General features: G+C 40.3%; 5 protein-coding genes and 1 pseudogene across 11 annotated transcripts; 2 read left to right on the forward strand and 4 right to left on the reverse strand.

Moving 5' to 3' along the window:
* Positions 1 to 957: 957 nt before the first annotated feature.
* SNRNP48 (small nuclear ribonucleoprotein U11/U12 subunit 48) lies at positions 958 to 27095 on the forward strand. 2 transcript variants are annotated; one of them, XM_081055827.1, is made up of 10 exons: positions 958 to 1187; positions 5324 to 5437; positions 5695 to 5755; positions 6592 to 6666; positions 12905 to 13093; positions 13597 to 13718; positions 22455 to 22543; positions 22886 to 23050; positions 23643 to 23727; positions 25216 to 26211. In XM_081055827.1, exons 1-9 carry the CDS (start codon positions 1032 to 1034, stop codon positions 23704 to 23706), a joined length of 1035 nt encoding a protein of 344 aa, XP_080911953.1. In that variant the 5' UTR covers positions 958 to 1031; the 3' UTR covers positions 23707 to 23727; positions 25216 to 26211. The 2 variants fall into 2 exon arrangements, with proteins under 2 accessions (XP_080911953.1, XP_080911954.1); XM_081055828.1 differs by lacking the exon at positions 23643 to 23727 and having other exon boundaries at positions 25216 to 27095.
* A 136867-nt stretch (positions 27096 to 163962) lies between these two features.
* On the forward strand, positions 163963 to 314521 carry BMP6 (bone morphogenetic protein 6). The gene is made up of 7 exons (XM_081056152.1): positions 163963 to 164738; positions 281038 to 281230; positions 294458 to 294606; positions 295262 to 295459; positions 311710 to 311786; positions 312771 to 312881; positions 312978 to 314521. The coding sequence occupies exons 1-7, from the start codon at positions 164111 to 164113 to the stop codon at positions 313125 to 313127; spliced, it is 1506 nt and encodes a 501-aa protein (XP_080912278.1). The 5' UTR covers positions 163963 to 164110; the 3' UTR covers positions 313128 to 314521.
* Positions 164796 to 213350, reverse strand: LOC308500903 (EP300-interacting inhibitor of differentiation 1-like; annotated as a pseudogene). The gene is made up of 3 exons: positions 212782 to 213350; positions 176919 to 177171; positions 164796 to 164980 (listed from the first exon to the last, which is right to left on the reverse strand). The product of its transcript is annotated as an EP300-interacting inhibitor of differentiation 1-like (transcript).
* On the reverse strand, positions 314335 to 340564 carry TXNDC5 (thioredoxin domain containing 5). Of its 2 annotated transcripts, XM_081056154.1 has the most exons (11): positions 340251 to 340390; positions 339605 to 339689; positions 336437 to 336586; positions 331821 to 331926; positions 327729 to 327825; positions 325161 to 325276; positions 322578 to 322664; positions 321803 to 321946; positions 318820 to 318902; positions 317179 to 317308; positions 314335 to 316054 (listed from the first exon to the last, which is right to left on the reverse strand). In XM_081056154.1, exons 3-11 carry the CDS (start codon positions 336523 to 336525, stop codon positions 315932 to 315934), a joined length of 975 nt encoding a protein of 324 aa, XP_080912280.1. In that variant the 5' UTR covers positions 336526 to 336586; positions 339605 to 339689; positions 340251 to 340390; the 3' UTR covers positions 314335 to 315931. The 2 variants fall into 2 exon arrangements, with proteins under 2 accessions (XP_080912280.1, XP_080912279.1); XM_081056153.1 differs by lacking the exon at positions 339605 to 339689 and having other exon boundaries at positions 340251 to 340564.
* A 19626-nt stretch (positions 340565 to 360190) lies between these two features.
* BLOC1S5 (biogenesis of lysosomal organelles complex 1 subunit 5) lies at positions 360191 to 484079 on the reverse strand. Of its 4 annotated transcripts, none has more exons than XR_013993782.1 (7): positions 483761 to 484079; positions 478186 to 478268; positions 466479 to 466608; positions 458553 to 458611; positions 444205 to 445867; positions 360765 to 360872; positions 360191 to 360433 (listed from the first exon to the last, which is right to left on the reverse strand). XR_013993782.1 is itself a non-coding variant. In XM_081056155.1 (5 exons), the coding sequence occupies exons 1-5, from the start codon at positions 483873 to 483875 to the stop codon at positions 445688 to 445690; spliced, it is 567 nt and encodes a 188-aa protein (XP_080912281.1). In that variant the 5' UTR covers positions 483876 to 484079; the 3' UTR covers positions 441647 to 445687. The 4 variants fall into 4 exon arrangements, 1 of the variants encoding a protein (XP_080912281.1); XR_013993783.1 differs by adding an exon at positions 413260 to 413391 and having other exon boundaries at positions 360191 to 360872; XR_013993784.1 differs by lacking the exons at positions 360191 to 360433; positions 360765 to 360872 and adding an exon at positions 443009 to 444085 and having other exon boundaries at positions 444205 to 444268; positions 445380 to 445867; positions 483761 to 483934.
* An 11603-nt stretch (positions 484080 to 495682) lies between these two features.
* EEF1E1 (eukaryotic translation elongation factor 1 epsilon 1) lies at positions 495683 to 514802 on the reverse strand. The gene is made up of 4 exons (XM_081056158.1): positions 514659 to 514802; positions 511625 to 511825; positions 505234 to 505329; positions 495683 to 496151 (listed from the first exon to the last, which is right to left on the reverse strand). Exons 1-4 carry the CDS (start codon positions 514743 to 514745, stop codon positions 496011 to 496013), a joined length of 525 nt encoding a protein of 174 aa, XP_080912284.1. The 5' UTR covers positions 514746 to 514802; the 3' UTR covers positions 495683 to 496010.
* Between the last annotated feature and the right edge of the window lie 61914 nt (positions 514803 to 576716).

Below are 576716 nucleotides of genomic sequence, written 5' to 3' on the forward strand. Positions count from 1 at the left end.
GTAAAAGCCATGATAGTATTAAAGAATCATTTATAATTTCTAACATAACAGATTCAGTGAAGGACTGTGTGAGTTTGTTGGTGGAATAGGACATTTATATAGCCTCAAGGTGCCATCCCACACCACCAATTACTAAGAAGAAATTTGCTATTAAAATAGAGTGATACTCCCACCTCCTTTACCAAAGTGATCAAATTTTGCATTACTAGTAGCAGGAGAATCTAAAATATGTGTTCTCTGTGAGCTACAATAAAGAGATACATCTTGCAAAAACGCTTACACCGAATCTAATTCTAGAGGAAAAAAATCCGACAAATCCCAAAAGGACATTTTACAAGACAATTGGTTGAGGCTCCTGACAAAATTCAATGATTTAATTTAAAAAGGAGAGTAGGGGAGACTGTACTAGATTAAAAGAGATAATCAATTATAGTTCGTGGGTTGTAGATGGCTATAAAAGGAATTTTGGGGAGAACTGGGGAAATTTGAATATGAACTGTGTATTAGATGATAGGAAATCATTTTCTTAGCTTTGATCACGTACTGTGGCTATGTAGGAAAATATCCTTATCCTTTGGAGATTCATATGGACATTTGGAGGTGAAGTCCTATAATTTACTTTCAAATAATTCAGCAAAAATAGCGTGTGGGGCTGTGTAGGTGGAGAGAGCCGGAGAAAGCAAACGCGGCCAAACGTTAATTAAGGAGCTGGAGGACGGCTATGTGAATGCTCCCTGTACTATTCTTTAAACTTTTCTTCAGATATAAACTTTTGTTTTTTTATTAAGTTGGGGAGGGGCGACTGCCGTTCAGGGAATGCCAGGCGCAAATACACCCAGGAGCAGTCACAAAACCAGCGGTATTTGGTAGCGTTAGGAAAACCTCTTAAATTGACAGCTCCGCCCTCTCCCGGGCCTTCCCCTCTAGGCGGTTCCAGTCACGTGGCTCTGTGGCCCCGCCCACAACTCCCAGAAGCTCGCGCGCGCCGCGGGTAGTTTCCGCCGCCTTTCTGTGGCAGGCCGGGTGCGGCCATGGAGGGCGATCCTCCCCCGGTGGAGGATCGGCGGCGGCTGCAGCAGGAGCTGAGCGAGTTTGTGGAGAGCTGCCGTCGGACGCTGGAGGAGGTGACGGTGTCCTTGGGCTGGAACCTGGATCGGCTGGACCGCGGGGAGGAGGCGGCGGCGGAGGTGAGGGGGTGGGCGCGCGGGGTAGCTTTGGGGCCCTCTGCCTGCGGTCTTCTGTGGCGGTAGAAGAGTCAGCGCGGGGGGCCGTGGGCGTGGGCGCCCCCGACCCTCTGTGGGGCCGTGTGGGCGCCCGGGACCGGGCTTGGAGCGCGTCTGACGCCCCTGACCCTGGGGTGGCGCGCGGGTGCTCGGAGCCCCCCGCACCCAGCCCGGGCGGCAGGCCCGCGGGTCCTCGGGCTCGGGCGGACGGGGAGGGCGCGGGTCGGGGGAGGCCGGGTCGGTGTGATTTAGGAAATAGTGAATGGGTGTCCGAGCGCTCCGCGCGGCGGTATCGGCGCTTTGCTTTGTCGTCTGTCCCCTGGATTTCGCGACTGCTCCCGATTCACTGTCGGGAGAGCCTGGGCGGTCAGTTTTCCCTTCTCTGCCTTAAAACTGCACGTTTCCGACTGGGGACGGCACCGGCTCTAGGACTGTGAAAGGAAATCACCAAGAGATGGTGACTGCCGACTCTCCAAAGCGTTAGAATTCCTCTGGAACAAAAGATGTAGGCCAGTGTGTTAGAGGGACCAATTCTGATTTCCTTCCTTCCTTCCCTCCCTCCCTCCCTCCTTCCTCCTTCCTTCCTTCCTTTTCTTGTGGGGTGGGAGCAAGGGGAGTGTTCCAGTGTGCAATGTGGGATAATTCATGATCTCTGAATTCTTGCTGGGTTTACCATGCTATAATAATTTCTCTTAGGTTTCAATTACATAACTGATTCCCCACAGGCATTAAATTTTTAAATTTTATTTCAGCTGCGCAAAACAACGTAGTCATTGCACATTTACACACGTCACAAGGTGATGACCCCAAGTCTACTACCCATCTGGCCCCATGCGTAGCTATTACAGTACCATTGACTGCATTCCCTATTTGTACTTTATATCCCGTGACTACATATATTTTTTAAATTATAGTTGACATTCAGTATTATTTTATATTTCAGGTGTACAGTGTAGTGGTTAGGCATTTGTATAATTTATGAAGTGACCTCTCGATGATTCTAGTACCCATCTGACACTATACATAGTTTTTACAATATTATTGACCATATTCCCATCCTGGACTTCACATCCCCATGGCTATTTTATAACTACCAATTTGTACTTCTTAATCCCTTCACCTTTCTCACCCAGCCTCCGAACCCTGCGCAGTCATCAGTTTGTTCTCTGTATCTATGAGTCTATTTTTGGTCGTTTGTTATGGTCTTTATATTCAATATGGAGGTTCCTCAAAAATTAAAAGTAGAACTACCTTGTGACCCAACAGTTCCACTTCTGGGTATTTATGCAACAAATCCAGAACACTAATTAGAAAAGGTATATATACCTCCTATGCTTACTGCAGTGCTATTCACAATAGCCAAGATATGGAAACAACCGAAATGCCCATCAGTAGAAGATTGGATAAAGAAATGGTGGTACATTTACACAATGGAGTATTACTCTGCTCTTAAAGAAATCTTAACCATTTGCAACAACGTGGATGGACCTAAGTTGAAATAAGTCAGATTGAGAAAGACAAATACCATATGATCCCAGAGGCATTTAAAGTGTATTTGATTTATATACCAACTGTTCACATTTATTGTATTCACAACATAGTGGAATTAAAAGAAAACACTTTGTTTTTTGTTTAGAGATATATTTTAAGCTGTGAATTTCATTGAGTGGGGTCTAACAAGCCTTTCCATGCCATTGTTTACTCAGCATTATAGTAAATTTGGATTTCTTGTATTAACACTTTATCGTACTTGGTATAGGCCACTTACGATACATTACCTTACCGCTTCCTCATCATTACCTTAATGAAGTAAATAATGTTAAGCCACATTTTGCAGATGAGGAAACAAACCCAGAGAGGTTGGAATTTGTCGAAGGATACACTGCTGATGTCCGTTGGGATTTGAACCCAGGCATTCTGGCTCCTGAGAATCTGTGTGCTTAACTGCTATGCTGCCTCTCTCAAACTCCTTTGTAAAATTCCAAAATTCTGACAGTCAGCTGTGGGTATACATCTAACTTCTGCAAAACCAACAGCTAATATTCAGGAGAGTGACTGGCTTAAAAATCCTGGTAAATGGCATCTATAATTCCTAGACTAGGTGCAGTCCAGATAGTTAATGAATCTATATTGCCGGAGTGTTTTAATACTGAAGTTGAGTGAACAACAGTCACAGTTTCTGTCCTTACAGAGCTTACTGTCTGGTAATAGTGACAGAAGTCAGCCATTACATTATAATGTGACAAAATCTATGACGGGTGGGATGGAATTGCTGTAGCACAGGTTGTAGGCTGTGGTGGGACAGTAAAGACTTCCTGGATAAAGTGAATTCTAAGCTGATAAATAAAATTGAGTGAATTAGCTAGGTGAAGCACAGAGGAACCATCAACAGCCTGTGTAGAAGTCCAGAGACAAGGGCGTGACCAGATCAGGAAACCTCCCGCACTTAAGGATAGCTAGGGCATAGGATGTGGAGGAGGAGGACAATGACGGTGGTTGGGGGCCAGATCTTACAGGTCCTGTGTCAGCCATTTTAAAGAATCTATATACATATATATATTTTTATGACGGCAGTAGGGGAGGCATGAAAATATTTTACGCCAGGGCATACCATAATTATATTTACCTTTGAATAAAGGTAAATTTGCTTATATTTATTGAACACTTGCTATGTATTAGGTCCTGTTCAAATTGCTGTATGTATGTAAATTCATGTATAACTTCATCTTGATAAGAGCTTTGTGAGAGAGGTCCTGCTATTATACCTGTTTTATAAATGAGGAAACTGAGGCAAAGAAAGGATACTTACCTTGACCTCATGCTATAGTCAGTGAGGCAGAGCTGGGATTCAGACTAATTACAGTGTGGAGAATGGAATGGACAGCAAGACTGGAAGCGAAACGAGTTAGGCAATGGCTGCTGTAATCCAGGAGAGAGATGATGATGTCTTGAATTGGGAAAGTGGTAGTGGGGATGGATTATGTGGAGAGATTTCAGAGTTATTTAGGAGTAAGAACAATAGGTGATTGATTAGATGTGGATGATGTGGGAGAAGAGGAAGTTTCTTGCTGGAGCAAGTAGGACCTTTCCCTGAAATAGGAAACAAAAGATGAATGGGTTTGGGGGTCAGGAGATCATGAATATCATGAATTTGTTTTGGTCCTGTTGAAATATTAGTGTAAGGTACTCAAAGACAAACGAGGTCTCAAGATCTAGATTTGGGGAATCATCATGATATAGTGACAGTTAAAGCCATGAGTTCTTCCAGTAAGTGCATGTCAAATGGTAAAAGACTGCTGGTTAGACCTGCATGAAACACCAGCATTTAAAGTGGGACAGGTAGTGGTAACATACACAGTGGAATGGCATTCAGCAATGAAAATAATATTTTGCCATTTGTGACAAAATGAATGGACCTAGAAGGTATTATGCTAAGTGAGATGAGTCGGATAGAGAAAGACAAATACTGTGTAATTTCATTTATATATGGAATCTAAGAAAAAAATCAACAAAACCAGTAACACCCGTAGAGATAGAGAATAAGCTGAAGGTTGCTAAAGGGGTGGGGTTTGGTGGTTGGGAATTAAAATAAATAAATAGAAAAAAATATGTGTAATCCAGGTATATAAGGTCATTTTGGGGGGAGGGGAATAAAGAGGGACAGGTAGAACACGGAAGACAGATCTTTAGAGGACCAAGTAGGAGCTGAAGAGGTAGAAGGAACATGAAGAGTGTATCAGGATGACAGAAATGGACAAGTGGATTGTGACCTAAGAGTTCAAATATTACAAGGATAATGGTCTGTGCTTTGGCTATATAGTAGGAAGAAAGTAGGTGAGCTTGTTGAGGCAGTGAGTGGGAACAAATCCTAAATCCTCAGAGTTGGGTTTTGAAGGGGTGGAGTGGGGACAGAGGGGTAGGGAAATTGAGGGAGGTTGATATTTTTAATATGTACATTACATTCAAACGGGGTTGGGAGAGGCCTGCAGAAGAGGACATAACTAGATAGTACCACTTAAGTATAAACATTTAATGGTATAATTATTTAAATTTTTATATATTATGTATCTTTTTTCTTTGTTTCTGTTTGATTTTCATAGGATGAAATTGTGATATGCCCTTATGATTCCAATCATCGCATGCCTAAATCATCTTTAGCAAAGCACATGGTATCGTGTAGATTGAGGAAACTGGGCTACACCAAAGAAGAAGAGGTATCATATATTTATTATGTATATGTCATATAATTGATGCATTAATAAATTCACAATATATGGAAGGTATAGTGTGAGATTTTCTGACATAAAATAATAGTCATTTGTGGGGTAAAATGGTACTTGCCTAATATCATGAATTATTGCAAGAAATATTTAAACAATGCTAATCAATTGTTGGTTTATGTCATATCTTAAAATAGTTAATCCTCTGATACTCAAAAACACTAAGTGTTGTTTTTTGTTTTCCTGTTTAGGATAAAATGTATAATTCTGAATTTTTCTATGAGAATGTGAAGATACCTTCAATTACTTTGAGTAAGTATTAACTTAATAGGTTATAACTTTAAAATATCTTACTATAGATATATCTATGTAGATATTGATAATTCATTTTTGAATTATCAAAAGAATAGACTTTATAAGTATGCTTAGGATTAAAGACATTTTGTACCTTCAGAGAATGTATGATTAGTTAATATATAGTCAGATTAGTTTTTGTAACCTGAACTTTAGAGACCAGACTTATATTAATAGGCAGTGAAAACCCTGCAAAGCTTTGTACAGTAGGACAGACACTGTTCTTGGTTATAACAAAACTCTGGCCACACCACACAGTTTGAAGATAGGACTGAGGATGGAAATGTGTTCCAAGAGGTTAAAATCTTGGGTTCTGAAATCAGAATGCCCTGATTCAGCTCCTGGTTTTGTCACTAATAGATGTGTCGTTCAGCATGGTAATTATCCTGTTTGTTGCCTAAATTTGTTTATAAAATGGGTATCATGGTAATAGTTCCTTTGTGAGGATTAAATGATATAAGTAATAGTTTTAGAATGCTGCCTGACACTTAGCTGGGAATCAAGAAATGTTAGATATTATTGGTTGCTAAGAATTATGGTGGCTTCTGCTGCTGCATGCCTGATTATAATGTTTTCTGAACCACTTGAACTCTGGCTACTGACTGGGATCTAGCTAGACCTGGAAGAATTCTCCGTTCAGATTATGTAGGCAGTGATGTGGGTGTTTTCCTCTATTAAGATTCTTGAAGGTTAGTCTCTATGTGCCCAAAGAGCTTGGATTAGAAACCAGTAAATAATTTAATTGTGGACACTGATGATTTATATTGTGTTTGTGGGCTTTTTTATTTTGACAGCTAAGGATTCACAATTCCAGATAATTAAGCAAGCTGGAACTACAGTTGGAAAAGATGGTGACTGTTACAATCAAAGTAAGTGGCATCATAGTTTGAGCTAATTAATGAATCAAACTTTTTTCCCCACAAACATATTACTAATTTTTAAGAAAAATCTTGTGAAAACAATGGGAAAGGTTAAGTTTTACATTTAATATTAAGCTGCTGTGCTTGGTGTCAACTTCATTTGTTAGATATTTTCTGCTCAAATATACCAGTCTCACCAGGAAACTATCTTAGCTAGGTCTTCATACTTTGGAATTACCCAATAGAAGAGATTGCCTTGTACATAATTTTTAAAATTAGGCTTATTTAGTAAATAAATCCCATTGAGTGGCAGTGTTTTACCCTGAGATTGCCTCTTTTGAGAATTCGCCCACTGTTAAGTGTAAGAATGTTGAGATGCAATATAAAAGGAAAGGCTGAAAGAGATCAGTTTCCACAGCTGCCTCTCAGAATAAAGCACAAAGTTTTCCACGCAGTTTCAGAGCGTTTGTGGATCCCTTCATGCCCAGCTTTGGAGCTGGGGTAGTGTTTCTGTCTGGGACTTACTTCAGCAGAGCCTAGGTTAGAATTTTTAAGTATGAGCTTTTCGTAAATTGAAAGAAAATTTAATCCATCAAAAACATAGAAGTATATGAGTAAATAAAGTTAATTAGATTTCTGAACCTAGATAGGACATCCAGCCTAAGCATGACTGGCTCCTTTTATAAGGATTTCTGAGTTGTGTTTTGAATCTTCTGAAGGTAGCTTTCTCTGGACATCATAGCTTTTTTTTTCATCACTCTTTTTTCCTATCTGAATTGTATTCACCAGACCATTGTTAATTTGTTTTCTTCCTTTTTGAAGTTCAGAATCTTAACCCATTGTGCTAGCAAACATCTGGGCTTGATTTCTCCCTAATCACACTGGCTTCAGAAGGAGGAAGTCTCTTAACCCTTAGTCTATATTATGTTAGTTCCTTACAACAGCCATAAGCACATTTCTTGTATTTTCTGTTTTGATGTACTCCCATTTTTATGTACTTTTGTGCTAAATTCCAGGTTTTTTTCTTTGAGGAAGTCATTTGACTCTCATCTTATCTGACTCTCATCAGATTACTGAGCTGTGATCAGTCAAGCCTTTTTGTGGCTCTTATTATTGGTTCTACGCATTGCCCCTGTTTAGTTAATCAACCAATTAAAAAGAGGATGTTGTTTTTGTTTTTTGGAGGGGTTAATTATTAAAGGACTTTATGTGACCTTAACTAGTTAGATAGATTTACTGAATTTATTTTAGAGTTGAAAGAGACTTTGGAGATCATCTAATCCAGTGTCTGCTTTTTACAGATAAGGAAACTGATATAGATGATAAAGTCCTGGTGTGTTTGTTCTAAAGGTCCTCAATATTTTTATATTTGCAAAGAGATTCTTTTTTTCAAAGCTCTTATATATTTCATTGCTCCTTCACAACAAACTTGTAGTAGGTTGGATAAATATTTTCCCCTCCATAATAGGTGAAGAAATAGAGGCACACAGAAGTGAATTAATATTCCTTTGCTAGATAATAGCAAAGCTGGATCGAGAACCAAGTTCTGAATTTTGCCACAGACTGAACTGAGTTATTCTGCTTTCTGTTAGAAACTCTACATTTAGTGAAATTTGTGGATTCTGGGTATTGCTCAAATATATTCATTATTTTTTATGCCTGTCATTAAATAGAATATCACAAACTTTAAACCTGTACATACTGTTATAATTTGTACTGTTCATTGTTTTTTCTATTTTGTGTAAGACTGTTTCAAAGAAATAAACTAGCTGCTTCGTCTTGTACAAATGACAACTTTTCTGAGTTTTTGCTTCCTTACCTGTGATATAAAACTATCTTGTGGTATTATTTACAGCAATAGAGATAATGAATGCTGAACTAGCCTTAACTAATAATTGGTAGCTGCTATTGGTTAAGCAATTTAATTTCTAAGAAAGTTAATGTATAGAAAGCAATATTAAGGTAATGTGATGGGTGATAATATTTTTATATGTATGAGTAATTTTCTACAACATTAGAAAATGTTCTAAATTTTTTATTTATATAATTGAGTAATAAGGCAGATTGAGTTCTTTACAAAAGCAAAGAATTACTTTGAATGAATACTTCTTTCAATAGATAAGAGGAACTTACTTGATTTTGAATTTTTTGCACTAGCTTAAATTAAGACTTAATTATTAAGAATATTTTTATATGATCTGTAACCCTCTTTTTAAAACTTTTTTTCATCTTGGGTAAAGTTCTACAATTTCTCAACAGAGATGATTTTTTATGGATCACTTATGTCTTAGACCTTTTAAATATTTTACCCCAGGACCTCTTTAATATCTTCTTATTGATGTATTTACTTTGAAGGAAGATGACAAACATGAACAATTTCACATTTTCCCATTTAATTAATATTTTGTCTGTTATTCACTAAATTATAATTTTCGATGGGATTATATTTATGTTTTCATTTCATCAGTCTTGTTGGATCTAAACTTACGGTACAGAATTCACAGTCCATTAACCTTTATGAAAGCTTAAACCACCATTGGATCTACTTATGTTCAGATACAGTTACTTTGGTTAGTTTTATAACCAGGATGTTAATTTCAATCATAAAAAATCATTTTGTAGTGGCCTATCTTTGTCCTTCAGTATTAAAGATTCACGTTGCTGTACTTCAGTTTCATGAAGTATACAGCTGACCCTTGAACAACATGGGTTTGAAGCGTACAGGTCCACTTATGTGTGGATTGTTTTGGCCCTCTGTATCTGTGGATTTCGCATCCATGGATTTTGGTGTCTAAGGAGGATACCAAAACAGTATTTTTGATCCACAGTTGGGATATCAGGGGATGCAGAGGGCTGACTATAAGCATTGTTCTATGCCTAAGGGACTTGAGCATCCGTGGATTTTGGTATCCACGGAGGATTCTGGAACCAGTCCCCTGCGGATACCAAGGGCTGACTGTAGTTAAGTTTTTAGGGAGTCAAAAGTTATACGAGGATTTTCGACTGTGTGGGGAAGGTGGGGTCAGCGCTCGTACAGGCTCAGCTGTACTGGGGTCATGGGCATGGTTTGAAGGTCAGTGTACTACGCGGAAGAACGCTAAAATTCATTACAGTGGTTCTAGAGCTCATCTGTTCTTACTGCATGGGAGACTTTGGCAAGACAGTTTGCTTCTGTGGGCTTTAATTTCTTTATCTCTAATGTTAGGAAATTGAGTCTGTATGAATTCTCCCTAAAATTCTGAATTTTAGGAACAACACCTCTTGTTAATATTTAATATTGTATCTCATAGGTTTAAGATATCCTGTGATGGCAAGAGTGACTAATATTAAAAAGTTGATTAGAGTTTCAGTTTGGGGTGATTGAAACTTCTGGAGTTGGATAGAAATGATGATTGCATAACAATGTGTACTAATGCCAATGAACTATACACTTAAAATGGTTAAAATGGTAAATTTTGTTATGTATATTTTAACACAATTTAAAAAACTGTACAAAAAAGGAGATAGATCACAGAATTGATACAATTACAGTGCATTCAGATATATCTCTAAATCATATAGAAACTTACGTTTGAAAATTTACATTTTATGTAAGCTTATTTAAGTGTGTTTACCCATTTTTTCTTCTCAGAAATATCTGTGTTCTGAATGATTTGAATGCAGTTTATTTAACTTTTCCTGTACTTTTTCTTTTTCAGTAATTGGGGTGAGTATAAAGAGGAATTAGGAACCTGAATGTACTCCTTATTTAAAGATATGCAGTATCCTTTTTGCAAATGATATCCTTTTAAAAGTATCACTCAAATTTCTAAACTATTTTAATCACTGTCACAATATTATAGTATTGATTTGGAATTAATATCAATCTTCACCATATAGAAATTTAAGATGAATAAAAGAAAACTGCAGAATATTTTAAAGAGGAAATTATATTTCTTTGTTTAAAAGTAACCAGCAAAGGTTTATGTGGAGCTTGTTTACAATACAGTCATGCACTGCATAATGACATTTTGGTATACAACAGACTGCCTATACGGTGGTGGTCCATAAGGTTACAATGGATTATAAACAAAAGTTTGTGATGTCAAAAGAAAAGGCTGAACCTGATTACGTAGGATGTTGGATTTATTGCTAGCTCTGGGTGGTTTAAATAGACCAAGAAGGTTAGCTTGTCTGTCTACCTGCCTTATGCCCTGCCCCTGGCTGGGGCCTGGAGTTGGTGAAGGAGTGAGGGGAGCAGGCTGAGGAGGAGGGGAGCCCAGGAGCCCCCCTGCCTACATATGACCACCCACATACACTCCTGTACACAAACTCACTTCCCTTGCCTTCCTTTCTTTTTATCTCTCCTCCCAGTTGCATTCCTCCCTTGCTCTTTCTTCCCACTTTATTATTTCTTATCTCAAACTTTATCTGCCTCTTGATCTCTGCTTCTGTTCTCCCTTTCTTTCCCCTTCTTTTTCTTCTCTCTCCCCCTCCCTTCCTTTCTACTTATGTCTCCCTCCCATGGTGCCTCCCTCGACAGTGCTCCCCTGCACCCCCAACTCACAAGCCTACACACATACTTTATCTTTTACACTGTATTTTTACTACTTTTTCAAGGTTTAGATATGTGTAGATACACAAATACGTTGTATTACAATTCCCTACAGTATTCAGTACAGTAAATGCTGTACAGGTTTGCAGCCGAGGAGAGAGAGGCTACCCCATAGAGCCTGAGTGTGGTGGGCTGTACCACCTACGTTTGTGTCAGTGCACTCAGTGATGTTCGTACAATAAGAAAATCGCCTAACGACGCATTTCTCAGACATATCCCCGTCATTAAGTGGGGCATGACTGTACATCAGTGTTTTCTAATCTTTGCGTTTTTCTCCCAGACTTTTATTGCCTGTATTGAAAGGAATTAGGTTTATCAAAGCTAACTCATTTTTATATTATAAAGTTAAATGTTTTAACCTCTGGCTACATAAAAGGGCTTTTCCTGGTGTCCACCAGAATTCGAATAAAATTGATTGACTTGAAAGGAAAGCCTTCTTCCCCACTTACTTTAAATCCTTTGACTAGTACAAATCGCAGTGTATTGTTATCCCTAGCTGTTAAACCACAGACGCAGATTCAGTGTAGCTATCTATGCTCTTAATATGTAGACAAATGTAAAGTCAACTCTTTTTTTTTTTTTTTGGTTTCTAATGCTTAGTTCCTAGTGTGCTTTTATTAGAACTGTTTTTTTTTTTTTTTTTTTTTTGCCTCTTAGGAAGTCAACAAGGTTAGACTTTATCAAATATAAGTAACTGGGAAGAGCTACTGATTTTACATTGTTCAGTGAACCAAAGTTATTACTTTAGGGTGACCTAGCAAAAATTAAAAGGATTCCTTTAGTAGCTCATGTTCTTTGTTTGCATTAGTGAATAATGAAGTCTGGGACTATCGTCTTAAAATGCTTTATTTACAGTTACAATAATTTTTTTATTTCACTGAGAAAATTTGAATCTCAAAACAAAAAATTTCTTCAGTGTTTATACATCATATCAAGGTATTGTATTTCCTTTTTTTTTGTTAATGAGCAGATTTTAGAAGTTCTGTAACTGTCGTGGGGGCACCGCTGTTAACTTTTTTCAGTTAACTTGGTTAAGCCAATATGCTTCCTCTTCAGAAACTTAAAACAAGTTTAGTCTCAATTTAATCTGTCTTTCTCTGGTCTGAGGAAGTATAGGGTTTCTGCTACTGAATTGTTTTCTGGTCCCTAGCTCTAAGTCATTGCACAGATGGGATATATTTTGAATATGGAATAGCTAGCTTGATGAAATATTTTTCGTATTTCTATAATTTATTTTTAAAGGGACTATAATGTGTATTGCCTGTTCAAAGTTTTTTTTACTCTAGCTTTTTTGGGAAAAAGCATGTAAACAGAAAGAAAGTTAACATCTACTTTTATAATATGGGTAGCCTTTTAAAAGTTGTTATCCAAAAAATTTTCTTATAGGCAAATGGTAATTACTGTCTGCCTTCATGGAATCTGTCTTTTAACGTTGTTGGAGAGAATAACGAACAGCTACAATACATCCTTTATTTGGATATAGCATTCAGAATACCATTTATCACATAGGTTGATATTTTGTATATTTAGTGATTATGAAAAAAATGTGTTAATCCCGCATTATTGCAGCATATGTTTAAAGATAAGTAGTAGAATTTTAATTCCACAATACTTCATGTATTGTTTATTCTTGTGGTTTTATTTTTACTTTAGGGATTTATTCTTCATTGCCTGTTGAAGTTCCTCTGAATCATAAACGGTTTGTTTGTGATCTGACCCAAGCCGATCGTCTTGCCCTCTATGATTTTGTAATTGAGGAGACAAAGAAAAAGCGCTCTGATTCTCAAACTGTTGAAAATGACAGTGATCTCTTTGTAGACTTGGCTGCAAAAGTCAATCAAGGTTAGAAATCAGTATCATAATTTTATATTTTATAATTTAAAAATATTTTACATTTTTATAATTTTGTATTTTTATATTTTTATATTTTTTAATTTTTATATTTTTAATTGTTATCCCATTAATATATGATGTGTCAGTCTACTTTGAGTTGGAATAGGATGGTTTTGTATTATCTGATATTCACATACGTGTATATATTAAGATGTTTACTTAGTACATGAAATTTTGCTCTCTGATTTTTACATTAAGCATAGCTTCCTTCTATAAGAATGTTACTTACAGCTGTGCTGTTACTTGAATCTCTTTACCTAAACACTCTTATATTCAACTAATGGCTAGAGAAAATGAATGATATAAAACTTAACACATTTACATAATGTAGAATTTTTGCATGCTACATTGAAATGTTGAAACGTAGTATGATTGTGGTGGTATTCCTTCCTGCTAATTTATAAGAATTTAAAAGGTAAGGACATATTAATTTTATTTTATTCTTTTATTAGATAATAGTAGAAAAAGTCCAAAGTCTTACCTTGAAATCCTGGCAGAAGTGAGGGATTATAAAAGAAGACGCCAGTCCTATAGAGCTAAGAATGTTCATATAACCAAGAAATCATATACGGAGGTAAGTTTTACATAGTCTCGTAAAGCTTTGCCGAGAACAGAATTTCCCTTAGGTAGTTTTCTAAGTCTGTTTTGTGGATTTCCACAGTTTCTTGGAAAGGTTTTCTGAAAGAAAGTATCCTCTAGGTGGCCATACCTGATTTATATTTGCTCCATCACTTTCAAATTCCCCCTTTGCCAGACAGAGGCTTTTTAGAGTACAAAAACCTTATATAAAGAGGTTGCACAGTCCTAAGAAGCTACCTGGTTTTTTTTAACTTTTATTTGTTAAGTGTGTTTTTCCAGGACCCGTCAGCTCCAACTTAAGTTGTTTCAGTCTAGTGGAGGGCACAGCTCACAGTGGCCCATGCGGGGATCAAGCCAGCAACCCTGTCATTATGAGCACCACCCTCTAACTAACTGAGCTAACTGGCTGCCCAAGAAACGACATACTTTTGGGAAAGTGGTTGGAGCATGAGTTTTGGCTTTAAATAAACCGGTCCTTAAGTTTTGATTCTAATGTTTATCATTGGCTTTTTTCACTTGGTTGGGCAAGGTAGTTTTGAGCTTTTTAAGATTTGACTTTTTTTTACTTTATAATACAGACTTTGTAGGGTTGTTAAGAGAATTGATTGAGATTATGTATGTTGACACAAATTGCTCAATTAATAGCTGTCTTTTTTGGCAGAAATTTTAGTGTGCTTTTATGTACTCTACTAAATATTTGGGCTTAAGAAATATCTTAGTATAAATTATTTATAATTCATACTATAAATTATAGTATAAATAAATAGTATAAAATAATTTATACCATAAATTATTTATAATTTATGGTGTAAATTATAACTATATAATGTATATATAAAAGCATATAATTAATTACAGTGATCTCTTGATGTCTATCTAGATTTATTTTCAGATGTTATTTAGTGGATAGAGTTGATTAATTTTTTGGTACATGAATTGCCTTCCCTGGACTCTAATTTCCTCATTGAATCTAATTGTTCCCACATTATTTCTTACTTCTCTCCACAATGTCAAAGAACTTCCATAATCTGATCTCATTCTACCAAGAATTTTCTTTTGTTTTAGTCAAGCATCTCTCTTAAACTATATCTGATTAACACAGCTTTATTCTTATCTTCATGTCCTAATACATGTTGATTTCTCATCTGAAATGCTTTTTGTTTTGCTGTTTTAAGTCTTTTTTTTCTGTTGTGTTAATTCCACATGTACAATACTATAACATCTGTAGACTACAGAGTTATCACCCCCAAAAGTCTAGTTACTGTCCATAACCATGCAATTGACTCCTTTCCCCTTTTCACCTACTGCCCACCCCTCATCCCCTGGTAACCACCAATCTATTCTCTGTGTCTATGAGTGTCTTTGTTTTGTTTGTTCATTTTTTTGTTGTGTTTTTTAAAAGATTCCACATATGAGTGAAATCATGTGGTATTTGTCTTTCTCTGTCTGACTTATTTCACTTAGCATTATACCTTCAAGGTCCATCCATGTTGTCACAAATGGCAAGATTTCATTCCTTTTTATGACTGAGTAGTATTCCTGTGTGTGTGTGTGTGTGTGTGTGTGTGTGTGAGAGAGAGAGGGAGAGGGAGAGGGAGAGGGAGAGGGAGAGGGAGAGGGAGAGGGAGAGGGAGAGGGAGGGAGAGAGAGAGAGATCCATCTATTCATCCATCGATGGACATTTAGGTTGTTTCCATATCTTGGTTATTGTAAATAATGGTACCATGAGCATAGGGGTACATCCATCTTTTCAAATCAGTGTTTTTCTATTCTGGATTAATACTTAGAAGTGGAATTCCTAGTCATATGGTAGCTCTATTCTTAATTTTTTTAAGGAATCTCCATACTGTTTTCCATAGAGGCTACACCAATTTACAGCCTCACCAACAGTGTATGAGGGTTGCCTTTTCTCCACATCCTCTCCAACACTTGTTATTTCTTGTCTTTTTGATAAGGTCATTCTAACAGGTATGAGGTGATAGTTCGTTGTAGTTTTGATTTGTATTTCCCCAACAATTAGTGATGTTGAGCATCTTTTCCTGAGCCTGTTAGCCATCTGTATGTCTTTGGAAAAATGTCTATTTATGGTGGAATCTTTAGTGTTTTCTATATATAGTATCATGTTGTTTGCAAATAGCAACATTTTACTTCTTTTCTGATTTGGATGCCTTTTATTTAGTTCTCGCCTAATTGCTGTGCCTAGTGCTTTTTCAAATATTATGTTGAATAAAAGTGGTGAGAGTGGGCATCATTGTCTTGTTCCTGATTGTGGAGGAAAAGCTTCCAGCTTTTCATCATTGAGTATGGTATTAGCTGTGGGTTTGTCATATATGAACTTTATTATGTTGAGATACTTTTCCTGTATATTCACTTTGTTTAGAGTTTTTATCATAAATGGATGTTGAATTTTGATTCAACAGTGATTTTTCTGCATCTATTGAGATGATCATATGATTTTTATTATTCATTTTGTTAATGTGTATCACACTGATTGATTTATGGATGTTGAACCATCCTTGTATCCAGGGAATAAGTCCCACTTGATTGTGGTGTGTGATCCTCTTAATATATTGTTGAATTTAGTTTGTTAATGTTTTGTTGAGGATTTTTGCATCTGTGTTCATCAAGGATATTGGCCCGTACTTTTTGTGTGTGTGTGGTGTCCTTATCTAGTTTTGGTATCAGGGTAATTCCGGCCTTGTAAAATATGTTTGGAAGAGTACCTTCCTTTTCAGTTTTCTAGAAGAATTTGAAAAGGATAGGTATTAAATCTTTGAACGTTTGCAAGAATTCAGCAGTGAAACCATGTGGTCCTGGACTTTCATTTGTTAGTTGGTTTTTGATTACTGATTCAATCTCCTTACTAATATTGCTTTGTTCAGATTTTCTTTTTCTTTATGATTCAGTCTTGGAAGATTGTTATGTTTCTAGGAATTTATCTGTTTCTTCTTTGTTGTTCAATTTGTTGGTGTATAATTGTTCATAGTAGTCTCATGATCCTTTGTATTTCTGTGGTTTTAGTCGTAACTTTCATTTCAGATTTTATCTGAGTCTTTTTTTTTGTAGTCTAGCTAAAGGTTTATTGATTTTGTTTATCTTTTCAAAGAACCAGCTCTTGGTTTCATTGATCTTCTGTATTGTTTTTTTTAGTCTCAATTTCATTTGTTTCCTCCCTGATCTTTATTATTTCCTTCCTTATACTGACTTTGGGCTCGTTTTTTCTTTTTCTGTTTTCTTTAGGTGTAAAGTTAGATTGTTTATTTGAAATTTGTATTGTTTCTTGAGGTGGGGCTATATTGCTGTGAACTTTGCTCTTAGAACTGCTTTTGCTTCACCCTATAGATTTTGATGTGTCGTATTTCTGTTTTCATTTGTGTCGAGGTATTTTTAATTTTTCCTTTGATTTCTTTAATCATCCATTTGTTGTTCAGTAGCATGCTGTTTAATATCACTTTTTGTGGTTTTTCCAGTTTCCTCATTGTCATTCATTTCTAAATTTCGTACCATTGAGGTTGGAAAAGATGCTTGATATCATTTCAGTCTTCTTGCATTTATTGAGACTTGTTTTGTGGCCTAACGTGAGGTATCCTAGAGAATGCTTTATATGCACTTGAGAAAAACGTATTCTGCTGCTTTGGATTGAATTGTTCTATATGTATTTATTATGTCCATCTGCTCTAATGCGTTGTTTAAGGCCAATGATTCCTTATTGATTTTTCTGTCTAGATGCTCTACCCATTGTTGTACATGAGGTGTTAAAGTACCCTCCTACTATTGTATTGTTTTCAACTTCTCCATTTGGTTCTGTTACTGTTTGCTTTATGTATTTCAATGCTCCTACATTGGGTGCATATATATTTGTAGATGTTGTATCTTCTTGCTGGATTGACATCTTTATCATATACTGCCCTTCATTGTCTTATTAGTCTTTGTTTTAAAGTATGTTTGTCTGATATGAGTATAGCAACACCAGCTTTCTTTTCATTTCCTTTTGTATGGAATATCTTTTCCATTCTTTCACATTCAGTTTGTGTTTATCCTTCTGAAGTGAGCCTCCTGTAAGCAGCATATAGGTAGGTCTTGTTGTTTTATCCATTCAGCCACTCTTTGTGTTTTGGTTGCTAAATTTTTTCCATTTACATTTAAAGTAATTGTTGATAAGTATGTACTTACTGCCATTTTGTTAATTGTCTTTTGGCTGGTTTTATGACTCCTCTCTGTTCCTTTCTTCCTCTTTTTCTCTTCCCTTGTGGTTTGATGATTTTCTTCAGTGTTATGTTTATAGTCCTTTTTAATTTTCTTTTGTGTAGTTTACTATATGTTTTTTCTTTGTGGCTTTCATGAGGTTCACATGTAACATCCTATGTGTATAACAATCTCTTTTAAGTTGATAGAAACTTAAATTTGAATACATTCAAAAGCTTTACATTTTTCCCTTTCCCCCCACGTTTTATATTTTTGATGACACATTTTACGTCTTTTTATTTTGTGTTTTCCTTGACTAATAATTGTAATTTTAATTTTCCTTCTTTTGTTTTTAACCTTCATACTTGCTTTATAGATGATTGATCTCCTTTACTGTATATTTACCTTTTCAAATGATATTTTTACTTTTGTATGTTTTCTTATTAATTAATGCTTTTTCTTTTTTGCTTAGAAAAGTTTCTTTAACATTTCTGGTAAAGCTGGTTTAGTGGTGATGAACTCTTTAAGCTTTTGCGATGAACTCTTAAAGCTTTTGCTTATCTGGAAAACGTGATCTTCAAATCTTAATGTTAACCTTGCTGGATGGAGAATCCTTGGTTGGAAATTTTGCCTTTAAGGACTTTGAATATGTTAGGCTGCTCTCTTCTGGCCTATAAAGTATCTGCTGAAAATGTGCTGGTGCCTTGATGGGGTTTGCCTTGTATGTAACAAGTTGTTTTTCTCTTGCTACTCTCAATATTCTCTTTTTATCCTTCATGTTACCATGTTAATTACAATGTGTCTTGGTGTGATTCTCTTTAGGTTCATCTTATTTGAAACTCCCTGGGCTTCTGGATTTGGGTGTCTGTTTTCTTTCCTAGATTAGGGAAGCTTTTTGCCATTATTTCTTTAAATAACTTTTCTGGCCCTTTTCTGTTTTCCTTCTGGCACCCCTTTAATGTGAAATTTATTCCACATGATGTTGTCCTAAAAGTCTCTTAAGGTATTTTCGTTTTTTAAAATTCTTTTTTCTTTTTGCTGCTCTGTCTGGGTGTATTTCGTTGCTGTGTCTTCCTACTTACTGATTTTTACTTCTACTTCATCCAGTTGCTGTTGAACCCCTTGAGTGTATTTTTCAGTTCAGTTATACTGAACTGGTACTTTCTTATATTTTCTATCTCTTAAAGTTCTCACTGTGTTCATCCATTCTCTCAGTTTGATGAACATTTTTATGACTTTTGCTTTGAACTTTTTATCATTAGTTTGCTGTTACCTCTGTTTATGACGGTTATTTTTCTGGGTTTGTTATGTTCTTTGGTCTGGAACATGTTTCTTTGTCTCCTCATTTTGCCTGACTCTCTGTCTATATATATTAGGTGAAATAGCTACCTCTTCCAGTCCTGAAGGAGTGGCCTTGTGTAGCAGATGATCCATGGGCCCCAAAGTACAATCTTCTCTTACCACCAGAGCCAGGTGCTGTAGGGGGGCTGTGCCTACTCATGGCCTGTGGCAGGGCCAACTGCAGTGTAAAGATGGGCAGAGTGCAGAGTGCTCATCAGGTGTAGCTGCTGTGCAGGGAGCGTGGGGTGTGTGGTGTGTTTGCCTGACTGGTTGTGTGGCTGCTGCACAGGTGGGCAGGGTGCAGGTGCTTGCCTGGCCTGGTAGCAGTGCCAGATGGATAAATCACTCTACTGGTGCTGGCAGGCTAGGAGGGCACCAAAAATGGTGTACACCAGCTTCGTCACAAGCAAGTTAGAATGAGATAGCAAAAATGGTGCCAGCTAGCGCGTTTGTCCCTGGGGAAAAATCTTAGCAGGTTCCTTCCTGCCTCTTTGACGGCTGCTTTAAGTTTAGTAAGTGGATCTTTCTCACTTCGTGGTCTAGGCCTTTTCAGACTGCTTTGTGCTGGATCCCAAGGTGAGGGGTCTGCACACATGCCCTTTAGGAGCAGGTTCTACATGCCCTGCAGTTCTATTTCTCCTGGTTTTAATCCCCATTGATTTTCAAAACCAGGCATTTTGGGAGCTCTTCTTCCCAGTGCTCGATCCAAGAGTTGCGGTGCCTAATCTGGGGCACAATCCCTTCACTCTTTGAGGGCGAGTTCCGTATTTTTTTTGGATCCCTCCTGGCTGTGGATCACCATGTCTGGGGTGGGGTCCCAGGTGAGACCATTCATCTCTCCTGCCCATCTTGATGCATCTCTTTTATCTTTTGTTGTGGAGGCACTGTTCATCTAGCTCTCAGGCCTTTTTCAGAGGAAATTATTCCATATGTAGCTGTATATTTGTTGTGTCTATAGGAGGAGGAGAGTTCAGGGTCTTCCTATGCCTCCATCTTGGACCGGAATCTTCACTTTGAAATCTTGATACCCACTGTTGCCGTGAGGTGCTAGTTCTGAGCCATGCACTGGCTTATTGCATTTGTGCTCTGTACCACGTGACTTAGCATTTAATTTTATGCTGTTCTTTTTGCAATTAAAGTACGTGTTTCAGACTTACCTCTTCCAGTAGAGGTCTGGGACCATGTCATACAACCTCAGTGATTCCTATAGTCCCTCAAACACTTGGTTGGACATCATTTGTTTCTTCAGTAGTCACATAACCTTGCAATCAAGTTTCAGTGTTGCTGCTAGTGTTCTTTATAATTTTATGGTTAACTTTTTATTATGGAAATACTCAAACATGTACTAAAGTGGATAGAATAGTCTAACAAATCTGTATGCACCCATCACCCAGCTTCAACAATTATCAACATAATTAAGGAGTTTGAATCTCCTTGTCTTATTTATACTCCCACTCACTACCTATCTCCCTTGCTGTGATGCTTGGTAATTTTGGAAACAGATCCCAAATAATCTTTCGTCTCTAAATTACTTCAGTTTTTACAATTCTTTTAGTGATTTATGTCCCTGATTTATATTTATATTCAACATTTTAGCCATTCCTAGCTTCATTTCTATCTTACGTAATTTTTGTTTGCTTTGAACTAGAACCTGAACTTTGATAAATTTCAGTAAAAATGTATTACGTAGTGTAGTTACTGTGCATAACAAACTACTGTGGGTTATGTAAGATAAATGTACACAGATCCCACCCTCAAGGAACTTCTTATAGTTTAACAAGTGAAAAAGACCTTTCAAAATACAGGTTGCTGGAGGAGAGTGGAGGAGAGAGAAAAAAAAAATACAGGTTGCTGTAAGTGCTAAAAGAAGGTGAGATCAACATATGTATAGAGAAGATAGTACTTGAGAGGTAAGGGCATGTCTGTTTATTGGCTCTCTCCTTGTGCCAGATTGACTGTGTGGAAACTGCACCAGTAACATTTGGGCTTCCCAGAGCTCACAGAGCTACTAGTCAGGGAGTTATATAGGCTACTCCGGAAGTGCTAGAGCTGGAATTGGGATTCAGGTATGTGTGACTCATGTCACTCCTTAGGTTACACCTTGACCTATCTTAGTTTTTCCACAAGACGATTATGAAGGAGGGGAAATGGTGGATAAGGATTTTCCAGGTGAAAGGACTAGTGCTCCTAAAAGGAAATAAAAGTACAGGGGTTTTCCAGAGACCCGTTAGTAATCCAGGGTGGCTAGAACTTAGGGTTTTTGAAAAACTATCAAGTGGGAGATAAGGCTGCTTCTACTATGTGATGTAGTAAAATTGTGGAAGGCTTCGAAGGCTCTATTAAGGAATTTGGACATTGTGCCATTTTACTTCAGGCTCTGCTGAAAATTTTTTTGAGGTGGGGAGAAACGCAGTCAGACCTGAGCTATAGTGTATCTCTGAGATTGGCCCTTTTCTCCATGCCTTTCTTCTTAAAACTTTCCTAATTAGGCTTGAGGGAACCAACTGTAAGCTTCTATTTTAGTTTCATTTAAGTAGTGACCAGCGTGGTGCTTGATGCAATAGGATAAATAGGGAAAAAAAAAACACTTTTAACTGTTCTTAGGTGATTTATAGTCTCATTGGGAAAGTATCTGAAGTGACTAATGTTTCATGTTTTGTCTGTCATCTTAATTATAAGGTTTTTTGAAAAGTTTTATTTGTAAATAATCTAAAGCATACAAATAAATTGCAAAACTGAAATAGTACAAAGAACTCCTATCCTTTATACAAATCACCTGTTTTCACATTTTGCTCCATTTGCTTGTCATTTGTACTCTCTTCATCTGTACATATTTTTGTTTTCAGTCTCTATCTACATAATTTTTTTCTGAATTATTAAAGGGTTACATACATCATGATTCTTTATCCCTACATACGTCGTATGTGTTTCCTAAGAATAGGGATCCTTTCCTACATAATCATAGCATGGTTATCAACTTTAGCAAATGTTAACATTGATATAATGCTTTTATCTACCATTCATATCCCAATTTGACTATTGCCTTTTTTATGTTTTCTAAACTGCACGTCCCACAGTCCACTGTATCAAAGTTCTTAATAAGTATTTGATTTTGTCAGCAGTGACTTTTTTTTTTTTTTAGCATTATAGTCTTAATTGTTTGAACAGCTTCCTTATCTGAAATTCTGTGCTTATCTCTCCTAAGGTGATTCGGGATGTGATAAATGTGCATATGGAAGAACTCAGTAATCAGTGGCAAGAAGAGCAGGAAAAAGCGGAGGATGACACTGAAAAGTATGTCATTGTACTTATCAGTGAAAATACTCTCTTTTTAATCTGTTACCTATAATTGTTTAACTAAACTTTAGCATTTCCAAGGCCCTTAGTAGCACACTATCATTCATCAGAATGCTTATGGTTTCTTGTCATTGCTCAGGATTATTATACCAGAGTTGTAAAACACATTATAAAAGCTATATTTCTTTGATTACCCTCTTATTATGGAATGTAAGATTATACACATTTATTTAGATGCTGTCTATCACTGGTTTGATACAGAATATTAGGCTTTATGCTGGTCTATACTGGAGACCAGTGGTTAAAACTGACTGATTGATGTTCCTTTTGATGTTTCAGGAATGAAGAAAGGCGATCAGCCTCCTTAGATTCACGGCAGTCCGGTGGGAGCTATTTGGATGCTGAGTGTTCACGACATAGAAGGAATCGGAGTAGGAGTCCACATAAAAGAAAAAGAAACAAAGATAAGGATAAAAACTGGGACTCAAGAAGAAGGAAAGAGAGGTAAGTCTAACTCCACGTCATCCAACATTGAATTGTTTAATTTTGAAAAATAGACAGTTCATTTTGTTATAGACGATGTTGAAAAAAATAGATTGTAAGAATAAATTAAGGAGAGTAAATAATTGATGAAAATTCTTAACATTTGTCCTATTTCAGTTCAAATAACTACAGCTCTGGTGACAGTTCTCTATATGCCTGATTGGATATAGGTTTCTGGTTTTTATTACTTGTTTTTTAACCAGGGTGTATGAAAGTAATGTCTAGGTAGAAAGTTAGTTATGTTAAAAAAGTATTTGCCTTTCTTCTGCTCCTTCCTTCCTCTCTTTCACCCTCTCTCTCTTTCTTGTTCTTTCTTTCTCTTGCTAATTCCTCAGATAAAGGGTGTATAGTGTCTATCCAAACTTTAATGTCAGTCAATTGACCCTTGTTAATATCCTTGATGACATTTTGATAGCTGAGAGATATGAACTCGTACTAAAATAATAAATTTAAATCAATTGAGGTCTCTTCCTATATTCTAGCTGCTTATTGGGCATCTACCTGGATCTCAGGTTCATCAAGTCTATAACTGAACTTATTTTCTTTCTCTCAGTTTGCTCCTCTTTCCCCAGTGTTTGCTGTCCTGGTTAGTGGCTGACCATCATCTGTTCATCTGAGCCAGAAATCAAGGGGTCATGGTAGATACTCCTTTTTTATTCCTTACCATCTGATCTTAATCGCTGTCAGTTCTACCTGAAGATACCGTATATACACCTTCTCCTCCTGTCATTATTGCTGTCCATCTGGAAAGTGATAGTAGTTTTCCTAATTGTTCTACCTGTCTCTAAGCTTGTCCCTTATGGATCCAGTCCTACCCTACTGCCAAAGTGAATTTTCACCTTTTAAAACTCTTTAGTGGCAAAATTCACATTCCTTAGAATGGCTCTCAAGACCAGCAGGATCAGGGCATCTGCCCACCTATCCCTGTATTTTGTCACTACCCCATGAAACGCATTACTTATGCTCTAGCCAGCCCAAATTTCTTACAGTTCCTCTTTCACACTGTGCCCCAACTGTGCCTTTCCACGTCATGTTCCGCTGCCTAATTTTATTTTAAAGCCGGCTTGGTAAACCCCTCCTCATCCTTTAGACCCAGCTTAGTCATTCCCATGAAGCCTTTTTTCACTCATTCAAACAGAACTGATCTTTTCCATTTGTTACCAGTCTACCTAGCACATTCTTTTTATGGTACTTAATTATTACTCTCCTTACTAGACTGTGAGCTCTTGGAGGGCAGGTCCATGTCTTACTTAGTAGTACGTGCACAGTGCTTGTCTAATCATAGGCTCTCAAATGATATCTTATCTCTCCAGGGCCCCTGGTGATCAGGAATTAATAGGTTTATTGGTTTAAACATTTTGCTCATATGATCATGCAGTTCATATTTTTAAAGCTAGGTATGATTTAGACCTCTTATAAAAATGAACTATTTGCTTAGTAATCCCTTTGGATTCGTATAATGAATGATATTTTGTAATTATATACTCTTGTACATATATAATTATATACAAAGTTAACTGTTGATTAGCTATCAGAAATTGTGTACTCTTCTTTGTGGTTCATTAGTACTTCTTCTTAATTAATTTTTGACATGTCTGATCAGTCCCTATTGACTTAAATACATTAGACAGCCTCAAAATCTAAACATGAATAATTTTCTTTTAGAGAGGATAAACTGTATATTAGCAGGAACTACTTCTCAATAGGCTAATCTTTGATATTCCCCCCTGAGATGGAATGAATTGTGGGGAGTTGAGATAGGAACCAGGGAAGGATGTCAGATAGTTTCTGAATTCCTTTTATGACTTTAGTAGTCTATTGAAATGAATTCTCTGGTCATAAACCATGTATGAGTATGTACATTCAAAGTTAATTTAAGAGTGGAACTCCAAACTGCAGTTTTAAAAAAGTCCATTTTGTTTATCCTCTTCTCAGTTTTGTCCCTTAGTTTTAATGATGCGTTTTTCATATTTACTCTTTAAAAAGTCACTGTTCAGTTCTAAATGTTGTTTTTACTTGTTCTGTTTTATATCTGATGTAAGTATGTTACTGATGAATGATTTTTTAAAGCTCTTATATTAAAATGTCATCATTTATGATAATTTTTTTCACCCCTTTTATTTCAGGGATGGGGAAAGACATCATAGTCATAAAAGAAGAAAGCAGAAAGTATAAATGAAGTATTTGCATGTATCAAGCTGATGCCATTCATGATACCAACATGCCAATATTTTTATTGTAATTGCTTTGAGTAGGAGAATGTGTTTATATGACCTGTTTAGTGCTCAAATCATTATTTTTCATAACTGCTTATATCTCAAACCATGATTACACTATTTGTCCTATAACTTTGTTTTTCTTATATTTTAATAGGTGATTGCTTCCTATTCCTATTTTGTTTCATTTTTTTTTGATAATTTATGTATCGGAAAATTTTTTAATGGCAATATTTAATTATATAAATAATACACAAATACATTCTCATTGTAAAAAATTCCAACCTTACAGATAAGGCTAAAGTCTCCTTGGAACAAGTCTGCAATCCTGATCCCCTCTAACCCCCCATGGTAACTACTTCACTACCATTAACGCTATGCAGACTGGTGAAGTGTAATAGGGAAAAACAAGCTAAATGTCTGTCAGGAGCGGAAAGGCCTGGCTAAATAAAATGCACTGTAGTCATACAATAGGTTACTGTATTGGATTTAAAAGAAATAAACTTTATCTATATGAACATGCATAGATCTCAGAAACAATGTTAAGTGAAAATAGTAAGTTGTAGAAAGGGTATACAAGTTATATATCTTTGTACAAAACAATACTATATGTATTCAGTGGCTGTATATGAATGTAAATATATTCTTAAAAGTCCAGAAGAACCCCTGCCAGACTCACAACTGATGATTTTGAGGGAGATGTTATAGATAGGGGAGATAAGGGGTGGAAACCAGGACTGGGAGGGTGATCAAAGGAAACTTGAGCTTTATCCATAATACATTAATTTTTTAAAAGTAAGGTTTTCATGTTTGTTAATTAAAAAAATACTGTCATTCTGTTTTCTGTACATGAACTTTATTGCAGTACTGTTTACATAAAATAAAATGCACCCATTTTAAGTGTCCATTTCATTGCATTTTGACAAACTTATACCCCCCATGTAACTATCACCTCAGTCAAGATAGAGAACATTCCCATCACCCACAAAAGTTCCCTTGTACCCCTTTCCATAACCAATTTCTCTACCCACAGCCATAGGCAAGCAGAGATCTGCTTTTTGTTACTGCTGATGAGATAAGTCTTTTTAGAATTCATATACATGTAGTGTACTCTGCCTTCTTCCCCCACATACTTTTGAGGTGGAGCCACGTTGTTGTGTGTGTCAGCGGTCTGTCAGTGTATTCTGTTGTAGGATACATCATTCAGTGAAACTTTGGCATTAAATGTCTGCATTTCAGTATCTTGAGCCTTGAAAACCTAGCTTAAAGATTCCAGGTGGGTTCCAAATAGAAATGAAACCTTAATTATTTCAGTATGTAACTGACAATGACAGAAAGGTTCACTGGATTCAGATCCGATTGGCTGTTAGGCTTCAGGTATGGAAAACAGCTTTCAGATTCATAGGTTGGAAATCAACAGGTCACTTGCCAATATGAAGTCATATTACTGCCATTGTATTTATTTCTAAATATATAAAATTCAGATTTAAAAATCTTAAAAACGAGGGCCGGCCCGGTGGCTCAGGCAGTTAGAGCTCCGTGCTCCTAACTCCGAAGGCTGCCGGTTCGATTCCCACATGGGCCAGTGGGCTCTCAACCACAAGGCTGCCAGTTCAATTCCTCGACTCCCACAAGGGATAGTGGGCAGTGCCCCCTGCAACTAACAAAGGCAACTGGACCTGGAGCTGAGCTGCGCCCTCCACAACTAAGACTGAAAGGACAACAACTTGACCTGAAAAAAGTCCTGGAAGTACACACTGTTTCCCAATAAAGTCCTTTTCCCCTTCCCCAATAAAATCTTTAAAAGAAAAAAAAAATCTTAAAAACGAGAGCTTTGGAGTTACCATAATGATGAGCTGTATGAAATTACTTCTTTTGAAAGTCATAATTTGAATTATCAGCAATTTCATATAGCATAATTTAATTTATAATTTTGGTTTTCATTATAATTTTAATGATTTTACTAACTGGAAGAAACTAAAGAGTAAAATTAAAAGGAATATTTGGGTTTTTCATAGAAGAGAAATAAGTGGGAAGGAGGAATGCGATGGTGTGATTGGGGAAAAATAGGATAGTATGGAAAAAGATGATCTAAAATGTAACCAGAGTTCTTTAAAGTCCCAAATTTTAAGTATAGTGTCAAATACTGCAAACTAATAAAATATAGATTTAGATAGTGACAGGTATTGTATTTGTGTGATCCTTGAACATATTAATTTTCCATGCTTATCTATTTGTGTTTTAAACTCCACTGCATTACTAGCTCCTTTATCAATATAACCCGCATGCCTAGCATATAATAGTTATTTGTTATTTTAAATTTTGACAAAAGCATTTGCAAACCCCTGTCACCTAACATCTAGTTTTTTATTCATAAAGTGCTGATATTAATAATTTCTGTAACTGCTGTCCATCTTAACTATCCATTAATTCCTAACTCAGATGACATCTTCTCATCTACATTTTTGATCTAACCAAACTTGTTCTCTTGAACTCTTTAAAAACACTAAGGATAGTTAATGTTTATTGAGTATTTACTATGTGGCAGACTCTGTTCTGAGCTTTTTTTTTTTACTGTAAAATCAAAAAATTTACCATTTTATCCGTTTTTAGATGTATAGTTCCCTGGCATTACATACATTCACGTTGTACAGCCATCAACACTGGCTATCTCCAGGATGTTTTCATCTTCCCCAACTGAAACTCTGTGCCATTAAACAAGTGTCCGTTTACTCCTTCCCCCAGCCTCCCGTAACTACTATTCTCCTTTCTGTCTGTGAACTTGAGTATTCTAGGTACCTCTTATAAGTGAAATTACAAATTATTCTTTGGATCCTGACTTATTTCCCTTAGCATAGTGTTTCAAGTTAAATCCACGTTGTAGCATGTGTCAGAATTGAAAGATTTTTTTAATTAAAAATGTAGCTAACATACAATATTGTATTAGTTTCAGGGGTACACCATAGTTATTCAACCTTTCTATACCTAAAGAAGTGATCACCATGATAAGCCCAGCAACCATCAGAAACTGTACCACGCTATCCCAGTATTATTGACTATATTCCCTGTGCTGTTACTACATTCCAATGACTTATTTGTTTTATACCTGGAAATTTGGACCTGTTAATCCACCCCCCCTTTTTAATTTTCCAACTACAATTGACATTTAATATTAGTTTGTATTAATTTCAGGTGTACAGCATAGTGGTTGAACAATTGTATAATTTAAGAAGTGATTCTCCTGACTAGTACCCATCTGGCACTATACATAGTTATTACAATATTATTGACTATATTCCTTATGCTGTACTTTACATTCCCATGACTTTTGTAGCTACCAATTAGTACTTAATCTCTTTACCTTTTTCACCCTGCCACCCAAACCCCCTGCCATCTATCACCCTGATAAATGTAGTACTCCTCTGTAGTACCGTATGTAGTTATTGCAATGCTATTGACTATTCCTTATGCTATACCCTATATTCCCATGACTACTGTGTAACCACTAATTTGTACTTCTTAATCCCTTCCCCTTTTTTATTCACATCCCCAGTCCCCACACCATCTTGCAGCCATCAAAATGTTTTCTGTATCTATGAGTTTACTTCTGGGTTGTTTTGTTTGTTTATTTTGTTCTTTAGATTCCTCATATAAGAGAAATCACATTGCATCTGTCTTTCTCTGTCTGACATACTCCACTCAGCACAATATCCTCCAGGTCCATCCATGTCACCACAGACGGCAAAACCTATTCCCTTCCCTGGCTGAGCAATATTCCATTGTATATATGTACCACCTCTTTCTCCCTTCATCCATTGATGGACACCCAGGCTGCCTCCACATCTTGGTTATTGTAAACAATGCTACAATGAACATATGGACGCACATGTCTCCTTCAAAGTAGCATTTTGGGTTTCCTTGGATAAATACCCAGAAGTGGAATTATTGAGTCTTTCTTTGTCTCTTGTTACAGCCGTTTTAAAAAGTCTATTTTGTCTTTTGTCTGGTAGAAGTATTGCTACCCCAGCGATTTTTTTGTTTGTTTGTTTTCGTTTTCATTTTCGTGAAATACTTTTTCCATTGTTTTACTTTATGTCTCTGTGTGTCTTTTAATCTGAGTTTCTTGTAGGCAGTATAGGTAAGGGTTTTGTTTTCTTATCCGTTAAGCTCTCCTATGTCTTTTGACTGGAACATTTATTCTATTTACATTGAAAGTAGTTATTGATAGATATATAGCTATTGCTATTTTATTATTCATAATTTTGATTCCCCCCACCCATCTTAAAGAAGTCCCTCTAACAGTTCTTATAATACTGGTTTGGTGATGATAAGCTCTTTAACTTTTTCTTGTCTGGGGAGCCCTTTATCTGTCTTTCGATTTTAAATGATAGCCTTGCAAGGTATAACATCCCTGGTTATAGGTCCTTGCTTTTCACCATGTTGAATATTTTGTGCCAATCCTTTCTGGTCTGTAAAGTTTCTGTTGAGAAATCAGCTGACAGTATTATGGGGACTCCCTTATAAATTGTTGCCTTTCTCTTGCTGCTTTTAGGATTCTCTCTTTGACTTTAACCTTTGCCATTTTAATTATGATGTGTCTTGGTGTGGTCCTGTTTGGATTCACCTTGTTGGGGACGTTCTGCACTTCCTGGGCTTGTATGTCTATTTCCTTCACCAGGTTAGGGAAGTTTTCTGTCATTATTTCTTCAAAGTTTTTAATCCCTTGCTTTCTCTCTTTTCCTTCTGGTACCCCTATCATGTGAATGTTGTTACACTTGATGTTGTCCCAGAGGTCTCTTAAACTATCCTCACTTTTATTTTTATTTTTTATTTTTTTATTTTGCTGTTCCAATTGGGTATTTTCTGCTACCTTGTCTTCCAAATCGCTGATTTGATCCTCTGCTTCATCTAGTCTGCTGGTGATTCCTTCTAGTGCATTCTTCATTTCACTTATTGTAGTCTTCACTTCTGACTTGTTCCTTTTTATGGTTTCTATGTCCTTTATTATGCTTGCTATCTCTTTGTTGAAGTTCTCACTAAGTTCCTTGAGCATCCTTGTAACAATTGTTTTGAACTCTGTCTCTGGTAGGATGCTTGCCTCAATTTCATTTAGTTCTTTTTCTGGATTTTTCTCCTGTTCTTTCATTTGGGATGCGTTTCTTTGTTCATCATTTTGGCTGCCTCTCTGTGTTTGTTTCTATGTATTAGGTAAATCTGCTATGTCTCCCAGTCTTGGCTGGGTGGCCTTATGTAGTAGGTGTCCTGTGGGGCCATGTGGCACAGTTTCCCTTGCCACCTGAGCTGGGTGCTCCAGGAGTGTCCCTTGTGTGGGTTGTGTGTGGCCTTCTGTTATAGTTGAGCCTTGATTGCTATTGGCAAATCAGTGGGTGGGATTGACCCTCAGGTTGACTGGCTGTAGGGTTTGGCCACATCCACAGATGATGGGCTGCTTACCCCACTGACTAGGTGCCTGTTGAGACCACGCTTTTTGTGTGCCACTTGTGGGACTAACTGGGTGGTTTTCTGCTGTGGTCTGAAGCCAAACTCCAAGTATGTTCGTTCTGGGGCCTCTTGGGAGGGGCTCCGGTGCAGGCCCAGGTCAGTCACTGCCTGTGACTGGCCGGGGGCTACCTGGTAAGAGCTACAAAGTGATCCACAGTTGTTCACTGCCTGTGCTAAACCTAAAGACACATGGGAGAGGCTACGCTGCAAACCTGAGGACAGCTGCCACAAGTACCAGGCCTGGGGTAACTCTGCAAAAACCCAGGACACCCAGAGGCCCGCTGCCACCTGCCAGCTCCCTTAAGCTTCAGCTGTCGACAGAGCCTCGTTTGGTACACAAGTTGGGTGAGACAGGGTCTCGGAGTCACCAGAGTGGAAGTGTTGTGGTCACCAGATTAATAAAGACTGGTTTTGTGCCAGCGCTGAGCCTGGAGTGACTCAGCAAAACTCTCAGAGCACCTGGAGGGCAGTAATTGCACCCCTGGGGCCTATGGACTCCGATAGTTTTCCAGGAAAGAGTGCAGTATGGGCAGGGCTGGCCGCTCGCTGTGAAAGTGCCTTTGGCAGAGTGGGAGTTGGGTGGGTAGTGTCCCAGCTGAGTCTGCAGGGCAGAGGAGCGGAGCTCACCAGGCCAATCAGATTCAGAGTTGGCCTGTGGGGGAGGGCTCAACACAGGAAAGATGGCGCCCACCTGCCAGCTGCTCAGGAAAGGACTTCTCACGGGGAAAATGCGGACTGTCCTCCAGTCCTCTCCCTGCAGCCACACACATCAGTGTACCCCATATTCTTCTGACTACCTCTGAGTCACCATGCTTCCACTGGAGCCCATGAGTAAGTCTGCGCGCAGCCCATTTAAGAGGATGTCTGGATTTCCCCACAGCCTTACGTCCCACCCAGATGGTCAGAATCCCCACTGTTTTTCACTGCCAGATGTTGTGGGGGCTCCTCTTCCTGGCACCAGTACCAGGGGCTGGGAAGTCTGGTGTGAGGGGCTGGGGTTCCTTGCTCCTCCAGGGGGAAACTTCATGGCTGAGATATCCCTCCTGATTCTCAACTGCCACACAGAGATTTGGGGCCCATTCTGCGACTCAGCCCATCCTACCAGTCTCGACGTGGCTTCTTCTTTGTATTTTTAGTTATAGGACTTCCATTTGGCCAGGCTCCAGATGGTTCTCCAGGTTAATTGTTCTATAATTTAGTTGTGATTTTAATATGTTCATGGAAGGATGCAGGCACAGTGTGTATACTCTGCCATCTTGGATCTCCCATTTATCTTGTTATTTTGTCACTTGGAATTTTTAATCTTACAGGAAGGGGTCTTTCAGACTTGAACAGGTTTTTATTATATATCAACTCTGTTGAAACTTTTCTGATCACATCTCCCTTCTTTCCACCCTACAGACATCTGCACTCACAACTTCTGTGTTTTTTATGCCCTCCTTTCTCTACTGTTATGCTAAACGTGTGTCCTCAACATACATACGTGGTCTTGTCTTTGAACTGCCCTGTGTGCTGCTTCTGTGGTTTGCTCTTTCACTCAACAGGATGGGAGGTGCAGTCTTGCTCGTGTCACTGCTGCTCCTTTCACTCTGGGTCTGTGTCCCACTGTGCATCTCCACACAGTCTCTGTTCTCCTGTTCAGGGACGTGTGGGCACTGCTACAAACTACGTTTTTCTAGAACATTCCCCACTGTTTCCTGGGACCTGTGTGCTCTGGAATCTGAGTCGACAGGACAGACTTTCTGAGGCTGTTTGCCAACTCCCTCTGCGAACTTCCTGAGGGGAGAGGAATCAGGCTCTGCTTAGTCTATGGCCTGGACCGAATGCCTGCGTTCAGGGTCCCTGGACCAGAGGAGGGAGACCCGGCAGGAGGAGGAGAAGGGAAGGAGGGACTGTTTTCCACAGACAGCGGGGAGAACCCAGGACAGGGCTGCGGAAGGAAGGCGGCAGCTCACACAGGCTCTCAGGCGAGGGTGTGAGGCGGGGCCCCTCTGGAGCGTGGGGACTCAGGCTGCAGACGGTGACATCACGGAATCCACTGTGTGGTCATTACTTGGCTATGGGACATGGAATCCAACAGAGGACGTGTGTCACTCTGAGCTGCTTTTATCTCAATCCCTTCACTGAACCTGCAGTGAGGAAAGCTGCAGTGACCCGGGAAACATTGCCCTTAATACCCGCTGAAGCTTCCTGTTCTGGCTCCTGTTTAGCGGGGTCCAAGGATACCACCTCCCCTGACCAAATGTCACACCGGCAGCAGGCACCTCAGCCACTAGCCACCTGCTTCTCCCCCAAGGCCTCGGACAGAGGGCCTCCCCTGGCGCCTGTGGTTGGGCGTGACCACGCTGTAGAGGGGGACTGTACTGATCCTCAAGGGAATACTGCCTGCTGTCTGTCACTGTACTGCCAGTGTCCGCTCCCTTGACTGGGGTAGGTCCAACCTCTTTCACGGCCATGGATTTTGAAGAGAGGAGCCGAGTCGACTGTCCTCGGAGCTGCTCAACCTTTGTCTTTCTGTCCCCTCTGGTGGGCACAGCTGGAGGATGATTTCGGTGGATGATGGGTCAGCCAGTGCCCTATAGTGAGGGGAGCCCCCTATTCTTCATTCTGTGTTCTCCACCTCCTTCCCTTTGGGGCATCTGCAACTCTGATCCTCTGCAAAGATAAGACGAGGTTCCACTTCTGGGACTTTAGCTGTTTCATCATAAACCCACTGATGTCTCTGCCTCTGCAGTCACCACATTCATACTGTCCTCTGTGGAGGGGCCTGTGTCCAGCCCACAGTCATGCTGCAGCACCCACCACAAATGTGGTGGATCGTGCTGAGTGCCTGCAGGCTGCTTCTTCACGGCCCTGCTACCATCCCCACCCCGTCTTCTTGGGGGGTGGGGAGGCTGGTCCTGTCCTGGCTGCATTTTTGTCCTGGCCTTGCAGACTTGGGGGTAGTTGTGCTCACAGCCTTGGCTGCAGGGTCTGTTGCCGCCCCGGCTGCTGCTCATATGGTTGTCCCTTTGGCCACAACTGCAAACTTAGTGACTACACAGTAAATGAACGTGGGTGGGTGACTGGGCATTCCATCAGCAGATTATGTGAGGAGGGGGCGTGTGGAGTCCCTCTCCCCTCCTGCTTCCCCCAGCATAGCCAGAAAAGGTGGCCTCAGACAACCTTGGGGAGCGTGTGAAACTTCGCCTTACCTTCATGCCCTCTCCATGGAGCTGTTGGTTACTCCCAAGGGGAGGAGAAAGAGATGAGGTGGAGAAGACAGAAAGTGAGGCCAAAATCACCTGCAAATGGAGGGCACAGAACGGAGACCCTTTGAGGTCGTCAAGTCCATTGTCCTTGACAAGAAGCAGAGTTTGCCACTTGAAAATACGCCTTTCTTGATATTGATTATTTCAAGCTGGTTATTTTTAAGAAACAAAAGACAAAAAACAAGAACAGAAACAAAAGACAAAACAACAGAAAAACCATTTGACTTCCCCATAACTGCCTAAAAGCATTTAGATAGCGGACTGCTCCAGAAGGGGAGCTAACTATAGTTAAGTGTGATAGACAGGGAGGACTAGCAAGGCCCGTTTGGTCAGCCCCCTCTGTGCTCCATTGTTAGAGATGCCCCAGTAAACATTTGCTTTTGCATCTCAATGTAAATTGCCTTCCTGCCCTTTGAAGTCCCAAACCACGATCCTCTCCTCTTCCTTATCTCAGTATGGCACATAAGCCTTAGGGGCGTGGTTTGTACCCAGTCTCCTATCTTATGGAGCACTTGTACGCGTATACATGGTATACATGTTAAATTTGGTCATTTTCTCCTGTTAATCTGTCTCATTATTTGATTATTATTTGTTTGATTATTATTTATTTGTATGTATTTATATTTACATTTATTTCTATATAGTTATTATATTTATTTATTTATTATTATTAAACCAGCCGGAAGAACTTAGAAGCATAGAAGGAAAATTGTTTTTCCTCCTCACATCCTGTTTCGTGCAGGGATCCCCTCTAGAGCACGTGATCAAGGGGCATTCAGGTCCTGCTTGAACAGTATGAGAGCACGGTGACAATTTCCCATAAAAACGCTTGGCTGCTTCTGTGTTGCACATTGTGCCATCTTCTTTGAACAGATTCCTAGAAGTGAGACTGCTGGTCAAGGGATATGCACGTTACATTCTGATGGCTCATACACACACACACACACACACACACACACACACACACACACACACGGTGCTGACTTACACAACATTCATTACATAGCAGCCATCAGAGACACATTATGGCTCAAACAAAGGGGAGACTTTCTCATAGATAAATACGCCCCACAACAGCGGAGGCTGAGTTGGGGCAGTAAGTGTTCAGGAAGAGCACGGACGACAGGATGCTGTGGCTACAGCGTGGGGAATGAGATTAGAGCAGCTGCAAAGGTCAGCTTTATGGTCCACTTGGGAGAAGCCCCAGGACCCTCCAATGTGGCAGGTACCCCAGTCCTGACTCTAGGCCCTGAGCCCTTTCAAATGTGATACATTTTTCTGGGGAGGCTCAGACGGCACCAGCGGCTTTGCAGGACTGGCGTTTAGCTGCATTCCAAAGCACCCTGGTCCCATCCTCCTGAGTGTGTGGATTCGTGCTGCTGGGCCACCTCACTCTCTGCCTCAACTCAGGCCCGCCCACTGTGCCCCCGCTGGGCTGGCCTGGGCACTGCTGCATCTCCCCCGGGGTCTCAGGTGGTACATGACCTTTCCCCAATAGGCAACAGGTCTCCTTTTGTGTCTGAAAGGGGACACTATTGGAGGTAAAAGGTGTCGTCTTTCAGGCTATAGACTTTAGCTGTAGCTGCTGTTTCTTATGCTTGCAGAAGGAGATCTTGAGAAACCTCAGAGAACGGAGCCTGGTTAGCACTCAGGCCCTTGTAGGGCCCCCTGCTCTGGTGGCCCAGGCATATCAGCTGTGCTGTTCACAGTCTGGGGTTGGTTGGGCCCACAGCATGACGTTGGGTGATGGCCTGGTCATGCCACGACCACAGTGGCCATTCCGTCGGTGTGTGTATCCATCACAACTCCTCTTTTGCTAACGTGGACAAAGTCAAACACGTGTGTGTACACGACTGTCAGTCTCTACTACATGGTGCTGAAGGCCCCTGGGGAGGTGCTCGGCACGCCTACCATGCCATCACCAGGACTGATGTGGCAGCATCCATCCATGGCTCAGGTCTACCTGTTGTCAAGACAGCTCTGTCCCCGGCCTTGCTCTCCCTGCAGCGGGTGAAATACCATAGTGCCAGCAGAGGCACTGTGGGAGCTGCTCGTCTCTCCCTGAGATCCTGACCCGCTGCCTGGCTTGCTCATCCTCCTGCCTGTTGTGACCTGTCCCATTATGCACCCTTTGTCCTTCATCCCCAGTAGTTGCCTCCTCAAGGCAGGGCCACCCTCCTTCCCTCCAAAATCCATCATCACCAGTACAAAGCAGGCCGACCCACAGGGGACGCATACAGCAGTGGGGTGCACAGCTCTATATTCTTGTCTCTACTTAACTGATAGGAACATTGGGGTTTGGCACCCCAATCTTATCAGCTATGTCTCTTCATGTTCTCCATCTCTAGGTAGAAGCAGAATTCCCTACGGGAGGCCGGAGTGGGGCTGGCTGGCGGAGCTCTGGTCCTACAGTGGCTCATTAGTAACTACTGTTTGCGTGACCTTTGCTTGTTAGGTTAGTCTGACCCCAGGTATCACTGTACAGGAAAGCCAGTCCTGCCTTAGGTTCCTGGTCCCTGAAGGCTAGGCCTGTGGGATTTGATGCCCCTTCCCAAACATTGGCACAGGAACCTGCATTGGGCTGCCTGCATCAAGGTCATGGGGGAACTGAAAAAATATAGACATGGGGAGCTCTTGGAAGGGTCGACACTTCACCTGTGACCATCCTCATGCCTGAAGGAGCAGGACACTGAAAACATAAAAACCACCATGACGGGTCAAAAGAGAGCTCATGGAAGAAAAGGAAAATCCTTTTTGTTTTTCTGCTCTGTGAACAAGGGGCCCTGCATTTTCATTTTGCACAGAGCCCTGAGAATTATGTAGCCTCCCTTTTTTCTGTGACTCACAGCCTAATAGCTTTAGTGAATAACTATAAGGAGCTATTTGTCCACATTAGAGAATGTTAGCACATACAAAGGGAGAAAAATTGCTCTTATCTTTGCTCTTTTATTTCCACTTCCAGTGTTGGCATTTTAAAATAATCATTCCTTTGATGTAGTACCATTCTTTAATATTTATTTGGCAATGAAACAAGCCATTCTTTTGGGAATTAAAGGCTAACATGGTCAATGTCATAAATTTTCCTTTTGGTGCAGAGTTTAGTCATATTACAGATACTCAGTGTTTCTTTTCATGGTCTTGCCATTTAAGGATGGCCAAGGGTTTATAAGACTTTACTATTTTGAGGAAAAAATACAGAGGTAAAAAAAAACACCCCCAAAACCCAGCTTTGATTAAACGAAATAGGCATAACTTGAAGGGAAATTGTTGTTTTCTTTTTTAAAAACTTTTATTTATCTAAGTGTGTTTTTCCAGGACTCATCAACTCCAAGTCAAGTAGTTGTTTCAATCTAGTTGTGGAGGGCGCAGCACACAGTGGCCCATGTGGGGATCGAACCAGCAACCTTGTTGTTAAGAGCATTGCTTTCTAACCAACTGAGCTAACCGGCAGCCCCAGCAAATTGTTTTTTAATAATGATTTTGATATATTGCAGATCAGACCAAGTGCCCAAAATAGGAGCATAGCACATTTATATAACAACCACCAGAATCTTATTGTTGTGAAGCCTGCAGGCGATTCTGATGAAATGGTCTGGTTCTATTTCACTGATCAGTACTGGAGAATGGTTGCCTTGATCCATTGGTTTAAAGCAATCAGGTTTTCATGCATTTCATCCTTCTTCAGGGGTCTTAAAATATTCTGACCTTTGAGGCAATTGTTTGGTTAAGGGTTGGGGAAGATGAGGAAAGAACTGTACATTTGTGCTTTTAAAAAACTCATGTGTAGATGAGTTAATTTTAAATTATCTTAATATTGAGTTTTCTTTTTTTTTTAAAGATTTTTTTGTTAAGATTTTTCTTTTTTTTTTTTAAATTGGGGAAAGGGTACAGGACTTTATTGGGGAACAGTGTGTAGTTCCAGGACTTTTTTTCCAAGTCAAGTTGTTATCCTTTCAGTCTTAGTTGTGGAGGGCGCAGCTCAGCTCCAGGTCCAGTTGCCCGTTGCTAGCTGCAGGGGGCGTAGCCCACCATCCCTTGTGGGAGTCGAACAGGCAACCTTGTGGTTGATCTTAGTTGCAGGGGCCAGAGGCCACCATCCCTTGTGGGACTCAAGGAATTGACTGGCAACCTTGTGGTTGAGAGCCCACTGGCCCATGTGGGAATCGAACCGGCAGCCTTCGGAGTTAGGAGCATGGAGCTCTAGCCACCTGAGCCACCGGGCCAGCCCCCGAGTTTCATTTTCATGTTAGAAGCGCATGTCTTTATTTATTGGCCTTCCAGGGAAGAAGGCAATAATTCATGAGGATTCTTGGTTATTCTTGATTATTAGGCAATTCAAGACCTTATTAGTCAATTTACAGTTGAAGTACACTTCTGGTCTCTCCTCCCATAGCTTACTTTACTCACATTAACATCACCATCATAAGCGGGGGCAAGGGATTAGAAATGAAATACATGCACATTCGGTGCTCTGATCAGCTCAGGGTATAATTTGAGATACATACTCAGTGCCTCTATGGTTGTTAATGCTCTCTAACTTTAAATTGAAATGCAAACCAAAACCCATAATCAGATAGCAGTTAATCACGCTCTAGTGAGTGTGATTTGTATAAATGTATTTCCTCTGCTGGGTTTTGAAACTTTGAAATGTATCTCTCATCATAAAAGGAAAGAATTTATTTACCTTAAAGGAACTGAAAGTCTCAGAATGCTGATGATGGTAGAAGAAGTTTTTTAGGGGGGAGCGTTCTCATATCATAGTAATCATGCTACCCTCACTTAGGGTGTCCCTAAGACAGCTTTAGTCATTCTTGTGGTATCTGGGGATGGGGGCGGGGAGGCTGCAGTTTCTTTTCTCAGTCATCTCTGGACCAGGATGGAAGTTGCGGGCTGACTTGCTGGCTGGAGCATCAGGAAGTGGAGAGCTAGCCCTTCTCAGTGGCAGTTGGAACCTGAAGCCTGCCCTGCCTGAGCAGGAAAGATCCCCTCCTTCCTTTGAACCCACAGTGAATCTAGCCTTCTCTCATCCCTGTAGCTCAGCCTGGGTCCTGTCCTCACCCTGTGCCTGAGGGTAGAGATTGTGCCATTGATTGGTTTTCAGGCCAGTTAGGCTAGAGGACGGATGGCTGGTATCAAACATGACTAAGAGAAGCTTAGCTTTGGGTTCTGGGGGTGAGCTTGTAGAGAACTCTGGATTGGGGGAGTCAATCCCTCCAAAAATGAGTGTTAGCTATATGGCATGGAGATATTATGGTTTACTGTAAAATACGCAGGTCAAACAGAAGACTCAGGATTGAATCCCAATTCTTTAACTAACTAGCTGGGTCTTTGGCAAATAATGTGACTTCTGTGTGTCTTATTTTTTTTATCTACAAAAACACCAGGAGTGGGGGCTGTACCTCCTCCATGCTGTGATTATGAAATGACTATTTCATGTTTAGGACATCCCATTTGTCATGAGTTGCAGTCTTTTAAAACTCCCTGGGCAAATCACAGTAACATTCTTTCCTCTGAAGTCTTTGAAATCTCTGTTCCTAAAGTTAAGGGTACACGTCAGTCTATGCCCAGGACCTCTCTCCTTTGTTGCCCGTGGGCTCCAGCGTACAGGAATCTCTTTCTCCGTACGATATCATGAACCACTGGTTTAAATTTCATTCAGAGACACAGATTTTATTTCACGGCTCTCCATTCTGAGATGATATTACAGGCAGGAGGTGCGGGAACTCAGCATGTACTCTGCTTTTGCAGGCTCACTCCCAACAGGCGTCTGAGTGACTCGGTCCTCATTCCTGCTTTATCTTGTTCCTGTGTTAGTGCTTGGACCTGTGTTAGGAAAAAACAGTCATGTGGCTGATCTCAGATGACTGGAGGAAAATCCAGAACTGCAAGCTGGTGTTGTGGTATCTAACCCAGCCTATCAGGGTTGATTTCCTCTACCGATGTTTTCCTGTTTGCACATAGTTAATTACCCAGGTCAGTCCTGCGCCTGTACTGAGGCCATTTAGGGTTGCTCCACGTGGACTGCTGTCATTAATAGGATTGAGGGAGATTAATAAAAAAGGGATTGATTTTTCTCTCTCCCAAGGCAATAATCCCAAAGATTCCTTGTTTCTTGGGGGTCAGAGTCATGGTGGTGGCCATAGAAGTGACACATAAGAGAGGAAGTCTGGCTTGTCTCTTATACTCACCCTCCATTACCTCCACGCTTTACCCTCATTGCTTCCACACTTTACCCCATTATCTCCAAACTCATTCCTCATTATCTCCACACTTATGCCCATTATCTCCACACTTAGCCCCCATTTATATCCATACTTACCCCCATTATCTCCACATTCACCCCGTTATTTCCACATTCATCCCATTATCTCCACACTCCCCATATCTCCACACTTACCCCCGTTATCTCCCCACTCACTCCCCTTTACCTCCCCACTCAGCCCCATTATCTCCACACTCTCCCCCATTATCTCCATGCTCACCCCATTATCTCCACAACTCAGACCCCATCATCTATACTCACCCCCACTATCTCCACATTCACCCCATTATTTCCACACTCATCCCCCATTACCTTTTCACCACCTAAAGTTCTGGAATTGCCAAATTCTACAGCATGAGCTAAGACACATCTTTCAGAATCTGACTCTTCACACAAATTAAAAAATGCAAAAGGTTGTTACAGCTTTTTTCTATTTACAAACCATCTTCTTCCTGGTTTCCTGGATTTATGCAGCAGTTCTTGCGGCAGCTTCAGTTACAATGCAGGTGACTTCCTGGTTGAGAGGTGGTCGCAGTTTGTCACTCTGCCTTCAGCATGTCTTTGAGATACTGAGACTATTCCTATATATCAGAATGCTTCAACCCTGTAATTGTTTGGTTCCATTTCAATATTTAATGCGTGACTGGCGAAGCGTACGATATCCCTACAGATGTTCAGAACCCTGCTTGTGCCCCAAAGAGGTTGAGAATGTGAGATTATATTATGAATATTTTACCACAATTAAAAAAGCACAGTTCTTTCTCCAAAAGGAGTTCCTGGCGTTTTCAGTCTGAAATCTTCAAATTTAAACCTTACCAAACTTAGTAAGAGTGAAACAACTTTTACTTGGCGTGAAGGAGTATTCCTCAATCCTTCCAAAAACATTTAGCCTTGCAGTGAATATTCTATGTGTGGAAATTTTTATCTTTAAGAGGAAATGTTTTCAGAGGGTGCAGTTTGAAAGGAGGGAGGTAAGAATAAAGCATTTGTCACACATAACTATGTTGTTTGCTATCGTGAATGTAGTGACAAATGAGGGCACTTTTAAGGAAACCCACACAATATGCATATACAGTTTTAATGCCTAGTAAAATTAGGCAGGGCTGGAGATTCCTTTCCTCCAACTAAAATATTACACTGCCCTCCTTGTGTGATGAAGAAGTGACAGACGTGCTTTCAGTGGGACATGAATTTTGAGCTCTTGGGACGCACTGTGCCTGGAGCAAACACAGTTGGTGCCTGATCCACGTCTCCCCAGCCGAACTCTGAGCTTGCCTGCAGATAGTCCTTGCACATACCCTTGGCTGCTGCACGGCTCTGTGTCAGGGCATTTGTTGGCCTCTGGGAAGTGCTTCGCTTAGGTGCAGGCAGGCTAGAAGGGCCAGAATTAATGCTCCCAGAGAAACCAACTAGGGGTGCAGGCGGTGGACAGAGGCCCAGCTCCGTCACTCTCAGGGAGACCATTCTGAGGTGTGCTCTCCCCAGAGAAATTGAGCCCCCGTTGCAGGATACCCTGTATTGAACTTTTTTCTTCTCTCACAATGCTTCCTAGGGTTTCCTCCCAAAAGAACTACTTAGATCCATCCAGGTTTTTATTTTTAATAAATGTTTTTATTGTGGTAAAATATACATAACATGAAATTAAATGTTTTAACCATTTTCAAATGTACAGTTCGTGGCATTAAGGATGTTCACAATGTTGCGTAACTATCACCACCATCCATTTCCAGAACTCTCTCATTTTCCCCACCTGAAACTGTACCCATTAAATAACTTCCCTCTTCCCCTACCCTGCCCCTGGCAAACACCATTCTATTGTCTGTCTCTATGAATTTGGCTACTCTGGGTACTTCATATAAATGGAATCACACAATATTTATCATTTTGTATCTGGGTTATTTCACTAGGTATAGTGTCCTCAAGGTTCATCCATGCAGTAGTAGTAGTAATATATGACAGGATTTCCTTCTTTTTTAAAGCTAAATGCTATTCCATTGTATGTATATACTGCATTTTGTTTACCCATCCATTGTTGAGGGATACTTGGGTTGCTTTGGATCCACATTCTTACCTCAAGGTCTGCTTTGGGAGGAAATAAGATAATAAGATAATAGGCAGATGTTTGGAATACTGCCTAAAAGGGAATGTGATGGTTACTGGAATGGAACCAACTAGTTAAATGGTGGGATCCCAGAACTCCTTGTAATGTCGGCCCCTCACCTCAGCCTGAAAAGTCACCTACCCCCCAACATGAGAGTCTGGCTGGTTGTGGGGATAGTGGGCCTCAGACCATAGGTGCAGGCGTTAAGGAACATGAGGCAAAGTGCAGACATATGATTTTGCAGTGGGTACAATATGTAAGCAAGGTTACGTGTGAAGTTCTAAGTGTCAGATAGCTATTTAATATTTGACCTAAGTCCGGAACTACAGAAGAAGAGTATATGCAAATGTCACAGACTAGAAGAATATAATATTAAGCAGATTTATCTAGTCAGTGCTGTTTTCCTTCATAATACCCACAATACACTTGCTATCAGTGATTCTGATGGATTATAAATATTTGGGACCCAATTACCAGTTCATCGGCATGACTTTCACCCTTGTACTGGTAACAGTATCACTTACCTTCAGCAATAAATATGATATGATGAGATAGACGACACGGGACGTCCTGAAGAGATTGTCTGCATGCACTAAGGATCACATGCAGAAACAGAACCCACGTCCACCCTATAATTTGGTGAAAGTAGAAGTTACTGCTGGGGAAAGCTATGTTTACTTCTTACAAACACGTGCATATCCAGAAGGGACATTTTATAGGAAATAGGAACACATTCTGTGCACCTGGATTCTCTCTCTTGTCCCTTACAAGGGACTTACATGTACCACAATCCTTATATCGTTTAGAGTCAGGAGTGCTTGCTCTGGAACCTGAAATAACACTTCTTTTGGAAATTGCTTTTCCAGAAAGTATCTTTATTAATCTGAGCAGTTTGAGCTCATATACCTTATTTATCAACATCTTTTCCCTCATATATCTTATTTTAAACTATTACATCTGTACTGTCCCCCAAATCAGAGATTCACAACCTTAAAGAAAAGGGGAGTGTTTTAAAACTATTGGCTCTGCCCTGGAAGCAGTGCCAGTCGGTGTGTACGAGTTTCAGGGAGGAGGGCATTTGCACTGGAAACAGGAAACAGGAGGAGGAGCTGCAGTAGTGGAAAGAGCATTGCCTGTCGGGTCCTGGTCCCGGGAGGGTCCCATGTCGTACTGGATACGACCCGAAATAACTCTAGTGGAACTGGAACCTTTTACCTTCCGAGCTGAACTATGTTTTATTCTTTTTAATTTAAAAAGTTTTAAAAATTTATTTCTTTACCAGCTTTACTGCGGTGTTGACGTATGACCTTTGTGTAAGTTTAAAGTGTACAATGTGTTTATTTCATACATTCATATATTGGAGAATGATCACCACCGTAGCATTAGCTAACACCTCCATTATGTCATGTAATTACCGTTTCTTTTTCATGGTGAGAACATTTAAGATCTACCCTCTTAGCCACTCTCAAGTATATAATTCAATATTACTAGCTTTAATCACCGTACTGTACATTACATGCCCTGAACTTGTTAATCTTATAACTGGAGGTTGTACCCTTTGGCCAATATATCTCATTTCTCCCCCCTCCTAGCCTCTGGTACCCACACCCTACTCTCTTTTTCTCTGTGTGAAGCTGAATTATTTTTCTACTGATTCTACATTCCCTTCTGTTTGACCCTATTTTTATATACATATAAATATATTTATATTATTATAATATTAACAACATGTTCATATTATATATTATAATTTATATATTTACATTATATATGTGAATATATACATATACATAATTATGATATTATAATTTAAAACAAATTTCTCACCAGCCTATCTTAGCTGTGCTCAGAATGAGCCAGGATCAGGGTGGTCTGGCAGCGGCAGACCCGGGGTGATGGAGGCAGTGCCACGTGAAGGGAAAGGTCTCTAAGGAGCAGCTGAAACTCTTGTGAGATAGTCTCCTTTAGAAGTTCCTGGGTTATCAGAACAGAGGGATTCCCATGTGTTGTGCGGGGTGTCAGGCGGGGTCTCTGCCCCCGCTCCCCACATAAGAACGCAGGACATGGTGAGGCCAAAAAGGAACACCCACGGAGCCATAGGTAGGGGAGTCATACCACTAGAGTCTCGCCGGCAGCATCCGCCTCTCTGCAATCTACTCTTGCTAGCCCCCATTTTCTTGCTAGCGTAGCCACAGCAGTTATATTAATAGCCAATGGCTCACTGGATACAGCTGACGGCCAACTAGCCACAGCTGATGACCATCCAGTCACAGTTGATGGCCATTTACTACCCGAGCCAGCACCTTTCTATGTGAGGCCGAGAGCCTGGAAACTGCTTTCTGGGGCTTTGTCCCCACACATATGTACTGAAGACACGTATTCGTCCAAAACAATGGGGTTTGGCCAAATGAATTACGATCGTTTCTTTTGGAAGCCACAGAACACAGCAGACTTCGGGGAAGCTCAGATCAGGGGGAACTTCTGGGCACCCACTTCTGGGCTGTGAGGTTACAGATGATGGTACTTCAGTTCCAACTGCTGGTCCAGCATCGGAGGAAACAGGGGTTACCCCTTTAAAAAAAATATTTTCAGTTAGTCTCCATCAAGGTCTGCTCTCCCACCTGGTGTGCTGGATATATTTGGCTGATAAAAGTCATCAAATCAGCCAAGAATGATAATGGCTGCCTATTTTTGACAATGTCGAGATCTGTTTGTGGGAAGAGTCACCAAGCTTTGGGTCCCTCCCGATTATTTAAGAGCAGGCAAATGACCAGCAAAGTCTTAGAAGCCTGGCCCTCGTCTGCCTGACATCTTATCTTCCTTATCCCAGCCTTACCCCTTCCATGGTCCTTGCCCCACAACGGCAGACGGCAGTGATCCCAAATAGCAGGTGAAAGGCAGCAGAGTTTGACCTGGAGAGAGACAAACCTTTAAGCATTTTTCATTTGAGAAAAGCTTTTTTCCTACATAAAAGGTGGTCGTGGAAACATAGTAAATGTTCAGGTTGTATCCTAGAGATATTAAAAACAAAGTAGGAAATAAATGAGACCTCCAGTTCAGCAAAGGTGGTGACATTGATTTCATGTCTAAAGAAACTGACTTACCAAGTTGTAAATCCGTGGTTTCTTGTGTGTTTCTCAAAAAGACTGAGTGCCTTAGCAGAGAATGTTTATTGTATTTTGTGAGTATCTACTATTCAGAGGAGCTAAAATGGAACTCCATCAGTCGAACACTATAATCGGGTGGAACTCGTGAGCTCCAGTGGTGTTTTGCTCTTGTGAGAACCACCCTATGAGCCGCTGTGCTGTGCTGGTGGTCCATACCACTGTGGGGCTGCTTCACTCAGGGCGCTCTGACTCCTGTGGCTGCGTTAACTTATGTCCATCTTGGTGGGAATACCCAATTCATATGCCAGCGTGAAAGAGTGAAAGGGAAAGTGGAAGCCAAAAAGAGGTGACAGGTAAGAGTGGCATTTATCAGGCTCTGAGGAAATAATTTTAAATAACACCCCCACCGCAGTCTGGTTCTCGTGAAAGGGGTCTACAAGGCCTGCCATCACCTCCCTTGAAACATCCCTTACTTGGTAGTTTCCATTTACCTCAGAGCCACAGACACACGTGCAGGGTGGATGTTTTCCATTCTCTCGGAACAGCTGGGACATCTGGAGTCATTCAGTGGTTATGTGATGATTAGAACTGGCAGTAATATGAAATGTGCTTTTTAAAAACAGAAAAACCCCATGATTTTGAAGCTGCAAATGTGAGTAGCTCTGTTCTGCCTGGTGAATCTTTCTAGAAGTGAACAGTGCTGGGATCCATGTTGAAATGGAAATGATGGTCAGTGATTCAAGATCAAGATCAGAATTTGAGACTGCTGTTTAAAAATTGTGCCCCAAGCCTACTCAAGAAGAGCTTCCAAACATCTTTGCACATGAAAAGCACTTTAAGAAATGCATTTTCCTTGTCTCATTAGTTTTACCCATTCTTTATTTAAATTCATGAACACTCCCTTCCCTCCCCCCGCATATGCTCTTAATTAATACTCTATACTAGGAATGAAAACATACATTATTTTAGCAGCTGGCATCAGAATCCTCTTAGGAAGGGTACAGAAGAGTTTTCCTCTGAGCTCCCACAGCATTTGGCCTATACTTAAAAAAAAATTGTGGTAAAATATTACAAAATTAACCATTTTAACCACTTTTAAGTGTACAGCTCCATGGCATTATGTACATTCACACTGTTGTGCAACCATCACCACCATCCATACACAGAACTTTTTTTCGTCTTACAGAACTGAAACTCTGTCCCCATTAAACACTAACTCCGCTTTCCCACTCCCCCAGCCCTTGGCAACCACCATTCTGGTTTGTGTCTCTATAATGTTGACTACTCTAAGAACCTCATGTAAGTGCAATCATGCAATATTTAGCCTTTTGTGTCTGGCTTATTTTACTTAGTGTAATGTCTTCAAATTTCATCCATATTATAGCATGTTTCAGAATTTCTTTCCTTAATATTCCATTGTACGTATATACCACTGTAGGGACAGAGCCAGGAGTGCAGTTTCCGGGCTCTTGGCCTCACATGGAAAGGTGCTGGCTCAGGTAGTAAATGGCCATCAACTGTGATTGGATGGCCATCAGCTGTGGCTAGTTGGCCGTCAGCTGTAACCAGTGAGCCATTGGCCACTAATATAACTGCTGTGGCTACGCTAGCAGGAAATGGGGGCTAGCAAGAAGATGGCAGCTGAGCTAGCAAATGTGGATTGCACTTAGCATAGCGGATTGCAGCTAGCAAGTGGGGTTGGTTCGCAAGTGGACAGCAGGTTGCGGATCATGTGGCTCCTGCTTCCTGTGTCTCCAATCCAGCTGCCAGCGAGAATATAGTGGTATGACTCCCCTATCTATGGCTCCGTGGGTGTTCTTTTTTGGCCTCATCGTGTCCTGTGTTCTTATGTGGGGAGCGGGACCAGAGACCTTGCATGACAACCACATTTTGGCCTATACCTTAAAAAAATTGGGATATAGTTGACAAATAATATTAGTTTCAGATGTACAATATAATGATTTTGTGAAATTATCACCATAATAACTCTAGTTAACATGCATCGCCACACAGTTACAAAAATTTTTTTCTTGTAATGAGAGCTTTTCAGATATCTCTTAGCAACTTTCAAATATACAATACAGTATTATTAACTATAGTCACCATGCTGTACATTATATCCCCAGGACTTATTTATTTTATAACTGGAAGCTTGTACCTTTTGACCATATTCACCCATTTTGTCCTCCCTACCCCCCACTCTGCACCTCTGGCAATCACCAATCTCTTCTCTGTACCTATGAATTCAGTTTAAAAAAAATGTTTTTAAAGATTTCTCTTATAACTGAGATCATACAGTATTTTTTTTTCTGTCTGACTTATTTCACTTAGCATATGTCCTCAAGGTCCATTCATGTTGTCACAAATGGCAGGATTTCCTTTTTTATGGCTGAATAATATCCCTAGTATACCATATTTTCTTTATTCATCCATTGAAAGACACTTAGGTTGTTTCCATGTCTTGGCTATTATAAATAGTGCTGCAATGAATATGGTGGTGTGGATATTGTGGGGACAGAGCCCCAGAGAGCAGTTTCCAGGCTGTCGGCCTCACGTGGAAAAGTGCTGGCTCGGGTAGTAGATGGCCGTCAGCTGTAACCAGTTAGCCATTAGCCACTGATATAACTGCCGCAGCTGAGCTAGCAAGCACAGATTGCAGTTGGCAAGTGAGGTTGGTTGGCAGAGAATATGTCGGCGGATTGCGCTTCGTGCGGCTCCTGCTTCTTGTGTCTCCAACCCAGCCACGAGCGAGAATATAGTGGTATGAACCCCCTATCCATGGCTCCATTGGTGTTCCTTTTTGGTCTCACGATGTCCTGTGTTCTTGTGCCGGGAGCAGGACCAGAGATCCTTCATGACAGATATCCTTTCTAGTTAATTTTTGTTTCTTTTGGATAAATACCCAGAAGTGGAATTACTGGATCATATGGTAGCTCTGTTTTTAATTCTTTGGGGAACCTCCATACTGGTTTCCATAGTGGCTGCACCAATTTACAGTCCCATCAACAGCACACAAGTGTTCCCTCCTCTCCACATCCTCTCCAATGCTTGTTATTTCTTGTCTTTTTGATAGTCATTCTAACAGGTGTGAGGTGGTATCTCATTGTGGTTTTGATTTGTATTTTCATGGCTTATTCTTTTGATGCAGCACTTACCAGTTACTGTCTCTTTCAGCCTATAAGCTACGTGAGGACAAAAAAGACATCAAAATTTATACTGTTAATGCATTCACCATGGCATGAGGCAGAGTATCCAGCATATCATATCAGTACATATTCAAACAGTCCTAACTTTAATTTTAACTTTACATGCACACATACGCACACATCCCAAAATCAATGTGGGGGCATGATTAACTGTTACTATAACACTATCAGTGAGAGGATAATGTGATCCTAGTAATAGATGGATTGCCCAGCTGACAAATTAATTCGGCCAACAAATATTTTATACACTTTGTACACGTGTTAAGCATTTTACTAATGACTGAGGCTATAATGCAGATACAGTGGAGTTTGCCTTCATGGAGTTTCTGACTACTTGTGGAGAAATTAAAAAATAGTTTTCCAAATAAATATATAATTATAAGCTGTGATAAGAACTGGGAAGGAAAATGATTGATAGGCTGGTGTATGAGATACAATAGAAACATATACTTTTCTTCCCCCTTTTTCCACTGCCCCCCACCCCACGCCCCCCACTCTAGTTCAAGCCCTTGTTTCTCAATCTAGTTGTAGGACACAGCTCCTTGGCCCATGCTGGAATGATGAGCCTTGCGCTCCCCCTGCTGAGGCAGTCGGTTCCTGGCAGCCGCTCAGAGCGGCTCAGGGCAGCACACGGTAGCCTGTGGCAGCTCACGGTAGCCTGTGGCAGCTCACGGCAGCCCAGTTCCAGGGAGAGCTGTTGTTCACAATCTTAGCTACAGAGGGTGCAGCTCACTGGCCCATGTGGGAATCGAACCTGCGACCCTGGCATTAGGAGCAAGGCTCTTCAACCGCCTGAGCCACCAGGCCGGCCCCAAACGTATACCTGTAATGAGATTTTTACATAAAAAGCAAACATATTCATCAGGTCTCTGACCTGCTATTGAAATTGACAGTGGGAAGTCCGATCACAAAAATCTTCCTTCCTCCAACAGCTAGCAGTGTAAATAATGAAAGAGTGAGTCAGCAAAAATCCACCAGCTAAAATAAACAAACGAAAAGATGAGTGTCAATAACAAGGTAAGACATGAATATCCAAGAAACCGGCCAGCAGCTCAATCTAGTTCCCTGCTATGCCTAACTCTGCCCTCCACAAAAACATTATCTGGAAGAAATGAGCACATGAAATCCTGACAAATCGCACAAGTGACCTTCACACTGTAGAGAGGCAGAAAGGGGACAGGCTGCTCAGGGAGGAGAGGTGCATATAACAGGTGACATATGAGATCATCCAGTGAGACAGTGAAGGGGGAAGGGCTGAGCTGGGCAGATGCTACATTTGGACATCAATTGGAGAACTAGGGGGCAGCAAAGAGGAAGAGTAGCCAGAGAGAAAGGGGGAAATCAGGTGACGTCACAAAGCTGAGAGGAGAGGGTGTGACAAGAGGAAGGCTCCATCTGCTGTGACGAGTGCTACTGAGTGAGTCTAAAGGGTGAACACTGAATACTGTCGTTGGAGCTGGCAAAATGGAGATGGTAGGTCCCTGCCCACCAGCTGTTTGAATGGAGTCAGATACTCTAGCTAATGACACTCAGGCCCCTTGAAAGTCACTTTGACCCGTGGGGTCCTGCTGTTGTCAATCTGCAATGGTTAGGTTGGCGGAGTTATTTAGTGACTGTGCCCTGAGATAGTCTCACAAGCACTATTCGCAATCACTGCTGTGACAGTGGAACCGGGCCATCAGTCACCTGCACCTTATGGAGCTTCCTATCACACTTGGGCCTGCAGTTTCCTCTCCCCAGCTTGTCTCAGTGTTCCCATCGGAGTCTAGCTTCTGCTCTGTCTTTGTTGTATGAAAAAGCAGAAAATGTGAGATTTAAAAAAGGATGTGTCAATAGGGGAGAAAAGCCTCAAAGCCCATCCCAGTATGCCATCACTGCCAGAGATGACCTCCTTCTAGAAACGACTTCCTTTGGTGTTCACATTCTCCTCTTTGCTTCAACCAGGGCTGTGAGCCTGTGAGCCTGTGATTTTTGTCTCTCGAGTTAAATATGCTTGCTGATTCTGGGTGAGCAATTTGAGGAATGCTCAGGGGGGCTAGGAGTTTCCCTAAAAGGTATCTTCATCTCTGGCAGGCAGAATGTGAACTGAGTTAATTTTTTTTCATTTAGTATCCATATTTCTAGTAGTTTTCTGTGTATATTTTTTCATATTTTAAAAACATGAATTATTCACCCTGTTATAAACATTACTCTGTATTGGCAGGATGGTTTTTGAAGTATCAATTTATGTTTTTCTTCCTTTCTAGTCTCCAATTCAAGCAGCAAACAAGTCACTAGGGTGGAAAGTAGAAGTTATATCTAAGACTTTTTTTTTCTGATTCTCATTTACAAGTCTCTGTGGGAACTGTACCCTGCTCCCAGAGGAGGCAATGCCTCAGAGGGGAATGGGGTGTAGGATCCTACCCTTGTCAAAGATTCCTGTGCCCTGAGAATCTCATAAAAGTATCAGGAGTGCTTGACATTTGGAACTACATAGGCCAGTAGGGGCCGCCTGTCACCAATCCTCCAAGATTGGCAGCAATACCCCAGTGACTCGCTAGTACAACCAAGTGACTCGAGGACCGGTCAGCAGGTGTCCCAGAGGTGCTGATGACCGGCGATTGCAGGACCCATTCCTTTGCCTTGGTCCAGGCAAGATCCTGGCAACTTTTCTCTTCTCTGAAGATACGGAGAGAACCTTAAGGGTGACAGGCTGAGCGTTCCTCTAGCCCAGGGAATGTGGGCACCACGTTGAAATCAATTTGATGTAAAGATAAATTTTAAAATACATTTTTTCTGGCATACTTGAGTCTGAGGTCTGAGAATAGTCATATCTGTCTCACATTATGTTAATTTGAAGAAGTCAAAGTACAATCAGCTCTTTATTTTGTGGCTCATGGAAAAGAGTAGTACGCAGAAATGGAATCCACTGCTAATCCCAAACTGCTTTTCCTCCTTTAAAGCCTTTTCTTTTTTTTTTTTTTTTTGGTTGATTTTTGGTAAACAACAGCAAGATGACTTTTTTCTCCTTTCCTCCATTCCTCTTGTTGTAAGTTAAAAATCATATACAGCCACTTTGGAAAAGAGTTTGGCAGTTTTCTATCCAGAAGAAATGAAAACATGTTTCTCAAAGGCCTGTTCTTAAATATTCATAGGAACTTTATTTATAATAGACAAAAACTGGAAACAATTCAGATGTCCAGCTGGTAAATGGAACCCAAATTTGGCATCTCCCTACAGTGGAACTCTACTCAGCAAATTGAATGAATGAATTATTGATACATGCAACTACATGAATGAAGCTCAAAAGTATGACGCTAAGTGAAAGCAGCTGGACACAAAAGAATGCATACAATATGATCCCCAAATGAAATCCTCTGTAAAGCAAAACTGCACTGATAGAAAGCAGAATGGTCGCCAGGAGCAGCAGGGAGGAGAGGGGGCTGACTGCAAAGAGGCCTGAGCAGCTGGGAATGTTCTGTATCATAATGGTGGTGCTTGGTAACAGGACTGTGTAGGTTTGTTGAAACTTTGTTGAATGGTATACTTAAAATTGGTGAGTATTATGTAATTTATGTAAATTATTTTATGTAAATTATGCCTAAAAAAAAACCTGACAAAAATCGTAAGGAAGGAAGGAATAAAGATGAAAGTAGGAAGGTACTTAATAACTAGTTCCTGAATATTTCGAGACGTGTGTAAAGGACTCTCCAAGTTGCTAATGCCAATTTTGCTTTGATGCTTTGAATTGTGTATTGTACTCTCCTTCCCTCAGCCTGCCCACTCCCCAATGCTCCAGTCACAGGAGGCCCTCCACCTTCTCCAACAGCTCTTCTTTCCCTGGTGAGTAACCAAGCTGTCTTGGTTCAACACTACTAACTGGTGTCTGGCTCCAAGAACAACACGAGCCAACAATCACCCTTCCCCACCTCATCTTCCTCTGCAGTAGGCAGAGGGGCAGATGCTAAGCTTTTCCTTTGGCCTCGGTCTTTCACAGCTTTATTCCTGACCTGGGGCAATATTTATCATATATGTGTTAGTCATGGTTTTCTAGACCAACAAATATCTCTATATCTATCTAATCTCTATCTATCTATCTCTCTCTCTCTCTCTCTATCTCTATCTCTATCTCTATCTCTATCTCTCTGTCTCTCTCTCTGTCTCTCTCACTGTCTCTCTGTCTCTCTCTATCTCTCTCTCTCTCTCTCTCTCTCTCTGTCTCTCTCTATCTCTCTCTATCATCTATTTGGAGACAGATTTATTTTATGGCATTGACTTCTGCAGGAGTTGAGGCTGAGAAGTTTGACATGTGCAAGGCAGGCAAGCAGGCTGGAAACTCAGTTCAGAGTTGATGCAGTCTTGAGTTTGAAGGCTGGAAACTCAGGCAGAATTTCAGTTTGGTAGCCTGCGGCAAAATTCCTTCTTGGGGGGAAACTTCAGTATTTTTTCTTAAGGCCTTCAACTGATTGGATGAAGCCCACCCACATTATGGAGGGTAATCTGCTTTATTCAGAGTCTACTGATTTAATCACATCTAAGAAATAACTTCACAGAAACATCTAGACTGGTGTGACCAAATATCTGGGTACTGTGGCCTAGCCAAGTTGACACATAAAATTAATCCTCACACATACCCAAAGTGTAGTGATTTTAATGTTAATTACAACTGAAAAATACGTTTACAGCAACATCTCAACCAGTGGTTGACTAAACAACGATACTATAGCCTAGCCAAATTACCACATAAAATTAGCCATCACAAATGGATACACACATCTTCATTAGCTTTTTTATTCCCGTTTGAGGCATTAAAAGTCTGGGTTTGAACTTGAGCTCTGACATTGGCTAGCTGTGTTACCTGGGGAAAGTCACTTCTCTATCTGGGCCTCTACTTCCCCAATATAAGCTAATGGCAACAATAGGATTGTTATACAGGATTAAATGAGTTAATATAAAAGAGTTAATACATTTAAAGTGCCTAGAATATACCCAGCACATATAACACAATAACCAGACACTATTCTAAATCTTACATATATTAAACAAAATTTTGAGAAAATTTTCTATTCATCTTCTTAAAAGGATTTTTATTAAACTATAGCTAACAGACAATATTATAAAAGTTAACTGTGTACACCAATTATTCAACATTTATACTTAAGAAGTGATCACCATGATAAATCCAGCAACTATCTGACACCGTACTATACTATCACAATATTATTGACTATATTTCCTATGCTGTATGTTACATCCCAGGACTTATTTGTTTTATACCTGAAAATTTGAACTTTTTATACCTGTTCACTTCTCCTTTTTAATTTTTAAATTACAGTTGATATTCAGTATTATTTTATATTAATTTTGGATGTATAGCATAGTGGTTAGACATTTACGTAATTTAAGAAGTGATTTATCTGGCTAGTCTAGTACTCCTCTGACACCATACAGTTATTACAATATCATTGACTATATTCCTTATGCTGTACCCTACATCTCCATGACTACTTTGTAACAACCAATATGTGCTTCATAATCCCTTCCCCTTTTTCACCCACTCCTCAATCCCCCTCCCATTTGACAACCATCAAAATGTTCTCTATATCTATGAGTTTCTTTCTGTTTTGTTTATTTTGTTCTTTAGATTCCACATCTAAGTGAAATTACATTGCATCTGTCTGACATACTCCACTCAGCTCAATACCCTCCAGGTCCATCCATGCTACCACAGATGGCAAGAACCCATTCTGTTCCCTGGCTGAGCAATATTCCATTGCATATATGTACCACCTCCTCTTTATCCATTCTTCCATCAACAGACACCCAGGCTGCCTCCACATCTTGGCCATTATAAACAATGAACGTATGGATACACGTGTCTCCTGGAAGTAGCATTTTGGGTTTCTTTGGATGAATACCCAGAAGTGGGATTATTGGGTCCTTCTTTGTCTCTTGTTTTAAAGTCTTGCCTTTAAACAAAGTCTTGCCTTTGTTTTAAAGTCGTTTTGTCTGGTATAAGTATTGCTACACCAGATTTTTGTTTTGTTTTGTTTCCATATTCACAAAATAACTTTTTCTGTCCCTTTACTTTCAGTCTGTGTGTGTCTTTCAATCTGAAGTAAGTCTGTTGTAGGCAGCATATGTAAAGGTCTTATTTTCTTATCCATTCAGCCACCATATCTTTTAATTCATGCATCTAATCTATTTACATTGAAAGTAATTGTTGATAGATATATAGTTATTGCCATTTTGTTATTCATATTTTTTATCTCCCCCCCCCCCAAAGTAGTCCCTCTAACATGTTTTTAATACTGGTTTGGTGGTGATGAACTCCTTTAGCTTTTTCTTGTCTGGGAAGCCCTTTATCTGTCCTTCAGTTCTCAATAATAGCTTAGCTTGGTAGAGTAATCTTGGTTGTAAGTCCTTGTTTTTCATCACTTTGAATATTTCCTGCCAATCCCTTCTGGCCTGTGAAGTTTCTATTGAGAAATCAACAGACAGCCTTATGGCAGCTCCCTTCTAGGTAACTAACTGCTTTTCTTTTGCTGTTTTTAAGATTCTTTCTGTGTCTTTAACCTTTGGCACTTTAATTATGATGTGTGTTCTTGCTGGCCTCTTTATGTTCATCTTGTTTGGGACTCTGCACTACCTGGGCTTGTATATCTATTTCCTTTGCCAGATTAGGGAAGTTTTTCATCATTATTTCTTCAAATAGGTTTGCAATTCCTTGATCTCTCTCTTCTTCTTCTGGTACCCACATGATGTGAATGTTGTTATGCTTGATGTCCCAGAGATCTCTTAAATTGTCCTCATTATTTTGGATTCTTTTTTTTTTTTTTGCTGTTCGGATTGGGTGTTTTCTGTTACCTTATCTTCTAAATCTCTGACTTGGTCCTCTGCTTTGTCTAATCTACTGTTGAATCCCTCTCATGTAGTCTTTTTCTTTTTTTAAAGAACGATTTGTTTATTTATTTATTTAACTTTTTTTTTTTTTTGAAATTGGGGAATATTGGGGAACAGTGTGTTTTTCCAGGGCCCATCAGCTCCAAGTCAAGTCATTGTTCTTTAATCTAGTTGTTGAGGGCACAGCTCTTCTCCAAGTCCGGTCACTGTTTTCAATCTTAGTTGCAGCCCACAGCCCCATGCAGGAATTGAATCAGCAACCTTGTTGTTAAGAGCTTGCGTTCTAACCGACTGAGCCATCTGGCCACCCCCCTCTCATGTAGTCTCCATTTCTGTTATTACATTCTTTATTTCTGACTCGTTGTTTTTTTTATGTTTTTTATTTCCATTTTTATGTTTCCTATTTCTTTGTTGAAGTTCTCACTAAGATCACTGAGCTTCCTTATAGCCAGTGTTTGGAACTCTGAGTTTGGTAGATTGCTTGTCTCCATTTTGTTTAGTTCTTTTTCTGAACCTTTGTTCTGTTCTTTTATTTGGGACATGTTTCTTTGTCTCACCCAATTTTAGCTGCCACCCCATGTTTGTTTCTATGTGTTAGATAGGGTTGCTATGTCTCCCAGTCTTAGTAGAGCAGCCTTATGTAGTAGGTGTCCTGTGGGGCCCAGTGGCACAGTCTCCCGGGTCACCTGAACTAGGTGCTCCAGGTGTGTCCCTTGTGTGGGTTGTGTGTGCCCTCCTTTTGTAGCTGAGCCTTGATTGCTGTTTGCACAGCAATAGTAGGGATTGACCCATGGACCGATTGATTATGAGGACTGGCTGTGACTACAGTGGAGGAGCTGTGGTGCAGGGGCTGAGCCTACAGAGCAGGATTCACTTTAACAGGGTTCTAGTGCCCACTCAGTCTGCCCTTCACATGTGGCATCTTTGGAGGTTGCTGGGTGATACTCTGGCTCAGTTCAAAGCTGACCACTGGGCATGCCAGCCTTGGGGCCTCCAAGGAGGGGCCACCCACAGGCCAAGTTCAGTCACAGCCTGTGCCCTATCCAGGGCCACTTGGGATGAGGCACAAAGCAACCTGAATGTGCATGCCAGGAGGGGGGATGGCTCAACAAAGAACAATGGATTCTGCCAGCACTTCTCTCTGGGAGAAAGCTGCTCCTGCAGACCTCGTACTGAAGTCCGACAACTGAATTCCTTCCTGTATGTCCCTAGCGCCTTTCCAGCTGCTGGCCCAGCGCTGGAGCACAGAGCGACTGCATCTGTCAATGAATAAGTCCATGTGTGGCCCTTTAAGAGGAGCACCTGGGACTGCATCCATCCTCTGTCTCACCTAGCTACCATCTCCACTGGATTTTACAGCCAGAAGTTATAGGTACTTCTCTCCTTGGCACTGAAACCCTGGGCTGGGGAGCATGATGTAGGGCTGGGACCCCTCACCTCTTGTGGAGGTAACTCTGCAGCTGAGGTATCCCTCTTGGTTCTTAAAGGTCACACTTGGGTTGGACTAGTAGTCTGTTCCGTGTCTCTGCCCCTCCAACCAGTGTCTAGGTGGCTTCTGTGTGTCCTTAGTTGTAGGACTTCAGTTCAGCTGGACTTTAGGTCATTCTCAACAATGATTGTTCTGTAGTGTAGTTGTAATTTTGATATGGTTATGAGAGGAGGCAAGTACAGCATTTACCGACTTTGCCATCTTGGCCTAAACTCTGTTCATCTTAAAATTACATTTGTGAGTCAAGAAATTCCTCAGTCATGGCCAATGAAAGACTTGAATCAAGAAGGGAGGAGGGGAACCATATGTTTGACATAAATTGGATGGGATAAAGAAATGGATTTCAAACTTAAATATCTGAAAGCATGCCCCAGAGCTTTCCCCTATTTACTTCCTTATCAACATTTAATCAAGTCTTAGAATATATGATAATTTGAAAAAACTTCTTACTCAATGATATTCTTGTTTTGCTGTTTTATTTAATCACTAGTATGGCAAAAGCCTTAGATTTTTCTTTTTTTGGTAGCATATAAAAAGCTTTTCTCATGCGTTATACTTTAAACATGCATTTGTGGGCTGGTGGGAACCCAATCGCCACTGATCATATTTCTATGGGAAAATGCATTCCAAGATCCAAGCAAATGACTTACAAACAAACTTTTAGTAAATAACCTGTCTCTAATTTGCTGACTGTCTACTTTAAAAACATACAGTGTAATAAAGTGGTTAAGGACAAGGGCTTTGGAGCTTTCAAACAGCTGTGAGGGTGAGTCCCAGTCTGGCCATCCTTGGCAGTGTTACTGTGGGCAAATTGCTTAAATCCCAAAAACATCAGTTCTCCAATGTGGTAATGAAGATAATAAATACTATTTCATAGATTTGTTGTGAGGATTAAATGAAGTTTTTTAGCACATAGAAAGTACTCAATAAATGAAATTATTCTACTCTAGAGATCATCTCATAATATTCATAACATTTCAATTATTTGGTAATAAATATTGTTATACCTTGCTTTCCAAATGCTTTCTAAATTCTCTATGTATACTCATTTCTCCAAGAAGTATTGTTTCCATTCAAGAACTTCCTGTCATCCACTGCCATCTGGCTTCAGCAAGCACCACCATGATCAACCATGATTTCTGTGTTGCCAAATCCAAAGGACAAGTGGCACCTTTAAATGACTGGGGCTCTGTGTGATGTTTGACTCTATCTATCAAACTCACTGTGATGGGCTGAATCATTTCCTGCCAAGTTCATATTTTGAAGTATTAACCTCTGATGCCTCAGACTATGACTATATTCATTTAGAAACAGGGCCTTTAAAGAGGTAATTAAGTTAAAATGAGGTAATTACGGTGGACTGAATTTAATAGACTTCTGTCTTGATAAGAAGAAATTAGAACATAGACACATACATAGAGGAAAGATGATGTGAAGACTCAGGGAGAAGATAGCCATCTACAAACCGAGGGGAGAGGTCTCAGGAGAAATCCTCCTGACACCTTGATCTGGGACTTCTAGCTTCCAGTACTATAAGAAAATAAATTTCTGTTGTTTAAGCCACCCAGTCTCTGGTACTTTGTTATGGCATCCCAAGCAAATGAATACACCAGTGCCTGGATTCCCACAGCTCCATATTCTTCTGGTTCGCTTCATCTTTTTCCAACTGTTCTTTCTGGATGGACTTCTTGTCCTTTGCCCATCCTTAAATATTGGTGATTCTCACAGTTGATGTCCTTTCTCATTCTATGTGCTCTGCCCAGCAGATGTCACCCACTCTTGGTTTGAACGATGCAGTAACAAGTTCTCTTGCATTTGGACTATGCTGACAATAACCAATTCAATGACTTCAACCTAGTTCTCTCCTCCAGGCACCATGTTTATGTGTAAAATTGCACATTTCCCTGAATGCTCTCCACATTAGAATCCACAGTCTAAAACTGTGGTCATTACCTTCCTTCCAAACTGGCTTTGCCTCCTGAGTCTTGTCCCTCACATTCTTGTTCATGTCACCGTCTTTCTGTTCACCTATGCTAGAAACCTGAGAGCCAGTCTTCAGTTCTCCCTTTCCTTTCCTGCTAAATATTACCTCCTAAATATATATTAAGCTCATCTTTTCCTTCCCATATTTGCTACCTTGCTCGAGTGCCAGCAGCAAGGATCTCTTGCCTAGACTGCTGCAACCATCCTCTCCAGTCGCTCTTTCTACCTTCATCCTCATTCTAGAACCAGTCCTGATTGCAGTTACCTAGGTAACGGCCTGGACTCCCTCCCCCATGCTCTTCCTGGAATGGCACCACACATCCTTGGAGCGCCTGAGCAGGTATCACCTCCTCCAGAAAGCCTTGTAAACCTTCTTAGAAAGGTTGGACAGGGAAGGACTGACTGAAAAGATGCTACTTATGATGAGACCAGAAGGATGAGAAAGCACCAATGCAGTCCTTCAGAACACCCGTGGGGTCTTAGATAGATAGATAGATAGATAGATAGATAGATAGATAGATAGATAGATAGATAGATAGATAGATAGATAGATAGATAGATAATTCAAATTCTACTTCAACTTTTGCCATTTTCCCCAAGGTATTAAGGGTTGTTTCGTTTATAGGAAGTCATCTACTGCCACCTCATGGCAAAAAGTTGAAAATAAATTCCCATGCATAAAATTCTGACTTCTAAAAGCCTGATCTATTTTGTCGATTACAATGGATGCATTATTTTGTGTTCAGCCTAAGAACACCACCTCTTCTTATGCACTGGAAACTGTCCTCTCTCACTCACCTGAAGACGTTGTTTGTCACATTACCTCTATCCTGCATCATTCATTTTGCTGTGTTTATGGATTCATTCCTCTCAGCATTCAAACCTGCTGATAGATCCTTGATCTGAAAACAAAACAAAATAAAAAACAAATCAACAGAAACCAAGTACCTTACCTTAACTCTATACTCCTTTCTGGTTACACCCCATTTCTCTGCTCTCTTTTATGGCCAACCTCTTCAGAAGTTTCTATATTTGCTATCCTCACTTCCTCTTTTCTTTTGTTATCTGTTGTGTTTATACCCACTTAAAATTTTCCCTCTAACACTTCACCCAAACAACTGGATCAAGGCCAGTAGTGACTTTCACATTGCCAAATCCAATGGCCAAGTCTCAGTGCTCACCTTGACCTAATGTTGACATCGTTGCTGAGTGCCTTTTTGAAGCTTACCTCATGACCAAGACTCCACTCTCTCCTAGTTCTACCTTTTACTTCACAGGCCATTCCTTCTCAGTATGCATTGCTCATTTCTCCTTTTATCTCTGAGCTTTGGATATTGAAATTCCCATGGCTCAATCTTCCAACCCCTTCTCTACCTATACTCACTCCCTAGGCCATCTCATCTAGTCTCTCCATTTTAAGTACCATTCACATGCTGACCACTCTAAACTACTCCAGCCTTTCCCTCTGCATTACACACTTGATATTACTACTGCATATCTAATCAGTATCTCAAATCAAGCATCTTTAAAATCAAATCTTTTACTTAAAAATTTTTTAAAAAGTTTTTAAGATTTTTGTTAAAAATATAGCTAACATACAACATATCAGTTTTAAGTGTACACCATAGTTGTTCAACATTTATATACGGAATGACGTGACCACCATAATTCAGCAACCTTCTGACACTGTACTACACGCTCAAAATATTATTAACTGTATTCCCATGATGTCCGTTACATCCACATGACTCATGTGTTTTATACCTTGAAATTAGAACCTCTTATTCCCCGTCATCTTTCTCTCCTTTTAAAACATGTTTCAATTACAGTTAACATTCAATATTATTTTATATTAAATTCAGGTATACAGCATAGTGCTCAAACATTTGTATAATTTAAGAAGTGATTCCCATGACTAGTCTAGACTAGTCACCTGGCACTATATACCAAGGGTGCCAAAAAAATGTATACAAGTGGACACTTTGGTCAGCGTTGCTCAAGCAGCAGTTTGCCATAATCAGAAGTGTCTGGATGCTGGTGGTAACCACTTTGAGCACCTCTTGTAATTGCAAAAGTCAACATGACTTGTATTCATCTTTTGTTATTGGTATATACTGAGTATTACAATTTTAATAGTTTTTTCCTTTCTTAAAATGTGTATACATTTTTGGCGCCCTCTGTATACCATATTATTGGCTATATTCCCTATGCTTGACTTTACATCCCCATGAGTATTTTGAAACTGCCAATTTGTACTTCTTAATCCCTCCCCCTTTTTCAGCCAGCTCCTAAATCCCCATCCCATAGGGCAACCATCAAAATGTTCTCCGTATCTATGAGTGTGTTTCTATTTTGTTTGTTTGTTTATTTTGTTCTTTATATTCCACATATAAGTGAAATCACATTGCATCTGTCTTTCTCTGTCTGACACTCCACTCAGCACAATACCCTCCAGGTCCATCCATGCTACCGCAGATGGGGAGGACCCATTCCCTTCCCTGGCTGAGCAATATTCCTTTGTATATATGTACCACCCCCTCTGTATCCATTCTTCCATCAACAGATACCCAGGCTGCCTCCACATCTTGGCCATTGTAAACAATGAACGTATGGATGCACATGTCTCCTGGAAGTAGCATTTTAGGTTTCTCTGGATGAATACCCAGAAGTGGGATTATTGGGTCCTTCTTTGTCTCTTGTTTTAAAGTCTTGCCTTTAAACAAAGTCTTGCCTTTGTTTTAAAGTCATTTTGTCTGGTATAAGTATTGTTACACCAGATTTTTGTTTTGTTTCCATATTCACAAAATAACTTTTTCTGTCCCTTTACTTTCAGTCTGTGTGTGTCTTTCCATTTGAAGTCTTTTGTAGGCAGCATATATAAGGGTTTGTCTTCTTATCCATGCAGCCACCTTATGTTTTTGATTGGAGCTCTTAATCCATTGACATTGAAAGTAATTGTTGATAGATATGTAGTTATTGTCATTTTATTATTCATATTTTTAATCTTTATTTTTCCTTCTTAAAGAAGACCCTCTAACATTTCTTTTAATACTGGTTTGGTGGTGATGAACTCCCTTAGCTTTTTCTTCTCTGGGAAGCTCTTTATCTGTCTTTCGATTTTACATGACAGCCTTTCTGGGTAGAGTAGTCTTGTTGTAGATCCTTGCTTTACATTACTTACAATATTTCCTGCCAATCCCTTCTCGGCTGCAAAGTTTCTGTTGAGAAATATGATGGGAGCTCCCTGATAAGTAACTAGTTGCCTTTCTCTTGCTGCTTTTAGGATTCTCTCTTTGTCTAACCTTTACCATTTTAATTATAATATGTCTTGGTGTGGGCCTGTTTGGGTTTATCTCTGCACTTCCTGGGCTTGTATGTCTATGTCCTTGACCAGGTTAGGGAAATTTTCAGTCATTATTTCTTCAAATAGGTTCTCAATGCCTTGCTTTCTCACTTCTCCTTCTGTTACCCCTATGATGTGAATGTTTTTATGCTTGATGTTGTCCCAGAGACCTCTTAAACTATCCTCATTTTTAAAAAATTCTTTTTTTCTTTTTGCTGTTCCAGTTGAGTGTTTTCTCCTACCTTGTCTTCCAAATCACTGATTTGAGCCTCTGCTTCATCTAGTCTGCTGGTGATTCCTTCTAGTGCATTTTTCATTTCAGTTACTGTATTCTTCACTTCTGATTGGTTATTTTTTTATGTTTTCTATCTCCATTTTGATGTTTCATATCTCTTTGTTGAAATTCTCACTGAGATCACTGAGCTTTCTTATAACAAGTGTTTTGGACTCTGTTTCTGATAATTTGCTTACCTCCATTTCATTTAGTTCTTTTTCTGGATTTTTCTCCTGTTCTTTCATTTGGGATGTATTTTTTTGTTCTCTCATTTTGACTGCCTCTGTGTACTTGTTTCTATATATTAGATAGATCTGCTACATCTCCCAGTCTTGTGGGATGGTCTTCTGTAGTAGGTGCCTTGTGGGGCCCAGTGTTATAGTCTCCCTGGTCACCTGAGCTGGGGGCTCCAGGAGTGTCCCTTGTGTGGATTGTGTGTGCCCTCCTGTTATAGCTGAGCCTTGATTGCTATTGGCATATCAGTAGTGGAGATTGACTCTCAGGCTGACTGACTGCAGGGTATGGCCACATCCACAGATTATGGGCTTCTGTGTGGGAAGCTTACCCTACTGAATGGGTGCCAATTGAGACGACCCTTTGTGTGTGCCACTTGTGGGGCTAATTGGGTGGTCCTCTGCTGTGGTCTGAAGGAAACCTCCAAGTACGTTGGTTCTAGGGCCTCTTGGGAGGGACTCCGGTGCAGGCCCACATCAACCACTGCCTGTGACTAGCCAGGGGCAACCTGGTAGGAGCTACAAAGCAATCCACAGTTTGTTGCTGCCTGTGCTGGACCTGGAAGAGCATGAGAAAGACCATACTGTGAATCAAGGATGGCTGCCACCATTACAGGGTCTGGGGCAGCTCCACACAAAGCCAGGCTACACTGAGGCCTGCAGCTGGTTGCCGGCTCCTGTAAGGTTCAGCCATGGATAAAGCCTTGTGCAATACAGAGGTGAGTTTGGTGGGACTCTCCAGGAGTCCCCTGGGTGGAGATAGTGGAGCTCACCAGACCTTTTCAGATTTAAATTTGGCCATGGGCTGGGGGCAGACTCAACACAGGAAAGATGGCACCTGCCTGCTGGCTACATGGGAGCAGAATTCTACACGGGGAAAATGGCAACTGTTTTTCAGCCCACACCCCAAAGCCACACACCTCAGTCTGTACCCTGTATGTCTCTGAGACCCCCTGAGTCACTGTTCCTCCACCGGAGCTCAGGGTAAGTGCCTGTGAGCGCATCTGTGTTGGCCCTTGAAGAGGACGTCTGGGTTTCCCACAGCCTTCCATCCCACCCAGATGGTCAAAATCCCTGTTGTTTTTCACAGCCAGATGTTGTGGGGACTCCTCTTCTCAGCACCAGTACTCTGGGCTGGGGAGGCAGGTGTGGGGCTGGGGTCCCTTGTTCCGTGGGGAACCTTTATGGCTGAGATATCCCTCCCAATTTTCATCCACCACATGAAGGTTTGGGGCCAACGTGTTTCAAGTCTTCCCCCACCCCCACCAGTCTCAATGTGGCTTCTTTATATTTTTAGTTATAAAACTTCTGTTTAGCTAGATTTCAGATGGTTCTCAAAGTTGATTGTTCTATAATTCATTTGTAATTTTAATGTGTTCACAGGCTGAGGCAAGCATGGTGTGTATCTACTTTGCCATCTTGGAACACTTAATTTTTATTTTTCAATTACAGTTGACATTTCAATATATATTAGTTTCAGGTGTACAGCACAGTGTTTAGACATTTATATAATTTACAAAGTGATCCCCCAGTAATAACCATACAGTTATTACAATATTATTAACTATATTTCATATGCTATAATTTAATCCCTGTGATCATTTTGTTACTACTAATTTGTACTTCTTAATCCCTTCACCTTTTTCACCCAGCCCCCCCAAACTTCCTCCCATCTGGCAATCATCAGTTTGTTCTCTGTACTGATGAGTCTGTTTCTGGTGGTATTTTTTTTGTTTATTTATTTTGTTCTTTAGATTCCACATATAAGTGAAACCATATGGTATTTGTCTTTCTCTGTCTGACTTGTTTCACTTAATACCATCTAGGTCCATCCATGTTTTCATAAATGGTAGGTAAAACTTCATTCTTTCTTATGGCCAAGTAATATTCCACTGTATATATCTACCACCTCTTCTTTATCCAGTCATCTATTGATGGACATTTAGGTTGCTTCCATATTTTGGCTATTGTAAATAATGCTGCAATGAGCATAGGGATACATATATATTTTTGAATTAGTGTTTGGATTTCTTTGGATAAATACCCAGTAGAAATGGAATTGCTGAGTCATAAGGTAGTTCTATTTTTAATTTTTTGAGGAACCTCCAAACTTTTTTCCATAATGACTTTTTTTTTTTTTGCAATCCCACCAATAGTTCATAAGTATTCCCTTTTCTCCACATGGTCGCCAACACTTGTTGTTTGTTGATTTATTGATTATAGCCATTTTCACAGGTGTGAGATGATTTTAATTTGCATTACTCTGATGATTAGCGACACTGAGCATCTTTTCATATGTCTATTGGCCATCTATATGTCCTCTGGAGAAATGTCTATTCAGGTCTTCTGCCCATTTTTTAATTGTGTTGTTTGTTTTTTGGGTGTTGAGTTGTATGAGTTCTTTTCTTTTTTTTTAAAAGAAATAAATCTTGGATATTAAAACTTTATTGGATACATCTTTGGTGAGTTTCTTCTCCCATTCAGTAGGCTGTCTTTTTGTTTTCTTGATGGTTTCCTTTGCTGTGTAAAAACTGTTTAGTTTGATGTGGTCCCATTTGTTTATTTTTTCTTTTATTTCCCTTGCCTGAGGAGATCTATCCAAAAAATATTACGAAGAGCAATGTCAGAGAGTGTACTGCCTATGTTTTCTTTTAGGAGTTTTATGGTTTTGTGTCTTGCACAAAATTCATGAGTTTATTCTTGTATATGGTGTAAAAAAGTGGTCTAGTTTCATTTCTTTTTGCATGTATCTGTCCAGTTTTCCCAACACATTTTATTGAAAAGACTGTATTTACCCCATTGTATATTCTTACTTCCTTTGTCATAGATTAATTGACTATATTGGCCTGGGTTTATTTCTAGGCTCTCTACTCTGTCCCATTGATCTATGTGTCTGTTTTTATGCCAGTACCATAATGTTTTGATTACTGTGGCCTTGTAGTATAGTTTGATATCAGGTAGCATGATACCTCCAATTTTATTCTTTTTTTCTGAAGATTGCTGTGGCTATTTGGGGTATATTGTGGTTTCACATAAATTTTAGGATTATTTTTACTAGTTCTGTGAAAAATGCCATTGGTATTTTGATAGGGATTGAATTGAATCTATAAGATTGCTTTGGGTAGTGTGGACATTTTAACAATGTTAATTCTTCCTGTGCACGAGCACAGTGTATACTTCCATATATTTGTGCCTCCTTCAACTTATTTCTTCAATGTTTTATAATTTTCTGAGTAAAGGTGTTTTGCCTCCTTGGTTATATTTATTCTTAGGTGTTTCTTTTTCTTTTTTGATGCAATTGTAATAGGATTGTTTCCTTATTTTCTGTTTCTGATCATTCATTATTGGTGTATAAAACTACACCTAATTTCTGAATATTAATTTTATATCCTACTACTTTACCAAATTCATTTATCAGTTCTAATAGTTTTAGAACTGTAGAATAGTAGGTGGAATCTCTAGGGTTCTCTGTATATGGTATCCTGTCAACTGAAAATAATGGCAGTTTACTTCTTTCTTTCTAATTTGGATGACTTTTATTTCTTTTTCTTGTCTGTTTGCTGTGGGTAGACTTCTAATACTTTGTTGAATAAAAGTGGTGAAAGTCGAAATCCTTGTCTTGTTCCTGATTTTAAGAAAAACACTTTCAACTTTTTCCCACTGAATGTGATGTTAGCTGTGGGTTTGTCATAAATGGCCTTTTTTATGTTGAGGTATGTTCCCTCTATTCCCACTTTGATGAGAGTTTATATCATAAATAAATGATGGATTTTGTCAAATGCTTCTTCTGCAGCTATTGATATAATCATATGATTTTTAGCCTTCATTTTGTAAAATCAAACTTTTGATTATCTTCTCAGCTGCCTATCCCAACCAGCCATTCCCTGGTTTTCCTCATCTCGGTAAATTGCAATATCATTCTTCTTATGGCTCATCATTAACTGTTTTTATCATACTCACATCCAATCCATTGGCAAATCCTATTGACTTTATCTAGTGTTTTACCGCTTTTTACCATCACCACTACCATAAGCTTAGTCCAAGCTGATATCACCCTCAGACTATCAGAAAAAACTTTCTACTATTTCTCCCTGCTTCTACCTTGTCCCCCCTTATAGCCTATTTCTCCACATAGAAGCCAGGGGCCAGCACATTTCTTTTAAAATGGAAGTAAGACCATGTCCTTTCTCTACTTAAAACCATCTAGTGGCTCCCCATGTCACACTGAGTAAAATGCAAAGTTCTCATGGAGACCTGCAAGGCCCTAAATGCACTGTGCTCATCCCTGAGCTTCTGATCTCACCTCCTATTGCTGTCTCCCTCACTCACCCTGATCTAGTCTCCTCAAGCACATTAGTATTGATGCTCCCTGTTCCTTCTGCCTGAAAACCTTGGTTGTTACATCCTCCATTTCTCTACTCAAAAGTCATCTTCTCAGAAAGGCATTTCCAGACAATCTTATCACAAATTGTGCTCTTTCCTCCCTTTCCTCCTGACTGTTATTTTTCTCTATAGCACTTTAAGGACCTAATATAGCTTATGAAAATGTAAATTTCACAAGAGCAGGGGACTGGGTGTTTCTGCTCATAGTTGCAACCCCAGGAACTACAGCAGTTCCTGACAGATAGTAGGCATGCAATTAATATTTGTTGGATGAATAAATGAAAACCTGTGTCCAAGATAATCCAATTTCAAAATAAGGAATATATCCTTTCTAGCCTATCTACTTCTGCTTGAAAAAAGCAACAGCAACAATATCTTCAATCAAGTATTATTATTTATTAAAATTCTTTTAAGATTTTATTTTATTTAGAGCAATTTTAGGTTCACGGCAAAATCGAGAGGAAGATACAGAGATTTCTCATATGCTCCCTGCCTCCCCACATGCATGGCCTCCCCCATTTCAACATCCCCGACCTGAGTGGTACCTTTGTTATAACTGATGAACATACATTGACCACCCATACCCATAATCACATTAATAATCACATTATAACCATCCATAATAACCACCCATAATCACATTAGGGGTCACTCTTGGTCTTGTATATTTTATGGGTTTGGAAAAATGTATAATGACACATATCCATCATTATGGTATCATACAGACTATTTTTCACTTTCCTAAAATCCTCTGTGCTCTTCCTATTCATGTCTCTCCTCCCCAACCTCCAACCATTCTCAACCACAGATCTTTTATTTTTAATCAAGGAGTCCCTTTTATTTAAAAAAATTCTTTTTTGACTTACAATATTATATTAGTTTCAAGTGTATAAAACAACATAGTGATTAGACATTTACATACCTCACAAAGTGATCACCCCAGTAAGTCTATTACCCATCTGATACTGTGCATATGTGTAGTTATTACAATATAATTGACTATATTCCCTATACTGTACTTTATATCCCCGTGACTATTTCATTTTTTTCAATTTCAGTTGATATTCAACATTATTTTATATTAGTTTCAGGTGTACAGCATAATGCTTAGACATTTATATAATTTATGAAGTGACCTCCCCATTAAGTGTAGTGCCAGGTGAGTGCTGGACTTATTGGGAGATCACTGTCTCCAAGTTTTATCTTTTCCAAGATGTCATATGTTGGAATCATACGGTGTAAAGCCTTTCTCAGATTGGCTTCTTTCACTTAATAATAAGCATTTAAGGTTCCTTCATGTCTCTTCATGGCTTGATAGCTCATTTCTTTTTAGTGCTGAATAATATTTCATTGTCTGATTATATTAGAGTTTATTCGTTCATCTAGTGAAAAACTTCTTGGTTGCTTACAAGTTTTGGAAACTGCAAATGAAGCTGCTATAAACATCCATATTCAGATTTTTGTGTGAGCCTGTTTTCAGTTCCTTTGGGTAAATACCAAGTAGCACGATTGCTGGATCATACAGTATGATTATGTTTAGCTTTGTAAGAAACTACCAGAACATTTTCTAAAGTGGCTGTACCACTTTTCCCTTCCTCCAGCAGTGAATGAGAGTTTCTATTGTTCCACAGCCTTGTCAGCATTTGGTATTGTCAGTGTTTCAGATTTTGGCCTATTCTAATAGGTGTGTAGCTATATCTCGTTTTAATTTTAATTTGCATTTCCCTGATGACAAATGATGTGGATCATCTTTTTATATGCTTACTTGCAATCTGGTTATCTTCTGTGGTGAGATGTCTTTGGCCTATATTTTAATTGGGTTTCTTATTTTCCTATTGTTGAGTTTTAATCTTTAATCAATTTTTCATTTGTGTGTGTGTGTGTGTGTGTGTGTGTAAAGAATCTGCCTTTGCTAGTTGTTTCTCTGTCTAGATGGAGACAGTAAGTCAGGTTTTCTCTGTTTCAGGAAGAGTAAGGTGAGCTCTCTGATTATGTAAATAGACCTCAAGCCTTGCCCTGTGGGGGTGGGGTAGGGCCTTTTTGGTGACCTGATTGAGGCTACCCCTCCCTCTGGTTACCAAAGTGTAGGAGGACAAAGAACGTCCCATGAGGAAAGAAATGGAAGCTCCAACCTTTTCCCCTTTGAGGTTGAATGTTTTTGTACCTCCATAGATTGTGATGGTTCCTGCTGAGGAAGGTCAACAGAGAGAAGGAACTGCCAAGGTCTTCCTCAGGTAGCTGGCCATGAGAGAAGTGGAGTCTGGCCTGGTGGCTTGGGCTTAGTGGGATGGCCTAGGGTGTCATGGGAGGAAAGATGGTTCTGATGTAGTGTTGGGTGGGGGTACCTCTCTGCCTGGTATGTGGTGAATGCTTGCAGTGGGACCTTGGGAGCGTGGGCTGGTTTGAGTGCGGAGCTTCTTGGGCAGAGGTATCCTTGGAAAGTGGGATTTTTCTACCTTAAAGAATCGTTATATCTTGAAGCCCACAGCAGCTCTAGCGATTCCTTTGAGTCAGACAAGATGAGTCCTTAATTGTAGTTCTCGTGGTCCTCACTGCCTGGTGGGGCAGCTAATTCTGGAGCAGCTGCTTCTGGGCGTGGCTGTGGTTTCCTTCAGTTCCAACGGCGCCTGTCTCAGTTTTGTTTCATGTGACTGATTGGACAGGACTGGCTTTGAAGACACTAATAAGCATGTGGGGGTTTTAGACAATGGTAAGAGGTTGGCAAGAAGCCGCAAGCGGGAGAGGTTAAACTTCTGCTAATCTGGCATGTTGCAGCCTGAGCCAAATTCATTTTGAAAAATAAAAGTTATGCTGCCTTCCTTGTGCCATAAGCCAGGGGCGTGGCTCATTCTGGTTATGTAACAGTCTGGTGTCCTCTACAGAAGCAAGCAGGGCACGGCACTCCCATGGTCTGCTTCTTCTGTTTGTCATGCCGCCCACTCTCTTGCCCATGTCTCTGGTTCCAGTGGCCATCCATCACACCCGGGTGAAACCCAGCCTGTGCTAATCCAAGTCTTTCTTTCTGTTCCTACCCCTGTGTCTGGACACCACAAGACCCCAGACTGGTGTCACTAGAGGGGTATGGACCCCAATCACTACCTTCCATCCCTTTAAGTTCCCTCTTTCTTCACATCTTCTTTGCTTTCTTCAAAATGACAGCTTGACCCCCTTCACTCCGAAAGAAACCAACAGAAACGTCTCCCTCACCCCCCACCAAAGCTGCTCCCTGAGCAGGGTCTGCAGTGACAGCAGCTGATTCGCATTGAGAGTTCACAGCCACCCAGGGTTGCCCTACATGCTTCACTTACTAACTCATTTCATCCCGTGTTTGCCCTGTTTTACTTAAACAAAGAAAGAACAACAACAAAAGCCAAAAACCACGGCACAGAGAGATTAAGTAGCCTGACTGAGCTCAAACAACTAATGAGAGGCAGAACTGGGATATAAATTCAGCCAAACTGACTCCAGGAGGCCCAGCACCTGTTCGAACTCGGTGCTTGGAACACATCATCATGAAGGTGCTGTGTACAAATGTGTCCAGTGAATCAATACATGAAAAAATGAATCTGCGAAAACAAGGAGGTTGAACTCCAGCTTTAGATTAGAATGCTAGCCACTCAATATCAGACAGAAGGGGAAAATAACAATGATTTTGGGGGAAGGAAGTGGTGAAACATAGTAAATTTGTATTTAAATTTTGTTTTTCTAATATGAATATTATACCTACCAGTTGAAGAGTATATGAAAATTCACAAAGGTATAAAGCACAAAAATGGAATCCCAGTAAAATCCATTCCTTTTTGAAATTCAGATCTCTCTGGAAACAAAGAATATTATAGGCTCCTGTCATTTACACCTTGTTCTATGTAATTTCAGATCTTTTTTCAAAATCAATTGTGATAAATGTTTAAGATTAAAAATGCCAGCTACTTGTCCCTCTTGTATCTCTAACTGATGAAAAAAAAGATTCAAGGGGCCCAAGTGGGTCTTATAAGAGTTGATTTTATTACTGGCAACAAAATCAAGCGCCTACTGAACCTCAAAGTGCCTGGCCCTGCAAAGCCAGATTGGAGGATGTACCTGGACCTCCCACATCTTTCTCCATATTGAAACTGTGTGAACTGAAGAAGTGAATTACCACTGTACTAGTCAGGGTTCTCCAGAGAAACAGAACTCTATACATCGAGAGAGAGAGAGAGAGAGAGAGAGAGAGAGAGAGAGAGAGAGAGAGAGGGAGGGAGGGAGGGAGGGAGGGAGGGAGGGAGGGAGGGAGGGAGGTTAAATTGGCTCATGTGATTGTGGAGGCTGGTAAGTCCAAAATCTACCAGATGGGATGGTAGGCTGGAGACTCAGGAAAGGTTGCAGTTCAAGTCAGAAGGCCATCTGCTGGCAGAATTTCTTCTTGCTCGCGGGAGGTCCATCTTTTTTTTCTATTCTGGCCTTTGATTCATTAGATGAGGCTGTCCCATATTACAGAGAGTAATCTGCCGTACTCAAAGTCTACTAACTTTCATGGCAAATCTCATTCCCAAATACCCTCACAGAAATATCCAGAATAATATTTTACCATGTATTTGGGCACTATGGCCCTGCCAAGCTGACACATAAAATTAAACATCACACCAACCTAGTTCAACTGGGGAATGATTGCTGTCCCCCAGTAAGGAGCCCACAGAGGCTGGAGGTAGAGAGCTGAGTTCATTGTCCTTGAACTCAGGCTGTCTAAAGGAGTTAAAGGCAAAAGGCCCTGCCAGACAGGACAGGTACTACCTATAGAATTGGGGGCAGATCCCATTTTTTTGAGCCTCTTTAAGTAACAATTACAAAATTAGGTACGAGGCCTTGAAAGGGTTCCTGAGGCATAAGCTTCATTTCCTCATCGTATGTCATCAATGAGGGAGAGTTCAGGTGGAACAGAGAGGGGACAGAGGCCACTTCCCAGCATTCTGGAGCAGGTTGTGTTTGTATTATAATAGGAGGCTGAAGGAAAGAAAATTTAATGGTGAAGGGGGATCATTGCGGGGAAGATTTGGCCACTGGGAGCTCTGCTTCTAAATATAACTTACTACCTCCATGGAAGCAAAACTATTTGAGCTTGTCCATCTCCAGATTGCTTTCCTCTAAATCAGGGGTTGGCAACCTTTTTCTGGAAAAGGTCAAAGGGTAAATATTTTAGGCTTTGTGGGCCATATGGTTTCTGTCACAACTATGCAACTCAGCTCTTGTAGCAGAAAGCAGTCATAGACAACAGCTAAATGAATGAGTGTGGCTGGGTTCCAGGATACTGATTTTATTTACAGAAATAGAAGACGGGCCAGATTTGGTCCCCAAGCTGTAGTTTGCTGACACTTGCTCTAGATTACAGGTTTTTAATCTTTCAAAACAGAATCTTTTCTTTAAATAACATCTCCAATACATAAAGTTGATAAAAGCAGCTGCCCCAAAGTTTGGGTAGGTGAGAGGCAGCATAGGGCCCAGTCCTCCCGTGATGGCCCCATGAAAACCTCCATTGACCCTCCTGGGTCCTGAGGAGCCCAGTGTGAGTCCACCACACACTCTAACACCCTCAGCAATGACCCTCACATTTGCTTTCATGTTATTTATTATTTCCACGACTGCATTGGAAGACCCTTGAGAGCTTGGACCAGGGTCTTGTCATCCTTTTTCCCTCTCCATAGTGTCTGGCATTATCGGAGGCTCAGCTACAGTTGTTTAACATAGTCTATTGGAGACCTTGGTGTAACGTGAGTCAGCCAGATGCTGGACTATAGAATGACCCCATCCACCAATTTGTCGGATGAGAGAATGAGGCCCATCTGTTCATTATGTAATTTACTTCTGAACTTTGCTCTTGCCCTGGCCAGAGTTTTACTTTCTCACAGGTATTAAGTTTGGTTTGTCCCTGATGTTTTTGGAAATAGCCTTTCCAGGTTTTCGTGGGAATTATTAGGAGAAAGGAGGCTGGTGTTGTTAGCATATGTCTGTGTAAGTGTGAGGGGGGATGCAGGGTGGGGTTAGGGGAGAGTGCTGTTCAGTGTGTACTGTTCCTTCAATAGAAAAGGAAATATATGCTGCAAATCAAGGGAACACAACTGCCAAAGGTGCTTAGATAGTTAATTTTATGTGTTAACTTGACTAGGCCATTGGGTGCCCAGATATCTGGTGAAACATTATTTCTGGGTGTGTCTGTGAGGGTGTTTCCAGGAAAGATTTGCATTTGAATCAGTGGACTGAGTAAAGCAGATCACCCTCCCCAGATGGGTGGGCATCATCCAATCTGTGACTGTCTCCATAGAACAAAAAGGCAGAGAAAAGAGAATTCACTTTCTGCCTGACTACTTGGGTTGGGACATCAGTCTTCTTTCCTTGGACTGAGGCTTTTGCCATTGCCTTTCCTGGTTCTCAGGCCTTTGGACTTGAAGTAGAACTACACCATTAGCTTTCCTGTGTCTCCAGCTTGCGGAAAGCAGATCATGGAACTTCTCCGCTTGCATAATCATATGAGCCAATTCCTCACAATAAATATCACACACACACACACACACAAACACACACACACAAACACACACACACACAAACACACACACACACACACACCTCCCCCCCCCCCCCCAAAACACACACACATATATTCTGTTTCTCTGGAGAACCCTGACTAAAACAGTGCCTTCTACTTATTGGGTGAATTAAACGGAATGGCAGGCTCAAGGAGTCCTCATTATTTGAGTTCCTCAAGTTATAGAGTTGCACAGAAAGCAAAAATATACACATCATGAAAATAAATACTAAGTAATGGATTGGCCACACATAAAATCTTTTTCTGCTCCAACATCTGTCCCACATACCAAATACCTCTGATTAGAATCTGGTGTTAAAAGCACTCAATAATATCGTGCCAAAACAAGAGGACTATGTAATGACAATGCAAATCTGCAAAAGCGGTAGGATTTTTCATGAAGTTGATAAAAATGATGGTGGATCACTGTCCAGATCTGTGCAAAGCCATCAGCATGATACTCTGGAAGCATGAGACCAGTTAAAGAATAAAGAAAAGAAAGTTTACAAGGAAATCTAGAGGAGATGATTTAAACATCAAAGGACTAAGAGAAACCCTTGGGAGAATTGATGACGTCTGCAGATACTTTTGTAAAAATGATTGTGCTGTAAAAAATGAAGGAGACTGTATTACACAATCGGAGAACTTTATCAGAAAAATTATCGTCCCTCCTAAAAACCTGATTTATTTCTTATTCATTTTGTAAATTAGTTTATGGTTCAAATTATAATGAAAATGTTGTTAGATGTATAAAAAACACTAATTTCATTTTCCAGATAAAATTTCAACCCCAATTTCTTTTCATTATTTTCTTGGTCCCAGTTATCCTCAGATAATGGGGACTATTTTCCATAATGTCAGGGTGGGAAGAAACCTTTCTAAGCAAGACACAAAATGCCAGGGAAAAGAATGTCAGAATTGACCACTATTGACGAAAACTTGATACTTTTGCATGACAGACTAAAAATAGACAACTCACTGGGTTAGAATCTGTGTAACATATATAATCACAAAATGTTCATAGCCATGATATGTAGAAAGCAAATACAAATCCATAAGTAAAGAGAAAAGTAACACAGGCAAAAAACGATGGTTGGTGGATTCACAGAAGAAGAAAAAAAGGTAAAAGGGTGGGAAGTGGCTAACCAAACTGTGAAAGGAGACCCACCACCATTGGTAACCAGGGATGGTTACTGAAACATCCAAATGCCATTTCAGCACACAGATTCCCTAAGACTCGGAGATAACATCCAGTATTAGTACAGATACAGATAAATGCACACTCTCACACACATTTTTTTTCTTTTGAGACACAGTTTAGTAGGGTCGAGCAAAATTAAAATGTTCGTGACTTTTTATATAGCAATTCCACTGCTAGGAATAGAAATCTGTTTCATAGAAATACTCACACAAATTTACACAGAACTATCTATAAGTTATTTGCTAAAATCTTGTAATGGAAACATTGGAGATGCTGTTATTACTAAAAGTAATAGCTAATACTTCTATAAGGCCCTCTCTTCTGTACTTTTCTAAGCACTTTACACAAGTGAACTTACTTACTCTTCCATGACAATCTCATAAGTGACTTTATTATCCCCATTATACAGAAGAAGGACCTGAGACACAAAATGGCGAGGAATTTTATTCAAGGTTTCACAGCTGCACGAGGCGGAATTGTGATGTGATGTGCCCCATGCAGTCTGGCATGAATCTCTGCTCTATATCAGTTGTTATATATCCTACATCCAGTAGAAGATTGGTTGAATAATTCATAGAAAATCCTTACAAGGAATACCATGACATATTGTAAAATAAAAAAAATGAGCGGCAGTATAATCCCATTTATGCAATATACAAACTGTGTATGCTCGGCATGTGTGTATAGTGTGTGTGTGGTTTGTATATATACACAGGGTGCCAAAAAAAGTATATATATTTTGAGAAAGGAAAACTATATTAAAATTGTAATACTCAATATATACCGATAACAAAAGATGACTACAAGTCACGTTTGACTTCTGCAATGACAAGAGGTGCTCAAAGTGGTTACCATCAGTGTCCAGACACTGCTGATTACGGCAAACTACTGCTTGAGCAACGTTGACCAAAGTGTCCACTTGTACACATTTTTTTGGCATCCCCAATATGTTTATTGTGTGGTGTATATAATGTGTGTTGTGTATGTGTGTAAGTATGTAAATGTGTCAATGAGGGGAAACAAAGAAACAAACTTATTAGTGGCTGCATCTGCTACGGGACGTGTGACTGGGAGCAGGGGATAGGGGGTTGCTGGTATAAGAAGATATTTTTTATTTCTGGTCTATTTCTAAATATTTGAATTGTTGATTTTTAGTGGAATATGTTTTTTAGTTGTATAATTTTCAGATGTAGAAACCAAATACTAAGGGGTTGCAGGTATTCCTTATGGTCTATGAATAGCTCAGTTTGAGGCTCAAAGATTGTTAACAAGTTTTACTCGGGGGTGAATAGTGCAGGCAGGAAAGCCTGGGTCATTTGGGGAAGAGACCCAGCGAGTGGAACCGTGGGCTGGCAGCTCTCTCCCTTAAACAGAGCACCTTCACTGGGTCCATCCCAGCCCTGGTCTTGGGAATGAGAGAGAAAATGGGAAATGTTTCTCACCTGTCACACACCATTTATGAAAGGCCTGTTTGTAATTGTAATATTCTAACCAGCCAACTGTGCCACAGCACTTGTTCTCATGAGTAAAATATTTATCTGTTTAAATAAAGATATATTAGGGATGGCAGAGGAGAAAAAGAAGAGGTATATTAACACGAGTGCCCTGAACAGGGCAAGGACATGCTTAGTATAATTATGTCATCATGGATTGGGAAACCTAAAGCCATTTACAATCCCCTTTGCCTTCCTTAACTATAGAATACTTTCCCAGACGCCCTAGCAGGTAAAGCGTGAACAGACCGGGTGACCAGTCCTGGTCCATGAGATGTTCACTGATATCATTGATTGGACTTCCAAGAAAGCTTCTTAAAGGTTCAGACTAGACGGGAATGGCCAATCAGACTTTCTCTTCTCCCCTTCTTCCCGATCAGACCACAGATGTGGTGCCAAGAAATGCAGCTGGCGTCCTGTAACTGTGAGGGTGCAAGTCACACACTGTGTTAGCTTGTTAGGGCTGCCGTAACAGATTACCAAAAATTGGGTGGCTTGAAACAACAGCAATTTATTCTCTCACAGTTCTAGAGACTAGAAGTTCAAAATCAAGGTGTCAACAGGGCCGTGCTCCCTCTGAAGGTTGTAGGGGAGAATCCTTTCTTGCCTCTTCCTAGCTTCCAGTGTTGCCTATAATTCTTGGTTTGTAGAAGCGTCAGTCCATCTCTGCCTCTGTTGTTACATGGCATTCTCTCTGTGACTGTGTCTCTTCTCGTAAGGGAACCAGTCATATTGAATATGGGCCCTCCCCTTCCCTGGTGTGGCCTAATCTTAACTCGACTGCATTGGCAAAGACTCTATTTCTAAATAAGATCACAGGTATCAGGGTTTAGGAAATAGGCATATTTTTGTCATAAAACACACCGAGACTAGAAAATGGGAAGATAGAAGCACCAATAGCCTTGTGGAATCACTACCCACCTTGAACAGCCTACTTATGACTTCTTGTCATGTGAGTTAAATAAATTTATTTATTGAAGCCACAGTTGAGGTTTTATTTTGGTTGCAGCTGAGCACATTCCTAACTGACATATTCGTAATTGCCATATATATCCATCCATCCATCTATCCATCCATCCATCCAGTCAACCAATTTTTAGAAGATATCTAAAGTGTTCTAGGCAGAGAGTTAGGTGGTGTCTTATTCTTGTCTTAGTCTTGCTAGAGCTGAGCCTGGCACAGAGAAAGTAATCAGTATTTGTTTGTTAAGTGCATGAGTAGAAGATAAATTCTTTGCTTTCATGGAACTTATAGTTTAGAGGATACACAAAAAGTAGATAATTTAATTATAGAGATATATTGTGTGATGGGGCTTACCTAACTCTGATTTGGAGTTTAAGAAAGGTTTTGATAGGGGGAAAATGTACAGAAGCCAAAGAGAGCATGATCTTTTTAAGAAACTGAGAAAAAATTTATGATGACTGACACCTGGTGGGGGTGGGGGAGCGAAGAGAGGCAAAAGGACAGGGAGAGATTGTGTGTGTGTGTGTGTGTGTGTGAATATGAAGGGCAATTTGGAGACATGAAGCTAGAGACATAAATACAAACACTTGAGATCGTTCTTTAATATTTGAACCTGTGTATGCCAAAATGATGAATGTGGAAGGACTACTGTATGTACTGTTGTATTTTGGGAGAAGAGGGTCTGTCAGTGGGATGTCTTTTAATTTTTAAGTTATCCAGCTGATATGACATACGTACAATGCATACCAGAGGAAAAAGGGCCTTAAGATGCAAATATCACTCTTGTGTTGTTAGATCCCGTTCTGGTAAACTCTTGGTTTTGGGGTCAATAGAGTCTGAAACTCAAGTTTTGTATTTTATGTAGCATGTGTTAACACTTAAGGGATGCTTCCAGTAGGTCTTGCTTTTGCACATTATCCTTATGCAGCTGTGTTTTCTGGATGAGACCCATAGAGAGCTGATTTATGCCAAATGCTCGCTCCTGACTCTCGGAGTCTCGCCTTACATCTTGCTTGCCAAGGGAACAGGCAGAGACAGCTTTCACTTCCATGGACTTCTTTTTCTGCATCTCTAAAATTAACCTAAAAAACTCATTAAAAAAATCCAAAATAAAATAAATGAAGACTGGCACCTAGTAAGTGTTAAAAATTGATTGAATGAATATATATAAATTAAAATAATCTACGATCCTATATCTTGGGGAAAATCATTGTTATCATTTTGAGGAGTAATCAGAAGCAGGTTGATTTTTATGTCTCACGGCTCCTAGTGGATGACTGGTTCTGGCCCCGGCCCTGGCCCTAGATGAACACTCAGACAGGATCCATGGATTTTATGTTCATCTTCACTGGTACTGAGCTATACGTGGTGTGTTCCAGACATGGCAGATGTTTAAAGCTGAACATTTCTCTAGAGGGTTCTGTTATGGGTTCTTAGGAGAGCCCCCATAAATTCAAATCTCTCATCTTTTTTCCCCTTTTGTTTGTTTGTTTGTTTGTTTATTTATTTATTTTATTGGGTATATTGGGGAACAGTGTGTTTCTCCAGCGTCCATCAACTCCAAGTCATTGTCCTTCAATCTAGTTGTGGAGGGCACAGTTCAGCTCCAAGTCCAGTCGCCATTTTCAATCTTTAGTTGGAGGGGGCGCAGCCCACCATCCCATGTGGGAATTGAACCGGCAACCTTGTTGTTGACAGCCCACGCTCTAACCAACTGAGCCATCCAGCCACCCCTCTGGAAGCTCAGTGGCAGCTCAGTTGTCTTCAATCTAGTTGTAGAGGGTTCAGTTCACTGGCCCACATGGGAACGGAACCGACAACCCCATTGCTAAGAGCTTGCGCTCTAACCAACTGAACCATCTGGCCGTCCTCATTTTCTTTTTCTTGGCATAGGTGAATACATCTCTGTAATAGCTGGTCCCCTGTGACCTTTTCACAGTCCCTGGATGTACCCCTCTGGATTCTTTCTATTAAGGGTCACCTTGCCCTCTACAGAAACCCTTTTAGAGGAAGACCTAAGATGACCCCTCCCTGGTTTTATCTCATGACCCATCCTTTGCCCATCACACATCATCACCATGACTTATTCAGGTTGCACAGGCCAAACCCAGTGAAGCAGCCTCTTCTTGCCTCAAACTAACCAATCTCTGCCCTCTTTAGACTTATTAGGCATGAGTCAGACACCTGTCCTCTGGGTCTCTGGGTGCTCCAAACTACAGGAGACACACATTTTATTTTCTAAGAGGTCCCACAAAAGCCCTTTTTCCTAGGCTTGAGGTGAGGAGAAAACACCCCCACCCTGCCCCAATGGGGGAGGGGTGGACACATAGCACACTGAGTACTCTCTACATACATCCCTCTGCATCAACACTCACCCCTCCCTTCTATCCCTGTGGTTTAGTAACCCAGGAGTCATGAATCAATTTTGAAAAATTTGTATTGCTGTCTTTAGATTAGGATTTGTGTTGTTTTCATGCTTCATGCCAAACTTGCATGAAGAACAGGATGAGAAATTTAACATCCTGTTACAATTTCTCTGAACCTTGGTTCCTCATCTGTAAAATGGGGTATATGTAGATATCAGCCATATGGCTGCTGTGAGGACTAAAGGGGATATCTAAATAAAGTCCTAACTGAATCTGGCATGGAGTAGACGCTCAGCCAGTGCTTCTTCTTTTCCACTTGAGCCCATGCTCTTGAAGGTGTTAATTGAGGCTGGTGGTCATAACTTGCCTGGCAAAGTTATTTTTTTATGTCACCTTTTGGAGGAGCAATAGGATCCCCTGATTATAAAGCCCTGACAGTTCCAGAGGTGAGTTTCTCCGCTAGATCAACACATAGCTCAGTCCACTCAAGGAAGCGAAGGGCAATTCCTCTAATTATGGGCCTCTCAGTGCTCCCCCCAGAGGAACTAGCATTGATGATACCTACAGATGACTCTGGAGGGGCGCAGAGCCCTGAAGACCATGGAGTTTATCTGAAGGGTGAATGAGAGTCATTGCTCAACAAATCTCTCCCTTCTGGGGCTTCTTTGTCCCTATGCAGCCTGGTCCCTACACTGCATCTCTCGGTGTGAAGGAAAAAGGGGAGGGGGGAAGGATTGTTTCCTGAAGGGAAAGGAAGTGATGCTGAGTGAGGCTGAGAAACTGGCTCTCCATCTCTCGTCTCTCATTGAACTTCATCTTGTAAAACTGAGTCTCAGAAACAGCCAAGATTTCACCTGGTGGAGGGAGGAAAAATATCTTGGAGGAGCTGGAGAATCACCAGTTTCCATTTTTAAGTTTTTTGGATGTAGTACCAGGGTCCCTTGACTGGGCCAGAGTGGAGGGTTAGGCAACACTGCCCTCTAGAGGTCCTCTTGTGCTCTTGATCATATTCCCCCAACCACAGAATTTTGGGGTATCATCTTAGGCACCACAATATATTACACTTATAACAGATGGTCAACTACATCCCTTGATGTGTAGTGATTTGGGTGTTCAAAGGAAATAAATTGAACCTTATTCACAGATAAGCTTCAGGCATATACTGACCTGTACTTTCATAATGACCTGAAAGGCCAAGTTCAAATTCAGAATTCTTAGACTTCTTGTGCTTCCACTTCTGAACATCACAGTGTGGGAGAGCTAGTGTCTGGCCTGTATCCTGCCTGTCTTCTGTTTGCACATGCAGCTCCACCTGTCACTACAAGAAAATTCAAATGCACATATGTGGACATCTTAGACCCCACTTCCAAATTATGTATACAGCAACCCCCCACCGCAACAGTTGGCCCATGGCCACTTCCCAGGTGTAGGCTGCATGTACTGGAGGTGCAGCCTGCCCTTGGGACAACAGACCCCAGATAAGTGGGTGTGCTGACTCTAGACGTGATCTTGGGGCCATTTGGGTGGGATTCCAGGATCCCGAGTACCTGAAACATGGAAGACCATGATCTCTGAGTGAGCATGTTCTCCTGGTCCTGTGGACTCCTCACCCTATGAGACTGAGCATATCTAAGATGCCATAGCAGAGCCCTCTAAAACATGGGGCTCAGGACAGGGATCCTCTTACTTGAGTCATGCTTGACTAGGGGGTCCTTAAAGGAAGCCATATGTCTAGAAGGACATCTTGGCCACTGAGGAAAAAAAAATCTACAATGAGTGAGAAAGAAGGCTAGAAGAGTTGACAGATTGAACAGCACTGTTCAGTTGACCAAGGAACAGTGGTTCCAAGTATGGGGCGAAGCTGTGCTTGATCAGTTCTCAATCTAGTGGCTGCCCCTCCAGCAGCCCTCATCCCAACCTCTTATACATGTTGGGAAGAAGAGGGCATTCACATGAAGAAACCACCATATCCAACTTAGGAGCTCAACAACTCTGATATGTGAAGTACCTCTGAAAGAGTTGGCCACGAGGATAAGGAATCATTTCCCACAGTTCTGAGGAGGAGATTCTCAGAGGTTGGAGATGTGGAAGACTTGTGGGCAGTAGGAGGTGAGGGGTTTCCAAGATTAGTGGTAGTTGGAGCAGGAGAAGCAACATGAAGACAGCAGACAAAAAACAGTCAGTGGGGCATGGAGAAGGCAGTGGACCCTGAAACAGAGGTTCTTGCCCTGATTATAGGTAAACTCTCTTGGAACCACCAGACAGAAAAGCCTAGTGAACAATCTGGTTACGTGTATAAGTCCTATGGGGATTTTGGAAACTATTGCAGAAGGGGATATTGGGAAAAGACAGGTCTTCTTGTGATTCAAGGCAATGAGAATCAATCAAGTGAGGAATCAGAGCACCTAGATATGGCATTAATGGAACATGATTAATTTGAATGCATAAGTCAGTAGGGCCTGGGTTATCTGGTTCCAGATGCTTTTTGGAAAAATGAAAAAAACACACCCAGTAATCAAAAGAATTAACTTGTTTTATAAAGAGGAGTCTGTGCATTGTATACTTGTAGTATGTTCTTAATTAAAGTTTATTAAATAATTGTGTGCACAAAAGAAAAACTTCCTACATCCTAGAGGTACACCCGTCTTCAGCACAAGGCAACTGAAATAGACTTTGCCATCTCATCCTCAGTTATAATCCTTTTCTAGTTCCTAATTCTCAGGAAGACAGCTGTTTCCAATTTAGCCTTGAAAAGTACACAGTAATAAAATAATCTTCAAATTAGCATGTTGGTAGAACCCAGTGTTTACCATACATTTTGAAAAGAAGGCTCTGCCTTTGCATGTTTGCATTTCCATCAGGAAGACAGGGTTGCCAAGCAAGCATTATCATGTTATCTTTTGAACTTTTATGTTCAGATTCTGATTTAGACATAACATTCTTTCTTTGAAGTGCTCTGCAGAAGCTGACCAAGTATTTATGTGTTCCTCAAACACACAGTTCCTTCTTCTTTTCTTCTTTTTTTGTTTTGGTGGTCAAAAAGTCTGCCTTTCTAATGAGACCTCATTACATCTTATTTTAATATTTGGGAAGCTTTTTCAAAGACACTAGAGACCTGTTCAACCTGTGAAGCCTACCAGGAAGTGAAAGATTCCAGGAGAGACCCATGATATATTTAAGTCAGAGAAAATTCAGATGACCAGTCCAGAATGACAGAAACAGCACAGGGATAAGAACCTGGCTGACCATTTAGTGTGTTCTACTGAGGTCCACAGAAGGAGAATGTGACTTCTAAAACATGGAATCTGGTGAAGGCCAAGATTCCCCAGCTTCTCAGGAGCAAGATGTCAGTCCAATTTTCATTCAAGTAACGGTAACCTTGATCTAGGATTCACTTCTGCCTCAATCTTTATCCAGATTCCAGGTCTGTGCTTGTTCAGATGGAGGGCATTGTGATGGCTGCCATTTTTTGGGCACTTCTATGGAGAGATAGAAACTACTTCTCATCTCTTTGAATCTGGTCTGGCCTATGACTGTTCCAACTACCAAGTATGGTAAAGGGGTGCTATGGCAGTTCCAGGCCTAGGCTTTGAGAGGATTACAGCTTCTACTCTGGTCTTTTTAGAGTTGCCAGGTAGGAAGACCAACTGCTCTGCTGGAGAGACCACATGGAAAGGCCCTGGACTCCATGGAGAGGGAGAGGGGTCCAGCTGAGCCCAGTCTTTTAAACGTTTCTATTGAAACACCAGACATGTGAGTGAAGCCTTCTCAGATCCTCCAGACTGAGACTAGCCACCAGCTAAACAACATTCAGTGACCCCACTCAGCAGCACAAGGGGCAGAAAAATCGCCCAACTGAATCCTGCCCAAATTCCTGACCCACAAAATTGTAGTTTTAAATCATTAGATTTTGGATAGTTGATTTATGCAGCAACAAATGACTGGAATAAGCATAACTGCCTCTCAGAAAACAGGCAGAGAATTCAGAAATTGTCATGGTGCACTTTGGTGGAGTCTTTGGTGGAGTCTGTTTAGAGGGATTGCATTGTAAGAAAATAAACCCAGAAAGAGGGTTTCCTCTAAACATTTCCCCCCTCTCCAAATTCAACTAGTACCCAGGTCACGTGTTATCAAGTCTGTCTTAGACCCCCTGCAAGTAGACTTGCAATGGACAGACTCTCTCAGTCCATCAAACTATACATCTGAATCTCGTGAGCATGCAGCTTGGATTCACGCCAGAACTTGCTGTCTAAACAGTATCTCACTTGTCCCCGAGGTCAGCATCTCTGATCTTTCAAATGCTCCTGGATTAAATGACTCCTTCCCCATTACTATGCTGACAAAAGAGTGATGGGTGAGGTTGGTCTCCCACCAAATATAAACCTAATCTACATCACAATCGTCTTTAAAAAGGGAATTTTCACCATGAGAATTCTCACAAATACAGCTATAGTTGGGGGAAAAAAAGAACACAGTGGAATGCCGCTTTGTAGATAAGAATAAAAAAATATATCTTAAGTTATAAAACTTACTAGCTGCTCAAGACTTAGTATATATCAAACAGACAATAAAATAAACAAAGTCAGCATTATTTACTCAGCATGAATAACTCTTGGCTCTGGAACCACGGATGTGTCATGGAGTTTAAGCTGCTTTTTGCTGAATTGTGTTTGTCAGGTGGTCCTCTGAATATAATGGCTTATTATGAAACCACATGAAAAAATCTGAAGGACTGGCATTATTTCTGAGGCAATATCTCTCACTACAGAAAATGGTGTTAAGTTGATTAATATAATGAACTCTATTTATGGACCTTAACAACTTTTATTCCATTGTTAGGAAACATAGTGTGAAACTGGATTTCCTCTCACTTTTTTTAAGTGCATGTTTTGAGAACTTTTTCTGTGCTGAATGGTGACATTTCGACTTGAAAGATTTCTGGATAGAAAGCAAAAAGCTCAACTGGTGTAATTTTCCTAGAAAAGGTCTCAAATCACATTTGTTATGCTCCTTCATTCAGTAGGAATGTCCTGGATGTGTACCTAATTGACATTTTTGGTTTCTGTTAGGTAAGTGTGTGTCTTTTAGGAGACTCATGAATTCTCTATGAGGAGTTTATATTTTGGGTTTTAATGTTTATGAAAAATTAAATGATGTTTAATTTTCTATAATGTTATATTAATTTCTTATAATGTTAATTATAAGAAAATTAACATTAGCATATTCTGAATCATCTGAATGACTGTATTATAACCAAGTACTGCCACATACTTTCAGTGCCTCTGTTTGTTTGAATTTAATTTATAAACTAATTTTTAATTTATAGTTGCATAAGAACTATACCTGTCACTTCAGTCCTAGCTATATTTTTGCATGTATATTTCTTTATTAAGTTCATTTCTTTGTGTAGGCACTGATCTAAAAACTACACATGTAATATTGCCTTTGCTCTCCACAACAACTCAATGAAGAAGGTAGAAGTATTATCACCGTATTGTATATGACGAGTGAGTACAGAGAGGTAAAGCTTCAGTACCAGAAAACTCAACTCAAAATTTCTTAAATGACAACAGAGATTTGTCAACTTACAAAACTGAAAAGTCCAGAGGTAGAGTGAACTTCAGGTATAGTTTGGCCAGTGCTTTGTAGTTACTTTGGCTCATCCCCTACTGCATGTCAGCTTTATTTTCTGGTTGGCTTCGATCAGGATCACAAGATGGCTGGTTTTATCTGCTCGAACCACGTTTCTTCATTTACATCTAGGGAGAAAGAGTCACTCCCACACTGCTACTGGTTTTGCTTTGATTGGGTTGCTTCAAACCAGTCTCAGTGGCCAGGAATATGTTTCACACTGGTGAGTTAGGCTTGAGGTAATCACCATGTCAGTGGGGTTGGGATTACCATGATTGGCTCCATAGACCCACCAAAGTCTGCCCATGGAGTAGAGCGAGAATTAGTCCCACACAAAGGACATGGCTGCCACACAGTGGATCTGCTGAAATGGAGTGAAGGGTAGAAGTAATCACAATTTTCACCCTATTTAGTAAGTTTCTCAAGGTAATGTAGATAACAAGTGGTAGCTAAGATTCTGATCCAGCAAACTGACTCCAGAGACAGTTGTCTTAACCCATATAATACAAATCTAAATATCTTTTTTTAAAATTAAAGTTTATCGGGGTGACAATTGTTAGTAAAGTTACATAGATTTCAGGTGTACAATTCTGTAATACATTATCTATATCTCACATTGTGCGTTCACCACCCAGAGTCAGTTCTCCTGTAACATATACTAGACCCCGTTTACCCTCTTCTATAGCCTCCCTCTCCCCCTTACCCTCTGGTAACCCCTAAACTATTGTCTATGTCTGTGAGTTTTTGTTCCTTCATTTGTTTGTCTTGTTCTTTTGTTGTGTTCAGTTTTATATACCACATATCAGTGAAATTATATGGTTCTCTACTTTTTCTCTCTGACTTATTTCACTTAGCATCATACTCTCAAGATCCATCCATGTTGTCACAAATGGTCCCATTTCATCTTTTCTTACCACCAAAGAGTATTCCATTGTGTATATATACCACAGCTTCTTTATCCATTCATCTATCGAAGGACATTTTGGTTGTTTCCATGTCTTGGCCACTGTAAATAAAGCTGCAGTGAACATTGGAACACATATGTCTTTATGGATAAATGTTTTCAGATTTTTTGGGTAGATACCCAGGAGAGGGATTGCTGGGTCATATGGTAATTCTATCCTTAATTTTTTGAGGAACCTCCACACTGCCTTCCATAGCAACTGCACCAGTCTGCATTCCCACCAACAGTGTATGAGGGTTCCTTTTTCTCCACAGCCTCTCAAACACTTGTTACTATTTGTCTTGTTGATGATAGCCGTTCTGACTGGGGTGAGGTGATATCTCATTGTGGTTTTCATTTGCATTTCTCTGATGATTAGCGATGTTGAGCATTTTTTCATATGTCTATTTGCCATTTGTATGTCCTCTTTGGAGAAATGTCTCTTCAGCCCTCTGTCCGTTTTTCAATTGGGTTGTTTGTTTTTTCTTTGTTGAGTTGTATGAGTTCCCTGCATATTTTGGATATTAGCTCCTTATCGGAGGCACTGTTTGCAAAAATGTTCTCCCATTCAGTTGGTTGCCTTTTTATTTTGTCGATGGTTTTTTTTGCCGTGCAGAAGCTTTTAAGTTTCATATAGTCCCATTTGTTTATTTTAGCTTTTACTTTCATTGCCTTTGGAGTCAAATTCATAAAATGCTCTTCGAACCCAAGGTCCATAAGTTTAGTACCTATGTTTTCTTCTATGCAGTTTATTGTGTCAGGTCTTATGCTTAAGTCTTTGATCCATTTTGAATTAATTTCGGTACATGGTGACAGATTTCACAGATGTCCAGTTTCATTCTTTTACACGTGGCTATCCAATTCTCCCAGCACCATTTATTGAAGAGGCTGTCTTTCCTCCATTGTATGTTTTAGCTTCTTTGTCAAAAATTATCTGTCCATCAGAAAAAACAGAGAACCCTATGATTTCACTGATATGTGGTATATAAACCAAAAACAACAAAAGAACAAGACAAACAAATGAGAAACAAAAACTCATGGACACAGACAGTAATTTAGTGGTTACCAGAGGGCAAGGGGGTGGGGGGTGGGTGATGAGGGTAAGGGGGATCAAATATATGGTGATGGAAAGAGAACTGACTCTGGGTAGTGAACACACAATGGGATTTATAGATGATATGATACAGAATTGTACACCTGAAATCTATGTAAATTTACTAACAATTGTCACCCCAATAAATCTAATTAATTAAAAAAAATGTTTAACCATGAAAAAAAATTATCTGTCCATATTTATGTGGTTTTATTTCTGCATTCTCAATTCTGTTCCATTGGTCTATGTGTCTGTTTTTCTGCCAATACCATGATGTTTTGATTATTGTAGCCCTGTAGTACAAGCTAAAGTCAGGGAGTGTGATACCTCCAGTATTGTTCTTTTTTCTTAAGATTGCTTTGGCTATTCGTGGTCTTTTGTGGTTCCAAACAAATCTGATGATTTTTGTTCTATTTCTTTAAAAACTGCCATTGGGATTTTGATGGGGATTGCATTAAATCTGTATATTGCTTTGGGTAATATGGCCATTTTAACTATGTTGATTCTTCCAATCCATGAGCACGGAATGTCTTCCTATTTCTTTGTGACTTCAATTTCTTTCAAAAATGTCTTATAGTTTTCAGCATATAGGTCCTTCACATCCTTGGTTTACTTTATTTCTAGGTATTTTATTCTTCTTGCTGCAATTGCAAAGGGAATTGTTTTTTCTATCTCTTTTTCTGAGATTTCATTGTTGGTATATAGGAAAGCAATGGATTTTTGTACGTTGATTTTGTAGCCAGCAACTTTACTGTATTTGTTGATTGTTTCTTATAGCTTTTTGGTGGAGTCTTTAGGGTTTTCTATATATAGCATCATGTCATCTGCAAAGAGTGATAATATAACTTCTTCATTCCCAATTTGGATGTGTTTTATTTCTTTCTCTTGCCTGATTGCTCTGGCAAGGACTTCCAACACTATGTTGAAAAGAAGAGGTGATAGGGGACAGCCCTGTCGTGTTCCTGAACGTAGAGCAAAGGGCTTCAGTTTTTCACCATTAATTATGAGATTAGCTGAGGGCTTGTCATATATGGCCTTTATTATGTGAAGGTATTTTCCTTCTATACCTATTTTATTAAGTGTTTTAATCATAAATGGATGTATCTTGTCAAATGCTTTTTCTGCACCAATTGATATAATCATAGGATTTTTTTCCTTTATTTTGTTTATGTGATGTATCACATTGATGGATTTGCGGATGTTGAACCATCCTTGTGCCCCGGGGATGAACCCCACTTGGTCGTGATGAATAATCTTTTTAATGCATTGTTGTATTCGATTTGCTAGAATTTTGTTTAGGATTTTTGCATCTGCATTCATCAGAGATATTGGTCTGTAGTTTTCTTTTTTTGTGTTGTCCTTACCAGGTTTTGGTATCAGGATAATGTTGGCCTCATAAATTGAGTTAGGGAGTACTGTCTCTTCTTCAATTTTTTGGAAGAGTTTGAGCAGGATGGGTATTAGATCCTCTTTGAAGTTTTAGTAGAATTCACTAGTGAAGCTATCTGGTCCCGGACTTTTGCTTTTGGGAAGGTTTTGGATGACTGATTCAATTTCATTACTGGTGATCTGTCTGTTAAGATTTTCCAGTTCTTCATGGTTCAGCCTTGGAAGGCTATATGTTTCTAAGAACTTGTCCATTTCTTCTAGGTTATTGAATTTGGTGGCATATAGTCCTTCATAGTATTCTTGCATGATCCTTTGTATTTCTGTGGTGTCCGTGATAACTTCCCCTTTTTCATTTCTGATTTTGTTAATTAGTGTCTTCTCTCTTTTTACCTTAGTCTAGCCAAGGGTTTGTCGATTTTATTAATTTTTTCAAAGAACCAGTCTTTGTCACATTAATTTTTTCTATTGTCTTTTTATTCTCTATTTCATTGAGCTCTGCTCTGATTTTTGTTATTTCCCTTCTTCTCCTGACCTTGGGTTTCACTTGTCCTTCTTTTTCTAATTCTTTAAGGTGTAACATGAGGTTATTTATTTGGGATGTTTCTTGTTTCTTGAGATAGGCCTGTAATGATATAAATTTCCTTCTTAAAACTGCTTTCGCTGCATCCCAAAAATTTTGGTAGGATGTATTTTCTTTTCTTTTTTTTAAAATTTATTTATTTATTAGTTTCAGGTGTACAAGACAAGGTAATACCTAGACGTTCATCATTTATATCCCTCACACTGTGAACCCCCCTCCCCCCATCCACTATCCCTCCGACCTCACACTGAACCATCACATTATATATATAAAATTATAGTTGGCATTCATTAATGTTTAGCTTCTGGTGTACAATGCCATGATCAGGTATCCACAGTATCCCTGAGGTGGTCTCCCAAATAGGACGCATGTCCATCGGATACCCAACAAAATCTTTACAACATTATTGAATACCTTCCCCAAATTAATTTTCAAAAAAACCCTGAGGCCATCTTGTGGTTACCAGCTGCTTCCAAATCCCTTCACCTTTCCCCTTATCCCCACCCCCCCCCCCACACCCATCTAACAACTCTCAGTTTTTTCTTTGTGTCCCCAAAACTGTTTCTGATTAGTTCATTCACATAGTCTTTTCTTTAGATTCCATATATAAGTGAGATCATATGGTACTTGTCTTTCTCTTTCTGACTTATTTCACTTAACATAATGTTCTCTAGATCCATCCATGTTGCTGCAAGTGATAAGATTTCTTTCTTCTTTATGGCTGCGTAATACTCCATTGTATAAATGTACCACAGCTTCTTAATCCAGTCATCTACCGATGGGCATTTCGGTTGTTTCCATATCTTGGCTATTGTGTAAAGTGCTGCAATAAACATAGGAGTGCATACAGATTTTTGAATTGGAGTTTTGGATTTCTCCGGGTAGATGCCTAGGAGTGGAATTACTGGATTATAGGGTAGTTCCATTTTCAGATTCCTGAGATACCTCCATACTGTTTTCCATAGTGGCTGCACTAATCTGCAATCCCAACAACAGTGCACTAGCGTTCCCTTTTCTCCACATCCACGCCAGCATTTGTTGTTTGTTGATTTATTGATGATAGCCATTTTGACTGGAGTGAGGTGGTATCTCATTGTGGTTTTTATTTGCATTTCTCTGATGGTTAGTGAGGTTGAGCATTTCTTCATATGTCTTCTTGCCTTCTGTATGTCCTTTTTAGAAAAATGTCTCCTCAAGTCCTCTGCCCATTTTTTAATTGGGTTGTTTGTTTTTTTGGAGTTGAGTTGAGTAAGTTTTTTATAGATTTGTGATATTAATCCCTTATCAGATATATCATTGGCAAATATCTTTTCCCATACAGTAGGATCCCTTTTTGTTTTATTGATGGTTTCCTTTGCTGTGAAAAAACTTTTTAGTTTGATGTAATCTCACATGTTTATTTTTTCTCTTACTTCCCTCGCGCGAGGGGATATATCAGTGAAAATCTTACTCCGGGTAATGTCCATGAAGTTTCTTCCTATATTTTCTTCTAGATATTTTATGGTTTCAGATCTTACATTTAAGTCTTTAAGCCATTTTGAATTTGTTTTTGTATATGGTGTAAGGAGGTGGTCCAGCTTCATTTTCTTGCATGTGTCTGTCCAGGTTTCCCAACACCACTTATTGAACAGACTGTCTTTACCCCATCGTACATTCTTGCTTCCATTGTCGTAGATTAGATGGGCATATAGGCATGGATTTACGTCTGGACTCTCTATTCTGTTCCATTGATCTATGTGTGGTAGGATGTATTTTCATTGTCATTTGTTTCTATGTGTCTTTTGATCTCTCCTTTAATTTCTTCTTTGACCCAGTTGTTCTTTAAAAGTATGTGGTTTAATCTCCATGTATTTGTGTTTTTTCCTGCTTTCTTTCTGCAGTTGATATCCAATTTCAAAGCCTTGTGATCAGAGAATATGCTTGGTATGATTTCAATTTTCTTAAATTATGTCCCAATATATGGTCTATCCTTGAGAATGTTACATGCAGAAAAGAATGGAACTAGAAAAGAATGTATAGTCTGATGTTTTAGGATGAAGTGCTCTATATATGTCAATTATGTCCATTTCATCTAACGTGTCATTTAGGGCCGCTATTTCGTTATTTATTTTCTGTTTGGATGATCTATCCATAGCTGTCAATGATGTGTTTAAGTCCCCTAGTGTTGCGTCCTGCACAACACAAGCCGTGGGAAGGCGAGGGAGGTGGCGAGGGTTAAACTCTCATAAAGAGACAGACTAAAATATAGTTAAATCACAGAGGACCAAGGGACTCACAGCCTCAAGGGACTGGAGCCCCGAATCGGGTCACCGTGGGTATTTATTGATTTTCACAATAGAGATCACATGATTAGGGGCAGGGTCTGTGAAACTCTTACACCACACAATAATCCTTCATTCCAAATCCCATAATCGTCCCAAAGCAACCGATGCATACCATCCCCCAAATGACCAAGGTGTGGTGCATACAATCCCGGGGGGAACAAGTCTCACAAGATAAGATTAAGATTATCCCATGAGCCAAACAGGAGGGGCGAGATGCTATTGTTCCTGAGGGTAAAGGACAATAGTTGAGGCATGCGTCAGCAGCTTCTCAGAAGGAGGGGCACAGCTACCTCCTAACTTTACATTAGCTCATGGGGGTCCTAGGGGGGGTCCCGTCTGGCTTAGGTTGTTTCTCCCGTGAGAAATCTTACCCATCTTTGACTGCAGACCCTGCTTACAAGGACCAAACATGGAGACTTAGAGTAGCATAAACTCAACCCCAATGAGGGACAATCCCACAGGGTCATTTTTCCTTAAGGAAAGATTGGAGGGGACAGACTGCTAGGTTGCTGTGTGATTACACCCTAGTATAATTGTGTTTTGGTCAATTTCTCCCTTTAGTTCTGTTAGTAGTTGCTTGGTATATTTCGGTGCTCCCTGATTGGGGGCATAAATAATGATGACTGTAATGTCTTCTTGTTGTATAGTCCCCTTTACCATTGTGAAATGTCCATCTTTGTCTCTTGTTACCTTTTTCACCCTGAAGTCTGTTTCATCTGATATCATTATGGCTACACCTGCTTTTCTCTGGGTACCATTTGCTTGGAGTGTCAATTTCCACCCTTTCACTTTGAGTCTATGCTTGTCCTTGTAGCTGAGATGTGTCTCTTGGAGACAGCATATGGTTGGGTTTAGTTTTTTGATCCAATCTGCTACTCTGTGCCTTTTTATTGGTGAGTTCAGTCCATTTACATTTAGGGTGATTATTGATACGTGAGGATTTCCTGTCATTCTATCTTTAGTTTTCTGGTAAGGCTGTGTCTCCGTTGTTTCTTTGCCTTTTTGTTGTTGTCTGTTATTTCTGTGTGGTGGTATTCTATGATGTTTCCCTCTGTTTCTTCTCTTATTACAATATAGATTTCAGTTCTGGATTTTTTTTGAGTGGTTACCCTTAAGTTTATGTAAAAGAAAGTTTGATATTTAGAGTATTCCATTTTCTTCAGCATGTTTACTTTCTCCATTCCCATATTCTGGTCCAGGCCTTTACTCTCCCTTTTTTTATGTTGCCACAAATTGTCCCTGTTGATGGTGGTCCAACAGCCTCCTTTAGTATTTCTTGTAGTGCAGGTCGTGTATTAGAAAATTCCCTCAGCTTCTGTATGTCTTTGCAAAGGTCTTTATTCCTCCTTCATATCTAAAGGATATCTTTGCTGGATATATTATTCTTGGCTCATAATTTCTCTCTTTCAATAGTTTGAATATTTGGTTCCACTCCCTCCTGGCTTGTAGAGTTTCTGCTGAAAAATCTGATGATAATCTAATGGGCTTTCCTTTGTAGGTTACCGTCTTCTTTTCCCTGGCTGCCTTGAGGATTCTTTCTTTGGCGTTGATTTTAGACAGCTTCAATACAATGTGCCTTGGAGAAGGCCTGTTGGGATTGAGGTAATTAGGTGTTCTATTTAATTCTTGGATTCGAGGATCCAGTTCAGTCCACAAGTTTGGGAAGTTCTCATCAACAATTTGTTTGAATATATTCTCTGTTCCCTTCTCTCTTTCTTCTCCTTCTGGTATGCCCATTATTCTTATATTGCTCTTTCTGATAGAGTCAGAAAGTTCTTGTAGAGTTCTTTCATTTCTTTTAAGTCTCAAGTCTCTTTCTTCTTCCATCTGTGTAATTTCCAGGTTTCTATCTTTGATGTCACTGATTCTTTCCTCCATCTGGTCAACTCTACTACCTAAGCTGGTTATTTCATTCTTAATTTCTTCTATTGAGTTTTTAATCTCCAGAAATTCCATTTGGTTCTTTTTTAAAATTTCAATCTCTTTTGTAAAATGCTCATGTTGTTCTTTGATTGCGTTTCTGAGTTCATTAGTTGCCTTTCTGTGTTTTCTTGTATCTCGTTGAGTTTTTTCAGAACTGCAGTCTTGAATTCTCTGTCATTTAAGTCACATATTTCCATATCTTTAAGTTCCTTTTCTGGAGACTTTTCACTTTCTTTCTGAGCTGTCTTGTTGCCTTGGTTATACATGGCAATTACTGATTTATTATTTCTCTTCCTAGACATCTACAGGAGTGGCTTCTGCAACAGGTTGATAGGAAGAGGTCTTTCTTTCGTTTTCCAGTACTTGTTGGTAGAATGTTTTATTTTCTCTCTGACTGCAGCGTTATTTTTTTCTGTCACATGGTAGTGCTATGTTTTCTCTGCACTATTCCAGCTTCTCACACGATGGGGGGATTCCCTGGGAGAGGGGCGTCTCCTCTGTTAATAGTTCGCCTGGGTCACAGGGTGCAGTGTCCATGTGGGTATGCGGAGAGTTTTGAAGTTCCAATGCTCTTTCTGCACCAGATTCAGAGCCTCTATGTTTCAGCAGTTCTGTGTACTCCTGCAGGGATCCGCCCAGATAGGTGGGGCCAGGGGCGGGGTGAGTTGTGAGAGGTGGCCTAGAGCAATGGTGGCGACCACCACCACAGCCAGTCCTGCTTCCACAGCTCCCTCTCCTTTGCCGGAACTGGTTGGGCTGCAAATCTGTGTCTGCGGTCCACAGTTCTCAGAACAGCAAATATTCTGTTCTTTTGATCTGACACTGCTACTGTTCCGCTTCTAGCAAAGGGCAGGTGGGGGCGGGGCGAGCTCTGGGAGGGTAGGGAGGGGGCGGCTAGTCTCAGTGCCTAAGGCTTCCGTTCTCTGCTTGGCAGTGAGGGCTTAAACCACCGTTTTCAGCCTCAGTCTTTTCTCCGAGGTTTCTGCTGTAAGCGTTGGGTTCAGCCGTGTTATATGCTGCCCCCTCAGCCCTGTGGGCCGTAAGCGGAGCCCTAGCAGTCCGAGTCCTTCCCTCTCCCGCAGCTGCGGAAGTTCCAGGAGCAGCGAGCTTCGAGCACTGAGCTAGGTCTGCGTCCTACGCCCGCACAGCTCCGTCTCCGCACTTCTCCCTTCCCTCCTCCCCCGCCCCCACTTGTCTGATTCTCCCACTTTTAGGTGAATTCAGTCGTGGGCCTGTTCGTCTTGCCTGTCTGCTGTGCAGGGAGTCTTTGTGGAGTTCTTGTTGTTCGATTAGTTGTAAATTCCAGGGGAGCTTTACAGAGGCTCACCTCATGCAGCCATTTTGATGATGTTAATCCACAAATCTAAATATCTTTATAATAAAAATTATTTGAGTGAACACCAAGTCTATTCAATACTCGATTTTAAGAAAGACTATGTGGGAGAATATTTTAAAAGGAGAAAGAAAAAAGATAAGTAATTCTGTATCAGTTATCAATACTGTGTCAGAAATCACCCCCAAACTTAGTGGCTTACATTTTGTACTTTGTAGGGATCAGGAATTCAGAAAGGGCTTGGCTGGGTGGTTCTGGTTCCAGTCTTTCATGTGGTTGTGGTCAGACAGTGGCTGGATCTGGAACAGCTGGGGCTGGCCATACATTTCCTGCTTCATGTAGTCTCAGAGACTTGTCACGTAGTCTCTCTCCGTAGGCCACTTAGCGCTTCCTTCCAGCATGGTGACCTCTAAATAGATAGATGGTTGCCATGGTAACTCAGACCTCCAGAACCATGTGTCCCAAAAGAACCAGGGGTTTCTTTGTCACCTTTGTCACCTTTTTCCATCTGGTCTCTGAAGTCACACATTGTCCCTTTTACCAGTTATGAGCCTATCCAAATTTAAGGGTTGGAAACAGACTTCCCATCAATGTGGGAGGGTTGTTAGTCAATTGCAAGTAAATGGTGTGGGTTGTGAGGTATTGTGGCCATCTTTGGAAAATAAAATCTGCCACAATTTCTATACTTCTGTTTTTGATGGGTTCTTGAGATCTTTAAACCAAAATTAACACGTAATGAGCAGCCTGCAGAGTTGCTTAGAGACATCCATAGCTGTTGCTTGCTTTCAAATTTCAATGAACTTCTTTAAAACATGGTTTCAGAGGAAAGTGGTGATTCCTTCCCCACCACAGCTGTGTTATGCAGGAGTTTACTTCTGCGTACCATTTTTTTCAATGGCAAGAACATTGTTTCTCATGTTTGTGAGTTAGAAAAGGATAAAATTGGGAGGTTGGGAATAGAAAAGAGAGATCAAGAAGAGCGGTTTTTCCACTAAAATTTTGGCTAAAGGAAGGAAGATGAGGAAAAGCTAATCTGGGACTTGGACCATATTCTCCTGTCTGTGAAGGGAGGAAGCTGAGGCATTAATCAGAGTTGCTCACAGCACCTTCTTTGCCTTGAAGTGATGCTGGATAAGTCAGGCAGTGTACCCTGGGTGGGGGGAAAGGGTGGGGAGAAATACCTACTCACCCACGTGGCAGAAGAACAGGGCTCCACAAAGCTCCCCAAACATCCAAGTTGCTCCATGTCTTTACAATCACAGCAAAAATGAAAAATTTCATGTCATAACACTAGTTACAAAAATGAAAAAAAAAATGTTATGCTCATTATCTATAATAAAGAAAAGCAAGAATTTCAGTAAAGTCAGAAGAAGGGAGATTGGGAAGGTTTTCTGACTATTAGGGCATGATAAATAAAACTTAATAATAGAAAACCTTTACTGCAAATTTAATATGCATAAAATATCATTGGCAAATTAAAAATAGAATGACCGACCGTATGGCACAATCCCATTTTTAGGTATTTGTCCAGAAGAATTAAAATCAGAATCTGGAGGAGATTACTTGCACTCTCATGTTCATTGCAGAATTATTCACAATAGCCAAGGAGGTTGTGGCCAACCTAAACGTCCATCGAGGCACGAATGGGTAAACAAAATGTGATGTACACATACAATGGAATATTATTCATCATTAAAAAGGAAGGACATTCTGACAAATGTGTGTGCTACAATGTGTATGAACCTTAAGGATGTGATGCTAAGTGAAATACTTAAGCCAGTCACAAAAGGACAAATATCATATGATCCCACTTACATGAGGTACCTAGAGCAGTCAAATCCATCGAGGCAGAAAATAGAATGGTGGTCTCTAGGGGCAAGGGGAGGGGGAATGGGGAGTTGCTGTTCATCGGGTAGAGTTTTAGATTTGCAAGATGAAAGACTTCTAGTGATATGCTGTACACCATTATGTCTATAGTTAACAATACTGTACTGTACACTTAAAAATTGTTAAGAGAGTAGATCTCATGTATGTACTTTTTGCTACTATAAAAATATTGGTAATTTATTTCATAGTTTGTCTTTATGCTTACATTTTTATGAATATAAAATGTTACCAAAGAGACATGAAATTTGTATGTTTACTTATAATTTCTCCCTTCCCTCCTTATTTTTTTCTTAGCATTTCTCCAAATTAAACTTCACCCTGAAGCTCTTAGAAATCTAGCTCTCATGGCTGGGGGTGGGGCACTACACTGATGCCAGATTCTTAGGGAAACTGTATGTGATTATCATTTTTTAAAATCAAAATTTCATTAATTAGTGCCTCTGAGTCTATAATGTGAGCAATTTTCTAAAAGTGCTTTACTGTAGGAAACATGCAACGAAGTGGGAGCTCGTAATTAATTGCTTTCCTGTTGGTTACCCCTTTATTGCTTGTATTTTCAACCAATTTTCAGAAATAATTTTTGCACTTCAAAATGAGTACACAAGGTCAGGAAAGTGACTAAAAAATATAAGCTTGCAGGAGTAGACTATCCAAACCACGTTAATCATTTCTGGTCTTAAAAAATATTTTCAATTAAAGTGATTTATTCATTTTTTACTGTTTTATGCTTTAAAAAAATCAACCTTCCATTTCTCCACAATAGAACAAAAACATGCTTTGGGAATAGAAGGTACTATTTTGACAGTTTCTGAATAAGCCAGTGACCAGGAGCTTTCTGAACCAGGAGGTTGTGGTTCCAGTTTTAAAGGTTTCTCCCTTCCCTTGAAAAAGTTTTTATCTATAGTTATGTTTCATATTTGAAAATATATAGTTATTCAAACTATTCTCTAGGTTAAGAATTATTAAGAAGAAGCCACTGAGGATGGCTAAAATGAGTCTCAGAGTTCTATAAAAATCTTAATAGGTTACCACCTTCAGACCCTACGGGGCAATCCAGTCCTATCTCTTTCCTTTTTCAGATGAAGAAGGGGGGCACATACTCTGGTGTCCTACCTGACATTGTGATAGAAGGCTGGAAATCCAGCCTGGAAACTAGAAAAACGGGGACACGAAGTTGCAGTACCTGTGATCTTGGCCTCAGTGGTACTCTGCTCAGGCTGCCATAACAAAGTACTATAGACTGAATAGTTTAAACAACAGAAACTTATTTCTCATAATTCTGGAGGCTGGAAGTCCAACGTGCCAGGTAATTTGGTTCCTGATGAGAAATCTCTTCCTGATTTACAGAAGGCTGCCTTCTTGGTATGTCCCCATGTGGGAGAGAGCGAGAGAGAGGGAGGAAGAGAGCTCTTCGTCATGATCGTCCCACCCTCATGACCTTGGTTAACCCTAATTACCTCCCAAAGGTCCTATCTCCAATTATCTTCTTAACATTGCAGGTTAGGGCTTCAACATATGAATTTTGGGGAGACACAGTTCAGTCCATATCATCCTCCCTTAATTACCTTCTTTTTGAAATAGATTCTGAGCTCTGATTTTCTGCGACATGTTCAGGAAGAGAATTACTTCTCAGTATGTTGGTTTTAATATCTGAAAAGTGATTCTTTCCAGCAACTTCTCAGAAATGTCAAAGTTTATTTAGATAATAATTGCATGTTCTAAAATACCAAATCTACTCTGATGCCTTAATTGTAAAAGTCAATCGGAGGTATATTTTAACGATTGTGACCATTTTTTGAGAAATTATTACTATAAACACGTTTTTATTAGGATTGAAAAATTCCTTTTAACTTGTAGGGTCCACTTGGTATAGTAGAATGAGTTCTGGTCTAGATGTCTCAAACCTTGTGTTCTAGCTCTGGCTCTGAAACTTGCAAATCTAAACTGTCAATTTTCCTACCTTTAAAACATCCCCTCCCTCCAAAATATTTGGGAAAGACTAACGGATGTCTCCTGTCTGCTCCAAAGGTGTTCATATGACTTTCCAGAGCTATGTTCCCACCATTTCTTTTTAACTTTTATTGGGGGATATTGGGTAACATTGTGTTTTTCCATGACCCATCAGCTGCGAGTCAAGTCATTGTTTTTCAGTCTAGCTGTGGAGGGTGCAGCTCAGCTCCAAGTTAAGTCGATGTTTTCAATCCAATTGTGGAGGGCATAGCTCACTGGCCCACGTGGCAATCTAACTGGCGACATTGGTGTTATGAGCACTGCGTTATAACCAATTGAGCCACCCGGCTGCCCCCTGTTCCTACCTTTTTGAATTTAGACTCCATTTACTTCACCTTTGGTCTCAGTCTGGAATCCACTGACGTAATTGTGCATGAGTGTTGGTGTGTGTTCTGTGTATGCATGGGCATACACATTTGGTATAAGGAGATTGATTGAGCAGGAGCTTTATTCTCAAGTGATAACCATCCAACACCAACCAGCTTAGAAAAAGAGGAATGTGTTGACTCATATAAGCAAACAGTAGAAAGAACAGGGATGACCAGAACTAGAGCTCTCTTTCACTTCTTTTTTTCTTTTCTTTTTTTTACATGCCATCATTCTTTAAAACTCTTTTTATCCATAGGGCTAGAATTATTGCTGCTGGTAGCACTGGGCATATACCTTCCTGACATTTCACTCTGACAGGAAAGGGCTTTTTCCAGCTTCAGCTGAACAAAACTGGGTGAGGGTTCTGATTGGCCTGGCATGCATCCTGGGCCAGCTGGAAGAGCCTAGCTGGGGGACCAAGAGTTTCCCTTGGACTCATGTGGCATGGAGGTGGCACTGAGCAGCTCACATGTGGACCACATATTGAGTAAAGCAATTTCCCCAAAGAAGAATGGGGGCAAAGACATCACCACGGGAATTGTGAGCTGGGCAACCACCTAATTTCTCAATCTGTTTTTACTACAGTGAAACGGGTCTCACACCCCTCTTTGTAGCTCTATGGAGCTTTTCTTTATAGCTTACCATACGTAGTTATATGGGTGAATCAGATTTTACTGAAGGAATGGGGAAAAACCTAAGGGAATGACAACATATGGTGAAAAGAATTGCAAACCATGTGCTGACATTGCCCATGGTCTAAGGAGCAGCATGCAAGGTGGTAATTCATGTCTCACAGGATACTGTGTTCTGATAAACCCAGTTCCTGCCCTCAGGCCTTCATTTCTCTGTGCCATGTCCCTACTTCCTCTAAGCTCCACCCTGACTCTGCACCTGCCATTTGGGAAACACTATCGCAGGGATTGTTGTGCCCAGGAGACATCATTGTCCTCCTAACAGTGCTTTCTCAAAGTCTTAGCAAGTCAGTCTAGAAAGATCAGCCCAAGGAGGACAGATGTGGTGGCTTTTGCCACTTTAGGTCCCCCCAAATTGTTCAGGCAATGGACTTTGGTACCACTGCATCAAAATATCTTGGGTGAGACTGTTCCATGAGACTGTCCGGACAGACTTACCATGGTTGTTCTTTATGCCCTGCCCACCAGTGTGAGTTTTAGGAATGCATAAGTATTTTCCTGATTGTCTCGCAAAAAGAGATTAATACTGTCCTTATAATTCCATAACTGCAAGGCCTACTTACTCACAATGAAGTTCTATTCACCTTGGATTTCAAACTGTTTCCCTATGGGTCTGTCGGGGATAATAAACAGGCCCATTACTCAGCCATACTGAGTGTCTGCTCCCTTGGCTACTAAAATCTACTTGCCAACACACTGAATTTCCTGCTCAGAGGGGCTTGATTAGCTTCTTTGATAAGGATCATGCTTCCTAATCTTTGTCTGGGGAAGAGAGGTTGTTGTTTTTTCCTCAGTCCATTATGCCAGTTATTTTACTTTGGATATCCACAGCAAGCATGAAAATTTCTTTGAAGTTTATGGTTTACCTTTAAATTAATGTAAATTTTGTATTCTACTCATTACATTTCTGTTTATTATATAAGCAATGTGTTAAAGCACTTTCTATTGAGAAAAATATATTTTCTGAAAAGATGTGTCATATTCATCCTGTTATCCTGTTATTCTCTAGCTTTGAGTAATTCTTGGCAATGAGTTTGAGAGGCCCAGTAATACGGAATCACAGTATAGCCTTACTGCTCCTCTCTCCTCCAACCTCCAATCTTCTAGAGCAACTTTGAGGATCCAAAGCCTTTGTAAAACTGAATTGTAGGGGATCTAACCTCACCCAGATCTTAAAGGGTGATGAATGGAAAAGGACTTTCCAGACAAGCTTAGGACAGTCAGAATGCCCTTTGGCATATGCGACACTCATACCTTCTTTGAACAACTTCCTGACTTGGGACTTCACCTTCATATACTCACTGGCCTCTTAGGAATCACTGATTCAGATATTTCTCAGCTGCATGCAGCACCACCAACCAGCCCCTGGTCAACTCTTAAAGTCAGGAGGTGGGGATCTTGGGTTGGGTGTGTAAGTGAGTCAGGACATTCATACTCCTCTGGACTGGTAGATGTGTTTTCCTGCCCAGTATCCATTCATTCTACTCTGATAACCACACCCCGATATCCCTGTGGGGACCACCCCATAATCCATTTTCATTCCACCTACTTCCGGTGGTTTTGGCTTCTTCAAGGTGCAGAACATATGACTCAGCTATGGCCAATGAGGGTGTCTCTGTTTCCTGGCCAGGAACCCAGTATGACTCAATGAAAGAGAAGAAAATGAAATCCTATTGGGCTTAAAGCCTGAAAGATATACAGTCTACATCTTCTGTAGACATCTTGTGATCAGGAAGGGAGAGACTGTCTGAAAATAAGGCCAAAACACAGGATAGGCCTTGGCTAGTAGCCCATGTGATGAAGAAAAACTGGGTCCTGGTGACATTGTATGGCATTTAACAAAGTTATGCTTGAAGCCAATAATACCCCTGAACTTTTCAGTTATCTTAGCTAATAAATTCCTTTCTTTTTCTTTTTTTTTTTTTTGGCTTAAGCTTATTTGGGTTGGATTTTTGGTCTTTCGAAACTGAATGAATTTTAACTGTATGCTCCATGTAAGCAGGGATCTTGCCTGCCTAATTTACCACTGTGTCCATAGAACTGAGAAAAATGGTTGGCACATAATAGGTACTCAAGAAATATTTGTTGACTAAATGAGTGATAGATAAATTAGCACCAGGAGTAAAAATTAGCAAGCAGCAGATTCTGGAATAGGAAATTGGCTGAATCAACATGGAGTGGAAGCCACAAGAAATCCTCTGTCCCTGGTTGTAAAGTTGGCAATACTTGTTAAGTGGTAGTGAAAATGTTGGTCTAATTTTCACCTGGTATGTGTTGGAACTCACACAGTAGACTACCAAGGGTAACACTAGGTGACTTGGTAGGAAGAATTCCGGGTGTTGGGGTGTGCTGGTTACTTTTTGTGGCCTTCAGTGAGGGCTTACAAGAAAAATGCAAGTTTAGGCCAAATTCAATTTGTCATTACTTAATTTTGAAGACAACATCCAGTCCTAAATTCATGTCACAAAGAAGCGAGTTGGTAGAGTGTAGCTTCTAAGTAAGGCATTACCTCTTAAGACCATCTCAAATGTGACTACAAAGGATAATGGACAAGAAGATCTTCCAAGAGGGAGAAACCTTGAGCCATGGAAGGAAATGGACAAGGAAGAGCCTCCCACAGCCATCCATATTTGCTAAACAAGGATACAAGTCCAATGCCAGGAAGTAAGCTTTGTTGTTTTTGTACAGCAGGACATGACATGTGCTTTGGATTGGTGAGCACTCTGTTATTTCCAATTCTTGCCTTCCCCAAATGATGGGTTTATGGCACATATCTTGTTCTCTTCCCACCATTGTATACTGAGTGTCAGGGGTTATTAAAATTATCATTTAGTATGGCATGACATTTTTCCTTGACTGACCAGATTGCCTATCATCCAGAGATCCTAGGCTTGGTGCTGGGTTAGATTTGGATTATTTTCTTTTAGAAAAGGGTAAAGTACCTTTGGAGAAGATATTTTAAGTAGGTGAAGCAACTTGAAGGGTATGGGAATAAGGATGTGTGTGTGTGTGTGTGTGTGTGTGTGTGTGTGTATGTACGTACGCAGGTACACGGCCAAAAGGGGTAGACTGTAATTTACCGGTGGGATATGAGACATTTCTAAAAATCAAAAACCTTTAAGCAGTGATGCCCCAAAATAGGATGGATTCAGAAGTCAACGAGCATGGACTCTGAATGCCGTCTTCTGAAGAAGCTGAGAAAAGCCAGGACAGCCAACGCTCACTGTTGATGAGGCGAGTCCAATCCTTGCCATATTTGAATTCCAAATCTAATCTGTGCTAGTATAGGCTGGAGACCAAGTCAGAAGGTGTCATATTAGAATGCGAGGAGACAATCTGGGAGTGGGGGAGGGGGTCCTACCCTTCCAGTTAGTGTGACAATCAAAACTCTCAAAAACTTCACTTGGTTGAGGAGCACTAAAGGAATAAGGACTTACTTTCAGGAGAGTATCTAGGAGTTACATGGCGAATCTATGCTGACCTTCATGAAGAATCCTGAAGGATAGACAACAGATAAATAATACCCTCGTTCTCCACTAGAAGTAGCTCATTCTACATAATGTGATTTGGACTCTTATTGGTCAAACTCTTGATCCAGACCCAGAATAGCTTCATAAAATTCACCTAAGGGACAAGAGGTGCCTAAATCTTATGTCAAGGTTTGGCTTTGGCTCTAGAGTTTATCCTAAGCTGCTCTGCTTCTAGCAGTTGGAAATAGATACCTGGGTTGAAAATTGGTCTTTTCCCAGGACTAGGTCTGATGTGGATGTAGTTTGTGCTGGGGTCTCTACACCATCTTTGCCTGAGTCAATTTCAGGGGGTGGGGCACTATTATCCATAATTTACTATTTGTCCCTCTGTAGGTACCCTAATATGTGGCTGCTGTTGACCAGATGGGCTGTGTTACATTGAGGAAAAAATGATTTGGGCTTTGTCAGCATAAAATAAATTTTCAAATTAATGAAAACCTAAGGAATCAAAAGCTTCTTACATGTGATTATCAAAGTGAAGCATTGTTTTAGAATGTTGTTGACACAGGTCTTGGAACTGTGAGTTCATAGACATAGTGCTGTCGTGGGTGGAAGAAAAATTCTAATTTAGGTTATTTTTAGAGAAAATTGTAGTTTTTTTTGTTTCTCCTAACATAGCAAGGACCATGTTTTCAATGTCTTTGTGGCTATATCATGTTAATGAGGATAGTAAAAATATGGGGCCCTAACTGTGGTTAGATCACTCCTCATACAAGAGGGCAGGCGGTCCACACATGCATAGTTCCTTTCTAAAAGATTTAACATTTACTGCTTATGTAATAAGTCTAACATACTGCTAAGTGCTGAAGGAATATAAAAAAGTATGTTACATAAGATACATTTATTCCTTTTCCACCAGGAGATCCACTGAGTGAAAAGGGGCAGTTATCAGAACAACTTCTATGGCTGTTGGCCAGATCATAGTGGCTTTATCTCCAAGCCACATTACCACACCTTCCATGTTCATTCGTATTGTCTACCTGTGGTCCTTTGAGGGGATGGGGTGGAATACTTTCTCCAATTTGTTATCTTGAAAATGATTAACCATTTTCAACTCAGGGTTCCTAGTAACTTCAATCCTACTTCAAATCAGCAAGCATTTCTTTCATGGTATTGCAGCTATAGGAGATACAAGGCCTACTTTGTGAGTTTCTACCCTTCCAGGGTCACAGGCTAGACAGGTGATTCTTGGTGCTGGCAACCTATCAGAATCATCTGGCAAATTAAAAAAAAATATATAGATGCCTAGGTCCCATTCTGGGACTAGGACCCAGACATCATTTATTTTATTTTTTCAATAAACAGCTCTTTAGATGGTTCTAGTAGGCATCTAGGGAACTTATCTAAACTGAGCAAAACAATAACAACATCTTGATAAATATAATAAGTAAGATGTAAAGAAAGGCGGGAAGAGATTAATATCAAATGGGAATATTAAAGAGCTCTTTTTGGAGAATGCAAGTTTGGAGCTGGGCCAGATTTGCTTAAAGTTTTGAATTTTTATGTCTGCCTTTCATAATTCCTCCCCCCCCCCCATTTTCCTGTCCTATTAATAGGTGATTAGCTGTCCCTCTCACAGCCGTGGGTATATGTCTATAGCAGCCCATTTCTAATGTAATATTTCTAAGCATCTGGGGCTAGGAAATTTAATTTCTAAGTTTGTTGGAATTGAATGAAAATTATGAATAAATAGGTTACACTTTCCACTAAAGGAACTAGGACTCCTTGGAGAAATGGCTGACTCTAGGTCTGGAGCAGGAAATGTATACAGTAAACGTCGGTCATCTTATTATGCCAGAAAGCAAGGAAGCTATCAAAGACTAATGGGGTTCATGTCATAAGGACACAAATCCATCTTGAGGATGCTCCCATAGGCCAAAGAGGGAGCAATTGAAGTATCAGGAAAGATAATAGCTGCAATGGATTAAAACACATTACATATATAAATAGCCAAGGGTTCATAATGATACTAACACCCCAAAACAATAAAAGCAGGAAAACCCCCAACCCTAGTCATGAGTTGAAATTACTAGGGAAATATGAAAATTCAAAATTAAAAGGAAGCATCAAGTACTTGTCCTCCCTTTCTTGTATTTACACTTTCAGGGTAAACAAACAGTTGTTGGGAGAAAGTTCTCTTTTAGCAGATTTCCAGTTAATCAATGAAGAAGAAATTTAAAAAAATCACGTTTTGCAACCCCCAGAGAGCCCAGGCAATGGTCATCAATGGATCTATCTAGCAATCATCTATCTATCTATCTATCTATCTATCTATCTATCTATCTATCTATCTATCTATCTATGTATGTATCTATCATCTATCATCTCTATCTCAGCTACCTCTTGCTGCATGACAAACCACCATCATGGGGGTCTCCTGGGGTCACCCAGGTGGCTACATTCTACAGGAGCTCAGCCAGGGCTGGAATGTCCAAGGTGGCCCAACTCACACCTGGGGCCTTGCTGGCTGTCACAGGGGAGCCTTTGTTCTCCTCCAGGTGGTCTCTCATCATTCATAATATGTCCCAAGCTTCCTCACGTGGTGGTTGCTTCCATAAAGGTGGAGACATACCTGTCAAAGCTGGCAGGTCTTTTAAGGACTAAACTGGCAAAAGACACAGCATCCCATCTGCCATGGTCTGCTGGTTGAAGCAAATCACAAAGTCAGTCCAGATTCAAAGGGAGAAGAAATAGACTCCAGCTCTAATGGGAGGCATGGTCATCCTTGGGAACAATGTACCACTATGTGTCCCTGGCCACAACAATTCATCCTTTCCACACACAAAATACACCTCACTTTCCCCTCAACATTTCCAATTTGGCCTCAGCTTAAAGTCTAGATCTTGTTTTCTAAATCAGGTCCTGAGGTATGAGGCTTCTACTAATCTGAAACCTATGAGCAAAGAAGACAAGTTATCTCCCTGCTACTCACCCAACATCCAATGCAGAGACTGCACGCAGTAGGCATTCCCAGTCAAAAGAGGGACGAATGGAAAGCACGTAGCCGTCACTCTTTCACAGCAATTCTGAATCCAGATGCACGTCACCAGTTTTGACAATTCTGGGGCCAAACGTGGGAGCAATTGCTGGTAGTGATCTCTGGCAACCATATATCACAGATACTAAAGTATCAGGTGAAGAATTTGTGGAGAACTTCGTGCTGGAGAGAGGAGGCTGACATTGTGTGAATCTAATGACCAGTTTTGGCGGTACTCTAAGGGGGGCAGCCAGAATCATGAGCCTTGTGATGAAGTATGATAGGAAGCACATAACATCACTTAGCAAATATTCCTGTCCAAAAATTGATCCATCTAGACCTGACAGCAAGTGTACTGGGAACACGAGAACTAGAGGAACAAGTTAAATGGCACAAGGAAGCAATGAGCCAGATCCAGAATGCATGACATTCTGAAGGATAAATGACCTCATTTCCTCAGCAACTCAATGGCATAAAAAATAAACACAGAAGGGCTATTAAAGAATCAGAGGGAATTAGGAGGCAAAGCGATCAAATGCAATGTGTGGATCTTATTTGCATCCTGATTCAAACAAAACTGCAAAATCACACCTTTGAGACAATCAGCAAAATGTAATTATAGTTGGGGTATTAGACGATACTAAGGAAATATTTAAGTTAATTTTTTTAGGTGTGATAATGGCATAATGGTTATATAAAAAAATGGAAAGTTCCTTTCAGTTGGAGATGCATACTAAGCGGCTTATGGGTAAAATATAATGTTTGGGATCCGCTCTAAAATATTCTGGACAAAATAAATGGGGCAGGGTGGGGGTGTAGAGGGGGAAACAAATAAAAAAATTGGTAATGTTGGTAATTAAAGGTGGGGAATGAGTAAATGGAGGTTCTTTCCACTTTGGTGCATGTTTGAACATTTGCATAATAAAAGTTAACAAATAATTTTGAATGAAGGAACTGGATTAGGGACTTTCCTAAATAAATAAATGAAGTGCCAGCCCTTGGGGGCAGCAGCGTCTTTGGTAGTCACAGCACTGACTCAACAGCCTGCCTTTGGCTCACTTTCTAATTCTCAGCTGGATGAGGGTAGGAGCAGACGGTGGTTAAGGCAAATGGACAAGCTGTGAGTTTATTTGATAGCTAGGCTCCACTCCTGACTCCTGGAACTTTTTATTGAAAATCAAATAATCCTTCGGCTTACATTAGACAAATCAATCAACCAATCCATCATTTATGGGGCTCCCTTACTTTTAAAAAGTTAATATTTATTGTTTTAAAGTAACACATGTACATAGTTTTAAGAAGTCAAATAGTTGTACTCAATTTACAACAAAAAAGTGTAAGCAGCTCTTTGCTCCCTTCTTCCCCACTTGGATTTCCTCTTGTCAGAGCTGCAACTTCCAACACTTTTAGTTCTTTCTCCTGTTATTTATTTCCATATGTCAGAATAATCTGTTTATCCCTTTTCTCTCTTTCATTTTCCAATTTTAGATATAACCCTCTGACCTCCTACTGAAGAAAGTGAGGATTTAGCTCTTACATCAGCCTCCACACAAACAAACTTGCCTCTTTTCCTATTTTTCCAGTAGCTTCATTTTTTTTGTTAAACCAATATTCAGTGTTTACATTATGAGAACCAGGTAAATATTGTTCAAGCCCAGCCAAGTGGTGAACTCAGATTCTATTTTCTGTCTTGTGAAATGTTTTCGTTTCTCAGATGTTAATAATTGTCTCATCTGGTCATTTATTCATTTGCTTAGTTCCCTAGGTACCTATGGCTCCAACTCCCTACTGGAGTTGTGAAAGTCTAGCAGGTTCTAAATACACTCAAGCACATTGGGAGTTTGAGTCCATTATGAGTCCATTGAGTCCATTGAGCTTCTTTTCCAGGGAAACTGAGAAGAGGGAGCGTAGTGGGATAAACTATAGCTCTTGCCATTGAAGCTGGTCTGATGTTTATCACCATTCTCCTGCACTCTCTAGTCTACATTCCTTTCACCCTCAGCTCGCACCTTTGCTGGTCTCAGTGACTTAGTTGGAGTCATGACCCAAACTGAACTTCCAGTCACCATGCCTTCTGTAGGCCATGGCTGCTGCATTTGTCCCTTTACTGTCGAATAAAGCAAGGGAGGGCCAAGATGCCATAGCAGATCACCCAAAGGCCAAATAATATTACTATATTTTGCCGTATAATGAACTTTTTTTGCCCAGATTTGTGAGGAAAAATATAATGATGTGCATTATACATGGCTAGTACTAATTCCATATCTATATAAATGTTTTTAATTCTTTTATTTATGCTTATGAGTTAAAAGTGTAACAATAAAATAAATGCTAAAATTTCTTTATAATACAAAAAACAAGTACCTAAACATAAACAAATAAAAATTTGCATTAAAAAATTAAAATGTCCCCATTAAAATCCCAATGGCATTTTTTAAAGAAATAGAACAAAAAATCATCAGATTTGTTTGGAACCACAAAAGACCCCGAATAGCCAAAGCAATATTTAAAAAAAAGAACAATACTGGAGGTAGCACACTCCCTGATTTTTGCTTGTACTACAGGGCTACAATAATCAAAACAGCTTGGTATTGGTGGAAAAACAGACACATAGACCAATGGAATAGAATTGAGAACCCAGAAATAAAACCACATAAATATGGACAGATAATTTTTGACAAAGAAGCTAAAAACATACAATGGAGGAAAGACAGCCTCTTCAATAAATGGTGCTGGCAGAATTGGATAGCTACGTGCAAAAGAATGAAACTGGACTGCTATCTGTCACCATGTACCAAAATTAATTCAAAATGGATCAAAGACTTAAGCATAAGACCTGACACAATAAACTGCATTGAAGAAAACATAGGTACTAAACTTATGGACCTTGGGTTCAAAGAGCATTTTATGAATCTGACTCCAAAGGCAATGGAAGTGAAAACTAAAATAAACGAATGGGATTATATGAAACTGAAAAGCTTCTGCACAGCAAAAGAAACTATTGACAAAATAATGAGGCAACCAACTGAATGGGAGAAGATTTTCGCAAACAGTTCCTCTGATAAGGGGCTAATATCCAAAATATACAAGGAACTCATGAAACTCAACAACAAAAAAACAAACAACCCAATTGAAAAATGGACAGAGGACCTGAGGAGACATTTCTCCAAAGAGGATATACAAATGGCAAATAGACATATGAAAAAATGCTCAACATCGCTAATCATCAGAGAAATGCAAATGAAAACCACAATGAGATATCACCTCACCCCAGTCAGAATGGCTTTCATCAACAAAACAAATAGTAACAAGTGCTGGAGAGGCTGTGGAGAAAAAGGAACTCTCATACACTGTTGGTGGGAATGCAGACTGGTGCAGCCGCTATGGAAGGCAGTGTGGAGGTTCCTCAAGAAATTACGAATAGAATTACCATATGACCCAGCAATCGCTCTCCTGGGTATCTACCCCAAAAATATAAAAGCATTTCTCTATAGAGACACGTGTACGCCAATGTTCATTGCAGCTTTGTTTACGGTGGCCAAGACATGGAAACAACCAAAATGTCCTTCGATAGATATATGGATAAAGAAGTTGTGGTACATATACACAATGGAATACTATTCGGCGTTAAGGAAAGATGATATAGGAGCATTTGTGACAACATGGATGGATCTTGAGAGTATAATGCTAAGTGAAATAAGTCAGACAGAAAAAGCAGAGAACCCTATGATTTCACTGATATGTGGTATATAAACCAAAAAGAACAAGACAAACAAATGAGAAACAAAAACTCATAGACACAGACAATAATTTAGTGGTTACCAGAGGGTAAGGGGGTGGGGGGTGGGTGATGAGGGTAAAGGGGATCAAATATATGGTGATGGAAGGAGAACTGACTCTGGGTGGTGAACACACAATGGGATTTATAGACGAACTAATACAGAATTGTACACCTGAAATCTATGTAAATTTACTAACAATTGTCACCCCAATAAATTTAATAAAAAAAAAAAACAGCAAAAAAAAAAAAATTAAAATGGAAGACTTTTTCCCCTGAAAGTTTGGGCCAAAAACGTGGGTGCGCATTATACACAGCAAAATACAGTACTTCCTGACCTTCCTGTAGAACAGTAGCTGAACCTCCTCTCCACAGCTACGTTTGATTTCCTCTGCCAAGATGGTGACTCCTCTTTGTGCTTGCTGGTCTTTTGGCAGAAGAAGTCTGAAGTGCCCAATTCGCAGTCATAGCTTGAAGTTTAATGGGACTCCTGCTGTGTCTCCTGGCAGAAGGGTTCCCTCTTTGGGATTCTCTAAACTTGCAGAGCCCAGAGGTGCAGAAATATGAAGAAGCGATTTCCCAAGCGGGTTCCTGGAAGTGATGGTAAGCAGGACCACTCCTGCTTCTGCCGTTTGATTCCTGGGTCATGTATTCTTCCAAATGAGAACACAGTGCCGTAGGAAGGTCATTTATTTAAAGTACACACTGCCTCCCAGAGGATGCCTCTCATCCTCATTAGCTATTACATCCCAGCTGGCACTTCGCTTTTGCTTTCCATCACTCGCTGCGACCCGCAGCCTCTGGGCTGGGCAGTTTGTAATACGGCCGTGGCTCCATAGCCATGTACTCAGGCTCACGTCTCCTCGTTTTCTGATACGATGCGATGTGGACTCCTGCGCTGCACTGTGAGCTCCTGGAGAGCGGTGCTGGCTGAGGGCTTAGGAGCAGAAAAGACAATTCCATATTCCTAGTATGTGTATATTCTTGTCAAAATGAATCACTGTCCCTTCTTGGATTGAAGGGATCCAGGAAGGGATCACTACCAAGTGGCTGGTTGGTTTTCTCGAGGGACAGTGACACGCCAGGGCCTCAGCGTCCATCTCTGCTGCTATCAGTTTTGACTTCCAGTAGTGGCAGTAGTTAGAGCTGCCTTGATACGTGTGTGGATGAAAAAGGGGCCACACGCTAAACTTGACAAGCTCAGGGGAGGCCAGCGTGGCAGGCCTTGCAAATTCAGAGACAGAAATCAACCACAAACGACGGTCTGAACCTAAAAATTTCTAACTAAAAATGGGTCATGGCTGCTAGTCACATCCTAGGCCTGTAGCTTCCTGGACCAAGGTCAGTCTTTACCTTCAGTGAGCCTGTCTATTGTCTTTTTGCATCTAAGATAACATACCCTTGGAAGGTCAGAGTGATCTCTTTTTCCAGACCCCTCAGGGCACAATCCACTGCACCAGAGCACCAGACTACAGGATCCCTCATTGTTATCTTGTTCCCTGAATACCATCTCTATGAGCTATAAGATGTTAATTAGCCTGTGCCCACCAATGTCCAAGAGGTATGTGTCTCTCCATTTTACTTTTTATCCAATCCCAGAGATTTCCCTGCTTTGCTTTTTCCCATCCCCTAATCTACTACCAACAATGGATTTCATGTAACCTTCCTTACATCTCCTCCTTTTTATTCTAATATATAAAATAAGCTGTGAAAACTGCCATTTTCTGGAGCATTTTCTTAATTCCTTTGGATTTTGCTTCCCGGCAATTGTCAAATTGGCTCAAATAAACTCATTACACTTCTGTAGAGGTTTGGATGTTTCTTATGTCGACATGTGGAAGCCTATACTTTTGCACACATTCTTAGCCTCCATCTTTGCAACTTTTGATTCTCTGTTCATGTGCCTGTTTTCATCAGCACTATTTGGCTGGTAATAGAGTCTGGCTGATGTCTATGGCTGGACCATTTCCATGTGGTTGTTCCGTGCCTCTGCCATGGGAGAAGCTGTCTGGTGGGCACTAACATGTGATGCAAAGATCCTCCCTTCTGCTCACTCTCGTATATCTATGCACATGCCTTGTCCCCAGACCTCCTTGTCTCTGAGCTTTCAGTCTTTCTCCATCTACTCATGAGTCCATGTATATTGTAACCTCCAGTCACTTCTCTTTCCACGTAAAGTGGATGACCTGGTGCATCACTGGAAGCTCGGATGGGGAGGTTTCTCCTTACTACTCTCTTTCAAGGCCACCCTGAGTGGTGCTGGAGTACAGCTGCCACCCACTTTTGGTTGAACCCACAAACGGAGCTGACCCATCCATGATCAAACTCAGGCGTTTTTTTACTCCTGTCAGTTGGTCATAAGGAACCCCCTACATAGCCATAGATATGAGTGGAGGGAGCGGGGCTGGCACAGTAGTGATAGGTGACATATGGGAGGGGGTCTCAGTTACCTTCTTATGCAGCTTGCTTGGGCCTTCCTGTCCTGCTCTTTCTCAGTCTTCGGTGAAACACTTCCATTTTGTGATGGGTTATTGCTGGACCTGCCTGACCTTATAACTTGGTATACCTGACAGAACCAGCTTATGACAAGCAGTGGTGTCTGTGATCAAGTGGTCTGTCTTTATTAGGGCCTTGTAGAATATCAGGAGCTTTTTTGATTTATTTTTTTCATTTTTGGAAAGGTATTACGGTCTGTTGCAGATACCATGGCCTTGGTCTAGAATGGGGCTGGCAAACTACGGCCTGTGAGAAAAATCTAGCTCACTGCCTGTTTTTGAGCTAAGCGTTGTGTTTACATTTTTCATTGTTTTTACATTTTTAAATGGGTGAAAAGTAATATTTTGTGACGTGAAAATCATATAAAATTCAATTCCAGTGTTCATAAATAAAGTTTTATTGAAACATAGTCATGCTTATTCATTTATGTATTATCTATGGCTGTTTTTGTGCTGAATGGCTGAGCTGAGTATCTGGCCCATTAATCCAAAAATATTTACTATCTGACACTTCATAGAAAAAGTTTGCTGACCCATCCCTGCTCTAGAACCCTAAGATCTGTGTTATAATTTATGCCATAAACTCTACATCTTTACATAAACTCTCAGCATCTTTTTCTACCTCTAATGCCTCCGATGTCCTAGGGTCTGTTAGGTTGTACGGCCAAAGGGCAGGGCCTCTTTTTCTGCAGCCGGAACCCACTGCAGCACCCTTTCCACCTCTGGAACTCCCTCACAATGGGCAGCTCTTCAGATCACAGCATGTAGGCTAGAGCAGCATTCCCAGCTGTGGAACATGCTGCTTCTAGAACCTACAAAGGCCTACAAAACTTTGTAATTCCTCCTTCATGGTGAGAGGTACAAGATGCAAGGTGCCAGGTGCAATAATTTCTCCATTTTGGAGCAGGTGTCCTGGCGTGCTCTAGACCATGGGATATTTAATAGGTTTTGCCAATGTAAAATAGGCTCCTAATCTTTGTAGGGTTATTGCCACCATCTGGAGTGCATTCTTATGTATTCTTATCAGGGCCTGCAATATACTGGCCACTTCTTGCTTATCTAGTTCAGTGAAGATGATGTCATTTATGCAGTGGGCCAGTGTGCTGTTCTGCAGGATGTCCAGCTGGTCCTGGTCTTCTCAGACTGTGTTGGGACAGAGCATGGGAGAATCCCATAGCCTTGAGCCAAGGCCTATGTGTAATATGGTTGTCTCTTTCCAGTGAATGTCTGTTTCTAAGCTTGGTTGTTTTTCGGTAGGAATAGAAGAGAATGCATTTGCCAGATCAATGGCTACATACCATGTGCTTGAAGCCATGCTAATCTGCACGAGGAAAGACACCACATCAGGCCCAGGGGGTGTAATTGGGCTACTCCTCAGTCAGGTCTGCTGCCATCCACAGTCATCCTCCAGCATCTGGATGCAGATATGATGAGCATCACCACCCTTTCACCCTTTGGGTCTTTAAGCCTGGCAATAATCTCAGCCATTCTCCATGGGATGTAATATAGGCTTGGCTGGGGAGGAGCAGTTTCAGAAGCTTCTACTTTGTCTTTCCTACTGGAAGAGCTCTTAGCCCACAGGCCAAGAAATCAATGGAAGAGACTACCAAGTACATCTATTGCAATTATACATTTAGAGACTGGGGAAATGACCACTGGGTGGGTCTATGGAACCAGGGGATCCACAGCGAGCTATCTGTGTGCCACTCTAATAAAGGCATAATGCCACTTTGGGTCATTGGGCATCAATGTCAGCTTGGACCATGTAACCAAGAGTCTTGAAACGTTTGACGTTTGAGCATTTCCCTTTCTCTAGTGTCCAGCTGCCTAAGTTAATGCCTATAGGTCAGGGAAGACTGGGAGACTCATTACCATGTACATTTTCTGAGGTATTTCAGGGTTGTTTTTCCTGGGGTCCAGGATCTCCTTTAATCAGTGGGTTCTGAGCCTTTGGTCTAGAAACAAAGAAAGTGATGATGACTACTGGGGCAATCACCTCAGCCTCTAGCTCGCCCACCCTTGATTTGCTTTGATTGTACAGATTAAGTTGTGCCCGTGTGGCGGCCCATCTATTTTGCCTTGAGGGGCACTGTGTTCTATTAATTCTTTCCCAACTCCCTGTGGGTCAGACCCCCTGGCTGCCCCTTTGACCCAGACACTCATTGTGATAATTGCCTCCACTTGGCTTCTGACTGCAATATGCCGCCACCTGGCCTCTATAGTTTGGTGGGATTTCCCATCCCCTCCTGTCAGTGAGCCCAGTTCTGTGGCAGCATCGCCTGCAGAACCACCACGGAACCTCTGAGTGCCACTGGAGCCCCTCTCACCAGCACCTTCCTTAGTGCCTTGGGAAACAAGGCACCCTCTGGGCTTCCCCTGTTATATTGTCTGCTCCAGAATGCCCGGTTCTCTGAGCTTTTCATTCTCTTCATCCACCATCTGCCATGACACTTCTGGCATTTATACCTCCCTTACTGAGAGCCATTGTTTTTCCACACTTCCAGGATGTGTTTGCACCACCTCCTGAGGCCTTGCCGAGGTTTTAGATCCTGTATTCCAGGAAGATGCTTCCAAACCAACAAATCTTCATCCAACCCTCTCTAGGGCTCCCTTGATAAAGCACCCTCAGAACAAGTGCTGAGTGTGTTCTCCCAGCTCCTGATAGTATGTGAAGGCTAAGGTCAGGTGCTGCAGCTCCTCTTACCTTTCCTCCTCTAGCAGGACCAGCCCAGCCCAGCAATGTGATGAAGTGACTTTAACCCTGGTTATTGGCCTGGTGGCGAGAAGCTGGGGGCGGGACAGATCTGAGTGGGGAAGGGGAGGAATGTATCCTGTGGAAGAAGCCTTTGTATTGTTTTCAAGCAAGTAGGAGTTCTAGCCCTTAAAGGGAAGGGCGGGTCACTTCTGCAGGCTCAGAGGGTTTAGGGAAATCTGGCAATTCAAGACTTCTGGATGCATCAACCTAGATGTCCTCATTTCATGGGTCAGGGTCCTGTTGTTTCTCAAAAAGGGCCCTGACCTTGGCAGAGATGACCTATCTTGGTTGGCTTAAACTTCTTTTGAGCTGAACTAGTTTCAGGACTTAAATCTTACTTTTAGGATTCAAATTCTTGATCTTGGTCTCAGCCTTCTCTGCCCTCTCACTGCAGGAGATGAGGATTTCTGCGTGCGACTGAGGAGGCCCTCTGGCTTTCACACTTAACTGTTTTTAACAGCTTTCGTCTGATACGATTCACAAACCATATTTAAAGTGTACAAGTTAAATGGGTTTTTTTAGTATAGTCATTGAGTTGTGCAACAATCACTACATTCTAATTTAGCAATAATTTTTCCCCTATAAAGGAAATCCCCCATTAGCAGTCACTCCCAATTTTCCTTTTTCTCTAGCCCCTGGCAACCACCAAGCTACTTTCTATCCTGTAAATTTGCCTATTCTGGACATTTCACATACATCGAATCATACAATATGTGGTCCTTTGTAACTGGCTTCTTTAATTTAGCATGATGCTTTCAAGGTTCATCCATGTTGTAGCATGAATCAATACTTCATTTATTTTTATTGCCAAGTAACATTCCATTGTATAGCTATACTAGATTTTTGTTTATCGCTTCATCAGTTGATGGACTTGTTTCCACTTTTTGGCTATAAGTAAATAATGCTGCTATGAACATTTATGTACACATTTTTGTGAGGACATATGTTCATTTTTCTTAGGTAAATACCAACGAGTGGAATTGCTGAATCATATGGTCACTCCATGTTTAGAATTTTAAAGAACTACCAAACTGTTTTCCAAAGGAACTGCCCTATTTTACATTCCCACCAGCAAGCATGAGGGCTCCAATCTCTCCATATCTTTGCCAACACTTGTTACTGTCTTTTTAATTATGGCCATGCTCATAACTGTGAAGTGGTATCTCATTGTGGTTTTGATTTACATTTTCCTGCTAACTATTGATGTTGAACATATTTATATGTGCTTATTTGCCATGTATATATCCACTTTGGAGAAATTTAATCCTTTGCCGACTGTTAAATTTGGGTTATTTGTCTTTTTATTGTGGAGTTGTAAAAGTTCTTTATGTATTCTATATACGAGTCCCTTAACACATACATGATTAGTGAATATTTTTTCCCATTCCGTGGGCTGTCTTTTCGTTTTCTTGATGGTATCACTTATATCATAAAAGATTTTAATTTTAATGTAGCAAATTTATGTTTTTTCTCTTTTCACTTGTACTTTTGGTGTCGTACTTAAGAAACTACTGCTTAAGTCAAGTTTAAAAAGATATGTTTTTGTTTTCTTTTACAAATTTTATAGTTTTAGGTCTGTGATTCATTTTGAATTAATTTTTATGTATTATGAGGGGTAGGAGTTCAACTTCATTCCTTTCTTTGCATGCGGATTTCCAGTTGTCCCAGCACCAAAAACATTCTTTTCCTATTTAATTGTCTTGCTCACACTTAGGTTTTAATTGCTAGTTTTAATCATTCTCAACTTTTCGTTTTTTTCCTCCAGGGCTCACTTAAGCTTGGCAATAGCCATCCAATTCTGTTGTCCTTATATGGTATACCATCCAAGTTTACCTCTGGTGAAAGTTTTAACAGTTCAGCTTCTACGTGCTCATTCCACATAATGGTTACACAGGTGTCCCTCATATAAGAATATGAGCATGTCCCTGCACCATCTGATGTCATTTCATGGTATTCTTGCCCATGGCTTACTAGCTCCATCCACATGGCCTTTTTCTTCAATCTCCTGCCTCAGGGCCTTGACATGTGCTGTTTTCTCTGTCTAGATGTTCTCACTCTTTTCCTGTCTCACACCTATTAAACCTTCAAATCTCAGCTCAGATGTTGCCTCTCCAGGGGGACCGACCCTAACTGCCCCAACCTAGATTACTTCTTTTTAGCTATTCTGTCACGGAATACTGCTCTTTGCCTTCATATTTTTACACTTTTTCATATTTATTTGAGTGTGCACTTGTCAGTCTTCTCCACTGAACTCTAAGCCCCTGAGGACAGGAACCATAGTTTTTTTGTTTTTTTGTTTTGTTTTTACCATATCTGGTGCTTCATTCCCAACACTTAGCACAATGCCTGGCACAGAGTAGGTGCTCAGTACACATTCTTTTTTGAATGAACGAATGAGTATGAGTATGCCAACAGCAGAAAACAGAGAAAGAAAATACCAGTGCAGCATTGTGAAAGGTGGCACTGGATGAGATGGGCACTTTTTGCTACCCCTGGCAGGTTTTCTCAGTATTTCTACCATTGTCATTTGGGGCCAGGTAATCCTTCATTGTGGGGCTGTCCTGAACATTTAGGATGTTTAGCAGCATCTCTAGCCTCTATCCACTCGATGCCAGAAGCATGTCCCACCTCCTCACACCCTCCCAACCCCAGTTGTAACAAGCAACAATCTCTCCAGACATTGCCAAATTCTGAGGGCAGAATTGCCCCTGGTTGAGCACCACTGTTTTAAGGAGCCTGAGGTTGGGGAACAGGGGTGGGTGTTCACTTTTATCACCATATGCTTTTGTAATGTGTAAAATTTTCACAGAAAGCAGGTATCCCTTCTATTAAAAATGAGGGGGAAACGTTGGGGGTGATGACCACATCAAACACTATGGAGATAAAGATGGTCATTGGGAAAGCATTTAGAAGTGGCGTCCAGATGCTGTTGGTGATTTGTGGGCACGTTCCGTGGTGTGGCGAGAAGATGAAGCCAGATGACGGAGGGGAACAAAGGGCCCAGGGAGAGAGTGGTGGAGGCCCAGCATTTGGCAATAAAAGGAATGAGGAAAATAGAAATAGATTAGGGGCTGTGGTGGTAAACGCTTCTCAAATGCTGTCACTTTTCCTAATTTTAAAATCCTAAAAAAAGACTTTTTTCAATTTAAGATATTTTTGAAAATACATGAAGTTTGGTGACAATTCCAGAATACTTTGACTTTGCAAATCCTAGTAGAAAGTCCTATTAATTTGCTATGGCTGCTGTTCTTTCTGGAACAAAATATCAAACTAGGTGGCTTAAACAACAGAAATGTATTGTCTCTGGAGCTAGAAGTCCAAGATCAAGGTGTTGGCAGGACTAGTTCTTTCTGAGGGTTGTGAATATAACTGCAGAACCAGCTCCAAGTGGTTTACCCTGTTTAACAATATACTGAGTTGCTTTTCAAAGACAACGGACCAAAACCATAAGTCGTGATGCAGCTGAAGCATGCGCAGAGGAGAGAACTTTGACCTTCAGCTGCACCCAGACTGAAGTCTTGTCCCTCCCGCCACCGCCCCCTACCCCCCCACATCCCCCACCACCAGGGAACCAAAAGAAAAGGAACTTGAACACCAGAACCCTTTCAGAAGCAAAGGGTCTGTTTTCCAAGAAGATCGGGTGCTGACGCTTCTTATCATGAATGGCCGAGCTCCAAGGTCCTCCTGTTAAAATGTGCCCCACTAGTGCTTCCAGACCCCTATTTCCCCAAAACCCATAAAACCCCCACTTCGAACCCTGGGTCTGGGAGTTGGGGTTTTTCCAGTACAAGCTGCCCATTCTCCATTGTGTAGCGCCATATAATAAATGCCACTTTGCTCAGATACAGGAGGGAGAAAGGTCTATCCCAGACCTCTTTCCTTGGCTGGTAGATGACCATCTTCTCCCTGAGCATATCTGTGTCTCAATCTCTTTTTATAAGGTCACCTGCCAATTAGAATAGGTCCACCCTGATGACCTCATTTTAACTCAATGACCTCTTTGAGTTAAATACAGCCCCATCCTGAGGTACTGGGGGTTAGGACTTAAAACAAATGACTTTTTGGAGCGGGGGACAGGGGGATACAATTCAGGCCATAACACTAGTGACCATCTCAGATGGGTTGGAGGGCCAGGGTTTCCTACAACGATTTTCTCCATCTGCACTACAAAAGCAGTCAAGGTGGCCACTGCTGACCACTGTCCTCAGCACTCCCCCTCGCTCCTTAGTCCTTTACTTCACCCCCTTAGTGACACACACATTACACTACTGATCCTAAACGTGAATTGACCACTCCTCATTTTTCCTGGGTGTACCCAACATATTTGAATTATCTCAAGGCCACTCCTCTTTCTTTCCTTGCTCATTGGTCACTTGAACTTAGAGAGGTTAGGGAAACTGAGGGTTCAAAGCCACAGTGTATATAATAGTGTTTGGGGCTTGGGACATAGACAGGGAACCTCCCTAAAGTGTCCCCACCTTTATAGTCCTTTGGGTGAACTAACGCATGCCCAGGAATAGCTGTGCTCCTAGAGAGACATCCTGTTTACTCTGAGGCATTTCTGAGAGAGTGTGTCATCTCATGTTCTGTGGCAATTTGCTAATGACACGGTATCGCTATTAAATATGTATATAGAAAGGTAAAAATAGGTTGAATATTTTCTAAATAGCTCTGGCTCAAAGAGAAATGGTGCAAGAGTTGTTGGTTCTTTTTAAGGCAAAATAAAGCTGCTCTTCATCCTTCCCAAACCCCCTTATATACTTCCCAGGACAAACAAGAAATCTCCCAACTGAAGAAAATGAAAACGCTGTTCTCGACTGGATCGCTTCAGAAATATGCTTGGATCTGAAAGTTCCAACTTATCCGGGACTTATTCTTACAGAGTCTAACCCTTGTGGTTTTTTGGTAGGAGGTAATTTCTATGCTGGTTATGATTTGAAGGAGCTGGCCCACAGCTCAACCTTGTTTAAATTGGAACAAGATGTCACCAGTGGTCTTGCTCTCATAGTAGGCACTTGAAAATAGATTCTTGTCAGACAGACGGGCCCAGACCATTCTGTGGGACTCTTGTTCATTTCCATGACTAGAATGACACCACCACTCTGTCATTGCATTTCAAGTGCCTTGTGCCATGTAGGAAGTGTGAGTTGTTATGGGTTTTTTTTTCAAGCAATGAAGGCAATGGCAAAGAAGTTTTCATAAAAACAAGTGACAAATTTCACTCAAGTTACTGACACATAAAAGGAAAAAATTAGTTTGTGCTTTGAGCTAACCAGAAACAAATGGGACTGGTTCTCCAAAGGAAAAGTTGGAGTTTAGTTATGATACATCCCCTCCCAGACATCTAGGAAATTATACATACTGTACCCTCTGTTTATAAGAATATGAATAACATGATTGTGTGCACAGGGTCAATTGCAGTTCAGATGAGAATTTACTGCTGTTAAGTAGCAACTGCATAGAGGCAGAAAGAGCTGTTGTTAACCCCTTACTCACATGATCCAAATGCCTGTCTTTCCACAAACCCTTAGATTGATAGCTCCTTGAAGCCAGGAACTATATCTTTGATATCTTTAGATATCTCCCCACACCCAGTGTGGGACATGGTGGTTGGTACACAGTAGGAGTTCAAGCAAATGAGTGAATCTCATTTGATCAAGGAGAAGCAGTATCTGTTTCTTTTATGGTGAGAAATGGGTGTGGTTTTATTTTAGCTGCATTGTTCTGAGTCCCCCGTGTGCTGATCAACTGAGCACTACAAGAACCATGAACTCGCTCTAAGACCAGTCACTTCCTTCCACTTCTCTCAGTCGGTTAGTGCTATTTGCACCCTACACAGTATCTCTACAGCGGCAACTGCTGTAGCCAGGCCCTGTGCCTCCATTCCATTCACCTTCCCACCCACCCAAGAATGGGTGCTGTGGTCAGTTTGGAGAGGAGGAAAGTGTGGCCCAGGACGGTTAAGCAGTCTGCCTGAGGTCATGCAGTGAATGACATGACTAGGATTCATACTCAGACTAGGCAGAGTTCAAAGGCCACCTCCCATGCTGCCCTTCGTGAGCTTCCCAAAGGGCTCATGCTTTGTTTCTAAAGCCCAGCCATCTGAAGTACCATAGAGTCCCAGAGCCTAGGAATAGAAATCAGGCCAGCCTGAGGGGTGTTGGGGATTTCCGGAAAATCGCAGCCTATGATCCACTCCCTTACTTCACCGGAGGCTTCTATTTTGAACATGATTATCTAGGGCAAGTTTCAGCAGTGGAACCACTAAGAACACCAGCCTTAGGAAAAGACGTGGGTGGAAGAAAGAAGCTAAAGGGGAGGGGATGTCTAACAGGGCTAGAGAGCAGCCCCAGGATGTGGAAGACAGGAATGGGGGAGGGAGGGAGATGGTGTTTTGCACCTCAGCTCTTGCTGCCAGGCCTTCGTGGGAGGAGGGCGGGGTCCCTCAAGGGAAGATTGTTTATAAGCACCTCAGGCCTTTTACAGTACCAGCTGATGGCGCCACTTCCTTCTCACCAGGTTAAGGCCCATCTGAGTCACTGTGTCATTCCAGCCACCTGCAGCCCCCAAGGTGGGGCTGAGGCGGAGTCAGACAAATCCAGCTGTGATTTGGACCCTCTGTGGGCAGATTACTTAACAGCCTTGTATCCTCCTTGGGGGTAATAATACCCACCTTATACAACTCCTGTGAGAATCAAAATAAGTCCAAACACGTGAGGTGTTTAGAGGAATACCTGTCACCTAAGCAATATTCATTGACTGTGAGGTCCTGTTCTAAACTCACCGATCCTCAGTCCCCCAGTCAGGGGGAGGCTCCACATTGTGACGCTCTAGGGTCAGCTTGAGGTGGGGTACATTTGTGTTCAGACTTGAGCCCTTCTTCTCCTGTGTTGCTAAGTATGACCCTGGTTTGAGGAGGGGTAGTAATAAGTGAATGAAAGCATGGATATCACCTGGTCTGTTCCATGTTTACTGAAGACCAACGATGTGCCAGACACTGAGCTTGGGGTAGAAAAATGAACAGCACACGGCCCCTGACCTCAGGGACTTGCCATTCTATCTGAAGAGGTAGACACATTAAATAAGTTAAACATTGTGCGCTAGTTGCTATGACAATAGTATGTGTAGAGTGCTGAGAAAGCATACAAACTCTCAGACCCTTCTGAGCATGATCTGAGAGCTGAAGATAGTTTCCTGAAGAAAGTGTTGCCTTAGTTGAGTCTCAAAAAATGAGTAGAAGTTAGCCAGTGCAGTGATCTAGCACTTGTCAATTTGATTAAGTTGGAACTACATTCCCCAGAATTCCCTTACCTATATAGTTCTGGACTAATGATTGACCACAAGAGACATTTATATGAGGCTTGGAAGGTAGAAGAGAAACAGCAGCCATGCTTATGTCCAGAATGGCAATGCATGGTCAGCTTAGTTCACACTTATGGTTGCACACTTATGGTTGCAGATGGTTGTTAGGATGGGACAGCAACTGGGCCTGCAGGGACTTCTGTTCCCACTGGACTTCTCCTTCAACTTCTCTGACTGCTGGGCATGGTGTGTGTTTAGCTCTGTGATGAAGGATACCAGCTTTCTCTCCAGTATCACTGAAGTTAGAGGTGTGAGGGACCAACCCAGGCTCCCTCACCCTTGTGGGCTCTCAGCTTATCAATGTGCATTCTCATTTGCCCTTGCTCTCCCCACTTCACGTCCATCTTTCCTTCCCGACTGCCTGCCCTGACTTCAGGCTCAGCACCAGATGCAGAAACAACAGTCATGCATTGACCATTTAACCAGTTCCCGCTGCAGTGTAGGACCAAATCCCTGTAACAACCCACTTGTTCCATATCACTACCATGGTTCTACTTCTCTGATCAGAACTTGACAGGTAGATCAGTTAAAGATGTCAGGGGAGAAAATGGTCCGGGCAGGAGAAAAAGAATGAGCATAGTCATGAAATGGTGGGGTATATGCAGAGAACCACAAGCAGCTTCGTATTTCCAGAAATGAAAAGATCCACAGGAGAAGAAGATGATGCTAGAAAGGGAGGAAATGGCAGGACCGGGGAAGGAATTGAATGCCATGCCGGAAGTCTGGTCAGTACAAGAGACAGCTGACTGAAGGAAGCTTCGCAATGTGTAATAAAGCTGCTGTGGGCAGTCTGCATAATCTATTATGTTATTTGTTTTGTGAATAATGTTATGCTATTCCTTCTTTGAATAATGTTCCACATGACAAATATTTAGATTATACTACTTGCTTTAAGAAATGTTGTCTTCTATTGTCAGATAATGAGAATTAAGTAATGTTTTCTACTGGGATAGGGTAAGTTATGGCATCTAATAAATAAAGCACAGATTTTAGTGGCTTAACACCACAAGGATTATTTATTTTTTTTCCCCACAAAGGATTTTTCTGATCATGTCATACTGGTCAGATGGTTTTCCTTGGTGGCTCTTTATCAAGCAGTGTCTTGGGGCTCCAGGGTCCTTTCATCTTGTACACTGCAATCTTAAGTGTGTGGTCTACGAGACTGCCAAGAGAAGGGAAGAGATTGTGGACCATCCTGCTGGTGGGGGCAAGGTGAGTCTTTGGCTGAGTCTGAGAGTGGCTTATATAACTTCCAACAGCTCTTCTAGTGTAGTACCTGGTCACGCTTCCCTGACTGCTCGCTGACTGGGAAATGTGGGCCAGGAGAAGGAAAATCAGAGGGGATCTGGTAAATGCATAGCATTGTATCTGCCGCCCTTATCAGCTTGGGAGCTTTTATTTATGGCTCCGTCCCAGTAACAGAGTAACTGTGTTAGCACATGGTTGGGATTTACAGGCCTCCTTTTCCATTACGCAGTTTAGATTTCTCTTTTTTGTTCCCATACTTTTATACATTCTAAGATAAAAAAATTAAGTCCAACTTTCACATCACAGCTGAATGCTGTTATTCTAACATTTAAAATGACTCCTCTATTTCCACCCAGACAGGGCAACCCTTGCTTGATAAACAACCTTTATATGGAAATAAGCATAGTAGAAGGGACTCTCTCTAGAACACTTTTCCTTTGTTCATTGGGAGCCAGGGTCTGAGTTAGAGAATATCAGCTAATACAAATGTAGAGTGATTGTTTTTTATGATTACAGAAATGCAGAGAGAAAACGAGTTGCTGGAGGCCAAGAACATAATCACTCTTCCCATTTCTGTTCATCAGGGGTCCCCACAGCCATAACTAATTTCTGGGGAAGCACCATAAGCAAGATACCACTGGTGTTTTGATTGTATTTCCCCACAGACACAATGTTACCAACAGTGATTAGGTGTGTCTGAAAGAGAACCACCAGTCCTACACACTTCTCAGGCATATGATAGATTAAGTAGGTGAAATAGAATCATTTATTACATTGGTTGCTGCAATTACTGTATTACAAATTCCAGGCAAAGGACTTAAACTTTTGAAAAGAGACCCATTCTTTCCAATTTTCAAGTGGTTCCAATTGTAAAATTTTCATGTCACAATGTCTTAAAGGTCCAAATAAAATGTTTGGAAAACTGTAAGATACTGCACAAAAGGTGATAATGTTTTACTTTCCTTTTAGAGAACCTCAGATTGCACCTTGGCCAGGCAATGATACCCAGATATTTGGTCACATCAGTCTAGAAGTTGTTGTGAAGGTATTTTTTAGATGAGATGAACATTTAAACCAGCAGATGTTGAGTAAAGCAGATTACTCTCCTAATGTGGATGGGCCTCGTCCAATCAATTGAAGGCCTTAAGAGAAAAAAACTGATTCACTGAGGGGGACGAAATTCTGCCTTGAGATTTGAGCTGCAATATTAACCCCTGCGGGAGCCTCCAGCCTGCTGACCTGCCCTACAAATGCAGAATTGCATGAGCCAATTCCTTAAAATAAATTTCTCTCTTTCTTTTTCTGTATGTGTAGGTGTACACATATCCTATCAGTTCTGTTCTTTAGGGAACCTTAACTAATACAAACGTATTTTCCAAGCAAAGGAAAACAGACAATTTTTCCTAATTTTCATCTAAATTGTTTAGACTCTACACATCTACAAAATGTTCTTTGAGAGATACCAACCCAGTGGATTAGGGAATCTGATATTTCTTATTGGCTTATCTTTGGCTGTCTTCAGGCTTCTCTTATTTTCTATAAATCTTTTATGATGTGTCCCACTTCTGCATTCTGGGCTTGAGGGCAGAGTAGCCAAAACACTCTTAGGTAGGAGAACCCATAATCCAGCAATAAATCCAGGACTCTTCACTCTTCAGTCTCTGGAAAGGATTGTTCATACTTTCTGCAAACTCTTATTTCAACTATGATAAGGAGTTAAATTCATGTTAAGTACACATTAGATACATTCCCAGAAACAAAGGAAATTGGCACTAACTACTATTAAATAGCATGTAGGACACAAGCCAATGGAAGAAATGAAAATTTAAAATATGACTGAGACTGTCTCTGACCTGCCCCTCTCCACCCAGGCTTGGCTGGAGTTCTGACACTCTGTGATGTTCCATGTTTGGAAAATGGTTGGGTATTTGAACAAGAAGGATCACAAAAAGAATAAAATGTCAGCTTTATGAAGGTGATTTGTATTGTGGGAGATCTTGCCTCCTAAATAATGCACATAGAAGGACCTCAGTCCTGTAGAGAAGTAACAGTGCTGCTCTTGTAGTCGTCCTTAGGGCATGTCAGAAAGCTTTCATGTCTGTTGAAGGAATTAAAATGAAACAAAGTGAGAAGCTGTGAAGAATTACACACAGTAGAGGTTAATTTATGGATATCTAATCCAGGATACATTTTAGGAAGCATCTCATTCTTTTCCTTAGAAGACAGTGATTTTGAAAAGATTCAAAAGGAAGGAAGGGGAAAGGAGGGGCCAATTAGGAGTTCAAATCATTCTAATCCTTCTCATGTACTCTCTTTTTTCTTTCCTTCTTTGGAAGCTGGGGAGGTGGTATGGGTCTCCTAGATTAAAATGACCCATCCATAAACCTCATAATGTCAGAAATTTGAATCTTATTTATCATTCACATTGAAGACAAAAGCGATAACGTTTGCAGCTGTAGCTAGAACTGATATTTGAGGAGTTAAAAGTAAAAGCCTATAGCAATACAGGTATAGAGTTAAAGCTGAGACTTTTATTTTAGAAGGCACAGATGAGAACAACTGAGGGAGCAGAAATGAAATTTGCACGCACAGAGGAAACATGGTTAGTTAAAAATACCCAGTATTACTGAACTAGGAGTAAAGATCTATCTGATTTCATACAGCCCTACTGTGTGGGATCTTTGTGGAATGACAGTCTACTTTCTGCTTTTCTAGTGACAATAGCAACTATTTTAATTTACATACTTGTAAGGTGATGGTCTTTACCCCTGAACATTTAGTATATTGCCTGGGACACAGCAGGCTCTCTCTATATGGCTAAGAAATCAATTTCCTCAAGAGATATTCTAAAATTAACATATCAATACTGTGCCATAATATTCCATAGGATTGTCCAAATTAAATCCTGGAGAACTTGTTCTCAATCTTGGGTTTTCGTTTCTGATTGTGTGTCGTCGGGTAAGTCAATAATCGTTCCAGGCCTCAGTTTCCTCATCAGTAGGTTCAACTAGATGGTCTTTAAATTCTCTCTGGCATTAAAATCCTACGAGTCTATGAAACTAGCTTCATATAAACCTTATTTTATAATTCAATCCAGTTCAACCACAAATATTCAAATATTTATTAAGTACAATTATCCCTCAGTATCCATGCAGGATTGGTTCCAGGACCCCTTGTTGATACCCAAATCCGCACATGCTCAAGTCCCTTATTTAAAATGGTGCAGCATTTGCATATAACTTACACATATCCTCCTGTATACTTTAAGTTTCTCTAGATAACCTCTAATACCTAATACAATGTAATTGATATGTAAATAGTTGTATTGTTTAGGGAATAATTACAAGAAGGAAAAGTGTGTACATGTTCAGTATAGATCCAACCTTTGTAGGCCTCACTACATAGTGCACGTCAGCAACAACGTAACTTTTTAAAAAACACCATTTTCCATCTCCGGTTGGTTGAATCCCTGGATGTCCATAGGGAGGCTGACTGTACCAGTGTGAGCGAGACGCTACCTTAGCTACAGGACGTATGTGACTATGAAGGCCTGCCCTTGATGGCAGAGCAAACTCAGAAAGGGTAGAAGGTGTGGCATGAAGTAAGTACCAGAAAGTTCCAGAACCGCTTGAGGGAAGCCTTGTACACTTCATATTGGGATGGTGATGTTCTTAGAAGTGGGGGAGGAGCTGTGTGCTGAAAGAAGAGAAGTAGAGTGGAGGCCCAAAGGGAAGTGACTTCACATATTGCCAGAGATGGAGGAGAGCTTCGTGGAGGAGCAAAACTCAGCACGTGTTCGGGCAAGAGAAAGTATTCCTCTTGAGCAGACGAACAAGGAAGGTGAGATGGTAAATGTTGGCAATTTGCAGAGGGCCTTGAAGGCAGAACCCAGAGATTTAATTGACTCTAAATATTTCTGTGGAAGGACACGAGAGGATGTCATGTGACAGATGAATGAAAACAGAGAGCAGAGGTGGGGGCATATTCATTTAGTAAGTAAGACCTTGGGGATGGATGGCAATAGGATATCTTCTTTACTCTTGCCCAGGTTCAGCAAGGAGAGTTTGCTGCAAAAATGGCCTCTGGTGAAGGAATGTGGTTGTGGTGCTAAGATTTAGTGCTTCTGAAGGTGCTTGCTAGTTTTGTTAGAGTCTCCCCTGGAAGTAGCGTTCTAAGCCTGCTAGGGACACAGCCCATGGTGGGGGAATTCAGCTTTCCTCTTGGCTCGTCTCCCGTAGCCGGTTTTTTTGGCTGTTCAGCAGTGGCTGGGTACATCTTTGGATGAGGTGGCTCTGAAGGGCACGCCTGTCGGTTATCCCTTTCTTCTCTACAAGGACAAACCACATATAAGGATACACCACATATAAGGCCATGCTGAAAACGGGAGAACCAGGAGTCCCTCTGGCTTTAATTGTTGACTTAATTGCTTTTTAATTTTTTGGCTAGCATAGATGGCAAAACAAATGAGGTTGAAATGTTTATTCTTAGTTATTCATCATAATCATAATAATTGAATGATCATTGTTATTATACCAGGAGGATCATGTTACAAGGCATTTCATCTCATTTTCTTTACTTCTTTTTAACCTGCCTATTTTGTTTGTTCAAGCAACTCCCAGCATTTTGTATGCCTTTTTGAAGTGGCAGCCCCAGAAATTTCACACAAAAAGTGTGTAGGACAACAATCCTGGATAAAGGGGCTGGGGGACTTGCTTCGTGTCTCACGGGATATTTATTATATTTGGGAGTGGCCCTGCTAGGAAACTGAGGGAGATGATGGAAGGCTGCAGTCGACCAGCTCACTCCGGCCCGCCTCCCTCCCTCTCAAGTTCATTGCTAACTCACCCCCTCCTGTTTTCTAATTTTGTTTCAGGCTATTGAGCCACTGGATGACCTTTTCTCGTTTTGCTGCTTTCTTCCTGGGGATTTGTTCTCTTGCCTGTCTTTGGCGAAATCTCTGTGTATGTGTTTGAGTTTTTACAAGGTTTCTATTGGAATTTATTTCATACCTTTTTTTTCCTATTGTATTTTCATTTACACGCTCTTGCCTTTTTGCAGATTAAACAATGCATCATTCGTTCTTGAGTTTTAGATGGTTGGATATCTTGACACACATGTAAGAACAGATGTTTTCATGCAAGTATGACTGTCAAAGTTAATTCAACTTTGTTCGCAACTACTATTTTAATGAAATTTGGATTTTTTTCAGCTCTCACTCTTTCTTGCTTGTGGCATTTTACTTATTTAGAAATATAATATTCACTACAGAGTAGAATTATATGTTATTCCCTTGTGGTTGATATCTTAGCCTCTGAAGCTGACTTTCTAAGTTTTCAGCATGTTCGAATGTGATGCTTCCACAGTGGGCAGGAAAACTCATTCATGGTAGTTCTATTCTTCCAAACAGTTGCCCTAGAAGTGATGTACTCAAGGTTTTCAGTGAGGTTATCTTGCTTTATCTGGTGAACAACTAAAACACACACATACACACACACTGCAATGCAAACCTTATGCTCAACAAAGAAAAAAGTACAGTGCACAAAAGGAAGGAAAACAAAAGAAAAAAGGCAGAGCAAAAACCTTTTCAAAGTAGTGCATTTGTTTAAAGTTGCTAAATTATGCATTTTGGACCTAAAAATGTTTGTGAAAAGTGGTCTGGAATTATTAGAGTGTAATAATCCTTTCTCGAGCTCAAAAAATGTTTTGAGATTTTGTGATGCGGAGCATGACTCAGCTGGCCAAAGAAGGAAGTGCATTTGACGATAGGCTGCGAGACAACTGTGTGACAGAGAACTGGTTTGTCCCTGCATGATTAAAGGCTGGGGATGGTGGAAGCAAGGGGGTGACAGAGCTAACAAGAAAGGAACATTGGTCTGAGAGAGAACATGCCATTTCATCCTTCCAAGGTTCTGTGTGTGACCGTGGGCAGTGAAGGTTGCTGGAGCTGAGGCCATCAGGGACCAATGAGTTGGGCAGGCTGCCAGGTGTTCTGCATGGATGTCAATGTCACTCAGCAAGCTAGTAGCTCAGGATAGAGAGCAGAACCATGAACCAGAGAAAGACTGACTCTTCTCATTGCCCTCTATAACCAAATGTCAATCCATCATCCATTCGACACTCATTCAAAATTCAATGTGCCTTAAGTGCCAATCATATGCCAGACACTACTACTGGAGTTCCAAAAACACACCAGACAGGATTCCAGAGCATGGGAGCTTGTGCCTGAATGTAGCAGGTGTCTCAAGCAGAGCTTGCAAACTCCCAGGGTTCTGGGGGCCAAGCTGGCCATGTAAGTGAAGAAGTCAGTAGGTGGAATACATAGGGAATGTTTGGCAACTGTGGTAACTGCAGGATTCATAGCTCACCTGACGGAGGCAGCCATGATTCTGTGTTAGCAAATCTTCTGATCTTTTTTATGAAGATGTAGATGTAGTCTACACAAATGTAGACTTGTGGGAGTGACATTTCCCAGCCCTAAAATTTTAGCAAGCAATTAAAAAAATTAAAAACATAGTATGGGCCAATGATTTGTGGCCTCTGATCTAAATACTTAGAGCTGCAGGCAGCCTTGGGTTCCTATTCTGGTTTTGCCCCTAATTTGCTGATGATTTTAGACAAATCACCTAACTTCTCTGGACCCCAGTGAGCTCATCTATAAAATGGAGCAGTATGCTGTAGAGGATGAGACCTGGAGTTTTCCCCAGTTCTACGATCCCATGATATCAATGTCTAAATAGACTTCTAATGAATTTTCATCTGCAAAGAAGGGTGGGAAGCATGGGGACCATGTCTTTTATGTTCCTTCTTCTGAAATGTGTAGTGTCAACAAAGCACTGCCACTCTGGGGGAATTCATTTTGGTGACCAATATTGTTTAACTGAACTCAAAGGAGCCAGATTTAGAAGCTACCGTAGTCAACTTTTGTTTCTCTTGTTCTCTCCTTGTGGCCAACAAGAGAGGTAGGATGGTATAATGAAGTTGTTCAGACAGACACATGCTGGAATCTCAGATCTGTTACTTATCTCCCCCAAATCCCAGATGTCACCAGCTGTAGAGCTAGAAAAGCGAATAAATGTCCTCCCATAAGAACTTGTATGGTTTCCTGTGCCGAGGTGAAGCATATCATCCACTGTATGTATGTCTATTTGTTTTCTGTTTTGCCTTGAGTGCTAGAAAGTTTACCAGAAAGTAAAATACCTGGACCAAATTAGCTTAATTCTCTAAAGAATTGCTTAAATTAATTATAATTTAATGTCATAATGTCAGATTTTCAAAAATATGTGCTGTCTTCAGAATTGCAATTAAAGCTTTATTCAAAATGGTTGCTCAGTATTTCTTTTTTTAAAATTGTTTTATTTCTTCTCTTTTTTAGTTTTAACCATTTTCGTGTTCCAACTTGTCTTTTTTTAAAATTAAAGTTTATTGGGTGACAATTGTTAGTAAGGTTACAATTCTGTATTACATCCTCTATAAATCCCATTGTGTGTTCACCACCCAGAGTCAGTTCTCCTTCCATCACCATATATTTAATCCCCCTTACCCTCATCTCCCACCCCTCTACCCCCTTACCCTCTGGTAATCACTAATCTATTGTCTGTGTCTATGAGTTTTGTTTCTCATTTGCTTGTGTTGTTCTTTTGTTGTTTTGGGTTTATATACCACATATCAGTGAAATCATAGGGTTCTCTGCTTTTTCTGTCTGACTTACTTCACTTAGCATTATAATGTCAAGATCTATCCACGTTGTCACAAATGGTTCTATTTCTTCTTTCCTTAACGCCGAATAGTATTCCATTGTGTATATATACCACAACTTCTTTATCCATTCATCTATCCAAGGACATTTTGGTTGTTTCCATGTCTTGCCCACCGTAAACAAAGCTGCAGTGAACATTGGAGTACACGTGTCTCTATAGAGAAATGCTTTCAGATTTTTTTGGGTAGATACCCAGGAGAGGGATTGCTGGGTCATATGGTAATTCTATTCGTAATTTTTTTAGGGAGTATTTCTTATATGGCAGATAAACTAAAACTTCCTGTGAATAGGCTGGACGGTTTACTGTTGGTTGTTATTTGGCTCCCTACTGAGCTTTTGCTTTGCTGAGTAAGGTATGTATGAAGGTGAAGGGCACCAGGCTGAATTGCTTGGATCAGATGAAGAGGATTTTTAGAGCCTGTGGGTGAGGAGTAGGGGAATGAGAGGGTGGGTGGGAAAGAAAAGCTAGCTGAAGAGGGACTGGAGAAGAGGCCTTGGGACAGACAAGGACAGAGATAGCTAACACCAAATTAGATGAGGTTCCGCCAAGTGCTGTGAGACATGATCCTTTCCTTCATCTCCCCACAACACATTCAGGAATATCAACACCACTTGCCAATGATTTTTTTCTTTTCTTTTCTTTTTTTTTTTGCCAATGATTTTTGCTTTTTGTTTTTTTGATGTGATGAAATGATGAGCCAATTTCAAGTTGTGCAGGGTAAGATAGGCCACCTAAATGGTTCAGCCACCCATGGGTTACACTGATAAAAGTTTCCCCAAAATATCCCAAAATATTTTCTCTCCAAATATTATTGTCAGGAAACAGCATGTATTGCCAAATAAAAGGATATGTTTCCTTCTGCCTAACGAGAATTACGTGATTCATTGAATGTTTTATTTATTTGTTTAGCTTTGGCTAAACAAGGTTAGAGTGAGATTCAGTGCTTAATTGTATATCACCAATTCCTAATACATTTCTTCCCCATAATTTCTGATCTCTCTTTCCTATGTTTATTTTAACTGTATATCTTATACGTTTTAAAGACATCTCAAATTTGTGTGTTTTGAGACACTCCAAATCATTTGTGGAAGCCAAGGAGGGTCTAAACCAGTGTTGTTCAATAGAACTTTCTGCAACAATGGGAAAGTTCTGTATCTGTGCTGAACACCAATCGTAGCCTCTAGCCACATGTGGCTCTTGAACAATGCAATGTGGCTAGTGCAGTTGAGGAACTGAATTTTTAATTTGACTTAATTTTTAATTAACTTAAACTTAAGTTTAAACACCACCTATGGCTAGTAGCTGCCATATTGGACAGTGTGGACCTAACCATTTATATATAAACAAATGCTTCTGAACTTCTGAAAAGGGGTCCTTCTCAAGTTTAAATGTTCTTTTTTACAATATCAATTTACTTAGACATTGTTTTGTATAATAAAGAATGCTTATTGCATTGCATTTGTATAATGTGGAAATATAAGGAAGTTTAAACCCCATTTATTCATTAAAAATAACAAGATTCACCAAGTTACTTTGCATTTACTGGAGCTTTGGTAGTTCCACTATCAGTTATATCCAAACTTTTACTAAATGACTGGAAAAGTGACTTCCTGAACATCTCCACTAGCTGATAACTATTATTTTAAATAGGAAGTTTGTGGAAAACAACTTAAAAAAATAAATTTCAGTTCTACTTTTAGACCTGGGCAGTGACTTACCCAGGTGTTCCTTCTATAGCTATTTGTTTAAATGTTCTTACATATTTTATGCGCTTTCCTGTATCTATGTTAATTTTCACAATAAAAATACCCCCCAAAAATGGTTAGACTTTTTCATGTTTAAAAACTTAATATGATGAAACTAAAAATGTACATTTCCAAGACTGATTAAGGAAAAATCATGGAAAATCTAGAAATGAACCCAAGAACAAGTGGGGATTTACTATACAATAAATGTGGCATTTCAAGTCAGTGGAGAGCAAATATGAATTGCTTCACACATGGTGATGAATTTATTCTTATCTATGTAGGATAACACTACATATTTGAATTTACATTTACTGGTATCAAACTATTGCCATTTGAATTCACATTTTTAAAAAACCCAATGGGTTTCTTTTTTAAATAAATGGTGTTGGGTATACTGTTTAGCTATTCAAGATCAAATTATATCATTAAATTTCTATTTACGTTCCCAATATTTAAGTTAAGAGCAAAACTTGATACCACATTTCCCCAAGAAGTTTCTATTACGTTCAGTTTTAATTAAAGCTGAAAAAAAGTAAAAATTTCAAAAGATAATAAAACTGAAGTGTGGCATGAAATAAAAGTGACTAAAGAAGTTAAATTTAAAAAAATCACTTTTGGAAAGAAGTTTATTAGTCCTAAGACATTTTCCACCTTTATCTGCAGATTTTAATTTTTCTTACTTAATTTTAATCTCAGTAGGTTGAGATTGTTTCCTTAATAGTCACCCCAAAATTAATTCCAGATAGATTAGTGTTTACACAGAAGAAAGTGAAGTAAACGATAATAGAAAGCATTGGTGAATTTTTTTTGATAATGTTTTAAGGGGGAAAGGGCTTTCTAATAATAATACTAAACACAGGAACTAAAAAGGAAAATAATCAGAAATTTGATTATAAACTTAAGAAAATCTCTTTGTAGTAGAAAAGTTCATAAGCAAAGTAAAAACACAAATAAACTTATTTAGAACATAATGACAATTGACAGTCTGATTTCCATAAAATATAAAGAGTGCTTTCAAATTACTAATAGAAAAATGGGCAGTGTTCAAACAGGCCATTCACAGAAAGAAATACAAATAGCCAATGAATATAAGATACTCAAAATCAATTATTAAAGAGCTTTAGAAAAGAACTTTTGATAAGAAAGTTCATTATTTTTAAGGAAGTTGAATACTTTCAATTGGCCTGCAGAATTATATTAATGTATACGATCTCTTCCTTAATTTTAAACTCGTTATGTGTACCTTTTACAAAATATTTGGCAAATGTTTTCTTTGAAAACAATCTCTTCACCAATTATGATGATTTGTTTAAAAAAGACAATATTAAGTGCTGACGAGGATGCAGAGTAACTGGAATTCTCATTCATTGCTGGTGGGCATGTAAATGGTACAGCCACTTTGGAAAAAAATTTGGCAGTTTCTTATAAAACATATACTTACCATATAATCCAGCGATCCCACTCCTAGGTATCAAGCCAAGAGAACTGGAAACTTTCCTTTACATAAAAACTTGTACATAAATGCCAAAACTAGAAACAACCCAAATACCCTTCAACTGGTTAATGGATAAACAAACCGTGGCACATCCAAATACTGGAATAATATATAGAATTAAATAAAAGGGAACAACTTACTGGTTCACATAAGAACATGGATGAATCTCAAATGCCTTATGTTAAGTGAAAAAAGCCAGACTCAAAAGACTACATTTTGTATGATTCCATTTATATGACATTCTGGAAAATGCAAAATTATGGGACCAGACGAGTGCTTGCCAGGCGCTGAATGTACAGGGTGGGGTTGACTACAAAGAGACAGCTCGAGGAAAGCTTTGGGGGTGAGGGAACTGTTCTGTATTTTCACGATGGTGATCTGACTCATTAACGTGTACTCCAAAAACAGTGAATTTGACTGTATGTAAATTGGAAAAGTGAATAAAAAGCTAATGTGTTTCTAAATTAAATATTGGATTGAAAACAAACTATATGATTGTTTTGACTTAGACTTGGTTATTTGTCTCTTGTTTTGGAAATAAACTTCTTTTAGATTGATATCTAACATACATAAAAGTGCACAGATTATAAATGTCACAACTTTCATATGCTGAGCTAATCACCACCCAGATCAAGAGATAGAGCATCACCAGAGGCCCGTTTTCTACCCCCTTCTTCCTTCCCAGAAGGAACTAATATTCTGACTTTTAACACCATTGATTAATTTTGCCTGTTTTTGAATTTCATATAAATAAAATCATACCATATTGAATATTGCACTCCTCTTAAGAGGCATAGTTATATTTTAAAGTAGTTTTCTATATAATTATGTATAGATAAGCCAAGTAACAATGAAGAGATTGGACTGGTAATCACTATGATTTCTTCTAGGTCTTAACTTGGGAGTCGGTGAATCAACAAAATTGTAAAATACTTTTTTGTTTGAAATGCATTTTTGGCTAACCAAACTAACCATCCTTTTTTTTTCTTTTTTTTTTTTTTCAAGGCTAATCTAAAGGCAATGATTTGGGAAATCATACCGTACTATTTCTTTATGATCTCCAGAATTATATTTTTCTGCAGTATTATTTTCCCTGGTATGGGTAGACATCAGTCTTAAAATTGGCCTGATACACTGATCCTGTCATATGATACATCCTCGGTACTTTACCAAATGATGATCTATGAATTTTTCCTGCTTTGTTCTTTTGAGATCATGCTTGACTTTTGCTCAACTATATTTAAAGCTGTGGAGAGAAGCAACTTCTTCAAAAATATGGTTCTGAAGTCTGCTCTAAACTTAAATATTTGGGAAAGTAAATCCATATGGCATGTCTGGTCCCAGCTTGATTCCTGCATGATTGGGTCCAAGATCCTTTATGAATTTGTATGAATGTGTGTGTGTGTGTGTGTGTGTGTATGTCCTTTGTTGTGGAAGTCAATTATGCTGGTTTTTGTTTTTGTTATTCTTTCCAGTGAGAGAAGCTAGAGTATCAGTTCTGAGTTTCTGGGTTGGGACAGGTTTTATTTTCTTAAGCCACAAAAGGGAAAACCAGAACAATCTCTGACAATTAAAAAGAGTCTTGAAAAAATGACATCAATAACAAATACTAACTTTTTAAGAGTTCAATGCATTCTCCAACTAACCCAAAGCCTAAATTAAATATTACAGCCTTAGATCCTTTTCACCAAGCCTGACGGACCAACTGCTCTCCCCATTGTTGGAGTCAACCACAACCACACAGCTCAAGTGAAGGGTGTCCCCCGGCTGGGTGTGACCAGCAAGGCCACTAACCTATGGATACCTTGGCTATTGTAACTCAAAAAGCTCCAAAAACTGACCTTTGTGAATAGGGTTCAGCCGCAGACTCTTCAATTACATTCCCTCCTTTCCTCTCTCTGCCTCTCTTTAGAATTCCAACCTTGGGTTTCTTGTCTCATGGTGAGAGTTTTAACGCAAATAAAATAAGTTTGAGAACATGACACAATTCACATATGTAATTATAAACGACTTCCATAGGACTGAATAAAAGTTGGCACTAAGGGACTATAATTAAAATCATAAAATGTTAGAAGTCTAATTTTGTTTTCATTCTGCAAATGAGTTACTTGTCTCAAGAAGGTACATGATCGGCCTAAGTTCCATTGGTAATTAGTGGCAGAGGAGGGCTAGTGTCTTGGAAACCTCTGATTTCTCAATCAAGCACTCTTTTTCTGTTTTTCTTTTTTTCTCCCAGAATATACTAAGGTAGGTTGAGACTATTGCAGTGGAAGCATGCACATTGGAGTAGTGTCTCAGGAATTTTAGTTAAGATATTTAGTTAAAGGGATTTATTAGACCATGTAAATGTCTGAGAGAGGGTGGACTTTAGGAATGGCTTGATTTGGCAGCTCAATGATGTCTTCTAAGACAAGGTTTCTTTTCCAGCTTTCTATTCCATGGTGTTATATTTTTGTGTTATAATATGGCTATTCAACACCTCCCTCGTCTGTATGCTTCTGTATCAGGATCCAAGAAGTGAGTGAGGGGTTTATTCTAGAAGCTCCCAGGAGACCTCATCGAACCTCTCCTCACATGTCATTGGCCTTAATGGCTGATGGGTCCTTTCCTGAACCTGTGACTGTGGTTAGGGGGTCAGGTTCTGCCAATTAACTTACTTCTCGGTCATATATATTGTTCTGAAATCACATTCCTCTAAAGCATGTGCTGGCACTGAGGAAATGTGGATAATCAAGTGAAAATCAAGGTAGTTGCTAAAGGGAAAATACGTGTAAGGAGGTAACTCCAGTGTCTACCATAGTTACAAATATCAGAAATCAACCTGAGCTAGCTTAAATAAAGGGTGGGGATCCATTACATGGATACAGGTATGTCTCATGGAACTCAAGGAGAGGGAAGCAAAAGGGGAGTCGAGAACCTGAGAGCCATCAGACACCAATATTGTCACTTCCTCTGCTTTCTCCACCCACCCCACCCCCACCTCATCACAGGGCTTTGTTTTTTCTCTATAGACCATCAGGCCTCGGGCTTCAGTGCAGGTGGCAGGAGGCGACTATCTCTCAACTCCTGGATATTCACATTCCTCCACCTTCAGCACATAGACACAGACTGACTGCAGTCTCTGTGTTGAAATCCTCATTCCTGGGAGAATCTGCTTATGGCAAGGTAAGCTCAGACATCTTCCCTGAGATAGGCAGAGCCCAGACAAGGCTGCTGGGACCTGCCTGTGTGGCGTGGGATGAGATCGGGTAGCTGGTGGCCAGTGGTTCTTAGGGAAGCCAAGCAAAAGGAGCTTGGCCCCAGAAGAAGGATAATGTTTGTCTTCCAAAGAGCTCCTGGTCCTGCGGAGGAGAAGGTGGTGAAACCCTATGTGAGGGAGATATCTTTTGCCAGGTCATCACTTCGACTCCTCCAGAATTCTCAGTTCTAGAGTGCGGAAGAAGAGGTGTTGGAAGAGAAAGAAGCAGATACCATGGGTAAGAAAGGAAAATTCTGGCTTCTAAATAGTCTCAGAAATTCGAGAAAATTCTACTTTGCAGCCATAAAAACCAAAAGGAGGTATATTGGTAAATCACAGGTAACCTTTTCTGGTGTTTGAAACTAAAAATCGGCCATGTTAATGAGAGCTGGTCCACAATGATCTCTTTCAAGCCCGGATCTCCATACTAATGACCTACCAGAGCTGGGTCCCCAAGATAGTATGTTCCCAAGGTTCTCAGACTTAGGTGTCTTGCTCTCTGTTTACTTTTGGCAGCCCCACCCTTTCCTCTGGGAGGTGAGTCACCTGTGAGGGTGGCAATGTCTGAAGTCTGAGAGCAAAGTCAGACATGACTCTTTTGGGGGCTTAAAACTGTCAATTGTAGTGAGGGGTCATTTTGAACTTACCTTTGAGGAAAAAAATCTATCAGAGAGCTTTTGTCTGTTTTAGTGTTTTACAACTTCTTCCTAAACCTAGTATAGGCAGAAGGGAAAGGGAAGTAGATAGAGCAGTTGGTGCCTTTTATGTTATCTCATTTAATACAGATTTGAGAAGTGAGAAATTTCAAGAGGGTTTCACCCCAAGTGATTTCAAACTTCCCACAGGAAAGAGATCATTTTGAGGGACTTTGGACTAGTAATGAGTACATAGGGGAAGGCAGCCGAAGCTGAAGGGTTAAGAACATGAATAAACTCCAAGGTAGCTCTCATTAAGGAAGCAATGCTAAAACCCACAGGAGTCTGACAGCAGAGGAGGGAAAAATGGGAGACCTGAAAGAAGAGGAAAGAGGATAAGATCAGTGACTGCCATTGTTAAACCTAAACTGAATTTTTTGGTTTGGATTCTTGTTAACAATAACAAGAGCTGGGCAGTAATTTATTTATTTATTTATTTTTTACAGCATCCTGGACTTTCTAAAGCTCCTTTTTCACAGTCATGATATCATTTCATCCCCCAAAGCCACATTCCACAGTAGGCATTCTACCCATTTTGTGGATGAATAAGGTGAGGCTCGGTAAGATAAGCACCTTGCTGAAAGTCTCCTACCTGGTAAGTTTTGGAGCTGGGATACAGATTCAGATCTTCTAATGAATTATGCTGTCTTCATACTTCCTCACTATATCACAATTAAGAAAGCACTTCAGCCTTTATTATCTCATTTGATTTTCACAATAATGCAGTAACACAGATCGATTCATTTCTGTGACGCAGATGAAGAGATTCAGGTTAAATGACAATAATATTTCACACGTACTAGTTCCTTATATGGGTCAGGCTCTGCATTAAGTTCCCTGCACTATTATCTCCTTTGATTCTTACCACAGTCCCAGGCTTCTTCATTGTAAAGCTCGAGAAACCGAGGCTTGGAGAGGCTGGGATGTTTGCCCAAAGCTGCACAGCTGTGAAGTGTTGCAGCCTAAGTTCCCGCACAGGCGGTCTAACCCCGGAGCCTGCATTCTTTGGCAGTCCGCCAAGTGACGTCCACACAGGATGACTGCTGGGCCTCTAATCCAGGCTGACCAGTGTTCCTACCACTGCCAGTACAGCTCTGCTTATCTTCACAGCCAAGTCCTAACTTCAGCTCATTAAATTTACTTATTTAACAAACATCTATGGTCCCTATCAAATGCTAGGCACTCTGCTAAGTGATAAGGAAGAAAACTTGCACAAAATGTGCAAGAGCTCACATACTAATGGGGAGATGAGACGGCAATGTTCCCAGTAAGTGCTGTGACAGGAGTGTTCTGGAACTTTGCCCCTACTTCTTGCTGTCGATGCAGGAGGTCTTGTGGCTGTGAACCTGGGTAGGCTTCAGCTAGCTGGAGGTAGGCGAGGAAGAGAAAGGAAGGCACAGGAAGCGGGCTTCTAAGGTGTGGACCTACCTGGGTAATGGAACCTGCAAGAGGTTGGTCGTGGAGGTTCCTGCAGAAATCCATTGGGAAGGTAGGGCTTAGAAGGACATGGCAGAATTACTCTCTAGTTTTAGGAACTCTGAAGGCTCTTTCACATCAAACAAACCCAGACACAAAAATGCCTCTGGAAGCAGCTAATGCTCTAGCATCCCGACAAGCAGTCACTACTCTGGGCTCTTCCACTTGCTCCTTGTCTTTGCATTTTCCTTTGCATTTGGAGAAGCCCAAGGACAGAGGCCACTTGGGTTCCCTGGCCTTTTGGGGCCATTGGATCTGTCTTGCCCAAGCATCTCCCCCGTGGTTTGGAAACAGGTGAGTTAGGATTGGCCAAAACTGACATGACTAATGGCAAAGGGTACCAGGGTATGGGTCCACCTTCCATGACCACGAATAGAAGAATCATTGTCTATCTTTGCTAGAAAACTAACATATGCTGCATTTATTCTTCATATGTGTTGCTGGGGATATTCCTAGCAATAATTAATAATTAAGGCAATAATTCATTTTGGGGTCTCCGGGAGTTTTGTTTTGTTATTACTTACCCATTAGCTCATGTGACAAACTGAAGTCTATCAAGTCACCCACTACTTACTCACTCCCACACCTTAATGGCTCCCTGTTCATCTCAAAAGAAAGACTGAAATGTTTGTCAGGGGCAAGTGGTTTCTGCGTGGTCTTGGTCATACTCAATCACTGTCCTCACCCTTGTACGCCCACCCCCTGTGGGGCTCTGCTGGCTGTTTAGGGGTACCACAGGCTCCCCTGCATTGAACATTTGCATTAGGAAACAACAGTCCCCCACCTGGATGGCTCTCTGCTTACTCTTTACTCCCAGAGAACTGTCTCACCCTTTAGGTTTCTGCTCACCCTTTAGGTCTCTTGTCTACTTAGAGATGCCTCTCTTGACTTCCTGGATCAGGTTTAACTCTCTTTGATGGATACTACGCTCTATCAAATGTGATGTTCTTATTGCAATTGTTTTGCCAAACTTATTTTGTGATTCTTTGATTCATGTCAGTTTTTCGTTCTCGATTCCCTCTCACGAGGGCTGATACTGCTCATTGTTGTATCTTGATGCCTAGAGTATGATAGGTATTTGATAAGTATATGTTGAATAAATGACAAAAATGAAAAAAAGGAAGAGTAAGGCAAAACAAAGTCTTGCTGAGAGATTAGAAAACAAAACAAAGCATTATTTAACATACAAGTCATTTCTTTGAAGTAAAATTGGCTTATCACTATGATACCGAAATTATTCATGTAACACACAGTTGGGTTTTTTTTAGAGTCCCATAACTAAGCTTCACATACAAAATGATAGATGGCTATTATGTATTTTTTCCTTCTCTGTATTTTTCTTAATGGAAGCAAATGGAACTTTCCAAATATCACTGTATGATTGGAAAAAGTGAAGCAGTCTGTAGTGCCATTTTGGGGAGAGGAGGGGGAAGAAGGGGAAAAGATTCTGAAAAGGGTTTATGTTTTCTAATCAAAGTCAGATGTAGTAGGACTGATTTTATGTTGCTTAAGTAATATGCTTCATTTTCTCTACCAGTGGTCTTGTCTAGCATAGAATGTTCAGAGGAAGTCCCTTGAAGATAAGTGTGTCCTTTTAATTCTGAATATTTTATACCTTAGCAGTCTGCTCAGTCGAGCTTTCAACACGGCAGAAACAACACGTTGGGCAGACCTGAGGCAACTTTGAATAAGAACCTGCTTGAGAAAGATTTCCCTTACAAGCTAAATGTTACATTTCCACTCAACAGAAAGGTACTGCTGTGTGGCCATAAAAAGCTGGCCCAAACCCTGTAACCTTTGCAGCTAGCCATGTTATTTTTGGTTCGTGCCAACATGGATCACAGCTGTGACTCAACAGAACCACTGAAGCAAGAATTCAAAGAGTTTAAAGAACAGCAAACTCAGAAATGACTTTTTTTTTTCTTATGGTGTCATTACGCAACATTTCTTGTAGTTTACCTTTTCACATTTACCAACTCCATACAGATGAGCTCAGTTGTTGTTTGGCAAATGAAATCCTGAGTTGCGTCAGCACACTTCCCCAAATCCCACTGCAGGCTAAGGATGATGAAGCTTTCCTTTCTGGGGTGTTTGTTTTACGTAAGTAGTGACTTACTTTTTAGAGGTAAAAAAAAATCTGTTGATATATTTCTCCTTCAAATAAACCAAAAATAGGATTGGGGTTTGGTTTAAGCATTAATAGTTCCCCATTTGAAGATGACGGAAAGCCCATATCAGTTGGTTCTGTTTTTGTTTTTGCTTTTGACTTAATCTATGTGAATTAAATGAAACTGTGAGCTTAGAGGTCACGAACTAGAAAACAGGCATGAATTCCAGTAGCTAAGAGATGAGTATATTTATCAACATCCTTTAAACTTTGGGTTTCATTTTATTAATTATCACTTAAACTTGAAGAACAGTCCAGTTCTCCCATTTGAAGCTGCATAGGAAAGGGGGATCTAGAAGAAATGATTAAACTGATCCCTTAAGTATTGCTTTTTAAGCTTTGTGGGTGACTTGAGAATTCTAAGAACTAAAGGATCCAGGTGTTATTTTTTTGTAATCATTTGCTAGATTAGATCATTAATCAAATGTTTCATAGAACCGAGGGAAAAGGCAACACATCCAGTTGATTTTTGCTTTGGGAAAATAAATCTAGATTTCGTTGTATAGTTGGGCTCATTGCTTAGGCTTGCCACTTAGAAAATGCTGTTCATAGAAAATGCTTCCACTGAGACCAGACTCAGCTCTTCATTTGGCTACTTAAATGTAAGATGAAAATATGGAAACACAATTTTAGAGCTTTCCTTCCAATAGCAAGGTGTTAGCCTAAAAGAAATTATGTTACTATGATCCCCTTTAGATGTGGTAGGGAGCCACCTCTATAATCCCCTTGGGTGCTGTCTTCAATCATTGATGGAGCAGGGAAAGCAGGAGATGCTTTACCAAGTGAGCGTTTCATCTGGGACTGGTCCGGGACCGGTTCACTACATGGCAGCACGATTCCTCTGTAATTTAAACTGATGGAGCTTCTGCTTTCTTTGGCCTGGTTCTCTTGCTTTTAACAAGTTCTTACATATACTTGAAAGCTAGGAACATTAAAGTGATCTAGAAACACAGTTCTTATTTTTACCAGAGATTAATAGAATTTTTTGAACGAGGAGATTTAACAGAGGCTAATAGAATTTCTGAACTAGGAGAGACTGCAAAAATCATGTAGGTTTCCCATTTTATTTATAGATGTCGAAAGTAGCACAGAGAGGTGAAGGGGCTAAATTACACGCTAATATGTGGCAAAACTATGATTCACAGCCAGGTCCAGTGTGACCTAGAACCACACCACCTGCTTTAGAGAACAAACTTGGCCGAAGAACAGACTGCTCCCAAGAACTTGGATTCATAAATCTTAAAACAAATTATTTAGATCACAAACGTCATGAGAAAAAACATAGAGAATATTAATATAAATGGAAGTTGTGACTTTTTAAAGACAAATAAAGCGTCGCCTGTACCCTTATGTGTATAATGATTTTCAGATTATTCTCTAAGTTGTTGAAATTCAGTTTGGCCAAGCGATTAACTTTGAAAGACAAGTTAGTAAACTAAAGTTTTATATACTGACTTTCTGTAAACAAATGAACACTGAAATGTTATCTATAGAAATGAAGATGCATTTGTTCCTGGCACACGTTAGGAGTTCAACAAATATTTGTTGAATGATTGAAGAAGAATTGCTGTGCCGTGGAGGTTAGCGTTCGACTCTAGACACATTAGTAAGGTGTATAAAACAGTGTTGAGCAAAACAAGCCAGAAACAAATCAGCATACTGCATGATTTCATTTATATGAAGCCAAAAACAGGCAAAGCTACTTCAACTGTCAGAAGCCAAGATTGTGGTTATCCGAGGGACGGGTAGTTGGAGGAAGGGGTGTGAAGGGCTGATTGTGTTGCTTCTTGATCTGGGTGCTGGTTATAACAAGGGCTCAGTTTGTAAAAACTCATCAAATTGTGTATTACAACATATGTACTTTTCTGAATATATATTATACTTGAATAAAAACTTTAAAAAATATGTATAGCATTTTATCTCATGACCAGAACAAGTTAATAAATGCGAAGCCCTTGGAAGAAATCCCAACAGCATGAGTTAAAACAAAACAAAACAAAACAAAAAAACAAACAGAAATTGGAATGAGGGTTTTATTTTTCATAATGCTGTAAAATTTGCAACTCTTACACTGTCACAGGATAAATAGAACATTGACTTTGGTTTCGAAATTTATGCAGCTGCCTCCATAGAGTTTTGACAGTTTTATCACATATTTGGCAGTTACAAAAACATGTTTTAGACAGCAGGATGATACATGCAGATGTTGGTAGGGTTTATGTATCTATGGTCTTGTGAAATTGAAAAAAATTTCAGCAAAAAGAAACCATTATGCTGGTCTATTGAATTTCTTTGTCAGCTTTATGAAAGCACTTTTAGCACAATTGACTAAATATATAGTGTTGAAGGATAATCTTTTTAAATTAGTTTTGAAAAGTTAAGTCTAAATAAATACCCTTTTTAGAAAAAAGTATGTTAGACATATTAATTCCAAGTGCCCCCTCTTTGGTTGAAGCAAGTCTATCCTGTGAGGCACTTAAGGGAAAAGACACAGGGATCATGGATGTGGATGACTTTTTCACATGTAACTATCTTGTGGTTGTTATTTGCTGAACTAAAAAGTTCATTTACTTAGGATTTTTACCAGTTTGATGTATAAACTCTTCTCCAAGAGAAGATGATGTGTATTTCTGTAGCCATTTTTTAGAATTTAAGAAGTGTACGATTTCAAGACTTCCTCAAGGTCACAGGCCCTCCTGCTTCTCCCAAACGCCACATACTTTGAAGCTAGTATCCTGTTACTTTAGGTATAAGAAAGGCATTCTTTTGTTTAAGATCTTTGTTCATTCAACTTCTCATGGCCGTGTTTCTTGCTTTTACCAACTAAGTTAAATTGTAGGTGAATGAATGCACTTTATTGGTCTCAATAAGCTAATGCAATTAACACATCAATTTTTTTTTTTTTTTTTTGTAAATAAAGACTTTCCATGATTTCTCCTCAACAGAATGTGTGGTTTGTGGTTCTAGGTGAATTGAAAAAATAGATGAAACTAGAACCAGGTGACAGCTACACAGTTTTGCAATACTTAAGCAATTAATTGGGCTATTTTTTTGGTAAGGGAAACTTAATAAGGAAATAAGGCTTCTCTAAAGAATGAAACCTAGCAGCAGCATCATGTTAATGTTTATTTGGCACTTTACAGTTTACAAAGCACTTTTCCTATTGTTTCCCTTATTCAATCCTCACAACAATTCTACTAGTACTAGTTAGGAATGATTCTTACTCCTGTTTTACAAATGAGAAAACTGTGACTCAGAGGTCAGAGTCAGGGCTGTGTCCCTGTGTCCTCAGCTGGGTTATAGCCTTTCCATGACACCATGCCATCTTGTGACTAGAAATGGAGGGATTTTTTAAAAAAAATTTGTTTGCAAATGATATGATATAATATAATTGATATACTGAGGGCATTGTTACTTTCAAATTGGACAAAGCTATTCCAAAATAATAATTCATTTTATTCAACAGATATTTGTTGAGTGTCTCCTGAGACCCAAAACAATGCTCGGTTCTGGGAGGAAAATACACATGGGCCTTGTTTTCTTGGAGGTGATGGTGTTGTCAACAAGACACACATGAAATATTCATGCGTAAATAGATAAGTAGTTTAAAAATATGATAAATATTACAAAGAAAATCTAGAGAGTGCTATGAGAAATTATTACAGGAGAAATAAATCTAGACTGGGTAGGCTTCTTTGAGGAAGTGACATTTAAGTATTAAATTTCAATCTTCATAAATTTAGCTAGGTGAAGCTAGATTGAGTTAGATTGAGCTAGGTGAAGAGTTGGGGTTGGGGAGAAAAGGGACAGAGAGAACAAAATGTGCCACGGCCCTGAGGACTTGGAAATAGAAGGAGTCCAGGTGTGACAGGAGGGCAGTAAGCATTGAAGAGAGGGGCATGATTCGGATGCTGGTGGGCAGGACTTTTGGAAGCCATTGGAAAATTTGAGCAGGGATACAGTTTACATTTAAGATCATCAAGGCTGATGCAAGGAGAATAGATTGGAGGGCAGGTAGGACAGAGCCAGGGGAGGATGGTTTTATAAAAGCCGGGAGATGAAAGTAGTTTAAGAACAAGGTACAGGTCAAGTTGATTGCTATGAGAAGTTTCTAAAGTAGCTCTTGGACTTGATAACATGGAAGCCAATAGTGACCCATCATGGAGGCCAGATTGGGCTGGGTTGAAGTGACACTGCACTTCATAGGAACCTAGCTGTCAAGGGGAGAGGAACAATGAGGAAGGGGCTGGAGGGGGTGTGTGTTGGGCGAAGATTGAAGGGAAGGTCTTGAAAGTGGAACATACTAAAGCATTTAATGGGCACAATAAGGAAAGTCATCTATCATCGAGGGGAAAATTGATGATGACAATGGTGGGTGTGTGTGAGACAAAATGTCAGACAGACACACACTGTTGGCTAATCAAATGAGCAAAGTCCTTGGGAAGTCACAAGGCCATGTGACTAGAGTGCATATGGAGTATATTATACTATTTTACACTGTTCCTGGGAGAGGAAGAGATACCTCCTTTGTTGTGACGAGAGGGGAAGGAAGAGTTTGGTTTATAGATTTGGTGTGGGAAGATGAAGACATTTCATTCTTATAGGTTCTCCTGCCCCCTTTATGAGGCACAAAGCAAGGTCATAGTGAAGGGCAAAGGAAAGTTAGAGTTGGAGCAGATTGAGGAGGTATGAACTTGGCATTGAGTGGAAATGGAAAGGAAGCTACCTGGGCAGTATCCTTGGGAAACTGGTATGATCTTGAAACCAGTCCATACTGGGTTTTTTGTTTTTTGTTTTCCAGCAGTGTTTGGGGCTCATTTAGGTTTGGGAGAATATTGGAAGAGTTATTGGTTGATTCAGATTATTAACAATTTATAGTTAGGTATACTTCCAAAGATGCTTATGACTTCTATCAAAATACTAGGTGTGAATATCATGCTGTTAGAGCAACTGACTGAATTCACAGGTCTTCAGTGGCACTGGCATAGTACTCCTGGCTTGTGTATTTCTTCTGTTGGGAGTATAAGCAGAGATTTAGGCAAAGAATTGAAATTTAGAAGTTGGAAATTTAGTTTCTGGCTCCTAAATTCTACTGGAGTATTACATACTTCATGAGGCTGGTAAATAAAGTTTAGTAAGTCCCATCATTAGTTTGCATCTCTAGAAGTATGCTTCTCTAGAACTCTAGGTTATCTCAGCATACACAATTTCTATAAACCCTCAAAGTGACACTCTTGTCTCTTCTCTGAATTAAGGCCAAACCACTAGCAAGCCCTGTTACCCCCACACACCATCCTTTCTTGGCCCTGCATCCTTCTCCAGGTTTTATTGTCTCTCTATTCTTTTTTTTTCATGGTGGACCTTCTTCTCTTTCTGCTCTCTCCACTTCTTCCCTTTCCATGAACTCTTCAGCCGCCTGTACACCAGCTTCCACCCCTCAGCTATTCACCTCCCAAGATCTCAAATAACACGCTGGTGGCTATGTTCAGTGACAACTCTTTAAATACCATCTTCCTTGACCTCTCCTGTAGCATTTTCACTGTAGAGTCTCCTCCTTAGTGAGTTCTATGGCACTATTCTCTCCTAGTTTTCCTGAGTCCTCTTGTCACTCTGTACTTAACCCCCTCATACTGGTGGCTCCAACTTCCAAATCCAAGTCTCCAGCCAGGCTGGGACTGAGGGATCTTCCCGTGCATCCAACTAGGTGGCTCCATGTGGATGGCCTGTAAAGGCCTCACACTCAGTACGTCCAATGGGGAACTCATCATCTTCTGCTGAACTCTCTGTTTCTGCAAATATCATTGCTATCTGTCAGGCTCCTCCAGTCAGAAACCAATGGGCCATTGTAAATATCTCCTTCTCCCTCCTTCTGATTAATCTGATTAATCACAAAGAGCAGTCTGGTCTGTATCTAAATACCTTTTGCCTATGTTTACTTCACATATCACAGTTGCCGTCACTCTAATTCAAGCCCTTTTGCCCCCTCTTCCTGAGGAATGGCAACACCTTTCTTTCCTTTCCTCCTGTTTTTACAGGCATCTGCATAATCTACCTGCCACACTGCCAGCAGAGCTGTCTTTCTAATATGCAAATTGAGTCTTGTCATTCTTTTGCAAAACATTCTTCAATGTCTGTGTATTACCTATAATATATGATTTTACTCTTTAGAGGGGCACACAGGTCTCTTCGTAATTGGGTCTCTTTGTTTCTTTAGCCTCAGTCTTTGACTCAGGTCTCAGAGCCCTTGCAAATCAAGCATATGGATCTACTTATCAGTAACTGTGATCTTTCATGCCTCTTGGCCTTTTCGTATACTGTTCTCTTTCTCTAGAATATCCTTCAATGATTCTTTTCCACATAAAGTGAGGCATTTACTATTTTCCTGGCTCAGAAATTGGGGGCCCAAAATAGAGGGCAGAGAAGCTGTGAGTACCAGCAACTGCCCACATGTAGGGCCAGACACTCCATTGGTGACTATTAAAAGAGTCCGTAGAAACTTCCCTACTACCCTCAGCCGTGACGTCTATCCCGCATTCCCAGAAGAGGGGAATCAGTGGAGTCAGGAGTCCAAGCCTGGTGGGGAAATGCATGGCTTTGTCATATCCTCACCATGGAGGTGGGTGTCTGTTTCCCACCATGCCAAGCAAACATGCAGAGTAGCAAGAGAATCACTTATGGAGATGAGTGAAACACAAGAAAGGAAGGATGGTGTCTCACCTCTTGGCTTGATGCTCGTGAAACTGGAAACCTATTTCCACTCTGACGCTGCTATAGGAGCAGAGGAAAGTATGGTGAAGGGATTTGAGGGGGAGCTTGGCATGTGTCCCCTGGAGTTTAGGAGCATACATATCCATAGAAACAAGTGCCTCCTCTGCATGCAATTTCTAAAGTGAGAGGCTTTCTAACCCTCGCCAGCAGGGTAAATAAAGACCATAGTTTAATATGCTTTGGTTGAAGAAGATGGATGTTGGTGGGCTTCATTGTAGTTCTCTCTGGCCTTCAGGGGACATGGGAAGGATTTTAGTAGCTTACATGGCTCAATATAAAGGAGCACAAGAGTTAGGCGAGAGGCAGAAAGGAGGCATCTCGGAGGCATCTAGGCCAGCAAGGGAATGCCCAACCTGAGGAAATGACTGAGGGCACAGACCACTGTTGGAGCCAAAGACACTCCTGGTACCTCTTTCTGAAGGGATTCTCAGTGATGGAGAAGGCAAGGGTGAACGTGAACACAACCCCCAAAACCATACATCCTGGGTATGAAGAAGCCACCATATCCACAGAGGACACCGGCCTCCAATGAACTAGAGTGGATCCAAAATGCTCCCATCACCACCACCAGTAGGGCATCAGTTGCTTAGGATAACCTCTGTTTTTTTAGTTTGTTTCTCCAAGTCCTCATCTGCGGAGGAGTTAGCCCGAGGAGACAGAGTGGGAAGAGCTGTCTCAGAACCAGATCATACCCTTCTATCCAATTCAAGGTGCTGGCATAGGAGAGTGTTTGAGGGAGAAGAATAGCTTTAAATTGTGTACACGCACACACACACACACACACACACTCACACACTCACACACAGTTTTAGTAGTCAGGGAAATATATTTGGAAATAAAAACAGTAATTCCAGTGCTTTAGTGTTCCTATAGGTCAGCTTATCCCAGGTTTTCTTAAATACTGAACATGTTTACATCATAAAATTGACAACAGTAGCAGGGGCACATGAGATATTTTGCAAACTTGGACTAATGTATTGTCTCATTGATAAATTAATCCCTCTAAGAAAACCATTCCAAATGTATTCGTATCCATTTAAACATTAGAGATATTCAAGGAAAAAGAACAAAATATCAGAAAAGTTGAAATTTTAAAGAAGATAGCTAATATAAATCAATGGTCATCGAATTAAGATGTACATCAAGGTAGTAACAAATTAAGAAACGTTCATATCCATCAGTAAGCAGACTGAAGCCATGTATAAAGCAATCACAACCAACAATTCCCAGCATTCTCTGCTTGGGCACAACATTTTTTAAAGGCAGATTATCAACAATAAAGAAACACAACTTTATAATGTAGACACAGACTTTTCTTGTAGTTTATTACACTTGAAATGAATTCCAGAGAAAATTAAGAGAGCTTATGCTTATTTTATTTGGGCATACTGTGAAGGATATACTAAGGAGCTATACTGTTCTGTGGAATACCCTTTGTGAAATGTTATTCGTATAAGGTTTAGTGCACTGGTTATTCAAGCTGTGGACCAAACAATTGGTTAGGGGTGGTGCTTCAAAATCTTAGACATTTTAGTGATGTCATTGGAGTGTTAAACTGTATGGTCTTTTAAATTGAAAGTAAGTGACAAAGTTATGAAATCTTCCCCAGCTGTGTTAAGGAATGGGGAATGGGAATATGAGAGAGTACAGTGGAACATGTTAGATTAGAGAAAAATACAAGATGTTTTACATTTTGACCCCACTGAAGTGAGACTTCTTAATAAACTGGTTATTTAACACCATCCATCCTAACCATAGTTCTCTAGTTAACTTGATTTCTTACTGTTCTAGGTTTCTGTTTCTGGCTTTTTTCTCTGTATTTGATTTCTATTGCTGTGGAACAAGTCACCCCCAAATTTAGCAGCTGTAAACAACAAACATTTATTACTTACGGTTTCCATGGGTCAGGAATCGGGGATAGGTTACCTGAGCATCTCAGACTTAAGGCCTCTCGTAAGTTTGTAGTCAAACTGTCAGCTTAAGCTGTAGTTTTATCTGAAGGCTCAGGTGAAGGAGGACCCCTTCCAGGCTCACTCATGTAGTTGTGGGCAGGATTCAGATCCTCCTGGGCTGTTGGGCTGAGGGCCTCAGTTCCATAGTGGCAGTTGTCCAGAGACCTCCCTCTGTTCCTTGGCAGGTGGGCTTCTCCACAGGGCAGCTCACAACATGGCAGCTGGTTTCCTTCCTTACAAGTGAGTGAGTGAGAGTGTCCGAGAGGGAAGCAACATTCTTGTCATAACTAATCTTAGAAGGGACATCCTGTCACTTCTGCCATTTTCTAATCATTAAAAGTTAAGTCCAGTCACACTCAAGGGGAGGAGATTAGACAAGTTCATGAATAGCAGGAGGTGAGGATCATTGGTGGCCCTCGTAGTGGCTTCCTACCAAATCATCTCTCGGCACAGCCCACCCGACTCTCTATGATCTCCCTGTATAACTCCCATTTGCATCTGATGACCCGTCTGCCTACCCTTTAAGAAAGTGGTTGACAAGTTGTCTTTTATCTTCTTGAAACTAAGTCTCACACCTTCACCTCCAGCCATTTCTTCTTCTTTCCTCTTGTTTTCAATGATGAGTTGCCTTCCTGCCATCCCTAATCACAAATAAAAATGTCTCTAGGCTCGTTGCCCTCCTAGAGCTGTCATCTCATTACTCTGTTCCCTTGTACAAAAGACTTTGGAACAAGGTGTTTTAATAGCTTCTCCACATCACAATCCCAATTAATGAATCATGCTTCTGCCCCTATCACTTCGCTGAAATTATTTTTGTCAAAGTCACCACTGATTTCTATGTTGCTACATCCAGGGAGCATTTCTCTGTCCTGGACTACATTCAGCACAGTTGACCCTCCTTCTTTCTTGATCCCCATGACACCACACATTCATAATGACGTATTTTTTCCAATCAGTCTGGTCACAACTTTTCAGTCTCCTTTGTTACTTCTCTTCTATCCACACTTTAAATGTTGGTATTTCCCAGAGCTCAGTTCTGTGTCTTCCTTCTCTTCCTCTTTCTGTAACTGACTGACCTCATCCATTTCTGGCGTTTTAAATATCACTTATATGTAGATGAACTTGAGGTTAATTTATTCAGTTAATGCTTTCTCTGAACTGTAAGAATGGTTTCCTTAACTGTTTTCTTGGTAACTCCATTTGGAAATCTCAGAGGGACCTCAAACTTAACATTTATAATTGAACTTCTGTTTTCCAACTCTGCTGTCCCTAACTTATTTCTCTGCAGAGTTCTCTACCTTAATAAGTGGAGACACTCGCTACTTTCTGCAAGTATGAATCCTTGACTCCTCCTCTTCCTCAGGGCCCCATTTTAATCTATTACCAAGTCCTATAATTTCACTATCTCCAAATATATGTCCAATCCATCCACTTCTCCTCCACTGTCTCTACCTTACTCTGAGCCACCGTCTTCTGTCACCTGACTTACTATAATTGTCCCCTACAGGCCTTCCTGCTCTTATGCTCTGCAAAGCAGCCAATTAAGTAGTTTAAAATACTGTATCAGACTGTCTCCCTTGGTTAAAACGCTTTGATGTTGTCCTTGGAAAGATCTAAATGTCTCAGGATCCTATATGATATGTCTCTTGCTTATCTTTTCAACCTCAGATCATTGAATTCACCCTGTACTTACTATGGGTCGGCTGCATTGGCTTTCGTCGTTTCCTAGGCACACTGAGTTATTTATTTCCATGCCTTCATGCATGCTGTTCCTTCAGCCTAAAATGCTTTTCTTTACTTTTCCTCCATTGTTGTCTTGTGCATTTGTCAAAACTCGTACTTATAGATTTATTCATTTATTTATTGCCTACCTTATTAGACTCTAAACTCCATGGGGACAAACAAAGCCCATGACTGCTTCATTCACTTGTATACCCAACACCAAGCACTTTGTAAGTACTTAGTAAATATTTGAGCAAATGAACAATCTCACAGTCGTGCTCCAAATCTCACCTTGAAAACTGCCTCCTAACAGCGTTCCCAGTCCCTGGAGTCTTTCCAGATTCCTTCAGGCTGACCCTGGGATTCCTTCCCCTATATATAAATTTGACATACTGTCACTGTAGCATTTGCCATGATGTTTTGAAAATTCTTTGCATGTCCACCTCCACATAGACTGAAAGTTCCTCGAGGGCGGGAACCTTAACTTTTCATCACTAAAACCCAGTGCCCTCTCTACAGTGCCTGCTTTACACCCAGTTCTTGACACTTGTTTGCCAAATGCTGTGCTGAGGGTCCTTGACAACAACCTACTCTTGCTCATGGGTGAGAAGAAGGAAGCTCTTTTCCGGACTCAGGGACAAAAGCCAGGCTCTCAGCCGCTCTGCCAGCTGACGCCCCTGGAACCTACAGTATTGCTGGTCTGAGCTTCTCCGGGAAGTGCCCCTCGGAGGCCTTGAGATTTTGCTGAGTGAAACATACTTAGAGTAGAAAAGCAAAGAACATAGCAGTCTTTTTTTTTTTTTTTTAAAAACATCACCTTTATTGAAGTATAATTGCTATGCAAAAAGCTGCACATACTGAATGTATACAATTCAATGAGTTCAGCCATGCATTCACCCATGGACCCATCACACAATCAAGGGAATAGACATAGCCATCACCTCCCAAAGTTTCCTTATGTTCCACCTCCTTTTTTGGTGAGAACACATGAGCTGTCCCCTTTCAACACAGTTTAACTGCACAATGTAGTATTGTTGACCATAGGCTCTTCATTGTACAGATCTCCAGAACTTGTGTAACTAGAACACGGCAATCTTGGAAAGAATGTTTCTTGAGTTCCTCCACTAAAAGGTAAGAGAACATGACATAGAGAAAAGTAATTATGATAAAATGCTTAACATGAAACACACACTTTCCTAAATTTGGAAGTGATCATAGCATCATTTTATTAATTTAATACAAGTAGCATTTTTATTTCCCTTTAGCTCATTTCTAATGACAGGGATAGGTACCTTTCTTTCCTTAGCAAAGTGACAGGAGCCCCATTCTACTGATGTCATCTGGAAGAGCTTTCTTTTACTGATTCTGGGGAGTCTGAATTTGAAACAGGTGTATGTGTGCATTCGAAAGAATCTGTTCCAGATGCCAGAAGATTCAGTTCTGGAGAAAGACGTGAAGGAAAGTTATGAGAACAAGTGTCCTATTCACATGCTAGGAAAATAAATGTTTTACTAATCCTTGAATAATATTTTACTCTGAGGTGTATTGGCAAATTTCAGTTTTATTTCTTTATGAAAGTCTCATTTTTAGGAATGTGATTTATATACATTTAAGTAGTTGAGGTGACTGTTAAATTAGTTTCTGTTATCCCATGCTAATACGTATGTAGGAAGAGAATAATATAGTTTTAAAGCTCTGACATTTTGGTTATATTTAGTGAATAATTTAATATTTATTATCATTGGCTCCAATTTACTTTAACTATTACAAATGCACATAATTTTCTATGTTTTGTGGTCTCTTCATGGTAGAGAAAGTATGTGATCAGAAAGGTGTCCTATGTGTTCTCTTTCCCCATCCAAGTCCTTAAGCAATAAAATTCTATCATTAAACAAATGTTTATTTAGTACCTTCCTATGTGCCAGGCCCTGTGCCATGTGCTGGGGTACAGTGGAGCTTACAGTCTAGATTTTTGGCTAGGTGAAATGAGGGATAGTAGATTCTCACCTGCACAAATCAGACTGCGTATCTGGAGAGTGACTTACAAGACAGCTACTTGTTGCCTGTTCTGCCCACTTCCCCAGTTCACTTGTTCCTAGAGTAAGTTCACTAGTCTCCATGTGGAATTTGGGAAACAATGCCATATAAAAACCCAAGTAGCAGTTTCTACTAATTTCTGAAATATACCATATGAATGTTATTGGAGTAGATTTGGCTTACCCAGGTAAAAGGAGAGATCAATGTGTCTTTGATCTTAGCCAAAAGTCCGAGAAGCGATCGCATGTACTCATCAGCAGGGAGGAGTGACAACACTTGTTTTGCAGTCATTAGAGAAAGCCATCTGGAACTAATAATTTACATTAGATCGTCAACATGTGGGTGTTTCAAGTGGGCTCCAAGAAAGCCTCCTCTTCCCCCAAAGCTTCTGCTGTTCCACCAAGGGACATCTGGTGGCCTTGACTGGGGAAGACCCTTCTGTCCTGTCAGATAGCACCAGCAGGGATGAAGGGCACCCCCCACCACCACCAGATAAACCAAAATAACACCACAAAGTCTCCAAAAATTAAGTTGCCATTGGAACCATGGCCCATAAAAGTAGGCCAGGACCTGCATGCTAAAACTAAGCAGGGTGACCACCTGATAAAATAAAAGATTTAAATAGGCCCCAGAGACTCCTAATTTAATAGACATAATGTCCAGGATACAAGGAAGAAGAAAAAAAAAATCACCTGTCACACCAAACTTGAATCAGAAAAGACAATCAACTGAGATGTATTACCAAGATCAATCAGGTATTGAATTTTCCCACATTCTCCAAATCATCAAGGATTTACAAAGCAGCTGTGGTAAATATGCTTCAACAATCAATTACAAATTCTCTGGAAACAAATGAAGCAGTAGAAAATCTCAGAAAATAAACACAAGTTATAAAAAAAATAAAAGAATCAAATGGAAGTTTTAGAACAGAAAGAATATAATTACATAAATAAAAATCTCTTTGGATGGGCTCTCGCAGAGTAGAAATGACAAATGATAGATTCTGTGAACTTCAGGATACCTCAATAGAATTCATCCAATCTGAAAAACAGAGAGAAAATAGACTGAAAAAAATAATCAGAACCATCAGCTATTATAAATCTAACTGGAATAAAAATATTACTTCCTACAGTAGAGGAGGTAGCCAAGCTTTAATTATTACATTCTAAGATTAAAGCTATAGGAGTATTTTAAAAAATAAACCTTTTATTTTAGCATAATTTAAAATCTACAGAAAAGTTGCAAAGATAGTACAGAAAGTTCCTGTATATCCTATACCCAGTGTCTCCAATTGTTAACATCATACATTATTACGGTACATTTGTCACAACTAATGAACCAATATTGATGCATTTACTAAACTCCATACTTTATTCAGATTCCGTTAGCTTTTGCCTAATGTCCTTTTTTCTGCTCCAATATTCCATCCAAGATACCATATTTACAGAAGTCCTTTTCAAATTAAGTCTTAATGGCCAAACTTCACATCTTGGAAGAGATTTTATGTTCAGAGATGGAGCTATTATATTATTACATAGGGAATCTTATTGGAAGGCTATCAGGGGACTTGTCTTGAAGCTGTTCTTGGGTAGCAAGTACTCTGTTGATTTTGAGCAGCTTTTATAGTACGGATGCTGGTGGAGATTATGGGTTGGCTAACACCCCTCAGGCTACCCCTTCTCAGTGTTTTAATCCATAATCACTAGGACATGTTTTCCTCAATCCACAGCAAATTCACACTGCTACACCAGGCCTTGTGCAACCGGGAAACCATGCTTTGTTGGCCCTGTACAGGGAGAGAAGTTGTTGGCATGACTTGTTTTTATGTGCAATTAGTACATTCTCTTGGCATAGGGTCTGCCTTCGAAACGTGTCCAGAATCTAACCACTTTTCTCTCTCTACTGCTTCCATCTGAGCCTATAAGTCATCGTCATCTCCGACCTGAACATTAACAAGAGTTTCTTAACTGGTTTCCCTGCTTCTGCCCTGGCAGATCTATAGTCTGTTCTCAACACAGTGGCCTGAGAGATTCTTTTAAAATTTAAGTCAGCTCACAATGCTCTGCTCAACACCATCCAATGATTCTCCCATCTCATGCTTTTTGTTGTTGGTAATGGCAATCCTTTACTTGTTTTTAAATCAAATTTTTATTGCACTGTAACATACATGCACAAAAGTGTATGAATAATATGTGGACTGCTCACTGACCACTCCTGTATAACCACCCCCACGTGATAAAATAGAAACTCTTGGGAAAGGCCCTTGGTTACATCCAATTGTGAGTCCTACTCTTCTCTACACAAGTAACCACTAACCTGACTTCGAGATTCGTCTGGTTTTGCATTTTGTATAAATGGAGAGACAGATTGTGTTCTTTCGTGTCTGGTGCCTTTTCCACATTATGTTTGGGAGTTTTATCCATGCTGTTGCACCATGTTATGCTTTTTAAAAGCGGAAGTCCTTAGGACACCCAGGGCCCTATGCCATGTAGGCTCTCAATTCCCACCCTCTGTGGCATTCTGATATAATTTCCTGCTATTAGCCTCTCTCCTGTCTTCCGCTGTAGTCTCACTGGCCTGCTTGCTCTTCCTCTAACTCACCAGGCATGCCCCTGCCTCAATGCCTTTGCACGAACTGTTTTCCACTGCCTAGAAATCTCATTTCCCAGATATCCTCATGACCAGTTCTCTTTAGTCTGTCAGGTATGCACTCAAGTGTTGCCTTCTCTGTGAGCCTTACCGGACCATCCACACACTCTCTATCCCCTTTTCCTTGTTTGATTTTTCTCTACAGCACTTATCACCACACTATGTACATATTAGTTTCCTGTTGTTGCAAAACAAAATACCATGCTTTTAGGGGCTTAAACAACACGATCATGATCTCACAGTTATGTGGGTTGGATGTCCAATAGGCTTGGCTGCTTTCTCTGCTCTGGTTCGCCCCCAGGGTGAAATCAAGCTGTCAGCTGTCTGGGGAGTCTCTTATCTGGAGTTTTTGAGTGTGAATCCGCTTCCAGGCTCATTCAGGTTGTTGACAGAATTCAGAGTTAAGACTGAGGTCACTGTTTTCTTTCTGGCTGTTGGCTGAGGTTTGCTCTCAGCTTCTAGAGACCACCTGCATTGCCTGGCTTGTGGCCCCTTCACCTTCCAAGCCAGTAAAGGCAGGTTGAGTCCTTCACAGGCTGCCACATCTCATCTGCCTTCCTCTTCTGCTTTTAATGACCCATGTGATTACACTGGGCCTAGTCGGATAATCCAAGATAATCTTCCTATTTTAAAGTCACCTGTTTAGCAAACAATTCCATCAGCAAAAGTCCCTTTTGCAATGTAATGTAACATAGTCACAGGCGTAACACGGGGCAGAGGGCAAAAATCATGGGGAACAATTTTCTGTCTACCACAATATATTTTGTTACTTATTTTGGTTATTGTCAGTCTCCTCCTTCTAGAATCCATGAGAGCTGGAATCTGTGACTTTCTGGTATCCCCAAACCTAGAACACTGCCTGGCACATAGTAGGCATTCAAATATTTGTTGAATGAATGAATGAATGAATGAATGAATGCATACTGGGTAATGAGTATCAACATCTGACTTCCCTTTGATAAACATCCCAGACTTTCTCTTCCTGTTTAAAAAGTGGCCTTGACTTTTATTTTAACTTATTTTATCCAGTCGGTGGGGTTTCCCCCACCCCCATTGGTTACAGCTCTGCTACTTAAGGGATTGGCAGCATGGTATCGTTATATGGCACTTCCTAGTGGGTACACAAGAGACACATCCAGGACATGGGATACAGAGGGGCCCCAGAATGGAGCGACACTCAGAGGCTACCACAGGCTATGAAGCTTCAGGCACTGCCCAGCGCAGCTAAGCGTCCAGTGAGTTCTTGGAATAAAACTTTTCAGGGATAGTAAAGCTAGTCATGAAAATGGGTTAAGCATTGTTTTGCTCAATAATAATAATAATAATAATAATATTTAGTCTGCACATGTCAATGATCCCATGAAAATATTAGAAACTAAAGATTCCGTGGCTTAATATTCCGCAGACAGCCTCAGTCCTAGGATGATAAAGATGTGAGTTTGTGCAAAAAATTTGAAGCACACACAAGTAACAGATTTGCCATTTGGGTTACAGTGTGGAAAAAAATCTCTGGAAACAGATTTATGTATTAGTTTTTCACTTTGCCACCAGATGTCCTTCATGAGTAGGAAAATATGATGGCTTGAATGATATTTTGAAGTGTGAATGCCCAGCATTTTTGAATAGTTGACAGTGAAAGGAAAGTGTGAGTGAATGTAAATGTTACCACAGGCTTTTGGATGAGACACGTATTTTGAAGGCTGCCTTACAGGTGTAGCTTTCAGAAGCAATATTTGTTTAACTCTCAGATTTTCATTTCTCATACTCTACAAACATTTACTTAACATATTTCCTTTTCACTCGACTCCAAATTGATATTTTAAAAATTTTAGTAAATTATATTTAGAAATTAATAGTAAGAAATACTCAACCCCTTACATGAATATTAAAGATAAAAATGCAGTAATTTTAAGTGGAATTTCCCAAGGATTCAAGATGACCAGACCTTAGGCTTTTCAACACAAGCGCAGCATAGCTTATTAACAGTTACATAAATTAATTCTAAAAGCAGTTGCTTACATCTTCAAGAAAGTCAATTGAAATGGGCCAAGGTATGTTTTTAGTATAAAATCAAGGACTGCAATTGCAGTTTATTGCTAATAGTGTAATCCAAAGGAAAGTATAGAGCATAGAATATTTAACATACCAATTAATATATAGCATCTTTAAAAGGTAGAAATTATTTGGTCATGTGTGTTATAAATGTATAATAGAAATCCTCATGATATAAAAGGAATAAGGATAATTGCTGCTTCAATAAACTTGTTGTGCGAATTACCCTGTGTACTAATGAACGCTTGAGTATGGGGTTCTCACCCCATCCCAGTATCACCAAAGGCATGGGACAAACCTGTGCTTTATGCTGAGGGTTTCTCACTCCTTCATTCAGAAGGCAGGAGTGGGACAGGCAACCTATTTCCAGAAAACTGAGGGCCATCTGTGTGAAATGTCAGCCAAGCAACCAGATGTTTGATATGGATTGGCTCCCACATCCGGCTTCTTGACCGAATTCCTCCTCTTTCCACCCAGATGTTTTGGAGACACGTACAGAGAACTTTATGAAGCTTGTCCAGTGACCAGAGGAAGGGGCGGTAATATTTTGGTGTCCTGCAGGGGGCGAAGTTACCTCTGATTTTTCTCCAGTCTGTTCACACGTTCCAGCAAACTCCAAAGCCAGACCTACTCCTGTCCCTTTCTGCCGTCCCTCCTGAATCACATCTGGACTTTGCCCAGCTCCCTGTCCTAAGACTTCTGGAGAGAGAGAGAGAGAGAGAGAGAGAGAGAGAGAGAGAGAGAGAGAGAGAGAGGGGGGGGGGGGGGGTAATGGGGTTGGGTCAGAGAAGTGGAGTGGGTGAGCTAGTGGTTAGGGGTTCCTCATCCACTTGGAATTCCTATCGGCTTGGAAAAACAGTAGTTCCAATTTTCAGGTTATTAACATTTCAGAACGGTTTGCCCCTAATGGAACCAAAGGCTTTTCTGAGTGTTTTCTTACAATCATGTGTACATGCTAGGACTGGTGGGGATATGAGAAGAGCACACCCTCTTGTGTGGCCATCTCTTGAATGTTACTGTCCTTATGATCATCGTCATAACTCACTTCACATATTTTTCCCCCTGGCTCTTAAGAGAGTTGTGCGCTCTTGTTTTCATCATCTGGAGGTAACTTCAGTATCCCCCTTTTCTAGCACTACACAATAGAAACAGAGAGGCCATCTTGGTGGAGATGGGGAGCCCATGGCAGACCTGAATCAGGGTTGCTGCTCAGGTGTTCAATTGATAATTAATCACTAAGTATCATTTTGTACCCATATCATACAGGTCCACCTACCTCTTATCAAGTATCTAAGAAAAGAGAAAGATGGGGTGGTGTGTGTGTGTGCATGTGTGTGTGTGTCTCCAGTGGATCATATATGCATTTATAAGAGGTACATATATAATACAATAGATGAGTCCCAACCTGCTTTTGTGTTTTAAATGGCATAGTCCCAACCTGCTTTTGTGTTTTAAATGGCATAGCCCGACCTAGGTACCCTTGTCTAAGCTCAAGGTTTCTACGGTTTCCTAGTGCTTTTCCCATTGCTCTTATAGGTTGCAACTGCTTTCACTCTGCTTGTGTCTCACTAGAAGTCTTAAGAAGGTGTGATTGGTTTGAGAAAGGAGCACGTTGGCAGGAAGCTTACATGTACTTGCTGAGATTCAGATCTTCTGATCAGTGTTATTGGCTGCTGTGATTTTATGCACTGCAAAAACTTTATGCTTGTAATGAGTCCCATACAGAGAAAGATGTGATGGAGGCTCTTGAATTCTAAGGATCCTGGCATCCTAGACCAAGTAGTGACGTCTTTTCATTTCAGGTGAATAGAATCCCTGCAGAGGGTGAAAGACTGGCCTCCAGTTTTGCTGGAATTGTCTTGCCTGAGATCAATGGCTTTGGGACATTTATAGAATAGAAAACTGTCTTGCCTGAGATCAATGGCTTTGGGACATTTATAGAATAGAAAACTGTCCTAAGTGAAAGACTGGCCTCCAGTTTTGCTGGAATTGTCTTGCCTGAGATCAATGGCTTTGGGACATTTATAGAATAGAAAACTGTCCTAAGTGACCACTATGTCTGGGCCAAGATGGAACTAGTGAGAAAAAGCGATTCAGTAGATGATGGGATGCTGGGAACCCCCTCACCCAATCAAAACAGATTCTTTGAAATAAGATGAAAATGCGTATAAGCTTTGGATCAGCAGAAACCCCATGATCTTATCAGTCCACAAATCCCATTCTCTGGCTTTCAAATGACCTGGACTATTATGAACTAAGGCTGCCAGGTCCAGCAAACTACAGTTTTGTTTTCTAATCCACACGCTTTACCCAGGGAAAAGGTCCTAATGTTTTAAGTGAATTTGCTCAGGATCCATAGATTACTGGGCATTCTTGGATGGTGTAAGCCAAATATATTTGCATCCTGAAAGGCAGACGGTGGCGGTGGTGGTGTTTGGTAGAGGGGCCAGGGCCTTGGAGAAATGTTCCTGCCACGAAAGCGGAAGGTACGTTTTACCTGCTTCATCTTGTCTAATGCTCACAGCAATCTGTTTCAGGGCTCTGTCTGCTATCCTGAATGGGAACACGCCAAGCCCTTACGGTAACTGGAATTAGCTTTACTGCCTTGCCTCAAGTTTCATTTATCTTGCATCATGTATCTTGCATCTATTGTTTCAATACATTAAAATGCAATGTTAACAAACAAACTGGAGAAGCACTGAAACATTTCCAAGAAGGTCGGGGGTGGCTTTCCTATTATATTACCTGATTACACCCTCTTTCTTTAGGGCACAAACTAAATTAGGCCCCTCTGCGGGCCAAATGTGAGCAGCTTCTGGGAGGGTGTGTGCCAACTTGCAGCAGCTGCCTTTGAAAGCCACGCGTCCGCTAAATGCCTATATTACAATAAGAGAAATGAAGGAAGGAATGGGAAAATTATCACTTTTCTGTTCTTCCTCAATCCAGGCAGCCTGGATTTAATTGGCTTTTGCTTTTATCTAGTTAGAGCATCAATCGATGTGTTCGGTTGACATTGGGTTGTCGATTAGATCATCCTTACTAGTGATGACTTCTTTGCTCCCTCGCAGCTCCTTGGGTGCCTCCAAGAATTCTCTGTGTACTTGAAACCGACGCGCCGCCCAGGCGACGCCTCCAGGGAGAGGGAGGGTGAAAGAAGGGGGCGGGCCTATTTAAATACGGGAGAGCCCGGCCTCTCCATTGGCTGCCGGCCTGTCCGTTACCCGGGGGGGCGGGAAGTCCCAGGGGCTGGAGTGCGGTACCTGGGCGAGAGGCGCACCAGAAAGCCCACGTTGGCTGCTGCGGGGAGCGCAGCTCTGGGAGGCGGGAGGCGGCCAATTCCGGCGCCGACGCCGCTGCCACTGCTCCGCGCACTGCTCCCTTTCTTTCTCATCCCCTCTGCGAGCGGGGTTTGCAGGGCAGCCGAAAGAGCACTGAACGTAAAGGAAGATCCTTGCCGCCTCCGCTTGGGGAGTCGAGCCGCGCGCGGCGATTTTGAGGCGGAGCGACGGTGCCCGAGGGCCGAGGGGCGCGGAGTTGGTGAGCGCAGGGCGTTAAGCCTCGCGGAGAAGACTGGCATCTCGGGACTTCTTGTCGCCACGGCCTGAACCCTACCGCGGGGGAAACTCCACCGCGGCCGTGCGAGCCTGGGACAGGCGTGCGGAGGGATGCTGCCTGGCGTCCCCCGCAGCTGGTGAGCGGCCCGGCTGCCCAGCCGCCGCCGGTCCCCCTCAGCCGCCTGGGAGGGCGCGGGGCAGCGCACGTGCGTGAGCAGCGAGGCCGCAGAGCGACCGTGCGGTGACCTGACCAGGGGCGAGGGCGCACGCCCAGCCCAGCCTCCGGCGCACCTGGCCTGGACCTTGCGCTTCTAGGGACCTGCGCGGGAGTGTGGGGCTCTCCGTCCTCTCCCCCAAGTCGTTCTCGGGCTGGTCGGCCCCTTCTCCTCCCCTGCAGCCTGGGCAGTTGGGGGCGCCCCAGTGGACCATGAGAGATAAGGACTGAGGTCCAGGAAGGGGAAGCGAGCCCCCCGAGAGGTGGCGGGGGCTGTTCACGCCAAGGGCCACAGCGGCCGCGCTCGGGCCTCGCTCCGCTGCTCCACGCCTCGCGGGGTCCCCGGGGCCAGCCCGGCCGGGCGGGGATGCCGGGGCTGGGGCGGAGGGCGCAGTGGCTGTGCTGGTGGTGGGGGCTGCTGTGTAGCTGCTGCGGGCCCCCGCCGCTGCGTCCGCCCCTGCCAGCCGCCGCCGCTGGCGGGGGGGCGCTACTGGGGGACGGCGGGAGCCCGGGCCACGCGGAGCAGCCGCCGCCGTCCTCCTCCTCCGGCTTCCTCTACCGCCGGCTCAAGACGCACGAGAAGCGGGAGATGCAGAAGGAGATCCTCTCCGTGTTGGGGCTCCCGCACCGGCCCCGGCCCTTGCACGGCCTCCAACAGCCGCAGCCCCCTGCGCTCCCGCACCAGCAGCCTCGCGGGGAGCCCCCTCCCGGGCGGCTAAAGTCCGCACCCCTCTTCATGCTGGATCTGTACAACGCCCTGTCCAACGACGACGACGTGGACCCGCCGGTGGACGACGACAGGAGGCAGTCCGGGCCCCGTGGAGGGGCCAGCGCGCCCCAGATTCGGCAGCCGCCCCCCGGAGCCGCGAACCCCCTCAACCGCAAAAGCCTTCTTGCCCCCGGGTCCGGCAGCAGCGGAGCGTCCCCACTGACCAGCGCTCAGGACAGCGCCTTCCTAAACGACGCGGACATGGTCATGAGCTTTGTGAACCTGGGTAAGAATTTGGGGTAGCGTAACGACCAGAACATTACCCCCTTTCCAGTTTCCCGGGTCAGGTACGGTGCCGGGTGAGAGGGTGGAGCCCTTGGAGCGCGAGTCCTGGCTGGCGAGGCGGGGACTCGTGGACAGGCGGGCTGCGCTCCCACCACCTGCGCGGCCGTGGGCAGCACGTGCGGGACTCGGTGCCGCGGGCCCTGCTGCGAGCTGCGGCAGCGGAGGCGGCGGACCCGCGGAGACCTCAGGGTCCGAAATGCAGCGCCCCGCAGGCGCGTGTTTGCGCGCGCCCCGCGCGCGTTCCGCGCTTTCCTCGAGTGCCCCACTCCGGACGAGTTAACTCGACTGTGGCAGAAAAGTCCGCCTTGAGTGTAGCCAGCTGGGAAGGAGAAGGCTCCACCACACTCTTTCTCCTCCTAATTGTTTTCTTTTGCACCCTTAACGCGCTGAATGTCAGTTTTCCCACCGGGACTTTTAGGGAATCCGACAGTAGCTGAGGAATTTGGAAACTTGACGGGACTGTGTTAAGTGGTACCCACGTAACTGGGGGAGAAGGGTTGCAGAGGAAGGTGCCTAAAGGACCGCGGAAGGCGCGCTAGTCCCGGCCTGGCGGGGCTCGCGCGGGGTTGGGGCTGGAACCCGAACCCAACTGGAGGAACCAATCCGGCACTCGCGCTCACATGCCTTTTGCTAGTTTCCCCAAAGGCTGAACTTCTGATCAATGCAGCCCAAGCTCTATGGGCAGAGAAAGGGTGCGGGTTAGGGGCCGGGGTTGGGCGCTGAGCTGGTCTGAACCAGTTGCTAGGCAACAGAATGGAAATTCAAGGGCGGCTAAATCGGGCTCCGCCACAAATGTTCTGTGGCAAACCCGGACGCAGTCACATAGCCTCCCCCCCCCCCCACCCCGCCCCGAGTTTTCTCATCTGTAAATGAGAACAGTGTGAGGAAGGCCTTTTTTTTGTTGTGGTGGTGGTGTCATCAATGCCTCTGATTAGTTCTACTCTTCATTCATAAACTGACTCAGCGTACACAAAGGGATGTTGGGGACGTGTTCTTGGCGGGGAGCAATCGGGGTGAAGTAGCCACGCCCGGAGCGCGTGCAACGGCGTTGTGGGGTGCGTCTCCGCAGACTAACTTACCCGTGGGACGCGTGGCTCTGCCCAGGCCCTAAAGTGGGTTGGCGGACACTTGCCAAAGTAGCACGCTTGTCGCCGAGCCCCGTCAAAGACCTCCGTCCGTCCTTTCAGGACGCTACTTACTTGAATGACTCCCATGTAAAACATTTTGGCGCGTTCTTTACAAGTATATCTATGGGAGGATTCCTAACTCCGCTGAGTTTTGGGGGAAGAAAGGAGGAGTGGGGCGAAGGGGGGCGGATGTGGAGTAGAACGATTGGCATCCAAGTGGCGCAGAAATCCTCCTGGGAAATTCATGAAACCGAATCTCACAGGGAGTGGAGGCTCAAGGCCTGCCAATCTTGCTACTAGCAGTGCCAGGGGTTCTGATTGGACAAGAATTTTCACAATTTATTGGAACCAAATCCAACGTTGAGCTACTTCCAGGAAGCATTCTAAGGAAATTCTCCTGCCAGTCAATAAAGTTGGGGGAGGAAGGTGCAGAGGACCAGCGCTATTCCTTATTCTGACATCTCTGCTGCTTCTGGCTTAGTAAATTCCACCTCTTGCCCTCTTCCTCACCACCCCCACCCAAGTTCCCTGACAGCCTTGGGGAAATGTTTTATTACCTCTTGGGGATAGTTTCACTTAGGGGGTAGTTTCACCTCTGGCTCCTTCACAGAGAATCACGTTAAAGTCTCTGGGAAAACAGTTCCTGGGGCTTGGACCAAGATTCTCCACCTTGGCTGCCCACTAGCATCACAGCAGGACACTTAAAGGACTAAGGGACGCTGGGACTTCTCCCCAGAGTAGTTAAGTCAGAATCTTTGAGAGTGGTCTCTCACTCCTTTTTTTTAAGCCTTAGGTTTTTCTAATGTACCACCAAAGGTTAAGATGCACTGGCACAGGGCATCCTGATGTCTGAAGAAAATAAAAAAATCATCCTGGTAAGAGATTAAGAGATTAAGATTTGTCGTGGCTCCCAACATTGTGCACATTAGAATCACCTGGGGCTTGTAAAAATCTGGATGTACCCGTATCAATTAAATCTGAATGTGTAAGGTGGAAGCCAGGTATCAGTATCTTTAAAGATCCCCAGGTGAGTCCAGTGTTTGAGAACCACTGCCTTAGATGGTATTTGAAATTGTCGGAGTTGATTTGAGGCAAGTTTGTAAAGTACGGTGGCATTTGCTGTGTTTAATGACCTCCAAATTCTCATTCCTTACTTTTCTGACCTTTCCTGGTCTGCAGGTACACACTGCTTCTGAGTCACACTGCTTGAAGCTGGTTGTCAACTAACCCTGCTAAAGTGATGGTTTAACATAGTATCTCCCTAGGGATATTTTCTCTTTTCATAAAGGATTGTTAAAGATCAACAAACCAACCAACCAACCAACAAACACCACCGAACCATTTCAAGAGAATTCAACAATACTAGTCTTAATGTCAGGCCTGGGACAACCTGAGGAGGAACTGAAAGAGATTCCTGATTAGGAAATTGTGCCTCAAGCCCCTCCTATCAAACCACTGGACTTTCTGACTACAGGTTATAGCTATTAATCTGTAGGTCCAGTCCTGGATTTCATGTGGGTACTTTGGAGGAGAAAACCTTTTCCAGATAAGTAGAATCAAGTCACAAAGCCATGCCACCTGCCAGTCAAATAATTCTCTTAATCCATTTAGCAGTAGGGAAGGAGGATTTCATAATAAGGCTAAAATGGCTCTGAGCAGGACAGTTCATTTGAAGAAAGTAATTGCTTAGCAATGTGGATTCTCTAAATAAGGATGCTGGGAGAATTCCACAGATTTCCTAATCCATGTGAATGGCATGTTAGCTGTTGCATTACATGGCTCAACTATTAAAGAACCTACGGAAAGATACATGTAGTATTGTGTTATAAAATACTCTTACATCCACTGAGTTAGATTAAGTTATAAGCAAAGTATAAGGGAAAGTGTTACATAGTTGTAAACATCATTTTTCCTTGGGACTGGGGAATAATTTACTCATGAAATACATTTAGAAACCCTGAGCCTTGTCAGCCAGAGTGGCTATCAGGAAGTATGAATCAACAGGATAAATTTCTCTCGCATATCCCAAATGCTGGTCATTGGACCAGCTCACTGTTGTTTTTGCTGACTGTTTTAAACTCCCTCTGGGTGAATAGGCTGGGGGTGTGTTACCTCCTAAGTGCTAACTGGCTGGTGTGCAGAGTGCCCCAGGGAAGTTGCTGTACTTATGAACCTGCATTCAATCAGGGCCACAGATGCCATTTTCTATTTGTTTTCTAACGCTAAAAATGTCTTGGCAGCCTAATAAGCAAGCCTGCCAATTTGGTGACCTTGGAGAAGTATCCCGAAATATCCTTCAGGTCTTAGCTTAAAATTCACCTTCTTAGAGAAACCTTCTCTAACCACTCGACGGAAATCAGCGCTTGCCCCCACCCCCACCCACTTTACCATCACACCACCCTGTTTATTTCCTTACTTGCACTTATCACAAGGAGTATATTTTTTTTCTTTGTCAATGTGCTTACTCATTTATTTGTCACCCCTCTGGGATATCAACCTCAAAAGGCAACCAGGCTTATCTACTATTGTAACCTGAGTCCCTAGCATAATTCTGAGCACACAGAAGGTGCTTCATAAAAATTGAATTAATGAAATTATAGACATATCCCTCATTTAAAATTTATATTTCACTAATTTGGTGATCTTTTAGACATGGTATACCTGTAAGTAAAAAAGTGAGGATATTTAGGACACGGAGGTATCGTGGTATTTGATGTATATAATAATGCTTTGTTATCAAACCTCTTTTGTATTAATTACCCATATGTATATTAATTTGTAATATGCATCACATTTGAGACAAGTTCAAAAGTTTCTTTAAATCTCTGCATTTCAGACTTCATTTAAATATTTTGAATTAATGATGTGTTGATCTCCAGGTGCTAGAATAAAAATGAAATAAACTCAAATTATGCTTAGAAAAGGGAATCAGTATGTATTAGTACAAGAAATAAGAAACTTGTACTAAAAATATTGGCAATCTTATGACAAAATTACTCTTGGGAATCATAAATTAGAAGGAAAATGGAATTATTTTCTACTTGTATTTGTAACCAGGTACACTGTACTTTTTCTCATAAACACAGGATCAGCTATACTATTTTGCATTTAAGCTGACGGTACTTGTGTAGATTTTTGTTAGCAGAAAATAAATCCATCCTGGCAAGCTACTCACAGCAAAAATAGTTTGGAGAGTGGTTCAAAGAAGCAATAGATTTTCTCCTAAAGAGATTCAAAATAGTAAATGTGAAATTCAGTGGTATTTCAACAAAAAGTTGTACAAAGTGTTCTTAAACTCAGATCAAAGGGCAAGCAGATATCATTGTTTAGACCTCAGATGGTGTTTCCTCTGGTTGTCCTTCTAAGAATGGGTATAAATCCTTTTTTAAATATGCTGAATCATGCTTAGTTCCTCTACTTAAGCGCTTACCCTCTGATTAGCATGGAGGAAGGATTCCCAGTGATATAACAAACTGAGTAAGTGAAAAAAAAAAACCTCAATGTTCAGCACTTTTTTTCAGCATGAAATAATTATGTTTCATCACCGTGTCTTCACAGCTACTTTAAATATTGGCTTTCAAATTAATATTTTACTTGAATATGGGGGGAGTGGGTAGGTGGGTGAATACTGGATATCAAAGGTAGCACAGCAAACTCTTAAAGATAACAGCTCTGTTATCTTTGCCTCCCCCTCCTCTGTTTAAGAGCTGAGTTAGAAAAGGAAATTGAAGAGGGTAAAATTTCTTGGATAATTAACCAGCTTTCTGTAACTTTTTCACAAGTCAATCCCACTCTCTGCTTCCCATCCTGTTTTTAATGTGTATTTTTTCTTAATATAAAGGCATTACTGTTTTCTTTTAATTTTTCTATTTTGTTTCTTATTGTGTTCCCTCCACCCCATCCTCTTGTCTGAATTTTAGTCACCTTACCTTTGCCGCTTCCAGCAGTGGGAAGGAAAGTAGGCAATATTTTAAATCAGATAATTGTGTTTCTGATTAGAAGTTTCCATCAGTATCAGAGTAAAAGGAGTAGAAGTCAATGTAAAAACTCACTAAGATAGAAACAGTTTGCAGAGTTCCCATGCATATAAACAGCTACCGTGTTTCCCCGAAAATAAGACCTAGCCGGACCATCAGCAATAATGCATCTTTTGGAGCAAAAATTAATATAAGACCCGGTCTTATTTTACTATAATGTAAGACTGGATCTAATAACATAACATAACATAACATAACATAACACAACAGAACATAACATAACACGTACTATAATACCGGGTCTTATATTAATTTTTGCTCCAAAAGATGCATTAGAGCTAATTGTCCGGTTAGGTCTTATTTTCGGGGAAACTCGGTATTACACATTAACTCTTTATCTCACTCTCCCTGAGACCATTCATTGTTCAACCCAGCCACGAGCTGGGCAACATGGGACTAGTATGGGGGACAGCTAGCGTCTTTTGTGTTCCCCACAAAGATCTAGTGCTTTCTGTTGTTCTTCTTTCTCTGTTTTCATCATGACAGCAAAGTTGCTTTTATTCAAACATATTTCTCCTCTCATAATCCCCTCCCCTCTTCAACACCCTGGCTCCCATCTCTCTACTTTTGCTCTCTGGAAACTTGTGAGCCAGAAAATGCCCCCATTCTCAATATATGGAAGTGATGACAATTGCGTCAAGGAACAGGAAAACTATTCTTGGTTTAATGCAAGTTAGAGTTACAAAAGAACCAGGGCCATCAACCTCTGAAGTTTTTGATAATGCCAGAAATTCTCAGAACCTCAAAGTTATACCTGCTAGTCTTCCAGCACAAGCATTAGACATAAATTACATTGTAGTTCACTGAAGTTGGTTGGATTGTTTGGTTCAGTTACTAATGTATTGAAAATATTCTTCTCCACATTTTTCCCCCACTGTAAATATATAGTATTTCAGCTCCTATATGGATAAAGTAGACTGTGGAGCTGGCTACGCTCACAGCTACCTTCCATAACATTGTTTTCCAGGGGAAACATGCCCAGCACAGGCAACCCATTTTTACATAGGGTGTTCTTATCATCAATAGAAAGTTGGGGGTTATTGGTGAAGTTTGTGTTATCCATAGATCATAGAATTTAGAGCTTTAAAGATTCTTACATATATAGTCTCATGTTTGCAGTTAAATGTGTTAGATTTATTCAGGATCATTTCCCCTTCACTGTTGTTGCGTCTTAAGGCTGAGGGACCACCACCAGAACCACAGAGATCCTAAAGCACAGGGGAATAGGGCTCTCGGGTTGCCGGTCAGGCCTGAGTGGATAATTAAGGGGAAGTTACAAAAGCAAGCAAGAGCACAGCCTCCGGCAAGAGGTGGGTTTGCCTAAATCTGGAATTCTTTGTTTTCTCTTAGTGGACAGCATTCTCTCCTAGAACTCTGCTTTTAGAAAAGAAAAAGCTATGCACATCTATAAATATCCACTTGTTTAGTATGTGGAAGGACTGTTGACCCCAAAGAATTGTTTTCTGCTCTGAAAGTGAGTTGAAAACCACGTTGCTCTGAGCCACATTGTTTCTCTGATGCCTGCAGGCACCGATCCTCTTCCTGCCCTTCCCATGTCTATTATTAAAGAGATTGGGTCCATAATAGAGATGATATCTAAATTACATCAGGTAATTCCTTGATAGGTCCCTATGGTCTTGTTATCTCTAACTCAGTCCCAGAGGACTGGGTCGAAGACTCGCCTTCAAATATTTTTGCATAATGAGGTTCTGGCTTTCAGTGGGAGAGCCTTCCTGACTTCCAGGTTCCTAGGCATACGCCCTTGATGACGAATCCTGCTGCATTGGTTGGGATTGTCCTAGGCTTGAAACATCCTTGCTCCACGGTGCTGATTTTCTGTTGGGATTGTTTTCTCATCAGAGAGCGCCCTTGGGGGGAGGAGTGCAGTAGAAGCTTCCCGGCGCGCAGCAAACAGCGCCCCGGCTGGAGCCCCGGTGGGGCCTCGCCACGCTGAACTTGGACATCAGCCGGCCTCCTAATTAGGACTCTCCTGCCACTTAGCCTTTTCACCTTGTCCAGAATGTGACTTCCACCTTACACATCTGCGTTTGTGGATCGTTGTTCCTGTGTTTATAGTCTTGTTGGCTTCCTGTACATGCACATGGGCTGGCAAAAAGCTCTGGTTGGTGTATCAGCAGGGCAGAGCGTGGACTAGCCACACGCTTGGTGTGAGCTGCTTCTTGTGCTGATCAGGCCGTTTTTTTAATTGGCCTGGCTTGATCTCTGAGAGCAGTTATTTTCTCTCCCCTCTTTTACATCTATGAATTACATTTAAGAATTCTAAAGACAGAGCCTTGTAAACTGGAAAATTAAGCACTAACAGGTTCGCTTGACTGTTTTTTTCCAGATTTGATTTGAACATCCATATCACAATAAGTTTACAACAGAGAAACTGGACTTTTTTTTTTTTTAACAGACTTTATTTTTTTAGAGAAGTTTTAGGTCTACAGCGAAATTGAATGGAAGGTACAGAGATTTCCCAGATACTCCCGGTCTTACCCATGCACCGCCTCCCCCACCGTCAACATCCTTGAGCTGACTGGTACATTTGTTCCTATCGATGAACCTACTTTAATACATCCTTATCACCCCCAATCCATAGTTCACGTTGCCATTTGCTCTTGGTGTGTGACATTCTATAGGTTTGGACAAATGTATAATGACATGTTCCCAACATTACAGTATACAGAGTAGTTTCACTATCCTCAAAATCCTCTGTGGAAAAGCTGTATATTTAACCAGAAAACCAAATCACTAAAAATCTTAAAAATCAAAATATACAATTTGGGAGACTAGAAATAAAATGCCTTTGTCGAGTTAATCTTTTGTTTCTGGTGTTTTCCCACAATGGTGCATAAATAAGTAATTTTGATTGACTGTGTGGGCCTCAATTTCTACCTGTGTGTTGACACCAAGTCCATTAGAAATTTTTCTCTCTCTGTTTCTCTCGCTCCCTCTCACTCCCTCTGTCCCTCTTGTCTAGGAGTTTAAAAATCTTTTTTCTTCCACATGCTTTCAGTGAGGTGTCTGTCACCATAGTACCTAGACAATCCCTCAGGCAGAGATATGAGCTATTAAATTTCTTCCTGCCTTGTGCCCTGTTTGATCCATGCTCGGCAGGATTTGGGGGAGTAAAAGAAAGAAGCCTGAAGAATGAACAAGAATTATAGGAATTCTGTGCTTGTAAATTATTGAAATTTGGGGGGTTGTTAGGGGAGGGCTTAAATAGTTTTCCTTACTTTATGGAAATGTATATTAAAACTTAGTGTGACTTTGGATTGAGAAACTTATAAAAATATCTTTTACTGGCCCTAGAGGCAGGATCAGGGCACTTTCAAAGGTTTCGTTAGGAGAGACTGTTTAGAGGAGATTAAAACTAAATTAATAGAGACTCCATAAATCCAATGGTCTTTGTAAGTGATATGTAGATTAAGCTCATTTGCTTTGAACTGTTTTCTATGAGAAAAGGCTACACAGATTAATGGTAAATAGATGAGAAAATACTATAACATAAATTAGCAACATACGAGATCTGATAATTAAGTTCAAAAACTTGTTGCAACAATGTTGCTAACATTTTTTGATATCAGAGGGATTATTCATTATGAATTTGTACCAACTGGACAAACAGTTAACCAAGTGTACTATTTGGAAGTGCTGAAAAGGCTGCGTGAAAAAGTTAGACAACCTGAACTGTTTGCCAACAATTCATGGCTCTTGCATCACGACAATGCACCAGCTCACACAGCACTGTCTGTAAAGGAATTTTTAGCCAGTAAACAAATAACTGTATTGGAACACCCTCCCTACTCACCTGATCTGGTCCCCAATGAGTTCTTTCTTTACTGGAAGATAAAGGAACTATTGAAAGGATGATATTTTGATGACATTCAGGACATCAAAGGTAATACCATGACAGCTCTGATGGCCATCCCAGGAAAAGAGTTCCAAAATTGCTTTGAAGGGTGGACTAGGTGCTGGTGTCAGTGCATAGCTTCCCAAGGGGAGTACTTCAAAGATGACTGTAGTGATATTCAGCAATGAGGTACGTAACACTTTTTCTAGGATGAGTTTGTGAACTTAATTGTCAGTCCTCGTAACTCTAAGAGTGCTGTTACACAAATAGCAATTCATTTGAGATGTTTTGGGAACTTGTGAGCACTTCTTTACACATATTGTGCAGGTGAGACATTTCGTGAGTTCTCCCCAGTTCTCCTCACGTCAACTATCCATTTTCTCTCTGAATTCTAGTTAAATCACCCACTTCTTATCCTCGCTCTTCCCACCCCTACCCCCAGAGATGAAACCTCTCAAAAAGAGGGAAGAGCTTGGGGCCATGGTGGTATCAGTGGGCTTGAGAACTTCAGCTTTGTTCCGTAACATATGACTTAGTATGTGCTGTGTTTAGCTACCTCTCTGCTAGGATAGATGTTTACCTGAGCCAGAAATTAAATGATGCCAAAGGCTAGTGCTAAGACTTCTGGTGAATAATACTGAAGAGGACACAGGTGCCTTCAGCTGAAGATATTTGGAGTGTTGTGTTTCTCCCAGGGGGCCATGGCACAGGCCTTTGCATTTTTATAGGGGTCTATTGAGAGCAAAATCCTTTAACACCAGCTTTGGGAACGAGTCCCACAAATCTGGCACCTTGGCTATTTCATCTCCTTAACTGAGGTTGTTTGACCCTATTGTTGCACACGCATACATTGTAGTCCCCAGTGGAGGTTAGTTTCCTTCTTTCTGTCTTGCTTTTCCCTCCTTTCTTCTCTTTTTTCCCCCTCCCATTAATGAATTTGGCAACTCCATTGCATTTATGTCACTTATGTCTGTTCTTTTCCCGCAGCGTTGGTGACTTCAGTTACCCTTAATCTAGCAGAGTGGACTGGACTCACCTCCATGGACCCCAGTCGTTTCTTTCCTCAAAATGACTCATTGCCCACTCACTACCGTGGGTACGTAACTGGTGCTAGGAAGTGCTTAAGGCCTGTTCCATACAGAGTTGAGGAAAGAGCCCTTGACTAAGATTCAGGAAGCTTGAATCTACCTTCTAGTCTTAGTATTATCCCTTTTTATAATATCTTGCTCAAGCCACTTAACCAAATGTCTCTTCTTTTCTTGTGTAAAATGTGAGTATTGGGCTAAGTGAGCATTTTCCAAATAGTGTTTCATGAAACACTACTTTTCCAATATGTTCTGTAAAAGAACATCATAGAAGCACTTTATGACATATTCCTCTGTTTGAGATATACAAGTCTATTAGCACACGAAAGCCCTGACAAGCCCAGTGGTGCAGAAGTCTGTTATGTAGTTTTTTGAACTTCCTTTTGCCCAGTAACCCCTTTTTTCTGAAACAGCTTTGTGTCAGACCCGGACCTCTCTGCCCCCAGATCCACTCCCGACCCTTCCCCTGGTCTTCTGTGTAGGGTAGGGGCGGGACCCTAGCAGCTAGAAATGCAGACCCCAGCTCTCTCTGGAAGGGCCGCCTTCTTGCATCTTCTGGCCCCAGGTTCTCCCCTCCTTCCTGGGGCTGGAATTGCTAGTCTGTGTGTTGTCTCACCGTGACCGGCTTGGCTGCTTAGCTCTCCCTCTGCTCTGCCACCAGCTAGCTCCCTGCATTAAATTCCTTCTGCTGTGAACACTTGCAGGGGTTCTGTTTCTCTGTGGGACCCCGATTGTTACGGCCTCTTAATTTCCTGAAACAAAGTAGGGAAACCCCAGACTGGATGGTACTCAGAAATCAATTCTAAGAGTGTTCCCTGTTGTGTATGTCTGAGTGATTATTATTATTATTATTATTTTTTTTTTTATTAATTTTATTGGGGTGACAATTGTTAGTAAATTTACATAGATTTCAGGTGTACAATTCTGTATTATATCGTCTATAAATCCCATTGTGTGTTCACCACCCAGAGTCAGTTCTCCTTCCATCACCATATATTTGATCCCCTTTACCCTCATCACCCACCCCCCGAGTGATTATTATTTTTAAACAGCTTCTTTTTAAAGGTATAATTGACATACAATAAGCTGTTCATTTAAAGTGTGCAATAAGATAAACACTGATAGATATGTGTACCTGTGAAACCATCACCACAGTCAAGTTAGTGAACATATCCAGAGCTATTCTTTTAAACAGTTGCCTAAGTCAGGGAATGAAATAATCAGTCCTAACACACAGGAGCTGCAGTGAGAATTCCCATCTTTCACTGATGCCGTTGCTCTTTGTGCTTTTATAGGCTTTGAACAACCTTAAGTATATGCTGAAGATGTTTGTGAATGGTTTTCTTGGATCAGAGAACTGTGGGTTCAAGCTGGCTCTTAGCAGTCATAACTGGACTGTGTCCTATATCTTACTTCCCATATTTATTTTAAGAAATAATAATGGGCAGATAGCTTTTCTAATTTTGGGATCAAGGATCTAGAGCACTTTGGGGTTGTTAGAGATCCTACTGGCATCTTGCTTCTAAATACTCCAGTTTAAAAGATTTGATCCTCCTGGAAAAATCAGAGATGCTTCTCGTGTTTCTGTTTTAAATCCTGGCAATTTAGGTAGGACATAAATTCAAGAAATTTATTAAAGTAGACTCCAACATATCCTCAACTTTCCCTCCTATGCTTATCCTTCTCCAAATGTTCTGTAAGCTTAAATAGAAATTGCATTTTTTTTGGCAAGGAAACATGAGTATTGTATATCTGTCTGTATGGCCCTTTGCCTTAAAGAATGACTGATGTCACGTATTCTGTTATCAGCAAGGCAAAAGCTGAGATTTTTATAGTTGTAAATTTACATTAACCATTAGTAGCTAGTAAGATAGGGGAGAATTTGGAGAAAATTATTATTTAGCATAGTGTTAAAATTCTGAATAACACCTAATCACGTAATATACCAGTTTTATGAAATTATTTACCTCCCCCCCCCCCCCCCCGCATTCAGGGAAGCTGCTTTTTCTTTCCCACCCACTTTCTCCTCTCCCCTTGCAGTCTGATTTCTGTCCCCATCACACTGCTGAAATTTTTCTATGAGAGGTAACTCATGACTCAGTCTGGAGTCTTCATCCTTCTTTCTGCGAGCCTTTATCACGTTGACACCCTCTTTTCCCATGCTGTACAGTCCTTCTAAGAAATTCTCTCCTTGGCTTCTGTAATGCTGCTTGTTTACTTTTAGTTCTTTTTCTATCCCACAGACTGCTGCTGTGTTTTGGGACATTTCCTGAAGGAAGCAAAAGGTTTGGAAGGGTTGCCATGTGGCACTAGACCTGCCTGTGGGGCTGAGATAGCTGTGGTTTGGGGTGGAGGGAGCACTTCCAGCCTCAGGAGTGAGGAGATAATATGCAGCCATAGGGCATGATGACGGGCAGGTGCCACGCTTTCAGGTGAACCACTGTGGAGGCTGAGCGGCCTGGTAGGAGAGAGAACCACGGTGATGGGGAACCCAGCAGCTGGTGTGTTCAAAAGGCCACATGTCAGCTACACAGAGGTCTGCGTTCTGAACACCTCCTCCTGTGTTTGCCCTCTCTTGTACTAAACCACGTATTCTAAGTGTGTCCTGCGCCAGAATCTTATGTTGAGTGCAGTGCTTCCAAACTGGCTTGAACCACTTATGCAAGAACCACTTTGGTGTTTTTTTTTTAATTTTAATTTCTGTGGACCTATGCTTTTGTAAAATTCACTAAAAATGAATTACTAGAAAAGTGAAATGGGGAAAATCCAAAATGCACATGAAATCAAGCCTCAATTTTAATTATTCTAATCCACTGATATAAAATGGTGAGTGAAACTGCTGTCAGACGTTGTAGGTGGTCTCCGTTTCTGTACTTACCTCCCTTCAGGCCGGTCACAAAGAGTTTGTGGGATCAGCAGAGACCTGGCCTATTTACTCACATGCAGCTTAGTGGACCCTCCCGGACTCGGGATCTGGTGTGAGGATGTACGTTTTAACAAACTCACGTGGACATGAGAGTGGTGACTAACGTCTGGGAACCAACTATGTCGTTACTCAGGCTCAGCCTCTGCCCTCACTCCCTACATCCAATCAATTTCCAGACTTACTGTTTCTGCTTCTACACTGTCTCACTCCCATCTGCCAGTCTTTTCTCTCCACTTTCTCCCCAAGTTCCCTAGATGAGGGCTTTGAGATCTTGGGCTTGACTTCTCTGCTGGTCTCCAATGCCAGTCTATGCTTGCATCCACCCCAGCTCAGTTTTTCTGTAGCACAGATGTGATCTGTTATCCCTCCCCTGTCACCTTCACTGAATCCTTACGGTCTACTGAATACAGCCATCTGACTTCCACTCCCTTTCAATTTCAGCTCCTCCACTCATCTCTGCATACGTATCATTCAGCCAACTAACTCTGCTCCATGATTTCCTTCTTCTAGCTTTTCCCCATGATGTCTCCCATTTACATGGTACCATTGCCCACTTCCATAGTCTCAGTTCTATTTGTTCTTTAAACCCCAGCTCAAGTGCCGTCTCATTAAGGAAGCCTTTCTGAAATTTGGGACTTTCCCTAGTGCTGAACCCCACAGAGTAGCCTTCTAATTTCAGATGTATGTTAGCAGACAAGCTCGGTGTGGCTTAGAGGAAAGAGTTGGGAGCCTTGAGTTCCACTCAGTTGGCTCTGCCACCGAACGCCTGTGTGGAATTGGGCAAATCAACACTAACTTCTCTTGATTCTTTATCATATAATGCTTTATTTATGTTGATGCTTCCTTTCCCCACCAAGTGCATAGCATGGTAATACTACTTAGCTGATGCTCAGTTTCTCTAAAATAAGATAAAATAAAATTGGTGTGTGCTGTCTTTCTTTCGTTCATCACTAATAACATTAAACATTTCAATGAGAGAATTATAAACTGTGAAACTGTGCAGATAGGAGAAATGCTTACTAATTTCCATTCGCAGCAGTAGTTATAAAAAGATGTTGCCTTCTTCTTTCAGGGTTCATGTTCTGTGACTCTCTAGATGGTTTAGAAAAAAGGCCTTGGGAAGAAGAAATATTATTTTCCCTCTACCTGATGTCACAACTTTAAGAAATATTACTAGGAGTCAGAAAGAAGTGCCATTGAGTCTAAATTTAAATGTCCTGGTCATGCCTAGCAAGCTCTCATGCGAGGAGGTACGATTCCTCCTGCAGGTACCGTCTCAAAATACTTATCTTGTCAGCTTCTACTTCAGGCCGGCTGGCTTGGCTTACATGGTGAAGGTGTTAGACATTCTGTTTATATAAGGGCTGAGGGGGTGACATAATGTCTATTGAAGCAAAGTCACTTAGTTCCCCACTAGGCAACAGGGAGCATTTAAAAACCGAAAACAGATCAAAGCCATGGGAAGGGTTGAGATACCCCTACCCAGCAGCAGAGCGGTCTGGCCATGGAGGGGGTGGTCTCTTGGTTAGTTGCCCGGAACAGACGTGCATTATTGCCTCACCGTATTTCCAGACCATTGGTGAAATGAATCAGGCAGAATTAAACTCTGAACAGCCAATCCAGAGTGCTTAAGTAGGCACAAGTGTGTCCAAATGGGTTGGAAAAAATGTCAACTGAGAGTAAGCACATACAAGATGTGATGTTTCTCTTTTTATAGACTGTTATAAAAAGTTGTTTAAAATTAAACAACTCTTCAGTACTTAAATTATGTATAATGAGACAGGTAGGTCCTGGAACAGAGAGCTTTTCTCAGCCTCGTATCCCACTTAAATTTTGCTCTCTACCAGAGTATGCAAGACATAAACACTTTCATTTCCAGGATATAAGCCTTAGCATGCAGGGAAGGGAGAGACATAGAGTTGATACAGGCCACAGAAGTAGCAAATATAGTTCTCTCTCACATTTTATTTGATGAATTTCAAGGCTGTAGCCAAGGGAAATATGAAAATTTTTATATTTTCATATTTGTAAATCCCATCAAGTGATAATTTTTTCTATTTTATACTTTTTAAATATATGTAGATACAGATGAAGGTATATTACAGTATACACTCCCTTTATGACCCAAACCCCAAATAAGTAATTTATTGTTATTTCTTTCAGCTTTATTCAGGTGTAATTGACAAATAGAAATTGTATATATTTAATATGTACATCATTACGATTTGATGTATTGTGAAATATCCACATTCAAGCTAATTACTGTATCCATCACCTCACATAGTTATTTTCTTCCTTCCTTCCTTCCTTCCTTCCTTCCTTCCTTCCTTCCTTCCTTCCTTCCTTCTTTCCTTCCTTCCTTCCTTCTTTTTTCTTTTTCCTTTCTTTTCTGTGTGGAGGACACTGAAGATCTACCCTGTTAGTAAATTTCAAGTATACAATACAGTATTGTTAATTATATTTACATTGCTGTGTATTATATCTCCAGAACTCATTCATCTTGCAGACTGAAACCTTGTACCCTTTGACCAACGTTTTCCCATTTCTCCCTTCCCCACTCCGCAGCCCTTGCAACCACCGTTCTACTTGTTGCTTCTTCGAATTTGACTACTTTAGATTCTATGTATAAGTGACATCATACAGTATTTGTCTTTCTATGTCTAACTTATCTCATTTAGCATAACGCCCTTCTGTTTCATCATGTTGTTGTAAATGGCAGGATTTCCTTCTTTGTTAAGACTGAATAATAATAATATTCCATTGTGTGTGTGTGTACACACACACACTACATTTTCTTTATCCATTCATCCATCAATGGTAAACACTTAGGTTATTTCCACGTTTTGGGTAATTTACTCTTTTGTTTTTATTTTTTTGGCTACATTTATGAACAAGTAATAGTGTATACTGTTGCATTATTCAGGACTCATAAGGTTAAGGTGTCTTGACTATTATAATATCTATCCTTTCCTTGGTATTATTTTATTTCCATTTGGCTGGATCTTGTTAGAATCACGATTTATCTTGTGTCTGTAGGATGGCATCTAACCATTGCCCTTCTACTCCCCTCTCAGTGTTGGATGACACTCTTTTCTGAAGCAAATGGCTCATCCTTTGTTTTCAGAGCAGTAAAAATGCTCGCTCATTCTCATGCCCTTGATCTCTCTCTATCTCATTGGGAGTTATATTTTTGTGGTCCTTCTGGTGCTTGGGGCCTGGCTCATAGGAAGCTGAGCTCAGAATTGAAACATCTGAAGTGCCACCTTGCATCACTAAAACCACAGAGACAACTGGGATAGCCCTATTAACACTGCAAAAATAAAATATGTCAGCAGAACATTTCACTGGAATGAGGAATTTATTTCCATGAGTCCCTAAGGTCAACTATGGTACATGCTTTTTCCTACTGGGCAGCAAACATGTTTTACCAAACTCTTACCTAAGTGCTTTTTGTTTACAATTCCACAATGAATTCCTAGCTGCCTCCATGTTGATTCCTGCAAATATTGTGATTGACGTTCACACCTTTCCGAGGAAGCAAATTCCAAGGTGCAGTTCATCTTTTAATTTTTGCCGATGTTTATTGTGAAAATTTTCAAACGTAAAGAAAGATTGCAAGATTTTTTTACAGTGAATATCTGTATACCTTTCACAGCATGCAAAAAAGATCTGTTTATAAAAGGATTACATGTAGCATATGAAGATAAAAGTATGTGAGTTCTATTGTCACATCATTTTACGTTCTAGAAGATAAGGTGACAGCGTGCCTTTCACTAAATGGAAACCTAGACACTGGGTACACCCTGAAAAAAAGCTTCCTTAAACTCAGGAGTGTCTTCCAATTAGAAATGGCGGATTTAATGTGGTTGTCCAGTGTTTATGGCTTTTTTAAGGCACCAGGCTTAGTGCTGACTACAGTAGGGAGGGGAGAGATGTAGTTACTGACTCCAGAGAAGGCAGATGCATGGACACCTGACCTTGACCCTGAACGGTGTATGGTGCTGTCTATGATAGAGGTCAAAACAGGATATTATAGGAGCATCACGGAGGATGTGATTAATTTATGAGAGCCACGGCATTCAGGCTGAGTGTAGACAGAAGAGCTGGATTTGTGCTGTTGGACTGGAAGGCACAGGCCGTCCTGACCGAGGAACACAGGAGGTAAACGGTGGTGGGGTTTGGGGCATAGGGAGAGGTCAGGAGGTCTAGGTTCATGGGTGAGTGGGTTCTGGGGGTGGTATGGGACTCAGGCAGGGAGGAGGCTGGGAAGATAGGCTGAGACCAGATTGGGAGGGATACTGAACCCATTCTAAGGAATTTGGACTTTATTTTATAGGCCGTGAGGAACTATTCACAACTTTTCATTAAGACTATGGAATGACTGACGTGTGTTAGGAAGACATTTTTGGTAGCGGTGCAGAGGAGGCCAGGAACAGAGGCTGGACGTGGGGAGACCAGCTAGGACATTTTTGCTGTTGTCTAGTTAAAACCCCCATTTAATCTGTATCTGCAGCATTTGAGGGTCTCTTTGAAATTTTAAAAGTATTTTGCAGTTTTCCTTTCCTCCAATTAAGTTTAGAATGTTTAATAAAGAGGGGAAATTAGGTGACAAATTCATGAATAGCACCTAAGAGATTTTAACTTGTGGAAAAAGTGCTACTTCCAGTAACTAAAATCTGAAAGGTTGTGATTTAAATAGACATTTAAATAGACTCAACCTGGCCTTCCTGGAACTCTCTCCCTCATTTCTCCTTACGATTAAAAACAGCCATTTGTGTGCTTACACTTGTGGTCAAGGTGCAGAGAACGTTCTTGTCTCTGAAACTAATTGGCTCAGGAGGAACCTGCGGCAAGTGACCTAAGCCTCGTTCACGGGCGGCTCAGCCCAATTGAACTGACCAGATGGAGATTCCACTTCATTTTCCACCTGGTTCGTCTGCACTCCGTTGGCAAACCCACACCTGTAACAGGTAGTGTGAGAGATAGGTGTCATCTCCTGGGGCTGGAATTAGCCAGTGCCGATTCAAGCTGTTGGCATGGTGTTCTCCTTTCTACCTCCCCAACTAATACATAAGGACCCACTCCTAAGAAAGTTTTGTATACAGTGTACAGGTCAAAAAACATCATTACCTTGGGCCACATAAACCAGGACAACCATGTGTATGAGAGAGAGATGGTTTACACATGTAGACATTCAGGGTCGGCATCTGCAGAAGGCGGGATTCTGGCTCCCACAATATTGGCCCCCTGCTACCCTGTGAGTATGTTACCTTACATGGCAAAAGGGAATTAAGGTTCCTAGATGGCTGACCTTAAAATAGGGAGATGAACTTGGATGATTATTCACATGCGTCCTGAGAAACAGAAGAGGAAGGCAGAAGAGCCGGAGAGATTCATTCGATGGAAGAAGAGGCAGAGAGAGTCAAAGGGTGGCAGGGACTTAACTGGCTGTTGCTGTCTTTGAAGATGGAGGAAGGAGCCTCAAGCCAATGACGACAGTGGCCTCTAGAAACTGGGAACAGCCCTCAGCCGACAGCCAGCAAGGAAACAGGGACACCGGTTCCACAACCGCAAGGAACTAAATTCTGCCAACAACGCCAATGAGCAAAGAAACAGATTGTCCCCGAGAGCCTCCAGAAAGGAAAGCAGTTCTTTCCACACCTTGATTTGAGCCCAGTGAGACCCCTGGTGGACTTCTGACCTACAGAACTGTGAGATAACAAATTTGTATCGTTCTAAGCCACGAAATGAGTGGTAATTTGTTAGGGCAGCAGTAAAAAATGAATACAATGCTATTTATACAGGGCGTTGATACTACTCTTGCTCCCTTGGAATCCTCTGAATTAGAGCCATCTGAATAGTGACATTCTGGCAGGGTTAGACCCACAGGTGCTGGAGGCAGAAGGCCTGGGTTTGAAGAGGGGCTTTACCCCTTACTTGTGTGGCGTTAGGTCACGTGTCCTCTCTGTGCCCCAGTTCTGTCACCTGTAAAAATAGGAAATATGACTTGCATTTAGTGAGCGTGGTTGTGAGGGTTGAGGCACTACATGTAATGAGCTTAGCACAGTACCTGGTACATCTTAAGTCCTCAGTAGTTACAAGCTATTGTTGGATTTGTTTGCAGTAAGGAGCCATTTTAAAAACCTCCATGTTCTTTGCCTGTCGTACTATTTAATATGTCACCTTATGCTGGGGATAGGAAACCATCAAAAAAGAAAACTGGAAACCTCATGCAGTGCCTATTTATTAAGTTCTTTTGGAACACACATATATTACATACTCTCTGGAACTTGAGGAGATAATGTTTATGAGAGACATTTATAAAGCTAAAGCACTATGTCAACCTAAGGTAAAATAAAGTAGGATGTTTGGGGCTACACCAGTTGTGGGAACCACAAATAATACCCTGTGAATAAGTTCAGTGCCTACAGCCAGCTTTGACTGGGTAGAGACGTTTGTCATTATTAAGCCTTCCCAAGCTGAACGATCCAAGGCTCATTGTCAATGTCCAAATAATCATCGTACTGAGAAGCTTTCCAATTCCATGGGCTTATAATTTTGGAATTCCATAGTCCCATAATTTCCATAGTCCTATAATTTTCATGCATCCTGTGATGGCCTAGTTTCTAGGATTGCAAGTGTACTGTTGTGTCATGATGATGTTCTATTCCTGGAATCAGTAGGGGATAAACCTGTCAAAATTTTTTTGGAAGTTCCTATATCATTTAGCCAAACCTGGTATCCTAGTAAAATAGGAACATTTTTCAGTACTGCCATTTTGAGTTCTCACATCAATGCCACTGGTTTTCTGTCCTTCAGGATAAGTGCTTAGAACTTTCTTATAGATATTCATTATCTACTATGTGTTTCCTTTACAAAGGCAACCACTGTACCTCCAATGGGGGGGAGGGCATCAGTATTCCATGTTATTGAGGATGCTTGTCAGAACATGAAACTGCTTAACTCAAATTTCCAGTATCAGAGAGACTCAGGACTTTTTTCTAACCAACTTTTGTTTTATGTCCTGAATATTGAAAATATTGTAAATAATCTGTTTCCATTTTTATTTGTCACTAAGAAATTCAGAATTCTTTCTATTTATTGTACGATATTTGTTTTTTTATATTAACCTTGTTATTTCTTGCCCTGTTTTCCTTTCATTCCTAATTCCACATCTGCTTAATGTTTATTCTGTAGCGCTGTTATTTCTTTAAATTGTCTCAGATCTATTTCAGAATGGGGCAGGGAAGAAATATATTACCACTCAAGATCAATAATAAATTGTCAAGGAAACCGTTGTCTGTTGTCATGGGAACCAGTAGGTGCCACCCTCTCCTCGATGGCCATGCCTTGGGACTCTTCTCTAAAGAGATGGCCTATCCCCTATGTTATGTCACCATGCATGTAGGGCTGGAATCTTTTGCCAAGTAGTTATGTGTCATATACAATTCCCAGTACAGATGGGACGATGTGACGTTTCCTGTTTGATTAACTCTGAAGGCAAGTTTGACTTGACATTAAACTTTCTTAGAGTGTGGCCTGTGGATAACGGGCATCAGAATCATTTGAGGAGCTTATTTAAAATTCATAATGCCTGGCTTCCTTTCCAGAGGTTTTCATTCAGTATGTCTGCTACGGGACCAAAGAATCTACATTGGAAGCATCCTAAATGGTTTTTAATCAAGTGGTCCATGGATCAGACTTTCAGAAGCCCTGCCTTAAAGGGTGGCTAGGATTTAAAGAGGCAATGGGGTCGTACATTCTAGATGATAGAACTAGTGGAAGCAAAGGTACAAATTATGATAATAGGCAAAAATGGGTGCCAGACAGGGACGCTAAAGGGTGGATACCATGTACGTTGAGGGCACTTTTAACACCATCAGTGCCATTTGTATATCCATCCATTTAATCATTGGACTGCCTATTATGTGCCAGCTGCTTTGCCAAGTGCCAAGGATACCAAAATATATAGATCACATTCTTTTAGCAGCAGATTTTTAGAAGGATGAGACTAAAGTGTATATACACAGGACTTTTGGAGTGTTGCAGGCACTGTGATAGAAATATATTTGGGGTATATCAACTAGGGAATGATAAGGGCTGGACGAGGAAGCAGAGGGGTTCTGAAACTGAAAGTTGAACAGATGTTTTCTTCTTTTGAGTTTCTGAAGTTCTACAATGCAGTGATTTAGCCTGAGATTTCCCACAGTGACTTTTACAATATCTCATTATTTTTATTGGATGGTTTGCTTATGGTCTACCTGTCTTTTTGATGCTTAATTAAATGACCTATATAAATATAGGGACCTCTACTAGGTGTAGCTTGAGATTTTTCCACTGGTTTTGGAATTTGAAATTAAAAAAAAAAATCAAAACTTCTTTGAGTTTTAAATTCTCTATTCTTTAAAAACAAAGTGAACATTCTGTATTTGAAAGAGAGACTTAATAAATGCTAAGATTTTTTTTAATAACTTGGCTACTATTTATTTCTTTTTAAGCCTGGTTTCCATGGTTTCAAACACTTTGAGGTTAAATGTCAGGTAACCTCCTTACTCAGCTACACTTCTGCCCCAGTTCTGTGATGTCTGAGCTCTCATTCTCGTCACCTTGAGTGTCTAGTTGAACTGTGTTAGCTCAATGGATGGATGCATTTCAGGATGCTGCTTAAGTCACTCTTAATCTAGAGCTAGGGTGAAAATTCTTAACCTACTTGTCCTTGGCTAGAACCCAAAGCTTTGAATGTTGTTGGATTCCTCTGTACTCAGCCACATTAAGCTCAGCGCCTTTGATGTAGCTGAATGGCAGACTGGACCGAGTGGTATTGCCTCCCGCTGATATTTAGGTGAAAGCCAACACCATAAAAATGAACGTTTTACTGAGAGTGCTCGCTCTCCTACCTGCAAGCCCAGCCAGTCACACTGCCAAATTGGTCAAAGAAAGAATTGGCCTGAGAATTGCAAAGTGTGTTCCTCTGGCAGAGGAATGGAGCCCAGATCAATCTCATGAGGCTCCCTAACTAAAATGTAGTAGATATGTCAAATATTTTAATTGGAAACTTAAACAACAACAACAACAACAAAAAAAACCCCCTCAATTTGCTATATTATTAAAGCAATTTAGCTAAGAAATGAAAAAAAAAACAATGATGAATCTTTGACTTTTTAAGTCTTACGTTATTTCTCTATTAGCCCACCCTCCTTGGTCTCTAGAAAACAATACTTACTGTTGTTACTGTTGGTACTGTACAAGAACCCAATGGTGCAGCAGATACTTCAAAGTATATAATTGCGTCAACACATACATTCTCTGCCTAAGAGTAAGATTGCAGAAAGATCTGGCAATCTGGATTACATAGAGATGTCATTAAATTATACATACAGATCTCTGCAGAACAACCACAGCATATTAAGAGCTATAATGGTCTCAGAATTAGACATGGCTTCTGTCCAGCGGAGTCACTTCTGTGGGCCAATTACAGACAAACTGGCCACCTGAAGATGCCCAGGGCTCTCCTTTTCAAGGTGCATGTGGTGTGTTTTTTTTTCAGATTTTCTTAGCTGTACGGTATTTTTCTTTGTGAGTCAAATGAGACTAGTTTTCAAGAAATCTAATGTGGACCTCTGTGCAATTGATAGCATAAAATGATGTGGAATCTCAGAAGTGATTTAAGAAACCAACTCTTTGAGTGATACATACATCCCCTACCCCACAGTTCTGAGGTGGTAGACACCTAAAAGTTGCTTAGACCCTTCTAGTTACAGGAAAGTCACTACTTCACAAAGGTACTACACTTAGATTTTGTACTGTGATGGTTGATACCATTCTGCTCAGTAAAATAATTTTCTACCCCCTTAAAACTTCTTGGTCCTTGCCCATTCTTCTAGAGCACGGGTTGGAAAACTTTTTCTTAAAGGGCCAGAGAGTAAATATTTTTGGCTTTGCAGGCACGGTCTTTGTCACAACTACTCAATGTGCTGCAGTTGTGCAGAAGCAGTCCTCCAATAAATGGGAGTCTCTGTATTTAAATTAAACATCATTTACAAAACTAGGGGGCTGGCTAGTGGGCTGTAGTTTTCTGGCTTCTGTTCTAGAGCTATATAATCTAGGTCCTGAATATGAATTACTCAACTTTGAATTCCAGGCTGGTTGCCCAGCATATATAGGGGCCTTTACTCTCCACCTCTCCTGCTTGATGAATTAATTAGGAAAGCCTATCTAAAGTCATTCCATAAATCTGACAAAAGTCTTTAAGTCCTAATAGAAATGAATTTGTAACTGGAATTATCTGCTGTTCTAAATGTGAATAATATGAAATCCAAGATAGTTTTTCCTCTATTGTTAAAGGGTGAAATTTGTATACTATATAATTTTTCATGCCAGGAAGCAATAACTTCAAGAAAGGGCTTTTAGTGCTCTGCCATTGAGCTTTTGTGGCTGGAAGCTGCCATTTGGAGATGAGGACGATACAGGTGAACAAAAATCTTTACCTCCAAAGTGCAGAATCTTTTTCTGGTTCTGAATACAACCATCCTTTCAGAGTTATGGGTTGTGATTTAGTTGGACGCACAGAATAGACGCATGAAGCATTGCTCACATGGTTTTCCCCCTTCTCTCTTGCCTTTTGTAATTTTCTTCTTACTGATTAGCCTCTTCTCTAGTGCCATGGTAGGGCCAGAGTATTATGCGCTGGGCATAATAAACACCTACGCCTAGCTCAGGGGCTCAAGAATGGGGTCAGCCAGGAGTTGTCGTCTATCGCACTGCAGAAGCAGGTACTGTTAAGCACAGATTCAGCCTCATTTTTAAGATTTCACATTATTATGGTAAGAGCACTGCTGTTGTTAAAAAAAAAAAAATACTGGTCTGAGTCCAAAGTAATTTTAGGCATTAAAAAAAGTTTCAGAACATTTTAAATAATGGTTATTAAAGCCAGTCCTGATCTCAGTCAAACACCTGCTACTTAATTGATCAAATGGTCACTGGTAAGCCTTGTCTCTTCCATATGAAGTAACTTTGCCTCAATCATCCATTGACCTTTTCCCAGAATTTTCTCCAGAGAGGGGGCGAGGACACAAAAGGAAGTGAAAAATCAGATTTGGTGCGAGAAATCGTTTCTGGTTAAAATGAGTCTTATGTATTGTTGGGGGGAGAAGGTTCTCATTCCCTGTTACTGAAAGTATGGTTTGCCACACCAGGGAGCTGGTTACAAATCCATCTTCTCAGGCCTAACCCTTTATCTTTTAATACAGAATCTCATTTTTAAAAGACCCCTAGGTGATTTATAGCAAATTAAAATTCTTATCTAGTTCCCAGGCTTCCTTCTTCACAGAGGTAACATAGCAGGGCTATCTTTGTTTCAGCTATGCCCATATTTACAATGAGCTTGAGTTTCTTTTTGGGAGACCAGGTTGGGGAGAGAAGTCATGCTGCCAAAGGTATTGAGACTTTGCCAGGATATCTACAAAATAAAAATATTCTGAATGCCAAAATTATAAGTAAGTACTGTCATCACTCTGGTATATGGACCTCTCTTCTTTTCTAAATAAGCATTAAATGGTATAGATTTTCCAACCTTTTACTTTCAACATATCTGTGTCTGTATGTAAAGTGGATTTCTTGTAAATACCATGTGTCCCCAAAAATAAGACCTAGTCAGACCATCAGCTCTAATGTGTCTTTTGGAGCAAAAATTAATAAGACCGGGTCTTATTTTAGTATAATATAAGACCGGGTTTTTATAACATAACATATTGTCTGGCTATGTCTTATTTTCGGGGAAACATGGTAGCATATATTTAGATCTTGTGTGTTTTTTAAAATGATCTGGCAATCTCTTCCATTTAATTGGAGTGTTTAGATCATTTACATTTAGTGTGATTGTTGGCATTGCTGAGTTTAAATCTACCATATTTCTACTTGTATTATTTGTCCCATCTGTTCTTTGTTCCTTTTTTCTTTCCCTTCTTTTGGATTGTATCATTTTTATGATTTTATTTTATCTCCACTATCGGTTTATACCTTTATTTTTTTTAAGTACTTGCTGTAGGTTTTACAGTATACATATTGAATTCATCACAGTCTACTTTAAATAATGTTTTACCACTTCACATATTATGTAAGAATTTTACGAAGTATACTTCAATTTTCCTCTTCTGTCCTTTGTACTATTGTTGTCATACACTTTACTTTTTAATATATTACAAACCCCTTAATGCTATGTTGCTATTTTTTGTTTGTTTGGAGCAGTCAATTATGTTTTAAAGAAATTGAAAACTGAGAAAAGCCTTTTATATTTATATACATATTTACCATTTCTTGTGTTGTTTATCCCTTTGTGTCAATCTTAATTTCCATTTAGAATTATTTTTATTCTGCTTGAAGAACTTTTTTAAAAAAACTTTTCCTATAATACAGGTTTATTGATGATAAATTCTCTGAGCTTTCATTTGTCTGAAAAAGTCTCTGTCTCCATTTTTGAAAGATTTTCACTTTAAATTTTTAATTCTTTCAAATTATAATTCTAGGTTGACAGCATATTTTTTTCTTTCTCCACTTTAAAGATAGCATTCTGTTGACTTCTACCCTGAATGGTCTGATGAGAAGTCTGCTGTCATTTTAATCTTTGTTCCTGTGTACAAAATGTATCTTCTTTTATCTGGCTGATTTTTAAAATTCTCACTTTATCACTGTTTTTCAGCAATTTTATTACCATGTGCCATGGGGTTATTTTATGTTTCTTTTATTTGGAGTTCTTTGAGGTTCTTGGATCTATGAGTTTACAGTTTTCTTCAAATTCAGAAAAATTTGGCTGTTACTTTTTCAAATCACTTTTAAGTCTTCCTCTTTTCTTCCCCTCCTTCTGGGACTCAAGTTACAAAAATGCCAGACTCCTTTATATTATCCCACAGTTCACCAAATCCTGTTCATTTATTTTCGGTCTTTTTTCCTCTCTGTGCTATCGCATTTGGCATAGTTTCTATTGCGATGCCTTTAACTTCACAATATTTTCTTGTTTAGCATGTAACCTTCTGTTAATCTCATCTAGTGTACTTTTTATCTGATTTCTAGAAGTTTTATTTGCATGTTTTATAGCTTTCGTTTATTTTCTCCTCATGCTGATGTTTTTCTTTGGATCCTTCAGCATAGTTTTTAGGATTATGATAGCTATTTAAGGTCCTTGCCTACTAACTCTATTCTCTCTTTCATTTCTGTGTCTGCTTCCATTGATTGATTTTTCATTTGGTTGTGAGTTGTATTTTCCTGTGTCTTTGCATACCCACTAATTTTTGATTTGGTGCTGTGTGCTGGATTTTGTTATATTCCTGTAAGGAAATTTAGATTTTACTCTGATATGCACTTAAGTAATTTGCAGATCTGTTTGAGGATCTTTTTAAGCGTTGTTATGGTGTATCCAGATCTGCCTTGAATTTAGGAATAATTTATCCCACTATTGAGGCACATTTTTTTACCCAATACTCCATATATTATGAAGTCTCTACACTCTGGTTGTTGGGCACACAACCCTTCCCAACCTTGTATGAGCTCTGGTCACTTGTGTGTGTGAGTGTGTGTGTGTGTGTGTGTGTGTGTGTGTGTGTGTGTGTGTGATCTCAGTGAAGGCTCTAGGAGATAGTCTGCTCTATATTCTTAGCAGTGATCTGGGGCAATTGTAGGGCTTGCATTATTTGTTTCATAACTTTTATCCAGTTTTCTATTTGTTTTATGGTGGGAGGATAATTCCATAGCAGTTAATCCTTCAGGGACAGAAGGGAAAGTCCCATTGTGTGGTATAACGAAGTAAAATTAAAGACTATACTAGTTATATTGTTTCATTTGCAAAATACATAGTATGGTGTATTGATATCCTAGGGCTTCCATAACAAAGTAGCACAAACTGGGTGGCTTTAAACAGCAGAAATTTATTCTCTCACAGTTCAGGAGGCTAAAAGTCTGAGATCAAGGTATCAGCAGGGTTGCGTTCTCTCTGAAATTTCTAGGAGAGAGTCTGTTCCATGCTCTTCTCTTAGTTTCTGGTGTTACTGGCAGTCCTTGGCATTCCTTGACTTGTAGAAGCACTCCAATCTCTGCCTCTGTCATCACATAGCATTCTCTCTATGTCTGTTTTTGTGTCTCTTCACATCTTATAAGGACATTAATCATATTGGATTAAGGGCCCACCCTACTCCAGTATGACCTCATCTTAGCTAATTATATCAGCAAGGACTCTATTTTCAAATAAAGTCACATTCTGAGGTCTGGGAAGGATACGAATTTGGGGGGGATATTATCCAACCCAATATATATGGCAACTGTGCACCTCCAAATTTCCTTTGATCCCTTGAAGCTCTGCAGTGTTTCTAATTCTTTCATTCTCCCTCAGAGAAAAAGGAACTTACAGCAGTTGTCACTCTTGATAAGGAATTCTTTTTGCTGATACAAGAGAAGTTTGAGATGCTTCTGCTTCATTTCCAGGCCTTTCCCCCTATGTCTCCCACCCCACCCAGCAATCCATTGGTGTTTTTTTATAGTTATACAAGGTACCTAAAGCTCCATCTTCAAAGATATTCTTGCACTCTCTCCCTTTGAAAGCTCACTGCATTGCAGAACAGAGAGGAAATCCCATTTAGCATTTCTCTTCGTTCTTTCCGTAGCCTTCAGTCATAACTTCTGGTTACCACTCGGTACCCTGTTCAAGTGGCCACCCTGCTAAAATGGCTACTCTCTGAAAGTTCATATATTTTAGAATCCTGCCTCAGATTATCTTCATAAGTTCCCTTTGTGACAAATCTCCCCTAGAAGTGGCTCCTTTTCTAGATCAAAGTTCTGGAGATGAGAAACAGAATCATGGCAAATTATTCTTTCTGGTCAGAGAAGAACGCTCATGCATGGGGAAAACAAACCAAATATATAACATTTTCCACAAACACTTCACGTATTGCTCTACAGAGTTATAGCTCAGCTTCTTTCTGGAAAGATGGTAAACTGTACAGGTGCCAGCTTCTTTTTGAATTCATAATGAGATTGTGAATGCAAGTTGAATAGCCACCACACTTAGATAAACGATATGCCTACTATCCAGACAGGGAGCTGAGTAAAGAAACAAAGATTCTCAGTCAAAGCTAGAAATCACTGGCAGAATCAGCAATAGTGAATTTGGGCAAAATGTTCACCACCAGACATTTTTTAAAGACTAAGACATTTATCTGGGTTTCTACTAGGTCCTTGTAGGGTCTTACTAGATTTGTATTTTGGAAAGTGGCCATACCTACAACTATGGTTTGCAACCAAGCCTGTTTAAAACAAGCGGAACAAAAAAAGCTCTGTCTTCTCTCCAGTGCCTTGTGAGCGTTGTGTTTCAGTTTTGACTTATTTTGAATAGCTGTGGTGGTAGTCATGAACAGGTGAAGCATTAGAGGGATTGTTCCCAGAAGGCCAGTTGCCAAACCTGACACATTAGAAAAATACAGCCTTTAGGTCAGGCTGTGCCTACCAGTTTTGGTGTCCAGTCTTTTCTTTGACCTAACCACAAATGCCCTCACCCTCTCTCCAGCTACGTTCTGCGTGCTCGCGTGCACAACAGGAAGTGGAGCCAATGTTCCCTTCTCTGCTTGCTCACCTTGTACACAAGTGCATCTGTGGTTTGGGGGGAGGCCATGTGGCGATGGTGCAGCAGGGGCTCATGTAAGACCAACACGAGTGACCTGTTCACCCATCTGTGTTTCCCCTAGACCAGCACTCGAAGAATAGGTCTTGTCGTATTCTTGTGTATCTTCAAGCAGAGCCTGGCACATGCTAGCAATAGAATGATCTTCTGAATGGTGAAATAGTACAAGGAAGCCTTCCCTTTTTCAGGATATCATTCTCAATGCTGATTTTGGGCCTCGGGAGCTGTTCCTTAAAGTTACATGTTCTTTAAGTCCTTCATGACCATGGAAGTGTTCTCAACACTAGCAATAGCGTCAGTCTTACCGGGACACTTAACAGCGCCCCTAAGGAAGGTCATATATTGCCACAGAATAATTCCATCAGATGTGAGTTTTGCCAGATGTTTCCTTGGGCAGCTCGAGGTAGAGGGGACATGTCAGAGCATGGGTGAAAAAAATGCAAGCAATATGCAGTTAGAACTCGCTTTTTTCCTGAGGCCCTCAGCCACCCCTTAGCATGCTAAAATCCAAAGCACTTGGTTATGCCGCTAACTAGCTGGTGACTTAGGAGTCACTTAACGTTTCTGGATCTCAGTTACCTTGTCAGTAACACACATGCTTTTCAAGGCCTTTCTAACACTAAACTCTTGTGTTGAAATTGCTTTGAATTTTAAACAAAGGATTCGTATTATATGGGATTAACCAAATCAGATTTCACAAGTTTGAGTGAAGTAAAAGAACAAAGAAGTAAATTTTCAACATCTGCTAATTCCATTCTTAGTTTTAAGAAACCAGAATTCCAGAATTTTTTGAGCCGGTGTGATAAACTGAGACTAGTGAAGGAGAAATAGAAAATGCAGAATTATAATTTATTTGGCCCTTTTCCTGAGTATCTTTGTCAGTTTGCGTGTGGATTAAAGAAAGTGAATCAGAGTGTTCGTGAGGAGCACCGTTTTCCCACCCTGACTTGGCCACTGGGTGGCTTTGGGCAAGTCACTTAACTCTCCTGGACCATAGTGTTTTAACATGTAAAAACAGAGGCCCGGTGAATAAAATGTAAAAATCAAAGTAAAGGTTTTGAATGAATCAAAAAATTCTCTGTGAAATCAGCATTATCTTATGGGCCTCCCAAGTGAGTTTTCTTTGCCTAGTGCTGTAATGAATGGGTGGAAAGTCTCCAGTTAATTTTCTAAAATAATATAAGCATATATATATATATATTCTTTCTCCCTAGATCAGCAATGCCAGCAGATGTGAACGCAAGCGGCACGTTTTGTTTGCGGTCGATTTGGCCCTTGTCTTATAGAGAATATTAAAGTTACAATGCAAAACGGTATTCTCTTCAAGAGTCAAACTTTTTCCTCTCACTTTATGCTTTTCTCTGTAACATTTCTGAAGGACCATCTTTGGATTACTTATACACACAGCTGTTTTATGAGACTACGTTGGAGCTTATGAGTCAGATTACTGTTACCAAAATGTTTGTGAAATCACTTCTTAAGTCATATATTTGCATCATGTACAACCTGTTTGACAATCAAAACATTATGCCCTTCAGCACTTGGCTGGTCATTATAGTAAGTTTTCCAGTAGAGTGTTCCAACATAATATAATTGGGCAGTAGACAGAAGGAGCACAGTATATTATTTTAACATAGAATTCCAAGTGCATTTCTCTTTTTGTAAGATTGAGAAGGACATCTGATATTCTGTAATAGACTCAGTGTGATCAGTTAGTAGCATAGAAAATTCCAGTTCAGCTGAGGGATAACCACGCCTAGCCATGGTTGCTGTTTAGTGCAGGCAGCAGGGATGGAAGCATGGATGGGGCCAGAAAACAAGACTCAGCCATCGCCACTGAAGTGGTGAGCCAGGAGCATAGTCTGTATGTCCTCCCTCAGCTTTCACCATCTTGGGTGCCCACTGACATGGGTGTATTAGCCAACCTTCAAGACCCATCTCAAACTGTAGCTCCTTCATTAACGTCTTCACTGACCTCTTCTGAGTAGACTTAACTCCCTTACCTTGAAGTCTTCAGAGCATTTATTTGCATGTCTTGATGGCTCAGTTGTCATTTGTTAACTCTTTACTGCCACTATATGTCTGTAACCTTCTTAAAGACAACGACGTGTCTTACTCACCTTGGATTTGTTATAGGAAAGAGGTTTTGTCTTCATTAAGATGTGAGTAGCCATGTGTTAATGAAATGTTATGTGTTATTTTTCAAAGGACATGTCCTGGCCTGGCCAGTGACTTCCTGGGTTGACATTTCATTCAGACTATCAGGTTTGCTTTAATAATGAGTTATCTTTCCCACTGTTACTGGGTACCTACTCTTGCTAAGGCACTGTGTGGGGACTCAAACCCTTATGCAGAAGTTCTTACCCTCTTGGAGTTCACAATGTATTAGGGGAGATAAGAGAAATATGTAAGAAAAAGGTATGGCATAAGTATCTTCTATATGTTAATTAGTAGAACAGTCAATAAATACTATAGAAATGTAAACTTAATCTTAACCCATGGTTTACCAAACATTCTTTCTAGCTGTGAACATTATAGTATCTATAACAAAACTTATATTCTGACTTAATAGAAGGATACCACTCGGTGTGCATGTCTGAGTGTGTGTCCACACATTGTAAATGTTTTTCCAATGGACATATCAGAACACTGCCTGTGCATTCATATTCTCACATTTCTCCTTTAGGGGGTAGGTAGTAAGATGGCAGAGAGAATCCTGATAGTTGGCTTGGTGTGTAAGCTGTCTGGTGACACAAATGTGCCACTAGCTGAAGTCTGTTTTACAATTATGGTATCCTGGGAGTCTAGAAGAGAGGCCTTTTAACAACTATGAGATGTAGCCACAGCCCATAGAATGTGGCCGTGATTTCCGTTTGACCTCTACACTGCTGTGCATGTTTGCACCCCACACTCTGCTTTGCAGGTACTCCTGTGGATACCAGAAGTCTTGAATAAAATAGGTTAGCCTTTAGAAAACCCGTATTTTGAAGTCCAAAGCATACGTCTCATCTCAGAAGTGAATTTAGAACTTGGAAAAAGTTCGCCAATGATTTTAGCCTCTACTCTCTGCAGCGAACCCCTGGGGAGGAGTAATATAAAAGAGATCTTAAAGAAATGAAAGCACAAGACACCCCTTTTCTTTGAGACAAGAGGGCGGTTAAGTATTCGTTTCAAAAAAAGAACAATGTTAATTAAGTTCTGTAATTTTACAGAGAATAATGATCCTCTTCCAGATTATTTTATTTTAAAAAGTTGAGGGGACATTCTTGTGGGAATAAAAAAAAACACACCAAAAATAAAAAGTATTTTTCTGAACAGGAAAAGTTTCAAGAAAACATCTGCATTTTCTTTTATGTCCCGGACTTTACCCTCATCCCTTTAAAACACTACTTTAAAAAGAGGCTAGTGGGTTTCATCCAAAAAGCTATTTGCTACAGGGGACCATTTGCCAGATATGAAAGTGTGGTTTGTGGTTTTTGACAGCCAAGTTGGCTCTCTCACACTTGGGCAGAACCTCTGATGGATGTGCAGGGCTACTTACTGGGCCATCCATCCTCTTGTGTCTGAAAAGAGGGATGGGAACCCCATCCCTCCGTTGTAAGGAAGTGGCAGGTTCAGATGGACACGCAGGTGCAGCCTCTTGGCCTTGCTTAAAGGAAAAATCTGTCTGTCTATAGAATGTGGAGCCGATAATACAAGGTTCCTGTGCTTGGCGACTGTCTCTCTACCCACCCCTTTGGCTCACACCGATGGCAAATTATAACTGGACGACAAGGTTGAATATATTGTGTAGTCTGGAGGAGGGGATGCCAAAAGAAAAACTGCTGGATCAAGCGTGTGTATCCTGCGTTCATTTCTGGTCCTGTAAACAAACACAGCTGTTGAGTGAAGGATCTGTCCTCAGAAATGGTGAAAAAAAAACAGTGGTGCCCTGCCAGAGAGACCACAGCAGGGGAGAGAAGTTATGTGACAGGGCTTTGGAGGAGCAGGCAGCCCTTTGCAGGGCTGGGACCCGGGATCTGCTGGGTATTCCAGGATAAGCTGGGTGTGATGGGAGGCGATTCTGTATTTTCAGCTGAGGCAGTTCAAGTATTTAGAATGATTGGTGTGGGACGGCTTTGGGGGAAAAGGAGTCTGAAATTTCATCTGCTTTCCTCAAATTAAACCTCTGTTTAGTATACAAGCCCTTAGCTGTCCTTTTCTGGGAGTGAGGGAAGGGAACTTTTATCTCTCTCCACTTATTCTTGTTTTAAAATAATCTGCAACTTTAAGACAAAGGCATTAGAAATTCATGGGCCCAGCAGCCTGTATTTATAGCTCTTCCAACTAAGAACACGTCTTGGACCACAGTCCTGTTTCTCTCCTCTTTACTGCAAAATGTAGATTCATAGTTCCTCAAAACGCAGATTTATAGTATATGTGCAGCGTACAGAGAACCTGCTGTTATGATGGGACAGTCCTTTGCAAGTCAGTTGTCTGTTCCAAGACATTATGTGGAGGTCAGATTTCTGCCTCCTGGTGAACTCTGGGCCTGGTGCCCCCACATTCTCGTTGCTGGAACTACAGTGTCATCAGCAGTATTCACACAGTAGGGAGGTCCAGGGGAGACCAGGACAGTGAAATCAACAAGGGATTTATTTTGTGCATGGAGATCTTGTCACCTTGGCAATTGACAGCTTGAGGGGTTCTAGTCATGCCTTCATTTACTTAATAGACATTTATTAAATACTTACTGTGTGCAGGAAATCAGTTGACTTTAAGACCAGGTCTTCTCTCAGTGGTGGGAGACTTGTGATAAGTTTGAATTTTGTCTCATTCCCTGGAGTCTTCCTCTCCTCTCCCTATTTGCAATATCATTTTCAATGAGTCACTGTCCTCGGCTCTTGGTTTTAAAGAGATCAGAGATTGAACTTTTAAAATGTTTGACTTGAATAAGTTGAGTCCCCTCCAGAATGCAAATCAGTCTTATTCCTTAACAGTTCCCTAGAATTGTTAAGACTGATCACTTGGTGTTTCGTGACTGGTTTTGTGGAGACCGACATTGAGTGCACACTGCAGGGGTCAGCTGGACCACTCAAAAGGGAAATGCTGTGAGCTCCAACGACAGGGGTGGCTCTTTCACCTGGCGCTCCATCGTCATGATGAAGGTTTGGTCAAATACACTCACACAATGCTCTGTTTTACACAATGGGATGTATCTCATTCCTTTTCATTATAAAACTTTGTTCTTCTAGAAACTTCACAGACATTACCCAGAGCAAGATTTTTACTGATATATCCCCTCGCGCGAGGGAAGTAAGAGAAAAAATAAACACGTGGGATTACATCAAACTAAAAAGTTTTTTCACAGCAAAGGAAACCATCAATAAAACAAAAAGAGATCCTACTGAATGGGAAACGATATTTGCCAATGATATATCTGATAAGGGGTTAATATCACAAATCTATAAAAAACTCACTCAACTCAACTCCAAAGAAACAAACAACCCAATTAAAAAAATGGGCAGAGGACTTGAAGAGACATTTTTCTAAAAAGGATATACAGATGGCAAACAGACATATGAAGAAATGCTCAACCTCACTAACCATCAGAGAAATGCAAATAAAAACCACAATGAGATACCACCTTACCCCAGTCAAAATGGCTATCATCAATAAATCAACAAACAAGTGCTGGCGCGGATGTGGAGAAAAGGGAACGCTTTGCACTGTTGGTGGGATTGCAGATTGGTGCAGCCACTATGGAAAACAGTATGGAGGTATCTCAAAAATCTGAAAATGGAACTACCTTATGATCCAGTAATTCCACTCCTACGTATCTATCCGGAGAAACCCAAAACTCCAATTCAAAAATCTTTATGCACTCCTATGTTTATTGCAGCACTATACACAATAGCCAAGACATGGAAACAACCGAAATGCCCATCGGTAGATGACTGGATTAAAAAACTGTGGTACATTTATACAATGGAGTATTACACAGCCATAAAGAAGAAAGAAATCTTACCATTTGCAACAACATGGATGGACCTAGAGAACATTATGTTAAGTGAAATAAGTCAGACAGAGAAAGACAAGTACCATATGATCTCACTTATATGCGGAATCTAAAGAAGAGAATAAGTGAATGAACTAATCAGAAACAGTTTTGGAGACAAAGAGGAAAAACTGAGGGTTGTTAGATGGGCGGGGGGGTGGGGATAAGGGGGAAGGTGAGGGGATTAGAAAACAGTCAGTAACCACAAGATGGCCATGGGGTTTTGAAAATTAATTTAGGGAACGTAATCAATAATGTTGTAAAGATTTTGTAGGGCATTCGATGGACACGTCTCTCATTTGGGAGACCACCTCAGGGAAGATGTAGATGCCTGATCACTGCAATGTACACCTGAAGCTGAACAATAATGAATGCCAACTATAATTTTATATATATGTATACATATGTATGTATATACTTACAAGAGGCGGAGTATAGCATTGGGAGTGGAGACAGTGGAAATGTGATGGCTCGGTGCGATGTCAGAGAGATAATGGATGGGGGAGGGGAGTCCACAGTGTGAGGGATATAAATGATAAACGTCTAAGTATTACTTTGTTTTGTGCACCTGAAACTAATAAAAAATATATATTAAAAAATTATGGTGAGGACGGGGATTATGGTTATAAAATAATAATAATAATAATAACAATAATAATAATTATAAATAACTGTTGCATTTGAAAAAAAAAAAAACTTTGTTCTTCTAACAAATGGTGGCATATAAAATGTTCCTGGAATGGACATGTCTTAAGACTTTAGAACCTTGAATTTCCCGGTGATTGGTTTAAACATCTCCCTCCAACTTCGTTAAGTTAGTTGGCTGGCACAGGGGTGTCTGGAGTTGTGGGTTTATTTTTCAGAAAGCTCAGCCTAGTTTCCCAGAGAGGGGAAACCCCAATTCATTCAACCATACTCGTTTTACCTGCTTCTCAGGATTGTAGGAAGGACAGGGAAAAATTGCATCAACTCTCACCATTACAGGTTCAGAGAGAAAGAATCTCTTTCTCTTTCTTTTTTTTGAAAGAATCTCTTCTCAAAAAGCAAACAGCTTGGTTGGCCAACCTTTGCTTGGTTCAGTTAGGTTAACTCTGTCCTATGATTCTAACCTAACCTAAACAAGAAAGAGCATCAAAGCACACGGTAACCAAAGTACCTTCCTCACCTTGTCTGCATCAGTACCTCCCAAGTTAGGGACCCCGATCCATGTTCTCCCATTAATTCACTAACCTGACCCCCTTCCAGTGCATGCTGGTAGATGCCACGTGTGTTTCCTGTTGCTGCGGTAACAAGTTACCACCAAGGCTGGTGGCTTCCAACAACATACACTTATTTTCTTACAGTTCTGAGGATCAGAGGTCTGACATGGGTCTCACTGGGTTAACTTCAGGGTGTTCACCAGGCTGCATTTCTTCAGGAGACTCTAGGGGAAAATACATTTCCTGGCCTTTTCCAGCTTTCAGAGGCTACTGCAGTCCTTGGCTCATGGCCCCTTTCCCCATGTTCAAATCCAGCAATGTCGCATCTTCCAATTTCTCTCTACCTCTCAGCCCTCTTCATCACATCTCCCTTTCTGACTCTTCAGCCTCTCTTGTAAGAGCCCTCGTGGTTACATTGAGCCTAACTGGATAAGTCAGGATTATCTCCCCATCTCCAAATCTTTAACTTAATCACAACTGCAAAATCCCTTTGGCCATATGAGGTAACATATTCTCTGGTTCCAGGGAGTAGGACGTGGTCACCATTGGGGGGAGATATTCTGCCCGCCACAGTAAGTTGGATGTCTTGACAACAACTTAACAATTTTTAAGTGGGAGATTCTTTCTGCATTTAGTGTACGCTTCCAGTTGGTCTTCTAGCAGAAGGAAGGAAGATCCTGTGCAGAGTTTTGAGGGTTGTACCTCATCTGCAGACTTTTGGAGTAGATTTGTAATTTACCTCTCATGATGAGCTAAATTAAATAAAATGGATTATTAGAAACTATTAATTAGAAGGTATGGGATGGTGGACTACTTCCTGTGCTTAAATGTAGACTTGCTGACTTTAGAATAATGTATACAATTGAATAAAATTAATATATATTTTGAAGGCATGTCCTCTATGCAGGAGACTTTGCAGAATGACATGTATTTTAGATATCATCCCTAGCCTACTGATGAGGCCCACTGATGAGGCCCACTTTGAAGACTTTTTTTTTTTTTAAAGTCAAACAAGAGCAAAAAAAGAATTAAATACCTCAGGCAATTAGAAATGCCCCAGTAAAGACCAACCCAAAGGGTGTGTAAATAGCATAATATTTTGAAGATGTTTTTATGCTTATTGTGCTTATTATAGAAGACAGTCAACTTCCAAGTAAGTCATTCACTTCTATTTGGGGAACTTCTGGGTTGGTTTCTTTTTGGCACAGAACAGTTATTCCCAAACTGCCTGATCACCAGGGTGTCGTGGTCCCTTTGCAAAGTATAGAGTTCTGAATCCTGCCTTGAAGATATGATTCAGTAGGTTGGGGGGCAGTGCTCAGGACACTCGGTTCTCAGCTGTTTTTCTCCCAGCTACAAAGCTGTAGTTTTTATTTGTTATCGTAGGTGAAAATTTAATACTGGTGGTGTAGTCAAGCCAGAGATAATCCTTTCAGGTACCAGCTGGCAAATCTTTTGCACATGACAATGGTAGTTATTTTAATTTCCTGATCTCATAATTCCAATATGCCTGCCATATCGGAATCTGGTTCTGATCCTTGCTCTGTCTCTGCAAACTGTGTTTTGTTTTTGGTTTTTGTCTTTTAGTATGCCTTGTAGTTTTTTTGCTGAGAGACAGACATGGTGCACTGTGTGAAAGGAACTTCAGTAAATAAGTCCTTAGTCATGTGGTGGTGAGATATGAGGGAAGGGGAGCATTCTAGATCCTGTGATTCGGGCACAGTGAGCCTGTGCCTCTGGGTGAACTTCATCAGTGCTTCTCAGTTTTCCCCACTTAGGTGGGACAGAATGGTTAGAGGAAGTGGCAGTTGGGTATTTTCTTCCCCTCACAGGTTCGTTAGGCTGTAGTGAAATAATTTCTCGTGAGTACAGGCCTTGCTAAGAAGAACAAAATACTCTGGTATACTTCAAAATGGCTACTTTTCCCCCCTCCTGTCGGATGCACGAGGGAATTTTTCACTGTGAGAACCTGGTCGAGTTTCTGAAGAAAGGAAAACTCACAAAAGTATGGGGCCTCCCTGGAGTTTTTAATTCTCAGACTTGTCCACACTGAGGCTCCAGCAATTCATCACTTACAGTTCAGGCTTTCCTTCCCTTGTACTAGTTTCCAGAGAGGTTTCTGCTCTGGTCACTTACAATTCTCTGTATCTGACTATCTGCCTCTCCAATTTGTGGGGTGTTGGCTTTCCCTATGACCTCACTTCTCTGATGGATCTAAGAAGAGTTGTTGATTTTCAATTTGTTTTGGATTTTACTTGTTGTTAGGATGGTCTGGTGACTTCCAAGATCCTCACATGCCAAACCGGAAACCAGAAATGAAAATTTCTTGTTTCTCTTGCATTTGGTACCCTACCCCAGTCAGAGCTGGGTCCCTTGGGCTTTTCCAGACATCCTGACCTCAGCTTCCTTGTGCTCACCAATTCCATTTTTTTCCCCTCCTGTTCTTGCTGATCGCTGTGGCTCCTCTGAGAAGTAGTCACCCCACATTCTGGCATCACCTTATCACACCTCTCCATCCTGCTCAGGGGCCTATGAGTTTTCTCTTTCATTTTCCAGCAACCCTCTAGGATTGGCTACCTTTTCTTCTCATCATGTTTGTGGGGTAAAGGAATGTTTCTGTCTCCCTTGAGCTCCCATAATGTTTTATTTGTGCCTTTCTTGTCCTCATTACAGCTCACTATGACCTGCCGTGTGTTGTGGTGATTTGTGTTCTTTTTCTACCACATTGTAAACCGTGAACACCAGAGGGACTATTCATTGCTGTGCCCCCACAACACCAGCGCCGTAGGTGGTCAATAAATATGATGGAAGCATTATTATACCGATTAGATAAAGCAGTTGTAAAGGGGTAGTAAAGGGGCACTTTCCCCCCAAACCAAACTGATTTGGTAAGTACATAATGAGTTAGTACAGTAATGCAGATAGGAAAAACAAAACAAAGCAAACAAGGTACTCAAATGTCACAGGTAATTTCTGAACTAGAAAAGAGACCAGTGGCAGGTAAAGGGAACTGAGCTAGCTGTCGGAAAGGACAAAGCAAACTCTGCTGACCAGCTCTTTGCAGCCCAGATTTGCTCAAATGATGAGTAACTTACTTAAGCAAGCAGTTTCCAAACTTTGTTCTGCATGTGAATCACCCAGAGAGCTTGTATAAACCTGATGCCCAGGCTGTATCCAATCCTAATTCAATCATGGTGTCTGGGGATGGGAGCTGGGCATCAAACTCTTAAAGATACCCCAGCTGATTCCAGTGTGCAGAAGAGTCTGAGAGCCACAGCTGTGCAGAGTAGGGGTCAAGTTCAGCACAGGTGTGTGGGATCTTCACATCCTGGTTAACACGACCTCTGCAGGGTTTTTGTTTTTCTGCATTTTTCTGGTCTTTGAATTTAAAACCTGAAAGACTTATCTGGTAGGATCACAAAGAAGTCAAGCATGGGAAAATACTTCAGGTAGTTGCCGTCCTTAGAGTTTGGGAATGTCAGGGGAAAAAAACATATTTGGAAAAGTATTCTTACAATTTGTAAATTGTAATTTATAATTACAATTATTTTTTTAAAGTTACTGATATGTGGGATATAAAACTGAAAGCAACAAAGGAACAAACAAATAAAGAAACAAAAACTCATAGACACAGACAATAGTTTAATGGTTACCAGAGGGTAAGTGGGGAGAGGGGTGGTAGAAGAGGGTAAAGGGGATCAAATATATGGTGATGGAAGGAGAACTGACTCTGGGTGGTGAACACACAATGTGATGTATAGATGATATATTACAGAATAGTACACTTGAAACCTATGTAATTTTACTAACCATTATCACCCCAGTACATTTTAATTTAAAAAAAAAGTCAAACAAAAATACAATGTAAATAGGTCGATTTTCTTGGATTTTTGAGGTAGATCCTCATAGCGTCTGCAAACAAAGATAAATTTACATTTTTCTTCCAATGTTCCGTCTTTTTCTCATCTTTTATTATCTAGGATCTCTGGGAGGTCCTAAAAATAATTTTATTATTATAAAGTATATAATAATAGCAACAATCGGTATCCTTCAGAGTAGTGACTTATGTAAACAGATTTTCTAATGTTGAATCGTTCTTGCATCCTGGAATAAATCCTTATTATATATAATTATTTTATTTTATTTTACTATTTTTTTTTAAGATTTTTTTTTTTATTGGGGAAAGGGAATAGGACTTTATTGGGGAACAGTGTGTACTTCCAGGACTTTTTTCCGAGTCAAGTTGTTGTCCTTTCAGTCTTAGTTGTGGAGGGCGCAGCTCAGCTCCAGGTCCAGTTGCCATTGCTAGTTGCACGGGGCACAGCCCACCATCCCTTGCGGGAGTCAAAACCAGAAACTTTGTGGTTGTGAGGACGCGCTCCAACCAACTGAGCCATCTGGGAGCTCAGCGGCAGCTCAGCTCAAGGTGCGTATTCAATCTTAGTTGCAGGGGGCGGAGCCCATCATCCCTTGTGGGACTTGAGGAATTGAACTGGCAACCTTGTGGTTGAGAGCCCACTGGCCCATGTGGGAATCGAACCAGCAGCCTTTGGAGTTAGGAGCATGGAGCTCTAACCGACTGAGCCACCGGGCCGGCCCAATAATTATTTTAATAGACTACTATTGTCAGATCTTCAGATACAGTCAAATGAGATTGCTATGCATTTTCATTTTTTTTCTATCCTTATCTACTTATAAGTGGGTGTCGTGCAAGAGATCCTGCTCGCTGCGCCATTTGTTGTGTGAGGCAGCCTGTGGGGCCTCTAGTCCTGCTCCCCACATAAGAACACAGGATATGGCTAGGCCAAAAAGGAACACCCATGGAGCCATAGATAGGGGAGTCTCACCACTACAGTCTCACTGGAGGCTGGATCCACACAACCTGCAACCTGCTGTCCACTTCTCTGCCTGCCAACCAACCAACTGACCAACCAATGCAGCCACAGCAGTTAAATCAGTGGCTAATTGGCTAACTGGTTACAGCTGATGGCCAACTAGCCACAGCTGACAGCCATCTACTACCCAAGCCAGCATCTTTCCACGTGAGGCCGAGAGCCTGGAAACTGCTCTCTGGGACTCTGTCCCCACAGTGGGTATATTGTCACTTATATTGTGAACTTAAGGAATGAACTTGAAAGTCTTCTGCTTTGTTTTTAAAAATGCTTGGAACAGTTTAAATAATATGGTATAAAACTTTAAAAAAAAATAAGCCACATCCTGTTTTTAAGCAGTTGAACATATTTTCAAGTGAATTGATATCTAAGTGCTTATTCAGTGATGGGTGTATAGCATACATCATTGTTAAATTGGTTCAAATAATAGTGGGGGGGGAAGATATTTTAAGGAAGGACAGGAATGACATGTTACAATTGGTTCTCCTTTCTCTGATCCTCTGGCCTGCTGAGTAAAGTTCAGGTGTCTGCAGAGAGGGGAGTTTTTTTTCACGTTTTGTCTGTTGGCTAAATCCTGGACATAGACTGGGACTGGAACCAAACCCCACAGGAAGGGATTCTGGATTCATGGATATAAATATGTATACTTAGAGTCATTGTTCTCAACTTAACCTTCCTTATTGATTTTATGATATTGCCCATACTCTTTTCTAAGAGTGCACCCTGTTTTCAAACCTCCCTGACTGTATACACTACCTTGTTCTTGTAAGGGGTGCCTTGTAAGCATGCAGGTTTCTGGTCCCCATCCCAGATTTACTCAGAAATCCTAGGGAAGGGACCTGGGGAAATTTATACAGTCAAAAGTTGTCCCAGGTGATCTCTATTATTAGGAAAGTTTGGGGAACGACCTATGTGGAAATAGATTAAAATTCATTACAGCAATGGGTCTCAACATTGACTACACATTAGAATCAACTGGGTAGCTTTAAAAGTTCTTATGATTATCATTAACAAGACAAATAATAACAAATGTTGGAGAGGCTGTGGAGAAAAAGGATCCTCATACACTGTTGGTGGGAATGCAGACTGGTGCAGCAGAACAGTGTCTGCTTTTGTGCCTAGAGGTTTTGTTCTACACTGAGTTGAACCAGATTTGAAATCAACCGTCCCTCATAATAGTGCCATACATGCATAGATAGGTAGTTGTTATCATTATCCCCACTTTTCAGATGAGGAAACTGAGGCCGAGATTATATAGCATTTTCTGGGATCATGCAATAAATAAGTGGTGGAGCCAGACATGGAGCCCAGGCATCTAGCTCCAGAGTCTATTTTGATGCTTTTTATAGTCCTACAACTTGGCCTCTCAGTGGTAGGTATTACTGAAGACTTTGAATGGGGGACTGAAGGGGGTGTCACAGGGAATGATGGCTTAGCAGACTGCATGGCGGAAACCTGAAACTGCACATCAGTCATTCCTTTTATTAGAAGTCACTTGGTCTGCATCTTTGGCAGTGCCATTAGTCACCTCCCTACCTTCCCTCTCAGGATCACCCCTGGGAACTCCACATTCTTCTTCGTCTGCTTTACAGAGCACTCCTGCTCTCACGTTGCATAACCATCCAGGTCCTAAGCCCACAGAGAGGCCTCCTGTTAATGGAGACACCCTCTATTTTATTGTCATTCATTGCAAAGGTATGTTTCCATGTGTCATTTTTCTCACGCTTTCATGTGCAGAATCACTTCTGCTGGGGATTCTTTTCCTTGGTAAATTTAGATCCTGTCCCATAGTTGTAAAGGCCCACAACCCATTGTGTTAATAATGAATTTATTGATTTTTGATGACATTATAACTACTGAGGGGACTAGACAAATATATCAAAGAGCAAATCATTCTCACCCTGTAGATGGGCTGTTACAAGCCAGATTCCAAACATGATGCCAGTTCACTGATTTACAGTGAGAATGGTAACTGCCAGTGAGACCAAGTACTTGTGTCCTCCTGCCAGTGTGTTCTGTCCTGGAGGGCTAATGCCACAGAGTCAAATTGTAACCCAGTGTCATGAGGGGTCTCAGCTCCCACTTCCCTCATAAGAACGCAAGATATGGTGAGGCCAAAAGGAACATCCATGGAGCCATAGATAAGGGAGTCATACCACTATATTCTCGCTGGCGGCTGGGTTGGAGACACAGGAAGCGGGAGCCACACTATCCACAATCCACTGTCTGTTTCTCTCTGCCAACCAACCTCACTTGTTAGCTGCCATCTGCCATGCTAACTGCAATCCGCTCTTGCTAGCTCAGCCACCATCTTCTTGATAGCCCCCATTTGCTGCTAGTGTAGCCACGGCAGTTATATTAGTGGCCAATGGCTCACTGGTTACAGCTGACGGCCAACTAGCCACCGCTGATGGCCAGCCAATCACAGTTGATGGCCATTTACTACCCGAGTGAGCACCTTTCCACGTGAGGGCGAGAGCCTGGAAACTGCACTCCTGGCTCTGTTCCCACACCAGGACTTGGTTAGGCAAAACCGGAACTAGAATGCAGGGAATTAGACTGCTAACATCCGGATTCTGCTCCGAATCCCCGAGGCTGTGGCTCCCCTACCTCTGGACAGCACTTGGGTACAACCTGTTTGTCTTAATGTGTGGACCTTTCTTTTGTTAGGTCTAGTGACAGCACCTCTCCCCATGCTTACTGCTCATTAACAGCACGTTCTTACATTTTTTCTTTAGAACATTTGTTCTGATTATTCTCATGCCTTGCAAGCTAGGGAGTCAATCTTTCTCTTTATGGTGGCTTAATTGGATTCTTTATGGGGTGATTTAAAAATTTCATTTTCCAAGGACAGTTTGCTCTCGTTTTCAGAATCTTGGAGGGGATTCCTCACTATAACCCTTATATGCTGTTCACAGTCAGGAAAATGACATAAGAAAGACACTTAGAAGAGCCAAGATTCTCTATTTTCATAGAATGCTGCGCACCTAATGTCTGGTACTGCTTCTGTAGTTGCCCCTTACACATGTTCTCAGGTGGTGCACAGAAAACCCAGGGGAACCTCCCTCTGCCCTTCATCTCCTTTCACACACATGTATGCAGCCTGATAGACCTAGTTTTACTGTTGTTTATGGCATTTTTGGCAAAGGCAGATGAGTTCTCTTATTCCAAAGGGAATTAGGGAAGGAACGGGAGAACAGAGAACATCTGCTGTTAATCGTGTTCATTCATCACAATGCATTTTCCTTGTGAATGTGGTTGGGCAGAATGTGGTTACTTTAGGGAGTAACAGAAAATCAGAGGTCACTGTGGAGAGTATCCTGTAGACAAGAGCAGGAACTGGGAAAGGATAGGTAAGCCAAACTTTGCCACAGGCCTGCACTATGCATAAACATTGGCTCCTAATGAATATGTAAATTACTCAAATGAATTTAGAATGTGTACCCTCATTCTATTTCTATTAATATGTATGTGCATTTGTAGACTTTCAAAAGAGCATCATCCTAAAGTCACAGGTTTTAAAAGGAATAGGGATAAAGAGAAATGTGAACAATGGGCATACTTAAATTAAGCATAGGACTTACAATTTTAAATATTAGGTAATTCTAAGGTGAGTCTTCCAGTTTCATTAATCCATGTGCAGGTGACGTTTTCTGAGACTGCTGAGTAGATCATTTGGAATTTCCATGTATTTGCTTTCCTACATTTGGTCTTCATACTCAGGCTAGATTTAATGGGACATATTGTCTCCCTCCATTTCTCCTCCTGGGAGAGACCCTTTCTTGAGCTTACTTGGAATTTTTGGGTAATGGCATCTTAATCAGTTTGCAGTGATTTCTTGGGAGCAGATGGAAGGGCCAGCAGCCCTGAATGTCTTTGACCATCACCTCTGTTATTTGCAGAGGGGCCTACGTCATTCCAGCCTTGCTGGCTCAGGAAGGGCTAGTCGTGGGCCAAATTTGAGGAGTGGATGGCAATTAGTGGTGGAACCTGGATTTCGCTGAAGGGTCTTACAGGCTAGAATAAGGTTCCCTAAAGAAATTGTATTTTAATGAAGAGCTACACATGGCGCACAGGGCACTCCAGGATTTGGGTGGCTCCTTGAGGTCTGCGGCAGAGATAATTCTCAACTTGCTAGCTTCCATTCCGACTCTTTCCTTTCCACCCAAGAGAGCATATCAAAATGCAAGGAGGCGAATGAGATTGGGGACAGCCCTGAATAGATCTCATTTATAAAAAATGTGACTTTTTTGCAGACTTTGGTATTCTATTACATGTGGTTATGACTCAATGTCGTTGAAAACCACCAGGCTCAAAAGCGGCCCCAGGACAGAGCTTCAGACCCAGATGTTGCTCAGCAGGCAGTCAGAGGAAGTCCAAAGAGGTGGGCAGGTGGGCAGTTGATGTCAGGTGTGCACTGGTCATCCCAAAGCACATGGGGGCAAGAAGGTGGGGAAAAGCCCTAGGCAGCAAACAAAACCCTATGAAAGAATGAAGGATGATTTTGAGTGCTTACCATGCACCTGGCCAACCAGGCACTTTAGGATAAAGTCTTGTCTCATTTCATCGTTTACCGCCTCTGAGTGGTACTACGCTCATCATTTTATATATTAGAAAACTCAGGCTCAGTGAGTTGCAGTACCTTGTTTAGGTTCACTCAGCTGTCAGTGACAGAGCCTGGATTTAAACCCATTTCTTTTGTTCTTTCTATCACATCAGAGCTGCCTGCTTACTTGGGGGCAGGTAGCAGGAATCCAGCTAATGTAAATGGGGTCAGGGAAGAACAGTGGTTCCAGAAATTCTGGAAGGGGGGAGTACAGCAGGAATCTAGTCTCAAAAGCAACACAGAGACATCTCAGTGTCCAGAAGGGAATGGGCATGGACAGAAGGCCTAATTGAGGGCAACTGCCGACAGTGGACATCAGCTTCTCCTGGGCAGAAAGTGGCTTAGGCTGGTGTGGATGGGGATCCCCGGATTTGGTCCCCAGTTGACTCCAGCAAGGCTGCCTAGTGCCTATTGTGTTTCATTTTGGGGGCGGGGGGTCACTATGCTGTATATACATCCCCAAGACTTACTTATAACTGAAAGTTTGTATCTTTTGACCCCTGTCACCCATTCCCCATGCCCCCCCACTCCCACCTGCCTCTGGCAATCACCAATATGTTCTCTGTGTCTGTGAATTTAGGTTTTAGGTAGTTTTTTTTTTTTTTAATTCTACATATAAGTGAGATCACACACTCCTTGTCTTTCTCTTTCTGACTTATTTCACTTAGCATAATACCCTCAAGGTCCATCGATATTGTTGCAAATGGCAGGCTTTCCTTTTTTTGTGGCTGAATAATACCCCATTTGTGTGTGTGTGTGTGTGTATGTGTGTGTGTGTGTACATAAAATATTACATTTTCTATAGCCATTTGTCCATTGATGGATACTTAGGTTGTTTTCATATCTAGGCTATTATAAATAATGCTGCAGTGAACATGGGGTACAGGTATCTTTTCAAGATAGTGTTTTTTTTTACCTTCAAACATATATCCAGGGCCAGCCCGGTGGCTCAGGTGGTTGGAGCGCCGTGCTCCTAACACTGAGGTCGCCGGTTCGATTCCCACATGGGCCAGTGAGCTGCACCCTCTACAGCTAAGATTGTGAACAATGGCTCTCCCTGGAGCTGGGCTGCTGTGAGCAGCCCAAGGTCGGCGCGAGCTGCCATGGCCTGCTGCAGGCTGCTGTGTGCTGCCGTGGGCTACCGTGTGCTGGTGTGCTGCCATGAGCGGCTGGTGGCCAGCCTGAGCGGCGGGCAGCCAGCAAGAGTTGCCGGGAGCTGCTGTGAGCGGCCAACTGCCGACTTGTGACCGACTGCCTCAGCTGGGGGGAGTGCAAGGCTCATAATACCAGCATGGACCACGGAGCTGTGTCCTACACAACTAGACTGAGAAACAACAGCTTGAACCGGAGTGGGGCGGGGGTGAGGGGGAGGGTGGAAGAAGGGAGAAAAAAATATATATACATATATATATCCAGAAGTAGAATTACTGGGTCATATTGTTGTTCAGTTTTTGTTTGTTTGTTTTTACACAGAACAAGAAATTTTATTATCTTAAATGTTGGTGCATAACCAATAAGCTTAATTAGAGGAGGAGACAGAGGGAAACTTCAGGTGGATTTCTGGACAGGTATAAAATCTTTAAAGGTTGATGGCATAAATGTTCATGAAGTCTTGTTTTAGATGTAGAACTTTCCTTTTACTTGACAATTTTCCCTAAACAGTTCTTACGTTATGAAGTTCAACCAGTCTTGCCTATAAAGTTAAATGAAAACCAGAGAATGAGTAAAACAGAAATTTCTCTAGTATATAAGAGTGTTAGAAAGTTTTTCTTTGTACTTTCACATACATTTTAATGTCTAAATTTGAAAATTTAGACATTAAGGACTTTTTTATTTTTGACTTTTAAAAGTGGTCAAGACAATGAATTTTCTTGAATTACTGATCACAGTAGCTTTATAAATGATCAAGATACATGTACAAACAACATTTCAGATGGTCTTGGAAACATTTTAAGATACAGCACGCATGACACATATTTCTTTTTGGGTTTGCTTATCCTTCTGGGATACTAAGAATACTTAATTTATCGGACACTGAAAAGTTAGCTTTTGATAGATCACAAAATGGGATCTTCAAAGTTTTCTTAACAGTCTTTTAGTCCAAATAACTCAAAGACATCTCATTTGCTAAGTTGGATATGTTATTTTTTCTCATGTAATTAGTATTAGTGGGCTCTTGTACTGGCAGTTTGTTTTGGCCATGATTTATTCTTGCAAAACCATCTTGTACAGTGAAGTAAGAAAGTAATTTCCCCCAATGCGAAGAAAATAATCTGGATCAATAACAAAGTCAAAGCCATACGTGCTTCAGGACATTCTTGAAAACAGGTTTGGGCAGACCTGAGATCCTTTTTTCTTTGTTTTCTTTTTTCTTTTTCACACTGTACAGTCACTGCCCTATTCTATTCTGCAAAACAAAACCAAAAAAAAATTTTTTTTTTTTTGAACATCAAGTTTTTCATTGGCACAGAACTATTTGGAATAAACCCAAGAGACAGTGGAATGTTGGGTCTCTCCTCAAGTAGTTTCCTCCCCTGATAACTGCATTTAACTACTCTGTCAATAATCTCATCATAGCCAAGTTCTTTGGTCAGATGGTTGACAACTATAAGTGAAAAAAGCTCTTCGATAAAAGCCAACTGATCACACGGGGTCTTCTCATAATACATCTGAAAACCACCCTCCAGGGCTGCTTCTCTTGCTGTGGATGTTCTCAGAAACATCTTGTTGGCTTCTTCAAGGGCTGTGGATACTCTGGCCTCCACCACTCAGTTGCTCCTTTTCCGGATATAATAGTTGTAGTCGCCCTTCCAGACATCAAGTTCCTCGCCCTTGTCCTCACTTTGGAAGTCAGGGCCTGCAATCTGGCCTGGCTGCTCCCCAGGGCTGGGCCCATTAGCAAGGCCTCATTCCCCCTCTGGCTCTGCCATTGGCTGGGCCACCTCCTGCTCCACTGGGCCTTCTTCCTGGAGCTGTGGTGGGGCACGGTTGCAGGAGGGGGTTAGGGATGGCTCCCGGCTCCCTGCCGACCTCCATCTGTGGAAGGTCACTCTCGCCAGGCATCACGTTCGTCTGCAGGTTGTTACTCTTCATACAGCTCGGACAGTTCACTCATTTCCGACATTGTACAAGCAGCTCAACCTCTTGCGAGGCATTTTTCTGGTTGTTCTGTTTTTAATTTTGAGAACTCTCCATAGTGGTTTACATAGCGGCTGCACCAATTTGCAATCTCACCAACAGTGCGTAAGGGTTCCCTTTTTCCCACATCTTTGCCAATACTTGTTATTTCTTGTCTTTAAAAAACAGTAGTCACTCTAAACGTTGTGAGGTGATATCTCAGTGGGGTTTTGACTTGCCTTTCCCTGATGACCAGAAGGGGGATAATTCAGAGTGGGGAGGAGCGTCCAGCTCCCCGCCTGCTAAGGTATCTGCTCCCCAGAAGGAGAGCTTCCTCTAGCTGGCAGGTAGATGTAGGATGTATAGTTTGTGGGTGGGGCCAGCGTCTGCTGCACCCTCCTGGTGTGCCTTGCTGTACCTCAGAAGCTGGGATGCTAAATGTACCATTTCCCAGACCCAGTGCCAGCCAGGGCGAGTTCAAGGTATGACTTATGTTCCCCGAGTCAGATATACCAGAGAGGACTGAAGTGGAACCAGTTGAGAGGGTGGGAGTCAGGTGCCTGAGGCCCCTCTTTCCTCTAGGGCCAGCAGGTCCTGCAGCAGCTTTCTGTGTCTCTGGTGGTGTCTGACACGGTGTGTGGTCCTGGGGCCAGCATGGGGAAGTGGCTTTCTGACTGACCGCTGACAGCACTTCTGGCAGGCCAGTTCTGGAGTGTTCTAGGCCTCAATTTTGGAGGCCCAGCCCAGAACCTGTGCCTCCAGCTTTTACACCAAATTGCCTGAATTAAGATCCTTTGCGCTTCAAATGGCTCAGTTGGTTTTTGTTATCTGCAACTGAACCTTTACTGCCTGGGTGAGTCACTGCCTAGTGGCACACAAGTACTCACCCTGCTCGGATGGCAAAGCAAGCCAGGCCTTGTGCTCACGGGAGTATTTCCACCTTCCCTCTTCCTTTTCTCCCCTCCTTTCTTCCTGCCTTCTTCCATCCTTTTTTTAAAAAATACTATTTCTTTTTAACTTTTTAACTTTGAAGTAAATTTAGACTTACAGAAAAACTGTGAAGTCATCTCTGTTAAATGGTTTGAATGAATTGAAGGAAAGATTTTATAACAACATACATGTTTGCAACTGCAAAACCTGAAACGGGCAGCTGGATGGCTCAGTTGGTTAGAGCGTGAGCTCTGAACAACAGGATTGCCAGTTTGATTACCGCTTGGGCCAGTGAGCTGCACCCTCCACAACTAAATTGAAGAAAATGAGTTGCTGCTGAGCTGCTGGAGGGGTGGCTGAATGGCTCAGTTGGTTTGAGCGGGAGCTTTCAACAAGGTTGCCCGTTCAGTTCCCGCAAGGGATGGTGGGCTGCACCCCCTGCAACTAAAGATTGAAAAAGGGCAACTGGACTTGGAGCTGAGCTGCGCCCTCCACAACTAGATTGAAGGACAACGGCTTGGAGTTAATGGGCCCTGGAGAAATACACTGTCCCTCAATATAATTTACAAAAAACAAAACAAAAAACACTTGAAACATATGAGGTGTGATAAAAAAAATATGGCAAATGTTTAAATATAAAAATGTATTACAGTAAAAGACACATTGCCATTAATCCACTTCAAAATACTCCCTCTTGTTTTGAACACACTTATCCCATGGTTCTTGCCACTTTCTGAAGCAGTCCTGGAAGTCCTCTTTTGTGAGTGTCTTTAGTTGTGTTGTTGTGGCTGCCTCGATGTCCTGCACTGATTGAAAATGTTTTCTTTTCATGGTCATTTTGACTTTGGGGAAGAGCCAGAAGTCACACGGTACCAGATCCAGTGATTAAGGTGGATGAGGACACAGTAATGTTTTTATTTGACAGAAATTGCTGTATACCAGAAGTGATGTGTGACATGGAGCATTGTCTTAATGAAGGATGAAGTGAAGACACCCATGAAAGAGGACTTCCAGAACTGTCTCAGAAAGTGGCAAGAACCATGGGATAAGTGTGTTCAAAGTGAAAGGGAGTATTTTGAGGGGAATTAATGCCAGTGTGTCTTTTACTGTAACAAATTTCCTTTTTAACTTAAACATTCACCATATTTTTCGATCATACCTCATATATCGTCCTTTCCATCTCTTCTCACCAAAAGAAAAGCATTTCCAAAGTACTGAGGCAAGAAATAAAATCCACTTATGGAACCCTGGGCTGGTGTCTTGCTCAGTGTATGTATATGCTGCCTGACGAGCACATAGTAGGAGGAGCAGGAATGTGCCCTTGGTTTACACTCCTGCTACCTCGCCTTTCCCACATCCCATGAGTGAAAAACTGTTTTTAGTAACAACGTATCTTTGTAATAACTGTATATGCAGACTGGAATGAGTTAGCTGCTGATGTTATCATTTAGCAATATCGGATCTGATGTCCTGATAGAGATGAGTAATTGCAGCAGGACACGAGGAATCAGTAACCTTGTGCGTGTGGTCGAGTGAGTTGCACATGGGTTCTGCTGTTCTGTTCCAGATCCTCTGACAACTTGAAAGAATGTAAGTAGATGTTTCCAAGAATTTCTGAAAACAATTTCAAAACATTTGTGTTAAAAGCTTCAGTGACAAGTCTAATGCTTGAGCGAGGCCCCAGCAGAGTGGTGTCGTAGAAAACACTGGACTTGAAACCAGAAGGTCTGGGTTTAAATCCTAGCTCTGAAATCTTAAACTTTGGTTGAGTTGTTTAGAAACTCTTGGCCTTGTTTTCTTATCTGTAGAATGATAGGGGTTGAATGGACCATTCTGGAGTTCTTTCTGGCTTTAAATGTCTCAATCTGTAATGTATTACTGGCCCCCATAGTTGCCACCCTGTTTCCCTGAAAATAAGACCTAGCCGGACCATCAACTCTAATGCATCTTTTGGAGCAAAAATTACTATAAGACCTGGTCTTATTTTACTATAATATAAGACCCAGTCTTATATAACATAATATAATATAAGACTGGGTCTTTCTTTAATGTATAATATAATATGATATAATATGATATAATACCAGGTCTTATATTAATTTTTGCTCCAAAAGACACATTAGAGCTGATGGTCCGGCTAGGTCTTATTTTTGGGGTAACACTGTAGTGTCGGTAGCCTGATTTATTCTTGGGCAGTTGAGGGGCAGATCCATTGCACACAATAGGTGAGATGTCCCCCTGTGCCTGCTGCGTTCAGATTTGGAGTCTGATGTCTCTCCCAGCCCTGCTCTGAGGACAAGACGAGTCCTGACTTATTTCAGTTCAAGCTGTAGCTTACAAGTGTTGAAATTTGGCCCAAATCCACTGTTGCCCTCACAGTATACTGTACAATGTATGCTTCATGCATTCCCTGGAGCCCAGGAGGCTATTCATTCCTTGTTTATGTCATGAACCAAGAGTTTGGGATCCATGGAGAAAAATGGGCTCTATACTGAGGTCTCACCATAATTGCCAGAAGCCTGTCAGATTTAAGTTCATACTATGGGATGTTCTAATATTTCAAGTGCTGCTTTGCACTTTCATTCATTCATTTACCTATTCTACCAGCATTTATTGGGTGCTTTTTATGTGCGAGGGAATACTGGATGGACAAAGCTTTTGGTCCCTAGGCCAGAGGACAAGATAAAGGATAAATATCAGCCCTGACCAGTAGGCACATCCTAGTAGGGTGTGGGTCAAGAATAAAGTATCCTGGATAATATAGGTGAATCTAGAATCAACTGAAAACCAAGGGCAGCTGGAAGGTACTGAAGTGAGGAGCAGTTCCACCCCGTCACTGCCTTGGTAACAGAGAGAGTACCAGGGATAATTATAAGATAGGAAGTTCATAGCACTTTTCTCAGTAAGAGTTGAGCCACCTACTTCCCTCTGGTATGGCCACCTGACTGAATCACAACTTAGTTACCTAGTGTCTGCATTACTAGGGTGGCAGGTGGGGAGAAAGAGGCATGTATGGGACCTGGACAGTTATTCTAATTTGCCATTTTCTAAAAGGTGTGCTGAACTATTGTGGTAGTATTAAGAGACATTATGTTTTCTTAAAAAAAATAATAATAATAAGGATTCCAAGCAGTTTAAAAGATTTATTTACTACAGTATTTAAAGCCTTTTCACATTAAGTTGCATTGTGAAATTCTAAGAAATGTATCTTTTTCTAATCATGTAGTTTCCTCCCAACCCATTAATACTAACTCTAGGGCAATATAAATCAGAAGGACCAGGAGCAAAGTATGTCCCATAAGTAAGTGCCAGTTACTTTTAGAATTTGAGTGGGGGAGAAGGGCAGTAAAAAACATTGAATGCATTTTGATTCCAGTTATAATACTTTGGAGGTGGTGGAGATTTAGAGCTTGTATTAATCAGGGTTCTCCAGAGAAATAGAACCGATAGGGTGTGTGTGTATAAATTATTATAAAAAATCGACTCATGTGATTATGGAGGTTGGCAAGTCCAAAATCTGCAGAAACAATGTCCCAATTCATGTTTAAAGGCTAGAAACTACTGCAGAACAACAAATATCCCCACTTATCAGGCAGAAAGAGCTGATGTTTCAGTATGAAGACGTCAGGTAGAAGATTTCTCCCTTACTTGGGGGGAAAGTCAGCCTTTCGTCCTATTTAGGCCTTCAACTGGTTGGATGAGGCCTGCCCACATTAGGGAGTGCAATCTGCTTTCCTCAGTCTTCCGATAAATGTTAATCTCATCCAAATACACTCTGAATAGAAAGAATAATGTTTGACTGAATATCTGGGGACCCCGTGGTCCAGTCAAGTTGACACATCAAATCAGCCACCCCAGAGCTTATCTGGTTCAAAGAGGCCTAGGGTCCCACAGCTGCCTTGTGTTAGGACCTGGCATACAGCCCAGGTCTTCCAACTTCTTGTCTAGGGTTCTTTCCACCAGCTGCTTTAGGAGAATATATCCTTGGAGGTGTCCTAAAATATAAGGGATTAATATAGCATGTCTTCCTGGACCCTCAGTTTTCCTCAGTGATAAAGCCTTTAAGACAGTATTTCTGTATGAAAACAAACATGGGTATGTTGTGGGACATATTGGCAATTCACATGAATGCAGAGTAAGAAATGAACTGTTATGGAAATGGTGGACCTTTAGCTAAGCTGGAGGTATCTGGGTCATAAAACTTCTCTCTCCTCTGCTCTCATGATGACCTTGGTGGGAAATCTTGAGAATCACAGGGCTGCTGAAGCAGCCTCCGTGGCTGTGGAGACCCAGTTTGGATTCTGGAAAGGTCTGGAGCACCCACAGCCACCACCAAGAGCCTATAATTTTTTTCCCCACATTTTTTACATTCTCTTGAAAAATCATGCAAATTTTTCTCTCTGTCCATAGCACACCTTGTTTATTTTTAATGCAAAATAATGTTTTAAATAATCTCTTAATGAGTAAAATGGACTCTCCAGGAAGGAGATGTATTCTTAGCCTATGAAACTGACTACCCAGTTGGCAGACTCAAGGGACCTGGGACTTCTGTCCCCAGTGGGAGGAATGTGGCAAGGTCAGCTCTCTGATTGTGTCACCTTCCCACTACCTTGTTTCCTAAATCAAAGATGACTTTCTTTGCTTAACCTTTCAGGTCAGGGTAGGTTTTTGTCATTATTGGAGATGAATTTGTGAATGTTCTTCATCAATTCCAATAACTTAGCTCAGTATTTATAATCTCTCCTCCATGATTCTAAAACTAAACATTTGGGGTAGTAAAGGAGGCATTGTTCTACATCACCTCATGAGAAGAAATTATTTTTGGTAACCGACTTTCCACCCATTCTCCTCACATTAGGGTGAAACAGCACTTCAAATATAAGACTTCCTATATTTTCTTTAATTAAAAAGTATTAATTAAAACATTAGACAATGCCCCTAATTTGTTATATAACCCAGCAAGGGAGGGACTAAAAGGTAAGTTTTATAATGCTTGGAACTGAACTGTTTTACTTTTGAGGGAAGGTTACCCAAGTTGATTAAGCAAAATTCAGAGCTGATATAAGGAATTTAGTTATTGAAATGGTTGCCTGAGTTATACATGAAAGCACTGACAGAACTTCTCATCCTGCCTTCCATTGGTTTACTTTGGCCTAAGAGCTCTAACTAGCTGGAGCTGGAACATTTAAAAGTGACTATTTTAGAGACTTTGATATAATACAAGATATATTAGCAGAGAAAATGACATGAAGCTAGGTTCTCTGTCATATATAGATACATACCGGGGTACCAAAAAATGTATACAAGTTGAAACTTTGGTCAACGTGCTCAAGCAGTAGTTCACCATAATCAGAAGTGTCTGGACATTGATGGTAACCACTTGGAGCGTCTCTTGTAATGGCAGAAGTCAAACGTGACTTCATCATTGTATTCATCATTTGTTATTGGTATATGTTTAGTATTACAATTTTAATCCAGTTTTCCTTTCTTAAAATGTGTATACTTTTTTTGGCACCCTCTGTATATCTTGCTTTCTTGGGTCCCCAGGAAACAGGATGGTGCCCAAGGAAACTCTCCATTTTATTTAGACAGTGAGTCCCCTGCCCATTTCCAGTCTTTCAGGAAGAAAAACCTCACATTCAGTGTCAAACATATTGTTTCTTCAGAGTGATCTGCTCCCCAAAATTTGTTCTTATGTTTCATTCCCCAACTTTACTATTGGTTGTTGACAAATTGAAAGTGTATTAAGTACAATATATTGAGATGATGTATTTTTATTGACATGGGAAGCCGCTTAGGACTGTACCCTAGTTTACCTTATGGTAGTAGGAGTGAAGAAAAGGGGAGAAGATATTAAAACAAAGAGACATATAGTAGGGTGAGACTCAAGTTCTCAGGGATATAATCTGGTCATGACTCGAATATCTAGTTCCAAACTTTTTCTTAACAGGTCAAGCACCCACATTACCACAATATGAGGAGGTCATAATCAGAAACTGCTGGAAAGCTAGGTAGGAGTGGAGCTAAGCTTTCTGACAGCCTCACCTGAGGTTTCCAGCAGAGAAGTGCAGCATTTCCTATGTCCCTGATAGAGGAAGGTTGTTCTCTGAACTGGCCTGCGTCTTCCGGGTCAGGGTACCTGGTGAGGTGAGGAGGACAGGGACATTGGCTGACTTGGCCAGATCAGCCCTGGGTGCTGGCAGGTAGCCCCTGAGTGCACTTCAGCCATCAGACTATTAACATTTATCCTGTGTGTACACTGCACAAGTGTGTACATGCACACGCACATATACACACACACACGCTTCAGACAGGCAACTATCAAGTTGAGAAAGTGGACTGGATACATTTTCACACATTGCATTTTAAAAATTATACAAGTAATACATGAATACTTTCTTTATAAGAGCATGTTCTTTAAAGTATTCTAAGCTCCCTCAGAGTGACTTTGTGTTAAATGAAATGTCCCCTCTCTCACTCTAGTACATGTAATGGAAAATGGGAGATACACAGCGTAAATTGAGCTCCTTAGAGGCGAGTTGCATGGGTAGGAAGCGCCTTGTTTCTTAGAAGACTTCTGGCCTTTGCAGGTTTGGGAAGGGAGGTGGGAGAGAGAAGCTGGGAAGAGAGGGAGGGAACTTAGGCCACTATTCAAATAAAACAAAACAAACACAGACGCCTAATGAAGACCTGTATCTTTTCTGGCATCATTTCTTTTTTAATAAACAGCTGAAAGTACAGCATAAAACCCTAGTAAACACATCAGAGCTACCAAATTAGTACTCTATGCAAACACACCTTTATATTTAGAGCTGGAACCACTCCGGGAGTGACCTCCTTGGAGGTGGCTTGCTTGGGCCCCCACCCGAGGCACCGCTGTATGCGTTAGTGTTTTCTTTGGCTCACAGAACATTAAATAGTGATGGCTTTGCCATTCTGTTTTCCTTCCTTTCCCAAAATGAGTGCTAATCACTTTTCTATAAAGAGCATTACCTGTCAGTTCAGAAGTCTGGTTACATACATGCTCCTGTTCAGAGACACATCTCCTCAGAGGGAGCAAGGGTGCCATTTGGAAATTATTTTAAATAACTGTTTACTGATGGTCGGCCGGCTTCCAGAGCACAATAGGAAACTGTGTGGGGGAGAGGGGTGCTACAGAAGATGTGACACGTCTTTTAGGCATCCTCATGTGAAATTGGAATGCACAGATGATAAATACACATTATAGGGAAATAAATGTGTGTGTGTGTAAAACACAAACATTATTAATAGCTAACATATGTTGAGTACTGGCTATGCACCAAACAGTGTATTCTATTCGTTAAGTGTGTTACCTGATTTCATTTGCACCTTCTGGTAATTGATGTCATCCCCATTTTAGAGATAAGTAGGCTGAGATTTTCAAGCTGAGCGCCTTGCCCAAGGTCACACAGGCAGCGACAGCAGAATCCACGTGTGTCTGACTCTGATCCCATCCCTTGACCCCTAGAGGATTCTGCGTCTCTATAAATGCGCCAACACGGCGCTGTGTCCTAGACGCGTTCCTGTGGTTGTGCATTTACAAGTCTCCCAAAATGAGGGACAGGAAAAACTTGAAAGAAGTAGAGAAATCAGAACTGATGTTTCAATCTTAGTCACGTCAGATCTAGAAAAGAGTTTGAGATGATCTTATCTTAGCCCATTACCCTTTTACTGGAGTCTGGTTCTACAAAGTGACTTCCCAAATTCACTGAACGAGACAGTAGCAGAGTTTGTCTTGAGTCTGGGATGCCGGACTGTTCCCCCTTATGCCATTTAGCCTTGGTCCTTCCCACTCAAGGGGGCTTTATTCTTTTATTATCTCTGTCGTTCATTTGGGATTTAGTCATCATGCCTCGCTGATTATCTTTTTCTCTATTGGTGTGTTATTTCTCCAGTAAGAGTATAAACATTGAGGGCAGGTACTGTCCCACTTTTTGTTTTTCCCGAAGTACATAGTCCAGTGCGTCAAACCATGTAGGTATTCAAATATTTGTGATTTTAAGGTAACATTAGGCACACCACACAACTGTGCTTCTTGGGGAGTAGTATTTCCTGACTTGGGTGCTACTGGGGGGATTATCGAGGCAGCTTTGGATCCCTGTGAGTCTCCCTAGGAGCTGAGCACCTAGGACACAGTGCTGTGCCAGGACCCATGTGACAACCCAGCGGGTGTTTGTGGTGGGCCCCCACGTAACCAGACACTGCATTCAACTGTGATGTCCCAAGTGCCTACTGACCAGGGTGCCCTCTGGGCGATGCTCAGGTCATTACCTCCACTCCTCCCCTGGGTGGATTTACTCTCCGATGAGTTTTCAGTTTGCAAATAGTGTACTTATTAAGAATGATAATAAAGGTGTTATTGCTGCTGCATAGAGCTGTATATTTTCCAAAGTGTTCTCAGGTGCACTGTTTCACTTCATCTGCAAGGTGTTCTCATGAGACCATTATTCCAATTTAGGGATGGAGACACCAAAGCTGGGAGGATACTTAAATAGCAAAGAGGTGCCATCTGGGGTCAAGGCGGGATGGATGAGAACAGCCTTTTACTGGTACGTCCTTGGTGCTCCCTGGGTCTTTTCGTGGTGTCTGGTGAGAGTGGGCGTGTAAGGTCTTTCCTCCCTGAAACCACAGGCTGCCTTTGGGACACGAATTTGCAGCTCTGGTTCACCTCATTCTCCCTCCCTCCATAGACTGTGCGTGGTTGCATTGAGTAGAATGTAGATAGTGCACACACCCAGTAATTTATTTCTGTGTTGCTTCTACTTAACTGGAGTGCCAGTGTGTCATGGCTAATTCTGGAAAAGCAAGATGCTCTCGCCCTTGTGTTGTGTTTCTGGGACCAATCTAACTCTGCAGCTCCTGATGTGTACTGCTGGTACCAGACTGTCTACCCACCGCAATAGCATTCTTAATTCTTTTATAAAAAATAAGAAAGACGTTTCAAACTCTCTTAGTTTTCCTTAATCCTTGAATTAATCCAAATCCATCTTTTATATTCCAAAACAGCTTGTACTTAGTAAGGGATCAATATATATTTGTGAAATGTGAGTGAGACAATTATATTTTTAACCTGTATCTCTTAGCAACTTTCTAATCCAAACAGGATAATGCATTGTGCGATAACACGGCTTTTATTTGCCCTGACTATCACTAAAGATACTTCCACTGCTTCTTCTAGACTCTTCTAATGGAAGGCTTAGTAGTCAGTAATCAAGAGACTATTTGCATTCTATTTAATCCTTACCAAATGTCTATAAAGTAAGTATTCTCTTTACTCTTTTATATATATACATATATATATATATATATATATGTATATATATTCTCTTTACTCTTATTATCCCTTTACAGATCAGGAAACTAAGGCACAGAAAGATTAGGTATTGTGCTGAAGTTCATGCCCTGGCCAATAAGTGGTAAAGCCCATATGCCGTCTCTGGCAGCTTCCAGGCATGCTCCTTGGTGAGGCGGACCAAGACTGTGTGAGCTATTTTGCTGTTACTCTGTACAGATTCAGATTCAACAAGCGTACAGTGAATATTTGCTATGAGAGGCAGGGTGGTGCAGTGGTAAGAACATGACCTTGTGTTTGATAAGCCTGGCGCCAAATGTTGGTTCTGTCACCCACTGCCTTAGCATGTTATTTAACTGAATCTCTCATTCATTTATTTGTTCACTTAATAAAAGTCTATTGAGTGCCTATCAAGTGCTAGAAACTATGCATGGGTTACAATTAATGAAAAACAGACATGAGTATCAATCAAGTAATTATAGTGCTGATATAATGACAAACTGAGGCAAGTGCTCTGAAGGAGCAAATGCTGTTAACCAAGTCTGGGAGGTCTGGGAAGATATCTGGGAACCAATGGTGCTTGGTCAAAGGCTGCATCGGCAGAGTACAGAACTTTTGAAGAACTTAAAGGTGGGGTGGTATGGGCAAGGTCTTGCAGGGTATATTTGGGATTTTAACCTTTATCGCAAGAGCAATACAATAAAATCATTAAAAGGTTTTTAGTGACTGGTAATGGGAACTAACTTGATCAAATATGCATTTGGGGAAAAAAATCACTGTGGTTGGTGTAGAGAACAGACAGAATGGAGAGGGTGCAGTGACTGGGAGCCCATTGAGGAAGCTATCTTGGTAGCTAGGTTAAGAAATTGTGAGTTGAATGGTGGAAGAGATGAAGAGAAGTGGATGAATTTGAGAGAGATTTAGGAGGTAAATGGGCAGGACCTGGTGATGAATGGGACACAGAGGAGTGAGTGACAGGTACAGAGGATGATGTACAGGTTTCTGGTTTGCAGATCTGGGTAGAGAAAGGGAACTCATTGAGATAGGGAACTCTGGAAGCTGGAGGGGAGTAGATTTTAATTTTGGTCATGATCATGTTGAGTTTGAGGTGTCTTTGAGGCATCAGGGGGACTTGTTGAGTAGACATTGGTTCATGGAGTTCTGGAGTCTGAAGAAGAGATGTGCGGTAGGTAGAACTTGATGCTGTCGGTGTGTGCAAAGTAACTGGAGCAATGGGCATAGATGAACTTGGTCAGGGAAAGAGGATAGAGTAACTGAGAAAAAGGCCCAGGATGGAGTCTTCAAAAGAAACTGAGAAGAAACAGCCCAGGGAGGCAGGAGAAAAACCAGGAGCATTGAGGAGAGGATATGTCAAGAAGGAGGGAGTGATGAACAGTTTCAAATACTGCTGAGAGATCAGTAATAGGAGTAGTATGAGAACAGAAAATTGTCCATTGATTTTTGCAACATGGAGGTCATTGATTACTGAAATTCTTTTGATGCAGAGATCCAGCAAAAGTCAAATTGGGATGGGTGAGGGTAAGAATAAGAGGTAAGGAAATAAAGATGTAGGATCTAGACAACCTTCATGAAATCTGGCTGTGAAGGGAAAGAGAGAGAAAATATACGCACTGGAGATGATAGAAGGGCAAAGGGGAATTTGTGTGGTTACAGTAGGGAGAGATTTGAGCATGGTTAAATTATCCTTGGAATGATCTAGTTTTGAAGGGAATGGTTAACTCTACAAGAGAGAGAATAGATGATTGAGAATATAGAATGTAGATATCATTCCCAGAAGATTATTATGAAAATTAAGTGAGATAACACATGAAATTCCCTGAACAATTGATGTTTCCATTCTCTTTGCTGTATATTTTTTATTGGATTCTTTCTAATGTTCCATCTTTCTGGTCTGAAAAGTCTTAATTATTTTTATTCCTTGTTACCACTTATTTCTTTTGCATAGAAAAATGATTTCTTTCGATTTTCATTCTCTCTCATCTTTTTTCTTAAGTTCAATATTTGTTTATTATATGGCCAGTTGATATAAACATTCTTTAGCAATTTGGGGGAATCATTTTATACATTATATAAAAATTTAAGATGCCTTGATTTCTAACCTGCACACTGTTTAATGCACATAGAATCCTAAAATGTTTCCTTCTTCCTAGTTTCCTTTTGTGATTGTTGACATATTTTTTGCATTTAATCATTAAATTTATGACTCATCTTCTTGCACCTCCCATGGTTATCTAAATTTATTTATTTTTTATGAAATATAAAAAGTTAGTAATGTTTAGTGCCAGTCTCTTTTAAAATGGCCATCTTCAAGATGGCCATCTTGATGGTCTGTGTGTATTTATTTGAGTGTATGTTCAAATCATGTGATAGTAAAATATTCAGAGTGTTATCACTAGTGTTATTGCAAAATAAAGCTTTTCTCTGCTAGGATAAATTTTTTGACATTTATATCTCAACTCCAATATATTTTTTCAGAGTTCCTTTATTTTTTAAAATGAACACATTTGGTGAAATTCAATTTTCCTTATGAAATCCTTTGAACTTTAGAGGATAGTATTTGATACGACCATGGGGGAAGATCAAACACAAAAGAGAAGGAAGTGTAGTGTAGTAAGTTGATCTTGGAAGAAGAGTGTTCAGAACTCATCTTACTTCTCAGTAGGATGCTAACCCTGCGCTTATAGGAGCAACTGAGGGAAGAAGGGGCCAGCTGTCCCCAGAGTGATTGGCTGCCTCCTACCTCAGATTGCCCGTCACACAGCCACTTTCTCTTTCCCGTGGCTCCAAAGTGTGCTGAGGAAGTGAAGGAGGGTTTTGTATTTATTACAGTCTGAGGTGGACTTTTCAGTCCAGGAAGGGGAAGTCCCTAGAACCATCTGCCACCTACTTAGCTATTAGGGATGACTAATACTTCAGTGGCCAACCAAGAAGAGTAGTCACGGAGATGAGGAAATATAGATGAATTCTAGAGAAAACAGATTTCCCCCCAGACACCTGTCCTAGGCAGCTAGAGGAGGCTGTCAACATTTAAGAATGGGATGGTATACCAGATGGATTTTTGGGATGATCCACTTTTGGTATTTATAAAAACAATGTTTGTCTCCTACTCACCAATGCTATAGAGGGAAAGAAGATAACAGGTTTACTTAGTTTGGCACTCTTCAAGTAAATGATGTTAAAAAAAAATCAAGAAATAAATGTGCTAGTTAATAAATATATAGTTGAAAGAGTGATGGTTAATTTGCTGGTTTCTCTTCATTTCTTGTCATATGTCATGACTGCTTGTTATTAGCTTTCTCAGGAAGTGAGAAAAGGGTTCTTTGGTGTTTGAAATTCAGAATTGTCATACACTTAGTAAAACTGGTGGTTTATTATGGTTTTCCATCAAGATTATCTTTTTGGGTGGTGCGATAAGCTGGAAAAAAAGGCCTTTTTTGCTGACACAATAAGGAGCATCTTTGTTTCATTTTATCTTAAACTATTTCATCTTAAGCTATTAGAGGACTAAATGGAGGCATGCAACATGATGATCTTCTTAAATTCATACTATGTCTGACGCTGGGAGAAGCATGCGGAGTAGCCTAGTATTTTGTTGTGTCTCGCAGACCTCTCTTGCCTCAATAAAGTCTGTTTATGGAGAGGGAGGACGTGGCTGAAAAAATACTTGTACATAAAACAGCTGTTAAGCGAATCTCCACACACTGAGATCAAGAGAACGTGAAGAAATATGTCCTTCCATGGACCCTTTTGCCAACTTGGAGCCTCCTCCAGAAAATAAATACAGCCACGCTACAAGTTTCTGGTAACTTAGTTACTGAAAAATAAATTGAGCTACTTAGACCCTTGAACCTTGATTTAAAAAAAAAGATTTCTGAATTCTATTGCAGTGATGCACACGAAGCCAAAGAAACTATGCCGAAAGTTCTTTGCCCTTTTAGTAACTAATATACCCCAAAGAGTGCTGAAAATTCATGAAGCAGAAGCCGAGGCTTCCCAGTAGAGGGAGAGCAGGTCCACGTGCGTTTGTTTCTTTAAACTCCGTAAGTTGAGTGTTCTTAACTTCCTTAAGTTTCCTAAGTTTCCTCTGAATGTTCCCTTCTTTGTGGCTTGGGGTGGTAGAGGCCAGTTGTGCTCAGAGGCTGCCAGGAAAACTGGACTTCCCCCAAGATAGCACCTCTGGGCACACCTTTTCTTCCCTCCTAGGAACACTTCAAAGCAATGATTGCCTTTGGAGTCCACTATGTCATTGGAGTGTTGTTTCTGAAAAATGAGGTCCCTTTAAAATTTCATGCTCATACTTAGACAATACTGGTCGTGTGCTACAGATGTTTTACAGTTTATTTCCAAACAGCTGCTTTCCCCTTCTTTAGTCTGTTTTTCCTTTTTTTTTTTTTTTTTTTTAAATCAAATCCCTCTGGAAACCTTTCAGCTCACATCCCTGGCAATGCTTCCTTAGAGAAAGCCCTCACATTCCATCCCATGCCATGCTCCCAACCAGCACCTGTTACAATAGGCAGGCCATCAATTTAGCAGGTTGCTGTTTTGTGAGTTAGAAGTAATTTTGTGTATGTGTATTAAAACTCTGTATATTTAATCAGCCTAGAAAAGACAGCCCCCAAGGACAAGCCAGCCCTACCTACCCTTTTCTGAAATAACCCAGAAAGTAGAAAGAAAAGCAGTGGTTTATAATTGATAATGTTTACTCAGCGCTTCAGGTAGAAAAGCCCCGTGCAGTTGACCAAGTTCAAGGGTCAAAGAGAAGGATGTCCTTGAGGGTATACCAATCTGATAATCCGTCCCACTTCATCAGCAGCCAGCTGTGTATCACGCCTGTTCTTTCCAGGTAGGAAGAAGAGGAGTTGCTAAGATTCACAGACCATCCCCAAATCTTGGTCATCGTTTTCACATCCTTGTCCCATGATCCTTTTCCCTAGAGCAGCCGTGTGGAACTAGGTTGCCTACTTTGAGTTCAGTCTGCTTTCGTTTCCTTTCCACTAATCCTCAGATAAAGATACTGGGTAGAAGGAAAAGTCCAGTGGAAGTGGGCAGCATTGGGGAGGAAAGAGAAGTAAAGAGTTTGGGAAATCAGTCCCTGAATAGCTAAGTGTGGATCAGCTCTTAGAAAAAGGAAAAAGTGTCTATTTGTCCTTTTGCCAGTTGTACATATGCAGATACACCATCTGTGCCGAAAAAATGTGCATGATTTCTCTGAAAGAGCCTAAGTGAGTCACTGTCTGAAATGGAGTTCTACCTCTAAAACAGTTATCAAGTGTTTAGAGATGAGGTGCTGCAGAGCCAAGAGAGTGAAAACAATCCATAAAGGCGTGTTTGGCCAGCTCTCAAAAATCTTAGACACTTGCAACACAGTCCTTGGCTCGAACGTTGGATTTTTCCCATTCATGCACTTTTTTGACAGATGAATTGTTGCAGGCTGCGAAAGAGCTCTAGAAGAAATCTGTTAGACTCCTCACTCAGAGCAGGGATCTATTTGCTTACAACCATTTTAGCAAACCGAGGGGCCATTTGCTTTGTGCGGTGTGCCGCTGGCCGCTTTTTCTCAGCCAGGGCTGCTCCATCTGAAAGGGTCAAGGCCACACTTGGCTCTGGTATATTTGTGTGTTAGTTTGGAATGAAGACTCTCAATTTAGTAAATATTAGACACTGGTAGAACTTTGCTGGAATTCGTATTTCTCAACTCCTATGGAATGTTTATTGCTTTCATTATAGTAATAACAAGATTTCTTAGGCAGAATCCTATAAATCACTTGGTCTTGGCATTTCCCTCTAGTGTTCTCCTTCCTTTTTACTGATTGGCAGGCTCACATTTATATTTGGCATAATTTGTCCACCTTTTGGATTGCTGACTGTGGTCTACTGATTTTTTTTTAATCAAAAGTCATTTTGATAAAATTATATCAGGCTCCGATGCCTGTTTCAAGTATAGCTTCACATCAAATGTGATAAATGTGACCTGTTGGAAATAATGGAGACTGATGACTAACATTTACTTACAAGAATGGTTCAGCCCTTCGTTTTGGGGCAGTCGTTGGGTGAGTCTGGAATATATTTCTTGAATCAATGGGAGAAGATAAGAGTCCTTGGCAGCATTTTGACAGAGCCCAATCAATGGAATTTAGACCTCTAAGTATTCTTGAGCAGAGGCCCGGTAGGTGAGGGCACTAGAGAAAGAACAGGCATCATTTACATGAAGTATAGAAAGAACTAGGGGTCATACATCAGTCTTCCCAGCTAGACGCCACATATACTCTGAATAACTTGAACTTAAGAGAAGAAACACAAGTGTATACTAGTGTATACTGGTACAAAATGGATAAACGATTAGTCACGTGCCCCCAAACTGTCTTCCATGTATATGCTAAATAGCTACTGACCCCTTCATGCATTTTTAAGCCAACAGTTAAGATATTTTTATAAATCTGAATAGTTTTAAATGTACAATCGTCTTGTAATGCTGTATATGTGCTTAAAATACATTTTCATCAAAATGTTGAAGTTGTGGATTTTCATATTTGGAAAATGTCTTCCATTATGTGTAAAACAAATGGTGGCAGAGCCAGTCCTCATTATAAAACAAATCAAGCAAATCAGAAATGGTCACTGCGTTTTCTCATTTTAAATAAACGTATTAACCAGCATCTCTAAACAACCATCTGACTTCTAAACTCAAACTCTAAAATATATAGATCAGAAAAGCAAGGGACTTGCTGTGAATTTGTCACCTGGTAGAAATAACCCCCCCCCATTATATTGTATCTCTATTTGTTTTTTTTTTAATTAAAGTTTTTTGGGGTGACAATCTCTATTTGTTTTAAAGAGAAGTTTTCTGTGCTTTGCTCTCCAGGGCTCTCTCTCAGGAATGCATTCTCAAATTACTTCTTGTATTTGGCACCCCGAGGGTTTTACATCCCCTGACAATGTGCTTTGAGATTCTGGAGGGTAGAGAAGTAAGGGGAGGTAGGAAAGGAGAGCCAGCATAATCTCAGGCTAATCAGTTTTAGGAAAGAATTCATATGGAAACTGAAGTTCTACAGATGTAATCTCCTTTTAAAAACCATCCATGCTCATGTCCCCTCCAGAAAATCTTTGTCACTCCCCATGGGTTTGTGGACCTCAGTTGGGAGATTACTGATTGTGAGTGTGTAACTCTCAGCAGGCCTATTGTAGAAGCAAAAATCAAAAAGAGCTTCTCCAAAGAAACTTAAAATTTCCAAAGAAACTTAAAATCTCCAAAGAAAATTAAATTAACTGAAGAGTTGATGGAAGTTTAAAAATAGGTAGAAAAATGCAAGGAAGAATGTGCCCCATGAGACTGCAGTTCACATGGATTCTTGAATTGAAAATGTGTAGATAATGTTAGAGCGGGAGACAGACAGACAGGTCGGCAAACGTTCCAGGAGTCTCATGGTGACTGTGTAACTTGCTCCGAAGAGGCCAGTTCCACAGTGTCCTGACAGCTTCCTTTCTGGAAGTGTTCTGGGCTGGTAATCATTTCCCATCTTGTAGGATTTCTTTGGAGACTCTCCCTAACTGGCCTTTCAAAATGACACTTCTATCTTTTCAAGATTAAGAAGGATCTCTATAATCTCTTATGACCCTGGCCAATCTACAGTGGGCTTTGCTGGACCTGGAGGCCCCTGCTTTTCACACCCTCTGACCGCCCCAGGAGTGGGGGCTGCTGGGCTGGCCCTTGTCCTGAACCCTGAAACACTGGCCCAAGTTTCTTGCTTTCTCACAGTCGTCAGTGCTGGTCAGTATTGCTCAGTGTTTGTCCAGTTTTCACTTGGGGCCATTCCCTCTGTCAGTTCTCCCGAGAGATACCCTGGGTTCCAGAAGCCTCTTGTATTTTACCAATTGCCACAGCCAGCTTTCTGAACCTGTGACACTTGTTTTGATGTTGGCTCAAGAACGTGCACACACACAGCTGTTTTTACTGGGTGTGTGTGCATTTGTATGTTTATTCAAGTTTGTTTTCAAGTATTTTCTTCACGTGGTCCCTTCCTCCGGCCCCTCTGACTTTGTGAGAATTTTTGTAGCATCTGGCAGAGAGTGGAAGTTGACAGTGCTGGCAGAGTGTCATTGTTCATCATGGTCCTTGAGGCCCTCGTAGTAAAAACAAGACAGAATAAAAGAGAAACTACCTAGTTTGTCTCTCAATGCATGTAAGATGTCACTGCCTTTTCAAATACTTCTTCCTATAGGTTTTCCCCCCACCACACTTTTAAGCTTGTCTAAAAAAGCATCTTTTCCTCTTCTCTTCTTGTCACATGGAAGAGCTCTAGCTCCTGTCGTGCCAGTTCCAGCTCTTCCTGCCTCCTCAAACCCACTATCTTCCTTCCTCTTCACAGGTTCAAATTCACCCTTTCTTCAGGCTCCTCCCATGAGCACTTCAACAGACTTGTCTCAGTCTGTCTTTCATAGGAAACTCCCTTGACCTTCTCCTCCTTAAGCACATACTCTGTCTCCCTCCTCCCGTGCCCAGACAAAATTCCTGAAAGTGTTGTCAACACTCATACTTCCCTTCATACCTCCCCTTCCCTGGCCTATCTCTGCTGCCTGGCTTCCCTCACCCAAGGGTGGAGGTGGAGTGCTGATTTGCATGAGAGGGTGGCAACGTTTTTCTTTTCTCTATTAAAATTTTGTGATTTATACACTATCCCAGCACAACTAGAATCACACCTTGTTCCACAGTTTTCTTTAACTGATTTCACCTACTTCGGACAATTCTGAAGTAGACACATTACCTGCCCTGTGTGTTTACATTCACTCCCACCACTTCAGTGAGCCTACTTGATGAGGTCCCTTTTGCTACATCTCCTCTCCTTGGGGAAGCATCATCTTCCCCTGGCTTCTGTGCTGCCCAACTCGTAGTTTCCCTCTGTAATTTCTGGCTCCCTGCCTCTCTCTCATATTTACAGAGCACTGAAATGGTGTCAGGCTCTGCCCTTGGCCCTCTGTGCCTCTCCTCGCACCTGTGGCAATCTCACCTCCTCCCAGGGCTTCAATTTGTCTGTTGAGCCTGTATTTTTAACTCAGAATGAGCTAACTAACTAACTATCCCCACCCCCTCTCTTTCTCTCTCTCTCTTTTCAGACTTGCCTGTCTAACTGCTCTCTGAAAATCACTACTTGAAAATTCCAGGAGCCCCTGAAATTCAATATTTAGAAAACTTACTTCATCATGTCTCCCAAGCCTGCCACTCTTTGTGTGTTCCCTGTCCAGTGAATGGCATTACCATATGCTCAGCTTCCTAAGCCAGCAAAAAGGGCACTATCTCAGATGTTTTCTTTTCCCTTGTCCCCTGCCTACCGATTTCAGTGGCCACATCATATCAGTTCTATCTCCTTAATATATTTTCTCCTTAATATATCTGTACCTGTCTATTTATTTTTACCTTTCATCTCTTAGACTTCAATACGCTGGAGGACTTCCTGGATCTCACAAGAACAAGTTAGGTTCTTGTATCAGTCAGAGAAGCAGAACCAGTGGGATGGATGGATGGACGGATGGATATATGGATGAATGGATGGAAGGATGGATATATGGATAGATGAATAGTAATTTATTTTAAGAAGTTGCATCATGCAATTGTAAGGGCTGACAATTCCACATTTGTAGAGCAGGTCAGCAGGCTGCAAACTCAGACAAAAGTTGAGGCTATCTATAGTCTTGAGGCAGAATTTCTTCTTTCCTGAGGAAACCTATTTTTACTCTTAAGCCTTCAACTGACTGGATAAGCTCCACTCATATCATCAAGTGTAATCTCCTTTACTTAAAATCAAGCTGATTGTAGGTATTGACCTCATCTGTAAAATACCTTCACAGTAATACCTTGATTAGTATTTGATTAAATAACTGGGTCCTATAGCTTAGCTGAGTTGATGCATAAAACTAACCATCCCCGTTCTCCTTCTGTGTGGTTGTTCCCGTAGCACACATCTCCTAACATATATCCCATGTTGTTAAAATGGTCTGTGTACTCCTCTGCTGGACTGTGGGCAGGCATTGTATGGACAACATAAATTTGCATAAAATAAGAATACACAGATAGCTACTCATACGCACACGTTCATACATAAATATGTAGGAGTGAATGGAGCAATGAATGTTTGTTTTCTCAGTCTCTTTGTTTTCATGGATGGTCTACTGGAAGCAACATCCCAACAATGCAGTACCAGGAACAAATGACATTTGACGACAGTGGATAATTGCCAGGAAATGAACAGCATTTCAATACGCGATACTACCAACATTTCAAGGTTTATCAGAGCCTAGGCCTCGTAGCCGACAAAACTGCAAAAGAGCAAAATGAAGAACAGATCAGTCACTTTGCAGCTAAATATTTTCATACTCAAGAGACTCATAACAATAACTACTAATTTTTATCTACCATATATCCTGTGCTCAAAAAATGGTTACATGATTTTTCATTATGTGGCAAATATACATTTCCGATCACATGCTTTGACGTTTCAAAAAGTATAAATTCTTTATTTTTCTATTAGTTAGTTTGTCTTCCATTCCCCACTTATGCCCAATGGCAGAAACTTAGTAGAATTAATGCCGGGAAAACTCAATCAATTCAAAGTTTTCTCGGTTAAATCTTAGTAGTCCTTCTCCGTGGGGCTGCATCTCATTTGTGGGGTGTTCACAGAGGTGAAGGGAGGACATCTTGTCTTAGTCGCCATCTTTCCAGGAATATCCCCTGGGAGGTAGGTTTTCTCATCTTGTCCTCAGCACCGTCCTCGTTCCACCTTGATGTCTGCTGATAGGTGTGTGGTTCCACTTGAACCCCAGCCATTTAGCCCAGACCAGCATTTGCTGCTCTCACACTGTGAGGCCTTTTCAGAGCTGCCAGCTACAGCTAATTCCATTCTCGAGCACATGGGAGGAAATATTACTATTCTCTTACTCCCTCTGGGATCTCCAGGAAATCTTCTGTGACTCTCCCAGTCACCCATGCAGCCACTTTCGGTCTGCTGCCTCTGCCCCTGGTGCTGTGAGGAGTCCATGGGGGTTGTAGCCCAGGGCTCCACATGGATCTCCAGACCCATGGGAAAGTTCTAGCATTCTCATCCCTGAGCTCTGCCTAAGGGTGAGGCTTGTCCTCAGTGACCCATGTCAGTGTCTCTCCTTTTACTCTTCTTTCTTGCTCTTTACTGCCCCATGACCTGGAGATTTCCTTTCAGGTATCTGGGAAAGAGTGGAGGAGATACACCTGGTTCAGCACATGTGCTGTCAAAACTATTGTTAGTGGAAGGATCTTGACTTTTGAAACTGGAAAACCAAATGTTGGGCTGTTTGTTCTGTTGTTCTGCTGTGATGATTTCTCAGTGAAATAATGGGTTGGTTTATGTTAACCAAAGTCTAGTATCCCAAATGGGAAACGGTGGGAGAATGGGAAGCGGCATGGGAAAATAATTTATTAGTTGAACTCGCACCATAAATTCTGCTACATTTACGTTCATCCAGGATCTAGTTTCCTCACTCCAGAATACAGAAGAGGAAATGAGATGCAGAGGTGAGGAGCTGTCACCTGCCCAAGGTCATTAGTGGTAGGGTAAGGGTTTGGACAAAGAGTGGTCCCACTTTATAATGCCTACTGTTCCTAAGAAGAGACCGTGGAGGAACCATCATTTTCTAGGGGACACCTGACAAGGTGTAAAAGGAACTACTTGTCGTAAACTCTTCCTACTCCTGGAGAAAAGTTTCTAGACCTCCAGGGAAACAGAGTCCTTTTCAGGAAGCAATTATGTTTTCTCAGTGTTTATTAAATTGAAAAATAATGTAACAGCTTCCCAGCTAAAGAAAAAGAAGCATATTGAACATCTCTCTTCTAGACACTGTAGGTAAAGCACCTATTGTGTGCTAGGATTTGTGGATACAATGGGAATGAGAACCTTTCATAGGGAAAAACATAGAGGCAGGAAAGTTTCATTTATACAGTCTGGGATTTTGAAAGAGGCTCGCACAAGGGGCAGCAGAAGCCCCAAGGAAGGGCCTGGCCCAGTCTGACGTGGTTGGTACAGGTTTCCCAAGAATGGATTCAAGTCTTAAGGATGGAAGAGTTGGCCCAGGAAGGTATCTGGAAGATTTGATATTGGTGGTTGTTGTGGTGGTGGGGTTTCCAGGCTGAGAAGACCGAGGAAGAAGTTATGCGGTTGTGAAATAGTCCTGTTAGTTCAGAGACTTCAACAGAGAGTGATGTGGCTGGATAGGGTGGCAGGTTCTCAGCCACGAAGAGCCAGTTTGTCATGAAGCTGCTTAGATTCAACCCTGTAGGTGATAACATGCCATTGAAGGAATTTAATCAGGAGTGGTGTGACCAGACTTGTGCTTTTAGGTGCACTGCTGGTAGGCAGTGAGAGGGTGGATGGGAGAGAACTTGGAGATGGGAAGTTATGATATTGTCCAACAGAGAGTTGAGGCCCTGGGCTGAGGTAGTAGCCGTGCAGATGGAGAGCAGGAGACAAATTCAAAGGACTGGGGAAGTCAGACTGGTGGGACTTAGCACTAACTGGAAAGGGAAAGGGATGGTGGGGAGTGAGGTATTGAAGATGACTCCAGACACCCGTGTTGGGTGTGTGGGAGGAGGGTGATGCCTCTAAATGAGAAATAAGGAGTGTATTAGTCAGGGTTCTCCAAGGAAACTGAACATATATCTCCATTGATTCTGTTTATATTCTACACACACACACACACACACACACACACACTCACACACACGTTCATGTGTACACACATGCACACACACACACACACACCTGGAGTTTGTATATTTACACAAATTCATATATGTCTATATATCAAAATTATATATAATAAATTTATATATAAATAAAAGGAGATTTATTATGAGGAATTGGCTCATGTAATTAAAGGCTGAGAGAGCCCATGATCTGCAAGCTGGAGACTCAGGAAAGCTGGTGGTATATGTAATTCACCCTAAGTTCTCCTGAGAACCAGGAGAGCCAATGATATAAATCCCAGTTCAAGGTCAGGAGATGAGATGTCCCAGCTGAAGCAATGAGACAAGAAAAAAGGGGTGAATTTCCCCTTCCTCTGCTTTTTGTTCTATTCAGGCCTTCAACATATTGGATGATGGCCACTCACATTGGGAAGGGCCATCTGCTTTACTGAGTCCATCATTCAAATACTAATCTCATCCAGAAAGCCCATCACAGACACACACAGAAGCAATGTTTGCTCTGGGCACTCCATAGCCAATCGAGTCAACACATACAATTCACCATCAGGACGAGGAGCAGTAGGTTTGGGGGAGTTCAGTTTGAAATAAGTTGAGTTTGGAGTACCCTTGGGAAATACCAAATAGGCAGTTGGAATCAAATCTGTAATTTCTAAGAAAGGTCAAGACCAGAGGTGTCGGATTTGGAGTAATACAACATGGAGTAATACTTACCACCATAGAATGCAGGTGCTTGACCAGGGAGAGTATCTAGGGTGAAGATAAAGTGGTTCCTGGGATAGACTAGGATGCAGGTAGAAGAACCCTGGATCCTGTGAAGGACACTAAACAGAATCGGAAATGCATGGGATCCCAAAAGCAAAGGCGGCAAGCAGTCAGGAAGGAAGACGGTGGGATCCATAGCGTCCCAGTCTGCAGAGGTCTTTAGAGAAAAAGACACAAGGGTGCCACCTGGGCTACTATTGGGGAGCTCACTGGTGCCTGCAGGGATGGAAGTTTGGGCAGAATTACTGAGGATGAAGCCACACTGCAGCCACCAGGGCTGTGAAGGCCTCGGTTCTGTTGTAGGAAAGTTCTTCTGTGCCCAGTGGAAAAATAATGTTATTTTCACCTGGTTCCCCACATTGTTGCATTAAGGTATGTTAAACAACATTTCTCCCTTCCTCATATGTAGGAATATGATGCCAGAATAGCTTAGCTAATTTTTCCTGAATTCTTAGCAATATCATGGACAGTCTGTTTAGAGAAAAGAAAAAAAAAATCTGTGTGTGTCAAATGTCTTAAATTTTATGAGGCCTAAAATGATAGTGAAGAAGTTGCTAGTTTACCAGAAAAATGACTGCTTACAAAATAATATTTTCTCTTTACTGCTTTACTCTTAGTATAATCAACACATAATGGAATTTTAGTTTCATTTCAGACAATATTTATTCCATAAGCAAATTAATAGCAGACTTTTTTTAATATAAAAAGGTTGCTGGATTCACAATTTAATCAAATTTTTAGATTTTATAAATTAGTGAAATAATTCAATAAAATCTTTTTCTCAATTTATAGCTATCCAAATCTTTCTGGATAATTGGTTGTGTTTTCCAGATAATAGCACAGTCAGGTCATAAACAGAACTCCAAGTAATTTTTTTGTCTTGTGAGTTGGGCTTATTTTTTATTATTTATCAATTTAAATTATAAAATTCTGGACGTATGTGTCTTCTTCAAATAATACTTTATTAAAAACTACTGATTCATAATAAGTTTCAATGTAAATTAACGAATCCAATAATGTGGACAATTTGGTAAAGCAATAGGAAACTTTGCAGTAACTACAACAAATATACATCATCATACTCTTTGTGGAGATGACACACTGGAAATTGCAGGTGGTGCTTATTTTTAAATGTATGCTCTATTTAATGTGTCCCTAAGTTCTCAGTTTCCAAAATAAATCTAGCACAGGCAGCACCCCCTCTTTCATCCATCGTACAAAACATGGGCTGTTACAAATCTCAAGCAATGAAGTGTATAGTTGCCTCAACTTTCTCTTGGCATATGAAGCTAAGGAACTAATATTCTAAGAGGTGATGTATTTTAATCCTAATAAGCACCTAAGAATTCATTGAGTGAAAAGTTAAGGTTAGCAATCGACCTTGGCAAATTGATGCTTATAAATTATTTCAATGTGAAATTGTGTTTTAGGTGAGAAACAAGAGTGGGTGTTGAGAGGGAGTAATAAACCATCAAACTTCAAATGGCGACATGTCATCACACCACTGTTCTCATTGGACATTATTCACCAGTGTACCTTTGATTTATTTTTCTCACTGGGTCTGTAAATCTCTTTCTTGGAGTACAAACTGCATGAGTAGTAAGTTCCATGTGCCAAGAGATTGTTTGGTTCATCTCTTAGACTTCAACTTTATTAATAACAGCAACAAAAAAGTGGATTGACGCAAGCTTTAGCAAACCCCAAAGTGAAAAAAAAAGTTTTTTAGTCTCCACTTTTTTGTTCTTTGTGTATTTCTTTTTGACTAAATGAACTTCTCTATGATAATTTGTTTCATTGTGATGTTTTGGGAAATGTGAAACCTAATAATTCAAAAGATCAGATGTCAGTTGATCCTTCTTTCTCCCCGGATAGGGTGGCTTCTGCTTGCCATTATATTGTGGAACTTGTGCTTCTCTCTCATTCTTTCCTTTAAGCTCAACGTGCCTCTAGAAACTCTCTAGTAGTCTAATCTCAGTCTTTTAATTAGTTGACTCTTTGGTTCGGTGAAGTACTAAGGAGACCAAGTCTTGGATTTAATAATGACAGAAATCACCCTATATGTACATAAACGTACAGGGTACATTTATCTCTGTAGAGTCGATTAGCTTTCTTATATTTAAGGCCACAAGCTATACCTTTTAGAGCAAGTCAGCCAACTCCTTGCCATGAGTCATGAGGTGAACTGGTGGTACGACCAGGTGGCTGAAGACTCTGGGCTCAGCAGGAACCACAGAGGTTGTCTTGGTCTGTTTGGGCTGTTGTAACAGAATACCATCAGCTGGGTGGCTTATAAACAACAGAAATGTATGTCTTGCAGTTCTGGAGGCTGGGAAGTCCAAGGTAAGTCACCGGCATATTTGATGTCTGGTGAGAGTCTGCTTCCCGGTTCATAGACAGCCATAATTTTGCTGAACCCTCACATAGCAGGAGGGGTGAGGGATCTCTCTAGAGTCTCTTTTTATAAATTAGGACACTGATCTTATTCTAGAGGGCCCCTTCCTTCCAAAGGCCAACCTTCTCATCCTATCACAGTGGGGCTTAGGATTTCAGGAATATGAATTTAGGGGACACAAGCATTCAGTCTATAGCAGAGATGATCTAAGTCAACTTCTACACCTCACAGAGGAAGCTCTGAGGAGGCCCAAGGAAATCAACTCCCTGTTCACACAGCCTCTTAGAACTGGGCCTGGGTGACCACCTTCCAGTCCAGTTTGCTCCTGGCACTCTGTGTCAGACATCTCAGCACATGTCCCATATTAGTGTTGGAAGCAAGCAAAAACACCCCAGTTTAGTGTTTGTCTTCCACGCGTTCCATGTTCTCATGTTCTTAACAGTGTATGTTTTCCTACTCCCGAAGACAGTGACATTTGGTCAGTCCCATTCATCTTGAGGATGAGGACTCAGGTATTCTTTCCACACCCAGGCAGTGAGAGCGGCTGCGTGCGTGCCTCCCACTGGGCTAAGGGTGGGAGTGCAAGGACAAATCCTACACCTGCTACTACAAAATATTGCTATATTATCCTTGGCCCCCACACCACATGTAGCCTAAGGAGGATGCCATATAAACGGATTTTCTTAGATTCAAACCTTAGAATAACTAGCCTTAGCTCAGGAACCAGAGAAACCCCTGCTAGGATTAGAGGTGGCTTTATTTCACAGATTCCACGGCTAGATGCCAGAGTGATATAGGGAAACCAGGAACGTGGTCGCCAATGGGCTTTCTGGCAGGCCGAGGGAGATTGGATCATCTCATTACATCATTTTTAATTATTACCTCTTGACCTCACTCACTCACTTTCTCTTAACACATCATGTACTGATTTTAATTGGTCAGTAGCCTAAGAGTAACAAGCTTACCCGAACTTTCCAATATAGAGCACGAAAACTTCGGCTACTGTGAATTCCAAGGTTTTGGATGGTGAAATCTGGCAAGGACTCCAAAGGAGGCAGAGAGGAGAGAACAGCTTATTCAACAGAATAACCTCATTTTAAAGCCTGAGTGCCAAGCTAATTTGTTAAAATTACTACACTCAGTTCTCAATTATCCATTTCAAGGATTATTTACCTTGTGGATTTTCAATGGTCACCAAGTCTCAGCCAATCAAAGCAGGGGGTGAGGGTCAGATGCTACATTAGTAATGATATATAAAGAGAATTCAGAAAACTGCCAGTAACGTGGATTAATTCAGGGGAAGGCCTGCTGAAATTATTGAAGAGATTAAAGTTATGATTGTTTTCCCTAACGAAAGGCTATTTGATTCTAGCTGAATGTCATTGTGCAAGTTATTTAACTTTTCTGGCCTCAGATTTTCCCTGTAAATAAGGAGGATAGACCAAGATGAATGTTAAGGTCTCCTCCAGTGCCAACACCCCATAAGCATAGGACCATTACTTTAAAATACCCGTGGTATCTGGTAATGAGCTAGTCAATCATTCTGGGCAATCAGCTTACTTTAGTTGTGATTTATAGTTGACAATGGCAGCAGTCAAAACCTACCTTTCCTGGCTTAGATTATAGTAATAGTGTTTGTGAAAAACCAAACATAATGTCTACAGGGCTCAAAAACATGTAATCTGGGAATCTTTAAAACTTGATTTTAATTCCAACAGCCATTAACAGTTGAGCTTGTTTTCTTACATAGGTGTCATTTCCATTTGTTTCAGGAACGCACCGCTTATTGATAAGTGCAAATGGTGAAAGGTCAGGTAAAAGCAAATAAGTAGGCATTCCAAGCTAATGAAGTCTTGAATTGATGAGGTTCTAGTGCATGATGCTTTTTGAGTTTTTCTGTTGTTTACATCATCTTCATCAGTATCTCTTATCCTGTCCAAACAGATGAGTGTTAATGCAGTAAAGGAAGGTGTGTGTGTGTGTGTGTGTGTGTGTGTGTGTGTGTGTGTGTTACCATATGATTTCTTCCCTTTCCACATGACCACCTCCAAACATGTCACATTGACTGCTATCCTTTATCTCAGATAAAAGCTATAAAATGGGATAATCCTTATCTTTCCTACCTCCTAGTAAGTAGTACAGACAAATAAGATAATAAATATGAACATTCTTTTAACCCCTAAGGAGAGAGATTTTAAATACAGACTTAAAAAAAATTATCTCTTAGAGTCAAATAATTCCGGTGGAAAACTTTGTAGATAATAATGCCCATAAAACATTACATTTGATTTCACATATTGGCCTTTGCCTCCAGAGCCCAAATGTCTCACAAAATCTTTAACATTTATATCTTGAAAAAGTTCTGCCTCTGCCCTTCTCCCATGCTAACCCCCTCCCCCACCAGTACTGGAAAGCCAGAGCTAAACATATCAGGATGGTGGGATCTCTTCGTTCTCTTCTTACTAAGTTCTCGGGCTCTGATGGTAGCTCACCCTACTAACAAAAATAGTTTTCTTTTCTTTTAGGGCTTGGGGGTAAATTTATATATTTATTTATTCTGTGGTTTCTTTATTGTTCCATTTTATTTCCATGTTTATCAGCATAGTGGAAGTATTTATTGAAATGATTTTGTTTTACAAATTATCAAATTGATTCGGTGAAACTTTATTAATTTAAAAAATTATATTCAATCCACATTTTCTAGTGCCAGTGATTCTTTACCTGGACGGTCAAGTTAGGTGTCCAGGATTTGGCCGTAAAATAAAACAAATCAAAGGTGGGCCAGAAAGCCTTGACCTTGGCCTTGACTCATTTGAAATGGTCGATCCCAACCATGGTTATTTCAGTTTCAGGAACAAGGGTCAGCTTGCCTCAGGTTGGAGGTTAGCTGTACATAAAGCTTTTCAGAATTGAGATTGTTCTCATTTGGCTACTTAATTTGGAGGAGAACATGTGTCTCTGTTCTGGAATGTAGTAATGAAAGCAAAGAGGATGAAGCAAAATATTTCTAAATTTTGATGATCCTTCCCATGCAAATAAAAAGTACTCCTTCATTCTGATGGCTTAGCATTCATTTTTTAATAGACCACGTATCAACTTAAACTGTATCCTCTGAAAAACTTCCTTGCAGAATTTTCAGACTGCTTTGTTTATTGTTATCTTGAAACCCAGTCCTCTTAGTTTTGGCATCACCTGATCCCATTGGACGTAAACCAGCTCTTCATCGTTGAGCAGTGACGCACTGAGAAATTCAATAGAGAAGCACCTGTAGTGACTGACACCCAGGCCAGACTCTGCCAGGTTGGATCTGAATACACCCTGAAGAGTAAACCCAGGTGAACAGGAAACCATTTCCTCCTGGTCAACACTGAGCTCTGAGATGCACAGTAATCACATGCTCAGGCCCAGGACAATTGGATGCTGCCAAGTCATGCTTCGCTCACAGGCTTGGCAACCCCGGTGATCTCGGGTGCTTTCATAAAAGAGCTCAGGGACCGAAGAGGTCTGTCCAGATAATAGAGCAGTGTCAGAGGAAATGTTTGCCCTCCGCGTTTCCCTCCCAGTTGGGAGATGTGTGCCAAACTGGGTGGGCGGAGAGCTCCAGTGGCTTGCACAGTGCAACGTGAATACAGATGCCTTCTGTATCTCCACGAGATTTGTGGAGAACTTAGGCATGGGCATGCCTTCCATGAGTTAGTGGGCTGTGAAGCCCCAGCAGACATAGCAGACGGTGGTCCTGGTTGGCAGAAGCAGCAACCTGACCGATACCTAGCAAGACGTGAGGCAGGTGGTTCTATAGTAGAATTGATGAGTAAGATCAGCTTAATCTAGGTCAGGGAGATGTATGTACTGCCCAGAAATCTGTAGAAGCCCCTTTCTGTCAGGAGATATGAAGTGCCCTCAACCAGACAGGAATCCTGTGGGTAAATTCTCAGTCAGCTTCCTGAAAACAGAGAGCCTGCCAACAGGCCACTTAGACAGTGGAATGTCCAAGAGATCTTCAGCTTGAGTGAGAACTTTATGTGAGCCAGTTCATTTACTACCTAACTTAGCTTATCATCATCAGTTATTAAAGAAAAAGCTCCATTGTTTACAGATACTTGGATTTAAAGAAAATTGTTAAGCCCAGTGGGAAGAGTGTCTTATTGGAAGTCTTCATTCACTCAGTCAATAAATATTAACTGAGTACCTCTATGTTCTTGACACTAGCTGTATACAGGGGTGAATAAAACAGATATGTCCCTGTCCTCCTGCAGTCTATTGATTCACATGGCAAACCATCGTTCAGAAACTAAGGATAGCCCTGATAGTTAATCTTTTCTGAACCTTGTTTCCAGGGGTGGTAATATTTCACAAGAAAGGGGCTTTTCATATGGTACTCAGAATGAATGGAATAGGCACCATGTTCAGCGTGACACTGGATTTGTGGCATGGCTGAGTTAAAAAAAACACTGTTTGATGAGCTTGAGTTAGACACCCCCATCAAGGAAGGGGGACATGGCAGTCACTTGAGCAGCAAAGGAGGTGCAGCCATCGATAACATATGCTTCTCCTGAGCAGATTGCTAAAAGAAGAGGGAGGTGGCAATGGCCTTGAATGGACTGAGATTTTTCTTTTGGATTGTCATCTGATAATGAAGCATCATTGTGGTTTCTACTTCCCAGGTAGACAGTCTTAGGAAATGTCCTCTTTCGAGATTTTGAGACTGAGTAGACCTGGGACCCATCTGGCATTCTGGCTTAGAGCATATATACTGTAGGGGAGGAGTGGGCTAGGCATTCACTTATTCACTCAACAGATACCCATTGAGTGCCTGCTTCATGCTAGACACTGCTAGGTGCTCGGGTGCAACAGAAGATAAGAAAGGCATAGCCCCTACACTGATGACCCTTTCATTCTAAGGAAGGAGACAAACTAAAATCAAGTGAACGGAATATAAATGAAATCACCTCAAGCTATGATGGGTCCTAGGAAAGAGTCATATATAAAGGGTTGAATAGGAAAATAACAGACTTTGGATGGGGTTAACCATGGCAGGTCCCTCCATCTGAGGGGGTGTGTAGAGAAGTGAAGGATGGGAATTTGCCTTGTGAGGAGCCAAGGAAGAGCATCCTAGGCAGAGGGAGCAGCAGGTACAAACACCTCAGGTGGGTGACCATGGCTGGTTCGAGTGTGGTTGGAGGGTGAGGTGGGTTAGGCTGTGGAGAGAGGCAGTGGCCAGATCATTCAGAGTTTTGGATTTCTTGAAAAAGTGCCTGGATTTTTTTCTAACTAGAATCCACTATATTCAAATCCATTATTTGAATACAGTTGTGACGTAATCTTAGATACCACTATAAGATTAATGGTGTCTTTCAGCTTGTCTTTCTTTTCTTCCCTTCATGCAAATTAAGCTCCGCCCTAATGTCGCTATTCTCTTCACTCTGCTACCTCAAACCTTTGTCCATGCCATTATCTCCATCTCCAGAAAACTGACCACCCTTCAAGGCTCGGTTCACATGGTGTCCCCTTAACGATGCCTTTTTTTCAATTTTCCCAGCCCAGATGTGATCTCCCTTCTCCACTAGCCCTTTGTAACTTATGAATACCACTATATTTCATTGATTTCAAGATGCGTATTTTGTCCACATTTAACTTCTGAAGTTACATTGTGCCTAGCAGTTGATAATGTATCATAGTTTAGTTGGCACTGCTTTTAACTTTCTTAGCAGTTGTATAATGAATACTGCATCTTACAATCAGTGGCATCTTAGATGGGATGAAATGTGGTAATCAGCCTACCAAGTAATGTTGTAATCAATATAGTTACATTTCCCTTCCTGAAATGGGGGCTGTGCGCTGAGGGACCACATGGTACCCTTTTTTGTATCCCAAGGTAAGCACATTTTCTCACATGTAAAATTGATGCTCCAAAATAAATCTAAAATGATAAATGAGTGAAAAATGTGCAGGAAACAATAAAGAATTTACTTCAGTTAGATCTGAGGGAGTAATGAGAACATTATAAGAGATGGAAATGTCTAGAATGGGGTAGGTGTCCAGTTTAGTAGAGAGTCCAAATAGCAAGCTAAAGCATTGGCATCTTCTCTGTAGGGTTATCTCAGGCTACAAGTTCAATGCAAAGTCATTGTTATGGACCGACTGCTTGTGTCCTCACAAAATTCGTGTATTGAAACCTTATACTCTAATGCAATGGTTTTAGGAGATGAGATCTTTGGGAGGTAATTAGGATTAGATGAGGTCATGTTAGTGGAACCCTCATGAATGGGATCAGTCCCTTAAAAAAGTTGCTAATGAGCTTGTTTCCTCATTCCACTATTTGAGGACACAGCAAAAAGATGGTCTTATATGAACCAGGAAGCCGGCTCTCACCAGATACCAAATCTATTGGTGTTTTGGCCTTGGAATTTTGGCCTCCAGAATTGTGAGAAATAAATTTCTGTTGTCCATAAGCCACTGAACCTATGGTATTTTTGTTATAGCAGCCCGAACTAAAGTAGTCACTAAGGTAGAAAATTGAAGCAGAGTAGTTTAGGTAAGAAATAAAAAACTAAAGAAGGGAGGTTATTATTAACTTTCTTTTGGTTTTTAACCCTCACTTCTGATCATTTTGTTTATGATTCTCCCACTTAAAGCAGTAAGGATTTTTTAAAAACCTACCTCCTTTTGCTACTAGTCATCTTTGTAAACTGGTTTTCAACACTTCTTTTTTCTTTTGCCTTTTTCTTCATTACTCAGTGGAAATCCTAGTCTTAGACATAGTGAATGTCAGGGCAGAATTTTCAGACAGCTCTATGACTATCGTAACCAGTTACCTTAGTCCTTTATTTAAATTATTAATTTCATATTCAATCTGAACTTCAGTGGGGATAAATATTTTAGCATCTAAAGATACACGGGCAATACTGGAAGTCTCCTTCTCTTTCTGTATTATTGGAAAATTCATTCATCCATTCATTCATTAAGCAAACATCTAGTGTTTTCTGCATGCCAGTTACTCTGCTGGGTTCAGAAAATACACGAAAAAGTGTGCTCCTTTCCTTCATACCGCTTCTATTCTAAACACAAAGAAAGTTGGGTAGTAGGTTATTTATACACTGTCAGGGAGAGAAAGAGCATTTTTAGGGCTATTACTTTTTTTTCAAACAATGGTAGCATAATTGATATCTCTTATTTTCTGTTGGCTGTTGATCACTCTATTTATGAGACTTTTTGCCAGTGATTTTTTTTTTAACCATTACAATGCAGGAACATAAATTATAGATGCTCTCAAAATGGGTGAAAGTGTTGATTAATTAAATCAGATATTTTAAATCTAAAATATTTTAAAACAAAATTTACACACTTGCAAAGGCACATTTGACCTCTGTGTTACCTGCTTATGATGTTTTTAAAATATTTCTCAAATGCAAATCCTTATGATCTAGGAACACCTCAGGGTTTAGCTCAAAATAACCAGACTGGGGTACAACAATCCATTTAATTACTTAGGACTGTTATTAGACATGCATGGGCAACCATCTGTACTGCATTGGTTTAAATAAGATGATTTCATGATTGGACTAGGTGACTTAAAAAATATTTTCCATCTTTTTCTATGACTGATTTTTAGTGTATAAAAAACAGCCATGTCCCAGAAATACTGTCCCCGTCTCCACCATCCTACTGTTTGTAAACTTACTTCCGTGCCGTACCAGAGTGATAAAATCTTTCATAGAAAGAAAATTATTATTAATTTCGAAGCACTTGTATTGTTCAAAACATAATGATATTTACATAATACTGTCATCGATCTGCTGTAAATGTTCTTTGCCCATTTCAATTTTTTGTCCTTAGCCTAGAGAGTCGTTAGACCTAGTAGACAAAGAGCAGCACAGAGACTCAGGACTCCCACCTAAGCCTTTCCCATGTAAAAGAGCTTTGTTGGTCATCTCATCTGTCATCCTTCCAGTGGGGCCAGAATAATCCCCGAGCTCACTGCCAATACCTTACACGATGTGGAGTTCATAAATGTTATCTTTTGGATTACAAAGCTATGCACTGACATACAGGTATGTGAAGTGATCTGTATCTATTCAACACATACAACATTATTATCTTGGTTGCAGTCATCTTAGAAAGTAGAATGAATTTGTGTCTTTTTAATTCGATACACTGAGATGTGACTATTCTTCGTAGATCTCTTTCAGGTGCATTTAAAGAACTAAGTCTGTCCTGCTGTCTTATTTTAATGGTTTAGGAATTTAATGGATGGAATTTTAATTGTATAGATGCATCAGATGCTCTGGAAGGAAACCAGATCTATCTCCGTTAGAGTTTTGTAGAGGTTTCAAGTAACAGGAATGAATGTGAATCAATGAGCACATATTTCATTATGACTGGGGAAAACAAACAGTGTCAATATTTGGTTCAAGAGCTCCTCCGCTTTAGAAGAGCACTTACAGGACCATGTAAGGCAGAGTAAAACCCCTCAAACAATATTTTGAGGGTCAATAGAGATCATAAAATATTCTAGCACAGAAGTCAGAAGGCCATTGAAATCTTATACGATGTGAAAAATGTCCCAATGAAGCTTCCCACACTAATTGAGGTCATCATGGAAGGTACATTTGAGTCTGTTTATCTCCAGTTGGAATGACACATGACTACAGTCACATTTAGACTCATTACTGTTGAAGTGGGAAGTGTCTGCTTGGAAAGGATACAGTCTTCCACACATAGCATTGCTGCATTCTGAGATGTGGGGTCAGCGGTGTGGTTGAATGCTTCTTAGCAGATTAAAATTGAACATTTTTCTACAAAGCCTGCTTAACGCACCATGTTAACCACTTGCTGCCAGCCTTCCAGAGACCCAGGAAACATGAGGCAAGTGTTGCTCTCTGGATTTCCAGCACCCTGATGACAGTTGCTATCTGCCCCTCACATGACAGAGTAGGATCTTCGAACAAGGGGACACATACATTGTTATTCAACCCAGCCTGATGAAACTCATTTCCATTATAGTGATCACTCCCTTAGCGTGGATGGGCAGCCTGGAAGTTACATTTCCTATGTCCCATTTCTAGAATTGCTAACTAGATGCTTTCCTTCCATTTTTCTCTGATTCTAAGGAACACATATTTCTACTGGTGCTGACAAGTAAAAGTGATTTAAATAAAGGGAGTATATCAAAGTAGTCTACAGAAATTTTTCAGTATGGCCTTTCCTTAGTTATCTCTTTTTAACTTTGGGTTGGACAACTCTAAATATTTTACATTCTAATGAAATTAATATTTTCCACTTAATACCCCATCTTATTAAACTGTGATTGGATTACTTAAAAAAAGAAAATTGTAGCTTAGAATTAAAGTTTCATGCTTTATCAAGGAGCTGATTAACCTAGTGTGGCTTGACAGGTAGGAAAGGAAAAACTTCACCTATCACAGGAAGGGAATCGATTTGATCAGCATTCTCCTCTTCGGTTTAAATCATACCATTGAATTAAAAGCTGCCCCTAGACTTAATAAGTTCTTGACAAGAGGACTTCCCCGTCTCTCTGCCATCCCATTTCAATATTTAACAACTCTCTAAGCATCTGATCTCAACATCTCTTGCTTCAGTTGCCTAATTCTCCACTTACTCTTACAAATAGAAACCAGCAGTCATCATATACATATAATGCTTTTTAAGAGTCTAGTTGGGGGAGAGAATAATACCCCACAAGAAACCTTACATCTCCTATTCCATCTTCACCCTTTTCATACACACCTAGCCGTGATTCTCAAAGAGTGGGCTACAAATCAGCCGATCAGCATCTTCTGGGAATTTGTTAGATGTGCACATTTTGGACCCCGCCCCGGACCAACTAAACCAGAAACTCTAGGGGTGGGTCCCAGCAGTTTGTGTTTTAACCGATTCTCAGGTGATTCTGATGTGTGCTAAGACTGCTATGTCACAAAAGGGAAAGGAACACTCAAACCACCCTAAGAAGAGCAGACTGCCTCTTCCTCCATCACCCTGCAAGTGCATCTTGAAGACTACCATGGAATGCAGCCCTGCTATGCCCACGTACCTGTGAATGATCGCAGTTCTTTTTTCTGTTACTTACCTAAAGTCTTTCCATGTTAAATAGAAGAAAGTCAGTATGCATTTAAAGGATTGTCAGTTGTGCTTTTGATTGGTAGAACACAAACTTCTGTAAAATCTGAACAATTACCTCTAGATAGGGAAACATTTCTGAAACAGATCTATTAACCATGCACATTTCATTGATGAGAAACTGCTCAATGCCTCTTGCAAACCAATTGCCTTATGAAAACCAATTGCCTGGAATTTCTGTGCTGCAGTTCACTGAATTGTCCACTTTAAACTTTGCATTCATTCTTGGGCCTTGGAAGGTCTAAAGAAGATTCAGATGGTCCCTGAAAATCCTTCCGTCTTCCTTTCCAAGAGGTGCCAAACTTGTCAGATTGTATTTACCTTGAAAGAGAAGACCAGACAGTTGTTTGGTTACTGGGACCAGAAGCTTCCATTAGCACTTCTGAGCCTTGAGACTCCTGAGATTTTGTGATCATAAGGAATATTTTAGAGCTATTTTTTTTTCCCCCAATACAGGGCTTTGGAAAGGGCCCTGCTTCTTCTAATGGTTGTATAGCACAGAAATATATTCCTTTTAATGTCTATGTTGATAAAGATTTAAAAATGATTGCTTAAACATCCTTTAAAAACTTTTCACTTCTGTATACTTAGGTGGAACTCTGATAGCTTTTTGCAACCTGTAATAAACTCACTGGAATGAGTGGGAAATGGATATCATATGTTTCCGGAACCTTCCTTGGGCCCATGGCCAGCAAAGAGCTGTCGTTCAAGGGGTTAATGGTGTCCAAACCTTATTTATGTGTGTGATTAGGGGTGTACAAGATGTGCCTCTTGCACTCAATCCAGGTTTGTGAAAGATTAGCTGTTCTAAACAGAAATGGAAGAACAGCCCAGAAGAATTGGAAAAAGAATGTGTAGCATGGGCAGCAGGATTTTTTTCCCCCTGTGTGTGTCTATATAGAGGTGGAAGGGGATGAAATGCAGTTTAAAAATTAACTGCAGACTAACTGCTCTCTTCCTCTGAGAAATGCCAGAAAACATTTAATCCAGGAGATACTCCCGACCATTAACAACATTCCACCACCACCATTCAGTGGAAATCTCTGTAAAATAAACTGATGTGGTTATTATTGCATATGCTATTTGTTGTTTTCTAGGGTTTACAGCCCCCTGGGTGAACAGTGTGTGATTGTGTCTGGATTTATATTGCACTCAGTAAGTCTTCTGGGGAATAAAACATTATCAAAAATAGAAAAACTGAATCTGATCATGAAAATTGATTATATTACTTCTAAAATCTTTTACACTGTGAGATCACTTATTCATGTATTTGTTCACTGAGAAAATATGTGTTGGCTACTTACTATGTGTAAAGCTAGAAAATGTAGCCCAAAGTTTTCAAGTCATTAATATATATTTAAATATATAAAAAATGTATGTTTGCTTGGCTCACTGAAGAATAAAAATTAAGCATTTTATCCATGCCAAGTAGTTCATCTTATCCATAAAAAGCAAAATGATACTACTCAAGTTGTGTAATCCCCAAAGTTTAAAAAAACAGCTACATAGCATCATGGGATTCTTAAAGCTCCAATGGGTATTCAAGAAAATCAAGTTCAATATCCTAAATTTGCAGATGAGCATCTTGAGGCCTGATAAGCTCATCTCAAGTGGCTGTCCCAAGGCTACACAGACAGTGGTGGAATAGCCAAGCACAGGCATCATGTTGCTTCCAATCTCCACATGCACCAAACTCTTGCCTTGGTTCCAGCCATTGGAAGTGGATTCAATGACTAAAACAATAAGTAAAGGAAATTGAAAGTCCCTGTTCTTGAGTAGCTCACAGTATTTGTATTTGTCTTAGGTCTTTCTTCTTTGAATGCTATAGACTGGAAGCTTTTGAAGTGTGAACATTAACCAGAGGATCAGTTAGGAAGATTATTTTCTGAAATATTCATTAAATTTATTAGTTGCACTCATATTTGAGTGAAAGTGTTTATAAAATGTTAAAATACATTTATTCTTGAGAGAAGGGAAATCTCAAAGTACATGAGAGATGCAGCTCTCGCCTTGCCTCTTTGCTACCTGGGCCAGCGCTTGATTCTTGGTGACAAGGTTTGATATGAAACGTCCTTCCTATGTGTCCCCCATGGGGACAGCAATGCATGGAGTCTGCTGGAACTGGAATTCTAACCCAGCCACAGCCATACTTTGAAACCCAGGGCCTGAAATGTGTCCTCCCACTTTAATGTATCGTTTCCCTTGATTACAAAATGCCATGTCAAGAGCCTGAAAAGTGCACTATTACCTCAGTGCCGCTCACACTTGGTGACTAAAGAGTCACGTTTAGAAACTTATGAGGCTCCTGCTAAATGGGGTCAAAGGTCAGTATGTAAATATGACTGCTATCTTCTTGAGAAGGCACCCACCTACCCACCTATCGTCGTATCACAGGCTCTTGTCACCTTCCCAGGCCACCATCCTCAGTAACTATAACAATGATTTCTGAGTGAACAGATCTGTCCCCATACCCACCCCACCCATGCCTGTCTCCAGAAATCCAAAACATCCTCTCCTGGGTGCTCAGCATTCCCAGCTCCTCCATAGGCCTGAACTGGGGATCCTGAGGGTTGGGTTCCAGGAGCAAGAGTCAGTGGGCTACAGAGACTCACAAGGGCCAAGATTCAGGATATCTGGCTGGTCACGGAGTGGGAAACGCTTGCTTGAGGGATAAAATGACAGGAGGAAGAAATCAATGGTGGAAGAGGAAAGGGGAAAGAATATTTGGGAGGGATGTCTGATTTGTAGGCATAACTGTTGCCTGGTAACTAGTTGCCATGGAGGTGGGCCCCCTGTTAAGGCAAATGTATATCCCCTAGGGAGAAGCTTTTTCAGCTGGCAGTTTCTGACCCACTCTAACTGCAACAACTTGGTTAAGGAGACTTTGTTTATAAAGCACTCTGTGTTCTGAAACAGGGTCTAAGTTCAGGGTAGTATTCTTTTCTGCTGTTCCATTTGACTGTAACAGGAGGAGTTCTGCACATGTAACACAGGGTATAATTTGACCTAATTGATTCCAGGCCTCATCATTGTCTCTCTGACATCTTTTCCCCCCTTTATTAAATTCACATGGGTTCTCTTTTCCCTTGGTTAAACTTTCCCAGTTAAACTCTTGCAGAGCTGAGAACTCTTCCTACAGATAACTTCTGTAATGGCAGCACCTCATTTTCTCTTTGGGCAGTAAAAGCCCCGGTGATGAAAATATTTATGTTTTTGTTTTTAAACGGGGATTCTTAACTAAGTGAAAAATGTATGTATGAAAATCACTGCTCTACAAATGGTTATAAGAGAGCAGGGTAGTGGCTCTACTCTGAGCTTTGTGTCAACATGGGCAGGTGTTCAAGTGGAGAAAACAGGGTGCGGGGAGCAAATCTAGGTCTGCGATTCCAAATTCAACACTGATTTAGTTGTTTCGGGTGAGGGTTGAGTTAGATCAAGGCTTGGTACACTTTATATACTTTGATAGAGCTGTGTTATAATTGGATTGAGAAAATGGAAGGACTTTAGGGAAAGGAAATAATAAGTGAATCTGTTTGCTCGTTCTCAGGACTGATAGTGAATTCATTCCAGATAACAAGTATCCATTTTGAACTTTCAATCTTAGAAAACATGTCCTTTTAGTTGCTTAAACAACACTATCCATTCCAGATCTTTGAACAATGGCCTGAACTTCAGATGCATTTTAAAATTCAGTAGTGTTTAGGCAACAGAGAACTTAAAACTTAACAAAATTTAAGCCATTACAAATTAGAAGAAAATAAAGGTGATTATTTAAGTAGTCTACAGATGGAGAAATGCATTCTAGCTATAAAGTAGTAGGAGACTGTATAACATATGTGTACATTTATATCTATATCTATCTATCATATATATCTATGTATGGAAATATATGCCTATATATTAAACATAAAAATGTTAAACTCACGTGTCAACATGTAAACCAAAATTAAACAAAATATAAAATACATTCATATTAACCCTGTGACATAATTGTTGCAAATATGACAAAAAGTTATTGTACAACAAACCCATACACATCATGAAGGAAAAAAAAAACACTAACATTGAATTTAAACTACGTAAAGACAAAAGTCAGAAGGTAAAAAAAAAAAATATGTAAAAGACGGGAAAAACATCGAGAAAGAACTATAAATGTCTGTGGTGTATTTTCAACAACTTCTCTTTCACAACATGATGTGGCATCCCATTGGTGAGGACCCACATTAGAATTTTCTCAGGTCTAGGCTTTTTCAGAGCCACTTTTCTCTGTGAATGGTGTAACTGGCATGGGTTTTAAGGAAATCATTATATTGAATAATATATCTTGAAACGCCTACAGATATTCCATAGTGTCTCTGTGATTTAACTTTGGATTTCCTTGATTCTGAACACCTGTGTTGTAAACCGTGGCGCAGTATAAGTAGCCAGCTAGAGAATGGGCTCTTCATTCCTGCTGCCCCTCTGCTGCTTCCGTTTCTCTGCTCCACCCAGGGATTCAGAGTGAAAACCGAGCTGTTCTTGTTTGGTGGCACCACCTGCTGGCCAGTTTGGGGGAATCCAGCTATTCCGAGTCTTCCTGGCAAGTAGCTGGTAGCCTCTAGGGGCCAGGACCAGCACAACTAAATCAGTCCTCCCACGGACTTTCTGAGCTGTGTATTATTATCTCCATTTACAGATGGGGAAACGAAGAGATGAAGTAACTTGCCTAAGATCACAAATGGATGACACGACAGCTAAGATTTGAATCCAGGGCAGCCAGTGTATTAATTGTTTACTGCTACATACCAAATTACCACAAGCTTAAAGGCTTAAAATAACATCCATTTGTAAGCTCACTGTTCTGTATCTACAGAAGCGGGGTGGGAGTCCGGGTGGGGGTGGGTAGGTGGGGGGTGTGTGGCTTGGCTGGGTGGTCTGCTAAGGGTCTCACAAGACCGAAATCAAGATATCGGCCAAGCTGGCCTCTTATCTGAAAGCTTGGGAGAAGAATCCATCTTGAAGCTTATTCAGGGTTTTGCAAGAATTCAGTTCCTTGTGGTTGTAGGACTGAGGTTCCCATTTTCTTGCTGGCTGTCAGCCTGGGCTACCCACAGATTCTAGAAACTTTCCATATTCCTCAATAGGCATTCCCTCCATCTTCAGAGCCAGCAGTGACACACGATGCCTGGAATCTCTTGGATTTCCTTTTTCTGGCCCCAGCCAGAGAAAACTCTGCTTTTAAAGGGTTCCTGCGATTAGATTAGGCCCACATGGATAATCTCCCCCTTGATGAACTCGAGGTCAATTGACATTAATTACATCTGCAGAGTCCTCTTTACCATGTAATATAACATAGTCAGGGCGGGATATCTCATCCTGCTTACAGTCCTAGGGATTAGGGCAAGAAGTCTGAGGGATCATTTTAGGAATTTGCCTACCATAGCCAAACGTCAAAAACCCTTAACTTTTCTTCACTCTTAAGGTGGTATTTATTGTATTCCCCATTTCTGTCTTTCGGTTGTTCAAGAGCTTCTGCCGTTCTTTAGTTTTATTTCATGATTTTTTTATTCGTGTCATGTCCTCTTAAGCTTATCCTTATCACCATCTCTGAATTCTTCAGTAGCAGCTGCAGGGAGTCTCTCTCTTCACTGTTCTCTGCCTCTCACTGTATCTCACTGTTTCTTCAGGCCATAGGAGAAGTATAGTGGTCTGAGGGTCAGGAGGTCCAATCTGTCCCTAAAACACACTGGACTTGCTTGATCCCTTAGTGCCTTGGTTTCTCAGCTGGCAATAATTACTAAATATCTATTAACATGTTTGCGGTATATAATGAGCTTATATAAATGTTTTTTAAAACATTCAAATTATGTGACGCCAAGCTCCTAAGTCCCCTGTTGCAAGACTGTTCTTCCCTTTTTGGGGTCCTGTCTCTCATGGTAAACTCTAGGACTCCTGGGATTTATTCAAGGGCTCAGCCTTGGTTTTTCTCACTAAGCAATTTACTCAGATGCTTCCTGGAAGCTGTGGACTCCAGACCTCCACCAAGTGCTATGGCACCAAAACACTGATGAATTAATGAATGTGGAGATATTTCTGGACGTTTGGCAGCTACCTGGATGTGTGCAGAATAGCAGAATGGTTAAGAACACGTACTTTGCAATAAAAATATCTGGGCTGGAATCCTGGCTCTGACACCAATAAGCTTTATGAATTGGGGCAAATTTCTTATCAGTAAATTTGGATAATACTGGGAATTGCAAAAAAATGAATTGTTTGTGAAGAGCCTGGTACTGTTTGGCACATAATATGTTCAATTATTAGTCGCTATTACTTTGCTGCTAAGAATTAATAGTGGCAATAGCAATGCCATAGTCTTGGTTAAAAATACATTGTGATGAAAACACTTTAGAGGTTAAAGTGATCATAGAAAGATCATATAGTTGAATCATATATTAATATTAAAAATTTAAATATAGTTATACACTATAATAAGGGCTTTAAGAATGGAGAAAAATAGCTTACTTCATTCCTATTATAATTAACAATGAACACTTAACAGCAGAGATGTGCTTAGTATTAACAGTTTCCTTTGTCTCCAGTTGCTGGACTTCCTAATACAAACCATTTGTTCAAAAATAGAACAAGAGGAAATAGAACATAGTAGCTTGGATATAGTAGTTCTGGCCTGAAACCAAGTACTTGGCAAGGGCATTTTACTTACCATTTGTGTATTGATATGGCTTAAGCTGTGCTTGCTGGCAAAATGGTTAGTTACAGTGTGATTTTGTGACACTTCAGGATGGCGTTGTACTTTTATGTTAGAATGTCTCCCACAGTGAGGACTTAAGGATGTCCTGCCCTCTAGGTTGCAAAGCCGTCAATTAGTAGGATGGAAAATTGCTAGAAGCTTGTGCATCTGTTCCCCTGACAAACATATTGAGAAAGGAGGAGGAAAGAGGTGGAAAAGAGAGAAATACCATGTTTCCCCCAAAATAAGACCTAGTCGGACAATCAGTTCTAATGCATCTTTTGGAGCAAAAGTTATTATAAAACCCAGTATTATTATATTATATTATATTATACCCAGTCTTATAGTAAAATAAGACCCGGTATTATTATATTATACTATACTATATTATTATTATAAAAGACCGGTCTTATAGTAAAATAAGACTGGGTCTTATATTAAGTTTTGCTCCAAAAGATGCATTAGAGCTGATTGTCTGGCTAGGTATTATTTTCAGGGAAACGTGGTAAGCAGAAGAGATGGGGGAAGAGAGTAGTATTTATGTTTGTGTAACCTCTGGGTCCTTTTACCTTTAATCCTCTCAACTATCCAGAGAATAGATGTTCTCCCTATTTTAAAGGTAAGTAAGCAAGTCAGGGGTCAAATAGCTCTTAAAGCTCACACTATTTGACAAGTAATACAGCTTATTTCGAACCCACATCTGTCTGACCACAAAACCCATGCATTTTCTTTCTACTGGTATGACTTCGAATTGTGGCCCAAAATAAAATTCATAATTAGGAAAGTGTTAACACATTCAGCCATGGTACTTCTGAAGGGGGAAATAAAGTTAAAACACAATTTGAGAGAATCCCTCCCAGGGGAACATCTCTCAGTTGAAGTTCCATTCATGATTATATTTTCTGCTCATGCTGACCTTTATTTTAGACTAAACTGTGAGGACTGGTTCAACCTGAATAAAGTACATTAGCACATCAGAGTATAGTTCATTAGTTTGGGTGGTGGTTGTGTTTGGTTTTATTTTTTTGCCGTTAGTGTCGGGTTTCCCTATAGGGGTTATAGACCGTGTTTCTCGAAAATAAGACCTCGCCAGACAATCAGCTCTAATGAATCTTTTGGAGCAAAAATTAATATAAGACCGGGTCTTATATTATATTATATATTATATTAGACCCAGTCTTATATTATGCTAAAATAAGACCGGGTCTTACATTAATTTTTGCTCCAAAAGACGCATTAGAGCTGATTGTCCAGCTAGGTCTTATTTTGGGGGAAACACAGTATTAGGTTAAAAAAAAATCCACTATGACATTGAGGGAAAGTACTATAGAATGCTATATAAGCAAAAAATTATTGTTCCACTATGTCTAACACCAGTTATTACCTGATAGTCCTTTTTATTACAGTAATAATTCAGTTACTAAGATCAGGTCCTTCAGTTAACCAGGGTTGTCTGTTATTCTGAACTGTACTTAGAGAACAAAGAGACAAACTCCAAAACAAAGGTAGCCAAGATTTAGACCCCCACAGCTCCATCACCATTTTCACTCTGGAGAAACCAACTTTTCACTAAAGGGGATCAAATATATGGTGATAGAAGGAGAACTGACTCTGGGTGGTGAATATACAATGCAATATATAGATGATGTATTATAGAATTGTGCACTTGAAACCTATGTACTTTTACTAACCAATGTCACCCCAATAAATTTAATTTTTAAAAAAAGGAGAAAGAAGAAGAAGAAAAGGACTTTTAGGTAGGTCCTTGGCCAAGCAGGGATGGCCTCTAATTTGAAAACAATGCCTTACCTTTGAACTTTAAAATTTGCCAAGTGCCTTTGTATGTATTAATGAGCTCTTTTGAGTCCTACTTTTTGTTTTGTTTTGTTTATGGTGAGGGCGACAGATTTATGCTGTCATCATTAGGTCTTCCGGTCTTCAAGGTTCTTTCAACTAGAAGACACCGCTTCCTTCGGACCCTCCTTTCTCAGTGGACACTGATGGTGACATTCAGCAGGAGCCTCAATCATTAAGGAACGATGCATTATATACTTATTAAGGCAGAAAACTGCCTCATGTTTTAAAGCTGAATGAAAAGTGTTTTTTAAAATTATATTGAACCTTCAGCTGGCTAGAATGTTAGATTATCCCAAACACCTCCTGTAACGATAGAAATGTGGTCCTGGAATGAATGGGCCTGGGGAATCATGTGTACAGCCACCTCACATTGCCAAGTGAGGAAATGGAGGTCTAAAATGTCAGCCCGTTTCCCTAGCATTACTCGGCCAGCTCGTCCCCATCTGTTCTGGGTCATCGTGTTATGGGTCCGACAGGTGAATATATTGAGATCATGTCTCCATGCCCACACATTGTTTTTCTTTTTTCTTTTCAGCACATTTATAATTGGACTGTTTCCTTGAAAAAAATTGTTTGAAGCGTAAAATAGACCAAATCCATGTCTTAGACTGTTTTTGTTCTGCTGATTTTTCTCAGAATTTCCAAAATACAAAGAATTGCGGTAAATCAAAAATAAGCAAATACAAGTTAGAGCCAGGGAAGCTTTTCAGATTTCCTAATCTCACTGCCACAGGAGTTTAAAAAAGTGTTCCTAAAAGTTTCTTTTGTATGTGAGACCAGAGTGGCAACATCGCATTCCCTGTATACTTTTGAGACATTGTATATTCGGCTGAAGGGAATTTGGGAGAAAAAAATAGAACAGACTTTGGAATCTTTAATACTTCCTGTAGAATCATGTTATTGAACTCACTGCCACCACTTGTGGGATGTTTCACCATTTCTAACTGTGATTTGGGGAGGATTTTTGCCAGCAGCTGTAGGCAGTAACTATCATCGTTATGTACGTTGCGCACTGTCAACATCTACAAGAGCAAGTTCCTTACTCTGGCCTGGTGCTTTAAGAGGTTTCCTTTCATGTAGACACACACTGTCTCTAATTAACACTAATCACAACCAGCCCCCAAAGGGAAGTGCTTCTCCTTGGCTTGCTCACAGTCCCGCAGCTCTGGCGCTGGCTCTCCCCTCACATGAGGGTGCCTCATCCAGGGTTTGGGGTCCTGGAGCCCTGGGATGCAGCTGTGTGCCATCCGCAGGACCATGTCACCTACAACTGTCAGGGTCCACCCGGGCCAGCGGTCATTTGTAGATGGTGTTACTAACATTGAAAGAAGGAAAAGGCCATCACGATCTGGGGAAAGGAGATCCTTTCAATGAGCTGATAATTACATTTTATAAAAACATACACACGTTAAACTTGACAAGATGTTCTTCTCAGATTTGAGAGAGGGATATCTCATGTTCAACCAGATGAAAGACATGAGAACACGAGTAATTAAAGGGAACGCTATCATTCATAATGACAAGGTGAATTGTGAGAATTGGCGGGAGAAGAAAATGAGGGAAAGACTAGCTGGAACCAGGCACATATGTAGGCGTGTGTGTGTGATTCTGTGTGTGCATGTGTGATCTCCAATCTGGGCATCTTCTAGAGTCTGAGGTTTAATTGAAGGAGATATCCTATGGCAGTAGGCTGACCTACTCGTCCTAGTTTGCCTGGGATTGTCCAATTTCAGCACAGAAGGCTCGTGTCCTGGGAAATCGGTCAGTCTTGTGCAAACTAGCACGGATGGTCACCGTACATCTTAATTAAAGATACATCCTTAAGACCCAGCTGATGAAAATGATCCAGATGAAATTCAAACCTGCTATAACTATATCCCCATTTTGTTGTCTCATTGATCCCAGCTAGCTGGCTGGAGTTCATCGAGGTCAATGTATGTGCTAATGTTTTAGGGATTGCATGTCTAACAACGACAGTATTATCTACATCAGATCTAGACATCTAGCAGTTCTTTAAACTTGAATTTGGCAAACTTAAATAGATAGGCAGAATGAGAAGTGAAAAAGGTAAAGCAGGTGAGAGAAAGGAAGGAAGAGGACTGGGCAAGGGGTGTCGGTCCCCAGATCCTGCTGAGAAGGTCTCAGCAACGTTACCACAATGAGCCCAACCGTGGGAACAAAACAAGATTTTGTTCTGGAAATCCTTTCTAGTGTGTTTAATTTTTTTTCCAGTTACAATAGTCATCCAAAACTCAGCATGTAAATGAAGATGGTCTTTCAATCCTAAATGTTGTTTTTTCCATCTCCCAGCTGGAGTTGAAGTAATACTGTGATTTGCAACCAGAAACAGAAGCTGTTTTTTATTTTTTATTTTCAGTAGCAGAGTCACCATTAATTGGACCACAGAGAGTAATCTCTTTATCAGATGGAAAGAGGCATTCCAACTATGTTTCTAGTTAACTGAAAGTATTTAACAGCTTCTTCAAGAAATAAAGTTAAGAGTTAGTGAAATTGGTCCACTTCAAGAGTTGTGGTCCACTTAAGTGATGTACTTCAACCTTTTTTATTTTAAATTATGTAATGGATTTTATTATAAATAGAATATATTTATAATGAATAATTTATAAAATAGTAATAACCAAAGATAAGGAAATAGAAAGTATCCGTATTCCTTTTATCACCTCAGCTAACTAGAATTTTGTTATATAGCCTTTCAGTCTTTTATTAGTTTGGTGCAAAAGTAATTGCAGTTTAAAAGGTTAAAAATAATTGCAAAAACCACAATTACTTTTGCACCAAGCTAAGAAAAGTTGCGGATGTACATTTTAATGTATATGTGTGCATACAGAGGGTATCATCCCATACATAGTTTTATAAATAGATACGTTTTAAGGGTTTGTTCTTTTTTAATTTTTAAAAACTGAGATATAATTGACATATCATTATATTAGTTTCAGATGTACAACATGATGATTTAATATGTGTGCATATTGTGAAATCGTCGCCACAAGTCTAGTCAGCATCCATCACCAGACATAGTTACAAAAATGTCTTTCTTGTGATGAGAACTTTAAGATCTATTCTCTTAGCAACATTCAAACATACAAGTTTGTTCTTTTTTGTTAAGATTGCTTTGAATGTTGCAGTGTTTACTGATACAGGGCAAAAGCTCTCACCTCTAGGTGATAAATTCAAACCCAGGTGGAGTTGCAGTGGGTTTGGAAGCTCAGAAGCTCTCAGAAACGTGTTCCTTTTGGGTCCCAGGACTTGCTGACGACTGTACGCTTTGGCTCTTGTTGCCTCATGTGATGTGGCCCCTTCTCTGTTCCCTACCCAAAGAAGTTGTGTCTCCTGGTCGGAGTTTTCCTACTCTGTGGTTGCTTTGTGGCCTGCTCACTGTAAGCATCTTGAATACCTGCATTCTTGTAGGGCATCGGGTGGAGGACAGGTGGCCAGAACCTGACCCATGTGCATGTTCCCTGAGGCGTGTAAGATAGCCCAAGAGGGAAACCAGATCCCATGGCTCGAGTCATTAAATTGCTCATTCTTCATCTTTAATTTTCCCCAAGACCTTTGTCCCATTGAACGTAATTCTGCCTGTTGTGGGCTCTATCTCCAGGTGGTCCTTTCTGCCAGGGTAACCTCAACCTTCCTGAGCTGAACGGGACACCTAGGCATTCAGGAACTCATCGTCTTGCTCCTGCGTCCACGTCCGGCTGTTGGAGCCATGATCTGGGAGGTTTGGGGCCCTGTGCTCTGACCCCCATCCCTTCCTGAGGCTTGGCTTCTAGCCTGAGTCAGAGACCTCGAGGTTTGGTCGAGGGTTCTTGCACTGTGCCCATCAAGACTGCTAAGCCTTGGGTCAGCTCTTCCCCATCTGTGTCCTCAGAACCTCCCCCGTAGCTACCTGGTGGCACTGTGGTGTAATGATTGGGGGTCAAGTCTCAGTTCTGCCCTGATCAATCACGTGACCATGGGCAGGTTACTTTCCTGTTTGAGAGTCCTTTCCCCAAACGTGCAGTGGTTGTCGTAATGGTGACTACCTAGTGCGGGAATTAGGAAGGTTAAATAAGACAGTACATGTAAATTGCTTTGCAAGCTCTCTGGCTCACAGTCAATATTCAATATATTCTTATTTAAGCAGGACATTTCTCTATATCCTAAGAATATTCTACACTTGGTACATTAAAAAGGGATCTGTGAAGGGCCTTTGGCTGTTTGGAATCTGAGGAGGAAGAGTTGCTAGAATGAGATTTAACGTAACATAGGGCTTAAGGTTATGGACTTCAACTCTCCACACTCCCTCCACCTGTGCAAGCAGGGACTGATTGCATGTTGTTCTGACTGTGGAAAGGTCTATAAGGGGACCCTGGATCTGATGGGGGCAGTCTGCAGAAACAGGTGGTGCTTTCTTTCCTCTGCCTGCTTTGTGCAGTGCTCGCTACGTGTGTTCCATGGGATCCTGGAAGCTCTCCTTCTCGCCCCCGCACCTGACGCCCAGGTCCTGCGGCCTCACATGCACCCGGTCAGAGCCTGGAGCCGTGCTACTCGCTGACCTATTTTTGTGGGATTTATTTTCATCCTGGGAGTATGTGTGGAAACACCATCCACCCATTCCTCAGGCCCACCCCATTCTGAGGTCCCAGTTCTCCCCTCCCTCTTCTTCCACTGCTGTCAACCCCTATGTTCTTTCTCACACCTTTTAGATCCTCCCTCCTAATTGTTACCAGTCCTTAGGGAGCAGCTGGACAAAACGAAGCAAAACGGGACAAATTACCAAAAGAGTGGCGTCACTGTCAAAAGCGAGGCTAGAGCAACTTGCTCCCCAGGCCGCTGAGTCCTGGAAACCCGTCGTGGGCCCTCAGCCCTACATCTGTCGTCGGTGGGGTCAGTGCTGGGTGTGTTCGTTCCAGCGAATAGGCTTCCTCCTTTTTACTGGCCTTGATTCCTTTTAAAGTTTCTCGATACGGGACTTGCATGTCACAGCAGGCCTGCTCTGCATTCTCTAGGACACTTGGGACCCTAACTCCTTCTATCTTTTATTCTCCCTGATTTTTTTTTTTTCACAGAAAAAGTGTTAGGTTGAGGGATTGCAGGTACCACCAGGACCTGCCGCTAACTACGTTTTCCTGAGTATCTGTGCAGCTCACTTGCAGGAGGTGACTGAATTGTTGACACCGCTTTGTTCCAGCGCAGTTGGGCGAAATGAAAGGCGTAATGCCATTCCCTTACAGAGGATTGCACTTTACACTTTCCAAAATGCTTGCAAATATATTATCTCATTTAAGCACAGAACAGCTCTATGAGGCAGAGGAATTATTATTACCTCCTGTTTGCCAATGAAGAAAATAAAATCGAGGAGGTTACTCATTCATTCAAAGGAATTACCATCAGCCGTGTGCCACGCACAGCTCTAGGCATATGGGATATAAAAATGCACAACATAAACTTCTTGCACTGATGGAACATGATTCTAGTGAAGGAGGAAGGCAATACATTAATAAATTCAGTATAAAGTCAGGTGCTGACGAATGCAGAGGAGATCAACAAAACGTGTTTTAAGGGGATGGGAAGTAACCGGATGTGCTGTTAGCTAGGTGGTCAGGGAAGGCCTCTCCAAGGAGATGGCGTTTGAGCAGGCAGACGTGAGCAGTGAGAGGGGGTGCTCTGTGGCTGTCGGGGTCAGAGCATGCCGCTGAGCAAGCAGCAAGGGCAAGGTGTCCAAGCGGGAGGGTGCTATGGATCCATGGACTTGCCCTAATGAGAAACTTCTTCAGTGGCATGAAGTGAGGGCAGAGAGCAAGCCAGGGAATACATCAGGGCTCTGTCCCACCCGAAGGGTTTTGAGTTATATTCTGAAAAGGCTTTTGCTCTGAGAGATAGGGTATGAGAGAGTTATACTGGGGATGACGTCATTTCTGATTTACCTTTGATCAGAGTCACTGTGGCCACTGTGTAGAAAGCAGGCTGGAAAAGCAAAGTGGAATCAGAAAGACTTGTGAGGCGGCTACTGCAGGAGTTCACATAAGAGGTGGTAGCTGTGGAGGTGGTGAGCGATGGATTCTGCTCGGTATTAAAGGCAGAGCAGGCAGGACTGGCTGGTGTCTTAGAGGTGGGTGTGAGAGAAGGAGAGGACTCAAGAAGGACCCTAAGCGCAGAGGAAGAATTCAAGAAGTGACCTAACACTGATGCTGTTGTCAGCTAAAGGCGGGTCCAGGCCTCCTGATGGGCTAACCCCCCCCCCCCCCCGCGCTCTTTCTAGAACACTTTGAACAAGAGTCAGTGAGCAAGATCCTTGTGTCCCTGGTGAGTCTTCTAAGAAGTGATACAAGACCCCTTTCTCCCTCTACCACTTTTGCCCATTGACATATATTGATTTTTTGTGAGTGATAAACAGTAGAGGGAGGAAAATAGTCCGTTATTGTTGTGTAATCTTTTATTTCAAGGGTATGGAGGGGTGAGGGCAGCCTTAACTGAATATCCAATTAAATAGCAAGATATCATTTAGTGTATTGGTCATATCTTTCAAAGCCCGTTAATGACCTTTAAAATTATTTAATGTGCAAATGTGAGCTATATAGAAATGACCTGATAATCCCAAAGGTTTATTAGCATGCCTTGTAGATAACAGATGTTTAGTAAATATTTGTTGAACTTAGTGATTTTTTTTTTCCAGCTGAGTATTGAGTGTTGGCTTCATCTGAAACACGTATATTTCAACTCTCTTTCCACTGTCGGTGATTAGAGTCACACCTCCCGTGAAGGTGGGATTCATGTTGTTATTTCCAGTATCTGGCCAATGAAGACACTGAGATGGGAGAAGATGAAAATTGGAGGTGCTTCCCTAGGTGACAACAGTAGCTCCTCCTCGATGGAAATGGGACATGTGGGGGAGTCTTGCGGCTGAATCCCAGGCATTTGGTCTTGGGATCACACTCTCACTGCGTACTTTCCCAGTCACCTTCCAGGTTCTTTAGCTGGCCTTTGTTGACATCGTCAGGTCATGATAAAATCTGGCCATATCTGGTGACTTTTAAAATTTGAGGGGTTTGAAGAGACACAGTGTTTTCCCAAGCACTGCTTCTTCCAACCACGTGTGTATCACAGATTCCATGTCCCACAGTCCAATGGCAGCCTGTCCAAGAGAACGTTCTCCAGTCTTCTCATGCTTCCTTAGCAGCATTTTGTTTGAGGCAGGATCACAAAAAAGAAAGTCATTCCCGACTCATATACTCGTAGCTCTCCCATTCCATAGTGACAGTTCATATTTCTCTTTCCGTCTTGACTCGACCTGGTCACCCTCACGAGGTTCTCTAGCCGGGAGCAGGACTGAGGAGGACCTCAGAGATGGAATGGACTCCAGGTCTCTGATGAGTTGAGACCACAACACAGTGACTGCGGATCCTTCTGGAGACTTGGGGCCCGTGGGTAGTGGCTGTGCTGTATTAGTATCTATTTTCAAGCCTGGCTGGGTGGGACTTCCTTGGTTCAAAAGGGATATGGCAACAGTTTCTTTTTCTCTTATGTGCAGGTCACTTCCAGCCCAGTCAAATCCTTTCTGTTGTAGCTTCATGTTTACTTTCTCTTGTTCTTCTTACTCTCCTGTGTGGTACACACCTGTGATGCATTTATCTCCCAGGTGACTTTCTAATCTTCAGGAGGCAGCAGAGTTCAGGACGTGTGATCCCACACCCAGAGAGGCCTATGGAAATGCCTTTTGTCAGGTTGGGTTGGTATCATCTCAGAGCTGGCTATTTCATTCATGCTTTATTTTGCACTGGGCACCTGACTGCCAACTTCTGGGCATTTGAAGGCTATAAAAAGTGAAAGATTAAAATTCAGACCATTAATTGCAACTGATTACTAACTACTTTGGTGGAAGGATTTGCGGGGAAGGCACTAATGGTCAAAGGTAGTTTGAATAATTACTCGGGACTTTCGCTCATTCCCACTTTTCTTTTGACTTGGTTTGTCTGTTGCCAATACCAGACAGGAAGAGGAAAGTCAAGTGCCTAAAACAGTATCTGTTTATGATGTGGGTGAACCAACATATGGCATGTGGTTGTACCAAACGTGCACAGGCCACACAGCCACCTGTGTGGCAGTATCGTGGGTGTTAGGGCAACTGCTTGTTAGCTGGGAGCTAGACGAGTCTCTCCTCAGCTGCACGGTCCATTCCTTTGTCAGTTAAAACCCTGCTTCCTGATTTATGTGGGGTATTCCTTGGGATCCCCCAGGCCGTCCCCTTTCCACTCGTTTCCTCTCACCTGTCTTTTTTTTCGTCCTGTGAAACATGGCTCTTGTTAATTTCAGTACCCTAATGAGGCTGAAATATTGGTCTAAATAAATCACAGCCCTGTGTCAATCTGAAAAACCAAGGGCAAATGCCCTTGGTGATTTCCCATCAACTTTCCGGCTCCCTCGCTTTTTTCCCAAGCCCATTTTTGCCAAGCCTGTTTGCTGGTCTCATCAGTCTGTGACTTGAGATCCTGAAAGAACCAAGACCTTGTGACTTGGCTAGGAGAGCCACCCTCCATGCGGACCTGCTGGGCTTAAGGGAAAACAAAACGTTAAGTGAGCAGTTTAGCTTGGACTTAATCTGGAGGCAAATCAGTAACTTTACACTGAGATACTCTCTCCCTTGTGTTCTCAGGAAAATGAAGTGAATCACCGGAGCAACGAATGTGCTCTTTGGTGCTACACCAATAATAAAGTCTAATGTTTTGAATTAGAAGAGGGAGAGAGAGAGAGTAACTGAGAAATCTTTGGCTGGTCACTTTGTTGTTCCTTTGCCTCCCCCTTTCTTCCCTCAGATATATGCTTGGATAAGAATTCTCTTCTCTAGCCTGGTTTTTCCTAAACTCAGTCTTTCAGTGAAATGACAAGGCCGTGTTAGACGTGGAAATTATTGCAGAGCAACAAATCCAAGTTTATTATTTCACTGAAGGCTGGAGATGAGGAGCTGTGAGAGCATAAGCTTCCAACTCAACCCAAATGTGTTTTTCTTGCCCCGTTTGTCAATTAGTAAATCAGAACCAAATGAAAAATACAAATAAGTGCATACCACAAATCTGTCACACTTGAGTGTTTCCCAGCTTATTTCTTTCTCACTTTATACTATCCATCATCCTCATCATCTAGGAGTAAGCACCCAAAACACCTTGATAGTTGAGAGTCGATTTTAGTCTTATGAATAAAACTGCTTCAGAAATTACATTGTTCGGGGAAGATTATTCAGTTAACTCAGAAGTTAGGTGATTTATTTATTTGTTTGTTTTTAGGAATGGGAAGATGAGAGTGATAAGACCGTATGTTTACCATTCTTTTAAGCTTCTTGTCAGGTATTTGGTATTTCCTGTTTTTGTTTTCTTTTTTATTCAACTCATACATTCAAATGGTGAGTGTTGTTGTTGATTTTGTTGTTGTTTAATGTAAGAAGCCTTGTCTATAAACACTTTGAATCAGATGGGGCTAAACATGCTGGTATAATTATTGCTCAAAAGAGATGAAGAGCGCTTGTTGCCCCAGAAAAGGAAAGATATTCTCTGAGAACAGTCCTAGGAGAAGCATTTTGTTGTGTTTTTGTAAGGATGTGGGGATCCAAGTTTTGCCTATTAAAGGAAAGGAATGGCCCTTTTCTGTGTTTGTGTGTTCACGGCGCACGGCTGTGCTGTGGAGGTGGTCTCGCACCCCATGGTGGTGTTTTTCCATTCTCTTGTTTAGAACCCCTGGGCATAAGCTCATGTCCCACCCACTACTCAGCAGCCATGATCACATCTTGGTTTAGAAATGCAGGTCTTAGTTTGACCAAGAAAGTTTCAAGTGTCTGTCCCTTGCTGCTGCCAGGCCAGTCTGGCTAGTGCTTGAAAAGTGTGGCTCCATCATTTACTCATTCAGCAAGCAACTACTGACCACCAGCTATGTGCCAGATACTGTTTTAGGCACTTGGGACAAATAAGAGAACAAGACTAAATTTCCTGCCCTGGTGGTGTGTGTTCGAGGGGAGTTCCAGCCCTCAGCAGTAACGTGCCTGCATTTTCTTTTTCTGTGGCCACTGGTATATTGTTGAGGTGAAGAGGGAGGGCCATGTGCACATGCCCCCAAGTAGAGATGTGTGCTGGCCCTGCCTGCCCAGTGGTCAGGCCACCCTGCACCAATCACGTGGAGGAGAGGTTGGAAAGGATCATGAGAAAGGACTCTCTTCACGTCCCCGTGTTTGGCACACTCAATGCTGTGTGGCGAATAATAACAGGTCATCTGATGCAGTGTAACTTGATAGGAATATGAAACCCCGGTAACCCTGGGAACCAAAGCAAGGAATTGGCCTGTCAGTTACTTTTAACTTTTAAAACTTGAACGTTTCAGTAAACGAAATAGCTCCATTGTCATGGTCAAAAGTCCACTGTGGAGAAAGGCAGGATTTAGTGTTTATTTAAGCTGCCACCCAATGAGAGAAACTGTTGCCCAACATAGTTCAATTCTCAATTATTTAAGGACTGAATTTTCATCTTGTGGAGCTTTCATGCTCTCGCTCTCGCTCTCTGTCTCTGCAGAAGTGTTGATGGAAGCAGTACAATTTACTGGCCACTGAAGTGTGTATGTGAAGAAAATTCTGATGGTAGTGAGCTTGACAAGTAGTGTCTTAATAAAAGAACGTATCGTCCAGTACTTGGTGGCCCAGCTGGGTGTTGACAGGGCGTTTTGGTGCCCAGGCTCTGGGCTGCATCTCGCACTAGCCTGTGGATATATGTTCCTACCCCCCATATAAAGGGTGATCACCAACTTGGTAAACACAGGCACAATAATCCACATAAACAGGTTATTGATATCACATTCTAATACATGATACAATAATATTTCCTTTGTTTCCAGATTTTATGGCTTCTCTGTAGATGCTTCAAGAGACTGAAAACAAGTAACTTGACCGGGCTAAAAAGAGACATTGCTGTATCGTGACCTCACATCTTCAGCCTGTTGGTCCCATGTTCTATCCTGCATACTAGACTCCTGACTTTCAAAATAGGAAATAATAGCCATTTGATTAGGGTTCATACCCTTTCAACTTTCCCAGGACTTCTTGTTTCAGGAAGCTATCTTTCTCATCAGTGCTCGATTTTTATTCTCTCTTGTTTCCCTTCCACTATGTTGACCTCTGAGGGATTCTTTTCTACTTTTGACTATTAGTCTACAACATTTATTTCTCCTTGGTAGTCTAATCCAGTTCCCCTAGATTAACCTTGTTTGTAATCGGACTCAGCAAACATTTATTGCAAACCTACTACATGCCAGAGACTGTCCTAGGTATATTCACTCAACACTCATTCATTCTCCAGCCTCTTTTTACTCCGATGCCTTGCATAACCTGGCCCCCAGGGGGTGCTTAGCTAATTGCCCTTGTGTTTGGGACAGGCTGTGATTAAGCTCTGATGCATAATTATCAGCCCTTCCAACATTAACTCTGGGGAATCAGTGGCTGAGAAGGAGGGATGAAGAAGAGGAACAAAAGAGAATGAAAGAAATATACACACAATGAACTGAAACAGGCACTGACATACATGTACACACATTTGCAGAAGCACTATTCACAATAGCCAAAAAGTGGAAACAGTCTAAATGTCCGTCAGTGGATGAATGGATAAACAAAATGTGGGATATACACACAATGGAATAACGTACAGCCAAAAAAGGAACTGAAGTACCGATACATGTTAACGCTATTGATGAGCCTTGAAAACATGCTAAGTGAAAGAAACAAGTGACAAAGGATTGTCTGATTCCATGTATATGAAATATCCGCGATACAAGATCCATAGAGATAGAACATGGGGGTGGTTTCCAGAACCTAGGTGGAGGGGGGCACGGGGAACTCCTGCTTAATGAGTATGGGGTTTTCTTTTGGGGTGATGGAAGTATTTTGGAACCAGATAGAGGTGGTGGTTGTACAATATTGTGAATGTACTAACTGCCAATAAATCATTCACTTTAAAATGGTTAATTTTGATATGTAAATTTCACTTCACCGTGAAAAAAAAAAAGAGTCAGAGATCTGTTTCTCTGAATGCAGGATAGGATTTAAAAATCCATTCCATCTTTCTTGTGCATGATGACCTTGTGATATGGCTTGAGTATAATTGAAGTCATTTGAATGGATTAATTTCTTTCCTTTGCTTTTAAAATTTTAACCTGCTTAGAGTTTGCATCCTGAATTCAGAGTGCAAAGCTATATGCAAATTGGTTTTCTGGTCCTGTCGGGCTGCTGCTTCAATAAGTGAACCCAGAGAGATGTATTGAGTCAGTCCCTCAGTTTAGCTGTTTGTGTTCTGGAGAATCCCCCTAGGTCTTGAGAAAACATCACTGGGGCTGCAGTCAGAAGCCTGACCCATTCTAGTTCCTTCTGCTCATTGGGAATACTGTGGTGCCCAGGAAAGAGCAGGGAACAGATCTCAGCCCTGGCTCATGCTCTCATTCATCAAACATTCTTGAGCTCTCTGTTGTGGGGTATGAAGGTGAACCTGATATGGACCGGGCATTGAGGGGCTTATGGTCTGGCAGATGCGATAGATTTATGAACAACTGATGATCTTAGTATAGGGTAGGGGCATGATGGAAGGATTGCCATGGGACAGTATGGGAACCTAGAGTTGAGGGTCCCCAAACCAACTGGCGGTGGGTAGGGTGGAGGAAGACAGTTAAGGAAGGCTTTCTGGGGTTCAGTCTTAGAAGAATATTTAAAATCTTGCTGCATTACCCATTAAGTATTTCAAGTAATGGTTAGAGTTCTAGCAAAAGAGGAATACTTAAAACTGAGTGGAAACACATATTAAAGAGTTTCAGTTTGATATTTTTCACCAAAGCAATAATAATTATGGGGGAAATAAGAACTTTGATGTACTCTCCTTGTTTTATGGCTTCAAAAAATTGTTTTTACTTTGAATTACATAGGAGCACAAAAGCATTTTCCAAATTTGGGGCCTGGAAAAGTCTTCATCCTGAAGGTGAGGGAGGGAAACATCTTTTAAAGGGCAAGGAGATTATATAAGTAAGGGAAAGGCATGAGGTCCTGGGGAGTGTGGCTGGAAAAACAGAACAGTTTAATGTCTCCCAAGAGCATCGTTCAAGGAGGGGAGAGGTGAGGCATGAGGTTGGAAGGCAATCAGGGGAATAGACTGAAGGCTCTAAGCAGGCAAGTTACAAGGTCAGAGTTGGGACTGTGGGACTAGCTGCAAGGTGCAGACAGATGGATGAGGGTCAGACTAGAGGTCTGTACAAGGGCAGTGGTTGTGGAGGGAGCAGGACAGGTGGGTTAGAGAAACTTCCAGAACAGTGCTGTCCAATAGAACTTTCTGTGATGATGGGCGTTTACAATATTGTATCCATATAGTACCCACCAGCCACATGTGGCCACTGAACACTTTAAATGTGGCTAGTGTGATTGAGGAACTAAAGTTTTTAATATAAATCAATTTACATTTAAAAGCTGCACATGCTAGTGGCTATTGTGTTGGACAGTGTAGTTCTAGAGGGTAATATCAATGGGAGTTGGTTGACTAATTGTCCAGTTTGGAGCAACCAGATGGACAGAGGTAAACCTACCGGGGCAGGTTAGTGAAGGGGGAGATAGTGAGTTTCATTTTGCACAGGTTGGCTTTAAGTGCATAAGGGGCATCTGGATGAAGATATGTGTACCCAGCAATAACATAAACACTTTCCTGAAGGGAGAGCGAGGAGCTGGAGATGGAATTGTGAAAGAGATCGGCATAGAGATAACAGTCGAAATCATAAAAGTGAGTGGCATAGGGAAGCCCCTTAACTGCCTTTGGCCTCAGATTCCTATTGATATGATGGTGGTAATATTTCCTCTGCCTGTCTTCTGGGACTATTCGGAGAAACAGATGAGATAATGTGTATGAAACTGTTTGTAAACTCTTCAAACATTCGGCGGGTTTTATAATATCTTTAGGAGTGAGAGGAATGTGTCCCAAATGTTATTTTCCAAACACACAAGATAAAATAAAGACTTCAAATTCTGGAAGAATTGCAGACTAGATCATCTGTAAGGCCCCCTGCTAACATATGACTAGATCCAGGATAAACAAGAGCAAATATGTCTACAGCGGGAATGTCAGGGACTCAGGGACATCTTTGAGGACTCCCCTGAGTGTGTTACTGTGAGCAAACAAACATAAAAGCCAGGTTTCTGTGAGTGCAAATACCAGCACTACTGCAGACCACGAGACCAGCTTGGGGTCCAGGGCAAGGTGGGAGAGCTGTCCCCAAGGTCCCCAAATTAAGCCAGGGCCCTCACAGGGAAATAAGGGTAGTGTTTCTCACAAACAGCTAGGTATATTGCAGGGAAGCTCCAGCATACCAAGGACGATTGCATTATAAAAGCAACGCAAGAAGCAAGGTCATCTGAAAAGAAATGATTAGTCTGCCATAAGGGATACAGACTTAAATTTCTTGTCTCAGTCCCAATGAGGATATTCTGCCCGTGATTGCTATGCAGTTGAAATCAGAGTGTGAGAGAGTCTTTATTTTTCTCTTTGGGCTCTCCCATCTATGTGTTTTGACTGAAAATGTTAAACTTTTTCTTAATTGTGAAAAAATACATGTTGCAGATATTAATTATTACTAAATGTGGTCTGACTGCTTCTTTATAGCAGTCCTTACAAGTAGGCAAAATGTGGTTATTTGATATTAATGGAAGTCTATCAAGGCTGCAGTTATTCAGTGTAAGTCATTCCTCATGACACATGTTTATTGATTTAAGTGCCTGAGTGTATTCTCTCATGTTAGCTGCGGTCTATGACTTATTTCCATTGTAAGATGTGGATAGTTGTAGCTGTTGAGCTTCTTCCCACCCTAAAGTGATCTTAACATCTGCATTTGGGTGTGAACATGGTTCTAAAATAAGTTCTTAAAAAAAATGACTTGGTGAACCATTACTATTAACAATGATATGTAGACACTGTTGGTCCTAAAGCTCTTTATGAATATGTACTGGGTCTAGTCTTAAAAACCCATTTGGAATAAAAGGGTAGGCCAAGGGAGTTCTTTTGTGGTGACAGAACAGCTCTGTATCTGGATTGTGGTAGTGGTTATAGGAATCTATAGATGTCATAAAATGTCATAGAAGTATATACATACATCCCCAAAGGACATGCAAAAATTGATAAAATCGGTGTTGGGTCTGTAGTCTCGTTAAGGTATAATGCCAACGTCAATTTCCTGGTTTTGCTATTGTACTTCAGTTATGTAAGATGTTACATGGGACCTCTCTACTATTCGTTTAATAAATTTCACTATTTGGGGACCTACTTGTAGGTCTATAATTATTTAAAATAAAAAGTTTAGGAAAAAAATCACTTGGAGCATGGCAGCCAGGAAAATAGATTCTTCTTGATATTTGTGATTCTCAAAGAACATTAATACAAACATGTAGAAATATTTGGTGAATCCTGGAGGACAAAGTCTGTCATCTCACTGTGGTTAAAAAGTGAGTTGGAGAGTTCAATTCGGTATCTCTATGACTACTGAAGGTTGTATGCTTGCAACAGAAAAGTCGAAAGACTGTTGTTGTTACAACCCTTGGAAGACTAGCCAGAACTGTCCTTGTTGCTTAAAATTAAATAAACTTGTGCCATGGCATGAAAACTTGTTTACAGTAGTCAATGGAATGGCAATTTTAAAAAAAAGAGTTTCAAGTTTTTCAAGTTTGTTGTGTAACTGCAAGTAGAAACATGAAGCATTTGGAAAATGTAGAATTTGAATTAACTATTGAGTGAGTCCAGTGGGAAAATAATGAATATGTGACTACTCTTAAGTGTATTAAATAGAAAGATTATTCTATTCTTTTCCTCCCTCTCTCCCCTTTCTTTTTTTTCTCTTATATTTGCAGTTGAAATAGGTGGTGTTTTTATTTTTCTCTAGACAACTTTAAGTGAAATAATACAGACTTAGTGGGATGATGTTCAGAAAATACCTGTATTAAAATATCTTTATTATAAAATTAAGCAGTAGAGAGCGAAAAAAGAAAATGACTTGCAATAATATGAATCAAGAAAAAGGGAATCTATAAATAAATAATATTAGAATTAAAAAAAAACATAGAACAGAGATTAAATAATAGGAGAATATTCTGAAAAACTTTATGGTGATAAATTTGAAAATTTAACCCAAATTGACAAACGTCTAGAAAATACATACTGACTTAAAAAGAAATAGATAGCTTAAATATTTCTATATGTTTAACAGAAAATGAATGAATAATTAAAAATTTTTTCCAAAGGAAAACACCAGGATCAAATGATTTTACAGATAAATTTGCCAAACTTCCAAAAAAGAGATCGTTTCTTGAAAAGAAAGACAAGAAACAGAGGGAACATTCTCCAAATAATTCCAAGAGCAAGCATAACTTAAGTCCAAGTAACACTGTATGAGATGAGACCATCACTAGTGTCACTTAAAACACAAATGCAAAAATTTCAAAACATGAATTTGAAAGGTAGCAGAACAAATATTGTGACACCTTACGGCCAATGTTATGGACTGTGTTTGTGTCCTCCCATAATTCATATTGTTGGAAATTTACTCCCCAGTGACATGGTATTAGGAGGTGGGGCCTTTGGGAGGTAATTAGGTCCAGATGAGGTCATGAGGGTGGAGCCCCCATGGTGGGATTAGCATCCTTCTAGGAAGAGAAGGAGACTAGAATTTACGAGCTCAGGGCATGCACCAAGGAACGCTATGTGAGGACAAAACAAGGAAGTGGGCCCTCACCAAGAACCTGACAGTGGTAATATGCTGATCCCGAGGACTTCCAGCCTTCAAAAGTGTGAGAAAAAAATGTTGTTTAAACCCCCCAGTCTGTCATATTTTTGTTACAGCGCCTGAACTCACTGAGACAGTCAAGGAAGCACTTGCTTGTTAGGCCTAACAATTGGTAATGTGTCTCTTCCTTTCCTGTTACTTAATCTTAGCGGTACTAAACGGCACTCCAATATGAGACTGAAAAACGTCATTCGCCTTCTTTCTGATTCTAAAGGAAGTCGTTCACATGGATCATTATTAAGAACATCATTAGCTGTAGGTGTTTTTTATATAAACTCATTATCAGGTTAGTGGAGTTCCTTCTATTCCTGGTTTGCTAGTAGTTTAGAAGAGACTTAAGAGACAGAGCAACCACATGTGATGAGTGAACACTGTTTGGCTCTGGATTCCAATAAACCAAATGGAGGAAGACAGTTTTTTGAGGTATTTGAGGAAATTTGTTTATTGATTGTTAGAGGACGATGGATAATTATTTTAACTTAGGGGTGATCATGCATTGTGATCATGTGAGAAAATGTCCATCTTTTGTTAGTATTTTTATTGTGGTAAAATATGCATAATAAAATTTACCACTTTAGCGATTTGTAAGTGCACAAGTTCTGTCGCATTAAGGACATTCACAGGGTTGTGAAACCATCACCACTACCTATCTCCAGAACTTTTTCATCTTCCCAAAGTGAAACTCTGTACCCATTAAACAAGCACTCCCCTTTTCCTCCCCTAACCCTTGGCAACCACCATTTTACATGCTGTCTCTATGGCTTTTTTCACTTAGCATAATATTCTCAAGGTTTATCCATGTTGTAGCATGTGTCAGAGTTTCATTCCTTGTTAAGGCTGAATAATATTCCATTGTAGGTATACATCACATTTCGTTTATCCATTCATCTGCCAATGGATACTTGAGTTGCTTCCACCTTTGGCTATTGTGAATAATGCTGCTATGAACCTGGGGGTGAAAATATCTGTTTGAGTCCCTGCTTTCACTTCTTTTGGGTAAACACCTAGAAGTGGAATTGCTGAATCTGTTTAATTCTGAATCTGAATCTGTTTAATTGCTGAATTCTGTTTAATTTTTTGAGGAATCGCCACAGTTTTCCACAGTGGCTGCACCATTTTACGTTTCCACCAGCAATGCACAACGGTTCTACTCTTTCTACATCCTTACCAACACAGGTAGAGAAAATGCCCATGTTTTTAATAGATCTGTAAGAGTTAGAGCTGAAGGTGAAGAATTACTAGTCACCCATTGCCTGCAGAGGAGCCATGTCCCACCCATAGAATTTTAGTTCCCCACCAGCTGAGAGGTAGTGCAGCTATGAGCCCAGGCTGCCGTCAATCTTAACTGTGACCTATGTTTTCCACATGTAAAACTTCCATCATGTCTGAAAGGAAGACTTTAAGGGAAAAATGAAAAACTGAACACTATGATTTAATGATACAAACATATATAGTAAAACTGTTCATTTTTAAAAGGCAAGCAACTGCTAGACACTGTTGATGATACTAGGTACCACTTGGGCAGAGGCGGGGATGGCATCAGGGAGAAATACCATGGTATCGGTCATGTTCTGGTTTTTAAGTTGGGTGCTGGTTTCCGTAGTGCTTTATTATTCTGCTTTGTTACCTCTACAAATTATGTGTATCCTTTTTGTTTGTATAATATTACTTAATTTACATTTTAAATCTTAAACCAGTAACTTTTATTCTTGAGGGCTGTGGCCCTATATGTTGGACAAAGGTCTGGTGCTGGTCTGAAGCAAAAAGAGAGTAGCGTGAGTTTTATAAAGCTGAATTTATTCAATTTCAAGGATTGTATATATTCTTCAAGTATGTCCTTTTTTTTCAGTGTTAGAAGGACCTTTAGCAATGAAATCAGTTAAAAGAATGCAGTTTGTTGTCTTGTTTGTTTTATTGCTCTTACAAAAGGCAAACAGAAAAAAGTAGGTGACCTTGTGTAAGGTCATTACCATTCAAAAAATATTTTCACTAGTCCTTGAAGTGGAAAATTCTAGGAATTATTGTCTTGGAGAACACAGCACTGTATCCAGTAGCCAATCACCAAGACTCAATATGCTGATTTTACTTACTGCCCCTTTCACAGAATGCATCTCTCTAATTTAAAAAGTTAATTTAGTGGAACTGTTAATCAGCCCTATCTAAAAACTCATGAGTAAATTTGAATTTCTCAGCAATGACAGACTCTAAGCCTAGAGGAGCTGCATTCTCAAATATCAGCTAGTGATAATTACCACTAACATTTATTAAGCACTTACTCTACCATTGACTACTGTGTTTCCCCGAAAATAAGACCTAACTGGAAAACAAGCTCTAGAATGATGTTTTAGGATGGCATCCCCTGAACATAAGCCCTAATGCATCTTTTGGAGCAAACCTTAATATAAGACCTGGTCTTATTTTCGGGGAAACATGGTATTTTGTATAGATTGTCTTACTTAATCTACAGAAATGTTATCATTCCCTTTTAACTGATAACTGGAACTTTGATATCTTACTTAGCATCATATATGTTAAGAAGAAGGGAGCTGGAATCAAAAACCAGTTAAGCAGTTAGATACCACTTAATTGTATATCACACATGGCACCACCATTGAAAAAGCCAAATGCTAGGGCTACAAAATAGGTACTGAGCACTGAATTCAGAACTCAGCCTCTCTCATATTTCTTAAACTCTCTGATATTTAAAGCGTTCAGAATCATAATGTTTCAAGGGGCAATGCTAAGCTCATTGGAAACATTATTATTTTACTGTTGTGGTCTTCAAATTCACGTGTAGTCAGTGACCAAATTGTGTTTATTTCTTGTATCCCTGTGAGACATTAGCAAAATGCATTGTGCAAATTCAATTAGGGGCAAAAAATTGGGAAAGAAAGAGTTCCAAGCAAATTCCAGCGACCAGTGGCTGAGGTATCATGAGGAGAGTGAGGAAGGTGGTTCAGCTTCCAGCTAAGAGACATGAGGAGAGGTTCAGAAGACAGTAAAGGATTTGGATGAAAGAACTTAAAAGCAGGTGGACAGAGACTTGTGGGGCTTAGGAGACCATGAATCTCCTCAGAGAAAGAGAAAGGAATAGCAGAAGAAAGTTCAGAGTGCTTCAAGATAATGTTGTCTTGGTAGAGGAGAAATGAGAAAATGCACATATAAGGCAATGAGTTCTAGTTCACATTCAAATAAAATGAAGGCTTTGAACTATGCTTCTGTTTTCTCATTTTTAGATTCTTTATCTCTCCACAAGTGCCTGTGAGGCACTTTTGCCAGGATTCTTCCTTAGTCATACATACTGCCTTCCAGCATTTCAAAACCCTTATCCTTAAGAATTGCATGCAATTTCTCTCCTTTCTATCAAGGCCAGACTTCCCTTTTCTCTCCATTTCCCTCTGTTACCCTCTCCTGTCCTCCCTTATCTTCTTGTGTCTGTTGCCTATTACTGCATAACAAGTCACCCAGAACATGGTGGCTTAAAAACAACCGTGTGTTATTATCTTTGAGTCTTGTGAAATGACTAGGTTCAACTTGGTGGTTCTCCCTTGAAGTCCTCATGTAATTGCAGTCAGATGGTGGCCAGAGTTGGAGTCATTCAAAGGTTCCACAGGGTAGGAGATCTAAGATGGCATCTTCATAATACGTCTGGTACCTCAGCTGAGGCAGTTGGGGACTGACTGGACTCTTCCCTTCCTCCTTCCCTCTCTCTCTCCCTCTGTCTCTCTATGCACACTTCACTTCTCTATATGGTTAGCTTGAGCTTCCTCACAGCATGGAGGTTTCAGAGCAGGTGGACTTCTTACAATGTAGCCATCTTGCCCCCCAACAAACATTCCAAGAAACCTAAGTAGAAGGAAGTTTGAAACTTATGACCTAGCCTCAAAAGTCACTCAGCACCAGCCCAGAGCCACCCCAGAGGAGGGAGACCACCCAAGGGTGTGAATACCGGGAGGTATGGTTTATTGGGGGTGGTGTACCTCTCCAAAGACTAGCTACCACATTTCTCATATATTGAAATTTCTGTCCCTTTCTCTGCTCCTTAGAACTAAAATATCTTAAGTTACTATCTTATATCTTGCTTCACATCTGTATTTTTTCTTTCTAATTAATTATATTTATATTTATATTAAGAGCAATTGAAAGACTTCTTTGAGTGCTTAAGCATTCTCTGAAATGAATCTTAAGAATATATTTTCATTTAGTGATATTAAAATTTAAGCACACAAAAGGCCCTACAGAAAAGCTATGTGACTGTTTTGTAGAAAGTCTCTGGGAAATCAGATTTGACTCACTTTTTAACTACTGATGATAACATATCAAACGTAAAAGGCAGATCAGTTTTAGGGAAAAGTGATCCAGCATCATGTGTGGGTGGCCTTGGGTGAACTCCCCAACAATATTGCTTTTCATGCTTAGCCACTAATTAGAAAACCTGCTCTCTTGTTGGTTTACTTTCTGGTTAGACCTTTTTTTGCTTATATTCAAGCTCTTACATAAGTCAAAGTTTGTCCTTTTTTAACCCATAAAATGGAAAATAAAATAAAGGGCGATAACTTGAATTGAAAAGATTTGTTGCATAGTCACATGGCAGTTTCAGAAATTCTTTATTTAAAACCCCATACCTATAGATGGCTTAACTTTCCTTAGTTTCTGCAAATGCCACTGAGGTCTTAGGTTCTTGTAAAAGTTACTGGCTTTTTTATTTATTTTTGTTTTTTAGTTTTAAAAGAAGCTAAATCTCCAAAGCTTTTCTCTGGTGATTATGGAGAACAACACATGTGGGAGAAAGTGGGCAGTTGGAGGTGGCAAATAATTTGATTTTTTTTTTCTACCCACAAGCCCTGGGAAAACTGTGCCATAAAGGATTAATTTGCTCATGGGATTTCACTGTGGTTGCCATTAAGAGAAAACTAACAGGAACAGCGGGGCAGAAGTGTTTCTGAACTCTGGGGGAAAGAGCCGAGGATTTATGGTGGGAAGCAGAGCGCTCCTTTTTCTCTTGTACAATGATTATAAGTTAAGAATCTGTGGCTGGTACTCGTTTCTCTCACACAGAACTTATGTAGACATCTGAAACCTGACTCTGAAAACTGATCATTGGTAGTTGTAGTTTTTCGTATTTTGTCTTCATGCAGGGAAAATATTTCATTTAAAAACCCCAGTTTTCAGACTCAATCCTTTCCCAATTAAGACAAAATTAGAAAATAGCAAGTTTCATTGGTGATTTACTTCCACATCGCTGTTCTTCTACTTGGGTTCTAAGCACAAATCAAATGGAGACTCCAGCAGCTTCACAACTCAGTGGGTCCCTCCCTTCAGAGTCCTTCAGCCCCCAGGTTCCACTAGCAGAGGGATGGCAGCACACTTTAGTGAGAGCAACATTTTCCATGAAGCTTTACCCTAAACTTGTCAACAAAAAGTTGCACTGACAGCAGGCAAAATTGGGAGCTTCAGGCTGAGGCCAAATGCACCGCTCACGCCCTTCCCCACCAGCACTTCCAAAGGTTGGCTCAGGACTACCCTTGGCCATGTCAGTTGCTGATGAACCCACCTGAGGGGGGGCAAAGCAGTAGGAAGGAGAGGGGACTGGGAGGGGTTTCTGGGGGCCAGGATCACCACATGCATTCTTATTAATTGTTTTCTTAAACACAACTTCCCTGTGAAGTCATTCTATTCCTGTATTTTTTTTTTTTTGCAGATGAGGAAACCTGAGGCCAAGAGTTTAAATAACTTGATTTCATGTAACTTAGTAAAACTAAGTATTTAAATGAAATAAAATCCAAATTTTATTTAATCTTGGGGAAAACGAAGGATTTTATTCCCAGCCTGTTTGACAGCCTAGCCAATGTTCTTCCCACCATCCTACCCTTCTAATAAGCCATTGGTAACCGGTAATCCACGTACGAATTAAAATGGGGAGACTTTCTTTTGAGGTGAGCCTGTGGCACTTAGTCAAGTAACAATAGTTGTCACTCTCTCTTGTTTAATCTTATAGTGGAGTACGACAAGGAGTTCTCCCCTCGCCAGCGACACCACAAAGAGTTCAAGTTCAACTTATCCCAGATTCCTGAGGGTGAGGCGGTGACGGCTGCAGAATTCCGAATCTACAAGGACTGTGTTGTGGGGAGTTTTAAAAACCAAACTTTTCTTATCAGCATTTATCAAGTCTTACAGGAGCATCAGCACAGGTATGAGGGCTCAAGGAACCCCAAAGGGTGGGGCTGGCCCCCATTTCTCACCCTGTCACCACATAACCCCAAGTATGTCTGTGGAAGGTGATTCGGAGTTCAGGGCCGCACCTGAGGGGTGTGTTCTGAATTGTAGTGTTTGCCAGCAGCAAGAGGTTTTGCTGTTGAAGATTTTTCAAATAGTTTTCTTTTCCTAAGCAAGCCAGTGGATGGTATTTACCAAGCATCCTTTACGATCAAAGAACCTATGACTTATTAGGGACAAAATGTTTCCCACAATTGTTGAGTCCCTACTTTGAATGATGAGTGAAGGCAGCTAAAATAAATTCACACGTGAAAATTATGTAAAGATGCTGACAAACGGAGTGATTTCAGGTGAATACAAGGCTATGCGTTTGTATATATAATATACATATGTTATACATATTATATGTGATGTATCTTTGAGTGAGTGTGTATGTATATGTGTGCGTGTGTCGAATGTATTTTTTATTATTTGGATACAAGGGAACAATAGACTTTTTTTCATGTCTGTATTATTCTTATTTCCTGAAATGAGGCCAGATCGTTTTAGAAAAGAACTGCAATGAAGTGCATTCGTGGGACTTTCTAGCAATAAAGCAAAACTTCCAGGGAGTGATTTTTGGAGGACCGGATGAAGTATTACAGCAGTTCGTTCAAACCTATAGCCCACAGGAAACAAGCGAATAACCTTGCATTTTGCTTACGCTAGAGGGTCAGTTTAGTAATTAGGGGAGAATGGAGCACCTGATGGTGGGGGGTTAGCATTGTTGCATAGTTCTCAGGGTGCTGAGGTGGGATCTCAGCAGGTGACATGACAGCCTGGCAATTAGATGGTGGATATGAAGATACAGTTAAAGAAAGAGAATGCAGAGAGGGAGGGAATCCCACATTTAGAGACTCTCTAAGGGATTTGCCAGCTTTGATTTTATGAACCAAGTGCAAATTCTTGCTTTTGGTCTTGGAAGCCTGTTGACTTCCCAAGAACGTCCAAAGATTTCCGAATGACTATAGTTTATCCTAAAGTTATGGATCTGTGTGTGGGTCTGTCACAAATATGCACAGTAAAATAACAACAAACGTTAACTTGACCTATAAACGGTTTATTTTAGTTTTGCGAGCACTATCAACATTTGGCCCTTATGCCTATTCAAATCTGTAATGAGGAAAATAAGGAAGAAGGAAGGACTCTTGTCGGGCTTTGGGGACACATCATGGTATTGAACATACACACTGAGGTTTGTGTGTGACTTCTTAGCTGGAATACTTATGTAGTATGTAAAATATAGTCATCGTGGTATCTTTATAACAGACCAAAATGTTGGAATGAACGGGAAGTTTTCTGATGTCTCATTTTCACTCCTCAATAAAAGTATATATTCAATGACTTAACTGTTAAGGGCCTCTTTTGAAAAACACATTATTTGTTGCTAAATTTTCATCTTTCAATACTTCAGAGAGACTTGATCTTCGGTGAGACCTTGGAACTGCTTAGCCTTTGAGTTTCAATGTGCCTAATTATTTGTCCCATTATATTTTTCTGGTGGATATAATCTCCTGGTACCATTTTGGCTCAGAGCTTTGTTCAGAATACATGGTTTTCTCTGTCCTGTGGAGGCGGGGGGAGGGGAGCTTTATAGTGAAAACACTTTATTGGGGGTTTTGTGACTATACATTTAAAAAACAAGTTCTTATTTTTTTTGAAGAGAGAGCTAGCAGACCATCTGTAAGGTTTATGTTGAACTTCAGCCAAAAATGAACAGCTGCCTTGTGCTTAGATGGTGCTGTCATACTTCCTCAAGGCCAGCAGTGAGTGTGGAAAACAAAATCTCAAACGGTCCCAACCTTTGATGACTGTCAAAGCAGAGTTGTAATTTCTCTGCCCTCTAGGATGGGAGTATGTGGCAATTAGATAGGTTTAAGTTTTGTGCATAGGAAAGGGGAACTCCTGGGAGAATTGGGAGAATTTTATGCTTTGAATGGTCCCAGGTTGGCCAGGAGGAGCTTTTCTTTTCTTATCGGTGGGCTAGGAGCCCAGGCTTCCTGGTGTCTCCTAATGTCCTTCCAAAGGCCTCCAGATTTAACTTCAGGACTTCTGGGGAAGGTCTGATCCCCCCATCTGTACTATCTTGGGGTGTCTTGGCTGAAAACGATTCTCCAGACTGGTGAAGAAACTTATTTGTCTAATCTGTGTTTAAGTGAAATTTGTAGTATTTAATGGATTAACTTCATTTAACAAATGTTTGTGTTGCAAAATAGTTGGCCTCCTTGCAAAACAAACAAACAAAAAAGTGCAGGTTTTTTAATACTGTCATATACTCAGCTGAGGCAGAAGAAGTTATGTATGGGCATATAAAGGGCAGCTAGGAAGCCCGACCCATAGAGGGTCAAAAACAGATTCTTGGGAGATAGGCCGTTGCTGTGAACTCTACAGAAACACATTCCTCGGACTGATAGGAAATCACTGGACCAGGTAAGTTAAAAAAAAGAAAAGTCACTACTTGAATAGATGGTGCTTTGAGTACAGAGAAACATTTGATACTTTATTCAGAACCTGAGAATAAACCCTGAGATAGAATCTTAAGTCCTAAAAAGATCTGGAGCAACTCGTAGAACAACCACCCAGCAGTGTACACAGTTAAATCAGAATAGCACAGCATGCCTTCTGCACTTTATTTTTAAAATGTGCTCTACGTTATGGTGTGGTGTTTATATTTTAAGATGAATTTAGTGTTAACATCTGGTGTTATAAATCATTATGTTTTTATGATGACACTGGCAAAAATTGGCACTTATAGAGTACTTAGGGTTTGGAAAAGACCTTCTCATATATTCCCTCATTAGGGTTTAGCCATGGCCCCATCAGATAAGCAAGGAGGCATGTTACCTGTTAGAGAATGAAACATGGCACATATGCATGTTGCCAACTCCAAATTATGCCTAAACTATTGTCTGTTAAGCTTCCCAAAAGTCACCCCAATGACATGGCTACAGTCCCGAGATAAAGGTGAAATGCCAGAAAGAGGTAAGCAGTCTCCTTCTGGCATGCCTCATATCACCATCTCCTTACACTGGATGGGAACATCCCAAGGTTGCTTCTGTTTGGATGGCAAGTGAGACAGCTCTGTGGGAGTGAAATGTGTCTGTTAGAATTCAGGCCATGGTACGTAGACTTCCAAGGCCTCCCTATGGAAAACTTTTGCAAACCTTTGTTGATCTATTGATTAAACATTAATCTATTGGCAGCTTTTCTAGAGCAGAGGTATGAGGGGGAGGAAAGAGTAGAATACATTCATACAGAAGTTTTGTGCTTACTCACAGTATTATTCGTTTGTTTACTTCACCGTTTTCTTCTGCATCTCAAACACACTAAGCTGTCTTCATACTTGGATGGTAAAGGCTGCTTGGAATAACTTTTGACCTTTCATATTCATGTATTGTAACATAATGGTAACATGTTGCTTTTCATAACACGTACTCATGATCTTTATACTTCTCTAGTACCTTTAGATTAACTGCAATTTTGAGGCTTTTAAAGGATATCACATTCATTTACATTTCTTATTTGGTTAAAGACATACTTTGACTGGTCTTAATTGGTTTTGTATACTTAGAAGTCAAAGAGCATCTCCTGAAAGCCAGCCAGAAATTTTAACAGAGGGACATACTCAGTGTCCCTGGAAGATGGTCCCGTTTGGTACATGAATTAACCACACTTGCCTCTGCTAGTTTTGAAATTCTATGTTCTACTCTGTATGTTTTGGTGATTGCATGGCCTGACAGTGATAGTCTATCTTCTGTATATATATATATATATATATATATATATATATATATATATATATATATATGATGACTTTTCTTCTGCGTGTTCTATCATGGTGAAGTCCTTTGGAAGACATTTAAAGTAAGAAATAATTACCAAATTTAAAATTCAGTTCTTCCTAATATAAGCACTATTGCAACTTATTCCTCTTTTTACAAACAGGCAAAATTGTGGGGGTTTTTTATCTGTGTATTTTTGTAAAGTTTGGTTCATATGTTTCATCCTAACTTCAGAATCCTTAGAATGTGAAGAAATGCACCTCTGAATGAAGGAAACAGGGCAATGCTGCTGCAGAGTTGGTTTTCAAAACAGAAAGATTTCCTAGGGATAGCCCAGAAGCCATGCCAGTGGAGTCTCGGGGAAAATCCCAGATGGAATTATTGCTTAAACTCAATTTTTGACAAAATTCACCAATTCTGACCTATTTTACAGGTAGAATATAATTGTCCAAGGACAGAAAATAACTGTCAAGTGGCAAAAACACATTTTTCTAGAATTTTTAGTTTGATATGCTACTTGAACCACTCACAGAGATAGGGACGGTTTGGACATGTTTGAGTCATGGTAGGGATACCCAGGAAGCTGTGGGATATGGAAGTGTTTGGCTCAGCAGAATGAACTAAAGTATAGTAGCAGATAGTTAAGATCATATGTGAGCTACTGAAGTTGATTAGATATCCCAGTTGTGTAAGAATAGAAAAACCTAATTAACCCAGTACCATTTATTGAAAATATTTTCCATTTTCAGTTTATTCCAATGGCATCTTTGTCCTAAATCAGGTGATCACGTATGTGTGGATCTGTTCCTGGGATCTTTATTCAGTTCCATTGGTTACTTTTTCTCTTTTTCCACTAATAGTGTATTCTTAATTCTTTTAGTTTTATAAGAAGGCTTGATATCTGGTGTGTAAGTTCTCCAATTTTATTCTTCAAGATTTTCTTGGCACTTTATGGATCTTTGCATTTCCATACAAATTGTAAAGTAGGCATTTCAATTTCCACAAAAGAAAATTGCTGGGCTTCTGATTGGAATGTCATTAAACCTAGAAATCAATTTGGGAAGAATTGACTCTTAACAACATTGAGTGTTCCAATCCAAGAATATGGTATTTATTTAGGCTTTCTTTATCTCAATAATATTTTGTAGTTTTTTGTGTCTTGAGTCTTTTTGTTAGAATTATTCCAGATCTTGAAGTTTTTGATGATATTGTAAATGTTTTTATTAGCTTTTACAAATTTCAGTGTCTAATTGATTTGTGCTCACTTATAGAAATATAATTGATTTGTGTATATTGAACTTTTCTCTAGCAACCTTGCAAATTCTAATATTTTTTTCTGTGCAATAGTTTGAAAATTCTATAAATATAATCATGCCATCTATATATATATATATATATCAGTTTTATTTCTTTCTTTTTAATTCTTATATTTTTTGTTTCTTTTCATCTTGTTTTGTTGTGCTAGCTGCACATTCAATATAATGTTGAATTCCATTCAGATTTCTAACTTCAGTTTGAAAATCCCTGTCAGATTTCTAAAATAAGGGGGGAAATTTACCATTAAGGGTGATGTTTGCTATAAGTATTCTTGTAGATACTCTTTATTAGATTAAGAAAATTCTCCTCTATTCCTAGTTTGCTACAAGATTTTTGTTTTTGTTTTTTAATTAGAAATTGGTGTGGAATTTTATCAAATTTTTTTTCCAGATATTTTGGGGATGAGTATATTTTTCTTCTTTATAGTGTTAATGTGATATACTAAATGGTTGTAAAATGTTAAACCAGCCTCACATCCCTGAAACAAACCCAACCTGTGATTTATTATCGTCTTTGTATAAGGCTAGACTCAAAGATCATGTCTGATAACTCTTATTATCTAGATCACCTATGGATCTATTTCCATTATCTATTTGTTCCCTTGATTTTTCTCTCTTGGTTTTATTTCCTGGAATGACTGATAATTTTAAAAATTAAATTCAGGACATTATTTTTGAAAAACTTTTCTAGACACTTTTATCTTCTTCCAGACTGGATTTCATTTTCTTCTAGAAAGCAGACAACATGCAGGCAGATTACCTTGTTCTTTATCTTCTAGTGAGACTGGGTTTCAGGATGTGTTAACGCCCATCTGTTTCTGGTTTTTCCTTTCTCCTAGAGTTTAGCCCTTTAGGGGTCTCAGCTGAAGGTTTAGGATGTTTACCAGAGCCCATCTTTCTGGACTCTGAACTCTAATTTGTAACTCCCCAGCATTGTGAGACTGCCAAAAAGTCTGCTTTGCTTTTTATCCTCTAAGCAATTTCTTTCTGCTTGTTTTCTCAGCTTCTTACTCCATGCGTACACGGCTTAATATTTGGCAAAATATTGGAGTTCAAGGCAGCCAGGACTTGAAGAGCCAAGGTCCTAGAGGAAGTGAACCCAAGCTTCTATGAGATCACTTGTATGAGCTCACTTCTATGCAGCCCCTTTCCTCTGGGACCTTAGCCCTTCAAGTCCTAGCTGCCTTAAACTCCAGTGAGCCCCAGCTGGAGGGGCTCTGAGCTCTGAGCTCTAGGCTGCTGCCCCTTTCTTCCTGGCATCTATACCTCATTCAAGGAATTAACAAATGCCTTGAGAGGCAAAGGCAACAGCAAATACAGGGCTCACCACAATGCATTTCCCTTCTTTCTGAGATCTCTTTTTTTTAAATTAAAGTTTATTGGGGTGACAATTGTTAGTGAAATTACATAGATTTCAGGTGTACAAGTCTGCAATACATCATCTATAAATCCCATTGTGTGTTCACCACCCAGAGTCAGTTCTTTCTGAGACCTTGACTCATCAAGTGTTGCCTGTGTTGGATGCTCTAAGATATCTTCAAGCAGGTTTGTTTTTTTAACTTGTTCTTCGTGGGATTGTTAGTTTGATACTTCATAGCCAGAAGCATACATCCAGAAGCTTTGTATTTTTATTTGGAAATCTTTATAATGAATCCCCACAATTGTTGGTATTTGATTCATTAACCAAATGGTATACTTCTGGAGACAAGACCTAAATCCAGTAGTTGATCCAATTCCAGGACCTCAGAGGACAGTTTCCTTGGCAAAGCAGTTTTTTAATAGACTAATTGCTCTATGAATTCTGTTGGATTTTCAGTGCCGCCTGCTGAAGTGAAGTGAACTTTTATCAATACTGAGATAAAAGTGAGATATCTGAGGCTATTTTCTTTTTTGAAGAGAAGGGCAAATTTGAGAAAGCCAGAATAGGAGGACACTATTATAGTCTGGTAGAAGAAAATCAAAGCCTCTTATCACCGTGCACAGCCACACCTGTTTCTCTTTCTGTATCTGGCTTTCACAGGTATGATCCTCAGGGACTCCTGAAATCTTACTGCTGACCTGATAATCTCTGGCACACTCAGTGTGGGCCTCAGCCAAGCATTGAACTTTTCAGTATTTGATCCTTTGCCCCTGAGAAGGGGGTAATACAACTTACCCACAGCTCAGGTTATGTAACTAGTTCTGTTTATCTTTTTAGTTAAGTGCATATTCTTTATACTTAGAATTATCTACCTGAAATTGTAAAAAGTAAAGGCTCAAGAAGCTACCCAACCTTGTTTCTCAGACTATTTATGTTCTGTTCTTTGCAAAGGCACAGTGTAGAAAAGAATATTACAGAAGGGAATTAAAATTACCATGAAGAATCGCATACACTCAAAAGAACGCTAAATTTGGGGGAGAGGAGAAGTCAGGGTGTGTTGGGCAGAGGAAACTGTTCTCTGGGAACTGCTTATCTACTTGGTAAACATGAAAGAGAAAGGGAAATAGGTTTTTATTTCTGGAAACCATGTCTTCTGTGTTATTCATTCCCAGAAACTGATTGCTATGATGCATTCATCTCCTTACCAGGATATCCAACTTTGTGGGAGGCAGGATATGGTAGTGGTTAAGATTATTTTGTGAAACATCTTTTTTTTTAAATCACAAATTAGCAATATTTTTGCTGTTTTATTTCCCCCGTATTGGACAAGGATATGGAAACGTAGGATTGGTGATGGGAACTAAAACATATAAGATTTGCACATAAGATGTATTAAAGGTGGCAGAACTCCTTGTTTAATCTGTACTTGATCATTAGGGCACATTGGAGTATACCCCAGTGTATGGGAACATTATTTTGCTTCTGCAGCCAAAGAGGACAGCTTGTTAGGTAGCCATAAATTTGTATTAAGTAATCTTCCACCGTCCCCTCTCTTCCTGTCTTGGACACGTACGGGCAAGCCTTTAATAATACTGCTACTTTGCTGTGGTCTTACCTGTGATTCCAATTATTAGTCTAGGTTGATAACTCCCTGAGGGTAAGTCCAGTCCATAAGACAATCAGACATTTACTTGTGGAGCAGCCAACACTTGCTTTGCACTGTTTAGGAAGAGGAGCAAGAATTCTTGAGAGCAGACGGCTTTGCACCTGAAGTCTAAGAAGCCGATGAAGGTAATACTACCCCAATGTACGAGAGAGGGAGTATGTTGTAGGTCAGTGGCTCGCAAAGTGTGGTCCCCAGACGAGTAGATCAGTATCACCAAGGAACCTATTAGAAATGCACATTCTCAGGCCCCACCACAGTCTTTGTGTTAACAAGCCCTCCAGGGGACTCCAGTGCAGCCTGAACTGAAGAGCCTCTGCTGTGATGGCTCAGAACGTACATAGGTAACACTCGAGCTACACTGTCTGTTTCAAATCCCAGCTGTGAACTTCCTGGCTGTGTGAGCAGTAGCACACTACTTAGCCTCTTTTCCTCAGTTTCCTTGTCTGCCAACCTGTGGTGGTGTTCATACTCTTTACCCCTTATGGTGGTTGTGAGGAGCTAACATATCTAAGGGCACTTAGTGCAGTCACGTAGTAAACACCTTGTCAGGGCTTGCTATGTTAATACTCTGACAGCAAAGTGATTTGTGTTACTTTGGTGAAGATGATGTATCCCTCACAAAGTTAAGGTGCCTTTGACATTTAAACCTTCTCTTCGTACTATGTTAGTCCTTAAGGTGAAATTTGGGTAATATCAAGTGGTGTAAAAAAAATCACTGAGAGCTTAGCTAATTATATAATCATAATGTCCGTTCATCCTTGTTACTCAAATCCATGTGTGTGTGTACATGTGTGTAGCAGTTTATCCTGAATTGTAGTGTTATCTTTTTAAATCCTATTTCTTTTCTATCTTTTTACTGGTAAAACTTTAGACATAATCCTTAATGTATGATATATTACATAAGGAGAAAGTACAAATCCTTGCTTTACTATCTGATTTTGTGAAATGATTGATGTTTGGCTTTCATACCATTTGAAAATTGAATTTTCCTCATTGCATACTAATAAAGTACATTTATTAGTGTGGTTCATCAGTGTATGAATGTTGTTTTGTATCTCAGTTTACATTAAGACAGACACACAAGTGGCAAAGGAATATGTTATGAAGAAATCAACAAATTACAGTCACCTTATCAAATATTTCATAAATTTTCTTGCTTCATACGTATAAATTCCATTTTATGAAGAACACATTTGTAGTGAATAGTTAGTAGTAAGCACAGTTGTACTTTGTCCAGGACAGTGTGACCTTAATGGGTGCCGTTTGTCAGGAAAGGTCAAAACCCAGGAGCTCAGGTGCCTCCTGACTTTCTCCAAGCGCAAAGGAGAGAAAGACCCTCTGTCTTTGCCCATGGTGCTGTCTGCTTCTCACCTACTGGAGGCTAAGACGAGGAAGCTGTGTGATGGGACCACACAGGGGTGACCTACCCCCAAAACACCAGTTCTACAAGTCTTAAGAGTGACTTGTTGGTCAGGTAACTCGAGCCCCAGGGTGAATTTTTGAAAATTTCTAGAAATTTCTTGCTGCGTTTATTAATTATTAAGAACTCCATTTGCCCACGATGATAACAATGTGAGGAAACTCATGTCCTCGAGTTGGGATAACATGGAGAATAACATTATTTTATCCTTGAAGATGGAACACATATTCATCATGAAGCATGGGTCTATGAGTTGGTTGAGAACAAAATAGGCAATAAATTCATTCAAAATTTTCTCTCTCTTCCTTCAGGATTTTTTTTCATTATATGCTCAGTTGAGTGTCTCAGTAGGAGGGTCCAAATAATCCAGTCATGGTGGCCATTTTGGCCAGACCCTAGGATTTTTTATCTGGTGGCGACACATAGTTTAGACGGGAACAACAGATCTCAACCATGCTGCAGTGAGATTTAGAAGAGAATTGTTGTTTTTCAGTGAAATCAGATGCATCTTGTTTGAAGCTATGCTTTTACAAAGATGATAGACTAAGGAGGCCATGTGTTATTGAAGAAAAGTAAATAGATGTGGGTCAGACCAGAGCCGTTTTAGAGACTGACCATAAAGGGTGAACTGATGAAGTAGATCCTTAAAGCTGTAATTCTAAAGGTCCTCACCTGGCTGTGTGACTGAGTGTCAGTGGTGGTCTCAGTCTAGACAGAGAGCATTCTGCTGAGGATGAGGAAGAGGGCAAGACTGGGCAGTCCATCTCGGATCCCTTCCTGCATGAACCTTTCACCCCTTTCTCTCCTGACCCTGATGTGAGAATCCTCTCATGATTTCTGATCCTGTGCTACCCTGACTATCTCAATGTGTTTTCTCTATCCACCTGATGTTGGCATTTATGTACGGTAGATTTTGATCCCTTATCTTACTCGGAGCCCTTGCTCAGCATTTTCAACCTGTGCCTTGGACTTTTCTTGACTTTGTTTGTTAGAAATGTGGTAGCTAAGAGCCTGGGCTCTGATTTTAAGTTCTGGTCACCGCACTTAATACCAATGACCATAATACACTTACACTCTCTAAGCTCCGTGACGTCAACTATAGAAAAGACACAATAATAGCACTTGCCTCTCCAGAGAATAAAGGAGAAGCTCTTGGAACATGCCAGCATATTGAAAGCACACAGTAAATATGTGTTCTTCTCTCTCCATTTAGTCCATTATTTTAAGTCCATACCCTACCTCATCGCCCTTCCAAGGGACCTGAGCGTCCTAGATTTAAACGTCTAAATTTGAGACTGCCTCACTGACATCTTTCTAGGCTCAGCTGTTAGACCACGTTTGTGTATTGCACAGGTCTCTTCAGCAGTGAGGACCAGAATTATCCTTATGTTAGAGTCAGGGAAGTGTGGCAGAGAAACAACAAGAATTCCTGGGGGCCCAGCCTGATTTAGGAGCAGAGTCAAGATAGAAAGGCAGGCTCCTCATGTCCACTAATCCCCACTAACCCTAGAGATTTCATTTCTTTCACATGGAGCGTATTCTAGCTCTTTCTACCAGCTATGCTCCACTCATATCTTCGACTGTATTTTTCTGCATCCTTGTTACAAGACCTTAAAAATGATGGGTATCATCAAAGCTCTGTAATAGTGAAAAGGCGCCGTGCACTGATCCTCTTGGCCTCAGGGACAGCATTATGCCTTGAGATTCTCACTGTGTCTTCGTTCTAGAGGGCGCTCCCCTGACATGACTACTCGTATGTCTTGTGCTTCCTTCAGGACCAGGGCTACTTTTCCCACAGTACCGTGCGTGCTGTCAGTGTTGTTTCTGGATAAGGGTCTTCTCCAACCTTCCAGAACAGAATTTATGTCTTCTTGCATCTTAACTTCAAAGCCTTGGACTTGCAGTCCCCTCTTGCTGTTTTCCATGAACACCCCCGTCTTCCTGCTCACAGTTACCTCAGTAACGGGGCGGGGAGGTGATTTGTCAACAGGGGGTGTGACACATACGTGTGGGAGAGCGCTTTAAAGATGGCAGGCCTGTATGTGCCCCCCGCAGGCTCCGTTCAGCAGCTGAGTAAACGACTTTTAGCTGTACCTACTGTTTCGAGCTTGGAAAAGATGACAATAGAGTTTCCTTCTAACTCTAAGCCATGTCAACAGGAAAAATTATTTCCCCTCTGAGACATCTCAAATTCTTAACTCAGATGTTTCACTGGTTTCACAGATATTTGATAGAATAGAGATAAATTATATTCATTTGTCACAGGTTGTCTTTCATAATAATCTCAAAAGGCAGTATGTCATTATGGAAAACTCTGAATCCTCTTACTTTCTTTTCATTAGCTCATTATTTCACTTTCTAGCTTTTGATCTTGACCACATGACCGTAACCTCACTTCTGAGCCTCAGTTTCTCCAGCTGTAAAATGGGGTTAAAGATGTACTGAGTTTTCAGGATTGTTATGAGCACCAAGTAAAGCAAGGCATATGAAAGAGCTTTATAACTGATTTAAATGTACTTTATTAGTATTGAGATGCTAGTATTCAATTTAGTATTTAATTCCAGTAATTTTTCTATTCTGTAAGATATTTCAGCAAAATATTTCCAGCACCGGGGTATTTGAATCTTTCCATGGCCAAAATATCCCCCTTCCCTATCATGGGAATTTCATGCCGGTGAACCTGGGACGTCAACTCAGATTTAGAATGTCCTTGTAACACGAAGGTGACATCCCCTACCCTCACTCACAGTCCCTAGTGTTATGTTAATTGAAAACTGTAAAAAAAATATAAAAATATTCCCTGTGGAGCCCAGTGGAAGGAATGGACTCAATGAGTTTGCCTCAGAGAACCCCAGCTCTGGCTCACAGCTGCACTGGGATCAACTTTAACATCACTCACCATACACCCACGGTCACACAGTCCAGACGAGAAAGGACTTGACACTCACCATAGACCATTCAACCTTCATTAAAAGAAAAGAACTGATGATTACTCAGAAATGTGATGTGGCTTCTTATTTCTCCTTATTTCGCAGGAACTAACAATGTGAAGGTTGTCAGGTTCTAATTTTAAAAATGAGCAGAGCAAAACTTTGTAAATGCTTCTGTTGATCCTGATTTTAATATAGTCTCAATCCTTTCCCTCATTGCCCCCACTTTCTCTCTTTTTAGAAGTCATTAGCCACAAAGTAAGCAACAATATGACATCTATGTATCATCTATCTTTATCTATCTGTCTGTCTATCTGTCTGTCTGTCTGTCTGTCTGTCTGTCTGTGTCTGTCTGTCTATCTATCATCTATCTATCTATCATTTACACTGATGCCAAAAGATTTGATGTAAACATCACAGCAAGGCTTCTGGTGAAGCTGAGGGTTCCTCCTATGTTTGTGAGAACGTTGCTTTCTCTGAAGTGCCCTGGCACGTGTTAATCTCTCTCCAGATTGTATCCCACATAGTATCACACCAGCCTGGCCTGTGGCAAGTCACTGTACACAGCATTTTGTGGTGGGTCTGATCTGATTTTGACATCTTTGATTGTGACACCAAGGGCTGGACAGAGTGAGAAGGAGCCGAGGGGACAGCTTGCTATTCATGGTGCCGTCTTTCCTTTCTTTCAGAGACTCTGACCTGTTTTTATTGGACACCCGCATAGTGTGGGCCTCAGAAGAAGGCTGGCTGGAGTTTGACATCACAGCCACGAGCAATCTGTGGGTCGTGACCCCACAGCACAACATGGGGCTTCAGCTGAGCGTGGTGACTCGGGATGGTGAGTTTGCCAAAGTCCTTCATTTCCTTACAACAGTGTGGGAGCACTGGGGGTCACAGGCGCTCCTCAGCTCCGGGCTGACTTCATAACTGCTGTTTGAAAAGCAAACCTTGTTTTGAAGGGACGAGGAGACAGTTAGCTGGTCAAGGTTACAAGAGTAACAACGGGAGGACAGGTCAGAGGCAGAAGCTGGTGGGAGATGCTGAGGTAAAGAGAAAGATGGAGCGTAGTCTGAATTCTGGCTGTTGAGTCCGTTTGCAGCAGAACGCTCCAGCACCCCTCCTCCTGCAGCATCAGAGCTCAGCAGCTTGACGTCCCCTCTCGGGCCCCCCACTGGGCACACTCTGTCTGTGCCTCACTGGTTGGGATGAATGTGATCAGAAAGAAAGAATGAATATGAGAGAAAAAGACTAGCAGGAATGGCAGAGCCTGAGAGCCAGCCCTCCTTGTGTAGATTCACAGATCTTTGGAAGGAATGGTTGGATTTTGACCATCCCAAGGGAGCCATCAGAGACTTGAGAGGGCATGATGCTTTCCCCTCATGCTCATCTTTATGATTTGCCCCTGGGAGGCCAGGCGGGATGAGTTATGTACGGTAGCTGCAGGAATAGGTGTCCGTGGAATAACGGGAGGTGTGCTTTGGGTTACATTCCAGGACTCAGCATTAACCCCCGAGCCGCAGGCCTGGTGGGCAGAGATGGCCCTTATGACAAGCAGCCATTCATGGTGGCCTTCTTCAAAGTGAGTGAGGTCCACGTGCGCACCACAAGGTCAGCCACTGGTCGGCGCCGCCAGCAGAGTCGCAATCGCTCTACCCAGTCCCAGGACGTGTCCCGGGTCTCCAGTGCTTCAGGTAGGTTTGGATGCAGCCTGTTTTCCCAGGAAGCCTTGTTGGCGCTCAGGCCTCAGTGAGAACAAAGGGAGCGCAGATGGTTTCAGATGGTGCACAGCCTTTGCCCGGCAAATACACAGGTCTGCAGGTACCTCATAGTCACAGATTATCAGATGGGTTCCTGGGGCCATCAGCAGGGAACAGTGGTACCCAAAGATGGGGTCTGCAGGCTGCAGACAGCCTGAGTGTCTGGTTTTCCAGAGAAGTATCCTACTGTTTGGTAAGATTTCTCTAACTCTTTTTTTCATTCACATAAAAATCCTGAGAGCGCCTTGATTTTCTTCTGCTTGTATTATGCCTGGGAGGTTGGGATGTACAAACTTCATACATTTGTATCACGGACTTGTATTTGTCTGTGCTCTTGGCTAGAAGTGATGGAAAGACTTCTAACTCAAACAACCCTCTATGATAGATTTTATTGGTTTTTTAACTCAGAAGTTCAGGGATTCTAGCTTTAGGCGTAGTTGCCTCCATAGTCTCGGATGATATTAAGAATCCCTCTCTTTTTCTATGTGCCTTGGTTGGTGGCTTTCTCAGACAGACTACCTCTATATGGTGGTAAGGATGGTAACCAATAGTTCCAGGGTTTTATCACTCTTGGCAACCTCAACTTCAGAAAGAGAGTGTCTCTTTCATGGTAGCTTCAGTAGAAAGCTAGACTGGGGCCCTGTGCTCACCTCTGGAGCTACCATGTTTCCCCGAAAATAAGCCCCAGTAAAGATCATCAGCCAGATGGACATATTTAGTACATTATGACGATGTTCCAGAAGAGGATGACATGACTGTATTTGAATAAATGGAGATTGTTGTACATGAAAAAATAAGACATCCCCTGAAAATATGCCCTAATGCGTCTTTTGGAGCAAAAATTCATATAAGACCTGATCTTATTTTCCGGGAAATATGGTGTAAGACCCGACCTTACTTTCAGGGAAACACGGTAGGTAATAGGGTCAGCCCCATCCTGCCCTGAACATGCATGTTCAAAGGGTGAGAGAGAGGAAACAGGTCCCACTGCTTGAGTAGCCGTCCAGTGCTTCAGAAATTTTCCCTCCCATGCTGTATGTACCTTTTGAGGAAGTGGCCTGGAAGGTCACTCGTGAAAAAAGGTGTTCTGGCTCACACAGAGAGTAAGTATTGAATTCAAACCCAGGTGCAGGTCTGGGTTTTCTTTGGCTGTTTAAATAGCCTGGGAATCTAGCATGAAGTTCAAGACTTATTGTGGAATTTTCAGTCACTGTGTGACTTTGGACAATCCTCATCCATTTCAGCTTCAGTTTGCTCATCTGCTCAGTGGGGACGATGAATACTTAGTAAATTTGTTGGTATTAAACGTTGAGCATGTGATTCGGCTCATAATAGTGCTCAAAAATTAGTTGCCTCCAGTTGTTGGAAGTAGGTTGTCAAGGCGTATGTTAGGATCCTTGGAAAGCATGGAAATTTCTTCTGGAAGATGCATTAATTCTGCCAGGTGACTGTTTAAAAATGACATCTTCAGGCTAAAACATGGCCTGAAAGAGTTCATACTGCTTCCCAAAGTCCCCAGTTTTTCTTTGGGAGGAAGGGTTTTGAGTTTAGGTTCTGACCTAATAAACCATTTCTTTTACCAGTAACTTGGATGTGAAACCTGAGGATTCACAACCCAGCGTGATGTGACATTTTGCTTTTTGTCACCCTGACGTTTCTTGAAAGCATTAAACAGCATGGGTACGCCTGGGTTTACCACTAGAAATAGTCAGGCTTGGTTTTTTTAAAAGAAAAAAAGGAGGAGGAGGAGGAGAAGGAGAAAGAGAAGAAGAAGAAATGCGTGTTTTCCTTTATTCGCTTCAGAGGAAACCTGCTGAATAGAGTTAATAATCTCAGAGTTTTCCTCAGGGCATGATATGGGGGAGGTCTGCCAGTGGTAGGCTTCAATTCATTAACGAATTGTGGTCAGTTTGGTACTGGGACCTCAGACATGAAGGCAGCTCTTGAAATGTTGATTGCTTTTAAAATTAAAATTTCACTTGATTTATTCAACATCCCCTCCCCTCCCCAATACACACATGGAGTTTTTCTAAATTGAGAAAACATGTTGTCTCTGATTTTGGTTTTAGCAGTATCACCCAATTATTCTTTTCTAAGTTCCTTTCAACTTTTTTTTTTCCAATTTGATGAGTAAATGAAATATGAATATGAAAGTTGATCTAATTTGTAATAAGACACAAGTATATTTGCTTTCTCTTGGTCTTCCCACCCCCGCAACCCCCACACCCAGTACTTTCAAATTTGCTTTGCTCTCTTCAGCAGTACTAAGACAAAAGTGTTCATTACAAATACCTCTGGCCTCACTTATGTAAATGCCCAGGCCCCCAAAAAAGTATTACTAGAAAGGATCCTCCTTGCCTCTCACTATCTTCAAAGACCCTCTCAAGCTGGTCTGAGAAATTGCTTATATGAGTCCCATTGAAGTGCTATGTTACATATTTGGCTCTTTCTTCCTTATTTATCTTTGCCGCTAGTGGGAGTGAACATGCAGGGGAAGATTGCTCTTAGATAGAGGATTTCCAGAATGATGGCTTTCTACCCCAAGAAATGGGCCGTCTGGTTTGTGCTTTCTTTCCAGGCCACTGTGGGGCCAGATGTTTCTGTGCCTTTGTGACCCAGGCAGATGCTGCAGAGACAAAAAGTTGTGGTCTCTGGTGTGACTCCAGCAGGCCTTTCCCATTGTAAATCTTTCGGAAGGTTGAAGGAAGAAATTACTTTGCCTCTGCTGCCCCCCTTCTTCCATAGCGTGTTCCCAGGGAATTAAAATTTCTCCACTGAAACAACCACCACCGGGAGAAACCCACTAGAGACTGTCGTGCCATCTGGGTGAAGAAGTTAACATGATTCATGAAATTCCCTGTCATCGGGGTGAAACATGGCAGGGAAATTTGTGACTCTTTTTGGAACAGAGCTACAGATACCTGAGACGGCAGGACTCGTCCACAGCAAGGGAAAGGCCCAGAGCCCTGTTCACACCCTCCCCACTGCCCACCCCAATCTGCTCTAACATCTGTCCTTGTTCTTTAAGCTGGACTTTCCAAGCACATGTACCAAACAGTGGGTTTGGATTGAAGTTTCCCTGGATGGTTTTCACTTGCCCTTGCTTCTTTGCAGTTGTCTGCTCCAAGTGAATGATGGATGTTAGCTGTGTTGTACTTCTCCAGTGGGCTAAGATATCATCTGGACAGTGTCACTGATCGTTTTGACACATGCTTTACTAGTCCTGGTCCACGCGGTGCTGTGCAGCCCGCTGGGATTCTAGTGAACCTGGCAATTTTTTTTCAGCCTCCATGTCTACCAACCTACTGGTCTTGGGACACCCTGCCTTGCACTTTTAACTCTTATTTGGTAGTCTCTTTCTCCCATTCACCCTCTTTTATAATATCTTTCTCTTGGGATTCATTATTTTGTCCTTTGGGAGATTAAGACACCATCTGGACGGTCCATTACAAGGGCTGTGAACAAATGGCCTTGAGGGAAGTTTCCATGTGGTCATTCTCATACTGATCTAGCTCAGGTCCCAGGATCTTTCGAAGACATCTTCGAAGACAGGGTAGTTAATGTGATTTCAAGTCAGCTGGTGAGTCTGAGATTTTCTGCCATGTCAACCCTCTGGCTGTCAACACTGTGATTTAGAATTGCTCTTTCTTTTGGCAGATGATAGTTTGGAGACATTTTCTGCCACTTTTAACAATTAGTGTAAAATTGGCTTAGATGCCCATTAGGCTTCTTTCATCCTTGATGTTTATGTTGCCTCCACTGAGTTCTGCCAACCATCTATAAACCAGCAACTTCTCAAGACCCTGTCTTGTCCTTTGGAATGAGCTCTTCAAATGCTATTAGGTTGGTACAAAAGTAATTGTGGTCTAAAAGGTTAAAGTAATTGTGGTCTAAAAGGTTAAAATAATTGCAAAACCACAATTGCTTTGGCACCAACCTAATACCTTAGCATTTCTCAGTTTTCTTTCCAACCCCCCTAAACATGTACCTTTGAGGACCCAGGTAGTGGGGGATGTGACTCTGGTTCCTTCAGATAGCACGTGTACTGTTTACCTTCTTGTTGATAGTTCACGTCAACAGGACCAGTCAGGACCATTCAAGATGCTTCCAGATAAGAAAAGTAACCAGAATTCATTACCTGCAAAACAACAGTTTGGGGACTTTATTATGTTTATGAAATCTTTTGCTACAGATTTCAGGGAACTCCAGTCCACAGACTAGAGGGTCTCATTCTTACAGATCACTGTGTATTTGGCCTTTTAGTTCCCGGCAGGTTCCCCACTAGTTCATCATTTGCTTGCATGGGTTGGCATGCCAAAGCTGAGGGGAGTGACCCACCATGGACATCCAAGCTTAGGAAGAATGGACTGTTTGTAGTTCTTCAAAGGAGCTGGGGATTTTAATTTGTCATTTTGATCTTAAATTAAAATTTTACGGCCTGCAGCTTGGCTTTCAGATGGCTCAGTGAAGAAACAGAGGCTTATTTAGTGCTTTCTAAGTGAAACCAAACAATTCTCCACCGCCATTGAGGACAGGTATAGCATTCGTGAGCTGAACGTTAGAATCGTTTCAAATGGCCGATTTATAATACTTGACTCTCGTTTGCTGTTAGTGCCTTTCAGATAAAAGTCACCAAAGAGCGAAGCAGACTGGAAAGTTACCTTCTGCCCCATCTCTAGGTTCATCCTTATGACTGTGCTAATGGCAGCGATGCCAGAAAGCAATAACAACAAGGCATAAACAGGTGCTGCAAGATGCCTGAGAATGCCTGAGAGATGCGAACTACCCAACTCCTGACAAGCCCTGGGGCTAGGAGACTCAGTGCAGGAGGTGACAGGGGGGACAGAGAGGTTGGAGCACAGGAGGTCTTAACTCTCATTCTTCAAGGGAAGCCTTTGTCTATTTTCAAGGTACAGAGCTCCGTATTCTTTTATAATCAAGACAAAGCCTGAGAAAAGGCCAAAGTCCCACACAGATTAAATGGAGCCTTATGAGATCTTGAAGTCCTGGGGTGACAGAAGAATACGATAGAATATCTGTTGCCTCTCGTGCTAACCATCCATGTTGTAAACAAAATCTAGACTCTGAAAACTAAGCTGTTGCCCCCACCCCCCAGCACTTTATCAGATTATTGTCACCAGAAATCAAGATCCCGTGTGGTCCCCTTGCACCCTGTAGTGTCAGTGGCACAGGAGCTGGGCTTCTTCCAGCCTGTTCTCAATGACCGTGTTGATTCTGTGGGGTACGTGGGAGCCAGAGACTTGTTTTAGATAAGACGGGATGATAAGTCCTGGAGATATGGAAAGAGCTGGCCAGACCAGTGAACACAGAGGTGTCATTTTAACAGCTGCTTGTTATCCTTCCCCTTGTCATTCTAGGAGAGAAGGGAAATAAGAGTAGTGAATTGTTCACTCTAAAAAAACAAGTTTGCTATGGGAAGACTCTGTATCCTGCGCTCAGAGAAAACCAGGAAATACAGCGTAGAACATGCCACTCTGTTCCCAGCTCCTGCCGCGCCAGCATTTTCCTGGCTGAGTGAGTGGCCTGCTGAGCAGGGACACCGGCCTGCAGCCAGCACAGCCTGTGGGGTCAGCCCACCAGGCCCAAGTAGCCCCTCTGCCGAAGCCCCAGCCAGGGGCACCATCTGCCTACTTCTCTCCCTCCTTCCCTCTCACCTGGTTTTGGACGATTGCCCTGACTTTGTCTCCTTTCTGCCTTTCTCCTTCTCCATGTCTTCCCTGTTGTGTCGCTCTCCTCCTCCTCTGTTGGGGTTGGAAAGGAAAGTAGGCTGGGCCTGGGCTTCTGTGACTCATGTGCAGCAGGGGGCTTCCAGGGCTCCAACTGGGAGCTCCCCTGGGGCTCCCAGGTGTGGCCCCAACTCAGGCCTGGTGGTTGGTGCCCCTCAAGCTGGCCAAGCAGAACTCCTTGCAAGTCAGGGTCATCGCCGTGCCCTTCCCTCCCCTTCCCATCCAGGGCTCATTCCCCTGAGAAGCTCTGCAAGGGAGGCCTGCCCTTCCCTGCACATAGCGATTCGGCTTCAGAAATAAACCAAGAGCGGCTCCCTTGCGCTTTACTGTGTATGTGGCTTTTCAGGATACAAGGAATGCTGCGTGGAATTAACCCAGATATCCTCCAGAGGGCTGTGGGATATGATCCTTGTATTTGGGGAGAAACAAATGTGCAGTGTACATGGCCGCTGCCTGGGGACGGGGATGCCATGATGAGGTGACAGGCCAGCTAGCTGCTGTCCTCTGTTCACTAAAGGAGATAAATGCCCCCTGCAGGGCCCTGTTTGCCTCGGGCCAAGTAGGGCTCATGGGGTGGCTCCCACTGTCTTGTGGACCCACGTAGACCCTTTTCCCCCTTAGTTTTCTTCTGTAGGTGGAACACCCCTCAGTCATCATAGGGAAGAGCAGAACGTAAGGTCAGGGAGTAGAGGCTGTCACCAATGAAAGTGAGTGTTAGGGTCATGGCCCAGCAGTCAAGAAGAAAGACCTCCCAGCCAGAACTGAGACGACTGTAGGAACATACAAATATGAACATAAAAACATACAAATGAAACAGAGGGACAGGGGCTCTGAGAAGTACAAGGACGAAGATGGGGTCAGCGAAGAGTTCTGTGTTGTGGGAGCTGCAGCCTTGGCCCCGTTGGTCCACCCAGACGTGCCTGGTGCCCCCATACGCACCCTCCGAGCAGGACTCTCAGATGTGGGAATTAAGTTACATCTCAGCAAAGACAAGAGGCTTGATCATCATACCCTCCTGCCGTCAGCTGGACTCCAGGAAAATGCACCTCCATACAGCTCATTTCACACTGGCCTCCTAACACCTCGCAGGTGTACCTGGCCCCGAGAGAACCCAAATCACAAATAATAAAGACACATCTGGGACTTGGGAGAGTGATGCCACAGCCACTGATGAAGCTGACGCTTCATTCCATCAGAAATGATTGACTGGACCCCTGTTGTCGCCAGCCACGAGAAAATGGAAGATACTGGTCACCAGTTTGGCCATTGGCAATGGACATGATACTTTTGCGTGTTTCTGTACCACTGATTAAGTACTCAGAATGCCTGGATGAGATGCGAACCTCCCTTGGCAAAGTACCTGAAGAATAAAGACTTATTATGGAACACACTTTGGGCACCGCAGCCTGGACCTCTCTCCAACTATGTTCTCCTCTCCCCACTTTCCGAGAGGGATGGTGCCTGCCTCTGTTCGGCAGTCTCTGTACCTTCCCCACTGCAGCGCACGGAGCTTCTGCTGAAGGACCTTCACTTAGACAACCAGGCAGGTCTGTCTTGGATCTTTAAAGTTTCTCTGCTTCCCCCAGGGTGGAGACTCTGACGCTTCCTGTGTGATGGTCCCTGTGGGGACAAAGCCCCCAAAAAACAGTTTCCAGGCTCTTGGCCTCACATAGAAAGGTGCTGGCTCGGGTAGTAAATGGCCATCAACTGTGATCAGATGCCAGCAGCTGTGGCTAGTTGGCTGTCAGCTGTAACCCGTAAGCCATTGGCCACTAATATAACGGCTGTGGCTATGCTAGCAGGAAAGAATGGGGGCTAGCAAGAAGATGGTGGCTGGCAAGCGCGGACTGCTGTTAGGCAGATTATGTAGATCCTGCTTCCTGTGTATCCAGCCCAGCCGCCAGCGAGAATATATTGGTTTGACTTCCCTATCTATGGCTCCGTGTGTGTTCCTGTTTGGCCTTACTGTGTCCTGCATTCTTATGTGGGGAGCGGGAGCAGAGACCCCGCCGGACGCCCTGCATGACAAATGGCGCAGCGAGCAGGGTCCCCTGTGTGACACCTGGTGTAGTCGGCAGGATACGGTGCTGGCCAAAGCTTTCCGAAGGGCAGTGGAGCAGTTTGTGCGTATGAAAGCTCAGTCTGAGGAAGACCAGGAGGAGCAGCTGCCGGAGAGCTCGATTCCCGTGGAGGGGTGGAAAGAAGTGGATGGTTCCCCAACCAGCAGAGGCCGGAGAAAGCGGAAAAAGCGGAGGTTGTTGTCGCCCTGTGGGCTGGGAAGTGCTTGCTGAGGCAGCCTGGATGTGGGACTTGTAGTCCCAGGAGGAAAAGCTTGCTGAGTCCTCAGTGGGAGATGAGGGTGAGGTCAAGGTCGTCCCTCACCCCCAGGGCAGCCCTGGCGAATGACTATGGACTATGGGGAATTGCCTTCCATCCCTAACTTATTGGACGCTTGACTGTTTGGGAACACACCACCATGTAGTGGGACTGGCGGATGTTTGCTTTTGTGTCTTGACTGGCCACCATTGATAATATGTAAGCACCTTGATGTGAGCTGCTGTTGTTCCAGCACAGTACCCCGAGAGGCCCAGAGAGAGAGTGGCAGTGCCCTGAGAGCCCTGGCTGTGTCCAGGAAGTCTGGCTGTGTCCAGAGAGAGTGGCAGTGCCCTGAGAGCACTGGCTTTGTCCAGGAAGTCTGGCTGTGCCCAGAGAGAGTGGCAGTGCCCTGAGAGGCCCTGGCTGTGTCCAGGAAGTCTGGCTGAGCCCAGAAAGAGTGGCAGTGCCCTGAGAGCCCTGGCTGTGTCCAGGAAGTCTGGCTGTGCCCAGAGAGAGTGGCAGTGCCCTGAGAGGCCCTGGCTGTGTCCAGGAAGTCTGGCTGAGCCCAGAGAGCGTGGCAGTGCCCTGAGAGGCCTGGCTGTGTCCAGGAAGTCTGGCTGTGCCCAGAGAGAGTGACAGTGCCCTGAGAGCCCTGGCTGTGTCCAGAGAGAGTGGCAGTGCCCTGAGAGGCCCTGGCTGTGTCCAGGAAGTCTGGCTGTGCCCAGAGAGAGTGGCAGTGCCCTGAGAGGCCCTGGCTGTGTCCAGGAAGTCTGGCTGAGCCCAGAAAGAGTGGCAGTGCCCTGAGAGCCCTGGCTGTGTCCAGGAAGTCTGGCTGTGCCCAGAGAGAGTGGCAGTGCCCTGAGAGGCCCTGGCTGTGTCCAGGAAGTCTGGCTGAGCCCAGAGAGCGTGGCAGTGCCCTGAGAGGCCTGGCTGTGTCCAGGAAGTCTGGCTGTGCCCAGAGAGAGTGACAGTGCCCTGAGAGCCCTGGCTGTGTCCAGAGAGAGTGGCAGTGCCCTGAGAGGCCCTGGCTGTGTCCAGGAAGTCTGGCTGTGCCCAGAGAGAGAGGCAGTGCCCTGAGAGGCCCTGGCTGTGTCCAGAGAGAATGGCAGTGCCCTGAGAGGCCCTGGCTGTGTCCAGGAAGTCTGGCTGTGTCCAGAGAGAGTGGCAGTGCCCTGAGAGCCCTGGCTGTGTCCAGGAAGTCTGGCTGTGCCCAGAGAGAGTGGCAGTGCCCTGAGAGCCCTGGCTGTGTCCAGAGAAAGTGGCAGTGCCCTGAGAGCCCTGGCTGTGTCCAGGAAGTCTGGCTGTGCCCAGAGAGAGTGGCAGTGCCCTGAGAGCCCTGGCTGTGTCCAGGAAGTCTGGCTGTGTCCAGAGAGAGAGTGGCAGTGCCCTGAGAGGCCCTGGCTGTGTCCAGGAAGTCTGGCTGTGTCCAGAGAGAGTGGCAGTGCCCTGAGAAACTCTGGCTGTGCCCAGGAAGTCTGGCTGTGTCCAGAGAGAGTGGCAGTGCCCTGAGAAACTCTGGCTGTGCCCGGGGAGACAGGTGGTACCCTAAGAAGCCCAGGAAGTCTGGCTGCGCCCAGAAGTACTGTGGTGGTGCCCTGAGAAACCCTGGCTGTGCTCAGAGAGCCTGGCTGTGTCCAGGATATTGCATTCACCTCCAGGCTCCTCGCACAGGGACCCTCGCGGAAGACACTTGTCGCATAGATTGTGAGGCGAGACCCTGTAGGGGTGGAGTGTGGGGACAGAGCCCCAGAAAGCAGTTTCTAGGCTCTCGGCCTCACATAGAAAGGTGCTGGCTCGGGTAGTAAATGGCTATCAACTGTGATCAGATGGTCAGCAGTTGTGGCTAGTTGGCCGTCAGCTGTAACCCGTAAGCCATTGGCCACTAATATAACGGCTGTGGCTATGCTAGCAGAAAAGAACGGGGGCTAGCGAGAAGATGGTGGCTGGCAAGCGCGGACTGCTGTTAGGCAGATTATGTAGATCCTGCTTCCTGTGTATCCAGCCCAGCCGCCAGCGAGAATATATTGGTTTGACTTCCCTATCTATGGCTCCGTGGGTGTTCCTTTTTGGCCTTACCGTGTCCTGCGTTCTTATGTGGGGAGTGGGAGCAGAGACCCCACCGGACGCCCTGCATGACAAATGGTGCAGCGAGCAGGGTCCCCTGCGTGACAGTCCCCATTTGCCCCACACAGAGAAATGAAGCCAATTTAAGTTTTCATTTAAAACCCATTTTAATATTTGTAATGTTTATTTGGGGAAGAGAGGAAGGAGTGGTGCTTTTAAAAATAATCATATCTGAATGTCTCTCTACTGAAGCAGTCTATAAAAGTGGAGGATGGGAAGCAGTGTTGCTAAGAGCAATTAATATGCTTCTGATAACTTGAAAGTTATCAGAAGAATGTTTCTCTCATGTTTAAGAGAACACGTAGCTACCTTCTTCTGGCTACAGAAGAACTTAGTCCTGGGGGATTTTATGACTCTTATATATTGTCCCCTGATCACTGAACAGTGTTTTGCCCAAACCCACCTGTATGTGGGCCCTGCTTGTCCAGGTTCCTCTGGATGACCACCTTGGACCTAGTCTGGCTGTATCAGAATCCCAGTGGGGTTACTGGCACTTGCCCTGCCCTCCACTCTTAGGCCAAACAATCATATGGAATGATTAGACAGCCAGATTTCACTTTTTATGTTCAACATCAAAAAAGCCAGATCCCTTGAAAATTTCTCTCAGGACAAGACTGGCTTTCACCATAGCTGCGTTAAGGGGAAGTGCAGACAGCGCTGGTATCTGAAGACAGACGTGTATGAATGGGGTGATGCTATCACCTGTGCGTGATCATCTCATCTAAAGGACAGTATCTCAGGGCTAGTTACCTGGACAGCAGACCTCCCATTCCTGGTCATTGAGACTCATGGGTCTGGGATGCGGCCCAAGCACCCCGATGGTTATGATGCAGGTTCAGAGGACCCATGAGTGAAACCAAGGACGGCTGCCCACAGGATGGTTTGCCTGCTCTGGTCTGCTGCTCTGGTTTGTTTGTTGGTTGCATCTCTTCAGCTCTGTGGCTTCTTTTCTCTGCCCTGCCCTTGACTGGTGAATCCATCTGGATAAAGCTGGGTTGCCTTCCTTTCTCCCACCAGAGTGGTTATGTGCCTGTTGAATTTTAGCTGTATAATTTTTCACTGGCTCTATCCAGACCATTCATCTAAACAAATATTGGGCGGGAGGTGGGGGAATGTTTTTCTGCAATCTGTCAATCTCTAAAAAACAAAACAAAACAATGCATGGCAGTGTTATTCCACTGCAGAACCCAGGGTACCAGCTCTCTGAGCAGCAGACATAAGTATTTTGAGGGGCATTGACCTTCACAAATATTTATACATTCTTTGCCAGCACTTAGCATGGAGTTATAAGGAAACTTAAGTGTGGCCTGAAAGTGTCTGTAGGAAGAAAAACAAGAGAGCCGAATACCTCCCTTTCCTCTCTCTGGTCCCGATTTTTACTGAACAACAAAAATGCCAGTGTCTAGCTCTACAAGAAATAGCTGTTCTTGCAGAGAAAGTTTTCTTTGTTAAGCATTGAGAGAGTCAAATGAGCAGGAAGTTTGAAGCAGACGAGGACTGTTGGTGAAGGTAGAAGTGAAGTCCTTCACTCTGTCCCCTTGGTTCCATCCAGCAGAAGAAATGGAAAGTTTAAATATGTAGCGGTTGTCCCTGTCTGTGTTCTGAAACCAACGGGGTGTCCTACAGTGCAGTTTGGTCCTGACACTAGTCACCTGGATTTAGCACAGACCCCACAAGTTCAAGGGCACAGTCCCTAACAAGACTGCTCTCACTTCAGATGCCAGCTGCAAGTGGGGTCCCCAACCCACCTGCAGTTATGTGCGACTTGGCTACCAATTCAGGGGTTCCCATGACCCCTCTCAGGGTTGACAATGCACTAGAACAACTCACAGAACTCAGGAAGGCACTATACTTATGATTGCAGTCGTATTATAAAGGATGCGGATAAGGAGCAGCCCCCTGGAAAAGATGTGTAGGGCAAAGTCTGGTGGGGGGAGGAAGGGTGGACACAGAGCTTCCACATCCTCTCCTCGTGGGATCTGGGCAGTTTGCTCTCCCAGCACACCAATGCATTTGCCAACCCAAAGGCTTCACTCAGCCTCAGTGTCCACGTTCTCATATGGGTCTCATTACTACTATTCCTACTACTACTATTCATGATTGATTAAATCATAGGCCATGTGATTGAACTCAATCTCAAGTCTCCCTCCATGGAGGTCAGGCTGGCCCCAAATTCCAAGTGTCTAATCACATGCTTGGTCTCCCTAGTGACCAGCCCCCCATCCGGAAGCTTTCTAGGGACCCACTATAAGTTGGAATTCTCATTTAGGGAATTCCATGGCTTTTGTAGCTCTGTGCCAGGAACCAGGACAAAGACCAGATGTATTTGTCATTATATCACACTGCCATGTCCACTAACCTGGCAAGGAAAGCTGTCCTAGAAATCTCTGCCTTTCACATAGCCAACAACTCCAAGTTTGATTTTGGGGAGATCTTGGTCCCCAGCACAGAGAAGGCATTTTGGAGGAAGTTTACTTTGGGGGACACAGGCCAAATGAGGTTGGGCAGAGAAAATTCCAGACTGAGACTATAAGTAGGAGGATCATATAACTTATCTAACCCAGGACTCTTTCAAGAGTGCAAGGGGACCAGGGCCTTGGAGTTTTCAGAAGGTGATTCTTACATGCAGCTGGCAGGAGAGGAAAGAACAAGTGCAGGGCTGCAGGGAGTTCTGGAAGGCCTGGCTTAAGAGCAGCACACCTCCCGTCTCCCCACATTCATGGGCATAACTCAAGCACGTGGCCACACCTAACTGCAGTGGGAAATGTCAGGTAGCTCAGTGCCCAGATAAGGGTTTTTAATGAACACATAGCGGCCCCCATCAGACTGTTTCTAGAGTGTGCCAAGCAGATTACTTCCCCAGGGCCTTTGCATTTTTCATTCCTACTGTACAGAATATTCTTCCCCCAGATAGACTCATGCCGTGCTCCCAAAGTTCCTTCAGTCTATGCTTATAAGATACTTTAACAGAGAAACGGTCTTACCAACTGTATATGAGATAGTGACCCACTCTACCTGTGCTTCCTCTCTTCTAACTGAATAATAATTTAGCTACTCAGGGCTCTTGACTGCATGGAATAGAAGCAGATTAATTACTTAAAGTGAAAATAATTTAAGGGTATCAGGCAAATGACCCAACCAACAAGGTGAGAGAACTAAACTCAGAATCAAGACCTAGCTCAGACCTGGTCATGGGCACAATGTAGTTTCAATGTTACCACTGGGACCATCACCCGGAACATTTGCTACCATTCTACCCATTCTTAGTTTCCCCCGTGAGTCACTGTCTCAAGGGTGGGGGTATCAGATTGGCTTTAATGAAGTCATGAGCCTGTATTCTAGCTGCCAGGGGACAAAGACAGTAGCTATCTGTTGTGGGAAATGGGACCTTGATTCCTTCCTATTCCTCCAAATGAGAAGTATTCCTGGAAGCTGGTTAGCCAAAACAATAAATGTCTGCTACAGCTGGGTATAGAATTCTATGTTGCTGGTAGAGTTTTTGGTATTTTTTATGTTATGTGTTTTTGTTGTTAAGAAGTTTGTTATCAATTTTCTTTGTGTTTTTTGGAGGTATATTTTTTTTCACCTCAGGGTTGCTTTTAAGAATTTTCTCTATGTTTGATAATACTACAGTTTCACCAGCTGTGGCTACAAATACTAGAGTTTCACCAGATATGGCTAGATAGAAATTTATTTACTCTGCTTAGGACTCATTGTGCCTTTTCAATATAAAGACATTTTTCAGTTCTAGAAAATGTGCAGACATTTATATCTTCAACTATTACTTCTCCCCCCCCCATTAGTCTCTTCAGAGATTCCTATTAGAAATAACATTGGACTTTTCATCCTATCTTCCATATATCTTTACAGATAGTCATATTTTCTGGCCATTTTACTCTGGGTTATATTTTGGGAAGTTTCTTCAAATCTATTGTTCAGTTAATTCTCTTTCAGTTATATCTAATTTGATATTTAACCCATCCATTTTGTTGTTATTTTCAATGATTATGGTTTTATTTGGTCTTTTTCAAATTTACCTGTTCATTTGTATGTTCTTTTCCCATAGTGTTCTTACTTTAGGGTTTATATTCCTTATTTTCTCTCTCCCATTATTTTAGATATTCCTTTTTATAACCTCACTTGGAAACTATTCTTGCCTGCAGTCCCTGGAGTCCTATATTTTCTTTGTCTTGCACTCAAACTCTCTTCTCAGGATACTTTATTTCTTTGTGTGATTGATACTTTTTGTTGAGGGGTTATTTTCAGCAGGAGGTTTTTGTTTTGTTTTGTGGTGTTGGTGGGTGCTTGTTTGCTTTTACTGAGAGCACCTGTGGTGCCCTGCCTTGTGAAAATTTCCCTCCAGTGTGGTTTTACATTCATTTCTTCCAGGTACTTGAAGTTATAGCAAGGGTGGTTCTGAAAGGTGAGGAAGGCATTTGGGGAGAATGAATAAACTTAAAATTGGCAACCAGTTCAAAAAGGTAGCCTGCCTCTCCTCCCAGGATAGGTCACTGGGCTGAGTTGATACTTTTAGTCTCTTTCTCTTACAAAATCACTAGTTAACTTCTCCAATGGCTATAAATTGGCTCACCCAAATCTGTGTGTTCAGTCCTGCTTCACGTCCAGGAGGTTCAGGAGTGCAAGTAACAGAAAACCCAACTCTAAGAGGCTTTAAGCAATCAGGTAACTTATTGGCTCATGTGATCGAAAAGGACAGAGTTAGCACACAAATGGGCTTAGGCTCTCATATCCATCAAAGTCCATTTTACATTAAGACACTTTCTCCAAAGTCTTCTCCTGACCTTTCATCTCTTCCCTCTCTTGAACTCTCAACCACCACCACCAGGTCAGTTCTTTAGAATCCCAGCTCCGAATATGTCACTCTCTGGCCAAAAACCTCCAAAGCCTTATTTAATACCTCTGGTAGAAAGTCCAAATAATTTTGGTTGGCATTCTAAGCCATTTCTCCAACTTTATCTCAGCTGACTCCTCTTTGCATGTCATTCCAAAAGAACTGTTCTCTTTTCCTCTTGCTCCCACCCTATACTCCCAGTGAGATTTCCCTATGGCCCTGCCCATAGCATTCATAGTCTGTTTTGTACTTTAGTTGTATACATGTCTCACACCACCCCTTTGATTCCCTAAGTTCCTGGAGGATGAAAGCCTTAGGTAACCTACCGGTATTTTCCGATTTCCCATGGTGCCTAGCAGAGGGCATGTCACACAAGAGGTGCTCCAAATGGTCTAAATGAATCAGGGTACTGCCGTTCCTTTTGCTAGTGATTAGATCAGCAAGGCTAGTGGCTCCTGACTTGCCCAGAGCAGGTACATACACTTCAGCAGATTCTCACGGGGCACTACTAGCTTAGGAGTCTTTACTTGAGTGCAGGTCAAAGGGCTCAACCCTGGCAGCCAGGCTGGAGGACCGTGCAGGAGAGAATGGCCCCTCCTGCAGTGTCTCCATCTCTCCCCCACTCCTGGGCCTCCTGGTTAGGCCCTGCTCAATTGCACTTCCTTCAGGATGCTTTCCTGGCCCAGCAGCTGCCTTTAAAGCCCCTGTGCAGCTTCGAGACCATCCCTGTTTGATACAGAGCGACCCTTGCCTGGTACAGTCGTCTTTTACTGTGAATGCAATGTCTTCCAAGTCAGGCGCCTGGGGTGTTTTGGGCATCTTAGCACACCCCCGCCACAGGCCTTGCACACAACAGGGGCTTAGAACAAACATCTGTTGCTTAAAGGAGTCCATTCAAGTCAATAAGTATGTGTCATTTGCCTGAGTGCCCAGCACTAACCTCTGAGTGGACGTCAGAGTACGTGAAACACCCAAGCAATCAGGAACCTGACGGAGCTGTTTGGTGACATTTGTGTCTAGTAGGGGCCTTGTTCACTGCTATCCTGAGCCCAGCACAGTGCCTGGCTCATGGCACACTCTCCACTGAGTTCCTACATGAGGGAATGAATGAGTTAATGGGTGCCTCTTTTGATCTCCTCCAACAGATTACAACAGCAGTGAACTAAAAACAGCCTGTAGGAAACATGAGCTTTATGTGAGTTTCCAAGACCTGGGATGGCAGGTGAGTTCTCGGGACAATAATGGGGACAAAGTTCTTTTCTCAGTAGTCTCTGGCCTCTTTTCTCTTTTTTTGTTTTTTTTATTTTTTTGTTTTGTTTTAATTTTATGAGTTTGAGCCAAAGCGGAGACATATGCTGGGGAGTTAAGATCTCAAATGCTCAGGAGAGTAGCAGTTTTGCAGCTTTTTTTCAGTCTCTTCTCATCTTAATGGCAACAGCCAACGTCAAAACCTTTAGGATTGAGATGGTTCCTTCCATGGAGGTACTTAGGAGCCCTTTCAACTGCCCAGGCTTTTTGGAATGAGGTGGGAGAAGGCCTGCCTTCTTGGGCACAGTGCCCACTGGCACCTTTCCAGGGACTCCAGGGTTCCCCAGTCTGTGTACCTCAAAATCAACAGCCACCTTCCCCAGGACTCCTCCCTCATTCTTTCAAAGTCCGCAAGGCATATATTTGTCTTTGGGCATTTAAACACATTTTAATTGTTTGGAGAAAGGGTTAGAAAAACGGATCACTAGTTAACTTCTCCAACGGCTATAAATTGGCTCACCCACAATATCTAGAAGAGCACAAATGTTTTGCCCCACACCTGAGAGCCACCACTAGTTTACAAGAAGCAAATTGTAAGTGACAAGTGATAGAAGATACAATTTTCATATGCACATGGCATCATGATGACAGGGAAGACTCTGGGCTCCTCGAGAGGCTCCGTTTGGTCCAAGTACATAAAACCAGTGCTCCCAGACCAGCAGGCGGGTAGCACCTAAATGCCACGTGGGCCTGTGGAAGGCGCGAGGGCTCAGGAGTCAGACCAACCAGGTTCACACCCTAGCTTTGCCACTTGAACATGAGCTTGACCTTCCTGCACCTGTCTCCTTACCTGTCCATGTAAATAATCCTTCTCACAGGATTACTGAGAGCGCAGATGATGTGAAGAGTGTGTGTGTATTCATCACCTTTTCACTGCTTCTTTTTGCTTTAAATTAAGGACTGGATCATCGCACCCAAGGGCTATGCTGCCAATTACTGTGACGGAGAATGCTCCTTCCCACTCAATGCACACATGAATGCGACAAACCACGCGATCGTACAGACGTTGGTGAGCTCTGAGATTTATGTCACTCTATAGGCAGGAATAAGCTAAGGGCAGGTATAGCTTCTAATGGAAGCTTTTCCTCCTTCTGTTTTGGAACAGGTTCACCTTATGAATCCTGAGTACGTCCCCAAACCATGCTGTGCACCAACAAAACTAAACGCCATCTCGGTTCTTTACTTTGATGACAACTCCAATGTCATCTTGAAAAAATACAGGAATATGGTTGTAAGAGCTTGTGGATGCCACTAACTCAAGTTGCTGGGGACACGAAGACTGCCTTGGATTCCTCGATTCCATCTGCCTTAATACACACAGAAGCACACTGAAAGTGAGCTGATGTTCTGAAGCCACCTCACGCTGGCTGGTGCCTTATTGCCCAAGGAAGACGTTACAGGACCTCATTAATGATTTGCCCACGTGGTAAATGCCGTGAGTAGTTGTTGGTCTGTAGGAAGCTGTTTGGATGTCTATTGTATGAAGTCCAGTAACTGCAGAAACATAACTTTGAAGGGTTTCCCCCTTCCCCTCCACAAAAGCCCACCAAAATTAGTTTTCGCTTTAGATTAAGCTGTGTGTGGTGTTAGTGAAGTAAACAGGGAAAATAATCTTCAAGGAGTAAAAGTATTCTTGGCTAAAGTATCAGCGGGTTTGGTAGTTTCTCAAAGGTAGATTTTACAGATAACAAAAATTGGGTGAAAATACCTCTATTCATAGATTTCATTCCCAGGAAGGTCAATTTCATATAGGACCAACAGCCTGGGCAGTAACCAAGGCTATGTGGAAGTGCCTTCTGTCTCAGTAATCGGTTACGCGTTTGTGCTGGCGTTTTGTTGGTGTGAACATAGATTTCAGTTAAAAGAAACCGTGCGATTTCTGCCCCTCCATCCTATCCCACTTGCTGTTTTCTTTGCTAGGACCAAAAGTAGACCGCCCATACTGGGAGGTGAGGCTGCGAGGGGCCGAGAAGCATTTTTAAGCCATCATTGTAACCATGTAACGTGAAAGGAAGTCTGCACCTCTTCTTTTTTGGAATGGCTCTCTGAAAAGCACATTAACTTCAAGAGCGCTGGCTCTAATTGCAACTAGTTCAGTAAAACAGTTCTTCCCCGTTTACTATATAGCATATCATGTCGCAGGGTGAGAACCAACCAAGGAAATAAAATGAGGAAGGGGCTCCCAGCCTTTAGGAAGGGTTTTGGATGGCCATGCTGTTTATGAACTGAAATCAGTTTTCTCTTGTAGAAAGTGAGACTCAGATTAAATCTTAGAATATTTTTGAAATGTCTTTCACACAATCATGTACTAGGAAACCAATTTCATACTAAACTGATTAAATAATGCATTTATGATCTATAACTGTTTGCACTTACAGCTTTCTTGTAAATATAAACTATAATTTATTGTCTATTTTATATCTGTTTTGCTGTAACATTTAAGGAAAGACCAGACTTTTTTTAAAAAAAAGAGTTTATTTAGAAAGTATCATAGTGTAAACAAATTGTACCACTTGGATTTCCTTTCAAGACAAGACTCATGATACAAAGCTGAAGCCACTCATGAGGATTGTGCTTCTCCAGAAAGTTGGGATTTTTAAAAGAACATCTGTGAACCATACGTCATTAATAAAGATTTCCTTTAAGGCAGAGGCTGGTCGAGATCCTGCTGTTGTCATCTGTGGCAGGCAGCAGAAGTGGTCTTGTTTCTAAGGTCCTTACCACCAAGTGACTAGATTCCCCGAGCACAGGGGGAGGAATGAGGAGCGCTGGACACCGAGGGGTTACTATGAGAAGTAACTTGACGACAAAGCACATACATAAGACAGGTGCCTGTCTTTAGGAAGCCAGTCCTGCAGTTGCTTCTTTCCAAGGGAGATGGTAAAAAGGTTTGGTAATCGGGATGGCATGGATTCTAACGACACTAACACTGATGGTGGCATGGCCTACTGCAGCCCTGATCCAGCCCTGCTACTTCATTCTTTGGTCTTTAGGTCGAGTTAATCCCACTCTTCATACAGCAGAGGGCCAACCTCCACGAAGACCGACGATGTACCGTGAGCCTCTAAAAGGAGTATGTGGGAGCAGAACATGGAACTGCTTCCAGTTAGGGCCCCAAAGTGGGGCTGCAGGGTTCTGCTGGCCCCTCGTACCCACCAGGGAAAGCTCATCTAGTCTTCCTTCCCCCAGTGGGAAATACAACCAGAATCTGTCCATGAGTTAACACAATAGTTAGGACAAGTCTTGTAGAAATTTCCATACCCACATTTTCCGTGGGAGACATCGAATCTTAAACATGGACTTAAACCTGGATTTTAAATCTTAACAATCTTCACAGGGCCCCTGACTTCATGTTAACATAACTACTAAAATGTTTCATCCATGAGAAACAAACAGAAGTACCCCTTAACAGTAATAACTGATCTGATAAATAACATACACATAAGATTGTGGCATCAGTGTTCTCTTACTCAGGCACGTGTCAGAAGTCCCACTGCTTTCTATGGCAAACCTCTCCCGATGAGAGGAGTATTAACAGAAACAGAAAATCCAGGAGTGGCCAAGAAGGTATCTTCCAGAGGTATGGGGTTTAAACTGCTCCAAGCTACGGACCAACCACATTACTAACAAGTCAATTATGACCTTCGGGTCAGAGGAACATCGTTACTGCCCCAGGCCACCTTTCCAGAACTCATGGGAAGTTCAAAAACTATGCTTTGGATGATGCTTTCACCAAAATCACTCAGGAGCCAAAAATAGTCCAGCAATTTGATTTTCCTCAACTCTATTTTAGTCTCAAAGGAAACCATTTAGATTTCATCAAGGGAAGGTTAAAGGGGATGATAGATTGCCACTGAAAATATTTAGTTTGCAGAGGGGTCATGTTTACTTAGAGAAACTTAGTGAAGAATCTGTGGAGTGTGCTGGCTTAAGACACACATACCAAGAAGGTACCACACGTTCAGCACATCCAGCTTCCTGAACACTCGGCCACACCCGCGGAACGTGGTTCCTGCACATGGGGCCCAGGCGGCGGGCAGGAGGCCTCCACCTGCGTCTTCACAGCTCGTCCTTTGCCTGGCGCAGAACGAAGTGGTGCAGTGATTCAAGGTCTCTGCCTCCACTGTGCTCACTGACTTTCTTCCCTCCGCGGAAAAGCAACAGCGTGGGATAGCCTCGTACCTTTAAAGAAAAACATAAAAAATTTGAAAACCAGTGGTCCGAATCACACACACATTGCTCCTTAAATAAAACCAGAGAAACTCCTACAGCTCCAGCCAGGAAAGTCTATGGTTAAAATTTTAAAATGCAAAGGCCATTTAAAAAGTGCCTCGTAGTTCAGAAAGCAGAGCCTTGGGGCTATTCACCTTTCCACGCAACACTACGTTCAATATTAGTATCCAAAGGACGCCCTACCCAGATGCCCTTCCCAGTCTTTCCTGTACATACGGCCCCGTGGGATCTGGTGAAGGTGCCTATTCCAGTTCAGCAGGTCAGTACGGGGCCTGAGACTCCATTTCTGACAAGCTCCCTGGTGATGCCCACTGAGTAGCAGCGAGATCCTCACGGAGATCCATTTCCAGCTACAACTCACCTCTTTTCTTTTTGGAGAAATTTTAAGGCACACGCACAAAAATGATAAGTAAAAAATATCTGTGCTACATCTATTCTCAATCTGATGAGGTAATAAACTTCAGAAGCCTCAAAAGTGTTTTAAGAAAATAACAAAAGAAATATATAAATTATACATCTTATAGGTTATCCGATGGTGCTAACAGCACGGAAAGAAGGCAAGAGTTAAGTGAACAATCTGAGCCTAAGATTAGCTTGTTGGGGCGGCCCCTCCGGAGGAAGTTGATGTTCCAATGTTTCCTTTATTCAGCCATCATACTTTAGAACACTGGCTTCTGTCTGAAAAGGAAGCTATGAGGTGTTTATGATGAAGGCCATACCCAGCTACCTGTTCTGTCAATGAGAACGTCCGTGCAGGTAGCACCCCATTCTCCATCTGGGACTCTCAGTTACTGCCCAGCCTCGTACCCAGATGGCAAGGCCTAAAAACTCTGACTGAAATGTGTATACTGATAGAAGAACAAAGACTTTCCCTTTTGAGAGCATCTCTTTGGCTTTTCAAATGAAAAACAAAACAAAAAACACAACACCTCAAAAGGACACAAAACATGCTTTGTCAGAGGGGCTGAGGGCAGTGTGAGTTAGCCTGGTTGGGTCCACAACACCAAATTAGTTTCACTGGGGATCTGCTCCCAACACTTAAGAGTCCCCATGTTTTCATCCCATGTACTCACCGAGTACTTGCTGCAAATATTCCGTTCAGCAGTACAGTCCACTTCAGCGATCTTGACCTCTGCCAAACCAGGGAATTCCTTTTTGGAGAGTTCTTCCCATGTGGGAGCCAGATTCTTACAATGACCACACCTAGAAACAGAACAATGACAGTTTTGTTGAATGCTTGGGCCGTGCTCACTCACCTACATTTCGCTGCCAAGTCTTGTTTTTCTGTAGGAGTCAACAATTGCCTAGAAATTTCTAAAACATCACATTCTCCCACTGCGGGCACTAACTTTTCCTGCTTCTCTTCCTCGCCCATCCCAAATAAGGAAGTCAAAGTCAGTCTGAAGTCCTTTTAGATAACCTGAGAGAAACAAGCTGGGTCTTGAAACGGAGAGAAACAAAACAGGTTTGGATTTTGAAACCATTTCCACGATACGGTAAATTGGGATAACTGGTTTATGAATGCACCATGAACAGGAAACAAATCAGAACATTAAAAAAAAAAAAAATCACTTGAATGCCAGAAACATTTTAGATCTGATTGCTCAAAGTCTCAACATTTCAAAACAACTTCTCAGCCCCCCTGAAGCTCCAGTGAGTTGGTGTGAACAAGAAGCCGTGACTACGTTTCACTCAAACCGTCCCCTCCACCCGGCACTGTGTTCCTTTTCTGACTCCCCGCTACATGAACGGCTCCCCTGCAGTAAAAAGGGGTCTTCTGTCTTCAAACTTGGTCTGTACAGTTTTAGGATTTTTTGAAAATAGTTCTGAAGGCATTATTTACTAGTGTTTCTGTTCTTTAAGAATTGAAACTGCACAACTCATACGAGTCATGTGCTCATTAACTTTTTATCTCTGCTATTATGGTTTCTCAGGAATATCTGAAATGCAACAAATTAAAGAGCAAAACTGACATGTGGTAACCTTCCTTGTTCACATTTAGAAACAGAATCTATCACTGTCCTCAGCACCCTGCTTTCCCAAATGGATTGTTTCATTTGTGGAGACAAACAAAGTGGTCTTCAATTTTCCAGCTGCGGAAACGGAGGTTCCAAGGAATTAAAGCACACCTAGAGTTACGAGTTCACGGGTAGTCTCGGGACCTCTCGTCTTCCTGCCACTTCAGGTTGCCTTGGTCTCAAACCATGTGCATCCAGTCTGTCTCTGCTCTGGGCCCTGAAGACCAAGTGGTAGGAGGTGCAGGTAACTGGGTAATACATGGAAGGGCTCTAACAAAGCTGAACTCAGCTGAATTTCTCTGTGACATCTACGAGACTAGGGAGCAAAGCTCCATCATGATCCTCATGGTGTATTTCACCAAAAAGGCAATCTATTCAGAAAAGTACACAGATATCACAAAACTTTAAAGTTTTGCATGGCCATCCTAATTCTCCTCCATTGTCTTCTCCAAAGCAGATTGAACTTTAAAATAAATTAACCTCATTCTCCATTAATTACTTTATTAATGCCACCAAACTTGACCATATCTAAATGTGAGCATAATGCTAACATTTCCTTATTTCCTACACCATAACCTATGTGTCAATGTAATATCTGCCCAACCTTGAGCCTGCAGGCTTGGCTAATGAGCTGAGAAATATGATGGGACTAAAGTACACTGGGACAAAGTAGTTTCTAATTAAAGAGCCGCTTACCAGGGAGCATAAAACTTGATGAAAGTTATTCCTTCTGCAATGGTGTCATCGAAGTCATTTTCCGTGAGTGCCAACACAGTGCCCTTCAGGGGAGGGAAAAGCCACAATTCAAACACATCACTTAGAGCAGAGTGGGTGGGGCCATGCTTTGGGACTGCAGAAATATGAATCAATAATGTTTTAAATGCTGTTACGCATGCCCCCAGGTCACATAAAGTACCTACACAACTTGCACTTCACACGCCACACAGCCGGGCAGGGCAGTGGCCTCTGAAGGGCAGTCATCACAGGTCCCATGGGTGCTGGGCCCAGGAGATACTGTGAGGAGGTGGCAGGATGCAGTCCTGTGTTCTGCCCCGGGGGGGCTCAGGCACAGCTGATCTTCAGGGCTCTGGAGTGTGGACCAGCCAGCTGTGGGCGGAAGCGCTTGCATCTACCTCCCAGGCCTGGTGCCTCCAAACACCCACCACGGGCCTTCCTGACGTCTGTTCGTATGGGGCTCCTCTCACTGACTCTACCAGTCTCACCTATGGACTCACAAAAATTACCTTCTCTATGTCAAAGAAGGACCTTACAAGATGTTACAAAAGCAGAGGGAATGATGTGTACGTTACATACAACAGGCTTCTTTCCATTTTTAAATTCAAAGTACATGCAAACACCGCTCATCTCAGCTCTGGCTGGAGAATGCAGGGGAAAGGTGCCACAGGCAGTCTGCTCTAAACTGATTCTATTCTGATAGTTTTTTACAGAATTATGTCTATGTGTTTCTCCAAAAATGCATCTGCGATTCTCATGAGAGCAAGCATCGGGATGATTTATCGTGTGGCTGAGCACAGCGGGGTAGCCCCACCTGAGTCTGGCATCAGGTGACGTATGTCAGTGTGTGGGAGGCAGTGTGCCGAGGGGCCATTGTAGAACACTGCCATCTTTCTTTATGTCCAGAAATATGACGCCACACTCACTGAAAGACCCGCTTCATGGTGGAAAACCTTATTATAAATAGAAACCGTTCTGCGTTGGATGGAAACATCCATAGCATGTAATTATACTCAATTTGGGATGACCTTCATAACCACCAGGACACACACTCCTCTAACACATGTGGTCATAACAACTACACAATCATTTGTTTACTTCTTAAACTAAAACTTCAACTTTAACACCCAGGCGGTCCCCAACCTGTGCGAGTCCCACTAAGGGATGGGCTGTGGGGGGAGGAGACCCCTTACTTCCCCACCCTGGTGGATGGGGTAGGTGCCTTGGCTGGTTCTTCCAATTCTAAACAACTAGGCCCAGGAGTGATGGCTGCAGCAGTCATGATCTCTTCCGTAAATGCTGCGGGTGGGAGAGTGACTGGGAGGCATTCAACCACACCTGGCTCTCTGCCCTCACCCCGAGGAACAAGGGCAGCCGCCCTTGTGCCCCCACTGTCCCAGTGTCCCAGGTGAGAACCTGGCATGAAGTGTAGTGTGAACTGAAGCAGCAACGTAGATATTCTGCTTTGGAAATATGCTGACAAACAGGCCTTATGGTTCTTAGAAAGGAAATCCAAGCATTGTTTTCCTGAGAAAACATTATTTTGACTCCACTTTAATACAAATCTCATTTTCACCCATGGCTTTAGCGTTGTCTTCTACCTAAAGCTGCAGACACATAAACCTATTCATCCAGTGCAGACATCCTGCTTTCGCTCCAAACTGATAGTTAACTGTCCATCGGACATCTCCACCTAAATCCTAAATATCCACCACAGATGAAAATCCACATCTTGAAAACTGAACTCATCACCTCCCTCCTCCCTGGCCCTAATCTCGTGTTCGGTGCCATCCCACACCAGATACGCCCCAAATCTGAGCCACCTCAGTCCCCACTATCCTAACTGGTCTCGTAGAGTTGGGCTTCTTTGCTGGCTTTCTCCTCCTCTCCATTCCCACGGTCACAGCCTTAGTTTGGGTGTCTCAACATCTTTTATAACCTAATACATCAGTTTTCCATCTGTTTCATACATGCTGCTGCCAGTCATCTTTCTAAAATTCAAATCTGCCTGAAACCCTCCAATGGCTGGCCGACAAAGTCCTGTACAACCCAGCTCTCCTCCTCTCTGTCATCCTGCCCTGCACCCCATGCCCTCCCGCTGACGGCTGGCCCTGCCCTGGACAAGCCTGGCTGGTTTGCACCGAACAGCAGCTGCTCATGCTCTTTCTCTATAAGGCAAGCCTTTCCCCCCGCGTCGCTCCAGCAAATACCACCTCATCTTCCAGCTCCTCAACAACACTTCCTGCCTATCTGCCCCCACCTCTCTAAGCAACAGTGACCAGCCCTGCACACTTTGTCACAGCCCCTGCGACATCTGCATGCATGTATTCTCATCTGTCTCCCCTACTAGACCCAGCGCTCTACACAGGCAGGAAAACAGTCTCATTTTTGTTTCCTGGTGGCCTAGGACATTGCTTCCTGGTGGCCTGAAACATAACAAGGGCTTGATAATCGCAGAACAAATGAATCTATAATAAAACCTTACACTACTGAATGAATGAAGAGGACACCTCAGTAAGCCAGAAACTGCCTAAGCCAATTAAACATCCCACAGCCATCTGCCTTTCAGTTCCCATGTGCCCATTCTGCCTACTATATATCTTTCTAGGGTCTTTACCACAGGTTAAAGTAAAAAGATTGCAGCACGTTACGGAAAGGAACAGAAATGGGGGCCCAAGAGGCAGCGGACAAGCTTTCACAGCACATACCCTCAAGTACAGGTATTGACTGAATCAAAGGGAAGAATTTCCAGAGATTTTTGACACCAAATACTCTTAAGGATTTGTCTTACATCCTATTTCTCTATTTCAGGGAAGCTTTTGCTCATATCTACCCCTTCCAAAGATGTACAAGTAGTTGAAGGAAATGTTTTGTGCTGAAAAGTCAGGTGTAGCCAAATGTTGAAGGAGAACGCGTTCCACGGGTGGCTGCGGCAGGCACCCACCTGGTCAGCCTTGGGTTCGGCAGCTGGCACGGGGGCTTCCGAGGGCGGGGCGGGCTCCGGGGTGCCCTCCTCCGCACTCTGCAGCTGCGACTCCACATACTCTCTCAGCGAGTCCAGATCCCGCTTTCCCTTGTACTGGTCAGTCTGTCCAGAGAGAGGCCACACAGAAAGGCTGCTGAGTTAGGACGCTTAAGTTTTCTGAATCACTCACACGTCCTCCCGTGAGGAGGAGACATCACTCATCAGATGTCTCTGCACGGTTGTGAGAGCTGTGCAATGTGTGCATGCTCAGATTTAAACGGGAAGGCAAAGGTTCTAAACCGAACGTTTTGGCTCTGGAGAGAGAACTTTACAGCTCCTTCCTTCTGCAGAGCTACAAGTCACAAAAGCCTGGGTGCTGACTCAGCTATTCTGAGAAGCTGAGTACCGGCCAGAGCTGGAAGGGAGGGAGTGAGAACCTTACCAAGAGTAAGCATTAACCTCTCTCAGAGGTTGTGATCAGAGCAGTTACCCCAGGACAGTAGATTTGGGTTGTCCTAGTGACAACTTGAGCCAAATGAAAGGTTTCAAAATATTATAACTGACAATTTTTCTCAACTACCCAAATCTCATCAATTAAGAGAAAGACATTTTTGTTCCATTATAGGTATTCCTTTAAACCAGTGCCCAAACAATCCATACCGGCAATCTGCCACAGCTATTAAGCCACTTGACAACTCAGCCCACTGTGGTTCAGAGAAACGTTTTGTTTCAATACTAAAACCTGAACACATACCTTTTTACCATCTCGGAACCAGAGGAGAGTAGGATAGCCACGGACCTGGTTTCCTGAACAGAGTTCATAGTGCTGTGTACAATCAACCTATGAAGAAAGATCACATTCCCCGTTTCTTTGTGAGCCTTCCAGATAGAAAGGGACTACTGGGCATGCGGTAGTTTTTTTAAAAAAGAGAATTTCTGAAGCCCCTGATAGTATCTCTGCCAGCAGGCTGCAGTTTCTGCAGACTTTTCCTAAAAAAGCTACTACCCCCAAATACACCTGAGCTGAGGGAGCAGGTTCACTAGATTTACTTCAGAGACATTTCTTTCCGCTCACTTAACATGCCCATTTTTAAGCAGCAACATTGTACTGTTTCCCCGAAAGTAAGACCTAGTTGGACCATCAGCTCTAATGCGTCTTTTGGAGCAAAAATTAATATAAGACTGGTCTTTAATAATAATATAATATAATATAATATAATACAATACAATATAATATAGTAATATAATACCAGGTCTTATATTAATTTTTGCTCCAAAAGACGCATTAGAGCTGATGGTCCGGCTAGGTCTTATTTTCGGGGAAACAGGGTAGGTGGAGAAGGCAAGAGTAGCCTGACATCCGGAGAGGGCAGGCCTGGCTGTGGGTGACGGACACCCACTCCAGTCACGATGCCGGCTTAGAAATGTATTCTCATGTTCAAGCTTACGGAGTTTTAAAATCAAGGAGGAGCAAGCAGTCAATTTTAAATAGGAGGACTTGGTATATGATAAAGAGAAAACTGAAAAGATGTCAAATTAAGATTATAGTATGGTCTTAAATTTATAAACTCAATTTACCCACTATCACAGTTCTTCAGATTTTTTATTTCATTCAAATCTTTATAAGATTCTGCTTATTCAACATGTTCATGAAACATTTTATCCTAAGTCATTTCTTCCTGTTTGAGTTTTTCAATTAGTATTAAAATCAGCTATGTGGGACTAAGTTATTTTTCACTATGTCAACACAATAGGATGAAATGTTATTCTAACAGGTAAGACTGAGGTCAGAGAGCAGTTCAAATGTTACACTGAAGCACAGGAAGCCTCAAACTAATTCGGGGTTGGGGGGCATTTTTAGGATCCAGTCTGACCCAGCCACAGAGATGTCCAGAGATGAAGGGCCACAGTGCAATTACTTAGACTGTGTCCACTCGTCCCTGGTTCTACTAGAAGCCTCTTTTGACATAAATTAAAAATAAAATAGGGGCAGCGTGATGGCTCAGTTGGTTAGAGCGCGAGCTCTCACCAACAAGGTTGCCGTTTCAATTCCCGCATGGGATGGTGGGCTGCGCCCCCTGCAACTAAAGACTGAAAACGGCGACTGGACTTGGAGCTGAGCTGCGCCCTCCACAACTAGACTGAAGGACAATGACTTGGAGCTGATGGGCCCTGGAGAAACACACTGTACCCCAATATTCCCCAATGAAATTTATAAAATGTAAAAAAATGACCAAAGAGGTGAAAGCATTAAAACAATAAATAAAATAATCACCCATCAAAGTTTAAAAAATAAAGTAAGGAAAACGAGACAAGATTATTTTATGATGACTTCCATGAGATATTTAATAAATATAAAATCTTAACAACCATAACACACATATACTAGAACACAGCACTGAAAGTGTTTAGCAGACAACAGTGAAAAATTCATTTAACAACAACCATTACAAAGTACTAGCCATTTGCTCCATGCCAAGCACCGAGCTAAGCATTTTATCCTCTGACCACCAGTTAGGTCTTGTCTCAGTTTCACAAAGGGGGAGAATAAGGTGTGGAGAAGTGGCCCTGGGTTGGCCAGCCAGGTCTATCTGACTCTCAAATTTATCCTTTTGACTATCTCACTGTGCTGGGCAGATCATCTTATTAACTACAGTTTCTGGACACATAGCATTACTCTGTATACAAATCAGCCCCCTGGCAAAGTAGAAAATTAGATAGTTATTAAAGGACACTCAGGCAGGGGTATCTGGTGGGTTCCAGAGGATGGATGAGATTAAAAGTGTTTGATGGCCTAGAAGTTGCTCTGGATATTTCCAGAAAATCCAGTTACAATAGAGTTGTCAGACATTACTTCCAGCTTCTCTACATAAAGTAGGGAAAGCTGGAAAGAATTCCAGGCAGCAGGGCAAGCTGGAGCTTACCACGGGAGGGTCTTCTGCATGCCTGTGTGAGCACAGAGCCGGGGGTCCTTCAGGAAAGAGCTCCTGGGTGAGATCAAATGTGGACAGACTCCAAGCATGTCCAGTGAACGTTCTCTAAGGCTCTGCCTCCTATCTTTGCAGAAAGGGCTCTGGGGCTGCCAATTCAGAATTGGCCATCGCTTCAAAATAAACAAAGGAGCCAAAGCTATAATTTATCTCGAGGCTGTGGAAAAGCCAGCACACTCAAAACTAGGCTGCCATCTGTGAAGGTGAAATGAATTATCAAGTGGCACACTAAATGGAAATAATAAATCAAGTTTGCGACTTTGCGCACAGAATGAATAATGGGCTACACTACTAATTAATCCAGCCAAAGGCAGTCTATTTCCAGTTTAATAAGGGCTTTTGCTTACCTTGCCAATCTTGACAGTTCCGGAATGTTCAAGGCCCAGAGCCAGCTGCTCCCAGGTCGGAGCCAGAGCTTTGCAGTGACCACACCATGGAGCGAAGAACTTGATAAAGTGGTCGCCTTCCGTGGGAAGCCAAGGCAGACAAGAGGGAAAAGGATAATTGACATCACACCTAACTACTAGAGAGTGAATGGAAACATCGATTTTTGTCCTCTTGCAAAGCTCAGTTTTCAGTATGAACCTTTAACTGGTCAGTGACTCTCCATCAGAAATGTCTATATCCATGAGTTCATAACGACCCTCAAAACAAAAACTAATGCCATCTTTGGAGGACAACAGGGAACCGACTCATTTGGAAAACTGGCAACAAAGGGAAAGAATCAGGCATTTAATCCTGTCTTTCCTGTAGGAACTGCACTACTGAATAACCAAGTGATAAACGAGCACAAGTTACTCTTGCTAAAAAAATGCCTGAATTAGAATAGCAGCATTTGGCATCCTGAATGAATTCACGGGTCTAGTCAGTGACTGCTGAGGCTGCTGGCATCACAAGGAGACTTCAACAGCTATGAAGTCTTGCCCAAACCCCGCAAAAGCATCCAAAAAAACCGATAATGTCTCTCAAACTAAGTTCAGTTCACAGCGAAGAGAAAAACCAGGGACATGTGAAACCACACCATAGGGATCTACCCAGTGAAGTCCACACTGCAAAACTACAGGTCAAACAACCTACGTGGTCAGCAAACAGAATGTGAGGGAGGAAAAGAGATACTGGGGGTACATGTAAATAAACAGACATAAGAGAGAGAGATTTTAAAAAGACCAAACTAAACTACAGTGTGTAGGAACTCACACTTGAGTGGTGAAACCATAAAGAAAAGCAAGGAGGGGTTTTCACAAAAGTCGGACAGCGCCCCCTCCGGGGGCTGTCGCTGGGATGGGGTGAGGGGATGCTGGCAGTGTTTTTCCTTGAACTGGACAATGGTTACACGGAGACTGCTTTATAACAATTCACTGAGCCCCGTGTTTGCTTTCCATATCTGTGTTTTATTTCACAATAAAATAAAAGGTGTGAAAAAGTGAGGAGGAGGCTAGGAGGAAAAAACCCAAACCTTCAAACATCATTATTTGGACATTAAAGATTTTTTTCTAGGCTGTTCTACCTTGACGAGCCTGGGGCCTCAAAGATGTCAGCGTGAGACCAAACTGAAAATGGGCTGTGGCCAGCGCGAGAACTAGCCAATGGACGCCGAAATGGGACTTGGGCTCGGGCAGAATGCTGCCAAGCCAGTGCTCACAGCAGGCACCTCAGCACCATAGCAGTGACGCGTTTCAAGGAAATGTCAAAAAACTTGCTTCAAAAAATTAGCCACTGATCTGCAATGCAAGCTGACACCATGTCTCTCCAGACAGCTTTGTGGCTAACCTTGTGTGGCGAGGCGGAGAAAGGAAGTCCAGGAGCCCATCAGAGAGTATCAAGGGGAAGCGCTAAGGGCAGGAGACCTTTCCGAGGCAGCATCTCCAGAAGACGGCCCTTCAGAGATGACTGGCTTAGGGAGGGACCAGGCTGGGCCTGTGGGGAATGGTCTATAACAAGGTGATTTCGGTAGCACATCCTGCAGGGAGCCCAAGCCAGTCTCAAATTAAAGTGACTCCCCGGCAGGGGAAAACCCCTTCAAGTCCCACTGTCACAGCACTGGTACAAATTAAATAACCACCTTTAATGAAAATGGTTGAACGCATCACAATGTTAGACCTTAAGTGTGGTAGGGGCAACCTCATTTAGACATTGAGTGGGGTGGGGTCCCGACTCCCAGCATGAAATTACAAGGCCAGATACAACAGGAAGCCCTTTTTCACAACATTTCCAACCCCGTCTTATGGGAGGATTTCTCTCTATGGCAGCATCTGAGAATGGGGGGTCAGCAAGGAAGCTGAATGTGCTTTCAAGTCATTCACTGCTGAGCCAACACTTCTGAAACGTGTGAAGAAAGGAGGACTTATTATTAATAACATCAGAAACGGGACATAAATCATTTGGATCTTTTGGAGACCATTTTCAAAAGATGAGACGTGGTCTAAAACAAATATTTTAAGTGTAACGAACCCGTACTGTGGTTCACAGGTCATAACAGCGCCATTAAATTCTAGTTTAGACAGATAAGAGAAACTTCTGTTTCTGCCTCAGGTCAACAACGTATGATTAACATTAATATAAATAAACACTTTCTTATCCAAGGGTGCACAGCACAGCTACACAGTATGCACACTGTACAAAGTAAGTGTGCCCATTCATGACTTGTAAGCTCCAAATTCTCACACCTAAGGCTTTAACTTAGCATTAAAACCGGCATTTCTATAGGGACAGAGACAAAACGAGGAATAATTTCTGAAGGGAGGAGCATTAAACGGTGATGCTAAAGGGTCTTGAAGAGAGAAACCCTTGATAATCAGTGCCACAGACGCTGCTATCTATGAGCCCTCGGGTGGCCAGAAGGACCAGCCCAACCAACCCAGGAGTCATGAACGGTGTGGTTCTAAGAGGTGTGTACGCCGCTGTGATCGCCATACCTTGTGCGACATGCAGCTCGAAGTTGCTCGCTGAGAGCTCATACAGCCCCTGCTTCTGCTCAGGGGCTCTGGGAGGTTCCACTTCTGGCTCTGGTGTCTAAAAGGAAGAAACAAAAGAATAGGCACTGGGTTTGTCTGTGTAGACATAGTGACACCTGTCAAGGTGACCCGTGTCTATCTAGAACCTTCTCTAGAACCTGTGTAGAATGCTGGTGTGCTGGGGAAGGCCAGGGCAGGAATCGACTCTGTCAGGTCTTCTGGATGCTTCCTAAGAAGCCGTTTGCCAGCCTTCCCCTCAGCAAATACTCCAGGACTGACATTTGAGGCAAGCAGGTGACAGACATCCCTGTCCTTTGCTGCCCCAAAACTAAACCTAACAGACCAAACTGAAAGATAGGTCCACCCCATACTAGCACTCTGTACCGTTCTGCGATTTCACACCGAATTCGAACTGAAATTCCTAACGTCCTGGCTCTGCGGGAAGGAGTTCCTTAGGGCACAGAGGGAGCAAAATGTACACAACTTAGACCACCAGAGAGAACAGGGGGGCCTGGCATCCTTTATTCCCACGAATGGTAAAAAGAAACAAAATCCACAAACTGTGAAGGAAGGTAAAACTCGGAAGGACAGATAATAGAGAAAAGAAGGTGATGAGAAGGTAAATTCAGATGAATGAAAGGCGACAAAGAGAAAACCACAGGGCAAACATGAGCTGTCCTTTTAAGGAAGAACACAAGTCACATCACTAAGTTTAAGACAGAAACACACAATCACAGGGTGAGAAGTGGCCGAGCAGACACCCGTGTGGATAACTCTATACTTACCACTACTTCCTACACAATTCTAAATTTCTCAATTTTTGAGGCCCGTACAGCTGGGGTGAAGAAAAGATCACTGAATTCCCATTTTGCTACACACACATGGGTATTACTCAACTGCTGTCTGGCAGTTCATTTTTCTATTAAAAAGCATATCCAAGTTAAGTCATTAAAAGCTTTAAAAGTGCTGACGGCTCAAGCTGTACAGTTATAATCATAAAGCACCACGAGCTTTTCCTTTCTGTTGCTGGCTTGTCAAAACTTCCAAAGTGCAAAGCACCCCCACAGGAGGATAACCACGAGAATGTCGGCTGAGTGAGTGGTCAGTGAGTTCCAGAGAGGCGCAGCAAAACACGGTATGTGTTCTAAGACGTTCAAAGAGGTTTCAGTATCAGAATGTTCATTTATGGCACCTAGGGGACACTCACTTCCTGTGTTCTGCGGCAGATACCACAGTGGCCCCCCCATCACAGGAATACTACAGTATATCACAGAAATGGGTACACTCTAGATTCTTAGGAAAGCAACCTGCCTGTACTGCTCAAGAGCCATAAAAGTGGTCTCGTTTCTTCTTCTTCTTTTTGCCCTGCAATTTTATGTCTGGGAATATATTCTAAACACGTCACTCAAAAGTAGTAAAAATGTCCCTTACAAAGATAAACGTGTTCCTTATAGCACTTTTGATGACAGAATAATTATAAACAATGAAATATCCACTGTCGGAGCAGAGCTGAATTATAGCAAATCCACATGACGGTATAAAATATCAATATAAAGACAATGTAACTATATAAAAAGATGATTAATAAATCGAACTATGTTTATATGGTTATAACTGTTTAAGAAAAAATACAAACACAGAAATATAGCAAACATAGACATAAAAATTGGGGTAGAATGTAAGAAATGGCAGGTTTTCTTTCCTTTGAGTTTCTCTGATATTGTCATAACACTAGGGAGAAAAATCTAAATTCATTCTGTCTAAATATAAATATGTATATATCCAGTTACTTGGATATAAATACAGATGAAGAACTTTTTTAAAAACTTTTTGCTTATAGTAAATAGCAAAGTTCAAATTAAAAAGGATTTTCAGTTCACAATATAAAGTTTGAATATCTGAACTTTTCTATAGTAAGGCACATCGTCATTGTTTCTAGCAATTATGCGAGACCTGTTGCTCTAAGACACCAAGGTCCAGCTGGTGGGTAACTGGCTCTCTGGTCCATGTGGCCACGGCCCTCCACACAGAGGGGCAGGACACTGCCCCTGAAGAAGCCTGGCTGAGTCTGGGCCTGGCCGCACAGTCCTTCCCAGCCTGCACTTCGGGCTGTCACTTCCCTAAAGGGAAGCTGGCCCATGAAACGAAGTTGCTTGGCCATCCTGATACTGGCCGCTGGTTTCTTGAATAAAGTCATCACAGCAGACTGGCTCTTTGGGTGGAAAGTTTATTTGAGAAGTTTTTTTGAGACTATTAACTCCTCTTTAAAGTCAGCTTCCTCCCATCAGAGAACATTTTCACAAAGGAAACAATCTGAAACTTAAGTGTATATGAAAGTCACACCTGCTCCTCCAGCTCTCTTGCCATGACAGAGATGCAAATTTACTGAGAGGTTTGTGCTTTTCCGTTATCTAAAATTAGATAAGTCTCTGGTCAATGCTTATTCAACACCATATTCCAACATTCTTCACCATGCCCGCACAGACTTTAAAATGTGAAGTATAGGAGCACTTAGGAAGCAGCCAGATTTCTGATCAGCTGTGACATCTCGAGGGAGAGTTGTCACACAGACACCCTGGAAAATGACACCAATAGCAGGGGAGCCCCCAAAAGACGGCTGTAACTGCACATGAGCACAAAGAACCTTCAAATCCAGGAATATCTACCCGATAGAAGAAAGTAGTCTTAGTGTTTAAATTGAAATTGCGTTCAGACTTCAGATGCTCTTAACATTTCATCAAACACGGAGCATGGGAACACTGACCATCTTCACTTGCTCACCAGGACGACCCCACAGACCTTCAAAGTGCAACCGAGGCTCTGTGGCCTAAGCACTCAGCATTAATCCGAAAGCACCACACACGGAGAGACACTTAATGAATGGTTTACGATCCTAACGATTTATAAGAAAATATTCCCAATGTCAAATAGGGAAGGAGAGGATTATAAATGTTTTTTTAGGAAGTAACACTGTATACAGCTACATCTTTAAAAAATATCTCAGAAATCACAGTTTCCACCATTTCCTGATATTATCCTTAGGGCAGGGAGGAACATTAAGACACTAAAATTTTAAGGGTATTAAATTATGTTATCAGCAAAGCCAGCTAGGGTCTTAGGAACTGAGGGCTGAGAAGAAAAGGAGATTCATAGGATGGGTATAATGAGTGGGAACAAGAGCGAGCTGGTAGCTGTGAGAGGTGGGGAGGAAGGGCTAAAGCTGGCCAGACTGCATACTCTGGCCCAGGCCTGGCCCTGACTCCAGGTGGCCGAGAGTCAATCTCTGATGCTAAGGAATGATTGTTAATTGTATTACGTATCAGAGTGGCACAGAGGTTATGTTTAAAAGCACCATGTGCTTATCTGTGAGATATATACTCCAATATTTACAAATGGCACTGCATAAGGTCTGACACTGCAGCCAAACAAGGGACAGGGGGGCACGTAAGAGAAACCAAGCTGGCAAATGGGGACAATTGTTGAAGCTGGGGGATGGGCACATGGCACCATCCACATGGTACTCCTTCTCATCACTCATACTTGATTCATTAGACTCTTCTACTTTTGTGCATGTTTGAATATTTCCATAATAAAAAATTCATCCTTTCCCACTTACATAAGGTACTTAGAGTAGTTAAATTCATAGACAGAGAAAGTAGAATGGTGGTTGCGGGGGGGGGGGGGGGGGGGAGGGGGGGGGCGCTGGGGGAAGGGTTGGGGGAGGAGGGAGTGGGGAGTTAGTGTTTAATGGGACAGAGTTTCAGCTTTCGAGATGAAAAGAGTTCTGGACATGGATGGTGGTGATGGATGCATGACATCATGAATGTATTTAATGCCACCGAAATGGTGACGATGGTAAATTTTATGTGTCATTTTACCACAATAAAAAAACTGAGAAGAAAAAAAGTTAATCTTTACTTACGTTATCAATGAGTTCTAAAAGAGTGAAAAGCAGTCTTAAAATGGTAGCCTTAATTTTTTACCTTAACTGACCTCTTTATTACCCAGAACTGTAGGAAGAAAGAGAGGGAAGGCAGCTTTCTGTGCACTCACAGCAGGTTCCTCGTTCAGCGTCTGTAGCATCCAGTTTTCCAGGGCCTGGAAGTCCCGGGGACCTTGGTACTTCACAGCTTCTTGGCCAGGCTTGAAAAACTTCAAGCTGAAAGGGTAACAAAGGATTAGACAGAGCGTATTTTTAAAGCCCTTCAAACGCTCTGAGTAAAGAGCACTGTCTTATCAGGGAGCAAACTCATTTAGTGCAGCAATCAGAAAATGAGTTATCAGTTGGGCTCCAGCTAGGCACCTATCTGCGGTTCTCTGATAAAACTCGAAAAAAAAAGAAAAATAATATTCTAGGACATAACATATTCACTTAATCCTAAACTTAAAAATTTCGTATTTTATTCAAGAAAAATAAAGCTGAGGTGAACACATCAAGCCTAACGCTGTGACTTACACACCCCAAGCTCCAAGCGTTTAGCTCTGTAGAACTCTCAAGCTTTTCCCTGCTAGCATCCTTCCCCGGCTTCAGTAGTTTTTATGTTCTTTTTTTTTTAATTGGAACGCTAGTAGAAATAACATTGTTTTGCAATAAATGTGTTTTCAGTCTACCATGTCAGCTATTGCACTCTTACAAAGCGTGAATATCTAGGTAGTGTAAGAATTCAAGTCTTCAACTCTAATAACGACCTTGACGTTGGTTGATACAGTCTATTCACTTCCTCACGGAGAAGGAATCTTCTTTTTTCTACATGTATCAGCCTCTGACGATATCTACAGATAGAATACAGAGCATCCTTTAAAGGTGAGCAAACGACATAGCCAGAGGCTGAAAGTAATGCTTCCAGATCCTGTATCATTCCATTGGTGATGGAAAAACATGCTCGTGATAAAACTTGATAGAAGGTATCAAGGATGGATGGGGGAAATGCGGCTACTGACAGAAGGAAAAAGACACAGACGAGCGTTTCTTTGGCAAGCCTACTTATCCAAAACACCTCTAATACTTCTATAGCATGTTCCTGGAGTTTCTTAGTAGAGAGACCCAATATGCAGTCAAGATATGCAGAAACCAGAACTGGGGGTTTGAAAAGCTAACTCCCCCAATGCCTTAAAATGAAGTTTCATGGCTATACGAGAAAACCAGCACATTAGCTGGAGCAGGCGCTTAAATTAAAATGGGCTTACTGGCCTCACCCAGAAGCTAAGATCCTCTGATGGGCTTAAGTGCTGTCCTTATGTGCCTTCAACAGAGCATATACGCAGATGTCACACTTCCTCAGTAGCTTGTACTTTTATAACCGCAACAAAAAGCCAAACTCTAACTGGATTTGGCCATTATGCCTGTGACTTCATGAAGTTTAACATTTTAAGCAACTCCTAAGTGTGATCTCAGTTATGAATACCCGCACCCACCCCTGGGACCTGCAAAGCTCTGGAAATGTGTGCTTTGCTCAGAGAACTAGAAGGTGCTTAGCATACTTTTGTACTTCCCTTCGCTCTCTCAAGCATTTCCCCTTCACAAAGAGCTTCAGGATGAAAAATAGGCGGATCCTCAAAATATCAGAAAAGACCAGGCATTGTCAGACTCATTCCCCATTCCTTTGCTAGCTTTAAAAATCAGTAAAATCTAACATGAGACTTTTTTTTTTCTAATTTGGTGTGCTTTGAGCAAAACAAAAATAAGTTTTAAAAATCTCTTCTCATTGGCTTGAAAATCTTTCTATCTGCCCAAGTCTGAGATTCTTCCTTAAGTTCATGGAGCCTAGGGATGGAATCAGAGCTTCCTTCACAGACTTTTCCGTCTGACTTCAATTCTCACTATAGATGGAAATGAAGGTGAGGAAGGCCAAAGTACAGCTCCAAACGTTCCTGCTATTACCAAACCTCCACATTGGTGGGCATTTGGGTTTTCTAAGTGATCTATTTCTTTCTCAAGGAGACTGCAGGGGAGAACACCCCCCCTTATGGGTCACTCTGGAATGCAGTGTGATGAAAGTTCTACTACAACAGATGAGCTGATGTTATGGGTTGAGCTGTGTCCTGAAAACAGCTCTGTTGAAGTCCTAACCCACAGCACCCATGACTGTGACCTTGCTTAGCAACAGGATCTTTACAGAGAGAAGCAAGTTAAAATGAGGTTCACAGGGTAGACCCTCAGTCAGTATGACTGGTGTCCTTATAGAAAGAGGAAATCCAGACACAGGGACAGACACGCACACAGTAGGCCCCGTGAAGACCTACAAGTCAAGGAACACCAAAGCCTGCCAGCAGACCACAGAAAGCTGGGAAGAGACAAAGAAGGAGGGCTCGCGGGTTTCAGAGGGAGCATGGCCTCCTGGCGCCTTGATTTCGGGCTTCTGGCCGCTGTAACTGTAAGAATAAATCTCTGTTCTTTTCAGTCAGCTGGTCTGTGGCACTTTGTTACGGCAGCCCTAGGAAAGCTCCTTCGGCCCTGCCCCTGCTCACGCATTCCTAGATGATAAAGATGATTTTCTGGCTCAATGGGAAGACCTCAAAACATTTTCCTGAGCAGTCAACCATCTCTAGGGGCATGGGAACCCCAATGCTCTCCCTCCCCACTCCTTTCCTCCAGGTAAAGGCGCCTGGGGAAGAATGACATAAAAGTGGACATACTGACACACACCCTGTGCTCAGGCATTTTATATTCATTATCTGATTCAGGCCTTGCAACGTCTCTGTAAGACGGGTACTGTTTTAGAGTAAAAGCTCACACAGGGAACTCTATGAATGCCCTAACGTGACTATTTCATGCAGCACATTCTGCTTCCTGAAATCAATGAAAAGAACCTCTTGTTGGGCATGTGCAGGGCCGTCATGGTGATGGAGGCTCCTCTCCACACATGCAGTGTGGTTGTTTTTACAACATAAAACCAGTGCATGGTTTTCTTGGGAGACCATATCTTCTAAATAAAAATCAGGACACGTGATCCAACATGGATCTTTTAACATCTGTTAGTATCTATGGAGTTGCAGCCAGATAGCTCGTCTGGTCAGCTCCAGGTAGAACCCTTGACTCCCCTCTCTGTTGCCCCAACATCTGCCTTCTCAGCTCTACTACGTCTATTGTTTCACCTTCTCTGTGGCGTGGTTGGTGTTGTATGCAGCCACATAACCACAGGTGGCCAGCTGTTCCAGAGTAAACACCACAGCCAACCACCCAACCCTCTTTGTTGCCCCTGTGCCTTCAAGTAACAAGCTCTCAACAAGTAAGCATCCATCTCCCCCCTGCCCCCAATCACTGGCCGCTTCTTTGGGACAGTCTCCATCTAAGCAGAGTTCACTTTGAAGACAATGCTACGAAGCATAGGACGGCAATGCCTTTTAGGCAGGTACCTAGAGTGGGAAATATTATCTCTATTGACCTGATAACATTGACCCGATGTAGACTTCAATTATGGCACTTAGATTGGCAAGCATTCACCAAAGACCAAGAGTTCCAGAGTCCTTTATGGAAATACCAAATTTCCAAATGTTAGGGGAAACCTAACGTTTACTGCGCATGCTCAAATCAGTGTTTGCACCGTTATTTCATATAACAATGTTCTGGGAGGTGGGGTAGCTATCAGTATCCTACTTTAGACTTAGAGCTTAAATAATGTGGCCAGAGCTATGTGGTAAGTAGATGTTAGAACTGGGGTGCACATTCTGGCTTCCAGGTTCCAGCCCAGAGTTCCTTCCACTTTTCCATGCTGACTCTCAAGCTTGAAGATAAGCTCAGGTTTTATATAGAATTTACTTAGTTCATCAATCTGACAAATATTTCAAGCAGTGCAGTGACTAACCCGTCCCCCACCCTTTGGAAACAGCATCTTCCCTTTTCAGGAGAAGGGCTCTTCACTCCAGCACTTGCCATGTGGTCTGAATGGGGCTGCTGTCTTCCTACAATACCCTGCGTCTCTGACCGCAAGGACTATTCCTGGAACGACCGCCCATCCAAGCTGGGCCAGCTGAGGAGTGGGGGGGGGCCCAATCTACCATGGCAACGGAGAGACACAGAGCCAGGAAGTGAAGTCCTCTTAGGGGAGACTCAGTACAAACGGGCCCCCAAACCATTGGAGCTGAGTCTCAGAGCTTTTCCCACAGCCTACTAATTAGTCCTCTCTTTTGTTTATTAAGCCAGTTTCAATTTCTTAGAAGCAAAACTCTTTTAACTGTCAAGGGAGTAAGTAGTAGCACTTGTCAGAACTGCTGTACTCTTATTTTGATACCTTTCTGTCCAACAGACACAGCCGTGTGCTAGTCACCTGGAAATTACTCGAGGAAGGATGCTTGGGAATAACAGTGACCAAAAATTATTCGTACTAAAATTGATGACAAAGTCTGTGCTGACTGTGCACACGTACTTGTGAAAGTCACACGTGACAGGACCTCATGAAGACCGCCATTTTTGTCCTGCAAACACATGCTCTTATAAACAAGAAAACCCCATACTGATTAATTAAAGGGTTTCTCTATACAAGGTAGAAAAAGACATCTAACAGTGTTCAATGTAACCTTTCTCTAACAACTGGGACTGCTGCTTACATTTAGCATCTCCTCACTCCTCAGACTACAAAGGAAGTTACCAAAAGTGTAACTTGGACTTTGTTTGGAAAAACTCGTGGGAAACCTGGAGGACATGGGAGACATGTGTCCTTCCCACTTACGTGGGATATCCTCGCACCCCCTGGGCAGAGCACACTCCGGAGTCGGCCGTGCAGTCCACTTTAGCCACGTAGACCTTGGCATCTTCCATGCTGTTGTACTTGTCTCCCAGGTTGTTCCAAGTAGGCTGCAGCCGCTGGCAGTGCCCACACCTGTAACAAGGTGAGAGGAATAACTATAGTGAGTGCCTGATCCACCTCTTCAGCCATTTCCATAGGGCAGTAGGGCTCTCTGATTCTTTCTTTACACCATAGCAGAGATGGATTAGCTCACAATTACTACAGAACCTCACTGCCCTGCTTACAACCTCCAGAAAGCCCCTGCATTGTTCTCAGCATGAAATCCAAACTTATTAGCAAGCAAGGTATTGTGCCAGATCCTCCCTGATCTGGCCCCAGGTGACCTCTCACTTGACCTCTGCCCTCCCCAGCTGCCCTCCTTCCCTTGCAGGCTTCCTGTGAGCCACACTGCAATATTTGCAGTTTTCTGAAAGGGCCATCCATGGCTTGGCTTGCCCTGGGAATCAGTACATACTCTCTCTGATGCTTCTTCCCTAAGCCCAAATGGCTAATTCCTATTTGTCCTTCAGGTTTAGTTTGGGTGTCACTTCCTCCAAGGAGTCAGCAGTGACTCCCCAAGCTGTTTGGTACCCATTCTTTTCTCTTCTGAAAAGCAATCCGGCTCCCCCTCTACTGCAGCAGCTTAGCACTTCTTGCTATCACTGTCCCTTTATTATTTAGTCAGGTCTCTTGCAATATACATATAAACAAGTATCTGCATATGCAAGCCAACCTCAAAATTAAATTAATTCTGCATTTTCTCCATTGAGAAGCTTAAAAAGTTTGTGGCCACTCAAACTTCTAAATTTGAGATAATCAAATGTATACGTATAATATCCATTGTATGAATTTAACTACACACAGATATTTTTAACTCACCTATTATTAAAAATAGTGTGTTAAATTAGAATTACTGCTTCTTGCTACTCCTCACATCTCACATTTCTTGACAGCATCAGTATGTTTCCCATCAACTAAATCTACTTTCTGATTCATATAGCTGATTTCAGCTGTCTGCAGTGCCATATTTGAATTCTGTATGAGCCAACCCTAGAAACTTTATCTCAAGCTTCAAGTACAGTCACATATCATGGCATAGGGGTTTTGTTTCTGTTTTATTTTTTTCCCCATTCACCTGCTAGGTGTGTATCCATAATGTGTACAATGTAACTACTTGCTGTATTACTTTTTAAAGTGACCTTTAACACGCTTGCTTATAAGAACACCCCACACTTATAAGTGTGAGTTCATCTTCAAAATACTTTCTCAATGAAATCTCATTACCCTTTCTTTCCTGACAGATGACATCAATAAAAAGCATCTAATGGTAGCACTGAAAAAGTCTGCCTCAATCGAATATGCCTTCCCTCAGCAGTGCTTTCTTGGCCAGCTAAGAGAATCCCTGTTTCCTAAAAGACTCAGTCAAATGTAGTATGATTCCGTCTTTTCTGGAAGATAACTGTAAGGGAACACCAGGGTAATATTTCAGTCCACGTGGCACAAGGGCCAAGAAGACAGCACTGTCCTTTTCACAACTGTGTCCCCAGTATCTAGCACATGCTTGGCATGTACTGAGTGTTTGGCAATTTCTCAGTGATGGACCCATAGGTTCCATGTTGCGGGCACTTCAGCTTTGGGACGCTTATGGCTACAGCACAAACCTCTGAGAGAGCAGCCGCATTCAGAAGGCAGCCTGTGGCCTTGCGGAGCTCTTGCTCTACTGAGCAAATACCTGGTCCCCCCCAAGGAGGAAGCCCCAACCTTGACCTCACTGTCACCACCAAGTTCAGTGGAACCTGCAAACTGTCCATGGAGAAGATGTTGGCACGAAATCTACAGAAGTAGGACAACCCCAAAATACATAGATCAATGTTTTAGTTACATGATAGCCCTGCATCCAAATCACATGTGGGGTTTCCAAAATTCCCAAGAGACTGGAAAGAGATGGGGGAGGGGGCAGCCCATAGCACATTCGGAGTTCCATTCTGCTGTTAAAGTCTAACTTTTAAATGCCATCATAGAAACCCACATGTCTCCACTTAAATATTTTGTAGTAGACTATTCAGATGCAAACAAATAAAAACTTTAAAAGTTACTTTTCCTGGGAGCATCCACCTACAAGTCCATAAGTCACATACAATGAAAAAGGAATTAACTTAATGTCAAGGGCTCGAGTTTGCCAGTCTTCTCCCTCACTCAATCTAGGACCAGCTGGTACGTAGTAAGGAGACTCCAAAATTAAAACTCCACTGGCACTGCATGGACTTACTACATCTACGTGTCAGTCTTTCTTTAAAAAAGAAAAAGAAAAAAGAAAATCCACAAATTTATTCCACTGGAATAGGCTCCAATTAAAGAGTGTATTTAATCACTATTGAATAGTTACTCTGAGAATACTCCTTCCCTGGGTAACAATTAATATTGAATAATTATTTTATGCTACAAAGTATTTTCTATACCACTGGTAGTTCCAAAAATTCAAGTTAGTTGGTTCTTGGGAACTGGAAACACAATGTATCCCATACATTGTTATTACATGATAGCTATGACCCAGAAGAGGCTCAAAAAGTTGCTGTAACTCCAAATGAACTGAAATACAGTAATAGTCTGAAAATGGGGAGAAAGAAAAAAACTTTCCTCCAACGTCCGCCAGCATGTTTTCTGAATAGGCCATTTTCTTAGGCATCTTCTCTCCATTCCTTCCTACATGCCTTTCCCCACATCTCAGTGAGCCTCTCCCCGGCACTAGGGAAGGACGCCAAATTCTGCAATAAGCCTGCAAACTGCCTGGTGCCCTAATACTAGCTTTCTGCTGTCCCATGAGAACTTCCCTTCACTGGGGCATCTAGGCCTGGAAGGAAAGCACTACCTGTGCTCCAGTGAACGGCAGGAAGTCCTTCACTAGGACAACTCTCAGGGTAGGGGTCTCCGGGGTTGGACCGGAGGCCCATACCAAAGCCCCTACCCCAGAACCATGGCAGGAGGTACGTAGTGATTTCTGCATCTCACTTTCCAGATGAGCAAGTCTCAACTGATTGGAGGGCAGGAAGTGCCAAAAGTCAGCCTTGAGGTGAGGGCCTGTGGGATCCTGCCACCGAAAGCACAGCTCACCACACACTTCAAGCTGCGGAGAGGTCCCCATTATTCGCACTAGTTTCTCGAGGTAGCACAGGTACCTTCTTCTGCCTGGGTCATCCTTAAGTCATGAACACACAAAGTGAGATATCACACCTTCGTGAGTGCCTATTTTTCAATTAAACCCTCATGCTGAGGATTTGCCCTGCGGGGAGTGAACGGAATCCTACGTCGAAGTGTCCGCGGCTGGGGCCCGGGTTGCCAGCGGCCGCCACGCGCGGCCCACCGGGTCCCGGGCGCTCCCGCAGGCCGCTGCCTCCAGCTGGCGCATTAAGTTTGAGGCGAGGGACAGGGGACCCAGGATCCCAGCAGCCCAAAAGGGCAACGACCCCCTCCCCCTCCCCCAGTCCTGGGATTCGCGGAGGGAGCACCAGGGAGGGGGAGGGGCGGCCTACTCCCGGCTCTCTCCTGGGGACCGCCCCCTCCTGCACCGCCCGGCCGCCTCCCGCCACGTCAGCCGCCAGGGCCCCAGCCCGCCGCCCCCACCTCGGGCCCGGAGCCCGCGCCGCTGCAGCGTCCGGCCGGCAGCCCCCGGCCCACCGCGGTTCCCCGGCCCAGGGCCGCTCCCGGCGCTCCGATGCGGAGGTGGGGGGCCCGAGCTGTGCCGGCCGGGGCCAGTTACCAGGGCGCGAAGAACATGATGAAGTGCGCGGCGCTCTGGATCCCGTGCGTGAACATCTCGGCCGTGTACAGGTGCTTGGCGTGCGGATCCTGACCGTCCCCGCCGTCGGCCGCAGGGGGCCCCTCCGTCGCCCCCGGCTCCTGGGCCAGGGCGCCCCAGCGCCCGCCGCCGCCATGGCCCAGCAGCAGCAGCAGTAGCAGCGCGGCCGGGTCCAGCGGCCGGCGCGCCGCTGGGAGGAGGCGTCCGGGGCGCGCGGGCATCGCAGCGAGGCTGGCGCGCTCTCGCCGCGGCGGCCGGACCTCTCGGCTGCGCCGGCCGCTGCCGCCCGCCCCCTGCCCCCGCCCTGCGCCCCGCCCCCGCCCTGCGCCCCGCCCCCGCCCTGCGCCCCGCCCCCGCCCTGCGCCCCGCCCCCTGCCCCTCGCCCTGCGCCCCGCCCCCTGCCCTGCGCCCCGCCCCGCACAAGCCGCGCCCCTTCCTCGCCCCGCCCCGCCCGGCGCGCGCCCGCTCCCGGCGGAGGCTGAGAGCGCGCGCTCCCGGAGCGCCGGGCGGGCGGGGAAGGAGGGAGTGGGTCCCGGCCCCGGAGAGCCTCGCGTGCCTGTCCTCCAGCACTCACCCGGGCCGTTCCGGTTAATCCCACAGGGCCCGTGCGCCTCCCCAAACTCTGGCGGTGCCCGCTCAGCTCAGAGCCAGGGTGACTATTAGAGGATCCGAAAGGCCAGCCAGGAAAGCCACAGAAGGGAATGTTAGCCGTAGTTCATCTTAACATACACAGAGACCCCGGCCTTTCAGGCAAAAGGAAGAAAAGAGCTGCTGTCAGCAGAACGTAGGAAATGGAGCAAAAGTGGGTGGGGCTTGCACCTGAATGAGTCAAACTCTTGGCCAGACCTCAACTGTGATTCTGGGCCTGAGCTCAGAGGGGTGTGAAACACGCAGTTCCAAATGAAACCCATGCCTATTATCCTTGCCCTGCCTTAACTTGGGAGTGCCGAGGAGAAAAGGTCAAAGCCGCCTCTTTTAGACAAGTTCTTGCGAGGGCTCCTTGCAAGGCTGGCTGGTGTGTCCTACTGTGCCCTGTCATGTTGCATTAGAGTTATAAAGATGAGTGACAACACCCCTACTCTGGCGGAACTTGCCCCTTGTGGAAGGGCTGAAAGGTATTCCCTGGGCTTCGGCACCTCACAATTCACACCTGCACACAGGTCTTACTGCATATGGTGACTGAAGGTTCAGATCCTGCCCTGGGGATCTGAAGCTAAATGAGGGACGATCCCTGGCTGCTTCCTGGGATCTTGACTGGTCCTTGATTATCCTCAATCTGGGAAACCGAAGGCTTGGCAGAATCCTAGCTTGGCAACAGAGGAAGCGTCCAGTGATTCACCTGTCATTACAGGGCTCCAGCCTTAGGTTCAGCCACTACTGAACCTTTAACCATGGTTTGCCAAATGCCCAAACCACCAATTTCCATTCAAAACCTAATCTCCCAAACACTTATGCTTGAAACGTGGGAATCATTCCCCACTCGCTTCCTCATTTCCTGTCATTCACATTTCTGTGAAACCAAGCACATTTCTTGGAACTATCATTTCTTTCCACCATTCTCAGTATTCATACGCTGATCAGACCTTAATCCTGGCCTATTGCAGTAGCTTTCTATCTCTTTTGTTCAATGGCTGGAAAATTAATGTTCCTAAAGCTTGCTTCTGACCATGATAGTCTGCTGCTCGACATCCTCCCCTCCCCCAACCTTAGAGTGAAACACAGATTCCTTAGTGTGCCACTCAAGGCCCTCTGTGATGTGGTCCCATGTGCTTTGTGACCTTGTGAAGCTCACTGATCACTAGAAGTCCCCCCAAAACCTCAGATCTCCCAACCCCTTCCACTGTGGTGTTGGGAAATCCCAACAAAGGATTAGCATACGTACTTATTGCATCAACGTCTTTCCTTATCTTTGTACAAACACAGAAACATAGGAGGCCTCTTAAGTATTAATTATTCTTTCACACCGTGAGTCCCTTAGAGCCAGGAAGTAAAGCAGCGGCTTTCTTGCTCCCCACTGCTCCTTCCAGATCATTTCTCCCCCTTCCTTTCTCTGGCCAAACCCCAGCTCTCATTTAACTGATAGTTGGGTATGGCATCCACTGCTCTTCCAGTTCCTGTCATCCACTCACTTCATCATCCTACTTCTTCCAAGTCCTGCCCCCTACCCAACATTATTCACTGAAGACTTTGCTGCCTGGCCACCCCTCACCTGTCTTCATTCCTGGTGTTTTCAGCACCCAGGTGGTTGATCATCCATCTGTCCTTCAGGGACTCCCTCCCAAAGGGAAACCCTAGAAACTGCACTGTTTCCAAAACGTGAATCAAAGGCATCCCCTTCTGTTCAACACCTCACGTACTTACAGTTCACTTGCCTCAGTATCACCTCATCATGACCTCTGAGCTCCCGATGCCATCACTCAGTCTTCTCACAATCCACCAGGCTGCTGCTATGTTTTCCCTTGCCTCCCGACCAAATTATATCCCATGGGTTCTCATCCTTATTCTTACTGCCTTGCCATGCTCTCCCACCGTGATGCTCCAAGGCCTAAAAGGCAGTTTGTTTCCGCACTGAATGCAATCCCTTCTCTACCCTTCTTCAGCCACCATCCCTTCTGTCAACTGGACGTCATACTTCTCTCAGAAAATTGAAGCCACAAAGCACAAACTCCTTCATCTTTTCACCACCAAATCTTGACAGCCCTGGATGAGCCCTTCCCTCTTCTTCCTCTGGTAACCAGGGGGTAGAAAGTATCAAAGCATTGCCCCTCCTGGCACAGGCCAGTCCTCCACAGGTGCTCTAGAGCTCATCCACGGCTGGCTGAATAAGGCCTTCCGGGTCCTAATCCCTGGAACCTCTGAGTGTGACCTTACAGGACTAAGCAGACTTTGCAGCTGTGATTGAATTAAAGATCTTGATGTTGGGAGATTATGCTGGAATATCTGGGTAGGCCCTAAATGTAATCATAAGTGGCCTTAGAAGAGACAGCAGAGGGAAATTTGACTGTAAGATGAGTAGACAATGTGACCAGAGCAAGGAAACATGTGACAACACTCCATTGCTTGCTTTGAAGATGGAGGAACGGACAATGAACCAAGGACTGCAACTCTTAGAAGCTGGGAAAAGCAAGGAAACAGATTGTCCCCTAGAGCTTCCAGAAGGAACTCTGGCCCTACTGACAATTTCATTTTAGTCCAGTGAAACTGAATTTGAACTTCTGACCTCCAGAACTGTAAGAGAATAAGCGTCTGTTGTTTCAGGCCCCCAACTTTGTGGTAGTTTGTTAAGAGTGGGCACGGACATGAATACACCATCCCAGCTCACCTGCTCAAGGAGTTTGCTCCTTCAGCGTGGTCTCTCTCTCTCTCTCCATCAATCATCAACCGCTCCCTCTCTGTTGGATCATTTCTGTCCACGTACAAGCACACTTTAGTATGTCCTAACTTAGAAAAAAATTGTAAAGCCCCTTAACCTCATAACCCTCCAGATACTATCCCCATCCTTTAGTTTCCCTTCATAGCAAAATCTTTCAAGAATTATCTGCATTCAACTTTCCGTTAATTCTTTAGCCCATGCCACACTGGCTCCCCTTGACACCATAACGAAGATGTCCATATGGGCAAGTCAGAGGAACGCTTTGCTCTCCTCCTTTCATTGGGCTCTCTGGCAGTCGGCACTGGCCAGCTATGGACCTGCATTTGGATCAACACTGGCCTCAGCTTCTCTGATTTGCCTCCTACCTTACTCCTCACTCCTCAACCCAATCTCTAGATGTTAGTTTCTCAGCGCTTAGTCTCCAACTGACTTTTCCTCTCTCTATACTTACTCCCTAGCTGATCTCATTCAGAGCCATGACTTTAGACACTGTCTATATGCTGATGACTCCAAAATTTATATTGCCAGCTGAGACCTTTCTCCGAGCCCTCTTATCTACTTCATATCAGCACTTCTTTATCTTAACAGATATAGCTAAAACCAAACTTGTGATTCCCCGTAGCAATCTGCCTGTCCTTCAGTTTCCCCACCTCCGTAAATGGCACTGCCCTGCTGTTTGGACAAACCAGAAACCCAGGCTACACCCTCCTTTCCCCTCTTTCCTTATTGTTATGTCTCAGTCCCCACCTCACATCAGCAAGCTCAAGCATTTCCATTTCTGAAATCCAACTCCAACCTGCTTACTCTTTTCCACTACTGCCATATCCTTTCTCATCTTGTCACCCAGAATTGTCTCCTGGTTATGTTACCAGCCTTGAGTCCCTCCAATCTGTTCTTCTTACCACAGCTAGAATTGAATCATCTCCCTCTTTCACTTAACTTCCTTCAGTGCCTTCCTTTTCACAGAATAAAATTCAAACTCTTTGCCTTGGCTTTCAAGGGTCTTCAAGGGAGACGCAGTCTCATTCCATGCCACTATGCCTCCGCTCCCCTAGGTTTTAGCCATTGGGGGTGATTCCTAGTACCCTCCAAGTGTTTCCCTCCTTCGCACCTGTACAGAGCCCCTCGCTTGTTCCCTCTCCAGCCTTCCCGTGACTGGCCTTGTTTTGCCAGCAGATCTCCTGCCCCTACGTCACCTCCTCAGGGACACCTTCCCCAAGCACCTCTCTGCAACAGCCTCCCTCTGCCTACTGCGTGTTCTCCATCATGGCATGGTTTAGTTACTGGATGGCCCTTTCCACAATTTGATGCCATTTTGTTGCAGATTTACATGTTAAGTTAGCTAATTGGCCTTCTCCATCAGTAAGACCCCACAAAAGCCAGATATACCTATCATGTTCACCACTCTTTCCCTGGAGCTCAAATACCTGGCACATAGTAAGTGCTCAACAAATGTTGGGTGAAGAAGCGCATCTCACCCAAATCTCTTTCCCAGATTCTACTAAGACTAAGTGACTTAGTCTTTGCCAAACATACTTTAAGCTGTTCCCTTTGCTGGAAATGCTTTTGCCCTCTTCTGGGACAATCACAGTCTTGTGTTTCCTGGGTGACCCATCAACACCCCAGACCCAAAGCCACTCAGCATTACCAGCTGGTGGTGCTCACCTTTCCTCTGAACCCCAGCCCTCACAAGTGATGTACTTGCAGCTTTCTATGGCAGCAGCTATGAGTGCCTCTGCTTAGATTCCCACCTCTGAGCAGCCTGACTTGCAGCTCAACAAAGCCTGAAAACAGCAATATATAATTTTTACAACGATGAAGTAAATACAACTTTCTCAGGAAAGACTTTTCTGACCCTCAGCAGAGATTATCTCCCTGACCCCACTATGCTGTTGTACCTGTCCTTTCTCACCATACCTGAACAGAACAATAATTACTGTACTTTACCATGTATAATGTGCTCCCATGTATAATGTACATCCAAACTTTCAGGGGAAAAAATCTTTAAATTTCTTAAATCAAATTTTTATTTGTTTACATTTAGGTACTTGTTATTTTTTTTTACTTCGACGATCATCATTTATATCCCTCACACTGTGATCCCCTCGCCCCCATCCCCCCTTCCACTATCCCTCCGACATCGCACCGAGCCATCACATTATATATATAAAATTATAGTTGGCATTCAAGGGTACTTGTTTTTTGTATAATAAAGGAATCGTAACATCTATTTTTAAACATATTATGGTACAAGAAATGTTATGTAACAAATAATTACAAAACACAAGAACAGATACAAGGTACAAGAAATTTTATGTACCGGTAACAAATTTATGATATTTACACATCATAGAAGGCCAAGAACTCTTCCTCGTTGCAAGTTCATCGTAAGTTCTACAAAACCGATGATCATATTCCAGGGTATTATTTTGCATACGGATATCATTATTGATTTCTAGAGTTACACTTTTAACTCATAAGCATAAATAAAACAATTTAAAACATTTATGTAGATACGGAATTAGTACCACCCATGTATAATGTACATCCTTATTTTTCCCTCACAAATTTGGGCAAGAAAATGCACATTACACACGGCAAAATATGGTATTTGTGTAAATTTCTGTTTTGTGTCAAGCTTCCCCTTTAGACTCCATGGGGTGAGGGGTCTGAACGTGACGTCTGCTATGGGCACTGCATATACGCTTGTTGAATGAAGGAAGGAATGAAAAGTCCCATTTGTTTACCTTCAGATACTGGCTTCCCTGAGAAAGAAGCCTGATCGTCACAGCCTGGTTCCAAGCAAATAAGGCAACAGGCATGGAGATCAGCATAACGACTACTACCAAAGAGTGTAGCTGCACTGCCCCCTCATTGTAAACCTGTCACCTTCAAAGAACTGTACCCTCATCCCTGACAGCATCCTGAGAGGTGTGTGGCAAAGCCTCTTGTTTGTAAAGTTGTCCTCATCCCAGGGAACCAATGATAACTGAAACAGGAGGACCTGCGACTGACTGAGAAAAACTACAGCTTTTGTTTTCCACCTCCTGAAGGTACAATGAACCCCCAATGTGTTGTCACTTTGGCAAGAGGACCCCACAGAACATTGTTAATACAGAAAACAAAATGCCACCATTTGAACCACTTTAACAGGTATATCCTGAGTTATTATGGGGCTAAAAATGCTACTTTTAGGCAGGTATTGAAAATATTTACATCCTGTTGTTCTGTTGACCAGAATATTCTGGAAAGTGTATCTAAAAAAGAGACACCATGTTTTTCTCAATGAGTTTTTGTAATGGTTCAAATATGATGGTTGAGAAAGAGGGCAAAGCTAGAAGATTGCTTTCATCAGGGAAAGCCTAAAAAAAAGACTGAAGCAATTTCCCATCTTGGAGTCACCCAGGACAGTAGAACTATTCCCAGTATTTTAAAATGGTTTATGGAAATTTGCTATTTCCTCATTACCCACAGAACCTCTTGGGCAACACGGCCCACCTCCTGCTAAACAATTAATAAGCACAGGAAGGCACATGACAACGTACCAGATTCAGTTTGGGGAAACAAATCTTCAAAATCCATGTGGGATCCATGCCAGGGAAAAAATGAGAGTTGTACTAATTTCCTCTGTTGAATGGATTGTGGCCACTAAGATGAAGGAACTGTGCTGTTTCTCAAAGCCCATGAATGTCTGGCCCTAGCGTTCTCGTGTGGCTCATTTAGTCCTTGGCCTTGTTGGCTCTTCTGCTCCTTGGCACCCCTGTCCTTCTCCAGGTGCCTCGCTTGCTGGTATAGCAGCTCTTCTTCTGTCCTCTCGCAGGCCCCCTGGGGATGGAGCCGGGATGAGGATGCAGAAGCTTGCCCATCAGCACCCAAGTCTGTGAACAGGAGAGCAGTCTCCTCCCTGGAGTAGGATGGCCGCTCACTAAGCAGTTCCAGTCTTCTCTTGGCCGTGCTAACTGGCGCTGTTGGCCCTGGCCATGGTTTGTGTTGTTCCTATGAGCGTGGGGACATACTTCTCTCATGGTGTGTAGAGGCCATCTTATAATGACTGTCTGAATCCCAGAACACTTGCAAATACGGAATCCAGGAAAATGGTTTCCCTGATGAGTGGCTGTCAACTTTAACTGCATGCTATATTCAGCTGGGGCTTGAAGACAGTATTGCTGCCCTGGCCTGGATCCCAGAATTGAGAAGCGCTGGGATTAGATGGTGCACAGTCAGGATCTCTGCTCCTGACAACCTGGAGAGGGGTATTAGTGGGCCCGTAGAGCACACAAATGGAGCAAACTACCAAAGGAATTCTGGCGTCCCTGGGAGTTAGCAGGTGTTTTCTTAACAAAACACTCTTAAGATTCAGACACACTTTCAGAACACTGGGTTTAAACTGAGACAAACACTGCCCAAATTATACCACAATACTGCGCAGATGGAGGCGCCACTGCTACCACCTTTGGGTGCAAGCTTGGCCCATCTCACCTATGCTATAGGACACTGGATATGATCTCAACAACCTCTGCCCTGCCACCACCCTTGCAAGAGTGGATTTTATAGGACACCTGCCTCTTCAAAAACTAGCTTTCAATGAAAATCTCACTGAATTAAGACTGAATGGTCTGCACCCTAGTTCGAACTTGAGGATGTGAGGTGGGAAGCCCTACAAATAGGCAGACCGAACTGGCACCGTGTGCGAATGGCAGCCTAAAAGAATGGTCCAATACGGTAGGAATGGGGGGAGAAAGAAAAAGATACCTTTATTTACCAAAGGATGTCTCACGGATTTTACTATGTGACTGTACCCTAGGAATCTCTAAAAGTATCATATGTGGTGTTTTCCAAACTTATCTGATTATGGACTCCTTTTTGTTTGAGGTATATCTTGTGTCATTCATGCTTTGAAGACCTCTCTGTGTAAGGCTTTATTAAGGTTAGGTAATATTTCACGTGCAGAGATAAATGTCTGGTTTCACTTTCTACAGCGACAACAGCTCCTTCTCTAGTTCACGTACTTAGCTGCAAAGAAATTCACTCAAATGGGGGAGTCATACCACTATATTCTCACTGGCGGCTGGGTTGGAGACACAGGAAGAAGGAGCCACACTGTTTGCAGCCCTCACTGCACCGCTTGCTAGCTCAGCCCCCACCTTCTTGCTAGCCCCCATTTTCTGCTAGCGTAGCCACAGCCGTTATATTAGTGGCCAATGGCTCACTGGTTACAGCTGACGGCCAACTAGCCACAGCTGATGGCCATCCAATCACAGTTGATGGCTATTTACTACCCGAGCCAGCACCTTTCTATGTGAGGCCGAGAGCCTGGAAACTGCACTCCTGGCTCTGTCCCCACAATTAGTCGTTGGTAAATGCTAAGGAGAAAACAAGGCAGGGAAGGGGATATTTAGTGTCAGGGTTTAGATGAGACTGAAATTTTAGGAAGGGCTCATTGGGAGGTAGTTTTTGAGTAAAGACGGAAGGGAAGTGAGGGAGCAACACATAATATTTGGAGGAAGAGGATCCCAACTGAAGGGACAGCAACTGCAAAGGACTCAGAGCAATGGGTGAGGGAAGGGGTACGAATTAGAAAATGTGGTCAAAGAGGTAACGGGCATAGAGGGAGGCCAGTTCAAGGTGAGAACATTGGTTTTTGAGAATGAGAAGAGAAATTAATGAAGGGTTTTCAACAGAAACATGACATGCTCTGACTTCCATTTCTACAGCGTTGCTCTGAAAGCTGTATTGAGGAACACAGAGGGGGCAGGGGAACAATTCCACAGACCAGTTAGGGAGCAATTACCATACCCCAGCTGGAGAAGCTGGTGACTCTCATCAAGTTGGAGGCAGTAGGGTGATGAGAAGTCGTCAGATTCCAGATCTGTTTTGGTGTAAATACCAACAGGATTTGCTGGTTGTGCAGATGAGGGTGGTGAGAGAAAGACAGGAGTTAAGAATGGCTTAGGTTTTTTAGCGAGAGCCACGGATTGAGATGTCATTAACTTTGACGGGAAACAGGTTTTGGGAGGAAATAGTCTTGTAATGCTGAACATATTAACTTGGAGATGGCTGCAGATACATAGAGGAGGCGGTTGGATATTTGAGTTCTGGGCAGAGATTTGATCCAGATATGAATTTGAGAGTCATTAGCATGTAGACAGAATGAGATCACTGTGGGAGTGAGTGTAAAGAGAAGAGGTTTGAGGGCTGAGCCTCACTATTTAGAATACCTGCAGATGAGAAGGAACAGGGAAAAGAGACTGAGGAGCAGTCAGGAAGGGAGGAGGACAACCTGCTAACTGTTGCCCTGAAGGCCTAGAGTAGCCATGTGTGGGGACAAAACCCCGAAAAACAGTTTCCAGGCTCTCGGCCTCACATAGAAAGGTGCTGGCTCGGGTAGTAAATGGCCATCAACTGTGATCAGATGCCAGCAGCTGTGGCTAGTTGGCCGTCAGCTGTAACCCGTAAGCCATTGGCCACTAATATAACGGCTGTGGCTATGCTAGCAAGGAGAGGAATGGGGGCTAGCAAGAGGATGGTGGCTGGCAAGCGCGGACTGCTGTTAGGCAGATTATGTAGATCCTGCTTCCTGTGTCTCCAGCCCAGCCGCCAGCGAGAATATATTGGTTTGACTCCCCTACTTATGGCTCCATGGGTGTTCCTTTTTGGCCTTACCGTGTCCTGCGTTCTTGGGCGGGGAGTGGGAGCTGAGACCCTGCAGGACAAATGGCGCAGCGAGCAGGGTCCCCCGCGTGACACCATGTTTCAAAGAGGAGAGAGTGAGCAACTCCTTCAAATCTGCTGATATGTCTTGGTTTGGCCTGGACCATCCCAGTTTACACCTATGGACTTGGTTTAATCGTTACTAGCGCCCCATTCACTCTCAAATGTGTCCTAGTGTGGACAATACATGGACAAGTCATCCTAGTGATAGGTCAGGTGTGATGAGCATTACCACTTACCTCTGGATTTAACAATGTATAGGTCACCGATGACCTTAGTCATGGTAGTTTGGGTGGAGAGGTGGCAGCAAAAATCTGATTAAAGTGGCTTCAAGAGAGGCAGGAAGAGAGGAATTGGAAACAATGAGTATAAACAACATGTTCCAGAACTCTCTCATAAAGGAATGCAACAGTAATGAGAGGGGAGAGGGTGGCCAAGAGGGTTTTGTTTTTTTAATATAAAAAAAAAATCAGCACATTTCTAGGCTGATGAGACTGATCCAGAAAAGAAGGAAACAGATGTAGCAGGAGAGAGAAAAGAGGATTTCTGGGGCGATGTCCCTGAGTGAGTGTCGGGGGACGTCACTAAGTGCATAGGAGGAGGGGCTGGAGCACGGACAGGTGTCTGTAATAAGAGAAGGGCGGGCACAGTGGGTAAGCATAGATCTAGAGAAGTGGGTAGGTGTGGTTGGTGGTGGGAGGTTGCAGTGCTTTTCTCTTGGTTGCTTCCATTTTTTCACAGTAATGGAAAGCAATCTCATCAGCTAAGAACGAAGCTCATGATATTGCTTCCCTAAGAATGAAGATGGGGGAAGAAATACTGGAGGTTTGGGGAGTTAAGAAAAGGTCTGAAATAGTGGTCTAGCAAAGAAGGAGAGCGTGAATGCATCGGGGCAGGTTGGTATGATTGCCTGGTGGCTTTGAGGGCCCACTTGAAGTCACTGGATTTTCTCCTGGTATGTTCCACTGTGTGGTGCAGCCACAAAATAGACAAAGAATTAGATTTAGCCAGGGTTGTGATTTAGCCAAGTGAAATAGCAAAGGCAGAGAGAGGCAACAGAGTGAGCGTGTACTTATATGTAGGTGGGAAATGATTGTAGTTGACCCAGAAATTTAAGCAGGGTAAATTAATAAAATGATTGTCTTAAGAAGTTGTAAGACTACTCAGCCATATATACATACAACACACAAGTTCATCACAGTTTAGTATGTTAATAATTTCCAGTGAGTCATCTGTCAATCAGTTTTTTGAGAAGTCATGTTCTATGGCTTCCTCTCTAGTTCTAATAACTTGTTTAGCTCAGGCCTTCACCACTTCCTGCCAGGATTATTTCCACAGCATCTTGGCTATTACTCCTGGCTCCATGTGTTCCCATTTAGATAACCTGCAATTATTGTGGCCAAAATCATCTTGAGACAACAGGTGTATCATGTCACTGTCTTGCCCCCAGATAAAACTAGCTCTATATTTCCTATCCCATCACAAATCCTCTACCTGGCTTTTGTCTTTCCCTCTACATTTGTAAACTTGTCTCTTACATTGTTTAATTCTGCTTGACACGTTTGTTTCCTTATTGCCCTTGCCAGATGTTATATCCATTTCCAACTCTTTTCCTCCTTTGCTTATGCCATACTTTCCTGCTTTTTAAAACTCAACCTGCTATACATACTAAGCTGTGAGGAGACGAATGAAATTGAAGTGAATCTGCCTAAGACTGAAGCTGGACCAGGACAACAGAGAACCACCCATTCCCTCTTCCCATCACCAAACTAGCAAGTACCAAATAACAAGCAAGAACAGTTTACTTCTGGGGAGGAGGCAAGAGAATGGATAGAGACCTCCTTCTCTTTGGCACACAAGGAAGACTGAAAGTTGTGGGTGGAGAAGGAACATTGAGGAAAATCCTCTGGAATCCCAGCCTCCAACCTAAACACTAAGTAGTGTTGGAAGAATAGAAGCCAGTGGTGTAGTGAAGGTAACCATAACAACAACAAAACTCCAATCCACCCGAACTTTTGAGTAGATCTACTCTACCTCCAACACTAATGGCCTAACAGACGAGGCATGTTCATCTACAGGTATAAATACTATTTACCTCGGTGTTGATTGTTCTATACATGACTTTAAACATTCAATAAAAAAATTACAAAACACACAAAACAAGATAAAAACAACCAAAGGCAAAAGACAAATCAATCGAAAGAACCTGATTCAGATTTAACACATATATTGGAAGCTATCAGCAAGGATTTTAAAATACCTATAATTTGGGTATAAAAACTAAATAGAGATCCGAGACGGCAGAGAAGATAAACACTGTGCTTGCTTCTTCCTCTGAACACATTAAAATTAAAACTAAATTTAGAACAACCAACCTGGAGAACAATTTGAAGTCTATCTGAACAAAAGTTTTATAACTAAAGATAAAAAGAAGCTCTGTCCAGACCGGTAACAGGGGCATATACGCAGAATGGTCTGGCTCCAAACCTCTGTGTTGCAGTTGAGAATCAGGAGGGATATCTCAGCCATGGAGGTTCCCCCTGGAGGAGCAAGGGACCCCAGCCCCATATTGGGCTCCCCGGCCTGGAGTTCTGGTGCTGTGAAGAGGAGCCCCCACAATATCGGCTGTGAAAAACAGTTGGGATTCCGACTATCAGGGTGAGATAGAAGGCTGTTAGGAAACCCAGATGTTCTCTTAAAGGGCCTGTGCACAGACTCACTCAAAGGCACTCACCCTGGGCTCCAGTGGAGAAAGAGTGACACAGGGGATGTCAGAGACATACGGGGAGAGATTCAGTTGTGTGTCTTTAGAGCAAGGACCAGAGGGATAGTTGCCATTTTCCCTATGTGGGGTCCTTCTCCAACACAGCTGGCAGGTGGACATCATCTTTCCTGTGTTAAGCCCTCCCCCGATGCCCATGGCCAAATCTGAATCTGAACTGGCCTGGTGAACTGCTCACTCCATCCTGGTTACTCCCTGAGATTCTTCCCCTACCCAACTCACCCACTGCCCAAGGTACTTTCTCCACAAGCAGCCAGTCCCACCCGTAGTGCATTCTTTCTTGTACAATTCTTGGGGGGGTCCAAGAGCCCCAGGCAGGTGGCAACTGGCCTTGGTGTGCTCTGAAACTTTTGTAGAGTAGCTCCAGGATCAGCACTGGCAGGAAACCAGAATCTACATTAACCTGGTGACCACAAGTCACTCCACTCTGGTGACTCCCTGAGACACTGCCTGACCCAACTTGGGTACCGCATGATGCTGTATCAGTGGCTGAACCTTATGGAAGCTGGCAGGTGGCAGCAGGCCTTTGGGTGTCCTGGCTTTTTGCAAAGCTACCCCAGGACCAGTACTGGTGGCAGCCATCCTCAGTTTGCAGCATGGCCTCTCCCATATGTCTCCAGGTTTAGCAAAGGAAGTGACTAACCATGGATCTCTTTGTAGCTCCTACCAGGTAGTCTCCAGCTGTTCACAGGCAGTGGGTGACCTGGGCCTGCACAGGAGCCCCTTGCAGGAGGCTCCAGAACAAACAAACTTGAAGGTTGGCTTTAGGCCACAGCAAAGCACCCAATTAGCCCCACAAATGGCATACCCAAAGAGTGGTCTGAACAGGCACCAGAGACCACTGGGTAAATCTCGCTCAGTGGGGTAAGACCCCTTGCACAGAAGCCCCTAAGCTGTGAGCGTGGCCAAACACCACAGCCAGTCAGCCTGAGGGTCAATGCCACCCACCGATGTGCCAATAGCAATCAAGGCTCAACTATAACAGGAGGGCACACACAACCCACACAAGGGACACTCCTGGAGCACCCAGCACCGGTGACCAGGGAGAATATGCCACTGGGCCCCACAGGGCACCTACTGCATAAGGACCTGGCCGAGACTGGAGATATAGCAGATCTACCTAATACATAGAAACAAACACAGAGAGGTGGCCAAAATGATGAAACAAAGAAATACATCGCAAATGAAAGAACAGGAGAAAAATCCAGAAAAAGAACTAAACAAAATGGAGGCAAGCATCCTACCAGACACAGAGTTCAAAACAATGGTTATAAGGATGCTCAAGGGACTTAGTGAGAACTTCAACAAAGAGATAGCAAGCATAAAAAAGGACATCACAACCATAAAAAAAAGAACGAGTCAGAAGTGGAGAATACAATAACTGAGATGAAGAATGCACTAGAAGGAATCACCAGCAGACTAGAAGCAGAGAACTGAAGCAGCAATTTGGAAGACAAAGTAAACACCCAACTGGAACAGCAAAAAGAAAAAAGAATCCCCCTCCAAAATGAGGCTAGTTTAAGAGACCTCTGGGACAACATCAAGTGTAAGAACATTCTCGTCATAGGAGTACCAGAAGGAGAAGAGAGAAAGCAAAGGATTGAGAACGTATTTGAAGAAATAATGACTGAAAATTTTTGTAACCTGGCGAAGGAAGTAGACATACAAGCTCAGGAAGAGCAGAGTTCCAACCAAGATGAACCCAAACAGGCCCACACAAAGACACATTATAATTAAAATGGTAAAGGTTAAAGATAAAGAGAGAATCCTAAAAACAGAAAGAGAACAGCAACTAGTTATTTATAAGGGAGTTCCCATAAGATTGTCAGCCGATTTCTCAACAGAAACTTTGCAGGCAAGAAGAAACTGGCACAAAATATTCAAAGTGATGAAAGTAAAAACCTACAACCAAGAGTACTCTATCTACCAAGGCTATCATTTAAAATCAAGGGAGTACCCAAATTTGGGTATCCAAATTTGTTGTTACCCAAAGGACAGATAAAGAGCTTAGACAGGAAAGAGCTAAAGGAGTTCATCACCACCAAACCAGTAATACAAGGAATCTTAGAGGGACTTCTTTAAGAAAAGAAAAACAATAAATAAAGAAAAGATAAAAAGTATGAATAATAAAATGACAATAACTACATATCTCTGAACAATTACTTTCAATGTAAATGGATTAAATGCTCCAATTGAAAGACACAGGGTGGCTGAATGGATCAGAAAACAAAACTCTTACACGTGCTACCTACAAGGGACTCACTTCAGATTGAAAGACACACACAGACTGAAAATAAAGAGATGAAAAAAAGATATTTCATGAAAATGGAAAAAAAAATGGGGTAGCAATACTTATACCAGACAAAATAAACTTTAAAACAAAGGCTATAAGAAAATACAAAGAAGGACCCATGTCCGAGTATTTATCCAAAGAAACCCAAAACTCTACTTTGAGGAGACATCTGCATCCATATGTCCATTGAAGCATTGTTTACAATGGCCACGATGTGGGGGCAGCCTGGGTGTTTGTCAATGGAAGAATGGATAAAGAGGAGTTGGTGCATATATACAATGAAATAAATATTGCTCAGCCAGGGAAGGGAATGGGTTCTGCGGCAGCATGGATGGACCTGGAGGGTATTGTGCTGAGTGGAGTATATCAGACAAAGAAAGATAGATGTAATGTGATTTCACTTATATGTGGAATCTAAAGAACAAAATAAACAAGCAAACAAAACAAGAACAAACTCATAGATACAGAGAGCATTTTGATGGTTGCCAGGTGGAAGGGGAGTTAGAGGTGGTTGAAAAAGGTGATAGGATTCAGAAGCACAAATTTGTTGTTACCCAGTAGTCATGAGGATGTAGGGTATAGCATAAGGAATATAGTCAATAATATTTTACTAATTAGGTATGGTGTCAGATGGCGTCTAGATTTATCAGGGTGATAGATGGAAGGGGGTTGAGGTCAGGATGAAAAAGATGAAGGGATTAAGAAATATAAATTGGTAGTTACAGAAGTAAGTAAGGGATTTAAAGCAAAGCATAGAGAATATAGACAATAATATGGCAATTACTATGTATAGTGCTATGTGGGTATTAGAGTAGTCAGGAGGATCACTTCTTAAGTGATACAAATGTCTAACCACTATGCTGTACACCTGAAATTAATATAAAATAATACTGAATGTCAACTATAATTGAAAAATTTAAAAAGGAGGGGGGATGAAAGGTGAAGGAGAATAAGAGGTCCAAATTTCCACGTATAAAACAAATAAGTCACGGGGATGTAATGTACAGCATAAGGAATATAGTCAATAATATTGTGACTATAGTGTAGTTCAGTGTCAGATGGTTGCTGCACTTACCATGGTGGTCACTTCTTTAGGTGTATAAATGTTGAATAACTATGGTGTATACCTGAAACTAATATAATATTGTATGTTAGCTATATTTTAATAAATACCTAAAAAAAGAAAATAACTATAATTTGTATATTAGATGCTCAAGCAGGAAAAAGTGTACAACATGCATAAAGAGATGGGGAACTTCAGCAGAGAGATGGGAACTATTAGAGAAAGTCAAATGGAAATACCAGGGAAAAGAAAACCATGTTAATTTAGAAAAAAAATGCCTTCAATAAGGCTCTTCAGGAGCTATGAAAGAGCTGAGAAAACAATCAATAATCTTGAAGATAGGTAAATGGAAATTACCTAAACTGAAAAACAATGAGAAAAAAAAATAGAGAAAGAAATAAAACAACAGATCATTCGAAAACTGTGAAACAACAATGGGTAATTAGCATCCCAGAAAGAGAAAAGAGAGATAACTATGTACAAAGAAAATTTCTAAAACGAAGCTTTCAAAATTAATGAAATACATCAAATCACAGATCCAAGAAGCTCAGAAAACCCCAAGCATGAAAATACCAACCAAAGAAACAACAACAAACACATCTAGACACATCATGTTTAATGGGTAGGTTTAATAACTATATGCGTAGTATGTTTCCATTTGTAAAAAAGAGTTTTGATTTTTTTCTCTGGAAAAATAATCATCAGAACATTTATAATAATTATTTTTGTATAAAAGGAGCTCAGGAGAGTTTTGTTTCCACTTTGTACTTCTATTTTCTTTGAATTGAAGATAAGCAAAAAAGCTATTTTCATTGACAAAAATCTGCCTACTTCTTTGAGTTGGAAAGTTTATTCCATTTACATTTATTTTCACAAAGAATGTGTTCTGATTCATTCTTCAGTTTTTATTTTGTTTTTCTTTTCTTTAACATTATGTGAATTTTTTCCATCTCAAATCGTTTGTTATATAACTAATTTACAGTTTGGGCGGCATTTGTCTTTAAAAGTTTCAAGAACTTATATAGACGTATACATATTTGTCTATCAATTCCAAGAATAAAACATCACAAAATTAAGGATTCTATTTAATGTATCTGAACCTAATGACACAATTGGTTTATTTTATTTCCTGCCACCTTCTTCAGTACTTATGTTAGAGTTTAGACATTTATTTTCAAGTTATTGTTTTATGTTATATAAATGGATATGCTGACTTTTAATATACTTTTATTCAGATTTTATTCTATGGTACTTCATTTAAATGTTCATTGCAGTCCTCAAGTGTTACTTCACTGTTTGGAGGCATCTATATTTTGATTAATTACTTGATTTACTAGAGCAGTACTTCTCAAACTTTAATGTGCATATAAATTACATGCAGATCTTGTTAAAATGCAGTTACTGATGCAGTAGTTCTGAAGAAGGGCCTGAGGTGAGATTCTGCATTCTCCACAAGGTCCCAGCTGACGTGCTGCTGCTGGACTCTGGACCACACTTTGAGTAGCAAGGGACTACTTCTCTGAGAATTCACCCCCGCCTCACCCCCTGCCTGCCCCCCCCACCCCATGAAGAGTATGTGGATTGTATATTTACGAATCCTTGAATCTCTGAAAACGTTTTTCTGTTCTTCACAGGTGAAAGACAGCCTGCCTACATAAGGAACTTTGAGCCACAAATCCTCGCCTCCAAACTCTACAGACATTGATGGCATCATTGATTTTAGCATCTATATTATTTAAAAAAGCAATTCTGAGACCGGTTTTTAATTTCCTCCCCTTTCCTTTTCTTTTGTATATAACCTTCTTTCAGGGTATTAATAGAGTTCTTCATTTTTACATAAATTTCAGAAATTTCACCAGGGTATGTTAAATGTTTATTTTGCCTAGTACCCAGTGCTTATTTTAATTGGGAGATTTCAATCTTTGGGGAGTTTTTTATGTATTTGAATATTGCTTTTCTGGGGTCTTCTTCAGAAATACCAGCTATCCACACATTGGATCTCCATTGTCTGACTATGACATCCCACATACCCGTTTTTTTCTTTTTGCATTATTTTTTACATTTATATATATTTATAAATTTATATATATTTATAAATATATAATATATATATTTTCCCTTTTCCTAGCCTGTCTTCTGTATTACTGAAATAATTTTTGGTAATGTTGATTTTGCTCTTTACTGCTTCTAATGAATTTTGAAACTCTGGTTCTGCTTCCATCTCAATGTCGTCTCATCTTACAGTTCATTTAATGTTACAGAGAGCATATTTTCTTGAATGTTATTGAGAATCAAGAGCAGATGTTGTTGGAAATTCATTGATTTTGCTGCAAATACTTTAAAAAAATATACACAAGATTTCCACAGGGATACGAAAGTCAATTTGGGGAATGTAATCAATAATGTTGTAAAGATTTTGTAGAGTATCCAATGGACACTTGTCCCATTTGGGAGACCACCTCAGGGATGATGTAGATGCCTGATCATTGCACTGTACACCTGAAGCTGAACAAATGCCAACTACAGATTTGTATATATATATATATATATGTATACACACACACACACACACACACACACACATATAGTTACAAGAAGTGGAGTACAGCATTAGCATTAGGAATAGAGACAATGAAAATGTATTAGCTGTATGCGATGTCAGAGGGGTAGTAGATGGGCGAGGGAGCTTATCACTGTGTGAGGGGTATAAATGATAAATGTCTAACTATTACATTGTTCTGTACACCTGAAACTAATATATATATATATATATATATATATATATATATATATATATATATACACTTTCTCTGACTCTTACTGGTAGAATTTCACAATAAAGAATTTTTTTGTATTAGTTGGATTCTTTCGTAGTGATTGTTGATCATGCAGTGATTCAGTCTGAGGGTAGGTAGCAGAGAGCCACAGGCTATGCTGACTAGGGGATTTGGTGTCTGTAATTTCTCCTTGATCCAGCCACTCTGCTGGCACCAGGCTTCTGGCTCGGCCTCTGACCTGGCACATGAATATCTGCCTCTTCAGCCCAGCTTTCCTACACAGTTGTTATTGCGTCAAGAAAGACTGGCCACCATCCAGGGATGCTGCTCCCACCACCACCAGCAGCCTTTTGTTCCCGGAACTGGTCCTTTCTCTGGGGCCTCCAGCCCAATTTCACCAGGCTGCTTATCTCAAGTACAACCACCTTTACACTTTGGGAAACTTCCCCTCCAGAAATGAAACCACAGTTCTTCACTTATTCCAGCAGCCTAGATCTCTGAGGCTTGTGCTGACACTGTTAATGGGGGATGCCGACAGCCCACACATCGAGCCAGACTTCACAGGACACTTTCTAGTTAACCTCAGAGCCCACCCTTTTCTCCTGAAGTCAGCAGCCCCTCAAGCCCAGAGACTCCATGAGGGCTAAGATTTCACCTATTTACTTCCCAGGAGACCATGCCTTCGGGGATGGGTTTATTTCTGCCATTTTGATGATTTGCTTTCTTAGCGTTCTGTGTAAATGGATGCTTTTCTCAATTTTATATTTCTTAGATTATTTATTTAGGAATTGGTTGGGGATTAGTGTTTAGAAATAAACTGCATGCAAAAGCCAAGCCTCTTTGTCTGAAAGTCCCTGTCTCAGTCCATCCAGGCTACTGTGACAGAATACCATAGACCGAGTGGCTTAAACAACAAAAATTTATTTCTCACAGTTCTGGATGCTAGGAACTCCAAGATCAAGGTGCTGGCATATCCAGTTTCCGGTGAGCGCCTGCTTCCCGGTTCCCAGACGGCAGTCTTCTCACTGTGTCCTCACATGGCAGAAGGGGCTAAGAAGCTGTCTCGCGTCTCTTGGATAAGGGCACTAATCCCATTCGTGAGGGAACCACCCTCATGACACAATCGTCTTCCATAGGCACATCTCCTAATACAATCACATTGGGGGGTAGAATTTCAACAAATGAAATTTTGGAGGATACGAATATTTAGTCTGTAGTAGTTCCAGAACACTTTTTAAAATGAAATTATAATTATCTTAGGTGTAGTGATTAAAGCAGGATTTTCTCCCTCTTCCTTTGCTTTTAAACAACGTGGCCTTTCTTACATAGTATATTTTAAACTTGAAAAATTAGAACTGGCATTCTCTCTTTGCATTGTAGATTAAATAGACTTTAAATTAAACATTGCCTTCATAATGAAAGAGAATCTAGTTATGAATTTGCTTTGACTTGAAAAGTGAAAGTTAATGCTCTGACCTTCCAATGAAAGACTCTTGAGCCCCTATTTTACTTTATAAGCAGCTGATTTAGTAATATTGTAACACTTATTACGTGCACACCAATTCAGAGTGGATTAGCAGCCATCTGTGAAAAAAAAAACACAACAAAACTCAGCACTGGTATATTTGTGTCTAAAGAAACATCAGTTTAGTCCTCCTAATTTCCAAAAAATGATTCTTCACTTAACATATCTATTTTAATGAGCATATTAAAATTTCCTATGTTTGAGTCAAATTTTCTGGTATCTAAGGCAATAAAATTAATTTTAAAGTTGTTTATAAACAGAGACTCTTATGGAAAACTTTGAGAAATGTTTTTTAAAAAGCACACATGTACATTTCACCTACTCTCTTTTTAAATTTTTAGTAAATTATATCTCCATAGAAATAAATATGTCATTTTAAAAAATTTTAGTCCAAATTTAATTTCTTCTGGAGATGTTATTATCTTCTATTTTTTCCTCTTTTTGAAATCTATGTGTGTAAAGAAGATCAAAGTTTAAAACACTTTAATAACTGATTGCATTAAGGCAACAAAATCAGGCCTTCAGCCTTCATGCTTTCAAATAATGGAAGAACTGTGAAGGCATGTACTTTTTGACCAACATTAAAAATTAGGTCTTGAATGTCTAGTATTTAGCCAATTATGCCTTCTTGCTCAGTGTTTTACTAAACATGGAGGAATCAACGGTCTCACACATGTGGGTCAGACAAAATATAAAATAAACCAAATGCATTTAATGATGGGCAAACCCCAGTGATGTAACTAACTTTTCTGCTCCATTAAAAATCTCTGCATTTTTCATAATCATAGCAGTGTTATTCCTGTTGTTCTAGCCACGTCCCAAGAAACGCAGTGGCACCCTCCCTTTCCTATCAAAGGAAGAAACCTGGGGCATTCTTAGCTGTGTAGTGTTGCTACGTGCAGTCAGGCAGTGGTAACTGCTTACATCTGTGTCACTGAGGCTTAAGGAGTCTGGAATTTCTGAGTTATGTGGCTGTCTGTGCCAAAGACTTCCTGGCAAAGTGTTTTGTCTGCAAAACAGACACAATAATGAGGACCGCAAATAGATTTTAAGAAATGCCCTACACCCTGGAAACTTCTTCTGGAAGAAGTGAAGAAAGAAATCCACTTTTCCTAGAAAAAAAGGTGCCCACAGCAGACCTAACTTTGTCCCTTGTATAAGACAATAAGAACTCTTTTTCAAATGCAAAAATGAGCTAGGGATGGAATTTTCCACTAGAGATCTAAAGCCAAGTCCAAAGGGTCCCATCTTTGAGGTTCTTGAGAGGTCCTTCCTAGTTACACCACTCCAATCCCATCCAATCAGGACAGCAAGCACGCCTGGGGTTAGCTGGTGGGAGAGGCAGACTCAGAGGGTGCTATCTGTTATCTATGAGCTGAACTGTGTCTCCCCAAAACTCATATGTTGTAGTCCTAACCCCCAGTACCTCAGAATGTGACTAAGTTAATAAGAACTTTAAATTGGTAATTAGGTTAAAATGAGGTCTAATCAAACAAGACTGGTGCCCTTATAAGAAGATGAGATTAGGACACAGACACACATAGAGGAAAGACCATGTAAAAACATAGGGAGAAGGCGGCTGCCTGCAAGCCCCGGAGAGAGGCCTCAGAAGGAACCAATCCTGTCAGCACCTTGATTTAGGACTTCAAACATCAGAACTGTCAGAATATACATTTCTGTTGTGTGAGCCCTCCAGCCTGTGGTAGCTCTAGCAAAGTAACACACAATCCAAGTCTTCCACTCACTTGGCGAGACTGAGCCTCAGAATATCCTTCCATTTGGGAAGGAGGTGTGCGTCCCAGAAATAGATGACTGCTGATGAGAGAGCTCTGCGGTCCTTACACAGCTCATTGAAGGAGGATCTCTGCTCTGCCATCATGCTGCACTTCCTTTTCTTATTTTCCTCTCTGTACTTTTTAACATAGCAAAAGATGACCAGACCGATGAGCAAGACACCAAGTAAAGTTACCGAGAAAGCTCCAGGGGACACCATGCAGCCCCACACTGCTCACAACCCATGCCATCTGTGGCTGCACGGGTGTGTGTCTGGGGTTCTCAGGAGGGGCACTTCTTACAGAAAGTATGGCTCAAGGCATTGCTGGGAAGCACGAGGTAGGCATTTTCTGTGAGTTAGGCAGTTTTGGCCATTTGTGGAATAAAGGAAGTGAACCTTTCTTTGGTTCACATTTCAATTCACATCCAGTCATTTATAATCCTCTTCCATCCATCAACATAACATTTTGTCCGCGGAAGTTTATTTCCAACCCCAGGAACCCTTTTCACTTTGCACTGCTGGCTGACAATATCCCATCATTGTATATTTGCTCCATTTATGTGTTGATGTTTCTCCAGATTTGGGATCACTAGTTGATAAAGGTACTCAACCTTTCGGATCTCAATAGCTGGATGGTAGATGTCTCCAAAATATGAAATAATCACATGGTCCCATTGGTTATCATCTGGTGATATAAGTGGCTCCCCATCTTGTGGTCTAGGGGTGAATTAGCAGGGCAGATAGGTGGTTTCCCGCTGGGCTGTTCAGGAGCATGTTTCCCAAACTTGCAGTGGAACCCAGGCTTCCACGCATGAGCAAGGCCCGTGTCAGGGCCTCCATGTAATGGTCTCAGTCACTGTGCCCAGGCCTGAGCTCTCGGCGCCTTCTAAGCTCCTGAATCTTGCTCGTGACTCACTCACTGCTCCCACTCCTCTTACATTTGTGATATTTAAAAAAGGCAAACTAATTAATGTGTGCCTTGAGGATTTACAAAGCTCACAGTAAAATATGTTTTGTTTTCACAGCTGTGCTCACACGCTCAGATGATGCCATTTCAAGGGAGATAGCATGATGTCATGTTGGTGACAGCACAATTGTCATCCTGCTGAAAAAAAGAGTATTGTGATCTCAATGGAAAAGAAAAGTGAGGCTTTCATCTGTAAGCTCAGATCCCATTTACTGCAATAATCTCCACCTTTGAGCAGGGCTGGGAGTGGAAATTACTACAAGCTGCTGAATACAGATGACATCATCTTGCCACCCACAAATCTTATGAGTTTGACAGCCCAGAAGATGGCATACGCTGGGAGGAATACAACGCCAAGTAAGTAGAAAAGTTTTGTGTGTTTGAGAGAAAATATTTTCATAAAAACTATTCTCCATTTTCATTTTTGGTTTGGCAACTGCCACTACAATGAAATTATGACCATAACAACAAGCCATTACCTTTCCCAAGAGCCATGATCAACAGCTCCCTCTGCGTAGAAATGTGTACATTTTAGAGCCCTTTCCCATTAGAGCTTTCACAGCTTGGGGCTCTGGAGGCTGAGATTTCAATGACTACATATGCTATTAGTCCTTCTGCAACTTTCCCTGCTATGATGCTCATCACTGAGACTTTCTGGTCCGTCCACCAGAGCTCGTACATGCCACAGAGGTGCTGAAGTGGTCACAGGTCAAAAAGAGAGTGTTTCCTCCTTGCTCATCCTGCAGCTACTCTGATGTGTTTGATGGAATGCTGGGCATTAGTCTTTGATTAAATTCTCTTCCATTAAAGGACACACCTTCATTACACGACCTAGAGCTGCTTCTATCTGCAGCTCTAGTGTCACTGTCATTTTGGATATGCTATTATATTCATATTAGGGAACTATATACGCTGGTAATCATCAAAGTGGAAAGAAAAGGGGGCAATTTCAAAGGAATAAATGGCACCAAAACCATAAGGTACCCTTGACATAAATGAGGCTTTGGGGGGGAAAAAAATCCCTGTCTCTCATTTACTCACTCTCAGGGCTTGGTCTTGTACATTGAGGATTTAGTGGAAAAGCTGGTTTAAATTTTGTTTTGGTCATGTTTTAACCATCATTTTCTTCACTATCCACTACTCGTTGGAGGGCTTTACAATCAATGTGTTTCAATACCAACCACCAAAAAGTGAGGCTTTAACATCGCTCTTTCAGGACAACTGTAATTCCTTAAGTCCAGATCTGGGTGAGACAGCGCTCTGCAACAGTGCCACCTCTGGTTAGGAAGACTCTTGACTATACTTTTCATAATAATTTTAAAGGACTGGGTTGCCATTTCCCAGTGTTTATCCTTTCAGTGTGTCTCATAACCCTGGGGAACATTTTGGGAAAGCTGATTCCATAGGGCCCTTTAGGTCTCACAGAAAGGATGTCAACAACACAAAGTATTACTTGGACAGAAAAAGGAATGAAAATATCAGCACTTTAGTCAGTCTTCTTTCTCACCCTCCCCCAAATAACCTCCCACAGGGATCCTGGGCTCTTATTCATCTCTGTTCTCTGATTCTAATCCTGTTACAGCATTGATTTCAATGAAATTTGTGTTAAATTTAAGTGAAAGTGCATTTCCCACTATAATGCCAATTCCTTAGAGGCAGCAATCACCTCTTGTTAATCTTGATAGTCCCTTCAATGTACCGATTCAGTAAACATTTGTTGTATTGAATTATGCCCTCAAAAAAGTTACCAGATCTGAGGCACTTGGGGTTATACTGACAAAAATCTCTAGAAAAAGCCACTAGAGTATTTTTTAAAAATTTTTATTGGGGAACAGTGTGTTTTTCCAGGACCCATCAGCTCCATGTCAAGTCATTGTTTTCAATCTAGTTTTGGAGGGCGCAGCTCCCTGGCCTATGTGGGAATCAAACCTGCGACCTTGGTGTTAGGAGCACAGCTCTCTAACCACTGAGCCAACTGGCTGCCCCGAGTATTTGTTTTATTCATGAATTTAATATGCAAATTCAGTACACCATTCCTATATGAAACCTCTGGGGTTAAGATATATCAGAATTTTTCAGATTTTCAAAACTAAAAATGGTTCTTGCATCATGTTGCACATTATCAGTGTGTATATTGACACAAAAGTAAAGGGAATCAATAAGGACTAGCCTAACACTAGTTCAGGTCATGGTTTACCATCAAATAAATTTGGTGAACACTTATGTAAAACACTCTTTGTTTTCAGTTCTTTAAATTTTAGAACAATGAAGGATTCCGGACAATGTTCAAAAGGAAAAATACTTCTTTTACATTATATTTCTATAACTAATAAAATACTCCTTTCATAAACACTAGTTTATTTCTGTACTCTTTCAGTTTTAAAATGTTACAAGTAACCTATTAATGCAAGCTCATTACTTAAAATTCCAACAATAGAGATAAAGCAAAAGCCCTCTTAAATGTCTTCCCTTCTCATGTCGGTTTTCCTTTCACAGGACTCCCTGGCCTTCTGGAAACTCCACAGGTACACAGCAGAGTACAGAGCAACACCGTATCTTTAAAGTCCTCTGGCAAGGTGTCCTCACCTCCATCTTCTCCTTTGACCCTTCCTTACCACACCCTTAGAGGTATATAAGGAAAATTATACCGTATCCCATGTGTAGAGATGAGAAACATCAGAGTTAATTTAAGAACATTAAGATTTTTGTTGCTTGTGATAGAGAGCCAACAAGTGGAAAAGATGAGAATGAAAACCAAATGTTCTGACCATCAACGTTCTTTGTGTTTTCTGCCATCACCACAGTTTCCATCACTGTGTGGATTCCTAACACCGTGTCCGGGGTCAGGGGTCATGGGTGGGTAGATGTGCCTTTATCTAAAAGTGGGTCTCCTTGGAACGAGGTAGGCTATCTCCCAGGTTGTTGAGGACCACCCTCCATTCCCCCACACCGATCCGTTTAGCCTGGGAGCTTCACAAATTCCTGGGAATTGTGTGGCGCATCACAACATAGACTTACCAGATTGCAGAAATGTCCCTCCTATCTCTACAGCATTTCCTTAACTTACCATTTCATTTGCTCTAAAATTACTGCTTTTTTAAATAAATGTGTGCAATTCACCATTTTTAGTCCTCTAAAATCACGTTTCCCATGATCATATTTGTATCATAATTTTCAACAAAGAGTACAAATAACTTCATGTATTGTCTATTTGTTTGTCTGTAAGAAGAAGGAATGGATTTTCTTCTTCTCCTTCATGGACGGCTTCTATAGCTTAGTCTGTGCCTTCCCATTCTAGAAACACATCTGTTCAGCAATGGAGAAAGCCTTTCTCATTCAAAGGAGATTTCCAGAGAGATTCTGAATAAAAATTTTTAAGCATAACATCCTGGAGGCAAGTAGAGAAGGTTCTCATGGACAAAGGGTTACCAATGAGAGATGAGAGTTTATTTTCCTAATCTGGTATCAAATGCAGTCTGTTAAATGGCTATTAGTGCTTATTAACTAGATCAACTATCAGTGGCTGCTCTAAATAGGCCACATTATTTGGCATGAGTTCTTAAGGAACTTGTCCTAACAACAGGAAAACAACGGAGAGTAGAGTTAGTCATAGTGCTCATAAGAAATTATTTCACATTTTAGAATAAATGAAATGGTATAGAGCATTTGAATTAGATATTTGCCATAAATAAGAGTAATCACTTGCCATTGTTTTTTTTCTCCCCAGAATGTATAATCACTTTGCTATACAACAGGAATAAATTTTTAAAAATCTTTAGTTCCTCATTGAAATATGTTAACTTTTTCTTGGGGAAAAGGGGGACAGGTAGTTTAGTTTCTTCATTTGTAATTTTAGAGGAAGACCTTCTGTTTATCTAATTCAGTGCGTTTTAGAAAAAAATGTTATAATTATGTTATTTGATCTATTATTAAAATGAAAATGGCACATTGAATTGTTATTTAAAAAATATCTCCCCCTTTCAACTATAATTTAAAAATGAATTTAAAAAGTCTCCTCAAATGTCATTAGTCCTTTGCTTAAATCATATCTTCAAATAATTGAAATTAGCTAGGTGGAATGAGTTTTACTTTCTCTCATCTCTAATCATTCTTAGTGCTAATCAGTGCAAACAAAGATTTCAATGGTGGAGGGTAGGAAGAATGGAGGTCTAAAGAAGTAAATGAAGGCCTGAGTCAGAGCACTGGCAGGGGCTTGAGAGAGAGGCGCCACATTTGGGAAACTGTCAGTATCATCAACACAGTTCGTCACTAGGAGGGAGTGGGGCTGAGGGAGAGGGAGAAGTTAAGCAGGATTCTGAAGTTTTTAGATTGGAAACCACTTTGAGAGAACACTTGGCTTTACTCTGGGATGTGGGAAACAGAGAGAAGGAAAAAGAGCAAGAGGAAAGAGAAGCTGTCTGTGAGGCCTGACTGAGAGAGGGAGAGAGGGCTCTGTGACTCGGGGAGTCACCAGTACTCCACAGCAGAGAGCTCTGTGAACCCTCTTACCCAGTGAGCTCCGGCTCACCCATCCAACCTCCTCACTACTGCTCATCGCTGCTTCTTTTTTCTCCAGGTTATGGACCCATTACCTTACTTGGGCCCTTCAGCCTCTTTGGCTTGATTTTCCTGGTTGCATGCTTCCTCTAACCAAACTCCCACCATTGAGTCTTGCTCACTGCCAATCCTTCCAATTTAAATACAAACTGTGTTGCATCAGTCTTGCTAAAACCTGAACAAGGCTTCCTGGCACTTTGCCAGGATAAAATCCCAATTCCTAATCTCCAGCCTCCGCTTTAGTCATCTCTTATCACTCCCAGCCTCACACCCTTACTCCCAAGAAACCGAAGTGCTGGCAGATGCTCTCTCTCTCTCCAGTCTCTGCCCAGCCTGGGTGCTGTGGCTACAATCCCTCTTTTTGCATGGCTAGCTCCTTCAGTGAGACTCAGAGGTTGACTCCCTCCACGCACATTCCTTGATTTTCTGCCCTTCCTAGTCAAGCAGAAATGTCTCTGTTCTCTCATTCTACCTCTCACACTTCTCAGAGAGTGTTCACCAATTGTTAGCTGTTGATTGTCTATCTCCCTCCCTACACAGAGATGTCATAGTTTGTATTTTCTTCATTTCACAATTCTGGCACCCTTCATAGAGATTTGTGAATTAATGACAAAGGTGGCATTTCTTCCCTTTCAAAGGAGAAAAGGGCTTTTGCTTGGTGGAAACGCTATGTCTAGTTTACTTCTCCTTTTCCTTGTGAGAAGCAGCACTGAGGGGCAGGCAGGACACCCACCCCACCTCCTGTGCCTGTGGAATGTCTCATGGGAGAACGAGCAGCTTTCACATGAAAGTGCTACAAACAAGAGATACACTTAAGGGAGAACCAGATTCCAGGAAACTGGTCACCCGCCTCCATTTTTAAGTTCTTATCTTTCAATTACCCAAATGTTTCTGGGAAGTCCTAGTTGTAATATAGCCAAGTTTGGGCATCTTTTACGGAGTGACTCTGAAAGGAAAATCCATCAGAGAAGGAAGAACTGTCATGAAGAAGCATTTTGCAACACCACTGGGTATATTCAAAGGCATATAATTTCTCACAATCCAGCCACACAATGGGAACTTGTGGGGGAAATGAAAGAACTGAAGGAAAGGCAAGACACACACACACACACACACACACACACACACACACAGAGCCAAAATAATCAGAGGGCATCATTAAGAATTTGGAAATTCTATATTAAGCATTTCCATGTATCATGAAAACTGTTAGTAAGATGTTTTAAAGAATGAAAGCATCCATAAATAACGAAAGCCACTTTTTAAGTGCCATTTTATAGTTCAATGCTAATAGCCCTTGAAAAGGGCATAATGAAGACTTTTTTTTAAAGTTATAATCATTTCTAACAGATTACAATTATTTGTAAGAAGGTGGCAAATAATAAGTGTTTGATACATGAGCAATAAATGTTCTTGTAGAATATATAAGAGTCAGGTTTTTTTAAAAAGTTCCCAATTTTAAGAATAATTTTATATATGTATATGTACATATATATGTGTGTATTACACACGCATACGTGTATGTACATATATGTCATAAATGACAAGTTTAAGACCATTGAATCCAGTAAAAGATATTGCTAAATACTAAATACAGTCATTTAACCTATATTACATTTTGATAGGTTTCATATTAACCAAGTCATATCTCATTTTGTGGAACACAGCTCTTTTTTTGAAAGTTAGTGAGAAAATTAGTTTATGCTTATTTTACCATCATTAACTTTACTTGTAAAATTGAAGGTATATTTTAACACATGATACAATGCAAGCAATAAAAATCATAATGAAGGAGTAGGCAAATTTGAAAAAGTCTTACTTTTAATGGAAAACTTACTTGAAAAGCAACATCAATATTTATAACTCAATTTATAATACTGAGACTTAAAATATTATACTGGGAATTATATTCCCCTGGGCCTCACTAACTCTACAGAAACCACAAACGTGTCTTTCTTTAAATTAAATTCGTGATTTTATTTCTACCTCAAGGTGAAAAATTCATTTTTTTAAACCACACACTTGTCAAATGACATTTATTGAAGGTACCATTGATGGCACAAGAAGTTTTTTTTTAGCCTTATAAATGCTTTTACCTAAGAAACTACTCTGGACTGACTCTGCTTCTTTGAAATGTGTAGGTAGAGTATGAACTCAGGAAACCCATTATAAATGACTTGTAAGTAATATAATGTGGAACAAAATAGAACTCTCAACTAGCACCCACAGCAGACCAAAGTAAATATGTGACTATTTCCCCACCTTCTAAACTAACAAAGGAAATATGTTTGAATATTTCAAAGTGGTGATATGCCCACTGGTATGTCGGTGATGTTTAACTATTTTTTTAAAGTTGGATTTTGCAAAGAAGAAACTACTGTTACCAGTCATTTACCAGTTAATTCCTTTTTGTAGAACTCACACACGAGTCTAATTGTTTATTTGGTGTGTAGGGGTGGGGTGTGGGGTAAACACACATAATTAGGGTTTTGTTTTGTTGTTTTAACTTATATGCAAAAAAATATTTTTTTAAAGTTTCCAATTACATTACACCATTTCCTCTAAGGGACAAAATGAAGTCACAGATACAGTACCAAATGATACCAGAGAAAAAGTTTCAGCATAAAATTCAAACCAATGAGGGTACTGGAAAGCATGTGAGGTTGGGGAGAGGTTTGGGGTCAAATTTGCCTTGACCACTATTTTTTTTTTTTTTTTTTTTGTCTCCCTAGAAGGAATTGTCACAGTTCTCCAAAATTCACCCAAGACTAGTATTTTCTTTGGTCTTAAATGATGAATAGACTCTCCTTTTGCGTTAAGGGTATATTAGAGTTGACCTCCTAATGTCCCCTTTTTGACATGCACATACCTGTGATCTTTGTATTTTATCAATTGTTGCAGGACACTGTCAAAGACATATAGAGACCCTAAGCAATCTCTTTGGTGGCAATGCTAAGAGCTTTTAGATCCTTCTGGGGAATTTTCCAGTGCTGATGGTAGATGCTGTACATCCCCAAATCTGCAGAGACTAGAAGGGTGTAAGATCCTCAGACAGAATTTCCAGGTTCAAATATGTCCACATTGCTAAGCTAGACTTACCTCTCCTTCTAATCTTTTTTGCTGTTTCCTCAGCCACATGTCCTAGAACTTGGACATTATAGTGATAGGAGGGGGCTATAAAAAGTAGCTGCAGTGTAAGTTTTAATCTATAAAAACCTCATTTGGGCATTTAAACTTACACAAACTTACTTGAATTCATTTCTTTCAGCTGAAAGGCAATTGCATCGCCTCTCTCAGTGTTGTAAGTAGGTACCCTGAGCCCAATAAAGTGTCCCAAGATTTTGTAAGTCAAACCTACAGCTGTTGAAGGGACAGCCCAAGAGGAGTAACACAGTTCTCTCCATGTCTTAGATGAATGATTGTTTACACTATGGAAAAATATCAGATCATCACTAAGTCCATAATGTTCTGGAAATATAAATATTGAATGCAAAAAGAATATTCTCTTTGCAATATCAATTAAAAATTGTTCAGGCACTAATTTTCAGAACCATTTTTAAGAATTCATCCTAAGGAAATAATCTTGGAGGTTACAAAATATTTTCTTGCTTGTGGGTTTTGTTTGCTGTTATAAATAATACATGTTCATCACTAGTATTTATTACAATAGCAAAAAAGTTAAACTTTTGGATTAAATACATCTATGGTTAAAACACCATGCAGCCACTTAAAATACCTTAATAGAATATTTAGTGAAAAGGAAAGTATCACATAATATATTAAATTAAAAACTGCCACAGAGAAAATCGGAGAAAAATGGCGGCGTGAGGTGAGCCTCTGTAACGCTCCCCTGGAAGTTACAACGAATGGGACAACAATAACTCCACAAAGGACTCCTTGCACAGCAGACAGGGAAGACGAAGAGGCCGACTACTGAATTCACCTCCAGGTGGGTGAATCGCGCGAGCGGGGGAGGAGGGAGAGGAGAAGTGCGGAGACGGAGCCGCGCGGGCGCAGGACACAGACCTAGCTCAGTGCTCTGCTCGGAGCCCGCTGCTCCCGGGAACTACCGCCGCTGCGGGAGAGGGAAGGACTCGGACTGCTAGGGCTCCGCTTACGGCCCACAGGGCTGAGGGGGCAGCATACAAAACCGCTGAACCCAACGCTCGCTCACGGCAGACCTCGGAGCAAAGACTGAGGGAAGAGGGCTGAAATCGGTGGTTTAAGCCCTCACTGCCGAGCGGAGAACGGAAGCCTTAGGCACAGAGACTAGCCGCCCCCTCCCTACCCTCCCAGAGCTCGCCCCGCCCCCACCTGCCCGGTGCTAGAAGCGATAAAGTAGCAGTGTCGGATCAAAGGACAGAATATTTGCTGCTCTGAGAACTGTGGACCGCAGACACAGATTCGCAGCTCAACTAGTTCCGGCAAAGGGGAGGGAGCTGTGGAAGCAGGACTGGCTGTGGTGGTGGTCGCCGCCATTGCTCTGGGCCACCTCTCACAACTCACCCCGCCCCTGGCCCCACCTATCTGGGCGGATCCCTGCAGGAGTAAACAGAACTACTGAAACATATGGTCTCTGAATCTGATGCAGAAAGAGCTTTGGAACTCCAAAAGCTCTTCGCATACCTATCAACCTGTTGCAGAAGACACTCCTGTAGATGTCTAGGAAGAGAAATAGTAAATCAGTGATTGCCATGAATAACCAAGGCAACAAGATAGCTCAGAAAGAAAGTGAAAAGTCTCCAGAAAAGGAACTTAGAGATATGGACCTTTGTGATTTAAATGACAGAGAATTCAAGATCGCAATTCTGAAAAAACTGAACGAGATGCAAGAAAACACAGAAAGGCAGTTTAATGAACTCAGAAACACAATCAAAGAACACCATGAGCATTTTACAAAAGAGATTGAAATCTTGAAAAAGAACCAAATAGAATTTCTGGAGATTAAGAACTCAATAGAAGAAATTAACAATAAAATATCCAGCTTAGGTAGTAGAGTCGACCAGATGGAGGAAAGAATCAGTGACATCGAAGATAGGAACCTGGAATTTACACAGAGGGAAGAAGAAAGAGACTTGAGACTTAAAAGAAATGAAAGAACTCTACAAGAACTTTCTGACTCCATCAGAAAGAGCAATATAAGAATAATGGGCATACCAGAAGGAGAAGAAAGAGGGAAGGGAACAGAGAATATATTCAAACAAATCGTCGATGAGAACTTCCCAAACTTGTGGACAGAACTGGATCCTCGAATCCAAGAAGCAAATAGAACACCTAATTACCTCAATCCCAACAGGCCTTCACCAAGGCACATTGTATTGAAGCTGTCTAAAATCAATGACAAAGAAAGAATCCTCAAGGCAGCCAGGGAAAAGAAGACGGTAACTTACAAAGGAAAGGCCATTAGATTATCATCAGATTTTTCAGCAGAAACTCTACAAGCTAGGAGGGAATGGAACCAAATATTCAAACTATTGAAAGAGAGAAATCATGAGCCAAGAATAATATATCCAGCAAAGATCTCCTTTAGATATGAAGGAGGAATAAAGACCTTTCCAGACATCCAGAAGCTGAGGGAATTTTCTAATACACGACCTGCACTACAAGAAATACTAAAGGAGGCTATTAGACCACCATCAACAGGGACAACTTGTGGCAACCGAAACATAAAAAGGGGGAGCATAAAGGCCTGAACTGGAATATGGGAATAGAGAAAGTAAGCGTACTGAAGAAACTGGAATACTCTAAATATCAATCTTTCTTTTACATAAACTCAAGGGTAACCACTCAAAAAACATCCAAATCTGAAATATATACTGTAATAAAAGAAGAAACAGAGGGAAACATCATAGAATACCACCACACAGAAATAACAGACAACAACAAAAAGGCAAAGAAACAATGGAGACACAGCCTTACCAGAAAACTAAAGACAGAATGACAGGAAATCCTCACATATCAATAATCACCCTAAATGTAAATGGACTGAACTCACCAATAAAGAGACACAGAGTAGCAGATTGGATCAAAAAACTAAACCCAACCATATGCTGCCTACAAGAGACACATCTCAGCTACAAGGACAAGCATAGACTCAAAGTGAAAGGGTGGAAATTGACACTCCAAGCAAATGGTACCCAGAGAAAATCAGGTGTTGCCATAATGATTTCCGATGAAACAGACTTCAGGGTGAAAAAGATAACAAGAGACAAAGATGGACATTTCATAATGGTAAAGGGGACTATACAACAAGAAGACATAACAGTCATCAATATTTATGCCCCCAATCAGGGAGCACCGAAATATACCAAGCAACTACTAACAGAACTAAAGGGAGAAATTGACCAAAACACAATTATACTAGGGGACTTAAATACATCATTGACAGCTATGGATAGATCATCCAAACAGAAGATAAATAATGAAATCGCAGCCCTAAATGACACATTAGATGAATTGGACATAATTGACATATATAGAGCACTTCATCCTAAAACATCAGACTATACATTCTTTTCTAGTGTACATGGAACATTCTCAAGGATAGACCATATATTGGGACACAAAATCAGCCTCAGCAAATTTAAGAAGATTGAAATCATACCAAGCATATTCTCTGATCACAAAGCTTTGAAATTGGATATCAACTACAAAAAGAAAGCAGGAAAAAACACAAATACATGGAGATTAAACAACATACTTTTAAAGAACGACTGGGTCAAAGAAGAAATTAGAGGAGAGCTCAAAAGATACATAGAAACAAATGACAATGAAAATACATCCTACCAAAATTTTTGGGATGCTGCGAAAGCAGTTTTAAGAGGGAAATTTATATCATTACAGGCCTATCTCAAGAAACAAGAAAAATCCCAAATAAATAACCTCATATTACACCTTAAAAAACTAGAAAAAGAAGAACAAGCGAAACCCAAGGTCAGCAGAAGAAAGGAAATAACAAAAATCAGAGCAGAACTAAATGAAATAGAGAACAAAAAGACAATAGAAAAAATTAATGTGACAAAAAGCTGGTTCTTTGAAAAGATTAACAAAATCGACAAACCCTTGGCTAGACTCACTAAGATAAAAAGAGAGAAGACACTAATTAACAAAATCAGAAATGAAAAAGGGGAAGTTATCACGGACACCACAGAAATACAAAAGATTATCCAAGAATACTATGAAGGACTATATGCCACCAAATTTAATAACTTAGAAGAAATGGACAAGTTCTTAGAAACATATAGCCTTCCAAGGCTGAATCATGAAGAACTGGAAAATCTTAACAGGCCGATCACCAGTAACGAAATTGAATCAGTCATCAAAAACCTTCCCAAAAGCAAAAGTCCTGGACCAGATGGCTTCACCAGTGAATTCTACCAAACCTTCAAAGAGGATCTAATACCAATCCTGCTCAAACTCTTCCAAAAAATTGAAGAACAGTCAGTACTCCCTAACTCATTTTATGAGGCCAACATTACCCTGATACCAAAACCTGGTAAGGACAACACAAAAAAAGAAAACTACAGACCTATATCTCTGATGAATACAGATGCTAAAATCCTAAACAAAATTCTAGCAAATCGAATACAACAATGCATTAAAAAGATTATTCATCACGACCAAGTGGGGTTCATCCCCGGGGCACAAGGATGGTTCAACATTCGCAAATCCATCAATGTGATACATCACATAAACAAAATAAAGGACAAAAATCATATGATTCTATCAATTGATGCAGAAAAAGCATTTGATAAGATACAACATCCATTTATGATTAAAACACTTACTAAAATTGGTATAGAAGGAAAATACCTCAACATAATAAAGGCCATATACGACAAGCCCTCAGCTAATCTCATAATTAATGGTGAAAAGCTGAAGCCCTTTGCTCTATGTTCAGGAACACGACAAGGTTGTCCCCTATCACCTCTGCTTTTCAACATAGTGTTGGAAGTCCTCGCCAGAGCTATCAGGCAAGAGAAAGAAATAAAAGGCATCCAAATTGGGAATGAAGAAGTTAAATTGTCACTCTTTGCAGATGACATGATGCTATATATAGAAAACCCTAAAGACTCCACCAAAAAGCTATTAGAAACAATCAATGAATACAGTAAAGTTGCTGGCTACAAAATCAACGTACAAAAGTCCATTGCTTTCCTATATACCAACAATGAAATCTCAGAAAAAGAGATAGAAAAAACAATTCCTTTTGCAATTGCAGCAAAAAGAATAAAATACCTAGGAATAAACTTAACCAAGGATGTGAATGATTTATATGCTGAAAACTATAAGACATTTTTGAAAGAAATTGAAGAAGACACAAAGAAATGGAAAGACATTCCGTGCTCATGGATTGGAAGAATCAACATAGTTAAAATGGCCATATTACCCAAAGCCATATACAGATTTAATGCAATCCCCATTAAAATCCCAATGGCATTTTTTAAATAAATAGAACAAAAAATCATCAGATTTGTTTGGAGCCACAAAAGACCCCGAATAGCCAAAGCAATATTAAAAAAAAAGAACAATACTGGAGGTATCACACTCCCTGATTTTTCCTTGTACTACAGGGCTACAATAATCAAAACAGCTTGGTATTGGCGGAAAAACAGACACATAGACCAATGGAATAGAATTGAGAACCCAGAAATAAAACCACATAAATATGGACAGATAATTTTTGACAAAGAAGCTAAAAACATACAATGGACGAAAGACAGCCTCTTCAATAAATGGTGCTGGCAGAATTGGATAGCTACGTGCAAAAGAATGAAACTGGACTGCTATCTGTCACCATGTACCAAAATTAATTCAAAATGGATCAAAGACTTAAGCATAAGACCTGACACAATAAACTGCATTGAAGAAAACATAGGTACTAAACTTATGGACCTTGGGTTCAAAGAGCATTTTATGAATTTGACTCCAAAGGCAATGGAAGTAAAAACTAAAATAAACAAATGGGATTATATGAAACTGAAAAGCTTCTGCACAGCAAAAGAAACTATTGACAAAATAATGAGGCAACCAACTGAATGGGAGAAGATTTTCACAAACAGTTCCTCTGATAAGGGGCTAATATCCAAAATATACAAGGAACTCATGAAACTCAACAACAAAAAAACAAACAACCCAATTGAAAAATGGACAGAGGACCTGAGGAGACATTTCTCCAAAGAGGATATACAAATGGCAAATAGACATATGAAAAAATGCTCAACATCGCTAATCATCAGAGAAATGCAAATGAAAACCACAATGAGATATCACCTCACCCCAGTCAGAATGGCTTTCATCAACAAAACAAATAGTAACAAGTGTTGGAGAGGCTGTGGAGAAAAAGGAACTCTCATACACTGTTGGTGGGAATGCAGACTGGTGCAGCCGCTATGGAAGGCAGTGTGGAGGTTCCTCAAGAAATTACGAATAGAATTACCATATGACCCAGCAATCGCTCTCCTGGGTATCTACCCAAAAAATATAAAAGCATTTCTCTATAGAGACACGTGTACGCCAATGTTCATTGCAGCTTTGTTTACGGTGGCCAAGACATGGAAACAACCAAAATGTCCTTCGATAGATGAATGGATAAAGAAGTTGTGGTACATATACACAATGGAATACTATTCGGCGTTAAGGAAAGATGATATAGGAGCATTTGTGACAACATGGATGGATCTCGAGAGAATAATGCTAAGTGAAATAAGTCAGACAGAAAAAGCAGAGAACCCTATGATTTCACTGATATGTGGTATATAAACCAAAAAGAACAAGACAACAAATGAGAAACAAAAACTCATAGACACAGACAATAATTTAGTGGTTACCAGAGGGTAAGGGGGTGGGGGGAGGGTGATGAGGGTAAGGGGGATCAAATATATGGTGATGGAAGGAGAACTGACTCTGGGTGGTGAACACACAATGGGATTTATAGACGATGTAATACAGAATTGTACACCTGAAATCTATGTAAATTTACTAACAATTGTCACCCCAATAAAATTAATTAAAAAAAAAAAAAAAAAAAAAAAAAAAACTGCCACAAAAAACCGAGCCCCTTTATTCAATGAGGTATTGCACGTGATAGGCTTAGCAGCATGTTAAGATTTTAATTATTGTTATATGTACAATAAATGTTATTATCTATATAATAAAAGACTGAAATACATATTCTGAGACATGTATCTGAGTGGTATCTGGTATCTGTGTGATAGGATTATAGATAATCTTATTTTCTTCTTTCTGTTTCTATAGTCTAAATTTCCTACAATGAATATGTAAGAATGAAAAACTAATGAAAATTACTGCTCCTTACAACTGTATTCTTAAATAGGACACTCGATTTAAATTCCTTTTTAAAAGTACTTGGAACTAATTTGTACAAACTCCATGTGCCACTTAATGATAGGGATACTTTTTTGAGAAATGCACCCTTAGGTGATTTCCTCATTGTGCGAATGTATCACAGAGGCCCTTACACAAAGCTAGATGGAACAGCCCACTCCACACCCAGGCGTATGGGGTAGCCTGCTGCTCCTGGGCTGCAAGCCTGTGCAGCACTGAATGCACCGAATACTGTAGGCAATTGTAACACAGTGTGTATTTGTGTATTCAAACATATCTACACAGAAAATGTGCAGTAAGAATATGGAATGAAAGAGAACAAACGGCACTCCCGTGCAGGGCGCTTACCATGAATGGAGCCTGCAGGACTGGAAATTGCTCTGGGTGAGTCAGTGAGTGAGGGGGGAGTGAGTGTGAAGGCTGGGACATGACTGCACACTGCGGTAGACCTTATAAACACTGCACACTTAGGCCACACTTAGGCCACACTATATAAAACAACATGAGATTAAATCAAGCACAAGGAAAGTGATGCAATCAAGACGCGCAGTACACACACATGTGTAAGCCACTGCCATTGTAACACGGCATACTAACAGCAAAGTTTTCCTTTTAGAAGTAGAAAGACTACACTCCAAAATAACGATTGAAAGTATAGCATAGTAAATACTATGTATAGCATAGTAAAAGTATAGCATAGTAAACCAGTAACACAGTCATTTATTATCGTCATCAAGTATCATGTACTGTACATAATTGGATGTGCTACACTTTTATCGGACGGGCAGTGCGGTAGGGGTGTTCACACCAGCAGCATGACAAACGTGTGAGTAATGCATTGCACGATGATGTTAGGATGGCTATGTCACAAGATGAGAGGAATTTTTCAGTTTCATTATAATCTTATGGGACCACCATCTTAGATGTGCTCCATCATTGGCTGAAATGTTACGCAGTGCATGGCGGTCTGTATAATATATGTGTATAGATTATGTTTATCAGAAATAAAGTTTTAAAAATATTTACTCTTTATTTTGCAACATCAAGAGAAGTAGGTTTGATATTTTTGATAAGAAGAACAAAATAAAAATCTTATTTGTAGAACTGTGTCAAAATGGCTTTCATGTGATCTCATATTATTGTTTTCCTCCCGAAAAGTTTGTATATTCAAATGAAAAAAACTGGGTATTAATTACATTGCAAGTTTTTTGATGGTAGGAATTATTTCTTACTGGCTCCTGTAGTCAACCGAAGAGGACAGCATTTAGAAAGTGACTTCTATGTGCTATTTACTATTATCTCCTTCTATGGAATCAAGAACATAATTGTGTAACAGAATTTTAAATGGTTTAGGTTTATTAGCCTCATGCTATAACCAACTAAGCAAGTCTATCAGGACCTCTCAGCTCGGTGTGCGCAAAGTCAATGACACATCCTGCAATTCATCTACAATGGAAGGATAGGGCTACCTTTTGCTCTCCTTTGTAAATCATAAAGAATTGGGGGCGGGGGCACATGTTCCTTCAACGGAAGTTCTCTTATAACCTGCCTATGCCATTCACTGTCATGAGGTTCTGGTTTCCAATACCCTTCCATGTGGGCAGGCTCCTTCCTGCTTCCAGGAGTATGAGGTCTGACAATTAAGTGTGCGGGCTTGTTGCAACAATGTTGCTAACATTTTTTTGAAATCAGAAGGATTATTCATTATGAATTTGCACCAATTGGACAAACATTTAATCAAGTTTACTATTGGGAAGTGCTGAAAAGTCTGTGTGAAAAAGTTAGACGACCTGAACTTTTCACCTACAATTCATGGCTCTTGCATCATGACAATGCACCAGCTCACACGGCACTGTCTGTGAGGGAGTTTTTAGCCAGTAAACAAATAACTGTATTGGAACACCGTCCCTACTCACCCGATCTGGCCCCCAATGACTTCTTTCTTTATTTGAAGATAAAGGAAATATTGAAAAGAAGACACATTTTGATGACATTCAAAACATAAAGGGTAATATGACGACAGCTCTGATGGCCATTCCAGAAAAAGAGTTCCAAAATTGCTTTGAAGTGTGGACTAGGCACTGGCATTGGTGCATAGCTTCCCAAGGGGAGTACTTTGAAGGTGACTATAGTGATAGTCAGCAATGAGGTATGTAGCACTTGTTTTAGGATGAGTTCGTGAACTTAATTGTCAGACCGCATACATACCTGAGTGGAATCACCAGGTACAATCCTGGTAAGGTTCAAAAGCTCCTCTCGGAGCAGGAAACTATTAACTGCTGAACTTCCCAAGCTAATTTAACAGACTAAAACTCTTGATATTAACAGGTGTCCATGTTGTTTGGTTATTGAAAACTCTGGTAAATAATCCCAACTACAAAGAAGAAAAGTAGCACTTTAAAATAAATTCAGATGATTCAAAAGTTTAATTATTGCTTCTAGGAGTTAATTACTCAATGACATGTTTCTTTTCCTAAATAAACATTAACTTTTTGACATCTGGTGTTGGATCTCTCACATTTATGGATACAGCTCAGTTCCTGGGTACAGCGGAGTTAGTTACACAGAATGAGTCATCAGGCCACACCTCGGTGTACTCACTACTAGGACACTAATAAAGGACTCACAATAATTTCACAGATTTCATCTCTGCAAGGAGTTCCATACGAGGAAAAATGGTTCTTAAACATAAGAATGGCAGGGAAAGTTGGAAAGTTTTCTTATATTAAATACCGATTTGGTTCTGTTACTCTGTGGGAATAATTTAGCATTAAGTTTATTAAGTCATTACATGAAGAATAAATTCATATGCTGGAGAGCCTAATTTACAACCAAAACTTCCACAGGTCTTATAACTTATTATATATTCAATTTCCTTTCATATCTTATGGTCTCCCACTTTAGGGACTGAAATTCTTCAGAATTTCCTGTGACTTTTTTTCTTCTTCTAGTGTTAAGGAAAGGAAAATGATGTTTGGGGTTATATAACATACAGAGTTGAATTCTAACATAAGCAGAGGTCTTAAGATATGAGGGCAGGTATAAAGGAATTAAGAATGTATGTTGATGTATATTGGGCATAATTAACGTAGACTATAACTAGTTCATAAAATAATCGCAAAAAAGTTCTTTAAAGAAAAAATTTATTAACTTCATTTTAACAGCCAGAACACAGATTTGAGAAATTTTAGGGAAAAAAACCAACAAAATTATACTCCTCTTCAAGAAGTGCAGTGGGTCTCTTTTTGTTGTATGTACACTGTGAACTTAGCTTTTAATTCATTCAACAATGAATACATACTGCTAAAAAGTTTTCTAAGCAGTGGGGTGTAGCAGAGAAGAAGAAAGACAAGAACTTTGGCTGTCTTAGGGCTTATAGTCTAGTGAGGGAGAGAATTAATATATAATTAAAAAATAAAGTACAAGGTCTTTTCAGATAGTAGTAAGTGTTATAAATAAAATAAAGCAGGGTAATGTAATAGAGTGAAAGTGGGGTGGGGAAGGCATAAGCTCGGTGAAAAAATGACAATAAGCTGAGACACGAATGACTAGAGGAACCAGATGGGTGTATGCAAGGAATGGAAAAATGGACAGAGAGTCTGTATTGTGAGAGAAGTAAGAGCAACAGGCTGTGAGATGAGAGGAGTATCAGAGGCAAAATCATGCAGAACCTGATAGGCCCTGCTAAGGGATTGGCATTTTAACTGTAAGAGAAGCCTCTAGAAGGATTTTTAAGGAAGTTGTGTTATAATCTGATTAAAGATTTCAAAGGGGGTGACATGGGTGGAAGTGGTGGAGTGAAAACCATTTTCCTCCATAAAATCAATGAGAACACCCAAATTTGTCCAAATCTATTTTTACCAAACTCTGGAAGTTAACTAAAGGTTTGCATCAATCTGGGCAACATTTATTAAAGAAAAAGACCGAAAAAAACTAAACTCAATTCTTTGCTATAATAGCACATTTTGAGGCACTTGAACTTGCCACATACCCATCCCTCTCTACCAGCCTCTGCAGTAGCTCTGTAAGCGAACAACCCCACAATCACAGTGAAACTCAGAAGCCTGCAGTCACTGGAGGAAACAGATGGGGTTGGAGCTCCTCCAAAGCCTCATTCCTAGAGAATGGTCATTATTTGACCTACCTGGAAGTTCCTTGGAAAACCTCACTCAGAGAACTTGCCTTCATTACTCTGACTCAGAGCTCACCAAGTAGAAACAGCTTTCTCCCCTGAGGGCATTTGTTGAAAAAAGAAAAATCAATGGCTGTTGTTTAATATCCCAGCTGCTTCAGGTGGTGATAACAGTTGGGGGAAAAAACAGGTTGACATAAACACTTAAGAATGAAAAGCTGGAGAATAAGAAGTCCACAGCAGGTTTTAAAAATCTCCAACAAGTTCCTGGGACTCTAGAAGACTATGTGCATGCTCAGAAAAGAACTGAGCTCTCACTCTGGATAACTCTGAAGACTTCTGAAGCAAAAAAGTGAAGGCTAAGGCAGAACTGTCAACTACCAGGCTGAATGTTGAAGGCATGCCCAATATTCACACAGACTCTCAGCAAAGAATGAGAGACTTATTGGTTTCAGATGTTTAAGAAAATATCTGACCAATTATTAGTTGACCACTAAGCTAACTGAAAAGAGACTTAGTGACCACACATAACAAAAGATATAGATTTTATAGAATTAGTTCAGAAAAGTCACTAAATAAACAACAACAAACAAACAATAGAACCTGTCTTTAAAGGGAAGGAAGAAAACTGGTTTTCCAAAGTTGCAATATTATACTATTTAAAAAGCCACATTTTAAAACAAAAATTATAAGACATAAAAAGAAGCAAGAAAGTGGCCCATACACAGGCAGAAAAACAAACAAACCGTAGAACCTGTCTTTAAAGAAGCCTAGATTTGGACTTACCTGACAAAGACTGTAAGTCAGTTCTTTTAAATATGTTCAAAGAAGAAACTCATGTCTAAAAACTGTACAAAAGTATGACAATTATGTCTCACTGTCTCATCAAATGGAGAGTACCAATAAAAATATAGAAATTATAAAAAGAACCAAATAGAAACTCTGGAGCTGAATAGTACATTAACTAAAATTTTAAAATGTTTAAAGTGTTCAGAAGGAGATTTGAGCTAGCAGAAAAAAGAATTAGTGAACTTGAAGTTAGATCAATTGAGATTTTCCAGTCTGAGCAACAGAAGGAAAAAGAATGAAAAAAACAGACCTCAGAGACCTCTAAGACACCATAAATTCATCAATATATACATAATGGGATTCCTAGAAGAAAAGGAGATAGAGAGTGGCAGAAAGAATAATTAAAGAAATATTATCCCCAAACTTCCCAAATTTGATGAAAAAAACATTAATATACACAACTAAGGAGTTTAACAAACAGCAAGTAGGATAAACACCTACACACAGCATAATCAAACTGTTGAAATCAAAGCCAAAGAAAGACTTTTGAAAGTACCAAGAAAGAAATGAGTCATTATGTACAAGTGATCCTCAATAAGATGAAGTGCTGATTTTTCTTCAGAAATTATGGAGACCAGAAGGCAGTGGGATGCCATTTCAATGTACTGAAGAAAAACAGACTGTCAACAATGAATTCTATATCTAGCAAAACTATCATTCAAAATGAAGGAGAAGTTAAGACACTTCCAGATAAACAAAAACTGAGACAATTGTCACTAGCAGAATTGCTCTACAAGAAATACATTAGATAAATACATCAGTCTTTCAGGCTGAAAGGACAATAGACAGTAACTTGGTTGCATATGGAGAAATAAAGAGTATTGGTAAAGGTAACTACATAGGTAAATATAAAAGACAGTATAAATGTATTTTTGTAACACTTCTTTCTCCTAACTAATTTAAAAGATAACTGAATAAAGTAGTAATTATATCTCTGTGTGGATAGGCTTACAATGTATAAAGATGTAATGTATATGAAAATAATAGCACAAAGGAGGAGGGAAGTAATGAAGTTATGAAGGAGAAAAGTTTTGTAAAACCAAAAATAATACCACAAGAAATACTATTAAAATTCAATTGGTATTAATTTGAATAAGGTTGTTACAAATTAAGATGTAACTTGTAGCCAGAGCAACCACTAAGGAAATGACTAAAACATATATATATATATATATATATATATATATATATATATATATATTAACAGACAAGCTAAAAGAGTGAAAATGGTAAACTAGAAAATACCTATTTAACACAAAAGGAAGTAGTAATGGAGGAATAGACAAACAAAAAATGATGTAAAATATATAAAAACAAATAGAAAATGGCATATCTAAGTTTTAACTAACAGGTAATAATATTAAATGTAAATAGATTAAACACTTCAATCAAAATGTAAAGACTGGCAGAATAGATAAGAAATTTTTCAAAAATGACTCAAATATATGCTATCTAACAGAGACACCCTTTAGACTAAAAGATACAAATCTGTTGAAAGCCAAAGGGTGGAAAAAGATACATTATGCAAGTAGTAAACACAAAAGAACTAGTGTGGGTATTCTATTCACACAAAATAGATGTAAGACCAGAGACAAAGAAGGATATTCAATAAAGATAAATGGGTCAAGATGTCCAAAAGATATAATAATTATCAACATGTATGTACCTTATAACAGAGACCCAAATACATGAAAAAAACCTGACAAAACTGAAGAAAGAAATAGACATTCCAGCAATTAATAGTTGAAGACTTCAATACCTTTTAAATAATAAATAAAACAACAAGACAGAAGATCAACAAGGAAACAGAAGATTTGAACAACAATATAAACCAAATAACCTGACAGATATCTGTGGAATACTCTACATAATAACAGTAGAATACACATTCTTCTTAAGTGCACATGAAACATTATTGATGATAAAGAATACATTCATAATAAGATAAGTCTCAATAAATTTAAAAGGATGAAATCAAAGTATATTAAAAAGAACAAAGATCTCAAATAAATAACTTAACCTTAAGCTACTAGCAAAAGAAGAGTCAATTAAATTTAAGACAAGCAGTAGGAAGGAAATAATAAAAATGCAAGCAGAGATTGATGAAATAGAGAATAGTCTTTCTTTAGAAAGTCTTTACCAAATCCAGTCTTTCTGTAGAAAGACTGACCAAGAAAAAAAGTGTAAGAAGATTGAAATTATTAAATCAGACATGAAAGAGGAGACATTAGTACTGGCCTTACAGAAATAAAAAGGATTATAATGGAATGCTATAAACAATTGTATGCCTAGGTGAAATGCATAAATTCCTAGAAAGACAAACTATTGAAACTGACTCAAAAAAATAGAAAATTTGAATAGGCTTATAACAAATAAAAAGATTGAATTAGTAATCAAAAACAACCCACAAAGAAAAGCTCAGGATGATATGTCTTCACAGATGCATTCAGCCAAATCCCTAAAGAATTAACATCAATCCTTCACAGACACTTTTAAAAAACAGAAGATGAGGGGCCGGCCCTGTGACTCAGGTGGTTAGAGCTCCATGCTCCTAACTCCGAAAGCTGCCGGTTCAATTCCCACATGGGCCAGTGGGCTCTCAACCACAAGGTTGCCAGTTCAACTCCTCAAGTCCTGCAAGGGATGGTGGGCTCCACCCCCTGCAACTAAGATTGAACACAGCACATTGAGCTGAGCTGCAGCTGAGCTCCTGGATGGCTCAGCTGGTTGGAGCTCGGGGCTGGGCTCTCAACCACAAGGTTGCCGGTTCGACTCCCGCAAGGGATGATGGCTGTGCCCCCTGCAACTAGAAACGGCAACTGGACCTGGAGCTAAGCTGCGCCCTCCACAACGGCACCCTCCACAACTAAGATTGAAAGGACAACAGCTTGACTTGGAAAAAAGGCCTGGAGATACAAACTGTTCCCTTATAAAGTCCTGTAGAAAACAAAAACAAAAACAAAAAATAACAGAAGATGGGCGAACACTTCTCAGTTGATTCTCAAAGGCCAGTATTACACTGATTGTAAAACCAGGTAAACATCCCACAAGAAAAGAAAACAATAGTCTAATATCTTTTATGAATATGGATGCAACAATACTCAAGAAAATACTAGCATACCAAATCCAGCAACATATAAATTATATTATATACCATGACAAAGTGAGCTTTATCCCAGTAATGAAAGATTGATTCAACATAGAAAATCAATATAATGCACCATATTAACAGAACAAAATATTAATAGAACAAAATCACATAATCATCTCAATAGATCCAGAAAAATCATTTGACAAATTCCAACACCTTTTCATGATAATAACACTCAACAAACTAAGAATAGATGGGAATTTCTAAAAATCCAATAAAGGGCATCTATGAAAAACCCACAGCAATCATCACACTTAATGGTGAAAGACTGAAAACCTCCCTAAGATCAGGAACAAGACAAGGATGTCTGCTCTCACCACTTGTATTCAATATTGAACTGAACGTTATAGCCATGGTAATTAGACAAAGAAAAGAAATAATAGGTATCCAGAGAGAAAACAAGAAGTAAAATTAACTCTATTTGCATATTATATGATCTTGCATATAGCAAATGCTAAAGAATCTTTAAAAAGATTCTGTTAACAAGTTTAACAAGGTTGCAGAATACACAATCAATATACAAAAATCAATCGTATTTCCATACTGGCAAAGACCAATCTGCAAATAAAATTAAGAAAACAATTACATTTACAATAGCAAAAAAAATAAGAATAAAATACTTAGTAATAAACTTAACAAGAGAAGTACAAGACCTGTACACTGAGAACTACAAAATATTGCTGAAAGAAATTTAAAAAGACCTAAATGCACAGAAAGACATCTATTTTCATGGATTAGAAATCTTAATATTGGTAAAATGGCAATACTCCTCAAATTATCTATAGATTGAATGCAATCCCTATTAAAATTGCAGCTGACTTTTCTGCAGAAATAGACAAGTTAATCCTTAAGTTCATATGGAATTGCAAGGGATCCCAAATATACAGACGATCTTGAAAAAGAAGAATAAAATTAGAAGACTAACACTTCATGATTCCAAAAATATTACAAAGCTACAGAAATTAAGACTGTGTGGTACTGGCATAATATCATATATATGAATCAATTAAACAGAATAGAGCATTTAGAAATAACCCTTATATTTAAGGTCAATTGATTTTTGACAAGGGTTCCAAGATAATTCAGTAGGAAAAGACTAGTGTTTTCAACAAATGGTACCAGGACAGCTGTATTTCCACATGCAAAAGAAAAAGGTTGGATCCTTACTTCACATCATATAAAAATGCAAATGCAAAATGGATCAGACCTAAATATATGAGGTAAAACTATAAAATTCTTAGAAGAAAGCATAGGCATAAATCTTCATGACCTTAAATTAGGTAACAGTTCTTAGATATGACACCAAGAGCACAAGCAACTAAAGAAAAAAACAGATAAATAGGACTTCATCAAAATAAAAAAGACTTCAAAGGACAATATCAAGAGAGTATAAATCTGACACACAGAGTGGGAGAAAATATTTTCCAATCACATATTTGGGAAGGGACTAGTATCTGGCATATGTAAAGAACACTTACAACTCAATAATAAAAAGACAAATAATCCCGTTTAAGAATGGGCAAAGTATGTGAATAGACATTTCTCCAAAGATGTACTAATGGCTACTAAACACAAATAAAGATGCTGAACATCACTAATCATCAGGGAAATGTAAACCAAAAGCACAATGAGATACCACTTTACACTCACAAGAATCTACATAAATAAAAAGTCAGATAATAACAAGTGTTGACAAGGATGTAGAGAAATCAGAAAATTTCTAAACTGATGGTATAAATGTAAATGGTTCAGTTACTTTGGAAAACAGTGTGGTAGGACCTCAAATGATTAAAAATAGATTTAGAATAAAACTCAGAAATCCCATTCCTAGGTGTCTACCCAAGAGAAATGAAAACATATGTCCACAAAAGCATTACATAAATGCATATATCAGCATTATTTATAATAGCCCAAAGGTGTAAACAACACAAATGTCCATCAACTGAAGAATCAATAAACAAAATGTGGTAATATTCATATAATAGAATGTTATTTGACCAAAAAAGGAATGAAGTACTGATATAAGCTACAACATGGGTGACTCTTGAAAACATTACGCTACAGGAAAGGAGTTAGTCAAAAAAGAGTGCATGTTATATGATATCATTTATATAAAATGTTCAAAATAGGCAAATCTATAGATACAGAAAGTAGCTAAATGGTTGCTTAGAAATGGGAGGTATGAATGGATGGGGGAGTGATAGCTAGTGGGTACAGTTTTTCTTTTTAGGCAACGAAAATGATCTAAAATTGATTGTGGTGATGGTTGCACATATCTGTGAATACACAAAAAAACACTGAATTTTACACTCTAAAAGGATGAGTCATGTGGTATATGAATTATATGTCAATAAAACTGTTACTTAGAAAATAGTCTGGCTGATCCTGCCACAAATTATAAACCTAGTGGAATGGGACTGAGAAACACTGTTCATGCTTCTTATAAATGATGGCAGGTCTACCAAATTTGGAAGAAGATAGGCCAAAATGTCATCCCTATTCCACTCTCTGAAACCTGGAACAGAAATCTGGACTCTAAAAACTGGCCAAATACTCTTTGGTTATTCTACTTCAGACACCAGAATAAAATCTCCCATTCGCATCCCACTGCTCTCTTTCCACCATCATTGAGAGACAATAACAACTGGAAGAAAAACCCAGGGCAGGGATTGGTGGTGGGTGGAGGTGACATAGTTTAGCAACATTTATGAATTACAAGAATTAAAAAAAATAAAAATCTCACATGAATTCCACATAAGGGAAAAGATGTTTCCTAGAAAGATTTAAAAATATGATTGGTTTTTGACTTTCACTCTATAAGTCTTTCCCATGTGAAAGCAACAGATGCATATTCTCAGAGATTAATGAATAAGAATCAGGGACAGATCCAGGCTTTGTGAAGTCTAAAACTAAAAGAATTTGAGGAACTTCTTTATATATGTAGCATTAAAAATTCAACTTTAGGGACGGGGTATTGGCAGGGGCATTACAATGAAAAGACATAAAGTTTAAACTTTGGAGCGTCCTGGTAAATCTACCTCTGATTTGATGCATTGCACTCACGCCTTCTTAAAAAAATTACTTGGAATTATAATCTATTTAGTTGGCTAAGAGATGAAATAAACAAACAATAAGATGAAAACTAGAGACTAAAAACATTAGTTGTAAGCACTAACGGCAGTTAGAGTTGTAGAAAATAGTCACACTCGTAAATATGGTTGCCAAACTCAAGGCAAATGTGAAACACAGCATTTGAAAATTAACATGTAAATATACCTATAAAAACTACAAAATAACAACAATCTCAGTTCAAAACTCCTGATTATATTAAAGGGATTTGAGGTGAAAGTACACAGACTAATGGTGAAGAAGCAAAAATAATTTACACTTCAGATCTTACAGAGAAGTTGTAGGCAGGAGGGTAGGTCAAATGTTTTAACTTTAGAGTCAGAAAATAGAGATCGGACAATATTTTTTAAAAAACATTAAAAGCAAGTCCTAATAAAATAAAAAGAGTATATAGCAGCCAAATTACTGGTATAATTAAGGTCAAAGAAAGTTTTGGGTTAAAAAAATAAAAGCCAACTATATACTACTTACAAGACTTACAAGCAAAACAGATCCACACAGAACTGTTAGAAAGTAAAGGATGGAGCAGCTGCTGCGGAAAATAGTTTGGCAGGTCCCCACAAAGTTAAACATAAAACTTTATATATTCCAGATGATCCAGCAATTCCAATTCTAGGTATATAACCCAAAAATTGAAAGCAGGGACTCAAACAGATACTTGTACACCCATGTTCATAGCATAATTCACAATTGACCCAAAGTACAAGCAACCTAAGTGTACATTGACAGATGAATGGATAAACAAAGTATAAATATACATACAATGGTATATAATTCGTCCATAAAAAGGAATGAAATTTTGATACATGCTACATCATGAATGACCCCTGAAAACATTATGCAAAATGAAATAGACACAAAAAGACAAATATCGTACGATTCCACTTGTAAGAGATACCCAGAAAAGGCAAATTCATAGATACAGAAAGTAGATAGAATAAAGGTTCTCAGGGGCTGGATGGAGAGGAGAATGGGGAGTTAAGTGTTTAAGAGGTACAGAGTTTCAGTTTAGGATTATGGAAAAGTTCTGGAAATGGATGGTGGTGATGGTTGCATAACAATGTGAATGTATTAATACCAATGATTTATACACTTAAAAATGTTAAAATGGTAACTTTTATGTTATACATATCTTACCAGAATGAGAAAAAAAAAACAATAGGGAATGATACTTCAGATGCTTTTAAACCAAAATAAAGCAGGGACAATGATACTAATTTGACAGCAGGTAAAATTCAAAATTCATCAAACAAAAAATTCCATTGACAAAATGCATAATATACAAAGAAGATGTAATTACCACTAACTGCACTTTTTTAACATAAATTATTTCAATTAATCATCCAATACATACTACAGAAAAGTGAGTCTTACCACCCTGGGTTATAAAAGAGGGAGCTGAAGCTCAGAGAATTCAAGCAACTTGCCATGGTATAGAAAACAGTGGGATAAACTTTTTATACATGAATAACACAGTATCGAAAAATGCATAGGAAAATTGTTTTAAAAAATACGCGGAAAATCTGACAAAACCTATCTCTATAAGACATTTTAACATACTTATATTAGCCTTGACAGCTCAATTTATAAAACAAAAACAGATCAAGTCCTAAGAAATACACAAACTATAAAAATTAATCATGTAGGTAAAAGTATGCATTATTTGATCATAATGTGATAAAATTAAAGCACTGTACACCTGAAACTGAAGCTGAATAATACTGTATGTCAACTATGATTTAATATACATATAGTCATGGGATGTGGAGTACAGCATAGGGAATAGAGTCAATGGAATTGTAATAGATATGTACGATGTCGGAGGGGCAATAGATTGGGGAAAAGGCGTTATCACTTTGTGGGGGGTGAAATGTCTAACTATTGCATTGTTTTGTACACCTGAAACTAGTAAAAAAAAAAGTAATAAGAAAATTTTGGTTAAAAAAACACTATTTAGAAATTCCAAAGAACAATCTTGTAAATAAAATGGTAAAATGGAATATAACACCATAATTATAATTATTTAGAAAGAAATAAGAAAAAATGTAAGTAAATATTACGATGCACCAAATTTCAGCTATAGCTTTCACTGTGGCACAGATCTGCTGTTCTGCTTCAGCTTTGCCTATGGGCGTAGGGAAGTCCAGATAGCTGAATTCTACTCGTTTTTAGTCTTCCTTAATTTGAGAATGATCAATGGCCATGTGACCCAATTTCTAATTAGCATGACACTAATTTACAATAAGACACGCCAGTCTAATGTATTGTTAATATCTGAATACTCGCTTAATGAAACTTTTCATATACTTTCTAGGTTGAAATTCTATCAGTCAGTTAAAGTATAAATGTATACTTGCTATCCAAGAGCAAGTATAGCAAGAGTCAAATGCTATAAAGAATGATATCTGAAAACTATCAATTTATGTACAAGGATAAAAGAACTCTCAAATAGTTAAATAAGAACAAGCCTGGCAATTGAAACAATTGTGTAAGAAAGTGTAGTAGGGACATAACTTTAGGAAAAACACTGATCCTTTTTTCAGCCAACCCATTTTATAAAATTTTTAATAATAGTATAAGGCAGAATAATGGAGATTAGATCACAAGCCTATTTTTTTGTAGCATTGTTTGTTGTACTAGTATTTATAATATTTAAAATTTATTGGGGCAGGCCTGGTGGCTCAGGAGGTTGGAACTCCGTGTTCCTAACTCCGAAGGCTGCCGGTTCAGTTCCCACATGGGCCAGTGGGCTCTCAACCACAAGGTTGCCAGTTCGACTCCCACAAGGGACGGTGGGCTGTGCCCCCTGCAGCTAACAACGGCAACTGGATCTGTAGCTGACCTGCGCCCTCCACAACTAAGATTGAAAGGACAACAACTTGACTTGGAAAAAGACCTGGAAGTACACACTGTTCCCCAATAAAGTCCTGTTCCCCTTCCCCAATAAAATCTTAAAAAAAAAATAAAATTATTCATTCATTTAAATTCCATTTAGGCCATAAGTCAAGAGAAAAATCTTATTTGGCAATTCTTCTCATCTTATGAAGAATGAAAAGCAGAATGTCCACTTTGTTACCTCAAAATTGCACTAGGTGGAAAGACACCTAAATCATGTATAATACCCTCCATGGATAAATTATATTTGAACTAGACATAATAAAGAATATGAAAAAATGAAGAAAAGAAGAATGTGTTAGAGCAAAATGATGTAACCCCCTAATCTCCATCCCTTTTCTGGCCTCATTTGACAGTGAGTGCCCATTTTGTAACACAAATATGCATGACAGGAGCAAACCAGCAGCTGACAGGGCTGAGTAGTGATTATGCTTCCACTATAATGTTATCATTAAAATTTGTCAACACTAAAATATATAATAATAAAAAAGCTGTACTAATTGAAAATACTGAAACAAAATGTACAATTCAGGGAGTCTCATTTCCCCCAATTTATTATTTGTGCACTCTTTCAATGTCCTCTCCCCCTCCCCCAATATGCCAGTCCCTACTTTTTGTAGCTGTGTCAGGAAGTACTGGTCCTCTCTTTTTTCCCTCTATCTTTTCTCCACTGTGGCAACTGGGCAAGAAACTACTGGCCTGTCAGAAGTGTCCCTGGCAGACAGCCTCGGCCAGCTCAGTGGTATTCACTGGGGCAAATTGCTCTGTCTTCTATCTCCTTTCCTTCTGGATCACGAGAGTGGGCCGATGAGACACTTGCTCTGGTTCTACCCATTCTCCATTTTCCAGAAGATGGCTGTGCAATCCAGACCCAGCCCAGCCTGTTGCCATTCGACCCTGCAGTGCCAAGGTAAAGTCCCAGCTGCAATAAAACTTTGCTTTCCATTATTTTACTTTGCTATTGTTCCCTGTTCTTAAATTTCCCTTGGCGTTCTTCCTTCAGAAAAGCGGACTGGCTGGAGATTTCTAGGTTTCCTATCCAAATAATATATTAAAGCAATCATAAAAACTAACTCCCTGATCTTTTCTCAATTTCTAAAAATAATCAGAAATTTCACCAAAATTGTAAGAGGAGTGTCTATATAACTGCATGCTTACATGTTGAATAAATTTGAAATGGAAAACATTTCTGGAAGAAATGGTGATCTAAATCAATAAAATTTAAACAAGCTAAATATCAAGAAAGAAATTCAGAAAGTCATCAAAGAATATTCCCAATAGGCTCTGATATTTCTACTGGTGAATTTTATCCAACTCATAAAGAAAAAAAAATTCTTTAGTATAGAAAGTTCCTGAATATAGAGGAAGATAGAAAGCTTTTATTCATGTCTATAAAGCAAATATAAAATTATTTTATCATTGTAAAATAGAGAGTAAAGAAACAGACTTATCTAGATATTGTTAATGGAATTAACTTCAATTTCCATGAAGTTTAGTCTTAAGTATTAGTTGAATCTGTGGCTTCTTCCCCAGAGAGCTGTGTTCACCCATATAAATGCTGGTGGTTTTAAGGTACAAAAGGAGGCATCATGGTCCTTAGGAGAAAGGCAGCAGCTGTTAAAGTTGGTGATAAGTAATAGTACCCAACTTTAAGGCTCAGGAGAGTCAAGATCTCTCAGCAAGCAGAGGCTTGGACCAATATGTCATTCTTTCCAGGGAGATGTCCCAATCCTAAGAAAGTTTTAGTCTTGGTATCATAGTCTATATTTCAGAATGTCATACAAATGTCCTTTATAGAATGCTCATGTAAATGAGAAAGTAATTCACCCAAGGAAGAATTCATCTCCTCTTAGATGGAAGAGCAAGGAAAAATTAGGGACACTAAAATGAAATGCAAACAGAAGGCGTTCCTAGACCCTGAAAACCTAATGTGCCTAGACTATTACACCCCAATGTTCAGATTCCAGATGCCTGCTCTCTAGCAAGGAAAACCAGCCACTGCAGAAAGCTTAAAGCAATGGAGGATGCAGTCTCTGGCTTCCTTGTGACATGGGGCACCAGCAGTCCTGCAGAAGTATCATTGTGGTCACATTCTCAGGTGACCCGTCAGAGCAAAGAAAAACTTGCCCCAAGATCATGAGTCAAAATGTCCAATGAATCAAGAGCATAAAAGTAAAAGGTCATGAAATGTCTCACTCTAGGCTGCTATGGAGTCTGGTCTATGGGACATCACCATTACTCCTGTTCCCCGACTCCTTCAAGATGCTGCCTCCCTGAGGATGAAGGGCAGGAGCGGGGCTTGAAGGACTCTAGTTTACTTCTAAAGTCTGGCACACTGAAATAGATTAATAAAGCTAATTATTTTAAACAGTAAAACACTAAAAAATATGTCTTAAGTTAAAGTACCTGTTATTGGTATTACATTAGTCATTCTGTAAGTATTCATTAAGGACTTATGTGTTTATTTGTTTAGAGATAAATTAGTAATAGTTGCTACCCACAAGTGGAAGAAGCAAAAACAAGAATGAATAGACAAATCTAATTTGTTATGCTGAGTACTATGATGGGAGTAAGCATAGAGAAGAAAAAGAAGAGGGCCACGTGATCCAGCCATAGGGGTCACCACAAGTTCTGAAGGAAAACCGTGAGATAACTAGGAGAGGGGAAGTGAACATTCGAGGCAAAAAAATTAGAATAAAATAATGACAGAATATACCAAATACCCAAGAACCCAGAGGAGAAGCCTCATCTGTGGGTGTGTTTTACAAAGAAAGTAACACTAAGTAGTGTAGTTTTTCTGAAGCATAAAGTGCTTGGCAGTGTGGCAAGAGAAACGATTAGAGGAACAGACAGAGTAGACAAGCCGGGTCATGAGAGGCCACATATTCTATGTATAGAAGTTTGGACATCCTCACTAATAATTTTCATTTTTATAAACACAAACAGTGATTTCTACCTCTGGCCATAATAGAGTACCTAGGATCAGACTAGCCTTTCCACTGTAGACAATTGTAAAACTGGGAAAAATATAAGAAACAAATGTTTTCTGGCTTTGGACACAAGGTAGTACAAACTGTAATCCCTGAAAGAAGGGAAACACATGGGTTGTCTTTTGATTGCTCTGGCTGTTTTTCAGGGACAATTTCCTGATCATGGTGCAGACAGCTGGGGCCCAAACATTGCATGGTAGTTCCCCTGAGCTGAGGAGGCAGAGTTTAGAGTTTAGAGCTGTCAAAGTTGTTGGAATCTATGGGGGGAAGGGCACAAGAGAAGAGCAAGCTGCTCAGGAGTTGGGGAAAGTATGTGGGTAAAAATCTGAGTGAGAGTTCCCTGCAAGTACTATGCTAAAGACTAGCCTGTACATGTACTGGGTCATACTACACAAGACTTACTGGAGAATAGCTGTTATATAGTTGAACAACACAAACTTACTAAAACTGACTCAAGGAAAAGTAGAAACTCTAAATAGTCTTATATCTGTAAAGAAATGGAGTCATCATCATCATCATCATCTTCCCATAAAGACAATACCAGGCCTACATGTTTCTGGTGGATTCTGGCAAACATTTAAGGGAGAAATAATAATATACTTCAACAAACTTTTTTCAGAAAATATAAGAAGAAAAGTTTCCTAACTCAAACAAGGAGAATACAAAAGGACTATAGAACAAAATATCACTCATAAACATAGATGCAAAAATTCTTAACAAAACATTAACAAATCAAATCCAGAAGTATATGAAAAGGATAATGCAGGGCAGCCCTGGTGGCTCAGGTGGTTGAAGCTCCGTGCTCTTAAAGCTGAAGGCTGCTGGTTCGATTCCCACATGGGCCAGTGGGCTCTCAACCACAATGTTGCCGGTTCAGTTCCTCGACTCCCGCAAGGGATGGTGGGCTCGGCCCACTGCAACTAGATTGAACATGGCACCTTGAGCTGAGCTGCTGCTGAGCTCCTGAATGGCTCAGTTGGTTGGAGCGTGGGCTCTCAACCACAAGGTTGCCAGTTCGACTCCAAGGGATGGTGGGCCTTGGCCCCTGCAACTAACAACGGCAACTGGACCTGGAGCTGAGCTACGCCCTCCACAACTAAGATTGAAAGGACAACAACTTGACCTGGAAAAAGACCTGGAAGTACATACTGTTCCTCAATAAAGTCCTGTTCCTTTCCCCAATAAAATCTTTAAAAAATATAAAAATAATAAAATAAAAAAGGTAGTGCATTGACTAAGTGAGGGTTTTCTCAGAGACAAGATTTTACATTCAAAACACAGTCAGTGCAATTCAACATAGTATGGAATAAAGGAGAAAAATCATATGATCTCAAGAGATGCAGAAAAGGCATTTACAAAAATCAACATCCATTAATGATTAAAACAACACACACTAAGCAAATGAGAAGCTGAAGAAACTGCCTCATTGTTATAAAAGACATCAATGAAAAACCTAGAGCAATCATCATATTTAATAATGGTATATGGAATACATTTCTCCATAGATCAGTAACTAAGTAAGCATGCCCGCTTTCACTACTTTCCAATATTGTAAAGGAGGTTCTAGCCAATAGAATAAGGCAAAAAAGTAGAAATAAAAAGCAGATTGGAAAGGAAGAAGTAAAACTAATTGGAAAGGAAGAAGTAAAACTATCTGTATTTGCAGCTGATGAAAATTTTAAAATCCTAACAATTCTGAAGAACTAAATGAATTCTCTCCCTAGCTACAAATAGTTAGAAAGTGAATTTTTAAACAATACCATTTAAAATAGCATAAAACCCATAAAATAGGAATAAAGTTAACAAAAGATATGCAAGATCTCTGCACTAAGATCCACAAAAAACTACTACTAGGAGAAATAAAAGATTTAAATAAATAAATGAGAAGGTTGAAGTAAAAGAAATATACGATGCTCATAGAATATTGTTATATGTAGATCCTTTCCAAATGGATCTATGGGGTCAGCACAATCCCCCCCAAAATTCTAGAAGACTTTTTTTTCTGCAAAATTGATGAACCAATTGTAAAATTTATATAGAAATAAAAAAACAAAGAAGAGCTAAGATAATTTTGAAAAAATTGGAGACCTTATACTATCTGATTTTGAGACTTAGTTTAACACTACAGTAATTAAGACAGTGTGGTATTTGCTATAAGGATAGACAAGTAGATCAATGGAATAAAATAGAGAGTCCAGAAATAGATTCATATATATATATATATATATATATATATATATATATATATATATATATATATGATCAATGTTTGACAAAGTTGCAAAGGCACTTCAAATGTGGGGAAAGACAGCATTTTCAACAACTGATGTTTGAACTAGATATCCATGTAGGTAAAAAAAAAAAAAAGTACCTGAATCCTACTTCTCTAGTCACAAAAATTAATTTAAGATGGTTCTTTGAACTAAGTGTACAGGCTGAAAATACAAAATATTTATAAGAAAGCAGGAGAAAAGTTTTGTTCTCTTTGGCAAAAATTTTCACAGATTTATAAAACACAAAAACAAAAAAAAACCATAAAAATCACTTATCAGAAGAGAAAAATTTGATAAATTGAACTTTAAAATTAAAAAAATATTGTTCTTCAAAAGTAACTATTCTTTTGGGGGAGCTTATGGAAATGTTTATTATCTTAATTGTGCTGATGGTTTCAGTGGTGTATATATGTCAAAATTCATCAAATTGTATACTTTAAACACATGCAGTTTATTTAATGTCAATTATACTTCAGCCCCTAGCTTACATCCCTCACAAAAATAAACTCAAAAATGGATTAAAGACTTAAATTTAAGACCTGAAGCCGTACAATTCCTATAAGAAAACACAGAGAAAAAGCTCCTTCACATTGGTTTTGGCAGCAATTTCCCGGATATGACAGCAAAAGCAAAAATCAGTAAGTGGGACTACATCAAACTAAAACACTTCTGCATAGAACAAAAAATAATCAACAAAATGAAAAGACAGCCTATGGAATGGGAGAAAATAATTGCAAATTATATATCTGATAAGAGGGGAATATCTAAAATATATAAAGCACTCATACAGTTCAACAGCAAAAATACTAACCACTCAATTAAATAATGGGCAGAGGAACTGAACAGAGTTTTCCAAAGAAGGTACACAGATGGCCAACAGGTACACGAACAAGAGCTCAACATCACTAATCATTAGGGAAATGCAAATCAAAACCACAGTGAGCGATCATTTCACACCTGTTAGAATGGCTATCATCAACAAGACATGAAATAACGAGTGTTGGCAAGAATGTGAAAAAAAGGGAACCCTAAGACTGTTGGTGGGAATGCAAATTGGTACAGCCACTATTGAAAACAGAATGAAGGTTCCTCAGAAAGTTAAAAATAGAACTACTTTATGATCCAGTAATTTAACGTCTGGGTATAGAGCCAAAGAATTTGAAATAAGGATCTCGTAGAGACATCTGTACTCCCATGTTCATTGCACCATTATTCGCAATAGTCAAGGTATGGATGACTGGATATACAATGGAATCTTATTCAGCCACAAGAATGAAGGAAATCCTGCCATTTGCGACAACTTGAACAGACCTTGAAGGCGTTATGCTAAATTAAATAAGTCACACAAAGAAAGACAAATACTCTATGATATCACTTATATGTGGAATCTAAAAAAGACAAAGTCAGAGACACAAAGTCAGAGTAGTGGTTACCAAGGGTTAGGTGTTGGGAGAGATGGGGAGACATTGGTCAAAAGGGTACAAATTTCTAGTTATAAGATTAAAAAGTTTGGGAATCTAATGTACAGAATAGTGATTATAGCTAATAATACTGTATCATATACTTCTCAATGTTGTTAAAAGAAGAGATCTTAAATGTTCTCATCATAAAAAAGTAAATGGTTACTATGTGACGGGATGGAGGTGGTACCTAATACTACAGTGATGGTCATTTCCCAATTTATAAATGTATCAAATTAACACTTTGTACACCTTAAACTTACACCATGTTATGTGCCAGTTAAATCTCAATAAGCTGGAAAAAGACTTTTTCAGCTGCTGATTCAAGTTTACTCAATTTACGGAAAATGCCCACCACGTGATTTAATTAGCAGAGTCAGTCCTATTCATCAAAAAATAAAATAACAAAATAAAATAACATAAATGTCAAATAAGACTTACTTTGCTTTGAAAAGTATGATTTTTTCAATTCAAATAAAAACATGTTAATACAAAAATAAAATAAAATAAAGACACATTGTTGAGAAAATAAAAAGGCAAACCACAAACCAGGAAAAAAACATTTGTAACAAATTAATCAGACAAAGGACTTATATCTAGAATAAATATAGAACTCTTACTACTCACTAATGAGACAAACAATACCAAAAAAGGGTGGGGGGGGGCTAAAATTGAAGCACAGCTACTTCCTCCCAAAATGGCCAAAAATAACATGAAAAGATATTCAGCATCTGTAGTCATCTGGGAAACGCAACCTAAAACCAGAGATACCATTACCCACCCCCTAGAAAGGCCCAAAATAAAACATCTACCAATACCAAGTGTTGACAAAGATGTGGAGAAATTGAAATTTTCATATACTGCTGGTGTGATTAGAAAATAATACAACCACTTTTGAAAAGTTTGGCAATTAAACATACACTTCATATGTAACCTAGGTTTTTACAAAAGGAAAATAAAATTATATGCCCAAAAAAGACTTGCCTATTAATATCTATACAACTTTATTAATATTAGCCAAAAAGCAGAAACAACTCAAATGTCTATCAATGAGTGAACGGATAAACAACGTAGTATGTTCATACATAAATTGCTACTCAATGATAAAAAAAATGAACTACCGTCACACAGACCAATATAAATGGCTCTCAAAAACAGTAGGTTGAGTGAAAGAAGGCAGTTATAAAAGATCCCATTTGTGTCTATATGACTCTAGTGACAGAAATCAGACCTAGTGATAATATTAAATTGTTGTTTGCCTTTACGGTTTAAAGGAAATATTATGTACCTTAACTGGGGTGGTGATAACATGAATAGTTGTCAATACTCTTCAAACGGTTAAGTGTACACATTTTATTGTATGCTAATTATACTTCAATAAACTTTATTTTAAAAAAACACACCACAAAAAGCGGTCACTCTGTTACAGTTCATCTAGTAGGAAAGACATTTCCACACTTTTGATATTTTTGTGATAATTACACGGCAAACCTTGTTAAGACAACAAGCACGAAGAAATAAAGACATGTCCTCATGGAGCCAAATCCTTGAATCTTTACCCAGGGAATTGATTTCAAGAACACTGTTTGCTTAACGCTGTTCAGAAGAACACTCAAAATCGGAAAGATTGGAAGCCAGGTTAGCTTTTGATTAATCTTATTATTAGGAAATCAACAAGTATTTGTATTAGACACCATGTCAAAGGGCACAGAGGTGGCTGTAGGATATCACAGTGACTGTGAAGGTGGGTTTCTAATCCCGGCTCTGCCACACTAGCTGGGGAGCCTTGGGCAAGCGGTTCCTTCTGAGCTTCTCTACCTTGTAAATTTGTGAGGGTTAGTTTAGATGAGAATATCCATGAGCCGCTTTCAGAGCAGTGGCTGTTATCAAGTGCATGCAACAGAAATACATAATGCTATTGTGAGAACCAAAGACACCTCGATGAGTTCTGTCTGGAAGGACAGACTATCCTGTAGTCTGCCTTTCCTGGGGATACTAACAGAGAGTAATGCATAGGAATTACCAATTACACCAAGAATATCTACTCGAATTCACACTATATACATCAGTGTTTTTAGGAATATAAGTAGTTATTTTTAAAAGGAGTAGAGCCATAAAACCAAACTTAACAGGTGGGGTAGCACCTAGTGGATATCATCCCAGTGTTTCATCAGAGGAAAGGGGGCCAAAAGAATTGGGAAGAGGGAGATGAAAGCAAGAAGTAAGAGGCACTAAAGGAACCACAACAGTGCAAGAGAGACAGAGACTAATAAGAAAGAATTCAGGAGGAGAGAAAGCAGGTTGGTGAGGGGACTGAAAAAGCTTCCTATGAAAATTATTCACTTAAAGCAATAGGTTTAACCCAGAGCTAAGACAGGATGCTTTTCAATCAGAAGAAAAATTGGGCTGACTCTGTATGCCCCCTACTCGACGCAGAGCTATTCCCAGGGGGTAAAGGGAGATTTCAGCTCAATGAAAGAAAGACTGGCTCATAGTAGCTGTGCACCACCGGATCAGCGCTTCCGGAGCTAACGAACCCCAGGGGCCTCCCGGTTCTCGGTCTCGGAGGCTTCAGGTGCTGTTTGTTGATGGAGAGGCCTTGGGAATTGCTGGCTTTTTTGCTTCCACTTATTATACTGATACTGACTAGTCTCTTGAATGCAGTATGCCCTCTGCGGGCCACTTTAATTTAATTATCCATGAGCAGGCTATTCCTGATATTTAATGATGTCTTTACAAAGTGTTGCAGTACAGTTCGGGCAGCGTGCTGCTGACTTTCTATATTTCTCAGTGGATTCACACTGGGTGGAGCCCTTAGGTAAGCAGCAGCTAGCAGGTAAAACTTCTGAAAAGAACCCGCGCTCTGTAGGCAACACCAGAGAGAAAGCTCCTTTCCTTTCTGTTTCCCCCCACACACACACTTCAATTCCTCAAAGAAGAGAGTCAGATGGGAGAAGGGAGGGATATTCTTACCAGGTCATACGGGCTGATGGCCCAGTGTGGTGTGAGAGCAGAGTGAGCGTGAGTTGGGTAGAGGGGAAAGAATAGGAACCCAGAATGAATTTCCAGGCCTTCTAGACAGAAATATGTACAAAAAGTATTTTATAATCTATGACATTAATTTGGATTAAACGTTTCATTGCTCTGATGAATCAAAGCAGATGCCTGGAAACTGGTGTACCTGTATTTCAAATGAGTTACAATTAAGAACTACAACAAAAGTGTATCTTTATACCCAACATTATATTGACTTGCAACTTAAAAAAGAGCTCCTTATGAAATATTCTGAGAAAGGTGTCTTTGGTGCTGAAAGTTCCCATATTTGGTTTCAGTCCAAAAGTGATTTTTTTTTCTCCCTGCATGACTTAAGGCATTCAGTCACCTAAGGGTGGCTTGCCTATGAAAAGGAAACACATGCCTGCTGAGTGCCCCCAACCCCCAAACATGCTACACATTTCACTGTCACTGCCCTGCCTGTTTGCGTTAATCCCTATGGGTACACTCCCCGCCACACGCTCCTGAATGCAGGACACTGAAGGAGGGCCAAAATCCTTGGATCTTTACCCAGGGAATTGACTTCAAGAACACTTTGTTTGCTTAACGCTGTTCAGAAGAACACTCAAAATCGGAAAGATTGGAAGCCAGGTTAGCTTTACTGGCTTACTGTGACCCTGAAAATAGAGACTCACTCATTACCCTAACTAAACAGAAGGAAGGTTTATTTATGGACAGAGAAGAGGAAAAACAGGGAGAGAGAGGGAACTGTGGAATCTAAAAGAGCAGAAGCAGAGAGGTTCATTCCTGAGCTCTCACTTTAGCAGGAAACCAATCTGGACCCCTGAGGCTCTTTTTGGGATAGTAATGGAAGCAATGCAGAAGGACACAGCAATGTGATCACGTGGCTTTATCACACTGAACTTCCAGAAAAGGTGCTAGGGCTCTCTCAGAGCAGAGGGTTTCCCTGATGTGAACTAAGAACAAACTGAAGCTGAACAAACTTTGGCCCAATTTCTCCAATTTCAGAATTAAGTTCAAATAGTCCTTTGTGGTCCTCAGTCAGGTCTATTTGTCTCCAAATTCCATGCTCTCAGCTACGACATATCCCTACCTTCCATGCAGGGTGGTCTTAGAATTGTCTCTTCTGCTTCCCTTTAACATGGGGATGGAGGTGAAACCTCTGGCTGCCTCTGGGAAACAGGAGAGAGACAAGACTCTGATCGTTAAGGTTTTGGCTCAAATGCTGTTTCTGAGGAAAGGCCTTCCCTCACCACCCAACCTAAGCTACACACTAACCCCATCACTCTCTGTCACCTTAGCCTATTTTCATAGCACTTATCACAATCTGAAGTTTTCCTGTATATCTGTTTTCCCACCACTAGACTGGGATCTCCCAGGGGGCAGGGATCGTGTTTCATTAAACACTGCTCTATGGTGGTGTTGGAACAGTGTCTGGCCTAGGGGAGGTGCTCGAGGATATTGAATGAATAAATGAAGGGTGAAGTGAGTGAATGGATACACTAAAAAAGTGGGTTAGAGAATTTTGATTTGTGGGATGTACAGAATAGACTATCAAGGAAAAGCAAAGAGAAGGAAAAAAGAGATTAGCTTGTCTGCAACCTGAAATCAGCTATTGTCTGCCAGTTCTCCTGCCACGCCCAGGCGATCCAGTCCAACCCCGGGTTTAAATCCCTAAACCTGCTTTGAAAGATATCTTGTAACAGTGAGTTCAAGGGCACAGGGAGCAGCTTCCCTTGAAATACTGATGATCTGTTGATTCAGAAGGGCTGAGGATGAGGCAAATAGTATTTATGATTCAACTAGGATTGAGCCCAGACATTCTCGACCAGAGGGAATACCCAGGGAATCTCTGGGAGGAAGGACAGAATGAAGATGTGTGAGTTTAACATGAACTAGATTTTAACTGCTTTGTTTGCTTGTGGATTTTCAACATTTATTATCCAGGGGCCTAGGTTCAAAAAGGCTGGAAAGTGATCTAAATAATGTGATCAGACAAGATTTATAGCAAATCTTAATAACAGGAAAAAATCAAGGATGCAGCTGAAGTTCAGAGCTTTAATGTCCAGGAGGATAGTGGTTTCTATGAACCATTATGGACAATTTAGGACAAGCTAATTTGGGGGAATGAAGCTAAGTGTAATTTTGAATTTGCTGAACTGCAGATGGCAGCAAGACATTTTGCAGAGACTGCAGCATCCTGTAAGTAAGCCAGCAGAAAGGTAAGCACTAGACACAAATAAAAACCTTACACAAAATCTGGATTGTATCCTGCGATATAATGGACAATGTACATTTGGTCTTTGTCTCCACTTCTTGACACAGAGCTTCAAAAACCCTTGGGACTTCTAGAGTGACAGGTGTGTCTTTGTTATACTAATGAGATGACTCATGGTGGGCCCCCAGATATCTTCAGAATGGGGCTGGTCACCAGAAAGACCAACCACGTGATTAGAGGGTTGGAATTTTGGACCAGACCCAGCTCCAGGGAGTGTGACTGGAGACCGAGTTGAATCATGGGGTCAATGACTTAATCAATCATAAGTAGCCATGAACCCACAGTAAAAACTCTGGACACTGAGGACCAATGAAGCTTCCTGGTTGGTGAACACATTGATGTGCTAGGGGAGTCCACAGCCAGAACCCACAAAGTTAGACACGGAAGCTCTGTGTCCAGAACCTTCCCAGACCTTGCCTTGTGTGTCCCTCCTATTTGGTTAGTCATGATTTGCATCCATCATAATAAAGTTGTAATCATAAATACAGTGCTTTCCTGAGTTCTATGAGTTACTGGAGCAAGTTACCAAACCTGAGAGGATCATGGGAATCCTTAAATTTATAGTCCGTCAGTCAGAAATGTGAGTGGCCCCGAGGCTTTTGGCTGGTGTCTGAAGCGCGAGCAGTCTTGTAAGACTGACCCTGGGGAGTCTTAACCCTGGGGACTGTGAGGTTAACTCCAGGAAGCTGGCGGCAGAATTGTGGTGCAGGACACCCACTTGGGTTGGAAACGCAGCACCGACATATCACCTATAACATGAATACACGTATTACACAGAGTTGCTAAGGTATACAGGGATTTTTAGAGGTCTAGCGCCAAGTGGAAACAGTATTACATTTTATATTTTATTTTGTTTCTTACCATTCTGAGTCACTGATGGTAAATAATGGTCATTCTGAGTCGATAATCAAGGAATTCTAAATAGCATAATGGGTAATGACTTTGCTTACAATTTTACCCAAGAACTACAGAGTAGGATACTCACTCTTCTATGGGACGCCTCTTTAAGGAGAACTACTTGATCAAAGAGGAGAAAACTTAATCTGTAAACTTTAATATGTAAAATTACAGAAAGAAAATGTAGGGAAATTTATCTCTGCTTCACTTTTGGCCTCTTCATTTCTATAATTCTAAAATGCCACTGATTTTTATGATGATGAGTTAATAATAGGTTTGGGGGAGATGGGGAAGGAAAGCAACACTACCACGTGAAATATACGAGGTGTCCAGTGTAAAATACTATCTATTTCAGAAATGGTATTGTGTAAAAAAAATAATAAAGTGGACCTTAAATTTGAGAAAATATGGTAATATAGTAGTAATTAAATTGTCTTTCCTGCTCTTTAACTTTCATATGATTTTCCCTGAGTGTGTTTGATATGATCACTTTTTCTTGAATCAATTTTCTGTTCTAAAATATTACTGTCTCAAAACATAACTATTTATATGAAAATGTCTAGATTGGGGGTAAGTGACTGAGATAAGACAAGGACCAGTTTCATTCCATAAAAAGCATTCTGAATATCAAAAATACTTAGTTTCCCACAGTGAATGAATTTTGGGAAATAATTCTTCACTAATCACACACTAATACATTCTGCGCTGACAGAAACCAGCTTTGTCTCATATATACATACAAACTACAAGCCTTCCGCAGAACGGGCAGGTATTGTTCTCCACGCAGCCCTGCTTGGCTATATGGACAAGATGACTCAGAAGACAACCCTCAGGCTTCTGGATCACTGTACTGCTTCCTGCCGGCCTCCAGATGGCCGGCCCATGGGAGGCAGGGCCACAAAATTCAGAATTCTATGTTTAGGGTTCTGTGCATTAAAATCCCCTCATTAACAAGTAAAATTTATGCCTTTCTGACCTTGAAATTTTTTTGAATTATCTGTATTAAATTAGTGAACTGTTCAGTGCAAGAAACTGGCACTATTGAGATCAGATGGCTAATCACAAGAGACTAATGAGAAAAATGCTACGACTAAGGGGGTGGTCCTTACCTAAGCCTTAGCAATCTACAGCTAAGCACTACCTTCACTTGCCAAAATTTTACTGAAAATACGTTGTATGATAGGCAGCAAATCTGGCTTTTATTGAGGTAAGGTTCACACTCTGATGAGATCCCTCTCTTCGGGGGATTTAAATGACCAACATATAAAAACAAACCCATCCACATATTAAGAAAAATAAAATCTGGAGGAAATTTTTTTTTTTTAGGTGACCTAGCACTATAGCATGATACACGCCTGATAAATCCTTTCAGAGATGATAATGATTAGTTTATAAGAGCTATCAGAATGGGAGTAGGTAGGTGTTAGGTGAGGGGAAAAATATACTGTGTTTACACACAGTGTAATTAAGTTACCTAGCACTGACATTAAAACATTCTTGTTGGAATCTTAAATCACGATGTAAAATTCAATTATGGGTCAATATTCCAATAACGCAGGATGCTGTGACATTTGCTTTGAGTCACTGTTGAAGAACAAGTTCTGTGACTCTGAAAACTGATGAAACGGAACTCAGATTCCTCGCTCGCCCTCCATTGCCTTCCAATTAATAACGATTATTAACACGAACATGCTGTACAGGACTTGAGGAACATTTTTTTAGTATACGTGATTTATACCACAGTACCAAACTTAGTACTTTTAGGTTGGTACAAAAGTAATTGCGGTTTAAAAAGTTAAAAAACAATTGCCAAAACCCCAAATACTTTTGCACTAACCTAATAAAACAATCAGTCCTTTATCACTGTGTTAGACATTACTCTACAAAGTTCTTTGAGACAATGAAGGAGATTTTCATCACAAATTTACAACAGAAAGTGTCAAGGGTGATGCCTACCTAGTGGAACAAATGACTGCAGTTGACAAAGTCCTCACAGCAGTGTGTGTCCTCCATGCATCTAGAGGCAAGTGTGGTGAGTAGAACAGTTAGTACTCGTTTCAGATGCTCTTTAGGTGGCTCAGAACAAGCAAGTCCAATCTCTGAGATGCCTTCACCTGCTCTGTAGGTTATCAAGGCTATCCTCGGAGAATGAAGAATATGTCAACCATCAAGAAGATGAATTATAAGACTACCTAACCCTCACCTTGTCACACAATCATGTCTTTTTAAACAAGAGCAACGGAAAATGAACAGATTCTCTCATCAAGATGAGCTGCTTGTATTACTTTTTTTAAACCACACCTATGAAGATGCCTCAAAATATTAAAAACAGAACTACCATATGACCCAGCAATTCCATTTCTACTGGTATTTATCCAAAGAAATCCAAACACTAATTCAAAAAGATATATGCCCCCCCCCATATTCATTGCAGTATTATTTACAATAGCCAAGGCATGGAAATAACCTAAGTGCCCATCAATAGACAAATGGAGAAAGAAGATGTAGTACATATAGACAATGGAATTCTACTCAGCCATGAAAAAAAATAATGAAATCTTACAATTTGCTACAACATGGATGGACCTAGAAGGTATGCTAAGTGAAATAAGTCAGACAGAGAAAGACAAGTACCAAATAATTTCACTCACATGTGGAATCTAAGAAACAGAAAGAACAGATAAAAGAGAAACTCACAGATACAGAGAACAAACTGATGGTCAGCAGATGGGAGAGGGGTGGTGGGACAGGCAGAAAAAGTGAAGAGATTACAAGGTAGACGCTGCCCGTTATAGAAATAGTAATGGGGATGTAAAGTACAGAAAAAGGAATCTAATCAATAATGTAATAACAAAGTATGGTGCCAGGCGGGTGCAAGACTTCTTGGGGTCATCACTTAAGGGATCTAAATGTCTAATCACTATGCAACTAATATATTTGTACTTCAACTATCACTTAAAACATTTTTTGAAAATAATCACAGCTATGGAAATTCTTGCCTGTGGCATAAGCCATTAAGCATTCTTCTCACAACCGAGGAATACACTCAGTCCTTTCGGCTAATTTAAGAACATTTGCTTGTGTTGACAGCAAGGACTGGGAAACCAGGAAACCATGTGCTAATTGGCTACTTCATCCCGTTTTCCTTTTCAGCGTCTGCCAGGTGTAGCCCTGACTTTCAGAGTGCGTCTGGCTCTCTGTCGTATCCTGCCTGTTATCTCTGTCTGGCAAACAACCACTCTATGCTTCCAGAACTTCAGATCTTTCAGGGCCCTGATGATAAGTTATTCTCAGCCCACTCTGCCAAAAGTCTTTTGGCCGACGGACTGAGGAAGACTATTGTTGTCGCTGGCTGTTATCTCTCCCTCCGACGCCACTTGGCAGATGTGCAAGTCTATCTCTGTGGTGTGGAAACGGAGCTTGACTCTAGATGAGTCAACGCGTTAATAAACAAGAGTCACGGAGGAAATAGCAACCAGTCTTGAAAACAAGAAAAGAAACATTTTGAGGTTTATTGGATGCCGAGATGTTTGTCCTCCACAGTGCGCCCCTGCTTTATCTCACTTCACAGCCTTCCTATCAACGAAATGGGGAAGTTAATAGTTTATCAAATGTTAATCAGCTGTAATGTTTATGTATTACTTACATAGCCTGGAAAGTATTTTTTGGTGCTAGGGGTACTGTTTTCTTTAACTGCAAATTTATATCTTCGTCATTCATCTCCCCTTTTGTCAGACTCCATATTCTAGGAAGTCCCCAGTTGACCAAGACATTTATTATCTCCTGAACTTATCCCCGTGCCATCAGGGAAACCATCCTGACTGTAGCCTCGGAAGTGCCTTCAGTGAGATAAAAACGGTGAGCTTTCTCCTCAGCAGGCAGAGAAGCAGTGCAGACACCTTGCTCTGGGGAAGGTTCTGGCTGAAATAGAAGCACAGGCAGAGGAAGAGCAAACTGTACCTCGTAGGTCGTGTGTTTCCTGCAAACGCAGCAGCGTGCTGGAAACTAAACACTGGCCACAGGAACCAAGTACCTCCCGGCAGCTGCATGGTCACAGGAGGTCCGAAGACAGGGCTTGGGCAACTTAGCAGGAACCCAGAGGGCCCACATAAGACCTCCACCTTGAAAACGTGGTGAGTCTCAGCTGGGATTCTTGAGGAAATGCAGGGGGAGGAAGCCTGCTCCAGTCCCAGGACCACCTTCCTCTCAGAGATCTAGAAAAGACATGAGTATATACCAGACATGCTAAGGCAACATGCCTTTGGGGTCACAGGAAAGATAGGACTCCCTCGAGTGACTTAGGGACATCTTATAAATCCTGTGGCGACAGACTTATGAGAATGACAATCTCTCTCAGTTTTCTCCAGAAAATCCTGAGTTTACCCTGGCAAATGTATTAATACCACCTTTTTTATGCTCAAGAATCTTCATGTGGATGACAAATGGTCTCCTTGTCAGTCCACACCCTACGGGGCTAAAGGTAAAGTCCGCCGATGCCACAGCTGCACTCTTAGGGCCGCTCACCACCTGGGCTTTTATTTAATCTGCTTTCAACAAACATTTATTCAGCGCTCACTGGGTGCCAGCCACTGTGTGAAGCAAAGGGGACGACGACGTGCATAAGCGAGACCGACTCATCAGTAGGTGATACAAGCCCCGTGTCCAGTGCATGGCAGAGGTGGGCACGCAGCAGGACCTCGGTGCTCCTTTGAAATGTCAGTGTGGTAAAGACCTGCCTGCACGCTTGGAAAATCATCTAGTGTACGTGCTGGCTGGCTAGTGGGGACAGCAGTGGTGGCAGGGGCAGTGTGCACAGGCAGAAAACCATAAAACTATGGGTCGGATGTGTGTTTCTTGCTGTGCTTCGGGAGCGATAGCATCTGGAGAGTGTTGTGTGAGGAGGAGCACAGAAGCACTCACATTCCCCCTAAAGATGTTCACAATTTTTCTTTTTTTCCAACAAAAACAGCTCGGCTTTATTGCAGGGAAACTAGAGGAGCAGGGCAAGTGAGTATCTCCGCAGGAACTCCCACCGTCAGCAGGATTGTCAGGTTCCAGGTCTGCCTGGAAGGCAGGAAAGGATGGGTGCCCTGCCCACTCAGGTCCACCCTGCAGGCTGGGGGCCCAGGCCCTCGCTAGCTGAGGCCCACATAGGTAACGGTCTCCCGTTTTCCTCAGGGTCTCCAGCAGTGTCCACGCTGTGCTAACAGTCTACGTAAAGCCTCTCGTTGGGCAGGTCCATCTCAAACTGAACTCCTCCCAGCTTGCTGAGGACCCGAGTGACCGCGTTAGAGCAGGCTTCCCAGGTCACGTCGACAGAGAACTCGTGCTGCGGCTGAAGAGGTGATGGTGGCGGTGGCCATGCTTTTTCTGGTTCACAATTTTTAATTCCAATATTTACTTCTCTAAGTGCTTGGTGACTACCAAATATTAGGTTGGTGCAAAGGTAATTGTGGATTTTGCAATTATTTTCAGCCTTTTAAATTGCAATTACTTTTGCACCAAACTAATAAAATAAGGCATGTTAAAGCATATCTAAGATCACGACACAGAGTTTAAGATTCACAAGAAAAACTTCCCCCTCGATTCTACTTTTACTAATGCCTGCTAGCAGCAGACCATTCTCCCAGTAGTCTTGTCAGTCTTCGGCACGGATGCCAAATTGAGTATTGATTTTTCTCATTAGCTGTTTAGTGGCTGAGTGAACACGCCTGCACTTTAAAACTTTGCTCACGTTCTTCGTGTATTTTCTACCCAGAACATCCCCAGCCATCTTACCCTCATTTGTTGAATGGCCAATCATTCTTCAAGACCTAATTCACATGGCCACTCCTTGAGAGAAACCAATCCTGATTTTATGAGGCAAGACTGGGACTAATCTTATTCTGTGTATTGATCCTTGATGGCACTTCGTACATTATTATGTCACAGCAATTTGTCTACAAGCCATAGTCCACAGCTAGACTCTGCATTCCCGGAAGCCAGGCAGACACTGTCTCTGATTCACCTTTCCAATTCTAGCACTTAGCTTAGACTTCAGTAAATGATAAATCCTAGGTTGAATACACATACTCATAGGATTTTTATCTTTTTTAAAAACAGTATACAACCCAATGAATCATCCAGAAAGAATACTACTGTGTAACTATCACCTGGGTCAAGAAGTAGAAAATAACCAGCAGCCCCAGAAGCTCCACCTTGAGCCCCCTCCCAATCACTGCATTCTCCCATCCCCCCAGGATAACCACTATTTTGACTTCTATTTCCACCAGATATTAGTGTTCCTGTTGAACGTTACATAAACAGCGTCACATAATATATGTAATTTTATTTATATCTGGCTTGTTTTACTCAACATTGTGTTTGTGAGATTCACCCATATTATTAGATGTAACTGAATTAGTTCATTGGGGAGTGCATAATATTCCTTTATATGAACATACCACAAATTATTTATCCATCCTGCTGCTGATGGATATTTGGGTTCTTTGCAATTTGGGGCTCTTACAAATCACGCTTTTATAAACAGTCTTGTATGTGTCTTCTGGGAAACGGGCACACATCAGTTGGGAGTGGACTCTCTAGGTCTTTGAACAGACCTATGTTCATCTTTCGTAGATAATGCCCAACTTTTTCCAAAATGTGTCAGTTTATATTCCCACCTGCACTGTATAAATTTCCATGGCTTCACATCTGACCAATACTTGGTATTGTCAAACTTTAAAATTGTAGCCATTTTGGGTGTGTGTAATAATAGTATTTGCATTGTGGTTTAAACTGCATTTCCCTGTTACTAACGCAATTGGCCACCGTTCCATATGCCTACTGGTCTTTTGGATAGTCTCTTTTATGAGTTGACTGTTCAAATTCATTGCCCATCTATTCTGTTGAGCTTTATGATGTTTTCTTAGTAATTTGTTTGGCTACAAATCTTTTCTTATAGATGTTATAAATGCATTCTCTCATTCCGTGGCTTGCCTTTCCACTTTCTTAACATTATTGTTTGATAACAAACAGTTCCCAGTTTTGAGGAGGACCAAGATTACAGTCTTGTCATTTGTGGTTAAAGCTTTTAATGTCCTGTGTAAGAAATCTTCCCCTTTCCAAGCTCATGAAGATATGCTCCTAAATTATCTTCTAGAAGCTTTATACTTTTACCTTTCATGTTTAAATCTGCAGTCTACCTGGAATTAATTTTTTGCATGGTATGGAGGTAAGGGCCAACTTTTATTTTTCCACATGGATATTCAACTTATCCTGAACCAATAATTGTAAAGACTGTATTTTTCCCACTGCTCTGTGATACCACCCTGTCAATCAATTGTCCATATAAACATGGTTCTATTTCTGGACTCTCTATTCTGTTACAGTGATCTAATTGATTTTCAAATGTTAACCCAACCTGGAATTCATGGGATAAACCCAATTTGTTTGTGATGGATTCTGTTAATATATTGCTACATTCAATTCTTTAATATTTTATTTAGTTTTTACATCTATGTTCATGATGGCTTTGCCTATAATTTACCATTCTAGTAACATCCTTGTGAAACTTATGCTGGTCCCTAAAACATACTGCACTGTGTTCCATCTTTTATTAATCTCTGAAAAAGTTTGTGTAAGATTACTGTGGTCGGCAGTGTCTAGGATGGTCCCCAAAGGCCCTTCACTTTGGTATTTATGCCCCTGTGCAATCCCCTCCCCTTAGTGTGGGCCAAATTTAGTGACTCACTTCTAAGAATAGAGTACAGCAGACGTGATGAGATGTCACTTCCAAGATTCGGTAACAAAAAGGCTGTGGTTTCAGTCTTGGGTGCTCACTCACTTGCTCCGAGGAAAGCCAGCTGCCATGGTGTGACCAGCCCTGTGGAGAGTCCACATGGTAAGGAGCTAAGTGTGGCCTCTGGCCAATAGCCAAGGAGGAACCAAGGTCCTCAGTCAATAGCCTGTGAGAAACTGAGGTCTGTCAACAACCACAGGAGTGAGCTTGGAAGTGAATAACCCACCAATCAAAGAAACCTTCCAGTGAGACTGCAGACGCAGCCAAGTGTGCAGCTGTGTGGAGACCTTGAACCAGAGGCACCTGGGTAAGCCACACCTTACGTTTATAACCCACATAAACTGCGAGATAATCAATGTCTGAAAGAATTCACTGGTAAAGCATTTAACCCTGGACTTTATAGATGACCTTTAATGATGGATTCAAATTTTTTAATAGTTATGGAACTATTTAGATTTTTTATGACTTCTTAGGCTGGTTTGAGGTTGTATTTTCTTCGGAATTTCTCCAGTTCTCTACATTTTCACATTTATTGGCATCCAGTTGTCTATAAGCGCCTAGTTTTGATGTCTGTGGGCTCTGAAGTGATGTTCCCTTTCACATTCCTGATATTGGTTATTTGTGCCGTCACGTTTTTCCTGATCAGTCTCACCAGAGGTTTATCAATTTTATTTATCAGTTTTATTAGTCTTTTCAAATAAACAACTCTTGGCTCTGTGGGTCCTCTCTATATTTGTTTACTAAGTTATTAGTTACTCTCATCTATTTATTCCTCCCTTCTACTTCCTTTTGGTTTCATTTGCTATTTTTTTCTCTAACTTCTAGAGGAGTGCTTAGGAAACTTTAGCATTTCCTTTCTATGTTTATGTGATTTTTTCTGTAAATTACGTTTTTTATAGATTTACAGTTCAAAACTGTAAATTTTCCCTTAAGCATGGCTATAGTTGCAGCCCCAAAGTTTCAATGTCATGCTTAAATTCTCTTTCAGTTTATAGTATTTTCTAACTTCCATTCTGATTTCTCCTTTGACCCAGAACTTATTTAGAGATATATTTGAATTAGTTCTAGTAATTTTTTTGTTATTAATTTGTAGCTTAATTCTGAGTTGTCAGAGCAGTCTGTATGATCTTAATATTCTGAAATTTGTTGAGACTTGCTTTATGACCCGCATGTGGTCACTTTTCATTAATATTCCTGTGTCCATAAGAATAGTGTGTATTCTGCATATTGTATAAAAATAAGAGCCCTGTTCTATCTGGACCAATTTGAGCAAGCTTGTTAATTGTCTTGTTCAAATTTTACTGATTTTTAAGTCCTTTTTCTGTCACTTATTGAGGAAACTAAGTTATTTGCTGCAAATTTAGAATTCTTATGTTTTATAGGTAAATTAAATATTTTATTTTATGAATTAGCTCTTGTTATTTCTTGGAATATTTCTTGCTCAGTGTCCTTTCTCTAATAGTAACTTCGCTACCTTTTTTTTTCTTTTTGGATAGTGTTTCCATAGTATATCATTTCCATTCGTTTGCTTTCATTCTTTCTGTGTTCTCATAATTTAATGTATCTCTTATAAAAGCATCACGTTCTTTTTAAATTAAACTCAGCAATCAATATTTTTATTTTAATGAAAGCATTTGTCACTATACATTGAATGTATTTCTTGATATATATTTGTTTTAGAATCTATCATCTTCTTAACAGCTTTATACTCGTCTTGTCTGTTTTAAGTCCTTTTTTCCTTCTCTTTTGCCTCCTTTAGAATTGACTCAATATTTTAAAATTCTTTTCTCCCACTAACGTGGCCGTTTCAGTGTGTTACTATCTTTAAGCAGCAGACATTACAACGTGTTTTGCTGATTATCAAAAGCTAACATCATTATTACTTTTACTTCTAAATGCAAGAGACCTTGGAATATTTTCATCTATACTTCTCTTGGTTGTTGTTGAGATTAAAAAAAAAAAATCCTTCCATGTATTTTTAACTCCCCAAATATAGCATTAATATTACTTTATGAAGAACAACATTTGTTTGGACAATATTTATTAGCTCATTTATTTACCCCATTTCTTTGCTCTTCATTTCTTCCTCTGACTCCAAGAAATTAGAATCATTTTTCTTTTGCCTAAAGTACACTCTTAGGGGTTTCCTTTACTTTAGGTCTGTTTGTGAATTCTCTAAGTTGTTCATCTGAAAATGTCTTTTATTTCCTTGTCATTTTCGAAGGTTGTTTTTGTTGGGCTTAGAAATCCAAACTTTAAGATTTTATTCTTCTGTCTTTTATTTCTGTAAAGAAGGTAATTGTCAGTCTTACTGTTGATCCTTTGAGGATAATCTGCTCCCCCTTCTTTTGGTTGCTTTAAAGATTTTTCTCTTTCTCTTTGCTTTTCAGCAAAATTTTCCTATAACTTTTTTTCTTTGTTTATCTTGCTTGAGGTTTCTAATGATTTGGAATCTATGGCTTTATGCCTTTTATCAATTTTGAAAATTCTCAGCCATAATCTCTTCAAGTATTGCATCTGTCTACTTTTCTCTCTCGTTTCCTTCCAGGACTCCAAACGCACATATTATATTTTTCATTATACCCCCTGCTCTCTTCTGTATTTTCTAAACTTTTATTTTTCCATTCTTCATTCTGGATATTTTCTTAAGAATTTTCTTTTTCTCTATTAGTTCTTGCTTTAATTGTGTCAAATCTGCTATAAATCCTATCTTATTTTCTTAGATATATTAATGAGTTGTTTTAAAGTCTGTGTAAGATAATGCCATTATATAGATCCCTGTGAGTCCTTTCTATTGTTTATTGTTCCTCTTGGGAATTAATCACATTGTCTTAACTCCCCTGCACACCATTATATTTGATTGAGTTATGGACATTGTATATGAACAATTAGAGAGAATTGAAGGCGTAGGATGATGTTATAGTCTTCCAAAGAGAAATATAAGTTTGTTCCTTACAGATATGTAGGGACACTAGCAATCTCAATCACCTTAATCTAAGCAGAGGCTGAGATAATTCACAGATGAATTGCAGTGTCTGTGAGGGATGGCCTATTTCTGTCGGCACTTCCTCCTACGGTGTAGCCTTTCCAATCCAAGTTGTTGAAGTCTACCAGACTGCTGCCATGACTGACCCCAAACTCAGTGTTTGGTCCCCTAGTTCTAGGAATTTGTCAAAAACTCTGCTCAGCTTTTCAGTCTCTCAGGCAGAGTCCCGAAGGAAAAAGTGGGCCCAAATGCTCACTTCTCTGTAATTCTTCTTTTTCCCAGATCTTGGCACGCTATAATTATTCACTAACTTGTTAGCACTCCATGTATTCAACCAATTTTGAAAAAAATGTCCTCTGAGGAGGGTTGATATGAATTGACTAGTCTTCCATTAACAGAAGCAAATCTATTCCATAAATGTTTTATTACCATCATATATTAAATACTCATACATTCATTGTAGTAGGCTGAGAGCATAGCGGTGCACATGCTACATTTCATATAAATTAAGTGTACAATTATTTCTAATTCATCACAGAATATATTTGCAGCATTCACTGATAGTCAGAGAACATATGATTGTTGTGGGTTTTGACAGTGTGGTAGGAAGCAAATGATGTACCTCAATCCCACAGATTTTAGAGTGTGGAGGAATCACCTTGGTCACATAGACTCCTCCCTACCCATTTGACAGAGGTTGAGGAATTTACCCAAGATCATACAACCAGCTAGTGGCACAAGTAAATTTTTAAATCATTATCACACTTCCTAGAGCTCTGAGTTCTTGCTTTCGTAACACACTGGTTTTGCTGATTGAGAAAGCTTCTATGTGAATTGGCATTTCAAGTATGTTTTGATACTAAGAAAGAAAAGAGGCTAGAGTACTGGAGAGGTTGGGCATTCAAGCCATTAGCTACAACTTGAAAGCAAAAGGCTTAATGGTAGGTATGGGTTGATCAGGTGAAGAACCTGACAAATTGTTTTGATGAGACCAATGAAGAAAGCAGACAGGGGACTACGAAAAGTTGAGGTTATCCTATGAAAACATCTTAAAGCAGAAAAGTGAGGATCTTGTTTTGTTATCTGCAAAATAAATGACTTTGTGCTTAAGTTGACAAAGTAATTTCATACATCTGACCACAGTAATGGTAAAGCTGGGCAGGAGGAATGAGAGGGAGGCAGCAGACTATGCCGTCTATCAGAGCAGTGGTAAAAAGCAGGTCAAGGTGAAAAGGAATGGCCAGGAAGGAATGAAGCCCATTGCAAAAAACACAGTCAAATGTAAGTACAAATTTTGTAGAAAATGGAAATTTTTTTTCTGGACTAAGATTTTACAAATGTAGGATACCATTTCTTTCACAAAGTACTCAAACTAGTCCTGAATGCAGTGTTTTTATATTATAAATCCAAAACATTATTATGTGAAATCCAAAACATTATTACTTGTATTGTGTGTTTCCACAATATATCTGCTAATAAAGATACGTGCTAAGGTGCTTTAATGAGAGACTTCTTCCTTACGTTACTAGCATCACTTCTGAGTGATACTAATTTGTCCATTCACATACTAATTCACTCATTTGAGAAGCACTTATTAACATTTATGCTAGGAATTAAGGAAGCAGATAAAAGACATGGATGTGCCTTGCTGCCAAGAAGTTGCTTGGCATACTGATGGAATTTCCCAGTACCTTATGTTGCTCTTGGCTATGCAAACATTAGATTTTTAGATTTTTATTCAAACTTATTCCATTTAGAAAAAGAGGCCTCATTACTGTTGTTTGTTGAGGTTGCCATTCAGGTATTACGGACGGACGAGCACAGGCCTCATGACAGGATCTGAGTGACAACTGCAGCCTTTGCATAGTGACAATACTGTTTCACTTTTCGTAAAACTGTGTGAAAACAGCAAAGTGATATCTTAGCATTGCTTTTAAATTTAATGACAAAAGAGAGCCAATGCTCTTTCCAGGAAAGAAGAAAATGGCTATGTCACTTGTGTATGTCACTTCTGTATGTCACAGAAGTAGTCACTTCTGTATGTCACTTCAGCCTAGATGCTAATGTCAAAATGGACTGGGGACACAAGGAATGCTAACGTTCAGATGGCATTGTTGTTTACAAGTTAGTGAAAATCAAATTATGTTAAATATTGATTTCCTCAGTCACATTAGCCACATTCTAAGTGCTCAGTAGCCACATGTGGCTACCGTGTTGGACAGCACAGACACAGAACTTGTCCATCACTACAGAAAGCACTGGACAGCACTGGAAATGGAATGGTCTCCTACAATGGTTGAAAGTTGGGATTGCACATGGTGCAATGGGAATGGATAGCAAATGAAGGAATTACAGTCAGGCATCCTTGAATGACTTCAGTCATGGAAGGACCACATATAAAATGGTGGTCTCTCAAGACCACTGGGAGGCATTGATGTGGTAAGGGTGACCAGGAAACTGCAAGTAACTAGCATTAGGGAAAATCCAACCCCAAGCACCAAAGGGAGGAAGAAGAGGAAGGCCACCTGTCCATTCAAATCCAGAGGCAGAGATGAGGTACCCGAGACAACCATGGGGGTAAAAAGACCCCTTCAAAGGAGTTCAAGAAAAAAAGCCTCTCCTAAAACTCCCAGGCCTTCTGTTAAGTCTAAGAAAGCTAGAAGGCCAACACTGTTTGGCCATTATCACAGGCTGAATGAGGCACTGAATCAAAATGGAAATGAGCCACAGGAGGACCAAGAAAGTGTGGAGAAACCCACCACTTCATGTGGCCACCTGGGCAGCCAGAACTTCAGAGGGAGTCCAGGAACCTCAGAGCTATCTGCAAAATCTCCAAGGTCTAGCCAGTGAGAAATGGCCAACTACTTAGAGACCAAACCATGCAATAACAGGGTACACACATGCCGATGAATAAAATGATGTCAACCTGTTGTGAAAATTTAGAAAAAATAATAATAAAATGGTGGTCTCATAAAATTATAATGGAGCTAAAAAAACTATTGTAACAGTGACACCGAATCTTCTATTTTGAGATTTAAACCTCTAATGCAGGGGTGTCGAAACTTTCTTTAACGTTTTTTACCAAGGGCCATATGTGGTAAAATACACAAACAGCTGGGCCACTCACTCGAGGTGAAGTACATATTGCTTCACCTGGTTTATTTAAGTAAACTAAACATATTTTTGGAATTTGCTGCGGGCCAATTAAAAATGGATTGCGGGCCGCAGTTTGGAAACCCCTGCTCTAGTGTAATTTGGTTTAACAGTATAGTTTAGCTTGGGACTTTCTGAAAGCTTTTCTTTGCTTTGTTTTTCTTCCCTCCCTCCAAACTTTGATGACTCTGTTTACTATATATTTACTGTGCACACCCACCAGTTTCAATGGTTGTTTACTTCAAACTGTATGCATACCTGGCTCAATAATTTGAAAGAAGTTTTTACATCTGTTTAAGATCCACTCCTATCCTTGAAACAATCCAGCCTCTGGGAAGTGCCTTTTTCAGGAATTGGCGGACAACTTCTTTTCCTTTGTTCTGCCTCTCCTTACATGCCTATAAAACTTTTGGTGGTGATTAAGAGTGGGAAGGCAGTCTTTGTGACAAGGAGTCCACTGTCTTCCCTTAATGCTGGCATTGGGAATAAACCTGCTTTTCTTTCCACCAACCTCGCCTCTGGAGTTTTGGCTTTTGTGTGGTGAGCAGCCAGACCCTCAGCATGGTAACATTATTGCCTAGTGATGTCATAGCCTTCATGACATTGTAGTGCAACACATCACACAAATACTTACCACTATGTTACAATTACCTACAGTATTCAGTACAGTGACATGTTGTATAGGTCTGTAGCGTAGGAGCTGTATGGAAACAGAATTTGCTGCCTCCAAATATGTCTATTTGCCATAAGGATTACTTTAGGCTGGCTAATTTTAAGAAAAAGTAGACGTGGGAGAAGCTCTGAAAACCAAACAGAAGTTACTCTTTGTAAAATACATTTAGATTTGTAAAGGAAATCTCCATTTGTAAGGGTGTCTTCCTCACAGTACCTGGAAGAGAGGGTTGAAACTAGAAACTCTTATCAAAGCAGAAGACAAGGATTTAAGTCTGCATAATAACCTTACCCTTGTTTACTGTGCTCTTCCTGGTCACCTCTCATAACTGACTCTCCCCACTCCCCCACATCTTTCGTCTTCAGCTGAAGATGGTATTTAAGGTGGTGACTTCCACCATTTTGACCAGTTGCTCAGTTTTCTTAGGTCTCTCCCTAAGAAATGCATTTAACATGGAGATATACATGTTATTAAACTTTTGCTTATTTTTCTGCTGTTAATCTGTCATTTATTTGAGGGATGTCTCAGCCAAGAACCCAAAAGGGCAGCCCCTACAGAGCAATAGGCTTTACCATATAACCTAGGTATGTAGTAGGCTGTACCATCTAGGTTTGCACTCTATCATGTTCACACATAATGATGTAATCAACTAATGATGAATTTTTCAGAACGTATCCTGGTTGTTAATTGGTGCATGACTGTGTAATTAAATGTAATGAGAGATTTTTGTTTTAAAGTTCAATTGGAACTTTCTAGCATGTAATTAAGATAAGTAATAATAATGGAAACAAATTTTCTCCTGCCTTTGGGTGTTTGGATGACCAACTGTTTTGAACCCTATATGTGGGACACACAAGATACTGCTGCGTCCAGTACCAGATGGGCCTGAGATCACGAATTGTGTTGTCTATATGTCATCCAACTGCTGGCTGACAGAAAAGGCTCTGCAAAGCACAACACTGAGGAAGGGAAGCACATTTATCCTGCACATTTAACAAATACCCAGTCTGCCAGCTACTGGATTCCACAATATGGGAGAAATCCCTTTTAATGACAGAGTCCTTTCATTCCTGTGGTTAGACACTTGAAGGTTTGCCCTTGACCGGATCACATGGGAGGGAAAGAATGGAGTCAATCTGCAGTGGATTTTGTTAAGTGCAACTTATCTTGCTCACGCTGACATAGTATACCATTCTACACTCCACTTACTTGCTCAAATGCAAGTCAATTTGATACATTCTACTCTTGATCTTGAAACACAAGAGGTACACGGGTGCAGTATTTCTTAAGTCATGTGGATAAACGAGACTAATAACAATGTCAAACCTGTAACTGGGGCTAAATGAGATTGGTAAGTGCTGGTTTATGTCTTCTGCCTATCCCCTGCTGGAGGGATTCATTACTAGCTGGAGCCAAGGAAGGAAAGAGAAAGAGGAAAAAAAGCATGAATTATTTCCTGAATATCCAATCAGGCCCTCCCTTAATAATCTAGGGTTTGTCGCTTATATTATACAAGATGGCCAGCTCCACAGGAGAAGAACTGAAACCGATTATTTCCCTTTGAACGTGTTCTTTCCTGGGAATGGCAGGAGTCGTGCCGCAGCAGGACGACTGCCCTGCCAAAATGCTTAACTCGAAACTGAAGGGGCCATCACTCTGGGTGCAAAAAGAGAGTTATGAGCTTTGCTGCCCTGGCAGCTCTGGAATTCTTCCCTGGGCCATGAATAATACCTAATGATTCAGAGGAAGTACTGTCAGTTCTTCAAAGCGGACCTAGCTAATTGTGTAATGTTATTCTGAGGCTTTGGAAAAGCCAAAAAAGAAGGGAGATTGGGGAGAAATTCCTTCCTTTGTAATGATCAGCTTACATCCTGCACCATCAGATTTGATTATCCTTATCTTCTCTTGCATAACTGCAAATGTTATGACTGGACATAAGTGACCAGACTTCCAAAAAGGAAAAAGAAAAAAAACCCAGCCATAGTATTTGACTCTATGGCTGCCTGTGGCGGCAAATTCCTTCGACTGGCCACATACTGTGTGAAAAGCTATTTCCTTTGATTTATTCATTGACTAGTTCTTAACTCCATCAAGTGCCCCCTTCTTCTCCCATTAGAAAACAGGCAAAAAGAAAAGTCTGTTCATTTTGTACCATCCCCTTTCATTTAGGCAGTTTAATCTAAATATCCTCTAATCTCTTTTTCTCATATTGCACAGTAATTTTAAAAATTAATTCCTTTTTTTTCAAACTAGCTTTTTTAAAAAAATGAATAAGCAATAATACAAGGATCTGATTAAAATTAGTTAAGCACTACGATAAATAGGAAAATAAGTATCTCACCTACTGTAGACCCTTTTCTCTCCACCTCCAAGCTCGTCATTATTACTAGCTGCTGGCATATGCTTCCAGAATACCCAAACCCACGTATGTGTGCATTTCCTCCTTGAAAAAAGCATTTTCACCTAACAGTATATCTTGGTCATAAATAGTGCTACTTCATCCTTTTTCATGGCTTCACAGTATTCTAGCTTGAATATACCATCATTTATTTAATCAGTTCCCTATTGATGGATATTTATGCATTTCCAGTAGTTTGCTCATATATGAACAGACTCCAACAAAGATCTTTGTATACATGTCTTCATATACAAATACAAGTATGTGCATTTTCGTCTGTGGTCTTTATGACAAAAGGAAAAGAGGAGAAATGAGTCACCCTGAGCAGCATTGACCACTCTCCCTGCTGTGTGACAGGACGGCACTGCGTCTCCAACTGCAATGTCTTGTGGGCTGGGAACCTTGAGCAATGGTTTTGTGTTGATAATTTACAAAAATGACAATAGACCTGTTATCCAGAGGTTAAAAAAAAAAAAAAAGTATGTGCATTTTAAATGTTGATAGATATTTCCAGATTGTCCTCCAAAGATATTACATTCATTTAAACTCTCACCAACTGTATATAAGTCCTTCTTCCCCACTTCCTTGCCAACACAGTATATTCTAATAATATTTCACAGTTTTCCATCAAATGCCAGTTCTGCCTGAGAAACCACACAACGTGTAGGGACCTCCAAATAAACACTGGGCTCTGGCACTGGGCCTTCCACACAGTCTCTTGTAAAACCAGTCTCACCTGTATAAACCCTAACACCTAACAGAGCAAAACAAACAAGATGAAAAAAACCAACAAACAAAATAGGTTACATGAACAAACCAACTAAAACTACCTAGAGGTTCCTGGGTACCACCAAGTTTGTGAACTACTCAATTTGTACTAACACTTGTTTGTGTATGTGCTTTTGGGGGGTTTGGAGGTGGTGAGAGGAATCTATAGTTATCAGGTTCTCAAAATGGTCTGTGATTTCTGCCAAAAAGAGCTAAGAATCAGTGACCTAGGTAACACAAAATAGAGATAAAATCAAAATTGTAGGGCCGGCTTCGTGGCTCAGGCGGTTGGCGCTCCATGCTCCTAACTCTGAAAGCTGCCGGTTCGATTTCCACAGGGGCCAGTGGGCTCTCAACCACAAGATTGCCAGTTCAATTCCTCGAGTCCTGTAAGGGATGGTGGGAAGCGCCCCCTGCAACTAAAGATTGAACACGGCACCTTGAGCTGAGCTGCCGCTGAGCTCCCGGATGGCTCAGTTGGTTGGAGCGCGTCCTCTCAACCACAAGGTTGCCAGTTCGACTCCCACAAGGGATGGTTGTGCCCCCTGCAACTAACAACAGCAACTGGACCTGGAGCTGAGCTGCGCCCTCCACAACTAAGACTGAAAGGACAACAACTTGAAGCTGAACGGCACCCCCCACAACTAAGATTGACAGGACAACAACTTGACTTGGAAAAAAGTCCTGGAAGTACACACTGTTCCCCAATAAAGTCCTGTTCTCATTCCCCAATAAAATCTTTAAAAAAAAATCAAAATTGTATAAAAATCCAAGTGCCTGATTTTATGCCTTTATGTAGATAAACTAAATAACACTGTAAACTTAAACTACCTGAATTAATGAAATCACACTAGAGCCGGGATTCTCAAATTTTGGACTAGAAAATTTGTAATACAAAATTTGTGGCCTAATGGGGTTTTCTGAAAGTACTATTACATCAACTAACGATGTCAACAAAAAATAACTATGTTCTGTCAGCATTTCATAAGAATATTTTAACATCAAAAAATAGGAAAGATATAACCTTAAAGTAAAAGGCAGTCCTTCAATTTGAATAAATTTAACTCTATTTAAAACTCACTATACTGACCCCCATTTTCTCATTTCACCATTTAGCCTGAGAATCTGAATGACGCAGACAGGAATACTCTGTCATATATTATCACTGACTGGACTGGCACTTGGAAATTACTGCTATCACTGACCTGCTCTTAAGTTCATGGAAGTCAGGGTTCCTTGCCACTGTATTGTTTTTGATACATGCAGCTGAAAAATCTAGAGGGAAGAGCACCAGAGTTTGAGTCCTGGATTTGCCGTTAACTAATTAACTAATTAAGTAAGCTAAGCTACTTAACACCTCTTTGAACTTCAGTTTTTACTGTCAGATGAGAATAACAGCACCTTCCCTGCCTACTTCACAGCAGGACTGACAGGTTCAAATAAAATAAATATGTGAGCAATTTATTTTTGGAAACTATAATGTATGATACAACTTTAAGTATTAAAAAAAAAAAAAAAGTGAGCATTTTTAAAGTGCCAGATACTGTCTGACACAAATATCCCAGCTCTCAGAGCAAGCCAATGAGGAAGCTGAGGGTTACAGAACACAAAGTTACGTGTTAAGTTTATTCAGCTAGTGAGGTGTAAGGTCATGACTCCATGACTCTGATTCCAATTTCGTATCCTTAATCATTATGACATATTTTTTCCTAACCCGTTATAATTATTACTATTATTACTGCAATTCCTTTATGTTTTCATTCCAGTGACTGGATGAATATAATAATAATTACTAATAATTTGTCAGATTCAGGCTAGCAAGACCTATAGATACTTTTAGATTAATAACCAAAGGATTAGCTCAGGAACCATTCAGCTAATACATGCCACTTGCTCTTTTTTATCTTCAGATATTAACCTTTGTACTTAATGATAAGATCTATTGGGTATAATCACTAGTCTATATTGCTAAGAAAGAAGCTTGGGTATCATTGTATTCAAATTGGACATATGTTATCAGGTGAAGATGTAAACAATGGGGAAAACGGGATATAAAATCAGAAATGTCAAGTCTTTTGAGAAGTATTGTCAATTTACTAAATCGTTAGTAAATTATAAGTAGGCATTAAAACAGTATGTGTGGCTTGCTGAAGCAGAAAAATGATGTCAAGAAACTCTGTGGTATACTATTACATTTTTCTCATTCATTTAATTTGGTGATTATCTGGAATAAAACTTTATTGATTTTTTCCTTTAATCATGACAGAATCATTTTTAGTTAATTTAAAGTTGACTGAAGCTTTGGTAGTTTCAAGGAGCATCAGTAATGGTGCGGAGTCTAGTAGTGCTGGGGCAGCCCCGAGCTCCCAGCAGCTGTTCTGTCGGCTGAGTCAGGTGGTGTCGCCAGTACCAGTGTCCTCCCACGTGTGTCCTTTCTGTTGGCTTTCCGTATTTCCCCCAGGGCAGGACCACATTACCTCACGCTTTGCTTGGCAGCTTCCCACACTGACTCCCAGAGCCCCCACCCTTACCCCATACAAGCTTAGAGAAACACTTGCATCTTGCCATTCTTCGGACCATGGACGAACAGGCTTTCCAGGTCCACATGGCATCGAGTCTCCCTCTGCCTAGCTTGTAAGCCCCATATAATTAATTTCCTTCTTTTTCATCCCATCACTTTTTCATGAGTTCCCTAATCCAACCCTATTCAGGCAAGAAGACTTCACCTTTCTTTAGCAGACAAAATGTTTGTTCTTATTCTTCTGTCTGGAATTTTCTACCTGCTCTCTCTGCAGGGTAGTAATATAATACAAAGAAGTACAGACTTTGGAGTCAGTCAGACAAGATGTAAACATGAATCTCCCTCAGATTCTCTCTATCTATATCCATTCAACATCTATTGAGTTGCTACAGTGTCAGAAAGTGTGCTAAGTTCTTTGTCTCATTAAGTACAGCAACCCCCGTATAACACGGTTGTTAGGTCCCTAAAAATGCCGTGTTATTTGAATCCGTGCTATACGAAACAAAGAACTAGTACAAACAAGGGGGTTAGGTTCCAAAAATTTTAAAAACATACTATTATATTTTTATGATTAAGAGAAATATCTTTATTAAAGCAATTTTCAGCCAAAGTATAATATATTAATATGTATTAAATAATGTTTTCTTCATCATCACTGCTAAGCACCATGAACCGAGGGCATTTTCTTTTTGACAAGATATGTACATCCTCTGAACTTAATACTCCACAAACAAAATAGATTTAAAATTATAATAAATTTTAAGATTCTGTAGTCACATCTGATACAACATCCACGCTTGAATGAAACATTTCAAATGAGATATCTTTTGCTCTTAAAAGCGCCTATACGCTCCGTGTTGTTCGGGGATTTCTCTAATTCTCAAACCGTGTTAGAGTGAAACGATGTTCTAGGATGCTATGTTGTATGAAGGTTCCCCGCAATTCTTGAACCGTGTTAGAGTGAAACCGTGTTATAGAAGGCTGTGTTACATGGGGGTTACCTGTAGTTTACTCATCAAACTAAACCTATAAGGTAGATATTATTATTTTCCATAGTTTACAGGTTGAAGAACTGAAGCACAAAGAAATTAAGCATAGCCAGTCAGTAGAGGAGATGAGATTCAAATCCCAAAGTGCCTGGAATTCAGAACTGATAATCTTAATCACTACTTAGTAGCAACTCATGAGTTGCATAAGCTTGAGCAAGCTATTCAATCTCCTGAATCCTTCACGTTCTCATGCATAAACAGGGCTATATATGTCTACACTGCACAACTAATGAGGTTGTGCCCGGGAAGCCACTACTTATCAATCTGGCATTCAGAAGAGGTTCCATAAATGTTTCTGTCTCTTTTCTTTTCTGTCCAGTTATATTCTACTCATCTCTTACCCCTGCCTCTTCAATGAAGCCTCCTTGGGAGATAAAGTGTTTCAGTCTACAGTGATTTCTTCCTGCACAATTTCTTCCTGTACAATCCAAGCATTCTAAAATTTAGTTTTAAATTGTTTTCCAACGATGTCATTTAAATTAGCCTTTGCTTCTTCACCTAAAGCTCGTTACAGGCAGTATCCACACATTATACTTTGTTTACATACCCTGTACTTTGCAAAGTACATCGGAAAAACCGGATAAATGTTGACTGGATTAGGGATGCAAGCCCCTGGATACAGTCTAAGAGATCTTGCTTTAGAAAAAAATTCATTCTCTATTTTAAAACACTTATAAAATCTATTAAGATAAATACAGATTCACAATCTATCATTTATCCAGCATGGGTAACAATGAATTGAAAATGAGGAACGAACTCTTAACTTTCCTACTTTATGTGCTTAGTGCATTTAGGTACCTAGTACCTGCAATGTACACAGTTGTTGAAGGCTAACAAACTCTTGGCATTTAAAAAGGTATAATATATTTTACTGAACTGCTATATTATCAAGGAAATAAGGATGATACTAGAAAACATTAATAATACGCATCCTTAAATACAGAGGGTGCCCAAAAAATGTATACACATTTTCAGAAAGGAAAAAACTGTATTAAAATTGTAATACAATGAATGACGCTAGCATTCATTATGATTAATGCCTTCTTTTGAGTGAACGTCATACTACACATTGCTACGTAATTCAACTTTGAAAAGTAACACATAGATAACATCTCTTAAAATGAGTACATTGTTTTGGCACCCCCAGTACATATGGCAGTCATTAGGATTTAAGTGCTTTGTAGATGTGTTGATTATTCATAGCTGGTGATTTCTTTCTGAGGGAACTGAATTTATGGATTTGGCTAACTATTGTTAAGCCAATCCTGGGATTGACCCACGATAAGAAGCCAAAAACGATTCCACTGATACAAACTATAGCCCAAACAACGAAGACAACTGATTTAAGGCTGCAGACACAGCTCACTTTCTAAGTTCTTACACTAGGCCTAAGATCTCTGAAGCTTGGCCCTAGCGTACTCCACAAAAGGCCTCAGGTCTGGACCTCTTTCATCCAGAAAGACGACTTTCACCACAACCCGCAGAACCACACGCGGCGCTTTCTGTCCATTACCTCGCAGTGGCACAGCCCTAATTTCATTTGAGCTTTTGTCATGGGCTCTTCTTTAAATGTTCTTAATTTTATCTGTTATCTTTTCAATGAAACAAATTAACCCACTTCCATCCACAGTTTCTCAATCTGAATGTCGGCTTGAAAAGAGTCAGTAGGAGTCCAAAGGAGACAATGTCAAGTGGTGTTGCCAGGCAGCAGCCTACCTGTCTGTCCCCTCATACCTGCCCCTAAAGAAAGGAGAGTCTGTGAGACAGATCCTTTCAGGGACTTTGCTTCACCTTTGTGCTTATACCTTATGTGTCCCTGTTTGGCCCCAAAATATGGCTGGCTAGTCAAAGACGGGTATGACTCCCCACAGCAGGGGGGGGAAGGGGGGGCTCAAGCCAGACACAGCCACATGGGGACCATCTGGGGAACTCACGGGGTCTTTAGAGGTGGGCACAGCCCCCCACCTTCCCCTGGCTAAGGAGAGCCTCTGCCTCTGTGGCTGCATTCCTTCCCACAACCTGCAGGGGAGGTGACTCAATGATGTGCTCTCCATCTATTTATATGCATAAAGATTTTGTCCCTTGGGGCCTTACTTATCCTGAGACTTAATTCGGCTGCCTGGAGGCAAGGGTAATTGGCTTAAATCAGTTTCCTATTTTAATGTATGGGATTCACAGATCTTGAGATTGACAAGCTTTACTTTTCACTTCCACAACTAACTAATAAAAGCCATGCATTGGCCCAATTCGGGGCTCAGTCCTTGAGGCTGCAGTCCTTGGCCCTGCTTGCACTCTATTCTTGTCTACTGTCTTTTTTTTTTTTTTTTTTTTTTTTGGTATTTTATTTTATTTTATTTTATTTTATTAACCGTGTGCCGCCCTCCTTGCTTCCCACTGCTCTTGTCATGCTGGACGCGACAAAGTGGTAAGGAAATCTCTAATGTGGACAAGTGACCATTAGGAGCCAGATAAAGAATGTCAACCAGCTAAGTAAGGGCCAGGCTCAATGGAGAGATGTCTTAAAGGAAGAAGACTTCAATATAGCTATTTCTACTATTTCCAAAGAATTGGTCAATTGCTGATACAATCAGAAATAATCAATTTTAGATGCAAATTTCAACTACACTTCTAAAAGTTATACATTTCATTAGAGAAAATGTCAATCAATTTAATTGTGATGTATCAGAATGAAAAGCCACTAAATCAATACCTAAGCTTCCAGACAGAGAGAAGATTTATGAATACCCAAATAAGCCAGACTGAAAATAGTCTATCTGTCTACCCAAAACTTCCGGAGACAGCTTATACAACCTCCTTAAGTAATGTTACAGTGTCTCAAGTTTCTCCTCATTCCACTAAATGTCACTCCTGTGACACTTACACACAATATATCATACCTTCTATTTAGTGGAGAGGATATGCCAACACAAAGTCAAATATTCAGATGAAATTTGAGACAGGCAATCTTCTGGAAGTTTCCAAATAGCTTTATAATTGGCATCATATAGGCTCAACGTCCAGATGACTAACCCCAATTTTTTTGTAGCACATGACGAAAATCTGTATGTGCATCCCTGAAATAAAATATTGTGCTAGTTTTCTTTCAAATGAGAATTCAAGAAGGTAATGTCTAAATATTAGAAGTCTTCTTAACTTCTATTTTTTGCCATGAACATCATTGGGCTACTTTGGCAATGTCACAGAGGAGACAGCCCTTTTAATAAATCCCGACCAACCCACATTCAAGATGAAGGAGCCACGGGTTCATAAAGCGCTCTCTCACACTACTTGAAAACATGTTTTGATGAAATAGACATTCAGTCTTTCTAGAAAGTATACACTTCTTGTTTGGGAATGTGAAACCAAAGTCCCAAATTCTCTTTAGGAGTAAAAGGAAAACAATGCCATAATTAAGTATAGTTCCAGAAGCTGCAGGTAATCTCTGAGATGGTTCCCAAAAGTGAACAAAAGGGAGCTCAAGGCCATGCTGTCACAGGGGCTATAGGCTGTGCGGTGTTCCCAAAGCAGACAGACAGCTCACCCAGCCAGAGTCCCTTGGAAACGGCGCGTGGGTGGTAATTCATTACTGCTGGTTACTGGATTCCAGTGAAGGAAACTGAAACAGCATACCTTCATTCACAACACTGTCTCATGGAATTATTTTTTCCGGATTCCTTGGGAAGTTAAAGTATTTGAGAAGAATATCAGGAACTGTTGTTTCAGCCTGTTTTGTGAGTAGATAATTGCCTTCCAACTCCATTATTTCAGGAAATGATATGTGCAGCATTGTTCCTAGATGGGGGTAGCACTGTGTTTTAGCAAGGCTCATACATGCTTATTAAACAAAACAAAACAAAAGCATGTGGGCTAAGTCACTTCGCTGAGCTCAGACTTTTTGAATCTGGTCGCCAGATAAGAGGCTGGCTCCAGACAACCTACCCACATACCAATAACATTCTTTTGAAAGGGTGTAAGCAAAACTTGTTTTGAGAAATGAGAAATTTCACCTAAATTACTAAATGTGGTAATGAATAACTTCAGTAAATTATCAAAATGGGTTCAGCAGAGACCTATTTGAAAGGCTAGATTTTTCTCTAATTTGGGTCTGAATCAAAGACCAGCCTGGGAACTAGAAGTAAAACACATTTTATCCTGAGAAGTACCTTTGATTCCATGGAATATATTAGCTGATCTTCCTGAAACGTGACATCATTTGTGGTACCAGCTGTATGGGTGTGCCATCTAAGGATTTACAAAACTAGTATTTCTTTGGCTTTAATATGTATTTTAAGATCATAGAAAGCAGTATAATCCAGCTAACTGCTCCAAGGGGAACTGCTACGGACTTCATTTTAAAAAGTTTTAACTACTTATGATCATGGCCTATCAACCTCGTTATGGATGGCTTACAAAGAGTACATTCCCAAATGGACACCTAGAGCTGATGATGATGATTAAATTGTCATAAAGCAACATTAAATATAGCACTTATGTCAGGCTACGTATTAATGTATTACATAAGTCAACTCATTTAATTCTCAAAACAAACTTATAGAGTAAATTTCGGTACTTTTACCACCCCCATTTGACAGATGAGGAAACTGAGGCAGAGAGGTTAAATAACTTATCCATGGTCATCTAGTTAATGAATAGAAAACGTAGAATTTGAACTCATAGTGGACACTCTTCCCCCATTAGCTATCCCATCTCTTATGGTTCTCAGATACTTCTGAATCAGTTTTGATACAATGGTCATATCTTCTCTTAATAGAGGTTATTATTTGGATAGTTTGCCAATGAAATGAAATGTACTGAAAATTTTCTAGTTAAGAGTCTCTGTTACGATTTAACATTAGTTTCCTATAGTTGCTGTCGAGAGGTTATATTTTTCCCTTAAGAGTATGTTATGATGCTATGATACTTCAATAAATAGGAAACCATTTCTATGGAATATTTATGCCCAGCCCTGTCATTCAAAAGTTTAAGGATGTATTCTCTTTAAGTGCTTTTAAAAATCTATTACCAAATGTAGAATTAAGCTATTTAGAATTATCTCAGTTCTTTCATGCTACCGTTTTAAAAAATCCAGTGTGAGGAAATCCAGGTGAAAAGAGTGCTAGACTACAGCATATCCACCCATCCATCCACCTATCCCTCCATCCATCTAATCAATCAGTAACTCCCATGTCTGGCACTAGGAATATAGAATGGATTAAGACAGTTTCATGCCCTAGTGGAGCTTATATTCTAGTCGGGGAGCGTGCTATTTTAGACTGAAGGGTCAGGGAAGGCCTCTGTGAGGTGACATTTGAACAGACCTAAAGAAAGTGAGGGTGGGCATCTTGAAAGGATCTGGGGGAAGAGCATGTCAGGCAGGGGCTCCCAAGTAGCAATGGGCTTGGGTGTGTTTGAAGAACAGCAAAGAGAGTCAGTGTGGCTACATGAAACTAAGCAAGATGCACAGCGGGGAAGATGAAACGTGACAGACAAGGCCTCACAGGCTTGCCAAGGAATGTGGATTTTACTGAGTGGGAGAGGACGTGATTAGAAAGCTTTAAGCAGGTAAAGGACATGATCTGGTTTATGCTTTCTAAGATATGAGGCTGCTGTGTGGAAAATGGATGAGGGGCATGTCAAGAGTGAAAGCAAGAAGCGGCAGGGCTTCGACTAAAATTGTAGCAGAGGACTTGATAAGGATTAGGGGTTAGATTTGGGATATATGATGAAGGCACAGCCAACTTGGCTGATGGATTGGATGTGGGCTGTGCGGGAAGATGGAGCATGTACCTAGATTTTGATCCAAGCAACTGGATAAATAGTGGTGCTGTATACTGACATGGGGAGGACTGAGGAAGAAGCAGGCCTGGGAAGAAGGAGCATCAAGAGTTCTGTTTAAACACTAAAGTTTGAGATACCTTTTAGATGTCTAAGTAGAGATGCTAACCAGGCAGGTGAATGTGTGTGGGGGAAAGTCAGCGCTAGAGATATAAACTGGGGAGTTGATAGTTAACGTCATAGGACTGGCTATAGGTAAGAGAGTAGGTTGGAGGTCTGACCCTGAAACAGATCAGTAATTAGAAGCTGGAAAGAAGAGGGATACCCAGACAGGTAGAAGGCAAACCAGGACTACATGGCAATCAGAAAGTCATGTGAAGCAAGTATTTCTAGAAGGAGGGAGTAATCAACTGTGTCAAATGCTGAGACAGAATAATAGGGACTCAGGATCAAGCATTAGATTGGGCTGCGTGGGGCCAGCCCGATGGCCCAGGTGGCTGGAGTGCTGTGCTCCTAACGCTGAGGTCGCCGGTTTGATTCCCACATGGGCCAGTGAGCTGCGCCCTCTACAGCTAAGATTGAACAACAGCTCTCCCTGGAGCTGGGCTGCCGTGAGCAGTGGAGGTTGGCATGAGGGGCTGCAGGCTGCTATGTGTTGCTGCTGTGTGCTACCGGCAGCCATTGAGGGGCGGGCAGCCGGCGAGAGCTGCCGTGAGCGGCCCACCGACAACTGGCGACCGACTGCCTCAGCAGGGGGGAGCACAAGGCTCATAACACCAGCATGGGCCAAGGAGCTGTGTCCTACACAACTAGACTGAGAAACAACGGCTTGAACTAGAGTGGGGGGCGGGGGTGGAAAAAAGGGGAAAAAGATAAAAATAAAACAAAAAAAGATTGGCCTGCATGGTTGCTGGTGACCTTGACAAGAGGGGTTTCAGTGGAGGAGTGATATTGAAAGGCAGGCAGACAAGGGCTCAGAGAGAATACAAGGTAAGTGGACACAGCAGCCAATACTCACAGCTCTTTCCAGACATTTACTGTAATGTGAGCAGATGAATGGAGGGGTAAATGTGGGGCTGAGGGAGGGCATCTGGGGTTTAGGTGGCAGTTCTGACACATTTGTAATATACAAGGAAGTTAATGGTTTGGCATGATCTCCAAGTTTTTATCTTTTGATCTTCTGGGGAAAAAACACATGTTTTTCATCTTCTGGGGAAAAAACACACATTTGAAACAAGCATTTCAGGACTCAAGTACAGTCTACTTCATGTCCTTAATAAAACACCCACACGAGAACGTAAGACAATGAACAAGATGAGTATGCGAGGGGCATGTATACGTCAGATCCGGGAGGAGAAGGTGCTCTGCTGTACTCATGACTGCAGACATCACTGGGACTGGGGTCACCAACACCACCGGCTCACTGCATGGTAACCAGGTCTGTGATGGCAGGACGAGACTGAGCAAGAAAGGGGAAAAAAGAAATGGAAAGAACCGACGGGGGACGCTTTCCACCCTCACTTGTCATTTCTCCAGTCCCAGTGGAATCCTGTAGGCAGCAACCCCACAGCCAACTCAAGTCACCTCACAGAACATGCCACACTGAGAATCAAGGGCCAAATGCTACGGACTCTCAGTGCACCTGCAAATCGGCTCTCAGTGCACCTGCAAATCGGGATACCTTTATCCAGTCATGAGTTAAAGAACTATCACTGTCACCTCAGTACATTTAAAAATGTGTCTGTGTGCTTCTCTTCTCTCATCTACTTCTTATTTTCAACAAATCATATTCAAAACTTCAAAATCTCTGCAGCACCAGATAAGAGAGAAACCGTCAGACTTCATTTGGAAGTGACATGGAGAACTTTGTTTTGAGACAGAAAGTGTAACAACAGAAAGGGAAGTAGACTGTTGGAAGGCCAGGACTGGGGGAAAAGAAGGATTTGTCCTGGCTTAAACTGTAGAAACCTCCCTTCAGGAACTAAGGGATTCTGTTTCCCTGTTCCTACTTGAAAACAAGATTTTCAGAGCTACAGCAAGGGAAATCTACAAGTTTGAAATCTCTGGATACATTTCTCAAACAACAACAACAACAACAACCAACAACAACAAACAAAAAAACAAGAGCCTAATCACTATGTATATATCATTGTTTGCATCTGAAGATTCATCACAAGTTCTAAACAGATGACCTAAATTTTTAGAAAAATATATATTTAATTGGAAGCAATCTTTTTCAAAGAGATAAGATTTCAAAGTTCTACTTTTGCCATATATAGTTAACCTTAAAAGCTTTCCTGAGAGAAATAGCAAATATTATAAATTAGGTGATGATAGACTAGAAACCTGATGGTGTAGACTAAACATAATGAAACACATTCATCTAGTATTTACCTTCATATTCAATCACTGCAAAACACAAACGTAAGGTAAACAGCACATATAATTCAAATCTCCCTTAATCAAACTCATGACTAGCTCTCTAATATGGAATTTCCCTTTTTAAATATATAGCACATGTTCGAAGCATGGGATATAAAACAGCATATAAAACCAGATATACAAACCAGATATAAAACCACATTCTTTGTTCTTGAACAAGTTAGTCTTCTGAGGCAGGAAATGGGAAATCCTTAAATAGGGGTAGCTGCTTAATAAAACCCCGTAATGTTTTTCACTAATTATATAAAAGCAAAATATTTATCTAAAAGACAAAGATATATTTGATATCTTAATCTTGATTTTCCTAATTTATAGTGATTAATGTTCTCAAAAGCAAAAATTCAGTCACTTGGGTTAACAATTATGAATATCTGTGAAAAGGCAATAGGGCCGATTTCCTAAATCTGTAGCTGTGATAGTGTCATAAGCAATATAAACACATGGACATGTCTCTATATGGATGTTAAAAATTCCCACTATCTTAAATTCCAAACCAAGAGCTTCATCTCTATACTGCCCTGTTTAGACTAGGAATTACTATTTTCAGCTACATTCTCAAAAATCCATGTGCAGCTAAGTAATTTCCTCTATCAATCACACATCTGAGTCCTTAGAGTAACCTTCTTGTAACATTTTCATCATGCCACTTACTCTAAAGTTTCATTATCTATAGAAGAAGCACAGATTATTAAAGTTGGAAATGGTGTGAAAATTGTCTAAGTGATGTGTTTCAGTCCCTGTATAAATTTAGTGACAGAAGCCTAGGTGACTAAAATGACTAACATGTATGTCTTGACCCTCAAACCAGTGTACTTTCCAATTTCCAATCTCATCTACCACTGTTTTCAACATCAAAGTCTATTAATTATCCTTTGACTTTGACAGTATTTCCATCTGTATTACTGATAAACAAGGGAAGAAACCAAGCTTTATTTACTTTTTTATCCCTCATTTTACTGTCTAAATATACAAAGTGGGTGGAACCCAGGTGCTCCATACATGCTTATTGAACTAAACTGTCATCCTTTTCATTCTCTAAATCCTACTGAATTCAAGTTTTATCTTTATTATGAATAGTTGTCTGATTATAATTCACAAAGATAGTTCCTACTTGGAATTCACTTATTTCAATCATAAACTGATCGCTTTGTATATCATAGTTTTTCATGTATTATGTAATATTATGGTCTTTGTTTTTCTATTTTATTATTAAATGTGCACAACTCGATTATAAACTCCTTTAAGATGGAGTGTAATTATGGACTGCCATGTCCCTGAAAACAAGACCTAGTGGGACCATCAGCTCTAATGTGTCTTTGGAGCTAGGCACATCCCGCTAGGTCTTATTTTAGGGGTTGAAACACTGTATGTTTCTCTCAGAATAGAATCCAGACACAGCATCATGTTTCAATGAATAACATTTACTAACTTCTACTTTAGCCCATCCATACTCGATGGGAAAAAAATACCCTGACAACTAACTCTTTAATTCTTTCCTACCAATTACCATTACTGTCTCTAAAAATTAACTTGGGAATTATAACTCTACCTTAATTTGGAGGAAAGGACGAAAAGTTTTTCAAAATCCCTTTTAAAACTTTACTGGGAATGCTGTTTCATGATTTAGTTTGGGTTACACAAGTTGTATCCCAATGAACTACACGGTATTCTCTACTTCAATATAAAGTCCAAAACATCACCAGGGAAGGTTTACTGTACTTTTACTGTCAATAAAACCCTCCCGTCAATTAAAAGAATCCGTATATTTGAGACACGAAGAAAGTTAGGAAAAAAATATAATTCTCAAAAGTACTCTTAACCTTCCAGGGATACTGTACATACTTTCCAACATCTTGGTATTTTTGTTCAGTGATATAACTTAAATTCTCTCTTTCACATCTTTGTTTATAGATAGTATGCACCCATCTACACAGAACTGTTTAGAGGAAGAAAAAAAAAAATCTGTTATCACAGTGACCCCTGCTGGTTTTTAGCTATAAATTTTAGATTCCAAGAATATTCTCTAGTGTCAAAATACTTCTTAGTAAAATTAAATATATTAATACTTTCCACTTTAAGTTTATTTGATACATAATTTTTAAAAGAAATTTAATACACAACTGACCACATAATTTTTTTTTCTGACGATTTCACTGTAATTTTATAAACTATTTTCTTAAAAAAGATACATTTCCAAAAAAGTTGCTTAAGCATTTCAGAGTACATGAAGTTAAAAAAAAAATGATTTAACCTGTGGCTTTCTTTTCAAATTCTCTACAAATCCTATTTTAAGGGAATGCATTATATGAAATCTTAAAAACATTTACAGAATTATTTCTTTGAAGAATTTAATTTTAGCAATATGGGCAATTTCATAGAAGTCAATTCGATCTATGTAGTAAAAGAAAATTTTAAACATAATCTAGCTAGCCTCATATAATTTTTCCTGCCAGTTTTACGCTATAATTGACATAAACCTTGTATTAAAGGTGTACAGCATGATTTATGTATATATTGTGAAAGGATCACAGTAAGTTAGCATCCATCACCTCAGAATTCTTTTCTTGTGATGAACTTTTATGATCGACTGTCCTAGCAACTTTCAAATATACAATACGGTATTAACTATAGTCACCATGCTGTACATTACATCCCTAGATCTTATTAATCTTATATCTGTAAGTCTGTACCTTTCTGACCCCCTACACTCCTTTTGCCCACCCGCCCATCTCCGGTAACCACCAATCTATTTGCTGTTTTTATGTGTTTTTTTTGGGTAAGATTCTACATATAAATGAGACTGTGCAGTATTTCTCTGTCTGACTTACTTCATTTAGCATAATGTCCATCCATGTTGTCACATGGCAGGATTTCCTTCTTTTTTTATGGCTGAATGTTCAATTATATATATACTTCATTTTCTTCTTTAAACATTTATTGGGGTGACATTCATTAATAAAATTACATAGGTTTCAAGTGTACAATTCTATAATACATCATCTATATATTCATTGTGTGTTCACCACTCAAAGTTTAGTATGCCTCCGACACCACATATTTGATCCCCTTTACGCTCTTTATCTTCCCCCTCACTCCCCTTCCCTTCTGGTAACCGCCCTTCTATTGTGTCTATGAGGTTTTAGTTTGTTCGTTTGTTGCTTTCTGTTCTATATCCTACATGAGTGAAATCGTATGGTTCCTGTCCTTTTCCATCTGACTTATTTTGCTCAGCAAGATATTCTCAAGATCCATCCTTGTCACAGATGGCAAGCAGTCCATTGTATACATGTACCACCTGTACATGTACCACCTGGACTGCTGAGAAGCAGTCCATTGTATACATGTACCACCTCTTCTTTTATCCAGTCATCCAATGAAGGACACTTAGGTTGTTTCCATGTCTTGGCTATCGTGTATAATGCTGCGATAAACATATAGGTACATATATCTTTACAAATAAATGTTTTCAATTTTTTCAGGTAGATCTCCAGAAGAGAGATTACTGGGTCATATTATAGTAGCTCTACTCTTATTTCTTTTTTTATTGGGGAATAGTGGGGAACAGTGTTTTTTTCCAGGACCCATCACCTCCATGTCAAGCTGTTGTTTTCAATCTACCATGTTTCCCCGAAAATAAGACCTAGCCGGACAATCAGCTTTAATGTGTCTTTTGGAGCAAAAATTAATATAAGACCCAGTATTATATTATATAAATGCTATAATAAAATAAGACTGGGTCTTATATTAATTTTTGCTTCAAAAGATGCAGTAAGCTGATTGTCCAGCTAGGTCTTATTTTCGGGGAAACACGGTAATTGTGGGAGGCGCAGTTCAGCTCCAAATTAAGTCATTGTTTTCAATCTAGTGGAGGACGCAGCTCACTGGCCCACGTGGGAATCAAACCTGCGACCTTGGTGTTATGAGCACTGTAACCACTGATGGAACCGGCCACCCCTATTCTTAATTTGTTGAGGAACCTCCACACTGTTTTCCATGGTGGCTGCACCAATTTACATTCCCACCAGTAGTGTATGAGGGTTCCTTTTTTTCCACAGCCTCTCCAACACTTGTTATCACTTGCCTTGTTGATAACAGTCATTCTAACAGGTGTGAGGTGATATCTCACTGTGGTTTGAATTTGCATTTCCCTAAGAGCTAGTGAAGCTGAGCATTTTTTCACACATGTGTTGGTCATTTGTATGTCTTCTTAGGAAAAGTATCTGTTCAGATCCTCTGCCCATTTTTAATTGGATTGCTTTGTTATTGTTGTAAGTTCTTTATATAGTTTGGATATTAGCCCCATATCAGAGGTATTGTTTGCAAATGCTGGGGGTGCCAAAAAATGTATACAAGTGGACACTTTAGTCAACGTTGCTCAAGCAGTAGTTCGCTGTAATCAGAAGTGTCTGGACGCTGATGGTAACCACTTTGAGCACCTCTTGTAATTGCAGAAGTCAAACATGACTTGTATTCATCTTTTGTTATTAGTATATATTGAGTATTACAATTTTAACAGTTTTCCTTTCTTAATATGTGCATACATTTTTTTGGCACCCTCTGAATATCCTCCCATTTGGTTGGTTGCCTTTTTGTTTTGTTGAGGGTTTCTTTTGCTGTGCAGAAGCTTTTTAGTTTGATACAGTCCCATTCATTTATTTTTTGCTTTTACTGCCATCGCCTTTGGGGTGAAGTTCATACAACCCTCTCTGAGACCATGGTCCATAAGTTTAGTGTTTTCTTCTATTTATTTGATTGTTTCAGGTCTTATATTTAAGTCTTTAATCCACTTTTATTTTTATGTATGGTATCAAATAGCAGTCTAGTTTCATTCTTTTGCATATAGCTTTCCAACGTTCCCAACATTTATTAAAGTGACTTTCTTTTCTCCATTGTATGTTTTTGGCCCTTTTGTCAAAAATTAGTTGTCCATATACATGTGGGTTTACTTCTGGATTCTCAATTCTGTTCCATTGGTCTGTGTGTCTTTTTTTCTGCTAATACCATAATGTTTTTATTATTGTAGCTTTGTAGTATAATTTGAAGTTAGGGAGTGTGATACCTCTAGCTTTGTTTTTCCTCAGGATTGCTTTGGCTATTCAGGGGTCTTTTGTGGTTCCATACAAATATGATGATTTTTTTGTTCTTTTTCTTTGGAAAACGCCATTGGGATTTTGATGAGATTGCATTAAATCTGTATATTGCTTTAGGTAATATGGCCATTTTAACTGTGCTTATTCTTCCAATCCATGAACATGGAGTACCTTTCCATTTCTTTATGTCTTCTTCAATTTTTTTTAACAAAGTCTTGTAGTTTTCAGTGTATAGGTCCTCCACATCTTTTGTTAAGTTTATTCTTATATATCACATTTTCTTTATCCATTCACCTGTCCATGGACATTTAAGTAAGTTATTTCCATGTATTGAGTATTGTAAATAATGTTGCAATAAACATGGGGTAGATAACTCTTCCAGATAGTGATTTTCTTTCCTTTGGATAAATACCCAGGAGTGGAATTACTAGATCATATGGCAGTTCTATTTTCAACTTTTTGAGAACCCTCCATACTGTTTCCATAGTAGCTGCACAAATTTACATTCCACCAATACTGCACAAGGGTTCCCTTTTCTCCACATCCTTGCCAACACTTATCTCGTCTTTTTGATGACAATCATTCTAACAGGTGTATAAGGTGATATCTAATGATTAGTAATGTTGGGCATTTTGTATGTCTTCTTTGGAAAAAATGTCTATTCAGTTCCTCTGCCCATTTTTAATCAGACTTTTTTTGCTATTGAGTTACGTGAGTTCATGGGGGATAAGAATCATGGTCTAGTACTGTGTCAGTCTGCTCTGGCTGCCATAGTAAAATACCAAGGGGGACAGAACATAAACCAAAGAAATTTTGTTCTGGAGGGAAGAAATCCAAGATCAACATGCTAGAAAATTCCATTTTAGGTGAGGCCTCTCTTCCGGGTTTGCAGATGGCCAACGTTTTTCGACCTTTTCTCTGAGTGTACGTGGGGAGAGAGTACTCTGTTGTCTCCTCCTCTTCTTTTATGGACATCAGTGCTAATAGATTAGGGCCCCACCCATATGACCTCCTTTAACCTTAATTACCCTCTTAAAGGCCATTATCTCCAAATGAAGTCACATTGGGGGTTAGGGCTTCAACATATGAATTTTGAGGGACACAATTCAGTTCATAACGGTGAGCAGGGTAAGCAGTGGAGCTGCTTAATGAATCCCCACAGGTACCACTTTCAGTGAGTGAACAAGGAAATCATGTAAAGTTTTTCTTCTTTACTTGAAATCAAACCTTGATGGGGGAAAAAGTTTCCTCTAGGAACGTCTTATCACAGCCCAATACTCACATGTTTAAGGATGAAATTCATATTACTTGTGTGTGTGAATGTGCATGTGCTGAAGAAAAGGGGAAGTGGAGGCAAGAAACAAGTCAAAAACTGACTTTGAAGTTCCACGAGAAACAAACTGGTGGTGCTAGAAAAAGAAACCTCTTCTGTCGGAACATAATTTAAACAAAAAAGTCCCCCAAAATAAAGTTCAGAAGAATATGAACTCACAATCAAAAATCACTGATCACATTAGAAAACAAGTCACCACAAACTTGTTTCAGACAAAACAATGAACAACAAACTGCAGAGTCAGATCCACACAAAAAGAACAGTTAATATGTTCTAAAGAAAAGAAAAAGCGGGAAGAATGGGTACTACCCCAAATAACCAAGAAACTTTAAGAACCAAATAACACGTCTGGAAATAAAACAATATATAACTGTGATGAAAAATTTGATATATAGGTTAAATAGGTTAGAGACAGTGAGAAGACAGAGCTAGTGAACTAGACAACAGATTTAAAGAAATTATCCAGAATTCAACACATAGAGACAAAGAGATAGAAAATATGAATCGATATGGAGAATAGAGTGAGACAGTGAAACAGAAGTAATTTGATTTCCTAAAAGTAGAGAAGAGAAGAGAAAGAGAAGAGAAGAGAACAAATGGGGGAAGTACTATATTGAAAAAGATAAATGCTGAGAATATTTTTTAATTTATGAAAGACACTAATTCTCAGATTCAAGAAGCTCAATGAATCTGAACAGGATAATGAAAAATCCACAGCTGGACACACTGCAGTATAATGACATTTGATTATAGAACACCAATTATAAAGACCTTAAATACAACTTGAGAGAAAAGACAGATTAGCTACAAAGAAGTACTGATCACACTGACAATTGGCCTTTCAGAAGCAACAATGGTAGCAAGAAGACAGTAGAATAATACCATGAATTAATGAGAGAAAATAACTGTCAATCTAGAATTGTATACCTAGCTAACTTTCAAGGATAATAAAAATGGGAAATTGTAGGTAAATCTAAACAAATTTTGACTGGATAACTATTTTTGAAGTTAAACTGAGATAAAACTAAAATTCCAGACACTAATTTGTAAGTTGAGGGGAGAAAAATCAGACTTTGTTTAGAAAGTTCTTATGTTTAGAAGGAAAGTAAAAATATTAATTTTAGATTTTAAGTTAACTATGCAAATTAAATTTCTTAGTAAGCACTAAAAGATAAAAATTGAGTTTTTATCTTTTAAACTAGTAGAAGAAAAGTAAATGGAAAAACAAAACAAACTTCATCATTTTGAAAAAAGGCAAAAACAAAACAAAAACCACACAAACAGTGAGGAAACAGAAAAAGTGGGACAAAAAGCACAATAAGATAGCATAAATAAACCTTAATATATTAATAAGTTCAATAAATGTAGATGGATTAAACTCTCCAGGTAAAAAGATAATCAGATAGAAAGAAAAAAAGTCTAGTTACAGTTTGTAAGAGGCACATCTAAAACATAACAGAAAGATCCAACAGACGGATAAATATATACCACAAAAATACTAACCAGCTGGTGTAGCCTATATAAATATTTTTTCAGCATAGTTTTTAAAACAAAATGAAATGAAACAAAAAATCATTAGAAATACAGGCTATGACTATAAGTATGATTCAATTCTAAACTTGGAAGATAATTCTAAAATTGCATGCACAGTAACAAATCTTCAAAATACACAAAACAAAACTTGACAGAGTTACAGGGAGATACTAAAAAATCCACTAGAGTAGGAAATTTCAACATATCTCAGAAAGAGATCAAGTAGAAGGAAAAACAACAGTAAAACAGAGACAATTGGAACATTTCGTGTAATGGACACCCAACAACTAGAAAATATGCATATTTTCAAGCACTAATGAAACATTTACAAAACTGACCATATTTTAGGTCACAAAGCAAATTTCAATTTCAACATATTAATTTTATATGGACCTATTCTGTGACCACAAGCCAATTAAAACTGAAATCAATAACAGAATTTAAAAATCTACGTTAGGAAATGAAACAAAATCATAATGAAAAACTAAAAATACTTAGAACTTAAAAACAAGTATTTCTATAGCACTTTAACATGAGAAAACATTATTTCATCACAAAAGAATCCTGTGAGCTATATCAAACCTATATTCTCTCTGCTCAACAGCATAAACAACAGAAATTTTGTAAATTATGTAATTACTATATAAAAAGTTTATATATGTAATACCTATCAGAAGTGATTTGGAAACTGGGAAAATAAATGAAAGTGTTCACTACTAAAAATATTAAAAGGAAGGCAAACCAACAGTCTTTTTAGAAGTTCACATTGACTAGCTGACAAAGTTACAAAGAAAGTAGTATGTTAATGTTTAAAGGTCAAAAAGCCCATTAATTCCTTTTGGTTTAAAAAGTCCCTTAGATCCTTCTATAATATATACAAACTCATATGGTAAAGTATTTATTGCTCATATGAGATGAACAAACACTATCAGAAATCCGTGCTGCACAGGTCGAGTAACCAGTTAGGAGAACATCCTTGCTCACACACAGTCCTGATTTCTTGGTTACAGCGTCTGTTCAGTGGTGCACTGGCAATTAATAGCATTCCAAATATTGCCTGCAGTACAAAGGGAATTTTCATTTAACATTCCCCTCTCTTTTCATGTGTGGGATATTTTTGGAAGTATGTTTTTTCCCCCCATTCACTGAAAGAGAATTAAGAAAATTCCAACATGCCTTAGTGTCAGCAAGTGCTCTTTTTGGTCCAGGTACCAGCGGATGATTGATGAACCTGTCAAGCCTACAGTAGCGGACAGAGAAAGTTGGCAGAAGTTCAGTGTTATTGAAAGAAATCTCAAATACTTATTTCATCTCCTCTATTAACTTTAATCACATTTTCAACATGCAGCCAAGAATGAAGCTTTGACAGTAAGCCATAAATTCACACAAGCAAGCATTGTCCGTTTTCTGCACTAGCAACACTGAGATAACATGAGGGAGTTGGGTATTTTCTTTCTTGTGCCTTTCTTTACTGAAGAGCAATAAAAAATATTTGAAAGATTTATCCATACATCCAATTCATTTGCTATAAATCTCTTGAAATTATTGCATTTAATTTTGCTTCATTTGTGGCAAATAAAAAACCAACTTATTTCCTCAATTAGACGGTTAAGTGCAGATTTTTAAAGATCACAGTGATGACAGAATTGGTACCTGTGTCATCATAATATACCTGCTTATGAGAATAGACGTTAAACACTAAAAATGATTTATATTTAACATGGATCATTTGCCATGTGGACAAATACTTCGGGTATATTCAGAACCAGAATCTTTGCGTGGTTCCAGAGGGACTCCTCGGCAGACTTTGCTAATTACTCACTAAACAGTTGAAACATGTATAGATGTTATTTATCTTACAAAGCTTACCCACAGCAAAACAGATACAAAGATGAGGTAAATGCTATGGGCAAGATTATGGTTCTTGGAAAGGCTAAGTCAACTATATTTTTGGTACACTGTTCCTTCTAAGCTATGTTTTAAAAGCTGAAAATGTTAAGTGCTGAAGGCCACAAAACTTCCGAAGTCTGTGTTGCCATCCAGTGAAATACACGGCATTCTGCGACACTGTGAAATCTATAACCTTCCCAACAGGCAGTTCAAAGACCAACAAGGCTGTCTTTGCTGTAACAGAGACAAGGTTCTGACTCTCAACCCTCTCAGATGTGATCTCTGCTCTGAGGACAGTTGTTTTTGTCTACATTACTCATGGAATAACACTTTAGACATTCTTCCAATACCAAGGGAGGCTATAATAGACAGCTATTTCCTCTGCCTTCTAAGCCACAATAATAAACTAGTATTAGTCCTGTATAAGAATGAATGAATTCTTTTTCTCTCTAAGAACTTACAATTCTCTGAGATAATCATTGGAAAAGAAGACCAATTCTGATTAACAAAGAGTATATTTATCTGATTTTTCCTCCTACATCCCCCCATTCAAATAATCATACGTAGGCACTTAAAACTGAAAAAAAATATGGCACTCTTCTGCTATTAAACATTTAATTAAGATTCCAGTAGAAGTTCCTTTCTTCTGATATGAGTGCCACTGATATATTGCTAAGCTTGAAGCAGAGGCTAAATGGCTTGGTGGGAATCGTTTTTTGGGGGAAGGCAATGTTTTTTCATCAGATTTTAATTGTTGTGGTTCAAATTCTTAAAAGGTTGAAAATTTTGCTAGGTCCTTCTCCATCTCAGCATATTGTTCTTTAAGTCTCTCCATCGCTTTTCTGTGCTCTTCATCCATTTCAGCCTGTTTGTTGTGTTGTTCTTTCAAGAATTCCTCCCACTGGATTATACGCTGTTTTTCGTTAGCTAGTAAATGGTCATTATAAATCTGAGAAAAGAAAATTTGAAAGTCACGTGAAATTCTCCAGACAATTATTTTTCTATGTAGGAGACAACATAACTTTACCTCTTAATATTATAATTGTAGCGATCAGCTGGAAAGTCACAATGATAAAACTGCGCTGTGGTTTTCATGTCTAACAAGAGCATGACACATTGGAAGGCTAAGGTTCTTCTTACTATGATTGAACATTGGTATTCACATTTCTGAAATTTCAAAATGTCTAGCATCTTTAAACAACAAAATCGAACACAATTCAAGAAAATTTTCATACCTCTATTTCTCCTCAAATTCCATTTAACTGTACATAATTCTTAAATCAAGTTTAAAGAATATACGCCAAAAGAATTATTATAAGAAATTAAAATGCTTGTCTTATATAAAATACTTTTTAGGTGCATAAAAAGAATCATACATTATTAATCACTGGAAGGGAACACAGGAAATCTTTTCTGGTTTAATTCTCTTCCTTAAAGCAAATAAACACCAAAAGCATCTGTTGTCAAATATCTAAGTTCCTCTTGAGATGTTTCATAATGTTTCCATATGAGGATGAAAAAATTTTTGAGTACCACAACAATAAAGATGAAACAATGTATAAGTAAAAAAGGTATCAATTTAGTAGTTTCAAGTATTATCTTTGAATATGTATAACAATGAGCTAAATAAAGTATGAAAAATAACTTTATATCCCTGCCTCAAATATTCTACATATGTGTCTTTAGAAGTTAAGTTTTGATAAAAGCTAAGTCCTATTAAACAAACAAGCAAACCTTTGATGGATACAAAGCATACAAACCTACAAAGCACCCAAAGTCATTACTAATTCCAGTGCTCTAATGGAAATAGGACATCTGGTGTGTTTCCTGTACTGGTAACTCAGATGCAGGCCACCAGAACGACAGCTAATAGGAAAAAGGTAGAAAGAGGCCTTCGAGACCTTCACGCTGCCCATGATGTACTTGCTGGTCTGTATCCTCTCTCACCCGGGCCATGATGAGAAGCAGGGAGAAGTGCTGGATAAGCCAGCGTGCATTAAATATCTACGAAATGTGTTTTCTGCGAGTTCTTTCGTATATCTTACCTAGTTCTAAAAATCCCTTTTAAGATTACATTATTCTCATTTTACAAATGAAGGCTTAAGGACATGAAATTCGCTTCTCTATGGTCATTCAGTGATTAAGTTACAGACTCAAACTTAGGTCTTTCTATCATCTAAGCCTTTACTATTACAAAGTGCAAATCAGATCTTTCCAGAGGATGTTTTCTGTAGGTCACTAAGTCTCTTTCCCTACACAAAAAAATTTTAAAAGGCTACTACAAGAACTGTTTCTGCCAATCTGATGTGAAGTTCCTCAGCATGAAGGCTTGTCAAGTGAAAAGAGGCTGAAGTGAGTCTGAAGTTTGAGTTATAGTCTAGTTTTCCCCTCAAATACTGTCCCACAGACCCTTGGGATCTAAACAGACATTACAGTGGGAAGGAGAGAGCGTTAGGGAGGGGTTTGCTGACCCAATAAATTTGGGAAGCAGGCGAAGCAAAATTCGAAACATTACTTTTTAACTTTTCAGCTTCCTGGACTGTAAATCTCCAAAAGATAAATGAAACACGAACAGTTCATGAAACTCTTCATGGAACCCTTTGCAAAAACTATTATATTCTAAGAGAAAAGCCATCAGACTAAAACGAAAAATGAAAATAAACTTCCTCAAAATCATATCTTGCTTTAGCTGTAAATTAATTTTTAATAAATACAGAGAATACTAACACCCATGCGCAGATGTTGTTTAATAGATTATTCTTTGTTTTTTAATCGAAACTCCATAATGGGCCCAGCTGACCCACTATAGGGACCACAGGCAAAGCCGGGCTTCCACTTCCCACCAGGCAGTACTTTATTCAGTGCAGCTCAGTGGAGAAAAAGGAAGACTCAGGAGGCATATAAACCTCAGTTCAAATTCCGGTTCACTTGTGACCAGTTGCATGACCCTGAGCAAGTTAAAAGTTTCTTTAACTTTAAAATGAGGAAAATAATACTTTATATTCATAAATAACATTTATGAAGACCAGAGGTAATAACACATGTCAAGTTCCTAGCTCAGTGCCTGTGGTGTTTAATAAAAGGCAATTATTATTATTATTATTATTATTATACAAATCATAAGTAAAGCATCTGGAAGGCAAATCAAACCACTTTTTATCCTCCCCAATTTAAGTTTTTTGTTCTTTAATTTTAGAAATAGATTCTTGTAATAATTCAAACAATAGAGGCAACTCAAATAAAAGTAATAGTTTCCCTCTCCCATTCCCATATTCAATTCAATCCTTCTTAATGATTCCACTATTTACTATTCTGCTAAAAGACTTTAATTAAAATGTTGCCAAATAGTAACATCTCTATTTTACAGTTTCAGAACATTATGACGAAAGATACATATACATCCAAAGCAGCTTTTTCACATAAGACGATCCCTCCTTGGCCTCCCAGTCCAGGTGGGAAGAAGTCGAATGCTGACTAGTCCCTAACCCAGCTGAAAATCTAGTCTTGCTCTCTTATCAAGAAGTTCTTGAAATCACTCTATCTTTCCTTAGTCTCCCACTTTTAATAACAACAACTGCTATTCAAGATTGCATTCTTCCCAACATTTAATAAAGAAAAAAACGTGTACTGACAATACTGTGGTCTTCACATATAAATAAATCTCAGCTACCTGGAAATAACATCTACTTGAAATGTAGTTACATAGTTGAGAACTACGTGGTAAGACCTTTAAGTGACTGAAAAGAGAGAGAGAGAGAGAGAGAGAGAGAGAGAGAGAGAGAGAGAGAGAGAGAGAGAGAGACCACAAAGTCCATTTAAAAATACTGCAGTACTCATGAAAAGCTCTTCTGATTCTGAGTCTAATTGCCCTACTTTACACATAATTCTAACCAGGTTAGTTAGCTGGCTTACAAAACTCTACCATATTAAAAGTCACAAATTAGAAAAAGAAAATGCTGACAGATGAGATAGGAAGAAGAAATGATAGGCATCAGCTTCACAGTGAAGGGGAAAATAGATACAAAAACCTAAAACACAGGGTATCTGAAGGCATTTGGAATAGAGAAACACTCTTTCTTTCCCCTAATTCCCCGAGGACATCACTGTAACATCAAACTGTATATTCTCAATAATTCCCAATTCACAAAGAAAATTAACCTATAACATTTATTTTTTTTGTAAAACCCAGAAAAGTATGGAATATTTTAAAAGATTTCCACCGCAAGTAATTAGTTATAAAAGTACTGTACTTAAAGAAGATACAAATCTCAGCTTCGTGGTAAACCTGGCTATCTGCAACAATTCATTTTCTAAGAATTCTAGAACCAAGAGGTTTTACTGCATATAACAGAAAACTCGCTAATTAGCTATGTCTTACGTACTATCACCTACAAGAAAGTTAAAAGGAATTCTAAGCCAACAGGAGTGCAGATTGTCTTAGGGTATACCTATTCAAAATGTAAAGAAATGCAGCCTGGACAGCATAAGTTGAATGGAAAGACAGCAGTGAATACTCCACCCCCCAAGAGAATACCACAATATTCTCCAATCCAACTGAAACCATTCTAACGTTGGCATGCATCCCAGTTCACACCTGAGGAAGTTATAACATCCACAGATTTAGCCTGACATGTCAACGAATCTTTTTACAACTACAACAAACTCTCAGAAACAAGGAAGAATCTTTTATGAACACCGAGCTCACTGTAGATCAGTATCGCCTGCGCACATCATTACTTCAAACACAGTAATTCTGATTTTGTGTTTAATAAATGGGGTTCTTGTAAGATTTAGTCTGATATTAGGGTTCCTCTAATTAAAACACGTTTGAGAAACAATGATCGTATCTCACCAATCATATTCAATCAGACGCATACAAATGTAACAGAAAGTGATAGTTGCCCATCCCCCACACACACCAAATCTTTTCCCTAGTATCCCTTTTCCTAGTATTATTAATAGTTTGATGGGCACCCACAGATTTTTTTCCTATGCTGATACAAATATATTTCTTTAATAACAACAAAATGAAGTCACATTACACATGACCGTCTGCAGCTTTCTTTTTCCAATAATGATATAATAGGTACCAGTGGCATACCAACAGCACGAGGGTGGGAGAGCTCTGCCCCGGTGCAAGCAATAAGGGGTGTATTGTCTGTTCGGAATTTATATCAATGACACAAACAACTGAAAGACTGTTTTTTATTACCACCAGGCACTGGCAATACTGAATAATGTCAGTGATAAAATATTCCTATACCGAAAAATCTTTCTTTCATCTAAGTTCTAAACAATTGTTGACGTTATTGTTGAATTTTAATAACATATTGCAAATTAACAAATTTTTATTGTTTAACCTTTAATAAATTTTGTATCCCAGTTACACAGCCAGTCCCGGACAAAGATGAAGTCAACGACACATGTTCATTTCAAAAGTAAATTCCTTGTAGCTCAGAATCATTTCAACTTTCTTTGGATGCTTAGCCCCTCTAACCTCTGGGTAATTAAATATTCTTACATTTAAACAATAGAGCAACTGCAGAAATAAAACTTGAATTAGTTCAAATCTATCCTTCTACATTACCTTTTTTTTTTCTTAAATTTGTGTATGTTTTTATTTTATTTAACATTTTTTACCATGGAAGACATTGGGAGCCACTAGTTTCAAAAGAAATAAAGACAGTATTGCCATTTCTGGAATTTAATGTAAAATGTAATGTTTATGAATCTCTCCCAGACTTATTCTTATGTTTAAAACTTTTCCAAACTATGTATCATTGAAGACATTTTTCAAATTTATAATAAAAAGCATTTTCAATCAACCATGAGTCAAGACAGGTTGTTAAATCTGTCTATACTATTTATTTGAGTTGTATATGCAAAGATTAAATTTGATAAAGTCATTAATGAATCTGCACAAGTCAAGAATCAAAAGCAAACTATATTATTATTTATTATTACTGTGACAGACCAATGTGTACATAGATATCTTTTTCCTTTTTTCAAAAACTGTATTAAGGTACTTAAAATTATCAATCTCTTATTTTTTCCCCTTGGTATTACAGTACTTTTTAATTTTTTTACAGGTATGATTATGTACATGAAGTTAAAAAAAACACTATCTGCATTTCTTCTCATCATTATTCTCTAATATCAGATTATTATTAAAAGTAATTTTGTCTGGGTGGGTATTAAAAATGATCTATTTTAGATGTAAAATATGACAGGTACACTGCCCCATGGACATCTTTCCAAGGTCACATAGCAAGGAGGTAACACAGTGAGGAAGAGGTAGAATCAAGAATAAAAATCCAGTTTTGGGCTGTTGTTTTTTGCTATATGACGTTGTTTAAACCAAACACATTATTAGTCTTGTAGGATTGGCAATGTTTTTTAAAATGGCAAAAACTAATAAGTATTTCACATTCCAATTTCAAAAGTACTTAAGAGCTTTGAAAAAACTGACCATGCCTGAATAGGCAGGAAAAAATCTAGAAGCACACACTGTGAGCCACTTAGGGATTTATATGTGGGACACACGCTAACTTTAAAAACAAAGTGCAACTAACTTTGGTCTAGTTTTCTTTGTTTTTTCTAGCAAGAGATCATATAGCAGCATGTGGTATAAAAATCAAGTCATACAAGGACTACAAGACTTTACTGGTAAATTCTACCAAACGCTTAAAGAAGAAATAATACGAATCTTTCTCAAACTATTCCAAAAAATTTGTGGAGGGCAAAAGACTTAACTAATTCTATGAGGCCAGGATCGTGCTAATACTAAAGGCAGACAAAGACACAAGATAACGGCAGATCAATATCCCTGATGACTACTGATACAAAAACCCTCAACAAAACTAACAAACTGAATTCAACAGCATATTAAAAGGGATCATATGCCATAATCAAGTGGGATTTATTCCTGGAATGCAAGTATGGTTCAACATATGAAAATCAATCAAAACACACCAAATCAACAGAATGAAGGAAAAAAACATATAATCATCTCAATTGATGCAGAAAGCACTCTTGATGAAACTTACACTCTTCATACACTTACATGATAAAAACATTCCACAACTGGTAATAGTAGGAAAGTATCTCAAGAAAATAAAGGCCACATATGAAAAACTCGAGTGACACCAAATATATGAAGTTTCAAGTCACACCAAATAGCCAAAAACAATCTTGAAAAAGAAAACAAAGTTGGAGGTCTCACACTGTCTTACTCATGTGTTCATGATGCTTTTACATCTGGGGACTCACTGACCGTGGAGAGACTGCCTGTCCCTCCCAGGGCTAGCCTATTCCTAGAGATAGCAAACAACTCCCCTGTGAGCGGACCTTTTATATGCAAGCCAACCAATCCAAAGCCCACACCCCAACCACCTTTTTTTTTGGGCTCTCACACTCTGGGCCACTATGTACCGGCCCTAATCACTCAGGGCCAGGTACCGTACAACTAAGGACAGCCCTTATGCCCCAGAGCCCGACAAAATTATTCAAACTAGCCAATTGTAAACTTGATTACCCTGCTTCACATGTTACTTCCTGCAGAAATCACAATAAAAGCTCTTGCGCATGTTTTGCCCTCTTTCACTCTACCTCCTGACAAACCCTAATGATTTCTCACATGATCCTGGGTGGCATGGTATACCTCCTCTTGGGAACTGTGAGTAAAATTATCTTTCCTTGGCAATCATCCCCAATCTGTTGGCCTCACCATATCTAAGTAATAATAAAACCTATATTAAAAAAAACCACATTTCCTGATTTCAAAACATAGCACAAAAATACTATAATCAAAACAGTGTGTGGTACTGGCATAAAGACAGACATATAGACCAAACAGAAAGTTCAGAAATAAACCTTCACATATATGGGCAATGATTTTTCATAAGAGTGCCAAGACCATTCAATAGGGAAAGGACAATCTTTTCAACAGTTGGTGTTCGGAAAATGACATATCCACATGCAAAAAATAAAATAAAATAAAAGGAAAAAAACAGACCCTTACCTTGTATCATATGCAAATATTGGATCAAAGACCTAAACGTTAAACCTAAAACTATAAAATTCTTAGAAGAAAACAGGGGGAAAGTTTTGTGATATTGGATTTGGCAATTTCTTGGATATGAGAAATCCAAGAATTGATTTCTTGGATTATGAGAAATCCTGCACCAAAGGCACAGGCAACAGAAGTAGATAAATCAGACTTCAAAATTAAAAACTTTTTTGCATCAAAGGACACTATCAAAAGAATAAAAAAATAATCCACAGAATGGTTGAAAATATTTGCAAATCATGTATCTGATAAGGGACTAATACCCAAAAAATATATATATATAAAATCACCCACAATTCAACAATAACAATAAAACAACTTGATTTAAAAATGGGCAAAGGGTTTGAATGAACATTTCTCCAAAGAAGATATACAAATGGCCAATAAGCACAAGAAAAAAATGCTCAATATCACGAATCATTGAGGAAATGCAAATCAAAACCACAACGAGATAACCATTAGATTGGCTATTACCAAAGAAACAGAAAGTAACAAGTGTTAGCAAGGATGTGGAGAAAATGGAACCCTTGTGTATTGCTGGTGGGAAGATAAAATGGTATAACTGCTGTGGAAAACAGTACGGTGGTTCCTCAAAAAAAATTAAAAATAGAATTCCGTATGATCCAGTAAGTCCGCTTCTGGGTATATATACAAAAGAATGCAAAGCAGGAGTCTGAACAAATATTTGTACACACAACTTAATAGTGGTGTTATTCACAATAGCTAAAAGGTAAAAGCAAACCAAGTATCCAAGGATAGATGAATGGATACACAAAATGTATCCACCCTTAAAAAGGAATGAAATTCTGATATATGGTACAGCACAGATGAACCTTGAAGACACTATATTAAAGAAACAAGTCAGTCATGAAAAGATAAAAATTGATTATACTTAGAAGAGGTACCTAGAAGTAGTCAAATTATAGAGACAGCAAGTAGAAAGTTGTGGGGAGGAAGAGATGGGGAGTTAATGTTTAATGAAGACAGTTTCAGTTTGGGAAGATGAAAAAGTTCTGGAAATGAATGGAAGTGATGGTTGCACAACAGTGTGAATGCACTTAACGCCACAGAACTCTCATACAATTAAAAATGGTTAAAATGGTAAATTTTATGCTAGGTGTATTTTACCACAATAAAAAAAAAAAGAGTCAAATTAGTTTTCAGAGGATTCTTCCTAAATGAAATCAATCGCATTCTTAAAGAAGTGGGTACATGTTTTTCTTAAGATAAAATTAGAAAATGTCAACTTTAAAAGAAAAAAGTTTATTAATGAGCTATAACTGTGTACCAAAAGTAATTAGCTGTAACGGTTTTGTCTCTTTCTACAACAGAGAAAAAAATAGTAATAAACAGGTTACATCTATCCCATTAGAAATAAATATAAAGAAAAGGCAACCCTGAAGCCAAACCCTGTCTAGAACCAGGTCTACACATGAATTCTGGAATACATTTCTGCACGCATGAGTCTAAGTTAGTGATTGTCAACTGGGGGGTGATTTTGACACTCCCGTACCCCCGATTCCTGGTCATCCTAAAGCACAGGTTAGGGGGAGGTGCTCCTGGCATATAGTAGGTAGGGGCCAAGGATGCTGCTCAGCATCCTACAAAGCACAGGCAGCCTCCACAACAAATGATTATCTGGTCCAAAATGTCAATGTGCAGAGGGTGAGAAACGCTGGTCTGAGGGAAAACTCTGAATAAGCCACGTAAGGTCTAAAAGGCCCTTTGGAATCCGTCAGGAATACACATGCCATTAATTTCCCATATGCCTCACACATACAAATGAAAAAGTGTTTACTTTGGTAAGAAGTGTCAGAATAACAACTGTCAGTAATGATTTTAAATAGAATATTTCATAGTGATCTATTTATTACTCCGCATTTTCAAACTCTATCAAGAACAATGCATAATAATGCTATCTCACTGATCTCATGAAAAAAAATCATATAGGAGTATAACTGAATCTAATAAATATTTGTGAACAAGATGAATCAAAGGATTCGTGTTTACATTATTACCATCATCTCTAGTTTGGTGCATATGGCTTCAGAGTTGATGCTTGTGTATGGAACCCAAGTTTAAACTAGTCACAGATACTAATGAGCTCATCTCCCTTGATGGCATATTTTTAAGAGTCAGTGAATTTTATAAGGTAGTTGTATTTTCATTTCACTACTCTTAATTACTGCTAGCGCCCAAAATGCAACTTTGTATTAATGAGTAGTTTTGAAGACATATGTCAAATATCTGGGGAATGTGCATTTATTGTTCTTCTGAATGTACTTTCAGATATCAATTGTGGGAAATGTGACTGGGATGAATGACGTTTATCTAATGTACTTCCCACAGAATTCCACAAATTGTCTTGACATAAAAGAATTAATGATTAATGACGATAGTCTATTTTATTCCATTACTACTCCCATCTTTCTTTGTTCTGAGAGCCATTCAAATACACAAAATGTAGCCAACAGTATAACCACGGGCAACAGTTAACATTAGATTGAAAAATGTAGTTAAAGGTCAATTTTGCTTTGCACACATTTTCTAGATGACAAATTAAACTTTATCTCTGTGTCTTTTATATATATATATATATATATATATATATATATATATATATATGTATATGTATATATACACACACACACACATATACCTATAGTCTAAAACCTCTGCCACTTCAAAGCCTTGGCAAAAGCCAGATATGGCAGTAAAAACAAAAAAAAAGTACTTAAAGAGCCATATTTCAAATGTTTTGCTAACTAGTTAAGCACTGAAAGTGAAATAAAGACTAAAAGGTTTGTTGCCTTTAAAGAATATAAAGAACTTTTATTTTTCTCTGAGTTCTGTCTGAAAAATGCATCTTTGTGTGACTTTCACCTGGTTAATTTTATTATCTCAAAAAAAGGAAATAACCAGGGTGGCTGCTTATGCATGTAGGTTTCACAGATTCTGTACTAGTTCTTAGTGAAATTCAACGTTTCAGTATATTCTAAAATAGTAATTTTAATATGTATTCCATAAAAAAATAGTTCAGTAATATTCTGACATAACAGTAAGAAATATATTTCAGACTAAAATATTCTAAGGGCTTTATTATTCCTTGAGGCCCTTTTTTAAAACACAAAAACAAAAAACAATGAGACAATCTTTTAATTTAGAAAGTCATGAATGGGCAGGATTCTCAAGGGTTTCGCCAACTCTAATGGCCACAGCAGGTCTCTTACCCATAGAGCGACTACCTGCAGCTTAAACAAATGATTGAGCTGGCATGGACAAAACACCACCTTACATTTGAAGTGATGTACAATCTGCAGAGCAGTTTCACATAAATGACATAACATATCATGTAAGTAGAATATCAGTCCATCAGGTAAGTAGAACAGGTATCTATTTTGCAGATTAGGACCCTGAAGCTCCGGGTTTTTCCAAGGACATACAGCTAGCTAACAAAGGCAACAACCAGAAATAGAAGACACCGGGCCTTTTTACCTAATCCGGTCATTTTCCTACTTATATGGTTAATACAGCAAATGTGAAAAAGTTTAAAGTGATAAGAGGAACCACTGCAATTATAGTTTAATTTTAGGTTAGTTCTACACAAGAATGAAAAGAACTGTCATTTTATCAGAATCCTAACTGCTCTGACAGTGTCTTAGACAGGGAGACCAATCTCATGAGTGCATCTTCATGCAGATCTGCTTAAATCATACAGCAACATGTTAGATAGAGAGGCAATATGCCGCACGCAACACCCCTTCTTATGTTTATTTTGAAAGCCAAAAGAGTTACATGTGTTACAGCCAGTAAAAGCCAGTGTTCTTACAGAAAAAGTCTCTCTGCTTTGCAAACACAGAAACACTCCTGGTGCCTTCAAGAACACACTGTTTAATATACCGTGTTTCCCCGAAAATAAGACCGAGTCTTATATTAATTTTTGTTCCAAAAGACCCATTCAAGTGTATTTTCAGGGGATGTCTTAGTTTTTCATGTACAACAATCTACATTTATTCAAATACCATCATGTCATCTTTTTCTGGAACATCGTAATAACATACGAAATGTGTCTGTCTGGCTGACGATCTTAACTAGGGCTTATTTTCAGAGAAACACGGTAGCAATCAAGGTTCTGCACAGCCGTCCTTCTTCGGAAATGCCATTTCACTACTCTACACACCAGCTCCGTGAGACTGCTGGCTTCCCATGCCTCCTGCCTTTGCTTACATGATACCCCTCACCCTGCATCTGTCTTCCCGTCTTCTAACAATTGAATCCCCACTCACTGATCAAGGTTGGGCTCGAATGCCACCATCTTCCTAATAAATTACTCCTTTTGCCGAGATCCTACAAAGTTCTTTGTAATGTAACCACAGCTCTTATCCTACATGATAGTAGCGCTAGTGGTTTGGGACCCCTAGACTTTTATCTCCTGAGTGTATGAATTGCCTTAAACTAAAATCTTTCACCCCCAGGGTCACCTAGCAAAGTGGAGAAAAAGATGAGCTGTCTAGCCAGGCATGGCTGATTTAAGCCCTGGGCCTGCCTTTACAGTGCTCTCTGGACACTGCAAAGAGACATGTTCCTGCCTGCGGCTCTACCCTGACTGTTGTCACCGTGCTCAGCAATGGCCCTGCTGCTGACCTGCTTGATGGGATCAATCCTACTCCTTGCAGGCAGTCTTTCCACCTGGCTTACATGCCAAGTCCTTTCAGGAGGCTTGATTCATCAAATTGTTGAATGTTTAAATTTTATATCAATATTTAAAGTTGAGCAAAGAGTGCAGAAATTTAAACTCTGGCAAGGTTCATTCCATTCTATGTTTATATAGTGCCAGATCTGAGCCGTTATTGTGGATTAACCACAACACATTCCAGAGAGATGGTGATAGTAATACTCATTGATACACACACATGCAAAAAAGTGTGTATTTTAAAGTGACTTAGTATTTTTAAGATTTCTTTATAAGTGTATCTTTGTTAGTTTAGTGCAATGAAAAAGTTATAAAATACTTCAATAAAACTTAAAAGTGAAAACACCAAATTATCACAGGAACTTAAATTTTTGTGCTATTTTTCCACATCTGAATTTAGTTAAGATATAATTCAAATAAGCAAAGCACTACCCAGCAAGTGATTCATACTCTTATGACTATTCATTAAATAACCCATCCACAGACATGAATGCTTCCTTTTCTAGGAGAAATATACATAATATACTCAATGTTTCAGGCATAAAGGAAAGATTTATATTTCTAATCTGGTGAGTATTTTTTGTTCCATGTAAAATTCCTATTCTCTCTCCTCCCTGAGACAAATACCACCTTCAAGGAAAAGAAGGAAATGTTGAAAAGGTGAAAAAAGAGGTCTGCCATCTGCATTATAAAACCACGTGCCCATACCTCCTCAACACATCTTCAGTCAATTAGTCATTTTTAAATCTTTAAAAATCACTGCAAAAAAGAAAACAAATTCAGATATATATATTTTTTTAAATCAAAAGCAACTGCTAATATGATAAAAGCCCTGAAGTTACAGGCTCCATTATCCAAGTAATCTACTTTTACCTTTTTCCGTTCCTGCTCCCTCTCTTGGAGTCGACAGACTGAGTCAGTAGCTACTTGCACTGAAATAAAACACAGAATAGGTTTTCATTCAGCATCTCTTGTTGAAGGAGGGAAGTACCTGGGGAAAAAAAATACTTGGATTGTTTTAGATCTCAAAAAACTATGCAAAAAACTGGTATTACTTTGGTTGTCACAGGGTGGCCAGAAGAAAAAAAAGATGTTTTGCCCACATATTCAGGATGTTGTACACCATGATTCTTGAGCTTTGAGCTGCAAGCCAAAGGCATTTCAATACAAATTCCAATGACAAGTTCTCAGCAATGACCTCAGAGTTCTTTAAAAGATAAAACACCAGATAAATGTACCATTACACTTTGATTGATTATGCCTTTACCACGCCTCTCCAATTCACCAGCACCCGCTTCTGTCTCATTAGGACCACTGCTCTCGTCTTCTAATTCATCCTGGCTGCCACTGCCAGATTCACATTTCTCTGGATTGTTTTCAGAGTCATTTCCCTTTCTAAAGGACCAAAACTGCTAGTAATAATTATTAGTTATTTATTGAGTAGTACTATGCACCAACACCTGTGCTAAGTACCTTCCATGAGGAGTATTACTCCTCTTAATCCCACTTTCCTTTTTAGGAGAGGATTTTCCTTTAGGAGAGGATCACTACCCCATATTACAGTTTTGGCATCTGTAACCAGGGTGGCCGGAGGGCTCAGTTGGTCAGAGCGTGAGCTCTTAACAACAAAGTTGCCGGTTCAATTCCCGCATGGGATGGTGGGCTGTGGCCCCTGCAACTAAAGACTGAAAACGGTGACTGGACTTGGAGCTGAGCTGAGCCCTCCACAACTAGATGGAAGGACAACGACTTGACTTGGAGCTGATGGGTCCTGGAAAAAGACACTGTTCCCCACCAAAAAATTAAAAACAACAACAAAAAAACTGAGGTGTCAAGAGGTGAGTGTCACTCAAAAAGGTAATAATGACTAACAGTACAGAAAGCAGGATTTAAAATCAGATCTCACACTCTAAAGATTTGATTCTTATCCTCAACACTATTCTTCATGATTTCATCAATGAAACCGGTTTTAATCCATCAGTTATTCAAACCTTTTCATTTCCTGGAGCTACTCTATTTCCGTAGACAAATGTTTTCACTTACCTCCCTGTGTAACACGCAAGCTAAGAGTCAGACGTAGTCAAATCAGGAGCTGAGCATTATGGATGTACCACTGATCCGGGCATCCGTGCATGCTCATTCATTGATGCGTCAACTATTTATTAAGCATCTGCTGTGTACCAGATGCTGTCACTGTTACTGCTACTCATCTCTCAGCACCTTACTCATTTGTAAAATGAACATAACTAATAAGAGGACTTCAGAATTGACACGAGAATTAAATTAGACAACACAGTAGATATTATGCTTAAAATAATTTAAATATTAACATTAAAAGCCACTTAGTGGGTGTCCGGTTAGCTCTGTTGGTCAGAGCGTGGTGCTGGCAGTGCCGAGGTTGTCAGTTCCATCCCCACATGGGCCACTGTGAGCTGCGCCCTCCTTAATAAATAAATGCCATTTAGAGTAGTTCTTCACTCAGAGTAAGCAAATCAGTAATAGATCAGTGTATAATATTCTATTTAAAAGCATTACTGACAGCTGTTATTCTGACACCTCTTACCAAAATACTTTTTCATCTGTGTAAAGCATATGTAAAATTAATGGCATGTGTATTACTGACAGATGTAAGCAGTCAAGAAATATTATCGTTACCACTATTCTATTTACTGAAAGTCCTTCCCTCATTCCTTTCCCCTAATTAAAATGTTTTACTTGTTTCAAAAGCCCAGTTGAAGGTTTATGGCTTTCATAAAACTCTTCCACATTAACCCTTTCCCTATAAATATTTTCTCTCATTCAGTATGTGATATCCCTCCGCTTCATCTTGCATTTGCTTCAACAGAGGTTTACCTACTGGTTTTACAGTTATGTCTACCTCAATCTGGTCCCAACTAGGTCACAAGTTGCATAACAGGGCTGGGACTGAGATTTCTCTTTCAAAATATGTTAGGCCTTATCCTGTGAGAATATGGTAAAGAGGAAGATTCTGCTTTTACAAAGCCATTTGTTATCGGGAACCGTTCACTTTAGTTCTATCAAAGATAATATTTTAGTACTGAAAATTAGGTTCCTAATCATTGTTCTAACAAAAAGATGAAAACAAAACAAAAAGGAGTTGATTAGATCTGCCTTTTTTCTGTGGCATATTAATATTACATCATCTTTCCTGAGCAATGGTTTTATCATTTCCTGGTTGGTTTTCTTTTTCTTTTTTTTCTGGGCTCTGAATATAACTTTTAAAAAAAGTCCATTTTGTGGTCTTCGGGTGCTTCAATTATTTTCAGGTCTTTCTGGGTTTAATCTAACAAGAGTTACAGGACTATGACATTTATTTTGTCATTTGTTACATCCTTTAAAAATCTAATTAGAACACATCTGACAAAAACCACACTTTCGTTCCTTATCGGGATTGTCTTTGTGCTTAGACAAAACATCCATTTTTAGAAAATGAAGTCCCTTTGCAGTAACTTACTTTTTAATTCTTTAGCCACAAAATAAAAAAGGGTTTACTTTCTGAATTTAATGAAATCTGCTTTTCTAAAGTCTAAGAAAATCACCTGACTCCATCAAACATTCCCTTTCTTCACAATTAGACTAAGAGGAAAAGGCCCATTTATCCAAACTTTCCTATCACTTCGACAGGACTTACTAGTTATACCTAATTCCATGGGAAGCAGTTGCCCTGTTCTATTTTAGGAGACTAACCCTGACTTTAAAAAGTCAAGAATTTATCAAATTATTTTCTCTCAACCAAAAGATTATTCGAGATTAGTACCACAAACACAGTAACTGTGCCACATACAACAGTTAACGTCCCTACTGTCTTCATGTAAAAGAAACAAATTCGTTCTGTCATAGTGTGTATGTGTAAACCTCAAACACATACATAAGAAAATAATTTGGTTTGGTATTAGAAGCAGATGTTGGCTGAACTCTCATTCATTATTTTCAATAAACAATTACTTAGTGCCTACAATGTACCAGCCACTGTTCTAGGTGCCAGGGCAAATGCAGAGAGCAGAATCCCTGAGCTCATGGAACTTTTATTTTACTTGAGGAGACCGATAGCATATAGGTAAGTATTTAGCATGTCAGGTGGTGATGGAAGCTATGGAGAAAAACAAAGCAAGGAAGGGAGGCCAGAGAATGCCACAGAGGAAGAGAGGAAGAGAAGCAAGAGGGAGGGGAAGGAAGGGGAAGAGAAGGGTAGAGAGGAGGGAAGGAGGGAGGTGGAGTTGACAGAGAAGAGGGGGAGACAGAGCATTCCAGAGACAAAGAAGAGATGGGGGTGGGGGAGGGGAGAGAGACAGGGGTTCAGGTTTCTCAGCCTGAGCAGCTAGGTGAATGGTGATGCCATTACTGAAATAGGACAGAATGAGGTAAAAGCAGACTCGAGGAAAGAATTCAAGTTTGGTTCTGGACATGTTATACTGAAATGCTTATTAGAAATCTAAGTGGACTAGGCAGTTGGATGTAAAAGTTTAAAATTCCGGGGAGGGGTCCAGAGTGAAAACACAAATGTGGAATTAATGACTGGCATACAGATGATATTTAAAGCTGTGATTCTAGATGAGATCACCATCAAGTGCGTACAGACAGAAAAGACAGCCCAGAACTAAGCGGCAGGGCACCCGAGGCTCCAAGTCAAGGAGAGAAGCAGGCACCAACCAAGGAGGCTGAGAAGGAGGAGTCTGCATGGTAGGAGAAAATCCAAGAGAAAGTTTAGGTCTCAGAAGAAAAGGTGGACTTTGCTCATTACCTTCTCAAAGATGCACAGAAGCAATAATATCCTAAAGGTGAAAGACCTTGAGCTCTGGAGCAGGAGAATTAGGTTTGCATGTAGTTCCTCTAATTATTATTGGAGAACCATGGAGGTGAAACCACTACTATAAATTTCAGTTTCCTCAACTATAAAGTGAGAAGGATGACAAATATTTATTTCACCGAGTTATGATAGTCAATCATGAAAATACAGGTGAAAATTCTAACTAGTAAAGTGACACAAAAATTAGTTATTTTAAATCAGGAGTTCTTAAAAGATTTCTAGGTAAAGAGGTAGAGTGTAGCAAAATCAGATTAACTTAGTCCCGTACGTACCTCACAAAATAAATAAGCTAAAAAAGAGGGGAAAAAATGCCATCCTTTACTTAGCAAGGAAGAATTATAATCATATACTATAAACTTTGAAAAGTGGTGGCCATGAATGGGAACACAGATTCTAATGAAGAACTGTGAGCTCCTCAGCGCACCATAACTACTCCACTCCCAAAAGTAGAAAAAGAGAATGAGTTCACGAAATTCTCAGAACTCTTAATATGTTTCATTTGTAGAGAAACAGATATGGGAAGGGGGAAGGAACATAACATGTGAGAGGCAGATAAGACAGACAAAGCATCCATTCGAAAAGAAACCTAATGAAGTTCTCCACTGGTACTTTGTAATACAAAAAAACAATCTGAATGTATTAAAAGAGATGAAACATACAGCATGAAATGAAAAATGAGACTGCAAAGCTAAGGAAACAAACTGAGAACTATGACAACATCATTACAGATCTAATAAATCAGAAACAGAAAGGAACTGAACAGTGTAAGACTAAATAAACAACTGGCAGCACTGTAACTATAAAACAGAAAGCAAACACTATAAACTCTGCCAAAGTTAAGATTCACAAGTGAGAGGCCGGGAAGATATATATGCAAGAGAAAAGGTACATAAAGTCTTAACCCCTCATCTCTCATGGCATTAATTGATGCAGAAACAGAAACATGATTCTAACTTTAGAGTATTTTTATCACTTTTCTTTGAATGATCTTTTACTACTATCTTTTTTTTTTTTTAATAGTGAAAAAGCAGTTTATTAGAAGAAAAAGTACACTCCAAAGGGTTTGGAGTAGCCCCTGAGCAAAAGCAAGGCTCTACTACTATCTTTTATGGTAAAGAAACACAACGCATTTCTTTCAGCTTTACTTAAGTTTTTGTTCTGTTAAATTAAAATAAACTATAAAATTAATACTTTAACTCAAAAATTGTATGAACCTTTCTTATCAGGAATTCTCTGTCCTCCTCATACTTTCCCATCTACTCATTCAGCTATCATCCCTCTATCCATCCTTCCATTTGGATATACACAAAGATGTCTGAATGATGTTCTCCAAAGTTAAAAAGCAATGATTATCTTCTAAGGAGTTATTAAGGTGATTTATTGCTTTCTTCTTTTTCTTTCTTCTTTTCTGCATTTCTTTTTCTTGTTAAACATTTATCCTTTGCTTAAACAATAAAAAAAAGTCACTGTTCTTAAAATGGGAGAAGGGGGCAGGAAGAGAGAGAAATTCTTTTACTATGTCTGTGTTAGGGAAATTGAATGAGGAATAACCTGAGGCTTTCTGTTCTTCTTACTCTCTAAAATCAACGACTGGGTCCTGATACCAAGGCAAGATCTCTAGAAAACAAACCTGGTGAATCTGTAAGTGTATTAAGTGATTACCAAGTAGAACAGAGACACTACCAGTGTGGCGAGGATGAGAAAAAAGGAAAGGCTGCATCTTGATGATATGGGTGGCCTTATGTACTTTCCTAGAGCTCACCTACTTTTTGTGATGAAGGAACCATAGGACAGTTTTAATTCTAAAGCCTCTGCTCACCCAAAGACACTGCACGCAGGTGGTGCTACACGGCCAAAAGAAGAAACAGTTCCGAGCTGAGGACTCTGTAAGGTCTCCATTCAAATAATCTGAGATGTCCCCAATTTTCTGTTCCAGTGACTTAGTTTTCAGTGCCATGTTAGACCAAGACCCACAGCGGCAGAGTTCGGAGAAGCAGCTGATGGTGCTCCTTACACAGCTCTCAAACATGCACAGAAGAGAGAAACGTGGCAGTTCTACCATCAGGCACAGAACAAAACTCAACTCACCACTAGTCTTGTCAAGTATTACTTACCGTGTTTCCCCGAAAATAAGACCTAGCTGGACAATCAGCTCTAATGAGTCTTCGGGAGCAAAAATTAATATAAGATCCGGTCTTATTTTACTATAAGATCGGCTCTTATATACTATAATATAAAATAAAATATAATGATATGATATGATATGATATAACACAGGGTCTTATGTTAATTTTTGATGGACATTAGAGCTGATTGTCCAGCTAGGTCTTATTTTCCGGGAAACAGGATAGATCAGAATATATTCCATATATATTAGGTTGGTGCAATAGTAACTGCAGTTTTTGTAATTAAAAACGCAATTACTTTTGCACCAACCTAATACATTCGCTTGCATGATTTTGCACAACTCCTGATCGATCAGCAGTGAAAACAAGCCAGCACCATGACTTAAAAAGTCAAGTTTTTAAACATGAAATTCCCTAGGAACAATAGCTGGGGACCAGGCCAATTTTTAAAACTACATGAGTTTCACAAGCAGGTAATTATCTCCATTATACCTGTGCTGTTCGGGATAATCACTGCAAGAAAATACTTATGTGGGAGCCCACTGACGGAGCCTTTCCTGCTCCCAGCTTTCCTGCTTGGTTTCTAAAGTGGCCCACGGATGTTAAAACCTTAATTATTAACTTTGCATTTTATGTGTTTTAATCCTTCCTTTCAGAATACATTTGCAGTCTGGATTCCATATTACCAGTAGTACTTTTATACTTCATTGTGAAGGCCCTACTTTTAAAAGGCTAGTACTCATATCAGAAATAACTTCAGCCCAGGAATGAAACAAGTCAAAATAACTGTTCATTGATTTTTTAACAGGTTTTACCCAATTTATTTTTATATACTCTAAGTGTGGAAGAGGAAAGTTACAGGCACATCTTGAATACATACATAAGCATTCTTATTAATAATAATTTGAATTTTACTTGCAGTATATCTAGAATGTGTGTCAAGGTTAAGGATGTGACAGCATGAGCAAACAAGGGTAAGTCCGTAGTAAAATGCAAACGCCTAAAGTTAACTTTAGACTTTTTGCTGTTCTACTCGGAAACCAAGTGTGATGGTGTCCAGCACTATCTCCTTTCAGCACTAGAGTTCACAAGACTAACTTGGATGTGCACACACAGACTTAATTAACCCGATAATTAGCCAGGGTCGCTCTGCTGCTTTCCTTCACAGATCATTTATGTGTGTGTATGGCACTGGCCAGTTTTGTTTTCTTTCTTCCCCCCAGAAAGACATTGTTTTATCTGCACTTCAGTGATCCATCATTATTTCCCAGCATTATCCTTGGACAAGCTGAATATTGTCAATAGAAATCCAAGAAGAAGCCTTACATTTCTGATATACTTCTAATTTTAAAAAGTTACTAATAAAACTTTTATATTATGGTTTGACATGTTTAATAAATATTCTTTTTGATTACCTCTTCAAATTAAAATATTTTGCTTAATGAAAAGAAGCGATAAAATACTAATATTTATGACAGGATTATTTTTGAAAAAAGTTACACAAAAAAACAAAACTAGTGTTTTTGGAAAAAACCCTAATTGCTTTTTGGAAAAGTTTTATTTCATACCTAATTCCTGGTTATCAACTTTTTCTTATAAGATTTATTATTTAAGCTAAAAATGTTTCCATTTTCTCACATCCTAAAAGGATAATCTTATGCCTCCAGAGGCACACGTCTCACTTTGGAGATTAATGTTCTTACATCAATGACAATACACATTAATCACTAGGTAAACACTTTCTTCTATGTTCTGGTTAAGAATTCTCTCTCTACATCCCACCAAAATACATTTTGGCATAGCACTCATTTGAAGTAAAGCAATATAAAAAAATTGCTGGCTTACATCTCTGGAGAACTTGGTTTAAGTTGTCTTGCATTGTTTCTCTACATTTGGGAAGAGTATGTTCATTTGTTTCATGGATCATATTCCTCAAATTTTCAAGAACTCGCATTTCTCGAAGACCACGTTTTTCCTATTAAAAGAAAATAAGTGACTAGTACTTATTGTGTCTTAAATCTTAGTAATTACTTTCTGGGATTTCCACCCAGGTTTTGGTTGTTATGTTATTACTGAAATTTACACAGCCTTCTTCTAATTATTTGGAAATAAATGAGGTCACAACCTGGAGGCATTTTTTTATTATGAAAGGCTTCAAAAGTTGCAATATGAGTAATATTTTTATAGTACTATTTTAAAAAGGGCATGAGAAATACTAAAAGAACAAGAAAAGAGGCCTAGATTGCCACATATTTCATTCTGTACAGCAAAGAAAGAAATTAGATACCCTTGTTTGATTTTCAATTTTATTTTTTGTTCTTTCCATAGTATACTCCATATTTTTTAACCTGATTCCATTTTCCTCCAGTAAAAATATGAAGTAGTAATATCTACTTCCCCGTGCAGAAAAGACTAAGACTACCATCCTCAGAAAGGCCTGCTTGCAAGGTTGGCCTTTGGCTGTGAGCTGGGAACCTGACCAGGAAGCAGTTTCTTACACTCCTTTCACACTATCTGTAAATGTAAGGCACCTCTTCCCTTCTGGGAGCCTGGAACTTGGATACATGCTGGGCAGACACTGCCTACTTGCCCAGTGCTAAGAAAAACCCTGGCTCCCAGGCCAAGGCAAGCTTCCCTGGTAGACAACATTTCACGCTTGTTATCCTGGCTCATTGCTGGGACAATGAAGCACATCTGTGTGACTCCACTGGGAGAGGACCCTTAGAAGCTTCTGCTTAGTTTCCTTTAAACTCCCCCACCACGCACCGTTCCCTATGATGGTTCTGCTCTATATTCTTTTGCCATAATAGCACTTAGCCACCGGTACGATCATATGCTGAGTCCTTGAGTTCTTCTAGTGAATCACTGAACCTGGGGGTGGTCCTAATAGCCCCCCACCCCACTTGAGGGTAGACTAGTCTTAGTGACTTGCTTCCAAAGAATATAGTTGGAAAATTTGACAGTGGAAACATTTTGACAGTGGAAACAATGAAAGTTGACATCATCAGAGATGTCACGGTGATAGCACCCCCTGACGTAATGTGATGAGAAGGGCAATTTACCTTTGTGGTACTCTTCCACAACACTCATAACCCCACTCCAAGCTTTAAAAAAAATCAGATAAACCCAGATTAGGGGACATTCTACAGGATACTGGCCAGTGCTCAAGACTGTCAAGATTATGAAAACCAAGGAAAGACTATGAAACTGTCACAGACCAAAGAATGACAGGCATGACAATTAAATGCAATGTGGTAGGTACCCAGGATTAGATCCTGGAACAGAGAGAGGACTGTAATGGAAAAACTAGTCCCATCCATATCAAATCTACTGTTTCACTAATAGTAATGCACCAATGTCGGTTTCTTAGTTTTCACCAGTGTAGCATGGTAACACAGGACATGAATAATGGGAGAAAATGGGTGAGAGGTATCTAAGAACTCTTTGTACTGTCTTAGCAATTTTACTGTAATTCTAAAATTAATATAAAACAAAACACTTATTTTAAAAAAAGAAGAGTGGTAAATTTGATTGTAAGGAAATAAAAAAGAGTTATGGTACCGGGTTTTAATTTTGTTTTCAGACATTCTTATGGAGTACCTGTGGCCAGAATTTTACTCTTCCTAATTTTTCCATAATAAAAAATTTAAAACTTACACAAAAGTTGAAAAAGAATAAAATCATGAATCCTCATGTACCTATCACCAAACTTCAAAAATTCTCAACTCATGGCTGATTTTGTTCCCTTTATAACACTCCATACACCCCCATAACCCATAATCCTAGATTCTTTTGAAGAAGATCCCAGACAGTGTATTATTTTGACTGTAAACATTTTAACATCTACCTATAAAAGACAAGAAATACTCTTTTAAAAAAGATGTAAGACCACCTCTTCTCCCTCCTCTTTCTCTCATACACACACTCAACAAATCTTTAATAACATTAAAAATCAAGGTAGCATTCCCTCAAATGTCACATAAATGTTCTCTTTTTATCCCTGTTTATTTAAAACAGAATCCAAATAAGATTCTTATAATGCAATTGGTTGAGGTTTCCTAAATTTTTTTTAATTTATAGATTTGCCTTACATCACTTTTTTTCCCTTGCAATTTGTTGAAAAAAAGTGAGTCATTTGTTCTGCAGTTTCGACAGTCTGTTTTTTGTTCAATGACTCCCCATGGTGTAATTTAACATGTTCCTTTGTCTCTTCTCTTTCCTGTAATTAGTAGTTAGAACTAGCGACGATCAGATTCAGGGTTTTATTTTTTGTTTATAAAGAATATTTCTGAGGTGAGTTGTGTACTTTCAACAGGATGTTGCTAGCATTCTGTCTTCATTTATTAGCAGGAATACCTCCATAAAGAGAAATTTCCTCTCATCAACTATTTGGTTACTCTGAGGAATGCTCATATATGAGAGGCAAAACAAACACTTGATCATTTCCCTTCATTTACCAGTTTTAAAAACAATGATTTGGTTCTCTCGTATTCTCTAAAGGTTTTTGATTATTTTACATGTTCCTGTGCCTCACAGATTTAAAAACATTTGAACTTTTTCATCCATTATAGTACCTCTCCTATTGGTGCTTAAATTATCCTGTCTTTGTCCAGTGGCAGGCTATTTTGGAATGGTCTGGAACACTAGACAAAACGCTGGTGTTCCTTAGTATTACAGCTTCTGTGCTTTCTGTTATGACCTGATGCTCCAGGCTCATCTTGCATATTTCCTGGCCCAGACTTAGAACCAGTAGATTTCCAAACACCACTAATATTTAAAAATGGTATGGGGATGTAAAGTACAGCATAGGAAATACAGTGATTCATATTGTAATAACTATATATGGTTTCAGATGGGTACTAGATTTATCCAGATAATCACTTTGTAAGTTATATAAATGTCGAATCACTATGTTGTATATCTGAAACTAATATAATATTGTATGTCAACTGTAATTAAAAAATAATTTAAAAAAATGACATTTAGTTCTGTTTAAACACTAAAGTTTGAGTCCCTTTTTAGATATCTAAGTAGAGATGCTAACCAGAACACAGAGCCATGTTATACTGCCCACTTTATAACCATCATTTAGTCTTAGTTCTATAAGTAGATATATATTAGGTTGGTGCAAAAGTAGTTACGGTTTCTACAATTATTTTTAACCTTTTAAACCGCAATTACTTTTGCACAAACCTAATATTTAATGCTTACCAAATGTCATTAAGTAAAGTCTCTCCAATTATTTTGGTTGTCGGAAAGTCATTCTGTTGATTATATAACAGATTCCTCAGGAAAGGCACAGCCCTAACAGTGGATCTGTGCTCCCTAGACCTGGGGGTCTGTTTTGCTAGATATAAAACCCCTGGTTGTTACTCCACTGTCTTCTGCATAAGAATGGTAAATCTGTTAATAATCAGATTTTCTTCCTCTAATAAAGGACACGGCCATTTTGTCTGGTTGCCCAAACACATTTTTTTCTATAAAGCCCAGTAGATTTATTAAAGAATGTTTCAGTGTTGGCTGTTCTACGTTAATTTTCCCTGAATGCAGTGCCCCCTTCAATAAAATGTCATTAATGTTTTTATTTCAGGAAACTTTTCTTGAATTCTAGTTTTTACATTTGTTCTATTACATTGCCTCGAGTTTCTTCTCTAGGGGCTCATGATCATGAATATATTGGATATTCTGTATTTATCATCATAAATACTCTTCTCTTACGTTGTTTTTATATCTTTAGTCATGTCTTAAATTTTACAACTTTCTATTTTCAATTTCACTTAATCCATTGGGTTTGTTCACCTTTGTGTTACTTCTAGTTTAGTTTTCATTACTACAATACTTTTCAAAATTTTTTTCCTGATATTTTTCACTTTAATTTAATATTCTCTATTTTATTCAATCATTTATGAATTTTTCTAATTCTGACTTGTATCATTTTTTCTCACTTCTGTAATTTTCTTACATTTCCTAAGCTCATTTAAAGATATTAGGTAACAGTTTTTATCTTTTTCTGTGGTCATATCTTTCTTGCTTTCATTTCCTTAAGGACATTATTCTGCTCTTCATCCTCTAATAAATTTATATATTTGACGCCTGCTTAAAAATTGCAATTAGTTTTCCTCTAGCTTTAGAAGGGAGAAGTTTTAGAACTCCCTTTTTGCTGTTTTACAAAGTGTTCAAATTCCTATAGTTTCTCCAGTGCTGGGCCTTGTTCTGAAAAGGGGTTTTGATTTGTGAGTTACAAACTCACAGACTGCTTCAGCTCCACAAAACTTTCCTGCAGGTTGCTAGCACTCACTCATAAATTGGAGCATGTGAAAACCCTTCCCAGTTTCTGCTGCTCTTCTCAGAATGGCCCATCAAGCTTTCCAGAGATACCTGATGGTAATTTTGAGGTTGTCTAGCACTCGAGGCTTCACAAGTTCCTCTACCGTATTTTCCCGAAAATAAGACCGGGTCTTATATTAATTTTTGCTCCAAAAGATGCATTAGGGAGTATTTTCAGGGATGTCTTATTTTTTCACGTACAACAATCTACATTTATTCAAATACAGTCATGTCATCTTCTTCTGGAACATTGTCATAACATAGTAAATGCATCCATCTGGCTGACAATCTTAATTAACTGGGGCTTATTTTCGGGGTATGTCTTATTTTTGGGGAAACACGGTACCTCCCCTCTACATCCTCCTGCCATAAAAGCGTTTCACCTGTTGATGATTTAGTCATTTTGTATTTTGAAGATAACTTTGCCCCTGGTTTTAAAGATGTTGCCTGGTTTTGCTATCCTAGTTGTTCTGTCTATTTTTATAGACAGATTCAAAGAAGGGGAAAAAAAAAAAACCTACCTATGCCATAGCTGCTGCCATCTTCTCCAGATGACACTGGAATTTGAAAGAATCAAGACTAGGGGAGATTGTTTCATCCCTTATAGTAAATTAATTTCTTTTTTAGGATGCAAGAGAATGGTATCTCAATTCAAATATAAAGACAACAAAGAATTGAGAGGGGAGTTCTACAGTTCCATTCAGAGTACAGGTCTTACTTTGAGATCCGTCAATGGCTTTGGGGTTCTAGAATCCCTTTGAAATTGCACCGAAAAATATATGTATGTCTATACATTTTTCTGGAGGAAAAAAATTCTCCAGGGAGCACATGACCTCCTAAAGTTAAGAATCACTTACTCAAAATTATTTCTGCCTGCTACAGCAGGCAAATTGGTAGACATACATGGTAGTAAGTGAATTTGTAGCCTCACCTCTCTTAATAGCCCATTAGTGATGATAATTTAAACAAATAGACCCAATGATAGCGTTCCATAAGATAGGATATTAGAAATGGTCTCTGTCCTTAAACTTACCTACTGTCTGTTATGTGCTTATTTTTATGCTGATTATTTTTGACTAAGGCATACCATTGACACCTATTACAAAAGAAAGACCACAAACCAACATCTGTTTATTTGTATATGCGTATTATTTCTGGGGTGAAAATTCTCAAAACAAAGCTCAGCATTAATGAAACTTGGTTTCTGATGTGTAACACTTCCAAAAATTACACACGCAGTTAATTTTTCTTAGGTTGAAATTAATAACAAGTGCTCATGTGCTTAAAACTGTGCTTGACACTAAGCACTTAAAAATGTTAACAATTATTAATTATATTAGTATAGTTACTGTAATATTTACATTAAAAATTTGAGAGTACTAGAGAGGAAATGAAAGACCGATATAATAATTTAAAGTTTTCTTTCAATTACAAAACTTGTCAGTCCACAAGAGTTAAAACCATATTGTGTATATACATATATTTATTACATGCCATAGGAGACAGACTTTATCTTGATATTTAATAATCTGACAGGACTTTAATAAATTAAAGTCAGGATGTCAAGTGAAATTCTAGTTTATCTTGCCTTTTAAGGGATTTTCCTTTGATCAATTCAACCCACATTCAAACTCATTAAAATAATTCCTCCCAACTCCTGTAATTACTATACTTATTTGAACACTTTTTTTTTTGCCTCTAATTTTAGAGGCAAAAAAACAAATCATGCATTTTTTCCCTATCTGGCTAACAAGTGTTTTTCCTTCTCGGCTCAAACATCATCCCCTTTATGAAAATTTTCCTCCCAGCTATGCTGGGATTTCTTTCTGGAATTGTTTCCTCCTCTGAGATCTCAAGTACTTTATGGTTATTTTATCCTAACTCCACCATTAAAACTCTTTGTTTATATGTGTTTCTTCTCCCTTGATTGTAAACTTCCTGGAGGTAGAGACTGTTTCTTATTAATTTTTACATGTCTAGTGTGACAGACAGCTTGGGATCTAGTCTCCTCTCTTCCCTAGCAACATCCAAATATTATTTGGTGGAATAAATATGCCTGCAGCACAGACTGCTAGCTGTTTCCCACGTGCCTTCCTTTCTGCTACATGAAATGCAGAAGTCATGGATGGAGCTCCCGAAGCTATCTTATAATGACAAGGATAAGAGCAATACCCCAGGGAGGTAGAAGGAAAAGTCACAAAAAGAGCTGACACTGCAGAGTACCACACCAGCCCCAGGCCCGGGGATTGTGAGAGAAAAATAAACACTCGTTAAAGCCACTATTTTTCAGGTATCTGTTACTATTAACTAAACACATTCCTTACTCACATACCTTAGTACTCAATAACTGTTTAATAAAGCATTCAAAGAACAAAGTTTGACAAAAATGGAACGAGGTATTGTGCAGGACCAGAGACCCCATAAGCAAGCACGTCATAAGTGCCCACTAATGTGGGTCTTTCCTGTTTCACCTGAGGGGCTGTGACATCTCCTCCATGGCGAGAAGGAAAATGGTACAGAAGACAAGGCCTCCACCCACTGACACTACCAGACCGATGCTCTCTGTTCAGAATGTTCTCTGGAATCAAGGGAATAAAAGATTTGTATAAAGTCAGGAGAAAGAGAGTCAACAGTCTAGAAATACTAGCAAACACAAAAAGAGAGCTTAAAATATTAAACTAGAATTTCAATAATTTAAGTAACGCTGCCACCATGTGGCACATATTCCTTTCTCTTAGAAATAAAAGTTTAAAGCGATGATTGTTGCCACGAGTGTTAACTTTTTAAAATACAGGAACTATAAAAAATTTTAGTTTTAAATACTAGTCAGTTTTTGTTAAAGTGAACTACACGTAAATGGTATAGAGAAGAGGAAACTTCCAGAAGGCTTATCGCTCTGCTTCACCATTCCTCTGTCTAACCATGTGATCCTGGGTAAAGATCCTGGGTAATTAGGGGACGTAACAGTTTGGACCAAGATGGAGAAGAATTGTAAGTAATGCAGATACCCTTTTAACTCTATAAAGTTTTTAAAATGTGTTCAGCTTTTGTCTTCTAATTTGAGGGGAAATGTTAGAATCTACAGGAAAGATAGTTGAGCCTGATATGTAGGAAAGATTCAATGCCTCACTAAACCCTCAGGAAGACTAACTGGGGAGATCATTGTAAAACGGCTGGATCAGGTACATTTCAAGAAAAGAAATTTTATTACTTTTAGTTGAAGATAAGGGCTCCAACTTAACTGACAAAATACTTTTAAGCCCTTCAGAGACCATTCTTCAATGACAAGAATGCCTTGTGAAGGATGGGTCTGTGTCCATCTTATTCACCAATACAGCATTGGTTCCTGATGGTGTCTCACACAAAACAAGTGCTTAACACATTTATAGAAGCTTCTATCATACTCAGTGTGAAAATTTTATTCTTTAGTAAACATATTCCTCAGATAATGCTGCTTACGCCATGTGCTTAGCAAATCCCTTTCCCCAAGATATTAAAAACTGAACCCAAATTCATGAAAATTATTGTAAACTCTGAATTAATATTTTTAAGTGACTGTTCTTGCTACCGTCTTTCTAAATTATCAACATCTTTCTAATACCTATATGCCAGGGATTTTAAAAAATGATATGTCATTTAATCCTCACAAAACCTCTACAGTATATATTATTCCCATTTTAAAAATAAGGAAACTAAACCTAGTTAAATCAAGTAATCATAACTAGTAAGAAAGGTACCAGAATTTGAACTCAGATATGGCAAAATCCAGGGCCAATGTTCTTTCTATGCATTAACACAGCCTCTTCTCCAAAAAGATCTTGGACGGCTGAACAATGCGGAGTGCAGATACTAGAGCTGTCCCTTGGCATACGTGGAAGACTGGTCCCAGGACTCCCCCACAGATACCAAAAGCCTAGGAAGCTCCAGTCCCTTGAATAAAATGGCACGGTATTCGCATATAACCTAAATACATCCTCACGTATACTTTATATCATCTCTAGATTACCTATAATACCTAATACAATGTAAATGCTTTATAAATAGCTATACTGTATTGTGTAGGGAATGATGACAAGAAAACAAAGCCTGTATGTGTTCAGAACAGACACAGCCATCCTAGGCCTAACTACATAACACGTCAGCAACAACGGTAACTTTTTTCCTGAATATTTTCAATCCATGGATGCAGAACCCTCAAGAAGGGTTGACTGTCATTCCTCTCCTCTCAGATACATACTCTTGACAACTATCTTCCATCCTAATTAAAAGTATTAGCTTCAACAGGAAGTGAGCTCTTGAATATAACATATTCAAAAGCATAAATGTAATACTTCTTTCATCTTCCATTCACGACTCAGTTTCACTTGTATAACCCTTTGACAGAAACCATCTACATTATTGAAAGAACACTGATATAAGTATCATGACACCTGTATTCTAAGGTAACTCAACCTCTAATTAGCTGAATGCCATTTCACACATTGCTTTCCATCTCTGGGCTCAGTTTTTATGAAGTGAAGGAGCTGGATTAGGGAAGCTACCTTAATTTCAAAATCCTACGCTTCTTTTAATATAGAGTAGATATTTAAAGGTATATTTACAATTTTTTTTTTTTTAAAGATTTTATTGGGGAAGGGGAACAGGACTTTGTTGGGGAACAGTGTGTCCTTCCAGGACTCTTTTCCAAGTCAAGTTGTTGTTCTTTTAGTCTTAGTTGTGGAGGGCGCAGCTCAGCTCCAGGTCCAGTTGCCGTTGCTAGTTGCAGGGGGCACAGCCCACCATCCCTTGCGGGAGTCGAACCAGCAACCTTGTGGTTGAGAGGACCCGCTCCAACCCAGCCATCTGGGAGCTCAGCGGCAGCTCAGCTCAAGGTGCCATGTTCAATCTTTAGTTGCAGGGGGCGGAGCCCACCATCCCTTGAGGGACTCGAGGAATCGAACTGGCAGCCTTGTGGTTGAGAGCCCACACTCCAACCAACTGAGCCATCCAGGAGGCAGCTCAGCTCAAGGTGCCCTGTTCAATCTTAGTTGCAGGGGGCGGAGCCCACTTGCGGAACTCGAGGAGTTGAACTGGCAACCTTGTGGTTGAGAGCCCACTGGCCCATGTGGGAATCGAACCGACAGCCTTCGGAGTTAGGAGCATGGAGCTCCAACCACCTGAGCCACCAGGCTGGCCCACAAAATTTTTAAAATAGTAACTATTCAGTATTTCAAATTAACGAGACTGGCAAAAAAGACAACTTATGAAAAAGATTGCTTTATGACATCACCGAATGTCAGAAAACCCAACTTTAGTCCAAGTTTTGCTATTCCTTCTTCTGAATCATATTAAGCACCTACAGTGCACAAGACATTGCCTTAGGCATTTTGGACACAAGGGAAAATAAAAAAGGTAAGTCCTCATTCGCGTGGTGCATGTACTCTAATGAAGGAAGATAGGTAATAAACAAGTAAATAACAAGAAAACTATCAACTAATTCTAAGAGCGTATGGTAGGTAGAATTCTAAGATGGCCCCCCAAATCCCCACCCCTATTGCACACGTACCTTCTCTGTTATTCAATCAAACCCTAACCTAGGTGCTGCCGTGAAGATACTCTGCAGATATACTTAAGGTCCCAAATCAGCTGACTTTAAGAAAAGGAGATGATCCTCAGTAGGCCTGACTTAATCAGATGAGTTCTTAATAGGGACTGGGCACTTCTCGTCAAGCACGAGAGGGTTCCACGGGACAGAGACTCCATTTACGGCTTTGCAGATGGAAGGAGCCATGTGGCAAGGGCTGTGAGGGGCCCCTGGCTGACAGCAAGCAAGGAAACAGGAACTTCGTCCTACCATAGCAAAGACTGGGGGCCTGCCACCACTACGTGACTTTGGAAGAGAACACAGGCCTCTAATAAGAACCAAGTTTGACCAACACCTTGACCTTAGCTTTCGGAGACTGAGCGGAGAACACAACGAGATTTTAGTCTCGCTTTTTCTACATTAGTCTCACTAAGGAATTGGTGCTAATCTTTATCCAGTATGGTAAGGGAATAGTCTCTGAATAACTTTGAGTGTCCCACATTACTGTTATCCCACAACAACAATACTGATGGAGACAGCTAACAGCTATTCCTAGGCACCACGTAATATTCTAAGACACACATACGGACATGTGTGCGTGCACACATACACACATCTTTAATCTTCACAACTACCCTGGGAAGTAGATATTATGCAGATTTGGAGTAACAGAGCCTGTTGAACCCAGAAATAGTATCTAGTGCTACAGCTCTGTCTTTTAACCTTTAGAGCTCTGTATCACAGGCTTTCTGTAGTTTTAAACACTTTATGAAAAGGGTGTCTCCGTCCAGCAGGTTTAGACTTCCTGACTGATCGGAGTCTCATTTGAAAACAGAACTCCCACTTATGCACAATCACAAAATTGTCTGTGTAACACCATTTACTATCTGTCCAAAAGTGGCTTGGGATATTATTGTTTAACACACATGAACCAATTATACATGTGCGAAACAACAGTAACAGGAAACAGGACGGCAGGGTGGTGTCAGTATTGCTGGAACATAGCATACAAGGTGTGGTAGCAGACAGTTCAGCTAGAAAGGTAGGGGCCAGGTCACAGAAGGATGCCTGGACTTTAGTCTGCAGATGGCTAAGATTATCAAAGGGTTTTCAGAAGTGAAATGTCAGAGCACTCTGGCAGTGGGGTAAAGACTGGATGCAACTGGGTTGATAAAGCAGGCACACCAGTCAGCAGGGGTAGTGATGTGTGAGGTGACATCTAGAAGACGTGGGCAGTGGATCGGGCCCAGAGGGGTGAGAATAGCCAAGACTCTCATGTTTTAGCTTGAGTGCTCTGGGTGGGGGGGTGCTCATGCCCCAACTGAGAAAAGAATATAGAAAATGGCTCTGGAAAACCTAGACTCATCCAACTTTAAAATCTTCTTTTCCCTCCCTCACGGTATCTCATTGTAGATGGAAAAAACAGAGAATGACAGGCATTAAATCCCCCAAGGAGGCACCAGCACTTGAGCCCAAGTCACCTGTTGCCTAGTCTTATGCTCCTCCCATTAATGGTAATGACTCTTAATAAGTTTTACTGTGTAGATTGTATGAACACATGAATAGAAATCAGAAAATTTAAAACTAGAGCATTTCCCTTCTGTATATTAACACATTAACAGTTAGGGCAGTATTTTTACAAAATGAATTTTAAATACTCACTTCAAATTCTTTCACAAAATAACGGGTTTCGCCTTGAACAACTGGCCTGTGATCTAAAAGCCTTGAATGAATTTCTCCAAGATCTATAACAACAAAATGAAATTCAAGGTTAATCCACGCTAAGAGGCACGACCTCAAGCTTGTTTTATCTGTCCCATTTCCCATGAATATGAAGGTTAAAATCTAGTTTAGACTATAGCTTAAGAGGAAATCTCATCCGCTGCCAGTAAACCATACAAGTACTTTTGAGAGCAATTTGGTAATAGCTCATAAAGCTGAAGACATGCATACCTAGCAATTTCGTGCCTATGTATGTGCTCTAGAAAAACCTCTCGTGCAAATGAGAGATACTTATAAATGTTTACTACAGCAGTAGTACCATGTCAAGAGAAAAAAAAGGGTACCACCTAAATATACTCATAGGATGGAATACCATAAATCAGTAGTAAAATGAATACACTAGAGTTATGTTAACATGAAAAAATCCCACAAATATAATGTTGAACAAAAAAAAGTTTCAGAAGGATAAAGCTATTTACATAGACTAAAAATATGCAAAATGATACTTTCTTTTGAGATATACAGAAGCAATGAAACTATAAAGAAATGTATGAGAACAATAAATACCAAATTCAAGACAGTGGTTACCTTTAGAGGAGGGAGAGTGATACAATTAGAGCAAGATACACACAGCAGTATTTCAATGTTTATTTATTAAAATGAACGATGAGTGTTCATTGTAAATCTCCATACTTTTTGATAGGTCTAAAAAAGTCATAAAAAGTGTGAATTTCAACTGTTTTTGGTGAGTCATTCTATTCATTCTATTTAGTAACAACTATAGTTTAAGAGGTAAACCTCAAAATTTCTAGAAGAATTAAATCTCCAAATAAGAACATGTGCCATTCATGTTCACTCATTGGTATCTGTTCCTCATATTTCTGGTTTGCAGACATGCAATGGGGCAAATTTCAATTCTCTATTTTAATGAGTTTTATTAGGATACACGTTGGGAAGTACGCAAGGAAAAAACCATAAATAAAGGTACTATTTTTGCGTAAATCTTTCAATGGTTCATTACCCAGAACAGTTCTCTAAGAAGATAAAAGAGTTCGTTTTTTAAAAAATTATGCCTAGTTAAGTTTGGGAAACATTAGATAAAATCAAGTTAGATGGATTCCTTAACCTCTGGTCTTTTGGGACCCTATAGTATACTGACAGGATTTATGAATGAATGCCCACGTGAGGGCTATATTATGCAGGAATTTATGGACCTTATTTGCAAAAAGTTATTTATTCACATCTCAGTGAACACCAGTGTCTCTGAAACACAACGGCCTAAGAGGCTCAAGTCCAGGGCTCCTTAGAAAGCACACAAGGTCCTCCAGAGTCTGGCTCCAGCCTCATGTCCCCACGTGACAGCACTCTGAACAACCTGCAGCTTTCCAAACACACCACACTGCCTCATGCATCCTTACCACAGTTCCAACTATTGCCACCACCGGGAACATTCCCCAACTCCCTAATCCCGGCTCTTCCTCCGAAACTGTTCAGATGTCACACTTCCTCCAAAGTGTCATTCATTCTATCCCTACTTTATGCTCCCAAAGCACCCAGGGCACATACGCGTAGTTCCATCATACCACTTACTATATTGCCCTGAAATTATCTCTCTTCTCTAGTATCACAGAGACCAAATTATTTATAATATCCACAGTGGGTATATGAGTTAACAGGTATTTTTCCATATAAGAAGCCATTAAGCTTTGTTGATTTTGGGAGATCTGTTTCTGTGGCTTGATTTAAAGGGAATTTATTTAGCCTTTGGAGAGAATTCGATTCTGTTTAGATGTGGATAATGATCACTTCTACAGCCTTGCATGTGCTCCAGAGTTTAAGACAGGAAAAATTTGGGGGTGGGGTGAGGGAAAGAGTCTGAAATGCACATTACCATAGAAGTTAAGCCACTAACTAGTTTTGTTATAACATTATACCAACAAAACAAGTACATTATAATAATTCAGAGTTTGTAGGCGTCCCAAGGATTACAAATAAATTCTCTACAAATAATGGGAACGTAAGCTACAGATTTTCCCATAAATCCAACCCTGGCTTTGCTACATGCAAATCATTCTTTTGTTGTATGACATACAAAAGATATATATGCATATAACCTTTTGTTCTCTAAAAGTTCATGCTCTACTGAGTTAGACAAATATCCCATCACACAAATAGAGATAAGCCCTTTATTGGAAGGTCAATATGCTGTGTGGCTCCAGAACAAAGAGGAACACAGCAAACTGCAGATCGCTCACTGCCTAATAAAAGCATTTTCCCCTGGCCCTGAATTTGGAGGCCTTTAATACAATACATGGATTTTTGCATATCCTAAGGAACAATTTACTGCATAGCAATTATTCCCTAAGATAAGCCCAGTGTTGCCATACAGATGTCATTCTTCCTCACCACTTCTCAGACCCGCCCCTTTCCCATCCTGGCTTGTCACTCCGCCTTCAGCTACAGCCATACCTCTCTCTAACCCACTCTGCATAGAGTCAATTCTCATCACTTGCAGTAGTTATGTTTATAAAGTTGCCTTGAACATTGAACTAATGAATATTGTACTGCTCCTAAAGCAAATATAAGGTTAGGTTCCTGCAAACTTCTGGTCACATTTTTTGTCAACCAAGATGCTATTTGTGTCATTTAGGTTTATTTAACCAAGATGCTTGTAAAGCATACCAGTGTTAGTGTTGAAAATCTGCTTTTCCAATATCACTTTTTCCTGTACAACCCTTAGCAGGAATTTTTAAAGTTCTGTAGAACCTACTTTACCTGCTAGTCTAACAGTTTTCACACTGTCCCACCTCTGAAAGTGCCAGCCAGCACTAGCCCAGAAGGGTTGAACATTTTCCTGACCCTTGGTAACTGACCATAAATTTATTTGGCTTTTACCTTTACAACAGTGCTATCCACTACTTGTTCTCCATCGGTCATCATCTCATACATCCACAAATTTAGCTGCTTTTTCATTGCTCCATCACACTAAATGTTACGTTGGCACTTTCCAGAGTGGCCTCACAAACAGATTGGTGAATTTCCTTCTTTTTTCTGGACTGTTGATTAACATCAAACTCATGCCCCCCAAAACTTCTCTGACAGGGATATTTTCTCTGTAAGGCACATCACAGCCTTCTTGTGCTTAGGAATACTTCAGCACTACACCTGGGGACCATTTTAAACAGCAAAGTCAGCAATAAAAAGCACAAAAATCTGGAAAATGTGGCCCTAAATAGAAAGCAAAAGGGACACTTGTTCACAGTATGAGAGCTGAAATAAACAGCAGAGTGTTGCCTTGTTCAATCTCAGGTACGAATGTGAGCATAGGGCAACTCAAATTTTTCTCTGCTCTGCATATGTGGGAATGACTGTGAAAGAACCGCCAATACTGATTTTGGAATTATAAATTTATCTTAGCAAGCAGGCAAATTCACAAATAAGCAATCTGCATGATGAGGACCAACTACAATCTGCCTGAGTGCTCTACTTAAGATACGAATCTAACTACACGATTCTTGAGCTTATTATTGTTGGCTAGTTTCCTACCATTAAAGAAAAAGTCCAATCTCCTCAAAAAGGCAAGATCTTCTATGGTCTGATTTCCACCAAACTTGACCTCTCTCTGAGTTACACGTTAGCAATATGTGTACTTTCCAAAAATACCATGCTGTTTCAGCCCCCCCATGCCTTTGCTCATGCTGTTCCAACATAAATCCAAAACACCCTTGCCCTCTTTTCTTAACTGCTAATACTTTATTCCTCAAGACTCAGATCAAATACACCATCCTCCAGGGAGCCGCCGGATTTCCCAGTCTCCGCCTTCTAACACCTACCCATGGGCCAGAAACCCTCAAAGACCCAGGGCATCAATATTGAAATCATTTATTTATGTCTCTCTTTCATTGGACTCTGGCAATAAAAACCAATTAAGTATCTGTTCACAACTGACAGTCTTCAAATAAGATGAACTAAAAATCGATTTTTCTGAAAGAAAATGAATGATTCCATTAAAAAAGCCAAGGACATTCTAGACAAACTTACCCTGAATTATCTTTTTTTTTAAAGTTTTTGATAAAAATAAAAAACTTTTGTACATCAGAAGATATGATCAACAGGGTGAAAAGACAAGCCATGGAATGGGAGAAAATATATGCAAATCATGTATCTGAAAAGGAGTTAATATCCAGAATATATAAAGAACTCCTACAATTCAACAACAACAAGCTATCTAATTTAAAAATGAACTTGAATAGACATTTCTTCAAAGAAGCTATACAAGTGGCCAAGAAGCACATAAAAACATGCTGAACATCACTGTTCAGTAGGGAAATGCAAACCAAAACTACAAGATACCTCATACCGATTGGGAGAGCCATTACCAAAGAAATGGAAAATAACAAGTATTGGTAAGGACGTGGAAAAACTGGAACCCTTGTTTGTGCCGTTAGTAAGAATGTAAAATGGTGCAGCCTCTATGGAAAACAGCATGATTACTCAAAAATTGAAAAACAGAATTATCTTTGATCCAGCAATTCCATTTCTGAGTAGACAGCCCCCAAAACTGAAGCAGCGACTCAGATATTTGCAGCCCCATGTTCACAGCAGCATTACTTACAATAACCGAAAAGTGGGAGCAACACAAGTGTTCATCCACAGATGAATGGATACACAATACGTGGTGTGTATACACACACAGTGGAGTGTCATTTAGCTTTAAAAAAGAAATTCTGATGCCTACAACATCCATGAACCCTGAGCACATTATGTTAAGTGAAAAAGCCAATCACAAGGATACACACTAAATGGCAACATTTACGTAAAGTACCTAAGTAGCCCAAGTGAGAGACAAAAGAGGTGGCTCCGCGGGCTGCGCCCCCGCGGAGGTGGGGCTGGCGGGGGGGGGATGGGGTCAGGAGGCTGGAGCCCAGCAGGTGCGGTGCCTGAGGGAGACGCGGCCGCAGGCAGCACGGCCGCCGTGCGCGCGAGGGCTCGGACCGAGTCCGGGCCGGGAGGTCAGAGCCCCGGGCGGCGCGAAGCAGCAGGCCCGCGGGCGTCCCTGTGTCACCCCGTGCACTCCTCGCACGACCCAAGGGCAGACTCACGGTCAGAACGCGGGGAACGCCAACGGCCTAAGGTCACACAGCGGCTAAGCGACCTGCCTGGGGGCGCAGGCCTCCCACCCCCAACCTGGGCTCTCGGCGTCACGCGGCGGTCGCGAGGCCACATCCACGGGGGTCCGCGGCGGGGGCCCCGGGTGTGTGTGGGGGGGGACAGGAGGCGGCCGGAGACTCTCGTCTGCGGGGTTTTGTTCTGTTCTGAGGAAGAGGGACCGGCTTCGGCTGTAGTTAGTACTAGGAGGCACCGGGACCAGCACCGGGCACGAAACCCCCACCCCCACAAGCACGAGGCCGCCGGGGGGGGGGGGCGGCCGGGGGCGCGGCCCCGGGTCAGAGGCGCCGCCTGGGAGCTGGGGCTGCGCTGGGGTCCCCAGGGCGATAGCCCTGCCACTCCGTACCCTTGATAATGAGGTGCGCTGGCGAGCCCGCAGTCCCTAGGGAGTCCCTCTTCTTGCCGCCGCCGCCCGCGGCGGCCTCGCCACCCACCGAGGTCTCCGTCCCTCCGCCACTCATCCCGACCAGCTCCGCCCACCCGCCGCCGCGGTGCGCCTGCGTAAACTTGCTGTGCCCGCCTTTCTGGCGCGGCTTTTTGCGTCATCAACGGGCGTCGGAAAAAGCTGAGTCTAGCACCCGGCGGTTCCTTTAAGGTCCCGGTAGTGTAGCTAAGGGATGTGACCGTGAAGAAGCCGATGTCGCCATGCTGGATTCGGGCAGATGCTGCGGGAACAGGAAGATGCGTGCAAGTTAGAGCTAAACGATTATTCCCCCTAAATCTGCTGGGATTTATTGTGCTTTAGAGAGAAGGGAGACAGTCTCCGAATAATGTTAGTAATAGTAATATATTATCTGCCAATACTTTATGAGGTATTTTGACGAGCATTGCCACATTTGGTCACCATTGCAACCCGGAGGAACAGTTTCATCATTTCTTTATAACAAGTGAAGAAACGGTTAGAGGTTAAGTAACTTGCCCAAATCCCTTATCAGACTTATTCGTGTCATGTGAAGACAATGAAAAAATCAGTTCTTGTCTTTTGTCTTTACAATAGCTCAACCAGTTTTTATATGGGTTAAGGTAAAATGCATGTAATCACTGAAGGGACCCGTTTGCTAGGCAGCTTTTAATTTGTTCTTGTCATGAAGAGACAACTATGCGGCTACCATATATCAAACTGCTATCGTTTGGTAAGCGCTATAAAGTTCATCTTGTATTCTCAAGGAGCCTTCATGCCCGTGCAAAGTACAAACACTGCAACTTTGCAGTGGCTCCTCCTTCACCTCCTAGGTTCGTTTAGTGGTTCTTTCTAAGACGTATCTCTCCCTTTCTCCTTCCTCTCTTCCTGCAGTCCTTACCCTCAAGGGCCTCCCAGTCTAGTGCTGAAGAAGGACCATAAACCAACATTTACAATATAGGGCCTATTAATGATAGGATGGAGGAAGGTGCAGCACACACGTGGGACCCCTGGGGGTGGGAGGTGGCCAGGAAAGACTTCCCAGAGGAGACACGCATTTGTCCTGAGACCTGAAATGAAGAGATGTTAGCCAAGTTGGGTGGGGTGAAGATGTGATTTGGGGTTTTCTAGTAGAGGAAATAACAAGCCCAAATGCAAAGAGGCAAAAAATAGATGAATTAATAAAATGTAAACTTAGTTAATTGCAAGTTGTTGGGTCAGACTTCTAAGCTTTCTAGTTATACTTTCATTTCCTTAGCTTTAGTATCGATCTCTAGAAAATGTAATTATTTTTAAAGCCCTTTAATATTCTCTCCACTGCTGGGCACTTCTTATTCAAGTTTTCTTCTGCACCTGCAATCCTAGATTTCTTCTGAGCTTGTCTTAGGGTCGTAGAACTACTGAAAAACCTAAGAAGGCTCACTGTACAGAACAAGGTTGAATGCTTCTCGCACATTAACGTGGCTGTCAAAAAGGCAGATTCTGGGTTCCACATCCAAAAATTCTGTTTCAGTAGTTCTGAGGTAGCTGTTACCTCCCCTTACCCAATTGCTGATTGATTAGGATACAAGTGATAAAAGAGCCCTGGGTGCAGGTTAAGACTTTGGAACCAAACAGAATTGGGTTCAAATTCTGGCTCTGCCACTTGTCTGCAGTTCCTTTTCTGTAAAATGGCAATAAAATATCCATCTTATAAGGTTGTTGTGATGATTTAAAGAAGTTAATACCTGTGAAGCACTTGGTACGTGCCTGGCATATAGCAAATGCTCACTAAATGTTATTATTACAATAACCTCCTCAATCTCCTTTTGTAGCTCAATATAATCTGCTCTCATTCTTCCAGTCTACCTTTATCACCCCCCACTATAGTATTTTGTACTTGCTTAGCATTTTACAACTTAAAAAATGCTATCACATATCATATATGTCTCTTAATCTTCTCATTAATCCAGTTGAAGTAGATAATAAGATATCCATTTTCAGATGAGTAAACTGAGGTCAAAGGATATGTAGAGTCTCTGAAGATGCTGCAATGATTCCTCCCCTCTCTACACACATGCAGCAGGTGCTCCTTCCATCAAAAGATGGAGTTTGTTTCCTCTACCCTTGAATCTGTACTGGCCTTGTGACTTACTTTGACCAACAGAACATGGTGGGAAAAGTGCTGTGCCAGTTCTGGGCCCTAAGACAACTGGCAGTTTCTGCTTTTTCTCTCTTGTCAGGGAGTCCAGGCTATCCTGTTTTAGAGAAGCCATTGAGTAGAGAAGCACTGCAAGATGCGACATCCCATGTAGAGAGACACAGTGTAGGTGAGAACTGAAGCACTCTAGCTGCTAGCACCAAAGGCCCCCCATGGGCATAGGAGGCCTTCTTGGAGCTTTCAGCCCAGCCATCAGCTAGCTGAATGCAGTCACATGAATTGCAATGGAACCAGAAAACTGCCTAATCAACCCACAGTGTCATGAGAAATAATAATTTTTTGTTGTTTTAACCCACTAAGTTGTATGTGTACGTTTTTAATTATGATCACTTCTCAGAAAGGATTTAAGATGGCTTACAAAGATGCCTATACTCCTGCAAGATAGCACCATAGTTATCGAATAGCGGAATCATGGTCAAAGTCCTGGCCTTTCAACTTGAAGGCTGGTGCATTCCAATATAGCAAAGCCCTGTCAGGGAGGGGTCTTTCTATTGTGCCATGACTGTGCCAGACTTATTTCTGCGTCTTTAGTTTTAGACACCCCCTTCCTGGAATGCTTTCCCCCCCCCTTCCTTTTCAGTTCAGTAAACTTTATTTATGTGGTATAATACAGAATCTGGCTGATTTTTGTCCTTGGTTCCTGGGACATAACCTCATGTGCCCAATGATTTAATCACCCATATCATGTAAGGAAACCCCACTACAAATCTCCTGGACACTGAAGCTCCAGTGAGACCCTGCTTGGTCATCATACACTGATGTGCCGAGACGCTGAGGAGCACTGAGGACAGAAAAGTTTCACATTTGGGACGCTCACAGACCTCACCCTCTGCATCTATTCATTTGTCTGGCCCTGATTTGTATTCTTTACAATAAAACTGTCATCATAAGTACAGCACTTTCCTGAGCTCTGTGAGTCAATCTAGTGAATCATTAAACCTGAGAAGGTAAAGTGAGAACCCCCCAAATTTGTAGACAGCTGGTCAGTAGCACAGGTGGTCTGGGAACCATGGGGCATTCGGCTGGTGTCTGAAGTGAGGGCCATCTGAGCTAACTCTGGGAATCAGTGTCAGAATTGTGTTGCAATTGAACATACACCTACATGACACTTAACCACATGCCAGATAATGTTAAGTCCTCTACACACATTAATTCATTTAATCCTCATGGCAACCTTCTGAAGTAGGTATTACTGTGACCTTCATTTCACAGATGAGGAAGGCTGAGGCACAAAGATGTTAAATGACTGCCCAATTTGTATATGGCAGAAACAACCTTGGTCCCTGGATATGTGTTTAAGTGTAGGTGGTGGGTGAGGAGAAAGTGAGGAAGGGAGGTTTGGAGGGAAGGAAAAGAGAAGCCATATTAACTCTATCAGCCCATATGGGCTTTCCATTTTTTTATCCAAACACATTGAACAAATATGTATTGAACACTTTCTATATGCCAAATGCATAGCTGGGGAGCTGACCATATAGCAGGGAGCAAGACTGCTCAGCCTTTCCTTCCCTTGTGGAGCATACAGTCACCAGAAAAAAATATTAAATCAATATACAATTACTTTTCTGCAACTCTGTTGTTCATAGCCTGTAGATAGATACATGTTTTAGCCCTTTAATTGTACTGCTCTGTACACTACTGAGCTGTGTTGTTTGCTGGGATGGTCAGATCCAACATATGCCTCTGTTTCTTTCTCTACTTTTCCAGAAATCTTTACACTGCAGCTCAGACAGTGAGGAGAGAGTGAAAGAAGGGGTAATTGGTAGTGCTGTTGTGCCTGTACCTTCAGCTGGGGTTGGGGCTGCTCTGAGTTTTTCCTTGGAATCTCAGAGTTTTGAGGCTAAAAGTTCTTATATTGTCTCGTTTCTGGATTGATAAGACTTTTCTGTATTTTTGTACATGAAATTTTGAGATAATTGTATATTCTCACACAGTTGTAAAACAGAATACAGAGAGATTCCTCGTATACTTTGCCCAGTTTCCCTCCAATGGTAACATTTTGTAAATGTCAATATCAAATATCACAATCAGGATATTGACACTGATAAAATCCACCAATCTTATTCAGATTTCTCCAGTTTTACTTGTATTCATTGTGTGTGTGTGTGTGTGTGTGTGCATTTAGTTCTATACAATTTCATCACATGTAGGTTTATGTGTTCATCATCAGAGTCAAGATATTGAACAATTTCAAAAACCATAAAGATACCCCATGGTAGCTTTTTGTAACTATACCTACCTTCCTCTCTGCCCTTGTCCCAACACAATTGTATCCGTCATTTCCAAAATGTCATTTCAAAAATATTACATAAATGGAATCACACACTAAGTACTTCTGTGGTTTACGATCAGCTGTTCTCACTTTCATAGTGCTCTATACAAGGTCATTTTCAGAAACTCTTCAATGTCAGACACTTTAAAACCATGGATTTGAGGAGTTTTCCCATTATTGTGCTTTGTGAGTGTTAAGACATCTAAAAATGAAATAATGTTAATTTAGTAGAAATTCTGATTTTAGGGTAAATTATTTGCTAATTCCATATTGAATCATGAAAATTAGAAAATGAATATTTAATTACATGCATGTTGAGAACAAAATCTGAAATTCATTCCTTAGTATAAGCCCATCCAGGAGAAGCATAACTGAGAGAGGGGACTCTGAAATTCATTTTGTGTTTTAAATCAAATTCATTTCATGACATTTCCTCCACAACACTTTCTATTGGCATTATTGTTTATCTCTTTTTGTTGAACCTATTTTTGAAGTGAGTTAAAAAATTAAAAATGGACGAAAATATGAAAGCAAACGAGGGGAAGAGATTAGCAGGGCTGTGGAGTAAGATAGTCAATATCACTGCACATGAACCTCATGAAGTTTTGGAAATGCAACTGGCACCCTGGGCCTGAGCGGACGCGTGGTGTGCAGTGGCAGGGTGCGTACTGGCATCAGCGACCTTCCAATGTTACAGTCCTGTACTAAACCTTCCTGTACTAAACCTTCCTGTACTGAATGCTGCTGTTCCCCCAGAGGGTCTTCTGGTGTGGCCACACCACTTGGAGAACACGGAGGGCTTTACAGCGAGAGCTACTATGGAGAGAAACTGCTCCTGTGACAGGGCCAACCAGTGAGAGTGCAGAGTTGGCCACCACTCCGGTCATAACTTCAGAAAATTTGACTCAGTTGTGCAAAACACCAAACACAAGTTTTTGGATAAATGTAGCTGCTCTAAGCCTGTCCCCTAAACTTCAGACAGGTGTAGTACAGCGCTTCTCTGGGGTGTCTGCACCAGACAGACCTCTTGAATCAGAACCTCAAATTGTGGCCAGCAACCTGAGTTTGGAGAAGCCCAGGGATTACTGTGTGGGCTAAAGTCTAGTACCCAAAGTCTGTTACCCGTTCCTCAAACTTCTGACAATGATACTTAACTCTAGAGTTCTTTCATTCAAGTGATAGGGCTTGAGTCAAGTGCTGAAAAGTCAAGAACTGCAAAGCTCCCACAAAGGCCAACCAAAGGGTTAAAAGGTCCTTTAAGATAAGGAGAGGTGTGTGTGTGTGTGTGTGTGTGTGTGTGTGTGTGTGTGTGTGTGTGAGAGAGAGAGAGAGAGAGAGAGAGAGAGAGAGAGAGAGAGAGAGAGGCAGAAAGTCAGGAGAAATGGGACAATGGAGGAAGGATAACCTATTGTTACATTAAGAGGCTAATTCATGGACTGCACCAAAGAAACTTTGGAATTTGTAATCAAATGGCTGGACATCTGCAGTCTTGGTCAAAGCAAGCCTATAGCCTTATTGTTTGGAGCTATGCCTTGTCAAATTAGTTGTGTGGCTACTGTATTTCAGGCTTAACTTGGACAGACAGGCACAAATTTCTCAAGCAGATGATGTTAGGGAGGACAAAAATTATCCACTGCTAGACTGTGAGAACAGATGACACCCAGCAGAACTGACAAGGCAAATCTGCAGGATCCATAATACAGTTGGCAAGCCCTCGGGGCCCAGCCTCTTTGAAGTGGGATAGACAGCAAGAATGAGCCATCAGATCAACTCACCAGGCTGGAAAGGATGGAAAGCTTTCATTTTCCCCACAAAGGAAGTTTTAAAGAAGAAAATATTCCCCAAAGAACTGTGGAAATCCTTGAGATATTATAGTAAAAATGGCTAACATCTCAATTTCTCCTGACTTCTGGTCTACCTTTCTTTGGCCTCTCTCATAAGTGAAAGATGAGTTTTGCTAGATCAGGTAGCAGTTGGAATTAATTTTATTCACCAGTAGTATGGGGAATAAAGGCAGAGCCTGCAGGAATGTGGGCTCCTGCAGCAAGTAATCATTATTGCAAAATCAAATTCCCCATCTCGTCTTGATATGCCTGTATGGAACCCTAGAGCTGGGCTTCACAGTATTGTAAATCCAGCATATAGGGCATGGAGCAGTGGAATAGAGACCCCCTTGTGTATCTAAAATCTCTGCCCAGCAAGGGAGATATATGATGGTAACTTTCTCCCCACTGCTTTTGCAATAAAATTCACCCAGAGCTCCAGGAAGAGTTAGGCATGTAATTCAGCTTCAATAAATCAAACACTAAAATTAAGATGGCCAGATATGTAGCAGCCTGCTCAGGTGAATGGAGAATTTGAAATTTAGTGCCCTGGTAATGGGTAGGAGTGGATTATCCAATTATGGAGAGAAAGAAGAAATATTGCTTTCTGGGGTAAAAAGCTAAATGCTCTAATCCATTAAACCACCGCATCTCTGCCAAAGCCAGATTAATATTAAAGTTCGTGTAACATCTAACTTTTAAAAAAGGAATGAAATCCAATGTTAAAAAAATACATAAATGAAAAAGCTGTATTTCACAATAATTCTAATTTGGCTACTTATCAATTATATAATTACAATTTTAACACAATTTACAATTCTAAATTGACTACTCAATAAACAAATTAGTTGTGTTAATCTTTTGGTGTGATGTACGTAAGTATATGACTATACTAGTTTTATTCTTTCCTCACAGTATTTGCTTAAATTTTTAAGAACCCATCTTGAAGCCCTGCTGAAAGGACTTTCAGCCAGGCTCTTGCATGATGTACTGGCTGTGGGTGACCTTCCCACTCATTCCGTTCTTCCTTCTGCTGTAGGAAACCTAACATGCCTGTACTGACTGGTTCACTATGGCCTCAGGTATGACTGGGTGGAGCCAATGGAGGACCTGTGTTTAACGGAGTAGAAGTAAGAATGCTCACTGATCTGTTATAAACCTCGGTGCAATAATCTTATTGCTGAATCTGCAAGGAGATGGGGTAGAGCTTCTCTGGGAAGTCAGGTCATGGATGGATGACTATGTCATTCTTGACGTCATGTCACTTTTTCTACCGTACTGTGATAGCAGCTAATAGAAAGAGATTTACCACCACAGAATTCCACAGAATACTTCATGACATCTTGCAAGCTTTGGGTGTAACTGTGCCTGAAGACCAATGGCCTTTTGCTACTACCTGCTCTAGTATTATTTTTGTTTTAAAACCAGTATTTAATGAAAAATTCATGGATCCTTATTTGAAATTTTTTATCTGTTCTTGAAAGTTGCATGTGTAACAGGGAGATAGAGCCAAGTACCTAGTCAGGGCAGTCTAATCAATCCCAGTGCATAATATGATGAAGATTGGGTCCTCTAACTCCAAAATTGTGCCGTTCCCATTCACTCCAGCCATGGTCTAATTGAGACATTGGTTAGCGTGTGGGTTAGTCTCTGCTCCGCCTTAGCTCCTAAATTACTACGAGCTAAGGTGTTGTCAAGTGTCTGGTATACAGCCCAAACATAGACGGCACTCAGTGAATGGCACCTGATAATTTTTATTTACTTTCAAAGAATGTTGAGTGACTGGCAGTCTGCCAAAGAATGCTTTGTATGCCACTTCAGAAATTTGTTCACACCATTGGATTGTCATAAATTCTAAGGACGTAATTGTGTTATCCTCAGGGCCTAGCAGTGTCTGATACATAGTAGGTGCTAAATAAATATTTGAAGGATGAATGATCAGTGCTTCTGGAAATTACAAAAATATAGTTGGAAAGGAAATTCACTTTTTAGAAGGAATAGCATGGACCAAGATGGGCCCAGTTTTTTTTGTTGTTTTTTTTAAAGGAGTCTCATTGATCTTTTAGAAAAAAATAAAAATAGTATGTTCCGTTTTTTCAAAATCTTTAAAGATATGAGGACCAGAGATTTTTAAACTGGTAATTTGATGGATTCATGTTTTACCAAAAATCACCAGATGCTCTGCCAAGTATCTTATCTCAGATGGGCTCACACTGAGCAGATGCCTCAGGGATGGCAGGTGGGAAAAAACTTAAGAATTAGTTTAAGAATTTGACTTTAAGAACTGACCCTTTACTGATCACTTTCTGTGTGCTAGGCACTGAGCTAGTAATGTTTATACATTCTTACTGCAAATTAAAAAACAATGAGACTAGTAGTCTTTAACTCTATTTCATAAGAGAAATTTCACGTGCAGCGACAGACCCAAGGTCTCATAATTAATACATCGTAAGGCTGATGCATTTTACTCCATTCCTTTTTTGAAAGACTGCTTTTGTGTTGTAATTCACATAACATGAAATTTACCCATTTAATTTGTAGAAGTCAGTGGGTTTTAATATATACAGAGTTGGTAACCATCTCTTTTATTCTTAAAGTTCTATACACATTTGTTTTATTCAATGTCTAGAGCAGATGTTTTCTAAGGCAGGGTGAATATGAATTTCATAAACTGATTAAGCAGAACTTGACTGACACACCAATAAAGAGCCTTACAGGTGAAGTCTGAGCCAGACAGAGTCCCAGCTTCTTGATACTGGTTGTGTGAGCTGGGGCAAGTCCCCTGAGCTCTCTGTGCTTCACTTTCATTACCTGCTAACAGGGTAATAATTAAAGCAGTGAATGCATGTAGAATGCTGACACATATACAGGCTCAATAACTGTTAGCTACGACTGTTATTGAAGGTGCACTTACAGATCCTCTTGCTAAGTCTGAATATTGCAGGATCCTGAAAAGCTTCATGAATCATGAAAATTGTGGTCAGTGAAGTGTTTCTTTAATGCTCTGCAAATTGGTGAGCCAGGGAATGTCAACAGTTTACTAATAAAATTAGTTTATAAACTGACTTTTTTAGCGGCCAGAAGGTATTTTCCCCATTTAAATACTCCTTGCTGCGAATGAGCCAGCTAGCTGCCTCCCTGCGTAGTATCCCTCTCTGCCTCCTTCCTCATTGACAGAGCACAGGTTTTATTCTGGATGGCAGTGTGCAGGGTAGAGGGCTGTTTCTGGCCTTCACCCCAGCTGGGAGGCCTAAGGGACGTAAACACATATTACTGAACGGGAATCAGGAAAGGGCCTGCACGTGGACTGACTTAGTCTTTTTGCCCTTCCTCTTGCTCTGGTCTTGAGCATGGACTTGATGTCTGTAGCTCTGATAGCCATCGTGGCCCATAAACTGAACTTGAGAAAGAAAACTCCTTGTTCATTATGGAAAAGCAGAAAGGCGGGAGCTGGACGCGCAGTACCCACTGCGGACTATCTTCTTTTACACGACAGAAAAACAACCTACTGTAATGTTACTTGGGGTTGGTGCTCTATACAGCAGTACCTAACTGCAATTCACACTTACACTTTTCTTGGCCAGCTTAAAATGGGCTTAAAAGAGTACAACATTCTTTCAACAAACACATATTTAACATCTGCTGCTGTGTGCCAGTCATTGTTTTGAGGGCTGGATATGAAAAGGAAAAGATACTCTCTGCTCTCACAGAATTAACAGTTTGGTAGAAGAGACCAAACTGTCTCTTCTACCATAGTACAATAGTACATTGTACAAAATAGTACAATGCCATCAGAGCCAGAAACAGGGGTAGGGGGAGATGGGCTGGCCAGGACAGACTTGACTTTCAGGAGAACATGACGAAGTTGAATACTGAAGAGGTCATCAAGTGGAAAGGGCATTTCAGGTGGAGAAGTACATGATGGACATGATCCCTGGTGCACAGCTGCATTTCTACGTGGAAGTGAACTGTTTTGATTAGATACTGAGCACAGGATCTAACCGTTGCCTGAAGCAGCCAGGTCTCTGTATGTCTGCCGTCCCCTCACCCTGTAAGATCTAAGATGGTGGTGGGAAGTCGGTAGCACCAGGTAGTATCTGTTGAAGCAACGTTGTGCACTTGGTAAAAGAACTGACTAGCAGATGGAAGGAATCAGAGGTCTTTACTCAGAAGATAGGAGTGGGAAGAGTGACACTTGGCAAAAAAGTAAAGAGGTGTCCTCCCACCCTTCTCTCACAGCTGACCTAACCCGAAAAAAAAGAATGAAATGGTTGGGATGGGAAAGCTGGGGAGCCCATCTCTTAGGTAGTACCCCGTATGTCCTACTTGCCTCCTCCTGCAGTCCAGGGGGAGAAGAGACTAGTATGAGGCAAGGGGTAATTTGCAGCTGTGAAATACAATGTGGGGTGCTTATAGCAGACCCACAAGGGCACAAAAAGTCATAGACTGGGCCTGACTCTAGGGCAAACATACTAACCAAGAGTAACTTGAACCCTTTAGTCTCTGAACATGCAAATACAAGTTTAGTTTCTAATTTAAAGGCCAATTTATAAAATTAAAAATGCTCCCAATGGCACTGAATTATGAAATCCAATCCCGTAAAAACTGTCTTGATATACAATATACTTACACATCTGGCCTAGTAAATCTCTTGACTTAGTAACATGAAGGACAAAAATGAGGGACTCCTTTAGAGAAAACTACTGATAGCTGTCGGCTATATGTTAGGTTTTTTCACGTACATTCTCTCTAATCCTCACGACTTAGAGCTATCTTTATTTTTACATTTTATTTTTATAGATTAAGAAAATACAACTGATTTGCTTACTGTCATACAGCTAGTAAGTGATAAAAGCAGGACTCAACCAAAGGGCTGTCTATTTCCCAAGTCTCTGCTCTTTCCACTTGACCTCTGAATCATATACTAGTAATTAGATTTAAGCATCAGCACCAAAAAATTAAACAGAGTTAAACCGTAAAGCTCTTGAAAACTCCTCCTGCAGTCCAGGAGTCCAACACATATTTTTCTTATTATTTGGAAATAGAAGCTCTTTAGCTCTCAGTAGTTGATTGCTTATTTACTTAGACAGTAAGAGTTATAAATTGTAGAGAATTGTTAATCAAATGTCTTTGTTCTTTACATAGTGCTTCAACAGCAGTCTTTCTATGAGAGTTGGCTTTTAATTTAGAAAAATCTAGTCCTTATCAAGTCTAAAATTAGTGGGCTAGCAGGAATTCCCCATCTTTTTTTCAGCTACTGCATATTCCAATTAACCCAACAACAACAAAAAAAACCACTAACTCAAGAGAATGTATCTTATTCTAGTTCACTTTAGGGCAGTTCAACAGTTAGTTTCACCTCAATGAATACTGACTACAGGAAAGAAAGAAACAAACGAAAAAGATTTTTTCAACCACATTTACTGGTTTACATAAATATTTGAAAACAAATCCATCTGTCTTCCCTTTCGGTATCCTTGGCACATTATGATCTTAATAAATTACTATAAATATCTGTAATGGGGAAATGAATTTTAAACTATGAAAGAACGGTCAATACATAGCCAAATGAGTTAACCATGAAAAGGACTATTTTTATTTTATTTTAAGTTAGGCCATTGATTTGCAACTTTTATTAAAATAACTTTCATCTACAAAACAAGGTAATTTATAACTGGATGATCTTATCTCAAGTTTTGACAGCAGTTGAATTTTTACATTAAAAATTGCAAAATTTCAACTAAAGAACAAAACATTCAGACACAAGCTTATACTTAAAAACTTCTATCAATTTCAGCAAATAGAGAATGGCTGCTTATCAATTTACGTTAGTCCTCTGGTCCAGAGTATACTTTCCAGTTAAAATATTTTAAATTGCTCTTCCGTGCGGCATGGGTACTTCTAGTGGGAATTAGGATAGAGTCTGTTCTTGAGGAAGACAACACTAGCCAGGTGCTGCCTGACGCCTGGGTGATGCTGAATGTGACAAAACCAGCGAGAGACATTAAGATATTTCTCCTTTTCTTGAACTGTCAGGTCAACCTAAGTAGAGATTAAAAACACATACAACACAGACATTACATAAGCACAACTATCAATATCATCTGAGTAGGAGACAGAAATGGGGAAAATAATACTTCCCAAAGCCAACATATTCAGATATGAGCGAAAAATCTCAGCCACTTCGAAGAGCTATCCATTTGTTTAATGCTTTTATGTTCAGTTCAAAACCAGATGTCCTATCTAGGGAAATCTCAAGTTTAAAAAAAAAATGCCAATTTTACATTAACCCCGGATCTGGAGGCCCAAAGAGTTTGTTTTTACCCTACTGGAAAGGAAAATAGGAGAAAGGAAGAGAATAGCTTCCAAAAGACTAAGACATGGTTCTTTCTCCAATATTTTTTAGCAAACCTAAAAAACGAAAGGTTTACTGACATCTAACATACTGAACTAGGGAATACTATATAAACATATATATGTACATCCATAGAGAGATAGGTAGATAGCTGGTGTGTGGACTACTGCTTCCTTTCTATGAAATTCTGGGGAAAGACTTTACTCAAGAAGACAATGACCCGTTTAATTTTAAGTGATTGTTCTTAATGTAAGAAGGAAGGGCTATTTCCAGTGGCAGATGCCTCAGATGAACAACAGACCTTCTAAATTCTGTTTGCAACAAAGCTGAACTCTGTCTTCAGTGGAGGTAGCAGTTCACAGAATTTACTAACAAGTTACAAGAATACCCAGAAATTTGGTTAGAGAACGATGCAATAAAAACAGTTGGTGCCAATCATTTCACTGGGCTCAAAATCCAAAGTAGGAGACTTACAGACTTTTCTCTAAGATGAATCTTGGACTGGAATCATGGAGAGCTGTCAAGTAAAGAGAAAGCCAGCGGAGCAGTAACTCACAGCTGTGACCCATGTAAGAACAGTGTAGTTCCTTCTCCTGGTGTTAATTCAACATTTATTTAACAGATATTGTAACTCTCCATAAAACTGACAGGAATGTTTACACAAAGAGAAACACCTCAGTCACCTTCCTGCATTCCAACCCATTAGCAGAAACCCATTAGCAATTTGCAGGTTGGAAGGCACTTACAGTGGGATGGCCTGCGACTGCTCAGAATTTAGCACATCTATCCTGGTGGCTGCACGCAAATAAATACTCTGCTAAGTTACTGGGTCAACAAAGCTGAAGGACAAATCACTCTACATGCAGTGATTATTACAGAATACAAAATAATATTAATGAAATGAAAAGGTAGACACATGCCATGTTTCCCCGAAAATAACACCTAGCCAGACAGTCAGCCCTAATGTGTCTTTTGGAGCAAAAATTAATAGAAGATCCTATATTATATTATATTATATTATATTATACTATACCTGGGTACATTATACCTATATATAGTATATTATATTATATAAGACCCGATCTTATATTATAGTAAAATAAGACAGGGTCTTATATTAATTTTTGCTCCAAAAGACGCATTAAAACTCATGGTCTGGCTAGGTCTTATTTTCAGAGAAACACGGTAGTATTTTCTCAATAAATGTCTACGTGAACTCACATTTCCATTTTCCATTTACTAGGAGGCAATTTAAAAAGAAGAACTGATATAAGTTATCCTGCCTCCTCTTTGCCTTTATTGTATTAGGATACTATTTTATTAATATCTGACCTTTTAAAATCGTCTTTGGTGGTCTCAAATGTCTACCTCTGTTGGCCCAGTTTACTTAATTTATTGGCAGTGAGTCTCACTGCTTCTGTTAACATAGAAATTTAAGTTTCAGGTTTAAGTCCCACATAGGAGTACGAGCTGCTACAGCATATTATAAAAATATACCTATTTTATTTAATGGGGTGTAAAGTTGTGTCTACTTATCAGACATATGTTACTATTTACGTTTTACCTACAATACAGTTAGTCCCTGGCATGGAGATAAAAAATTAACACATTTGTTATAAAAAAGTCCTCAAGAATGTCTTTTTCATGGTTTCCCAGGTAAAGAATTACATTATTTCTGTCTGGTATGCTGACCCACAGCAACCACTGTGGAATAAACTAAGTAACAGTCTGTATTTCAAAAGGTAAAACACATTTTGTAAAAGAGCTCTCTTTTGGTTCTTTTTCTAAATCTTTACCATATGTGAACTTCATCACTGATTTCAAAAGAAAATATAAGATTTTTTTAAAAGTTCAATCAGCAGTAAACATTGCAAATCTAACAGGAAATGGAGGTGAGTTCTCTTAAATAAATATATGAAATTCAAAATCAACTAAGGCAAACAGCTTTACTGATAGTAAAGCAAACAGAAAAACAACTTTTACTACAACTTGATTTCATGTCAGCGGCTGAAATACATGATCATTCAAATCCGACCACTTTACTGCAATTTAGTCTCTTCCAGAACTCCTGCTTTCAAAAAGTCTCCACTCAGCCATTTTGTGAGATGTTGTTTTTCATTTTTCAGAATGAATTAAAATGCACTGAGAAGAAAGCATTTCCAAACAATAAAGTGCTAATGCTTATCTGATCTATGTTCAAGTTGCTCACTCAGAGTTTGAAACAGGGTAAAAATGGCAATTAATGTTTACTAATTACATTTTAGAACAGTTTGCTATTACAGAGGAATAGCATAAGCTGCTACCAGGCCTATTATTTAAAATAATGACAAAATACAACACATAGAAAAATTAATATTCTCCAACTTAAAAATTTCACGTTTAGAGTCTCTAGCGTAAAATTATGACAGACTCGCAGTACAAAATAATTTTTGTTCCAAGACCTTCTAAAGATTTGTCTAATAGTTCCCAATTTATTCTAATAATTTTTAACTAGATCTGTTGAGAATATAAATTTCATTTCCCCTCAGAAACCGTTGCTAGAAATACACAGAGCTTTTCCAAAACTATCAAGTTACCACTTAACCTCCTTTTAGTTTAAACTTTGGAACTTGCCCCTTGAGTCTGAGAAAACTATGGCTGACCTTGATTTATTACCCCTACTACTTTTTTGGTAGACATTGTATTTCTGAACTTACTGTAAACAAACAAACAACAGATTTTCTCCCCACCAAACTTATTTGAGAACTTTTTGGATGGGATCCCCATCGACTATTTCACTTATAACATTGGTTTTCCATCATCCCTTTCTAGGCCATTAGTTTGCTCCTCCCCCACACCCCCCGCCCCTTTTTTACAACAGGAAACACAATGCAATTGTTCTGGCTGCCACTTCCTGCTTCATATTGGTCTATAAGCCAGAGTGTCTACAGTCATGCTTGGCTCCTTCCACTTCATCATTCCTTTCTATTTCTACTGGCACTCTATAACTAGTTTGAACTTTAAAGCCAAACAGATAATATTCTTAGTCACTAATTTTCCATGAAGACATATGAGAAACACTTGAAGGGACCCATTCCAGATCAGGGTACAATGCTGGTCTGCCACCTTTCCAACTGGCACCATGCTGCCCTTGGGATGCTTTATGGCCAGCGACCTGGGCTGCTCTGAAGCTATTTCTTTTCCTTTCTTTCTAAAAGAACGTCATGCCTCCACTGGCGCTCTGAACTTCAAAACAAGGGGATTTCAGTTGATAACAATCTTATGCTCAAGCAGCACATAACGTCACAAAGGATTTTAATAATCTTGAGTAACAGTCTGTTCATAGGCAATGCTATCGACTAGTGAAATCACTCTAAGAAAGCAATGAGTCACCAGTGTGATAATAAACAGCCACACTAACTGGCAGTTTAACAAAGGAAGAACAACGTAATATTCCTCAAAGGGAATTAAGACAGACCAGGTCTTATAATTAGAGTAACTCAGCCACAACTAAAACTGGGCTCACACTGAAACAAAATACAGTGGGATTATTTGATGACTTGAGGGTTCCCTGACTGCTGTTTTGTACACTGTACTGATCACATACTAAGTATTTAATAACATGAACAAATAAATGAAGGAATGAGAGCAAAAATAAATATACCGCCAAAGCAAACAAAGCACAAGAAACCGTCTGATGAATATGAGCAGGTAGCAAGTCTGAACTTCATTACCTCCTCTGCCTGAATTTCATACCCAGTAATCATTTTTTTCTCATCTGGATATATTTACACCTAACTCAACAGGGATGTCATTTAACACCACAGTGCAATTCTGTCACAGTAAGGTTTTAGTCCGAGGCCTGTTCCTTGAGAAGGTGTTTATTTCTCCAATGTACTCTGCCTGCTCTTGGACCAGGGTGGGAGACGTGCCTTGGTTATGAACTCATTTTATGAACCCCAAAGGATGGTTAACAGAGTGACTTACGTATTTTCCACTCAATTATATTTTGAAAAAGATAAGCTTAAACCCTAATCATAATATCCTAGTCACTACATATCAAGATATAGATTCCAAAATAGGAACTATAAATAGGTACAGATCATTAAATATTGTCACGTAACCCTAGTTTTAACATGCAGCGTTGAATGAAATATTCTTAACCTGCCTGAAAACTAAATACCCTGGAAGGCACCTACACTCATAATTAAACATCTTTGTAGCTGGTGCTATGAATATTTTGCATTATGGAATTATGACCTTGTTCACTCAGCTGGCAAAGAAATTCCACACAAGCGCCCTCCTTCTCAGAGTATTTCCTGTCCTTACTGCATGACACGCATAAGCCAGAAGAGAGAAAAATGTAAATGCACACTTGGTTTGCAAGAGTTGCACTTCATTATCATCTTAAAAAAAAAAATTAGGTGGGAGAAATGCTTTCCTTCTTAATGGCAGCTTGACACTAGACGAAGCCAGGCCTCGCGCAGGTCCTGACGGGCCTTCATGAGTCTGCTGACAGGCATCACACAGGATTCCAGAGGACACGTCTCTAACATCAAGTAATGCCGCATTTAAATATATTTTTTAAATGTCACCAAGTGTGTTGAGGTTTTTAGGTAAGTATCATTTTTGTTCCCCTCTATAGGTAGCCATGTTCTCAGCACCACATTCTCATTCAAATCAAGTTACACACTCCCCCAGCTGAAAGACTCCTGGGTGGGTGCGCCACCAGGAGAAAGTTAGATGCCTTAGTAGCAAACATTCTTTACCTTGGAGGCTTTCTGCATTTCTAAATGAGGTAAGTTGTGCTACGCTACCATTCTAAGCTCAAAAAGCTATGAAAATATTTTGAATATAGAATAGAATAAAAAGAGACTGGTATGATCAAAGTATTTCAGCTCTACTTAAACCGTCTTCACATTTAAACAAGATTACTTTAGATTTAATTATATTGACGTATAAAGAGAAAGGGATTGATATGATCCTTTCCTAAATCTCCTTATTTTGCTAAAAATTGAGTCTTATTCCTTTTAAGTACGGGGAACATTCGTCCCACTTTATTCCTGATGTACCAGTGTAATTATTAATATCCTTTCTTTCACTGACAAAACTGTTGTTTTGGATGATGTCATGGTCATCCTACTTACAAGCAATATTTATAGTTTAACTTATCATAGCTTTCTAAAACAATAAAAATTCCCTTCGCTAGCCAAAGCCATTTGTGGGGACAGAGTCCCAAAGAGCAGTTTCCAGGTGGTGGTTGGCCATTGGCTGTAGCTGGTTGGCCAACTGGCTACCGATATAACTGCCGTGACTGCACTGGTTGGTTGGCGGGTTGGCAGGCAGGGAAGTGGACGGCGGATTGCGGAACGTGTGGCTCCTACTTCATGTGTCTCGCCCAGCCGCCAGCGAGAATATAGGGATATGACTTCTCTATCTATGGCTCCGTGGGTGTTCCTTTTGGCCTCACCATATCCTGCGTTCTTATGTGGGGAGCGGGAGCAGAGACCCTGCATGACACCCTGCATGACACCATTCAAATTCAACAGGTATTTTTCTGACAATTTCACGATTCTACATTCTACTTTACTCCATATGCCTCTTTAATTGATCCCATAATATTTTGACCAGAAATTAGCACTAGATGTCATTTTTTCTTATTCACTAATTGTTTTCATGTAAAACAGACTTATCCCTTCAATGAAATCAAAAGTTACTTGAAAATAGAGTTTTATACATCTTTTATGTCCCCCAAGTACAGTATAATGGGCAAATATAGTAAACTCTAAGTAAACTTGTAATAATAGTACCATGCTGAATTATGGCTCATCCTAGGCCATTACTATAATGTTATAGAATTTAACACAATCACTTAGGGATCTTAGAGAAATAATGCTTAATAAGGGATAGAAATCCAAATTGAGGAATTAAGAGATGGAGTGGGGAACGAAGAACAAGTATCATACATTACGACGGCATTTTTGATTATGAAGGGTTCCCCACATTATGACACGAGTCAGAAGACGGAGTTTGTCTCAGCCCCTCCAAAACCTGAGCTCTGTGTCTTTGCTTAAAGTATTTGATGTTCTTAAGCATTAGTTTCCTTCTCTGTAATAGGAGGACAATACCACTAGTCTTAACCTTCTCCAGAGTTATGAAGTACAATGAGAAAGTACACATAAAACTCTGAAAAACATAAGAAATATGTGAACTATATTGTTCAGCGTGCATGGACAGGAGGGCAGAGTATATTTATGTGTCAGGAATTATGTCAGACAGAAGGGTGTTACAATCTCTGACTCAAACAGTTTATAATTTAAAAGAGAAAATTTTCAAGAAGAATTACAGTGCAAAATGAAACAAGCCACAACTGAGGTGGTGTATTGAGGTACAAGAAAAAATGGAGTAAAGAGCATATGAATATGCTTTAGGAGCCTGAGAAGGCTTCACCCAGAAATTGGTGGCGGAACTGAGTGACACTTGAAGAAATACAAATTAATTTGGAGGGGAAGATAAGGGCTGGGCCAAGAAGCAAAGAGGAGAACAGTGCAAGGACACTGAGCAGAAAAAGCAAAGGCTGAGGAGACTCCAGGGCGTGTCATGGATGAGAGAGAGGCATGCGGGAGAATGATGGAGATGAGGCAGGGGCACATGAAGAAGGGTCTTCCACCCCAGGGACTGAGGAGCTACTTAATTATTTTGAGAAATAAACAGACACATTCAGGAGAAAAACCGCTCAGTGGCAATAAAGATGGACTGAAAGAGATGAGACTGATGGGAGGAGGCCATTGTAATAGCAGACAAAAGATAATGAATTCTGGAAGTACGCAGTTTCATCGAGGACCCCAGGAAGAGACACATGTGTGAGGATCCATGAGGTGGAAATGGCAAGACGTGACTGACTGGATGCATTAGGTGAAGAATACAGAAAAATGTATGAGTTCTTTTTTTCCACAGGGAGAACACAGGTGTTGGTGAAACAGGGCCCAGTTGGCACCCCCATAGTAGAGGCGCGCGCCTTTCCTAGACCTACCTAGAGCTTAACAATCGATCATCCCTCTGCGGCTTGAGCTGGGAATGTCCCCTATCCCTCCCAGTTCCCAGTTTTAGAAAATTACCTTGAAATTTAAGATTAATACCCTTAGGCTTACTGACCACAATCTCAAAGGTCTAGCATTCTTTCCAGGCTACTCCCATTGTTCCTGGGTTGCTGACTCCACCACAAAACGTTGTCAGAGAGAAGGCTCCATGCAGATCCCTGAAGCCATCATATAGCCTCTGGAGGAAGGCCCAGATTTTCCCTTAAAAACCCCAAGCCGGTCTGAGAACGTTCAGGCAGGTTTTGGAGGTGTATCCCTCCTGCCTCCTCTGACCACCGGTGCTCTAGCAACAAACCCTTATTCTATGACCCAGCTACTGTGTCGGTCTATTGGCTGAGCAGCGCAGGCAGCATGAGCCCCGAACTCGTCTGGCCTCCGGTTTCATTGGCAGGAAGTTTTAGGTAGATACCTAAGACAGTACAAACTCTAACCCAACTTGGGTTAGAGTTTCCAGACCTGCTTTTGCCACTTATTTGGGTGGTCTCAAAGAGGACATTTGACCTCTACGCTTCGGTTATTTCATCTGTAAAATGGGGATAATTGTACCCATCTCACAAGGCTGTTATAAACATTAAATGAGGTAACATTTATAAAGTGTATAGAACAGTGCCTATGGAACATAGTGAGTGCCATACAATTGTAAACAAATTTAAGATGGGAAACTATTTAAAGTAGAGAGGATGACCAGACAGAGGGAAATATTTTTAAGATATGAGAAAGGATATGAAATGTGGGACAAGATCCAGAAAGGGGGCAGGAAGTGGAGGAGGAGTTGAGGTAAGAGGCCAGATGAACAGATTAGCCTAGGAGAAAAACAAGGTGATGTTTTCTGAAGCCAGAAGCAGGAGACAAGATGGATAAGGACGCGCATGTAGGAAGACGTAGAAGATGAGCGTATTTAAACTATGGCCTCCATTTTTAAGTTGAATAAGGGAGGAAGACTCTTTAATAAGGACTGAAGATAAAGGTGGTGGTAGAAGGGTGGGGCTTGAGGAATGTCCTAACTGTCTGAAATTGGACAGTATAAATTCACAGTGGTAGTCTGAAATTGGACAGTATAAATTCACAGTGGTACTAATCAGTAGTTTTCTAATTACTCCAACCGAGCTCTCAGCCTGGATATAAGATTGAAGGCATTTATTTGGACTGAACAACAGTTGGGGATTTATAGGGAAAGGGTGGTGAATGTACAGTAGAACAAAGAAGCTGAAAATGCTATCATAAGAGGATGTAGTCAGAGTTACACAAAAAGGGATGGATGGGGGAAGAAAGTATACAGGTAAGGAGAAAGGGAAGGAATCCAGTTACCTCAGATAAGGATGGCATTAGGGAGTAAGAGATTAAGCTCTAAGGGTAAGAGGTCACACAGAAGATGGGGTACATGTAGAGGTGGAGTGAAATGGTGACCGCGGGGTGACAGGTGATGACAACCATTAAGTCCAAAGGGTGGCAAGAGAAGTAGCTGCAAAGAAGAGCAGAAGCAAGAACAGGAATCAAGCAAATCAAGGAACAAGAAGCTACTATGCTTCATGGGTACATAGAAAGAATATTTACATAAGGTACCTTGTATAAAAATTATTGCTTTCATTTTTATTTGCTAAACTGAAAATTGACTTAAATTGAAATCAATACAAAAAAATCATCACCTGAACATTACAGAAAAAATGCCAATAACTACTCAAATACTCACTATAAAACGATGAAGTCCATAGTATAATAAGATATCTGCTAAGGTGAAGTTATATCCTGTAAGGTAGACTTTATCTTCAAGATATGAATTAAGATCCTAGAAAAAAACAAATAAAATATTTAAAAAACAGTAATAATAAAGTTAATTACCGTATCATTTGACTTAAAATATTTAGAGTACTGACATTTAACAAATTTAATCTTTGACATTAAATAGATTCAGATTCATTCAAAATCACAAATCATATTAATCATCTCATTTTTAAATAAGGTAAATATTGTTAGTCTTATTTTAAAGAAATAACAAAACATTAGAAATGCTATTCAAAGTGATCATTTCAGACTTTCAACTTTTATCTTTGGAGGAACATTTTGTAAAACCATGATGGTAGATAGGAGGTCTGACAATTAAGTTTGTGAACTTGTTGCAATGATGTTGCTAACCTGTTTTTGGTATCAGAAGGATTATTCATTATGAATTTGTACCAACTGGACAAATAGTTAACCAAGTTTATTATTTGGAAGTGCTGAAAAGGCTGCGTGAAAAAGTTAGACGAAAACGACCTGAACTTTTCATCAATAATTCATGGCACTGTCTGCGAGGGCGTTTTTAGCCAGGAAACAAATAACTGTATTGGAACACCTTCCCTACTCACCTGATCTGGCGCCCAATGACTTATTTCTTTACCCGAAGAGAAAGGAAATATTAAAAGGAAGACATTTTGATGACATTCAGGACATCAAGGGTAATGCGATAGCTCTGACGGTCATTCCAGAAAAAGAGTTCCAAAATTGCTTTGAAGGGTGGACTAGGCGCTGGCGTTGGTGCATAGCTTCCCAAGGGGAGTACTTCAAAGGTATCCATAGTGATATTCAGTGATGAGGTATGTAGCACTTTTTCTAGGATGAGTTCGCGAACTTAATTGTCAGACCTCCTATACTTTTTCCATTAAAATATAGACAGCTCCTCAACAATTTCTATCTCTTAAGAGAATTATAACTTAGTGGGGTGTTTCATTTTTTATATATGTATACTTAAATATTTTAATTGCAGTAAAATATGTGTAACATAAAATTTACCATCTTAAACCATTTTAAGTGTATAATTCTGTAACTGTTAAAGGCATTCACACTATTGTACAACCAATCTTCAGATTTTTCATCCTGCAAAATTAAAACTCTATACCTACTAAACAACTCCCCATTTCCCCCACTCCAGGCCCCGGCAACTGCCATTCTGCTATTTCTATGAATCTGACTACTTTAGATACTGCATGTAAGTGGACTCATAGAGTATTTGTCTTTTTGTAACTAGCTTATTTCACTTAGCACAATATTCTCAAGGTTTATCCATGTTGTAGTATGTGTCAGAATTTTCTTCCTTTTTAAGGCTGAATAATATTCCATTGTACATATGTACAGACCACATTCTATCCATTCATCCGTCAATGGACACTTGAGTTGTTTCCATCTCCCAGTTCTTGTGAACAATATTGCTATGAATATGGCTGTACTAATATCTGTTTGAGGCCCAGTCTGAATACTTTCGGATATATATCAAAAGTGGAATTATTGGATCTTCTGGTAATTCTCTCTTTAAACTTTTGAGGAATCATCATACTGTTTTTCATAGCAGCTATACTATTTTACATTCTCACCAACAATGCACAAGATTTCTAATTTCTGAAAACCCTCCCCAACTTTTGTTATTTTCTGTTTTTTTGGTATAGCCATCCTGATGGATGTGAGGTGATATAGCTCATTGTGGTTTTGATTTACATTTCCGTAATGATTAGTAATGTTGAGAATGTTTTCATATGCTTGTTAGTTTTGTATGTCTTCTCTAGAGGAATGTCTACTCAAGCCTTTTGTTCATTTTTTAAATTGGGTTCTTAGTGTTTCTGTCGTTGAATTTTAGGAGTTCTTTATATATTCTGGAGATTAACCTTTTATCACAGGTTAGATGATTTGCAAATGTTTTCTCCCATTCCATGGGCTGCCTCTTCACTCTGCTGCTTGAGTCTGTTGATGAACAGCAGTTTTAAATTTTTATGTAGTCCAAAATTTCTATTTTTACTTTTGTTATCTATGCTTTTGATATCATACCCAAGAAATCGCTGTCAAAGCAAATGATGTATATTTTTCCCTATGTTTTCTTCTAAGAGTTTTATAGTTTTAGGTACTTATGTTTAGGACTTTTGAGTTATTATTTTTTTTTAAGTCAGAATCCTGTTAGTATGAATTGGGTGAGTTAGAGTTAATTTTTATATATCACGTAAGCTAAGAGTCCAACTTCATTCTTCTGCAATTGGATATCTAGTTTTTCCATACGCTAAAAACTCCAGTTTTAAACACCATCTAAATCTACAAAAAGCTCTCTGTCATTTGTTCTCCAGACAATTACCATCAATTTTTAAATATACTTAAATGTTAATTTAAGTATATACGAAAAAGAATTCATTTGAAATCATTAAAAAAAAACTAATAAGCACTGAGCTCCCTAAACAGCCAGTAGGCACTTTTGAAGGAAAAAAAGTACACGTTAAAAAATGACATAAAAATATTAAAAGGTCCTAATATAAATTTGAAGTATTGTCTGACAGACCAGAATGAATAAATCAGTTTCCTGAGAAAAGGAAAAAAGAAATCTAGATTAAAAATATATGAATACTTTTGATTCCTCTCAAAATCAACATATAATTTAACAGCACAGGAATTTCTGTTGAATTACATTCAAATTAAGTAAGACAAAAGATTCATATAACTTTTAGAGAAAGATTTATAAATAGGTTATAGGAAGTATTAACAGATATTCTCACAGGCCCCTCTAAAGACTAGTTATAAAACACTGCCCAGTAGTCAATAGCATTTATTCTGGAAAAATTCCTTAAACTAGAAAGAGAACTTTTTGTTTTCTCAAATTACTCTCCTAATGCCTCGTACACAGGAATTCAGTAACCAGTAAATGTTCACTGAATTGAATTTAATCTCTCTTAATTTGCCCACATTTAAGACAGTAATTTTCAAAATGGTATATAAATACGAATGCGGACTACTAGTACTGGTATAGATGAGGGCATAAAAGAATGTGGCATAAGTGAGACAAATTCAGAAGAACCAAAATAAAATTTGGGTAGGAAGGGTAAAATATGTATATTGGTGTACTAGGAGTTATCACTTAAATTTCTGCAGTAATTTGTTGAATGAAGATGGTTTCTCTTCAAATGTTTTCAAATGAAACAAATTTGATAAAGTATAAGAATAAAAATAAAGTTCATTTAATTTTAAGAACCATTTTAAAGTTCTAAAATAACAATTTATCACTGCTTTGCATAGTGTATATATTCTTAAAGTAGAATCTATATTTTAGTTATACAGACTCTGAAGGTTACAGTCTTATAACCAAACAAAAAACTATGATTAGGTAATAGTTTTTCTCATTAGTAATACTAATTTCTGATGGTCATTTCCTTTTTTTTAAACAAGTCTTTCTGATGCGATTGCCAAACTTTAACAAATATTTCCCCCTAGAGTTCCACCTGATTTTTGTTTTTCTTCCTAACTAACAATTTGGAAACGCAATATAACAAACAACTACATTCCTCCATCTAGATTCAACAAATGTTAGCATTTTGCAATGCCTGCTTTTTAAAAGTACGTATTACTTTACTTAAGAGCCATTTAAACTTAGAATCATAGTTTTAGCACTGAAATGGAACTTTGTAGGATAAAGAATTAAACCCTTTGTAGGATAAAGAATTAAACCCTTTCACAAAATCCTAATAGCAAGAGTTTTAAAAATAAGTAATAAAATGTTAAGTAGCCCAGTCTGAATGGGCCAAGAATGTGTATAAGCAAATTTTTTAAACAATGAAAATGGTCCTAAGAATTATGGGAAAAATGCCATAGCGTTAATAATTTTCAGAAGAAAAACACAAAGTAAACAAATCACTTTTTGGTTCATTTGTTTTGGGAATGAAATTGGGGAGGTGAAGGAACAAAAGGGTAACACCCATGTCAGCAAGGGTTTTGTGTTAGAGGCCACTCTATACACCACCAAACTATAATAATACACTTTTCTGGAGGGCATAAGAGCAACATAGCCTCAAAAATGTACATAATTTTGGCCCAGCAATTTCCCCTGTAGGCATTTAGCCTAAGGAAACAACAGGGAATGTGATAAAATATTTAGCAACAATCTAAGAGTAACTACGTGGAGATAGACTATGTTCTTGTACAACTATATGATGAAATACTAATAAGTTATCAAAAAGATAATATAACAAAGGAACAAGATAAACAACTAAAGAAACAAAAACTCATAGACACAGACAACAGTTTAGTGGTTAACAGAGGGTAAGGGGGAGGGAAGATGGTGGAAGAAGGTAAAGGGGGTCAAATATACAGTGATGGAAGGAGAACTGACTCTGGGTGATGAACACAAAATGCAATATATAGATGATGTATTACAGAAACCTATGTAGTTTTGTTGACCATTGTCACCCCAATAAACCCAATAAATTTTAATTAAAAAAAGACAGTATAAGTGAATATTTATGGCCATGAAAAGATGTTCACAAGACATTGTCAGTGAACAAAATAAAACAGTGTTCAGTAACTGCCCATTTTAAAAATTAAACACACACACCTATATCTGAAAAGAAAAAGCATGGAAAGAACACAAAAGGGGTTCAATAAATATTTGATGACTGAACATAAGTATTATTAACAGGTCTCTTGATGGTGGAACTACAAATGTTTGAAATTTCTTTTATTTGCTTATTTATATTTCCTAAATTTGTCTGATAAATATTTATTGCCTTTAAAATAAAAATGCTATCATAAAACAGCAAAAATTAAAGTGAAACAGAAAACAACCCTTTCTCATCAGTGCTCAGATGGCCAAAAATCACACTGCAGTCCATTATCCATACATTGTCTACCCGAATGGTAAGAGTTCTATAAAGGCAGCGACTACGTCTGATGGGTCACTGTATCACTAGCTCCTAGAACTGTATCTGACACATTGTTGTAGGTATAGATGAGCGAATGACAGAGCAAGGGCCACAGCCCAAATCACCCAGCTCCTCATACATTTCAAAAATGGTAATAGTTCCAGTCAGACTGTCCTTATTGAAATTTCAGATATTTACCTATTCCAGATACAACCTTTTGGTGCAATTACTTCTATGCTCCCTAATACCGTATCTATGAATGTAACTTTTGAACTTAGAAACCCAATTAAATGAAATCTTGTTCCTATCTTTCAGAATTAAGTACTTTATTACTATCCTTTCTTTCGGAAAACTGTATGAGACAGTTATATTTATTTTTACTTGCCTGAAATCTCACATTCACTTAGAGAGAAGACATGCTTGCTTCCCTCTGGAAATGCTGCTGAAAATAGGAGGGGGCAGAAGGGAGGGTCAGTAAGAATATTAAGAATGGTCAGCATGACAGACCTATAAAGGAACAAGCCCTGAGATTTATTTTCTACCAGTTCTCTTGATGAAATCTATCAAGAATATAGTTTAAACCATTTCCCCCAGAGTGATAAATGAAAAACTTTCACTATTATAAGATCTTCTTACACAACTTATATTACCAATTTATATGATAATGGGAATAAAATTAGGAAACAGAAGGGGTTCCTGTAATGATATATGATTGTCTAGATGATCTCTAAGGTTCCTTTAAATTTTAAGCTTTTATAAAATTTAAAAAGATTTTTGCTTTATTTTTATAAAAATAATTAAAAATAATTTTATTTGGGATGTTTTTCATTCTTGGTGACTCTGAAGCCATATTAAGTTTGTATTTTATAACAATAGATTCTTTTAATCCAATTTTATTTCTTTGGAAAGAAAATACAAATCCTAAAGCAGTAAGTCTAAAGGGAGGGAAATGTGGGCTTTCTCAGATCAATCTGACAGTTTTTTTCAAATTACAATCTACACAGATTCTGATTACCTCTTATTAATATCTCTGAGAAAGTACTTTATTGCTCAGGGAATCAGGACTGCCGAGTGGGAGAATAAATATTAAGCTATCACTTAAAAAAAATGTCATACACAGTTGTAATTATTGACTATGATGAGTATTATGAAGGAAAAGCACAGGGTGCTGTGTTATGAAGGAAAAGCATACAGAACTAGGAACCGCATCTGTTTGAGAGAGTAGTCAAGGACAAATCTGAGGAAGGAGTATCAGAGATGAGATCTGCAGGGGGAGGGTTGGCAGAGTCTGCTCCAGGCAAAGGTAACAACAGGTACAAAGTAACCTGAGGCAAAAAGAAACAAGGCCAATAATTTCAGCTATTGAATCTCTCAGAGAAGAGAGAGCCCTGTATCAATAGTTCATGCATTTCAGCCTATAAAGAGAAGTCACCGTACCTTCAACAGAATGCGGATATCATCTTTATTGGTGTGTCCATCTACTCGAGTTACTCTGTATTCTAACCACTGTTGAACTATTGCTTTTTCTTCTGCAGTGCTTCCAAGCAAATATTCTTTGTTGGCTTGCTTGACTAGATGAGCTGCGATAGTCGTCAATCCTATTAGATTTGGACCATTGTTTGTTTGAAGAACTGGAATCTTGAGAAGGAAAAAAGTAAGATTTTTTTTCTGAGTAAATTATAAAGACAAATACCATCGCGACTCTAAGTTCTAAGTAATTGCTAAATCCCTGAACTGTTTTTTCCAATCTCTAAGATTTTAATCTAAATTACTAAATCACATACTAAATTACATAAATGAAAGTCAGGAAACTACCAGTTATATAATTTACATTTGATAATAGATGCTTGATGATGAAAATGGTAATAACATTGTAGAAATCAGAATAATGTTTCTATATAATTTATAAAAAGAGAAAATTAAAATCCTAATAATAATGCAGTCGTTTACCCATACCCTACATTAGCAAGGAGAACGTGCTTAAATAAACCCAACTTCTGTAATAACAAAAGTAAGAAAGTTACAGTTAACAGATTTCATGATGATCTAGTTGGGACCACTAAATGGAACCTAGGCTGGTTTTAGTGGCATGTGACCTAATACTATTAGCTATCTCGTTAACGAGGTGCAGATAGTGATGGGGACTTGTTGCCACGGACTGCATAGTCATCAACTTTGCAGTCATTTCAGCCAATATTTTGTATTTTTAAAAATATTCCAAAATATAAGTAGGGCTACTGATAATAAAGTCTGGGCTTCAGGTAATCACCTGAAAAATAATCCTACTTTTTATGTTTCCCCTATTGTAATGGCAATACAAAGGCCAGATCAGAATAAATTGCTAATTAATTTAAATGTTCTTGATGTGTAACTAAATGAAACATTGAGAAATTTAAAAGAAAATGGAAACCACCATCTAACAGGGAGACTGATCGTTATAAATAACAGCTATACAATCTAAATGACCTATGCCAAACAAAAAAGAATATATCCTTGGGAAGACTGCTGTTCTTTTTAGCCATGAAAGAGTATCGTATACTTGTCTAGTGATTTACAGGTTTCAGGGTACTTTCATACTTACATCTAGGTCAACAGGACTCTGAAGTATATGGGGAGATTAACATTTTATGGCTTGAGTCCAAGGTTACCTCCTGCAAGTTAAAGTAACTGTTTGGTTGGTGCAAAAGTAATTGCGGTTTAAAAGGTTAAAAACAACTGCAAAAACCACAATTACTTTTGCACCAACCTAATAATTCTTCTCCCTAGTGCAATTATAGCTGTCATTAATAGAGGGATGTTTATGGTACATTATCTGCTTACAAGTAAATCGTTTATGAAAGAATGAAACCAAGCAAACCACCATGGACACTTTTCCGAAAAGAGTGACACCTCCTCAAGGAGAGCCTCAGGCAGGTCCTTCAGGAGGTGTTCCAGAAGTCAGTGTCATCATAGGAGACAGCTCCCTGTGTGTCATTGTCCCTGAAGACCTTCCAGTGGGACAAGGTGTGGACGTGGAGACAGTGTGCTATTGATGATCTTGACCCTGTGTAGGCCTGGGCTCGTGTGTGTCTTAGTTTTTAACAAAAAAGTTTAAAAAGTAAAAAATATAAAAACTTTTAAAAATTGAAAAAATAGAATAAGGGAAAAATATTTTTGTACAGCTACACAATGTGTGTTTTTAATAAAAGTCAAAACGTTTTTTAAAAGTTTAAAGTTGTAAAAGTTTACAGTATGCTATGGTTAATTTAGTATTGAAGAAAAAAAATTTAAATAAATGTAGTGTGGCCTAAGTGTGCAGTGTTTATAAGGTCTACCGCAGTGCGCTGTCACGTCCCAGCCTTCACACTCACTCCCCACTCACTCTGACTCACCCAGAGCAACTTCCAGTCCTGCAGGCTCCATTCACGGTAAGCGCCCTGCACAGGTGTGCCATTTTTTGCCTTTTATACCACATTTTTACTGGGCCTTTTCTATCTTTAGAGACAAATACCATTGTGCTACAATTGCCTACAGTATTCAGTACAGTAACAATACTGTATAGACTTGTAGCCTAGGAGCAACAGGGTGTCTGTACCATGTAGCCTAGGTGTGTGTCGGCTACGCCATCGAGGTTTATGCAAGTGCACTCTGTTCTCACAAAGACAAAACTGCCTCACCATGCATTTTCCAGAAGGTACCCACATCACTAGGCAACACATCACTGTACAGCCGCAGTTGTCTTCCTACAGTCATTCTCTCCCTCTAATATATTTCCTCCACCACAAACAGGGATCTTTATAAAACACAAAAGTCTTTGAGAAATCTGGGTCCTTATACCGGTCAATCCCACACAATTTAACTTGACCTCCGCACGTTGCACACGGAATTGGTATCACAAGGCCCCAGAAAAGTCTTCCCTGAATCTTCCAGATGGGGCTAAGATCCACTGTGTACTCTAAACCGTCTGCTTCAATGTAGCACTTTGCAGCATGGTAATGAAAATAGCTGCAACGTCTGTCCACCCAGCTAAAAAAGCAAGATTCCAGAGGGGAGGGCGCGCGCCAGCCTTTGAAACTATGCCCGCTGCATTCCGCAGGCCCACCCTGCACTACCGGCATTCTGTCAGCTCTCTGGGGTAGCTGGCTAGCACCGAACGAAAGGTAATGTTTATAACTAACTGCTGTCATTGAATTCAAACGCGGGGCTTCCAGGTTGGTCATCTCTGGGCTCTGAGAACATCCTCGCTTTCCCGAATAGAATGACGAGAATTTACCAGAAGGCCGAGCCCGTCGGGAGCAGGTTCGCCCTCCTCTTCCCCAGAGCTAGGGCTGCATGAAGAGACCCAGGGGCACCAGCCCGCCGCGCGGCGCAGACACGTGGGGAGATGAAGGGCCGCATTCTCACTCCGTCTGCCCCTGCCGGTCGGTCCGTCCTACCTGGGCTCAGCAGGCCCCACTCCCCTTTTTCCCTCCACGCCACCTCCGCTCCTTACCTGGCGCTCGCCCTGAGTGTTGTATTTGTTCCCTTTATTCAGCCCCAGGGACTTCTCCAGCAACGTCAACTCTGCGACTGCCGCCATCTTGCGGCCTCACCTCCCCGCAGGGGCGGAACCGAGACAGCAAAGATCTCCTGCATTGGAGGAGAGGGATGTAACCACGCCCACAAACGCCTCTGCCTATTGGCTGAACGGAGAGGGGCGTGGAATGCGCGCCGCGCGCAGGAGGCGGGGCCAAAGGAAGGGAGGGGAAGGGGCGTAATGTGAGGCAGGTGGAAAGGTGATGGGGCACGTCATCCCTCCTGGAGCTCTGGAGGACTTCCTGGCAGAGTCAGGCTTTGGTTGCTGCAGTAGGCCGAATCTGCCAACTTCTAAACCGCAAGGTGCTGGCCTGGCTGCCAGAGTTAACTGACATGCTGAGACTTTTTATATATATTTGGAACTGAAATTTACCTTAGTTTGGCTCAGGAATTTGAATGATTGAATTGAATAGCAAAGAGTTCACAATCTACAGTGTTTCCCTGAAAATAAGACCTCGCTGGGCCATCAGTTCTAATGCATCTTTTGGAGCAAAAATTAATATAAGACCTGGTATTATATTGTTATGTTACGTTATAGATCGGGTGTTATATTAATTTTTGCTCAAAAAAACACATTACAGCTGATAGTCCGACTAGGTCTTATTTTTGGAGAAACACGGTATTGGGAGTTTTCAACATATAGCGTTATTCATGGAGATTTTAACTGTATTAACGGTAAAATGGGAAAACCAATTTTTCTTCTATAAATCTACAGCTCAATAGTAGCAGTAGAATATAAATTTAAAGATTACTGAAAGACCACTGGGTATGTTGATTAGTATTAAGTAATTCTTATAGTCCAAGAAAAGTAGCCATTAATAGTTTTCAGGATCTCTATTAGCAATAGAAGAAAGATAAAGTAGTGGTATGATTTATGTATCTTTTGCTATAGAAATAAGCAGTGTACATAACATTTCCCCCCTAAGTTGCTGTATTTTTATATCTTCAAAGTAGAAAATGGGTAGTATGTGTTGAAGCCTTGAATATTTCCAAAAGATTTCTGAAAAAGAATTTCCACATTAAGGAATGAACAAACCAAATGTGTATTAGTCTGAGAAATGGAAAAGAAATACTACAAAGTAATTCATCATTAAATCAGAAATATGGAAGTTTAGTGGGCAATGCTTTCACTGTGTGACACCTTCCCTCTCCCAAAATACTTAATGAATTCACACTGGCAGCAGAAGTAAAGGCAAGGAAAAGAGAATTTGGCCAAATCAACATAAACAAAATACAAAGGAAATTCTAGTTTCCTAGAATTTCCTAGAAATTCTAGTAAAAGTGGATGGTGCATTAATTATTTGTTTGCTTTCCATATACAGAGAATTGAATAACTGTTTCATTACTTCTAAAAAGTTCAGTCCTCTGAGAGAATTCACATGTCTATTTTCAGTGTGTAGGCACACTATTTGCTTGTAATAAGACATTTAAAAAAAATTTCACAGTTAACTAATTCCAGTGGGTACTATATTTGAAATTAAGGCTTGATTTAAATGACCTGAATTGGGATTTGAGTTTCAGTATAAAATATCTGAGTGGATAGTCACCCAAATGAAAAAAGTGATAACTGTTGGGAAGGGAGATTGAATAAATAGGTGGAATATCAATATCACTTTTTAATTTATCCTCTTTGATTTGAATGATTACAGATAGATTTTATAATTAAAAAATAAAGTTTGTTTGTTTTAATGTAGTTTTAAACTTTTTTCCTTCAAGTCCTTAAGGTTTTTAACCCTGGATTTCTTTTTCTTCTCTTGTATTCTTACTTTTGTTGTTTATGTTCATGACTGGGAAAGAAATTTGGCCACTGCAGCACTTCTGAGATGACAAGGAAAAGAGGTGGTATCACATAAAAAAGAGGCAAATTTAAACTGGATTCCAGGAGCCAGAGGTTCTAGTATCTATTCAGCTGAAACTAGTTGTGTCACTGCAATTAACCCTATTGGGACTCAGTTTCCCCAAGTATAATGCAATAGGTTTGGATTAGATATTCTCTTTTGGCACTGACAGTCTGTCTTTCAGTATCTAACAACATGAATTTCACCTTTTGTGTTAAAGTGAACATGCTTTTTGTATACTTTTGCCTTAAAGTGGACATATACAGAGGGTGCCAAAAATGTGTACAGGTTTTTAGAAAGGAAAAAAACTATTAAAATTGCAATACTCAATATATACCGATGATAAAAGATGAATATAAGTCATGTGTATACATTTTTTTGGCATCCCCTGTGTTTTGGTATTACTGATGTAATTTTGTAATTGTAATTTTGCAATGTAGCTGCACTGCTAATGCAGTTTTCATATTGTTGGCTGGAAGGGCCTTTTGTTGTGGCCAACTGTTGTGTATAAATATAATGGTTTGCTTGTTTTGAACATAAAGAGAGGGGTCTAGAGGTCCCTGTCATACTCTCTACTGTGAATACCAACTGAGGAGAAAGAGGATCAGAAGTGCTTCATCTAGAAATGCTCAGAAGGACCCTATAGTTGGTTTAATGCTCTGCTGTTGCCAACTTACAACCCTTCACAATTTTTTTAAACAAGTGGTCCTACATTTTCGTTTTGCCCTAGGCCACTTATATAGTCAATCTTGCATGTAAAGCTTATTCCTTTTGCTTTCTGAGTCTAGTAGACTGAAAAGAAGCATTTGGGGTTTTGACATTCAGTGACTAATGAAAATGAATATATCTTTAATAAATGCAGATGTATTTCAGAAAACTTCAGCATGATCTGTACCCATTATTTGCCTCCTCAGGGAACCAAGAAGGAAACTAAGAGTTGGTGAGCACTACTGTGTGTTAAGTACTTTAGCAGAAGTATATCATTCAGTCCTCACAACAAAAAGGGGAGATGTATAAACTCCAGGTATCATTCAGGGCGGGCTTTTGGATACACTCAGAGTATCTACTCTGATTAATTTAAGCAGATTTAGGAATAGATTGCAAAATATTAGTAAATTCACAATAATGTTAGGAAGGCTGCAGAAATAATCTCAAAGCTAGGGTTCCAAAACTCAGTTGGAGAATTGGCTTGATTAGGAAACTCCTACCACTGATGTCATGGCTACAAAGTACAAACACCAGAAATTAGATTTTACTGCAGCTACTACTGCTACCAGCACCAATACCACTTCTTAATCAGGAACATGACCGTAAAATCATTGGGAAATCGCTTCTCTCACCGTTGCCTTTGGAAACTGGATGCTCTGGGCTCCTAGCTATTCCAGCACAAATGGTAGTTCAGTGCACAGCGTGCTTCCTAATATTGCTCACTTCTGAATCAAAATGTGTGATTGACCAAAGTTTTAGTCACTTACTTCTGTCTTCACTGTTAAGGTAACCCAGGAAATTGAGTTCTAACTTCCAAATTTGAGAGTCCTTAATTATATATTTATCTGTTGTACCATGACTAAATGATTGCAATAAAGGAGGTGCACATTATGCAATGCTTATCTGCTCTGCATTGTAGAAAAGATTTAACTATAAGAGATGTATGACTATCAAAAACTATAAGTATTTGTATGACTATCAGAAAATGTGGAGATAAGATGAAGAGCACATGGAAAGGAAAACAGCTTGTTGATGACCCTATTTGTATTAATTAGAAGAAAAAAACTATTATTTCAAATTAGATGTGAAGGAGCAGGAGGGAAGGAGAGAGATTACCAGCTAATGCCTGTATTGTTTATAATAGGTTACGAGTAGGCAATATCCAAAAGGAAAGAGGGGAATAAGGTTACTATATAAAAGCATTATTCTAAAAGTAACCTTAGAACAAAAACATGAACTTTCTTAAATGCCAAAAGAGAGAATGCAAGCAAATAAAAGAGAACACATAAGTGGATGACTGTATGTTTGTCTGAGTGTATATAATTTTTGTAGCATGAATCAATATGAAAGAATTTCGTCTATGCACAGATCATGTTAATATAGATATTAAATTTCAGAAAATACATTTTAAAAGAAACACATTCTACAGAATAAAAATAACAAAAACATGATTCTTTGACAACAATGGAATAAAATCAGAAAACAGTAATAAAGTAAAAATTTGAAAAGACTTTTTTATAGAAACAAAATCATTCAAATAAACAACTCTTGAGTCAAAGAGGAAACATGGTGAAATTGCAGAATAATTTGAATCCATGAGAGACAGTTACGAGAAGGAATTTATAGTATGAAATATTTATATTAGCAAAAATGAAAAGTAACTTAAAACTGAAATCTAGATAAAGAATTTAAAAATAAGCCAAAGGAGAGCACAGGAAAGAAGTAATAAAGATAAGTGAAATGTGTAAGGAAACAGCAATAACAACAAAAGAGTAGTACTATATATAAATGCAAATTACAAAAGTTGAATAACTAGCAAAATTAACAAACCACTAGCCACTGTAGTTTTTCTTCCTAAAAAAGGAAGAAAGCATAAATACACAAAATTAGAAGTGACAGTGGGAAAAAACCATCATAACAGAGAGAATTTAAAAATTCATAAGAGATCTATCATTTGTACAAGTCTCTGCAAATAAATGTGTAAACTTACATGGAGTTTTCCAGAAAAATATTTCCAAATTATTTTCTAGAAAAATGCAACTTGTGAAATAATGTGAAAATGAATACAGGAAACCTCATTTAAAATGGAGTTGGGAAGACTGGAATGGGGAGCTCTCATGCACTCCTCCTCCTCTCTGTTCACAGACTCCCAACAGGAAGAAGCTCGCTTTACTATGCCAGCAGGAGGAAGGGGATTTTTCCTCTTTGCCCAACAACAATCTAATCAATGTGAAACCATATCAACCCCAAACTCTCCCTCTCTTCTAATGGACTTTCATTCAAAACCACTCCTCACACCTCCTTCCTTTCCTCTATAAAACCAAGTCTGTCTCCTTTGTTCTCCAGACTTGCTTATAGTTTTGTCATAGTGTGCAAGTCCCGACTTGCAATTCCTCTGCTATTCCCAAGTAAACTCATTTTTTGGTGGTAAACAATTGGCTATTTCATTTTTAAGGATGACAATAAAATTGACAGCAGTGGGACATTCTTATATAGACTAATAACTCCCCTGGAAAAAATGGAGGAAGTAATAAAAGAGCTTCCCCACAAAAAAGTACCAACTCCCGATGTGTTCACAGAGGGAGTTCATCAAACTTAAAGATCAAATCATCTCAATGCTGGTAAAACTATAATATCCCAGAGCGTAGAAGAAAAACTTGACAATTTATCTTATACGGACAGTAAAACATTGATCTTTAAACCTGTCAAAGATTTCTCCAAACAAGAAACTACAGAACAATGTCAGCTATAAATATAAATGTAAAAATCATAAACAAATATTAGCAAATGGAATCCAATAGTACATTAAAAAATAATACATCATGAATAAGTAGAATTTATTCCAAGAATGCTAGGGTGGTTCAACATTAGAAAATCTATTAATATAATCCATCATATTAATACAGCTGGGAGAAAAATTATGTAATCATCTCTATGTGCTCAGAAAAGTCATTTGACATTGTTTAATACTCATTTATATTAAGAACACTCAATAAAATAGCAATTAATATGTGTGTGGGGGGGGGGTGTATGTGTGTGGGTGCGTTGCAAAGTCTCAAAGGTAATTTAATTTAATGGGAAAACATTAGAGGCTATCCTGTTAAAGTCAGGAGCAAGGTAAGAATGCTCACCATCTCCACTGTTTTCTAACATTGTGTGAGGGTTTTAGCCAATGCACTTAGATAAGAGAAAGTAATTAGAGGCATCTGAATGGAAATAAGAAGTCTATTATCTCTGTTATGATTTTGTATCTTGAAAACCCAAAAGAATCAATGGAAAAACAATAAACAATAAGAGAATTGATCAAAGTAGCATGTTATAATTTCAACATTCAAAAATCAAAAGTTAGAAGATATAATTAGAGAGAAGACCCCATTTATATTAAATATTTAAAAAATCTAGACATAAACATAATAAGAAGTCTTAGTTATATGAATAACAATATAAAAACACAATGTGTTTTGTGCTACAAAAGTATATTTGAACCAATGGACAGGCATGCCATATGGATGTTAATCCTCTCTAAATTAATTTATAAATTATCAAATTAGAATAAAAAGCAACAGATTGTGTGTGTGTGTGTGTGTGTGTGTGTGTGTGTGTGTGTGTGTGTTAATCTGGAACTGGAGACAAAAAAAGTTCATGTGGAAGAATAGACAAGAAAATCCATAAAAATTACGTGGGTTAAAAACTACCAGTGGAAGTTGGGGTCTGGGAGAGCATTTTAAGATATTAAAACATTATTATAAATCACCTAGAATTAAAGCAGGGTGGTATTGAGACATGGCTAGCCGGATCAATGGAACAGAATAGACAATTCAGATATAGACCCAGTTGTATTTGTCTATGTGCAATAAAGTCAGCATCTCAAATCAATGGGGGAAAAATGGACTTTTTAAAAAATGGTGTTCAATAGCCTCCACCATACACACCAATAATTTCCAAAGATATTAGAGATTAAATGTAAAAATTAAAAGTTTACCAGAAGAAAACATTGGTAAATTCCTCTATACCTTGGAAATGGGAAAAACATTCCTAATCATTACTCCAAATCCAAATTCAGTAAGGGAGATGATCCATACATTTGACTACATTACAAGGAAGAAACTTTTGAATGGAAAAAAAAACAACACAAAAAACAGTCATATGCAAAATGAAAAGAACATATGAAAAACCGGGAAACATTTGCAGCTTATATGATTGTAAAAGTTTAATACCCATATAAAAGAACTCCTGAAAAGAGAGAAGAAAAAGACCAGACTAACTATATAGAAAAATGGGTAGAACTGTGGGTAGACATCTCACAAAATCAAATGTTATACAAATGTCCACTAAAACTATTATACAAATGACCACTAAAACTATAAAAACATGCTCAAATGTACTCATAATAAGAGAAATGCAAATTATAACCACATTGATACCATTTCTAGTCTCACAGATTGGCAACAATCCAAGTGTGACAACACACTCTGTGTAAGGCTACTGTGAAGAAATAGGGACTCTCATGCATTTCAGGTGACAGCACAATGTTACAATCCCTCCGAGGGGAAATGGGTGGTGCCCATCACAATTAAACAATTACATTTTCCCTTTGGCCCAGAAATCCAGTGTTCCATGGAGCCTATTGGCCAAAAACCAAAAATAAAATGTGTGTGTAATGCTATTGAATGCTATCTTGTTTATAATAGCAAAAACTGTAAACACCCAAATGTCCTTAAGTAGGAGACAGGTTGAAGACATCCTGGTACATCCACAGTGAAGTACTACGCAGCTCAAAACGGAATGAGGAACGTATCTATTTGATGGTATAGAATGATCTCCAGGGTATATTGTTAAGTGAAAAAAGCAAGGTGGAGAAAGTGTTTATGGTGTGCTACCATTTAGCTAATAAAAGTTGGCAATGATACAAATATGTACACATTTTTTTGCTTTTATGTAAAAACTGGAATTATAAACCAAAAACCTTAAAGACATGATTCCCTATGATGGAGAAGAAAGTATGCAGGGGACGGAAATAGAAACTAGACTTTTGTGACTACCTTTTCTTATAGATTTTACTTTGGAACCAGGTATATTTTTACATAATTATAAGTGCATTAAATTAAAAGAAGACATCCCTAAAGAACAGAAAGCAAAATGAAACAAACTATATGTCAAGTTGGTGATGTGATCACAGAGAATGAAACTCTTTTAAGTGACTTTATCACACAATAATTTAATTATACATGCTAAGGGAGATATAGTCAAAGGACAAAAATTTATGAAAAATGTCTTTTTTTGGTTCAGTTTGCATATTAGCAGTGTTAGTGTTGGTATTGTCTTTCTTGTTCTAAGAAAAACAGAAAACTTGTACTGTGTACTACAGCATATGTACTGTGGCACAAAACAAAGGGGTAATTACATGGCTTTGCTGGAAACTGGGGGTTTGGGTGTGGCAGAAAGGAGAAGCAGATGGAGGACAGAAGAAGTTACATAAAAATTCCTCAGTTCTGAATTTGAATTAAATACCAGTATAAGCTCATGATGATTTTATCTTAAAGAAAATAAAAAGTATTTTTCTATCTAGTTCTGTTTATTTAATAAAGTTTTAGAAGCAAGGACAACTCCATGACACTGAAAGCCCCTAGCACCCAGATTCTGGTTTCAGATACTATTTGCCACAAAAAGGAATGTGTTCTTTGGAGAATTGGCTGATTCCAGATGTGGTACAGGACATGTATAAGGTGAGCTGGATCAGCTTCTCATAGTAGAAAGCAAAGAAGTTATCTAAGAGTAATGAGGGGATGTCAAAGGATAGGATAGAATCATTTGAGGGTCAGTAAGATTAATTGCAATGGATTAAAACCCTTTAAATATGTTTCAATCTATGAGTTCATAAAGATAGTAAAAGACAAAAACAAGAAAAAAATCAAAATAACCCTCGTGGGTTACCTTTGGAGGATTCTAGAGATACAATTCATTATTTGAAAAATGATAAATAAGAGAAACAAATAAGGAAACTTTTTTTTTTTGATTATCCTATAGGTACTGTATCTCAGGGACACCAAATACTGATGAAGGGAGAGTTTCTCTTTATAGAAGTGCTCCAGCTGATAAAATGAAGGTAAAACAATAAAATACGATGATTTTGCATTCCCCAATGAAATAATCGTCTTGGCAATAATTATTAATTATTGTTCACATCACAAAAATCAGGAGTAATGGACATAATGTGTTTCCAGGAGAGGTAACATCATCACCTCTGAAGTAGTCTTGCTAATTGAATCTGAATCTGATCCAGCCTTTTTAGCTAACGACGAATTTAGAGGGAATAATAGCGGGAAAGAGGAATATGTTAAGTGACACTGTGGAAAGGCAATCAGCAAATTCTAGAGCACAGTAAACTCTGTAGAACAAATGACCTGTTTCAATAAATAAATTGCAAAGAAAAAAGAAAAGACAGGAAATGTGGAACCTATCAATTTAAAGAGCTATAAGGACATATCAACCAAATGCAATGTGTGGATCTTTTTTCAAGCCTAATTCTAACAAAAAGCTGTTAATTTAAAATTTAAAAGGTTGATGGTCAGCCATGACAGTGGCAGATGTCTACTACACTCCATTCTGCATATCAGGGATATTAAATTACTTGCCCAAATTTACGTAGCTAATAGATATATGCATGAATCACCTGAGGGTTTTGAAAAATGCCGATGTCATGCCATTCTAATTTATTTTGTCTGGGGTGAGACCAGATATTGGTATATATATTTAAAAAAACACACCACGTGATTCTAAAGTGCAGCCAGGGTTGAGACTCCCTTTAATAGATGGAGGATCTGAAATTTTAACTCAGCTTTCTGGTTCTCAAGCCCAAAGATAGAAAGTTCTATCTTTCGACTCTCACTTTTTCTCTATTATATATGGTGAACTGATGCATACTCTTTTTCACTCAACATCAGGCATATGAAAGAGAGGAAAGGTATTTTATTTAAAATAATCACTACATGTATTTTTAGATGACCTGGATATTCGATTTGGAGATACCCTTATCAAGATAGCCTTACTCATAATAAAAATAACTTGATTTGATTTTTTGAAATGGAACACTTCTCTAATCTGCTGTTATCATAGTCAAATTTTAAATCCACAGTACCTTAGGATACAAATTAAATGTGAAATGAAATTAATTTTGCAAGAGGAACATGAACTGGCTGACTTTACCTTTTGGAGCAGGCCTGACAGCTTTCTGTATATCATATGGGCAACTGCTAAAATGAGCTGCACATGCCAGAAACTGTTATTGTATCAGATAGCTCTTAGCAGGGCCTATCTGAAGATTTTCAGTTTTAGGAGAGCTTAATTTTCTACTTCAATACGCTGGGGCTTCAAGCCCATGTTTAAGTGACATTAACAGTGTGGTAAATAAGGTGATGAAGGTGCTACGCGTACTTTTCTTTCTTTGTCACAGATACCTCTCACATCTATGTGTGTTCTGCAGTTAGGCCATGTGTTCATGAAGCTGTTACTACGTATCAGGCACTGACCTGAACACTAGAGACCACCGATGAACAACTCCAACTTCCAGCGTCTTGAGGGAAGAGACTTAAAAACAGACAATTAGCTTTGTGTGATGGGCAATGACCAGGAAGTAGAAAGAATGACCAGAGCAGACAGAGGGGCACTTAGTCTGGAACTGGGGAGGTCAGGGAAGGTTGCCGGGAGGCCCTGGTGTCCAAGCTGAAACTTGAAGGATGAAAAGGAGTAGGTTAGGTGAGAGGTAAAATGGTGTGGTGGTGTGGGGGGTAGGAGTGTTCCAGTTGTGGGAATTGCATGTACAAAGGCTATAAAATGAGGAAAGCACGCTTCTTGGCAGGAGCTGCTCAGGATGAGTAGGTGAGAGGTGAGGATGCTGGATCAGAAGGAGCCTTGTAAGCTGTATTAAGAAGTCTTTACTCCACAGTCTCTTAGCACCTCAAACTCAACCTGTCTGAGCTGAACTCACTATATTTTCCTCCTAGGCCCTCTTTCCAGATCTGCCCTTTGTCTCCTAATCTCCATTTCACTGAATGATGTTCAAACATTTACCCAAGTCATGAGTCTCGGTGCCATCCTTGACTCTTCCCTCTTTTTCACGTCCCATATGCAGGCAACAGAAAGTGGATTCAAGTCTTGTGACAAAGCAGTCTTCCCTCTCCTGCCATGCCATTACCAGAAAACCTGGTAAAGGTTCTTATACTACATTTGTATTTGGACCCACACATTTTTCCCTTGAAAGCTGCCCTTTCCGTGCACTTCTCCCCACCCTCATTGCTCATGTCTGAGCACAAGCGCCATCATCAGCCATCTGAAAATGTTTAGCTGTCTCCCAGCTGGGGTTTCAGTATCTAGTTTGCCTCCTTCCCATCTGTCCTCTATCCTGAAGCTCTAGAGAGCCCTCTGAACTGCCAATCCATTTTGTCACTCCCTTGCTGAAAGCATACCTGTGGTTTCTCATAGACTTAGAATTTAGTCCATACTCCTTTGCCATGCAACTAAGGTCCTTTACAACCTGATTTCTTCAGACTCACCTTTGACACTTCCTGCCTGGTGTTCTGTGCTCCACCCCTGCGTGTCTCCTCAAAGCTCCTGAAAGCCCCACGTGCTTCCTGACTTTGAGGCCTTTGCATCTGTGGTTCTCTCCATCAGGAATGCCTCCATCCTTGCACCCCAGCCCTCTCTTAGGGCTGAGAATCTGGCCCTAAGATTCTCAGGCAGCCATGTATTGCCATGTATGCTCCCTGCACAAGAAGTACCCCAATGTATTGCAAATGTCTTCTTGTCTCTCTGCGCCTCACTGGCAGGCTTACTAAGGACACAGATAACTTCCTATTTATTATTGAATTACCAGCACCTGGTACAAGGGTCAGAACAGATGCAGCACATGCAAAGATACAGGCTGAGGTTGAAAGCTAGGCCAGTGGGTCAAAACAACTAACAGGAAAATTGTGAGGATATTGTAGAGTTCTGCTTTTAAATAAAATCAATCAATCAATCAATCAATCAATCAATCAATCAATCAATCGCAGAAAACCCAGATCGGCTGGGTAGGTCGATGCAAATGAAAATGACTCAGAGTTGACCACCAGTTTATTAAAGAAGAATCATTTCCTGTTACCAGTCACTCATTCATTGAACCACATTCTTTGGGCTCAGAAGTGGCTATTTATCATCTCATCTCATCACCATCCTCATCCTCATCCTTATCCTCATCACTGGACTATCAAACATTTATTGATCATTGCTGTGTGCCAGATTCTGTTGTAAGCTCTTAACTTGTATTAACTCAGGGATCCTCACAATCTTTGAAGCAAATACTATTATTATTCCCCTTTTAAAGATGAGGAAACTGAGTTGTGAAGAAGGATAAGAAAATGAATTTTCAGAGCATTTCAGAGAGTGAAGTCCCTTAGAAGAAGGAAATAATCCAATTTCCCCCACGTGTTGAGGCCTGCCCCTGTCTGATGTGTTCTCTGCCTCATAACTCCCAGACTCAGTGCCAACTCCGTGGGAAGCTGCAGGCTCCTCTTGGGGACACCAGTTCATCAGAGCTTAGGTAGAGCTTGGCTTGAGAGCCATCTAGGGGTCACGGCTGCATTGTGGTGGCTCGCTCACCAGCAGCCCCTGCTGACCCAAGGTTGCTGCTGAGCTGAGGATGCATTTGGGAAGAGCTGTCTGCTTTAACCGCCGCCCTGGGGACAATGAAGACAGATAATCACAGGACTTCCACAGCAGGCTACCTTCTCAACCTCTGGGGAGGAAGTCCGAAAGCAAAGAGCATCCTCTGTGCTCCTAAAGTGAAGAGCAGCCTGGGGCTAGCAGGAACTTATGGGTCCATCCCTCCAAACAGGTTATTTCTTTCTGTTCGAGAGGAGTACAGGCTATTGGAATGACATATGCCCATATAGATGCTTCCTTTCAGACCCTTTCTGTCTGAAGACTTTCCAAATCCAGGAAAGCCGGCCACGCTCCTTTTTTGGGTCCCACTGAATCCCACACAGACTTCTTACAAAGTACTTTCCACACTTCATTGCACTTATTTCTTCACATTTGGGACTCTGAGTCCCTTGAGAGGTGACTGGCATGGAGTAGCCATTCAAGAAGTGCTTCTAGAATGAGTGAATGAAGATTAAGTGAACAGTAATTATAGAAATATAATGTTAGGGAGACAGAATAGCATTGAAGGAAGAGGATGGGCTTTATAGCGGTACAAACTATATGCACACGGGGACTGGCAAATCCTACCTGCTGCTGAACGGCTGTACCTGTCCCCAACTATTGCAGATCCTGTTGGATTCCTACCCAAAAGCTATTTTCCTCCCCTTTCTTCCACACAGCAGAGCACACCTTCCATTATGCAGCTAGAAAATACAGGAGCAAACCATGAGAAACAAAGACTTGATGACTTTGGTCCCAAGTAGGTAACCTATTATTTCATGGTCCTTCTCGGCGAATAATTTTTTTTTTTACTGGCTTTTCAAAAATTAGTTTTAGAATCTTTTGATAACTTCAGCTCATTTGAGACTTTTTCTCTCCCAACAATACTCATATGTAAGTTAAGTTGGTTGCAGTTGTTTACATACCTAGTAATTCTACAACCTCAGAAGTTTAGCACAGAAACATTGATTTCTCACTCATGTCACTGTTCAGTGGGGGTCTGTGATTAACAGTCATTTAGGAGCCCAGGCTGTATAGTTCAGTGGCTCCATCACCCTCTACGGCCTCAAAGTCTTCTGCTTTTGATCTGAACTGAGATGAAGCATGGAGGGCCATACCAAGTGTTATGGGATAGGCCTAAAAATGTTGTACTGCTGTCCACATGCCATTAACTAGAACTCAGTTATGAAGCCACACCTGACTGAAGAAGTCATGGAGACTGAGTCATGGAATCTGTCTGTCTGCTGATTATTCTGCATTTGTCCCTCCAGTTTAGTTCTCCACTCTCTTTGGCCCTGCGCTGGGCTCCATCACTCCGTGGGTGATAGTGCCTGAGATCTCTTACTTCCAAATAGGTTCAGTGTGCTGGGAGGCACAGCCGGGAGATTGGAGGGTTAGAGTTTGGGGATTTTATATCCCTTCCTGCATTTTTAGGTGGAAGTCTGACTCTGTTTTTGATATGTGATGGTTGATAGCAGTTAGGCTTCCACCATACCCTTCCCAACGACACCACAGCTGCTAATTTACACAAGGAAATCCAACACAATTTCCAAGTTCTTGACACTAACAGGAAGTTTGAACCTTGCAGCCTTAGCCTGGGCATGAAATCCCTTCTTCTTTCTGACCCCTCAGGCATGATGAAGGCCAAACCCATTCTCTGCTCTGTGCTCTTGCCATTCCAGACAGCCTTGCACCTACCCTTTTCTCCCCCGAAGTTCCTTATGTGTAAATAGTAGACTTCCTTTCAAATTCTCTTGATGCATGAAGAAATGTCACAAGTTGAGACAGCCAGGCTATTAATTGAGAGGAGTCCATCTCGTATGCTTGGGATGACCAGGGGACAGGCAGTGTTATCTGAGAGTAGCTGGAAGCCTAGGGGTGGTAATGGCTTTCTCTGCATGCCTCAGTATCCCTTATGGTTTTCTTAATCCTTTCCATACCCCTGAAAATAATCCTTTCATTAAAGTTTCTTGAATAATGAGCGTTGGATTCTATTTTCTTCAAGACTTTTGATTGATACCAGAAGAGGAGGAAACAGGTTTGGTGAGCATTTAGTCAGTTGCTGTCATAATTATGGCTAATGCCAACCTTTAGATTTATCCTTGGCTTTCAGTAGATATGGATATATATGCATACCGACCTACATATATGGGATTTGATTAGGAAATTTAATAGAGGAGAGTCTTTTTCATGTAGTTGACACTAACATGTCATTTTGCTTTGAAGTAGTTTTGAGAGTAGGATAGCATTTGGTCATATGCTGGGATGGAGAACACTCACCTGACATCGGACTTTGACTAACATGGGACAAGTGTGTTTTATATCATTCTTCAGCATAAAGCTAAGTGTGATTCTTAGTGAGGGAGCACTATTGTAAAAATTAGTCTGCAAAGGAAACACATATTTTTCAAATTCATTTTCCTGAGGTACCCATAAACGTTGCAGTCTTAGAATCAGCTGATGCCAGGAATGGCTCTGTGTAGTTAAAGAAAATGCTGCTTAGAATTCCACAGATGACCTGGCTGTCCATAACTAATTCTTAGTTTCTGTATTGAAATCAGGCAACTGAAACTGGAGTTTCTATACTTTGTTTGATTTCGTATCTAGCATCCTCTGAATTGAAGGGCATTTTTCAAATTCCCAGAAAGTTTGTGGACAAGAATCTCCAAGGAGGTTTTGCTGTCTTTGCTCCTGATTTGTGTGCTCTCACTAGCTTGCAGCTCTTTTCAGGCTCTCTCGTGTTAAATTAATAACAAATGATGTGGAGCTGACAGGTAGGTGAAAATGGAGAACATCATGATATTAAAAAAAATCTGAATCTGTTATGTAGCACAATGTGCAACACTTTGTCAGGTTTTGCCTGTAGGTATCTTAATTTAACTTAAATATTTTGCTCACATCTTTCTAACTCAGAGGATGGAAACATAGCCCTTAGCATCTCTCTAGCAGACTTTGTAGGATATATTAGTGTGATACAGAACACCAAACTCTGGGATTATTTGAAAATGTACTGAATAAAATAAAGAAGATAAATATACTTTCTTGGTGGAGGAATTGTCTGATTCTCACTTGAAGTTAGAAGGGGTCACACTTGGCATGAATGCATTATTTTCTTGAAAGCAGAGCCATTGAACTGTGCCTCAAAATTAGTGTGTTCTTTTTTGTTACAAGTATTTTTGTTACAATACTTTTGTTACAAGTATTTAAGCAATGGCAGATTATCTGCCATGAATTCCTTGGAAAGGATTCTTAGCAAGTATGCAGAATATTGGAAGAATAATTTGTTTAAACTGCATTTGATCTGTTTCGTACCCTGTTTCCCCGAAAATAAGACCTAGCTGGACAATCAGCTATAATGTGTCTTTTGGAGCAAAAATTAATATAAGACCAGGTATTATATTATATTATATTACATTATACCCAGTCTTATAGTAAAACAAAACTGGGTCTTATGTTAATCTTTGCTCGAAAAGGCGCATTAGAGATGATTGTCTGGCTAGGTCTTGTTTTTGGGGAAACACGGAAATATGCAATGCATATTTCTTTTAGAATGTTTATTTTGGAAAATTTCAAACATAATCACAACTAAAGAGAAAAATATAATGAATTCCTATTACTGATCACCCAGTTTCAACAATTATAAAATTTCTTTTGAAGATAGGTGCAACTGCTAAAAATTAAATTAGAAACTACTCAATTGGCTGATGCCTAAGTCCCTTGATTCCATTTTATGGGAAACCTAAGCTTTCCTGCCTTGAAGGGCCATTTTCTTGGTACAAATTGAAAGAGCATTTTGATTTGTGCCCCTCTTGAGCTGTTCTCTTGGCCTCTGGTTCTCTTCACCTCTGCTCTCAGCTCTGCTGTGGACAACTGCTCATTTCTCTGCTGGATACAATTCCTTGATAAATACTGTTCCCTCTCTACGTGTCTGTGGAGGGGTGAAGATGGGCAGGTTTCACATCCATTTTTGCTCTTTTTCTTTGTTTTCTTACATAGTAGTACCTGATTTTACTGAAGGGTCAAGGCAACTACAGGGAATTACAACAAAAAGAAGCCTAAAATTGTGTTCCCAATTTGATTGCCCCTTTAATTCAAGAACTGGTTACACCCTTCTAAGGAGGATACCCAGGGTACCCTCCCGAATATTCCCAGATCCTAATCACATTTCTTCCATCCACAGATTTACACAATTCCAGAATGATGTTCCTTTTAATATAACCTCCATGATGTGGCTGTCCATTTATCTTCCAGAAAACCCAATTCTATACTCATTGGTATTGGTACCTCTCTTTTAACCATTACATTTCCTGAGGTCTGAGTTACTCAGTCTAGAACACCTTTCCAGAGGGAAGAGCTCCAGGAGGACAGTGAATCCTGGCCATTGCTAATTCCACGGAGTAAGAAAGATATGAGCATTTCAAGTCCAATACTCACCAGTGCTGCCACTGTGTCTTTTTATTCTCCATTTTGTTCAGTGAATCATTGTAAAGGCAAATACACTTATGCATTTCTTAAGGTAAAACTTGAATTCATAGTTTAAACTGTATAGTTGACACTAAAGGGTCACAAACTTGCGACCAGTGAATCTGCCTCAGTCTACAGATGTTTTGTTCATCCAGTATGATTATGATGTTGACCTATATAGTTTTAAAAATTTGAATTAGTTGTCAACACTAAAAATCAGGAGCTTTTATGTAAAAACCCAGATTTCTGGTTTTCTTGGAAGACTAGGAAAACCTGGCAACACAGCATTCTTTCTTGCTTAAGGACAAGTGTATGGAGTTGAGAAGCTCTTGGTCTCTTTGAAGGAAGGGCACTTTGTCTCTGGTTCGATATAGACCTTATCCTCTCTTGAGTATCCGCTAAAACTAAGGCAGTGAAGTAGCTATTATTTATAATCTTGCACCCAGCCCATTTCTCTTTTTTACCTGGCAATTGAATTTGAGACCCCCGATTTAAACCCATAGAGAAGAGCAACATTTTCCCGATTGCCCTGTTAACACCTCAATGTATTTCTCTGTTTATTATGCACGGAAGTGTTGATCCATTTCTTACACCCCTCCCCATATATCCAAATTGTGTCTTTCCCAGTCCTGCAGAAGTTGTTTTCAAAAGGCTCACTACAGAGCAAACGTCTCTTTATGACCCATTTCTATACATCCTCAAACTAACAACAAGCTTTGAAATGCCTTGTTTCTTTAAAAAAAAAAATTATTAGTTTCAGGTGTACAAAACAACATAATGATTAGACATTTGCACACCTCACAAAGTGATCACCCCAAGTCTACCACCCATGCGACACTGTACATAGCTATTATTACAGTATCATTGACTATACTCTCTGTGCTGTAATTACATCCCGTGACTGTATATATGTATTTTAAATTATAATTGACATTCAATATTATTTTATATTAGTTTAAGGTATACAGAGCAGTGGCTAGGCATTCATATAATTAATGAAGTGATTCCCCCCACAAGTATAGTATCTGACACCATACATAGATTTTACAACATTATTTATTATATTCCCCATACTGTATTTCACATCCCCTTGAAAATTTTGTGACTACCAATTTGTACTTCCTAATTCCTTCACCTTTTTCACCCATCCCCCCAACACCCCTCCCCTCTAGCAACCATCAATCTGTTCTCTGTATCTATGAGTCTATTTCTGCTTTGTTTGTTCATTTATTTTGTTCTTTAGGTTTCACATGTAAGTGCAATCATATGGTATTTGTCTTTCTCAGTCTGACTTATTTCACTCTGGGTCAATCCATGTTGCAAACGGTACAATTTAAGTTTTTTTATGGCAGAGTAATACTCCATTGAATAAATGTACCACAGTCTCTTTATTCAATCGTCTATTGATGGGCATTTTGGTTGTTTCCATATGTTGGCTATTGTGAACAGTGATGCAGTGAACATAGGGGTGCACATATTTTTTTGTTAGTGTTTTGGATGTCTTTGGATAAATAGCCAGGAATGGAATTGACGGTTATAAGGTAGTTCTATTTTCAGTTTTTTGAGGAACTTCCATACTGTTTTCCACAGTGGATATACCAATTTGCAATCTCACCAACAGTGCACATGGGTTCCCTTTGCTCCACATCCTTGCAAAACTTGTTATTTGTTGATTTATTTTTTTTTAAGATTTTTTTATTGGGGAATGGGTACAGGACTTTATTGGGGAACAGTGTGTACTTCCAGGACTTTTTTTTCCAAGTCAAGATGTTGTCCTTTCAGTCTTAGTTGTGGAGGCGCAGCTCAGCTCCAGGTCCAGTTGCCATTACTAGTTGTAGGGAGCGCAGCCCACCATCCCTTGCAGGAGTCCAAACGGCAACCTTGTGGTTGAGAGGATGTGCTCCAACCAACTGAGCCATTCGGGAGCTCAGTGGCAGCTCAGCTCAAGGTGCCATGTTCAATCTTAGTTGCAGGGGCCAGAGCCCACCATCTCCTGCGGGACTCAAGGAATTGAACTGGCAACCTTGTGGTTGAGAGCCCAGTGGCCCATGTGGGAATCGAACCGGCAGCCTTAGGAGTTAGGAGCACAGAGCTCTAACCTGAGCCACAGGACCGGCGCCTGTTTGTTGATTTATTGATGATAGCCATTCTGACAGGAGTGAGATGATATCTCATTGTGTTTTTATTTGCATTTCTCTGATGATTAGTGATGTTGAGCATCTTTTCATATGTCTATTGGCCATGTGTATGTCCTCTTCGGAGAAATGTCTATTCAGGCCCTCTGCTCATTTTTAAATTGAACTTTATTTTTTTGGTGTTGAATTACATGAGTTTTTTAAAACATAAATTTTGAATATTAACCCCTTATCAAATGTATCATTGGCAAATATCTTCTCTCATATAGTAGGATGTCTTTTTGTTTTGTTAATAGTTTCTTTTGCTGTGAAAATCTTTTCAGTTTGATGGAGTCTTTGTTTCCCTTGTTTATTTTTTCTTTTGTTTCCCTTGACCAAGGAGAGATATCAGTAAAAATATTGCTAATGGTAATGTCTGAGAGTTTACTTTCTATATTTTCTTCTAGGAGTTTTATGGTTTGGATCTTTCATTTACATCTTTCATCCATTTTGAGTTTATTCTTGTATATGGTGTAAGAAAGTGGTCTAGTTTCATCTTTTTTTTTTGCATGTATCTGTCCAGTTTTCCCAGCACCATTTAGTGAATAGACTGTCCTTGCCCCAAAGTAAATTCTTGCTTCCTTTGTCACAGATTAAATGACCATATAGGCATGGATTTATTTCTGGGCTCTTCATTCTGTTCCATTGATCTATGTGCCTGTTTTTATGCCAGTACCATGCTGTTTTGATTACTATGGCCTTGTAGTATAATTTGACATCAGATAGTGTGATATCTCCAGCTTTATTCTTATTTCTCAGAATTGCTGTGGCTGACCGGGGTCTTTTATGGTTCCATACAAATTTTAGGATTATTTGTTCTAGTTCTGTGAAAAATGCCACTGGTAATATGATAGGGATTGCATTGAATCTATATATTGCTTCAGGTAGTATGGACATTTTAACTGTAGTAATTTTTCCTATTCATGAGCATGGTATATGTTTCCATTTATTTGTATCTTCTTTAATTTCTCTCTTCAATGTCTTATTATTCTATGAGTACATTGTAGGAATTACAAAGCTATATGTGGTTGGACCTGGAGGCATGTGAGAATGTCCCTTCTGTGAACTGAGGTTAGCTGCCAACAATATTGGGTCTGAGGCAGCTTAGCAAAAGACCCTGGGTCCCCTAGGCCTGTTGCCTTCTGCCATCTGCCAGTAAGGATCAGCTGCTGAAAAAGCCTCCTTAGTGCACAGGCCAGGCTGGTTGACCTAGAGTTGAGAGTGCCTCTGGTGATATAGTACCAGCTTGGCAGGACAAAGTCCCAGGGAGTTATGAAGCATGGCTGGTGGATTTTACAAGGTTAATGCAGATGTAGTTCTTGTGTCAGTGCTTGGCCTGTGACCACTTCGCAAAATGCCCTGAGAACACTGCAGCGAGCCACTGCTTAACTCGAGAGAGTGCCTGGCCTGTAACCACTTTGTGAGGTGCCCTGAGAACACTGTAGCCAGCCACCACGCAACTTGGACCATTAGTTCCCCAAGAGCCACCCAAGAGACGCTGTACCACAGGTTGTGACTCACTACCCACCACCAAATTTCACAGGGCTATAGTGGGCCACCTGCTTCTGCAAAAATCTTCCATAGCTTGTAGGGCAGGGCCGGTTGCCCAGGAGCTGAGAGTGCCCCTGGTGATAAAGTGCTAGCTATGTGGGCTGAGAACCCAGGGCATCACCAAGGTGGTGTGCACTCATGCATCTTACCAGACCAAGGCAGTCTCAGATTTGGCCCTTTGGGGCAGAGGTGAACATAAAAAAGATGGTGCCTTCCTGTAGCCTACACATGAGGCAGGCTCCACACAGTGACAATGTTGGCTGTTCCTCCAGCCCTTGTCCTGAAGCCTCACAACTCAGTCTTTCCCGTATGTCTGGTACCACTCAAGTTGCCTCCTCTCCACCAGAGACCAGGTGAGAGTTTGTAAGTCAGTGAGTCTGTGTGCAGCCTCATTAAGAGGGTGTCTGCATTTCTAGCAGTCTTCCATCTCACCAGGATGGACAGAGTCCTCGCTGATTTTCATTGCTAGATGTTGCAGGAACTCCTCTTCCCAGCACAGGACTCTTGGGCTGGGGAGCCCAGTGTGGGGTTGGACTCCTTCATCTTCTGGGGGCACCTCCACCTCCTGGAGTTCAACCATTATCTGTGGGTTTGGAGTCAGCTTGTTTTGTGCCTCTGCCCCTCCCACCAGTCTTGATGTGGCCTCTTCTTTATATCCCTAGTTATAGGGGTTCTGTTCAGCCAGTGTTCAGATAATTCTTGAGGTTGATTGTGCTATAATATTTGTAATTTTGGTGTGATTCTGGGAGGCAGTAGGCATAGCATTTATCTAATCTACCATTTTGAACCTTAAGCCATGACTTGTGTTTCTTAGCTAAGATATATTCTCAGCCCTGCAATCTGGGGAGAAAGGTGTAGTGAAAAAGAAGTGATTTCATTCTTTAGCAACATATGACCTCATACCTTGATTTTCCATTATATTACTTCTCTTCATGAATTGGGTCTCTGAAATCAAGCAAACTCATTTAATTCACTTTTGAAAGAATGAGTTTGTCCCTATGGGGTATCTGCTGGATAGAGGCAGAAACAAACAAACAATAAATAATTTAAATGATTTCAATAGTGATAAGTACTGTTAAGAAAATAAAACAGAAATTTATGTTAGGAAGTGGGCTCAGGAGAGGTGTCTCTAAGGAGGTGACATTCAAAATGTGACCTGAATGGTATGAAAGAGGCAGTTCTGAGAACGCTTCTAGGGCACAGCAAGTGCAACATCTAAAGTACAACAGATCCTGATTGAATAGAGGTTGCTTCAAAAGTGCAGCCTCTTTCTGTTTCTCTGCTTTGTCATTCCAGCATGTTGCTCTTCATGGTTGAAAGATGGCTGCTGTATCTCTATATCTACATTCCAGGTAGGAAGAAGGGCAGAAGAAAAAGGCACTTGCCATCTGAGTCTGTCCCTTTTATCAGGAAACTATTATATTGGTCAGGTTATTTGTCAAAAGCAGAATTAACTTTAGCAATTCCACTGCATGCCACTTTGGCCTCTCTGATACTCAGGATCAGGTGCTGAAACTCCATCACCTCTGCTCCTGGAAGATCCAGACCCTCTTCCACTGCATTTGTTAGAAGACTGAGTGCCCAGGACAGCTGTCATCTCATGTTGCTTGTTTCTGAACCCAATTGTTATGTAGCTGATAAGGGAAATCCAGGTCATGTAACTCCATGGGAGTCTGGGTTTGAGAGTTTCCAGCTTCTACCTTGATAAGGTAGAACTCATCATTGGGGAAATTACAAAAATGTGCAGAGGGTGATCAGAGATACTATTTGGCCATACGTGATGATTATCTCCTATAGCTGGACTACCTATATTCTCTGTCTTTCACTTTAAAAGCCAGCAACACACTGCTGCCAGTCATCTTCTTAAAACAATGCTCTAATGATGTAATTTATCTGCCTAATTATCTCCACATAACTCCTCAATGTTTAGAGAACCATTCTAAAATTGTAGAGTGGCCAGTGGCTCAGCAATGAGTGGTTCTCACCTAACTTCCAGCTTCCCTTTTCACTTTCTCACCACTATACTCTCTATGTTATTAAGATGCTGAATTTCTCCCAGTTCATTCCATGGACCACACATTTCATTTCTCTACAAATGTGGCAGAGCCTCCTAGTATCTTCTAATATTTGTTCTTCTCTTCTTCATTAATCCTTTGATTCTCACATGGATCATGACTGTCCAGAATAAAGACTACATTTCCCAGTCTCTCATGCATCCAGGTAAGGCCAAGTTCTGGTTGGTAGGATCTAAGCTAAAGTGTCATAAGAAGGAGCTCTCCCTTCTCTGACTTTGTTCCGTCTGCTGGCTGAAATGCAGAAATGATGGTCTGTGTAGGAACAACCATCTTGGACCATGGGGAGGTAGCCACATATTGAACATGGCAGATAAATCAGATCGAAGAAATTGACTCACTGATGATTATAGAATTGTTGTACCAGCTTCACATGTCTCTATGTGATGGAGAAAATGTTTGTTAAGCCACTTATTTTTCCCCCCAAAGATTTATTGGGGAATATTTGGGAACAGTGTGTTTCTCCAGGGCCCATCAGCTCCAAGTCGTTGTCCTCTAATCTAGTTGTGGAGGGCGCAGCTCAGCTCCAAGTCCAGTTGCCGTTTTTTCAATCTTTAGTTACAGGGGGCGCTGCCCACCATCCTATGTGGGAATCGAACCGGCAATCCTGTTGTTCAGAGCTGGCACTCTAACCAACTGAGCCATTGGGCCGCCCAAGCCATTGATTTTTGTTTGTGTTTTTCTGTCATACACATAGCAAAACCTAGTTCTAATGATCTCAAGGTCTTTATTTGAATGATTTTTGTCTACCTGGAAAATTCCTATTTATCCTTCAACACTTAATTTGTATGTAATCTGTCAGAAACTATTTTTTTGTCCTCTCCACAAAATAATTATTTGCTGTACTATTTCATATCTAAAGCATTGTATGCAGCCATCTTTTATAGCACTTCTTAAATTGTGTTATATTAATGGCTTACATTCTGTCCCTTCTGTTAGTGGACTACATGAGGATAGAAATTGCTTCCTAGTTATGTGTGCACACCCAGTCTTATCATAGTGCCATATAAATGGTGGGTATCAAGTCTGTCTTGTCACAGTGCCAGATAAGTGGTGGATATCCCATTCTGAATTAGACTTTTAGTTCCTTATTTTTGTCTTTTTTCACATATCAGCTGATGATCTTGTGTTATTATGTGTGTTTTGATTTTTTTCTCTGTTCTGGTGGGGATTAGTAGGGAATCTTAAAACTTTATGCATGAGAAGAGAGTTGCAGCTTTCATACAGATCAGTGAAAAGGGCAGGGAAATAGATTCTACCTCTTGAAGAGTAGTTTTAAGGTTCTGGAAGAGTATGTGGGACTAATGCCATTTTTGCAGCCATTTTGGAAAATGCAATCTGCTGAAGTCTCCCTTCCGGCCAAAATAATATAAGTCCCTTCTATATGGAAACTATACTTGCCCCAAAGCCTCATCCTATTATGACCCCAGGCTCCAACTCAATGTCTTGTATCCCATCATTTAAATCTGGTTCAGGCGAGGATGAAGCTTTTTGAATACTATTCATTTCTCTGTAACAACTCCTTGAAAACTGTTCCTTTTGACTGAAAGACCCGTGAACTAAATTAGCGATAAGTTATACGGGCGCCACTGACCCAGTATACAATGATGGGGTAGATATTTTTCATCTTCTTTTATTAGATGGGGATAACCATTACAGACATGCCTCTTCAAAGAGGATGAAGGCACACAGCAGTTAGGATTCATAACAATTCTGAAATCCAGCTGGGTTTGTTGCCAGTTGTATGCTTAGGGCTCAGTCCTGATACCTGCGAATGATTCACCATGGCTCTGGGCTCTATCCTCTGAAATAGCCTTCCTTTTCCATAAAATGTGGCCCTGCTTTGCAGCTGAGTCATTTCTCAGTCTGCTTCCTAACCATAAAAATGTTAGCACTCAAAGGCTTTGTTTCATTTCGTACTGTCTAACCCTCTCAGTTCAAATTAATATAATTCCTTTTAAAAATTCACAGGTTTTATTGTGAAATTGCTTTGTAACCCATTCCATTAGACAAAAGCAACACCTGAAGTCTCTTGAGTAAACCCTTCCGAAGCTTAGGTTCCCTGTAAGGCAGCTGAAGGACAACGACTTTAAGATCCTTAGAATTTATTTATTTTTCTATTTGGAAGGGGTGCTGCCTTCTGAGATCTTAAAAGATTTTACAGTCCCATCCTTATTTTCCTCTTTAGATAAGTTTTCCTGACCATGCCTTGGATTTGATTTTTGCCCGGAAGGTATTTCTTAATGTTAGCGTTGTTTGCTATCGGAAAGGCTGGGGATGAGAAAGAGTTTTGTTTGTGAACCTAGCGAGTCCTGGTTCCTTTGTAGTATGTAGCACTTCTTTAGTTTCTTTCTCTACTCACATTTTCCTATAAGCAGCAAACAGAGATAGACAGCCCTTTCAGTACATGGTTTGGAAATCTCCTTAGCTCGACTATCCCTTGCAGAAGTGCATTTTCTTTTCATGTTCCCACAGCAACAGTGTTACTAAATTTTCTTCTACCACCTCAGAAGAATCCTCTTTCCTGCAGCTTTCCATGACATTTTCTTCATTTTCCTTTGGGCTGTCACCAACAACCTCTTTGGGGCCATCATCCACACCCTGCTACCAGTCTTTTGAAGGCCCTTGGGGCTTCTACCAGCCACTTGGTCCTGAAAACTGGCACATGTCCTAGAATTTTGTTACAGCAGCACCCCACTTCCAGGTACCAAACTCTGTTTAATCTGTAGCACATCACCTGGTAAATAGAGGAGATTTGATGTGGAAATGGATTTTTAGTTCTTCATTTTTGTCTTTTTGACATTTTACATGATGATCATGAGTGGTTATGGCTATTTGCATTTTTCTTTTATTAGATGGGGACTAGAGGAGAATCTTAAAGTTTTACACATGAGAAGAGAGTAGCAGTTTCTACAACAGATCAATGGCATTTTGACAAGTTTTCTTTTAAAATTACTTAAGCACACAATTTGACACTGTATTTACATGTACTCTATAGTGGCATTAACAGGGATCAGGTAATAGTTTGTAAAAAAAAACACCCACATAGATCAAAGTTATTTGAAATTCAGACTGATTTTTAAAAACTGATTTGAAATTCAGACTTTTTTTGGGGGGTGGGGATTGATGAAAATGATAAACCTTCAATTTATTTTAAGATGATTCTTACCAGCAAGGGAAATTTAATGTGCTTCGACCACCAAACCATGGACTGTGCATTATATTTATTCGTTAAAATAATAAATCAGTGGGAATAAGTTTTTAAAAGATATATTAAATGGTAAAAATGATGGCTTCAGAAACATGTCTAGGAACATTCATTTCTTATCTTGGCTCAGCTATTTGCGGTAGTATTGTCCCAGCTGTGGAATTTTGACATAGCTGACTTGCTTTTTGAGTTGTTTTGGGTGCATGTGCTTCCCCCTGTTTTTGTGGGGGTTCCCCCTGTGTCCCTGCATAAGAAGAGGATGCAGGTAACAGTCATACAAACTAGAGACACAAAAGAGAGCAGAAGCATGAGCATTTGCACATTTTGGGGGACTGCTCCTTGGCAGCATGCCAGCATATTGATGCATTCCTTCTCCAGTCCCGTGACTCCTCACCCCCAGGGTCCACAGCCTATGCCGCTCTGTGATCTGTCGTTAGCCATGGAGACTCGCAGGAAAAAAATCCACTCACAGTCCTAGATTTTCAAAAGTAGGTGATAAATGAATGCAATCACATAACTATTATTTTCTGTCATAAATAAATTCTTTATGAGGATGGCTTTCTTTGATATTTTTAAGATAGGTGGTATTGGTTTTAAAAATAGCAGTACATTTAAAAACTTTTTATTGCAGCATAACTTGCCCGCAGAAAAGTGCTGCGATCATAAACATGTAGCACAGTGAAATGTGACCAATAGAACACCCTTGTAACCTGCATCCAGGTCAAGAAGCAACATTTCCTGTGCCCTTGTATAATCCTTCCAGTCAAGACCTATCCCAAGCAACCACCACAGATTAGTTTAGTCTGTTGTTGAACATTATCTAAGTATGATCATATAGTAAGTACTCTTTTAAAAGCATTTTAAACCTTTATTGAGGCATTACTGACATACAATAAATTGCATGTATCTGGAGTGTGGAATTTGAATGGCTTTGACATGTGAATACACCCATGCAACCATCACCACAATCGAGATAATGAACATATCCATCACCCCCAAAGATCCATTGTCTACCCTATCTCCCACTTCTTCCTCCCCTCTCCCCAGGCCACCACTTTCTGTCACCTCATATTTGTTTGCACTTTCTAGAATTTTATATAAATGGAATTATGCAAAATGTATTCTTTTTTGTCTTCATTCCCTATAATTATTTTGAGACTCATCCATGCTGTTGTGTGTATCAATAGGCCATTCTTTTTTACTGCCAAGTAAAACTCCATTGTGTGGACACACCACAATTTCCTTGTCCATTCACCTCTTAGTAATACTTTTTGGCATCTGACTTCTGCTCAACATGGTGTTTGTAAGATTCATTCCTAGCAGCACATTTGTGATAGGAAATGGGAAGTTACAATGTAACGCTCCATGGGAGAAAACTCTGCACCAGAAGAGATGAATCAATCTGCATGTAGTGTGAGTTCATATCAACATTAAGTCATTCACATTCTAATTCAAAGCATTTATTGAGCATCTACTTTGTATAAGATATTGTGCTAAACATTGGGCCTTTACTGGGATGGTAAATTGTATTATTGTTCCTAATTGTTTTCTTCCTTCTCTGTAAAAACATTATACATTCTTGTCTGTAGCCATGTGGTTTGCATTGTCTCCCTATGTGAGAATTATGCTTCCTTACCCCATGTTTGACTTATTTTGGTCTTGAAATGTGAGCAGAAGCTTAAAGAACCACGGAGTGGTTTGCCCTTAGTGCTTTCTCTGCCACAAGATGACTGTCCCCAGACAGGTGTACTTCTTTAGCCTGAATCTGAATGAAGAAGGCACACAGAACAGAACAACTGCTGACCTGTGGCTGACAGGGATAGTGAAATGACAAGTCTTTGTTATTATGGGCGATAGTTACAAACAAGAGCGTAGCTACTCCGTACATGAGAAAATCAACTCAAATTATTGAATAATCGGTTGTGTTTTATGATAATGTAGCATTTCAATATCTAAACTTTTAAGGCTTTTTCAGCTTTAATCAATCTCTTGATTCTTTTTCCTTGTTTTTTTAATTTGGTATTTTTGTATTTTTTCTTTATTCTTTCTTTACCAATATATTTCCTTTACCTTTAAAATGAGTTTACCATTAATTAGAAACAAATAATTTTTGGAGTGATTAAAATATTTCATTAATACTTGGTCATCTGAGAATTCCCCAAATATTTCTTTATCTCCTTTTTGTTCCCCACCGTGAATTACAAACATGGTGTGCTAGATTCTTCTTCTACCTGCCTCTCAACCCTCTACTCCTGCATTCTTGTTCTGCTTCAACCACAGAATCTCCTACACTGTTAAGGGAAAAATGTGCAAACTACAGGATTAAGAGATTTTTTTTTTTTTTTTTTTAAAAAACCACACACACACAAACCCCCAGAAACTATCAGCATTGTGTCAAAATTCCTACCAAAAGGCCTTCATCTGGTAACCCAATAAAAGAGGTCTCACTAAGATAGACTCAACTATATATATATATATTTTTGCTCACACCTCTGAATCATTAATTTTCCTCTATAGCATGTTGAGTCTGGGCTAATTCGCATAGCTGTGTAACTCACTGAGAGAAGTCGCTCAGTATTTTAAGATTATCTGAGAAGCAATCTCACACTATGCTTAGTTTCTACTCTATATCTTAAAATTAAAATCCATTCATGATCTATAAAGTGAATGCATTTTATTTGGGTTTACCACACTGCTGACACTGGAAGCTTTTAAATTCCCATTTCTAAATGCTTACTTCTAAGTTTGTACTGACCACCAGATATTAATATTACACATTTGGAAGAATCATTATAAAAGACACTTTGAAATTCTAGCTTACGTTCAAGTGCTGAAAAATACATTTTCCCAGTGATTCTTGGCTATGGTTGACTTTTAAACATTTTCCTGATCTGTTTCCTCCCTAGCTAGGCTGTTGTTTGGTAACTGACCAGCTGATGTCACTATGGCACCGTGAATACAGGCATATTTCAAGGTCCCTCTCAGAGAAAGTTTGGATTGGCATCCTAGCAGCCTTGGGAAAGGTGCCTCCCTCCCACCCAGCACAGTATCCACCCGATCTCCTCTCTCCCCTGCCTGCATAGTTTATAAAATTGAGAACTAGCTAATGGATTTAATTTTGATGGAGAATTACCTGTAGGCAAGAGGGCAATCAAACCCATACTGCTAAGGACGAGGGTGGGTGGGGGGAGATAATGAATCTATTATCTGTGTTTAGCAAATGGAGAGTATCAGGCTAATAATCCATCAGTTTCTTCTTCCTATGCTGTAAACTCTCACTGCCATCTTTTTAGGTACAACTAACTTAGAACTATCCATACAAGGGCTGATTAACTGGGTGATGTATTTTCTAGGCTTAAACCCAGTACCTTTTCTGTGCCAACCCTTGATCCGTTTGGGCAGTCGCAGAGTCCCAGCTGGACATGGATTTCAAATCAGTTTCTTGGTCACTAAGTTTTATCAAGTCATGGAAGTCTGGTATGAGGGAGGAAGATTGAGAATAAGAGCTGATAAGAGTTTGGGAATTATCTAGAGGTAGAAGGTATTTATACCACCATTTCTTCTTACCATTGCAAATCACGTACAGGGTCTCAGAAGCCACAGGGTGTCAGACAAACCTTTATGCGTTTAAAATTGTGTTAAAAGAAGAGTCCTGCTGACTCAGGGTTACTCACTGCATATCCCCTGCATTAATTTGCTAGGGTTGCCCTAACAAAATACCACAGACTAGGTGGCTTAAGCAACAAAAATTTATTTTCTCACAGTCCTGGAGGCTGGGAGTATTGGTTCCTTCTGAGGTTTCTCTCCTCAACTTGTAGGTGGCCACCTCTCCCTGTGTCCTCACGTGGTCATCCCTTTGTGCAAATGTGCATTCCTGGTGCCTCTTGTGTGTGTCCGGGTTTCCTCTTCTTATGAGGACACTGGTCAGATTGGATTAGGACTCAACCTGGTTGGGCAGGGGTGAGGCGGAGCGGCTCATTTTCATTTAATTACCTCTTTAAAGGCCTGGCCTCCAAGTGCAGTCACATTCTAAGGTACTGGGGGTTAGGGCTTCAACATCTGATTTTGGGATGGGGTGACCACAATTCAGCCCATCCACCCCTTCCACTTCCCTCACTGATCCAGATGGAAGTTGACCAGTCTCGGGTGCTGATTATTTGACTGAAATTGTTCTGCAGTTTCCTTAGCTTCTTCAAGCCTCTTGAGTAGCATGGCATAGACTCACCAATAGCCTGCAATTCTCTTTAGAACCATGAGATCATAGAGAGCCTTCCTGCAGACCACAGAACCTGGGAGGACAGAGGGATCTGCTTAAGCGCACAAGAGCCAGGCCCACGCCTGGGCTTCATCAAGAGATTTTGATTGATCCCAAAGTACCTTAGCTTTGTAGCCTTCCATTTATCCTCAGGCTATAGATATCCATTTTAAAGAAACCCTCTTCCAAGATGTTCTAAAAGTTAAATTATTGAAAATGGCATTAATGCAAAAGTAACTGAGCTGAGATTGTGCTTTTGCTATGCAGTAGGAATAGCTTTAGCTTTTTACTACATAAAAATAAAGCAAGATGATTAAAATAACATGCAGATATTACACTTTTATTATCAAATTAAAAACATAATAATGTCGTGTTAGAAAATTTAGAAACTATAGATAAATAAATGAAAGAAAACTCAGTGATAACTCTTAACATAGGTTATTTATCTTTATTTCTCTCTGAAAAGATTGTACTGTAAATACTGTTTTTCAACAAAGAGAATGAATTTTAACTGAAAGAAGAAACCTCTCTAAATTGGTAACTTAATGGAATTTATGAATGAATTAATTCAATCATATGTTCAATAAATGTTTATTGAGCACTGAGCACCCAGGACTGTTCTAGAGCTGGAGACATAGCTGTAAACAAATAGGCACAATCCCCGAACTCACATTCTAGTGGAGCAAATAGCAAATCCACCACAAAGCTACATTTCATTGATTCCAAATGCATATAATTTTTTGAACATCTCTAATATTGAAATGCACCTTACAGTCATTAGTCTGTAGTGGTCACTGCTTGAAACATGTGACACAAGAGCTTGAAAAAACATTCTAGAGACAATGTGTATTACTCTTTTAACTTCTATGAACAAATAAATGGGCATGGGATGGGAGGTGGGGCAGTGATGAATCAGAAGAATATGGCTGCTTCCTGGAGGACGGAGTCCACACCACACGATACAAAGCTGGGCAGGAGCCCAGCCCTAGCAGGTTTAAGGTCTCTCACGGATTTATTTTAAGAAACGCTACATGATCAGTGATCTTAAGGCACAGAAGATGACATTGTGTGGCAAAACATGAGCATAACATAGCTCTGGGTTAAAAAGTTATTAAAAAAATTTGGACTCCATGAAAAAATTTTAGAAGTATTTTAATTGACTTATTTCATTTTTTTTAAAGTGTGTGCACAGGATACATGATAATTAGATCTAAAGAAGCTCTCTTAATGAGTATAAAATGATATGCTATGTGATAAAGAAAAATTATGTCCTATTGGAACTGGACATTAGTTTTCTCTTAGTGGTATCCATAAAATACTAGTGTGTGTCACATTAGATAATATTTTAGATTCTATGAAATATGGTGCTATAGCTAGTGGTGATAACTACTATTCAAAATAAATTCAAGGTAAACTTGGAGGCTGTATTAGTCAGCTCAGGCTGCTATAACAAAATACACAACAGACATTTATTTCTCACAGTTCTGGAAACTGGGAAGTCCAGATAAAGATGCCTGCGGATTTTGTTCCTGGTAAGAAGAACCCTATTCCTGGCTTGCAAAAGGTAGCCTACTTGCTGTATCTGAGAGAGAGAGAGAGAGAGAGAGAGAGAGAGAGAGAGAGAGAAATCTGGTTATTAATTTCATTATGGGAGCCCCACTCTCATGACCTCATCTAAATTTAATTATCATCACCCACAGACCCCACTTCCTAATACTATCACATTGGGGTTAGAGCTTCAACAGGAATTTTGGGAGGATACAAACATTCAGTCCCTTAGGAGAGGCATGTGGTTGAACAGAACTGATTTTCAGGAGTAAACACGAACATCTGTATTTTTGTCCTGTGTAACTTTGGGGAAATGCCTTCACTTCTCTCAGTCACAGTTTCTTCATTGGCCAAATGATACGTGCTCTGCATATTTCATAGGAGTTTAATGATGGTCATATGATATTTATTCATATAGTCAATTATGTAACTGAGAACCATGCCAAGGTCTGGGCTTGGTGCTAGGAGTATAGCACTGAAGAAGGCAGCGATGGTACCCTCCTTCTCAGGATAATGTTTGATGGAGTACTGATCCCGGTTTCCTCACCTTTCCCGGTTCTTTCTGTTTCCTCTGCCCGACTAATAAAAAGTAACGTGCAATGTGTCAGAAAAATTGTGACCATTTTTCATCATTTGTTTAAGTCATATTTGAAAGAAAAAAATGGACACTATTAAATGGATTTTACATGCCTTTTTACTAAAGTTACTTGGTAATCATTTAGTTCTTTCAACATTTGGATTGGGCCTTGGCAAAAATGTGAAACAAAAGAAGTTGGCCTTCAGGAGGTCAGACATCATTGTGGGTAAATTTCATTTTTCGTTATTGTTCTAGACATTGTCTTCTAAGAACTCATTGCCTCTGAGTCCCCACTCCATCTTTCTGCCTGCCCTGTTTCTCCTACACATTTGTGCTTTCAAAACTTGCTTTTAGGACAGTCGCTCTCCTCCTGGGACTGTGCACTCCAGCATTTTGGGAATATATTTTCTTTCTTTTAATAAACTCTCGGCCTGCTTGCCTTTGTTCATGAGGAGTTGTTCCTACATCCTGGAATACCTTCCTGTGATGACTGACCTGCTCTCCGATAATGCACTTACAAGGTACCGGGGAGTGACGTCATAGCGGGGCGCACTTTTTGAGTTCTCCTCGGGATATTATCACAAATGGGACATGTAACCCGTCAAAGAACTCTTTGCTCATCACGCAGAACAGCTAAGAGACTCATGGAAGGATTACTTGAAGGTGCGCAAATTGGGCGAGCAGGGGAAGAGGGAAGGGAGCGGAGTGGAGACGCGGCCCGCATCTGCAACTGTGGAAACGTGGCCCACACCTTCGGCTGTGGGGATGCGGCCCGCATCCAGGGCGGTGGAAACTCGGTGCGTGTCTGCAGCGGTGGAAACAAGGCCGGCACCCGCAGCTGCAGAGACGCAGGGGATCCCAGGACGGAACAGAGAACACAAAAGCCAGGAGATGGGCTCTTTCGCTGCATCCCACAGCTGATCTCTCCCGCCCAGGGGGCAGCTAGGTGGGCGCTAGGTGGGACAAAGGACACAAACACCACACCTGGGCCCCTCCCCCCCACTCTTCCAATCCTACCTCTGTCCTTCCAGAGACTTAAAATGGCCCCTGAACTGAGGAGAAGTGTCAGATTACAGAGGAGCCCTAGTGCTCAGGCTCTGGGAAGACTGGCAGGCAGCTCTGACCCAGGGAAGAGGCTGGGAAGAGTGTGATTTTTGCTGGGCTTGGAGAGAAGAGACTCCTGCACCCCAGCCACCACCTTTTCTGTCCTGCAGGAAGAGTGTGACACTGCTGGGCTGGGAGACAAAAGACCCCTCCATCCCCAGCCCCCACCTTTTCCGGCCTGCCTAGGGCGGGGCAAGTGCAACGCGGAGGCACTCCCAGGGATCAGCAGTAAGCGGCAGGTGCAGCTCCTGGCTTTCAGCAGCTCAGAAATCTCCCGCCTGCCACACACACACACACACACACACACACACACACACACACAGAAGAAGTGCCCTAAGACTCAGGAGAACTGGACACAGAGCTGGTGGTGCTACTCTCAGTGTGCCTATATGTGCAGGCAAGGACAGAAACTGCACTGACTTTGTAAAAACTACATCCAGACCCCTCCGCCCCACGCATCTAAATCTACAGTCCCAAAGTCACTCTGGGCACCAGGTGACCGGCTCTGCCTGCACAATAGGCAGGGGACTTTTTGGTACAGCAGAGGACAACCTGGAGATTATTTGGTGGGTTTAAGCCAAGACTGGTGCTGCTTTTTGTTTTGCTTTGTTTTGTTTTGTTTTGTCTTTGTATCTTTGATATCTTTGCCTGTGTTGAGTGGGGGTTGTCAGTTTTTTTGCATGTGAATGTATTTGATTTTTTCTATGTTGTTGTTGTTGTGCTTGGTGATTTGCTTTGTTCTGAAATTGCCCTACCAGGGCCCAGCTTAAGAGGCACAAGATTCAACATGTCCAGAGGCCAACTCCAGACCAAACCAGAGTACTACTGGGTTTGACCTACAAGTCACACACCTAGAGGGAATTCTCTGCAGGCACAAGAGCCCATAGAGGCCAAACCACATTTAAGCGGTCAACCCTCACGCAGCAGAACACCCTGCGGTGGGCAGACCCAAGTCTCACAACTAGTCAGCCTAGGAGTTAACCCCACCTACTCAGAAGCAAAAAGCAATTAAAGATCTTCTTTAACAGGACACTATACACAACACAAGAGTCACCTTTGGAGCATACACAGAGGAGAAGAACAAAGTAGTGCAAGTCCAATATAAAGGACACATACTACATAAGATGACCCAGCAAGAACTAAGAACTCTAGGGGATCTACCTAATACATCAAAGCAAACACAGAGAGTCAACCAGAATGGGGAAACAAAGAATCATGTCCCAAATAAAAGAACAGAAGAAACCTCCAGAAGTGGAACCAAATGAAACAGAGGTAACCAACCTATCAGAGACCGAGTTCAGAACACTGGTGATAAGAATGTGTCAGGAGCTTAGAGATGACATAAAGAAGGATGTAGACATCATAAAGAACAACCAGTTAGAATTAAAGAACACAATTACTGAAATTAAGAACTCACTTGAAGGAATTACCAGCAGGTTAGATGAAGCAGAGGATCGAATCAGTGACTTAGAAGACAAGTTAGCAGAGATCACCCAAACTGAACAACAGAAAGAAAAAAGAATAAAAAACAATGAAGATGGTTTAAGAGACCTCTGGGAATACCAGAAGGTGAAGAGAGGAAGCAAGGGATTGAGAACATATTTGAAGTAATAGTGTCCGAAAACTTCCCTAACCTGATGAAGGAAACCAACATACAAGCCCAGGAAGTGCAGAGAGTTCCAACCAGGATAAACCCAAACAGGTCCACACCAAGACACATTATAGTTAAAATGGCAAAGCTTAAAGACAAAGAGAGAATCCTAAAAGCAGCAAGAGAAAGACAGAGGTTTACATACAAGGGAACTCCTATAAGACTATCAAATGACTTTTCTACAGAAACGTTGAAGGCCAGGAGGGAGTGGCAGGAGATACTCAAAGTGATGGAAAACAAAGGCTTACAACTTAGATTGCTTTATCCAGAAAGCCTATCATTTAAAGTTGATGGAGAGATAAAGAGCTTCCCAGAAAAGAATAAGTTAAAGGAATTTATTACCACCAAGCCAGCATTGCAAGAAATGCTAAAAGGACTTCTGTAAATAAAAGAAAGATGAAAACAACCTAACTACAAATTTAAAAATGGCAATAACTATGTACATATCAATCATCACTTTAAATGTAAATGGATTAAATGCTCCAATCAAGGGACATAGGGTGGCTGAGTGGATAAGAAAGCAAGACCCTTGTATACGCTGTATACAAGAGACTCACCTCAGATCAAAAGACACACACAGGCTGAAAGTAAAGGGTTGGAGTAAGATATTTCATGCAAATGGCAAGGAAACCATCAATAAAACAAAAAGGGATCCTACTGAAGGGAAAAGATATTTGCCAATGATATATCTGATAAAGGTTTAATATCACAAATCTATAAAAAACTCACTCAACTCAATTCCAAAAAAAAACACATCCCAATTAAAAAATGGGCAGAGGACTTGAAGAGACATTTTTCTAAAAAGGACCTACAGATGGCAAACAGACATATGAAGAAATGCTCAACCTCACTAACCGTCAGAGAAATGCAAATAAAAACTACAATGAGATACCACCTCACCACAGTCAAAATGGCTATCACCAATAAATCAACAAACAAGTGCTGGCGCGGATGTGGAGAAAAGGGAACGCTTTGCACTGTTGGTGGGATTGCAGATTGGTGCAGCCACTATGGAAAACAGTATGGAGGTATCTCAAAAATCTGAAAATGGAACTACCTTATGATCCAGCAATTCCACTCCTAGGTATCTATCCTAGGAGAAATCCAAAACTCCAATTCAAAAATCTTTATGCACTCCTATGTTTATTGCAGCACTATACACAATAGCCAAGACATGGAAACAACCGAAATGCCCATCGGTAGATGACTGGATTAAGAAACCGTGGTACATTTATACAATGGAGTATTACGCAACCATAAAGAAGAAAGAAATCTTACCATTTGCAACAACATGGATGGATCTAGAGAACATTATGTTAAGTGAAATAAGTCAGAAAGAGAAAGACAAGTACTATATGATCTCACTTATATGCAGAATCTAAAGAAAAGAATAAGTGAATGAACTAATTAGAAACAGTTTTGGAGACAAAGAGGAAAAACTGAGGGTTGTTAGATGGGAAGGGGGGGTGGGGCTAAAGGGGAAGGTGAGGGGATTAGAAAACAGTCGGTAACCACAAGATGGCCACGGGGTTTTGAAAATTAATTTGGGAACGTAATCAATAATGTTGTAAAGATTTTGTAGGGTATCCGATGGACATGTGTGCCATTTGGGAGACCACCTCAGGGATGATGTAGATGCCTGATTACTGCACTGTACACCTGAAGCTGAACAATAATGAATGCCAACTATAATTTTACATATATATGTATATGTGTGTATGTATGTACTTACAAGAAGCGGAGTACAGCGTTAGGAATAGAGACAGTGGAAATGTAATGGCTTGGTGCAATGTCAGAGGGATAGTGGATGGGGGGCGGGGGGGTCCACACAGTGTGAGGGATATAAATGATAAACGTCTAAGTATTACTTTGTCTTGTGCACCTGAAACTAATAAAAAAACAAACAAAAAAAACTTGCTTTTAGGACATAATTTGTACTAAGTGGTACATGACTGATGAAAACTTTATAACTTTTCTTGAATGATTTGTGTTTTAAGTGTGATAAATGTTTTGAGTTAAATAAGTGACTTTTTTTTTACAATGGATTTTAGGTCATAATTATTAAATAAAGAACTTTGTTTCCAACACTCCTCCCCACCTTCCCACTCAGAGGCCATGTAGGAAAATTTAAATCAGCACAGTCACAATCACTTATTTTGCTTTCCAGGGAGGTTGTTCTACATATGAGGAAATTTTCTCATTGTTGCTGTTATTCTATTTATTTCCTATTATAAATAAATAAAGAAATAAATAAATAAATAAATAAATAAATAAATTTATCAAACATCCCTCAAACTCAAATACATTTTCAAGGAAAATCTGCTCCATGATTCTTAACAACAAAGGCTCTGATTCTAACTCCAGAGAATTATACTTAATTTTTGAACTGATTCTAATTTTCATTTTAAAACATGTATTAGACAGCAAGGCCATATCTATGTATTGTACTATGACCTGAATTGAAAAATCCCTGAAAATAGCATATACCAAATAACATATTTCACTTCTACTCCCTATTCTCATGTCTGGTGATTCATTTAATTTAAAGAAAAAATTGTGATTTCTTGATTTAAACGTGAGTGGCTTTTCTTTTTTAAGTTGAAAAGAATTTCTCTCTCTTTCTTTGCTATTAACAAAGAAAGGATTCCAGCCAACAGGCAGTGCCTGCCATCCTGAAGAACCACCATGTATATTTGTTATCTCCCAGGCTTGGTTAATATCGTCTGGGCAACCACGTATTTACCACCAAGTCGCCCTCATGTAATGTGAAGTTTTGGAAAACTATGTTCTCCACCGTGAACAATGACCAAATAAAATCACTTTACTGTTAACCAAAGTTTAACCAATCAAGACACCAGTGTTAAATTGAGTGCACTCTCCTGTGTGGCCATGCCATTGTCTGTTGCTCATGGAATGGAAATCTGCTGTAAACAGCAGCAGTTGCTGATCTGGAAGGCTTCGAAGCAGAGGTACAAGGGCTTCTTTTGTTGTTCTAATTCCAGGGAAATGCAGCCAAGTTCTGCATGGGCTTTCTTGATGGGCTTCAGTGAAGACCAGTGGTGGGGAGAAATAGCCCATCTTTGTTGATCCTGCAGCTGGAGAGGGATGAGGGAGAAGGGCATGAAGAATTGCCCTTCCTGTGGAAACACCAACCAATTTCAACAACCTGAGCAAGGTAATGCAATTGGATGGAAGAAGCCATGAACAGACCGTGACCCAACTCTTTAAAGAAATATGTCTGTCTTCTTGACTTCCATACACAAAGAAAGAGTTAAATGGAAACTTTACTTAATGTTTATTACACCTCAAGCACTTCCTTTGATGTCGGTATTATTCTTCTCCCCTTACCACTGAGGAAACACTGAACTCAAAATGGTTAAATCACTTGTTCCCAACATTGCATACAAATCAATACAAGAGCTAAGCTTTTGGTTTCTAGAATCAAAACTTTTACTTATTATTTTTTTTAAAACATGCTATTTATTTATATAGATGACACTCCATATTTATATAACTTTAAATTTTGTATTAAAAGTTTAAAATACTTTTTTACTACATACCTTAAAGACAGAAAGTCTTTTCAGAAGTTACAAACTTTTGAAAAGAGCAGAGTTTGCATAGGCTTTGTAGTTGAATATAACTGGGCTGCAAGTCCACATGCTACTGTGTGACTCTGTGTGATGTACTTCTCCCACCCCCCATCTCCAGCTCTCCATTTGTAACATGAAAGCGCTTATACTGAGAAACAGTGGGCACTAGGTAAATGCTATCTTTTGTATAATTCTAAATATAGTACATGAATTGATCACAATGAAGGAATTATCTGTAAAGGACGATGAGTACTTCTTAAAAGTGTTATTTAATTGATCATCACAGATCTATAAAGTTCACACACAATAATTTGGTCATAGGTGTTGTGTTGATAATTTATCCATTGATAAAGCAGGATTAAATTCAATACACTATAATGTGGATATATAAAACAAAACAATTGTGTTCCTTATTGTTTTAAACTTGAACATGTATTACTCTTGAGCCCCCATTCTCATTGATGCCAGAAAATCCTTAAATTTGACAACTAAAGATAATGATCACTTTCTCTTTAAAATAGTCCTTTCAGATAAATTGGTTCAATTCAAAAATTTCAAATTGCCTATCAGGCTTTTTCTTTCCTTCTACTCACTTGTTCCAAAATGGCAACTGAATGAAGGGAGAAGCTTATGAACCCTCTTGGAGCTGATGTGTCCACTTCTTCTGGTCACTTTGTAACTCGACAGGAATCTGCTGATAGGTCCTACATGGGCCTTGCCATCATCCATGGGGAGTTCCATGGTCCCTGAACTCAGAGATCTCTTTAAACTGACCCAGACTTCCATGGCTATTGGTTCTTTCTGTACTTTCACTCTTAAGAGTCTGTTGAAGGAGCCAAACAATTAAACACGCAAGTAACACAAAGCATAATAAGTGTTATGATAGAGGAAGTGCTGAGTATTGGGAGGTGTGTAAATCAGAGGTGCTGAACCCAGTTTACGGTTGTGAGGAAAAGCTTCCCGTGAAACATTGCTCTTAAACTGCAACCTGAACGATATGTAAGAAGAAGTTTTCCAGGCCCAGGGCAGAGAGTTTTTTGAGAGCTGGGGATGGAAAGGAGGGGCACATGTTCTAGGCAGAGAGAGTAGTAGTATGTGAGGGTCCCAATGTCAGGCTTATTTGAGAATCAGAAAAGTAGGGGTAAGTTGTGCTTAGGTGGAGCTGGGAGCAGCAGAAGATGAGGTTGGAGAAGGAGGCTAAGGCCACATCAGAAGGGCTATAGTGACCATAGTAACCACGGTAATCATAGCCTGTCACTGCTAAGAGCAATGGGAAGCCACTGAAGGTTTGTAAGCAGAGGAATGACATGGTTAGATTGCCTTGGTGGGAAGATGGCTGGGCTGAAGCATAGAAGATGGATCAGAGATGTCCATTTCAGTAGCCTACGTATTTGTTAGAAGAAAGGTATGATAAGCTCAGCAAAATACCCCTCTTATGCCGTGGGTTGCCATCCAAGATGGTTATAAAGAATTGCTTTTTTTTTTTAATAGAAATCACTAACCTATATTAAGATTTTATCAGAAAAGTATTTTAACTGACAGGAATTCTATATATTCCATGGCTTCTTTCCTATCCACACTCCATTGAAAAACAAATTATAATACAAAAAACTTGAACGAGTAATGGCTCAAAGAGTAAAACACATACATTTAAAATCTTGTTAACTTGTTTATCGGTGTAGTGGGTCTTATTATTCTTCACAAATATCCACGGCCCTTCTGGGGGTGGAATCGTAATCTCCCCATGTTCATGTGACATATTTTGGACTATTAAAATGATCAGAAGTGACATGTGATACTTTAAGACACTGAGATTTGAGGGATAGTTTGTTACCCCAGCATAACATGGTCTGACAAATGTAATCCATCACGTCATAGAATAATATTACAACAGACATGGGATTTTAAAGTATCTCAGTTTTCTTTGGAAATAGAAAATCTGAAAACAGTAATGAATTTGGTTTTGTTGGCACCCAAGTAACTTCTGGGTGAAAATTGATGCTTCCCAGGCTTTTAGGGACACCATGATAAGAAAACTGAGGATGGTGAGGCAGCAAGGAGAGAAAGGAGCAAAGTCTTTCTCTAGCCATAGATCCAGCCCATGGACATTCCCCTTCATATCTCTTCTTGTAATTGGCTCCTGTTGCCCCATCCATCTCCCTTTCCAGCTTCCTATCTCAATCCTCATTAAGCTCACGTTGGGAGACATGTTGGAAGAATTCCTCATGAATATGCATTAATTTGTTACTTTTCAATAAATGGATTGACTTGAATTTAGCACCTGAATTTCAGTTTGCTGTAAGATGTTTGTCAGCTTGAGCTGATCTGTTTGCAAGTTCTGTGCAATATGTGGGGGAAGATCTGAAGCCAGTTTATAGGGTGACACAATGGTGAAGAGAAAGTTCAGTGAAAGTCTGCAAAACTCATTTTGTATAGTAATTGTTTCAATATTTTTTTGTCCTGTTTAAGGAGTTGTAACATTTATTTTCTGGTATTTCATTGTATCGTGTGCTTTGGATGCCTATTTGGTAAAATCCCCTGCATGTCTTTTATTACTATTTTATGTGAGTTGGTCCTTAGTAGCGATTATAAAATGCTTTGTCCTAAATTTTGTGCTTTTTAATTTCTCCCCATGCATCTATGTGCTGCGTTGCTTTATCTCTGCAAGGCTAATGGGATAGTTATCGAAGGCAGCAGCAACTAGAGAAATGGGCTCTGATCCTGTGGTCAGGATCACAGGTCTAGGTCTTGTGACAGCAGCAATTATAAGTGTATAAAACAAGGTCTGCACAACTGGCATTTCGATCAGAAAAATAGTAAAGGCAGGTATAAACAAGGGCAAAACATTTGTTGCTGAAAGAATCAGAAAAAGATTTAGGATCATAAATCTTTAAGCTAAGGAGGAAGGTTTAGCTATCTTCTCAGCAAATGTTAAAGTAAAAATTAGAGGAATGAAGTTCATTGCTACATATTACATGTAATTACATCGATTTATAAGGGAGATTGGATTATTTCCTTAAGCTGTTTTTCAAAGATTTTTATTAAAAATATAGTTAGCATACAATATTATATTAGTTTCAGGTGTACGCAAGAGTTGTTCACCTTTCTATACCTAAAGAAGTGATCACCACGATAAGTCCAGCAACCATCTGACACCGTACTCTGCTATCACAATATTATTGACTGTATTTCCCATGCTGTACATTGCATTCTCATGACTTGTTTGATACCTGAAAATTTGGACCACTTATTGCTTTTCACCTTCTCCCCTTTTAAAATTTTTAGTTATAGTTGACATTCAATATTATTTTATATTAATTTTATGTGTACAGCATATTAACCATACATTTACATAATTTAAGAAGTGATCCCCTGACTAGTCTAGTACCCACCTGGCACTATACATCGTGTTATTGACTTATTCATCATATTACCATATTATTGACTATATTCCCTATGTTTTACTTTACATCCCCATGACTATTTTGTAACTACCAATTTGCACTTCTTAATCCTGTCACGTTTTCACCCTGCTCCCCAACACCCGTCCCATCTATCACGCCAGTAATCCAGTACCCATCTGACAGCATACATAGTTATTACTGTATTCCTTATGCTATACCCTACATCCACATGACTACTTTGTAACAACCAATTTGTACTTCTTATTTCCGTCCTCTTTCTCACCTACCACCCCAACTCTCCTCCCATCTGACAACCATCAAAATGTTCTCTTTATCTATGAGTCTGTTTTGTTTGTTTATTTTGTTCTTTAGATTCCACATATAAATGAAATCATATTGCACCTGTTTTCCACTGTCTGACATACTCCACTGAGCATAACACCCTCCAGGTCCGTACATGCCACCAAATATGTCAAGAACCCATTCCCTTTCCTGGATGAGCAATAGTTCAATGTATATATGTACCACCTCCTTATTATACATTCTTCTATCAATAGACACCCAGGCTGCCTCCACATCATGGCCATTGTAAACAATACTGCAATGAATATATGGATATACATGTCCCCTCAAAGTAGTGTTTTGGGTTTTTTGGATAATTACTAGAAAGTGGAATTACTGGGTCCTTCTTTGTTTCTTGTTGTAGCCTTTGTTTTAAAGTCTATTTTGTCTGGTATAAGTATTGCTACCCCAGCTTCCCCTCCCCCCCAATTTTCATGAAATCACTTTTTCCATCCCTTTACTTTCAGTCTGTGTCTTTCAATCTGAAGTTAGTCTTTTGTAGGCAGCATATGTAAGGGTTTTGTTTTCTTATCCATTCAGCCACCCCATTTTTTAAATGAAATTTATTGGGGTGACAATGGTTAGCATTACAAGATTATGTAGGTTTCAGGTGTACAATTCTATAACACATCATCTATATATCACACTGTGTGCTCACCACGCAGAGTCACTTCTCGTTCCATTACCATATATTTGACCCCCTGTACCCTCTGGTACTTTCTTTTTCAACCACCATCCACAGGAAGAAGGATGGCATGGAGCCATCCCATGTTTTTGATTGGAGCATTTAATCGACTTACATTGAAAGCATTTGTTGATAGACACGTAGTTATTGCCATTTTATTATTCATATTATATATATATATATATTGTTTCCATCTTAAATAAGTCCTTCTTTAAGGACTGCTTTAACCATTCCTTGTAATGGTTTGGTGTTGATGAACTCCTTTAGCTTTTTCTTGTCTGGGAAGCTCTTTATCTGTCCTTCAATTCTAAATAATAACTTTGCTGAGTAGAGTAGTCTTGGCTGTAGGTCCTTGCTTTTCATGACTTTGAAAATTTCCTGCCAATCCTTTCTGGCCTGCAAAGTTTCTGTTGAGAAATCAGCTGACAATCTTGTGGGAGCTCCCTTATAAGTTACTAGTTGCCTTTCTCTTCTTTTAGGATTCTCTCTTTGTCTTTAATCTTTGTATTTTAATTATAATGTGTCTTGGTCTGTTTGGTTTCATCTTGTTTGGGATTTTGTGTACTTCCTGGGCTTGTATGTGCATGTCCTTTTCCAGGTTTGGAAATTTTTCAGTCATTATTTCTTGAAGTAGATTCTGAATCCCTTGCTTTCTTTCTTCTCCTTCTGGTACGCCTATGATGCAAATATTGTTACATTTGATGTTGTCCCAGAGGTCTGTTAAACTCTCCTCGTTTTTTTTTTTTTTTTTTTTTTTTTTTGGATTCGCCTTCCTTTATGCTGTTTTGATTGGGTGTTTTCTGATACCTTGTCTTCCAAGTCACTGATTCGATCCTCTGTTTCATCTAGTCTGCTGGTGATTCCTTCTAGTTCATTCTTCATTTCAGTTATTGTATTCTTCACTTCTGACTGTTTCTTTTTTATGGTTTCCATGGTTTTTTTTTTTTTTTTTTTGGTTGCTTGCTATCTCTTTGTTGAAATTCTCACTAAGTTCCTTGAGCATCTTTATACTATTGTTTTGAACTCTGTGTCTGGTAGGTTCCTTACCTCCATTTTGTTTGGTTCTTTTTTCTGGAGTGTTCTCTTGTTTTTTCATTTGGGATGCATTTCTTTCTTTCCTCATTTTAGCTGCCTCCCTATGTTTGTTTCTAGATATTAGGTAGGATTGCTATGTCTTTCAGTCTTGCAGGTGGCCTTACATAGTAGGGTTCCTGTAGGGCCCAGTGGTACAGTCTCCCTGGTCACCTGAGCCAGGTGGTCCAGGAGTGTCCTTTGTGTGGGTTATGTGTGCCCTTCTGTTATAATTGAGTCTTGATAGCTATTAGCATGTCAGTGATGGTACTGACGCTCAGACTGACTGGCTGTGGCGTTTGGCTACGTCCATAGCTTATGGACTACTGTGCAGGGGACTTACTCCAGAGAGCAGGATAAGCCCCAGTGGGCTCTGTTACCTGCTGAGACTGTCCTTTGTATTTGCTGCTTGTGGGGCTACTTGTGTGGTGCTCTGCTGTGGTTTGAAGGCTACCTTCAGTTATGTTGGTTTTGAGGCATCTTGAGAGGGGCTCTGGTGCGGGCCGAGGTCAGCCACTGCCTGTGACTGGCTGGGGAGTATCTTGTAGGAGCTACAAAGTGATCTATGGTTTGTCACTGCTTGTGCTGTACCTGACGGTGTGTGGGAGAGGCCACGCTGCAAACCGAGGATGGAGCCCACCTGTACCAGGTCTGGGGTAGCTCCACGAAAGGCCAGGACACTTTAAGGCCCACTGCCACCGGCCAGCTGCCTTAATGTTCAGCTGCTGATAAAGCCTCCTGCAGTATGCAAATTGAAGCAGGGTCTCAATGAGTCAGCAGGGTGGAGCAGCAGTTCTCACCGGGCCAATCAGATTCAGAGTTGATGTGTGGAGACGGGTTCAACACAGGAATGATGGCACCCACCTCCCAGCTGCACAAATCGAGGGTTCCACACAAAGAAAATAGGAACTGTCCCTTCAGTCCTTGCCCCTAAGTCACACAACTCAGTCTCTCCCCATATGTCTCAGATGCCTCCAGAGTGACCGTCCCTCTGCCGGAGCCTAGGTTGAGTGCCTTTTTGGGCCCTTTAAGAGGATGTTTGAGTTTCCCGCAGCCTTCCATCCCACTGGGTCGGTCGGAGTCCCTACTGTTTTTCATAGCCAGGAGTAGTGGGGGCTCCTTTTCCTGGCATTAGTACTCTCAGCTGGGGAGCCTGTTGTGAGGCTGGGGTCCCTTGTTCCTCCAAAGGGAACTTCAGTGGCTGAGATATCTCTCCCATTATATAACTTTCACATATTAGTGTGGGTCCAGCTCGTTTCGTGTCGCTGCCTCTCCTACCAATCTCTAAGTGGTTTTTCCTTTGTATCCTTAATTATGAAACTTCTGTTCAGCTAGACTTCAGATGATTCTCCAGGTTGGTTGTTCTATAATTTAGTTATAAATTTGATGTGCTCGTGGGATAAAGGAAGAACAGTGTTTATATATTAATACTTCACCATCTTTGATCTTCTCCTGAAGTTCTTTAAAGGGAAGTTTACAGTAAGTTTATGAAATGGAAACATGGCCAGCAATGAATCATCTTTCCCACATTACAGAGAAGCATTTTTTTCTCCTAGAGAGCTTGCTTTTCATTTTCCAAATTTTTAGAACTTTTATTTATTATTCATCATCCCCAAACTATTTGAAACAGTTCAGGAATATTTGTCTTACAGATTAAGAAAAAACCTACATAGTCATGGCATGAGAATTATAAGTGAAGGTTCTAACTTTCCAGATTCTTGCCTAACCAGCCTAGCTTTGGCCACTCAATGTATGTACAGAAATTACATCACTATCTTTTAAAGTATTAGTGGATTTTGTCTAGGGTTACCACCTACAGATGATTAAAGTCAATTGCTACCTTCAAAAGGCGGAATATCTTGCAATCAGTTCATCAGAATTCTTGTTGAAGTAGTTTCCAACTTTGTGCCTTCTCTTTGTGACACTATCAAAGTTGGAGAGCTGGACACTATTGGAGTAAAATCCCCATGAAAAGGTTTTGGTTTGTGTGAGCTCGGAGTTGTGTTTCTTTTGTGTTTTCTGGCTGTAGGGGACCTCCAGGCAGTCTTTCTGTGCTGAAGAGAAAATGCAGTTACTTCACTGAAGTTTATGTTCTTTAATGTCCTTTTCCTGAAATAACTGTTAGATTGTTAAACAAATACTCCAGTGGGCTATGAAGTGGGGCTGTATTTAACTGGGAAGCAGTTTTGTCATGCCTCAGTGAGTGCATAGTTTTTTGTGCAAGCTCATGTGGCATTAGAGCCCATCTAAGTCTTGGACTGAAGCTCCAAATGTACCATCATATTTCCTTTGGAAAATGACTTGTTTTTCTTCATTACTGAAACTATCTTTTTTTCTACTGTATGTTACATTTGTAAGAGCAGCTTTAACAAAATTTTAGAGTTATGCTCTAACGTAAGTAATTCCTACAATTAAAAGTGCTATGTTAACTAATTTGCACTCCTTCCTTTATTTTCCCCTTCTTTCCTCTATAAAAGGAAACAGACTTTGTATGTTTCCTGGCATGAAGGGCAGAGGTGCTGTGTAGGTATGTGTCTATTTTCCAAAGCATTCTTTTACGTAGCAGTCTCTGCCAGCTTTCACATTTACATAGTCAGTAAGGCTTAGGGCAGATGTGAAGAGCTTTGGTTGGTCCAAAATTTAGTTGCCTTAGAAGAGTGGTACAGAAAATTTAGCTGGTTCTATTACTTGAATAATAAAAGACTTTGAGTCTTTTAGTATTGTTATTAATATGTTCTGTCTTTGAGTATTTTTAAGAATATGTTCTGTTTTACTTCAGGTAGCAACTTTCCTATTTTTTTCCCTGCAGCTTGGTACAGGGAAACGTCTGCAATTTGGAGTTAGAATAATCATGGGGCAAATTCTCTACCTTTCTGAGCTCCAGTTCCTCAATTGAGATATTAGCTGCCTCTCTGTATGTTTGTGATGGTTTAATGAGATAATGTATAAAAACTTAACATCCAGTCAAACATATAGCGATCATTCAGTAAATATCCATTCCCTTTCACTTTCTTCTGTGATATGCCCTCTCCTTAAAGAAAATCTTACATTAGCCTCACAGTGAATGATATAAAATGAATTAAGGAAGGAAAAAGGAAGGGAGAAAGAGAGTAAAAAAGAGAAAGAAATAAAGCATAAAGTAATGTTATCAACATAACATGAAAATTAGTTCAGAAGCACAACCTTAGTTAAAATGATTATGTTTTATTATACTAACCTAAATAATTATTTAGGCTTTAAAGAAAAATTGGTTGTGCAATATTTATTCAGCACCTACTAATTGCCAAGTACTGAGATAGGCACTAGAAATTAAAAAGTGAGCAGACTGGTTCTGGCTTTTTATAATGGAAGCTCAGGTTCGTGTGGGGAATCAGACACAAAATTAATTATCTCTAATAAGATATGCTAAGTTCTGTAATAAAGAAAAGTCTGCACATTGGTGAATGGATGGGTGATGTTGGTACACTAAAAGGATTAGTTAAATTAAGCTATATGAGCTCTGATGGTCTCTAGCACGTTACAGAGATTTTTATGCAATGCTTTTCCCCCATGAAAATTCCTTGCAATTGGATGGACAGTTAAGATAATTGGTTGCTCACAGAGTGAGTTATTTAGGCTTCTGTAAAAATTCTGAGTCATGAGACAAAAATGCTTGAGCATTAGGGAAAGCCATAGAAAGTCAATTTCCTCAAGGGTTAAGAAGTTTCATCGTTTGTGCTTTATTTTGTAGCAAAACAAACAAATGCACAAGAGACAAGACTCACATAAAGCATCTCACCACTTAGCCCTCTAAAGTAAGTTTGCATCTCCACTGAATAGGTATGGGCTGGAAAGAAGGCCCTGTGGCTCAGAGCTTTAAGCAGATGTGACAGTCTCTTATTTAGAGAGAGTGTGTTCCATAGTCGACACGCATAGTTTTGATGACACACTGCTCTAATTATCCCCCACTGTTTGGAAGAGCTGAATCTACAACCCAATTCTGTGTGACATATTTTTGCCCTTCTTGCTATTATCAGCCTCCACTAACTGGTCATCACATCAAGTTAACCTGCACATGCAAACTCCTGAGCCATTTAATGAGGTCCTTATCTACGGCCAACTTTGAGGTCTCTATTGAACTCTCTCTCATCTCTTCTTCCAATGAACAACAATGGAAATAATGCTTCCATGAAAATCAATGCATCTTTCTTAGAGATGTCAGGTTTAGGGAGGCCTGGCCTCAGAAACAGGCTAAGGCATTATTCCTTTGCTGGGACAAGGTAGAAGGCTCACTGAAGTGATTAGAGCAATTATTCAGAGTTACCTGTCATGGGTAATCAGCTCTGGCTAGCCTGATGGAAAGAGGTGGCCTACCCCTGCTGTCTCAGGCCAACCATTGTTATCAGATGATATCTGATAACATCAGCATCCAGCCTCCAGCATCTCCTTAGATATGTGCTCAAGTTTTAAACAGTTATTGGCAAAACTTAACTTTCTAGCATGTATTTTTCTGTTCTATTTTAATAGTCCTCCTACTCAGAGTAGGTCATCTGAAGTTTGTTATGGTTTTTTTCTGTGACTTCTCCTTTATCCCACTTGACATTTTTTATTGCTGAGTCCCTTTGTGATACAGCAAGAGTTCTGAGTTATGGAAAACTTCTCGTTTTCTTTCATCCCACCAAATCAACCAGAAGAGCAGGTGAAAGCCTTTCAGTGAAAGTTGGTGTCACTGAGGAGGAAAGAAATTTGAAACCTGTAGAAAAATGGCTTATATCTGATGTGGAAGTTATTGAAGAGGAAGAAATTACCATGAATCTCCATGGTCCTTGTCATCGCCATCACCATCATCATCCTCGTCAGCAGCAGCACAGGATCTTAATGAGCATCATGTTCAGCTGCATTATCCTTGTTTGGACTCCCATCAGGTACTTGTGTGTATGTGAAGTAGCACTCGAATGCCATACAAATAGAAATAGATATACACAGTCCTGCCTCTCTAAGTCATGCAATTTAAGGCAACTAAGGTTCAAACATACATTAACAATAAAACATTAATCTTTGAGTAAAGAATAAACAAGAGTGAGATTGCAAAAATAATGGAAATGTTGCCTTTACATATAATTTTCTTCCTTTTTAGAAAAAGTATGAGCTGTAAAAGAAAACTGTCTGTGTACTTCATCTAGAGCAGAATCTGGAGAATGTTTTTACCCCTCTTCTAATTTGTCAGACAGAGAATTAGGGAAAGTGTGAGACATTATTTTAAGAATTTTTTAAGAAAAGGGAAACAGATGTCTTGCTTGATAGAATATTTCAGGTGTACTATTATTAAAATAAGTTTTGTGATTTTAATGAAAATAGGATTATTTTCTTTGGCCGGTCCTGGACAACAATGAAGATAAGATTGGGATGGTCATTTCCTTGGTAATCAAGAATAGCCTTTGATACATGACAAGGTATTTGACTTGATCTGGGTCAGTGAACATGTCTTCCCCTGATTTCTATTTATCATAAATACTCCCTCACTCTAGAACTCAGTGGGCAGTTCTCTTATTTATGATTCAGAAATAGCATTTAGCAGCTACTTCTTACCTTTCCAGAATCAACTTATTTTCCAGGAGAACTAAAAGGAAGATCCTATACTAAGTATAGATCTAGGAAAATGATAATTACTGGCCAGACCTTTGCTCATGCTCTTTTCCTTGCCACACACACCTTTTTGGATCACCATCATTTACTGAAACCTGCTTTTTCATTCTGGTCTGGCCCAAGTTGTTCCTCCAATGGGAGGTATTTTTATCAACTAGAGTTGTCCCAAGTGAAATTTGGGGGTTGGGAGTGTGGAATGATCCTTCTGAATTCGCATAGTATTTACTGCCTTAGAAAGCAGATATTGCCTTTTCTCCTCCTCCTCCTTCTTTCTCTTCTCCTTCTTCTCCTTCTCCTTCTCTTTTCCCTTCCCCTTGCCTTTCCCCTTCCCTTTCCTTCTTGAACTCTATCTAACCACATATTAAGCCTTTTCAGACAGATATGATCTGATGGGAGTAACTCATCTCACTGAGCCTTAGTGTTCCCGTTTCTAACATGGAGGTAGTAATATCTTCCCAATTTACCCCATAGACTGTTTTCAAGCTAGGGATAAGATAATATATGTTGAATGAATGAATGAAAATATGTTGAAGATATAAAGTACTGTGCAAATGGAAGTCCACAGGTACATAAAATGAGAATCTCTTAGATATCACCTAGTAAATGTGTTTACATCTATGTACTTCATTATATGCATTTTTGATATTGGAAATGACAAGCTTCTAACTTCCACTTTTGGAATGAATTTTCTTCTACATAACTGCCTCAAACCTCTCTTAGTTTGCTTTTGTCCTCTGTCTAAATTATTCCATAAAGATTTTAAAAAATAAGCTTATTTCTCTCCACAATAATTAAAGTACATTCTGTGGAAACACTTGACACCCTATGAGAATAATTGGTAGCTCGTGACTTGTAAGTTCAAGATTTCATAGCTCATGGGGGCAAAAACAAAGTTTGTTCTCTCACTGGTCAGTTTTGAATCTGATGACAACTGATACCAAGAAATGTCAATTTACATTTTGAGTATTTTCCTATTAAACAAAACTCTAATGAGTATTATGGTTGAATTTACAGTACACAGGACAGAATACACATTTACTATTGCTATTTTGTTTTGAAGAGCAGGCAAATAACCTACTGCATTAATGAAAAGACTGCTAACCTCATAACTTCACACTTGAAACTTGGTCTTCATCTTTTTTAGTGCCACAGTGTGTCAATGACAGAGATGAAGGCTATTGATCAAGATCCTTCTGGAATCACCCACACATACTTCATAGAATCATGACTGACAAAATGACATGCTATATGTTTTCACAATGACATGGAGATTGAAAATGGAAAAGTTAAATATAAATCTTCATGGAAGTTTCAGTAATTTTTAATAATTTGTTCTTTTGTCACATGCATATGTGAATGATATATTTGTCCTAGAGCGATACGAATTCATTTCGCCACATCTGTAATATCTGCAGTAAGCTAAATTAAAAATGCATTTGTACTTGTACAGTTAAATGATCATATTTAATGAAATGTCAGAGATGAATCTTAGCAAATAGTCAGGAAATTATTTTAGAGAGTGCAGCATTTCATTACTAGCAGTCAGGGAAAAGCAAAGTGATTAAACAAATGGTTTACTGCTCTAAGGTGGTGGCTGCCCAAGGAGAATGAAAACCCAGTGTGTGGGATTGATAGAAAAATGCTGTATTTCTAAGTCTTAGTTCTCTCTCTTTTCCTGCTTCCCCCAAACCCCATGGAATCTTGAGTGTGATGATAACTCACATTAGGAGGTTTAGAGACATGCCTCATGCAACGAGGGGAAAAAAATTAGAAAAATGGGCACGATACATGAGAGAAGACCTCATATGAGGTCTTCACCACCAGTTTTAGCAATGTTTAGGCAGATGAGTTGAGTAGGAGACTCAGATCAATTGAAAGAGAACAGGGAGGAGCTGGTCAAAGAATAATGTACTATTTAGGCTGCAGGCCTTCACCCGTGAGGCATTTGGATATGGAGTGGACCTGGGAGAAGATAGGAGATAAGGCATCTATGCTAAGAACAGAGTGAAAGAGGACAGGTGGCAGCAGACAGCAAGTAGGAGTAGAGAGAAGAGAAATAAATGAGTAAGAGTAGGCATGATGGGAGGTTATTGGGCGATTGAGACAGCAGAGTGGGGCCATTATGTGACCAGTGAGACCTCATTTGTTTCCAACACACTGCCACACCCCACACAACTCCCATACAAGCAATTTGATGTGCGGACAGGTCAAGAATTACACTAAGAATTGTCAACTATTTTGGATGGTGTTATGGGGTGAATTGTTCCTCCAAAATGACATATTGAAGTCCTACCCTCAGAACCTCAGAATGTGACCTTATTTGGAGATAAGTTTGTTGTAGATGGAATTAGTTAAGAAGGGGTCGTACCGGAGTAGGGTAGGACCTTAATCTAATACATCTGGTGTCCTTATAAGAAGATGATGTGAAGAGACACAGGGAGAAGCCATGTGATGATGGAGACAGAAAGTGGAGTGGTATGGCTGCAAGTCAAGAAATGGCAAAGATTGTCAGCCCCCACTAGAAGCTAAGAAGAGACAAGGAAGCATTCTTCCCATAAAGCTTCCAGAGGGAGCACAGCCCTACTGACACCTTGTTTTAGACTTCCAACCTCCAAAACTGTAAGGCAATACATTTCTATTGTTTTAAGCCACTCAGGTTGTGGTACTTTCTAATGGCAGCTCTAGGAAATGAATACAGTTGGTAAAACACAATTCTGAGTGGCAGAGTCAATGTTATATTTCTGTCTTTTGAATTTTTTCTTAAGGAAATTTCATTACTTTTCATTTAATACTTTTGTGCTGTCATTTGGGACCAGGATGTGGTGAATGAGACATTCTTCTCAGTTGCAAAATTTAAGGAGCTGCCAAAAAACTCAGTAGTGGAGTTAAATAACAATCTAAAGCGATATTAAAAAATTAATGCAAAACACCATGAATAACAAAATATCAAAAGTTTAAATACAGGCTCGGTATTATCGGTTTTTCCTTTTGCCTCAGTAGTCTGGGGAGGCACTGCTATCCACGGCCACACAACACAAGTTTAAAAATGCATATAGTGAAGGACATAGATGTAAACATATTCACATAAAAAGCAGTGTATTTTAGTTTTATTTTAGGCAGACGCCAATAGACATGAGAGAGTAACAGCAAGATGACTTGAGTTGAATTCCCTTTTCTCCATGTGAGAACTCAGATAGTGGGAAGACCAGATCAACGGCTTCCAGTAACAATGAAAGCCCAGTTAAGCATCTTTCAAATATGAAATCTGCATAAAAGAAGACAGCTGCTATAATCCCAGTAGTGAAAGGAATTAGATTCTTTGGCCTTTACCACATGACAGTAAATGACAGCAAATGACAGCATAATAAATAAAGGAAAAATGATTTCTGACTTATGCTTTTCACATCATATCCTGGAGGCACTTTGCTATTGTTACAAGTGTATTAAATGTAGGTATGATTATATGCTAGGGAGAACTGACAAGAGGCATATTCTGGAACAGGGAGATGCTGGCTTATGTCTGCTGGTAAATATTTATTGGATGCACACTTCTCCTACAGCTAGGCAGAGATTACCAGTGGAATTAGGAGAGACCGAGAGTGGAATGTCATAAAACATGCTTAATGTAGATTAACTTTCTTTCATTGCTTAAATACAGGGGCTGCCAAAAAATGTATACACATTTTAAGAAAGGAAAAAATTGTATTAAAATTATAATACTCAATATATACTAATAACAAAGGATGAATACAAGTCATGTGGATACATTTTTTGTCATCCCCGGTACATTGTTGAGTGTTTGTTTAACAGTTGAAGATGGTTATTAGTTGTTCTCTTTCATCCTCTAAAAGTAAAAATAACACTCTAATGGCTAACGGAGAAGCCTAGGATGTGGGTTCTATGACAAAGAAAATGAACGACGAGCGGACGGGTGGCTCAGCTGGTTAGAGCGCGAGCTCTAGGCAATGGGGCTGCTGGTTCAATTCCCACATGGGCCAGCGTGCTGCGCCCTCCGCAACTAGAATGAAGTCAATGAGCTGTCACTCAGCTCCCAGGTGGCCAGATGGCTCAGATGGTTGGAGCGCAGGCTCTCAACCACAGGGTTGCAGGTTGGACTCCTTGACTCCCACAAGGAATCCGGGTGGTCTAACGCACCCCAACAACTAACAACTGGCAACTGGACCTGGAGCTGAGCTGTGCCCTCCACAACTAAGATTGAAAAGACAACAACTTGACTTGTGAAAAAGTCTCAGAAGTACACACTGTTCCCCAATAAAGTCCTGTTCCCCTCCCTCAACCCCCAAAAAGAAAATGAACTAAGACAAAAATAATTAAATGAAACATGGGGATCTGTGCAGCTGCAAAATTATTCTTGCCGATTCTTTTTTGGTGTATAGTTCTATGAATTTAAACACATGCATAGGTTTATGTAACCACCACCACAATCACATGAAAAACATTTTCATAACCATTTAAATTCCCACATGCTACCCCTTTACAGTGATGTTCTTTAAACCGATTTTGTGATTTCTCTGCAGAATGGTCTGTTAATTTTTATTCTTTTAGGGTTTGCTTTCCTTAATACCCATGATTCCACTTAATAAAAATTCTGCAAATTTATTCTGATTTTAATAACTCAAAGCTATCCAGCTCTTAAGCTTTAGAGTCTTTATTCCAGAATAATGGTTTCATAAAAGATGTTTGAGAAAAGGAGGAAAGTATGGATATAGAAAAATGGAGGTATGATCATTGTTTAAATAGAATGAGATGCAGAATCACAGTCTCCCAGGAACATTGTGTGTAAGAGATGGTACATTCATTCATCTTTTAAGGAGTTTTTGTTTCTAACACAAAATTTGTTTCATCAGTACTATTTTACATTCAATATTTTGGATAATGTGAAAAGGATTCAGATTTTTTTTTTTATTTTTCTTTCATAATTTTTTCACTTTAACCATTTTGAAGTGTACAGTTCAGTGGCCTCAAGTACATTCACACTGTTACAACCATCACCACGATCCATCCACGGAACATTTTCATCTTCCCAAACTGAAACTCTACATTTATTGCACAATAACTCCCCTTTCCCCTCCCTCCCAGCCTACAACAAAAACCCTTCTACTTTCTGTCTCTAGGTATGAGGTTGACTACTCTTGGCTCCTCAAATAAGTGGAATCATACAGTATTTGCCATTTTGTGACTGGCTTGTTTCACTTAGCATAATGTCTTCGACATTCATCTATGTTGTAGCATATGCCAGAATTTCCTTCCTTTTTAGAACTGAATAATATTCCATTGTATCTATATATTACATTTGGTATATCCATTCATCTGTTAATAGGCACTTGGATTGTGTCAAACTTTTGGCTACTGTGAATAATGCTGCTATGAACATAATTGTGCAAATGTCTTATGGAGTAAAAATTTATATTTTGGGCATATACCGAGATGTGGAATTGCTGGATCATATGGTAATTCTATGTTTAATTTTTTGAGGAACCACCATACTATTTTCCACATCAGCTGCACCATTTTATGTTCCCACCAACGATGTGCAAGGGTTCCATTTTCTCCCACATCCATACCAAAACATATTAAGTTATTTTTTATAATAATCATCCTAATGGATGTTAAGTGGTATCTCTTTGTGGTTTTGATTTTCATTTCCCTAGTAATTAGTGATATTGAGCATCTTTTCATGTCTTCATGGCTAATTGTATATCTTCCTCAGAGAAATGTCCATTCAAACTCTTTGCCCATTTTTTCATTGGCTTGTTGTTGTTGTTGAGTTGTGGGAGTTTGTTTTGTATTCTGGATATTAACCCCTTATCAGATATATGATTTGCAAATATTTTCTCCCGTCCATAGATTGCCTTTTTATTCTGTTGATTATATCGATTGATATACAAAAATTTTAAATTTTGACAAAACCCAATTTATCTGTTTTTACTTTTAATAAAAAAAAGTAAAATTCTTTTGTGTCATATCCAAGAAATCATTGCCATAGCCAATGTCATGTAGGTTTTCCCGTTTCCTTTTAAGAGTTATACAGTTTTAGCTCTTATGTTTAGGTCTTTGATCCATTTTGAGTTAATTTTTGTATATTGTGTAGGGTAACAGTTCAACTACTTTCTTTTGCATGTGGATATATATTTTTCTCAGCATCATTTGTTGAAAAAACAAAACAAAACACCCAAACTGTCCTTTTCTCATTGAATGATCTTGGCTTCCTTGTTGAAAATTATTTAACCACATAAATAAGTATTTCTGTGCTCTATTTTATTCCATTAGTCTACATACCTGTCTTTATACTGATACCACACTGTTTTGGTTAGTGTAATTTTGTAGTAAGTTTTGAAATCAGGAAGTGTAAGACCTCTAACTATGTTCTTTTTTTTCAAGATTGTTTTGGTTATTTGGGTTACCTTGAAACTCTATATGAATTTTAAGAAGTAATTTTGTATTTCTGCAAAAAAAGTCATTGGGGTCTTGATAGGAATTGCATTGAATCTGTATATCACTTTCGATAGTAGTATAAACATCTTAACAATATTAAGATTTTTGTCCATGAACACAGATTGCTTTTCCATTTATTTGTGTCTTTAATTTTTTTTAGCAATGTTTTGCAGTTTTCATTGTATAAGTCTTTGGTCTCCTTGGTTAAGTTTATCCCTAAACGGTTTATTCTTTTCAGTATTATTGGGAATAAAATTGTTTTCTTCACAGCCTTTTGGGATTCTTTATTGTTAGTGTATAGAAATGACTGATTTTTGTACTTTGCAAGTGTGAAGCAATATTGACCTTACATATACCTAGACTTATTCTTTGCCTTGTCCTGAGTGGGGAGGTTAATTTTCTTACTTACGACAATGCAATGGGATGGAGGGAGAGTTTGGTTCCAATTACACAAGGTGGTTGGATATGTCTTTCTGTTGTTAGTAGGTGAAATTAGCTGATGGTCTCAGTTTCTTGATCTTTGGGTGTCCTATAGGAAAAGTATTGTTTTTCCATTTGCAGCTTAAAAAAAAGAATCACACATATTGGTAATTTTTAAGTGCTAAAGATTTTTAAAATTTTAAATAAGACAACATTTAAAGAATTCATAAATATGAATTTTAAGGAAACTGGATATTTTAGTTGTGTTTGAAGTGTTGTTTATATGACCTCAAAACAAACTAAAAGAAAAATTCAGTCAGTTCACTAGTTTATACAAAGATAGGTGAAATTTTGACATTTTGCACTATTGAATTAATGAAAAAACTGATTGCTTTTATTTCTCTTACACAAAGCCTCAAAGCTGTCAAGTGCTAGAAACTATCACAATTAAATTAATTTGCTTTGTACGGAAATGAGAGGCCATAAATATGTTTGGAATATTGGAGACAGGCAGTGGGAACCTTCTTAAATTTGCTTACAAACACACGCAGACTCCTTTATTTACACATATAAAGTAAAATGGAAGGCAGAATCTTTGCTTTAGTGCAGATAATTCATCTAAACGTATTACTTGTTAATTGAGCATCGATCTTTCATACACATTTTTCTTTAAGTGCACATAATTTGTTATTGACTCATTCATTCAATAAATATTTTCCAAGCACTTGAGGTGTGCTGGGTCTGTAAGGAAGAAGGTGCAGATGGAGACAGTGCCTTCAGGGAGTTTACTTTTTTTGGGTGATAGACCCTACGGCAATGACTACTATAAACACATATGAACGGTTACAAGTAGGCCAAAAACAATGGCCCCAGAAACTCAGAGAGGAGGTGATTATTTCGGTTGCACAGAGGTGAGCCTTTGTGGAAAAGAAGGTATTTAACTTGAGTTTTGAAGAATAGGCAGAATGTGAATATTTTGGGATGGGGAATGGCACTCCAGGCAGAACGCATTTTGCAGGCAGAGCCAGGGAAAAGTGACTAGGACACTGAAAAAGAGACTCAGTTTAATGGACTATGTGACGGAAAGATAGGAGACGTGGAATAAAGCTGGAAAAGAATGAAAATATTAAAATTTATGTAGTGCCTACTTTGTGCCAGGCATTGACAATTCCTTTTGAGGATATCATAATTTTTAATCTCTACAACAACTGTTCCCAGATAAGTTTTATTCTCTCTTGTAAAATGTTATTGCTCTTTTTCTATAGTTGGGGAAACTGAGGCATAGAGAAATTAAGGAACTTGTTAGAGGTAACCTCTTCCTAAGTGACAACACTAAAATTTAAGCTCAGGTACTATGGACTCTTAAGGGCACATTTGTTTCCATGTTGCCATGCTGTCTTGACTGAAATTTTAATGAAATGGAGCTTCTGAGGATGTTTTGAGCAGAAAAGAGGCAGCATTAGAGTTCTTTGCTCAGGAAGCTGGTGGCAGTATGTAATTTGTGCTAGAGAAAATATGGTTATCAGTTTTATACTCACTGAAAAAAATGTGCTAATTTGTGTCTGATGAAAATTTCCTAATACACCTTCACCCAGATGGTACAAGGCTACAGTGAACCCAGGGTAGCTATGAACAGGATTGCATTTAAAAAATTGTAAAACTTTATTGAATACAGGGTTAATTACTGTGCTCAGCACATTTCAGATATTATGTCAATGAATAATTATAACAACCCGAAGTTTAGGGTTCTCTTAAATTCACAAAAAGGGTAACTGAGGCTTAGAGGAGTTAATTCACTCGGTCAAGTTTAAAGTGAACGAGGGGCAGGCAATCTTCAAATCCAGGGCTGTCTGTTTCCATAACTTCACTGTTATGCCTAAAAAGCAAACTCTTGCTGTTTGCCTAAAAAGCCAAAAGAATAATGATGTTAAAAATGGCTCCACTCACTTCTGCCGCTTGGGACGATGGCCTCCTCGTGGACCACAGTGTACACTTGTGTCCCTCACCAGCTCTGCCAGCTCCTTGACTGTTTTCCAGCCATCACTCTTATTTGTCTTAGTTCACTCCTAAGGCTCCTCATGTCATCTTTTATTGCCATTCTAATATACACAAATCACCTTTCCAGACAGTTTTGTGAGTATGAAGAGAGCAATTCATCAGTGCCAACCTTTCCTTGATGAAGCATGGTTTCTCTTTGCAAGGCCTGAGAGTCTCTAGTGAATCTCCGTTTGCCGTGGCTTGCTGGGGATTGGAGGGATTATGGTTGGTGAGAGGCTTTGAACTTCAACCAGTGTATTGTTAGGCAGGTCTATTGTCAGTTTGAAAATCTTGTTTCTCTTATTTATTTATTTATTTAGATGTAAGGGGAAAAGGGCATGCTGATCAGAAATGCAATGAGATTAATACATAATTAATCTTACATCCCCTTTTATTTTCCTCCCAACTTGATAATCATCCCTAACACCTAGTTTTTACAACCTTATAAAAATATATAGTTCAACTAGGTTTGATGTGTTCATTGAGGGACTACTATGTATAAAGCATTATACTAGGTGTTCTACGACGAGTGCAAAGAGTCATTAACATTAAGATGGAAAATGATGATGGCTAAATAAATGAATGAGATTTGGGCTGTCTTGCCTCTTGTGTTTTTCACATAGGTGTTGATTACTTGAAATGACAGGCACTGCAGTCCTTAGGTAAAGCTGGAGAAGAGCCAAAGAAAGCTAATAGCTTAAAGCTATGATAGGTACTTGGCAATTCATAGCATTATTGTTGATTCAAATAGTTGGGTGGATTAGTTTTAAATCTTTATATTTCCATTTTATCATGTCCCAATTAAAGTGTATGCCATACAGCTTGAATATCTCACAATTGCTATGGATGAGACAAGCAATGGGTAGCATTCCTATGGTGACTATTTCTAGAGACATTTCTTTTGGCCAGTCTTGGAGAGCATTATAGGGAGAACTGAGAATTATATTGCTATTAAATGAGCCATCGTTCCTCATTCTTGCCAAGTTCCTTTTTTTTGGCTGGCTCTAGTGACTAGGGAGCAGTCTAAAACAGTGATTCTCTAATTTCTTCTCTAAATTTGAAAAATCATAGCTATTATTATAAATTTATGTTAGGAAAATTAAACGAAATACCTATTGCAGAGAAAACTAAGCTTAAAAAATTTTTCTTGTTAGAAAGGAACAGGTTGAAGATTGTCTTTATTTTGTTTTGGTGACTGTAATTGTTTCCGTTTCTTTCTCCCCCACTGCCCTCAGGGCTGTATCAGATTGTGGGGCCTCGAATACTTATGTTTCCCATAAAAGGCATTTAAAAAATATAGGTGAGGTTTGAGTAACCAAAGAACCAACTTAATTCTTTGGGTAACTTTGGGGTTTCAGTGCAGACTGTGGTGGGAAAAGGCTGGTTCTGACGTTGTTGAAAATATCCAGGATTTGGGATCTTTTAGATAAATGGCTGTATTCATTTCCGGTGGCTGCTATAACAAATTACCATTAACTGGACAGCGTAAAACAACAGGAATTTATTCTCTCATCGTTCTGGGAGCCAGAAGTCTGAAATCAGTGTGTGGTCAGGGCCAAGTACCCTCCAGAGGCTCCGGAGAGAATCCATTCCTTCCTTTTCTGGTGGCTCCAGGTACCCGTCCATTGACTTGTGACCACATCACTCCCATCTGTGCCGCCATGGTCACATTGACTCCGCCTCTTCATTCTGTCTCAAATTTCCTCTTACTTTTCTCTTAGGAACACACATGTCATTGGATTTGGGGTCCACCTGTATAATTCAGAACGATCTCATCATCTTGAGATCCTTACTTTAATTATATTGGCAAATACTCTTGTTCCAAATAAAGTAAAATTCATAGGTTCTAGGGAGTAGGACATGGACATGTCTTTTTTGGGGAGACACCATTCAACCTATTACCATGGCTTTCAAACTTGTTTGAAGAAATGTATTTTAGAGTATAACCTAGTCCCATTGTATATAGGGAAATAAAGAGTTTTACAAAGCAATACTTTCTCCAACTATGTGAGAATTCACTCTTTTGCATTCCATTCTATACCATTGCATTTTATTCCAACATAGTCCTGTTTGCTGATCTCCTAAATTGATCTCATGACCCATTAATGGTGTTGCCACCACAGTTCTAGATTTCAGGTGATCTTGTATCAGAATGTCTAGACTCTCTTAATTGGAGAACACTAGCTTGTCTTAGATTTCTCAGGGGTGGCTCAACTGAACTGGCTTTGAAGGAGTTGATGGGGAGGTTAAGGGTGTGATCAGAATACACTATTATTTGATGACCTCTTAATTATATTAAATGCAAATATTTATCGACATTATCAATATTTATTGATATCTTTTCATGTATCAGGCACTTTGCTACTTATGAGAACCACAAAAATGAAATATGCAAACCCACTCTCAGGCATTCCCTAAATTCCCTTCTATGTCATATCGTATGGATTATTTTAAATATACATTCTTAATCACCAGTTTCTCTGCCAAGGCAAATAGCTATTGGTAAGTGGACCTAAAGGTCCACTTTTCACATGTGTTTTTAAATACTCAAAATATAAGTGTTCCACTGAAGCACCTCAATTCATGCTTTATAAATTCTTTTCAGAGGATTTGCAAGCAATTAGAGGAAAGCTACTTCAGAGAAGATACTAATCTTACTTTTTCATAATTGTGTGGACATCTTAAGCATTTTGTAAGACATAGTACAAATGTAAAAGGAGTGACAAAAAAAATTTGCTTCCATTTCAAGCAGGTGACGTAAGAGAACTAAAACCCATGATTAAGAAAAATGAAATTGTATAAATTATAGCAGAAATGCCTGTCATCACCCGTATTAGCTGCTTAAATGCCTCCAGGGGGTTAGATTAGAAAAAGAAAATTACTTATCTGTAATTCTTATTCTCTTTAGGTAGCAATTATAATAGATATACACTCTTGGGTGTAAGTCATTGGTGTGAGAACTAGGAGTAGACTAGAAGTCAGCTAAAGAATTATAACCCTCAAGGAAGATACACTGTGGGACGTCAAGGGCATAATATATATGGAATGTCATTGCCCTCGAATATCATTCCTATCTGACCATCAAAAGGAACTGGCAAATTTAGTCTCTCAGAAGAAAAGAACGACTGAGTGGATCTATTATTATTATTATCATATATTAAATGTATAAAGGTCTAGCCCTAGGCAAAATTTGTGAATTGGGTCTACTCATTTTCTCTCTGTGCTTCTCTGCCTACGTTAGGAATCCAATACCCACTTACTTGCCATTGCCCTCACTCTGCTCTTAGGAAATACCTCATTAAATTTATTTACACTGAAGCCAAGACATTCACAGTAGAAAGAACCTTAGAGAGGGAATAAGGAGCTACAAGCCTGCTGCCAGCTTGTTACAATTTGTCCTGGCATAGATATCAGGTAAACCACGTCACCTCTTTGGGCTCCAACATCCACATTTATACAATAAAAGGGTTGAACTAGGGAGTGTGATTTCTAGATGTGATCTCCATGACGGAAGTGA

This window comes from Rhinolophus hipposideros (assembly GCF_964194185.1).
Source record: "Rhinolophus hipposideros genome assembly, chromosome: 8".
NCBI classification, from domain to species: domain Eukaryota; kingdom Metazoa; phylum Chordata; class Mammalia; order Chiroptera; family Rhinolophidae; genus Rhinolophus; species Rhinolophus hipposideros.

Coding starts and splice junctions, on each gene's coding strand:
- BLOC1S5 (XM_081056155.1), bottom strand. CDS start 483,875: ATGAGTGGCGGAGGGACGGAGACCTCGGTGGGTGGCGAGGCCGCCGCG. Junction 478,269..483,760: donor AGCGCACCTCATTATCAAGG/GTACGGAGTGGC, acceptor TTGTTGTTATAG/ATCTTGGAGAAATTCATTCA. Junction 466,609..478,185: donor ATTTTGTGAAAGAATTTGAA/GTGAGTATTTAA, acceptor TTCTTTTAATAG/GAAAAACGTGGTCTTCGAGA.
- BMP6 (XM_081056152.1), top strand. CDS start 164,111: ATGCCGGGGCTGGGGCGGAGGGCGCAGTGGCTGTGCTGGTGGTGGGGG. Junction 281,231..294,457: donor TTACAGGAGCATCAGCACAG/GTATGAGGGCTC, acceptor CCTTTCTTTCAG/AGACTCTGACCTGTTTTTAT. Junction 295,460..311,709: donor CCGGGTCTCCAGTGCTTCAG/GTAGGTTTGGAT, acceptor CTCCTCCAACAG/ATTACAACAGCAGTGAACTA.
- SNRNP48 (XM_081055827.1), top strand. CDS start 1,032: ATGGAGGGCGATCCTCCCCCGGTGGAGGATCGGCGGCGGCTGCAGCAG. Junction 1,188..5,323: donor GGGAGGAGGCGGCGGCGGAG/GTGAGGGGGTGG, acceptor TGATTTTCATAG/GATGAAATTGTGATATGCCC. Junction 5,438..5,694: donor GCTACACCAAAGAAGAAGAG/GTATCATATATT, acceptor TTTCCTGTTTAG/GATAAAATGTATAATTCTGA.
- EEF1E1 (XM_081056158.1), bottom strand. CDS start 514,745: ATGGCGGCAGTCGCAGAGTTGACGTTGCTGGAGAAGTCCCTGGGGCTG. Junction 505,330..511,624: donor ATATCCGCATTCTGTTGAAG/GTACGGTGACTT, acceptor GTTTTTTTCTAG/GATCTTAATTCATATCTTGA. Junction 496,152..505,233: donor ATGGACTTCATCGTTTTATA/GTGAGTATTTGA, acceptor ATCTCTACTTAG/GTTGACCTGACAGTTCAAGA.
- TXNDC5 (XM_081056153.1), bottom strand. CDS start 340,510: ATGCCCGCGCGCCCCGGACGCCTCCTCCCAGCGGCGCGCCGGCCGCTG. Junction 322,665..325,160: donor GAACTGTCAAGATTGGCAAG/GTAAGCAAAAGC, acceptor CTTTCTTCATAG/GTTGATTGTACACAGCACTA. Junction 321,947..322,577: donor GGTTCCGAGATGGTAAAAAG/GTATGTGTTCAG, acceptor CTCTCTGGACAG/ACTGACCAGTACAAGGGAAA.